This window comes from Eptesicus fuscus, chromosome 11 (genome assembly GCF_027574615.1).
Source record: "Eptesicus fuscus isolate TK198812 chromosome 11, DD_ASM_mEF_20220401, whole genome shotgun sequence".
NCBI classification, from domain to species: domain Eukaryota; kingdom Metazoa; phylum Chordata; class Mammalia; order Chiroptera; family Vespertilionidae; genus Eptesicus; species Eptesicus fuscus.
The window spans coordinates 45358953-45887666 of NC_072483.1; the positions used below are offsets into that span (position 1 = coordinate 45358953).

At 41.4% G+C, this 528714-nt stretch overlaps 2 protein-coding genes and 2 pseudogenes across 2 annotated transcripts; 1 reads left to right on the forward strand and 3 right to left on the reverse strand.

Annotated features, from left to right (window-relative positions):
- Positions 1-22425: 22425 nt before the first annotated feature.
- On the reverse strand, positions 22426-23023 carry LOC103283501 (60S ribosomal protein L15-like; annotated as a pseudogene).
- Positions 23024-148039: 125016 nt separating this feature from the next.
- B3GALT1 (beta-1,3-galactosyltransferase 1) lies at positions 148040-149020 on the forward strand. The gene has a single exon (XM_054723523.1). The coding sequence runs from the start codon at positions 148040-148042 to the stop codon at positions 149018-149020; it is 981 nt and encodes a 326-aa protein (XP_054579498.1).
- A 71372-nt stretch (positions 149021-220392) lies between these two features.
- Positions 220393-486368, reverse strand: STK39 (serine/threonine kinase 39). Its single transcript, XM_054723077.1, has 18 exons — positions 485877-486368; positions 424909-425021; positions 409416-409524; positions 405813-405954; positions 404445-404500; positions 381947-382056; positions 381617-381718; positions 379380-379513; positions 371107-371155; positions 370940-371005; positions 327674-327796; positions 327542-327571; positions 317957-318019; positions 316153-316220; positions 275859-275911; positions 270673-270741; positions 233780-233844; positions 220393-220640 (listed from the first exon to the last, which is right to left on the reverse strand). Exons 1-18 carry the CDS (start codon positions 486163-486165, stop codon positions 220566-220568), a joined length of 1716 nt encoding a protein of 571 aa, XP_054579052.1. The 5' UTR covers positions 486166-486368; the 3' UTR covers positions 220393-220565.
- LOC114230523 (U6 spliceosomal RNA) lies at positions 302303-302403 on the reverse strand (annotated as a pseudogene).
- Positions 486369-528714: the final 42346 nt, after the last annotated feature.

The window sequence follows — 528714 nt, forward strand, 5'->3', positions numbered from 1 at the left end:
CCTGGTCAAAGTGTGATTCACCAACAAAATAACTTATTATTGTTGTTTAGGTCACCACATTTTCAGGTGGTTTATTATGTGGCAACAGATAAGTGACACACTTTTGCTGCCATAACAAACTTAGTGGCTTAAAACATCATAAGTGTGTTACCTCACCTTTCTGTAGGTTAGAAGTCCAACATGGGTCTCACGGGCCTAAAATCAAGATGCTGACAGGGCTGAGTTCCTTTCTGAGGCTCTAGGGGAAAATCCATCTCCTTGCCTCTCCGGCTTCTAGAGGCTGCCCGCATTGGTTGGCTCAGGCCTCCAATTCTTCCTCATGAAAACCAGAAGGGGTAAGGTGTCCCTCTCTCAAAGCATCACCCTGACCCTTGCTTCTGCCTCCCTTTTCCATTTTAAGGACTATTGTGATTTCTTTAAGTCCACCCATATAATCTAGGATAATCCCTCTTTTAAGGCCAACTGATTAGCAACCTTAAATCTTCTCTGCCATCTAAGCCAACCTATCCAGAGCTTTTAGGGAATAGGATGTGGGTATCTTCAGGGGGCTGTTACTCTGCTTTCACGACAAGTATGGAAAAAATCAATGAAATCTGCATTATAGTTTTAATATAGCAGTTGCCTTGGTTAATGGCCTCTGGATATCAGCTGAGGTACCCTGTCCATTGAGATTTCAGTGCAGTTGGTTCAAAGATCGTTTTTAGTGAGGTCTTCGCAATCTTCCCAGTCATGCCAGGAATTCTGGTGGAGGAGAGGATGCTTACATTGTTCAGAGTCACCTCTATTTTTATACTCCCACGTCTTCCTAAATCTGTTAAGTTTATGAAGTTTCTCAGCATCCCACACATAGTGTCCTGGCCCTGTACAGTATCTTACTTAGATTTAATATCCCTTTATTCCTGGATTGCCATGAAAGAGCGAATAAAATAAAAATAAACACAATAAAAGCACAGAGAAAGATTTTACTAAAAGTGTGAGAAGATAGAAGGGGTGCACATCACCAGAGAAATGTAAAGTTACACTTTAGACACTCAGGTCAAATGTCAGTCCTGCCAACTCGGGTCAGCCTATCCACATGGCATAGCTCTCTTCTGGAGCAAAACAGAAGAAAATGGGATCATCTTATTGTTTCAGCAGAACGTAGCAACACCCTCCAGCCTCTGACCCAGGCTCACCAGCCCTCCCATTATTATATAGGCAGACGTCATTGATGTACCCATTCTCATTTCTCCTTCCCTCATCAGTGTCTGAGAGGAAGGCAGAGAGAGGGAAATAGAGACAAAGAGATATTGATTTCCAGGGTAATGTAAACTACACCACTATTTCCCTCTACCCAGTAAAGGTTACTTTCTGTTTTGCTATAAAATATATTTCCCCCTCCATTCAGTTAGAAAGAAAATATTTATGTAATGCTGGTATTTAGAAACTCCTGTGCATTCAGGGATCTGAGGACCTCCGGATAAATGGTTTTCTGTTTTGGAGTGTGTGGTTATTTTCCTTTGCTCCTGACCATTTCATGCCCTGCTGTGACCAGGAGACCAAAACGTGGACAAAGCAAACCAACCAAAGAGGCCGCGAATCAACAGGGCGAAGTACCTGGTAATGTGCGCTTAGGAACTACAGGAAACGTTCTTGCCAGGAGCTGGCCTTGGCCCAGAGCGGGAGAGTGCCCAAGGCAGGAAGGATAACAAGGCCAGATGTGTCTACAGGAAGCCCTGCAAACTTTGCAAGGAAAATTAAAAACTAACAACCAGATAATACATTCTGAGCTCCGTGCCCTGTGGACTTCTGCTGAATTTTGGATAAGGTTGGAAAGAGGGGGAGGGAAGGGTATCTATGGAAAGAAGCAAACCTTTCTCAAAGGCCAGGAGGTGGAGTTTAACCTTTATTCTGAGGCGGGGAGGGGGGAGGGCTCTTTCCCCCCCCACCCCCCCCACCCCCCCCCACCCCCCCCCGCTCCGCGCTCAAGCAGACCTGGGGATTTCCATATGCTAAAGTTGTGCTAATATTTGTTTAGGAAGATGTACTCAGCTTTGACAGAAAATTTTAGGGAGGCAGAGTTATGAATAATCTGAAAAACTTAGAAAGACGGCAGCCTCAAATAGTCTAGAGGGCTTAAGTGATGGATGCAAGGCAGGATGCTGCTGGGAACAGCTCGGGGCATGTACCTAGGAGGAGATGGGTCTGGGCCAAGCAGTCCAGAGGAACTGTTGTGAAATCCTAGCTGAGCCACATGTGAAGGTTCAGTTGGTGGGTGACATGGGGTAAACCCACCAATGACGCTTGTTGTGAGGATTAAATTAGCTCATATGGTAAAATCACTTATCACACTGCAGTGTGTGAACCACAGCATATGCTGCATAATAGAAAATATTGTTACATGTAAGTTTAGATAGTATGTATTTTCCACTCGGGAGGGTTGATCCTGCAAGAAAAAAAAAAAAAAGGTTAGTTAGAATAAAGGGAAACAATCCATCTAGGGTCTATGTACCTCTAAAGAAAATAATTTTGTCCCAGCTGCAAAGGGCAGACTTAATATTCAAGCACAAAGGACTTTACTTGCTATCACTTCAGAAGAACTATAAATACTAAACCAAAACAAACACACACATTTTTTAAAAATCCATAATTAAGTGTAGGACTAAAACAATAAAAAACACCTGAGGTACTTTATTACTGTAATTTACTTATTATTGTGTATGGCTTAACCACTCAGGAGTCCTAGAATAGACCCAGTGGGGTTTTAAAACACAGAATCTTAAAATTGAAAGCAAGCAAAGAGAACATGGAATTGAAACCTTCAGACTTTACGAAGAAACTGTGGCTCTTCAACCGTGAGACTGGGAGCTGTGCCCCGAGCTCCCCCGAGGGTGTTGGCACCACGGTGAAGTGCCTTGCCCTCCCTGGCTGCCTTGTGGAATCAGCTGCCCAGCTCAAGGCGCCTTCTGTGGGGCCTCCTGAGGGGAGGACAGAACAGCCTCCTGGGGCATTCATGTCTACAGTGAAATGCCTAACCCAATTCATCACACTTTCATCAAGTGGGGCTCCCTGTTTCCCATTAGTTTGGAAAGTTGGGAATATTTTAACTGATATTTTTGAAGTCTGTTTAAAATGATTATCCTTGATTCTTCTCTTCCTTTTACCCTTCACCCCATCAAATCAGCCTGCAAACCACAGTGAACCTGTCTTTAAAACAAACAACAAATGCATCCCCTCCTTTCCCCCCTCCTCAGGGGTCAGCAGCTCAAGTCAAAGGCACCATCATCTGTTGCTACTGTTGCTCTTCTTACTTCCATCTCATCTCCCCCGAAGGCAGTGATTTTCTGTGTAGATCAGATTATGGCTAGCTAGTGCATAGCAGCCTGTTTAAAGCACTCGGGGGTTTTCCCACTGCTTTTAGAATAATTTCTAAATGACTCATGCTTCTTATGTGACCTGGCTGCTGTCTGTCTCCCTCATCAAACTTACCTCCCACCCATCTTCCACTGGGTCCTATGCTCCAGCCATACTTGCCTTTATTCTCTACCTTAACATCCCCCCATTCCCCGCAGTTAATTTTTGTCTTATGGCCCTATGATTATGTTGCTTCTCTTTGGAATGCTATTCCACCAAAGTTCTTGTATCTAATTTCTTATTGTCAAATACATTTCCACATACATGTCCTCTCCTCCAAGATACCTTTGCCAACTACCCAGTCTAAAGATCCTATCACCCTATCATATCACTCTTTTTATGCTCATTGTAGCATTATCTGTATGTTTAATCTGTTTGGTTTATCACTGTAATCCCAGCACCTACATCAATATCTAACAATAGCAGATGTTCAGTGAATGTTATAATCTATACTAATAAAAGGGTAATATGCTAATTAGACCAGACATCCTTCTGAACAAAGCCATGGTGGTGGGGCCAAGGCAGAGGCAGTTAGGGGTGATCAAACTGGCAGGGGAGAGCAGTTAGGGGGATCAGGCAGGCAGGGGAGAGCAGTTAGAGGGATCTGGCCAGCAGGCAGGCGAGTGGTTAGGAGCCAGCAGTCCTAGATTACGAGAGGGATGTCCGACTGCCAGTTTAGGATGACATCTCCTGAGGGGTCCCAGATTGGAGAGGGTGCAGTCCGGGCTGAGGGACACCCCAACCCATGTGCACGAATTTTGTGCACCAGGCCTCTAGTGAAAAAATAATGAGTGAATGGCAATACAAGTAGAAAGGTGGTACATGAAGATCCTCTTAGTCACTGAAGGGGGTCACAGACTCACAAGAATGTGTGAGAGAGAGACTTGGAGCACTAAATGGTATTCTGATTTGAGGGTCAAAATAAAATTATTCAGTATTTTTTCCTAACCCTTTGAAGTCTGTTTAACATAATTATCCTTGATTCTTCTCAAGGTGAAGGGCAAGGCACTTCACCATGGTGTCAACACCCTCGGGGGAGCTCGGAGCACAGCTCACAGTCTCACAGTTGAAGAGCCACAGTTTCATCATAAAGTCTGGAGGTTTAAAATCGATGTTCTCTTCGCTTGCTTTCAATTTTAAGATTCTGTGTTTTAACCTACTAACATAATTTCCAAGTGGTAAGAAATTTCATCACCACCAGTTCTAGATAAATAGCCTATAAATCTTGTTAATAGAAATAAGAATTTTTAAACTTTAAATATTTCCTTGGAAAGATAATGTAAATTATCTTTAATCTAAAAACCTTATTAGACCTTCTGCATAATATTTTTTTCTCATTGTTCAGTTTATTTTTATGTTTTTGATTTTCATCTCCTACTTCTTTTAAACCTTTCAGAAGCCATCCTTTCTGAATGTTAATATGGCTTTCAATTGTGGGTCATCAACTTGCAACTCTTAATCCAAACTTTTAATAATGGGGCAGTGGGAAAACAGAAAGAGATCAAAGAACTAGGATCCCCAACCTAGATTTGCTAATTGATTTGACCTACTATTTGTATTTTTTAAAAAGCCTCCAAATATGCTGCAGAATTAAATAACCATGATGACAACCAGATGGTTTCCAAAGTACAAACCAACACACATGATTAAAAAATGAGATGAATCCCTAGCTGGTTTGCTCAGTGGTCAGAGCACCAGCCTGCCGACTGAAGAGCTGCAGGTTCAATTCCAGTCAAGGGCACCCCAGCCCCAGTCTGGGCACATGTGGAAGGCAACCAGTCAATGCATCTCTTTCACATCCATGTTTCTCTCAGTCTCCCCCTCCCTTCCATTCTCTCCAAAAAATCCATTGGAAAAATATCCTCGGGTGACAATTAACAACAACAAAAATTGAGATGAAGAAATAAGAATAAAAATAATGTGAAATCCAATGGGTTCATCTGCCTGCACATAGCATTTTACCTTCAGAATTTCACAGCAACCAATTCTGGAGACAGCAAAACTTAGCACTTCCCCTGAGAAACCTGAACTTCAGTTTGGCCCAAGCTTGAATGAATGCTTCCTTAATTTTAGGTTTTGTGAGTTTTCTTTTGCTTTTTTTTAATTGACTTTTTTAGTGCAGTTGAGGGGAAGGTACGGAGATTTCCCATATATTATTCCCCACCCCCACACATACATCCTTCACCAGAGTGGTACATTTGTCACAACTGATGAGCTTACACTGACACATCATGATCACTCAAAGTCCATAGTCTACATGAGGGTGCACTTTGGTATATGTCCTATGGGTTTGTACAAATTTATAATGATATATATCCAATATTACAGTATCACACAGAGTAGTTTCACTGCCCTCAAAATCATCTGTGCTTCGCCTATTCATTCCTTTCCCAACCCCCCTCCTAGCAACCACTGATCTTTTTATTGTCTCCGTAGTTTTGCCTTTCCAAGTATGTCATATAGTTGGAATCATAAAACATGTAGCCTTTTCAGATTGGCTTCTTCACTTAGTAATATACAGTTAAGGTTCCTCTATGTCTTTTCATTGCTTGATAGCTCATTTCTTTTTAGTGCTGAAAAGCATTCTATTGTATGGATGTATCACAGTTTATCGATCTATTTACCTACTGAATGACATCTTGGTTGTTTCCAAGTTTTGGCAATTATGAATAAAGTTTCTATAAACATACGTATGCAGTTTTTTGTGTGGATGCAACTCTGCTATCCCTTTGGGTAAATACCAAAGCATATAATTGCTGGACCTTAAGATCAGAGAATGTGTGGTTTTGTAAGAAACTTCCAAAGTGGTTGTGACATTTTGCATTTTCATTAGCAATTAATGAGAGTTCCTATTTTTCCACATCTTCACCAGCATTCGGTATTATTCTGGATTTGGCCATTCTAATAGGTGTTTGGGGTATCTCTGTTGTTTTTATTTGTGTTTCCCTAATGACATATGGAGCATCTTTTCATATACTTATGTGTCATCTGTATATCTTCCTTGGTGAGGTGTCTATTAAGGTCTTTGGCTAATTTTTGAATCAGATGTTTATTCTGTATGATTTCTCTGTACATTTTGTATATCACTCTTTATCAGATGTATACTTTGCAAATATGTTCTCACAGTCTGTGGCTTATTTTCTCAGTCTCTTGATAGTCTCTTTTGCAGAGCAGAAGTTTTTAATTTTCATGAAGTCCAGCTTATCAATTATTTCTTTCATGAAGTATTCTTTGGTGTTGTATCTAAAAAGTTACCACCATACCTAAGGTCATCTATATCTTCTAGGAATTTTATAGTTTTGCATTTTACATTTAGGTTGTGATCCATTTTGAGTTAATATTTAGAAAGGGTGAAAGGTCTCTGTCTAGATTCATTATTATTATTATTATTATTATTATTATTATTATTATTTTGCATATGGATGCCCACTTGTTCAAACACCATTGTTGAAAAGACTATCTTTATGCTACTGTATTGCATTTGTTCCTTTGTCAAAGAGCAGTTGATTATGTTTATGTGGGCTTATTTCTGAACTCTCTTTTCTATTCCATTGATCTATTTGTTCTTTCACTAACACCATGCTATCTTGATTATTGCAGCTTTATAGTAAGTCTTGAAACCAAATAGTGTCAGACCTCCAACTTTGTTCTTTCCTTCAATGTTGTATTGGCTATTCTGGATCTATTGCCTCTCCATAGAACCTTTGAATCATTTTGTCAATACCCACAGAAGAAATTGCTGGGGGTTTGGTTAGAATTGCATTGAATCTATAGATCAAGTTTGGAAGAACTGATATCTTGACAATATTGAGTCTTCCTACCCATGAACATGGAGTATATCTCCATTTATTTAGTTCTTCTTTGATTCTGTGCAGCTTTCCTCATATTGATTTTGTACATATTTTGTTAAATTTATACTTACACATTTCATGTTTGTGGTACTATTATACACATAGTATTATTTTTATTTCAAATTCCACTTGTTTATGGTTGATATATAGGAAAGCAAGTGGCTTTTGAATATTAATCTCAAATCCTGCAAACTTATCAGTTCTAGGAGGGGTGTTTGTTTGTTTTTTAATCAGTTCTTTTGGATTTTCTGAATAGATGAACATGTCATCTATGAACAAAGACAGTTTTATTTCTTCCTCTCAAATATACACTGAGTGGCCAGATTATTATGATCTCTGAACGCATGATAATCTGGCCACTCAGGGTATATATATATATAGAGGCTCAGTGCAGGAAATTCGTGCACTCGGGGGGGCGGGGAGTGTCTCCTCAGCCCAGCCTGCATCCTCTCGCAGTCTGGGAGCCCCTGGGTGATGCCCAACTGATGGCTTAGGCCCGCTTCTCGCGGCAGTCCACCATACTTAGCGCTGCCGTGAACACAGGAGAGGCTCCCATCACCGCCGATGTGCTTGCCATCTGTGAGCCTGGCTTAGGGCTTCTGGCTGAGTGGTGCTCCCCCTGTGGGAGTGCACTGACCACCAGGGGGCAGCTCCTGCGTTGGGCGTCTGCCCCCTGGTGGTCAGTGCGTGTCATAGTGACTTGTTGTTCTGCTGTTTGGTTGATTTGCATATTAGCCTTTTATTATATAGGCTATCAGAGGCCCGGTGCATGAATTCGTGCATGGGTGGGATCCAGCCAGCCTGGCCAGGGGAGGGGACATGGGCGGTTGGCCGGCCTGCCTGCTGGTTGAACTCCTGATCAAGGGGACAATTTGCATGTTAGTCTTTTATTATATAGGATATACACTGAGTGGCCAGATTATTATGCATTCAGAGATCATAATAATCTGGCCACTCAGTGTATGTTCTTTTTTATTTCCTTTACTTGTCTATTGCATTAGCTAGAACTCCCAGTAAAATGTTGAAAAGGAATGGTAAGAGGGGACATACTAGTATTTGCCTTGCACCTAGTCTTCATGAGAAACCAAGTTTCTCACCATGATATTAGCTGTAGGTTTTTTGTAGATATTCTTTATTAAGTTGATATTCTTTCTATTCCTAGTTTCCTGAGACGTGTTTTGTTGTTCTTTTTTTGTGTGTGTGTGTTTTTTTTTATCATGAATGATTGTTGAATTTTATCAAATGCTTTTTCTGCATATATTGATAAGATCATGTGATTTTTTTTTCAGGTTGTTGACGAAGGTTACATTAATTAATTTTCAAATATTGAGCCAGCTTTACATATTTGACATAAATCTCTTTTGGTCACTATGTAGAACTCTTTTAATCTGAAAATGCCTGAATGAAAATTCACCAACCATATTAGACTAAATCTCAAACATATCAATTACTCTGCATTTACTTGGGAAAACATGGACTTCAAACCAGTCCTTTCCCTTTTGTTCTTCTTTCAGGATTTCTTTGAGCCATGAAGATTGCATGGGTTGAGGGGTAGAGTTGTCTTTATTTCAAACTCTAGGAAAAAGTAGTACTTCCTGTTGGGAGTGACCCAAAGATTTAGAAAAATACTGTATTCAAAGTTAACTTTCTTTAAAAAACTGCAATGAATAATTTTCTGCTGTTGATAGAAAAAAAAAAGCCTATCAAGGGGGTGAAATTATTGATTATTTTGAATGGAGAATATGAAAATATCAGGTAATATGATAATTCCTTATAAAAATTCCATGTGAAAATAGTAGATAATAATAAATCCTTGGAGAAGGAGGCCTTATGAATTTTGCAGTTCTTTAACATGGCAATGATTAACCCTTCTGAGCAGATTAGAAAAATAAGTATATGCATCCTCAAGTTTTGGTCATAATACTTAATGACACCCAGTATTTATTTACAAACTCTTATGCTCATTTCCAAAGTCTGTAACTAAATTAATGAACAGCTTATTAATTTATTGCAAATGAATTGTTAACTATAATGCAAGAACATACTCAAGTCCCATGAAAGGAGGCTATTGGAACTGGGAGTTAAAAAAGATGATGGTTATAATTAATTATTATCATAAAATGATATGAAAATATTATAGAGTGTTTGGAAAATACATTGGAAAACACACATAACATTATCATCCTAACAAATCTATTTGTCTTAAAGCATGTTTTCTTCACATTTTACACATTTTAATAGTGATAATTATATTGAATTTATGCTTTTTTAACTTTTTAAATTACTTATTTTCTTTCATTGCCTAATCTTTCCTCATAATTATCTCTCTTTTGTTGTTGTTGCAGCATAATATTTTATCAGGTAGTTCTACCATATATCAATTAATATTTCCACTATTACTTGATATTTAAGTGTATTTTAGTATCAAAAATGATATTGGAAGTGAATATCTTTATATGTAAGAGTTTTTTCTTCTCCTTTGGTTTCTTTCCTTAGAAATAAATTTACAAGACTGGGATTATCAAATCTATATTTCTGAACGTTTTTTACAACTCTTTTTTTATATTAGTATGTGCAAAGGCAAAATAATCCTTATTCCAGCCATTTAAGAGGCCTCCAGATTCACCTCAGCCTCAGCAGCAAAGGGACATCTATCCATCTCTTTATGAAATTTGATAGGTAGAAAATAGCATTGTATTTATCTTTTACATATTTCCATTTCTTTGATTACAAGTGGAACCATCTTAACATGATAAGTAATTTTGTACTTTCTTTTTGTATAGTCTCTTGCAGGTTTTAAATAAGTTTGTCCAATTGTGAGGAAATCTTTTCAACAGATAATGCAGACTAGTGAAGATATGGGTGCATAAATTCACAATATGTGAATCTGTTTGTGCAGGAGGGAGAAAAGCATCAAACAAGGATATGCATCAAGCTATGATCAAATCACAGATGTTAGAGAAGGGAAATAATTTCCTCATCAAGACTTAGGGAGTCTTTTCTTTCAAGAGTTGTATCAAATGTGAATTTTAAGAGTTCTTACATAGGATTTATTCACATTGGCTCATAAGCCAAACAAGGTAGTAAATATTCAGTTTTCACTCTTCCCCATGACTCATGAAACAATTAAATATGTTCTCTGTTCTCAAGGACAAAGTTGTGATAAAAATCTGTTCATGTCATTTCTGCATATGGTGACTGTACTCTTAATATGTTTAAGAATGTCAATGTTAGTTTTTGCAATCACTGAAATTTAAATGTAAAAGAAGTAGAGAAGAATTCTACCTTCCAGTTGACAATGTAAACAAAACATGCAACATATTTGAGTAATGCACTATCCCAATAGTTGATTATCGGTATACAAAACAACTTTAATAATAGCATTTTTACAGTAGTCAATAGTTCCATTTCAGTATAAAATTTTCCCAGACTCCATCACTATAATTTAACTTGATTTTACTCATTTTCTATGTTCTTTGGTCCTGTATTTGCGTGTGTGTGTGTGTGTATGTGCTTGTTTGTGTGTTGGTTTTGAGATGTTTTCAAAATGGCATATAAATAAGTTTTATTACTTTAGTAATTAATGTTTGATATACAGACAGATTCAGTAAATTTGTTCTTGGTATACTATAACTGTAATAATAAATACTAAATGATTATAAGTGCTGTTTTGTACTCAAGTTTGCATAATATAATTTAACATAAGCTTATCAATTTTGTAGAAAATAGGATTCATTTCCATGATTGCCATCTGTTATAGCAGAAGCCTAGTCTATATCCCTATAGAGAAAAATTGGTTGATCCCTAAATACAACTGCTTTGTATGAGAAGCTTGGTTCTTTATCAGTGGGTGATAAAGCTGATAGCAGAGTGTAAGAAGTCTGGCCTGGTGACAGTTTCCTTGGTGAACGGGAAGAAACAGCCACAGCTGTTGAACAAAGGGTGTCTGCTCTTGATGTGCCCAGTGACATTACTATCAAAACAACTGCATTATTGAAATTCATGCATGAAAAACGTTATCCCAGATCTAGAATTCTAGTTTCCTATTTCCCTTTTCCATCCTATAATGTGGTTAAAATGTGATTTTAAAAAATATATATATATATGGATTTTCATAGTGATGCAATCTGGCGATAATGGCAGGAGAGATGACTTTGACTAAAATTCTACTTGTTTTTTCTCAACTTTTGCTATTTAGGAATTCATTGTTTTATGGTAAAATTGTTTTTATTTGTTTTTTTCTTAATTTTTGTGGTTTTGTATTGGTTATTTATTAATTTACTCTCCTATTTCGTCTTTGCTGGAGAGTGTGTATTAGGGGGATACCAGCTAAAACATTTAGATGGAAGTTAACATTCAATATCTGAATGCTTTATCTATCTCATGCCCAACATCTGGACACTGAAAATTGTTCTGTTTCTATTCAGGTAATTATAAATGGTTCCAAACTCAATCACTGTCAATAAACACTGTTTGAATTAAAATACCAGGGTCATTCAAATTGCAAGGCATCCTGAAGTGGATCCGGTTGGGGAGTTTGATAAGAAAAAAATAAAGCTAAACCACTGTATAGCCTGGCTGACATGGCTCAGTGGTTGAGCATCGACCTCAGAACCAGGAGGTCACAGTTCGATTCCTGGTCAGGGCACATGCCCGGGTTGCGGGCTTGATCCCCAATGGGGGCCATGCAGGAGGCAGCCTATCGATGGTTCTCTCTCATCATTGATGTTTCTATCTCTCTCTCCCTCCCCCTTCCTCTCTGAAATCAATAAAAATATATCTTTTAAAAATAAACCACTTTATAGTCACCAAGGCAGAATTCCAGGGAGAGGACATGGGATTCTTGAGAGTTCTACTCTCTTGCCCCATTCACTCGTTCTCTCACATCCTGTAAGTATACGCAATGCTGTTGAAATCAAACTTTGGTTTTAGAAATGATTCATTGGAGCATGGCATCATTTAAATTTCATCTAAGGGGAAAATCCTGGTCTGTACATTTACCCTTTTAATTATCATTCTTAAACTTTGGTTTGGTTAATTTTTGACTGAATATATTTTATGAGGTTTTTTTGACTGAAAGGCTCCTGTCCATTATGCACTGAGAATAAATACATAATTCTAAAAATGACAATAGGAAAGAGGAGCAACGGATACCTCGTCCACTTGGAGGGAACTGAGGATCTCACATGAGCTATCCTGTAGGATTAACTTTCTATTATGTTTTGTTATTGTTAGGCATTCTCTCTCTCCCCCTACCCCTCCCTTCATCCTTCCCTCTTACTGTCTCTCTCATCTCATCCAGAAAATGCTGTGCAGGTGTTACTCATGATTGAAAATACACTGTTACAGACCATTTAGTTTATGTGCTAGAGCACATACCAGAGTTACAGACAATTTATTTAATAAAAACAGTAGGTTTTGATCATAGCCCCTAGTTGGAGTGAGAGAATCTAAGGACAACAGCAAAGAAAAGAAGTTAGCCGGTTTACACGCAGTTAAAGCAGAGGAAAGGGAAACAATTTCTGAGCAGATGAAGCAAAGCAGAAAAGGGAGAGTTTGTAGATTTCATTGTCTGTACTGCCTTTGATCATTCTCCATGGTAGAAATTCCACTTGTGGACAGACAAGGGCAGAAGCAGAAAATAACAGCATGGATTGGAATTTTTTCTTTGTCAGCAAATGACAGGTCTATCTTCAGAGAAGTACAATAGTGTGTGTTTTCTGGGTGAACAGCCTATGGAAACAAGAATTTGGGCAGCAGATAGGAATTGGTAAGACAAGAATAAGTCCTCCAAATGGGGAAGGGAGGACAAAATTGGGGAAAGCTTTGCAGAGTGCCAGGGCACAAGTCAACATTTTAAAACAGGAAAGGTCCTACTCAGGATAGAAAAGGAAATCAAGGTACAATCGCAGGGATCTACCTATGCCTAACGCATCTCAAAGACCCCTGCCTGCCCAGAACTTCACACACACACTGGCCATCAGGCCGTGTGGCTCTGGACCTTGTAGGGCTGGCCCTGGAGGCAGATGAAATCCAATCCTAAAGTAGAGGTAGAGGCATTTGTCATACTAGCGGCATTATTTTCTTTTCAATTTCTGACCTCTTTTGAAGTAACTAGGTTTATATGTCCCTGATCTATCTCTAATGATAAAGCCTATGTTTTTTATTTCTTTTGGTTGGCTTATTCAAAAATATTACCCTTGTTTTTTAGCATTCAATGTTACTTTCATTGAAAAATAAATTTGTTTTGTAAAGAGGATAAAGAAAACAACTAATTACTCTTCCCAAATGTTAATTGTAGTACCAGTACTTGGAATCTTTGTATAATAATCATAGGCTTTGATGTAAGCTACAGTACTGTAATGTGCATGTAATTTCCATTTGTATTAGAGAATTCCCTGCACAGATACTCTGAAGTTAATGAATGTATGCAATATATTATAGACTGTGTATTCCTTCTTTTGATATGTGAGTGAATTATATAAACAATTGACCCCTCTTCTCAAAGTTGAGGCTGAAATTACCCCAAGATAAGTACTTCAGTGTCTTTTATCTGACATTGGCCACAGTTTTCAACTTTCAGATGACCTGAATAAGTAGACAATGTCAGATATTTAAAACTTATCTATCCCTTTTAATTAGCTTTTAATTAACTTTATATGCCCTTTCATGAAGATTCAACATTTTATAAACATACAGAGTTCATGACATCTGCATAGCCTTAATGCAACTGAAGCCAGAATTTTACATGATAATTGGTTACTGAAAATGAAATAGCATGGCAGACAAACTATAAGCTGATGGCTTTGAATTAGCATGGCCTTTGTTAAGAATTTTATTCCACTGCCTTGGGAATCACATGCTTTAAGAAAGAGTTATTTAGAATTGGGTAGAACCCAGGAGTTGTGAACACTGAAATTCCTAAATCAAGAGACACAAATAATTTTAGTCAACCAGAGAAATAAAAATGTAATTGGGCCAAGAATTACTTCTTCTCCTTGCCTCTATCTTTACTCCACTCTCATCACCACCCCCAAGAAAATGCAGCAAAATGTGTAAAAGAAAAAGAACACTCAATGATCAAGTGGGTCTAAAATGATATTATTAAAAAATCTAAATTCTTAAGGGTAAAAATTCTACTCTTGCCTGAAATACCATAATTGTCTGTGAAGATAGCCTTGAAGTCTTCTCCAAAATGTTACTGAACTGATGTCACCATTTACTCTTTTGTGATGGTTTCTCTAAGGTTGTAATGAATCTTGCTTTGGAACTTTATAACAAAAACTAGAGGCCCGGTGCATGACATTCATGAACTGGGCAGGGGGTGGAGGGTCCCTCAGCACAGGCTGCGCCCTCTTGCAGTCTGGGGCCCCTCGGGGGATGTCCAACGCTCAGGAGCGGGCCTAAGCCAGCAGTTGAACATCCCCCAAGGGGTCCTTAGCGTTGCCCCGGAGGCTGGAGAGGCTCCCACCACCGCCGCTGCGCTCCCAAGCCGTGAGCCTCGCTTCTGGCTGAGCAGCATTCCCCCTGTAGGAGTGCACTGACCACCAGGGGGCAGCTCCTGCATTGAGAGTCTATCCCCTGCTGGTCAGTGTGCATCATAGTTACAGGTCATTCTGCCATTCAGTCGATTTGCATATTAACCTTTTATTATATAGGATAGTTTATAGAGTAAACAAACGAATTGTAACATAGTAGGTGACATGTTTTATTACCTGAGAAAACAAATAAACTTAAGAAACCTATTCAATGATGGCTTACATATGAATGTTGGAGTTGGTGAGTATTAATGCATTCTCCTCATTTAGGAGATGTAAAAACAGACTAGCTGACTTTGTCTAAATCGCAAAGCAAAAGTTTTGCTTTCATTAAAGTCCAACTAATATATGTATTTTTAATTCCATTATGTATTAGCTAGAATATGACATATATTCTAAAACATCAAAATATTATCTTTTAATATTTTATTTGAAGGTATTTCCATTCTAAACTTATTTTCATATATTTAGTTTGTACTTCATCTCAATTACCCTAGTTTATTGAAATTTGCCCAGTCATAACTCTTTTTTGCTCCAAATGTAAAGCTTAACAGTATTGTTTCCTATTTCCTATAAACTATATTACAGTGAAATATTGAGAAATATTTTTACATTTGATATATCGAAGTGATGAAACTTCAACCAGTTACCTAGAGATGTACTTTAAAATGTAATATTAGTCACCCACACCAATAGAGAGATTTTGCTTGCATTTATCCTAAGCTTTTTTGACTCAATTCAATCATTCCTGGTTGCAGAACACTTTCTTTCATTATTGGTTTATTCTGGAGGCCAAAATGTAGGTGAATAGTCAGGATGAAACCCACTAGTATTATCTGTCAACACTTACTCCAAAACTCAAGGCCAGCCCCAGGTGGGGAGACCCAGGGCCCTAAAGGGGGAACCTTACATGCTCAATGTATTAACCCACACCAAACCAAGTTAATAATCTAAATATACCGATGTCAGCCCCCATATCTCCCAGACAGCTTAACATCTCATACAAACTCAGAAACCAAGAGTTTTTGTTCAATTTTACTCTGTTATTAAAGTACTGATTAACTAATCAGAAAAACTTGAATGCTGATGCCTCTACAATAATGCTGATCAAACATGTTGATTTGTTTACACTCTTAAAAATGATTGAAGACCTCCAAAGGGCTTTTTATTATCTGGGTCATATTTATCAATATTTACCATGTTAGAAATTAAAAGAGAGGCTTACATTTTTATTTTAAGAAGCAATGTAGTCATTTATATGAAAAATAAATGACCTTTTTCAAGAATATAATTTTCCAAAAGAAATTAGTAAGAATATGGCACTTTTTTATAGTTTTGCATATCTAGTTATTATATGGCCTAATAGAAACAAGTGGATTCTCATATTTGCTTTTGCAGTCAATCTGTTGTGATCCATTATTTTGGTTGAAATATAAGAAGAAAATCGGGCCTCTTGGAGATACATAGTTGGAAAGGGAGGATATTATAAACCACCCATAATGTATCAGAGACACACAGGTGTCTGAGGCTCACACTTTGAGAATTGCTGCTCCAGAAAATACAGGTCTTATGCCTAGTGCTTGAAGAACATGACAACTAAGGAGTCCAAATTTGATTATTCAGAAATGACAATAAGACTTATTTTTTAAAGAAACAAACAAAACAAAAAAACATAAAAAACCATCAGCCAAACACAGCTTTGTTAAAGGCGTTCCTATAATTCAAATCTTCTGTATCCCAGGGTTCATTTTAGCCCACTGCTCTCTCCTGTATTCTAATGCACTGCCCTCCAGACATTTTGGACTTTATAAAACTTTACATTCTGTCACCTAGAAGCTTTTGAACTTGAAGGACAACTGCCCGTTAAAGCCATAATACAAAGCCTGAATTTCTACCATTTCCTGGCATAGAAGATCTGAGGGGCCACTCCACCCTGTCCCAGTTCTAAGACAACATAGTACTTTCCAGCTAAGCACATTATGGTTCTTTTATCCATTTGCTAATGATATCTTGATTTTCTTGTGGTCCTGGAAAGGCTTGGTTGAGTCTCAATTCTATATACTTTTACAGTTCTTTTTTACTCAGGGATATATTTTGTATCTCTGGAGTCTCTGAATTAATAAATTGAAACCAAATAATCCATCTTCTGTAATAACTTCATCTTCTATAATGGAACTTCTTATTTTCCCCTAAGATATTATAGTTCAATCCTTTTATGTTTCAGATAAGAAAACAGACACCATGAAGGACCAAATGAATTTCCCTGGGGAATACAGAATGTAGAGCAGAATATATATATCCACCCCTTTATGGGGACCCTTGACAGCAGTTTGGCTAGACTAATGCACTGGGATAAATATGGCCCTAGAATTATACACCTGAGATTCCCTCTCCCATACTCATGACCTCACATAATTGAAACATTCTACAGTTGACCCACTACTAATCCTAAACTTCAACATCGTGTTAGTGTTAAGGCAGGTGGGGACCTTCCTGATAGGATCATGAATTAGCTCAGGATCTTCAAGAATAAAGAGCAGCCCTAATCAAATCAGTTAAGGTCACAGTAGATGTCCTCTGCAAGAGAGAACCAATTCTGAACAATTCTGTGGAGATATTTAATTATTGCTAACCTACATTTAGAAGTATTAAAAGAATAAAAATTTCTTCTGGTGTTTGGGATCAAATATACTTACTCGATCTTGTTCTTTTAAGGCAGAGAGATGTTGGCTTCTCTATAAAATTGGTTTCAATAATCCCCGGAGGAAGAAATGGCTTCTCTTGGAGCTATCCATGGTGCTCAGCTCAGGGCATCATTTTTTTCAGCCTGCTTTGCCTGCTTAGATCTGCCGTCCTTCCAAGTATTTCTAGAGCACCAAGCTTCATTGTGAGTCTTCTATGATTATTTCTTGACACAGTACCTAGGTTTTTCATATCCAGAAACCTTACACTGCAAGTTTATATTGACATTACTGCCCCCTACCTATTTCTCTCCCTCTCTGTGTACTAGTAGCCTTGCCTTTGTCAGGAATCTCCCACCTCCTCTTCTGTCTTGGACTCCACTGGTCCAATCACATTGCCCTGCCTTAACCAGAGCAGCAGCAAAGACTCACCACGAGTAAGCAGTAAGCATGATTTAAGGATGACAGGAAAATCTTCCATGTCCCAAAGAATTTCTCCCTTATAGACTTTCAGTGTAACAAAACTCACATTTGGTGATGTAGCATCAAAGAATGACTGAATTTACATAGGGCACTGGATTAAAAACTTTAGATACTTTGTCTAAGTAACATTCACAAAATCAAATCCCCATTGGATAGATATCATTATCCCAATTTATGGTCAAGACTCAAAGAAATGAATAATATATCCAATTTAGCACAACTAGTATGTAGTAGAAGCCAAGGTTTCATCCTTAGTTCTATCTGACTCCACACCTAATGCATTATGCCTTGCAGAATGGAGTCTAGAGGAACCTCGGGCATGCTTCAATTCATCGCCGTTAACATGTAAGCAGCATTTGGCATTTGGCCTTTAATATCACTTTGATTTAGGCACTTTATCATTTCTATGTCATATGTTCATTCACCCTTGACTGAAAGCAGGGAAGATATATGTTTTTTACAAACCAAATGATTGAGTGCAGGTATAAAGCTATGTCACCATAAACATCTATCCCCTTTCTCTGTACAAGGTAACAGTCAATTAAATCAGAATGATTTGCTCCAGGCCAGAAGAAGCTCATTGACCAGCACAAGACATCTGTACTTTTTCTCAGCTTAAGATGCTATTAATACCACAAAGCCCCACAGCCAGAGTGAAGGAAAGTTTTGCAAGTGATGGATTTAAACTTTGTCCTTTGGGAGTTAGATGTGATTGTCTCCATCAGCTTTTGTTCACACTTTTGGAGCTCATTTTCTAGTTTCACTTAATCTTCAGCCTCTTCTAATTTCAAAGCCCCAGGGCTCAAAGAACTAACTCTGGGCTAAGCACTTTCTTGACCAGTCAGCTGTTATTTTAACCAATGATATGCCACTACTGGTGAAGAGTTTTTCTCATTCTGCTTTTAAAATATTCAATACATGACTTTTGATAGATTTATAGAATCTTTTACCTCATTTTATGACTTTTTATTTTTTGTACTGTTTTCTTATTTTATAGTGTTACATATCCACAGTAAAAAAAAAAAAAAAGTAAAAAGGGGCATCCATTCTCCCTTATCCTAAGTTGAGGACTTTATTTTAACTGCTAAATACAGCAGTCATAGGTTGTCCTCACAACCCCACAATACCCAAAGGTTCTCTTCACTCTTAAAGTCTCTGAGTGTGTTCTAGCGTTGCTGGATGGTGGTGGGGCAGGAACTTTTGGTATCTGCCAGGCCTGGCTCCCACATCTTTGGTAAAGTATTCACCCAAAGACCTTATAACCTGCCATTTAGACCAGACTCCTCTCCTTTACCCTTCTTCCTCATTCTCCTCCTTTATCCAAACTTTCATCCTTTTAATTCCTTCCTATCAGAGTCCTATATTCTTATCATTAATGATTCTTGGGTTATCTGGAAATATTTTTAAATCTACTAAAGCCAGAGTTCATCAGAGAAAAAAAATGATTCCCCTTTTCAGGGACAATGAAATCTTCAGAATATAACCTTTATTCCCCGTAAAATAAGAGAATTACTTCTGTTCTTTGCTAGAGATAATTGTATTCCTCAGCCTGACTGAGTCAAATTCAAGGGCAAGAGTTATTTTCACATCATGGGTTAAATATTTATATGCCATATATACATATGAAAGGGTATGACTAAATATTACCTAAACTCTCAGTTTCCAGAAATGTAACATTTTATGGTGTTCTGCACTGAATGTATCCCCAAAAATTTATATGTTGAGATTCTAACCCAATGTGATAGTATTAGAAGTTTGAACCATTGGGAGGTAATTAGGTTTAGATGAAGGCTTAAGTGTGGGGCCCACGTAATGGGATTAGTGATTTATAAGAAGAAGAGAGATCTGAGCTGTCTTTATTTTCACCTGGTGAAGACACAGTAGGGAGACAACAAGCCAGGAAGAGAGCTCTCACCAGAACCCAACCACACTGGCACCCTAATCTCTGTCCTCCAGAACTGTAAGAAAAAAATTTTTGTTTAAGCCACCCAGTCTATGGTATTTTGGTATAGCAGCCCAAGCAGACTGAGATATGTTGTCTTCTAGATGTATTCATTCACTCATTCATTCATTACCTGCTATTTTTAAATTAAAATAGCATTATAGTACAGTGTGTTTTTAACCTTTTTTACTTAGTAATTCATGATAATCCCACACTGTACTATTATATTCTCCTGTCTTTTGCATTAGTTTCCTGGGGCTGGTAAAACAAACGTAATAGTTTGAAACAACAGAAAATTTTTTACCTAACATATCTGCAGGCCACAAGTCTGAAATCAAGGTTTTGGCAAGACCACACTTTCTCCTGAGTTTCTAGGCAGAATCTGTTTCTTGCCACTGGTAGCTAGTTCTTGCTGGAGGTGGCCTCATAACTTTAATCTCTGCCTTCATCTTCATAATGCCTTCTCCACTGTATATGTGTGTGTGTATAGCTCAAAATCCCCTCTGCCTCTCTCTTATAAGTATACTTGTGAATGGATATAGGGCTCACTCAGATAACCCAGGCTAAATGCCCATCACAGGATCCTTAACTTAATCACATTGTTTGCCATATAAAGTAATAATCACTCTTTTGCCATATAAGGGAATATTAACAGGTTCTAAGGACTAGAAAGAAAATATAGCTTTAGTGAGATGGCATTTTTGTTTAAGTCTACACTCTGGTCCCCAAAGATTCACATCCATCCCACATGTAAAAATACATCCCATCCCAGTCTCTACTCAAATCTCTACCCATTCCAGAACCAACTCAAGCCCCAAATCTCCTCTGAGTATTTTTGGCTCAAAAGTCCCATCATAGCCCAGCTGTCACAGTTCAGTGGTTGAGCACTGACCTATGAACCAAGAGGTCTCAGTTCAATTCCTGGTCAGGGCATATGACCGGGTTGAGGATGGATCCCCAGTGTGGAGCATGTAGGAAACAATTGATCAATGCTTTTCTCTCATCATTGATGTTTCTATCTCTCTCTCCTTCTCCCTTCCTCTGTGAAATCAATAAAAATGTATATTACAAAAAGAGTCCCATCATATAAATCAGTATGTGTGAGGACTGGGCATGTCCCATCTGGAGGCAAAATTCCTCTCCATCTATGGCCTTGAGAAACCAGAAAACAAGTTATCAGCTTCCACATACAATGGTAGGCATCGGATAGCAGTTATAGATATTCCCATTTCAAAAGGAGGAAAAATGAAAAAATTGAGATCTAAGTCATTTGTAGTCATATGTTTTTGCTTGTCATACTGGCCACCAATAGTTCTATGTTGCTTCCCAGTGACAACACAGGATCTTTATCCAGACATCTTCCCACTTTCAGAGTTGATATTAAAATTTGGAAGCAAATCGAGGGGTCTTAAACTCCTCATAGGCTTTTTCTTTTTCTTTTTTTGCTAGATTCAATTTTGTTTTCTGCTTGATTGCATTATAAATAGATGAAAGTTAAGCAGCTTCTTTTGAAAGTTTGCCAAAAGCTTTTAGCATGTTGGTGCCATAGTGAGGGTCCTTTATGCTGTGTGAGTCAGCCACAGCAGCTTCTCCTGGCTTTGAAAATCCTGGAGATTTGGCTATTTCTAGTGTCTTTATTTATTTTTAATCTTTATTGTTGAAAGCGGTACATATATCCTCCTTTTTCCCCCATTGACCTCTTCTAGCCCGTCCCTGTCCCCTGCCCCAGGCCTTTTTGTATTATCTGGCACACGACAGACACAATCTTCATGCACAGTGTTTTTCATGTCAGAGCTGTATCAAAGTGCATTTTAAGACAATTGAAATGGCAACTAAAATGACAATTAGAAGTATACCAGTAAAGTTAAAGTTCAACATATCACTGCAAATAACTAAATGGAGGTAACACAGATAAACAGAAACCTTTCTCTTTATATCCAGCTACATTTGCACATGCAGGCAACATCTTGTGTCATAACTGCTCACCTGCTTAGTAGCTGTTGAATTGTTTTGAGATTGGTTGTTAGATACTTCAAATTTTCTGAACAGCAAACCATGTTATCCTAGACTAAGATGATGCAGTATTTCTATGTAATTAAATATCCTTTTTGGGTATTTTTAATGTCTGCATATTACTTTATTGTATGGTTAAATACAACAGTCTTCTTATTAAGCAGGTAGTTGTTTTTGTTTTTTTGTTTTTTCAATTTTTCTCTAATTAAGGTTTTCAGTAAATATCCAGATGATGAAACAGAGTTCAGATATTTAAAATTTATTCTAGAAAGTATCTCAATGGGAATTAAAATAACCTGGATTGATATACAAATTAAAATGCTGGGAGATTCTTTTTTTTTAATCTCAATTTCTTAAATTTTCACCCTTATTCTAACATGCCTGTATATTCTTTGTTTGGATAAATTGACTAGCTAGCCTGTTAAGTCATTATCAATCATTAGCACCTTATCTCTGTAATTGTTAGATTAGGGGTTTTGGACTGTCCTAAATTGTTTATTGGGTGAGAATCTTGCAAACATTACTTATATTAGTGGTAACAGTGGAGCTGGAGAGTATTGTGACTTCTCCAGGCCGCATGGCAAGAACCACCAATAGTGTGGTAGAACGTGTTGTGGCCCGCTCCAAGGCCATGGGGCTTGCATCTCCCTGTGCTTGTGACTGGTGTGGTGATCCACTGGGTGTCAGAATTCCTTCTGATAGCCTATGGAATGGCTCAATGAGGATAACCTCAGAGAATTTGGTGTGGAATCTTCATCAAGCCAATAAGAATCCAGGACCCTCAGAGTCCTACAATGGCATCCAGCTCCCACCTCAGCAACAGACTGAAGGCTTGGAGGAAACTCTAGCTGTTTCACACCATGGTAGACAGGCTTACCGTAAATAGGTCACACCTATGGAACAGGGTTTTTGCAGCCACCACAATACACATGAATCCGATATATGACATAACCTCCCTTGGCCTTGTATCCCAGCTTGTGTGCTTTATGGAGCGGATGGGGAAGGGGGCCCTGTGGAGCACAGAGAGCTGGCGGTACTGCCAGCAGTGACCCTGAGAAGGAAGTGGTTTACATCAGACTGGTCCTTCCTCCATTGCTCCTGGATTTACTTGTAGGTGCCCATCTTGGCTTACCTGATAGCTGCGGCCAGACAGAAAGGAAGAGCCTGTTAGATCAGTTATTTGTTTTTTTAATATATGCATATATTGATTTCAGAGAGGAAGGGAGAGGTAAATAGTAATACCAATGATGAGAGCGAATCATTGATTGGCTGTCTCCTGCATGCCCCCTACTGGGGATCAAGTGTGCAACCCAGCCATGTTCCCTAACCAGGAATCAAAATGTGACCTCCTGGTTCATAGGTCGATGCTAACCCACTGAGCCACACTGGCTGGGCCTTTTAGATTAGTTTTATGCTCTAGAAAGACCAGAGGAAGGGGCCTTCGGAGGGGGGAGTCTATGGGAGAGAAGAGATCAAAGGGAAAGGCCTAGACTATGAGGGAATGTCAGTGGAAGTCAGTTTTGCCCACTCAGAGGGTCACATGAGAATCAGTAGAAGATGAGCTTGTTGAATGGGCAAGTGGTGGGTGACAGGTGCTAACAAGAATGATGGAGGAGGTTAGAAAGCAAACTTTGCCTACTTCTCAATATACCCTAGGGCCTAGGGTATTGCCTGCATACTCTTAACACCACTACCCCTTCTCTACTATACACTGCAGGTGCAAATAGTGAACACAGGGTGATGCCAGGGAACTGGGGGAGAGCTGTGTAAAAATGGAAGCGCTGTGTAAAAATGGAGCACCTGCTCAGTGACTATATTTATAGGTGTGGGAGGAAGATGAAAGCCTGGGATTGTGTACTGAGACACACCTCACCAGACACAGCTGAATAACCTTCTGCTGACAGTAAAAATTGTGTGCTTCATTTATTTCTCCCTCTCCCTATTATTTAAGGCTTTTCTTTACATTTTTAATAAATGAAGTCTGGGTTTATGCTACAACATGTTGCCTTACCATATGTTAGGCTTTATTTTTATCAATCACCATGTCACTCCATCTTGTGTGATGTATTTTCAGTGGTCTCCTCTTTCCTACTCTCTTTCTATTCACTTAGCCTCACTTCAGATACAAACAGATCTAAAAGAATCATGCACAGAGGTGAAGTGGGCAAAAAAATCTTCAGGACAAGCATGAAAAGAGCTAAGGGCATGCCACTGGCCTGCAGAGCAGCAGGTGGTGGCCAAACCCTCCCTACCTCTTCTTCCTCCAATTAGACCCATTTCTCCTTCATAGACAGAATCCCAAGATCCGTGCCTGCCTGCTTGCGTGCATGTGTGCCTGCTGCCTGGTGAATGAGGCAACCACACATTAGCCTTATAGCTGACCTGTAGCGCCCAGTAGGGTACGGGGCCAGCATTGTCCCAGGAAAAAAGGAGCCCATTGTTCTTGATAAAAGTGTAGAATAGGACTGCCCTTTTAAATGCTGCTTGACATTGTAAAAGCTCAAATCTATTTTCTGACTTACTATAAGCACTGCTCATCCACAATGTTGCTCTCTAGGTGTCTCTAAATCTATTTCAGAGTCCTTTCTCCATGTAAACCAAGTTACATTTTTTCTAGGTTGAATCATATTTCAACATTTTTTTGTTTGTTTTAAACTAGATTTAGTACAGCATGTCTCAGTTCTTAATGGTTCTCAAGTCCCAAATTAGAAAGCTCTTTAAACTTCACTAGCAATGCATTGTTTTCTTGCTTCTTCCAAATCTCTCACTGTGTTAACATAGGAACTAATATTTGTACAGTGCTTTACAGTTTGCAAAATACTTTCAAACCCTTCATCTCCTGAGATATGGGGTATTGTTCAGAACTCTTTCTCCAAAGCACAGACCAAGGTTTGAAGACAACTGGTTTATCACAGGCTACACAGCTGATAATGGAGCTGAGATTGAAGCTAGTCTGTCCTTCACACCACACCTCTCTGCCTCTCTACCACCATCTATGTGTTTCCACACAAGCAATAATGAGTAGTAAATATAAGTGTTATTATTGAACAGGTGAGAGAATAAATCTCAGTTTCTAAAAACATGTTCCAACTCTTAAGTTTTATCAGAAATGTGTTATTTTGTTCCCGTTAGCCTAAAAGCAATGCACACAAAAGCAGTAGCTGGTGCTTTTATGGATGTTAATAGCTAACATTTATTATGTACTTACAATGCACCATACTCTATACTCAGTGCTTTCTAAATACTACCTCAATGAATCCTCATAACAATGAAAGAACTAGGGTCTTAGACAACTCAGGCTGCTATCACAGCATACTATAGCCAGGATGGCTGGAAACAATTTCTTTATCACAGTTCTAGAGCTGGAAGTCCGAGATCAGGGTGCCAGTATGATTGGGTGTTTAGTCAGAGCCCTCTTCTTAGCTCAGATAGCTGCCTCCTCACTGTATTCTGACAGGAAGAGAGAAGGTCCCTTCCTCTTCTTATAAGGGCACCAATCCTATCATCAAACACCACCCCAATGACCTCATGTAACCTAATTACCTCCCAAAGGCTCCATCTCCAAATACCATCATATTGGGGCTTAGGGCTTCAACATATGCATTTAAGAGGCACCTAAACAGTTGATAGCAACTAGTATCATCCCCATTTTGAAGAGGAGGAAAACAGAGTTGTAAGAGATTATGTAAGTCACTCAAGCTAGTAAGTGGTGAGGTGGGGGCTTGAACCTTAAAATAAATGGCTCCAGTGAGCACAGCCTTAACCACTGAGCCATAGGGATTAAGATGTCTGGTTCTGTAAGCAATTAGGTTAGAATTTCAGCTGCACTGGTGACTAAGCTGCATTAAATTGGGCAAATATTTAATCTTTCTGAAGCTCAGTTTTTCCATCTGTAAAATGATTAAATAAGTTAGCAAAAATTGGCATCTAATCAGTAGTCAATAAATGTTAGCCACTGTTGTTCTACTGATGCTTCGCTTATTTCCTTATTTCTCAAATATATATTGAACGCCTGCTCTGTGTCACTGTATTTCTCTGCACATTCCCTTTTTAGAAGCTCCATCTCCTCCTACCCACAAGATCGCCACCTTCCAAGGCTAACCAGGCAATTTCCCGCTTTCCTGTATTTAAACAATCCTCTCGCTGTGTGGTCAGGATTGCTCACCTTTAGCCTGGTGTTGCTGTTGTTTCACATGAGTTTATAGCTCCAACATCTTTTGTTTTGTAGCATCACTACCACTCTGTCTCCTTCAAAATGCCAGGGTTCACTGGGCTGTTTTCTAGGGCTATTTGAGGTCACCCTCTCTTGTGCCTAAAGGAAACCAATCTGTTTCACTACCGACATCACCCATTTACACAATATGATTTCAAATCAAACACTTCCATCTCCAGGCCCCCTCTTTTTTGCTGTTTCACTTTCTTTTCTGCTTATAGACCGCCTCATGCGCTAATGCCTCAGAATCAGAATAATGGTGCTGATGGCTCTCTACTTGTAAGTGCATTTGTTTCTAGACCCCTTTGCCCTGGCCACCAATTGTCCTTTCCAAAGATTCTGTTTTCCCCATTCCTCAGTCCAGTGGGAGCTAAAAAAAATATATATTAATACTTTTCCTCCCACTAAGTTCTTCTGGCTAGTCTAATTATCCAATTAACAGAGACAGGTTAACAGGAAAAATCAAATTTACATAGGCATGAAAATTTCAAAGACAATGAGGTAACATTGGGTATAAAAGATGTTTTTGGACAATGGAGAAAGGAGGGGGTATTAGATTTCAGAAGTGAGAATGGGTAATTTACAGGTAATTGAGGAAGAGGGGAACATACATGGCAGGAAAATCCTTGTTAGCAACTCAGAAACAATGGACCAGGGGGTATCTAGCCTGAAGCCCCCTCACTTAATTCAAAATTTGGCTAAGGCAGCATCCTAAGATCTCCTTCCTGAAGCAGGTGTCTCTGTCTGAATCTCTTGGGCAGGAAAGGTTTATCCTGAGTCTTATGTTTCTTAATAGCTTAAAATCAATATCTCAAGAACTTCAGGTTGGCAAAATGTTGGTCCCTTCAGTCTTTAGAACTTACTTGAGAAATGTGTGCTTTACTTTTGACCTTGGATGATTTGCTGAAACTCTTGTTAAGCCTTGCTCTACTTGCTTGAAGGGCAGTGTTGTATGCACAGCATTGCAATTCTTATAATGCTTCCTATATGAATATGGCCAAGAACAAAACACTCTTAAGTTCAGTGTCAAACCTGATGCCATTGGGACGAAACAAATGCAAAATGCCTCTAATTGGAACAGACGTTTTATGATCGAATATTTCTGTAAACTCAGTCCACCCAGTCGCCATAGCCAAACATAGAATACATTAAGAGGCAATAAAATTGTAAATTGGACATGTGAATAAGCTTTATTGATATTGCGAAATATTGTGGTAGAACTTGCTGTCAAATCTCCTCACTTGGGGGCACCACATTAAAAAGAAAAACAGTAAGAGTTGTGAGTAGTACTGACGTAATTAGAAGTTGAATCTATTTGGATTCACAGCACTCACTGCAGACAATTACAGCTTTAAACTTTCAGCAGATGGCCAGCATTAAGTCCTGGTGAGCCTTTCCGCAGCAGTGAAACCGCCACATGGTAAGATCTACCATTGTCCAGGGTTTGACTTCACCTGGAAATAAGCTAGTGGGATGGAAACTGCTGAATCGCATAGTGTGGCTATAACTTCAGCAGAACAGCTGCTTCCACTGTAAGTCCCTGCTGTATCTACATAGGACAAAAGCAATGGTCCATTTGGTGGGAAACCCATAACTGAATAGAGAAGGGAAAAGAGATAGAAAAGGGAGGAAAATGAACCCATTGAGTTGGTTATTTGCTTTATATAAGCAAATAACGTGTCCTTAAAGGAAGGTATTGCTCTTATACATATAGTTTTGGCACTCTGTTGACGTAACAATAATCTGTCATGGTCCTATAATGAAGATAATAAAGTAAAAGAAAAAAGAGGAAGCAAAGAATATTCTCTGGGAAATTCCTTAAAATTATGCTGTGATAACAGCCACCATTTTTGGAGTGTTTACAGTATTTGGGATGGTGTAAGCTCTTTAGATACATTACATTTTTTAATTCTCATAACACCCTAAGGGATAGATAGGGTTTTCTTTTTTTAATAGGCTTTATTTTTTTTGTTTATTAGTCCTTTTTCTGTTGGCTCTTTTTTGTTTTGTTTTTCTTGGTGCCCTTGACCGGAATCAAACCTGGGACCCCTGAGTCCGCAGGCCAATGCTCTATCCACTGAGCCAAACCAGTCAAGGCTTAGGCTTTATTTTTTTAGGAGAGTTTTAGATTTACAGCAAAAGTTAGCAGAGTGTATAGAGATTTTCCCATATACCTATTGCCCACACACACATAGCCTCCACCATTATTGCCATTCCCTACCAGTGAGTGGTTCATTTGTACCTACATTGACACATCATTATCACCCCAAGTTCATAGTTTCCATTAAGGCTCACACTTGATGTTGCACATGCTAAGGGTTTGCAGAGATGTATAATAGCATGTACCCACCATTATTAGAAACAATTTTTATTCCCATTTTATACCTGAAGAGACTAAGGCAAAGGGAAATCTGACGGGCGGTAAGTGTAGAGCTGGACTGAAAAGGGTCTGCTGGATCTGACCATGAGGAGGTTGATTAGTGATGCCTGTGAGAGCACTTGCAGGAGAGTTGTTGGGTGGAGGTGAGAAGAGAATCTGACTTTCTCATCAGCAGGATCTCCGGAGGCAGGCACATGAGGAGAGTCTATGGGCACCTACACAGTCACTTACGTGGATGACACCCTTGATGCTTCTCATCCAGGCAGCTGGCTTCAGGGTGCTCTAAACCATTGTAGTAGCCTGCCTCTTGGTGCCTCATTTGCTTGAGTAGCTTCTAACTTTTGAAAACCATTTTAACTGAATACAGTTGGACTGCCACTACAGTCCTGTAAGGCATGCTGTCTCCATTTTAAAGATTAGCAGTAGAGGCACAGAGAGATTTCAAATGACTTGCCAAGAGTGTAGAGCTGGTTGCCAATGAAGTCAATATGAGGACTCAAGACCATCATTCTACTATTGAACTTAACATTGTTCAGGGCCATTAATCTCTGGCTCAGGTTTCCACAAACAAGGCTGATGGTCTTGAGCAGAGATTTTATGGTGATTGATAGGATCCATGAAATCTTGTCATCCTAGTCCCTTCCCCAGTGTGCTAGGCAAAGGCCATTGACGTGGTCATGTTATTAGACTAACTTCATTTGAGAGCACCAGGCATTTTGCCACTTCCTGGTTTAACCTATTTAATATTGCCAAGCTTGCAAGGCCAGGAAAGTTAAGCAGCAGGCAGTGTAAGTTCAAGGTCATAGAGTGAGTCAGAAGAGCCCAGGCTGTTCAAGTCCTTAAGCAATATGTCACCCGCCCCTTGTGCACAGGCAGGACATTGGCCTCATTGATTTATTGACATCTGAGAGTCATATTTATGGGTCTATAAAAATTATTGGTTGCTGCAAAGATTCAGAAACACAAGTCCAGGGAATGTTCTGCAGCATAAATTCCCCAGGGATATATTCTAGAGCCAATCAGTCAGGAAGTAAACATGTATTGGTCCAGTCATTATTCATCCAAGCCAGGATATAAAGGAAAAAAAAAATAGCAGTGGTCTTTGATTTCATTTCCTACCAGTTTACAAGTCTGTTTGCTTGTGGCTGCTGCTGTAACATCAAGTTAAAGCAATTTCCAGGCCATTATTGCTCTGAGGCAATAGCAACTTTTCGGTTTCTGTCCTGAATGCGTGGCAAACTTCAGAGATTACTCAGACATCAGCAAAAAAGCAAATGCTGTGAGTGAGAGTCCCATGCATCATGTGAGTCCTTGGCCAGGAAACCAGCAGCGTGATCCATTTGTTCCTGAGGGCATTAGAGGTTGTGCAGGCAGTCCCGACAGCCACAACGGTCACTCTTTTAAAAGTACTCAAATGTGGATTGTAGAGAACTGAAATAAATTATGAAAGATTATCTTCTAAAATTTCCTTCAAATACTATTCCTGAAACTCTTTTCTATTAAATCAAGCAGATAATGTAAAGAGGAGACAGAAAGATGTACTCAAAGTCAGTTTACTTCTTTTTATCTTGTTGTTTCTGCATCTTTGATTCTTACAATTTTTCTCTTGTACTAGTATATGTGTTTTCTCATCCAATTTTCTTTGCTTGATTTTCAACTATTTTCAAATACCTCATTAATAATTGCCATATTTCTGCCCCTTCTTGTTTTTTATATGTTCAGTATTTTATCTCTTCCCTTTCTGCTTATGCTGCCATCACCTTCTCACTCTTTCTTCAAGTAACTGAGTTTGCACATGGTTTTATATTTTTTTAACAAATCACTCCAACAATATTCCAACTACCTCTAGAGAAAGGAATACAATCTGAAATATAAATCATCCTGAGCCAGGTGAAAGCGTGCTCAAGCAAGGCATTAAACACCCTCTTCCAATTTCCAAAACCACACTGAGAAATAGCTTAGGTCAGCGAGAGAGGATGTGGCAAAGGTGAAAAATGATAGTATGAAGAGCCCCGGGTTACATCAAATTTTGCTTTTTTATTACTTTGGACTTGCCAATAAATTCTGGGAGCCATGCCTTTTTAATATATTTCCTTGGCCTCTGCTAACTCCAGTATTTGGAAGATGAAATTCCAATAGACTATCTAGAGACCTCTTGCCCCAACATACAGCTAAACATCTCAATTGTCCAAGCACAGAGCAAGAGCAATGAGATATGAATTTCAATCTGTTTCTACCTTTGCCTCTTAGCAGGAACTGTTTATATTTGATATTATGTAGCATAATATTTGATAAACATTTTTACTGACTCGAAGCTAGTTGTAAAAAAAAATACACACATGTCTCCTGCAGATTGTGTGTGTGTGTGTGTGTGTGTGTGTGTGTGTGTGTGTGTGTGTATAAAATCACTAAAGGATGAAAAAAAAAGGGTTGAGGACAGGAGGGAAAGAAATAATGTATGATGATTCACTGAACTTCTGTCCAAAGTGCTTTAGATATATTACTTTATTTAATTTTATAATTTTCCTAGGAAGTATTTACAACTATAACTTTTTAAAAGATAAGAAAATGGAGGTATAGGATGGTTAAATAACTTGCCAATGGCCACCTAGTAAATGGTAGATTTATCTATGAAGCAAGATTTTTGATGATGGTGATGAAGAGGAAGAAGAAGGAGTAGAAGAAGAAACATTCATGTACATTTCATTTACAGCAACTTTCTGAAGTCGGTAATATTATTACTTCCTTTTTATTGGAACCAAAGGGACCAAAGGATAGCATAAGTAAAATTATTTGTCCAAGTTACCGAGCTAGTGGGTAGAAGTGCTAGGATTTGAACCACAGCCAACTGATTTCAAATCCCACACTGACAACTCCAAATACACTTGCTTTCTACTCTATAACCATGTCTCTTGAGACATTTGAAATGAAAATTTAACACCAAAAACATATTTAGTACCATACTTTAAGAAAAATAAAAATACTGTTTCGTTGAAGATGTGAATAACATATCAATGTAGCCCAAGTACAGGAAGGGCTATGTCAAAGGGTAATTCATGCCTGGAAAGTGTTCATCAACATTGTGTCATCACTGCAGTACATGTATGTCTCTTTCTTCAAGATGTAGTAGGTATTCAAGGTGGTGTTGGTAGGAGAGGAGAGAGTAGTCTCAATAACAGGGTCCGCACAACCGGTTAACTCTGTTGCTCATGCAGAATTAGCAGATGAATAAATACATGGGATTGCATAAACCCAACTAAAAACAAGTCCAGATGTTAGCACTCTTAATAAAACCAATTAACTCATTCTACTAAATTCCTTTTACAGGGTTAAAGCAATTAATGATGCCCACTCCTTTGATAAGTCTCACAAGCAATGCAGGCTTTAAAATATATAATTTCAATAATTTATCTTTTTAACTCTTTAGATCCCCTGGACACTCACAATGTCGATGTTGAATGTGTATGTGGAAAAGTATGGACTTATAGGCACTTACATTAGTTATTTACTGTGTGCCAGGCATTGTGCTAAGTTCTTTGCTTGCATTTTGGTTTCTGAGGTTAATCCTACATAATCTCTATTAAATGGATGAGGTAACAATGGCTTCATGAAATTAGTTCATTTCCCTGTGTCATATAACTATTACAAAGTTTGGCTTCGAATCCAGGCCTTTGTGAATAGTGCAGATCTTCTTCCAGGCTCTGGAAGGAGCTTCTTTCTTCCCTGGCTCTAGGTGCTGTTGACTCAGGGGTGAGGACAAGATAAGGAAAAGAAGCTTCCTTACTCTTGTGGTGCGGTTTCAGGAATTACTCTTATTTATTCTCTTGGTCATGGACGAGAACTTCTGTTGCCTCTGGAGTTGTTGGCAGCCAGACGGTATCTGTATAGGGTGGGGCAAAAGTAGGTCTACAGTTGTGAGTATGCAAAGCACAGAGTTTATTATTGTGTTATTATGTAGTAATTATTGTATTATTTTCCATGTGAACAGCTATAAACCCACCCCAGAAGGTAGAGTGGAGAAGCATAAAGGAAAGTGTACGTTAGATAACATGATTAGGACTGAACCAAGTTTCTCTTGTGAGTCAGTGTATCTGCTTCCTTGTGAATATCAATGTAAATTGGATGTTTGATTACATGTCACCAAGCACATCCAAACAAATGAAATTCCTTTCTTCAACAAACATCTACTAAGAATCCACTAAACGTTAGGCTTTGTGATCCAAAAATAAGATTTCTTTCATGCCCTCAAAGAAGTTTCAATCTGGTAGGAGAAACAGAAGGTGGGGTGATGATGAGGTGAGAGTGGTCCATCACGGATGCAGGAAGTAAAAGGGTGCATTGTTTCAAGAGAATTTTAAAAATAATAAAATTGATCAAAAGTTAGTCTTTATATTATCTCCATGCACTGCCAATTCTAAATAATGGAGTGCAATGATAAAACACTCCTCCCTGCCAGAGTAGACCATTCCCACCACCTCATGACCCTAAACGTTGTGTGCCATTGTTAAATGACTACTTATGAATTACACTGTTATCTTTGAGCTTGAAGCTCATATTTACAGACATAAGCCTTTTTAAAGAATGCTGTTCTTTGATCATATGGAAACCAAAATCTTTATTGCAATAATGGAGTAGATCTAGCTAACTATAGCAACATTGGCAACAGGAAGTGTTTAATTTAGTACTGTATGAAGGCAATTTAGGAACTAATTGAGACAATATATAAAGGTACAAAATGGGATAAGGAAAATTATATGCCACAAAATATTAATGCTATGAAATGGAGAGCTGAAATATTCTTTTAATTTGTCCTTCCTGAGGAATTGATGACATTTTCCACCCAGGTGAGGCTAAGAGGACAGACTCTGTAATAACTGAAAGAGTAGATGTTCTTGCTAAAGTAGGTTAATCCATTGATGTTCTTCTATGCATCTCTTATTCTGGCTGCAAGCTAGTCCTTGCCAGGAGGTTGCTTTACTCTGCCAGGGCTTTGTACTCTCACTTTCTCATTAAAGCTTGCTCCAAGGCTGATTGACGTGTAGTCTTTATCTATGGTAGTAGGAAAGACGGTTGCTTCACCATTACAGCTTGGCTATTTCCTACCTGCTGGATGCAGATTACACTGCAAAGTACGTATAAGTAACATGGAGTGGGAGAGCTGATACTGGTGGAATCAGTCCTCACACGGGAGATGAGGAGGATTTGTATACACATTGGGAGAAAGTGAAGATATTGAAACCTGAGAGAATTGTTTAAGGAAAGATATAAGAACATATTAATGTACTAGAGGCCCGATGCATGAAATTTGTGCAAGAGTAGGCCTTCCTTCCCCTGGCTGCCAGCTCCGGCTTCCCTTTGGCACCCAGGACTCGGGCTTCCCTCCCGCCGCAGGTCTAATTAGCATATTATGCTTTTATTATTATAGAATATACATATATATATATATATATATATATATATATATAGTAAAGGAGAGGAAAGCAGCAAGACTAAACTATAAAATCTGGTTACCATTGCAGAAAGGTGCAATGTTAGAGCTAACATAGAAAGAAGTTGCATCTAGAACATCTGTGCTAATTATTTAGAACCTTATTTGGTAAATAATGAGCCATAAAAGAGTGTGTCCACTGAAATGACATAATTCTGGTTTTAATTTCATATATTATTTGAATATTTAAAAATTTAAATATGTAAGTTATGAATAGTAATATGATTAATATCTATGAAAGTATCACCACCTTAAAGAACTAAAATAATTCTAACACATACGTATTTTACTTCTCCTCTAACCTGCTTTTTACTTCTTGTTCAGTTATCTACTATAATAAATTTTGGTTTATCATTTCTTTGCTATTTAAAAAGGAAAAGAAGTCAGCATGTAAATATCTCTAAATAATACTGGTTTTCCTTGGCTTTGCACTATAAAAATTATACTACATACGAGTGTCCCAATACATGAATTCGTGCACATTGAAAGGAAATTAATTAGAAGAAATATTTTAATATTGCTATTCGCCCTTTCTCTATAATAGAAGTGTCAACCAAATTCACAATTGACAATGACAGATCGAAACACACACATGCGATTGGCTCCAGCAAGAGCTTTATATGTATTGTGCATGCGTGAGTCAACTTAGCCTTTTATATATATAGAATAAACTTGCTTAATTAGACCTGCTTTCTGATTTAGCTAAACTTTTTCCAGCCCAGTGAAGCACCTCAACTTCTCTTTCAGGTAATTGTCAGAAACACAGCAGTAAATATCAACACGAAGCAGATAATTATTGTAGATCACGCAGGGAGAACAAAGGGTAAATATTTAACTGTAGCAGTGTTTGACTATATTTGTGCAGTGAGAAAACCTGAAGTCATTTTCAAGGTCCACCGTTTCTTACTTCTTCTTAGTTGGGTCAAGTTTCTAAACTTTCTAAATCTCCATTTTCTGGCTAATGAAAAGAAAATAGTATTCTAACGAGTATCCTATCTACCTACTCCAGGACAGGACTTTTATGAGGATCAAATGAGATGAGGCACGTGAAAACGCTTCACAGACATTTGGTTAAAGTGTAAAATGTTTGCACCTGTCTACAAAGCAAATCGTGTTCCTGGGCTGAAGAAACTCCAAGGAGCCTAGTTACTAGGGAGAGGAAGCTGGGCATTACTATGTGATGTCATTACCTGGCGCCCACAGTGACCATTTCCCGGCCTGGCTGGGCTGTGGGCCGCATTTTGCACCATGGGGTCTTGGAGCATTGGCTGCGATTTGGTGGGGTGTGGTGACGGAGCTTGTGTCCCACTTGGGGGAAGCCGAGTGTTGGTTTGTTGGTGCCAGATCCATGGTGCCATTTATTTTTAAACTAGAAGCTCAGTGTACGAAATTCGTGCATGGGGGTGTGTGCCCCTCAGACCAGCCTGCACCCTCTCCAATCTGGGACATCCCTCTCACCCAGGACTGCTGGCTCCCAACCACTTGCCTGCCTGCCTGATTGCCCGTAACCACTTCTGCCTGCCAACCTGATCACCCCCTAACCACTCCCCTGCCAGTCTGATTGCCCCTAACTGCCCTCCCCTGCCCGCCTGATTACCCCTAAGTGCCCTCCCCTGATGGCCTGGTCACCCCTAACTGCCCTCCCCTTCAGGCCTGATCACCCCCAACTGCCCTCCCCTGCTGGCCTGGTCACCACTAACTGCCCTCTCCTGCAGGCCTGATCACCCCCAACTGTCCTCCTTTACATGCCTGGTCCCTCCCAACTGCCCTACCCTGCTTGCCATCTTGTGGTGGCCATCTTGTATCCACATGGGGGCAGCCATCTTGTGTGTTAGAGTGATGGTCAATTTGCATATTACTCTATTATTAGATAGGATGGCCAGTGCGCATCATGGCAACTCCTGCGTGGAGCGTCTGCCCCCTGGTGGTCAGTGCGCATCATAGCTACCAGTCGGACCAACACATAGCCTTTTATCTACACTAATAAAAGAGAAACATGCAAATTGACCATACCTTCGCTAAGCCCACAGCCAATCAGAGTGAATATGCAAATTAGCCCAAACAAAGATGGCGGTTAATTTGCATATGCAAGCGCTGAGCAGCCTGGGTCCCAGAAACATCCTCCGGACCCAGGCCGCTCCTAGTCTGTAGGCCCGCGCTTAGGTCCTGAGCGGCAGGGGTCCCAGAACGCCCCCTGGCCACTCGGAGCCTATGGGTGCAGGCACCAAGCGGCTGGGGGCGGGGCGGGAACATCCCCGTGTCACCATAGTGCCCCCAGCAGCTTGGGAATGCTCCAGCACCAAGCGGCGGTTTGGGTCCATGCCCCCAGCCCGGCGCCCACGATGGGGGGCTGGCTGCTGGCCTCTGGGGTATGTGGAGACCCCGGCAGCCACCGCTGCATGCGGCCCAGGGGTCCCTGCATGCCCCCCAGCCTGGTGCCCATGGTCAGGGCTCATGCAGTAGGCAACCAATCAAAGTGTCCCTCTCACATTGATGTTTCTCTCTGTCTCTCCCTCTCTCTTCCACACTCTCTAAAAATCAATGGGAACATATCCTCAGGTGAGGATAAAAAAAAAAAAAAAAAAAGAAATGTCATATCCTATGAAAGATACATCTTGAAAATGCCTAAAGAAAGTTGTCATTTTTTCACAGTGAAGGGACTAGAGTCCATGTTGAGGAAAACACCTTGGCGGCTGCAGTGGCTGGCAGTGGCTGCAGCAGCAGGGTAATGGGGCTGGTGCCTTCCCTTGATCAGCCCGGTCGCCTGAAATCCCTTGAGGGGTCCCAGATTGGAGAGGGTGCAGGCTGGGCTGAGGGATACCCCCCGCCCCATGCACGAATTTTGTGCACCGGGCCACTAGTATAGATAGATAGATAGATAGATAGATATAGATAGATAGATAGATAGATAGTCTTCGTGACTTGCTTTTTCTGTGACTATTACTTTTAAAGTTTATTGATATAGTTATTATAGCTATAGTTCATTCATTTTCATCATTGTCTAATATGCCAATGTAAGTATACCACATTTATTTATCCTCATGCTAATTAACATTTTAGATATTTTGTTATTATAAGCAATGTCTTTTAATGCACATGAGCAAGAGTTTCTCAGGTATAGACATACCTAGGAAAGGAGTTGCTGGAAGTTACATTTATGAAGGTTCAATTTTGCAAGACAGTACCATTTTTTCTAATGTATTTACAACACTTTAAACACCAGCCAGCCAGCACTGAAGCACATCAGCAGTAGCAGCATTTAGTATAGTCAAACTTCTTGTCTTTCTGCCAAATATGGAAAAAACAAAATGTTTATCATTTTAGTGTTAAATTGTCCCTGGTTACTAATGAAATTGAGCAAAAACATATTTTTGTGTGATTGTGTCTCTTTTTAAATGTCTGTTCTTTTATCTTTGCCCATTTCTCAATTGAAATGTTTTCATAGTTATAAAACTGTTTCTATTTTCTATATTATAAGTCAGTTTTAATAAGATATATTTCCTGTCCATTTTGTCTAAATTTCCAGATTAGTGCCATAATTTCTCTAAATATCATTTCATTGTTTTTTTAATATATTCAATGTATCTGTAGTTATGTTCTCATTTATATTCCAAATATATTTTATTTATCTTTTATCTTTTTCTCTTTATAAATCTGGCCAACAGTTTATCTGTTTTAATAGTTCTTTAAGAACAACTTTGACTTTATAGACCATCATTTTAATGTTTTTTATTTTGTTTATTTTTTAAAGACTCATCTCTATTATCTCTTTTTCTGCTTTCTTAGGACTTACTCAGTTTTTCTAACTTCCCAATTTGCTGGTTTAGCTACAAACATTTAAGGTTGAAAACTTTCTTTGAGTACTATTTGAACATACCATTATAATTCTATTTAAATCTTTTAATTTCTGTTAAAATGTTTTGAAAATGGTCCATGTATACTGATGTTTTTACATTGAAACATTAATGGCTTAGTGTGTGGATATTTTTTAAAATACTTAATGTTTCTTGATAAGAATGCAATAACTCTAGTTGTTAATTTAAGCCTGTTAATTGTATGATCAGATCTTTTTATATATTCATTATTTTTATCTGCTAGATCTATTTATAATTTAAAGGATTATATTGAAATCTTTCATGATAATGGGAGATTTTTCTTTGCAATTTTAGTACTCTAGCCCTAGCTAGCACTAACTAGAACTGTAGTTCCAGTTTTTATTCTACAATCTTTTGTTGTTGTTGTTGTTATTTTATTAGGTGCAGACAAGTTTACAACTATTATTATAGTTCTCTAGTGAACTGACCATTTTTATCATTAAATACTAGCCCTTCTTATTTCCAAAGGTTTTGTGGGTTTTTTAAAGGATATTTTATATTCTCCAGCTTTTTTTTGGTTAACATTTACATGCCTTTCCTATCCTTTTATTTTCAATGTTTCTGTTTTCTCATAAACATGCCTTTATATGCAGTAAATGAATGGTTTTGTTTTCACATGCAATCTAATAATCTATACTTTAAATTGGAAATGTAAGTTTATTTACATCTGTTATTATTACTAATATGCTTGGACTTATATTTATCACCTTATACTTTTCTATGCTTCCTCTCTTCCCCTTTTTCCCTTTAGATTTTGGATTGACAGATGTTGTTACTTTTTTCATTGCATTGTTTTTAATCTACTGGTTTGGAAGTTCTCTTATTTATATTTTAGTGGTTACCCTCGAAATTTTACTATGCATACTTAATAAAGTCTAATGTTAACCAATATGTCAATCCTACCCTAAAATTATGTAAGGATTGTGGAACATTAAATGTTTATAATTGCTTACCCTCTCTCCTAACTCTCACTTTACTGTTTATCTTTTTTAATTTCCTAAATTAGAAATTATTATAGTTATTTATATAGACAGTGCTTATTTAGACTTATCTGCTTATTAAACAGTTTTTCCTCACCATTGTTTCTTGCATTTCAGAATTTCCTTTTGAGATTTCTTCTTCTAAGAAGACTATAACTTCAATATTTCCTAGGTGATTGCCTCTTGTTAAAAACTTTATTGTGTTGTTTATTTTGTTTTTTAATGAAAATACTTCTATTTTATCCTTAAAAGGTAGTTTATATTTATTTTGAAAATTATTTTTCCTCAGCACTTTGAAGATATTATTCTATTGGCTTATTGGTTCCATTGTTAAGAATCTCACAGTCAAATGTATGTCCTTGATAACTGTTCTGTCTTCCTCTGCCTATGTTGAAGAACTTCTCTTTATCTTTGGTGTTCTGCAGTATTGCTAGATGTCTAGTTGTGGACGTATGAAAATGTATTGTGTATATGGTGGACTTCTATTATATGTGGATTAATGCTTATCAGTTCTGAAAATTTTCAACCAAATATTGAATTTTAATTGCCATATCTCCTCATTATCCTAACCTTTCTAACTGGGACTACAATTGCACGTATATGATTAATGCTCTCATAGTATTCTCTATGTCTCTTAACTTCTCTTTAATAATTTTCATCTTCTTGTGTCTATGTAATTATATCATATATAAGTCTTCATCTGCATCTAACCTCCTAAATCTCATAAATTGGTTGTAGATGGAAATGGAGTAGTAAAGAGTGATTTAGGAAGTAGCAGTCATTTCAAAGATTGAGGAGACAGATTAATTCTTTTCCTAGGTCATTTACATTAATAACCATTATCATTATTGTTCTTTGTTGTAGAATATCTATAAAATTTATGCTGTACAAGCAAGTGAAGTTTTCACGTAAAAGACTTTTTAACTTGTCCTGGCCAGGTGGTTCAGCTGGTTGGAGCATAGTCCCATGCACCAAAAAAGGTTGCAGGTTCAACTCTTGGTCAGGGCACATACCTAGGCTCCTCAACTGGGGCATGTACTGGAGGCAACCAATTGATATTTTTATGTTTCTCTCTCACAATGATGCCTCTTTCTCTCCATCTCTCTCTCTTTCCCTTCCTCTTTCTCTAAAATCAATAAAAACATATCTTCTGCTGAGGATTTTTTTAAAAATAATTTTTAAACTCATTACTTGTTTTAAAAGACAAATAAAATCTTTATAACATTTCAAACTTCAGTTAAGAAACATAAGAGTTAATATTCATTTGCAAGCTCACTGCCTTGATTTATTTGATATGGGATCATCTCCTAAACCTTCTTGACCCTTTTCACCAGTAAGAAGGGATGAATGACCTAACCAAAGGGCTGCACCATGTCCTATTATTGTTTTCCAAAAATATCAAGGAAGTCGAGTTCAACAAATTCAGCTGAAATCTCCTGAGATTGAGGGAATTGGTTTCTTACTGACTTTCTTCAAAAATATGTGACTGCAGAACCACTTTCCTACTGTTCTTAGCAGTGACAAATGGACATACACTTCAATCTATCTATATAAAAGGCTACTATGCAAATTGTCCCCATGGGAGTTTCACCAGGAGACTGGGAATTTGATCGCTCGCTATGATGTGCGCTGACCACCAGGGGGCAGCACAGAATGAAGGAAGGCCCGGGCTGACAACTGGGGAAGGCAGGCCCCGGCCGGCAGCCAGAAGGCCCCTATCAGCTCTAATCACCAGCCAGGCCTAGGGACCCTACCCATGCACGAATTTCGTGCACTGGGCCTCTAGTTAATAATAATTTGGTAAATAGCCCTGAGGAACCTGGTTTTCAAAATTAGTATTTCTCGTTATACACTAACTTAAGTTGCAGAACTACAATTATAAAATTTGTTTTTAAATTTTAACACATTATGTTTAATTGCCCTTAAATTTGTTGTGTCTTTTAAGTTCCCCTTCCCCACAGATTATAAACAAATTTTTTTTTATTTTATAAAAAGTTTGGATTAACACATACAGTTTGATCTTAGAAGTGGTATTAAATATACATTCTATGTATCCAATAATGTATTGTAATAACATTCAGATAAAAGATATACTTCTTTCACTCCCTATGTTGATAGCCCTTCTTCTTTCCTGCTTTCTCCTTCCCTTCCTACTTTCCTTTCTTTTTCCTTGCCCTCTCACCAAATCCGGAAATTATTTGGAGTCACTGTGTTTACATTATCCCCTTTTATAATGAGTTCAGCATTTGTGAGTGTCAGGGTTTGAGGCTTATATAGAAAATAACTTCTTGATTATTCACGGTGATAAAGATGGACAGCATTGAGGGCGTGAAAGTCCTCTGTACTGTTAGAGCTGGCAGCCAATATGATGGGGTTGGAAGACTTTATGTTCCTTGAAGCCATCCCTGAAGACTTAAATTCTACCATTAGCAATTTGATCCTTTGGGTTAGGGCATTGCCCCTTATCAAAATGCAAATCCCTCTGGGCCAGAAAATACCTTAAGCTACTATCATTCATTAACCTCATATGACTAATTCATATATCGGTTTCTTTCCAGCAGAAGTAGCCTGAGATCAGATTTTGTCAGGAGAACTAGAGAGATTCAGTTTGAAAGAGATTAGGGACTAGATGAGGTCACAGAACATCCAAAGAGTGGTAGGGGGCCATTGCAGCAGGAGACAAAGAACAACTAGGAGGTTGAAGAGGTTCAAGAGAAACTCATCTAATTCCCATTGTTGCCCATCCTTACTCCTTATTGTGATTTTTTTTTTTTAATTAAGAGGGAAAATCCACATGAACACCCTATGAACCTAGAGCAGGGGGTATAGATTCTTGCATAATTTCATCTGGAGTCACATTAGGCAAGAATCATAGAGAGTGGGAAGGGGGCCAGGGATTAGACGTTACTTATTGTATTTACAGGATTTTAGAACACAAATGGAATTCTGATGACTATTAAAACTAGGCACAAAAACTGGTCAAAAGTCTCATTTCAATCCAATAGTTAAATCTTCATTTCTCCAAACTAGAGTTGGATACGTTTGTATATGCTTCCTTTGTCTCTTCTTATATTTAGTAAGCATGTCTAGTGTCCTTACTAGTATAAGTTTATTACTAGTGCTCTGGGGAATACAATGAGTAAGAAAAAATAAAAATAAAAAGCTGACCCATATACCTACCAAAGAACTTCAATAAGGAAATAAAACAATAAATATAATGCAATGTAGACTATGGTGTGAGCTCTCTTAGAAGTACAGATGAAGCACAATGTCACTTACCAAGAGTGTTAAATAATGCTCAACCTTTTAGTTATGAATAATGTTCAGTCGTTGCTATCAAAATTGGCACTTGGGGATTGACAGTTACTTTCTTGCAGATCACCTAAGGCAAGACATCAGTTACCCACTGAGACAAGAGCTAACCAGAAAATCCTCGGAATTCATTGTTGATGACGAGAGTCTCTGCTCCCACCTTTGCTAGAAATTGTCAAAGATCCATAGGTTTTAAGAAAGAAATCAATTAAAATATCTCTTGAAGCTTTTTTTGAGATTATTCCTTCCAGGTCAGGATCCCCTCCTTGACATAGTAAAGTAGGGTTGGGGGTTGGGAAATGCCAGAATGCTAAAGGTTAGAGAGGGACTTTTAGAAGGAACCAAGGCTAAGGGGAGGTTCTTTAAGGGGGACAACTGTGTGGAAGTACATGATCCAGAATCCCAGAAGGGGAAACAATGGACCACAAATTAGAAGGAGCCAAAAACAGGTGTTGAAGTCAGGGTATGAAGTCAGAATTCTATAAGTTAGTCACATTGGAACCCACAGTAAATGTTCATGCTTAAAACTTACTTATATGGAGTGCATTAAAAAAGGTCTGAAGTCAAACTTATTGGGACAGGAGTTGAGTGGATATTGCCAGATATTGCCAAAGTCTTCCTTGGACAGGTCACCATCTCTATCTTTGTGTCCTCACACTGCTTATTAAGAAGTGAGGAAAATCATTCTTACAGAAATCTATGCTGCATGCATTTACTAAGCAATTACTGTGTTCTGGTCTCTATGCTGAGTATGCATGGAGAGTCATGTGGAAGTAGTTGGAGCTCTAGAACCTAGAGTCTGAAGGGCATGTGTAAAACACTGGTGAGCCAGGCATAGCTAAATTGTATGTAATTTTGTGAAGCTGGCCAAGGTTTGGACTAAGAAGACAAACTTCAACTTTTAAACAGTCATGATTAAGCCCCACAGAACTCACATGATTAATTGTAAAATCATGGCTCACAAGTTTCATAGACTGATATATTGTAACAAGTTGACCTTGAGGACACATGCCTTTAAAAGACTGATGAGCAGAAAATAAGTGGGCTTTTTTCAGGTGACATGCAGGGAACTTTTGAATTGTCATATCTTCTGCACCTCCATGTCCCATCCTCCTGCCCATGTGTTCCTTTCACTCAAGGTTCTGGAATCCTACACCATGGGCAGGATTTTCACTTCTCAATATAGCACTGTGTACTTTACGTCATGGTCCAACTGACTTCCTGAGAATAAATCATTGGCCTTATATTTTGTAAGAGAAAACAAGCACTGATTTTGTTGTTAGCATATGTGAGCCTCCGTTCATTCAACAGGCTATATACTTTGATCACTAATAAGTGTCCTAAAATTATAATGCCCTGAATGATCAACTATTAATCAGTTATTGATTACAACTTGAGGGCTCTGTGTCCAGATTAAAAGCAGTGTGGCTTATCTGTGGTAAGTAACTCCTCTTCATTTGTGTTAAATCAAGTTTCTTCAATAGCAGTGTCAGGATTGTGACATTCATGCTAGTTTTACAGCTAAAAGGATTCTTTAGCAATGTGTTGAAAAACAATGTGAGTTTACTCTGTGTCTTTGATTATGTTTAATAGCTTCACTGTCAGATGATGAATCATGCACGATCTTTCTCTTCTACTTTACAGTTGTATTTACACCTCCTTGCATTTGATAAAAGCAATGTAATAGCCTCTGCCCATTGGCAATGATGACTCCTTTATTTTAATCAGTGCAGAGAAAAAACAAAAACTTGGCACAATAGGGTATAAAACCCTTCGTTCAGCCATTTTACATTTTAGCGGTAATACGTGTACCCTCATAGAATGACTACTTTGTGAAAGTGAAAGTCAGCATATCTGGTAATTTGATTTACATGAGAAATGTTGCTTTCTTTCTATCAGGTTCAATTTAGCAAATAAGATTAAGAATATTTTGCCCTAGCTGGTTTGGCTCAGTGGATAGAGTGTTGGCCTGCAGACTTAAGGGTCCCAGGTTCAATTCTGGTAGAGGGCACATGCCTGGGTTGCAGGCTCAATCCCCAGTAGGGGGTGTGCAGGAGGCAGCCAATCAATGATTCTCTCTCATCATTGATGTTTCTGTCTCTCTCTCCCTCTCCCTTCCTCTATGAAATCAATAAAATATATTTTTTAAAAGATTACAAATCTTTTTTTATCTTTTCTAGTTGCAAGTCTTGGTGATATAACTATTTATAAGCATGCCTTTGTATAATATTTTATTTACTGGGGGAAATTGATGTTAATTTTCTCTTTAATCTAGTGGGGCTCAATTTGCCTAGCCCCACTAGTTTGTGGTCAGAGTAAATGAACTGCCCACTAAGGAGTAGGATTGGTATTTCTGAATCTCTATTGGATGACAATAATTGCTGATAATTTACCTTCTTTGCCTCTCTCTGGGCTACATGTTTTAAAGAATATATTCTAGAAGTCTCTGAGAGTAGCTTTGTGTATTTCTCCTCCCTCCACATACGCTAATGTATTTAGTCAAATGTCAATAATTTAAAATATAGGTTTTGTTCCTTTTAGTGAAAATAATTTGAAGTTCAACAAAGTGGGTATCTGAGTAACTGGTGCTTGCCCCTCAGATAGGTCTCTATTTAGGCCCCAGACAGATAGATGAAGTAATAGGTGAGTATAAGGTGGAGTTTGTCAAAATTTTTATATAAAGGATCAGATGTAAATATTTTTGACTTTGTGAGCCATACAGTCTCTGTCACAACTACTCTGCTCTGCTGATAGCACACAAACAGGCACAAGCAACACATAAATGAATGAGCAGTAAAGGTGATTGTATTATAATAAAACTTTATTGACAAAAACAGAAACAGTATAGATTTGGCCCATGTGCTTTAGTTTGCTAACCTCTGGTATAAACCCTCATATTTTGGCACATTACTACAGAAATAGTGACCACATAAACTTTTTTACATGTCCACATCAAGAAAGTGGTGAGGTTCCTTTGGAAACTAAAAAGTTATTTAAAATGTGTCCTTTTTCAAGGCTTGCAGGCCCCTAGGCAGCAAGTACTCCAATAAAGGGCAGAGGAGAACTGGACCTGAGCAGAGGCCCAGACAGTCATAACCACCTATGTTCTCCCAGATATTAATAATGTGGAGTTGAGCCCAGCTGGCATGGCTCAGTGGCTGAGCATCAGCTTATGAATCAGAAGGTCCTGATTCAATTACCCATAAGGGCACATGCCCAGGTGGCAGGCTCAATGCCCAGTGTGGGGCATGCAGGAGACAGCCAATCAATGATTCTCTCTCATCATTGATGTTTCTATCTCTCTCTCCCCCTCTTTTCCTCTCTCTGAAATCAATAAAGATATATTTTTTAAAAGAATAATAATGTTTTAAAAAGGAATAATAACATGCAGTAGAATGCATTGAAGTGGGAATAGAGGGAGTCTGGCTGTGGGAGAAGTTCAAACCAGGAAGCATTCCTGCCAGTATGCCTATTCCAAATCAGAATCCACCAAGCACTCAAGGAAGTAGGAGTTAGCAATATAATTGGTCTCTAGCTTAGTACACAGTTCAGAGAAGAGAGTCAATCCCAGTAGGAATAATGGGCTGCCTGGTAGCCACCACTTTGGGCTGGTAAAGGGTATCTGTGTTGGGAGAATTGCTAGGGGAGCTGATGAGAGTGTAGGAGCTGATGGGAGGATGCAAGGAGTGGTTGATGAGACATTCAGAAAAGTGGAAACTTGTGTTATTCAGCAGATAACTTTGATACCAAGTTTTCCCCCAGACATTCTAATTTCTGGGATATTGCAACATTTACTAAGGCACCTATGGGATTCATGACTAGTTTCTAACCATAGATTAGGTCAATGTCTGTGGGTAGCACTTACAGAGGCTGGAGAAGGGGATTGTCAAGACCCAGGAAGTAGGCAGCAGATGACCAAATTAGGACTGTATGCATTAGGCTCACATACAACCAAAAATACGAGGGCCAGAAATGAACTTTCTTTATAATGTCTCATTTACACCTCCTCAGGAAAATCAGACACTATGTCTGACACTGCATTGTTCCCTGAGACACTTCACTACTGGGAGTCATATCATCTACCCTTTTTTTTGACACATAAAGAACTTTTACATTGTAAAAAGATTTTAAAAGATGCAGTGAGAATTCAACTTGAAAATGGAAGCATGTTCAAGATGAAGAATAGAAACAAAGAACAGTACAATAGGTATTATGTTCAGTAGACATTTCAAGTTAAGTTGAGTTATTGTAGTGTAGAATTCTTTTTACATAAAAAGAACATTACTTTTAACCTTTATGTGTATATTTATATACTCATAAAATGCTTTTACTTTGTATGAAAAGAATTTTAATTGCTTAAAAATGGAAGTAAAGAAAAATGCTTAATAGTAATTTTTTAAAGGCAACATACAAGTAAAGCATAGTGCTTTTCCAGCCATGAGGAGACGGGTTACTTTGTATGCCATTTGTGTAGGTTTATTACGCATTTGCAAAAAAGAGGTATTCTATTTATTCTTTAATAAAATGCAGGATTTGCCCTTTAACTTTACAATTAGTGGCTTCTGTAGATAAGATTTGCCTGAGAGGAAAAGTTCCAAGAAATAACATCTCCTATGTGAACAAAGCTCAAAAAAGAAAAACAAACCATAGCTCAGAACCTCATGGCTCTTTGGCACCCACATTTGGAGAGCTGTTCTTTGACTGACAGAGAAAGAAGAGCTGATTTTTAAATAAACAGAACTGAGATGCTTCTTAAGTGAGCCAGGAGAGACAAGACAGCTAAAGGCAGCAGTGATGGTGTTCAGTACCCTCAGCTCCCAGGATAAGTCTATGTGTGAAAAGTGGGGTCTGGGTAGGAGCCATGTTAGACTATCTACCTACCTATTTGTCCAAGACTGATTCTTGGAAATACCCATCCGACAGACAGCCCACCAGCATTGGTGAAGGTCCCACCGTGTGCAGAATATTGGAGACAGGCAGGGACCATTTCATGGGAACTGAGAACCCAAAACCAACTAGCCGCCTAAGTTTGAAACTTAGGAATGGGAGTAGCACTAATTTTTAGTAAAGAAAAAACAGGGAAAGTAAAGTACTAGCAAAGGCTAGGGTCCCTCTCCACTGAGCCAGCCTCCTATGGAGGTTCTGAAATACACTCTGTTCCCCACAGTCTTCAGATCCCTCCTTCTGCCCTTCCTGTAAACATGTGGGAAAATTCACTTACTTATCCAGTGGTATGTCTTGACGCCAAACAACTCACTTAGTAACTGGTTTAATTGCAGTAAATGTTCTTATCATTGCTTTTGGAAGAGTTATTAATCTGTATTATGGACCTTCTTCACTCATACTGCTTCCCCACAGGCCAATGTGGGGGCTCATAGAGAAGATGAAGGCATTCACTTAGTCCCTCCATCCAGTGTGCACTGTAATAAACTGGGGTTTGCTAGTTTTGTGCAATACAGTAGAGGTAATGGAAATAAAAATGAACACTTCAGGATAAAGGGCAATAAACTATAATTATGGCTAATGAAAGAATGCTTTGTTTTGAATGCTTTGTTTAGAGGCAAGGATTTTGTAAAAATCAAATGTTAAATGGTTATCATATTGGCAGTGTAAATATTCTGTTATTGACCTTCTATGGAAATCAGATTTCAGATAGAGAAATACCCGACATACTTAAGAATAGATCCTAGAGCAAGTAACTCTAATGAATTGTTATAAAGTTCCTAACTTGCTTACATTTTCAGAAGCACCCTGGTACTTAGATTTATAACTTTTCCTGTTACTTTGATTTCTAGATTCTATAGGTTAATAAAATTGCAGAGTGACCATTTCATGAGTTAGAATAATCAGAACAGGGCCATATGCAGCAGTTCTCTTAAGTCTGCACTAGGCTCACCCAGGGAGTTTATTTAAAACAGATTTCTAGTACATCCTCCAGAGACTTTGAGTCAGAAGATCTGGGAAGGCCAAGGTATCAGCATTCATACTAAATACCCCACTTGTTTCCATGTATGGGGCCCTTGATCATATTTTGAGAAAAACTGCAATAGAGGACATCCTGCTTGTGAATTGGCTTTCATGGGACATATAGAAGAAAGAGCACAGAAAGTTAAGAGGCTTAAAATAACTGAAATCGGAGCAGAGATCAAGCCCCTGGCTCAGAGGAGAGTGCCAAAGTGGGGAGAGGATAAAAAGCAGCATTTATACACTCACCTGGTCCCCTTTCCCTGATCCACTTCAAGTCCACATTTTACAAGACAACCCAGGGCTAATCCCCACAGTCTCCAGGGCATCCACAGAGTTCCATCCGTCCCATTTCTCAGGAATACAGGCAGGTTTCAGTAAGCAGCACTGCAGTTATAAAAGCGGGGCCTACTCAATGCCAAAAGAAGAAAAGTAAAAGCACCCATCACACATGGATTGTCTGCCCGACAAATTATTTTAAAACATCTGGATAGCATCCTTAGACAACAGTTCATCCAGATGTTTTAATTTGTGTGCAGAGGCATGCAATGCATCCAAAACTTCTGTGTTAATGTGTGTTTCTATGCGTGAGCAGTGTCTGATGAATATGTTGTAGAGTGTAGGGTGAAGATACAGCCTGGAGCCTTGCACAGACAGTCCCCAATTTCAAACAGACCTTGTCCCAAAGGAGGAAAGGAAGAATTTTTTTTCTCTGTCCTGGATTTAAAGATGACTCTGGGTTACAAAATATACTGCCCCCCTCCCCTCTTGCCAGTCAAAACTCGCATTCCTAAATTCAATTGATCTGAACTAAATGTAATGAAACTTAAGAGATTTGGTTAAGTGGATAAGTGACCAATAATCCCCTAACTTGCAAGGATATACTTGCCTTTTAAAAGAGGCTTTAAACAACTAAATCTCTAATTATTGAAATGGCTGACAGTATAGCATAATGCTAGAATTACATAAACATAAAAGACAAAATTTAGATTATTTTGGAGAAAGGGGGATTATAAGCAAGTTGGGCTTGTCTAGAATCCTCACCTAGTCTGTCCCCCAGGATGCTTCTCACAGTTATACCAACAATTTCTATTTCTCCACTTCCAAATACTCAGATTTTCCAAAGCTTATACAGTATGCTCTGAAGCAGCCAATATGAAGGCAATTAGGCCACCAATGTTTGTGTAGTGGGTAAGGGTTGGGTACAGAGGCAAAGAATACAAGCATTTGAAAATATGAATCATTTCTGAGATGAGTTCTGCCAGTACAGAAAAATGTATTGACCTATGTAGACAAATACACATACTGATTAATACAAATATACGTAGAGTAGATGGCGAATCATGTTCATTAACACAAATTTACACTTCTTAGTGATATGCTACAACTAATACTGTTCTATTATGATATTCATCTGTAATTAATTTTGTCAGGCTAAAACAGCTGACCATGGTTATTTAGGAAATGGAATTTGAAATATGCATTGCTTTACTTGTGCACTAAATTAGTGAATGGCTAACCTTTGGGGGGATGGAAGAAATCATTTCACATCATTGATCTCTGTATTTCAACCAAAGAATCTCTGCAGAGACAATAATAACAACAACTACCATCATTATCATCATCATCATCATTATTACAGAATTCCAGAGGTGAAACGAGAAAGATACAATGTAGATATCCAAGAAACTCTTGGGGCTTGAGTAGAAATCAGTTTACTGGCATTTATTGCAGAAGCTGGACACTCATCCGTTTCATTCCATTCTCTTTCTAATGTTGGAAAGCAGTGTATTAGAGCAATAAATAGAGGGGCTCCTTCGGTCCAAATGAGTGGGTTCAAATCCCATCTGGCATCACTGATTGGCCATGATGTTTGGGTAAAGTTAGTTGTTTTCTCAAGTGTCCTTCTTCTCGTGTGTAACATGGGACTGATAATAGTTATCCTCATCACTGCCTTCAAGGGGTTGGCACCCTTTAAGCATTCACAAAGTGTAAGCTGTTATTAGGTTGAGGGACATAATTTGCTTTCACGGCTATTCAGTTTAGTGCAATAATGGGCTATGTGAAATAGCATCTGAGTCTGCCCATTCCAACTACCCATTCCAACAAAATCATTTCACTGTAGGCCAACTCTGCAATCTCTGTGACCCTAGGAGTCTAGAATGACAAGATACACTATTTCTCCAAGCTGCCCTTCAGCGACCTCAAGTTTCTGACTACATAGGTAGCTTGGCACAGGCTGGAAAAGAATAACCAGTTAAGTTTCTGGATGTGGCCATCTCCATGGTAATCACAGGACTGATCACAGTCAGAAAAAGAGAAGGGCCCCTCTCTTACCCAGGCTTTGAACATACAAAGGTCAGCCTGTGGTTGATTTAATTTGATTTCCTATTTACTTTGAAACTGTGGGCCAGGGCCAGCACTGGAACATCCAGGGTGCACACTATTAAACCTGCCCACAATTTAAAATGGGGTATCAGTCCCCACAGGTGAAGGAGAGGAGCACATTCCCCGGCTCAGGGTTGAAGAAATTGTCCCAGGTTCCCTCTTCATTATGCAGTGCTGTAACTCATTTGCTATTTGTCCCTCACTCTAATGAGCACTGAACTCACTCAAAATATACTAAGAGATAGTTTTCATTAAACATGATTTTAAGAAAAAGGTTAGGTTACCTTTTAGCACTGCAGGCAATTACTGAAATACATGAATTCAAATGGGAGCAGAATTATAATAGGTTTTTGCTTTTTCAAGCTTTCCAGATTTCACCCTTTCCCTTCCTCTTCTTTTCCCTCTATTTGCAGCTCTGTCAAATAGGCCTGTAATGAGAACATGTAATGATTTCCCAGGAGCCCCTTTCAGAGAGCCCTTTGCTATATACTCCAGCCCATCCGAGCATATTTAGTCTTGGATTATAGTCACTTATGGACATCCCTTCTGCCTCATTAAAGGTCGTTGCGCCTTAAAGATTGGGATCGTGCGGTTTCATTGATTTTTATCCCTGGTTCACACCCCTCTCTACTTTGGTAACTAGCTCAGATATTTTGAGATGATCTCAGTAATGGGGATATGAACAGAAGAAGGAAGCCCAGGAGGTGGGCTCAGCAGCCTGCAGTGTGCTGCTTTCTGGAGAACAGGTTCATCACTGAGGCCACTCCAGCAGCTCTGCTGGGGGCACAGTGACACCAGCCTCCACATTGACTTTGCACCTTTGCTTCAGCCCCCCACCACTGCTCTGCCCCAGCTCCAGCTCCCTCGTCTCTTCTGTTGTCTCCTGTCCTCTGTCTAGTGCATTTTTTTCTGGGTGTCTCTTGATATGAGTGCCATCTCTGTGAGTCTCAGACTTAAACTCTCAGGGAGAGTATTTGATTAGTTTAATTATTACGCAGGGCTCTCACATCAAGTTATGTCATAGGACAGAGGCTGATCTACAGGTGGCCAGGCTCAGATCCCTCACCCAGTCAGCTGTGGTCAAGAGTAATTGTGCTACCTGCAACCAAATGTGTCTACCTGGGCACCGTCCAATTGTGGGTGCTCTGTACAGAGAGAAGCTCTAGGTATAGGAGGTCCTCAGACTTGCAGCATCTTTCCTTCTGCAAGAATAGCCATCAAAATGTTTCCTTTGTAGAAATGTACACTGATTTTTTTTTTTTTATCTATTGATGGACCACAAAAAGGAATGAAATCCTGCCATTTGCAACAGCATGGATGGACCTAGAGGGTATTGTGCTCAGTGAAAAAAGTCAGAGAAAGACAAATATTGTAATATAATTTGACTTATATGTATGTGGAATTTAAAGAACAAAATAAAAGTACAAACAAGATAGAAACAGACTCATAGACACAGAGAACAGACTGAGGGTTGCCAGAGGGGAGGGGAGTAGGGGACTGGGTGAACAAGGTGAAGGTATTAAGAAGGTGCAAATTGGTAGTTACAGAATAGTCATGGGAACATAAAGTACAGCACAGAGAATATAGTCAATAATATTGTAATAACTATGTATAGTGCCAGGTGGGCACTAGAAATATCAGGGGGAACACTTGTCTAACCACTGTTCTGTACACCTGAAATCAATATAAAATAATACTGAAAGTGAACTTTAATTGAAAAATTAAAAAATAAATAAATTTTTCAAAATGTTTCCTGAATGGCCAACTGGCTGTGGGGGCTGAGCCTTTGCCTTAGGCATAGCAAATAACAGTTTTGTTTTGTTTTTGAAGATGACCCTAAGCCTGAATACAACTGCTAAATTCCAACACTGTGCATGACACAAAGGAGAAAATGGTTGATTGAAATGCTGTCCCCATTCTCAAGGTGCCCACAGACTAGTAGCAAATGACAGATATATAAGCCACAAAGAGCAGCAGTGTACGCCAATGGCTAAGAGTATGGGCTTTGAACAGGGGTTCAAATCATGGGATTTGCTTACTAACTGAGTGACTTTAACTTCCCTAGGATTCAGTTTCCTCGTTTGAAAGCTGTAACTTTACTAGAGGCCCGGTGCACGGATTTGTGCACCGGTGGGGTCCCTTGGCCTGGCCTGCAGGAATCTGGCCAAAACCGGCTCTCCGACATCCCCCAAGGGGTCCCAGATTGTGAGAGGGCACAGGCCAGACCAAGGGACCCCACCGGGACCCCATTGATGCATGATCGGGGCCGGGGAGGGACCGCAGGAGGGCTCCAGGGTGTGTCCGGCCCATCTCGCCCAGTCCCGATTGGCCAGACCCCAGCAGCAAGCTAACCTACCGGTTGAAGCGTCTGCCTCCTGGTCGGACGGTTGGACACTTAGCATATTAGGCTTTTATTATATAGGATACTGGGAATATACAGGAAAGGAAGCATGGTCAGGAAATGGTGCTTTTGGAGAACTGGAATATGGAGATAGTCTTTCCTTCCTTCCTTACATGATGTTATCATGCATAAATGTGTACATAAAGCACTGAGCAGAGTGCCTGGTACACAGAGAGATCTTACTGAGGAACAGCCATATCTTTTCTGATGAAACCTAAATGTTAAAATGGAAGTATCTATAAAGTGCCATGGAAAAGGAAAATGGAGAAAGAGGTAGTTGTTCAGAGCAAGCCAGTAGTTGGCAGAGCCAAGGCTGAAAATGAGGAGCACAGGGGTGCTTTTCCCCACTGTGCCACCCTTCGGTGCTGCAGCTTTTCTCTTCAACCTGATGGGAAAACCCGAGGCCTGCCAGAGTTCTGAGGGGCAACCGCAGCCATGTCTGTCATAAGCTCCTCTGTTCTCTTGCACGGTGCATCTTCTGTTATGGTGGGAGAACTGAGCCTTTCTACAGACTCACATTGCGTTTGTGTTCATCTAAGCCTATTAAGGCATCATTATAGCCGAGACACCATTTTGAGGGTTTGTTTACTTAAGTGTAACTGCTCCGAGGGAAAGCATAGTGTGAAAATTACATGACTGCTTCCTTGGATTTACTTAGCTCAAGTATTTCTATTGTCATTGGAATCTCAACCCAAGATATTAGTTTGAAAATCTAATTAACAGCCAAGAGGGTTGTTAGAGAAGGACCTGAGAGTTCATTTTAAGGATACAGCCATGCTTAGCTTACTTCCCATGAAAAATTAAACGCAGAAGTAATAGCCATAAAGATTTGGTTTTGCTATGTGATTGCTTTTAGAACAGAGAGGGAAGATTTATACTTGTTTAACTTTCTGATTAATGTAAAATGAAGAGAACTAATTTTGACTAGAGGTCACAATATAGAATACTGCCTGGAATTATGATGACAGGGACACTTTTGTGAATCACTCAACGTATAAGGACCCTGGGAATGGGAAAGCGAATTGCTCTGATGGATGAGGAAAGCTGGAAATAACAGCAGCCTTTGTCCTCCAAAATGATCAGGCCAGCCTCCGACCTGCAACCTGCTGAGCAAGGGCAATCAGGGACAGTGCCATGCATTAAAGTGACAGGAAGGAGCTGCTGAAAATCAGGCCCATGACATCACAGTCACCCTTTTTTCTGAGATAAAATGGAATGCTAAACTTTTCTTCAGTTCTCATGGTCTTCCTGTCAGACATAAGGAAAGTGTCCTCTATTGCCAGGTGAATTTTACCTTATAAGTCTGTGAGTGCACAGGCTGAGCTAAAGAAGAGCAGTTGGCATTTACATGCCTTTGGCTTCACCAGTAGTTTCTTAAGCTGCCTAATAAGTGTAACTCCTTTTTTATCATCTGTGCATTAGGATGTTCAATAAATACCATGTGATAATTTAACATTCTGCAAAAGGGAGAAAAAAAAAGAGATGAAAATGTCACCCATGTCTTTGGCATTCATTTTACTGGTTTATAACATTTTACTGCCTGCACCATTGCATGCACTAGAGTTAGGATGGGGTGCAGCATATTTGAACCTGGAGTGCAGCAGGGTGCTTTATAATTCAGCGTTACGTTTGATTATTTGACCTTAGGTTCCCTGAGAACAGCCTCCCGTGCATGGTGTATTCCTCGGCAGTATTGTTCCAAGGCTTTAGGTAACTTTTCCAAATGAAAAAGTAATAGACAGAGTGAAACAGTGCTCACCTAGTAATAGTTGAGCCTCTCAGCAACATCCTCTTTGTAATCATAAAAACAAGTTCAAGTTTAAATTTCAGTAGCAGTTCTTTTTCTCCTGCAGCAAAAGATACATTCTCAAATGATAACACTGGATTTTTACCCAGCGCCATTTGCCTTAGAACATACCTGTTTTGCCATTTTCAGATCCTGGCTCCTGGGGGGAAATGGCATTTATGTGGGAAGAGCACATTTGTAAAAGTTAGAAATATAGTCATAGGTTGTACCTGTGTTCCTAGGAAGAATACATTTCCAGTCAGTAGCTTCACAGCATTTTTCTTTTCTCTATGTAAGTATATATTTATTTTACCCTTTCTTATAGTGTTGTATGGTGATACTAAAATCGAGGCAATTTTCCATTTATCTGTTGGATGTTTAAGGGGAAGCTGAAGCATGGGAAGAGAAGACAGGGTTTGAAAGAGCTCTTACATAGTAACCAAAGGAGTGAACCCATACTCCATAGATGTGTAACTAGCCAGGGCAAGCAGAACCCTTGCTATTTCATAAGCATCCTTCTGTTTCAACATCTGGAAATAGAAAGGAGAAATTGATTCTTTCCTACCCCCAACATCTCTACAGGTTAAAAAGTCTGGCTCCTACAAATACATTCAAACAAGACATTTACTCTGCAATTTTAAGAACAGTGTCAAATCTCATGGACTTCCACTTCTGTTAAATATCCAAGCTCTAAACAGTCTACCTCTCATTTGTGGATAACTCTCCCTCACCCCCCCCCCTGCAACCCGCCGCCCCCCCCCCCCCCCCCCCACACACACACACAATTCCTGGTACATAGAGACAGACAATCAATGTTAGTTGAATTGACCTGGAACATTGAGAAAGTAAGGCAGTCCAGATTTGAAAGGGAAAAGATCAAATTCCAACTTCTCATTTTTCCTGTACCAATTTAAAAAAATACATAGGAAAAATACATAAAACATATGTACTCTTTAATAAGTAATTTAAAAGTAGCACCTTGTATATATACCAATAGTTTTTTTACTCTCTTTGTTTTGGATTCTAAATGTTTTTCTTTTATTACTTACAGTTCTTAGATCAATGACATATCATAATTGAATGAAAATAAAGTTTAAAACTATTTTTATGTAAATCAATTAAAAATATCAAACTCATCAATACATGGAATTCAGATTACTAGACCAAGAATATGGCATTTCAAAGGAGAACTTTTATTTCTTCTCTGATTTCTTTGCTGTTGTAATGATCTTTTGAAAGAAAATGTGCCATCACTATGACAATGCTGAGATTGTAAGTAGAAATTTCAATAACAATGAAACGGGGCTTCTTCTGGAGCAGGCTCCCACTTCAGGCACTCAGGTCTGCCAAATGCCGCAGAAGTCCTAAGCCATTTTAAAAGAAAAAATTGCTTTATGAATACAAAAAAAAAATCTGGACTGAAAAAAAACCTAATGTACTGAGCAGGTAAATTTTAAGACAGCTATTTCTTGCATAATGATTTATTTATGTGCTGATTAAGCTGATGCCTCTTTACACTTAAGAGTTTGGGATGTGCCCAGGCTCCTTTGGAAAGAAAGAACTCCACCAAATTTTCCCTGAGAGGCTTGGGAGGAATTCAGGTGGAACATTTTCAGAAGTGGCTCAATTTAGCTAGCTTAAGGTTGAAATAGTGAGAAAAACAAGAAGATCCCAAAGGCAAAATTCTTGTGTAAAAAATAATCTTTCGCCAAAAGTGCTTGCTTAGAACTGTTGGAGTTGTGATTTTAAAACAATTGCTATCATTCTTGCCCAGAGGGTGAATAAACCTGAGACTCCAGCCATGCAGTAAAATGACGTCTGTTGGTAAAATGCATTGTTTCATAAAAAGTGCTTAATATATATTTTGTAATTGATCTCTAGGTTTTATAATAATGCAGTCACATTTAGGGTTAAAACAATTTAAAACATTGAACATCTATCAAGTACCTAGGTTGTGTGCTAAAGGATCCCAAGTATTCTGAAAATGTTGTAGTGGGTAACTGTGCAGACTCTTCTTGATATATAGAATAAATGCTGACAATATCCGAGTGAAGATCAGGGAAACTAATATTCTCTGTTGACGTTTTCTATTAATAGTGATCAGAAGGGCATGAATGAACAGCTTTGGTTAAATAAGTTTCTTATTAAAAAAGCAAATAAATATCTTGGAATGTACATAAGAGCTGTATGTTTTAAACCAAGCATACTCTGGACAGCATCTGTGGAGATAATTAGGGTCTGTTCTTTCTTCTCCATAGCCTCCTCTGTCCAACAGAGTCATTTTGAGAACTCCAGTCAATGATTCAGGTGTGAAAATAAAAAGCCAGTGTGTTGTGTTTAAAAAAATAGATTTTTGATTACTGGTTCATCTCTAGTTCCTAAAATAAAGAACTAAGTGGTCTTAGGAACAAAGGAAAACATGAGCTTTAAGAATATTCTTGAAGGCAAAGGGCCCTCATCCTGATGAGTTCTTATCATTGTAGGATAAAACACAGCCAAGAGTCATTTACATGGAAGTATCGGAGCTGCTTTTGGAAAAAAAGAAATCCTTGCCGACATGGATTGAGCATCGTCCTAAGAACCAAGAGGTCATGGGTCTATTCCCAATCAGGGCATATGCCCAGGTTGGGGGCTTGATCCCCAGTATGGAGCATGCAGGAGACAGCCTATCAATGATTCTCTCTCATCACTGGTGTTTCTATCTCTCTTTCCCTCTCCCTTCCTCTCTGAAATCAATAAAAACATATTTTTTTAAAAAAAATCCTATGCTTAAAAGGGATGGAATATAAAGAATTCCATTTTTGTGTGCCGTGGGGAAGAGATACCCTGCATTTAAACATACAATTACCTTAATTTTCAGCAGCAAGATTTGTTGCAATAGAGAAGTTCCCCCCCCCTTTTTTTTTTTAGGTCTAAGAGCTCCAAATAGCACTATGATCTACATTACACATGAAGTGCCCCTTTCCTTCACAAAACTCCCATGGTGTATCCAAGTCATTGAATGCCAAGTAATCCTTATTGGGTTGCCAGCATTAGTCCCCATTGTTATATTAATAAATTAATCCTAAATAGATTATAATCTTGCAAAATGAGCATCTCATTTTCCCCTTTCAATTATGTAATATAGTCCATACTTTTCACTAAATATAGTTACTAATAATATCAGAATATGGGGGTGGAGGACACACAATGCAATACACAGACAATGTATCACAGAATTGTATACTTGAAACCTTAAGATTATATTAGCCAATGTCACCCCAACAAATTTAATTTAAAAAAATAATTTGAGGAAGGGAACTTCAAGTTCATCCTACTCAATAATAAGAGTGAGTGATCACAAAGAATTTGAGATCTTCCAGCATAAAACAAACAAACAAAAGATTATGGGGATATAATTGTCTGCACAGCTGAGGAGGAGGTGCATACTCAGGTTTAGGTATACGGATGCCTACTAAAGCCCAAAGACATGATTGGGTTACTACCAGAAATAGTCCTACCTTGTTATTATTTTATAAATGTCTAAATTAGGTTGGCATAAATTATGTAATGTAAACACATTTTAAGAGTTTAATGAGTTTTATAACTCTATTCCTAGATAAACACATTTTCTGAGAAAAAAAATGATTATTTCTTGATTTATTCAAATTAGCTAGAGGGTCCAAAACATAATAGAGCAAATAATGAATGCAAATAAAAAAATCCTACTATATTGCATTCCTTCAGCCCTAGATTTATTAGAACATGAGCACGTTAGAACATAAAATAAGTAATAGCTTTCTACACTGGATCTTGATCATGCTGGTAGATGTACTGCTTGGGTGTGAACCAGTAAAGCCTTGGTAGACAATGCTTTACAAAGGGCAAAAAAGCCAGTTGGATATATAGCTATATGGACCCTTTCTTTGGGTATTGCTGGCATCCCATGCCTTTGAGTGACCCATCACCAGATAATGGGGAGGCAAGAACCTTGACCCACTTCAGAAAATACTTCTCACTGGCAACTTGAAATAAGCAGGGATCCTGTCCAGTTCTGAGGTCACCAGACCTGGTTAAATATCACCCTTTGATCTTTATGACTGTGTGAAGTGGCTCAACTAAAAAAAAATGTAGCCTGGAGACCCAGCCTGGGGTGAGAGTGATTCCTGCCTGCAGTTGGACTGCCTCATGATGCATTATGGGATTATTCTGTGGCTGTGTATAATCATTGTTTGTATTTGTGTATGGAAGATGAACAGTTACACTGAAGGGAAACAGAAGCCCAGGTAGAAAATTTAATAAGAACATTCACTCCATCATTTCACTTGGAGCTATGGCAAATCTGTGAATTCGAAAGGAAGTAGGAGCCCTTAGGTATAATCTATGTCAAGGTTAGTTGGAACAAATGACATGTTATTAGTAGGAAAATAGAAACAGTCAATAAACCTTTTGTCCTTGATTTTATTGATTTAGAATAAGTTTTATTTCTAAACAATTGGGTTTATAACCAGAGTTTGCCTATTGGCCAAATAAGCCTTATTTCTTTATTTTTGGCTTGCTTCTGTTATACCAGATAAAAATATTATTTATATAAGGAGCAAATAGCACTTTTATGACAATATAACAGGAAACCAATATTGACTTGATGATAATACACTTAAAAACACTTTAAACCCAAAGTTTAAACTCAGTTAATAGATCTTAGAAAATGCCTTTTCTTCATTGAATGAAGGTAGAACGAATAGTGAGATTTGACTCTGTAAAGTGTGTTGTTTACTAATAAACCATGTAGCCCCATAATAAATTTACACCTACTTGATACCTTCCTCATGATCTGGCTAAGGATCTTCCAGAAACATGTAAACTCTGTTGCCATCTCTTAACACCTTACTTGAGAAGTGAATGGCACCTTTGAGACCAGGTGGAAGCACACTTCCTTTACTAATCTGCCGACTAGTTTGCTTACCCTCCGTTCAGTGGGGTGAAGAGGGGTTACTAATTGGACTCTCCCTCACATTCCATGGTATTTTAAATGACCTTCACTTCCCACCCCAACACACACACACACACACACACACACACACACACACACACACACACACACACACACACACACACACACACACACACACGGGCTCCATGAAAAGTAATTTGATTCCCTGAGGTTACTGTTGCTCAAAGATTTTTCTACCTACTTGGTTTTGTATCCAAAGAAGGAAGATACATCTGACAAACCTATCACTGAGAAATCAAAGTTGGAACTAGTGTCAAAGAAGAGGTTTGTGACTGGCAGGGTATTATTTAAAATTCAGTGATCTGAACACTTCAACAGCACAGGAGTCTCTGATCATTACTTTTATTTGTTACTAAAGGCCCGATGCATGAAATTCGTGCAAGAGTAGGCCTTCCTTTCCCAGCTACTGGCACTGGCTTCCCTCCAGCACCTAGGACCCAGGCTTCCCTCGCAGCCCCAGGTTCATCCGGAAGGTCGTCAGGAAGGACGTCCAGAAGGATGTCCGGTCTAATTAGCATATTACCTTTTTATTATTATAGATTCCTAGGAAATGCGGTAAAACTCAGGGAAATTACACTTTTTACAGAAACCTCAGCCATGCAGCAAAATTACGTGTATGTGTTAACTTGCCAAGTTGAAGAGAGAAGCGAGCAATTTAAACTCAGCCTTAATTAGGTAAATTTTATTATAAAGTATCTTCTCCAAAGAAGAATTATAGAGGGAAAATAAGAGTGTATAAGTCTTTACAGTTTTAGCTAGGAAGGCATTTGTTAACTATGTTAAGAAACTTCTAAACACGGTAGTAATATATTCACTCAATGCCTCCCTGCAAGCAAAGTTTTTCTCTATAGCAGGACTGGGTTTATTTGCATCTGGCTGGGGTCCCTTTTTTTAATTTTTTCCCTTAAAGAAAATAAGGTCATCATGGTTTGGGAAATGGTGGACAAAAAGACCTCCCCCCTCAGTGTTTATGGCGTTACCTTCTGGTGGAAGCTTGTTAACTTGTGCGACACATTCACTCTAGGTTTGGGACGTGGAATAAAGATGCAGTTACAGATCCCACTCAGAGCAGAGGCAATTATTTTGATGACAGGAACTCACTTATTCTCAAAGATATCAGAACATTAATGAAAATGTTAGATACTTAAACTGACATCTGGAAAAACAAAGTTTATCCCCAGTGTGTCAAGTAGACATTTGCCTCTGACAAGTTCATAAAATGCATTGTTGTTGTTTTTTGTGTTGTCACCAGCAACTTACTCAGATACCTAAAATTCCCCAAATGTTTAAAAATGCATTTAAGTTTGACTGAAGTATATGAGAGACATTTGGAAATTGCACGGTTTGACAGTGCTTGATATTGTGGGATGATTCTAACAATAGCCAAGATGCCTTTGAATCCTATTTGCTTTAACTAATGCCTTCATCGTAAATTAGAATCCTGTTACCTTTGGTATCACATTTAGGAAATTGTTGCTTAACAGTACCATAGTCATTTTAGAAAGGTAATATATTTCCAGAATTGCCTCATTTTCTCACCTTTAAAGGATGAACTAATATAAGAATTGTTTCTATTATATCTGTCTTTAAAAAGCTAGGTGGCCGTAGGAAACAGGAAAAAAATGTATTTGAAATTATTCTGAATTAGTTGGATTCTCCTGGAGGTACCCTGTGTCCATGGACAGGCAGGCCAGCAGCTCTGAAGACGTGGGCCAGCCCCGTTAGGGCCCGAGAGGTCCTGAGTGCTGAGACCTTGTAGCTATAGCCGCAGCCTGCACAGATCCTGAAGAATGCAAGATGTGCTGTGCTGTGCTGCAAGAAACAGGCCTGGAGCCCAATCCCAGCTCCTCAGGGTGCCTCCCACTCTCCTCCAAGGCTAGGGAAGAATAGAATCTTTTGCTGAATTTCCTACATCTCGGTTCCTAATATATTTTTTGTTTTGAATTTTCATTTTCATCTTTTAAAAATGTAGGGTCTAGCCAAGTAGTTCAGTTGGTTAGAATGTAGTCCTGGTATGCCAAGATTGTGGGTTCAATCCCCAGTCAGGGCACACACAAGAGTCAATACATCAATGTGTGAAACAACAGACCAATGTCTCTCTCTCTCTCTCTCTCTCTCTCTCTCTCTCTCTCAAATAAATTAATAAACTAAAGAAATAAAAATATATGTACAATATGATTCATTATCTGTTGTATCTTTTTATGAGTTTTGACAAATATAACCATCACCATGGTTAAGAATCAGAATGGTTCCATTATCCTATTCCACAAAAAAAAAAATTCATTATGCCACTCCTTTGTAACCAAACTTTCCCCCACCCTTAACAGGGAACAGAACTATTCTGTCTCCATAGTTTCATTTCCAGAATAGCATATGAATGGAATCATTCAGTATATAGCCTTTTGAGTCTAACTTCTTTTGCTTAGTTTAATGCAGTTGAAAGTCTCCAAATGCATTATAAGTTTTATATGTGTATATGGATGGATGGATGGATAGATAGATAGATAGATAGATAGATAGATAGATGTTCTTGCATAGATCAATAGTTCATTCCTTTTTACTGCTGAGTAGTAGTGACAGACAACAATTTGTTTATTATAATGACAGACAACAATTTGTTTATTTCTCAGCTGAGGGATATTGGGTTGTTGCCAAATTTGGGTAAATATGAACAATACATTCAGGGTTTATTTAATCTGCAATAGCTAGGAGTGGTATTTCTGGATACTATGGTAAGTGTATGTTTAACTTTGGTACAAACTGCCAAACTATTTTCCAGAGTAGCTGTGCCATTTGCATGAAAGTTCCAGTCAGTCTACATGCTCCTTGGCATTTGGTAGTGTCAGTTGTTTTGTTTAGTTTTTATTTTAGCTATTCTAATAGGGATATACTGGTATCTTGTTTCGGGTTTAATTTGCATTTCCCTGAAGACTAATGAGAATTGGGTATTCCTTCATGTACTTATTTTCCAATAATATGCCCTCTTTGGCAAATTGTCCATTCAAGTCTTTTGTTCATTTTTTAAGTGGGTTGTTTGTTGTTGAGTTTTTGAGTTCATTAGATATTCTGGATGCAAGTTGTTTGTCAGATACGTGGTTTGGAGATATTTTCTCCCAGTGTGTGGCTGGTCCTCTCATTCTCTTGGTGTCTTTCTCACAGCAAAATTTTCATCTTGATAAAGTCAAAATTATCGACTATTTTATCTCATGGATTACGCTGTTTGATGCTAAATCTAAGAAACCTTTGCCTAACCCAAGGTCACAAAGTTTTTCTCTAAAAGGTTTATAGTTTTTTGTATTGGCACTCCTTTTAATGCGGTCGTTAAGTACTCTGAGAATTCTGAGTACTATAAATGGACATAGAAAATTTAAGATCTCAGATAAATTTTTAAATGCCCACTTAGAGTTTTGGCTCCTTGAGGTCAAAGGCTACATCTCACAGTGATATCACTGTGCTCCCCCTAGCCCCATTCTTGTTAGCAGCTAAGTGTTCAATGAGCACTTATTAAGAATTGATAACTCCTCTTGGAATAGGGAACTTATTACTTCAGCATTGTGTAGTACAGTAGGATAGGCTTTGTAGTCAGCTGCGGGTGGGCATTGTACTTAAATTCTTTGGAATAGTGCTTCCTGACTTAAAAATATGGACTAACAATACCTTCTAAGATTTTTGTGAGGATTAAGTGTGTAATGTGAGAAATGTCTTCGTGGTGCCTGACACATATTGGAAACTCTGTGAACAGTTATTTTCTTATCTTTTTCTTTTTCTATCCAGTCCTAAATATGCATGTGTTTAACAGCCAAGTGGCTCTGGCTCTGAGGAACTGAAGCCTCTATCATGCTGGGAATCAATATATTCCATATCCCATGTTTGAACGAATTCTTTCTTGTATACAAGAATTTTTAACAAAGATAACTAAAATGGTTCCACGTGGCTATTTTCAACAGATTCTCTTCCTAGAACTGCTCTTCTGCACACCACAGAGCAGAGAGGATGGAATGGGATCAGGCGTGGGCACAGGGAAGACCCTGGAGTGGAGTGTTCATGGCAGAGTTCCCTCGCACATGTTGGAATTTGACCTGGCAGTGTTCATCAGAACCTGGCAATTGATAAGCTGAATAATAATTAAATGCAAACTGGAGGAAATGGTGCTGCTCAGAATCTGCTTACCAGATCATTACCAGTACCTTATCAAATGTAAGCTAAGCTGCATTTTATTACTATCTCAAATTTGTATTGAAGTCAAAGGATTTTTCTATTTAGAATAGCTCATTAATGACTGACCAAGGGAACCAAAAAGGCTGGCAGAGTTTCTAGTCCCAGACATTAGGTTGGTTGATAAAGTGGTTAATCATGTTACCTGATTGACAAGCCATAAGGTAAACCCCAAAATTAGTTTAGAAGCACTAACAAATAGAATATGTTTAAGTGCTCCTAAAATTGGTTATTTTGAGTATTGACCTAAAATAAAATTTTTTATTATCTACTTTATTTTTTTAAATATATTTTTATTAATTTCAGAGAGAGAAAGGGAGAGGGAGAGAGATAGAAACATCAATGATGATAGAGAATCATTGATTGTCTGCCTCCTGCATGCCCCCTACTGGGAATCGAGCCTGCAACCCAGGCATGTGCCCTTGACCAGAATGGAACCCTGGACCCTTCAGTCTGCAGGCCAACGCTCTATTCACTGAGCCAAACTGGCTAGGGCTGATTATATTCTTTCTAATAACAGTGCTGTTAATTAAACACTTGCTCAGTGCCAGGCAGTGTCATTGAGACTTTTTGTACATTATCTAATTTAATTCTCATAACAACCCTGTGATGTGGGGAGTTTATCCTCCTCATTTTATGAACAAGGAAACTTCAGATTTAGGTTAAATATCTGCCCCCAGGTCACACTTCTTACAAACCAATGCCTAATTCAGAATTTGAACTCAAGTCTGCGCAATTGTAAAGCCCTGTTTTTAACTGCTATACATTACCTCCTTACAACTTGTAGAAATGCTCTCTAAAACATGCAGGCTCAATTTCGGAGACCCAGTGAATCAGTAATATTCCTAACTTTTACATATGCAGAACAGAGCCTTTTGATTAGGTGCATATATCTCTCAATTTGCAATTATAAAAGTAAAGGTCACTCTTCTGTGTTCTTTTTAATCTCCTAAACATTCTAGCATTTTAAAATGCATAACATACAAAGTATGTTACTCTTCTCAAGCTCATCTAAATGTATGCAGTGTTACTGATTAAACTTTATTGATAACTCTCAAGAGGTAATTTTCATTTAACAGAGCTACCTAAATGTTTCCTAATTCCCTAAATGCAGAATTTCCCAGCCAAAAGAAAACATTTTCTTAACCCCTTAGGCAGGGGAGATCTGTGAGCCTCTAATATCACTTTTATAAAAAACTAGAGGCCCGGTGCACAAAATTCATGCACGGGAGTGTGTCCCTCAGCCCAGCCTGCACCTTCTCCAATCTGGGACCCCTCAAGGGATGTCTGACTGCCCATTTAGGCCCAAGGGACATCCCTCTCACAATCCAGGATTGCTGGCTCCCAACTGCTTGCCTGCCTTCCTTCCTGATTGCCCCTAACCACTTCTGCCTCCCAGCCTGATCACCCCCTAACCACACCCCTGCCAGCCTGATTGATGCCTAACTGCTCCCCTGCCAGTGTGTTTGCCCCTAACTGCCCTCCCCTACAGGCCTGGTCACCCAAACTGCCCTCCCCTGCAGGCCCGGTCGCTCCCAACTTCCCTCCTCTGCTGGCCTGGTCACCCCTAACTGACCTCCCCTGCAGGTTTGATCACCCCTAACTGCCCTCCCTTGCAGACCTGTTCCCTCCCAACTGCCCTCCCCTGCTGGCCATCTTGTGGCAGCTATCTTGTGTCCACATGGGGGCAGTCATCTTTGACCACCTGGGGGCAGCCATCTTGTGTGTTAGAGTGATGGTCAGTTTGCATATTACTCTTTTATTAGGATAGAGGCCTGGTGCACGGGTGGGGACCGGCTGGTTTGCCCTGAAGGGTGTCCCGAATCAGGGTGGGGGTTCCCTTGAGGCATGGGGCAGCCTGGGCGAGGGGCCTGTGGTGGTTTGCAGGCCGGCCATGCCCCCCGGTGACCCAAGTGGAGGCCCTGGTATCTGGGATTTATTTATCTTCTATAATTGAAACTTTGTAGCCTTGAGCAGAGCCAAGCCTCCTGCTTGCTCCGTGGCCACAGCCATTTTTGTTGGGATTTATTTATCTTCTATAATTGAAACTTTGTAGCCTTAAGCGGAGGCCTGGGCTGGCCAGAGTGTGTGGAAAGCGTGGCTTCCTCCATTGCCTGGGAAACCCAAGCCTCTTGCTGGCTCCGTGACTGCAACCATCTTGGTTGGGTTAATTTGCATACTCACTCCTGATTGGCTGGTGGGCATGGCTTGTTGGTGTAGCGGAGGTATGATCAATTTGCATATTACTCTTTTATTAGATAGGATTTCTACCAGCTTCTTAGGGAGAGGGATGTATTCTATTTACAATGGCACAGTGCATTATTTTGAGGACAGAATTAATAAATGTTTATTGGATTGATGAATGAATGAATGAATGAGTGAGTGAGTCTGTCAGTAAATTTCAATTCAATAAATGTTTTAGGATGGCTGAATTAATTAATGAATTAATCTATTTATAAATTTTAGCTCATAGAGATATAGTTTTGCCCACTTAGAATGAATTTTAGAACTAGATAATTTAGTAGAAACGTTTGATATGAAGGTATAAACACAACTGTATTTTATATATTTTTTTATTTTCTTTAAGGAAAATAGTATCAGATTTACTTTTCCCTACCTTACTATACATTTTCACGATTTTAAATTTATAGCTCATGGATATGTCTTCATGACTGCCCTCCTTTTTAATGGTTTATTATATAAACTAGATCACCCCTGCAAAGAACTGCATAAAAATGCCTGAAATAATGGAAGTCAAATGCAGTAGACAAAATTGAGATTTGGGGCCTTGAATAGGCCTGATCAGACTCTTCAATTCTACACAACCCTCCCCAAGCTAAAGTTACAAAAATCAGTGAGCTCATAATTCCAGGCTCCTTTGGGAGATTCCTCGGTCCACATAGGCTGCTCAGCTATGATACTTCAGTGTTTCTGGAAAGAATTCCAAAGGCAGTGCCAGCCACATCCAGTCACATGTATTTTGATCTCTCTTCTGCTTACCTGTTAGCATGTTCCAAACTAAAACAACACAGGAGCAACCATAACCAAGTCCCAGTGGTCACTCATTCTTGCCAGTTTACTAATCTGGAGGAGCCTTCTTCTTCTGACCTAAAAGAAGTCAGCCCCATGCCTTAGATATACACTGAGTGGCCAGATTATTATGATCTCTGAATGCATAATAATCTCACTACTCAGTATATATATATTCATGCACCGGGCCTCTAAGACATATATTAGAGGCCCGGTGCATGAATTCGTGCATGGGTGGGGTCCGGCCAGCCTGGCCAGGGGGAGGGGACATGGGCGGTTGGCCGGCCTGCCTGCTGGTCGAACTCCTGGTCGAGGGGACAATTTGCATATTAGCCTTTTATTATATAGGATATACACTGAGTGGCCAGATTATTATGCATTCAGAGATCATAATAATCTGGCCACTCAGTGTATTGGTGATGAGCTACTTGAAAGGTTAAATTGATAACTAGCTATTTTAAGTGCTCAATTTGAAGATCTACGCTTTAGATATTCCAATTGAAAAAGACTATTTTTTATGCCTAAACTTACATGACCTTTTTTCGTAACCTAATATTCACTTGTTTATTTGTTGACCCATCATGTGGCTGTTAAGAGGTGATAATACAATCACTTAGAAAGTAATTTCTATTTGATTCAAAAATCCCATGTTAAAATAAACCAAGTATGTGACCCACTATGTTCAAATTCTATAATCATCATCATTTGGATATTTACTGTTAGTCAGCATTAGAATAAATATGAATTAAAGAGCCAAAGTTCCCTACCTCTCTTATAACTTTACCCAGGTAAGCACCATATCAAGATGAGAATATTATCAAAAACATGTAATTTGTCATTCTAAGAGTTTTTTAACCTTTCTGTGTGAACCTGGAGAAACCATAATCTTTGGATATGTGCTTCTGTAGCTTTCATGTGTTTATTCTTAGAATTTGAACTTAAGTTAATGAACTGGGTGTTCTTAATTACATTAATACACTTATTAAAAAATCAAACTCACTAACAATCAAAGAAATGCAAATTAAAGTAGCAATAGGACATTACCATTTGCTTCTTAGAGCAAGAGCACTAATTTTAAATGATAATGTTTAATGCTGATGAGGTTACTTTAAATAATTATTTATTCTCTATGTAATTTGTAGTAGTATATTTAACCTTCCTGGAAAACCTTAGAGCCTTTCTGCCTTTTAACCAAATAACCTGAGCTATAAATTCTATAAGAAGAAAGATAAATATAGACGCCAACAAAATATTTGTGATTAAGAAAATTCTTTACACTGTTATTTGAGACAAAAAATTTTAAGCCAATTAAATGTTCACAATATGTAGTTAAATTATAGTAACACACAAGTGATGGTATTTTTTTATCCAGTAAAAGGTGCATTTACAGAAATAGTAAAATGCTCATGATGTGTTATAAAAATACGAACTGTAAAGAGTATAATTCCAATTTATTTTTGATAGTGTACACAGCGAGAGGGGAAGAGAAAAAGGGAGGGAGAGAGAGGTTTTATGTGCATCTGCATATGGATGTCAGACTCTAAGGAAAACCACCCAAAACAATAATAGTGGTTATCCCTGGGCTATAGGTGTTAGCCTTTTCTTTCTTACGCTTTTCTGTCGTTTCAGGATTTCCTGCAATATACTTGTAACACATTATAATTAGAAAATAATTATTTTTAATTAGCTCATGAAGCCCATCATGGAAATTAACATGGTAAAGAAGAGACACTTCGACCTTAGAATTAGAAGACCCCTGTCCACATCTCAGTTCTGCCACTGAGTTTTTGAACATGGGAAAATCATTTCACCTTATTAAACCTGTCTCCTCCTCTCTATATGAAAGACAGAACTGATGACACAAGGTTTTCTGAGCAGTAAATTAGAGAACACTGGGGAATGAGCTGGGTGCAGCGCTGACCTGTCATAGGTAGCCCACAAGTGTAGTTGAAATTGGATGCAGAGCCTGAGTGTGGATTAACCAACAGTATGGCAGGCCAAGAACTCCACTGTCATTGCTTCTCTGTATCTGATATACTTCTTGAGGAACATGAATTTATTTTCATCTGCCCCCTGAATTCTTTTCCTGGTCTAGTAAATGGGAACATTATATAATTTCAAGTTCTGCTTTTTAAACATCTGAGAGACTATAGTTAAAAATATTAGTTCGATCATAAGAGAAGTGGGAGGAACATTTAAAAAAACTTTCTGAATTATTTCTACATTTGTATACCTTGAATTTGGTGTTATTTGGCTTTGTTGTGTCTTCGACAAAAAACACAAAAGCCTCCCACTTAAAATCCTGTCTTGGTTTTGGTCTTCACGTCTATATCTTACGTCTCTGTGTATGCACTGATTGAGGTTTTTTGTTTGTTTGTTGAAAGTCAAGCAATGATCTACAAACACAGAGTGAAAGTAGGTCACAGTAAATTCCTAATGGCTATTGGAGAGAAGAGTAAGAGACCATTAAAATCATTTAATTTTTCTGAGTATCAGGCATATACCAGATTTAACTTGGAACTAAAATATACAGCCCCATTGTTTAATAGAGTTTACAGAAAACAGTTTATAACAGAGTTTTTATAATAACAAATATATTAAAAATTAAACAAGCCACCTATGTAATATGGAAACACTTGATAACATTTATCAGTTACCACGTACAAATGATCATGATGAATCATCATATCTTCCAAAAAATGATTTTCTATTTAAAAAACAAGCAAACACACCCTGCTATGGTATTGTTATAACATTCCTCCAAAGGAAGACTTTGACAATCCCTGAAAACAATATGAACACTACTAGAGGCCCGGTGAATGAAATTTGTGCACAGAGGTGGGGGGTGTCCCTCAGCCTGGCCTGCACTCTCTCCAATCTGGGACCCCTTGGGGGATGTCCGACTGCTGGCAGTCAGATATCCCTCTCACAATCCGGGACCGCTGGCTCCTAACTGCTTGCCTGCCTGCCTGATTGCCCCTAACCACTTCTGCCTACCAGCCTGTTTGCCCCCTAACTGCTCCCCTGCCAGCCTAATTGACGCCTAACTGCTCCCCTACCATCCTGATCTCCCCCAACTGCCTTATCCTGCTGGCCTGATCGCCCACAACTGCCCACCCCTCCCAGGACCCGCCTCTTCCACACAAGGTGGCGGAGATGCTGGGACTGGCCTCCTCCATGCCACCAGGAGCTGTAGGACCCCCAGGCCTCACTGCGGAGCGGCCGCTGGGCCCCACCTCTGCTGTGTGCATGGCCATCTTGTGGCAGCCATCTTGTGAACACATCGCACGCGAGGGCGCAAGGACCACCTAGGCTTTTATTAGTATAGACAATTTCCTAACTACAAACAATGTAACATATCATTATCTTGATGTCTATACAGTTTATTGTCGTTAATTACCAAGTACATTTCATATCACTGAGTAGTTATATTCCAATGTGTCCATATGCCTACAACAGTGGTTATAAACCAGGATGGTTATGCCCTCAGGAGACACTTGGCAATGTCTGGAGACATTTTGTTTGTCACAACTGTCCAGGGGGCAGGATGCTACTGATTCTAGTAGGTAAAGGCCAGAGATACTGCTAAGTATCCTACAATGCATAAGTTGGTCCCCACAACAGAATTATCTGTCCCAAAATATCAATAGTTCCAAGGTTTAAAAACACTTGCCTTGAACAGGAATGAATTCAGGGATGATCTGTGACATATTCATTCATTTAATCCACATACATTGAATACCAATGCAAGGTACGACAAGTAGACATTTAGTAGATGAGCATTTGCGGTTGAATAATAAAACTGTAAACAGTTCTTTCTCCTTAACACAGGATTAGTTCACTATTTTACTTGCTTTTTCTCTCTGTGTTCTACTTTATTTCTCTCTACTGTCACCTCTGTATTTTATTTTCTCCTATTTCTTCCCCTACTTCTTTCTTTCATCAACTCCTCCAGGTCCTTTTTCTTACTTTCTTTTGTTTTCCTACTACCCACTCTACCTTTTCTCACCTATCCATTTTATCTTCCTGTCCTGTGTTTGTTTGATTTTTTTTCCCTCTAAGATGGAAGTGTTTAAATATTATTCCCTTTCAATGCACAAACTGTGTAGAAACACCGAACTAAATTTTATTTGTATGGATACCAGAAGAGACTGTATGCCTCTTCCATCAGCACGTAAAACAGAGACCAATATCTGTTTCAATATTTTGCTTGTTCTCTGCTTATCTCAAGATTATGAGAAACCTATGGGTTTATAAGTAACTTATGTCCTTATGTTCTTTCAATACTTAGAATCTTGTGTTTCTTTTAGACCACACTTTCACAAGGAAAAAGAGAACTGATAAAATAGTATCAACCTGAACAAATGGGGGTATGTAGCCAATCCTTTAGTGTGAAATTCTCTAGGAACTGATAAAAGTGTTAAAGCAAATCATTTTCTCTAGTCTATCCCATTCTGCTGGATAGAGGGGTGGGCCCAGTCAGAGCAGAGCAGCTCTCTGGTACCTCCTTGGAAAGACAGGATACATGGGCTGATTCTTGCAACTATATCAACTGCAAAGATTTTGGTCACAGAATTGGGAGGAGGATAAATCTATACAGTTGTACTATCACCTGTAAGTTCAGACAAGCATTATGAGGGGTTTACCAAGCAGAAATGCAAATTTCTTTCACTCACACTTTTCATCCATTCGTTGAATGTTACTATATGCCAGATATAAGTGAAATATTTAGATAGCATGTCCAGGTTATTTTTTCCCTCTCGCCACACATTTTTTTTTCATGCTTTTTAAACAAGCCAGGTAGCAGAAGAAAGACATGAGAGACACGTGGAATTGCTTGTCATGTGTTGATAATCTGAATTTAATGATCTACATGATGGGAAGGGAATGGCAGACTCATTGGGAAGGTAGTGCAAATGTTTCAGGCTGGTAAATATTTTAAGAGCAACAGGTTTCTTTCAGTTACCTGCTGTGAAAGCTGCATTTTCTTTTGGTGTGGAAAGGCTCTGACATGCATAATGAACGATGATTTACTGTTTTTCTGATGCAGTTAGCCCTGATCAATAAGCATTTTTTCATTGTTTGGGATTTATTGATCATAGCTACTTCACTGAGAATGACTGTTGAAATGCAAACCTTTTGGTATGCATGCTTTGAGGGGCTATTACTGCCTCTCAGTAATGTATAGGGACTAGTCATTTCATGTGTGTAGGAACTCTGTGGTTCAGTGCTTAGCAGGCAGGGCCAAATCTGAATGTTTGTTTATAAAAACAACCATCAAGAAAACAGTGAGAACTGGAGCATCACATATTGCATTATTCAACAGTGCCATTCAAACCTGTAACTGTATTAATTTCAGAGTAATCATTGGATGATAGAATTCTACCCATCTGTTCTGAGAATTGTGGACATCTATTAAAAGACTTGCCACATATGTAGTTCCTTACACTTACTCTCCTAAAAACATTCCACATTTTATAGGTTTAAATCAAAATGTCAATGTGAACATTAGAAAAAGTATTTGTTTGCTAACTGCCAAGGTTTATCTCACTGCACGGATCAAAAATCTCAGTCAAGTTTCAAGGAAACTCAAGAAAATAAAATACAAGAATTTATTTTTTATTTTGCCGTGTTAGCTCCACCATATTCAAGATAGTGGATCAAGGTTTCAAAGCGGTTTTTGCAAACACAGACTTTCTCTGACAAAGAATCTTTTTAAAAATATTTTGTTATTCTCTTTTGTTTTGAATTGGTTGACCTTCTTCACCCATTTCTCTCACCTCTCACTCCCTGCCTCTGGCAACCAAAAATTCTCTGTATTTATGAGTTTGAGCTTTTTTGTTTTGTTTTGTTTTTTTTCAGATTCCACATATAGGAGAGATCATACAGGATTTGTCTTTCTCTGTCTGACTTATTTCACTTACATGATGCCCTTGAGGTCTATTCATGTTGTCGCGAATGGCAAGAATTCATTCTTTTTTATGGATGAGCAGTATTTCTTTGTATATACACACCAAATCTTCTTTATCCATTCATTCACCAGTGGACAGCTAGGTTATTTCCATATCTTAACTGTTGTAAATGCTGTGATGAATATGGGTGTGCATATATCTCTTTAGTGGTGTTTTTAATACCCAGATGTGGAATTGCTGGATCATATGGTGATTTTTAATTGTTTTGAGGAACCTTCATACTGTTTTCCATAGTGTCTGTACCAATTTACATTCCCACCAACAGAGCACAAGGGTTCCCTTTTCTCCACATCCTTTGCAAACAGGTGCTAGGTTATATCTATTTGTGGCTTTGCTTTACATTTCCCTGATGATTAGTGATAATCAGCATCTTTTCATGTACACATTGGCCATCTATATGTCTTCCAAGAGTATCTTTAGTAACAAATACTTATGGATGTTATTGAATTGCACACAATGTTTTAGACCAAAATCTACAAGCTGGTGTGTTGAGATATTGAATTCTGAGCCTTAAGAGTGGCTTATGGTGACCAGAGTAGCCAGATCCCCTGCTCCGGTCATCTCCAGGCATGACCAACTTGACCATGGACACCAGTGTGGTATTCTAATAAAATTTTCTGTGTGTTTATTAGTATAGAAAATATTGAAGTCACTGCTTTCAACAGTCAACCCTGATAATCATGCTCTGAGAAAGGCATTTTATACTCTTCAGGGCCCACTAAAATTGTAAGAACTCACTAACAAAGAGAGGCAACTATTGTAGACATCTATCTACAGCTGCTCATCTCCAAACACTTTTAAGTAGGCAGTCAATTCCAACCACAGAACTCTGTTCATAAGACTTCTAGGGACTCTTTCACTTTTGTTGTTGTTGTTGTTGTTAGTACATCTTGACATGCTCTACGGATGCACACTTTTTTCATAAGCCCTACTTATTGGCAAGATTGCTGTAATTTGGAAGCACAGCGCTCCCCTAGAATTTTCCCTGACACTATCAAAAGGCTACTTTTCTGAAACCAGAGAAGGGATCCATACTAAAATATCAGTGATGGACTTCAACTTGATTTTGCTCTGCAGTTGTTATTGTATCTGATAGGCCTCCTGAGGAAATGGGGATGGTGTCATTGTATGGTCATAGACAGAATGCAAAAGGACTACCTAGAAAGCTGCTCTATTCTTATATGTATATCCCGGGGCCCAAGACCATTGAAGAAAGTTCTTTAAAAAAAAAAAGGAGAATTTCAACATTGAAGGTCTCCAGTAGGCTGTAGGCTAGTCATTTCTTTGAGTAGCACTAGGGAAGGCCCAATGAATGGGGATGCCATGTGATGGAGGGAGTATGCTTTCAGCTCTTGTGTGAACAGAACTTTGTTTTTTCTAGAAGTTAAATGTGAAATGTGGCACCTTAAATTTGTTGTCTATTGCATGTACTTATCAACCTGTGTCTAGAAAGAATCTTTCTTATGCTATTAAAAACACATGTAGAAATGAATTACTGATACGTGCTGCAACATGGACGAACTTCAAAAATATTATGCTAAGTGAAAGAAGCCAGACACCAAGAAACGTCAGATAAGATAGGGTACAACTGTTGATATTCTAAGCAAATAGTTCATGTGTTTTCGTAATATAAATCCCATCTTACAAATACCCTTTCCAAACAAAATCAAATCTAGGCTTTTAAATACAACACACTGAAGAGATCTGCTCATCCAAATGAATGTGATGTTATCTCAATTATCCCATAAATAAAGTAGGTCATAATACATCCTTCTGAATGCCTGCAGGGAGAGTTATTTTTCCTAAATATAATTTCTAAAAACCTGGAATCGTTTGTGAGGCCTTCCTAAAAATGGGAGTAGAATCATATTATCTTCCAAAGCCTTTTTGAAAAGCTATGTTTATATGGTCATGAAATTAATAGTAAGAATAAAGAGAATAATAAGACTTTATTAAGGAAATGGACACTTTAGGTTAAATACGAGACAGCTTCTGAGTGTATGATTCATTTGATTGCTGGAGACTCCTTCCACATGTGTGGGCACAGAGTCTGGTGGGATGTCTAATTTATGGTGTTTGGCAAAGAACAAGAAAGCAGGCTGCCTGCTGCAGTTTTATACTCGGGGGGGAATAAGGTAGACAACTTAAAATGTACTACTTCTGCCTTCTGGTATGCCCCTAGTCTCATACCAAACAAGTGAAGTTTGAAAGAAAAGGAAAAGAGATTAGAAAGAATAAAGAAGGTACAGAAATGTAATACTTCTTTCAATTAGGTTTAATCATTGAACTCAACAGGAGTACATACTAGTAGAGGAAAAATATCCAGCATTTGTGGCCCACAAGAGGACAGTTTTCTATTTATCTTCATGTCAGCTACAACTGATGATTGTGAGGGGGAAGCTGATGAAATCTGAGGGTCCATGCAATTATTTTTTCTTTGAGCCAAGTGAGGTGTAGGTCCTTTCCCTTCCCACCTCCACCTGACACCTGACCCTGAGTCACTATGTGATGCTTCTATCAGGAGAGCAGCAGATTTTTCTGGAATCTGAAAGAAGAAAAAAAAGTATAGTCACTTTCCACACATTTTCTTACAGTGAAGCTAATTGGGAATTTATTTTCATATCCCCAACAGAGTTGATGCCTTTAAAAGCAAATAATAAAGAAGGATAAAGTGACTAGTTAGTGTGGGGTAGAGCGGAGGGGGAAGAAACTCTATGGTCCGGGCAACTCTAGGGAGGCAAGGAATAGGAGTCAAAGAGACAGTGTGCCCTTCTATCTAATCTTGGTTTCAAATGCCAGCTGCTGCAGTCAGGTGAAATGGAAGTCAGCAAAGTTGCTGTGGTCATTAACTTCCTCTGTCTTGAGTACAACACCCATCTCATTAGACTTAAAGGCCGTTTTTCCAAGTAATCTCTGGCAGAAGCCAGGGCCAATGACTGCACAGAGCCGAAATAAGCACCACCATTTGCAATGGCAGTAGTGGGAGGACTGGTCTGGGGAGGAGCCAACAATGGTAGCTGTAAATGTATATGAAAATTCGTTACATAGGAATTTGAAGCTGGGAGTACTGGGAGAATTCCAGGCATCTTACCTAGCCTGTTTCCTTCTCAAACTCTGAACCATTGCTCCTTGGTTCTGTCCCCGGGATATTGAATTCCAGCAACCCAGCCAAATGCATCAAGGACGTGAGGCTGAGTGATTAGCACACAGAGCGGCCCATCACTGGGCTGACAGGTTGGTGCCCAGCCACCAGGATACATGTGTGCCTCTGAGGAGTCCTGAGGGCACACTTGGCTGCAGAAAATCTTTACAGCCTATTACTTTGTAGAGATCTGTAGCCAGGCCAGTTTCTATTTGCAATGACAGTATAAACATTCATGGAGGTAAAAGAGAACAGAGATGCCCAGGTGCCCTCTTTCATGGACAGTGGCCCTGCTAATCCAGTGTTATTTGTAGAGAGCATTCTGGCACTGCAGGAGTTAAGTAAGTTGACATGCCTTTTGAGATACTATCCCTACCTTGGGGAAATATCTAAAGAAAATAGCTTTGAAGCCTATTTGTACAAAGATGTCTATAGCCACCTTAATTGTAATAGCACCTAACTGGAAACAACCCAAATAGTTAACAATTAGGGAGTGATTAAACAAACTTTAGAACTTTAATATGGTGATAAAATCAGTGGCAATGAAAATGAGGAATATCTGGACTCCGTACATGTTTACAAAGCCTACATAAAACAATGCTATATTTAAAAAGGAGAACACACAGTATTCCAAGCACAATACCATACAATGTTAAGGCAATGTGAAAACCACATCTGAAGAAGGATAACAATAGAAGAGGCCACCCTCCTCTATATAATGAGTGCTCAGAGTGAATGAGAACCTTGTATTATTTTTATGGTAGCTTAAGGTTGGTTGTTTTTAACATAAAACTAGAAAGCAATTTTAAAATACAATGCTTAAAGATCGTATTTGGGACTGTGGTGTAAAAAGCATCGAAGCCATCCGCATACAGTAGTCTGCCCATCATTTGATGTATACTTCTTGATTTATACCACAAGATCAACACAAATCAGTGGCCCTGGAGAAGTCAGTGCGTTAAAACAATATATAATTGGCCTTACCTAAAAGTAAGTGCTAACCTTGCTTTCAGTAATGGTCACAATTTGAATCAAGATATAAGTCAAGGTCAAGAATTGCACAGCTGAATAATCAGGGGGAATCTGAGCCAGATGACCAGAGCTGAGTGGGAAGCACAAGTGAGGGTCGTGCGGGAAGATGCCAGGATCATAGGAGTGAAGATTAAAGGGAGAGCAGCCAGACACACGGACTGGAATAAGGAATTTACTGAGAAGCAGGTCCCAGAAAGGCCTTGGTAACAGGTTAATCATCTCAGAGGCAGCTTTTATTCTCGTTAGTCCTTGCTTTCAGATTTTAGATGCTGTGACAATACAGGAACCCCTTGGATGGGACCCATCTTAGCTTTTCTAGAAAGAGCTCATGTACCTTTCCAATCAGGTTGTTATGCAGTTAAGTCATGTAAATTCGCAGTTTGAAATAAACAATATAATTTTGAATGATGAACACCACAATGCCCTGGGCTAGGTCACATTAGTGGAAATATTTCCTATTGCTGGAATAAATCAAGTAGTTAATTGGAACAAAAGGCATAAAATCCTTGAATGTCATGCTTTGCTAAGCATTTAACAGGAGTGCTTGGCTATAGAATTATTCATGTAAGGATTTCTTTATTAATTTAGCGGCCAAACACCACATTCGTTCTTGCTGCGGGGTTCTCGTTAAGGGAGAGGCATCTGTCTTCATTCCACGCACAGTTCATCAGGTCAAATGAGAAGGCGAAAAGCCCTCTGTGAAGGTTGACAAAGCTCTGTTCACCCTTAGGGCTTCTCTACAACCGCTTTTCTGATTTCGAATCAGTAAACTTTTTCCAACTGTTCAAATCAGCAAGAACCATTGATTCATGGGTGCTACACTGAAAGCAATTTCCACTGCTCATTTCCAGTCATTCCCACTAGTCAGCTATTCTGAATCACTATAGCTATTAAATGAACACATATGCAAGTGGCAGGTCTGCCTCTCACTCGGTGCATTTGGATTGACTTTGACGTCACTAAAGATCTGCTGCATCCAGATCATTCCTGTTAGTGCAAAGTAGTGAAAAGAGGCCAATTTTCAGCCAGGCAACGTGGGTTTTAGTTCCAACTTGGGTACGTTGTTCACACACAGAATCTCGGGATCCTCCCCTGTTACACAGGAGTAATAGCTTTACTTGCCTTCCGGGGATGTTATGAAGATCAAATGGAGTGCTTGTTAATGGGGAAATGGTAATTAAGCTCTGCAGCATTATTTTATTCCCTTTAAAGGAATGATGCAGCATTCTTACTACCCACATTCAGAGCTTATTTAATAATGTGACCTCAAGTTATTGCCAGAAAACTCTTGCTTCTGCTTTTATTCTTCTCTCTTTCTTTTAAGTATTTTAGTAAGTTAAAGGATATCTCCAAGTAAGTTAAATGGCAGGCACTAAATAAATGTAATAAGTGTATCTTCATTGCTTTATCACATATGTTAACATAGAGTGGCAATTAGGAGCATGGAATATTTACAACTGAAATATCAAGGATGTGCTGTTTTGTAACTTCACTTTTGATTATATAGAATTGTCTACTAGTCTTTATTTTTCAAACCTTTTGTCTGTTTTCATAGAATGATTCTCACCTATAACCCAGACAAGAACTTAAAATAAGAATTACCTCTTTGTGTAAATGAGTGGTTCTCAACCCCTGGTTGCAATTAGAAAAACCTCGAGAGCTTGGACACAATATATAACTAAGCCCATTCGCAGACCCAGAGATTCTGATTTTATTGGTTGTGGGTTAGTCTCAGGCAGGACTCTTTATTTTTTAAGTTCCCCCCATGACTCCAGTTTACGATCAAGGCTGGAATCACCGCTTTACACTCTGATTAATTAGAAGTAAGGAATCCTTGAGCCATGATTATGATCTGGCCAGTCTATATTTAGACCAACTAGAAGGCCATCATAGCTGCTACCTAAACTGTGCTGTGGACATGCAATAAGCACAGACTTTGGAACCAGCACCTTATCATACAGGGCTGATGTGAGGTTTACATCAGGAAGTATACTTACTCAAAAATGATAGCTCTATCGGTAATTAATGCAACAAAAAGAGAACCTAATTTCCTCATTAGAAGTAAACAAACTGAATAAAGAAGGTCAGAACAGCCCTCACCGGTTTGGCTCAGTGGATAGAGCGTCGGCCTGCGGACTCAAGAAGGTCAGAACAATTACCTTGAAGCTAAAACTGGGGAGTAAGGTCCACCAGCTAAATCAAATGCAAATTTTCTGGTTCTGTGGTAGCCGATCATATTCCTCTTGAAATAAGAGATTAAATGGAGCTTTTCTCATTATATTAAGTTTCTGCTGGAGCTCAGAGCCAACCAATTAGGAATCATATATCATCACATTTCAAAGAGAGGTGCATCCCCATTCATGCAAGACATGCGGAGTGTAGCAAACTTGGTTCTATAACCCCTCACCCCATCTCCAACTCCAGAACACGACATGATGCTAAATGCTGCTGAGCTAGAGTTATCTTTAAAGGGTCTTCCCTCAAAGGTTCTCTTGAGGGCAGGGCAGCCTTACCCCGAAGATCAGGATCTGAACGGAGGTCAGCTGGAGAGTGAACCACCAATGTCAATGATGAGTGCTGTGCCAGAGGTTCCTGATGGTGAGGAATGAGGTTAGAGACATGAAGAAATCATGAACCTGTCCCATGAGCCAGAGAGCCGGCATATGGGCATCTGCCATTACAAAGAATATTGAGGCCAGATTACAGTAGCCCCATTCAGGTGAGACCTTTCTGTCTTTCTCTCACCCTTCCCCTTCTTCCTGATCTGGGCTGAGCCATGGGCAGCACAGTGCCTGGAGTGCAGAGGAGAGGAAAGTAGTAGAGGAAGAAAGTGAAGCAAAGACAGTGCCCCCACCCCTATGTGACGGCCTTCCAGGTCTGAGCTGGGAAGTAGTTTCTCTAAATTGGATAAAAGATTGGAGTTTTGATTTAGATGACACTTGACTTTTTCAATAACTAGAAGATGAAATTCTTCTACTGCCCCAAACTATTCTATGAGATGAGTGGAATCTATGGGATGAAATAGAAAATCTATGGGATGAATGCAAGATAACGATCAAGGGAGGGGAAGAGAGAACCAGCAGAACAGACTTAAGGAAATGAATTTAGAAAAAATTAGTGATACTTCATGACTGCCTCCTACCCAGACCAGCTCATATGGTATTCTTGTGTATAATTCCTCCCACGCGCAGGGTCCAGTGCTCCCTGCCAGTGCCAGAATCAAAATGCACAGAGGACTTCAAATGGCGACAGAGCTCTTCTGACACAGATCATCCTCATTCTGTAACAGCTCTCTCTATTTCCTTCAAGCTAAAGTGCTCCTGACATTTTTAAAATTGGTACCAACCATTAGATCGCATGTCACGCAACTTATTCAGTTCTTATGACACATCGGGAGACAGGCCATAGGATCACTTCTACTCCTTCCTGCAGCCTGTGGTTTTGTTGTGTTATGCATTTCTCCTGTTGGTACTGATCCCCTAATATATATAGGGATGAAGAGAATTTTAGGAGCATAGGCTCGAGGGTTCGACTGACCTGAATTTTAATCCTGGTCCTGTCAGTAATGCCCTAACACTGGTGTGTTTCTCAGTCTCTCGGGCCTTGGTTTTCTCTGCAAAATGAGCATATTATCCACTTAACAGGATTTTTAAAGGATTAAATGAAAGAGTATAAATGAAGCTTTTGGCACAGTGCCTACCACATACATTCTCAATAATTATAGATTGCAACATAATAATGGTGGTGATGATTCCATTAATATCCATTATACCGAAAGATCTTTTCAAAGCAAACTGTTATATTTATTATTGGGTGATAAATTATTATTACCCCAACACAAAAAGGAAACTTTTCCCTCATATATATTGGGAAGAAGAATGTTGTCTTAGAGCCATCCAGAGTTTTCCATTTCTCTCCACTGCTTCTCTGCATTTTTTACTCTTCCCACAGCTCCCCACTCCACCATGTATCAACAACCCCTCTGTGCCCAGTGGTTACAGTGCAGAAACTATAGACATAGGCCTCTTGGAACAATATCACCAAATATGCACAAATGCAACCAGAAGGGTGAATGTGGGACAGGCCCACTTCCCCTTTGCCTTACCCCTCTATTTTCCTCACAGCCCCCATTATGCAAGAATGGACAAGTGGCTCAGACTTCCCTGGGGGTTAGCAATGACTAAAGAGAATTACGAAAGAGGCATGGATTGCTTTTTAATTATATCCTTCATCAGACTATCCCCTACAATAAAAGGTCCAAAAGAAATCAATCCTTTCACTCCTACCTTCTGGAAGTCACACTCAAGTTCCCAGCCTTACTCCCTGAACTCGGGTTTTCCCACCACTTTTTTGCACATCTCCTGAGAACATTTCAACCCACACTTTGGGGAATCTAATTCTACCCAGTGAGTTGGTCTCAACTGAGATTTTAGCACCTTTCTCTAAAGGAATATTTCCCCAAGGTTGAGTTGCTCAGTTTAGACCAGTGGTCAGCAAACTCATTAGTCAACAGAGCCAAATATCAACAGTACGACGATTGAAATTTCTTTTGAGAGCCAAATTTTTTACACTTAAACTTCTTCTAACGCCACTTCTTCAGAATAGACTCACCCAGGCCGTGGTATTTTGTGCAAGAGCCACCCTCAAGGGGCCAAAGAGCCGCATGTGGCTCGCGAGCCGCGGTTTGCCGACCAATGGTTTAGACTAACACTCCACTGGGGCTCAGCTAGGGCAATCAGAGTGGACCTGGGTATTATCCGTCCTTCTAGGCCAGGATAAGTACTGTGAGTCTGGTTCCATCTGAGATCTCTCCCCCTGGGCAAGCTGTAGCCAAGCCTTCCTATTCTTCTGTGTATCGAACAGGTAGCTGTTGGACCACGCAGCCCACCTCATCCCTGACCCATACAACTACACACTTCCCAAGCACAAACTCCAAGGCAGGGCTTTGAAACTGACACTAAGGATGAGCAGCATTTTTCTACTGGAAAGACTCCATCTCCCTCACACCCTCCCCCAAATGGGGTCAGCACCCACATTCTTATGCAAAGCCTGGTTAGCTCCTTGCATCAACCCTCTGTTCCTCTTTTTCCTGTCTAATTGTGTCAATCCTTGTACCATCATAAACTGCTTCAAATAGCAATTTTTCTAACCTTTAGTGGCTATTCCCTTACCAACAAAAATGCCCAGCCAAAGTTTTGAAATGAGTATTTGTATAGAGCTAATTAAGTTCTTAAACAAGATGCTTCCCTTTTCTTCTAGTTACATTATTACATTGTTTTCTGGTTGCCTTTCTATAAAGATGTGGCATGAATGCAAAGATCTCCATTTTAGATTTTTATTTGCTGGAAATATATCAGGAGATGAATACAAATTACTGTTTATCCAACAAACACTTACATAGCACTTCCTATGTGCCAGCCAGTGTTCTAAGGGTTTTACAAGCATAAGCACTTTTTTTTCTTTTTCTTTTTTTATTATTATTATTTTTTTATTATCTAAAGTTTTACATATGTCTCCTTTTTCCCAATTGACCCCTCCCGCCACTCCCACCCCCCAGGGCAAGCCCCCACTGCCCCAGTGTCTGTGTCCATTGGTTATGCTAATATGCATGCATACAAGTCCTTTGGTTGCTCTCTAACCGCCCCCCCCCCCCCCACCACCACCACCACCACCTCCTCTGTCATTTGTCTCTGGATCTATTTTTGTTCATCAGTTTATGTTGATCATTATATCCCACATATGAGTGAGATTATATAATGTTTATCTTTCTCTGACTGGCTTATTTCGCTTAGTATAATGTTCTCCAGTTCCATCTATGCTGTTGCAAATGGTAAAAGTTCCTTCTTTTTTATAGCAGCTTAGTATTCCATTGTGTAGATTGTACCACAGTTTTTTAATCCACTCATCTGCTGATGGGCACCTGGGCTGTCTCCAAATCTTAGCTATTGTAAATTGTGCTGCTATAAACATAGGGGTGCATATTTCCTTTCTGATTGGTGTTTCTGTTTTCTTGGGATATAGTCCTAGAAGTGGGATTACTGGGTCAAATGGGAGTTCCATTTTTAACTTTTTGAGGAAACTCCATACTGTCTTCCACAGTGGCTACACCAGTCTGCATTCCCACCAGCAGTGCAGAGGGTTCCTTTTTCTCCACATCCTCCCTCTCCAGCATCTGTCTTTTGTAGATTTGTTGATGATCGCCATTCTGACAAGTGTGAGTTGGTATCTCATTGTTGTTTTGATTTGCATCTCTCAGATGATTAGTGACTTTGAATAAAAATAAAAAGCTTCTGCACAGCAAAAGAAACCATCAACAAAACAACAAGAAAGCCCACTGCAGATAAGGGTTTAATCTCCAAAATTTACAGAGAACTCATACAACTTAACAAAAGGAAGATAACAATCCAGTCAAAAAATGGGCAAAGGAACTAAATAGACACTTTTCGAAAGAGAACATACAGAAGGCCGAGAGACAAATGAAAACATGTTCAAAGCATAAGTACTTTTAATTCTCATGACAACCCTATATTTAGGCATTATTATCACTTCCACTTGCTGCAAAATGCAGCACAGAGAGGGTAGGTAACTCAATCAAGGACACACAGCTAGTGAGGAGTAGGATTTATGCCTGGGGACCGTGCTCTAACCAATATACCATACTGCCTGATTGTGTCATACAAGCCATTTTCTCATGCTTTATCTCACTGAAAAGATATTCCTGCCCTAGGTGATTTTATTATCATTTTTAGATCTGGAAGGAACTGGGTTCTAAGTAAGTGAGTGGCTTCTCCAAGTCACAATTAGACAGATGTCACATTTAGAGTAGTCTTCTAGATCCAAAATCTGGCTATAATCTTCCTTCTGCCTGCCTGGGTCTATTTGTGTCTTCTTATCTCTGAAGGATGAATATGAAGGAATTTTTGCTATAGCATTTTATTTCCTCACTGATTTTGCTGTCAATATAATCATTTGATCAGGTCTCTAATGTAGAGCACATGTGCCTAAAATGAACAAACTTTGTAAATTACAGAAAAAGCCCTAAATTATATCTACATAAAGTGAGCACAGACAAGGCTGCCAAATTTCTGTGAACATTGTGAGACACCTTAACCAGAATTGTATTTTCTCCCTGAAGAGAGGGATAAACATTACATTGTTTTGACCTTGGAATCATTGGATCTTATATTTATCCTATATAATAAAAGCCTAATATGCAAATTGTCCCTTCAATCAGGAGTTCTACCAAAGGGCGGGGCCAGCCCTCCAACCACTCATGGCCCCTCCCCCGGCCAGCCCAGCCCAATGGTCCCCAATCGGGGCGGGCCAGCCAGACCACACCCATGCACAAATTTGTGCACCGGGCCTCTAGTTTTATATATTTCTCAAAAAATTTATAGAAATCAACAGCCATTTAATCTGCTCTTAGAAAGCAAAAATATAAAAAAGAAAAATTATTGGACATGCAATAGACATGCAGCAAGTACTTCTTTACGAATTGAGCAATCCATATTTTGATCATTTTTATTGTAATTTGTGACTCCTCAGAGGACACTTATCAATAGCTCTAATTTGTTTTTTCTATAACTAAAGTTTCCTTTATTCTATATTATCCTATTAGAGTTTTATTATTTTTATATCAGAATCATGAAATGCTTAAGATATAGATTAGTAATAATTAAAAAAAGGGTATCTCAGTACAGAAAATATGTTTAATAAATGAAAACCCAAACCCAAGATCTGGGGAAAGCCAAGAGGGCAAGACAAGCCTTAACCAAAAATGTTTGGAAATATTCAAGGAGCTACTCTTTTGAGAATATTCTTTCAGCTCCCAGTGACCATATTTAATAAGCATGTCAGCCAGGAAAGACCAGAAAAAATGTTTTAAAAGATAAGCAAATGGAGACTTATTTAGTACTGCACGGAGTGCTAATTTCAATAGACCCATTAAAATAGAGGATATTTGAGGAAGATCATTAATAAAAGTATTGGCCACTCTGCCCAAATTGTTACACATAAAAGTTTACAGCATTTTATTGCAAGTGTTTTAAATCTCTATGAACAAATTCTAATACCTGTTTCTTAAATATAAAATAGTTTCTTAACACTTTGTGGAAAACCCACTACAATATCAAATGCTGATCATCACAAGTATACATGAAATACCTTTATAATAGAAATAGTTATTCAGATGTTAACAAGGTACTATGGTCCTAAAATAGGCCACTTTCAAAGACTCTAATAATTATGGATTATCATAGTAATTATATAAATGTGTTATAGTAAACAGAACAGTTATATACATGAGCTACACTTGAAGCTCAGGTAGTTGTGAACCTGAAGAGATCACTGGACTCTATTTCAAAGCTTCAGCAATGTGTGCAGAAGGATGCTCTTTAGGGTTTTCATTAGTGCACACAGAGAAGAATTCAATTACATTCTGGTACATTTCATCCGGTTCTTCCATATTAATAGGTGGCCTACTTCCTAAAGCTGCATAGTATGTTTCATCATCAAAGTCACTTTCTCAAAAGTTTTAACTTCATCATCGACATCTGAAAGAGTAGTGTGTGAAATAGACAAAGTCATTTCCCACAGAATAAGGCCTTGCCAGTCATAATACCATTCTCCAAAGCTTCCTTGGGTTTCCAAGGCTCAATGCCAATACAGTAGGCCTCAGGGTCAGTCCCAGTCATATCCGATGGTAGAGAGACGCCCACATCATAGATTTTACTTGTTTCAAAATCACCTTTAATCAGGGCATATGTCCAGGGTTGTGGGCTCAATACCCTGCAGGAGGCAGCTGATTGATGATGTTTCTCTCTCATCAATGTTTCTATCTCCCTATTCCTCTCCCTTCCTCTCTCTCTAAAAATCAGTAAAATATATTTTTAAAAGAAAAGAAATCACCTTTAAATACAACATTTGAAGACTTTATGTCTCCATGAAAGAATTTCTTATCTTGGTACAGATACTTTAACCCTGTTGCCATTATGGCTGCTGAAACAGGGATGAGTCAGAGAAGAATGGGGACTAAATGGGAACTAACCTTATCTACTGCATAGAAGTTGAGTTTGGGTTTTCTCCCACAGTCTAGGTGTGTAGGCAAGGCATGTAGGGAAAAGACAAACTATAAAAGTAAAATGGTAAGTAAAATTTCCCAAGTATAAATAACCCAAATTGTCACTATTTTGGAGACTCGGAGGATAAAGCAAACATCTTTCATCATTTTTAAAAATATTTTTTTATTGAAAAAATAACATTTTATTGAGAGAGGAGGGGAAAGGGAGAAAGAGAAACATCGGTATGAGAGTGAAACATGGATCTGCTGCCCCCCTCATGCCCCTTACTGGAGATTGAGCCACAGTGTGGGCATATATCCTGACCTGGAATCCAAAGGGCAACTTTTCGGTGCATTGGACAATGCCCAGCCAACTGAGCCACTCTGGCCAGGCCTTTTTTTTTTTTTAGAAATGAAAAATTCAGCTCCCAACCTGACCCACATGGCATGTAGCCCAAAATATTTAGTAAACGTCTGAATGATATTTTTTTCAAATACTAGGATTTTACAGGTAACACATGGTCTCTAAACTCCCTGAATTCCTTTCCTTTTAAACTTAGTTCCTTCATTCCCTCCCCTAAGGGGATAGATAAAGAAATCACAACTGAGCCTTTACCTCTCATTTACTTTTTACTTCCAAACCAGCCCATTTTTCAAATGAGGTTTTCCAAAAGGCGGGGAGGGGATTTTGAAGATTCTGCACCACCAGATAGTTGAGTGGGAAGGAAGAGCCTCAGTGAGCACATTACGCACTTTTTGCTGCTTAAAGCCCCAGTCCTCAGAGTTATCGTATCCTGGAGTTCTGTCTCTTAACTACTTAGAAATATTTCTATTGTTTCTTGAAACATAAATTTGTTCCTCTGTGTTTAACATTAGTCTGACTCAGTTATTTTTCAGCTTTATTATCGCTAAATAAACTAAAACCTTTAAGTGAGCCTAGTGAATATATGTTTCATGCAAATAGGTCTAGTTGAGTTTCATGTTTTAATAAAGAAGCACACAGTCTGGAACATCTTGCCTTTGATTAGAAAGCGAAAATACAATTCTTTCTGCTGGTTCACCATTAAGTAAGAAACCACAGTAGGAGTGCCTGTTCCTTTGTTGTACTTTGCATATCATTAAGCAGAGCGTTTAATAAACAAACCCTAAGTTGATAATGCCCTCAGGTAGCAGGCACCCAATTTAATTGATAGTGTAAGATTTTGACCCTTCTCTAGGTAAGCCAATAAATCTAAAAAACAAACAAACAAACAGAAAGTTTTGCTGCATATCTGTTATTTCCCTCAACCTTGAAATGTATCCATCAGGCACTTAGTGAGGTCCTTCTGTTGTAACAGAAAGGTCAACTTCATTGTCACTGTTTTTCTAACATGCTATTTGTTGAACAAATCTTTTTTATTTCCCCCTTTCTAGAAAGTTTAAGTTGGAATGCACTAATGCGATAAACTATTGACTTTCATCCTGGTCACCCAACTCCACAAAGTCAAAATGATCAAAGACTAAGCCATTTCTCACTCTGCTTTAATCTCACTGCTTCCACAGAAGATGGAAGTAAACAGTCACACTGAGCTCCAATTACCAATATCAAGATAAAAAAGAAATGGCTTTCCTTTTCCGCCTTTGAAATTAAAAATGGATTGATGTAAAACAAATTTCAGAGCCTCAAGTACTCACTTGCTTTCTGATTGCAAAGAGTGCTCTGAGTAAGAAAAAATAAATGGGTGAAGGAGGAGAGGTCATCGGGTTCCTGGGCAGTCTCAGTGGGTGCCATGAAAGCAAAGACAGGTGTCCACTATCAAAGCCTGATTTCCTTTGCTTTTTGATTATTTAGATTAAAATTCTATTAGCAAACTATTATTTGTATATTCCCAAGAACCTATGTAGCAGATATATGGTTAAGAAAATTAACTACTAAAATAGATCCAAATTATAAGGAAAGGTGGGAACAATTTGATATTATACTAGCGGCCCAGTGAACGAATTCGTGCACCTTGAAAGGAACTGTGGGCCGCAAGGCTGCGGTAGGCACAGGGGTGAGTCTCGGCCCATCCTCTGTGCCCCCGTCCAGCCCCTCCCGCCGTGGCCCCCGGTTCCCTGTCTCCTGGCAGCCCCGTCCTCGCTGCCTCCATGCACTGACTGGGCCGGCCCCGCTCGCACCCATTGACAGTGCAGAGTGATTGGGGCTGGCGCCAGCAGCGGGTACAGAATACAGGCAGTGCTTGGGGCCGGCGCCTTCAGCGTGTGCGAGTGGTGGCTGCTGCCCCGATCGCCCCTTAGGAGAATGGGGAGGTAGAGAAGCCCTCAGGGGCGATCAGGGCCGGCAGCTGCTGCTTGTACCTGCTGATGGTGCCTAGTGATTGGGACCGGCACAGGGCACTGGCAGTGGGTGCGAGCGGCAGCTCTGGTGCCGGCAGCAGATGCAAGCTCCAGGCAGGACCACGGCATGCAGGAGCAAAGAATTTTCAGTCCCGATGACAGTGACTGGTGCCCCGCCTTGGTCTGGTGCCCCTGCTCACCTGCTCCACCTTCCTGCCATGGCAAACGCCCGCCATGTTCCACACACGCCCCCTAGTGGTCAGTGCACGTTATAGTGACCAGTTGTTCGGTTGTTCCGCTGTTCGGTCTATTTGCATGTTAGCCTTTTATTATATAGGATTGCCCCAGAGCAGAAATCAATGGGGAAGAATATTTTGGAGCCATGACACGGCTGCTTCCTACTGAATATTTTAATTAGGAAAGATAAAAAAACAAGCAAGCAAACAAAAAACCTCTGAAGAACTCTTTTGCATTTGGGTTGCTTCCTTTAAAATACATATATACATATTTTTTTAATTGATTTCAGGGAGGAAGGGAGAGGGAGAGAGAGATAGAAACATCAATGATGAGAGGGGATCATTGATCAGCCTCCTGCATGCCCCACACTGGGGATCGAGCCCACAACTTGGGCATGTGCCCTTGGCTGGAATTGAACCCAGGACCCTTCAGTCCTTGCCAATAGATCCTGAACGATGGATAATGATTACTCTGACACACATTTCTGTGAAAGAGAAGCTAAGGGGCTAGTTGGCATAAGGAGCCAAAAAAGCCCTGTTCACCTGCCTCCTTAGGCTTTTATTGTCACAACAGCTTAATCTAAAATTAACCTCTAGATACAATCAGCAGGGTAAGTATCTTTGAGAAAGCACCTGAATCTGTAAGTGTCTTTCAAACAAGGACATTTTGAAGTCTAAACATAAAGATTCTAATAAAACACCTGGGGGGTCAGACTTGTTTGGAAAAGTCAAGGTAGGGTCTGCCGCCTTCGGCAAGGTCTCCCAGAGGCCCCCGACCTTTCAGAGATTCCTCCTTACAGACCTTCCAACGAAATCCCATGCTTCCCCACAAGTCCTCAGGCCCAGGCTCTATCCACTGAGCCAAACCGGCTAGGGCTGGGTTGCTTTCTTTTTGCCCTCGTTAGAGTCATCATTGCTTCTTTGGCAGAATTGCCATTTTATTTGCATGATTTAACTAAAATAATTGGTTGTTTCATATCTGTCTTAAAAATAACTCTCGCATAAAACCATTTTTTCCCTGGACTATGGTACTTTTGGGGATATATATTCAAATCTTACAACCATTCTTATGCGGTATCTGAGGAAAGGCCTAATTCCGTCAGCCCTATCTATGCTAAGCCAGAGTGTCCCCACATCCAATAAAAGCAAAGATCATGCTGGTTTATCTTCCTCATTTCTCATGGTAAACCCAGATATTTAAAGTTGATCCTACCATTGGTTGATTTAAATTTCTAAGTTTATAGACCATCCATCAGTCTCAATTAGCATTATAGAAAGCCAGCTCTCCAAGGATTTTTCCAGCATTAACCTTGAATTGTCAGTGATGTAGATATGTCTAATACTAGATGAAAGAATGATAAGAAATAAAATGGAAGGCAGTTTATCTGTCCATGTATTCATATCCTGGTCCACTTGTTTATATCATAACTAGGGGCCCAGTGCACAAATTCGTGCACCTTCAAAGGAACTGTGGGCCGCGAGGCTGCAGTGGGCACAGGGACAGGTCTCGGCCCATCCTCCGTGCCCCTGTCTGCCAGCTGCTGCCCTGATTGCCCCTCAGGAGCAGGGGAAGGTAGAGAAGCCATCAGGGGCGATCAGGGCTGGCAGCCACTGCTTGCACCTGCTGACTGCGCCAACCGATCGGGGCCAGCCCTGGGCACCAGCAGCGGGTGTGACCAGTGGCTCCAGTGCTGGCTGCGGGTGCAAGCAGTGGCTGCCAGCCCCAATTGCCCCTCAGGAGCAAGGAGAGGTGGAGAAGCCCTGAGGGGTGATTGGGGCCAGCAGCCACCACTCATACCTACTGACGGTGCCAAGCAGTCGGGGCCAGCACTGGGCATCAGCAATGGGTGCAAGCAGGGCTGGTGCTGGCAGCAGGAGTGAGCACCAGGCGTGACTGCAGTGTTCAGGAGCAAAGAATTTTCAGTAATCACCAGTGGCTCTCCCCGATGACAGCGACTGGCACCCAGCTTTGGTCTGGCACCCCCGCTCACCTGTTCCACCATCCCACCACAGCCAACACCTGCCATGTTCTGCACTCTGCCGCCTGCTGCTGATGCCCGCCATGTTCCGCGCACACCCCTGGTAGTTAGCACATGTGATAGCCACCGGTTGTTTGTTTGTTCTGCTGTTCAGTCTATTTGCATATTAGAGTTTTATATATATAGACTAGAGGCCCGGAGGGGAGCGGGGGGAGGTGGTGTTTCTTAGCCCAGCCTGTACCCTCTCCAATCTGAAGCCCTCGGGGGATATCCAATTCACAATCCGGGACTGCTGGCTCCTAACCACTTCTGCCTGCCAGCCTGATCGCCCCCTAACCACTCCCCTGCTGGCCTGATGTACACTTAACTGTTCCCCTGACAGCCCGATTGCCCCCAACTGCCCTCCCCTGCCAGCCTGATCACTCCCCTAACTGCCCTCCCCTGCCATCCATCTTGGGGCAGCCATCTTGTGACAGCGTGAGGGTGGCCATCTTGTGGCGGCCATCTTGTGATGACATTAGGACGTTGCATGAGGGCATGAGGACCATCTAGGCTAGTGGTTGGCAAACTGCGGCTCGCGAGCCACATGCGGCTCTCTGGCCCCTTGAGTGTTCTAACACCACTTTTTCAAAATAGACTCTCCCAGGCTGAAAACCGACTTCTGTGCATGGGCTACGAAGTTTCAATCGCACTGTACGTGCGCACCTGCACGTGGTATTTTGTGGAAGAGCCACACTCAAGGGGCCAAAGAGCCATATGGCTCAAGAGCCACGGTTTGCCGACCACTGACCTAGGGATTTATTAGTATGGATGATCTGCTTCCTTCTGGAATGGCCTTCACTAAATTGTGCTTTAGTATTTGGCTTTGGCTTTTATTGGACTTGATTTAGTAATTGGTTGTATGAATTGTGCTTCAACATTTGGATAGTGGCCATTATATAATTTAATCTCCCCTCTCCATGTAAAAGTTATTCTGTAGTTATTCTGTAAATATAACTTGATCTCCCTTGAGAAACTGGCATGTTTATCCTTTTCATGTTTAAAAAATTATGTAACTAGTCATGTTTCTCATTTTTGCACTGGCTGCCATGAAGCTCAAATGCAAATATAAATAAGGCCTCCAGCTATTAGTAAAAATAACTCTTATAGTTTAACTTATCTGGTTGTTTATAATTTGGGTCTATTTTTTCATTCCTTTTTTATTTGCCTTATATTTATACCAGAGGCCAGTGCACAAAATTTGTGCATGGGTAGGGTCCCTAGGCCTGACTGGCTACCAGGGCTGATCTGTGGGGCAACGGGCAGGGTGATCAGGGCCACCGCTTGCACCTACATGGCCTGGCACTGCCCATTCACCTGCTCCACCATCTCACTGCGGTCCTGCTCTCGCCCAGCCCGGCAGCGCCTCCACTGCTGCCCACTGCCAGTGCTGCATCGCCGATGCCCACCATGTTCCATGCCACCCCCTGGTGGTCAGCGCACATCTAACTCCCAGTTGGTTGAACTCCCGCCTATGGGGACAATTTGCATATTAGCCTTTTATTTTATAGGATCTTCTTTTTTTAATACTTTTTTTTAATTTTTTCAGAGAGGAAAAGGGAGGGAGAGAGAGAGAGAGAAACATCAGTGATGAGAGAGAACTATTGATCAGCTGCCTCCCGCACACCGCCTACTGGGAATTGAGCCCACAACCCAGGCACATGCCCTGCCCGGGAATTGAACTGTGACCTCCTGGTTCATAGGCCAATGCTCAACCACTGAGCCACTCCAGCCAAGCATATATTCTTCTTTATGCCCTTGAATTATTTGTTCAAAAGAGGTGGTGTACAAGTAAATTTAACAATTGAAAATATTCTTATTCTAGTATAATAATTTTCAGATTTTAAACCATATGAAGGATTTTATAAAGAAATGGTAATCAGATATTTTATCTTTTTCTCTGATAACAAGGTTAAACATAAGTGAACATAATGGATTGCACAACACATTAAGCAGCAATTAGTAAAAATAAAGATTTTTATCTATTGAGCTAGGTTGATGGGGGAGATTGCAGAAATATATTTGAGAAGCCATGAAATGAAGTAAATTTTGGCAATTCTTTCACAACACCTTAAATATGCAATTATTATAACACTGTGTGATAGATTGGTGTGTGCCCACCAACACTCAAGTAGAGGAAGAGCGCAGAAATGGTGCCCACCAAAGTCAGACATTTTGGGGGCTCATCTCTCTGGTGCAGGCCCTAAGGGTTGGAGTGCCTGATGTGGCACGCACACCCCTCATTCCTCAGGGAGAAGCTCTGGAGTTGTGAGAATTCTCCCAATTATAGTTTGTCACGTCAGGAGGTAGGGCTTTTAGCAAGAACATGTTTCAGCCTCTCCCATCCATCTCAATGTGGTCCTTTTATTATTTGTTGTGAAGGAGCTATTCAGCTAGTTTTCAATCTTTTTCATAGGAAATTGTTCCACGTGTAGCGGCAGAGTCCATGTGTCCCTGGGAGGAGGTGAATTCAGGATCTTTCTCTGCCAACATCTTGAACCACCATTCCTTACGTGTTGAGAAGTCATGCTTTCTAGAACACTCTAAATGGCTCTGTGGTTTTATTCCTTGTGGCTGGTGCCTGCTCTTGTGAAGAAATCGTAATCTTATTTAGAAATGAAGGGAAACCTTTAAAGCAAATGTTAAAGGGCAACCTCATTATTTTATGAAATCTGGAATGTGTACAAAACTCATAGGCAAAAGTTCTTAGTTTTAACAAAATTTGTCTGACTTCAATAAAATTTCTGTTAATGAATTATGTATATACACTAGGTACGTATACATCTATTTTCTCCACCTCAAATGTAAACTTTGCCAGAACAGGGATTTTAATGTTTTGTGCACTGCTGTGTTCCCAAGTGCCTAGAATAATGCCCAATGCAAATCTTCTCCTTAGACATTTGTTGAATGAATATGAAAAGTTCATGCTGAGTGAATGATAAATGATAGCATTATATTATTAGCTCTATTTCTTTTTCTTTCTTTTTTTCCTGTGTGTGTTAATCCTCACCCGAAGATATTTTCCCATTGATTTTTAGAAAGAGTGGAAGGGAGGGAGGAAGGGGCAAGAAGAGAGAGAAATATCAATGTGAGAGAGACCCATCAGTTGGTTGCCTCCTGCATTGCATGTTCCCCAACCAGGGTTGGGAAAAGAACCTGCATCCAGGTACATGCACTTGACTGGGAATTGAACCCACCACCCTTTGGTGCAAAGGCTGACACTCGAACCACTGAGCCACACTGGCACAGGTTATTAGCTCTATTTCAGTTCAAATTTTTTCCATTTATTTATTTTTTTTTTTTCAGAAACATAAAATCATTGAGAGAGGCAGCCCAGGGGGAAAACCATGGACCACATAAGCAGCTTCCAGGATAGGCAGCACTGAGCATCCTTGTGGAATGCCTTCTAAAATTTGGAACCTCGAGATTATTTATTCCCATGATTAAACAACCTCTGTAGTCTTTTCTTACCATTAAATCAAGTGCTTAAGAAGGGAAAATTGCCACCATACTGATTCGGGTTGTTTTCCTGAGCAGGATGCAATTTCTTTCCCAGGTTCTTGTCCAGATGGATTGGAAGAATGAAGCCGTGGACAAAAGGTAGTAGATGAAAAGGGTGGAAATTTATTGGAAGCAAATACAGACTTCCATGTAGGGAAGGGGTTCCCAGGGGGTAACCACCAAACTCCTTTATTCTAAGGTTTATAAAGGTTGTAGTTCTCTGTCTCTTCATACTGCATTCTAACTGGTCACTCTTTTGCAGAATATCAGCTTCAAAGCCCAAACCCCATGTGGTGCCCACCTCTTTCTCTCCCCCTTCAGTGGTAGAATTCTCTATCTCCTGTGAAAATCTGTTTTCCCCGTCCTCCCATTTGTCGGCATTTCTCTATCCTCTGTGAAAGTCTGTTTCCTCTTTCTCCCCACACCCTGTGGCTTTTCCCTGTCTTCTGTGAATGGATGCCTTCCTCTCCCCTTATCCTGCGGCACCTCTTTTTTTTTCTTTTCCTCCGTGAATGTGTGCCTTCTGGCAGCTCCAAGCCCTCACCTGTGCCTTCCTCCCCCATGGACCCTCTTTATTCCTAAACCTTCCTAAACCTGCCTATTTTATACCTAAAATTCCTTTCAATATCATTCTCTCCACAGCCCCGTTCTCACGCCATCCTATTCACAGCCCTCTCCTTAAATCCTCTTCCTCAATAGAGCAAAATCAAAACACAAATAACGGTATGCAAATACAAGCCCCAAATTAAAATGAAAATAGTAAATACACTAAAAGTATTATCTGTAACTCGGCCTTCCTACCTAAGCAGAGATCTTTGGGGCTTTGGAATTATTATTTAGTATTGAAAGTCCTCTGGAATCAAAGCCACACACTGTATTTAAACTTATCTTTCCACCCTCACAAAAGATAGGTTTTATTGGGGAACCAAAAGGAGTCTTTTAATCCTTGTCTTTGTCTGAGCATGGGAATGGAAAAGGGTGCGAATGACACCTGTCCTTAATGAGTCCTCATAGACCACATAGAGCTAAGATGCACAGCATTTATACCCTAACATAGGCGCCCTCCACTCACTTTTAAAGAGTGGAATCTGGAGGAAGTTTGAGCAGAAAAGAAACAGTCTCTGGACCTGAATTTAGAAACTATGCATGAAAAACTATTTCAAAAGAGCCATTTACTGAATATATTCATTGAGTGTTGTTTTTATGTGACAGAAATTCATCAGGGTGTGAGGTGAATAATGAGTGATTGCTCTGGCTATTTGACAATGCATGCTTCAGCTAGATCATATAATCATACTCTGAATAAATTTAAAATATATATATGGTTGGAAGGAGGGAATTGAAAGAGTGGAATATTTAAAACTATATACAGGGTGAGGCAAAAGTAGGTTTACAATTGTACATTGAAAATAATACAATCTCTCTATATAAAAGGCTAACATGCTAAGTGTCCCTCTGACCAGTCGCTATGACGTGCACTGACCACCAGGGAGCAGACACTCAATGCAGGAGTTGCTGAGCTGCGGTGTCTTGGCAGCTGTGGTTCACAGGTGATGCACCCGGAACCAGAGAGGAGGAAGCCCAATTCTGGTGTGTATCACCTGAGAACCGCCCTCTCGCAATCAGGGACCCTTTGGGGAATATCGAAGAGCCGGTTTTGGCCGATCCCCGCAGGCCAGGCTGAGGGACCTCACTGGTGCACAAATCCATGCACTGGGCCTCTAGTAATAAATAATAATGCAAGAATAAACTATGTTTCATGTACTCACAACTGTAAACCCACTTCTGCTCAACCCTGTATATAGTTTTCATATACTGTATACCTAGTATATACTATATATAAATATATATTTTTAAGAGTGGTACTGCTAAGATTGAGGCCTGAGGTTCTGATTAGAACCTTAAGGGTAATAGTGAAAACAAAGCAATTTGTGTATATTAGTCCTAAATTTAAAAAAAAAATCTTCAATTAGGAAAATCACCCCATCTTGTTTATCCTCCCTTTGAATAAGGAAAATCATTGTTGATATGGGAGACAGAAGAGAAAATGTGAACCTTGGATTTAAATAACTTTTTCCTCAGACTATACATAAAATTTAAAGGTCTAGTTTACGCATAAAATAAAATCTGGAGCCTTACATTTGTGATGTTTTATCCGCTTCACATATGCATTGCTAAAATTGGATAAAATTTCTTAGAAAAAAAAATAACAGTGCATCTGCTCTCCATGAAATCTCCCTAAAGGATACTGATGTTATTTGCTACAATGAGCTACCTGAATGTCATGCCATAATACAACATGACAAAACGTAAGCTGGGGTAATTCGGCATGGCAGCATTATTTGGGGGCAGAATTTGAAGTATTTTAGATGAAGTTAACATATTAGTGAGTGTTGCACAGGATTTGCTACAGCTTTTTGATCCCAAACACATTAGATATCAGATGATCCCTGTGCATCCCTAACACCAACTACCAGCTCTCCTGGAGTTACTGTGGGAAGAAGACACACGGATCGGACAGCTGTAATCTTCTCCTGGTGTAGGACAGAACAGGATTTCATAAATGCTCCTGGGCATCCCAGTATGTTTGATGGCAGAAGGCAAGAAACATTTTTTTTTTCTCTGCACCCACAAACAGCTGAACTTCAAGACACAGATGGGTAGGAATTTATTGTAGTCCTCTAGCCACCAAACACATGGACATGTAGGTGTGGCAGCTTGCACTGTAGTCCTCCCTGTGAGCTCCGACCGCATGTGAAGTGTGCGGCCCAGGGCCCCGGAGAGGGTGTCCACATGTGGTGAACATGAGTGTCAAGTTGCCCGCAGCCCTCAGAGTGAATGAGAAGTCATTCCCAGTCTCCCAAAGCAAGCCTACTGGGAGAGAATGGATGTGAGAGAGGCGCCTCGCAGCCAGCACCTCACTGAGCTCGTTTTTATTTTAAAATCTCTTTAAATACAGAAGTAATGCTTACATTTATGTTTGTGGTAAACAATTCCAACAATATTGAGGCATAGAGAACAGAAATAAGTGCCTTGCACTGGCTGCTCACACTATTCCACTCCTATTTCCAGAGGTAATGGATGGTAATTGTTTTCTCAGTGTTTTATTTTGGGGCTAGAACTAAATATTTAAACTTACTATAAGCAAATGGCTTAATGATTCTTATCATGGGTCTCATTTATAATTGAAAATCCCATTATATCTATCATATCCCCCATTATATCATGTATCTCCAGTAAGTCCCTATTACAACTATTTTATCAGTAACTCTTGAAGTACATTACCACAGTACATTTAATTCAAGAAGGAGGACTTCTTAATATGTTGTGGTTGCCTCCATAGGTAATTGCTATGTTTTTATAATCCTTGGATTGGAAAACAGTAATAACAAAAATCTACAGTGAAGTCTACAATACTTTGAAATTATTTCACATTTTTCTTAGCACAATTATATACACATTTTAAAAAATAATGCCTACATGCGCAAGCTTATTTATTTAGCTTGCAAATAATGATTGCTGTGCAGATGGATTTGTTGATCACTTGAAGAAATTAATCATCACTGCTGATCATGTCCACCCAACCCCAACACAGACACAGACAATCACACACACACACACACACACACACACACACACACACACACCATGTTCAGAATATCAGTATTAGACTATAGAAATTTTGCATCAAGCAGGGAAGTTCACCTAAAGTAAACCCTTTAAAAATTACAGTGAAGCAATGCTGTTCTAAATGGGTCATCATTTAGTTTTTAGATATTTATGTGTTATGAAGAGCAAATGGGCTTTCTATTCCAAAATAGCTCAATTATGTTTTGATTGCAACATCAGATTTTTCAAGAATCTTGGCTCTCAAATACTGTAATCATTTATACATAAGTTGATAATTGCTTTACAAAAATAAAAACTGCTGCTGTGGTGGTGGTATAGTGTTGGTAAATGTGGTGTTTTCTGTCAATGTAGCGATATCACAATGTGCCCAGCTTTATTGATTTTGGAAAATACGTGCTTTCTTCTGCATGGTCTTGGGTCTCTGCATCTTCCAGGGAAGGACGAGGAGAGAATGGGCTGGTCACCCATCTCCACAACCTTTATCAAAGGTTTTGCTGAGTACTTTAATTCATTGGCAAAGGCCTCAGTCAGACATGAAAGAACATTCAGTCCATTTATCCAAAATTTTCCCAAGGAATACTTTTTTTAAAAATAAAGTGCACTCTGAGTGACCCATTTCACACTTGTCCTATCATATGTATCACAAACCTGTGGAGTAGCAAGCAGTTCTGGGCATGCATTTAGCCCCGTGAAAGCAATGCACTATAATGGAGGCATATTTCACAGGTCCTTTGTATTTATTACCATTTTTTCCCAGGGGAAAATGTATTATAAGGAATACATACATAGTTGCCCTGAATTGTAACTTCTCTCTAAATTTCTTTTTTATTTTTCACTAAAAGAGAAAAATGAACGGATTGGTTTTTAGGACCCAGACCAAAAAGCTTTTAATAGAGGGAACAGATGGACTGCTTCAGGTACCAACTCTTTGGGGCTGCTATTGCATTAAATTTAATGACTATAGGCAGGACCAGATCATTCTTAATGTACAGTAGTCTCACTCTTATTCGCTCTTTCACTTTCCATGTTTCAGTTACCCGAGGTCAACTGTAGTCCAAAAACATTAAATGGAAAATTTCAGAAATAATTCATAAATTTTAAATTGAGTGCCATTCAGAGTAGCATGACAAAATTTCATATCATCCAGCCCCATCCATCCTACCCATGCTATATAAACTACCTGCCCCTTAGTCACTTAGTAGCTGTCTCAGTTATTAGATGACTGTTGTGATACTGCAATGCTTGTGTTCAAGTAACTGTTATTTTATTTAAAAACTAGAGGCCTGGTGCATGAATTCATGCACAGGTAGGATCCACCTGGCCCGCCCTGATTGGGACCAATTGGGGCGGGGCTGGCTAGGGGGAGGGACCACAGGCGGTTGGCCAGCTGACCCCGCCCCCTGATCGGGGTTGCGGGGCCGATCGGGGCTGAAGTGCACATCATAGCAACCAGTCATTCCAGTCATTCAAGCGGTCCAGTGGCTTGGCTTTTATATATATAGAGAGAGAGAGATGGCTGATCTCAAAGCCATTTATGTAATTATTGCAATCTATAGTTTTACTTGTTCTATTTTATTGGTAGTTATTGTTGTTGTTCTCTTACTGTGCCTAATTTATATGCATGCATAGGAAAAAACATTGAAAAGTAAGTCCTCAACGTCATCTGTAGGTTCTACAACTTTAAGCAAAAGGACATATAACAAAACCATTTTTACCGTAATCTAATTGATATAAACAAGAATTAAGTTCTTCTGTAATCTCATCAATGTTGCAACAAAACAACACTGAGCAAATGTTGTTATTTGAGGAGCTGCTATATACGTGGGGTTCAGTACTATCCACAGTTTCAAACATCCACTCAGGGTCTTAGAACATATCCCCCCAAATAATGGGAGACTACTGTAACTTTCAACTCTAAATTTGATCATTCCAGTCATCTGTGCACTACAGAGTATGTCTTTATTCACGGCCTAAAGTTTAAGTAACATCCAGCTAGGCTTACTAAGCTTAGTAGGTCCCACTTCTTGCCCCACACAAAGAGAACAACATAGACTCAAAGGTAGCTTATCAGATAACTTTTTAGATAAAATTTCAGAAAACTCTGCACATATTGACCAAGGTCATCACATGTTATCTCGGGAGAAAAATCGTATTTTTTTCCTCATATCTGCCTAGTAAAAATGTACAACCTCCTCTTGGGAAGAAACCATGCAAAAATAATAACACAGTGAGAAAACATGAGGATGCAGCCCACTCACCCTATTGTCAGTGCCAGAGCGGGGTGCCTACACATCAAAGAAGTTCAAGGCAACAAGAATGATAACCAGCCCAGGTGATTTTTCTGTCAAGGGGGTGATGTGTAAGTAGATTACAGAACCCTTAGTGAGCAGGTGAATTTGAGGGGCAAATAGCATTAATCAAAGTAGTAGAATAACTAGAATAGCATAGTTGCAGTGAAAATTATAAGCCTTCTCTTCAGAAGATAGTTCTTAAGTATCTGATATTCAGATTTAGTCCTATGAGAGCATTAGTCTTATAGGCTTCAGTTATCTTTGTTGTCCAAACAAAAATACTTGTGTTTTTAAGTTCTAACCATATTCCTGTTCACCCATGTCATCTCTAAACTGATTTCTCTCACAACTTAGCCAAGGCATGGAAAGCACTTTCCCAGTGGCAGGTTTAACTCCCCATTCTTTTGCAAGGTCTACTAAGGAAAATGTGCCCCATTTGGAAATAACAGATGTGCATTTTCTTTTTACATCTAAGTCCCCATCAATAAAAACCTAAGGCGAGAGAAGAGCTTTATGTTTCAGAGTAAAAGATCACTCCTCCCATACTGAGCCTATTGCTTGCCATGTCAGAACTTCAACAAGTCTCATTGATCTTGGAATACAGAAATCCCCATTTAGTATGACCCATCAGGAGCAAAGAGACCTCCTGTAAGCCTGCCTCCTAACCCCACACTCCGTGCAGGAGCTGCAGAGGTTCTCTGTCATTCCTCCCTCTGCTCAGGATGACTGCTGACATCTGCACCAATTATGCCTGGGTAACTCCCAAGACAGGAGGAGGATCGTTGTCCAGAGATATGGCAGGCCACGATGCTACCCTTTAAATTAAGAGGTGCTATTGCTGCTTCAGTCACCTGTAGGGCATGCACTTTAGGCTGTTGATTTTGTTTTGTTGTTTTTTAATGGTGGAAAAACACCCGTTCAGGCACTAGCCTATTCTGTCACCCATTGTCTCCAGTGACAGATGCCATATCCATTTTGGGGGAAAAAACTGATCTAGAATGAAATGCCTGTAGAAAAAGGGGAAAAAAGCAAAGCAACCATGGGTCATACTCACTTTTCATTGGACCTAACTGGTTGGAGACAATCTATGTCAAAATCAAAAGTCATGTTCAAATTCCGTGAGTTTACGTGGCATGATTTACTATAACAATATTTGCAAGATAAGGTAAGCATGATCTGAAAAATGCAGCAAGGCAGTAGTTGATTCAATCAATATGCAAGCTTTGCAAAATTCCTTTGTACTTGTGCCCTAGAATGGTCTTAATTTTCTAAACCAGCTTCTGCCATCTCTAAAGGCAGAGACCTAAAGTTGTAGGTAAAAAGTTTGACAGCTGACACAAACAAGGATCTATTCTGTTGATTCCTGTTTGCCTATTATAAAGGTAAACTCATGTTCTACCGAAATTGTTTGTGAGACAACTCATTTATACAGGCTAAAATTTTATAAGGGCATAAACCAGAACATTTTTATTCCTGAAAAGTACCTAAAGTGATATCAAACTTTTAAAAGGCTCATAGCATATCAGATGTTTGGAATTTCTTGCTTAGCAAGACTTTGAAAGCAATTTGAATTTTCTTCATTCTTCTATAAAACCCCAGGAGCTCCTATGTGAATTGTACTTAAAGGGAAAATAAAAATATTTCATTTTCTTTTCTTACTGAGTTTCCTAATTCTAGCTTCATACACTAATACCATTGTTGAATGAAACAATGGATATTATAGGAGAGGAATTAAGAAGCTGATTACAGAATCCGCATGTGGCCATAGCTATATCCCTGTTGAAAGACTAGCTCAGATGTATTCAGCTTAAGGTCAGGAAAAATGAGCAAGATTATTCTTAGGACACCATGCTACATTTCTTCATCCTCACAACATCCTCTGTTGGATTAACAGAAACATTAGCTGCATTCATATTTTACAGCCAGTACAAGAGAAGCTATTGCTCTTCATTATAAATATTCTGAACACTTCATTCAAGAGAATAATGCATTTGATTACATACAAAGATACACACACAGGATTCAGGGTGTCTCCTCGGTGCTTCAATATCTCCATTACTGTACTTAATTTTCTGAATTTTATATGTCTCAAGAAGGACATAAGTTCCTCTGTATTTCCAGCTCCTATAAAATACCACACTATAGAAAATACTCAACATAGTTTTGTTGAATGAAATAATGGATATTACAGGAGAGGAATTAAGAAGCTGGTTATAGAATCCAAATGTGGCCATAGCTATATTGCAGCAGTGTATCTAAGAGCAAGATATTGAGAGAGACTGAGTTCCTACCATATGCAAGGCTCTGTGCTAAAATGTGATGTATCAGAAAGAGTTTGCATCCAATGATATTTATGTCATGAAAGAGTATTTGTTGGAAACCTCACTTCCTATCTGCTTTGATGCCTGTTACAGAAATGTGATAGATGATAGAATAGACATGGCCAATACTAAGTCACTTTTTAATAATTGAATTTCAGAATCATCCACACTTTCCTTACTGTGTTTCCTAATTCTAGCCTCATATACTAAAATCATAAGTTCTCTTCCTGTTGATGTCTACTGCTTTTTCCTAAATTGGATGCCTGATATTTTTACTTTTGCTGCCATGCTGAGATTTAATGTGGGTGTGGGATGTAAGGGGCAAAGCTGAGAAGAGTTTGTGTATAATCTCTGTTTGTCAAATCTTGGGATTCCCTGATTTTCTTTTTCTATGAAATAAAGGATTCAGAAGAAAGAACTTAGAGAGATGGACAGCCTTGTTCAGAATGATCCCCCTAAAAGTTTCTGGTCTCTCCTCCCTGAGTTTCCTAAAGATATTGATATTTCCAAACAGAAATTGGTTTAGTTCATCTCCTTAGGAATTACCTTTTTTAAAAGCTGGAATGATGTTAACCCAAATTCTTCATGTGCCTTCACTAATATATTTAAAACCATTTCCCACCTATGGCACACATTCTAAACTGACTCCAGACATAGTTTATGATTTCATTAAACAAAGACTAGCTGCTAGTATTACCACTCTACTTTATTGGTATGAATGACCATGTTTACAAGTGAAGAAATGGCATTGCTTTAAAAAATCATGTCAGTTGGCTTTCTCTAACTATTTTATCCAGGACGTTGTTCAGTTATTGCCAGTACTTACTCCTCTGATAACTCTGTCACTTAGGCTTTGGTGGTCATATCCCCAAGTTGTATCTTACAGGGATGGTTTCATTTCCGTGGGAGCTTGGTTGCTTCCTTCAGAAAGGCAACAATAAAGATCGCTGACAGCACAGCAGGACTGGAAATCCTGGGATTAGAATAATAGCCTGTGTAGAATGGAGGGCACCTTGCCTGGAGAAGTTACAGCAATACAAGACCTATAAGTGTATTATCTCATTCCCTCTCTGTAGCACTGTGTGCAGTTAAGTACTTATCACATGGATTTGGGCAGAGAGATGTGCAAATCAAACTTTCTTAACTGGGGGTTGCTGGGAAACCAGTTCTCCAGAGGGAGTGACAGAAGCTCTGATTTTTAGAATTTGCCAATCACTGTGTTGTAAATACCCAACACGCATGCCTCCCAATTCAAGGTATGAACATGATGTCACTGGGAAGTCGGGAAGAGGTGCACAGTCAGCTCTGCCCAAGCCCAGGCGCTCCGGCTCCAGCACACACGGGGCCTCTGCAGGCCCATCCCAGCTCCAGAGCTCCCTGAGGGGTCAGCCCAGGCCTCTGCTGTGACTGCATCACATTTTAATATCTCCCTCCCCTTCCTCCTTCTCCTCTCTGCACAGGTGATGCTCCTGAGAACATGCTCCCATAAGCTTCCTGCATTTGTATGAGTCTCAAAGTCACTTTCCCAGGGGCCCTGACCTATGATAAGGAGAAATGGGAGAAATAGAAAGTTAAGTCTATTTTATTTATATATTAATTTCAGGGAGAGGAAGGGAAAGAGAGAGAGATAAAAACATCAGTGATGAGAGAGAATTATTGATCGGATGCCTCCTGCACACCCCCTACTGGGGATCAAGCCCATAACCAGGGCATGGTGCCCTTGACCGGAATCAAGCCATTAACTCCCAGTTCATAGTTTGATGCTCAATCATGAGCTACACCAGTCAAGTGAAAGTTAAGTGTATTATTATTTACACTTAAGAGAGTGAAAACCCTCTGTTCTGTCTACTAAATCCATTAACTAATTATATCAACTATTACTTCAACCTGGTTTCCTAATGAACCCTTGAATTTAGCCTGACAAATTAATAAATAGGCTACTCATTGGTGCTTCCCATTCAGTTCTGTCAGTCTTTATTCAAGTCTTTGGTTGCAGACAGACTGCACGCAAACTGGGGCAAATGTGGCCAGGTGCTGACATTTGAGATTCACAGTGCAATTTCTTTGTTGTTACAAAGAGGGTTATTGCAAGACTAGGAAGACTAAATCACATGTTCAAATATTATTGCTATCTTATTGGTCCTATTCTGTCACTAAAATACTTCAGAGCTAACTCTGGTCTGGAGGCACACAAAATGAATTGATTCCTTAGAGGTAAATGGTGCTGGCAAAGTTCCTTTCTGCTGCATGAAGCTAAACAGAAGAGAAGATATTAATGGGATGGAATAGGATAAAGTAGTAGAGGAGCTATAATTTGTAGGCCTGGTAAAATGGTAACTTAGATAAAAATGTAAGAGACAAATTTTGTGTCTAGGCTATTTTCCCAGAAAAACATAACAATTTATATAGTCAATTTTCAATTATCTGCCTAAGAAAAAAATAGCAATAATGGCAATTATCCAAAAGAGTGGATTGTGAACAAATTCATTTCTAGTTGACTTTGAAATATTGTTTTATATTCTAATGTGGATGTATTTTATATTTTGGAACGTTGAAATGCCTCTAACTTAAATCCTGGAGTTACACTTTAGAATCAGACTGAAGACAGTGGCTTACATGTTTCATCTTTGTTCATATAATACACTGGAGGCCCAGTGCACGAAATTCGTGCACTGGAGGGGGGTTGTCCCTCAGCCCAACCTGCACCCTCTCCAATCTGGGACCCCTCAGGGGATGTCCAACTGCCTGTTTAGGCCTGATCCCACTAAATAGGCAGTCAGACATCCCTTTCACAATCCAGGACTGCTGGCTCCCAACTGCTCACCTGCCTACCTGATTGCCCCTAACCGCTTCTGCCTGCCAGCCTGATCACCCCCTAACCACTCCCCTGCCAGCCTGATCGACACCTAACTGCTCCCATGCCAGCCCAATTGTCCCCAACTGCCCTCCCCTGACAACCCAGACTCCCCCAAATGCCCTCCCCTGCATATTCCCTCTTTATTAGATAGGGCTTTTTCTTTAACATATTGGACGGCCCTAACTGGTTTGGCTCAGTGGATGGAGCATCGGCCTGCAGACTCAAGGGTCACAAGTTTGATTCCAGTCAAGGGCATGTACCCTGACATACCCAGTGGAGAGTGTGCAGGAGGCAGCTGATCGATGTTTCTCTCTCATAGATGTTTCTAGCTCTCTATCCCTGTCCCTTCCTCTCTGTAAAAAAATCAATAAAATATATTTTTTTTAAAAAAAGAAACATTTAAGATTCCTCCATATCTGCCTGGCTGGTGTGACTCAGTGGTTGAGACCCCAGGCTGCTGCAGCTGGGAGGGGATCGCACCTTGGGGGTGGCTGAGACCCCAGCCCAGGCTGCTGCCACTGGCAGGAGATTGCACCTTGGGGGTGTGGTGCTCCTGCCAGGCTGAGACCCCAGCCCAGGCTGCCAGCGCTGGCAAGGGATTGCACTGTGGGGAGTGAATTTGTTTTTGTTTTTATAAGGGGTCAGGAGGGCCTCTGGGAAGCATTCTGCCAGGCCGCTTACTCTGCAGGCTCTCAGCGGCAGCCCTCCCTGAGACTGGGGAACTCCAGCGGGGCTGAGAGGACTGGGCGCCACCATCTTGTTGCAGAGTGATGGTTAATTTGCATATTACTCTTTTCTTAGATAGGATTCCTGCTGTCTATATTACTGCTGAGGTATCATAACATCTTAGGATAATGTTAAATTCATCCTAAAGTAGGGGAAATTTGTATCTATATGTTTTCTAGTTTATATTTTCCTAGCACTGATGATAAGTAAATACTTATTTGGTTGAAAGGATACCCTGCTTCCATCACTTTGCCTGGTTAAAGTTAATTTTTAAAATACTTTGTGTCAAAAAAAAATTTTAAATGAGTGGTCAAGGTAAAGAGTTATGTCTAAGTAAGATATGAGATGTTTAAAATGAAATATCTGCCCATGGAAAATTGAGTTGTCTATATTTACATTTGTAAACATTTTCCACATGTATTTTGGCCCTGGTTTGGTTATTTTCATTCAGTAAATGCTAATATGTATAACATGTTATAACAACACCTGGCATAGGGCCTGGCTCATGTTAGTAATCAGTAACTGCTTATTTCCTTCATTACTTGCATCCTTCCTTTCCTTCATTCAATAGTTTTGTATAAAATGGTTCACATTAATGCTTCATACACTTTACTAAATGTCTACATTTTATCCCACCCTTTCTTTGTATAGAAAATTTTATAAAAGCAAAAACTTAGCCCAACCAGCATAGCTCAGTGGTTGAGCTTCAACGTATGAACCAGGAGGTCATGGTTTGATTCCCGGTCAGGGCACATGCCCGGGTTGTGGGCTCGATCCCCAGTGTGGGGCATGCAGGAGGCAACTGGTCAATGATTCTCTCCCATCACTGATGTTTCTATCTTTCTCTCTCTCTCCCTTCCTTTCTGAAATCAATAAAAATACATATTTTTTTAAAAAACTTAAATAATATATATAAATATATATATATATGCTAGAGTAATATATTCCTGGTGTTATTTTGCCTGTGTCAACATTCAATACATTTCAATTCTAAAAGCTACCTCTATAGAAATTGATTGATCAATATTAAGCAAATAATTTATTAAGTGCCATTGCATTTTAAAGAATGAGGACTTATGCCGACTAAAAATTGACCACATGCTCTCCTGTCTTATTCTTAGTCATGTGGCACACTCCCATTCTAGAACAGTAAATTTTTTTCCATAAGCAGAAGATTCTCAAGCATGCAGTGTCTTTGATTATTGGCTTTGGGACTCTTTTTAGTGTTTGACTTGATAAGTATTTGTTGTTTGACCAAAGTTGATTCTCTCCCCATTTAAAGATCCAGTTGGCTTCTAACCTGACCAAATCCAGACAGTCTGAGAGTGGTCATAAGTAAAAGTGAAGGTCTTAAGTTAAAGGGAAGATACTCATGTCTAAAATACCCAGTTCTACCACAGATTAGCTAAGTGTCTTTGCCCAAGTGGCTTCAGCCCTCCGGACCCCTTTCATCATTTTGAAATTAAAGACATTGCCCTAGATCTTAGGTCACAACTGGCTACCCAGGAGCTAATCCTGACCCTCAGGTATGCTTTCACTTTACCCTTGTTTGACCCACACAACGTTTCGTTTTGTTTAATTGAATTCTAAATATAAATTCAAGAGGTTTCACATAAAAATCTGTATTTCTCTCTTCCTTGAAAGTGTGCAGTAGTGGCATTATTGAGCTTGTTTTTCCTTGTGGCATCAATAAAAACCATCAGCTAGACATGAGCAGTGCTGCCCCCTTCAGGTGGGACATGAACTCACTAGTTCACCACAGGCCTACTCTCCCCTATTGTCTCACACTCCGTCCACTCCCTCATTTAACCTACTTGTCTGGTCTTGTAGGCATATGGGTTTGCAATTCTAGGACCAGCTCTGACCCTCATTTGTTCATTTATTTATTCTTTTTCATTTGACCAACCTCTGTTCAGTGTTTACCCACATGCCATTCTGTGTACTGTATTTACAGACTAAATGTGTCTATTTTTTAAAAAAATGACAGATTATTCAGTCTTGATTTCTCAGAGCCTGATTAATTTTCTTGTTTATAAAGTTCTTCCTTTTCTTGTTATCCGCATAGGATTCTGCAGTTTTTAAGCAGCAGCTTCTCCTGGCACGGCCATTACAGATGTCCTCATCACAGGTGGAGACCATGCTTTGTGCCCTGCACCTATGGTAAGAAGAACACAGCACGCTTGGCCCAACAGGTAGGAGAAGGACACACTGTTCCATTATGTAGGCCATCACTGTGGAAAATTAACAGCAGTTCTATAAAATCAGAAATCAGCATCTAAGCACTAATGAGAAGAGAGAAAAGTTTAGTGTTTTTCTTTTATGAATGTTTACCTGCTATAATATGTACAAGCGCCCTTGCCATAGGAGGAAAAAAATAGCAAAAAAAAGTCCTTTTTTAAAATTTATATTTTAATATTCAAAACTCATATTTATATCTATGAACCTTTAGTGGTGGCCTCTTTTAAGATTAAATATTAGGGAACTAAACACATGCCTTAAGTGACCTGAGACATCATCTATTTAAAAACCCATTTCTCCAAGGCCACAGTTAATTGATTCTTGAAACTTCTTTGCTGAAATAACCTTGTCTCATGGGCAATTGTACTTCAATTATTTCTTATTTCACTGGAAAATAATAGTGCTTTATATAGAAAATGGTGGTAGAGTTATAGAGAAGTCTCTAAAATAACAAGCAATCATTTAAAATGTTTTTAAACTGATTTTTAAAAGCAAGAGAAATACTCAGAATATTCCTTTATAAACTGACTAGAGGCCCGGTGCACGAAATTCGTGCATGGAGGGTGGTTGTGTGTCCCTCAGCCCAGCCTGCACCCTCTCCAATCTGGGACCCCTCGAGGGATGTCTGACTGCCCGTTTAGGCCCGATCTGGGACCCCTCGAGGGATGGCCGACTGCCCTTTTAGGCCCGATCTGACTGCCCGTTTAGGCCCGATCTGGGACTGCCCATTTAGGCCCGATCCCAGATCGGGCCAAACGGGCAGTCGGCCATCCCTCTCACAATCCAGGACTGCTGGCTCCCAACTGATCACCTGCCTGCCTTCCTGATTGCCCCTAATTGCTTCTGCCTGCCAGCCTGATCACCCCCTAACCATTCTACTGCCAGCCTGATTGATGCCTAACTGCTCCCCAGCCAGCCTGTTTGCCCCCAACTTCCCTCCTCTGCCGACCTGGTCACCCCTAACTGCCCTCCCCTGCAGGGTTGATCACCTCCAACTGCCCTCCCTTGCAGGCCTGTTGCCTCCCAACTGCCCTCCCCTGCTGGCCATCTTGTGGTGACCATCTTGTGTCCACATGGGGGCAGGATCTTTGACCACATGGGGGCAGCTATATTGTGTGTTGCAGTGATGGCCAATCTGCATAATACTCTTTTATTAGATAGGATAGAGGCCTGGTGCATGGGTGGGGGCTGACTGGTTTGCCCTGAAGGGTGGGGGTTCCCTTGGGGTGTGGGGCGGCCTGAGCAAGGGGCCTGTGGTATTTTGCAGGCCGGCCATGCCCCCTGGAAACCCAAGAGGAGGCCCTGGTATCTGGAATTTATTTACCTTCTACAATTGAAAGTTTGTAGCCTGGAGCAAAGCCAAGCCTGCTGCTCGCTCCGTGGCCAGCAGCGATTTCTGTTGGAGTTAATTCACCTTCTATAATTGAAACTTTGTAACCTTGAGTGGAGGCTTAGGCCGGCAACAGGAGGTGAGGAAAACTTGGCTTCTTTTGTTACTGCGGAAACCCTCCCGCTCTCAGTGGCTGTAGCCATCTTGGTTGGGTTATTTGCATATTTGCTCCTGATTGGCTGGTGGGCATGGCTTAGGCATAGTGAAGGTGCGGTCAATTTGCATATTACTCTATTATTAGGTAGGATTGCCCTAAATAGCATCATAACTTTGTAAAAATGATCGCAGATTTCTCATTTTGTGACTCAAGAAAAGAAGTACCAAATGGGCAAGAAGAGACTTGAATATCATTTTTTATCTCCTATCATCATCACCTCTGTGATTTGGGCCAGTAACTTAATCTCTTTAAACTTCAGTTTTTGCCCATACAAGGGGACAGTTATTTCAGAGTGCCCTTCTAAATACCAGGCTCAGTTTGACAATGAAGTACATCTGTTAGTGGTGGGTGAGAGGGTAGCTCTAAGCTAATTCCCTATAAGCTAATTTGCTGAAAGTAAATTCAGGAAAATGCCAATTCACCAAATTTGCTTATTCTGTTCATTATTTACAATGTGTACAGCGATTTGCCTTGGCTGTGTTGGCTTTCACTGCCTTTGGAGATTTCTGTGAGGTTTTAGTTGATAGTTTTCCAATTTGCTTCAGAGCAGCATTTGAAGGAATGCCCAGCCTGTCTTAGCTTTAGTCCCTGCCATTGTGTGTAGGGTCTTCTGATAAGGAGCCATGGAGAGGTGGCACCACACAGCCAGAAAGGATGTGAGACTATCACTAGGAAGAATTTCCAAATTCAAGACAAATATATCACTACTTAAATATATTAGGCAGACTGATCAGTTTTGATAACTGTGTCATAGAATTAGTGTGCTGGCATGGTCCTTCCTCTTAGGGATCTTCTGGTTCAACTAGAGGCCCCATGTACAAAATTCATGCACTTGGGGTGGGGGGGTCCCTCAGTTTGGCCTGCACTGTCTCACAGTCCGGGAGTGGGCCTAAGCTGTCAGTCGGACATCCTTAGCGCTGCTGTGGAGGTGGGAGAGGCTCCCGCCACTGTGGCTGCCCTCGCCAGCTGTGAGCTAGGCTTCTGGCTGAGAGGTGCTTTCCCTGTGGGAGCACACTGACCACCAGGGGGCAGCTCCTGCATTGAGCGTTGGCCCCCTGGTGGTCAGTGGACATCATAGCAACCAGTTGTTCCACTGTTTGGTCAATTTGAATATTAGCCTTTTATTATATAGGATGGTCTTTGGTTGATTACCTCTCACCCTACACTGAGGGATGCGGGAGATTGATCAGCTGAAGCGAGACTGCGGGAGGGCTTCAGGGCATGTCCAGCCCATCTCTCTCAATCCCGATCGGCCAGACCCCAGCAGCAAGCTAACCTACAATTTGTACAGCAATTTGCATTGGCTGTGTTGGCTACGGGTCAGAGTGTCTGCCCCCTAGTGGTCAGCGCACATCATAGCGAGCGGTTGAGTGGCCTTAGCATATCATTAGCATATTACACTTTGATTGGTTGAATGGATGACTGGAGGACAGGACACTTAGCATATTAGGCTTTTATTATATAAATTAGTGGAAACAGACTGAAAACAAAACATTATTTATTAAGTAAATAATGCAATTACGAATTGTGATAAGCACTATGAAAAATACAAAAGGGGAGCTAAGGCAGTGAAGAGCTACTTCCAAAAGGTTGGTCAGAGTAGCTGTGAGAGTCAAGAGAGGTATTTCTATTCCCCTCCCTTTCCAAGCACATGATAGGATTGCATTGCCTTGGTCTCCCTGAGTTTTCACAGGGCCTTGGGATGTGGTCTGGCCAATGTGTTGTGCTTCAAAACGACTTGTGCCATTTCCTTGATGGAGCACTTAATTGTTGCTCCAGCTCCCTGTGGCATTCTGACTGGGGGTGTGGTCAAGACATGGTTGCTCCCTTAGCCTAGAACTTGGTGTGGCTTCAAAGAACAGAGACCCCTCAGCCAACCAACTTTAAACATGTAGCATGAGAAAACAACAACAGACTTTAAATGCCTCGAGCCACTGAGATATGGAAGCTATTTGTTAATGCAGCTTAATGGAGATAATCCTGACTATTACCAGAGGCCTCAGTGAAGAGGCAGAGGGATGATTTATAGAGACTTGAAGACAAGAGGCTTTGAGCTTGACTGCTTCACAGAACTGAAAGAAGGCCAACATGGCTGGATTACAGTAAATCAGGGAAAAGCAGCAAATAATCTTTAGAGTTCCTTCTACCCTCTCATGTCTTTCCTGTTCTGGCTCCGAGGCTGTTCTGATGTTTATATTCTTGGCAATGCTTTTACACAGATTAAGTAGCTTGACTCTAAATACCTTTGATTTGTTTACATACATCAAACTCTCACATTTTATCTCCTGCCTCTGGATTATGATCGTTTTTTATTTTTATCAAGAACTTTGCATGGGGAGCATTGATATGATAATGAAATCTTTATGCCTCCTCAGAAGCCGAGGGCCTCTATCCTTTCAGTCAATACTGAGACGCACTTGAGTGTATGACTATTCATAGCTGAGCTGAGGCTTGGGATGGGCTGCAGTTTTGCGTTTTGCAATTGAATAATATGTACTATTGTGCAATTTTTAAGCTCTCAGGTTTTCATATCAATTTCCAATATTCTGGCAACAGAATGTAGGGAAAAGCCCAAACCTTTATGGGACTCATCATAGCCCCTTTGAATGTATATGTAGGAGTGTTTGCCTTTTGCACTGGAGGTCTTCTTTGAAAACAAAACAAAAACCCCCTAGCAAAAAAGCAAATTGCTGGAGATGCAGTTTATCTTCTTTGGAAGAAAAGAAGAGCTGAGTCAGTCCTCCTTGGATTTGACAACTAAGGTATTTCTTTATCCCCACACCACTCAGAGAGAGCCACTGATATTATAACTGCCTTTATTGAAGTTTGGTAGACTTAGAGGAAGTACATCCATTTGATATTACAGTCATTCTTATACCGTTCTTAAAGTCTTAAGGACTTTTATTGAGGTGAACGAAATCCTGCTTAAGAAAAATAAAGTAGGAGAGGGAAATGGGTCTAAGATTTAAAAATGGCTCTTTAATATAGTTCAGGTTCAGTGCTAAGTGCTTTTGTCACTGGAAAGGGACGGGGCCGAGGTGGATCTGTCCCAGCACGGCTTGGAATGTGTGAGTTCTTGAAATTCATGCAAAAAAGAATTTAAGACAGGAGTTCAGGTAATTTTGAGAGTATGTTTATTAAAGCTGAGGACAGTGAAACGAAGGAAGGGCTGAGATAGAAGAAGCAAGCTCACACCAACAGAGGCGAGCTAGGCTGGGCTATAGACAGAAGTGAGCTGAGGCGGAGCTGCTTCTGGTTTACTGAGAAGTTAGGCAAGAGAAGGGCTCTTGGAGCTTACGGGAAAGAAAGTAAAAGTTCACGCCTGAGGAAAGGGAGGCACAGATATGCTCAAGGGAGAGTGCTCACTGGGTGCTTTGTCTTGAGGGCTTTTATCTGTTTTCTAAAGGCGGGAATTTTAGGGGAGGATCACAACAGAATATTCATCCGCTTTCCAGGCGTGATGCATCAAAATGAGCATGTGGCTGAGTTTGGGATCATTTCTGGTCAGCTTCACCTCCATCTTGGATTTGTCTGGCTAAAATGGGTGCTTTTGTTATTGATTCCCCTGCCTTTATCCATTCCTGGGTTTAGCTGGCACTAATGGCACCCACTGGGCCTCTGTTATCCATCTCCCAGACTAGGGTGACTTACGCTCCCTGCTCTCTGGTTGGGGAGGAGAGATGTCCTGTGTCCTCGGTTAGGGAGGACAGTGTTTTGTGACTTATTAGCTGGCTACTAATTGCTCGGGCATTTGTTTAACTATTTTGTCTCCATTTCCCTCCTTCCACTTGTCAAGGAATTGCCCTAGCTTCTTCATAGGTGTCATTATCCCCTGCAGAGGAGGAAGCAGCCCAGAGAGGTTGTGATCTCCCAGGCAATAAGTAGCAGAGCCAAGAAGGGACCGAGGCCTCCTCCCTGTAGAAGCTCCTGCTCTTTCCTCTATGCCGCTTAGACTAGAGTGTAAGTGTTTCCTATACCATCGCCACAGCCAAATCCAAAGTGGCCAAGACCTGCAATTCTAAAACCGCCAGAGTTGTCCTCTAAAAGATAAACACTGGGCCACTCTTGATTTATTACGTATCTAGATTCAAAAGAGCCTCTAAACAGGGCTTGTTGTAATAACTGTGCTTTGCTAATTGTACATCTTCCCTTTGTTCAGCCTCATCCTGTATAATTAGCACAGTCTTGAAAGCAGAAGTTTTCCATGACATTAAAATTCTTACACAGCACACCCTCTAATTATTTCATATTTCCACATTAGGGACTAAGATACTCAGGGGAGGGGGTAATTCTATTTGTTATTTAATTACTTATAGAAGGAGTTCAGGAAGAGAGATGATTAAAATAATTTGAACTTGATGCTAAGATTTGTAACTACGGACCAAGGCACAAGCATACATTTTTCTCACACCCTCACTCCCTCCTGACTTTGGACCTCAGTATTTTTGACCCTGGTCTTAGTGATGCCTGTTCGGATCTGTTTCTATCAAGGACTTAACTATCCTTCAAGGACCCCGGAAACCCGTTCCTCTCCAGGCCTTTCCAAATGGCCACCGTTAAAATTAAGCTCCATCTTTCCATGCTCCAGGGCACTGTGGGCTAATCTTAAAGCATCTCCCTGCTTTGCATTACAGGGATGAGAGTTGGGGCAGAGATGCCTGGTGAGTGGCTCACATATGTTTTCTCTCTTTTCTTTCTGAGCATATGACTAGACAGCATTTACTTTCTTCCTTTGAGTTGGTTGTGACCACATGATTTCTGGCAATGGAATATGAGTGGACATGACCTGCTTCATTTTGGGGCCAGGATTTTTAGGAAGTAGGATTCCCTTCTCCATACTTGCTGTCCTCTGCTGCCTTCTCTGTGAGAGAACCCTGAGGCCCTAGGGATGGAGGGAGTCTGGGCTCCTGGCAGAGCAGGAATGCCACCATTAGGTTGTCACACAAATAAGAAATAACTGTCTGTTTTGTTAAGCTCGGAAATTTAGGGTTTATTCCTTACAGCTGCTAGTGTGGATTTATCTACCACAGCACGTGCATGTTTGTAAGTGTGTGTCTGTGTGAGTGTGACTCCTATTTTAGAAGTCTCAGAAGAACTGGTACAAAAAATATTATCCTTCACTGTGAGCAAAATTAAACTAAATTGCTGCTTCATTTAGAAATAGAGCAGATGGTCATCAAAACGAAGAGTGGAGGGTACTCTAACATCTTTGGTACAGGAAATGCCATTTTCTCATTTGCAAGTAACTGTCCAGAATTTGTAAATAATCTCATAGGCGACTAATTTAGAGTAGGAAATGAAAGGGGTACCCAGTTATTTTCAATATTAAAATGTGTTCTAGTTCATTACTCATTCAAATTTTCATCATTGTTTCAATCAACAAGTAGGTTTTGAGCACACTCTACAGCGCCTCGAACAGTGCTGACCAGTAACCTACCTGGCCCAGCTCACTCCAAATACACATTCCAGCTACCGAGTCATCACATTACTGCATGTGCACTGACCTTCCCACCCAGGTTCTCAGGTTCCTCACCTGTAAAAGAGAATAACGATATTACCAACTTCTCAGATTCGTTTTTCGTTTTAGTTAGATAATCTATATATATAAAAGCCTAACATGCAAAGTGTCCTCACAGGAGTTCGACTGACCTGGAGTTCGATTGCTTGCTATGATGTGCGTTGACCACCAGGGGGCGGCACGGAACAAAGAAAGGCCCTGGCCAGCAGCCAGGGAAGAGAGGCCCTGGCTGGCAGCCGGCAGCCACTAGGGACACTACCCATGCACAGATTTCGTGCACTGGGCCTCTAGTATCTATATAATGATTGTAAAATATTTAGCACTGTGCTTGATACTTGAACTTCATAAGCACTCAATAAATTGTATCTCTGATTCATATTCATTTAGGAAAATACTATGGGATTGTATAACAAAGGAATCTGACTAGACTGAGAGAGGGATGTGTGGAACACAACAGTTTCCTCCTTGAAGTGACTCATGATATGAGAGTTGAGATGTTGAGAATAAGTCTCTATATTAAAAAAAAGTACAGTATGTGCAAAGGACCAGGGATTTGGGGAAGCATTTTCAAGAAACTGAAAATGAAAGTTAGGTGGATTATAGAAAGCAAAAAAAAAAAAATTTTTTTTTAAATTGCTACTGAATGAGACCATGCAGGGCCTTGGGAACCACCATGCAGACATGCTAAGAATTTAGCCTTCTTCCTGAGCACAATAGAAAGTCATTGAATCATTTCAAACAGGTAGTGACACAGAATGATAGGATCAGCCTTTTTTGCTTTTTTTTTTTGTAAGATTGCTGTGGCTGGAGTGTGAAGGAAAAAGATTGAAGGGGAAACAGAATGGGCAACCAGTCCACTTTAAAAGTTACCATAGAAGTCAATATAAGATGCACTTGTAGGTTGAATAAGGTGGTGGTAGTGGAGATGGAGAGAATAAAAAGATCCAAGGAATTTCTGCAGTGGCATTGGCAGGACATGGTGATGGGTTAAGTGGGGAGTTAAGGTAGAGAGATCTGTTAGCAATGGTTGTTGGTCTTTTAGATAGACACAGGTACATATCACAGAGAGAAAACCCTGAAAAAGAATCAGGGTTTCAGGATCATGAATTTACTTTTGTACATGCTGCATTCAGGTGCCCCTCAGATATCGAAGAGCACATGTGCAGTACACAGGTAGATAGAGCTCCCGACATACATCTGAGCTGGAGTATAAATTTAGAAATTATTGGCATATGGACAGTTACTGAGGCCATGGGCAGGAAAGATTTGCATAGAACACAAGCAAAATTTAGACTGAGAAGAAAAAAGGGCCTAGGACCTAACTCGGAGGAACTCGTTAGCAAAGGACTATATTCGTCAGGGTTCTCAAGACAAACAGAACCGACAGGATGTGCATATATAAGAGGCATTTTATTTTAAGGAGTAGCTCACAATTGTTCAGGCCTGACCAGTCCAGCACCAATGTGACAACACATACAAAGGTCAGACTCAGACACCAACACAAGCTGTGCACCTTCCCCGAGCCAGATGCCTCACGGGTCATCTCATTCGTTGCTAAAAACAGCCCTGCACATGGGTGTTTTCACATGCTCCTGAGAGTTGAGGAGACAGACCTCCAGAGAGTGAGGTACCCAGAACAAGACACGTGCCAGTTACAGTTACAGTGGACCAGTTAGTCACAAAGAACAAAACAAAACGCGGTTGGTTCCACTCCCAAAGGTGGAGCATGTGGTCAGTTGGGAATCTCAGGAGATTCCCAACAGGTCCCTGGCCATAGGTCCCCTCAGTTCTCCTGACCAGGGAACTGGATTGGCCTAGACCCGTGGTCGGCAAACTGCGGCTCACAAGCCACATGCAGCTCTTTGGCTCCTTGAGTGTGGCTCTTCCACAAAATACCACGGCCTGGGCGAGTCTATTTTGAAGAAGTGGAGTTAGAAGAAGTTTAAGCTTAAAAAATTTGGCTCTCAAAAGAAATTTCAATCATTGTACTGTTGATATTTGGCTCTGTTTACTAATGAGTTCGCCGACCAGTGGCCTAGACTGGTACCAGTGTGAGACTGAATGGGCAAGATGAAGCTAAGCAGCTCCAGCTGTGGGCAGTGGAGGGCTGAGGAGCCAGGAGCCAGGCACCTTCTCAGCCCTGCTGTCTCTGGCCATGGACATGGCAGTCCCCCCCGTCACTGTCTCTGGCCATGGACATGGCAGTCCCCCCATCATGGCTGCTGCCCAGGAGTTTGCTTGTCTGATGCTGTTTGCTTAAGGCCTCAGATGCTCTATAACCTAAGTCCTTCCCCAGCTGTGCCTCAGCCACCAAACAGGCTGAAATGGAAACTAACGCAGTACACAATTCCTAGGTTAAAAAAAGAAAGAAAAAGTCCCCACGGCTGGGAATTGGGTTTGGGGTTGGCCACATCAGTGCTTTGTTCTGGGACTTGGTGGCAGGAATTTTCAGCGGATTTCACTGAGCCTGGTGAGACAGCATAGGGGCATGCTGAAGTGCAGTGAGGACTTTCCAGGCACCAAATCTGCCATGACCCTTAGCAGGTAGTCCCTCTCCTGCCCACCTCGGGTAGTTTGTTCTTAGCTCTGTAACAGACAGCATATTTATGCAGCTGTGTGCAAGGCCCCATGCTCTCCGACAGGCTTGACATGTGTAACGCATCTTCGACTCTCTGCCAGCTGGAAAGTAGCAGGTGCTCTATAAGTATTGGTCAAAAGAATTAGCAAAAGCCAAATAGTTTTAGGATTTGGAAAATGCCATGTCGTATGGAATGGTCAACAAGTCCTCCTTCACCAATAAAGTCTACCTGCCATCCCACAAATGGCTTCTCCTATCTTTCCTAATAGCACAAAATATCACTTAGACCCTACTGAAGTAAGTCTAGCATATGACGAAGTCCCTTATGAGTTAATGAACAACACCCTGTTGATAAACATTCCATGGGCATTTGAAATGGTCAGAAATACGATGGGCAGGTGGCACAGAGTGGTAGTTTTTCTTCCATAGTCTGCATACAAGATTAATTTCTCATGAGTCACAGACTTCATGCAGGTTAGCTTAACAACCCCCCTCTCTATGTCTCTCAAGAAAGTAAATCAGCCCTGGTTGGGTGTTGTTGGTTGGGCGTCATACCTGGCATGGAAAGGTTGCTGATTCCATTCCCAATTGAGGCACATGCCCGGGTTTCGGGCTCCATCCCTGGTAGGGGGCCTGCAGGAGGCGATCAATCGATGTTTTGCTGTCACATCGTTGTTTCTCTCTCTCTCCCTCTCCCTTCCTCTCTCTCTAAAACTCAATTTAAAAATATATTTTTTAAAGAAAGTAAATCCGAAGGCAACTGAGTAAAATCAGTGTTTTTATAAAGAAAATTAGAATCTGATCTAATTTTAAAAATTGCAGCCCAGCAATGGACAGCCTTTGCTGACTGCTCACTATGTGCTAAGCCTATGCCATGAGCTTTGCACAGATGAATCTATTTGAGTGAGAACAACCCTGTGCAGTTGGTTATAGAGGATCTTCATTACACAGATTAGGCAACAAAAGCCTGTAGAGGTTACAACATTTCCAAAACTAACACATGTCCAGGACTGTAGCCCAGGTCTTTACAGTTATGCTCTCCTGTCTCCAAAATCATTATTCTCAAATGTCAGTACTTGGTGACTGTTATTATAAATCTCCCGATATCCCTCACAACTGACTGACAGTCTACATATTATAACATAGAGAACTAAAAAACAAAACAAACAAAAACAGCGCTGCTATTTTAAAACTAGACTTTGCTCCATGGTTTGAACACAGTTCACATTTATTTCAGTCGCTTTGAATCTTAAGAAGGCAATAAGGCAACCACCATCTTTTATTGAGTATATATTATGTTCTACTCACTATGTCAGACATTTTACAAAAATCATTTCTAATATAGTAATATATTACTATTCTTCATTAGTTCTAACATTTTAATTAGTTTTTACATTAATTGACATATTTATAATTAACAGATATACAGACTGTTATATATACTAGTAAAGCCAGGCTTGTCCCACACATTGGTTTTATTTTTAGGCTCCAGGGGCCTCTAGTTTCCCCTTTTCCCGTATTTTGCAAGTCTCGTTTGATGTCCTTCCTCCCCCTCTGCTGGGGTCCTTCATCAGCCTCACCTCCACTTCCCCTTCAGCTGAGACTAACGTGTTGGCTAATTAAGTAAGGGAGCCTGATGAGACAGTCGGGGAAAGCAGTTCTCTGCCGTGTAGGAGGAAGGTACGAGAACAGGACAGAAAATGTTAGCAAGGCAAGCTGTAGGAGGATAAGGATTCCACAGAGCAGGACAAACCTCAAGGAGCATAAACAAAGGAGACAGGAAAGTGGGCTGGGAGGAAGGGACAGTGCATAGTGGGGCAGCTGGTCTTTCAGCTGAGAAAATGGAAAATAAAAACAGAAGAAGGGGTGACAAGCAACCACATAGTCTTTAGGGAGGGAAGGAAAGGGAAAGAAATCCCTAGAGAGCTCTGTTGATTTTTTTTTTATATATATATATATATATTTTTTTTTTTTTTTTTTTTTTTTTTTTTTTTACTAAGAAAGAGAGCCACACAGAAAGAGAAAAAGCAGCTTTTCCCAGCTGAGCGCTGGCGTTTGTGTGGGAGTCCTACTGACAGACAACCAGATCGCTTCTCTCTGTTGTTCTCCCCAATCACCACCTGCTTCGGGAAGTCATGCCCCACGTAAATGCCTCCCAGGACTTAGCAAAAGTGAATTCTCTGGAGCCCTTGCCACTTGAGCAGCCCCCTGAATGACAAGCCTCACTGAGGCCAGGCCTGTTCTCACAGACCAGGGAGAGGGCTCAGCAGCGGGCAGGCTGGTAGGTAAACATACCATAGTCCAGATTTGAATGACAAAAAAAAAAACATTAAGCTCGAATCGGGCCGAGTAGGGATCAATTCATGCTAAAAATTAAAAAATAATAAGGTATCGGAAAGAAAGTCAGAAAGGAATATCAAGGACATGTACAAGTTTTTCCCAAGTCTTCAGTAAAATGCTGTCAAGACTTCAACTGAGGAAGTCGTGCCATCTTTTATCATTTTAACCATCAATAGCAATATGGGCACATAGTTCTGCATATTTGGAGATGATGGTACTAGTGATGATGAACCTGGATGTATATAGATTTAGTTGAAGAGACTGGGGCATGTCTGGCAGTCTCCTATGTTGCACAAAGAACTGATTTCAAACTACAGCTGTTTTAAAATACATCCTAACAAAACCGAGAGCCTGATGTAAAAACAAACAAGAGCTTCTTAATCTGTGTTTTCACAAACAAGTGATTCAATCACTTTGACTTTAAATTAACGAATCGAAAGGTCAGTCAATTTGTTTTAAAAAAAACATGCACAGTCTAATTGATTTGTTGACTAAAGCATTTGCTGGGAGAAGCAGCATGGGGTGGTAAGTGGCTCGGGAGTCAGGCAGCCTGGGCTCTGGTTTGGGCTTCACTCCACCACCCCTTTAAGAACCTGGGTAATGCCCTGCCGGTGTGGCTCCGTGGTTGAGCATCAACCCATGAACCAGGAGGTCATGGTTCTATTCTGGGTCAGGGCACAAGTCCAGGTTGCAGGCTCAATCCCCAGAAGGGGGCGTGCAGGAGGCAGCCAATCAATGATTCTCTCTCATCATTGATGTTTTTATCTCTCCCTCTCCCTTCCTCTCTGAAATCAATAAAACATATTAAAAAACAAAAATGAACCTGGGTGACTTTAGACTCAGGACATGATACCCCTGTCCTAGATTCCAGTGATAATCAAATGAAATAACATGGAAATAAGAGTATACATTGAAAAGTTCTCTACAAAATTCAGTTATTACTATTGACAACTGTCACATAACCCCAAGGCCAAATATTCACCAACCCTTTGAAATTCTGACACTATATTGGATACACTGAGTTGTGGGAATGGGAACTTTCTGTTGTTTGAAAACTTCAGTCCCTCTCCTGTCTGCATGATACTTCCTAATAGTCCTCTATTATCAATTTAATTCAGCTTCACTAAAGATAATAAGCCAACGACTGCTATGGTTAATACACATTCTCCCTTAAATGAGGTGCATCTGCTGTGACATCTGTTTAAAACCCATGGAGAGGATTCAGTGTTCACAAGCAAATTGAGTAATTACTAGGTAATTACACTATAAATTGTGCAGTTATTGATTTGCTCTCAAAATTCATATCTTTTGGACACACTAAATATGAAAACCACCTGGTTCTTCCAAAATGTATGTATGTTCTTCAAATGATCGATATAAAGACTTGACCTAAACACCTGTTGCCAACAAATTAGAGTATTCTCTCTAGAAGAGAGAAAATATTAAAGAAAGGAAGGAATGAGAGTGTGGAATGGAGATATTAACTGAGTGAGAGAGAAAAAGGAGGGATATTTTAAATACGGATTCTCAGTCATTTCATCAAACCGGTGAAATTGCTAAACCTGGCTGGCAGGAGAAATAACAGGAGGAAGAGGGCTCAGTGATGGGGATTTCACCTGTTCCAAAAAGAGCCCCTCATTCGTGATATTTGGACATTGGGAAATGGTACCATGTGTAGAAAGCAAAGTAATTAATAATTCAAGAGATTGTATCCAATAGTACCTTATGACCGCATAGATTTATAGCGTTAAAAACCGAGATATCTAATATTTTGCTGTGTGGTTACAAAACATAGCTGTGTTGTTTCCTCTAAATTCATTTTTAAAAAGCTAATCAACAAATATTTGTCAGCCACATATTATATGGTGTGTAATGCATACAAGGCTAGATATGTGGAGCAACACAGGAATATAAATAAATAAGGCAGCATGGGGCAGTGGAAGGAAGGCTGACTTTGATCCTGGTTGACCTGTGTTTGAATCCTTGCTCTGCTGAATAGCTGTTGGATTGAGCCAATAAAGCTGCTGATATTCAACCATATTTAAGCTACATAAATGGCAATTTCATGTTGTTCAGTGAAAACGAATTTGGGAAAGTCTCTTTAATACTCTGGGCCTCAGCTTCCTCGTTGCTAAAAAGGAGGATGAATATTTGAGAATTAGAGGAAATGTTTGTAATGTTTATATACATACTTATTCTGGTAGAAGGGATATAGAAACCTCCTACCCTGGGTCCTCCCAGACAATGCTGAACAACACCATTACTTTACAGATGGGAATGGGGACAAAGTTAAGACAATGGGGTAAAAGTCAAAGCTGTCTATTGTATTATAAAAAATACAAGTTTCAGCCCTGGCCTGTGTGGTTCAGTTAGCTGAGGGTCGTCCCATGCACCAAAAAGTTGCCAGTTTCATTCACAGTAAGGGCACAATCCCTGGCAGGGGATGTGCAAGAGGCAGCAGATCAATGCTTCCCTCTCACATCGGTGTCTCTCTCTCCCTCTCCCTTCCTCTCTCTCTCAAATCAATAAAAATGTATTTTTTAAGAATACAAATTTCACTAAATAGTTAACATTAGGAATTTTATTAAAACGAGAGGAACCAGTTGTTAAAACAAAGGCATCTGCTGCTGCATAAACATTCCAACAGATATATGACAAGTCTCTAAATCAAAAATTCTACAATCCGCCTATTAAAATCAGTTATCCTGCAATTACATTAACATCAAATGGTTCAAATGTTTTAAAATATATTTTATTGGTTTTTACAGAGAGGAAGGGAGAAGGCTAGAGAGTTAAAAACATCAGTGAGAGAGAAACATCGATCAGCTGCCTCTTGCACAACCCCTATTGGGGATTGAGCCCGCGACCAAGTTACATGCCCTTGACTGGAATCAAATCCAGGACCCTTTAGTCCACAGGCCTATGCTCTATCCACAGAGCCAAACCAGTTAGGGCCAAATGGATCAGTTTTAACATCACAGCCCTTTTCCAACATATATGTTCTGCAACAGTTTCGAAAGGTAAGTCCTATTTAGGGGTGGGATGCAATGTTTAAAAATGTATCCAAACCTGCTGGAAACATTTACGTGGGTTCCTTTCTTTGGAGAGAGGAGCATTCCTTTCTTTGGGGAGAGAAGCAGCTGCACTCAGCAGCATCGGAGGCAGCAACAGGGAAGAGCCAGCACCATTAGTCAGTTTGCTAGGTGGAGTCAAGAAGCAAGTTCAGTGGGGCAGAAGGTCCCTGTCTCTGTGGAGAATGTGAGGGGTTTAAGGGGCAGGCAGAGGGGTAATGCATAATTTCCCCTCCCCTCACCAAACATGCCTGTCTATCAGAGATGAATCAACACTGTAGATTATGCATTTTCCAAATGACAGTGGCAGTTTGGCACCTAATGCAGTCTCCTGCCAGAATTTAGATTCTCTCCCACTGTTTGTGAAAACTGAAAAATTAACTGCCCTCCTTCCCCTCCTTGGCTTCCTCGTCCTTGAAATGTATGTTCTCCAAACCCACAGCTCAGAGGTTAAGCTACATGGCAGATGGTTGTGTGGCTCCTTACAGAGGTTATGAGCTCAAAACTCCCAGACGAGGAAATTAACAAAAACAAAAAATAGTGACACCAATGACTTACAAATCATACAGGGAGGACCTCAAGGAAATTCAGTGCCGTCAATGAAATTCAGAAAGATCCTGAAGATGTTTCATGCGGGTGAGTCAGATGAACACCACTGTCCAAAAGAAGCTCTTTCCTGGCTTGCTCATTGAACAGTGATCCTGGACAACCTAGGAACAGCTATGTGTGGCGTAAACTCTTCTACCATAGAAATGGGCAGGTCTAATCTGGGGAAAGGAGAGCTGAAAGTTAATGATCCGTCCTCCCATATTTACTAGGAGACAGAATTGGTAGGGTTCCCACAAGTCCCAGGGTAAAACTGGAAGATAGGTGCGGAAATTTTAAGAATGCAGCTAGTCTGTAGATGAAAAAATGACATCTGAAAGTGAACATGATCAGATCCCAGTACAAATTCCCAAAGGAAATTCTGGGAACGCTCTTTCTATAGCTCCTAAGATACATTCCTGTTTAAGATGCGCTTTATCCCTGGGGCAGACGATTGTCTTAAACTGTCTCTTAAAACTACTTCCAGCATTGAAATCTAGACTCTAAGGATGAAATCAGAGTTTTTAATATGAACAAACTCAGTGCTGGACTTACGTATCAATGAAGAAATGAACTCTATTGTAGAGTGGATTATTACCTAAAAAGAAAACTTTGCTGGACAAAATCGGGTGTGTTGGTCTCCATTAAACACACACACACACACACACACACACACACACACACAAACAACAACAACAACACACTCTGTAATGCAGGTCAGGACTCCGAAATAAAGAGAATCAGGTCAGGAAGGTGGTATTCTTGTGAGTCATAGGATCCTTAGACCTACTCGGACTAAGAGGAGCCTCCATTCTGTATCCTGGCGACTTAGTGGCTGTAGCTGTTTTCTGCTTAAACACTTGTGCCCAATGTAGAAAACTGAAGCTTGAATTCAATGAATAGATGGGACCCAAATGGAGCCTAGATTTTTCTTTATAAAAAAAGTCAGCCCTGGACCAGCTGGTGTCACTCAGTGGTTGAGCATTGACCTAGGAACCAGGAGGTCACGGCTCGATCCTTGGTAGGGTGTGCAGGAGGCAACCGATCAATGATTCTCTCTCATCATTGAAGTTTCTATCTTTTTCTCTCTATTCCTTCCTCTCTAAAATCAATACTGTGTGTGTGTGTGTGTGTGTGTGTGTGTGTGTGTGTGTGTGTGTGTGTTTAAAAGTCAGCCCAGCCTGAGTAATGATCTTCTTGGTGTGCATCCTTCGTGAAGGCATAATGTGGGAATATGGAGAAAGACCAGCTTCCACCGGCTTGTCCATCCTTGCAAGGCACTGTTTTCCAGAGGATAACAAGTCTCTTACCATAATCAGAGACCCAAGTTCTAGCTCTAGATTCCACTGGTTCTTTTACTTTGGTTATAAATGGTTAATCTCTCTATAGACTTTCTCCCTATAAACTATAGTAATGAAGTGCTCTCAACTAATCACGCTTATAAACACATTGAAATCTTGTTTATGCAAGCTAAGAAACTCTGCCACTGCCTCACAAACTGCCATTCCTTTCCCTGAGAATGTCAGCTCGATAAACAAACCCATGTGATACTAACTCCTTGAACAGCTTTTCTAAACAGCTACTCCAGCTACAACACCGTGTGGATCTGCTCAAGGTCTTCCCCCTTCAGACAAGAAGGTTGGCTGGTGTGGTTCATTCACAGCTGCCATTGATCACTGGGAGCCACTTGTCTGAATGGAAACACAATATTTGAGATAGTTCCTTTCTATGCTTTTAGGATAAGGAAGACAATGGGGTTAAATCTCCAATTTGGCAAATTCCCCAGAGACATGGAGATTAATATGAATACTTTTTCACATCCTCCAATTGGCAAACCTGGCCACAGTGGCATTGCCACACTTGAAGCTTCTGCAAAATGTGCAGGTGAGCCCGGCCCGTGTTGCTCAGTGGTTGAACATCGACCTATGGACCAGGAGGTCATGGTTCGATTCCTGGTCAGGGCACATGCCTGGGTTGAGGGCTCCATTCCCAGCAGGGGGCCTGCAGGAGGCAGCTGATCAATGATTCTCTCTCATCATTGACGTTTCTATCTCTCATTCAATCTCCCTTTCTCTCTGAAATCAATAAAAATATTTATTTTTTAAATGTGCAAATGAAACATATCTGCCATCTAAGGAGGATCAAAGGTCCAGTCCAGGCTTGCATTTTTCCAAATGGGGTGGAAAGCAATGCCAGGCTATTTTTTAGCTGGCAGCCACTTAAGCCATGCTCCCTAATTAGGCAAGTAAAATGCCCCAAACAAAGACAAGAAATCCAAGTGATTACAATGAGTACAGATTTTGAGATTCTGTATCTGCTGCCAAGAGAATACCCAGGGAGAAGGAAAAATATGGTAAACTGCAGGAAATAAGAATGGAAGGATAGTTTATTTAAGTAATTTTCCTTACTATAATGTTTCCTTTCAAATATAATTGTCTTTTTTGTGTGCTTGTTGTTGCTTAATTAAATACCAGAAACTGTTACATTGACTTGGTCCAGGTTTTTAAGCACTTGAATAGTATGGGGTTTGGTGTTAAGTTTTAAAGAACCTGAAAAAAAAATCCACAAACACATTAAAATTTATTCCCAGAACTAGGCTATTATAAATATGCATATTATTACAAAAGTTACACTGTACAGAGAATAGTAGGGACTTGTTTTATCACATCTTCTTTAAGACAATAAAAGCCAATGGTCAGCCTGGCCTGTGTGGCTCAGTGGTTGAACATCGACCTGTGAACCAGAAGGTCACGGTTCGATTCCTGATCAGGGCACATGCCCGGGTTTTGGTTGCAGTTTCGATCCCCAATAGGGGCATGCTGGAAGTAGCCCTCAATGATTCTCTCTCCTCTTTGATGTTCCTATCTCTCCCTCTCCCTTGCTCTCTGAAGTCAATTAAAAAAATATATATATTGGAAAAAAAGAAGCCAGATTTTTTTTTAAAGCCAGCTGTCAAAACAAAATAAAAACACTTGAGATCTCCCCAGTTCTTTCCATTTAAGCCTGAATTGAAAGCTCCAGAGGGAAGGCCTAGCCACATTTCACTATCAGTGGTCAGCAAACTCATTAGTCAACAGAGCCAAATGTCAACAGTACAACGAATGAAATTTCTTTTGAGAGCCGAAAACCGACTTCTGCGCATGGGCCACGAAGTTTCAATCACACTGTACGTGCGCGCCCGCACGTGGTATTTTGTGGAAGAGCCACACTCAAGGGGCCAAAGAGCCGCATGTGGCTCGCAAGCCACAGTTTGCCGACCACTGCACTAACCCATGCTGATGCCCAGCCAGTAAGACTCCACTGCCCATGCCATGTAACCCCAGCATGTCTTCCCAACACCTGTCTACACTGAGCAATGCATCTTCACGATGCCTCTTCCATCCTTTTATGCCATTCTTCTCATTCCTTACAACACTGAATTGAATCAAACCGAAGGTGGCTACTCTCTAAACTTTAGCTCCTTAGAAACAGTATGTTATTCAACATTCTACCCCCAGGAACTAACAGGGCACCTGCATGTAGTAGAGACACTAATAGCATCCTTATTGATAATATATTGCATGAAAATGTTTAAATGCATTTATAATTTTATTTAATTATTAAAAGTTGTAAGAATAGTATTTATTAATCACTAATGAAAGCAAGACTACTTTCCCAACATTTCTTTCATGTCGTTTTCATGAGTCTGAAGTTGGCACTCTTTCTGTCTTCCAGCGGAGGAAATGACTGCAGAACGGTGACACAGCTAGTAAATGGCAGAGTTTGGACTCAAGTTGTCTGACACTTCACAATACTGCCTCAGTACTATGGTGAACAAGGGCTTTTCAACATTACTGACAAACTCCAAAATCCTGGAATTAAAAAATAAAAGTTTGTAGCTGCACATTTTCATAAACATTTGACTCATAGAGATTGTCAAGGTATTTCTAGGTTAATTTGACTTCCTTTGGATAAAGTATTACTTCAGGGTACTTTACAGTTAGGGAAACTAGAATGAAAGGCAATAATATCTTATCCTCACAAGACAGCATGCCTGTTCTCGTGCCAGTACCAGGCTGTTTTGAGTACAGTGGCCTTGCAGTATAGTTTGATATCTGGTATTGTGATTCCTCCAACTTTGTTCTTCTTTCCCAAGATTGCTGCAGCTATTCAGGGTGGTTTTTTTTTTTTTTTGGGGGGGGAGGGTTCTATATAAATTTTTGGAGTGTTTGTTCTAGGTCTGTGAAATATGCCATTGGTATTTTAATAGGGATTGCATTGAATCTATAGATTGCTTTGGGTAGTATGGATATTTTAATGTTGATTCTACTGATCCATGAATACAGTATATTCTTCCACTTGTTTATATCTTCCTATATCTCTTTTTTTCAACATCCTGTCATTTTCCGAGTACAGGTCTTTTTACCTCTTTGGTTAAGTTTATTCCTAAGTATCTTAAATTTTTTGTTGCAATGGTAAATGGGATTTTTTTTTTTAAAAATTTATCTTTCTGAGAGTTCATTATTGGTGTATGAAGATGCCATAGATTTCTGGATGTTAGTTTTGTATCCTGCTACATTGCCGAATTCATTTATTAAATCTAGTAGTTTTTTGATGGAGTCTTTAGGGTTTTCTATGTACAATATCATGTCATCTGCGAATAATGACAACTTTACTCCCTCCTTTTCAATTGGATGCCTTTTATTTTTTCTTCTTGTCTATTGCTATAGCTAGGACTTCCAGTACTATGGTGAACAAGAGTGATGGAAGTGGGCATCCCTATCTTGTTCCTGTTCTTAGGGGACATGGTTTAAGTTTTTGCCTATTGAGTCTGATGTTGGCTGTAGGTTTGTCATATAGGGCTTTTATTATGTGGAGGTATGTTTCCTCTATTCCCACTTTGCTGAAATTTTTTATCAAAAAAAAGTGTGTTGGATTTTGTCGAATGCTTTTTCTGCATCCATTGATATGATCATGTGAATTTTGTCTTTCAATCTGTTTATGTGCTGTATCACATTTATTGATTTGCAAATATTGTGCCAGCCTTGCATCCCTGGAATAAATCCCACTTGGTCATGGTGTATGATCTTTTTTAATGTATTGCTGGATCCGATTTGCTAATATTTTGTTGAGGATTTTAGCATCTATGTTCATCAGGAATATTGGCCTGTAATTCTCTTTCTTTATAGCATTTTTATCTGATTTTGGAATTAGGGAAATGCTGTCCCCATAGAACGAATTTGGAAGTGTTCCTCTTGAATTTTTTGGAATAGCTTAAGGAGGATTAGTGTTAGTTCTCCTTTGACTGTTTGGTAAAACTCCCCTGTGAAATGGACCAGACCAGGGCTGTTGTTTGCTGGGAGTTTTTTGGTTTTTTTAATTACTGCTTCAATTTCATCAGTAGTTATCAGCCTAGTCAGGTTTTCTGATTCTTCCTGATTGAGTTTTTGAAGGAATATGTATTTTTCTAGGAATATGTCCATTTTGTCCAGCTTGTCCAGTTTGTTGGAATATAGTAGTTCATAGTATTTTTTTAAATAATCTTTTGTATTTCTGTGGGGTTAGTTGTTACTTCATCTCTTTTGTTTCTGATTTTGTTTATTTGGGTCCTCTCTCTGCTTCTTGGTGAGTCTGGCTACAGGTTCATCAATCTTGTTTATCTTTTCAAAGAACCAGCTCATGGTTTTATTAATCTTTTGCATTGCTTTTTTAGTCTCTATGTAATTTATTTCTGCTCTGATCGTTATTATTTCCCTCCTTCTACTTACTCTGGGCTTTTCTTGTTGTTCTCTTTCTAGTACTTTAAGTTGTAGAATTAGATAACTTACGAAAAGTTTTTCATGTTTTTTTGAGGAGGCCTGTAGTGTTATGAACTTCCCTCTCAGGACTGCTTTCACTATGTCCATAGATAGAGGAACCCATACGTAAGTTTCCAGGATGTTTTTTATTTCTTCTTTGATCTATTTGGTAACCTATTCATTGTTTAATAACATGCTATTTTGGCCTCCATGTGTTTGAATTGTAGTTGATTTCTAATTTCATGCCACTGTGATCTGAGAAGATGCTTGATATGATTTCAATCTTATAGAAACTTGAACTTGTAGAGACTCAGTTTGTGTCCTAACATGTGGTCTAACTTTGAAAATGTTCCATGTGCACTTGAGAAGAATGTATATTCTGTAGCTTCGGGGTGAAATGTTCTCAAAATGCAAAATAATTCCATCTGATCTAGTGTGTCGTTTAGGATTGCTGTTTCCCTGTTGATTTTTTGTCTAGAAGATCTATCCATTGATGTCAGTAGGGTGTTAAAGTCCCCTACCATGATTGTAATGCTGTCCATCTCTCCCTTAAAATCCTCCAGAAGTCTTTTTTATATATTTGAATGCTCCTGTATTGGATGCATATATGTTTACCAGAGTTACATCCTCTTGTTGAATTGATCCCTTTAATATTGTGAAGTGGCCTTCATTTTCTCTTGTTATATCCTTCACTTTGAAGTCTATTTTGTTAGATATGAGTGTTGCTACTCCAGTTTTTTGTGGTTGTTTTTTTCATTTTCATTTACCTGAAAAAAAATTTTTCACCACTTCACTCTCTTTTGTTTTGAGGGTGGTTTCTTGTAGGCAGCATATATATGGGGGTCATCTTTTCTTATCCATTTGGCTACCCCGTGTCTTTTGATTGGAGCATTTAAACCATTTACATTTAAGGTTATTTTTGACAGGTACTTATTTGTTGCCATTTTTATTCCTTATGCCTGTGTTTACTGTCTTTCCTTGATATAGGACTCCTCCAGGTGTTTTCTGTCCTTCTTTGACATAGGTCTCCTCCTCAGCTGGACCTCAGTTGGTAATTCTGGGTGTATGTTCCCCACTTTAGTTTTATATCCAGTCTGGTCTTCACAAGAGGGGTGAATCAAAAGAATGCAACTGGTAAACTGTAAATCACTTAGTGGATACAGCTGTCCCTTTACTAAGTCAGTCTTTATTTGACTATTTTAAGCCCAGGGCACACGCTGTAATGTAACAAGTACAGGGAATGTCCGACTCAAGTCTTTATTGGAGGTGACTCATCAAACCAACTACTAGGATGTTCTGTAGTACATTAAGAGTATTAAGAGTATTAAGAGTATTATTCATCCTCTTAATAATTTCCCCTGTGCTGCTGAAGATAGTATCTATGGTGTAAATGATGTGGGCATCATTCCAGCACCAGCTCTGAGATACATCCCCTGGAACCTTTCATACAAAACAGGGAGCTGTCTCATCCTAAAGGCCCCCAGAATCCATACTATTCCCATCCCAAGACCCAGAAAGGTTGACTTAGTCCCATTCTATGGATTTGACCCATAAATTGCAGGGTTTGATTGCTTGTATTGCTTCTTTGAAATATTAGAGGACTGTGAATAATTTGTAGTTGCAGATTGATGAGCCAGGAAAGTTATGGTAGCACCATGAGTATAATTTCAGTGACTTCAGGCAGCAGATCATTGCTGGGGCCTTTACTTTCTGACACTACAAATGAGACGTGAAGTTTCTAGGATAAGGCATTGTAGAACCAAGAATACTGTCATCTGTTCTAATATTCACATCACTTTACTTTCTGAGAATGCTAACTGTAAACTTGGGAAGAGCAGGAAGCCTGTTAGACTAAATATCCAACATTGGAAGGAAGGTTACATAAAAGAAATACGGCATTGATTGAAAACAAAGTGATAGGAGAGTAGATAATAGCATGCAAAGGTGTTGATGATGCTTGCTAAGTGGAAAAAAAAGTACATGAAATTGCCCATAAACATGACCTGTATTTATAAATTAAAATATGTAAAATGCAAGTATGAAAAAGTCTACATCTACTTGTCAACAGTGCTTATGTCTGCTTGATTTTTATTTTCTTTCTTTTGCTTGTTAATTCTCTAAATTTTGTCTTAAGTGTGCATTGTTTTTGTACTACTAAAACAAAAGCTTTCTTTAAAGCAATAAATTCTTAAAATATAGTCAGAAAAAAAGAAAATTGGGAATAATAATATACTAGACTTACAAGAATTTTTAAAAAAAGATACTGTCATAGGACTATGTTTACCCCATAAAGTAACCAAAAGGCTGTGACCAATCTGCATTTTTAGTTCACTTTCTTTAAGAAACAAAAAATACAATACCAATAACAGCAATGATAATAATTTATAATTTCAAAAGGGGAGTAATGGAGCATAACTGTCCAATAGGGCATGGCTGCCCAAACTGTGTTCCTAAGAAGCACCTACTAATAACAAAATTATGTAAGCCATGTTATATTTCTGTTTTGATATTCTCAAAGGAATAGGTCATATTAAAGGCTCTGAGCATTCCTGTAGTAAACAAATCTCAAGAACTTTGGTTAACCCAGTGTTTTCACCCATTCACATCTCACAACCCAAGTAATAAGGATATGCAAATATACTCCACCTGTAAGACAGTGCTTTGAAAAACTTCTTTCAGACCACATGAATACTTTACTCCTATTGGACATTTACTTATTTGCTTAACTCTCTGACCCAAGTGGAAGATAAATTATAATCCTGATTTCTGACAGTTGCCCTTAAGCTCCTCCGGGCCCAGGAGCATCTACACTTCTCTGTTAGTCTTTGGGACTGACACATGCCCAGGGAGCCATGGAACCCATTATTACTGTTGTGCTTCATGCCTTGAAACCTTTCCAGTTATTAGAGGATTATTCTTCATCCCATTCCTGTTATCCCAAAATGCAAATTATCCTCTTGAATATGGCAACATATGGTTTCTAAAGAATTTCCAAGCATATTAAAATCAGCCCAAAATAGTTCTGAAGATAACTTCCTGGATGAACAATTTTGGCTGTGAAGTTTCATTGGTTCCATACTTTTCAATGTGGACACCCTTCTCTGTAGCTTGTATGTGACATAAGGTGAAGCATGTTATTAGGGGATTTCATAGAAGAAAACAGCACAGTAGCTATTGTAAATAATGACAGTAGCTATGGTAACCCAAGGTGAAAAGCACTATTTGCATCACTTTATCACTCCTTGAAGATCCAATTTACACGTGTTACTGCTGTAACTGGACAAGATGGATGTAATTACAAATGACCCACCACAACAGCAAGTCAGATAATTTATTAAAAATCCAGTTCAGAAAGACATTTGGGAAAGAATAAGTCAAGGTTTCGACAGTTGACAACTTGTGAAAAACTTTGAAAAATATTAATCCCAGAAATAGTTCAGATTCTACATTACATTTCCTGAATTTCTCTTTCATTAGTGCTGTGTGTGTGTGTGTGTGTGTGTGTGTGTGTGTGTGTGTACACGTTTATTGTCTTTGACAGAAACTTTGTCTTTTATTCAGAAAAATTATTTTTAATTAGAAACATTATAACAAAGTCATGAGATCAGGAATTAAAATAGAGGCTAAAATTTGCTTTGAATGGCATAGTGAAAAGGGCCAGGCATGGAAGAAGATATCATATACTCAAACTACAAAACACCTTTCAGTGAATCTTTCTAGCACCTCACATCAATAATTGCTCTAGAATAGGGTCCATTTCTCTATGATATCTCCACAAAGGGCTCACGTTGATGCTACTCTTGGATGACAGATTTCTGTTTATGACTACCTGGAGGACATTTACTCAACAATTATGTTTTCATCAACTACCATATTTCTTGCACTATGCTATTATGTTTGGGCATAGTGCTAAAGGTAGACATAGTAATGAGAGTAATGAAATTGTGCTAAAGCCAGATAAAATCTTGTCCTTTACAGAGGTTACAGTTTATCAAAGATACACAGTTAAAAGCAGTTGAGGAAACTAGCCTCTTGATTGAGGGGTCTTTCCATATGACATAAGGAAACAATCAACCTATAAGACAAATATGAAAGTAAAGTTGTGGAAGTATATAGAAGATGAAGAAATGATACAGGTATGGTAGAGAAAAAAATTGTACTTATGAGCAATGGCACCCTTTACATTCTCAATTTCAACTGTACTCTACGATGAACCCAACCATCTGCCAAACTGAACAGTTCCCTGTACTCCAAATCAATCAAAGAACACCTTTGTTTCTTTGCAAATGCTTTTATCTTACCACTGCATGTCTCTCCCCACAATTAATTTTTTGCTATTGAGATTTCTCTATTTATTCTTTTAAATTTGAGGTCACAGTCAATTTTGTCTTTTCCATGAATCTAGCCCAACCATCACCATTAAGAACTATTTCAGTTATAATAGCATACCTCTAATTATTCTTTATTTATTCCCACATAGATTATAGTATATATAGCTATAAGTTCCTTAAACATAAGGAATTTGCATTTTAGTTTATATATATAATATGTAACATTTATGAGTTTCAATTGTGGGGCTGTCAAATATAATGAATGAATAAATTAAAATAAAAGCATAGTATTTCTTTTTCAGTACAACAAAAAGGACAGAGAATAATAAGTTATCAGCATGTCTCCAGACTCAAGAATAGGCACAGGTATGATGACATGTGGAATATTATAGGTAAAATGAAGATATCATGGAAAAAGAACCAATGACTTTTCAGCAATTTTTAAATTATTTTTTTTTATTTTTAAAATATTTTTATTGATTTCAGAGAGGAAGGAAGAGGGATAGAGAGATAGAAACATCAGTGATGAGAGAGAATCATTGATTGGCTGCCTCCTCCTGCTTGCTCCCTACTGGGGTGGTGGCGGGGCGGGGGGGTGGGGTGGGGAATCGATCCCACAACCCAGGCATGTGTCCTTGGCTGGAATCGAACCTGAGGCCCTTTAGTCCACAGACCAACACTCTATCCACTGAGCCAAACCAGCTAGAACCTAAATAATTTTTTTATTGATTGATTTGAGAGAGAGAGAGAGAGAGAGAGAGAGAGAGAGAGAGAGAGAGAGAGAGAAGAGAAAGAGAGAGAGAGAGATTTGCTGTTCCACCCATTTATGCATACACTGACCAGGGACTGAACCTGCAACCTTGGAATATCAGGATGATGCTCCAACTAACTGAGCTACCTGGCCAGGGCTCAGAAATTTTTGAGAGTATATTTATGATGGCTTATTTTTAAATGAAGCAGCCTCATTTTCAGGGAGTTCATCTACATAAGAAAGGGCCCAAAGCAAGCTAAAGAGAAGAGGCCATGTGACATTTAGTCAAAAGACACATGCCTTACATTTTAAAGAGCATAGAGAGAGAAAATAGAGTTTTTAAATGTAATCCTCAATTCAATAGGCTGATATTCACATGGGCAGCATGGGTTTATTTATTTACTTAATGATAGTTGGTATTCTCTCAAGCAATACTGAAATGGCCAGCAATTAATAATAACAAATATTAAATTCTATATGCCATTGTAAAGTTTACCGTGTACCTCACAAACAGCCTGAAAACTAGATTACCATCATTTCATTTTATACTTTAAAAAGTAGAGAGAGTGTTGTGTGGCTTGAGGTTCTTAACAACAGAATGTACTTTACCAAGTTAAGAAGAAAGGAATTTGTTGAAAGAGTTTTTGCAGTGCATGAAATCTCTGAGAGGACAAGACCCAGCTTTGGTTACTAACCAGCTAGAACAGCACAGCCATGAACAATACAGCCCAAACAGTGCCTGACAATTATTTGGAGGTGTTTTAGAGGACACATCATTGCTTCTACTGCCTCTACTCACACCTATGATGTTCATGTTTAGAAGCTGGAAATTCCATCACAGTGGTTCCACAAGAACCAGACAACTTTGTCTCACTCTATATGCTTTGCAATCAATCCAAATCACCAGAAAGTCACTGCCATCTTATGTTGCTCAGTCCTGTGTCTAAATCTTGCCCAGAGGCATCTTATTGGTGGAAGCTACATCATATGTCTATTTCCTAGTTGTAAAGGGACCTGGAAATTTTAGTTTTGGATTCCAGCCTCTTTCACAACTGACCAGTTTCCTTGAAGAAAAGCCAAAGGGGGATTGGATTGGGAAATCAGTTACCTAAACTACCAAGTCTGCCATAAATGGAGAATTTACTTGACTAGAGTCTCATAGCTAGTAAGTGGCAGAGCCAAAGTTATCAGATCCTACACTCTTTCCCAGATAAAATGACTGCTTCATTATGATAAAGATGAGTAGTTCCTCTGACCTTCAGAGTTTAATTAAAATATTACTTAAGAGCAACTATTTCCTTTTGACTTGTAATTGTATGAACTCCAAGCATCATTATTATTGTTTTTTTAGATATCTTAATATTGTGAAGGGAATAGTCTTGTGAATGGAGACGACTCCTTCATCCTTTCTCCAGTTCTCATTAAAATATAATGACTGACACATCTAAGTTATGAATCTAAGGATCCCAGGGTCAAAAAGACCCTTGAGCCATGGTAATATCCATGGGAGTTATGAGTCCATTTTTCCTACCTCTCATATTACATCACAGAAAATTAAAAGAAATAAGAGAAAAAAATTTAATCTGACTACTATATAAAAAGTGAAATACAGAATATAGTGTATGGACCCACACATTACAGTTTAACAGACTTGTGTTCAAGTTCAAGTTTGACAACTTGAGGGAAAGTTGCTTAATCTCTTTGGGCCTCAGTTTCCTCTTCTATAAAATGGAAACAAGGAAGCCTAATTCTTATAATTGTTGGTAAGATTAAGTGTAAATTATAGAGAACAATATATGTGAGTAGAGGCAGTTGAAGCAATAATGTGTCCTCTATATATGTAAATCATATTATGAATAGTTATTTCTAAAGCACTTATATAATCCTAGCAAAGAATAAGTTTTGATTAAATAGAAACTGCTGTTTAAAAATATTATTTTAAAGCACAAGTACAAAGATTTGAGAGACAACCAAGAACTGAGGCAGGGCTGAATGATAAAATTCAAGTCCTACAGGAGGCCACTGCTTGAAGGCTGAGATAGTTGTTTCATCTGCTGTATGGAAACAACACAGAGAGTCAGCAAAATGAAACAAAAAATATGGTCCAAATGAAAACAAAAACAAGATAAAACTTCAGAAAAATAAGCTTTATAAAATGTAGATAAGTAGTTTTCCTGATAAAGAGTTTAAATTGATGGTCATAAAGATGCTCACTGAACTGGAAGAAGAATGGATGAACACAGTGAGATCTTCAACAAAGAAAAGAAAGGATAAGTCAACCTGAAGACAAGGCAGTGGAATTCACATAACAGAGCAGCAAATAAATAAAAAAAAGTGAAAATAGCTTAATGGACTGTGGGACATCAAAAGACTACCATTTGTGCTAGACTGGTGTTGCTCAGTGGTTGAGCATTGACCCATGAGCCAGGAGGTCATGATTCAATTCCCGGTCAGGGCACATACCTAGGTTGTGGGCTCAATCCCCAGTAGTGGCTGTGCAGGAGTCAGCCGATCAATGATTCTCTCTTATCATTGATGTTTCGATCTCTTTTTCCCTCTCCTTTCTTCTCTGAAATCAATATATATATATATTATTTATTTAATAAAACACTATCATTTGTATCATAAGACACCCAGAAGGAGTACAGAAAGGGGCAGACATTTTATTTGAAGGAATAATAGCTGAAAACTTTCCTAACCTAGGGAAGGAAACAGACATCCAGATCCAGAAATCCCAGAGTGTTCCAAATAAAGGGAACCCAAAGAGACCCACACCAAGTCATATTATAATTAAAATGTCAAAAGTTAAGACAAGGAGAAAATATTAAAGACAGCAAGATGAAATAACTTATTACATATAGGGAACCTCCATAAGACAATTAGCAGAAACTTTGCAGGCCAAAAGGAAATGGCACAATATATTCAAAGTGTTGAAAGAGAAATTCCAACCAGAAATACTTCACCCAGCAAAGTTATCATTCAGTAGTGAAGGAAAGAGTTTTCCAAACCATCACAGCTAAAGGAGTTCCTTACCACTAAACCGGCCTTATAAGAAATGAACTTCTTTAAGCTGAAAAAAGGGCACTAATTACTAACAAGAACACATATGAAAGACTTAATTTCACTGAAAGGTAAATATATAGTAAAGGCAGAGAATTAATCACTTATATAGCTAGTATGAAGATTAAAAGATAGAGGTAGTAAAAGTAACTATGATTACAATTATTATTAGTTAAGGAATACACAAGATTTTAAAAACAGTGTAAAGTGTGACATCAGCAATGTAAAACATGAGGGAGAGTAATAGTGTTGAGCTTTACAATGGATCAGTTTATCAACTTAAAGTAGACTGTTAGAGATATGCATTGTTATATGTAAACCTCATGGTAATTACAAAGCAAAAACCTATAGTAAATACACAAAATATAAAGAAAAAGGAATATAGGCGTACTGCTAAAAAAAAAAAAAAGTTATCAAACCACAAAGGAAGAGAGCAAGAGGAGAAGAAAGGAATAGAAAGTACAAAAACAACCAGAAAACAATTAAGAGAATGGCAATAATCACTTTAAATGTAGATGGACTAAATTATCCAATCAAAAGAAAAAGAGTACTGAATTGACTTTTTTTTAAAAGACCCATCTACCATATATGCTGCCTAGAAGAGACTCACTTTGGGTGTAATTACACATGTAGCCTGAAAGTGAAGGGATAGAAAATGATATTCCATGCAAATGGAAATCAAAGAAAGTTGGAGCAGCTATAATACATCAGTCAAGTAAACTTTAGAACAAAGACTATAATAAGAGACAAAGAAGAGCATTACATAATCATAAAGGGATCAATCCAGCAAGAAGATATAACATCCTAATATATAAAAAGCCAGGGGCCATCACAACCTAAACGACCGAACAGGCGACTGAATAGGAGGCTGCATGGGGCGACCAGACCAGCAGGGGGGGCAGTGAGGGACAACCAAACGACTGGGCCCTGGGCCCCGGCTGGGGCGTGGCAGCGGAAGGGAGCTCTGGGCTCTGGCTGGGGCACAGCGGAACTCTGAGTCTCCCGTGATTGGGGGCGTGGGACATGACTGGCCTTCAAACCCGGGGCCCAGAGCTCCCTGTCGCCACTGCACCCCAGCCAGGGGCTCAGAGCTCCCTTCTGCCACTGCGCCCTGGCGGGGGGGGGGCAGTTAGGGGCGATCAGGCCAGCAGGGGGGGCAGTGAGGGGTGATCAGGCCGGCAGGCAGGTGAGCGGTTATGAGCCAGCGGTCCAGGATTGTGAGAGGGATGTCCAACTGCCGGTTTAGGCCCGATCCCCGGGATCCAAGGGGTGCTGGACTGGAGAGGGTGCAGGCTGGGCTGAGGGGACCCCCACCTGTACACAAATTTTGTGCACTGGGTCTCTAGTTTATAAATAATTATGCACCCAACATAGGAGCACCTAAATATATAAAGCAAATAAACACATCCAGTAGAGTTGCAGGATACAATATCAATATGCAAATATATGCATTTCTAAACACTAATAATGAACTATCAGAAAGAAAAAAAAATGTTAATCCCATTTACAATTGAATCTAAAAGAATAAAATACCTAAGAATAAATTTAACCAAGGAAGTAAAAACCCAGTGCCATAAGATTGACTGCCTACAGAATAACTTTCATTGACAGCATGTACATAAAATCATTTTGGGTTATTATGTATTCCAATAAGTTGATATTCTATAAAGGAGCTGTTGAATTAGAAAAGGAAAAGAATTTGTTAATTCTCTTCCTTATGATATCATCAGTTGCTGCATAGTACTAATAGCATTCTTTTAAATATGACCTAGAATAAAATTACCTCTCTATGATGAGCTTTATAAAACATTTCACCTTAGACTTTGTAAATTTCAGATAGCAAATACACTAACATCTTTGTGGTTTCTAAAAATATCTATTTATATCACCCCCTCCAAATAATGTGCCAAATAAGTACTCTTTTTAGTATCACATAGCTCATCGTTTTTAAATTCTCCCAGCTGCTGATTATATTAGTAAAATGCCTTTCCTTTCATCCTCTTCCACAGCTGTAATAAAAAATTCTGGCATTTCCTTCCCAAGAAGCTCTACCCAGACGCATTGCCAGGCTCCCAGATTCCTATGTTAAATAAGTGATTGCTCTGCCCATCTTTAAAAATGTGTCTCATATAAGGCAGTCAAGATACAATATCCATTACTGCAAATGAAGCCAAGCATTTATGTAAAATAATAAGATAGCCTCATTTTCACTTTTCCCTGAGAGGATTGTAGCGATGTTTAAAAATTCTCTGATTTCTGTCTAGAACTAGGGCAACCTATTGATTTGAAGAAAGCTATAATCTTCCCTCGTAATTTGAAGTGCACTGTTTCCGAAGTGAATCAGAATAGCAAGAGCCCTAAACCCAAACAAAGACATCCTCGTCCAAATTCCTTCTCTTTCAAGCTGGCCCTTCTGAATGCAAGGGACTTATGAAGACCTTTTCAATAAATTTCAAAGCATATTGAACTAAAAGGAGAAAGGTTCCAATAGTTTCTTCCAGATTTAGGAGAGAAATGATTTCAAACTGCCAAGACATGATGACTAGCACCTCTTGCTTTCCGCCAGTTCCTCATTGCAAATGATCTGTTGGGCAAGTTCAATTATGGGGTCGCTCTGAAATGATTCATAATTAGATTTTTAAAAGGAACAAATTAGCTCTTTGTCTTTCTGAGGCAGAGGAGTCAGAACACTTGTTTCTCTGAGCATTCGGGGATGTTGACTTCTATGGTTATGATGCTTTCCTCAGCCAAGGAGTCTTATTCTGAAGAAAGGCTTGGAGAGAAGGCCAGCCCTCTGTGATTTGGAGAGATAATAATTTAGCAAGCTATATAACATAATGGTTTATGAAATTCTTCCTTCAAGGACCATTATCTAGGGCTAATAGTGCTTTATTTCTTCCTTTCTTGTGCTTGTTTAGAGTATAATTACAAGAGCAAGAGGAGGGAAGGGAGTTGGGTATCAAGATAATCATTTGCCAAATTAATGCAGTCAAGTGGAATTCCTGGCCTTTGGGGCTTGTTTATCAATTAGTTCTATTGCTATCTGAGTTCCTGTATTTCCCCATGGAATGAAATTGGTTTTTGTTGGGTTTTTTTTTTTTTTTTCACTCATATACCAGCTCTGAGAAAAGTCAGTTGAGATCTAAACATTTTTCAGAAAGAATCTCTTTTACTCTGCTTAATATCATGTACTACCCAGCCAGCTTCTCATCCATTTCAAGAGCATTTCATAAGGACTAGTAGTTATCTCTCTCCTTTTTCTGAGTTTCTGTTTTCCTTTCTTTTCTCTCTTTTAACTGTTAAAATTGTTTTTCCCCCCAACTGGCTTATGTTTCTGCACCATGTTTTTAAAGTGAATATGTGGGTTTTAATGGTAAAACCACTTTTGTAATGTCATGTGGTCTGAATATTCAAAACTGGCTCGGATAATAGAAGTGCTGGTAGGGTTTCACATCTGCATCGGTGGTATCCCCCAGACACCTGGTATCCCAGGAACTGTTGGACTCATCCTTTTGGAAAACGTGCCTGGCACATTAATTTCTCAACTAATTTGTGTTTTTACGAGCAAAGAGAAAATGGCAGGAGCAAAGGACTGCTTAAAACTATGCCATCTTCTCCACGTGATCTTAAAAAGTAATCTGAACTACCTTTTAAAAAATGTAACAGTAAATCAGAATTGGTGCTCCTTTTCACACTCGCGTTTCATTCTTCTTCAAATGCTAATTGCAAATTTTTCACCCTTTAAAAGTTGGTTTATCAAAACCCAGGATTGTACCTGTTCACATCAAGAAAATAAAATGTGAAGTCTTTGGAGAGCAAAGTATTTTATTTTTTTGCCACCCAAGAAAGTAGGTGTTTTGGGTGGACTTGTGTCTCCCCAAAAGATATATCGAAATCCTAACTGCCAGTAATTCAGAATGTGATCCTATTTGGAAACAGGGTCCTTCTAGAGATAATCAAGTTAAAACGAGGTCACCAGGGTGGACCCTAATCTAATATGACCAGTGTCCTTATAAAATGGGGACGTTTGGACGCAGACACACAGGGAGGATGATGCCAAGTAAAGATGAGCTGGAGATCTGGGTGATGCATCTATGAGCCAGAGTGCCAGAGATTACCAGAAATCCACCATGGAACAGATCCTCCCTCTCAGCCCTCAGAACAAAACCAACCGTGCCAAACCGTCTGTGACTTCTCGCCTTCAGGACGACACACCTGTGTGGTTTAAGCGACCCAGTTTGCGGTACTTTGTTACAGCAAAGTACCAAAACTAATACAGTGCAGAACTTGCATTTCCAGAAGTCGAGGGCATCTGCAGGAGTGGAATGGCCACAACTGGAAAACAGGGAGCCAAAAAGATCCAGAAGACTAGGGAAGGGTCAAAACCAAAAAGATGTTCCTAACACGGCATAAATTCTAAGGAGCCAAGCAAACAAACCTTAGTTACAGACTCAAAGACTGAACCAGAGTTTGCAAGGCATTCTGTTCTCCCCCCAAATGTCTCCTCCTCAGAGAGTGACCAATTCATATAAGTAGCCCCCCTCTTCCCTCCTACCTCTGATCAGTCTCTATCCCGTTACCCTCACTTCATCTGAATCACAGTACTAATTGCTACCTGAAATTATCTTTACATTTATTTATCAAGTGTTTTATTTTTTTTTCTTCCTCTCCTACAAAGTAAGCTCCCCATCTGTATTGTAGAACAGTGCCTGGTATATTACAGGTGTTCCACACATCTTTGATGAACAAATGAAGTAGATTTGAAAACCCAGGGGAAAACCCTTTTGCTTTGAGGCACCAGACAGTGCAAGCAGGCTATTAGGTGGGGTCCTGTGTCCTTGTCCTTGAGAGAACGGAAGATGGAACCTTTGCCGAGCCAACTCAGAGGTAACTGAGGCATAGGAAACCAGTGTTGATTTATACCTGCCGGAGCCCTCATGGGAAAAGACAAGAACGTGGCACCCCAAGCTAAGCACCGGCCACTCAAGAGACACTACCTGCCTGCTTCCAGGACTTACCTCTGGCCATACAACAGAAGAACCTGAGCAAACTCAGGGACTAATTTACTCAAGATAACAGACTACCCACCATGCAGTTTCTAGGAGAAACATGTGCTCCTTAAATTGAAATTTCTGCCCCATTAACTTCCTGAAAGGTGGAGGTGGAGAGTTACTGGGGAGTTCTGCTAATGTGGTAATCTGCGGTACAGTAAAGCCCGGGGGGAAATCTTTCAAGTGTTCTAGTGAATGTTTCTGTTTGGAGGAGTTTGTATTTAACGGATGACAAGTTAATGTGTCGTCAGTGTCTTGGTTGTGGAAGAGCTGCTAAAAGGAATGACAAATGTATGTGCAACTTGCTATTTTTCTGATACATTAACATGTCGGTTAAACAAGATTTTAAATCTTGTAAAACTGAAAGAACCCTCCAGAGAAGTGAACTTTGTGACAGATACTCAGCTCCTTCCCCAGAACTTTTCAGTGGACCTTTGGCTTGGAGTTTTCCAGAAAGAAAATAGAATTCTCTAGCAGGAAAATCTATACAGTGTGGTCACTAACCTTAGGCAAAGAAACCAAGAAACTGATACCAATCCTATATATTTAGAAGAATCTATTGATATATGTGCTTTAGATCCCAAATCATGACCTGGTGACCTGACATAATCCCCTCATCCCCATTAGATCCTGCGCTCTCTCTCTCTCTCTCTGTCTTTTTAAATCCTCACCCAAGCAAGGATATGTTTTTGTTTTTTGGTTTTTTTATTGATTTTCAGAGAGAGAGGAAGGGAGAGAAAGAGAGGGGAAAAAACATCAATGTGAGAGAGAAACATCTATTGGTTGGTTTCCTCTTGTATGTGCCCCAACCCAGGATTAAACCCACAACCTCGGTATGTGCCCTGACCAGAATTGAACCCACCACCTTTGGGTGTACAGGACAACACTCCAACCAAGTGAGTGACCTGGCCAGAGCAGATCCTGCTCTTTATATCATAATACCATCTGTCTTCCCCCAGAAACTCAAGCAATCGGCAATGGTCATTAATGCCTCTAATGCGTTTGGAGATTAAGCAGATGTTATTTTTGCCCTTAGTTTATTCCTAAGGCTACAGAGGCACAGAAAGCCACATAACAATTTAGGATTGCTCACAGAGTAAAACGCGGACATCTGGCCCATTACCAACTACTTCATCCTAACAGATATGCAATTACTCTTTAGAGTTAAATGCACCATGCTACTCTCTTGTCTCTTTACTTATATTACTGGTTCTGGTCAAGAGGCATATATAGGGGATCCCCAAAAATGTATACACACACTTTAAATAACTATAAAGGCAGTGTTTAATTAAAATACATTTCATTTTCAAAATTGAGCTAGCAACTGTTAAAATGTGTATACGTTTTTGGGGGACACCCTGTATTCGTACTTGTTTGGGTACCGGAAAAATCTGTTCTGTTGTAGGCAAAAGGGGCATTTTTAGCAGCCTTTTATCCTTATCCTGGGCTGCTCTTCAGTTTCTAGCCTGGTTCTTTGTCCTATTTCAAATCCTCTCTTTTTATAGGTGATAATTGTGTTAACTAGTGACCAAAATATAATACTGTGCCTACTTTATTTCTCATGTTTGAAAAATAAAGTCAATAGAAAGAATGATGCTTTCAGTGTGTGTGTGTGTGTGTGTGTGTGTGTGTGTGTGTGTTTCAGGAGTTCAGAGAAAGGGAACTGCAGAGTGTTTCTGAACCTCTTCCACAGTTGCAGCTCTCTCACCACCCCCAGCATCTTTAAGATTTAAAGTGCTCTTTGCAAGTCATCATTTTTTCATGATGAAGAATCCCCTACAGAATTGCTGTAGTGTGTGCGTAGCAAACCAAAATGAACTAGGAAAAAACCCAAGCAGTGAACACACATCTAAGAAAATGAACATATGGATCCCCGGGAGACCAGCAGCCTGAGCCGCTCCCTGCCACCCTGGGCTTCCCCATCTAAGATTTCGCCTAAGGTCCTAACAGGCCTTAGGAAGCTTGAAATGACCACGAACCACTCACTCATTAGCTGACTGATCTTGAGCAAGCTACTTCATCTCTCTCAGTTTCACTTCTGTCATCTGGGAAATTGAGAAAATACCTCTCAATTCACTGTAGGGAATGAAGCTCTATAAAACGTGTGGCATAGAATACCGCACAGTGCCTGGTATACATCCACATTTTAAAATGAGGCCTACAATAGCAATGGCATGAAGTATCATGTTTGTTAGCTGTCTAGGGAAAATTGCTTATTCTTCAATGAAAAGTGTTTATAAATATATAAACTTGTTCATGATCTCACCTATTTCTCTTCTATTTCTCCCTTTTTTTTTAGCTCTTTCTAAATATCCTGGTACCTGGGTTTATGGAGTCCCTCCCCCACCAGAAAGTCACACAGAAAGGTATCGGATAAAACAAACTGTCACTCATCCTTCTGGGGCATAGAACTGTGGGAGAGAGAAACCCTTAATGTGGAAAAATGAATTGCTATTGAAATCAGTGGATAGGATTTGGGTAAAGTAAAACCCTCCCTTTCCCCCTTTAGATTGCAAAGATGGGTAACCAGCTACTCGGCTCAGAACAATTTCTGAGTGCCACTCACCATCTGACCTCTGCTTATCTCAGTAGCTCCAAAGCTCACCATTCCCACCCTCATGCACATCACCTGTCCTCGTCCTTCACTTCACTGTCTGTACTCCTGGCACACACTTCTCTCATGTTATGCCTTTGGGTGTACTGTTCCCTTTACCTAGAATGCCCAGCTCTCATCCAGATAACTCCTAGTTGTCCTTGAAGATGCAGCTCAGATAACTATTCTGAACTATCCATGGTACCCTCCCCAGTGCTAATCATCATTTGACTCCAGGATGATGGAGGAGCGAGGATTCCCATTGCAGTCTGTGAGGATGCTGGGCTCTGGATTGTACTGTGCACAGTCTGCAGGACTGTTCCTGGTTCTCTCACATCCTGTCCACCAGCCCACCTCTCCTGTGTACCCCAGTAGCTTCATGATAAAAATGTCTATTCCACTGTTTTCACCATTACTTTGAAGTTTTTATACATAGACTATGAGTTCCTTGAGGAGGAATATGGGTTCTATTTCAGTTTTCCCAATACCTCGCATTCACTATTAATCCTCCATCAGTAGCCTTGTTAATTTCCAGTAGGGAAGAGCCATTTCCAGATGAGACTCTGTGAATACCTTAACAGCTTAGTAAGGAATTTTGTAGGAAAGTATGAAAGGCAACAAGGGCTATTTGTGGATAAAGATAAGCTAACAAGAATCAGCGAAGTAGACTAGAATAATGGTGGAGAAAATTTGGTTTCTAGTACCCTCTTGAGACTCACTCACATCCCTTTGGATTTCAAATGGAGGTGATATCTGTATTCCCAAGGCGAGAAGGCTGACTATGCCTAGAGTCATGCTGCTTGAAGCCATTCTAATATTTATTTAGTTAGAACCATAACCACACTGGGCATTGCTGGCCTCATATGGATCATATATTCACAGTCAGTTATTGGCTTAGACAAGAAGATGTGTATTATCTCTGCTGTTGCTCAAAATGTATTTTCATTTCATTATGATTATTGTGCTTAGAAGAATGATTTTCAGTCTATAATCCCCGTTAAATATTTTCAACATAGTCTATACATTTAAGTGCACAGTCTTCTTTGAAGCAGACTCTGTTGAAATGGATATCCATTATCTGTTATCTCTGTCTTCCAGGACTACCACATTTTGCTCTAGCTAGGAAGGGACAATTTTTTACATGAATGGACTTTGCAACTTGGCACATATTACCTGGCATGATAGCAGCTGAAGTTCTAGAAAAGATCTGAGTTCCAAAGGACAACTTTTAAAAATATATATATGTTTTTATTGATTTTAGAGAGAAAGGAAGGGAGATGGAGAGAGAGAGATAGAAACACGGATGTGAGAGAGAAACATCATTGATCTGGCTGCCTCCTGCATGCCTCCTGCTGGGGATCAAGCCCAAAACCCTGTGCATGTGCCCTGACCAGGAATCAAACCATGACCTCCTGGTGCAAGGGATGATGCTCAACCACTGAGCCATACCAGCCAGGCAAAGGACAACTTTTTTGTTTGAACACCAATTAAAGGGTTGTGTCACAGCCCCCAAACTCAATTGTCTCTCTTATTATATTTCTGATATGTTTGCAGGTTAAGTATAACTAAGTAAAAAAAAAAATTAAAAGAGGCAGTATAATTTCGTCAAGGTGAATTGTTGAAAACCACAAAAAATGGGTACCATTTAGATCAACTCCAAAATGAATAATGCCCACTGTCTGAAAAGACACTTGTGTGGTGGTCTTTATGCATGAGGAGTAAAGATATTCTCCATGTGGAGCATCACAGAAAACTGAGAAGTAGGAACTAACATTTGTGAGAGCCAAGGTAAAGAAAAAGTGAGGAAAATTTGGGAATTGCTTCTAAATCTGAACCAAAGGAGACCATTTTAGCAGAGATTTTCCAGTGGTGATCAACACATTTTCACATGCAGGGCTAGAGAAAGCAAACAGATGTTCACAACTGATGCCTTCACCGCAGCCAAGCAAACGAAAACTCAGAGTTGGAAAAATGGAAGAGATACAAGGCTGTGTGCGACTTTCCTGCATGAAAGAAGACTTTAGTGTCAGAAGGTGTTTAACTGCAAAGAAGGCCACCTCTGAAGAGAAGGAAACTTGTTTTAGTACTGATGTTCCATTCGTTGCATATTCATCTAGAGTTCATAATCCATATATTTGTTATTGGGTGTGATTATCCATAAACCACTTCCATCAAGGGAAAAAAGGGAGGATGGTTGTGTCAGGAAGTTTTCAGTACTGAGGAAATGAATGGTTATCTTTATTTCAGTCATCCTGGGCAATTCTTATACCCATACTATGTTTATGTGAGACTATGAAATGACTTCATAAATCTGAACAACTTTACTTTATTGATTTTGCAGAGTTAAGAGGAAGATCTATGAGGCATGAAGCCTTCGATCAGGTTTGGAAGAAAGTAAAATGAATGCAGTGACAGACTTAGACTGCCACTAAGACCCATGGACAATGCTACACTCACACTTCTCTGTCGAACTTTAATATTAATTAGTAATATGCTACCTTTGCGAGATGAAAAGAAACTAATGCCAAGAAGGCATATTCTTCAATATTTGGAGTAGACCTGCTCTCAAGACCATGGCTTCAAAAGTGTCCTGTCTGTATGTTTTGACAGTTGTGTGCTGGGCCAGCGCTCTCTGGTACTTGAGCGTAACACGTCCTACTTCTTCCTACACTGGCTCCAAGCCATTCAGCCACCTAACCGTTGCCAGGAAAAACTTCACATTTGGCAACATAAGAACTCGACCTATAAACCCACATTCTTTTGAATTTCTTATAAATGAGCCCAACAAATGTGAGAAAAACATTCCTTTCCTTGTTATCCTCATCAGCACCACCCACAAAGAATTCGATGCCCGCCAGGCCATCCGAGAGACATGGGGGGACGAGAACAGCTTTAAAGGGATCAAGATCGCCACTCTGTTTCTCCTGGGCAAGAACGCCGATCCTGTTCTGAATCAGATGGTGGAGCAAGAGAGCCAAATCTTCCACGACATTATCGTGGAGGACTTCATCGACTCCTACCATAACCTTACCCTCAAAACATTAATGGGGATGAGATGGGTGGCCACTTTTTGTTCAAAAGCCAAGTATGTCATGAAAACAGACAGTGACATTTTTGTAAACATGGACAACCTCATTTATAAACTACTAAAGCCCTCCACCAAACCAAGAAGGAGGTATTTTACTGGCTATGTCATCAATGGAGGGCCCATCCGGGACGTCCGCAGTAAGTGGTACATGCCCAGGGATTTGTACCCCGACAGTAACTACCCGCCGTTCTGTTCGGGGACTGGCTATATCTTCTCAGCCGATGTGGCTGAACTCATTTACAAGACCTCACTCCACACAAGGCTGCTTCACCTTGAAGACGTCTATGTAGGACTGTGTCTTCGCAAGCTGGGCATTCATCCTTTTCAGAACAGTGGCTTCAATCACTGGAAAATGGCCTACAGTTTGTGTAGATACCGCCGAGTTATCACTGTGCATCAGATCTCGCCGGAAGAGATGCACAGGATCTGGAATGACATGTCAAGCAAGAAGCATCTCAGATGTTAGGCTTTTTACCAGTGTAAATACATTTCTTTTCTTTTTTAAGAAACGGGGCTTAGGGTGTTGGTATTTTACAGGTGTCACCAGGAGAAGTGAACTGGTGAAGGGGTTTTGTAAAAAGCGTTTTCTTCCCGCTCCTAGTTCCTTTCTTGGATTGCCAATTTACAAGCTTTAGGCTCCAATCGTAGAAACAATGCATACGTGAGAAGGGCCAGATTTTATTCTCAGGTCCTAAGGCCTTGCATTAATCTCACAAAGCAACTTCCTATCAACTGCTAGGATTTGCATACTGTGCGTCTGAGATACAAATCTGGTTCTGGGAAACTGAAACTCACAGTCATGTCTTCATAGCATCTCTGCAGAAGGAAAGAAATAACTCCTTTTCAAAAACAACTCAGAAGTAATGCACAGTCAGGAAGACACACTGGATGCGAATGATTAGTATTGTGTGTGCTGTTACATTGAATTTTTACATACATTGCCACATCATGTGTACAGTATCTGTGGTTCCAATAAGAAATGAACTTACTAGTAGCACTGGCAGGGAGGCTGCAGTTAAATACATGGAAGCTTAAACTTAAGAATCAAATACTTTGTATGTTTGGAAGACGATTCTGCTTGCTCATTGAACACGCATGACCTGGTGCCTCCAAGGGGATTTTGCCAGATGTCATCGTTTCTGCTGCCCTCCACATCATGTAGCTAAGTGCATTTTACAGTTTCTGTCTCAGGCAGGCACATGTGTAGAAATAAGTTGGTGGGAGGCCAGAAGAACAATAAATCGCACAGAGAAAATACAAATTTATATATGCATTATAGTTCACATAAGCTTAGCAAGAGTACTAGATGTCCTTCCCACACATTTGCAAAGTACATGAGAAAAATTGTTTAACAGGTACCAACGTTATTGAATGATTTAGCCCTACAGCTAAGAGATGGAACACTCTCTAATATTCGAAACATCTAAGTACCTCTATCAGCCTGGCTGATAGGAGTGTTCTGACGGCTCTGTAATTGGGGTTCATGGGAAAGAAGAGGGGGAAGCTTGAGTTCAGGTTCTACTGATGCCATAGTACTTGTTGGGTCGTGTAAGCAGGTATGTTTACCTTACTGTGCTTCAAATACGCTCATTTATAAAATGGCCGGAAAAACACCTACCTCACAGGTGCTGTGAGAGCAAATCTCATTTGCTAAGTATTTTGAGATCCTTGGTTTAAAAGGTGCTACATAATGCAATGTATCATGCATTATGCTAAATGCTAAAATAGTTATGTAATTACAGTGGTCGGACGTAGTAGTCACATCATTTTAATATAAAATCTGCCAAAATAAAGATCAAATATGAACTGTTACTGCACCTGATTCTTCTAAGGCTTTTCCTTGGAGATGTTAATTGTTTGGGGAAGCTTCAATTTCTCTGTCATTTATTCTGGTTTCAAGGAATAAGTTATTATTTCAGGGCATTGCCCTGATCTCCCAGGATGCTGAAAGGGAAGGCAGCTGGCTTTCTTTGGGGAAGAGCCTCTGGCGAGGGGTATATTAGAGCAATTGAAGCACATGCTTTGCAAAATGTATCACATCAATGTAGATCTCAGGAAACGTGAGACGTGATCTGAAGTCTCAGTCAGAACTGAGGATCAGTGGAGCTAGTCCACTTCTATCGGAAGAATAGGCCCTCAGCAAACCACACATTCCACAACTTCTATCATTCATTAGAAAACTTGGTTTCCATTCAAAGGAAGGCCCACAACTGAAAGAGTATACCTTTTTTTTTTAATATGACTTTTGGAAGCTCCCCTAGAAGTTGATAGCAAACAGGTAGACAAAATGAATAAATGGAAGTCATGGCCTATTTACTGAAAACACTGGATGTCTCATCCCCAGCCCCAGAAGAACCCAATGTGAGACAGGCCTCCCAGTCCCTTACTACATCTTCATCTTACAGTCAACAGAGCTATAAGAACTGGGGAGAGATGGATTAGCACAGGTGAGCCACCCTCCAACCCCACCCTTTAACTGCTGTGAGTTCCAGTCACTGCAGAGGTCTCATGACTTTGTACTTGGTTCGCCTTTCAGTCGTGTGGCTGAGTCAAGCCTCTGTCTCATACTACCGTCTTGCATTCACCTTATGCTGACTCAAGTCACCATTGGTGTCAAGGAATTATGTGCTATAAGCATCATATATGTACATCTATCAATTGGGGTGTGTGTGTGTGTGTGTGTGTGTGTGTGTGTGTGTGTGTGTGTGTTACGAATAGAGCCCTCATCTTTAAAAGGAGCAAAAATCAGAAAATCATGTCTTAAAGAACTATTTCCTAACTTTTTTATGCTAAGTAGTGCCCATGTGACAAACATGTAAATATTCATCAAAGACCATATGTATATATTTTGAAGGCATTTTTTTTCTTCTCCCCACTGTTACGCATAGCTAGAATGTGCTTGCTGGGTACACTTTCTTCTGCATGGAGCTTGGTGAGGCAAGGCCATTTGTCCAGTTGCAATAGCGTAAAGCATGTTTGCCCTTTGTTTTTTGAATGTTCAAAAAATGTTTAAGTCAAGTGATCAGAAAATGCTCTAATTTTCTACTTTTGTTAATTTTGACACTGGCCAAATTATGGTTTCGATTATTTGTGATGCCATTTTAAAAAAAATTATTATCATTTCTCTGGTATAAAATAATATTTTAGACAGTATTGTACTTGGAGTCATTCAGTTTTTACAAAAACCTTCTGACTGTCCCCATACTTTTTTTTTTCATTTTACATTGTATAACAAAAGGTATTAATAATTAGTGTCTATATTCTTACATTTTCTTTCGTAAATTTATTTCGGGGAAAAATTTTATCTTTGGTGACTAGATTGTGTGGCTTTGTGTCTTCTTACATTGACTCAAATGCCAGTTTCAATATTGTATTTTTAAATACTAGAATAAAAATGAAGATCATTTTTTATTTGGATTAAATTCAGAAAAACAAAGCCTCTTTGTGTGATATGATATAGGGACAACAAACTCTTTACAAAGAAGCTAAGGAAGGAGTTTTTCAATCAGATCTCTTCTATCAAAAGACAATGGAACATTTACATAAAACGCCTGGGATTCATTTTCTACCTTTCCTAATATGTGGGTTAGTGGGGGAATTGATGATGTGATTTCTTCGGTAAAGGTGAAGATAGTTTTTATAAGCAACAACGTAACTTGTGAATGAAAGAAGTAATTTACTAGAAACACTTGTTGATGATAATTGACATTTAGGTATATCGTTATATATGAATGACTGTATTTATGTATTTATTTGTCAAAATTGTACATACTATTTCGCCAAATGTAATTGTCTGTAAAAGTGCACTCTCCAGGTTTGTAGTACTGTTTAGGGTTACATGGGTTGCCAATCAAGCTGCTAATCAGAATACTATTTTTTGTATCAATGTTATAAAACTGAAAGTGACATAGATGCTGAAGATGTCTTTACATTCAGTTTCTTCACCTTCCTCTTGAAATGTAAACTGTTGATTGAAAGCACGATGCTGATGTGTAAGCCCATCTGTCCTGGGGAAGATTATGGTTCCGTAAAGATGATTTTTTAAACCATTGGGATAAATAAACAGAAGGAGAACATATTTTCCACTTTGCTTCTTTTCTGAAAGAATTTTTTTGGTGAGATGTGATCATTACCATTCGCTGATGCCTTGGCATCATTAACCTTCTCCACAACCTCAATCTAGGTCATAGTTCAAGCCATTCAGAGTTCATCCCTGACAGCCCAGTGCAACATAACAGTCAACTCAGAGATGACTTGGTTTAGTAGGCCAGGGGCAACTCCCAGATTTAGGAAGCTGATATCTCCCTTGCCTCTTGGTGGCTTCAGGAAAGTTTTTGTGTTAAATTCTATGAGTTGAACATGCCAACAAATTCTATCCAGAGAGCTTTATATTGTTAATGTGCTTGGTGAGTTAGTACACGTTGAATCTAAGGCAAACTGTCATTCTTATGTTTCACCCACATATTTCCTTTGGAATGTTGCATACTATTTTAAAAGTTTGATAGGCAAGAAAATGGTATTCAGGTATTCTTTGAGGCAAACAAGTAGATGCTGATTACTGATGCCTGAAACCATAAGCAAGAGACTAATAGCTATTTAAGAGACAAGTTCTTTTTATTATCAATCCCAATCTAACTAAATAGGTCTTCTTTACTTTTTAATGGAAATTTAACTTTGGATTTACTACCCCTGTACCTTGGAGTTCAAAAAGGTAAAATCTAACAGGGGAGCTGAAATATGTAAATGATGAAAATGTAAAATAGATAGATTTGTGTTCCATGTGACTTTTTAAAAGGCCCGGCATCAAGAGCAGTGTTCTACAGTATTGTCTCAGGCTAGGAGCATCAGTGTTAAGTGGGATTTTTTAGAAACACCCCACCAGAAACATGGGGGGTGGCTACCCAGTCTGTTCTAACAAGCCCTGAGGGTGATTCTGATGCACATTGAAGTGGAGAACACTAATCAAGAGCAGGGATTAGCAAACTGCACTCTAAACCACATCTAGCCTGCTGCCTAGGAGCTAAGCATGGTTTCAGGATGAACATTTGCAATGACTTGGTGATAGGGGACACTAACGTTGAACCCAAACTAAGCAAAATACTATCTCAATAGAAAGAAGTTCACCCTTCTTATTAGTAGATGTGTATTGCCAAAAAAAAATGTACTCAATTATCGTTTTTTTATTATGTTTTTAATTCCATCAATGCAGAAACTGTAGAAATTTATTATCTAAGTACATTCACATAGCTTCAACTTTCACTCTTGTTCAAAGCTTAAAATATTTATTATCTGTTCCTTTGCAGGAAAAGTTTGGTAACCTCTTACTTACAGGAACAGGGAAACTTCTAAAAAATTTTGCTACCTACAAAATTCCTCCAATTGTATATGAGGAGTCACATCAATAAAGCATACTGGGATTGTCTCCATGATCCAGGGAAATGACAACATAGTCATGATGATGAATTGTTTTGAAAACCAACAGCTGCATATTATTTCTCAAATATTTTCTTTTTCTCTCTGAGTGATTTTTAAAAATTATAAAAGCTTGATTCTAATTGTAACCATTAGCCAAAGCTTAATTAATATATTGCTTAAAGATGTGTGGATATTAGACCTAAGACAGTGGGTTTCATATAGCTTGATTATCATAATTACAAACATTCTATTTTCCCATTTACTTAATTGATTGTCATAGCTTTCCAGATGGATTCACGCTGCTGGAAGAAAATTGAGTACATTTCTGAGAGAAAAAATAAAAAACAGAAATGGAGCTATTTTGAAGAACAATGTCCCAGAATATAATCCATGTGAGAATGAAAAATTGCCCTTGACAATATCTAATATCTCCTTACCTCTCTGCTGGTTAAAATAGGCATTTTTGTGAAATGAATGAAAAAGTATTATTGATTCAACTACATCTATAATAACACTGGCTCTACTATCTCTTCAGCCAGAGGTGCCTGGTACTCAAGAAAAATTTTCCATTTAGTTTTCCTTATAGAATCTATTAGTTTAGTACATTATGTCGACTATTTGTTATGCCTCTTACAATGACCTCAGTACTCACCTGGAGGGAGCATGGCATGAGAGGTGATTTATTCTCTCTCTAAGGTTCATTCCAGGGTGTTTACTCAGCAGTGGCTGCCTGACATGGCAGGTTGGGCAGAGTTACGTGTGGAGATTCATGATGAAGACTATTTTTTCAGCAGAGACAAGGATGACCTCACCAAGAGTGAGATGAGGGGGAAAAATCAGATACTTTCTCCCATTACAAAGCCTTAAATTTTCAGTGCCCTTTCCTCTGTTTTGTCGTCATTGTTTAATCCTAAGAGTAGCTCCATTAAGTAGATGCTGCTGTTAACTCAACTGACAGACCAGGAAACTGAGGCAACAGAGAATTCTGTAACTTACAGGGTGAACTCAGTCCCACTGGTTCTAAAGACTATATTCATAACCAAAAGAGCATGTGGCCTCTAAAAGGTAAGAACATACCCCTACTCCACCACCATTCCATTCCTATGGGACTCAGTGTAATTATTTTAATTTGTTTTCAGATTGGAACTTCCCACCCCTTATCTTTCTTATTGAGTTATAACTTACAAACTTTAAAATTTACAATTTTTAAGTGTACAGTTCTATGAGTTTTGACAAATGCATAAATTTGGGCAACCACCACCATAATCAAGATATGGAACAGTTCTATCACCCCCACCCCACTCCCCAGATTCTCTCATGCCCCTTTGTACTCAGCTGCCCCTCCCCACCACCACTTGCAGTCTCTGGTATTCACTGATCTCTTTTCAAACATTTACTCTACATGATATTTGTATTTTATTCAGTAGTAATCATATATAATGTTTAATATTTAGAAAAAGGTTCTTTGGATAACCCATTATGACAACTTAGTACAAGGAAAAGGGAGAAAATAGAAAAGACAAAAAAATCTTAAGAAAATAATTAAACAACATAAAACTACAAGTAAAAATATAGTTTAAAAATATAACACCATTGATTTAGTAATATCCAAATCTAATGAATATTAATAAGAAGGTACAAGTCAAAAACCTATAACCCCAGTTCACTGAGAGTCTAGCCCGCCCACTAGAACCTTCACAGCCTCTGTCCTTCGGAGCTCACACACACATTGCTGTTGAGTACAAAGAACAATCTATAAGCTCAATTATACTTTTTTCCCTCTTGGAAGCAAAGGATCCTCTGGAGAGGCATCCATCACCTGCTAGCTCGTTAAAAAGGCAAGCGCGCTCTGCACTCGGGGATTTGTGTCCACACCTGCCTCACGCCACACTCAGAGGAGCTCTCCTTCTGTTACCTGCCTGTGGGTCCTTTCTATTGGTTCCTTCAACATAGGCTGGTTCACATTTCCTTTAGGAAAAGATAAATCCACAACTACAAGCTTCTCTTCAAACTTTATTGACAGACATATCTGAGTTAACTTGGAAAGCATGTCATTTGTAACAATATGCTCCTCAGTCCTAGAGGCAATCTAAGCTATACACACATGGCTGTGGGAGCAGGAAAGATAGCTGAGGGGCACACACACTCTACAGCAATGCTTCTCAGATTGTAGTGTGCCTTGGAATTACCTGGAAGTCTTGTGAAAGTGCAGATTGGTAGTCCAATACAACCCAAGGTTCTGATTTTCTTATAAGCTCTCAAACAGTACTGATGGACTGCCCATAGTAACAAGAATCCAGTATTCTAGGCTACATTCTAGACAGAGCTGCTAGCATGTGTTAAGTACCTATCATGGACCATACCAAAGGCTTTTGTATGCACCGCTCTTTCAACCTTCAGAAATTGTTGGAAGGTATTAAGCATTAAGGTGAAGTTTGAGTTTCTAGGAGAGGGAAATATGAATTGAGGCAAGAAGATAGCTTCCCAGAGGTAAACTGGATAACTGTTTCCAGGAGAAGAGGTGAAAACAGCAGCGATCCATTACACCCTTAGGCTTTTAAGCTAATAAATCTCACATTGCAAAATACAGCTAAAAACTACCCAGCATATCTAGAGGAAGAGAGAGTCAGGAGTAAAAAGTTCATTTGAAATAAAATATTTAAATGAATGAATGAATGAATGAATGAAAAATAAATAAATAAATAAATAAATAAGGAAAAAGAAAAATTGTATATAGGACATTTGTTTCTCAAATCCTGTTACTTAATCAGACAAGACCCCAACCACAGCAGCTGCCACAGCTCAGCTGCTACGTGAGAGGAAAAGAAAAAGGAAAGGGAGAAGTTGAGAAAGATGTACAAGTGGACCTTTGCCTTGTGTGCCCTGGCCCTATCACACCTGCCATGGTGAAGAGAAAGAAGGCAGTCCAGGAAAAACCAACAGCAGATGGCCACCAGGTCTACTTGGACGCAGCAGAGCCCAGAGTAGCCAACCAGGGCAGCTGCTCCAAGAGAAGAGACAGAGCCTTCTCTCATGGATGATCGAAAATCGGTCTTTAATATTCCAACCAGGAGAAGAAAGAAGAGACAGATGAAAGAGGCACACCCATGAAGTGATCTTTCAATATGCAGTTGTGAGATAACAGAAAACATACGTATTGGTCTCAGCCCAGTTCCTGGTACAGAACTCCTAAAACTCTTGTAATTTCTGAAGTAATACAAGGAGCATCTTTTGTTCTAATGAGGTGACCCTGGGTGGGCTCTTGGATGGATCCTGGATGTGGGGGGAGGGTCACCAGAAAGACCAAGCCACAATCAGAAGCTTGGAATTTTCAGCCCCAGCCCCACTTCTCCAGGGAGGGAAAGGGGCTGGAAATTCCTCCATAAAATTCCAAAGGTAAGGGGTATGGAGATCTTTCAGGGGGATGAACACATCCACACAGGAAGGGTGACACACCCCATCTCCTTGGGGACAGAAGCTTCCGTGCTCAGGACCCTCCCAGACCTTGCCCTATGCATCTCTTCACCTGGCTCTTCACCTGTATCCTTTATCATGTCCTTTAATAAGCTGAGATCCATAAGCACGTATTTCCCTGAGTTCTGTGAGCTTCTCTAAGCAAATTAATCAAATCCAAACAGCGGGGAGGTCATGAGAACCTCTGATTTATAGCCAAGTGGTCAGAGCACAGGTGACAACCTGGACTTGGGGTTGGCATCTGATTGGAGGGGGGGAGAGGGGACAGTCTTGTGGTACTGAACCCTTAACCTGGGGATCTGAGGGGATCTCCGGGCAGATAGTGCCAGCATTGAGTTATACTGTGGGACACCAGTTGGCGATGGAGAATTGCTTGGTGCGGGGGGTGGGGGGGAACCCAACCAAGAACCCAAATAGCAGTGATTCTGCCTGCTTTTGAACGAGGCCATTATCAGAGGAGTGTTCCTCTCCTTGGAGAATATGGAGAAGGTGGATACTAACTTTCTCCCAGGCCTCTACAAATGTACAGAGAGTTTTTGAAGCATTGGATGTGACTATGATTCTTAAAAGAATGTAAAGCCAGGAAAGGGGAGTGGAGGAAAGAGAAATGAAGGGAGATAGAGATGGGCCTAGGACAAATCCTGAGGGAGCCCCAATCTTTAAGGAAAGGGTGGGCTTCTTTTCCTTCACCGGTTTTGTTGGCTCTAGTTTGCAGAGTCTTTGAAAGTTACTAGCAGGTTGGACATAGGCTGGTCTCCCTAATTTCTGATAGTGACCTCCCAGGGACTCAAGTTTGCCCAGGAAGCATGCGGAGGAGGTTTGGCAAACAGGTGACTCGCCTTAAGTGCTCGAGACTGAGGACACAATAGCCCATGCGGCTAATATGGAACACTAGTCACACTTTCTGGGTTTGAGAGGAAGTATTTTCCTTTTTGAAATCAGGTTTGACCATTAAAAACCTGGTAATAACATATCACTTTTGAGAAAGTTACTAATTAAATTCTCTCCAGAATTGTGACACAGGTTTCCCAGGTCAGCAGGCTTTGTGAGGCGCTGGGGGAAGAGCAGCTGGAGAAGAGGAAGAAATGTGGGAACCTTAGGATGAAGCATCCATCTTATATAAAAACTGCTGTTTGAAATTTTAACCCTGCTAATTGGCTTCTGTAAATGCTTGCTTGCTTAAATAATAAGGAAAATAAGACTACTCCCACTTTGGAGAGGCCATTAAACCTTCCCCGGACGAAATTATCAGTGCTGGCGCCAGGCCAGGCCTTGGTTGAGGTCTCAAGGCCCCAGCACATAGGGGCTCTTTAAGAACTTGCAAAGGGGACGGGAAACACCCCATATTTGGGAGACAAAGAAGGTAAAAACATATAAATAGGGAAAATTCCTCCATGTTGGGGCCCAGAATTTGAGAGACATTTTCCTCTGGACCTGCGCGAAATAAATGTAACTCCATCTCTCCAAGTATTGCTTGGTTCTTCTCCGGTTTTCTGTAACAAGAACTCAATGCTCTCAGGGAGAAGGGACCTACCAGGCGCAAGGCACCTGAGCTAACTCCTTTTTCCTAAGGATCAGGGAGAACAGATTGGGAATAAAAACATTGCTTTTCCATATAAGTAGATTATGCTATTCATTGGGAATCTTTTGCTTAAAAACCCCGGGGGCAAATTATTTTGAGGGTCGGAAGGCATTGGTGAAAGAGTGTTGGTGAGGCTACTGTAAAATAATTCTGGGAAATCCAAAGTCACTCATCCCCTTTGCCAGCCATGGTTACAGTGCATTCCACACGTTACCTCACTTAGTTCCCATCAAAGTCCTACAAAGAAAGGGCTAGTGTCATTCCTATTTACAGAAAGCAAAGGCCCGGAAAAACTATGTAGCTTGTCCAAGGTCACAAAGCTAGTTAGAGATGGAGGTAGGATTGGAACCCAGGCAGTCTGGTTTCAAGGGTCAAAACGTCAAGCCATTGTGCTAACCAAGCCTGAGGTTGGCTTAGGGGCTTATATCAAACCTAATTTCATAGAAGCTATGGACTGCGCAGACACCTGCCCATGTCCAGCAAGTACTGGGCTGCATACAGAGTATGGGTACCTTGCAGCAGCTTGCCTGAGAGTGACAGGCTGTTGGAGAAGGAGATTGTGGGTTGGGAGAGGAAGGAAGACAACGATACCAGCAGTGAAGAATTGGATGCAATTCACACAGGGCTGTAGGAAAGAAGACCTATGTCTTCCTTTCAAGATCCTTTTTCCTCTCGCTGAGCACACTTAAAGCAAAGAAAATGAATCCTGCCCATTGGGAAAGACCAGGCTGTAATGAAAAACAACTTTAAAGACCCTTCAGCACACAACGCCTTGAACTACATCACTGACAATGGTTTAGAAGTTTATTTTCAATTTGCGGTTACACTGAGCAGACATCTGGGGAGTGCAGCAGGAATTCGGACGGCTCCGCAGCAGCATCTGCCCAGCGTCCATCCACACAGAGGTGTTTGTCACAGACTTCTCCAGACACTTCACCTGCAAAATGGCCAGCCAGGAGAGCTTTCAAATTTTTTTTCCTCACCATTGTTACTAAGTATGCAATTCTAAGAAAGCAGATTTCTTAGCGAAGACCCTTTTCCCCCCTGAAGAAAAAAACTTTACTTTGAACAGAGCCAAGAAAGCACAGGCTGCAGGTCCTTGTTTGAATCCCAGCCTTGACACTTACTAATTGGCAACCTCGAGCAGGTTATATAAATCCTCTGCAATGGACGTCCTTATTTATAACAGAGGGAGGCCTTCATTTATAAAAAGCGGGGGGCAGGAGGGGGGAGCTGTGGGGAAATGAAAAGAGATAATGGCCATTATCTTCTTAGGTTACATAAAAACAATACATTTTTTGGTTCACTATTATGTTTGCAGCACTTAGCTAAACAGTGGCACATAGTAGGTGCTTAATAAATAGATGCTGAATAATGAATGTGTGAATAACCTTACCCATTGAAACTGACATTTAGGGACACATCGAAGCTAATTTCTTAATTATTTCTCCCAAGGGGGTGTGGGGTGAGCTCCCTCTCAGCCTCTGTTCCTTATGAGGTGATTATTTCCCATGACTACTTGCATGTCTGTTGTCTGAGGAATTTCTTCAAATATTTTCTTTGGTTTAGGTATTTTGTTTCCTGCATCCTATGTTCTGCTTCACTGGTTTATTCCCTTGTTTTGTAATAAATCATTTTCACTGAGCGTCCTAAAAAATTGAAGCTACGTGTTTTTAATACTTTCATGTTTAACATGTCTTTATTCTAGCCTGCTATTGATAATTAATTAGATTGGCATAAAATTCTAGGCTGAAAAATTTTTCATTCAGAATTTTAAAAGCAATTCTCCAATGTTTTCTATAATCTGATATTGCTTATTAAAGCAAAGTTGGAAAATGTGGGTAAATATATGAAAGAAGATTAAAAGCTTCAGTAATCATACCCAGACACACACACACCTGTTAACATTGTGATGTATACCTTTCCACTTTCCAGGACACACACACACACACACACACACACACACAGAGGGCCATATTTTATATACAGTTTCACATCATGACTTTGTTTAATTTTATATCATGCTATCCTCATATCACATATAACTAATCTACTTCGAAGGCCTCTCTCAAATCTAAGAATCAACGATTCTATGACTTGTTAAGCAGAGTTTATGGCATATGGATGTTTTCAGTAAAAATAGCAGACAGTTTAGGCATTTCATTGAAACAAGCATGAAATAGAACTGTGGCAAAGGAAGAGAAGGTTACCTCCCTGCCAAGGGCTTTTCATTTAGGGACACAGAAGGTTCTCAGTGAGTGTAAGGGAAGCAAAGACATTACAGATGAGGCTCAATAAATCATCTGAGTGTAACTCACCGAGAGGGAAGCATGTGAGGATGGAGAAAGGGCCCAGCAGGGTCTCATGGAAAGAACATCGTGTGCAGCCTTTAGGATGGAAGGGGGCTACATAGAAGCAAAGTGGTCAGGTCCCACCCTTGAAGATGACAAGTGGTAACAGAACACACTTGCTCCACTGAACACAGGAGGCCTTGGTGCTGGAAGAGCTCATGGCCTGGGTGGGCTTGGAAGAGTGAAGAAGGGGAAGTAAAGGCAAATAGAGCAAGCAGCTAGGGCTGGGAACACGGTATGCAGAGTGATGATCCCAGCTGAGGACGAGGATAAGGAGCCCTTTGCAGCAAAGACAGCTTTGTGGTGCTGACCTCTGGGTAGTGGTGGTGTTAAAGGCTCACCTTCTTATCTTTCCTATTGCAATAACAATGTAAGGTTACGATGAGTCACAAAGTTGTGGCAGCATTGAAAATAAGAAATCAATATTAATAATTTGACACTCTGAAAGGAATATTCACTAAACAAAGCCCAGGTGAGGTCCATGGTAAAAATAACAGTAGCAAGTAAATGCTTCACCCTGTGAGACAGAACGCCAGGTCCCTGTAGGAGAGAGAGGTGCAGTGACGAGAGGGAGGGAGAGAGGGACTCTTACCTATCCCCTTTGTCCTATATGGACCCTTACCTCCAAGGTCTAAGACCTGAGACTGAGAGTACAGCATGCATACACACGCGGGCATTTCTAGAAACTTCATCCCATGAATCCCTCTTTTTCCACATACTGAGAGATGCCCTATTGTGCAATGGGTCAACACTAAAGGCAGGCAGATGGTGGGTGACAGTCACACATGGAACAGCCCTCAGGAGGAATATAAACAGGAAGCTTCAGGGATTCACACTCTCTGGGGACTGTGTTTTTTCATGCTTCTGTGAGAAATTCCAGAGAAAATGCTCAGAAAACATCTAATATGAAAGGACAGATTTCTTTCCAGTGAATCAGAAGAGCAGGAAGCAGTAGGCAGTCTTTCCTCAGCTCAGGAGCTGCAGCAGAGCATGTTGTCAGAATCAGCACTGCAGAGTCCCTGGAGTCAAGACCCTCGAGGGAGACAGCACCAGTGCCCACGTGGAAGGTAAGGGAGCCATGAGCACCTAATGTGCTGCGCGGATAGAGCGACCTTCTGTAGCATGCAAAACCCGAGGGAAGTGAGAGGGTGCCATGGGTTTGAAAGGGGCAGAGGGGATCTGTAATAGGAAACAGAAGAACAAGTTAGACAGCACTTACTTGTGTCTTCCCGTGTTTCTAAATCAAGAGATGAAAGAGAAAATAAGCTCAAAGAATTATTTGATATCATCGGGTTTTTATAAAGGCCAAATTAAAAAAAAAACACACACAGGGACACTGAAAGTGCAATAGTATATTAAAATCTACATTGAAAGTAGCGAAGAGCAGAGATGATATTAGGAAAATGGGGATTAATAGTGTGAATGACAGGATGTGAGGGAAAAGGTAATATAATGAAATCTACAGGCAAGAAATTCTATGTGGTGTGAGGCCAGAGGCTCATGGAGGGCAGTGCACCTGAAGAGCAGCTGGGCAGACACCAGCCAAGTGCGAGAGCAGAGAATCTAGGTGGTGAAGAATGTGGGCCCTGAGTCAGCAGACTCCTCTTCTCAAAGCTTTGGGTTTATCACCTGTAAAATGGAGCTACGAGTCATTTCTACCTGATGTGGTTGTTTTCAGAATTAAAGCACTATGCCTGACACCAAGGAAGAACTCCAAAATAACGACATTTGTAGGAGGGAAAAATCCCTACCTAGACATGTACTGATTTGTTTCTTTGTTTCTTTTTATTTTAATATACTTTTTATTGTTGATAGAATTACAACACATATTGCAAGAGTGATTCTTGTTCCTTTGTATTTATTTTCTGATTGGGTATTGGCAGATTTTTTTATTTTTATTTCAAGGATGAAAAGAGAAGGGAACTTACACAATTAGGAAAATGGAAAAATGTGTTACTTTCAAAGGAAGAGAATCACTCTGATTTCAGTTTTCTTTTCTATATTAAAGAAGAGAGGATGATATGCCAGTATTCTTGGGGGTTCGTTTATTTTTCAACTTTGTCCAAATTTAATTCAGGAAGTGAATAAACAATTAAGTGTTTAGAGAGACTAGTTGGAGTTTGATTATTTTGTTCCCAGTCATCTCCTCAGCCCAGTCCATCATCACTGTATTTTATTAGTGTTACAACAAATGACCACAATTTAGTGGGCTAGAACAATACAAACTTACCATCTTACTGTTTTGTAGGTCAGAGGTCCTCTCCAGGTCTCCTCGGGCTAAAATCAAGGTGTTGGCAGGTCTGCATTCCTTCTGGAGGCTCTGGAGAAGAACCTGTTTTCTGGCCTTTTCCAGCTTCCAGAGGCCCCCACATTCCTTGGATTATGGCCTCCTTCCTCTGTTTTCAAAGCCAACAACAGCAGGTACAGTCTTTCTCACATCACTTTACTCTGACTTCCTCTCCTGCCTCTCTTTCCCCCTTTACAGAGCCCTGTGATGATACTTGAGCCTACCAGATAATCCAGAATAACCTCCCTATTTAAAGTCAGCTGATTAGTAACCTTAATCCCATCTGCCATGTAAAGTAACATGTTCACAGGTCCCAGCTATTAGGATAAGGATATCTTTGGGGGCTATTATTGTGCCTACCACAGTCACTAAAGAGGTTTTGTCAGTAAAAAGAAACATTTGGGACTCTGGGAATGGGGCCTTCAAGAAGCATTCCCTTCCTATCGGGCGCACAACCTGTTACTGAAAAATGAGAGATTGATTTCAGGGGGGTTAGGGGGCATACTAGTAAACACCAACCCCACCTCCTCACTGTTTAGGTTTATTCATTTTGTTTTTAAAGAATTAGTACTATGTTCTCATGGTTGAAAATAAAATATAAGAACAATATTCCAGTGAACAATCCTCCTCCCAATGCTGATTCACACATCTACATGTTCCAAACTTCTGCCCACTTACAACTTATAAGTGATATTGATATACTCTTGTGTATGCTATTCTGTTTGTGCATATTCAAGTAATTACAAATACATATGTATTTTAACTCTTTTTTTTTACTTACACATTTTCATATGCTGTACCATGATTTTTTTATTGTGATAAAAATTGCTTGACACGCGTTTATGATCTTAACCATATCTAAGTGTACAGTTCAGTAGTGTTACATACTAGTACATTCACATTATTGAGTAACCAAGCTCCAGAATTTTTTCATCTTGCAAAACTGAAACTCTATGCCCATTAAACAACAGCACACCATGGCAACTACCTTTTTACTTTCTGTTCCTATGAATCTGACTACTTTAGATGCCTCATATAAGTAGAATCATACAGTATGAGTCTTTTGGGGACTAACTTATTTCATAATGTTCTCAAGGTTCATGTTGTAGCCTGTGTCAGATTTTCCTTCCTTTTAAAGCTGAGTAATTCCATTGTGTGTGCGTGTGTGTGTGCGTGTGTATGTGTGTGTGTGTCACATTTTATTTTTCCATCTATCCATGGATATACACTTGAGTTGCTTTCACTGCTTAGCTATTAGGAATAGTGCTGCTATGAACATGGATGTGCAAGGTACCAAGATGTTTTTATTTCATCAGTTATCACTTGGAGATATTTTCATACTATGTAGAGAGAGATTTTTGTTTCTTTCTTTTAAAAAATAACATCATAGTATTTTTGTTGTATTGATGAACCACTATATAGATAACTAACCCCATGTTGGTGAACATATGTACTCTCTCCACTTAGTAGATTTGTCAAAGTGAAAAATTTTTATTACCAAAAATCTATTCATATTCAAGTTGTCTTTCTTGAGAGAAGTCACCCTTTGAAAGTATTTAAATAAAGGATTAAATAAAGTAATTGTTATAATATGGCTATAACTAAATACATATTTTTAAAATTAAAAGAAGACACACATACTAAATTAATAATAAAATGAAAATAATATGAATGAGTTTTGATATTATAACAAACATTAGAATGTATTTTTAAAAAGATGAAGGGAAATAAAAATTCACTAAATTCCATAGCCTATATAGATGAGAGTAAAAGTCTTTATGTTTTGGGCAATTAAAGAAATATTAATCAAAATATGTTCAACATAAAGACTACCAGTAATAGATGTTCATCAACATGGGGTTAGTTAGCTATATAGTGGTTCATTAAAACAACAAAAATACTAAGAATTCAAAATGACATGAACATATCACAAATTATCCAAGGATTATGACGTATCTCCATTTGAAATCCTGAGGGGAGGTAGAAAAGGCAAGAACAGTGGGGAAAATGTCAAAGAAACTGAAAATAATAAGGCCAACTATAAAAATTCAAATACAGGAGAAGGGAATTATACTGCACCCTCAATAAGGCTGACAGAACTCAAGGAGTCAAAAGGAAAGAACGAGGGCAAAGGAAATATTAACCAAATAAATAAAACTCATCTAAACTGGAAAAATAGTACAAACAGGGTGAGGGAGCTGAAAACTGCCAACGCTATCAGACCATGAGAAAAGAAAGTGGCAGATGTCATATTTGAGAAGGATATAAGGGAACTAGGGACTAGTATTGGCACCTCCTCCAAAAGCGTAATTAAAACGAGGAACTGGGGGGCCTTATTTCTTTGTGAAGTTTGGATTATCAGTCAGCTCCTGGAAGATCCATGAAATCTGTATTGGAAAGAGAAAGCATGGATATGCATTGGATGGGCACAAGATCAAATTTGTGAAACGCCTGTGCTCCCAAAAGAAATGTGAGAAGAAAGTGATTTAAGGCTCCGCTCTGCTTTCTGCATACAGGAAAATGGCATAAGGATTCCACTGCCTGAGAAAAATCTGGATGGGAACGAAGGTAACCTACAAAGTTAAATATTTCAAATCAGTGTGTAAGACACACTTTTAGGAAAAGACACATTTTTAGGTATCCACTTTAAGGGTTTAGAAAAAAAAGCTCTTAAAAAGAAGTTGGCTAGTAGTATAGATGCAATTAATTTGCAAGGTAAGAGAGAAGTTAAATGTAGTTAAAGGCATGTTTTTGTTTTGATGATGCTATGAAAATAATCAAAATTAATTTATTAGAAGCTGGGACTTCAATCAAAATGCAGACGGAAGAGAAGCAAGTTCCTTGTGATCATAATATTTCAGAACTAAATGGGACCTTCAAGAATATTCTATATTATTACAGTAGTAGAAAATGAAGACAGAAGACAATCTGTGAGGAGTAATGAAGGGGCAGAAAACAAAGCAGCCTTGAAAAGAGCAGGCAGTGTTTGGCAATGTCTAAACATCTCATTTTCTCAAAGGAAAGAGTTAAAGCAAATGCTTGGAGATCTGAATTAGATATTCTTGGTTATGAATAAATTTAATGTGTATAAATAGAAAAAACAGATGAAGTTCAAGAACAAATAGAACATTTTTTTATCCTCACCCGAGGTTATGTGTTTTTTGTTTGGTTGGTTTGGTTTTATTGATTTTAGAGAAAGAAAAAGAAACATCAATGAGAGAGAAACATTGATCAGTTGCCTCCCATATGTATGTGCCCTGACCAGGAATCGAACCTGTAACCTTTTGGTGTACTGGAGCTACCTGGCCAGGGTGAAGAGAAGGACAGTTTTAAAATAGGAGGTCTACTTGTTTACAGATTGTGACAAAAAGATACAAGAAAAACAGAAGGCAAACAAAAACAAACGCTTCTACATTTAAACATCTTAGAATAAGAAGAGCTCTGAGCCCAGGAATGAAAAATAAATGCTCTCAGATGCGCAGACGGAGAGTCCGCAGAAGAGGTGGGAGGTCACCCGCCTCAGGTGAGACTGGGGAGTGAGCCTGGAGATGTGAGGGGCAGCTGTGGTGTGGACGGCAGATGCGACAAGGAATGAAAGGGCTGATGAGCCTGGCCGGAAGCACAGGTCAACTGAGCCTGGAATTTAATGAGCTGATCTTGCTGTTTGCTACCTTTCTCTTTCCCTAGCAATGCTCAGAGGCCCAGAAACTGGAGTAGAGAGAAATTGGGTTGAGTTGCCAATACGCCACTGGGATCTCCTCCAGAACAGGAGGATTTCAAAATAGCGTTTGCTTCGGCTCCCTGAGGCAGCCCACTTCATTAGGACTGATGGACCAGATTGCCAGGGCTGACAGTTCCTTCTCTCCTGGCTCCATACCCTGCAGTTTTGGAAACAACCAGCTTCAGAAGTCATCAGAATAGGCACCTGGCTCCTTGTAATGATGCCTGGGAACTAGTCCAGCCTGAAATCTCTCCCATCCGAGATTCATTATTTAGGTTTAGGAGACTGCTCTGCTTACCTTCACACATGCTCTTCTATGGCCTAGGAAACTTCCTCTCCTCCCTAACCCATCCGACCAAGCCCTCCTTATCCTCCACCCAAACCCTCCTTATCCTCCACAGATTAGTTTAATGTCATTCCTCAAGGAGGCCCTACCTGGATACTGTTCACAGTGCTGTCACAACTATAATTACACATCTGTGAGCAAAGTGGAAAAAAGTTGCCCATTTATCAAGACAAGAATCACACATACACTGAGTGGCCAGATTATTATGGTCTCTGAACGCATAATAATCTGGCCACTCAGTGTATATCCTACATAATAAAAGTCTAATATGCAAATTGTCCCCTGGACCAGGAGTTCGGCCAGCAGGCAGGCCAGCCAACTGCCTATGTCCCCTCCCCCTGGCCAGGCTGGCCGGACCCCACCCATGCACTAATTCATGCACCGGGATATATATATATATGATCTCTGAACGCATAATAATATGGCCACTCAGTGAATATATATATATCCCGGTGCATGAATCATATATATATATATATTCACTGAGTGGCCAGATTATTATGCGTTCAGAGATCATAATAATCTGGCCACTCGGTGTATGCGATCACTAATGAATCTTCAATAAGGAGCAAAGCCCTCTGTAATAAATGTTGGCTGAATGAATGAAACTATAGATATGCCATAGAGGAGCCATACATTAAAGCAGTGGTTCTCCTTGCTACAGCAGTGTCTGCATCACCTAAGAATGTGTTAGCATGCAATGTCTCAGGCCCCACCTGAGACCCACTGAATGGGGCTTGAGCTTAGTAATCGTGCCTGAAGAAACTCTTTGTGTGATTTGATATGTGCTAAAGTTTAAGAACCACACCCTTAAAGTTAAGTCTTAATCAGTTTCTACTTTAGGAGAGGAAACACAAACTCAAAGGCCTTCAGGAATAAAGAAAGCTGCATAGCCCTAGCTGGTTTGGCTCAATGGATAGAGCGTCAGCCTGCAGACTGAAGGGTCCCGGGTTCGATTCCAGTCAAGGGCACATGCCTGGGTTGCAGCTCGATTCCCAGTAGGGGCATGCAGGAGGCAGCCAATCAATGATTCTCTCTCATCATTGATGTTTCTATCTCTCTCTCCCTCTCCCTTCCTCTCTGAAATCAATAAAAATATATTTTAAAAATAGAAGAAGAAAGCTGCATAAATGAGTGGCATAAAGGGAACAAGGCATAAAAGAACAATGAGTGGTGGGGACCATAGCAAAACAGAGCAAGAACATATGCCCAGCCTAAAGAGTGGGCTGCCAGTGACATCGCCGGGATGGCAGAGCAGGAGGCCACACCCCAGGTCCCCTCACAAAGAACAGCAATTAGCTCTCCATACATGGAAACAGCTCTGGGAGAGCTCGAAGTCACTTAAGAAACTTCAACAACACAGAGAATAACCACACCACGAGGTAGGAGGAACCGGTTCATTTTCCTGCATCAGTCCATCCCCCAGGCAGGCACAGCTCAGCACCAAGAGGGAACGCCTCTCACCAGGAAAAGGGAAGCAGGGTGGACCCCAGCTCTCCAGCACTTTGGGGCGCTACATGAAGGACCCGCTCTGGTTCCCCCCACCCAGTCCAGCACAGCTAAGACATCTAGAGATGCTTGTGAACAAAGGGAGGAGGCTACCAGTATCAGCCACTGGCGGGAGCGACCTCAGCTCCCAGCGGCCTGCTCTGCAGAGGACGCTAGCAGCCTTCTTCACCCTGAGACTCTCACAGTCCGGGGGCGCTGTGGCCTCCTGGGCTTTCATCCCTGAGGATCCTGTCAGGGACCTCAGCGGGCGGCTCGGGGCCAGAGGAAACCAGCAGCCAGCACAGCTGCAGACCACCTGCAGCCTTCACTGCTGAAGGCCCCACGCGATCTTTGTCTTCACAGACTCCAGCTGCCTCAGTCCCTCCCTGCCCCCCACCGCCATCGGAGTCACCCCAGCCAATACTGCTGTGGACAGCCTAGTCCTGGACAGACAGCCTAGTCCTGGACGGACAGCCTAGTCCTGGACCCAGCACGGCCGCCCGACCTCAGCTAGCCCCAGCACTTGCAGCTTGTGCGTGCTCAACCCCAGCCCAGGACCACACACCTGCTCTGGAGCCCAAAGCAGGTCCCGCCTCTTGTCACTGATGTGAAAACTGAACCCTGATCTTGCTCCATACACAAAAATCAATTCAAAATGGGTTCAGCACTTAAACATACACCTGAAACCATAATATTATTAGAAGAAAAATGTAGGGGCGAAGCACTTTGACATTGGTCTTGGCAATGATTTTGTTTTTTAAATTGACAACCGAAGTATAGGCAACAAAACCAAAAATAAACAAGTGAGGCTACATCAAAGGACTACGTTTCTGCACAGCAAAGGAAACAGTCAGCAAAATGAAAAAGAAACCTGAAATGAGAGAAAGGATTTGCAAACCATATATCTCATAAGGGCTTAATATCCAAAACATATAAGCAATTTATAGAACTCTACTAGCTTTCCCGTTGCAGGAAAATTCCTGCAATGGGATTTCCTGCTGCACTCTACCCCGCCTCCGTTCCTCCCTTGCCGCCCGCCTCGCCTTCTCCTCCAGCCCGCCCGCGTTTCCCTTCGCCCCCGGCCCCGCCTCCGCCCCCGCCCCGCCCTTGTCACCGGCCCCGCCTTCTCCTCCAGCCCGCCTTCGTTTCCCTTCGGCCCCGGCCCCGCCTCCGCTCCGCCCTTGCCGCCGGCCCCGCCTTCTCCAGCCCGCCGGAGTTTCCCTTCGCCTACGGCCCTGACTTCGCTCCTCCCTTCTCCTCCCCCCGCTCCCCTGGCTTGCTTGCTTCTTCGAAGCTTTACTCCCCTTTGCAGCTCTTGGCTTCTTTTGACACTGTCTTGATATGCAAATTAGCCGCCATCTTTGTTGGGGCAATTTGCATACTCATCCTGATTGGTTGGTGGGCGTGGCTTGGCTGGTGGGCGTGGCTTAGGTGTAGCGAAGGTGCGGTCAATTTGCATATTTGTCTATTATTAGATTAGATAGCACAGAAACAAATAACCAGATTTAAAAATAGGCAAGGGACTCGAATAAACACATTTCCAAAGAAGTCCTGCAAATGGTTAACAGGCTTATAAAAGGTTGATCACTAATCATCAAGGAAATGCAAACCCAAACCACAAAGAGGTATCACTGTACACCTGTTAGGACGCCTATTATTAAGAAGTAAAACAAACAAAAAAACAACAAGTGTTGGAGAGAATATGGAGAAAAGGGAACCCTTGTGCACTGTTGGTAGAAATGTAAATTGGTGCAGCCATTATGGAAAATATTATGAAACACTGAAATACTATATGATCCAGCAATCTCACTTCTGTGTATATATCTGAAGGAAATGAAATTCCTATCTTGAAGAGCTATCTGCATTCCCATGTTCGTTGAAACGTTATTCTCAGTAACCAAGGTATGGAAACAACCTGTGTCCCTCAACAGATGACTAGATAGAGAAAATATGCAATGGAATATAATTCAACCTTTTAAAGCAAAGAAATCCTGCCATTCACAACAACATAGATGGACCAGGAGGACAGGTTCTAAATGAAATAACAAGTCAGACACAGAAAAATAAATATCTCACGATCTCACTTATATGTGGAATCTAAAGTTAAAAAAAGCTGAACTCATACTAACAGAGAGGAGAATGGGAAAAAATGATATTGGTCCAAGGGTACAAACTTTCAGTTAGACTAATAAATTCTGGAGACCTAATGTACAACAGAGTATCTATGATTAATAATAGTGACAATAACTTGAAATTTGCTAAGAGAGTAGATCTCAAGTATTCTCACCATACACAAAAATAAGTAACTGTGGGAGATGATGGATATGTTAATAAAGTTCATTATAGCAATCATTTTAGGATATATACATGTATCCAGATATCACACTGTATACTTTAAATATATACAATTTTATTTGTCAAGTATAAATAAATAAATAAAAATAAAACATTCAAAAGGGAGTGGTGAGCTGCTATTCTATAGCACTCTAAGTTCTGTAGGCCAAATTTTTTAAGTTCCAAGAGATTCTGATACTTGAGTTTTGATGTGACATTTACCAATTGTTGACAGTGTACAAGCCTCACAAAATATATCTGCCAAGCACACGCAGCCTGTGGAGAGTGTTTGCTTTAAGCGTCTTTCAAGGCAACGCAGATGCTTGGGAGTTTATTGCTGGGGACCCACGCAAGAAACAAATTAGGAGGAGAGACAATAACGCTCTGTGCCTACTTGATATTTTTTTTCTAGAATTGGCCCTGGTTGGGACAAAAAGAGGAACGTATTTGGTTTTATCAGCTAGGTCAGATTTATCTCAGTCTAGCAGGAGATTTGATATAAAATATAATCAATACAGTGCTTGCTTTAAGAACTCCCTGGGAAACTGGATATAGAAATTTAACAGGAGGGAGGAGTATAATACACTTACGACAAAATTATAGGTTTTTACTCTGCCTATTATCTCATCATCAAATTATATCGAGAGAAGTAGAAATTAATGGTTTGAAGGATTGCATTTTGTTTTGTCTAGCTTTGTTTTTAGATGGTTCTTTTCCTATAGTGGTTATGTAATTGCCCAAACCTAGATATGGAAATAGCCACATCTTTAAAAACAAAGCAAGAGCAAAAATCGAAACAGAAGAATACACTGTTTTCATGACACTCCCTTCAAACTTAGGATACAACCAAAGCACCAGCAAACTGCCTGTCAGCCTCGAAGCTGACAAAGGAAGCCTTCAGAGAAGTCCTGCCTAAGAGACAAAGCACACATCTTGACAGTCCTTTATGGAGATTGTTTCAGAGAAACGGTGCTAATTTCTCAAGAGGCTTTATAATGATAGCTTGTGTCTCCACATCAACTGGTAAAAGGACAACAAAAACTCAAAGGGATTCTTGTAAAATCCACACATAAAAACACTAATGAGACAGTTAAATTACCCATTGAAGGAGCTGAAAAGCAAAATTGACAGGTTTTTAGTCAAAGGCATGATCATGTCTCCCAAGTAAACAAAGGCTAGTGAGCAAATAAGAGGAGGAAAAAAGAACATCCTGCTCTTCTGGGGACTATTCTGTGAGGGATTCTGGGGAAAGAGGAGCTTGAGACCTGTGGGCACAGTGAGGCTACATGGGCAGGGCCTGAAGGAAAAGGGGGCCTAGGAGAGGACGAAGCTGCGCCACCCCGTTCCAGGCCATCAGAGGAAGCTTCTGGAGAGAGTGAGGACAGAGCTTGTGTTTCCTTCAGGTACCCAGGTCTTGAGGACTCTACAACAGGAAAGCCATTTAATTTCTAGATTTCTGCAGGATGCTGGGGCAGAGAGCAGGTAATAAGGAGGCATATTGTAAACTGCTGCCAGGGTTTTAGTGTCAAATAATTTAAAATTGAGATTTTTTTTCTTATTTCATTTTTAGAAAAAAAAAAACACATTTCAGAGATTATAAAAATAAGGTATGTAAATATTAAAACTTCAGAAAATATAGAAATGCACAAAGAAGAAAATTAAAACCAACTTTAATACCACTATTTAGGTGCAACAACAGTTAATATTTTACACACGTCTTCCAGTCTTTATATAGCTACATTATATAGGTATCTAGGTGTAAATATATGGAAAATAATATCAATGTTGGGCTCAAACTACACAATCTATTTGTCACATGGCTTTATCAGAATATATCTTATATGGCATATGAAATTTTAAACATTTGAAGTCATTAAGTATTTTTATTCATTCTGATTTTAATGTTTATATCTTATCACCTATTTTGAGTATAGAATAATTTATTAAATCAACTCCCTATTTTGATGAGTGTTTGTACAGTCATGTGCTGCATAATGACATTTCAGTCAACTAGGAAACAAATATATGACAGTGGTCCCATAAGATTACAACAGAGCTGAATTTTCAGAAAGAAATGGAAGGAGCTTTATAATGATACCTTGTGTCATAAAGTTGGAGCATCATCCCATACACCAAAAAGATTGAGGGTTTGATCCCTGGTCCAGGCTGTGTATGGGAGACAACTGATCGATGTTTCTCTCTCACATCGATGTTTCTCTCTCTCCCTTCCTCTCCTTCTAAAATCAATAAAAACATATCCTCGGATGAAGATTTTAAAAAGAACGAAAGAAATGAAAGGATATGTGTGATTCAGGAGGAACTTTTTTTTTCTCTCTAATGGGAGCGGTGTCTCTGGGGCTCGATAACAGATCCTCTCTCATTTACAGCATCTGAATTTGGAGGGCACAGATTACATCCCAGTCCATCAGCCACTGACGTGTTTCAGCACAGAGGAGCCTGTCCTCCTCACTGTATAGTCAGAGGGCACCGCAGCCTCCAGATCCAGCCGGTGGTCTTCATTGCTGTAGGTTCTTTGTTGAGGACCTGCGATCCCGTGCAAGGATCCATAGGAGCCACCTTAAGCAGGAAGTGCCACTGCCATTTTCGTAAAAGCTTCCTGTGGGCTGGAGCCAGCCTGCCCCTGTACTTTTGAAATGTTTTCAGGTTCTCATGTTGTAAATCACAGATAACTTTTATTTCTTCTATCAGTTCAATGCCAGAGAGAGCCCTTTGTGCCAGATAGGGTCAGTGGAACCAATACCAAATTTCCAAAGTCAAAATATTGAGTCCGCAGTTCTATACCCTCACCATGTTAAACACCCTCTTTTTTAATGAATACCACAAATTTCCTTAATCTGACCACAGTTCCAATATGCAATAGCCAAAACTGCATTGCCATGACAACCACTTACGTTCCTTTATCTCTCCATCTTGATTTCTCATTCCGCATGAGCCTGAGGCCACCTTTCAGTCCCTCCTGACAGTCACTGTTATCCTGATCTGTCTTACCCAGCCAATTTATCCTCGATATTTCCAGTCAACCCAGCTCACATTCCTGCTCATGAAGCATCATTGACAGCGTCGATGATCTATTTATGATCCTGTTGGATGGAAGCAGGGGGAGGCTTGTGACAGACATCATAGTCCACAGAGATGTACAGCAATGTCTTAAGCCTTCACATTAACTCACCACTCACCAACTAGCGCAGAGCAACTTTTACTCCAACAAGTACCATTCCTGGTAAGTGCCTAATACAGGTGTGCCATTCTTTATCTTTTATACCATATTTTTACTGTATCTTTTCTATGTTTAGATACACAAATACTTGCCATTATGATACAATTAATAACATATACAGGTTTGTAACTTAGGAGCAATAGGCTATATAGTCTAGACCCGTGGTTGGCCAACTGCGGCTCGCGAGCCACATGTGGCTCTTTGGCCCCTTTCCACAAAATACCATGGCCTGGGCGAGTCTATTTTGAAGAAGTGGCATTAGAAGAAGTTTAAGTTTTAAAAATTTGGCTCTCAAAAGAAATTTCAATCACTGTACTGTTGATATTTGGCTCTGTTGACTAATGAGTTTGCTGACCACTGATCTAGACTAAAAGTGTAGTAGGCTGTATCATCTCAGTTTGTGTAGGTACACTCTATGATGCTCACACAATGATGAAATCAAACCGCCTAATGATGTGTTTCTCTGAACTTATCCCCATCATTAAGCAATGCATGACTGTAAATACATCTGTTTTTTTTTTTTATTGGCTAAGTCATTTAAATTGTAATTGCTAAACCAAAATCTATTCTGAAGATTCAAGAAATAGTTCTCCTGAATTGAAAATGAAAGAATTGCTTAGGCTACAGAGGGGTGCAAGCAAAAAGAAAACAGATGTCACAATTGTAATATCAGAAAAGATATAATCCAGGACCAAAAGCAATAGTCAAGACACAGATGGCTACTTGATAATATTAAAGGTGCCTAATAAAGTGGTAATAAATATGACTATGAAGCAAGTAACTTGGCAACAACATTCATAAATCGTAAACTTCAGGAATGAAAGGAGAAAAAAACAAATACATTAAAAAGAGAACTTTAATTCATTTCTCTCAGGCAACGACTGAGCAACTGGATAAAACAATAAATATGGGTATCAAACACTATACTGGAAACAGAAACCATTTTTACTTTTCAAGAGTGTATAGAGTGGCCATAAAACTGATGAAGTCGAGAAGAAAAACTCTTTATGTTCCTAAGACAGGGTAGTATAATCACTGACCATAATGTATTAAAACTTTATGAAATTAATAACAAACAAGAAAACTACATGGAAATTTAAACACATTATTTTAACCAACTATAGGGAAAAGGGAAACTCCAAAACAAATTTTAGAATTTTTCAAAAAACAACAACAATAAAAATATTACATGCCAGAATCTGTGATTGGGTGGGGTAGCACTCCCCAAAAAACACAAAGATGAAATGCTTGTGGTGGATTTCTTGCATATCTTCAAAGAACAAACAATTCTGCACTATAGGAAAAAGAAGAAATAAATCAATTTTTTATTTTGTGAAGCAAGAATTAATACCAACTTTCAACAAAAATTTCCAAAAAAAATCTTATAAGTCAATCTCTCTTATGATTATCAATGCATAATACTTCTAAATAAAATAACAGAAGACTTAAGTATCGCATTACTACTAAACAAGTAAGATTTTTTTCCAGTAATGAAAGACATGTCAGTATTAGGAAAGCTATTTGTGTAATTCATCTGAAAAACAGTAGACCTAAAATCATTTACACTAGGATAAGTTTAAAAAGCACTGAACATATGTATAAATGTTTTTTTTTAATGAAGCTATAAATTCACTACAATAAACTGTAGGACTTTTAGAAGAAATAATTTTAGAGTGGGAAGGCCTTTCAAAATTCAGAAATTAAAAAAATACTGATAAATTTGAGCACATAAAAATCACAAATGTCTATATGGAAAATGAAGTATTATAAAAAAAAAAAAGTCAAAAGATAAACTTGGAAAACCAGGCAGAAGAAATAGCTTCCCTAATAAATAAAAAGCTCACAAATCCATTATTTAAAAGATATAACAAGGATATCAAAGAATTCACAGGAAAAAATCCAAATCAAACATCTGAAAAGATGTTTAATCTCACTCATCATGAGAGCGTGGACTCTGGAGCCAAACTTCTAATCCTGGTTCTAACTCTTATCAGTTATGTGACCATGTGCAAGCTATTTAAATACACCAGTCTTTATATATCTGTAGTGGGTGCTGTGGTGTGCCACAGAGCCCTCTTCAGATCACTCATTTCCCAGCTGCCGGAAGTGTCTGGTTCTCAGTTGGGTCCCTCTCTGGGAATAGCCCTCAGCTGAGCAGGTCAGCCTAGCTTAATGAAGTCGATGGGGAGAGGGAGTTATAAAAGCTTGCACCCTCACCTCAAGGCAGGACAAATCTGCAGCAACATCTCAGGATTCCTCATGGGTCATGGGATGTGTTACCGCTGAGGCCTTTGTTTTTAACTGCATCACTGTTCAGCTTTTTCCTCTGCCCAACCCCATTTCCTTCACTCCCACCCTGATGTAGATACCCAGGTATTTCCGCAATAAACTCCTACAAGCAAATTTCCACCGAAGAGTCTATTTCCCCATGGAACCCGACCTAAGAAAATATTCTTCTGAACCTTTGAATTGTGAATTTTGGGGGCCATTTATATAAATGAGTTAATAGCTACATTTTAATTTAAGTTTTTTCCCCCTATATTACTGCTATTAACTCTTGTTCTTTTCCGTATGATAATAAAGCTCCCATTTTACCATTTGTCTTCTAATTTTATTTATGGTTTTTTATGTTAGGAAATTTTTTAATTTGGCAGCACATTTTTCAAACAGCAACATTTTGAGCACGATGTTTCAGAGCTGTGCTGGGATCATGGAGTGTACAGGAAGGTGTAACATTGTATTGGTGCCCTCCAGGCCACTGAAAGAACATGATGTGGTACCATGTGCCCTAAGGTCAAATTCCCTGGGAAAATCTCTGCTGGATTCATGTTAGCAGCATCTTTAGCCAGTTTACTTACTCACTCAGAGACTCAATTGCCTTACCTATAAAATGCAGATAAAATACCTGCTTCTCATGATTATTGCTAAAATATGGTGATTTTGAAACACCTAATATCAATGTCCAGACTCTAACAACTGCTTGATGTATTTTTTTAAAAAAAATACTTGGGGAGGAAATAAATATCACATGAAAATATAGATAGGAAATGCTCAGTGCCAAATTGATAGCATAGACGATCATTACCATAAAGTTCAGAGTAAGGAGATAATTTCTCCGGGAATGTGGTCATAACATATTGATTGAATAAATAAGAACTGAAGCTGTATCATCCCAGGGGAAAAAAAGCAATGGTGTGGACTAAAGAGTGAACTAAAAATATTTAGATGTAGGCAAGAACCCACCTGGAGGAGAGAACAGAGAGCTGGAAAGATAAATTGTGGTTATATTAGGGAGGGAATTAAATGCCAGGCTAATGAGTTTGGGGTTTGCTCATAGGAAGCCTCTTTAGATTTATGGGCAGGGTAATAGCGTGATGGAAGTAGTGTTTTAGATTGATGACATTTTGGCAGCCAGCCATATAGATTGGGGTCAGCAAGAGAGGCAAGAAGGTCAGAGACTGACTTGAGCTTTAGATGAAGCACTAGCTAATAAGGCCATCTACTGGGTTCTGGCGGTGGAAAGAGAATGGAATTGGGTAGAAAATTGTGAAAATCATGAAAGAAAAAAGTTTTGAATGGTGATGATGAGGGTGTCTTCAGAGATGGAGTGCAGAGGAGAACAATGTCCTAGCAATTTGGGAAAAGTATGATTCACTTACGTTAATTCACACTGAATTTGAAGTGAAGGTGAGATAATCTAGTGGAAAAGCCCACCATGCAGTGGGGATCCAAGCCTGGTGCCAGGACAGACCACAGGGTTGGAGCTGAAGAAGTAAGATCCATTGGCACCTGATATGACACAATTGAAGGCATGGGTGAGAAACTGCATATGGAGGGTGACAATCTCTTCATGGGCCATGCTCACATTTATTAAGAGAAGGAAATAGAGTTAGTGAGGGAGACAGAGAAAGAAAGGTCTGAGAGAATGGATAAGAACTACAATAGTGAAATGACATGAGAGACAAAGGAGAGTGAGGTAAAAGGAAAGATGGGGACAGAAACCAGCCCTATCAGATAGATACTGCAGAAAAGGCCAATGAAAATGAAAAATTGATCATGTCAATGGATTAAGTTCAGCCCTCTTCCTGCATATGGATTTGGAGTGTTGGAAGGGCTGACGGCAGGAGAGAGGACAGTAGTGCAAGATAGTGGTGTAAACTGTGGGCTCAGAGATCAGACTACACACTACAGGGACAGGTGTGTGTATATGTGCAGGCAATCAGGAGGGGGAGCCAGGGCAATAATAGAAACTGAAGGTGCCAGGGGAAGAGGAAATGTAAAGGAGCGAAGTCACTCAGGGAATGAAGAGGAGAGTGTGGGTTTAAGAATTCAGGTTGACTAATTAGCCTGGGAAAGAAGGGCCAGACACCATCTGAGATCATGAAAAAGGAGACAAGGATCTGTATGGCGATGGAATTCTAAAGAACCAGAGGGAGAACAAGAAAGCACACCTGAGGACTTTTTTCTGCCTAGTAAAGAAGCAATGAGGCCATTGGCCAAAGGTGAGAAGAGTTGAGTGGGATGAAGATCTCTTATCAAGCAATTCATAGCATATTTTACTTTCTTTTAAGTTTAAACTTTCTTCAGACTTTTTTAACCCCATGATGGTTCCAAGTAGAAAAGTAAAGAACTAAAGAGTTAAAAGCAATTATGAGACATTGTAGGAATTACCTAGTGCCACTCAGCAGTATGGATAAGGAAGCTGACAGTGGAAACCAGCACCCCACCTGAGAGGCCTGCTTGCCTCCTGTTGGGAGGAAAACCAGGGAGAACAAACTAGGGCAGAGGTCACGGCTCAACGACTGAAGTCAACCACACAAATGCCTTTCATCTAATGGTTCGAACAATAAGCCAACAGCCTGGAAAATCTGACTTCTCAAGGCCTCTTCAAGGTCCTCTTAGATTTGTGTTTTTAGAAAACTTTCCCTTTAAACCTAGAATAATATTTGATGGTGGGTGGTCTTCCAGGTTTAATTTCTCTTTGGAACCACAACTCATCAAAAGCAAGATGCCCTCTCAATTAAAAAATCATTTTCACCGAAGTTCGTATCTAGTGTGCACAGGCCAGCTAAATCTGGTGGCTTATTCCTTTGTTTCCCAAATGGTTTTTGGCCAATTGGAAGGGAGCAGAGAGTCATTCTCGGAATGGTGCTGGTAGAGCCAAAATGCCATCCATATGCGCATTCATCTGCCCTCTGAATTCTCTCTATACAACTATTTCTCTTGGTGCAACAACCTCAAATATTAACCCTGAAAGTGTGGAGGGAAGAGTTTGTCTGGTGGGGGTCATAAGCCTGTTTGATCCCAAGGGAACATGGGCATTTCAGATCCTTTAAACAAGCAAAGGGAAAAATCTGATGAAGATAAAGTGCTCTGTGTCATAGCTCGTTATTCTGAGCCGTTTTGAGGCTGCCAGGCCATTAGACTTGCTTCTGTTTTTGCCATCAATATTGCTCTGGAGATGGCTTATTTGTAAAAGGAGCAGGATCTAGGGTATGCATTCATTTGTAAAAAGATACCATGACACACATTCTGCAGCTAATACCGGTTCATGAACTTTACCTGGGACTAAATACATTTCATTTCTTACAGCTGAACTTCAGTAATTGGTTTTTGCAGCCACAAACACATCCAGCAAGGAAAGTCTGAGAAGCCCAGTTCTCTCCCTGCTTTTTGAAATGACTTTTGCTGCAGATGGAAAAAGCCATCCTAGCTCTGAGCTGGCAGTTCCCAAGGTCAAATCTTAAAGACCTGGCACCTGGGAACTAAAAGACAAGGAAGAGCAGGTGGCTTTGGAAGAGTAAACCACCCTGAAGGTAGGCAGCCCAGGGGAGATGAGAGAAGTAAATGACAGTGGGGGGGGGTAGTGGTTAGGGAGCAGGAAGACTGGAGTCCCTGCAGAAATAAACCTCATATCCACAGTTCACAGCAACTCAGTGTGATTTGTTTTGCCAGGTCTAATGCAGTCGTGGAGGTCTCTTGAAGTGCTTAATAAGCCACCAAATGGTATAGCACAACCAATTCCAAGCTAAACTACCTTTGGGGGCTGGAGAATCATTATCATGTTATGTGGGATTTGGCTGTGAAAAGGAAATGTGGGTTCATCCAGTGGGTTGATTCGTTCATTTATTCAGAAAAGGGAAGGCTAAACATGCAGCATTTGCTTTGGCCTTGAAAGCACTGAATTATACACTTCAACAGTTTGGTTCATCGGGCCCCACATTGCCAAGAGAATTAGACTAGGTGCTATAACTAAGCACCAGGATTCCAAAAACGTGTCAATGGGATATACAAAATTTTTTTTTTCTTCTGGGCTAGTTGTAGAGACAATTGTGATGTAAGGAAATTTGTCTGAAATTCCCCATCCCCTTCCTTTACCCTTGCCTCCTCCATCTGCTGAGAAACTCAATGTTTCTGGCTTTTTCCCTTGTGCCTCAACCTGTCGTGGGTGCCATCACATCTCAGTCTTTCTTCCCTGAAACTCACCTGTTAAAAAATCATTCCCTATCTAATAGCTATGGGCTGATAAAAAATTATGTATTTTCTGAATGCTATTTGCATTTTGACAACTCCTTGATTATGGTAGCATATCACATACAGACGCAGGGTCAGGAAGAAGGTTTTTGGGGACAGGAGGGTTATTCTCAGGACATCTTGAATCATATCATAAAGGTGTTAGTGCCATTATCTGACTCTCATTCTTACTTTCCATTCTTTTCTTTTTCCTTCATTAACCACAGAACCTGCTATGTGTAAGGCCATTGTGCTCAGTGCAGAGGCCCAAAGATAGATGAGGCACAGTCCTAGTCTTAGGCTCATAAGCTAGTGAAAGAACAAGTATGTAACCAATTAATTACAATGCAGGTTAGTCAGCGCAGCAGGAAAATTATGGTCAGGCTGCTGTGAAAATTTCAGGACAGGGATTCTGCCTGTTGCTGGAGAAAAAGTGTATTAGAGAGTTTGTAAGGTTTGAGTTACTATTTTAAAAATAAGTAGAAAATTGGCCTGGTTGCAAAGGGCATGAATATGGATTCAGCAAACGAGAACTCATAATCATTCCAGAAGAAAAACACATGGATGGCTTTTGATCAGCTGTGCCAAATTCTTTCCCATCTCGTGGTCAAAGCTGGAGATCCTAGGACGCTGGTGGTCAGGCAGCTCCCGCGTGGAGAGCATGCTAGCTTCCTCGGAGCACACAGGTAAGACTGCCGCTGCGCTGAGGTGTTGACCTGGTGACGAATCTCCTTTGGGTGATGTGTAATTAGAAGCCAGTTGCAACCGAGAACCAGGACAATCTCCCTACTGTTCAGCAGCTTATAAATGAAAGCTCCCGATTGGATTCAAAACCAAGAGTCCAGCTCTCCAGACACATCAGGTTAGTCTTATATTCGATTCCATTCTGTGTCTGGCACATGAGATCTTGATGAATTTGGGCATGTGGTGTAACGGTACAGAAAATCGATTAGATTTGTCTCCGGTTCTCTTTGCTTGGGTGTCAGGTGCTGGGGATAGGTACATGATATCAAACTCTCCCTGCCTGCGTGCTCTCTCTCTCTTTCTCTCTCTCTCTCTCTCTCTCTCTCTCTCTCTCTCTCTCATCCTCACCAGAGGATATGTTTTTATTGATTTTTTTTTTTTTAGAGAGGAAAGGAGAGACAGAAAAAAACATGGATGTGAGAAACATCAATTGGTTGTCTCCCTTATTCACCCACAACCGAGGTGTGTGCCCTGACCAGGAATTAAACTTGCCAGAACTTGAACCTGCAACCTTTTGGTGTATGGGAGGACACCTGAGCCATCCGGCAAGGGCTCCCTGCCTTCTGTTTTGCTCACATTCTTGGGGACAGCTATCCTCCAGAACCCAGGCTCAAACCCTTGGTACCTACATGAGAGGGTAGAATGCCGTGGTTAAGACTGCAGGCGTTTGAAGACAGATGTCCTAGTTTAAATCCAAGTTCCTCCAGGTACTAGACATGTGACTTTGGCAAGTTACTTAACACCCTCTCCCTAAGTTCCCTCATTGTAACATGGGGATGATATTACTATCTGTTCTAAGTAGTATGAGGACTAAATAATTTAATGTATAGAAAGCACCTAAAGGTGTATCTGGCATATTATAAACTACCTACACATGTTCGCTATTATTACCATCGATTCTCATATTTCATTGCAGCTTTCAAGAAGGAGGAGCTATGATAAATTCCAAGAACATCAAGATATTCTGGACACAGGTAGGGGCCCGCACCCTGGCCAATGACCCCTTTATACCTGTCCCAAGACTGGGAACAGGACCTTTTGGTGGAGTACAATGCAGACCACCAGGAGGGGGTAGCTCTCTCCTACGGCCTACTTAGTGATGAATGTGGCCAGGGGCCTCCTATTTCAGGTCTTCAGCATGGGGTGTGGGTTGGGCGTGGGAGGTAATTAGGCTCCGGGAAGAGGAACCTGAGGTCTTGTTATTGGCAGTTTTGTAAGAGACTTAAAGGGCTATTTGACGTTCCTTCATGGTTTAGGCCAGTAGTCAAGATTTTGAAAACAAGCCATAATAAAGAATATTCTGCGTGCAGACAGGGGCAGGGGTCTGTGCCATGGTTCTCTGTAACTACGACAGTGTTGGTAACCAAGACTCAGGCATGAATAGTTTTAATCCACTCTGCTCCTCCCACCCCCTCCACTGACCTAACCCTCACTCCTCATTAATTCTTCCAGAATCTTATGGTAGCTATCACTGCTTGGCTCTCGCCTTTCCAGTGTCCACTTTCCCCAGAGCTGTCAGATTGATCTTCCTGAAGCATGGTGCTGATCATGTCACTTTCCTCCCATAGTCTCCACTGGTTAATTTCTCTACTGGGGCCTTCTTTGTTTTATTGTGTTTCACTTAAGTGAGCTTCACAGATGTTTCGGTTTTTTTACAAATTGAAGGTCATACCCTCCACCTGCAAAAAAGAGATTTGGTTTATTGCAATACTCACATTATTGCAGTGAACTGGATGGAGATGACCCTGCTAGACCTCTGAGGTGTGCCCGTGTCATAAATGAGCGAAGTGGGCGGGACAAAGTGAAACAGGCACACTCTGGATCTGAAAGCCTGGAAACATTCATAACTTCCATAAGGAGATGCACTTCCTCCCACTTACCTTGAAAACAGAAGCTTTCTAGATGGGTTTGTTTCCTACTTTTAGTTTAGACTTGGTACAAGAAATATTACCAAACTCTGTTTTAAGGAAAACACCCTGCCACTGAAAGGATTCTTAGTTAGGATGTTAGTTTGACTGCTTGCACAGAGATCAAAGTACAGTGGCTCACATAAGACAAGATTCATTCACATGAAGGTCCCTGTCGGTAGGTGGTCTGGGGCCTGAGATTAGAGGGTTTTGTTCCATTCAGTCCCCTAGGAACTGTGGCCTCTTCTGTCTTGTCCTCAGCCACAGTTCTCAACGTCTTGTGTAGAAACTCCTGGGGAGTCCCTGAGATCCCTTCAAGGGTTTACAAGATCAAAAATATTTTCATAAGAATACCGAGGCATTTTTGCCTTTTTTGTTTTTATTTTCTCATGAATATACAGTGTTGTATTCTACAGGTCACATGACATGTGTTATTACAACAAATTAAATGCAAAGGTAGATATGAGAATCTAGCTGTCTTCTATTATCAGACTTCAAAGAGATTTGCAAAAATGCAAAACAATGACATTTTTCACGGAATTTTTACAAAGCATTATTTTTATCTAAAAATGTGTTAAGTACATTATCATGTGATGGGTTCATTGCTACTTTGAAATAAATATTTTTAAATGTTCTCACTTGTAATTTCAAATATGACAAATATCAATAGATATGACCTGCATAAATAAAAGCTCTTTGGGGTCCTCAAGTTTTAAGAGTACAAAGGAGTCCAGAAAACAAAGTTTGGGAACCACTGTCAGAGGATGTTGCCTTCCTCTGTTGGGTTGAAGCCAGCTCACGCCATGTCCATGTTCCAGGCGGAGCGATAGGGGCACAGGAAGTGGAGGGCAAACAGCTTTCATTAAGGATGTTGCCCAGAACCTGCTCTCACTGGCCAGTGCATCACTACATGGCCAGGCCCTGCAAGGAAGAATGGCAAAAGCTGCCAGCAAGGTACGAGGAGGCAGAGCGAGGCAAGGAACAGATTCTCCCTCAAGGCCCTCAGAAGACACAACCCTGCTGACCCCTTGATCTAGGACTTCTGGTCTCCAGGACCAGGAGACAATAAATTTCTGTTGTCTACGCCACCAATTTGTGGTGCTTTACGGCAGCCCCAGCAAACTAATGCAGAAGGTAAAGCAGCTTCAGAAAACTACCCACTTAAATAATGAAAATGACCGTATGTGGCAGAAATGCACTGGGCGAAAAAGATAACTTCCACCGTAAAAAAGCAAGTTCTGTGTGTAACGTGTACATTTGTTCAGCCAGCTTTGTTGGTGCCAAAAAGGCAGCTGTGCATCGGTCCACTGCCAGTCGGGCATATTTATATTTATGTGCTTTGCTTCGCCTTTTCTCTGTCTCCCAGACGAAGCGTAAATTCAGGAATCAGACGTTTCCTTGAGGCCCCATTTATCTGTGCTCAGTGTGCTGTCAGGAATATAATGGCTGACACATGCTAATACATTAACTGCTGCCTCACCATAAACATGCCCGGCTAAACAAGCATAACTGAGCTTTCAAAGGAAAAATCAACTCTTTCTCCACATCAAAACGTGCCTGGTAAAATGCTGCTTTCTTTTGCTACTTTAGCACTATCATTTTGGAATCAATACTACTACTTCACAAGGCATTTTCTTTGGGGGTTGAACCTTGTGAAATTGTAAGCCACCACAATAAGAATGTTTATTGTTATTGTTATATATAAACAAACATAAGAATGTTTACCATGTTGATTATTTTATAGTGGATATATATATATATATCAAAACATCAAGTTGCACACCTGAAATACATACAATTTTTGTCAATTATATCCCCATTAAAACTAGAAGAGAAAAAGAAAACAATTTCACCATGTAGTCAGCTACAAAAAGGTCAAATTACTGAACAAAACAGATCATGTTCGTGTTCAACTTGGTGGGCCCGTTCAATGGCCTGCCCAAAATTCAGGATTCGAAAAGAATTAAGCAATACATGGCCTCAATGTATAATTGAGGTATTCCCTTTACAAATAACCTCAGACAAGTTAGCATTCATAGAAAGCCCAGCAAGTCAATGGAATAGTATGGGAGGGATAATGTAATTAAGGCTGCCACACTGGCTGCAGTGAGGAGGAGGCAGCTGGCAGAGGACAAGCATGAGCCTGAGTTCTAGTCTTGGGTCTGCCACTCCTGAACTGTGTGAAACAGGGCAATGAACTTCATCTCTCTGCGCCCAGCTTTCTTCAGATATGACTGGAGTGTAGAATTTCTCGAATTCATGACTTCTGTCGAATAGTCTCCTGAGTCTAAGCTCTCAGGTATTATATGCCATTCAAAGACAAGAAATGGCAAAAGATGCATTTTTTAAAGCTTAGTGTGACTATCACTGTGTTTGTTCATTCCTTTCTTCACAAACTAGAGGCCTGGTGCATGGATTCATGCACCGGTGGGGTCCCTCCACCTGGCCTGTGGGGATCGGGCCAAAATCAGCTCTCCGGCATTCCTCGAGGGGTCCTGGATTGCAAGAGACCACAGGCCAGGAGGAGGGACCCCACTGGTGCACGATAGGGGCCAGAGAGGGACTGCGGGAGGGCTCTAGGGTATGTCTGGCCCGTCTCAGTCCCTATCGGCCGGACCCCAGCAGCAAAGCGTCTGTGGTGGGAGCCTCTCCTACCTCAACGGCAGTGCTAAGCCGGCAGTCGGACATCCCCCGAGGGGTCCCAGACTGCGAGAGGGCACAGGCTGGGCTGAGGGACTCTCCACCCCACCCCCGTGCATGAATTTCATGCACCAGGCCTCTAATATATATATAATAACATCCTCTTTCTCCATTAGTCTATCAATAGACACCTATATTGTTTCCATATCTTGGCTATTATAAATAATGCTACAGTGAAAATATAGGTGCATATGTCTTTTCCAATTAGTGTTTTTATTTTTTCTAATAAATACCCAGAAGTGGGGTTGCTGGGTCATAATGTGGTTAGTTCTATTTTTAACTTTTTGAGGAATCTTCATACTATTCTCCATAGTGGCTGCAGCAGTTTTTAATCCCACCAAGAGTGCATGAGGGTTTTTTCCCTAGATATCCTCACCAATACCTATTTATTGTTGTCTTTTTTTAAATAAACATCTGGTCCAGGTATTTTTGTTTTACATCATTTATTATTAAATGATGGTCCAGGACTTTTGTTTTACATCATTTATTATTATTATTATTATTATTATCATTATTATTATTATTGATTTTTTTACAGAGAGGAAGGGAGAGGGATAGAGAGTTAGAAACATCGATGAGAGAGAAACATCAATCAGCTGCCTCCTGCACACTCCCTACTGGGTATGTGCCTGCAACCAAGGTATATGCCCTTGACCAGAATCGAACCTGGGACCCTTCAGTCCGCAGGCCAATAATCTCGACTGAGTCAAAATGGTTATGTGAGATGACACGGTTTTTAATTTCCCTGATGGTTAGTGATCTTGCACATCTTTTCATGTATCTGGTGGCCATCTATATGTCGTCTTTGGAGAAATGTCTACTTAGGACCTCTGTTCATTTTTTAATCATATTGTTTGTTCAATGTTGAGTTTTATGAGTTCTTTATATATTTTGAATGTTAACTCCTTATCACATATATCATTTGCAACTATCTTCTCCGATTCAGTAGGTTGCCATCTGTTGATGGTTTCTCTCACAGTGCAAAAGCTTTTTAGTTTAATTTAGTCTTATTTGTCCATCACTGCTATTATCTTTAAGTCGTTTCCAAAAAGATATTGCTAAGACCAATGTCAGTCTATTGCCTATGTTATATTCTAGGAATATAAGGTTTCAGGTCTTACATTTAAGTCTTTAATTTATTTTTAGTTTTTTTTGTGTGTGTGTATGTATTTCGAAGAGACTGTGCTTACCCCACTGTATATCTTTGCCTCCTTTGTTACAGATTAAGTGACCATGCAGATGTGGGTTGCTTGCTGGGTTTTCTATTCTGGTCCATTGATCTCTGTGTCTGTTTTTGAGCTAGTAGCATGTAGTTTTGATTACTATAATTTTGTAGTATAGTTTAAAATCAGGTAGTGTGATACTTCCAACTTTGTTCTTTCTCAAGATCGATTTGGCTATACAATCTATTGTGGTTCCATGTAATTTTTAGGATTATTTGTTCTAGTTCTGTGAAAAAATGCCATTTGTATTTTAATAAGGATTGCATTGAATCATTAGATTGCTTTAGATAATATAGACATTTAAAAGATATTAATTTTAAATCTATGATCTCAGTATATCCTTCCATTTGTTTGTGTATTCTTTAATTCTTTCATCAGTATCATATAGTTTTCAGAGTACAGGACTTTTATGTTCTTGGTTAAATTTATTTGTAAGTATTTTATTCTTTTTGATGTGATTGTAAATGGAATTATTTTCTTAATTTCTTTTTCTGATAGTTTATTAGGGTAAAAAATCCAACAGATTTATGAATATTTTGTATTCTGAAATTTTCCTGAATTAATTTAATAGTTTTAATAGTTTATTGGTGGAATATTTAGAGTTTTCTATATATAGTAGTATGTCAACTGCAAATAGTGAGTTTTACTTCTACCTTTTCAATTTGGATACATTTTATTTCTTTTTCTTGAATTATTACTGTGTGAGAACTGCCCAGCTTGTGTGGCTTAGTGGTTGAGTGTCAACCCAAGAACCAGGAGGTCACAGTTTGATTCCTGTCAGGGCACATGTGTAGGTCTGGGACTCAAACCCCAGTAGAGGGCATGCAGGAGATAGTCAATTGATGTTTTTCATAATCAATGTTTCTCTCCCTCTCTCTTCCTCTCTCTAAAATCAATAAAAACATAATTTTTAAAAAAGTGAGAATGGGCTTCTTGTCTTCTTACTGATCTTAGAGAAAAATATTTCAGCTTTTCACCATTGACTATGTTAACTGTGGGTTTGTTATATAAATGGTCTATGTTCCCTCTATAACCACGTTATTGAATGTTTCTATCATAAATGGATGTTGAATTTTGTCAAATGCTTTTTCTGCATCTATTGAGATGATCATATGATTTTTATCCTTTATTTTGTTTATATGGTGTATCACATTGATTGAATCACTTCACATCCCTGGAATAAATCCCACTTGATTATGGTATATGAGCCTTTAAATGTATTGTTGAATTTGTTTTGCCAAAATTTCGTTGTGGAATTTTATATCATGTTCATCATGGATTTTGGTCACTAATTACTTTCTTTGTAGTGCGTTTTCTTGGTTTTTGTATCAGGATAATACTGGCCTGGTAGAATGACTTTGAGAGCTTTCCTCTTCATTTTTGGGGGGATATTTTGAGAAGAATAAGTATTAATGCTTCTTTGAATGTGTGATACCTGTGCAACTGTGCAACTGTCTGGTCCAGGACTTTTGTTTGTTGGGAGCTTTTTGATTACTGGTTCAATTTTATTGTTAGTAATCATTCTGTTTAGATTTTCTATTTCTTCCTGATTCAGTCTTGGAAGATTGTATGTTTCTAGGAATTTATCCATTTCTTCTATGTTGTCCAATTTGTTTCCATATAATTGTTCACTGTATTCCCTTTAACCTTTATATTTCTGTGATGTCAGTTGTTACTTCTCTTTCATTTAAGATTCTATTTATTTGGGCTCTCTTTTTCTTAATATGTGACTCATAGTTTATCTATTATGATATTTTCTATTGTTTTATTTTAATTAAATATATATATGTATATGTATATATATATATATACATATATATATACATATACATATATATATATATATATTACTACTGACAGTATTATAAATGTCCCCCATCTAACCCCCCATTCCCAGCCCCCTCCACCCAGCTCCTGCTCTCACCCCAGGCTTTCTATTGTTTTTTTAAATTTATATTTTATTTTATTTATTTCAGCTGTTATCTTTATTATTTCTTGTTCACTTTGGGCATAGTTTTTTCTTCTTTTTCTAGTTCCTTTAGATGTAAGGTTATATTTTTTTGTTTGAGATTTTTCTTGTTTCTTTATGTAGGCCTGCATCACTATGAATTTCCCTCTTAGTACTGCTTCCGCTGTTTCCCATAGATGTTGGTCATTGTGTTTCTATTTTCATTTGTTTAAAGATATGTTTTTAAAGATATGTTTTTATTTCCTCCATGAAGTCTTTATTGACCCATTTATTGTTTAGTAGCATGTTGTTTAGCCTCCACATGTTTGTGTTTTTTTCAGCTTTCTTCTAGTAATTTTTAGTTTCACACTATTTTGATAGAAAAAGATGCTTGGTATGATTTAGATCTTAAATTTATTGAAATGTTTTTTGTGTCCTAACATGTAGTCTGTCATGAAAAAACATTCCATATGTACTTGAAAAGAATGTGCATTCTGTTGTTTTGGAATGGAATATTCTGTAAATGTTTATTAAGTTCACGTGGTCTAATACGTCATAAAAAGCCAATGTTTCCTTGTTGATTTTTCCATCTGGATGATCTATCCATTGATGTGTATGGGGGTAAAGCCCCCTATTATTATTGTGTAACTATTAATCACTACCTTTATTTTTGTAATATTTGCTTTATGTATTTAGGTGTTCCTACATTGAGTGCATAGATATTTATAAGATATATCCTGTTGTTGGACTGAAACTTTTATCATTATATAACGCCCTTCTTTGTTTCCTCTTACAGTCTTTGTTTTAAAGTTTATTTTGTATGATATAAGTATTGCTACCCCAGCATTTTTTTGTTTCCATTTACATGAAATATTTTTTTTAATCCCTTCACTTTTAGTCTGTGTGTGTCCTTTAATCTGGAGTATCTTATAAACAGCATATGTACAGGTGTTGTTTTATTATTCATTCAGCCTACCTTATATCTTTTTTTAAAATAATTTTTATTGATTTTTATAGAGAGAGGAAGGGAGAGGGAGAGAGAGGAACATCAATTGGCTTCCCCCTACACATTCCCTACCAGGTATTAAGCCCTCAACCTGGACATGTGCCCTGACCAGGAATCAAACCAGCAACCCTTCAATACATGGGATGACATCCAACCAACTGAGATACACAGGCCAGGGCCACCCTATGTCTTTGGATTAGAGCATTTAGTCCATTTACATTTAATGTAATTATTGATAGGTATGTAGTTATTGCCATTTTATCAATTGTTTTCTTGTTTTTTGTTTTGTTATTTTTCTCTGTTCCTTTCTTCTCTTGTTCCTTTCTCTTGTGCATTGATGACTTTCTGTCGTGGTTTGTTTGGATTTCTTTTATTTTTGTGTGTGTCTATTATATGTTTTTGGTTTGTGGTTATTATAAAAGTCATGTACATCAAGCTATGTATATAGCAGTTGATTTAAGTTAATGATCACGTAACTTCAAACACTCTCAAGGCACTACAGTTTTTACTCATCACCACATTTATGGTTTTGTCATTATCTTTTACATGTTTTATGTGTGTGTCTCTTTTAAGCTATTATTGCATTTACACATGATCTTACTCCTTTTGTCTTTTAGTCTTCATGCTAGCTTTATAATTGGTTGAACCAGTACTTTTACTATTTGCCTTTATCAGTGAGATTTTTTTTTCTTTCCTATATTTTCTTTTCCTCTTAAAGAAATTCCTTTAACATTTCTTATGATGCTGATTTAGTGATGATGAAGTATTTTTAGCTTTTGCTTGTCTGGGAAATTCTTAATGTTTTCAATTTTTAATGATAACCTTTCTTGGTAGAGTATTCTTGATGGTAGGTTTTTTTCTTTCATCACTTTGAATATATCATGTCATTCCTTCCGGCCTGCAAAGTTTGTTGAAAAATCAGCTGACAATCCTATGGAAGCTTCCATGTGCATAAATACCTGCCTTTCTCTTGCTACTTTTAAGATCCTCTCTTTATCTTTAATTATGATGTGCCTTGGTGTGAGCTCCTTTGGGTTAATCTTTTTTTAGACTCTTCGTGCTCCTAGATTTGATGTCTACTTTCTTCACTAGAATGGGAAGTTTTTAGTCATTAATTTTCAAATAATTTTTCTATCACTTTTCTCTTGTCTCTTCATGAAACCTGTATGATACAAATGTTGGTATTCTTGATGTTGTCCCAGAGAGCCCTTAAACTATCCTCATTTTTAAAATTTATTTTTTCTGCCAGTTGGTTTTCATCTGTTGAATCATCCTTGCATATCTGAGATAAATCTACTTAGTTGAGGTATATAAGTCTTTTTATGTATTAATGAATTTTATTGAGTAATATTTTGTTGAGGACTTCAGCGTCTGTGTTCATGAGATATTGGTCTGTAGGTTTTCTTTAGTTTTTAAAATATGTTTTTATTGATTTTTTTTTTTTGAGAGAGAGAGAGGAAGGGAGAGAAATAGAGAGATAAAAATATAAACTGACTGCCTCCCACACACCCCTACTGGAGATTGAGCCCACAACCTGGGCATGTGCCCTGACCTGGAATCAAACCGGGACCTTGTGGTTCATGGGTTGATGCTCAACCACTGATCCACACTGGCCGGGCTAAAATTCTTTTTTCTTTTTGCCTTACTGATGGTGATTTCCACTATCTTGCCTTTCAGATTACTGAATCATTCTTCTGCATCTCCAATATGCTTTTGATTCCCTCTAGTGTATTTTAAAAATTTATCTTTATTGAAAATATTACAGATGTCCCCCTTTTTCCCTCATTGACCCCCCTCCACCCCACACATGCCCCCCCAGGCCTTCACTATTGTCTGTGTCCATGGGTTATGCATATAAGTTCTTTGGTTAATCTCTTCCCACCTCTCCCTCTCTCCTTCCCTTTGAAATTTGTCAGTCTGTTCCATGCTTCCATGTCTCTGGATTTATTTTATTCATCAGTTTATTTTGTTCATTCCACTTGTCTTTCTCTGACTGGCTTATTTCACTTAGCAAAATACTTTTCAGGTCCCTCCATGCTGTCTCAATGGATAATAGATCCTTCTTTTTTTACACCTGCATAATGTAAATGTACCATATCTTTTTTATCCACTACTGATGGGCACTTGGGCTGTACAGATGGCCAAGACATATGAAAACAGTAAAGGCCCAGTGCACTGGTGGGGTCCCTAGTGGCTGGCAGTGGCAGGCCAGGTACTCCCTCCCTTCCCCCAGCTGGCCCCGTCCCCTGGTCAAACTCCCGGAAGAACTCCCAGTTGAGGGGACAATTTGCATACTATGCTTTTATTATATAGGATGCTCAAAGTCACTGATCATCAGAGAGATGCAAATTAAAATGACAATGAAGTATCATTTCATACCTGTCAGAATGGCTACCATCAACAAATGACAAGTGCTGGTGAGGATGTGGAGAAAAGGGAATCCTATTAAGCTGCTAGTGGGAATACAGACTGGTGCAGCCACTATGGAAATCAGTAGGGAATTTACCCCCAAAATTAAAAATGGAACTGCCATTTGACTCAATGATACCACTTCCAGGCATATATCCTAAGAATTCCGAAACACTAATCAGAAAGAATATATGCACCCACCTCTATGTTCATAGCAGCACAATTTATAATAGCTATGATCTGGAAACCTCTAATGAATTTTTTATTTCATTTGTATTCTTGAGTACTGATTGGTTCTTTTTTATATTTTTCTGTCTCCTTGTTGAAGCTCTCACTTTATAACCATTGTTTTGAACTTGTATCTGGTAGATTGTTTCTCTTCATTTGAATTAACTCTTTTTCTGGAGTTTTGTCCTGTTCTTTCATTTGAAATGTATTTTTCTGTCTCCTCTTCTGATAGACTCTCTGTGTTTCTGGGTGTTAGGTAGATCTGCTACATCTTCCCATCTTGAAATAGTGATCTTATGTACAAGGTGTCCTGTGGGACCCAGTGGTGTAGTCCCCCCTGGTCACCAGATCGGGTGCTCCAGGGGTGTCCCTGAGGGGGGGGAGGGTTGTGTGTGCCCTCTTTTTCCAGTTGAGCTATGATTGCTGTGAGCACATCAGTTGATGGGCTTGCCCTCGAGCTGGCTGGCTGTGAGGACCAGCCATGACTATAGGGGATGAGCTTTGTGTGGGGGCTGTCCCTACAGAGTTGGAGTCACATTAGCAGGTTCTGGTGCCAGCTGAGGTTGCCTTTCAGGTGTGTCAGTTGTGGAGTCACTTTTGTGGGGTGCTGGTGTAATTTCAGCCTGGCCACTGGGTGTGTCACTTCTGGAGTCTCTTTGGAGGGCCTCTGGTGCAGGCTGAGGCTGGCCACTGTTTGTGTTTGGCTTGGGACCACTTGCTAGGAGTTATAATGTGAACTGCAACTGGTTGCCTCTTGGAGTCACTTGAGAAAGGTTACAGTGTGAGCTGAAGCTGGCTGTCACTTGTGCTAGGCTTGGGGACACCTGACAGGTACTTCAATAAGAGCCAAGTCTAGCATCTACTTGTGCCAGCCAGGCTGGATGCTTCTGAGTAGGAGATACAGTGTGAGCAGGAGCTGGCTGCCACTTATGCCAGGCTTGAGGTTGCTTGGAAGGAGCTACCATGTGAGCTGAGGTCAGCTGCCACTGATGTGGTGTTTGAAGGCATTTGAGAGTGGCTGTGTAAGTGCCAAGGCTTGACACTGCTGGTATGGAGAGTCTGGAGCCACTGGAAAAGACTCCAGCTGGATGAACGGGTTTGAGAAGAGTTTGAGAAGGATTGGTGTTAATTCTTTTCTAAATGTTTGATAAAATTCTCCAGTGAAGCCATGTGGTCTGGGCTTTTCTTCATTGAGAGATTTTTGCTTACTGATTTAATTTCCTTACTAGTAATTGATCTATGCAGAGTTTCTATTTATTCCTGATTTAGTGTTCTTAAGTTGTATGTTTCTAAAATTTTTTCCATTTCTTCCAGGTTGTCCAATTCATTGGAGTATAATTGTTTGTAGTAGCATCTTGTGATATTTTACATTTCTGTAGTATCAGTTGTAAATGTTCCCTTTTTCATTTATAATCTTGTTGATTTGGGTCCCCTCTCTTTTTTCCCTGGTTAGTCTAGCTAAGGGTTCTTTACATTTGTTTATCTTTTCAAATAACCAACTCTGTTTGCTTTATCTTCTCTATTGTTTTTCTGTAGTCCATTTCATTTATTTCTGCTCTAGTCTTTAAATAAATCTTTATTGTTCAGATTATTTCAGTTGTTCCTCCTTTTCCCCCCCCCATAGCTCCCCTCCACCCAGTTCCCACCCCACCCTCTGACCTTACCCCCCGCACTGTCCTCATCCATAGGTGTACGATTTTTGTCCAGTCTCTTCCCACACTCCCCACATCTCTTCCTCCCCCAAGGATTGTCAGTCCACTCCCTTTCTATGCCCCTGATTCTATTATATTCACCAGTTTTTTCTGTTCATCAGATTTTTTATTCACTTGATTTTTAGATTCACTTGTTGATAGATATGTATTTGTTGTTCATCATTTTTATCTTTACCTTTTTCTTCTTCTTCCTCTTCTTAAAGAATACCTTTCAGCATTTCATTTAATACTGGTTTGGTGGTGATGAACTCCTTTAGCTTTTTCTTATCTGTGAAGCTCTTTATCTGCCCTTCAATTCTGAATGATAGTTTTGCTGGGTAGAGTAATTTTGGTTGTAGGTTCTTGCAATTCATCAGTTTGAATATTTCTTGCTACTCCCGTCTGGCCTGCATAGTTTCTGTTGAGAAATCAGCTGGCAATCGTATGGGTACTCCCTTGTAGGTAACTAACTGTTTTTCTTTTGCTGCTTTTAAGAGTCTCTCTTTGTCTTTTGCTTTTGGCATTTTAATTATGATGTGTCTCGGTGTGGTCCTCTTTGGATTCCTTTTGTTTGGGGTTCTCTGCGCTTCCTGGACTTGTAAGTCTATTTCTTTCACCAGTTGGGGGAAGTTTTCTGTCATTATTTCTTTAAATAGGTTTTCAATATTTTGCTCTCTCTCTTCTGGCACCCCCATAATTTGGATGTTGGTACGCTTAAAGTTGTCCCAGAGGCTCCTTACACTATCTTCATATTTTTGGATTCTTTTTTCTTTTCCGGTTGGGTGTTTTTTTGCTTCTTTGTATTTCAATCTTTGACTTGATTCTTGAGATCCTCTAGTCTGCTATTGGATCTCTGTATATTAATTTTTATTTCAGTCAGTGTATGCTTCATTTCTAGTTGGTCCTTTTTCATATCCTTGAGGGTCTCACTAAATTTCTCGGAGGTTTCTAGAAAATTCTTAAAATACCTTATAACAGTGGTTTTAAACTCTATATCCAGTATTTTGCTTCCCTCCATTTCTTTCATTTGTGGCCTGTTTCTTTGTCTCTGCATTTTGGCTGCTTCCCTGTGTTGATAGAGTGGCTTTGTGTGCTAGGTGTCCTATAGGGCCCAGTGGCTTAGCCTCCCCAGTTACCTGAGGTGGACATTCTTGGTGTACCCCTTTGTGGGCTGTGTGCACTGTCTTGTTGTAGTTAAGCCTTGATTGTTGTTGGTATCACTGGGAGGAATTGACCTCCAGGCCAACTGGCTGTGAGGATCAGCTGTGTCTATGATGGGAGAACTTCTGTGCTGGAGACACCCTTATGAGGTAAGACTTGCTTCAGTGGGGCTTTGGTGCTCACTGAGTCTGCCCCCTGAGTGTGTCTCTTATGGATCTGAGGAGTTGTAATCTGGATGGTCCCACTCTGACCACTGGGTACACTGGCTCATGGATCTCCAACAAGGTGCTAATTTAGCCTCTGCCTGAGGCCACCCAGCAGGAGCTACAGAGAGATCTGCAGATTCCTTTTCTTTGTTTGGGGTTTGGAGATGCCCAGATGAGGCCCAACTGTGAAGCAATGCAAGCTGCTGTGGGGCCTTGGGCCTTCTTTTGGATGTTCTGGGTCTCTCTGACTCAGCTGCAGTTTGTTAGGTAATTTTAGATTTCAAAGGACCAGGCCATTCATATGAAAAAACCTCTGCACACAGCTTGGGTGGGGTGGGGTCTCAGGGCAGAGCAAACAGCAATGACTGACTGTCAGCCCTGCCCTAAGAGGCCCCTGGGTCTCAGTGTCCCTAGGTAATCGCTGCAAGCACCTCTGAGAGAAAGCTGCCCTTGAGTTCCGCCTGATGCCAGATAGTCCAGTTTCTCCCTGTAGGAGTCTGGGTTCCCAGAGTCTTGCCCGGAACTGGAGTTCAGAACAGTCGGGAGCTTCTGTCTCCCTGCAGATTGAAAAAGACAGCCGAGTACTCAGTTGCCAGCCCTTTCCACATGCGTGCCTCCGTACCTCGGCACTTTACTTCCACAGCTCCTCTGAGTCTCAGTGTGCTTTTCTCTTTCCTTCTAGTTGTAGAATTTCCACTCAGCCAGCCTTGCTGTGGTTCTGGATGATGTCCATTTTGTCTTTAGCTATAGTTTTGAAGTGGTTGTGCGAGGCAGCAATTTCAGGTGTTTACCCATGCCGCCATCTTGGTTTCCCCTCTATTTCTGCTCTAGTCTTTATTGTTTCCTTTTTAATGATAACTTCAGGTTTGGTTTGTTCTTCTTGTTCTAGTGTCTTAAGGTGTAGAGTTAGGTTGTATATCAGATCTTCCTGGCTTCTTAATGTAGACATTTATTGATATAAACTTTCCTCTTTGAACTGCTTTTGCTGCATCCCTCAGGTTTTATTTTTTGGGGAGTCTCTATCCCATCTTCATTTTTGAAAACAAATTTCCCAGGTATATAATGCTTGGTAGTGAGTTTTCTTTTTCTTTCAGCATTTTGAATATGTCATCTCATTTCTCTGGCCTGAAAAGTTTCTGTTGTGAAATCTGCTGATGGTCTTATGGGGACTCCCTTGTATGTAACTTTTCTCTTCTCTCTTGCTGCTTTTAAAATTCTTTGTCTTCAACTTTTGTTAATCCTATATAATAAGAGGTAATATGCAAATTGACCATCACTCCAACACACAAGATGGCTGCCTCCATGTGGTCAAAGATGGCTGCCCCCATGTGGATACAAGATGGCCACCACAAGATGGCCAGCAGGGGAGGGCAGTTGTGGGTGATCATGCCAGCAGGGGAAGGCAGTTGGGGGTGACCAGGCTGGCAAGGGAGGGCAGTTAGAGGTGACCGGGCCAGCAGGAGAGGGCAGTTGGGGGCAACCAGGCCTGCAGGGGAGGACAGTTAGGGGCAATCAGGCATGCAGGGGAGGGCAGTTAGGGGCAATCAGACTGGCAGGGGAACAGTTAGGCATCAATCAGGTAAGCAGGGGAGTTGTTAGAGGGTGATCAGGCTGGCAGGCAGAAGTGGTTAGGGGCAATCAGGCAGGCAAGCAGATGGGCAAGCGGTTGGGAGCCAGCAGTCCTGGATTGTGAGAGGGATGTCCCAGATTGGAGAAGGTGCAGGCTGGGTTGAGGGACCCACCCCCCATGCGTGAATTTCATGCATCGGGCCTCTAGTTTAATTATAATGTCTCAGTATAGCCCTATTTATGTTTAACCTATTTGGGATCCTTTGGGACTCATGAATCTAGATTTTTATTTTTCTCACATTTGGAAAGGTTTTGGCATTGTTGTTTTAAATATGTATATTTTTTCTTTCTCTCTCTCATCTCTTGAAATTTCCATAATGCAATTATTGTTTATTTTCATTGTGTTCCATTAATTTCCTTAGGCTTTCTTTACTCTTTTTTAGTTTTTTGTTCCTATGACTAGATAATTCCAAATATCTATCATCCAGGTTGCTAATTCTTTCTTCTTCATAGTCAAGTCTACTTTTGAAATGCTATTGAATTCTTTAGTTCAGTTATTGTATATTTCAACTCTAGGATTTCCACTTGGGTGGGTGTTTTTGTTTTTTTTTTTTTTTTTTACAGTTTCTATTTCTTTGTTAAACTTCTTTTTTGTTCATGCATTGTTTTCTTAATTCCATTTAGTTATCTGTCTGTGTGCTCTCAGAGTTTGCTAAATTTCTTTAAGAGGATTATTCTGAATTCATTGTCTGACAGTACATAGATCTCCATTTCCTTAAGGTCAGTTATTGTAGCTTTATTAATTTCCTTTGGTAGTGTCATATTGACCTGATTTTTTTTAATCCTGATTCCTTACCTTGGTATATGAGCATTTAAGTAATTAGGCTCCTCTTCCAGACTTTACACATTTGCTTTGTCATGGGCAGATTTTCACTAGTCTGCTCACTTTGGGTTTCTGGATATGTCTCCTGATAATATCCTTGGACACATGGGCCTGCTCATGGTCTATTATTGGGTGCAGCAACCGTTTGGGCTCTTTAGTTGGGGATAGCAAGGTGTGCAACTGATTGAGAATAGTTTGGTGGGATTGCAACCCATTGAGGCTGTAGAATGGGCTCCATAGTTGCCTGAATTCTCTGACCAGGCATACTAGATGGTCGGGACTGAATCCTATATTTGGTAGTATATGGGACTATGAATTAGCTCCCTGTCTTGGCAGGGCAGCAGGACAGGACTCAGGGCCTGTGTTGCTCATTGCTTGAAGGACTCCAATCAGGGAAGAGTGTGCACTGAATTCCCTGGTCATGTGAGGTCATTGGTTTTGCTCTGCAGATGAGGAAGCCACAGGCTGTCCTGTCTGTTCAAACCATTATACGTAGGACTATTGAATGGGCTACACTGCTTCCCATGTGCTCTGGTTAGGTTCCCTGGTTGAGCAGACTGAAGACTGTATTCAGCAGTGAGTGAAGCTATGAATTAGTTCCCTGCCTGAACACAGTGGGAGAAGCAGCTCTAAAGGTAGTAAAGCTCTTTGTCGTATTTTTTTTCTTTCAGCATCCATATTTTTTTTACTTTATTTTTCTTTAATAAATATTTATTCAGATTATTACAGTTGTTCCTCTTTTTTTCCCCCATAGCTCCCCTCCACCCAGTTCGCACCCCACCCCATGCCCTTACCGCCCCCATTGTCCTCCTCCATAGCTATAAGATTTTTGTCCAATCACTTCCTGCACCCCCACACACCCTTCCCCCCGAGAATTGTTAGTCCACTCCTTTTCTATGCCCCTGATTCTATTATATTCACCAGTTTATTCTGTTCTTCAGACTTTTTATTCACTTGATTTTTAGATTCACTTGTTGATAGATATGTATTTATCACTTTGTTGTTCATAATTTTTATCTTTACCTTTTTCTTCCTCTTCTTAGAGAATACCCTTCAGCATTTCATATAATACTGGTTTGGTGGTGATGAACTCCTTTAGTTTTTTTCTTGTCTGTGAAGCTCTTTATCTGACCTTCAATTCTGAATGCTAACTTTGCTGGGAAGTGTAATCTTGGTTGTAGGTTCTTGCTATTCATCACTCTGTATATTTCTTGCTACTCCCTTCTGGCCTGCATAGTTTCTGTTGAGAAATCTGCTGACAGTCGTATGGGTACTCTCTTGTAGGTAACTAACTGTTTTTCTTTTGCTGCTTTTAAAGATTCTCTCTTTATGCTAAAACCGGTTTGGCTCAGTGGATAGAGCGTTGGCCTGCGGACTCAAGGGTCCCAGGTTCGATTCTGGTCAAGGGCATGTACCTTGGTTGCAGGCACATCCACAGTAGGGGGTGTGCAAGAGGCAGCTGATCGATGTTTCTCTCTCATCGATGTTTCTAACTCTCTATCCCTCTCTCTTCCTCTCTGTAAAAAATCAATAAAATATATTTTAAAAAAGATTCTCTCTTTGTCTTTTGCTTTTGGCATTTTAATTATGATGTGTCTTGGTGTGGTCCTCTTTAGATTCCTCTTGTTTGGGGTTCTCTCTGCTTCCTGGACTTGTAAGTCTATTTCTTTCACCAGGTGGGGGAAGTTTTCTGTCATTATTTCTTCAAATATGTTTTCAATATTTTGCTCTCTCTCTTCTTCTGGCACCCCCATAATTTGGATGTTGGTACCCTTGAAGTTGTCCCAGAGGCTCCTTACACTATCTTCATACTTTTGGATTCTTTTTTCTTTTCTGGTTGGGTGTTTTTTGCTTCTTCTTATTTCAAATCTTTGACTTGATTCTTGGGATCCTCTAGTCTGCTGTTGGATCTCTGTATATTATTCTTTATTTCAGTCAGTGTATGCTTAATTTCTGATTGGTCCTTTTTCATATCCTTGAGGGTCTCACTAAATTTCTCAGAGGTTTCTAGAAGATTCTTGAGTAACCTTATAACCATGGTTTTGAACTCTATATCCAGCATTTTGCTTTCATCCATTTCTTTCATTTGTGACTTGTTTCTCTATCTTCACATTTTGGCAGCTTCCCTGTGTTTGTTTCTATGTACTGGGTAGCCTCTAAGTCTCCTTGAGTTGATAGAGTAGCCTTGTGTGGTTGTTGTCCTATAGGGCCCAGTGTCTCAGCCTCCCAGTCATCTGAAGTGGACACTCTTGATGCACCCCTTTGTGGGCTGTGTGCACAGTCTTGTTGTAGTTAACCCTTGATTGTTGTTGGTATCACTGGGAGGAATTGACCTCCAGGCCAATTGGCTGTGGTGACCAGCTGTGTCTACACTGGAAGATCTGTTGCGCAGGAGACACCCTTATGGGGCAGGACTTGCTTCAGTAGGGCTTTAGTGCTCACTGAGTCTACCCCTTGAGTGTGTCTCTTATGGATGTGAAGAGTTGTAATCCAATATGGTCTCACACTGACCACTGAGGACACTGGCTCTTGGATCTCTAAGGAGGTGCAAGGTCAGCCACTGTCTGGGGCCACCCAGCAGGAGCTACAGAGACATCTGCAGATTCCTCCTCTTTCTATGGGGCTTGGAAGTGCCCAGATGAGGCCCATCTGTGATGCAAGGCCGCTGCTGCTGCCAGGTAGTGGGCCTTCTTTTGGAATCTCTGGGGCTCTCTGACTCAGCTGCAGTTTGTTTTAGGCCAAAGAACAGGCCATTCATATGCAAAATCCACTGCTCACAGCTTGGGTGTGGTTGTAAATTGGGTGGGGCGGGGTCTCTGGGAATCACCAGGGTGATGCAAATAGCAATGGCTGCTTTGAACCAGAGAAGTCCCTGGTTCTCTGTGTCCTGCACCCCCATGCAGGAACAATGATCACTGCAAGCACCTCTAAGAGTAAGCTGCCCTCCAGACAGTCCAGTTTCTCCCTGTATGTGTCTGGGTCTCCCAGAGTCTCGCCTGGAACTGGAGTTCAGAGCAAGCGGGAGCTTGTATCTCCCTCCCGGTTTAAAAAGCAGCACATCCAGCCAGGTGCAGCACTTTAAGCATCTTACTGTACCTCTTACTGTTCTCAATGAGCTTTCTTCACCTCTCTAGTTGTGGAACTTCCACTCATCCAGCTTTCCCACGGTTCTGGGTGGTAGTTGTTCTGCCATTTAGTTGTGGTTTTGATGTGGTTGTGAGAGGTAGCAAGTACAGGTGATTACCTATGCCGCCATCTTGGTTTCTTCCGCTCTTTGTTGTCTTAACTCAAGCCAACCCAGATCCCCAAGTTCCTGGTGAAACAGGACCACTGGCTTTGCTCTGCAAACTACTTGCTGTGCCTGCCTGTCTCGTGGCTAGAGCGTTGCTGTCTAATGCAGCTTCCACATATTCTCATCAGCCTTTCTGGTCACATAGGGCTGGGAGACACTCTCCACAGCAGGTGGGGCTGTCTAGGTTCCTTTGTCTGGGAAGGATGGAGAGATGCCATTCCAGGCTTCCCAATTTTTCCCTAACAGGCTTTCCTATCAGGAGGGTTCAGGAGCTACCCTCAGCCTCAACTATGAATTGATCCCCCTGCCTGAGTATAGCAGGAGCACACTCCATGGTTGGTACTGCTTTGCTCTAAGGACAATGAACTCTGCCTGCCTGCCTTTTGGCTTCAGTGTTTCTGGGTTATGTCGCTTCCAGGTGTTCTCATCAGCCCTCTGACCAGAAGGGCCTGGGAAAATATTCTACCTAGTGGGTGGGGTGTGACTCAGCTCCATGCCTGGGAATGAGCAAACTAGCCTTTAGGGTTCACAAAACTCTTTCTTTGAGGATTCTAATCTGGGAAATCTACACCCCACTCCAAGTTCCCTGGTCAAAGTGCATTAGCAACCTAGTTCTGCAGATAAGCAAAGCTGCTGGTTGGGATATCTACTTGGGCACTGCATGTATTACCTTGGTCTACCAAGATCCATGTGCTGGTTGCTGCAAGCTCCTTCCCACTAGTCCAGTGGTCGACAAACTCATTAGTCAACAGAGCCAAATATCAACAGTACGATGATTGAAATTTCTTTTGAGAACCAAATTTTTTAAACTTAAACTTCTTCTAACGTCACTTCTTCAAAATAGACTCACCCAGGCCATGGTATTTTTGTGGAAGAGCCACACTCAAGCGGCCAAAGAGCCGCATGTGGCTCGCGAGTCGCAGTTTGCCGACCACAGCACTAGTCCATCACAGTCAGATTATCAGTGGTTGAGCCCCACAGAGTCCCCTGCAGTCTACAGACTAGGGGCTTCCACAGTGCTGCAGGAGCTGGTTGTCCCCTTGGCTCTCTTTTCCCACTGGAGGAACTGGAGGCTCAGTGGAGACCTTTCTGCATGGTGATGCCCTGGCCTGGGGAGGGACAATGTGGTCAATTGTGTAGCCATTTCTCTTACGCTTTAAATGCAATCTGTCTTGATCTCTGTCTTGGTGTAGGGGTCTACCTTGGTTTCTGTCTTGGTGCAGGGGGCTGTTCTATGATTCTCTCAGTGGTGTCCTGTTCATGAATAGCTGTTAGATATTTTTCTCTCTAAGGGGAAGTGAAGTCAGGAGCATCCTGTGTTGCTATCCTGGTGACCTTTCTCTCTAGATATAATCCATAAGCCTGGCCATGTGGGGCAGCTGAAAAGCATCTATACTTGTTATAGGCAGTGAATGCCCAGATGGGAGGAAAAGGCTGAGTCCACAACACTCTTTTGGTCACAGGGCTTGATGAAAAGACAAGGATGAAGGGAATTCTCACTCTAAAACCTGACACTAAGCTCGAATGAGGGCAATTTCTGATGCAAAATAAATCTCTTGAAACATTCTACAGACAGAGCCAAGAGACCTAAATACCTCTTCACGTTCCCTGTGTGGAGACAGTATAATAAAGTGAAGAAGGGCCTGGGTGTTAGCTCAACCACTGGTTTAGGCCTTGATTCTATCCCCTCCTCACTTTGAACAGATATTCAATGAGCTGGAACTTAGTTTTTTTCAACTGTAGAACAAGGATAACACCCATGTCTAGGGGCCATCATAAATGCAGTCTTATATATCTTACCTATACAATGTTTGGCAAGGAGTGAGCATTCAGTAAATGGCAGCTATTATTATTATTATTATTATTATTATTATTATTGCAAGAGACTTTCAATCCAGAAGAGTTTGTAGAGGAATTTTCAGGTTTTTTTTTAAAGACATCCCTCCATTTGGGATGAACATCCCCACCCCTGAGAGTCCATAGGTGTGTCATCCCATTCTCTTTTCTTGTTTTCTCGAAGTTCTCAAATTACTCTACAAATAGTCATTTGGTTTCCAGCAAGGATGAGATGGAAATTATTTCATTAGCTTCTGTGTCCCTATAGAGTGTGAATAACTTCAATAGCAATAAACTTTTCAGCCTGAGCTCTTCAGTATACATTACTATTTATGCCAACCCCATACAGCCCCTCAACCATTATCCCAAAGTTGTTTGATTCAAGTCTTTGATTGGGTCTGAAATTTGTGGACACTAAAGAATGATGGGTTGACACTGAAAACAGCTTGACCGTCAACAACCTAACAATCATAAAATAGCTATAAAGTAGGGTTTGTGTGGGTTTTATTCATGGTGGCCAAATAAATGATGGAAGTGTCACAATGTTAGGCAGTGAAATCTGGATAGCTAATCAGCTGGGCCAGCCTGAAGAGCGCTGCAGGGGAAATGATAGAACCATTCTTTCTAGATGAAGCACATGGAGAGAGACACATGGAGAGATCCAGGAAGCCAAATGCCCATTCCTGTTCCCATTTACTCCTCTAAACAAGTGCCTGCTGGCTATACCTGGCCAACAGATGTTATCGATTTAAGGGAAGGCATTGATCTAAACAAGCTTTTCTTGGAGGGATTTTGAAAAGATCAGCACAGAACTAAACATTAATATGTGAATGTGGTATTACTATTTCCGCCTCTCCAGAATGAGCCCTACTATGCTGCCTTAAGCCTCCCCTTTCTGGCTCCCACCCAGGATTTCCACACTCCCCAGAGAGATCTGTGTTCTAAAACGTCCTAGCTTCCTCTACCATTCCTGTTCTCATCAGGAAGCTGGTCTCTCCCATTAGAGACTGGGAGAGAGTGATGAGCTTAAATCCATTAATGATAATGTGTCAGTAACTGACAGGCTGTAGTATTTGCATTTTAAAAGATAACATCCCTTAAGTCAAATCTGTAATTTGTGAAATTTCAGGCCAAGTGAAAGGGAAAATAAAAAGCTCCAGAAGGGAGCTCTCTTGGTTAGCTTCACTGAGTTGTTGCCATTGTTTCACAGCTTTTCCTGTGTTTTCCCTTAAGAATCCAACAAGGGACCTCATTGAAGGGACTAAATTATCCTTGTGACTGTTCTAGAAGTTTAAATACATCATAAAGAAAACAAAGATATCTAACCTTGAGAGCAGAATAAGAGATTATACACTGGACATATTAAGTACATTTTAGAGACTTAGAGAGTGATAAGCGCTTTGAGGGGGGGAAAGGAGAGTAAGGGGGTATGAGAGTGGTGGGTAGGTGGGTTGAAGGTTGTTATTTTAAATGCAGAGTTCAGGAAGGCCTCATTGAAGTAGAAATATTTATGCAAAACTTGGAGGAGAGGGAATTAGTCAAGATCTGGGAGAAGCCTGTCTTCAAAGGAATAGCTAAAGCAGTGCCTGGTGTCTTAAAGGAAGAGGAAGGCGGTTGGTGTGGCTGAAATTGGGAGAACATTGAGGCGAGTAGTAGGCGATGAGATCATGGAGGTGATGGAGATCCAGACAACGTAAAGATCCTTAGCTCTCCACTCCTGTTCCCAGGACACAAGAGTGTCTTTGGTAGAAGATAACAATGGGAAAAGGGAGACAGAGGATTCAACTTATACATAAGATTTTTTATTTTTTGGCAGATCAGGAACTGATTGTATTTTTCTCAAGACCAATACAAGGTAATACAAAGCTTCATATTCAAGTAAGAAATTTGAAAATATTATTGAACCCATGCTCCCATCCTCTCCTGTTTTATGGTAGGTGTGCAAAGTCTTGCTCTTTGGAGAACATGTTTGAAGAATGTGTTTGAGGTTGACTTTCCAAATATGGCTGCCTCACAGACATCAATTGCAAAGTCAAGGACAGAGAATGAATACAGAGCCTCAACATTCTTCAACAGAGACTTGGGAATAGAAAAAGTTCCCTGACTCGTCATTATTGATAGGCTAATCATTTCTCTGCAGTTAAGGGCTTCAAGGTGATTTGGTGAAACTTAAAGTTCATATATCAAACATTTCCTTGTTTACTTATCCTTATTCCAGACCAGGTGTCTTTGGTGATGAAGTTTGGGGATCATCCTACATTTAATATATTTTCTCTATAAAAACTTCAGAAACACAAACCTGGCCCTAACTCAGAAAACTTGCTGGTCCCAGATTTATATGATATTTCTCCTTTAACAATAAGATAATTTCTTTCTGCCCTGGCCGGTTTGGCTCAGTAGATAGAGCGTTGGCCTGCGGACTGATTCCAGTCAGGGGCGTGTGCCTTGGTTGCATGTGCCATTGTTGTGGGCACATCCCCAGTTTCTCTCTCATTGATGTTTCTGGCTCTCTGTCCCTCTCTCTTCCTCTCTGTGGAAAATCAGTAAAAAAAAAAAAAAAAAAAAAAATATATGTATATATATATATATATATATATATATATATTTTTTTAAAGAATTTCTTTCTATAAAGAGTGTAAGAAATATAAGGAGGGGAGTAAAAAGCTTGGGTTCCAAGGAAGATTGCCTGGAAATTAGATCAGATAATCTCTGAAATATTGGGATTTTCTAAAAAATATATTCAATGAGTCTAACTTTGAGGGAATTGGTAGAAATCGGCCATGCCATATATCCATTCACAATTATTGTATAACTATAATTTTTTTAAAAAATTGATTGATTTATGCATTCATTGGCTGCTTGTATGTGCCCTGATTGGAGATTGAACCTGCAACCGTGGCATATCAGGATAACAGTCAAACCAACTGAACTACCCAGGCAGGGCATATTGTATAATTATTCTAAGCTAAGTCCTAAGTATATGGATACTAATAAAATAGATCTGAAGCTCTTGTTTTCATGGCTGAGCTCTCTTCACAAGTGCCTAATTGTTGGGGTTGTCTGGATTGCTGTTTTGAAAAATACTCTGAGGCTCAATTAAGATACTGGCTGTGATTACTTAGTCATGTCTACCACAAGCAAATGCAAAGCCTCCTTGCACAAGTGGAGCATAAATACTGATGATACTGTTTTTAGGAGGTAACATCGAAGTATTCCCTGAAATTTATAGGGCTCTACACATAGAGCCCAGCATATCATTGTTTAAAATCAAGTCTCCTATCTTCCTGATGGAGAACAAAGAGCTGTAGTATTAAACTAGGGTCAGTCAGGAAGGATTTCGACTCAAAAGTGATGTTTTTATGGTAGTGAGCATTGTCCAAGTGATACTTCAAGAAGTTTAACCTTATTCTATACCATGCTGGTATTGAGAAGTTCAAGAAATACTTGACTGACCCCCAAGGTGGCTCTAGTGATGGACAAGTCAACCCTTTCTCTTTTAACCCACAGGAAAGTGTCATTGTGTGTTTCACAGTTCTGGGCTGATCTTTTTAGCAATTCACTACATCAAGTCTATCTGTCAATCACTTTTAAATTCATTTTGCACAGCTGACTGTGGTGTTATCACAGTCTTCCTTATACTAATACATTTAATAGTCGTGTGGCTCTGAAAGGCTGCCAACACAGGGAAACAGCTGAAAATGTGACTATACAGCCAGACTTTTTCTTGATTGGCTTACAACTGCCATTTGCCTTTTCTTTTTTTTTTAATAGTTTATTGATTTTTTTACAGAGAGGAAGGGAGGAGGATAGAGAGTTAGAAACATTGATGAGAGAGAAAACATTGATCAGCTGCCTCCTGCACACCTCCTACTGGGGATGTGCCCACAACCAAGGTACATGCCCTTGACCGGAATCGAACCTGGGACCTTTCAGTCCGCAGGCCGACGCTCTATCCACTGAGCCAAACCAGTTAGGGCCATTTGCCATTTTTATATTTAAATTCTTTGCTGGTCTAATTGCAGTCATTGGTTTTCAACAATATATTTCTCCTAACATTTTTGGGGGCCAGTTATGGTATTAGATTTTCCAACATATATTGAGTAAGGGTCGGATACCAGACAATTTAACATTACCAAGTTTCATCTGAAACAGATCCTTATACTTTAGTGGTGGGTTGAAAGGCAATCAAATAACATTATCAGAAGTATAGGGAAAATGCAGATTGAATTGAGAGCCAATGTAGTATAGTAGGAAGACATTACACATAGGAGCTCAAATGACAGTCCTGCCATTTCTTTTCTAGCTGTTCACCTTGGATAAGTTATCTAATTTCTCTGAACTTCATTTTCTTTATCTGTAAATTGAACAGGTATATCTACTTTGCATAAGATTAAAATAAAATACATATGAAAAATACCTATGAATAAGGTAGACATTCTGTGGTTACTGTTTTTAGTAATGTTAACGGTTTTTAATAATGTAAATTAGTTAATGCTTCACAAAACAAAAATGCTGGAAATTGTAGGAATATGCAATTTGTAAGACTTTGGTTCTGACCTAGATCCTCGGAGTTAATAAGGACACTGTGACTGCTTTTATCCATGTGGGGCAAGACCATTTGTCAGGTACCTTTCCTTCTGAGCTCTCCCTTCCTCAACACACTTCCTGCCAGGCTCCTGTGATGGGAGCATTGGGGGTAAGAAAGAGCTTGGAGGAATGGCCCTATGGAGTGCTGTGGAGTTAGAATAGAGCCCCAGAAATAGAAATATTTGAAATATTTTAAGACCATGTCCATAAGCTAATATAACATCCAAAGAAAATACCTGTGAATGTCAGGAAGGGATCCAGCACTGTCTGATGCTTCCTGCAGTGGAAGACTGCCATTTCTGCCATTTCTTCTTCCCACACCTCCTCCTGCCTCCCACCAGCTAGCTCTCTTCAAGAGGGTCCAGGGGAAGAAGCAGAAAGCAATGAAACTTCCATGTAGACTATGACCCTCCACCTCTTATTTCCCCCGCTTTATTCACTCCAGGTATAACTGACAAATAAAACTTCTTTGTATTTAAGGTCTACAACTTAGTTTAGATGTACATTTGATATTGCTTGCTTGATTGATAGCTACTACATTCAAGCAAGCAAATTAACATAAATCGTTTTAACTTTCTGGAGGTGGGTCCTGACTCTCCCTGTACAAATCTTTGTATAACAAAGGATTCTAATGAGCTGATTGGAATTTCTAAAGCCCAATTCAGCAACAGCTCAACGGTTACAGCAGAAAGGATGGACCAGCTCAGTCAAGTCGCAACCCCGGTTATTTGTTCCTTGCTGAATTAGGCCTGAGAAAATTCATGTTGGAAAGGAAGTTAATAATCAACTAATTAATCCCCTTCAATGTAAAAATAGTGCACTGAGGCTTAGGGAAGTAAAATAGAACTTGGGTGAGATCACACAGCAACAAAGCCTAAGTAGAAGCCATTTTAGTATTACAATTTTATTACCAAAAAATGTACTTTATTTAAATTTTTAGTGTTTTGATTTTTTTTAAGGCATTTAAGGTAAAGAATCAGATTGACACTGTCCCTTCTCAAACAAGTATTTCTGGTTCTTTGATCTTGGGAAAAATTACTTACCTTCCTGGATTTGGAAGCCACATCACAAAAGGTTCTGATATACATACCCAAAAGTTAGTTGTAATACGACTCATGAAATAAAACACAAGTGCAGCGTCTGTGACTCAGATGGCAGAGTTACCAGGAATAATCTTCAGGTCCCCTTCCAAAACTCGGTATCAAATTTTCTAAGAATAATTTTGTACCCAAAACTTAAAGGACCAGCTACCCCAAATTGTATAAACGTCAGGCCCCACAAAACCTGGCAGCTCTCTGAGGTATAGTGCAAATGCTTTGGAGTCAGACTGACTTGGGTTCATTTTCCTTCTATTGACTATTAGCTGGCTGGCCTTGGAGAACTTAAGATATCTGTACGTCTATTTCCTCATCTATAAAATGCAGATAAAGATACAGATTTCATAGAGTTGTGTGAGGTCTCAGCAAGGTAAGGTAGGAAAAGTCTTTGGTTTAGTGCCTGGTCCAGAGCAAACCTGCAATAAAATGTGCCTTGTATTATGCAGGGAGGTTGTCTGATGTGATGAAGAGAACAGACTTTAGAACCAGATATATTACCGGAGAGTCAGAGGGGGTTCTCCCACTCCTTTGCTTTGTCACACTCTCCAGAAAGAATGCAGATGAGTGATAAAAAGTAGTGTTGAAGCAAAGCAAGCAAATTTATTAAGGAAGCAAAACAAGAGAATTTATTAAGAATACACTTGGCATGCCCTGGCAGGTTTTGCTCAGTGATTAGAGTGTAGGTCCTCAGATGGAGGGGTCTTGGGTTTGATTCCCGGTCAAGGGCACATACCTCAGTGGTAGGCTCGATCCCTGGCTTGGGTTGGGGTGCAAACAGGAGGCAACCAGTCAGTGTGTCTCTCTCACATTGGTCTTTCTTTCCCCCTCCCACTCTCTTTGAAAAAAAAATCAATTAAAAAATGTCCTTAGGTGAGGATAAAAAAAATATATACTTAGCGTAAAGCACAAGCAGGAAACTCAGCTAGTCTGAGCACCCCACCTGGTGGGAGTTTAAGAGTTTTATAGTTTTTCTCCCTATAGGTTTGCCAGATATCTTGGGAAACAGACTAGATTTCAAGGTCCCCCTTTTACATTGTTGTGGCTTTTCCCAGAATTTATATTCCAGTGCTTTCAGGGTCACCTTAAGCAGCTTACTCTTTTAAAGCTTTAGTTTTCTCATCTTTAAAGTTAGGTAATAAAACCTAACCAATAGAATTGTCTAAGATGAAATGAGATGCTGTAAAGTGCTTAGCAGAGTGACTGCTTTTGGCTGCAAAATAACAACAAAACACTCCAATTGCCTTAAAGCAGTGGCTTTCAAACTTTTTGGTCACAACCCACAGTAAGAAATAGAGCTTGCATTGTTACTCAGTGCACAAATGCACATTACCACAGGACTACTATGTGAATCAAGTTAGTGTATATTTTCAAATATATACAAATATTATCAAATATATATAAATTTGACAGTACATATTATAAAACATATATAAAACATGATAATATGTATGCTTTGATAACATTGTGTGCTTCATACAATGAGAAGATAAAGGGTGCTGGGTCGGAATCCAGACTTTCCCAATAATATGCACGAACAGCATTGGCATCTCAGCCACACACTTGTACTTTTCTCAGTCCTCCATTTCATTTCGATTCACTTCCTTTTTTAGAATCCCATAGAATTTAGGGAGAGGAGAACCAAAGATTTAAGTATGTGAAAAATCTACCTGAATTCACTAAACCTGGTCACCTGTTCATTTTGAACTTAATGCTACTTAACACAGCTAAGTGCTTCTGCCAGAATTGTTCAATGCCCAGTTGTTTATCTGGGTGAAGGCTGGGCCAGAGCATTGTCTACTCTACACCTTTTTTAAAAGAAGGGCACTATCTTCTCCCAGAGTGTGGACCCATTTATTTACTGAACATTCTACTTAAACAATAAGCCAGTTGCCTCTGAGACAAATTACAAGTCTTCGTTTCTCAAACCAGTATTCTACATGAGGAATAAATACACTATAGGAATGATTAGTCTGTTACTGACCTTTCATTCTGTAGCAAATTCAAATAATAACAGCGTAAGATTGTAATTTTTAATAACATTCCTTGCCCTTTGATGAGTTATGAGCTGAATTTGATGGGTTTAATAAGTCTCCTCAGCTAAGGATGCTTGCTTTGTCTACTATAACTCATGTAGGGAAAGTTTTATGTCTTTCTTAGCTTGCTCACCTGAGGATGCACAATATAAACAGTATCCACTAGGTTAGCACCAAGTGCACAGCAGCTGATGACCTAATTTTGCAGATTTTTCTTCACTTCTCTTAGATCCCCAAACTAGCCCTGGCTAGGTTTGGTGAGCATGGCACAAGAAGGCAGATAAAGGGACATCACTCTTATTTGACCATGCATTTTCTCTATAGCAAAATAGCATCTAGGCAATCACTGGGCCTTTTGGAAACCAGTACTTCTGACCATTTTTTCAATGGTTTGTCTCTTTCTGTGGAATGCCAGCCTCCCTTCTATCCCCTGCCCCCCTGTTTTTTGGTGGTGTTTTGGGTGTGGATATTGACTTTGAGGGAAGGCAATCCTATCTAATAAAACAGTAATATGCAAATTGACCGTACCTTCACTATGCCCACAGCCAATCAGAGCAAACAAGATGGCGGTTAATTTGCATATGCTGAGGGAGGGAGGAGTGAAGAAAGCAGAAAGCATGGCGGTTGCGTGGGTGGGCGGCGGCACAGCTGTGGAGCACACGACCATGGTGGCCTCTGAGGTGGTGGCGGGCAGTGTGAGCGGTGGCGACGTGGCCACAGCGGTGGCGGTGGCGGTGGCGGCGGTGGGCGGGGCACGCAGTGGAGGCAGCAGGCGGGGCGTGGCGGGCGGTGTGCGAGGCCAAGGGTGGCCTTGGAGGCGGTGGTGGCTGTGGGCGGGGTGTGGCGAGGCGGGTGGGCGGGTGGGGCGCGCAGCAGCAGCGCGGGGGGTCAAGGAGGCAGCAGCAGCAGCAGCGTGTGCGGCGGGTCGGGGTGATCAGAGGTGGCAGCAGCGCATGGCCACAGAGGCAGCTGCGTCAGCGGGTGCAGAGGGTTGGGAGTTCGGGGCGAGGCGGGCTGGGTTGGGTGGGCGGGATGGGCAGGAGGCACCCCGCCCGTTCGGCCCGCCCCGCCCCGCCTGCCGCAGTGGGAGAGGTGGGGGGGGGGTGGAGGGAAGCCCACCAGAAGTCTTGCAGGAAATATTCCTGCAACGGGTCCCTAGTCACTTTATCATATTTTAAATGTATGCTCTTACAGTCCACACAATTTACATGCATTTAACATTTTAATCATTCCTAGTGGTACACATTCCACGCAGCAAACTCCAGGAACTATTACATCAGCTTAAAGGAAACACTCTCACAAACTTTCTTTATTGTTAATCCTCACTGGAGAATATTTTTTCCATTGATTTTTAGGGGGGAGGGGGAAAGAGAGAGAGAGAGGGAGGGAGGAGAAATAATGATGCAGAGAGACACATTGATTGGTTGCCTCCTGTACACACCCTCACCGGGCAGGGGATGAAACCCACAACCAGGCACCTGCATTTGACCAGGAGTCAAATCCGAGACCCTTTAGTATAGCGGATCAATCAAAGCTCCAATCATTGAGCCACATCGGCCAGGCCTCACAAATGTTTTACACTTAAATTTTTAGTTTATGCCAATACACAATGGACACTGTCACTTAAAAGCCATTTGTTGCCCTAGCATCAATGTTTCTCTCTCCCTTCCCTTCTCTCTAAAATCAATGAAATCAATAAAACATATCCTCAGGTGAGAGTTCAAAAAAAAAAAAGCCTTTTGTTTATGGCTATTAGACCTAATGATAGACCTCTTGAAACCTAGAACTTAGAACCCTGGAAAGTATTACATAGTTCTAAGTTGGAACATTCTGGCCCTGAGGGAATGTTCTAGTACTACGTAGCCTAGCACAGGACTTACACCCTACCTGCCCCTTAGTAGCTCGGTGAAAGTCAGAATTGTTAGGTAGGATTTCCTAACAGATTTGATAAAAAATGTGTGAAGCAGAAAAACGGGTTTATTTGAGTTCCTTTAAGCTGATATATAATTGTATAAAGCCACTTCTGGGTAAGCTAGAAGCATCCTTTCAGCTATAAGGGATGATAAACATTTTTATTTTAAACTAATCATATTATTTTGCTGTCAAACTAAACAGGCCTCAGTATGCAATGGCTTCACTTATTAAATATACTTCCAAGAAAAGAGACCTAAGATCATTTAACATGGAATGCAAATCCTAATTTTTGGCAGAAGCCCTCCAATGTCAGTGTCTCAGATTCACCATCACTAATGTCGCTACTGTACTTAATGGTAGATTCTGCTTAATTTTAACTTGAAGGGTTCACCAGGGAGGCAATTGCTTAACACTAAACAGACCAGAGGTACATTATTGGAATGAGTGATTGGAAATGCTGATGTGAAATTTTTCCGTGTTAAGATCATTGTATATAGGACTACATTTGTTTTTTGAGGGAATTCTTAGCTCTTCCCCTACAGACTAGTACTTCACCCTACTCAATCAGACAAGAGGAGATGGCCACTTAACATATTTGCAAATACATGATATATAAGATAAAAGGAACTTTACAGAGATAATTTTTTAAATTAAAATTTCATCACACATGATTTATAGGCCTTTCTAAAAGTTATTTTAAATATAAAAACAAAACAAAACAAAAACCAAAAACAAAAACAGCCCTGACTGGTGTGGCTGAGTTGGTTGGACCATTGCACCAAGGGGTTGCAGGTTCAATTCCTGGTCAGAGCATATACTCGGGTTGCATTTCACTCTTACATGATGTTTCTCTCTCTCTCCCTCTCTCCCTCCCTTTCTCCTTCCCTCTCTCCCTCTCTCTCCTTTCATCCAGAAAACCATTTTGTTCATATAAGAACAATGTATGAGAGCTAAGATGAGATAAAAGGGAATGTCCCATTTTACATCTTTGCCAGTTGACCACAGTGGAGGCACAATGGATACAGAACGTTTCTTGCATGTATTTAGATGTATGAGATGTGGGTGCCTTGATTTTACTAAAAGGTGGTAAACACTCCTGTTTGTCAAAGCATGTGAATCTGTTCAAATATATACCAAATATCTGTATTTAGTGAAGTTTAGGTCTTTGCCAGTGAGCAGAACCCCAACATTGTATTGCTGTATGTCATCTCTAATTGAAAGCTTGGCTGAGAGAAACAGTCATGGAGGATTGGCTAAAGAATATGTGGTCCAGTTATTCCTTTAAACTTTAACTTTGTTTACTGTATCTTCTTAAACCACAAGTGAGAGTAACTGGGCCGTGTCTCAGCTCCTTGCTGACTGGCATTTCATATCCTGTAACCTACTCCTGGGCCGCCATTGAATGCACTAGAAAAGGAAAGTGTTCAAAACATTGTATGTATTGTATGTATGGTTTTTCTTTTAATTGTATTTAAAAATAAATATATATACTTTTTTATTTTTTAGAGAGAGGGGCGAGAGAGAGGGGGAGAAGGATAGAGATAGAAACATCAATGAGAGAGAGAAACATCAATCAGCCTCCTCCCACATGTGTCCCAACCAAGGATGGAATCCATAACCTGGGTATGTGCCCTGATTGGGAATTGAACCTGCCACCTTTCGGTGTATGGGATTACGCTCCAACCAACTCAGCCACAATGGCCAGGGCCTGAATGAGTTCATTCCTAAATTTTATGTGGGGTATTTAGGGTTTTCTATATATAGTGATAGATTTACTTCTTTCTTTCCAATTTGGACGCTTTTTATTTCTTGTCTAATGCTGTGGCTAGGACTTCTAATACTACGCTGAATGAGAGTGCTGTCTTGTTCCTCATCTTAAGAGAAAAAGCTCTCAACTTTTTACCATTGAGAATATTAGTTGTTGATTTATCATATATGGCCTTTATTATGTTGACATATGTTCCCTCTTTACTTTCTTGAGAGTTTTTATCATAAATGAATGTTGAATTTTGTCAAATGCTTTTTCTTAATCTATTGAGATGATCATATAGTCTTCATTTTATTTATGTGGTGTATCATGTTGACTGATTTGCAGATATTGAATGAAGCTTGCAACCCAGGAATAAATCCCAATTGATCATGGTTTCTGATCTTTTAAATATACTGCTGAATTTGGTTTGCTAATATTTTCTTGAAGATTTTTGTATCATGTTGTTCAGGAACATTAGTCTATAATTGCTTTTTCTGTAATTTTTTTTGTCTTGGTTTGGTATCAAAGTAATGTTGGCCTTGTAGAGTGAGTCTGGGAGCTCTCCTTCCTCTTCATTGTTGTCTTTTTCTTTAATAAGCTGGAGAAGGATAGGTGGAATTCACCTATGAAGTGATTTAGTCTGGACTTTTGTTTGTTGGGACTTTGGATAACTGATTTAATTTCATTTGCAGTTATTGTCTGTTCAGATTTTATTTCTTGCTGATTCATTCTTGTAAGATTTTGTTTCTAGTATTTTACCCATTTCTTCTAGGTCGTCTAATTTATTGTTACATAATTGTTTATATGTTCTTGTATATTTCTTTGTATACGTTCTTGTATATTTCTTTGTATTTCCGTGGTGTCCGTTTATACTTCTCTTTCATTTCTTACTTTACTTGGATCCTCTTTTTTTTCCTTGTTGAGTCTGGCTAAAGTTTCATCTATTTTATTTATCTTTCAAAGAAACAGCTTTTAGTTTTATTGCTCTATTTTATTTACTTCCTCACAGATCTTTACTATTTCCTTCCTTCTACTAACTTAGGGACTTTATTTTTCTACTTCTTTTTGATATACTTTACATGTTTTGTGTGTTTGTATCCCTTAATGTACTACCGTAGTGATACATGATATTACTACTTTTGTTATTTAATCTTCATACTCACTTTATAATTGCATAGTCCACTACTTTTACTAAATCTTTGCCTTTATCAGTGAGGTTTTTTTTTTCATTTGTACATTTCATTTTTAGTTTTGACTTTCCCTCTTAATGAAGTCTAACATTTCTTATAGTGCCATTTTAGTGGTGATGAATTCCTTTAGCTTTTGCTTGTTCAGGAAACTCTTGATCTCTCCTTCAATTCTGAATGATAATCTTATTGGATAGAGTATTTTTGGTTGTAAGTTTCTCTTTCATCACTTTGAATATAGTGTACTATTACTTCTGGCCTACAAAGCTTCTGCTGAAAATCAGCTGGTAAGTGTCATGGGAGAATCCCCTGTCCTTACCTAGCTGCTTTTAAGATTCTCTAACTTTGGGAATTCTAATTATGATGTGTCTTGGTTTGGACCTTTTTGGGTTCCTTTTGTGGGACTCTCTGTGCTTCCTGTACTTGATGTCTGTTTCCTTCACCAGGTTAGGGGAGTCTCAGCCATTATTTTTCAATTATGTTTCTGTCCATTCCTCTTTCTTCTCCTCCTGGGATGCACCTATGATGTGAATGCTAGTGTGCCTGATGTTGTCCTAGAGGTCCCTCACTATTCTCATATTTAAAAAATTTTTTTTCTGTTCTCATTGAGTGGTTTCCACTACCATGGTCTTCCAGCTCACTGACTTCATCTGATCTGTTGATTTCCTCTAGTGTGTTTTTCATTTGTTATTGTATTCTTCAATTCTGATTGGTTCTTTTCCATATTTTCTCTTTGTTGAAGTTCTCACTGAGTTCATCTATTCTCCAGAGTTCATTGAGCATCTTTATAACCATTGTTTTGAACTCTATCTGGAAGATTGCTTGCCTCTCTTTCATTTAGTTTTGTTCCTGAGGTTTTGTCTTTGTCTTTCACTTGAAAAATGTATCTCTATCCTCATTTTGGCTGTCTCTCTCTGTTTCTGTGAATTAGGTGAAACAGCAGCCTCTCCAGGCCTTCAAGGAATGGCCTTATGTAGCTTTCCCTTTTGTAGATTGGGTGTGCCATATATCTGTGACAGGCTAGCTGCAGTTGGAGCTGGAGTGGGCAAGGGCTGCAGGGAGATGGGGGGCGGGGGAGAGACATATGGGAGCTGCCTTGGCCAGCAGGTTGTAGATGGAGTTGGATTGAGCTTTGGCCACAGGAAATCCCCGAGGCAAATCCTGTCAGGGCCTGTAGCTAAAGCCTAAACAGGCCACGGGGAGTACCAGGTGCAAGCTGTGCCAGGGTCGCCTTAGCAAGATGGCTTGAGCTGCTCTTGGGGCATGCTTGGGCCCTGGGGCAAGCTGTGCTGGAGCCTGCAGGTGCAGCTGCAGCAGCAGCAGGTGTGTGCTGCAGGGGCCGGTGCGTGGGCCTGGCGCACACTGAGATAACCTGGGCCAGCTGGTTAGAGCACCTGGATTATGCTCCTGCTCAAGCAGCCAAGGTGGAAGGGAAGTGCAACAAATGGCACTTTTTGGTGCCTCTGACAAAGCAGAGTTCCCTCAGTTCCCCTCCTGTTTGGCAGATGCTTTTTGGTTAGTAAATGGATGTCTTTCTCTTGTTGTTAAGGTGCCTTTAAACCACTTTCTGCTGTGTCCCAGGGTGTGTGAGTCTGTACCCAGGGCCCTCGGTAATCCCTCCCTACTGCAGATCAATTTGTCTGGGGGCGGGGGAGGGGAGGTTTCCCATCTCTCCTAGCCATTCCTGTGTGCAGAAGCTGCTCAGTTGGTCCTTAGTTCTTTTTCAGGGGGTACAGCTTTGTCTGTAGGTATAGATTTGATAATTTGTCAGAGGAGGTGAGTTCAGGGTCTTCCTATGTCATCATCCTACCTTCGTAGCCCTGTGGTTTTAATTCAAAGGTAGCCAGCATGAAGTGTGAATGTTTTTTTCATTTTCTCCTCAGGCTAATTTATTAGTCAAATCTGATTCGGACTGGATGGATGCCTTATTCTTCAGAACACTTTTCTCTAGTTTAAGCATGTCAAACTCACGGGCCGCAGGCCGCATGCAGCCCACAACGAGTATTTTTGTGGCCCAGCCAATATAACGGTGTGAGCAGTTATTTATAATTATGAAAGGAAATAAGTCTCCTGTCAGATCCAGAATTACTGACATTCACCTTGGGTCAGTATTGAAAGTGATCACTGCGAACAAGATTTCCCCCGAAGTAGGAAAGACAGTAGCAGAGAAGAGATGCCAAGTGTCAGGAAGAAAACATTAAAGTTATCAATTGTTCTTGTTTTTTTTTTATACTATACTTCTTGAAATAAACATACGTTTCTATGAAAATTGAAGCTTTTGTGTGTGAGTGTGTGTGTTTTTGCGGCCTACATAAACTTAAACCTTGTTTATTTGGTCTGTGTTAGCCTTTGAGTTTGACATGCTTGCTCTAGTTAATTCTGACTAGGCAGATGATTCCTAAAGGAGGAACAAAACAATGTGACACTGTTTTTTGTGCAATACACTTTTATTTTCCTTTTACCTTTGCAGTCATCTTTGAGTAATCTTTGTGTAAACAATAGAATGGAATGATGTTACATTAAATTGTATGCAAATGGCTCTAGAACACCTTAACAATTATGACAAGGCAATTATAAAGAACTTTGTTTTCTTTAGTAATATATATTTGCTTTTTAGAGGACACTGAAGAGCTGCCGTGTCTAGGGTTAGCAAGGAAAGAGCAAATGGTACCATTCCGGGAGCCCACCTCCCTGAAAGTTTTGATTCCAATTTTGAAAATCCCAAGTTTGCTATTACATTAATATGTAGTCCAGCAGAGGGCTACTTGAGCTGACAGTATTTATTCTTGAAACTTAACCTTTTTAGTCATTGCACAAAACCTTTTCTGTTTCTGTTTGTTTTACTCCATCTGGGTGTTCTGCAGAATTTCAAGTAAAACTCTGATTCTGGTATTTTCAAGTTTATCACCTTTGGGCCAACGAATCCTATCATCTAAGGAGAAGTCAAATCAGAGATGGGTACATAAGTAGCAATCTAACAGAATGGCAATGTTTTGTATAGCTTTCTAAATGTTCCAATGAAGCAAAACTTACAGATGCCACTGTATGTAGAGGATGTTTTGGATCTGAGGCTATTCCAGAATAAAGCAGCCTCAGGCACATTCTTCATATGAAAATTTGCAAGGCACCTCCCTCTCCCAGGAGACAATCAGATTGTGGGTTGGTTTTTAGGCAAACAAACCAAAAGAATAAGCATCCTAGTTCTTAATTCAGTCAGTTCAAAAATCAGAAGTTATAAATACTCCAAAGATAGACCTGAAACTTTTTGTTTAAATAACAAGAGATTTACTACAAGAAGCATATAATCAAAAATTTTTCTTTTCCTAGCTAAGGTGTGTAATGCATAAATATATGAAAAATAAAATTCACAGTCAGTTTTAAAACTAGAATTCAAGTTTGGCTAATAAATCTTAATTTTATAAGTATATTAATTTCTAAATACAACATAAAAGAGGCAGCATTGTCAGATATACAGTTGAAGTGTAACAGAAAGAACAAAAATGAAAGAAGAAATAGCTTCTGATAGAAAAAATTCACTTTGTTGCCAATAAATAGGACCACCTGAGTATAGTTCAGATTCTTTTCACTTAAGGGATATCCGAATTAATTGCTAAGAATATTAAATAGCTTTTGGAAAAATGAGCAACAGTCGTGCAGCTGTGGCATTTGCTTGTTCTGATACTGTGGCTTGCTAGAGAATAAAGCAGAACTCGGAGTGTTAAGTTTTAAAAAATTCTTTTTTATCCCATTTCGTCGAAGCCGGCCTCTTCACAATCTTCAGATTTTGCTGGGAACTGGGAGTGAGGGGGTGGGAGGACGTGGGGAGGGAGAGGTTGAGGGGGAGTGTGGTGAGGGAGGCATGACAGATCAGGGCACCGCAAGGGACATGTATCAGCTGACACTCAACTGAGCAAACCCGATCAGCTTCACTTCGTCTGGAATCTCGGATCCATCACAGCCGGAAGCCTGAAAATGGAAAACAAACAAAAAAACCGACACCTTGAGTGCTGGTTCGTCACTGCTGGTTTGTACAGACTTGTTCATGTGGTGGCAGAACCAAGAAAAGGCATGTTCAATATGGGGCCATGTGTCCCCCCATTCTTCCAGAAGAATCAAACTCCAAAATGACTACTGGGTGCTAAGTGCTGTGAGAAACCCCATGCTATCAAACGCGGAAAACGGGAAGGGATGGGTAACCCGGTTAAAACACCACTGTGCCCAGGCTCTCAGCTTTGGAACTGCCAATGAACCATCTGACTGACAAGAAACCACACACAAATTTTCAACGACTACAGTGATTTTTAAATATACTTTCAAAATTAGAGCTCATTAATAATGAGAAGAGATCTGAGATCTAGGAAGTCACTCAAGGGATAACTTGTTTTTTATCAAAATCATCTCCTCTGTAAAACTGGCCAGAAAAACAAGTAGTCACCAGGCGGTGGAATGGCTCTTCATAGATAACAGTTAGTTAAGTCCCAGTGAGCTATTTTCACAGGAAAAGGTACCATAATAGGTTATAACAAAGAATTGTTTCTAATATTTTAGGACATACTAATTGCCTAAAATTGGCTCAAATTATAGTGTGCCAAATACTTTTTGATTTTGAAGAAAAATAATAAGGAACTGGAAATAAGCCACTGCCCATCAAACCTCTCACTGGTCCTAATTCATAAGTTATTTCTATTTTCCTTTGCACCTCCCTCTCTTTCATACACACACAACACTCAAATCACTATTGGATATTATGTAAGCACCACCAGTGGAGAGAAAACATCTGATGAATGCCTGGAAATGGGCAACAAATTACCAAAGGACCGTACAAACCTTTTGTTGGCCTAATTCTTGCTGAATTATTGTCAAAGTAATTAGTTTGCAATGGAGGAAGCAGAAAAGCCCTTCCATACATCACAATGAGCCTGCTTAGCCCCGCTTCCTCTAAACAGTACATAAACTCAGCCCTTGGTCAACCCCAGCAATTTCCTTTAACAGAAGCAGCTAATTAGAACATATCATATAACTTGAATATTTTAAAATAACAGTCAGTGTGAGTAGTTATGCTTACATATGAAAATCAGTAGCCTGAAGAGTAGTAGGAACATTAGTTAGCATTTAAGACATTTACTTTGTGCCTATCCAGTGATTTCTCTGGTTTTACTTGACAGATAAGATATTCAGTGAAGCACAGCTTTCATTGTTTGCATTGCCAGGGGCAGATCAGAAACAGTCCTTCCCTTATCACTTTTAACAAAGTACTACAGGCATAGAAGGCTTTTCAGCTGAGATTTTCTGGTGGGCATTTTTTATACTGATACTGTCATATTCACCTCCCCTACCAATTTTCTCATTCTACTCTCACTGTCTTTCTGTTAAATCAATCTGCCTAAACATTCCCTTCTCTCCTGCTACTGCAAACAATGTTATTTACTCAACCCACTGAAAGCAGACAGAGACAATCTGTATAATTAATAGGCAACTGACAAACATCTGAGGACAAATGATGGCTGCAGGTGCCAAAGGTCAGACTGCCGAGTGTGAAGCACATCAATGCATCTGAAAGCTACATCAGGAATTTGATCATGTGAATAACAGGAGGTTAAGATGATGAGGAAGAAAAACAAAATGTCCTGTGTTGGTTAAACTGAATAGGAATAAGAGAAAAATATTAAATCCTTTTTGTGAAGAAGAATGGAATTTACAGTGCGAGTGGGTGACCAAGCCAGTGGTGGTTGAGGGCACAACTCACAGGGAATCTTCAGGGGGTGCACATCCCTCCCCATGCCCCCGGGGCCTCCTGCAGCTACACTGGCCTGTTTTGTTTCCTGGCAAAGAGGCATAGGCCAGGTTGCTTGGCTCTGCTTTAAGGCACTCGGCCCTTTCGCCACGCTCTACCATGCTCATTCTCTTTTAGCCAAAGCTGAGCCTGCAAAACACTAATGGGGGCAACATACAAATGATTCTGAAATCTAGAGAAAAGGAAGCAGAGACCCTCAAACTTTTTGGTCTCAGGATCCCTTTATAGTCTTACTAGAGGTCCAGTGCATGAAATTAGTGCACTGGGGGGGGGGGGGGAGGGATCCCTCAGCCAGGCCTGTGTCCCCCTGCAGTCTGAGACCTTTCAGGGATGTCCACCTGCAGGCTTAGGCCAGCTCCCTATGGGGGTCAGGCCTAAGTCGGCAGTCAGACATCCCTTTCACAGTCTGGGACCCCTCGCTTCTTACCGTCCCCCCCCCCCCCTGCTCACTGCTCCTTACCCCTCAGCTCCCTGCTTCTTAGCACTGCCTTGGAGGCGGGAGAGGCTCCCACCACCGCTGCTGCGCTCGCCAGCCATGAGTCCGGCTTGTGGCTGAGTGGTGCTCCCCCTGTGGGAGTGCACTGACAACCAGGGGGCAGCTCCTGCATTGAGCGTCTGCCCCCTGGTGGTCAGTGAGCATCATAGCGACCAGTCATTCTGGTCGTTCTGCCATAATGGTCGCTTAGGCTTTTATTATATAGATACTAATTTTTTTAAAAATTTCTATTTTAAACATTTAAATAATATTAAAGTATTATTAAAATACATTAAAAACCGTGTTTATGTAGGTTATATTCATTATACTGCCTTAGAAATTAAAACAAATTTCTAAAATATTCATTTACTAATTCATTAAACATGAAATCTACCCATTTCAAACTAATATAAATAACTGCAGTTTATACCAAAACAAAATAAATTTGAGAAAATTGGCATTGCTTTATATTTTGCAAATCTTTTTAATGTCTTTCTTAATAGAAGATGGCTGGATTCTCATACCTGCTTCTGCATTCAGTCTATTGTTTGTTTTCCTTGGATAGTGTATAAAGATAATCCAGGCTCACACCAATTTATAGTTGAAAAAGGGAAGAGTATTTTAATAGCCTTTCTAGACACTTTGTGGATATTGTTTATTAGAATACCAAAACTGGCCAAGTGATAGTTTCTTAAAGCTTAGATATAATGTGGAATCTGAAACCATAGCATTGAACTTTCCATACTCTGCTACACTGAAATCCATTGGTCACCCTTGTACTTTGAATGGTTCTTTAAAAAATTTCCATTATAGTTGACATAAGATATTATATTAGTTTCAGGTGTACAACATAGTGATTAGACATTTATATAACTTACAAAGTGATGACTTCAGTAAGTGTAGTACCATTCTGACACCACTCATAGTTATCCTATCTAATAAAAGAGTAATATGCAAATTGACCGTCACACCAAGACACAAGATGGCCTGCAGGGGAGGGCAGTTGTAGGAAGTTAGGGGTGACCAGGCCAGCAGAGGAGGGCAGTTGGGGGTGACCAGGCCTGCAGGGGAGAGCAGTTGGGGTGGACCAGGCCTGCAGTGGAGGGCAGTTGGGGTGGACCAGGCCTGCAGTGGAGGACAGTTGGGGAGTCCCAGGCCTGCAGGTGAGGGCAGTTGGGAGGCACCAGGCCTGCAGGTAGGGCAGTTGGGGGGCACCAGGCCTTCAGTGGAGGGCAGTTGTGGGTGATCAGGTCAGCAGGGAGGGTAGTAAGGGGTGACCAGGCCAGCAGAGGAGGGCAGTTGGGGGGGACCAGGCCTATAGGGGAGGGTAGTTAGGGGTGACCAGGCCATCAGCAGAGGGCAGTTGGGGGGTGGGACCAGGCCTGCAGTGGAGGGCAGTTGGGGGGCCAGGCCTTCAGGGGAGAGCTGTTGCGGGGGGACAAGCCCTGCATGGGAGGACAGTTGGGGGGGGACCCCTGCCTGCAGGGGAGGGCAGTTGGGAGCCAGCAGTCCTGGATTGTGAGAGGGTCGTCGGACATCCCTCAAGGGGCCCAAGATTTGAGAAGGTGTAGGCTGGGCTGAGGGACACCCCCCTCCCCCGTGCACGAATTTCGTGCACCGGGCCTCTAGTAAAATATAATTGGCTATATTCCCTTCCCTGTTACTGTTTTTATAAATGGCAATTTGTACTTAATCCTATTACCTTTCTCAATTACCTGCCCTGTCCCCCTCCCACAACCTGGCAACCATCAATTTATTCCATGTCTATGACTTTGTTTCTGTTTTGTTGTTTTTTTTTTTAATAGATTACTCACATAAAATCAAATGGTATTTGTCTTTCTCAGTCTGACTTCATACACTTAGCATAATACCTTTTTATGTCCATTCATGTTGTTGTAAATGGCAAGATTTCACTGGTGTATTTTTTTTATGGCCAGGTAATATTCCACTATCTATACTAGTATGTACCACTTCTTTATCCATTCCACCACCAAGGAGCACTTTGGTTATTACTATAGGTTGGCTATTGTACATAATGCTGCAAATATCTTTTAGAATTAGTGATTAGGATTTCTTGGCATAAATACCCAGATGTGAGATTGCTGGGTCATATGGTAGTTCTATATTTAATTTTTTGAGGAATCTCCTCCATACTGTTTTCCATAAAGGCTGCATCAATATGCAATTCCATCAACAGTGCACTATAAGATTCCTTTCTCTCCACATCTTTGCCAATTCTTGTTTGTTGATTTATTGATGATAGACATTCTGACAGGTGTGAGGTTATATCTCAGTATGGTTTTGATTTGCATTTCCAGAAGATAAATGATGTTGAACATCTTTTCATATGTCACCCAATAGACATATCCTCTGCCCATTTTTAAAGCAGCTTCTTTGTTTTCTTAGTGTTAAGTTGTATGAGTTACTTACATATTTTTGACATTACTGACTTATTGAATGTATTATTGGTGAATATTTTCTCCATTCAGCAGATTGTCTTTTTGTTTTGTTGGTTACCTTCAGTGTGCAAAAACCCTTGCCCCAGGAGACATATAGATATCAAAAAGTTTACTGCCTATGTTTTCTTCTAGGAGTTTTATGGTTGTGAGTCTTACATTTAAATCTTTAACCCATTTTAAGATTATTTTTCTATATGGTGTAAGAAAGTGACCCAGTTTCATTCTTTTGAATGTATCTGTCCAGCTTTCCCAACACCATTTACTGTCATTTCCCCATTGTATATTCTTGCCTCCTTTGTCATAGATTAATTGACCACATAGGGTGGGTTTACTTCTGGGCTCTCTATTCTGCTCCATTGATCTGTGTGTCTGTTTTTATGCTAGGACCGCCTTGTAGAATAGTTTCATATCAGATAACATGATACCTCCCACTTTGTTTTTCTTTCATAAGATTGCTTTGACTAGCTGGGGACTTTTGTGGTTCCATAGAAGTTTTAATATTATTTGTTCTAGTTGTGTGAAACACACCATTGGGATTTTGATAGGGATTGCACTAAATCTGAAGATTGCTTTGGGTAGTATGGATATTTTGACCATGTAAATCCTTCCTATCAACAGCATGGTATATACTTCCATTTATTTGTATCTTATTCAATTTCATTCTTCAATTTCTTAGTTTTTTGAGTACAGGTCTTTTACCTCCTTTAAATTTATTCCTAGGTATTGTTTTTGACACAATTGTAAATGAGATTGCCTTTTTAATATCTCTTTCTGATATTTTATTAATGTATAAAATTGCAACTAATTTCTGAATATTTTATATACTACTACTTGACCCAATTCATTTATTACTTCTAATAGTTTGTTGGTGGAATCTTTAGGATTTTCTAATTATAGCATAACTTCTTTCATTTCTGATTTTATTTGGACCCTCCCTCTTTTCTCTTGATGAATCTGGCTAAATAAAGGTTTATCAATTTTGTTGGTCTCTAGTTCCTTCATTTCCGTTCCGATCTTAATTAATTCTTTCCTTCTACTCACTCAGGCTTTGTTTGCTCCCCTTTTTCTAGTTCCTTCCTTATAGGTTGAAGGTTATATTGAGATTTTTCTTGTTTCAACTGTGTACCATAAATTTGGGGTCATTGTGTTTTCATTTATCTCAAGGTATCTTTTAATTTCTTCCTTTATATTACTGTTAACCCATTCATTATTTAATAGCATGCTATTTAGCCTTACTGTATTTTTCAGTTTCCTAATTGTCACTGATTTCTAGTTTTATAGCATTGTGATAGAAGAAGAATCAGTTTTTAAAAATTTATTGAGACTTCTGTGGCCTAACATGAGGTCTATATTTAAGTGCACTGGAAAATGTTTCATGTGCACTTAACTGATACGTTGGTGTGTTTTTTTAAGTCCATAGGCTCTAAGGCCACTATCTCCTTGTTGATTTTTTGTCTGGATGATCTATCCATTGATGTCAATGGGATGCTAAAGATACCGACTATGACTGTCAATCTCTCCTTTGTCCATCAATGTTTGCTTTATATATTTAGGTGCTCCTATGTTGGGTATATAGATGTACCCAAGTTATATCCTCTTGTTGGATTGATCCTTTTATCATTATGAAATGTCCTTCTTTCTCTCTTGTTACAGCCTTTGTTTTAAAGTCTATTTTGTCTGTCTGATATAAATATTTCTTCCCCAGCTTTTTTTCCCCCTTTATATTTGCATGAAATATCTTTTTTCCATCCCTTTACTTAGAGTCTGTGTATCTTTCAATCTCTTGTAAGCAGAATATTTATGGGTCTTCTTTTTAATCCACTGAGCTATCCTATGTCTTTTGGTTGGAGCATTTAGTCCATTTAAAGTAATTATTGATAGGTATGCTTATTACCATTTTAATAATTTTCTCATTATTTATGTAGTTATCTATTTCTTTCTTATTCTCTTGCTAGTTAATTACTTTCTATGGTATGTTGTTCGAATTCTCTTCACTTTATTTCTTATATATCTCTTGCAGTTTATGGCTTGGAGTTGTCATGTGCTTCTTGTATGCCAAGCTATGTATATAACAGTCAATTTTAAGTTGATGATCACAAATTTGAACACATTCTAAAATCACTATAATTTTACTTATCTCCACCATGTCAATGTTTTGGTCATTTCTTTTTACATTTTTGTAATCTCTATTTTGCTTGTTAACTTCAGATATTTTATTTTTCATTTCATGGTTTCTATCTCTGTTGAAATTCTCTCTAGTTCATCTATTCTTCCCCTACATTCACTGAGAATCCTTATAGCCAGTGTTTTGAGCTCTATATCTGGTAGATTACTTGTTTCCATTTCATTCTTCTTTTCTGGAGATTTGTCCTAGTCTTTCATTTGGGACATGTTTGTCTCCTCGTTGTGGCTGATTCCCTACATCTCCTGGTCTTGGCAGAGTGGCCCTAAGTAGTAGGGCCCAGTGGTGCAGTTTCCTTGGCCACCCGAGTTGAGTCTTCCAGGAGTGTCCTAGGTGTGGGTTTTATGTGCCCAACTGTTGTAGTTGAGCCTTGATTGTGTTAGCACTGATCCTCAGGATGATTGGCTGTGAGGGCTGGCCGTGACTACAGAGGACACGCTATTGTGCAGGTGTTTACGTGCCAGCCAAGTCCACCCTTTGGATTTGTTTGTGGAGCCCGATGGGAGGTGCTCTGGTGTAGGCCAAGGTCAGCCTCCATTTGTGCCCAGTTTGGGGCCACCTGGTGGGAGCTACAAAGTGATTTGCCGTTGGTTGCCACCTGTGTTGGACTTAAAGGTGCTTGGAAGAAGCTATGCTGGGAACTAATGCTTGCTGCCACCATTGCTGAGCATGGGGGCCCCTTGTGCCAGGCTTGGGTCTGCTTAGTATTAGGCACACTGAAGCCAGCCACTGCTTGTTTGGGGTTTGTAGACCTTTGGGAGATTTTGGAGAGTTCACAATGTGAGCCGAGGCATACTGCTTGTGTGGAAAAGCCACTGGAAGGCTTGGGCCTGACACATGGGTGGGATGGGGTCTCAGGGAGTTACCAGTGCAGAGGGGAACAGTGTTAGCCAGCTTAATGGAGAGTTCAGATTTGGTGCATAGCTGGGTGGGGAAAGGAGCTCAACCCAGGAGCAATGATGCCTGCCAGTGCTTCTGACCCCTGGCACTTTTTGAGCTGATGCCCCTGCAATGGAACCCAGATCAAGTGAGTTTGCAAGTCCCTGTGCAGGCTCTTCAAAAGGAACTCCAGCAGCCCTCTGCTTCACTCAGATGCAATCCTCACTGGTTTTCGCAGCCAGATGTTATGGGGACTCCCCTTCCTGGCACTAGTGCCCCACCGGGACCCCTCCTCCTCAGGGGGGCGGGGGAATCTGCTCAGAGAAGATATCCCTTCTGATTCTTAATTGCCACATGTGGGTGTAGGACCTGCTGGTTCTGTGTATTAGTCCCTCCTACCAGTCTCGTCATGGCTTCTTATATCCTTAGTGATAGAACTTCTGTTCAGTGAGTCTTCATATGGTTGGTTCTCATCAATTTTCTACAATATTGATGTGGTCGTGGGAGGAGGCAAGCACAGCGTTTACGTACTCTGCTATCTTGCAAGGAAGTGTGAATGGATCTTCTTACCCATGCATTATTTTTCAGCATGGCTGAGCTATGCAGATTTTCCAATGTTGACATATTTCATACAGTATCACCCATCTCATCAGAAAAGGCTTTTAAGTACTGGGGGGCTGTCAAATGTAGAGTGGCAGATACAAGTTTTCCAAAATCCTATTTGTGTTCAAAAGCTAAGGTTTATTATTAACAATAAACACTGTCAGTCATTCTCCTTGAATTTCCAAGCTTACTAGGTTCCTTTTGGAAAAAAATATCTGCCACATCCCTTGTCTGAATAACCATCGTTTGTCAGTTATTCTTGCAAGAAAAAAAAAAATGGGTGGTTCAGCTCACAACTCAAACAATCGCACACGTGCTTTTCCTGGCACAACCACGGCCCTTCAGTAACGGAGGAAGTGCTTCCATTTCATCACACACAATATTAAAAACGTGTGTCCGCAAGTAGACAGATTTAATAATATCTGTTTCTTGCCTTATTAGGAAAATTCTTAAATGACACTATCTTTTTTGGATTTAATTTTTTAAAAGCGACTGAGTGCACGCATGCCTGTGAATAACACGATGGCTATGGTACAGTTTGAAGTTCCTGCCTTGATTCATGCTGACATTAGCAGTTTTACCCACGAGGGCTTTTCTACCAATGTCAACACAATGGAAAAGACAAGTAACATCTTGGTGTTATTATGAGAGTTTTCACACCCAGTATACCCTAAAAAGGGTCTCAAGGAACCCCAGAATTCCAAGGCCCACATTTTGTGAACCTCAGCTTCAAAGGGAAATGTATACAGTATCAGGAACCTAGCATGGCAGTACAATGATGCATGCTCTCACTCAACTGTCTGCACTCCTGCCAGGCCAGCAGGTGTGGCCTGTGGAGGAGCTGAATCCTCCAGTGTCACCCACAAGGATTCCCTTCACCCCAAACCTGGGTGCACGTTGGAACTAGCTGGAGAGCTTGAAAACATACTAATAACATACTAATGCACGTGTCCACCCCAGAGGTTGTGATTGGTCTGGGGATACGGCCTGGGCACTGGGATATTTGAGCTCCCAGGAGATTCTAAGGTTGGGTACAGTTTGCGAACCACTGTTCTACCCGAGTGAACCACCAAGTTTCCTTTAAAGCAACAGTTCTCAAGCTTTAGCCTAGATCAGAATCACCTGGACAGGTTGTTAAAACACAGATCCCCCTCCGCCATCCCCCAGAAATTCTGATTCTTTAGGCCTGAGATGGACCCTAGAATTTGCATTTTTATCAAGTTTCCAGCTTCCAGGTGGAGCTGGTACTACCAGTCTTGGGACCACACTTGGAGAACCATTGTTTGAGAGCTGCTCCATGGACCTCCCTGAACTGAAAGTTTCCCAGCTTTATGTTGTTCTTTGGAAAATGTTAGTCATGTAGCCTCCAACTACGCCAAAGCTGAAAGCCTCTAAAAATAAGGCCTTTTATTAATTACCAAAATACTCATTAAATTTGCTATCTGCAATTCATGTTATTCAACTTCAATAACTAAAATATATAATGCTCATGTAAATGTGTACCAATTGGGTGCGAATTACAATTTGTATTCTTAATATTTGCACAAATGCAATTTCAAAACTTCCACATGAAAGCAGCAAGACTCATTTGCTTTAAAAATTGCAAGGTAACAAATTTAAAAATGACTTAAATGACATTTATGGAGCCTTGTCTTAAAAACAACAACAAAATAGTACAGAAATGTCAAACCTGAAGCAAATTATATTTGAGCTGAAATGCCCTCTATGCCTGAACCACTTTGTTAAAAGTGATTTTTTAAAAAAGGTTTCTAATCTGTCTATCCTTGGCCATGTCAACAATGGAAATCACACCTCACCTATCTGTCCAGTGAATCTAAAGATCTAAAGCTAAAGATTGGGCAGAGAAAAACAGAACAGCACTTGTTTATGTAACCAATATCCTTTCACCTTGTGCATTGTTTTTCTCATACAAGCAGACAGACAAGATAAGAACAAACATCTTTTCAAACTTGAGCCAAGTGGGAATGGGGAGAGGAGAGAGATCAGAGGAGGAGCCTACACATGGAATGCTTCTCAGCTCCACACTGGAAGCACCAGGGGGTGTTTTCGAAATTCCCAGGCTGCACCAAGAAGAATTAAATTAGTTTCTCTGGTGCAGGACCCAGGCAATAGTAATTTTTTAAAGTGTCCCCGTCACCCTGAGTGAAACCTTTGTCTAGCAATGTAAAGACCACAGTTCTTTAGACAAAGTTCAGGTCCCTAGCAGTCTCCTTCAGAAAGCAAAGAAAGCTCTGAGATTAAAATGATAAGCAGTTGAGAGATAAAAGTGCTACAAATAGCAGTGGCTTATGAGGAAAAATGCTTATGAAATACTTTGATCTTTCATTCTTCAATAACATAACCAATTTGAATCTCTGTGGCTTTAACCAAGATGCTAGTGTCCTATGAAGATTAGGCTGAAGTTTTTCTAAGTGAGATTTGTACTCTGATATATTTTAATTATTATCAGGCCCCTGCTATGTGCCCAGGCACTGGGGGATACAAGACAGAAATCTCTATCCACCCAAAGTCTCTAGATGTATTAGAGATATAAATCAGAGTCTACAAAATGTCAGTACAATATAATCCTTGTGGAGGAGACTATAGGAGCACTTAAACCAGGATTGGAAATCAGAGAAAGTAAAAATAGGCAGAAAATTGGAACATGTCTAGGCATTGGTGAGACAAAGAGGCCTGAAGAAGTTGGGGAAGAAGGTTATTTTAGTAAGAGGGATGAGTACATACAAAGGGCTAACAGATGAAAACAGGAGGGAGCAGGGGGACAGAGAAAGAGAATAAATGAACGGGGGCTGGTCAGATTAAGAAAGTGAAACAGGGAGGGCTTCCCCAGCCATGTTCAGGGGACTGACTTGTAGAAGAGGACAGCGAAGAACCACTCAAGTGGAGCGTGGGACTGTGGAAGAGTTCCTCGGGCTATCGCCTCAGTGTGGTAAGCAGAGCTAGAGGCTGGCGAGGTGTAGGCAGGAGGGTCAGTTTTGGAAGATAAGAGGATCCCAAGACAGAACCGAGAGAGAGAATCCAGGAAAAGTAAAACTGATGAGAGTAGGACATGAGAGGGACTTACACATTCCCCTTCTGTTCATAGACACTCGAGCAGCCGTTATATGAAACCTACAGTTGTAGGCAAGAGTCAGGGTTGCTCTCCCTGTTTTATAGGTAAGCAGGATGAGAGACGGGGGAATAAGCCAGCATGAGAGTTTTAGTCTCTCACCTCTCTATTTACATGTTCACACAGGGAAATGTTCTGGAGGTGGTATGTTATAACTGCTTTCTAATGGTATAAAAATGAATAAAGAAACGTTAATATTGTTTGAAATGCTGGCACAGGGTGCCATTTTATCATCAATATATATTTTCATGTAAATGAAACTGGTTTACAAAGGTGTAGGTGAATTAGAAACGTAAGAGGTGACAGAAGAGTCCTAAGCAAGAAGGTGAAATTTTCAATTTGTCAATTTATCACTATGTCTGAATAAAATGTGTTTTTTTAAATTATCAAAGCAAAACAAATTTTGTCAGATAAATTCTGTGCAAATCTTTGATCACACATAGCCTACCTACCTGAAACTAGATGAGAAGCAAGACCAGAAAGCTAGTTAGCACCAGGCAAACATTTACTGTAACTAATAATCACTTAGCATTTTTGGCCATGCACTGTTTCCATTAAATTTCCAAAGAAATAAAAGAAACAGATCATCAATACATGTTGTACACAGCGTTCTGACTGGCCCTTAATACGATTAATTTATAGTTTAAAACTGGGTCACTTAATGGGAGGCTTGTTAAAACTTTCAAGAAATAGTCACTTTTGTCTGTTTGGACTTCTCTCCACCCTCGCTTGGTTTCACAATGACTCCAAAATGCTCAGTATTCCGTACCTCTGTGGCCACCCCCATTATTCCATTAAAAATCCACTTGTGCAGAGAAACTGCTGGAGAATTTCTCTCTGTGAGAAACTGTTAATGCGATTTGCAGTGTGGAGTTAAAATGTTGTCTTTGTTCACTAGCCTTCAGTGAACTGTTCTACAATTGTTTCCAATTACCTAAACCATTTCTATAATAATCAGCCTCATTTTTAAGTTAGAACCATTTAGCTTCAGGAAAGCTTTAGTAAAAGTTTTAGCAAACAGTACATTAAGTGATTCATTTTAAAAATCCTAAATTAATTGTATCAAGGGACAGTCAGAATGCAGCAAGCAATTTAAGGTCTACCAATACTTTGCTGTGTACAACATGAAATTAATATAATATTGTATGTCAACTGTGATTGAAAAAAACACACACTCTTAAAAAAATTACTGAAAATGATGAAATACATCATCCAAATAATGTTTTAATCTTGAAAAAAAAAAAAGAGTTGCTTGGAATTCAGTTTAATTTTGTTCTATATGGTCAAGTAGCCATAAAAACTGGAAGCAAAATGGCATGGTGTTCAAGATTCTCAAGTGGCCACTCTTCATTAAAGATGTAATGGTAAAAGAACAAGCTATGCTGACAGAAGAGGAAATTTCTGGTCATGATCAGAAAATGTTCCCAAATGTCGAACAGGCAAATGATGGATGCAAAAAATGGATCCCAAAAGGAAACATCAGCAGCAATAAAATTACAGAGCAGGGTATGAAACTCTATTATTATTCCTTGACGGCACCTCATGGCAGCATATTTACCTTCTTTCCATAACTTTCCACTTACCAACTTAAATGTCAAGGTTTTTAAAGCTTTGGGGTCATCTACAATCTTCTGTAAATTAGCAGCCACTGAAAAATACAAACATGGAGAAAAGTGTTCAAATTATTTCCCGTAACATTGGATTTTCACATCAGTGATTCAGAAAATTTGACTAATGATGCAATTAGCTGCAAAATTATTTTTCACAGACATTGTGAAATCCATATAAATGGCCAAATTACTCTCATGTATTTTCTACACCAACTTATATCTTCGGTACATCAGAATTAATAACGTACAGTTGATTTAGAATTAACTGTACACTGACCTCACTTTCAGAAAATACAATGAGAAATGACTTTCTCATGGGAAGCAGAAATGACAGCAGTGTTTCCACCACTTGGTTTTCCTCATCGCCCATCACTAGGAAACGTCGGAGCCAGGAGAGGGCAGCACAGAACACAGAGGAGAGGTAGTCGAGACAACACGGTTTCTTTGGAAATAATATAGGTCAGCACATTTGAACTCCGGTCCTGTAAATTCACTCACATTTCTGTGCCCATTTTTACCAAAGCCTCAAAATGCAGTGGATAGATAACCTGTATGACTTGGGCATATGTTTTAATGTTTTCAGAGCACAGTGATCTGTCAGACCAGAGAAGGGCCACCTTGAACACTTCCCAAGTCCTGTGAACAGGGTGGAGCACTCGAGGCTGTCAGTGTGAAGCTCCAGAGTGAAGATATGTTTCCACTATTAGCTGGATTCATCAGAGACCTGCCCCACTCTCCATGGTGTCATGATATATTCGATAGTCTAGGAGAGGAGTCAGCCCTTCCCGCTTACTCCGCTGGCTTAGGGTACAGTTTATGAACAATATTACCAAAGGTAATGACAGAGATTTCATGCCTTCCTCTTTCCATACCAAACTTAACGTGTAAAGCACTGAAAGTCAGGTGAGGGCTTTTGGTTAGGAAAGGAGCAGTTACTATCCAAGAAATCAGGGAAGAGTTTTTTCATTATCAAAATCATCTGCTGCTTCACTAATTAGGTATCTGAAAAGTTATCGGAATATTTTAAGATAAAAACATTTAAGATACATAATAAATGTATAAATAAACGTTTTGAGAAAAGTGTTTCAAGTACAATGCTTACAAGTAGAAAGAAGTCTGCAAATTGTATTTTTCACTGAGGTTAACTGAAAACCTAGATACATAGATTTTATGCAAATTAATTTATTTCATTTAATCCAGGGGTGGGGAACCGTTTTACTGCTAAGCCATTTGGATATTTATAACATAATTCCTGGGCCATACAAAATTAGCCACTTAAAAATTAGTCTGCTATCTTTGGTCAAACATTTAATTAACTCGCCACTCATGCCCTGGCAGGGCCAGACTAAATGATTTTGTGGGCCTTATACGGCCTGTGGACTGGACGTTCCGCACTCCTGATTTAATCTATCAGCTGCAAAAGGAAAAACTGAAAATTATATACAGCAGTCCCCCCTTGTCCACAGGGGATATGTTCCAAGACCCCAGGGGATGCCTAAAACTGTGGATAGCACAGACCCTATATAGTCTATGTTTTTCTCTCTATAGACATACATATATACCTTTTCACTTAAAGGAAGCACTTTGCAGTTTCTGTTTTGCATATATGAATTGCCAGCATCACTATTCTTATGCTTTGGGGCCATTATTAAGCAAAATAAGGGTTACCTGAACAAAAGCACTGTGATACTGCCACAGTCACTATGACAACCAGGATGGCTACTAAGTGACTAACAGGCAGGGAAGGTATATAGAGTGGAGGAGCAGGACAGGATTCACATCTGGGTCGGATCGGCGCTGTACGGTGTGAAATTTTATACTACTCGGAATAGAGTGCAATTTAAAATGTAACTATTTATTTCTGGAATCATCCATTTAATATTTTCAGACCATGGTTGACCATGGGTAACTGAAACTGCAGAAAGCAAAACCAGGGAGAAGGGGGACTACTGTACTCCACATGGCCTATTTCTCTTTCTAAACCATAATGACAAGCAACATTTTACCTCCCTCCGTGGCCCTCCTCACACTTCCATTCTGAGCCATCTGCAAAGTTTCATTTATGGTAACATCCCGCTCATCTTCCTCTCCTCTTTCTTTTGTCCACACAAACTCACACACACATCAGGTAGATCCCGGGCCACCAATCTGGATAGTTATCATCACCAAACTGCTTTTGGCCTCCTCACCAGCTTCCTGACAAAGTTCAGACACTAAAGCCATCCGGTAATCCAAGCCAGAAACACGAGCTCCGGGAGGGAAAGCCTGGCCCACCAACGCCAGGACTGACGGTGACAGGGCATCGTGTATGCGAATTGCAGCAGCTTTTCCTGACAACACGAGAGTGTTCTAATAGCTCCTTGGGTTTGGGCTGATTTCACGAGTGGCCGTGAAGTCTTTATGGGAATCTCAGTCCTTTCGTGCAAATCTCTCAGTTGATGTGGATGATTTACTGCCTTGTTCTGGGTCATCTATTTCCAGTCTGTTCTCTAAAGTGCCGCCCAAAGCAGGCTGTCCTGCACTCATCACACCCCTCTCTGCTGTGCTCCGTGTGTCCTCGGGCCCATTTCCAAGGATCGTGGCTGAGCAAGCTGCAGACTGGAGGGCAAGAATGAGTGGCCAGCATCTTAAACAATCATCCCAGAAAAACCACGCACCCCAACTGTGAACCTCGGGGACATTAGAAATTCAAATTCTGTCTTCAGCTCAAAGCAAAAATAGCAAAACTGGCCTCTTACCTGATTACTTATCCCAGCTGCTAGGCGTATTTTCAATTTAGTTGATTCTAATTTGTTGTAAAGTGCTATAAAACACCTTCATTTAACTGACATCACATAAAATTCAGGGTGATGCTAATTTCTCTCCCAGCAGCAATGCTCATTAAAAAGATGGGTGTCACTGCTTTCTCCCTTCTCCTGACTGTGCACCTGGGTTTCAGCAATAAAAATGCTCCTTACCTGGAACGTGAGCTGAGAAGGAAGGGCTGGGTAGGTAGGACTGGTTGTTAGAGCTTCTCAAGTATGTGCTCATAGCACCGAACTTCGCGTTTTAAGGTATTCTAGTTTCCAAAAAATATGGGGCTTCTGAACCTGCTTATTCAGTGGCCATCAACTCATTTCCAACCCCTCCCGGCTTCCCCCAAATAAACCCATCCCCCGGGTGTCTAACAGGCTCTGTAATCTTCTTTGAGGTGGTCCCTTCCCTCCTCCCAGCCCTCTCTCTTCAGCCACAAGGGCTTTCTCTGTCTCTTGGCCACACGAGACGCAGGTAACACTCACAAAGGCTCCAGGGATTGTGGCCTTCCAGCCCCACCACTGGGGCTACAGGAGTCCTTTGTGGGCAAGCTATTTTTTTGTGTTCCTGAGTCATGTTTTAGACTTGAATGCCTGTCAGGGCTAGACGTTTCTATTTGCTCTTTGGGATAACATTTGGTTTGAAGTATGGTAAGTACTCTGCTTTATGAAACTGCAGTAATATCATTAACCGCCATATGAAAAAGACGCTGCTGCTTAATACCTCCCCAAATGCAAACACAGGCAAGGCAGCACGGCTGGTGTTTCTCTGACAAAGGGTGCCAGGCATTCTCCCGACAGTTTCCTCTATAAAACCCTGGTACTACTCAACTCCCCACATCGTGACAGTTAGAAAAATAACAGCCATATAAGGACTATTTTACTATGTCTGTATTCTGATTAGTCAAAAGATACACTTTTCTCCGCAGATACCAGTATATTTCACAACAACCTCATATAGTACTGATGTTCTGGTGGCTGTGAGTTGACTTATTTGAGATATGCCCAACAAAAGCTGTGTGGAAAAGCACACCAGTGAACACCGAGTCTGATGTACTTCCCTCGTAAGAAATTCCTGAGATAACACAAGAGCTTAGACTTGGGTTACCTGACAAGGTGATGATGTTACCATATTGTTTTATCCAAAGATATACCTTGAACATCTGCTCTGCACACTGTATTGCTTAGAGAGGCAGCATGAGAGTGCACAGGAAGAAAAATGGGTGACAAAAGAGAATCCAAGCTCTGAGTAAGGAGACGACATGAGGGTGAGTTTCTCATGGATACTGCTTTAACACTGATGCAAAATTATGGCTTACTAACAATAATAAAAGATTTACCCTGTTATTTTCCCTAAATCCCTGGGCTCTTATATTTATGAGATGAGTAGAGCATAGTGCATAAGAGGCTGACTACTCCAGCTGGAGGACCTGAATTCAAATCCTCCCTCGTACTTAGAGCTGTGTGACCCTATAAACTTGCAAGTTTACTTAGCCTTTTGGTGCTTGGGGCTCTGTATCTTTAAAATGTGGGTATTAATAGTGCCTACCTGGTAGAACTGTTTCAAGAACTGAGCTCGTGGGGGGTGGGTGGGCGGACGAGGAGTGAGAGATCAATCAAAGGACTTGTATGCATGCATATAAGCATAACCAATGGACACAGACAGTAGGGGGGTGAGGGCATGTGCTGGGGTGTGGGAGTGGCTGGGGAGAGGTCAATGGGGGGAAAAGGAGATATATGTAATACTTTTAACAATAAAGAATTTAAATTAAAAAAACTGAGCTAATACACACAAAGGGCTTAGAACAGTGCTTAATATATAGCAAGTGTATAATAAATATTAGCTTATTATCTCTACCCTGGACTACTGCATATATTTATTAACTGGTTTTCTTGTGTTAGCTCTTAACTCCTCCTCATGAGCCCCTTTTCTCACACTCACCGGAGTTACTCAGAGAATCTAAATCATCAACTGGAATGTGTTGCCTCTGTAGGTAATACCGTTAACTGTTCACATCAACTTCAGGATAAAATCTAAGCTTTTTGGCCCATGAGACCCTCTGTGGTCCAGTCTCAACCTACCTCTTCAGTTTATTTTCTGGATTTTCCCAGGAAGGGCTCCGTAACCCCCACGATCCTCTGGATCTCTACCATTAAGTGAAGAGGTAACTCAGTACAGATCTGATATCCTCACTAGATTCAAACTCTTTTATAACCCAGACAAAATCTTATTCACCTCTGCAAAAGGTAAACCTTTAAAATACATCCATACACAGAACTGACCACTTCTCACCACCTCCGCCCGCTGCTACTACCCAAGTACGGCCACCATCACTGCTCGTCTGGACTAATACAATAGCCTGTGGTCTCCCAGCTTCCATTCTTGTTCCTCAATGGCACAGCCACCCCCCAGCAGTCAGCTGAGCCATCTAACATGTGATCAGACCATGCCACTTTTTTATTCAAAACCCTCTGATGGCATTACAGCTCAGGGTAAAAGCCACAGTCTCTCCACAATGGTCTACAAACCCCAACTGACCTCATCCCTCACCACTCTGCTGTAGCCACAATGGTCTCCGTGCTCACCCTCGAGCATTCAAAGCAGGCTGCTACCTGAGAACCTCTGTCGGCCATTCCCTAAGCTGGAAGTAAAGGCCCCTCCTTCATGACCGCCTCCCTCCTTTCCTTCCAGCTTCTGCCCAAATGTCCCTGGTTAGCCTAGTAACATCCCCACTATCACCTCATTCCCTCTGTCTTTCCCCAGAATGTTTCCTTTTCATAGCACCAACCATACTACATCTTTATGAGTCAATTTTGGATGCAGCCCTTCATTTAGCCCCCACATCTAGAGCATAAGCTCCAATGAGTACAGGAACTTTTATCTACCTTGTTCACTGTTCCTAAGGCTTGACATATAGTGCATGTCAATTTACAGGATTCTGAAAACCCTAGGGTAGGACCTGCAGAATTAATCATATCTTAGAAGAATTTCTACAAATGTGTCTCTTAAGCGACAATCCCATTTAGTTTTCCCAAAGCAAATAAGTGAACTCTGGGTTCATCACAAATGAATATTGGGTATCCTAGGCAACCATTACTTTAGAGATTGACCATTCAGTTTTTCCCCCAGAGATGACAGTCTAGGTCACTCCCCAGGCCACTCCCATATCAGTATAGGTGCTATCCCAGAGGAAGGGAATCTACAATGGGTAGCAGAGGACAGAAGTGATGAGCATCAGTGTGGCCTCAGGACTAGACATGGCCGTGGGGACTAGCAGTCACACTAACCTAACTTCCCCTCTTACCGCTCTCCCATGCAAAGAGACCAGCCATTCCTGGAGAAACTCTCCCCTGGGGATCCATGCAGACCAGGGGGGACTGTCAGGGATACTGTGGTGTGCAGCCCCTGTCTCCTGGCAGGAATGACTCTCAGCCACATTCCTCCTTGGGAATTCCCTTTAGGCAAAGAGTGCTGGCTCATCTAGGGTCAGGCCCTCTCCTCAAAGGAGCCCACATCCAAAGACTGGCAATGAGAGGGGCAGGGCCCTGTTCCCTCAGGGAAGGACAAACCGAAGGGTCATCACAGATCCAAAGCTCCCTGTGGACTTAGCTGAGGTGTTTGCTGTGATTCAGAAGCAATTTAATTCCTCCATCTGCCAAATTCTACTTCCTATATTGCTTCACAGAGGTTGATTATGAAAGCTTGCCTCAAAAAACTGCTTGCATGTGAATCTATGTCTCTGAGGTTTTTTCCTAGAAAACCTTAAGACTCTGTCCAAGGATGAACTGGGGATAATCACCTGAGAAGGCCATTTCCATTATCAAGTGTATAAGACAGTATAAATCATAAATGAAATATTATAGAGGAAATGGGAAATATGTATATTGGATGGCATTTTCTTTGCATTTCACTCAGAATTCTGGATGGTGATAAAAAACAGTAGTTAGAAGAGATTTTGGGAATGTTACAGGTACTATAAGCAAGCAGCTTTGAGACCAAAATGTCAAATACACTTGAATATTAGTAATTATTTACATATAACAGGAAAGGATTATGGGAAATAAACGGATATACACTTGCCATTCTCCTTAAAGTTCAGGTAAATTCCAGTTCATTAGTGTTATCTTAGCATAATAAAAAATTGTGAAATAGCTTAAAACAGCTAAACTGGCTGGAATCAAATCTGTCCTTTAAAGTATAATCATAACATTGATATTCTGATGCTAAATGTCCTTGACTGTCTTTAAAATAGAGTTTTATGAACTGGACCACAATGTGTTAATGGAAGTGTCCAATAATCATCATGCTATTTATTATTGCTCATTTTGAAAGCAATGAAATGGTATAATTATTGAAGCTTCATTTAGCTGGTAGAAACAGTGTGTGTACAGTTTAATCCTCTTTAGAATGAGGACAAAGAAAGTAAAAAAAAAAAATACTATAAGAAGAATGTCTAAACTTTAAAATCATGCCTGTCAAGAATACCCAACATTCATCTGAGATGAATAGAAGAATTAATTTATTTGCTTTGGAAAAAATAAGAGGGTTATTGCTTGGGAGATATAGCTATTAAAAAGTACTTTGGTTCTTCAAAAAATATAAAGAATTATATATAAAAAGTACTTTGGTTCTTCAAAAAATATAAAGAATTATATAGTGTCTTGATTTGGAGTTTTTAGTGTTATAACCCTCTAAATTGCAGGCAAAACTCTGTGTGCACATTTCTCGGGAGAGGGTTTGTGTAGCTTTCACCAGATTCTCAATGGGGTCATGTCCCTTATAATCTTAACAATCACTGTCTCAAACAAATGCTTACTAACATCTTCTCTTAGAGACAGGGCCTTTTTTATGTTTGTAACAGTCTTACTGTAGTTGACAAATATCTAAAGTGTACAATTTGGTAAGTTTTGACATATGTGCACACATTAGTGAAACCGACACCTCATGCAAGATAATAAACATATTCATCACATCCAAACATTTCCTCAAGCCCTTTGTTACTCTCCCCATCTTCCCTCCCTGCCCTTCTTTCTACTCTCTCCAGAAAATAACGCTGTCACTATAGATTAATCCACATTTTTCTACAATTTTATACAAATGGATTCATATATAATGTATACTCATTTTGTCTGGCTTTTCTCACACATCATAATTACTTTGAAATACATCTATGTTGTAGCATTTATCAATAATTCATTCCTGTTTATTGCCAAGTAGCATTCCATTGTATGGATGTACTTCAGTTTGTTTATATAGTCAACGCTTGATGGATATTTGGGTTGTTTTGAGGTTTGCTGTTACAAATAAAGCTTTTACAAGTCTTTGTGTACACTTGGGTGGATACCTAGGATTACAATGGTTGGATCATATGGTAGATGAATGTTTGTTTAACTTAACCTTTTGCACTCGGATGTCGATTGTGATCGACACGGTAGCAGCTCGTATGTTGAATGTTTCAAAAAATATCACGCCATGAAAAATTATAGAGATTAAAATTACTCTTTGAATGTATCAATAATTTGAAATATAAAAAAATACAAATAAATAAGTTTGTATGAAATGAAACTCCAGTTTTTTATTCTACTGCCGTGCTTTGTAAAATCTGGGGTATTTAAAAAATCAAATCCCGAGTAGAATAAAGGAATCGAGAAAAAAGCAAGCAAGTGCAAAGGGTTAAAAAAAAATTGCCCAAATGTTTTCTAGGGTTATTGTACCATTTTTTATTTCTTCCAGCACTGTCTGAGAGTTTCAGTTTCTTACATACTTGCCAACACTTGGTATAACCAGCCATTTAAATTTTAGCCATCCTAATTAATGTGTAGTGGTATCTCACTATAGTTTTAAATTGCATTTCCCTAGTAGTGCATTTTTCCATGTGCATATTTTGGTAGAGTATTTTAATGGCTGACTTCTGACTAAAAAAAGTAAAAGGGTATTGGAAATGTGAAGCAAGAGAGTGTATGAAAGTATTAAGGATTTCCATAAATACAAGTGTTTTTTTTTTTGGATTAAGTAGGAGCCTTTTTCTAATAAAACCCAAATACCTTTGTTAAGGAACCACAGGTATTTCTGCATTCTAGAGGTAAGCTGTTCGGAGAGTGCCTATCAGATCTTCTAGATCGATCACACACACAGCTTCTGCCCATATCTTAGAAAATCACCTAAAGCTTCCTGTACAGTTCAGAAACCTCAACCCTCTTCCACTAGAGCTTTTTAAATGTATACGGCACGAGTTTGAGTAGAGTTAAGAAAACAAAGTGATCATATCAAGAAAGCCGAAGAGATAAGACACAGGAAATCCATCCAACTTTGATTTCTAGAGGCACAAAGAAAGCCTTTGCAGGTCTTTGCCATTTACAGCAACAAGGTCTATTTAATTATGCTCGGTGTCTAGATCCCAAGAGGAGTCTTATAGCCAGAAGCACATGCTGGAAACATTAACAAAGACTATATGTACTAGTATATATGGCCTGAAGATAAAACACACTCTGGGATTCTACTGACAATCTCACAACCATTGCCGAGGGAAGACCTCCATGCAGCAGGTACTACAAATGAAGACAACAGGGAAACTCTGTATGAGACTAAAAACAATGTGTGTCTCCTTCAATGCATATAATCACTTGATTAAAAACAAAGTCACTTTGTTTTTAATCAGCTTTCAGCTGTTTTTATGGCCTTGTCAAATCATACAAATTCTAGAAAAAGTTCTAATCTGTCAGAGAATATATGCCAAAGGGAAATGAAATACTGAACCTTACAGGACCAACTTTTTTTCTTATTGTCACTCTTGTTTTACCCTGATCTGTTTTATGGAGGTTTTTTAATAGTCACCAATTAATAGGACATAGCTTAACCTAGTGGTTTCTGGACTGGGAGAAGCTTTGGAAAAGTATAAATTAAGGAGACAGTAATCACACTGATATGAGAAATGCTACTTAAATTATGGGTCTACGCAGCCAACGAGGGCAGAGCCATCTGGCATAAGCACAAAGAGAGGAGCAGCCTGGAGGGTGCTGAGCTGGCGTGTGATGGCGGCCTTCCGGAGAGAAGCATTTCTCGCACATGTGCCAGCCCAGGTGGAAGGGGAGAGAGCGAGGCTTCTGTTTACATCGCGAGGCAGTGCCCAGAGGACATCTATTTTATCTTCATTTCTAGTGTTATTTTTTTCCCCTTGTGACATATTCCAAAGCATTTAAATTAAGGGGTCAGTAGCCAGTAAAAGGTACAGAGCAAGATTGAATAATTCACTTCTTTAATAATAAGTCAAGACAATTGAAGGATTGAGTGGGACTTTTCTGAAGGCTAGGGCCATAATCTAAAAAATAAAGGACAGGAAATCTAACCCTGTTTGTAATAATTAATATGCGACTAGAAAACCACCTTCCTTGTGCCTTAGACCAGTGAAATTCAAGTAGCCAATTGACAAAACGTTTACCCATCCACATGAGGTATGGAGCACGTACCAGAATGTAAATCAACCATTGCTTCCTTCATTGAGAAAGTCCTGCTACCAAAAACACACACACAAAAAGTCAGCTGAACTATACAATGTGCTTAACAATGCAGTTGGTTGACACTGCAGCATAAGACGGTGCATGGCTCACACTCTGTAGTGCTATTTTAGACTGTTTCCAAAATAATATTAACCTCCACCATCCTTGGTGGATTGGCATGGATCAAGTATAAGAAAACTGGCTGTGTATCTCTAATGATAAGGTAAAATATCTAAATGAAACTTTTTGCAGGAACTTCATAATTAGTGGTAGAATAAGAGATGAAGAAAAAATTATGGGAGATGGAAGAACTTACGGAATATAAAAATTGAATACTTCTTAAAAAAGCGTCTGGTCCCAGTGTCTTATTCAATTTAACATTTGTCCTGTAGTCTTACTTTTTTAAACAATGTACTGTTAATTAGTGCATGAAGATCTGTTGGGATGGGTTTGGCAGACTTTCACTTTGTAACTGAAGCTTTGATCTTACCCAGTGAAGTGTGAGACATGACTGTACAGAACAAAGGTCTCACTTTAACAGTTAAATCTGAAAGGCCATTTCTGCTACCTTCTCCTGCACCCCTCGCCCCCTTCTCTGATGCAGGGGGAATGCACAGAGGCTAACTGCCTGCAGAGTTCTGGGTGGGATTCTGGGAAGAGGCGATACTTAACCTACTTCCTGAAAGAGTAGGAGTTTGCTGGGGGGATGGGAGCATGCAGGTCTCGAGGAAGAGCATGTGAAAGACCGGAGCAGAGCATGCCTACGAGCTGCGCTGTAGGGGTCTGGACACTGGGGCGAGACTGGAGCTGAGGGATCATGGGAGATACAGGTGAGGAAGCCAGCAGGGGCCAATCACCTAGGCCTTGTCCACCTCGGAGTGTGGACTCTATCGTGTAGGAAAAGGGTTTTAAATAGGACACCACTTAATAATGATGTTAACGATACACACTGAAAAACATTATCCTGGTTTATAAAACTTTGAAGAAAGAAATCTAAACTTGTGATTTGGCTTCGATGTGCTGATTAGACTGGAACATATTTAATAGGTCAACTTTTTTTACACTAGAAAATGAAAGTGTTAAGCATGTACAGCCAGTATTCATATGTACTGTCCATGTACAATGTAGAATTCTCATGTGGATTATGAAAAAGAATCAAGTGCATTGCCTGGATTAAGGTAAAGTCGGCATTAAACTACCTGGTGCTGGCAGGTAGATCTGCCTCACATGTTCTAAGACACCTGTCTACACGGGGTATGGGTTTCAACATAACTAACTTTATGCAGAAGAGTTTTTCTCCTCAGATGATTCACGAATTGAGAAATCACTGCATCTTACTATATTAGTTATACTAATTGAACAGATAGAAAAACAAAACACCGTATCAGGGAATTAATTTTTCTTTCCTGATATTATTCCCTTATCGCCAGGATAATGGAGAAAGAAGAGCTATTATTACAAGAAGATAAAAACAACACTGGGGAAAAAGAAAATCTTCTATGGAAGAAATTCTGAATTGATTTTTTTGTTTGTGCATCCCCCCCACCCCAACACTGTATGAATAAAGTTAACAATGGAAAAGCCGCTTATAATGTGTCCTGTTAGCTGGGGCTTGCAGGGGTCACCGACTCCAACCTTTCTCTTTCAGGCAGACTACATCATTCAAGACCAAGAGGAAGCTGTTTATCCCATCTGAGACTGTCTCCAGAAGAGTAGGAGTTTGCTTCATTACCCTACTCTTCCTTCATTACCCATTTCCACTGCTCACCGGTTACGTCTTCGTTACCTGGTAGTGCATCTGAATGAAACTCCTCGCCTTACTGAAGGCTGGTGGATACGTGACATTAACTTAGGGGGGAAAGCAGCTATCTAAACAGTAAAGCACAGCCTTGAAGACTCCACGTATGCATTTACTATTATTATTAATACTAAACATAAACTTACATGCTTTCGGGTATCAAGACATTCATTCAGCCCTTACTGCAGGTCATAAAAAGGTAGTTTTGGGGAAATAAACATGCCCAAAATTCAAAAGCTTCAAAACAACCTTATATTTAAAACTCTTAAGTCTAAGACTCACTGTTATAACAGGCCTGTGTTTCTCTCTTATTCATGAAATAAAACACAGCATTTTGGGAGGAAAGGAAACACTGAGTATGCCAAATACTTAGATCATAGCATCCGTAGTCACAGCATTTCTAGCTCTTTATCCCACTACTATTTCTCTAGATTGGAATTCAACATGTGCTCGGCCAGCTTGTTTGGGGCGGGGAAACAGATTATCTAAAATACATGGTTGAGAAACACTTCCCTCAAAGCCAAACACAGTCAACATTTTTTTTGTTCCCATTATCAGAAATTATTTGTTTTTTCCCATTTTTATTTTCTTTTTAAGAAAAGTGATCTTAAATATAAAATTGCATGCAATAAACATTATAATTTCAAGAAAAAAATGATTTTAAGTATAATATTACCAAAATTGTACTAACATAGTATGATATCACAAAAGTTGTAGGAAATATTAAAAATATGCAAATAATAGGATTACTTCTATTATATTCTAAAATATTTTTCCCCTGGCTCTATTTTTGTCAGCCATTATCAGAAATTATTTGAAAGAATGGCAGGGGAAGTAAGACAGCCTGCAGTGAGGAGGTCTAAGGACTGGTGGGAAAACCAATCATTCTTCTGCTTAAAAACAGCAACCCCAAGCGATCTGGAGAACCACTGCTGTAATTTTTGCTTTGGTCCTTGCAATGATATTGGAATTTCTGAATGAAAGATTACCAAACTTGCAAAAATGCTATGTATTTATGAAGGGGTCAGATATCACAAGTTCCTCCCAAGTGCATGAAACATTATAAAACGATGTGAATTTCAGATTTCCAGTCCCTCCCTAATCGATAGAGAAGATAGCAATTTGCTATCTTTCAGCCTTAGATACCTTGAGCACAACAAATGGAGTTCGACTTTTTACGACAGGTAGCAGGTAAAGAAATAAGTGGAATAGATGTCACATTGATTTGGGGAATAAAAAACCGAAGGAGAAACACAAAGCACTCTGGCAAGGGAAGAAATGGGAAAGGAACGCCGTGAGGTCATTATGAGGCACAGTAGTTTGCTATCCGAGTAAACAGAGTGGTCCATTATCTTAGGGAAGGGAGCCATTTGTAGGAGGACGTGGAGAAGGGGCTCAGCCGCGTGCAGTAATGAGATCGAGGACTGAGAGGAGTCATAAGCAATCAGACTACAGAAGAGAAGCCAGAAGAGAGATGCTGACTCGGGGATGATCATCAGTAATGCTCTGAGGAAAAAAACCAGAAGAACGTTTGACAGCAACGAGAAGGGCAAACAAGACTGAGGGCTGTACGAGTAGCCTCGGAGAGAACAAGTCAGTGCTGCTTATTCCGATGCTATTTAAGGCAGCAAGATCTCATTAACGCTGGGCATATCCGCCTTTCCCTACCCATTGGGAGAAATCGAATTAAAAGCTGTGAGTTGCAGCTAACGCCTATTCCTGGTTCAAAAGACCAGGCACAAGCAAAGACAATGCAGTTTCCAGCCCCATTGTAAAACCACCGTAAAACCCAGACCCTCCCCGATTTCCCCTTTCCCAGGCTTATCCTAATCCTATACTAGTAGGGTGTTAAGAAGAGGATTAACAGATTTAGATTAGCCAACTGTGAGAAGAGCGAGGGTGTATAGACTCTGCAGCCTTTTTAAACTGGGTGATAATATCTCTCCTTTTCATAAAAACCTCTATGGAGGCAGAGTTAACTATGGAAGGTTGTAGAGTATTTGTGAGAAAAATAAAGATATGCTAATCCGGAGACAAAAGAGACAAATTTCTCTATTGATGTATTTTATTCATGTCTGTCCAATCCTTTAATAAAGCAGATCATTAAGGAGATGAGCCCTGAAATCCTAATCAGACCCTAGGAACGGCGGCAGAGGTAACCCCAGCTGCTGAGATCCCGATGTGTTCCCAATCATGCACTCAGCCACCCCGGGAATAGTGAAGCCCCCAAGGAACCCCCAATTAATTATGTCTTTCCGTGTTCCTTTTAATGAGATTTTACTTTCACTGACTGCTAATGACCACTGGTTGAGCAAGTCCTGGAGTTTACAGTTCCTCAATCTGATGGAAGGATTTTGCAAACTGGAATAATGAAACAGTTCTGAATACATAAACTGTTATTAATGATTAACAACAACACTGACTGAGACTTCACAGGCCGTATACATATCAGCGGGTAATCCCCGCAGCCACACTACGAGGCTGGAACTAGCACGTGGCCCATTTTACGGAGGACATCGAGGCACAGAGAGATGAAGCACCTTGCCCCGGGCCACACAGCCGGGCAGGGGCTGAGGTGGGCTGTACACATAACCACAGTGCACGCTGCCTCTCAGATATCTACCCTCTTCACACAAATGGTTACTGTTTCAAGGCAGGTACTTAATAACCAGGACTCAAGAGGCAGTACCGATGCCCCTCATGTCTGGGGTCCCCTCCCCTACATTGAAGAGCAGGTGCCAGGGGGCCCTCCATCTCATCTAAAAGCTAATCCTGCTCCTTCGAAGCAGTCAGGAGGCTTCTGTGAAGATCCCCGTGGGGACCTGAATAGTGAATGAACCCGGAGGAAGTGAAACTCACATCAAACAGCCCTCGTGTTCTCCGGCATGACCATTTTAGAAAGAATTTGGGCTAATACCTCCCCACATAAGTACCATCGTCTTTTTAACTTAGTGCCTTTCAGGCAAGATTTTTTAAACACCTACCACTCAAAAACTTGACAGCTAGTCCAAGTCAAAGCTGCACAAAAGTAAAGCCGCGTTGAGGATTATTTTATTGTTGATGCTTCTACGTGTTTTTTTTGTTGTTGTTGTTTGTTTTTCCTGCTTTAAGAAAAACAACAATACCTTTTTCCTTGGGTGAAGCCTTCGTCTTGTTAATATAAGGGGGGGGGAGGGGGAAGTGTCGCTAGAATAGAAGGTGGTGACAGATCTGATTCAGTTTACATTAAATGATTTTAGAAATTCACATGTAAAATTTCTGAGAGATCTTGAGTATGTTTAAAACCTAAAAAAAACCCAAACCCTATTGTATGTGGGTATATTCAGAAAAATGCCCCTAGCCGGTAGAGGGGGTAAGATGGGAAGCTTAGCTGATGCTTTATGCTTTGTGGGAAGGGCAGCCACAATGACAGACAGGGAGCAATCGATGCCCTGTGGTTTTAACTAAGAGCAGCACTGAAGACCATCCTCAGACCACCACGCTCAGCGCTCACAGACCAAGGGTGAGGGCTCTCCCACACTGACATCGTGAGTTCATACAGCTGAGACCGGGCTAGAGGGGGTTCGAGGGGTGTGATTTACACCTGTCCTTCATTCATCAGCTGCTTCCGAGCTTCAAACCCACTTCCATTCAACATAAGGAACCACCACCTGGATCATCCCCGTCTAGGCAATAAAGCTAGTCATTCACCCAAACAAGGAATAACAACACTGTAGTGAACCTGGGTCCATACACGTGGTTTCAAGAGTCCAATGCTTGGTAATAACACGGGGAATTGATCCTTACAGCGAACCACCCGTAAATGGGCCTCACTAAACAGCTATTCTCAGGTGCAATTCCCTTTGCTACCCAGTGCTTTCCTATCCAGTGTCCCCAAAAATGCAACAGTACCTGGTTCAGAGAATTCATTTCATTTTTATGCAAGAAGAAGAAAGTAAAAATGGAGATGCTAAATATTCAGCCAGTGCTGGAAGAGAGGCGGTGAACTTGACACCTGAGAGGTCCCCGGTGAGGGTGGCCAGGCAGCACTGCGTGACGAAGTTGATGGGCCGATTTGCACTTTAGGTGCAGAATAATCAAGAAATTTCAAAAGGATATTGTTTGTAAGATTTCATCCCTCAGTATATATTCAGAAACAGGGATGTTTTTCTAGAAGAGCAAAAATGAAATAGTCCCTTGGTGAAATTAAATGTCATTTGTAGCGCACACATTACAGACAGAATTTTTTTTAACTGCAAGAAATACTGAAGTAAAAAGAGAAAACACATCAATCACCCAGGAGAAGCATAGCTAAACAAACAGGGTGTTAAGCAACCGGAAATCATGATCAAAGTTGTCCACCCAGATGCTTAATTGAACTTATTTTTAAACGCAGTGAATTAAAATTTCCAGTTGTTATGAGACTAGACCGTAATGCGAGCTGTAATACCAGGGCTCACTGAACAGAGGCATTAGGTTGAAAGTCTAAGAACAAATTAGAAACCAACTAAGTGATTATCAGAAACTAAACTAAAACAAAAATCTGCCTCCACGAAGATGTTTCAATAAGGGGAGAACGTGACTAAAGACCAGGTGAGGATGACATTTCTCTGTCTTCACCTGATCAAATATGCAGCTGCCTGGCAGAACGAGAGGCGGAGACCCAGTGGCCTGGCACGTGGGATGCAGGCGCTCATAAGACAAACGAGGGGCCCTGATCACAACCAAATGACATTTTGGCAAAATTATGCAGAGGATTTATGTCTGACCGGCTGGAGGTCAGTCAAATATATATGTTTTCCATTTCCAAAGAGTTAATCTGCCGTAGGCCCTCAGTGTGCTGTTCAGACGTACATTCACTTCTTATGTCAGCAGGATGCGAAATTTGGCGCTGCTCTGGATGAGATATTGGCATTAGGCTTTTAATGAGAAATGGTGAGATAAAAATGATGAATTCATTCTTGCCTGGGTAATGTAGTAAAAAACGATTACGTTCCAGCTTCTCGTTTCTGAGACATAATTCTGGAAGACAGAAACCTCTGGAATGCCCATCCTGCTTAATCTCCATAAATCTGAACAGTGCAAATACGGACCCTCGATTTTTGTGAACACAGGCCAGTGATTTGATTAAAACCAACAAAATCCAATAGCAAAAAGGACTTCATTTTTATAGTATGTAAAATGGTATGTTTTAAGTTAACTGGATCATTCATTCAACAAATATTTATTGAGTAATTACTTAGCACTCAATAGTATTCTAGTCTTCTATTCTGTGTTCCAGGACACACCAGTCTACAGATAGGACAAAAAAACCCTGTGTGCATGCAGTTTAGTCCATTAGTAAACTCCTTCAACAAAGCCACTGAACGAGCATTTTCCAGAAATTACACTTACCAGGCACTACTAGCCACACTGCTCAGCGTCCTAAGTAACATGAACTATTAGAAACCTGGACAAGGAGGGATGCCCTGTGGTGCGGAGTAACTACCTTCAATTTTAAGGACAATCCAGATTGCTTCCTTGGGTAAAGGAACAACTGCTTAGCAGATGTTAATGAACACCATTCAAAACTTGCTAATCTGCAAACCCTATTTATCACAAAAATGTTAGAATGTCCAACTAAGTCACTATGGATAGAACATAAGTGTTTCTTCCAGCTCACACTCTTCCCAATGATGGGACTTTCCATAATAAACATCTAATCTCACTCATATGTGGAATCTAATGAATAACAAACTGATGAACAAAAACAGATCTAGAGACAAATAAGCATCGAACAGATTGTCAAACCCCAGAGGGAAGACAGGGAAGGGTGGGGGAAGAGATTAACTAAAGAACTTGTATGCATATATGCATAACCCGTGGTCACAGACAATAGGGTGGTGAAGGCCTGGGGTGGGGGGCGGGGCAGGCTGGGAGAGGTCAATGGGTGAAAAAAGGGGACAAGTGTAATACTTCAACAATAAAGATTTTTTTAAAAAACAAACAAACAAACAAACAAAAAACCTAAGCCAAGAACAGAATATTACTTTGAGGGCCTCGTCTGAGGTGGTCATTAGTGTTAGAATATTCAGCCCTGGGCATCACCCTGGTGTTCAGAAAGGGGTGGTTAGGGGTGTGGTGACCTAAGGACTGATAGTCTTCCTTTAAAAAAAGTAAAGGATGTGAGATTTAAAATGAGTTTGTCTGATGCGGGTGGAAGAGATCATGGAGTTAGGTCAAAACTATAATCTTTAAGAGCAATAAGGGGATGTTAGGACGATACTGTAATTACCTTGAGCAAGAAGGCCATGTGTTGCTGCTGCTGCTTTACTATCTAGTCGTATGAATATGGCCTTTATGTGACACCACAGTTTTATATGTTAGGTGGGGAGCACATAGTGATTGAGTTTCGCACTAATGAACTCTATCAATACGTATTAATGAGTGACCAGGGAATCGAATCTGTATAGCAGAGCATCAGCAGGAGAGACCCTCATAGTGGGTGTTCTTAAGGGCGTTGCTCCTGCAGACATCCGAGCCATGTCTGAGTAAGAGCCTGGCTCCCTGAGAATTCTGTGTCCTTGGCTATATATGACCGGTCCTCGTGGGTCCATATGACCCCTCTTCCCTTAAAGGAGACAGTTTAGGACTTGGTGCTCTATAGTCTGGTATTAAACTTTTCCAAAACTGGACACGTAGGTGCACACTGAAGAATGCTGGTGATTTCCAGTGAGTTATGAGGGGAGGGGGGGGGGGGTCTGGGAAGCTGTAGAGCCTTGCTTGCATCCACAGTTTGATCAAAGAGGAACAGTCGTACTTGTGCTTTGCTGAGAAAAATATTCTTTAACTTAGAAAAAATTTCTTTAACTTTATCTCGGTCTGCAGAGATGACATGCTGTGTATTTAGAAAGAAACCAGGATGGCACCAGTTAGCACTAATGCTCTCTGCAGGGGTCTGGGAGATCATGTCACTCAGAGAAGAGGAGGCAGAACGTGTGCCACTTGGGATTTTATGCCCAATTGTTTTCTGATCTCCTGGTTTTTCTAAGACAAGTCAGCACTGGAATATCCATGTCACCTCCTGCAATTTTTAAATGTTGGCAACTAATACCAAAACTTAAAAATATTGTGCAAGCCAAATAAAATACATTAGTAGGCAAGATCCAAAGCTTGGGACACTAGGTTGCAACCTCTGCACTATAATAAACAAATTAAAAAAACAAAACACGATAAAAACAACAACAACAACAAAAGGATGTGGAATGGATTATTGATTAAAATGTGGTTCACAGGCTTTGCGGTAAAAACGAGAGGAGCTCAACAGATTTCAATTTTGGTATGCCAACAGAGGAGAAGAATTCCACAGGCTTAGAGACATGCAATTAAGACTGCCTAGGCTCATTGCCTCAAGAACTGTGATTAAATTAACACGGAGATAGGAAATGTGGGCTGAAGTAATTTTTTAAATCAGTTTTTCACCGTTGGGGATTTATTTTTTAATATATATTAAAAAAAAAAAAAAGGAGTCATGGCTTAAAGTGGGGGGGAAGCCTAAGATATAGAGTTAGGGTTGAAATCTGTGCGTCCCAAATGTAGTTAAGAAAATGGAACAAAACGGTACAGTCAGCAACGAAGCACCAAGTATATACCAACTTTAAAAGAAGGTTTGTCTATTAAAACAAATGTATATAGCATGCCAAATCCATAAAAAGGTGCAAAAACAAACTAGATTTTGCTCTTCTGTCAAGTATGAGGCACTCACCAAGGAAATACGAGCACAAATGAAGGCACATTTTGTTTTCTCTTCCTTTATAATGGTCCTCCCTTTTGAAAATGGGCTTCAAATAGTGCATCTCAATAGCACATTTAAAAGATAAGTTACACTACCATGGCATAACCTGAAAACAAAATAGTATTCTGAAGACCTGGCTATAAATAGAATGTAGACAATTAAAGAAAAAAGAAGACAATTTAAAAAGCAGATCTAAGACTATTTAACAAGAATATTCAATAGTATGGAGCCAGCAGTGAATATTGCAGCCAATGCCTCACAATGAGTTCTCAGGGATCCCCCCACCCCGCCGCCTGCACTGGGCCTCTTTAGGGATGGGTGGTGCGACAATATTGGCCAATGACTGACACAGGCAGAAAGGCCTGCTGGGGGCTTCTACGACAGAACCTTTCCTGCTCCTTAGAGGGACCGTGAAACGCCAGATGTAAATGAGAGAAGATGTAGCGCTGTTTGCCCCTGGCAGCCAGTGCGGACAATGAAGGGAATGAGCCTGGGTTTAAAGCCAACACTGTGCACAGCTGGGCGGAGAGAGGAGAGAGCCCAGGTTGGGACTGATGCAGCTAAGATGCTAAAAAACCCTGAAACCGTCCCTTCCTTTGCACTTCCAGTTTTGTAAGCTAAAGGCCCTCTTGTTTAAATTACTCTAACAGAGTTTTCTGTTCCTTGTAACTTAAATCACTCCAACTGAAAATGCACTTTCTTTTAGAGAATCATTCAAATTCTCCAATTTCCCCAGTGTGGTTTTCTGATAGGCATTGGTTGTTTTCATACAACAACATCTACAATCAGGAGAAAATAGTCCCTTTGTCTTATCAGTTTCTTAAAACACTATAATCTGCTAAGAATAATATGCTTTATTTGGAACAGGCTAAATACAAATGGAGCCATGTTTAACAATTCTTTCCAAGAGACATTCCTTTGGAGTTTCCACAAAGGAAAACTTTCTGGGATTGATTGACCCAGACTGTGTCATCTGTCATGGTGGCATACGGTCTTATACCAACCAGTCAGCAGCTTAGGTGAATGGCAAGAGAGGACATCCCCGTACCTAAAACCTTACTGAAAAGTTATAGCACTTTCCACTGTTGTGAGCACAATAAAACCACAATCTCAAGTGTTACATGAACTTCCCTTGTTTTTAAAACATTATTTGTAAGCAAGAATTGCTGCATTGTCAATAACTACCTTCCCTGCTACCAAGAAAAAGGAGTACTTCGGGTTGGGTGTGCAGTAACCTATCTTCATATATGGTTACTAGTAAAGAAATATCAACATTACTGATCCCAGTATTTATATACAAAGCTAAATTTCAAATCTATATATATAAAAGGCTAATAAGCAAAGTGTCCCCTCAGGAGTTTGACCGGGAGACTGGGAGTTCGATCGCTCACTATGACTTGTGCCGACCAGAAGGAAGGCCCTATCGGCCCTGATTGCCGGCCAGGCCTAGGGACCCTACCCATGCAGTAATTTCGTGCACTGGGCCTCTAGTATTTTAATATCATTTCATAGAATGTTTTTTGAGATGAAAATCTTTAAAAGTTAACAATTCAGTGACATTTATTTAGTACATTAAAAATGTTGTGCAACCACCCCCTCTGTCTAGTTCAAAAATGTTTTCATCACTCCAAAGAAAACCGCATCTCCATAGGCAGGCACTCCCATCCCGCCTTCCCCAGCTCCCAGCAACTATTAATCTGTTTTCTGTCTCCATGGATTTATCTATTCTGAATATCTCATATAAGTGGGATCATACAATATGTGACCTTTTGCATCTAGATTCTTTCACTTAGCATAATGCTTTCAAGGTACATTTCATAGAATTTCAATAAACTTAAAAATTATGCCAGAAAGAGCATTGGTTTTAAAACTTCCTGGAAAGAAGTCTCCAGTACAGCCACCGAGATGCTGTGTAGACCCAAACAAAGAAAAATAGTATTAGACAAAATTAAGTGCTTCGGGTCATAAAACTCAACTATACATATACAGATAAGAGTACAACGCCCTTCAGAAGGACACAGAAAAACCAGAGACTACCAAGAGAGATGTGATGAAGGCAGCTTAGAGAACTATATTGCTACCCAGGAGCGTTCATTAAGAGGAGGAAATAGGGGAAAGCTCTGGCAGTTTTCACACATTTGAGTAAATATTTGAAAACAGAGGTTAGACATATTCTGCATTGTTTCAGAGGACAGTATTACAGAAGAGTGGATCGCTAGCCACTCAGCAGTGAGCAGGGGAAGCTCTTGGACACTAACAGAGCTAGGTCACACCCCAAACACCTCTCCTCCCAGGCCCTCCATCTGCTGGCAAGGACCTGAGAAGGGCTCTGCACTTGCGTTAGTGCCCTGCTGTCACCATTTGAACTCCTGATTAATTTTAGCACCAGGGACCCTGCACTTGCATCTTGCACTGGGCCCGTGGATCATGCAGCTGATTCTGTGTGCAGGCATAGAAGAAAGACTCTTATCTGATGGAGGTGGCAGTGATGTTTGATTGTTTAATGGAAAAAGGCAGTTTAAGCAAGGAAATATAAAACTGTGATACAAATAAACCTTCCATTTAATGTTTTAACTTAAATCACATTAATGTACACTCATTTACAAATCGTGTGAAGTAGGAGGCAAGGCCATTTAGAAAGTCCTAGATCTTTAAAATCTCTGTTTTTTAAGGTTATCTTTCTCATTCCTAATTTAACAACAGTGTGTGTTTAACAACCTGCTTTCATCATTAGGCTTCCTAAAGCATCCCACCAGGTTTTTGAAGAAATAATTCACTTCTGAACTCATGTTTTATCAATTATTTAAATGATACAATTTTAACAAGATGTAAGCCTGCATAAACAAGTTTGGGGAAAAACTGTTTCGGAACTGGAGGCCACTTGAATGGCTACTTCAATTTGGGTAATTAGAGTCTTAGTCCCTGAAAGAAAATTCACTAAATTCAACTGCAACTGATGGATTTGAAATGGCAAGTGTTACCTGAACCCGCACCATAATTTGTATGAGAATGAGGCAATATGAGGAAGTGGAAAATACACTTCACCCTCCTTGGGGATACTTGTGAAGACCATTTGGTTACCAATTAATATAAAGAAATGCCTGCAATTAGTGTTCAAATCTTGTCTTTTCCAGGAACCTAATTTCCTTTTGACAGAATAACTGGATTCAAAAATCACTACAGTTCTGGTCCCCAAACATTAAGTTACAAGTCACTTTCGATGCCCCCGAAGCTAAAGCAGCCTGGTGTGGGGAAGCACCATTTCGGCTTTTATTTCTCAAGTCCCCCCAGCCCACTGTCCTGTCCTGCGGTCCTGCTCCCCTCAGTCAAATGAGGATGGAGCCCGAGCAGCAGAGTCTGAGCTCACATAAACTGCGTATTTAGACTCTGCAGAATACATGAGGCCAAGGGAAGCACCCACTTCCTTATTTAATTGCAAAAAGGCAGGGAAGGTGCAAGATTTGTGCTTTATCTACATAGAGACTCAATTGACATTGGATGATTAGGATTTTGTTTTCACAAGGCAATATGGCAGATGGCTATTTACAAGGCCCTGCACTCTCTGGCCCCTGCGTCCAGCCTGGCCTCAGTTCACGGTACCCTCCTTCACCTGTTCTGGCCACACTGGTCACCTTTTACAAAGTCCACTGTCTCACACAAGCTGTGCCTTGCCCAGCATGGCCAGGCTGAACCTAAGACTTCACTCAGGTGCTTCTCTCTCAGAGGGGTGACCCTGCTCTTGAGTCTAACTGAGGACCCCTGTTTATTACTGGCGTTCTTTATTGCACTTTGTTTTTCCTTTAGAGCAGCGGTCGCCAACTGGTGGTCCGTGGACCACTGGTGGTCCGTGAGGTCCGAAAGGTTGGCGACCGCTGCTTTAGAGCACGGCTCACTATTTGCACCCATGTATCAACTTGCCTGATGTCTGCCCCTCCTGCGAGACTGGGAGCTTCCTGGAGGTAAGAACCCTGTCTGCTCAGTTCACCGGTGCACCCAGCACAGAGCAGACTGGATGCTTCAGTACTGAATACATGGAGCAGGGCAGCTTCAGGGCCTGGGTGACGAAGTGTGGTTGAAGTCCCCTCTCCACGCTTCTGCACGGAGCCAGTACCACTCTGACCCACTGAATAGGAAGCATCCTGGGCCTTCTGCAGGCAGCCCCTCTGTGTGGGCACCGGGCCCCCATGCTGGCTGGTGATGCTGGGGAGCGTTTTTCAAGCAGTCTCTTGGTCAGGGAGCAGAGGGGAGCCAGTGAGCCCGCCGCATGGTACCCAGCACTGACAAAATGACTCTAGGACCCCTGGGACACATCCCTGTGGGGATGCCCAGTGATATCCCAGGGGAGGAGCTGTTATAATTGGCTGAGAACCATTTAGTCGGCAGACATTTGAACTGCATGAATATTTCAGATTATGTCAAAAAGCCTTAGCTGTTATATTTAACTATTGCTAATTAAGCATATAAAACCACTGTTCAGAGTTATATTAAGTGCAGAGTTCCGTATTTTTGACATTTAAAAAATCCACCCTGAAAAAAAAATAACAAAAATTAATTTCTCATACCCATTCCTTACCTAATTACAATTTTCATAAGCACTAAATATAAAAGCCAACTTTTTTGGGAAAGAAAACCCGAGAACTCCAACAATTCTACTGTGCCAGCAGCCGAGAAACCCATTAGAATGACCTAAAGCATTTTTATGCTTCCTAAGAGTAGTGCTGTCCAAATCAAGTCCCCTAATCTGTCGTCTACCTTTCTACTAGATGTTAAATCCAGTGCATGCCATTCTCACCTTATCTCTCAGTCCCAAGGACAACTACAAGCATTAGAAGCAAAACAGTGAGAATGATATGTGAGGATTTAATAGTCAGCTCACAGGGAAGGACAGCAAGGCTAGTGCCTCAGCAAGTCGCAAGCCCTTCCCTGTCCCTCTGACCCGGCACATCACGCTCACGAGACAGCGCAGTAGAATTCTGATCCGGGATCCAACCATCCAATGAAGAAATGAGTCATGAGAACATTGAGCTTCTAAAGACTCAGCTAACCATCACAAACTGCCAAGAAGTCTCAAAATCTGTTATAAATTAGCCCTCCTGGGGTCTATTACTGCAAAGATACTTTGAATCTGATACTCTCATTTCAACTAACAAACTTCTTATGGCTGACCAAGTTCCCTGCGGTGAAGATTAAGGCATTTGCTATTAAAAAATTGGACCAAAAAAAAAAAAAAATCTGCCTGCCAAGTTTAATGGACAGCTCCTTCTCTTTCTTCACTTTCTGCCTTAGTGTACTCAGGCCAGAAGGGATGTGCAGCCAGGCCCAAGAGTCTGTACTCACAGCTATTCAAATGCTTTCCTGACTGCAAATTCCTACAGGTGGTTCTACTGCTCATCAGACATGGGATCCTCCAGGAAAACCTGCTTTCAAGGAATGCCTGCTTTGACTTAACACAGTACAGAGGGTACTTCGAAAACATATTAGCTCAGCCGAAACCGGTTTTGCTCAGTGGATAGAGCATCGGCCTGCGGACTCAAGGGTCCCAGGTTCAATTCCGGTCAAGGGCATGTACCTTGGTTGCGGGCACATCCCCAGTAGGGGGTGTGCAGGAGGCAGCTGATCGATGTTTCTCTCTCATCAATGTTTCTAACTCTCTATCCCTCTCTCTTCCTCTCTGTAAAAAATCAATAAAATATATTTAAAAAAAAAAAGAAAATGTATTAGCTCAACAACAAAATCGGACACAAACATTGATGATACAATGGAGAAAATGTAAGTCTGCTAAAGGGACATGTTTCTCAACTGGGTGACCATTCAGGGTCTCTCCTTGTCTTAAAACGAATCGGGGGTGAAAGCATTCTTATATAACTTTTGGGATGCTAAAGTGAAGGAGTGCAAAATTAGAACTGTTTTCTTAGGGTTGGCAAAAAGGTCCTCTTTGTTTTTTAAAAACGGTAACTAAATGCAAGACATAGGATCAAATTTAAGATTATAATGAAACATGAAGCCAAAAATAGGGATAAGCCCATATTGCATAAAAAATGTTGACCTGATTTTATTTACTCTAACATATTTTGATTGGGTAGACAAGGAGTTCTGCTTTCCGTTATATAAGAAATCAGGAGGAGGCAGTGACTTATCTTTTCTCTCTCCTAATAGCGTGTATAAAACAAATGGCAGGGAGGTTTGGTTTGGGATTATACCTATCAATCTACTAATAAGCACAAGTGGACATCTACTTACATCTACAATAGTGTACTATTGATGGAATAGTTAAATTCATGTAAGCCCAGAGATGTCCAAAGTGGGTAAACACACACACACACACACACACACATGTAAGCATGCACTATAAGTAGCCAAAGACAGATCAGTCTTCCAATGGGGAATACTATCAGGAAAAGAGCCATTTAATTTCAATCCTCCCTACCCGGTGGTGGTAGAAAAATGTGCACTATCACAAAGCCTAGGTTTCCTTTAGAAGAGTAAACCTACTTTACTACCACGGGAAAGATATTCTCTGTTACAAAGAGGGACCAGTGATCTGGGGCTTACTGTAATTCTATCGTCAGAAAGTTGGCTAGATTGAGTGTAATCGTAAGGCATATCTGATTCCAGAGTTAAAAGAAAGATGAACACATTAAAAGAGAAGAATTTAACATACTTGAAAAAAAGCAAGACTCTACTGACAGTGAATAGCTACGACTAATCTACTAGCTGCCTCTAGTTTCACATCAGTGAAATTAAATATAGATCTAAACTGGAGTCTAGCTGTAGCAATGTCTGAAAGAGGATCCATAAGTCCCAACTTAAGTTAATTAGAAAACCGGGGCTTACAGAGTGGTTTACTGCAGCTCTGATTCATAATCATGTAACAGAAACTGAGAACATCTTTGGGGAAATTACAGATGTTATTTTATGCTTTTTTAGAACTTCCTGGAAATAACATTTGCCCATATTTTTAAAGGTAATTTTGAATTATCCCCCTCCCCTGCCCCTGAAATCAGAATGTCTTTATTAACAATTCTGTCAACTTTTATCTGAATAGCCGATCATTTTCCATTAGAACTGGCAGATAAGTAAGCACAGGGGTGGCTGTGGCTGGCCATGGATTCAGTCACAGGAGTGGGCGGCTTATTTTGGCTTCTGACATGGCTTGTTAGGAAATTTTTCTTCAGTTTAATTGCCTTGAATTTAGGGACAGGGGAGTATGGTCCCCAGATTACAAGTCTATCTGTCTTTCTGTTGCAATTGAATAAACTTAAACATATATTAACCCATAGACCATTAATTTCAATTTAATGCTGAGAGAGAGAGAGAGAGAGAGGGGAGAGCACATTCGCCTAGGAGAGCAAGCTAGCTCTATGCACATTTATTCAGGCCTTGTCCCCAGCATTCCACAGAGCACACAGCTCTTTGGCTATTTAAATAGCAACAATGTGTGTAATTCTACTGTCTCTCCAAAGAGTTCAACCAATTTAATTCATCTAGACGTGGAAGTCATGTGTGGCATTTTTATATTAGAATAGAGGCCTGGTGCACAAAATTTGTGCACGGGGGCGGGGTGTCCCTCAGCCTGGCCTGCGCCCTCTCACAATCCGGGACCCCTCAGGTAAGGTCCCTAGGCCTGGCCGGCGATCAGGGACTATCGGGGCTTTCCCTCCCCCAGCTGCTGGCAGCTGGCCCTGTCCCCTGCTTGCCATCTGTGCAGCGCTGCCCCCCCTCCACCTGGCCGGCAACAGGTTGCCTCCCTCTGTAGGCAACAGGTGTGGGGTGCGATTGCTTGGCTGGCCTGGGCCTCCCTCTGTGGGGCAATCGCAGGCAGGCCCCGCCTACCCACTGCAGTGCCGCTGGCTGGGTAGCCTGGGCCTCCCTCTTTGGGGCGATCGATCACGGGGCTCTGTAATCAAATGCCCAGCAGAGGGAGACCCCGCCCACCCGGCCGGGGCTCTGTGATTGATCGCCTTGCAGAGGGTGGCCTGGGCTTCCCTGTATGGAGCGATCGATCGTGGAGTCCCCCAGCCGCCCCCCAATCGATCTCCCGCCAGCCGGTGGCCTGGGCCTCCCTCTTTGGGGCGATCAATCATGGAGCCCTCCCATTGATCACCCCCCCAGAGAGTGGCCTGGGCCTCCTTCTGTGGGGCAATCATGGGGCAATGGCGGGGCCCCCCCCCCGATCAATAGCATCGCACCCGCCTTGGCTGGCCTGGCGCCAGTGCGCGTCATAGCGTGGTTGTCCGGACAGTCGTTCTGCTGTTCGGTCGATTTGTGTATTATCCCTTTATTATTATAGATAGTGCAGGTTATCATTTGTAAATATTTAAAAGTAATTTTTGTATACTAATCTTTAATATTAAAATTAACATTACAATTTCTTATTTAGGGAATAAATACCTCAATAAAGACACTTTTAAAGAAAAAAAGATATTTGGAAAACCAGGAGCAGTGGCACATTTTTTAAAATGGTAACCTTGTGCTTTATTAAACTGTTTAATATTTATTTTTGCTAAAAATAGATAAGGAAAGTAATGAGTCGAGGGCTCCCAAGCCACTTCTAGCTCCTAGTTCCCTGGACTATTAAATCAACATACAGACAACTTTTAATCAGAAATCACTGGGCTGTATTTATTGATATCATTTAACTAATCCTGAGCCTGTCTAAACCCAGTGTTAGGGAGTAAGTTCCTCCTCTTGTTGGAGTACTTACTCCTTGATTCTTGCTCTACTACAACAACTGTTGGGTCCGAGTCCCTCTTCCAGGGACTGGACCTCCTTGGATGCCTGGCATTAGAAGACGGAGAAGACATGAGAAGTTGTTGGAGCCTAAACACATTTTGCTGTTATACAGAAACTTGAGGCCCGGTGCATAAATTCGTGCACAGGTGGGGTCACTCGGGATGGCCTTCAGGAATCATGCCCCAACTCGTGCCCCCAGGCTCACAGCCCCACAGCCCTGCCTGGCACCCTGCCTTGGCCTGGCGCCAACCCCTCACCAGGCGGGACAATCGATTGGGGCCAGGCCCCCTGCCCGGTTCCCTCAGCACCTGGGAGCTGGGCAGTGGCCCCACCCCCCCCCCACCCCCACCGCCACCGCCACTGCTGGTCACTGCCTGCGGAGCGATCAGTGGGGCGATTGGGCCCCCACTCGCACCTAACTTGGCCCAGCGCCGCCCACTCCCCTGCTCCACCATTTCGCCGCAGTCCCGTTCTCGTCGGGGCCCATCAGGGCCGGCAGCGCCTCCACTACTGCCTGCTGCCAGCGCTGCTGACACCCACCATGTTCCACGCCGCCCCCTGGTGGTCAGCGCATGTCATAGTGAGCAGTCGAATTCCTGACCACCCAGGGGACAATTTGCATATTAGACTTTTTATTATATAGGATGTAAATGCTTAAGGCTACCTGCAGGGTCTGCTGCACCCTAAGCAGCAACAGTAGTTCTAATAAAAACTGTACGGGCTCAGTTTGGTAAAAGTTATACCAGTGATGATGCTCTTCCATGCCTCTTCACCACTTAGACACATGCGATTTTAAAAACTGGCACAGTTTTAAAATAAACTCCGAAAGAGAGAAGAGAATCAAGTAAAGCAGAAAAACCAAAGGAAATTAGAAAGTTGATACAGATGATAAAATGAACTAAGTCTCCCAAGTTTACTGCAAGTAGACACTAAAGAAGTGGTCACAGAAATTCTATTGTGTATGAGAATCACAAAGATGCGTATTTAAAATACAAATTTCCACACTCTATGCCCAAGACTCCAGATTCTGCAGCTCTGGGCTGCAGAGAAATGGGCACGTTTAATAAGGGCCCACGATGAGCTTCTGATGCAGGTACCTCACAGTCCATGCTTTGAGACAAACACTGTCACCTCAGCAAGTACGAGAGGACAGGGGCTTTTAGACCAACCACAATTCCTTCCCAAGAGGCAAGATTCAAGTCATGTGGAAAGTCAATCTGGGAGGAAGGAAGGAAGGAAAAAGGAAGGAAGGGAGGGAGAGAGGGAGGAAGGGAGGAAGGGAGGAAGGGAGGAAAGGAGGGAGAGAGAGAGAGAGAGAGGGGAAGGGAAAGGGAAAGGGAAAGGAAAGGGGAAGAGAGAAGGGAGGAAGGAAGGAAAAGAAGGGCATATAGAGGGAAAAAAAATCAATCATGGAGAGGGTACAATATATTGAATTGTCCAAATTATCAGTGTTCAATTTGCTAAACAGAATTAAATGTATTCAACTATGCAAGGGCATAATTACTAAGCACCTGTGTGTGGCAAGAATTGTAGAGAATAGAATAAAATAGAAGACAGGCTTGCTCTAAAGGCGCCCTCGACCTCCACATAAGAGAAGACAGGTACCAGGAAGTACAGCAGGATGAAGCCAGGTGTCACTAAAATATGGTAAAAATAACAACTCTCTGGCATTCAAGACAAGGAAAAGATGTTCTCCAGAATCTGTTGGCGAGGGCGAGCGTCAGGGAAGGCTTCACGGAGGTGGCATTTATGGTGACGCTTGAAAGGCAGGCAAGTGTTGAACAGGATTGTCCACGTGCAGGAAAAGAGTACATCAAGGGCAGGGACAATGTCAGAAGCCCACTGACAGGCTGTATGAGGACATCTGTAGTTCATATCAGCTCCTGGTGCTGTGATAACTAGTCAGCTAGGCTCCAAATCCATCAAAGGAAAATTATACAAATGAATGCAGAAACAGTTCCCTTCTCAGGAAACAGAAATGCCAACATCTGGCTCTAAATTCCACTGGAAGGGGAAAAAAACAGACATCTGTTGATACAAAGCCAGGAAATGCTGGTATAAAAACCGAGCAAAGAGCAGTTGGTAGGCACTTCTTGGGAAGGTGGCTGCCAAGCGGCATCCTGTCCTCCCTTAACTCCCTATAGAGCCCTGGTCCCTGGATGGGGCATTGCTGATGGGAGCTCAGCAGCTTTGTAGGAGTTAGTGCGCAGTCCAGGCAACTAGGAAACACCTACAGTGTTCCTTCTTTTGCTGAAGTTCTAACACTTCAAGAGAGACTAAAAAATATCAGGTACGTGTCACGAGGTCTGAACAGAATTCAGAACTTTGCTTGTCTTTTGTACATGAGTTTGTTTTCTTTCTCCCTGGTGTCTCTATTACAGAGAAAACTTCCGATGGGTGTTTTTTCACTGGGAGGCAAAGAAAACAAGTTTTTCTACTGCCTCCCTGTATCCTTGGGATCCCTCCTTTGAAACAATTGGAATGGGGACTCAATCCATCTATTTCCATCTGTCAGTCATCCCAGCCAGGCAAGATAAGTAAATGCATATCATCAAATTTTGCATCTTGCAAAGTTAACTGATTTTTTTAAAACCCACACCCACCTAGGAGGCCTTACCAACCTTATCAGTTTTCATTTTATACAAGGCGTTAGGTAGTGCTGCACTTAAACACAACTGAAGGGGCTTATTATTTCAGTTAAAGGATACTAAAGTTTTACCTCCCCAAAATGTGCCTTTTGGGACATTGATGTTAAGCTGGTTATTACAAAAGAAAGACCGAGAAAGAGCCTTTAACCTTCCCCCTTTCCTCCTAAGAGAGTGAGATGGAGAGGCCTGCCCCGGGAGAGGAAGCAGCACATTCACCTTCGCATCAGCCAGGAAGGGTCCAAGCAGAGGCCCCTTGGCGAGACTGACCCCAGCATCCCCGTCTCTGGACTGCCCAGCGGGGTCTTGTTTAACCACGTGCTCGTCTCAGGCTGGGCTACCTGCAAACTGCCTGTTTCCCCTTTGAGGTCTCAGGCCCTACCCCCCCTTTTCTCTTGTGTCCATATGGCACACAAGCCTCAACTGCCCAGTATATTTCGGGTCTCATTCTTATGGTGCCCCTGAGTGTGTATTCGTACAATAAACTTGGGACATTTTCTCCTGTTAATCTCACTATTAGCCCAGCTAGAGAAACTTAGCAGGCAGGAGGAAAATCATTATTTTCTTCAGCCCCCACACAATCTAAAAACACTGCCCTGAATTTCTACACAGCTCTGCTTCTGCATGAAAGCCATCTCATGTCACAACACCAGGTCCTTCTCAGTCCAGGTCATTCTCGATCCAGGTCATTCTCAATCCAAACTCTGCTTGTGCCAAAGGCAGATGACCCCGGAGCTAGGCATCGAAGGTTTTTTGTAACATTTGCTACAGTATAGTAAAAGTCATAACATTCACAGCTCTTTAATACATACTATTGCTTTTATCAGGTCTTTCATGTTGCCTTTAAGTATTTATTCCAACTCAAGAGAAAATTCTGGAAAAAAAAATTTTTTTTCATCTATTTCAATGTTATTTGTTTATACTATGGAAGTTAAAAAAAATGCACATACAAGAAATCACTGAAACCTTTATAAGCCAACGTTCTAAGCTGAACTGGACTTTTTCATGTATAGCCTTTGTCAAGTGAATAGATTCCATATTTATAAAATGCTACTTGAATTCTGTACTCTCAAAAGTGAGATTATTAAAATAATGGAATCCTATATTCCAAATCTGTTTCTCAAGTAAATATTATACAATATCTGTACATTTCAAAATGGAATTTACCTCTAACAAGTGTTTATAAAGTGCCTACTATGGGGAATGTAGCTTGGGGCATTGGGAACATTAGCAGTTAACAAAGCAGATAAAAAAAATACTAGCCTTCAAGAAAATTATTCTCAAGGGAAAACCCAGTATCTACACTAATAAAAGAGAAAGATGCAAATTAACCATACCTCCGTGACACCCACCAGCCTATAGGAGTATGCAATTTAACCCAACAAAGATGGTGGGTTAATTTGCATATGCAGACGCGGAGCCAAGACTGAAGAGGCTTGGCTTCTCCGCTGCGGCCAGAGCAAAGGCCTGGGTCCCGGGTGCCGGAGGAAAACCAGTGCTGGCAGCCAGGGGAAGGAAGGCCTATTGCACAAATCTTCGTGCAATGGGCCTCTAGTAGTTAATAAAATAAATGAAACATATAGCCTATTAGGTGGGGAGAGAGTAGGAAAAATAATAAAGGAAGGGAGGCAGGTAAAGTTGGGGGTGTATTGCAATTTTAACTGGCCTGGTCAGGGAAGGCCTCTTTGAGAGGCAGAATTTAAGTCCTAGGAGATACACAGGGAGAAGCAGCAAACTGCTGAAGTAACAGAAAGTACAAAGCCAGTGTGGATGGGGTAGAATGAGCAAGGGGGAGAGTGGAATAGAGGAAGGAGGTCTGAGGAGTGACAGGGGACAGATGATGCAGGGGATGGAAAGCCATTAGAGTTTTATTTAAAGCATTAATGTGATCTGGCTTACTTTTCTTGAGATATAATTCACATGTCATAAAATTCACCCTCACCAGTGAATTCACAACTCACTGGTTTTTAGTATAGTCAGAAGGTTGTATAACCATCACCATTTAGAATTCCGGAACATTTTCATCATCCCCAAAAGAAACCCACATCAATTAGCGGTCACTTCCCTTTCCTACCTGTCCCACAGGCCCTGGCAACCACGAATCTACTTTCTGATTCTATGCGTTTCCATATTCTGGTCATTTCATATAAATGGAATCAAAATATGTGGTCTTATGTATGTGACTTAACTCTTTACCTGGTTCTCTCTGGCTGCTGAGGGGAGAACAGGCTGAAGGGAGGCAGGAAGAGAAGCAGGAAGACCAGTGAAGAGGTGAATGCAATAATTCAGCTGAGAGATGAGAGGAGCTTCAAATAGGTTAGGAAGCAAGGTGGTGAGCAATGGCTGGACCATGGGTACATCCAGATAAGCTGGATTTCGGGTAAGAGAGAAAGGAACGTTAAAGATAGCTCTTAGGTTTTTGGCTGGAGCACCTGAAAAGATGGAGCTACCATCAGCCTAGAGTACAAGGCTACTGGGCTGGCAAGTCAGGAGGAAACCCCAGGGCCTGGATTTTGATGTTAATTAAATCCAGATGCCTATGAGCCTTTGAAGTGAGAACACCAAAAAGCGAGCTGGATATGAGACTGGGATTCAAAAAAGAGGTCTGCAAAGAGATGTAAATTTGGGAGATAGAGAATGGAAGGCAATTAATACCATGAAACTAGAGGAGATTGTCGAGGAGTAAGTGATTAGAGAAAAGAGGAGACGTAAGGAAAGAGTCACTGAACATGTCAACATTCAGAGGTCATATGAATGAGAAGGAATCAACAAAAAAAGATTGAGGAAAAAAAAATCAGTACGATGGGAGAACAAAGAGAGAATAAAGTCTTAAAAATCAAATGAAAAAACTTACCATGGAGGAGGGCATTGTCAACCATGCCCAATGCTGCTGACAGTCAAGTGAGATAAGAACTAAGAATTAACCAGTGGATTTAGGGGTGTGGCCGTCATTCACAGGCCGCTTCACTTCTTCCTCCAGTCTAGCCTCACCTTTGCATGTGCCATGTCATCTGCCAGGCAGTGCTTTACCCAGGTATGGCTTTGATAGAACAATTGGTGTGAAGATGGGAGGACAAAGGACTGACTGGAATGGGTTCAAAAGACAATGGTAGGAAAAGAATTGAAGTGAGGAGGAGGGGCAAGCAGTTCTTTTGAGGAGGTGAGCTGTAATGGGAAGTGAGGCAGGAGGGGGCTTTTTACAAAATGTGAGAAATAAAAATATATTCATATGCTGGTGGGACAAATTCAGTAACTGAAATGCACAATAAGGGAGGGAGCAGAGAATTGCTGAGAGGTTAGAATAGCAGAGACAGAACTGGACACATTTTATCTGTTTGTCTACAGATGCAGGAAAATCACGTAAGGAAGGACACAAGCTCTCCCCCGAGGCCCCCCCCCGCCCAGGAGACACAAAAGCAACCATTACTTAAATTTATCTGGATCTATTTTTAACGGCTGAAGTTCTCAGATTAATGGTGAATCTAAAAAACAAACAAAATAGACTCATAGATATGGAGAAGAAACTAATGTTTGCTAGAGAGGAAGGGAAGAGGATGGGTGAAGTCAAGGGGAATAGGAGGTACAAACTTCCAGTTATAAAATAAATAAGTCACGCATATATAATGTACAGCATAGGGAATATAGCCAATAGTATCATAAAATCTTTGCACAGTGAGTGATGGTTACTCTACTTGTGGTGATCACAACGTAAGGTATATAAACATTGAATCACTATGTTGTACACCTAAAACTAATATTGTATGTCAGCTGTACTTTAATAAAAATTAAAAATACCCAACAACCACCACCACAACAAAAAAAAACCCCTCAGCAACCAAAACATCCTCTAGAACAGTGGTTCTCAACCTTTCTAATGCCGCTACTCTTTAATACAGTTCCTCATGTTGTGGTGACCCCCAACCATAAAATTACTTTCGTTGCTACTTTATAACTGTAATTTTGCTACTGTTAATGAATCGTAATGTAAATATCTGTGTTTTCTGATGGTCTTAGGCGACGCTGCTAGCGGTTCTCAACCTGGTTGAGAACCGCTGCTATAGAGCCTGCTCTACAGCAGCGGTTGGGGACGAGTAGGCCAGCGTGGTAGGGCAGTTGGGAGCGAGATCAGGCCAGTGGTGAAGGGAAGTTGGGGGCGACTGGGCCTGCAGGGCAGGGCTGTTAGGGGCAATCAGGCCGGCAGGAGAGGCAGTTGGGGATGAGCAGGCCGGGAGGTGGAGGTAGTTGGGGGTGAGCAGGTTGGCAGAGAGGGGCAGTTGGGGGCGATCAGGCTGGCGGTGGGGCAATTGGGGGTGAGCAGGACAGCAGGGGGGCAGTTGGGGGTGAGCAGGCAGGCAGGGGGGCAGTTGGGTGTGAGCAGGACAGTGGGGGGGGCAGTTGGGGGCAACTGGGCCATCAGGGGGGGAAGTTGGCTGCGTTCAGGACAGTGGGGGGGGCAGTTGGGGGTGATAGGGGTGGCAAGGGGGGCAGTTGGGGGTGATCAGGCCAGCGGAGGGGGGCAGTTAGGGGTGATCAGGCCAGTGGGGGGGGGGGGGCAGTTAGGGGCCATCAGGCCGGCAGGCAGAGTGGTTAGGGGCAGTGGGATTGGGCCTAAAACAGCAGTGGGACATCCCCCGAGGGATCCCAGATTGGAGAGGGTACAGGCTGGGTTGAGGGACAACCCCCCTCTCCATGCACGAATTTGGTGCACCAGGCCACTAGTGTTATTATAATTAACAATAAAATTCATATAATGTCATAATTAACCTTAATATAATGTTAAGTCATCTGGATTACTTAGGGACATCATTATGAATACCCAGCAATAGGCTGAATTATAAAATCTTCGTAACTAAGAATTTGCTGAGGAATGTGGAGCTATTCACCCTCGCCCTTGGTTGAATCAGGCTATACTTTTTCTTAGAAGGCAGTGTCTGTCTCTTACAGCCTTTCTGCCTCCGTCGCCTTGTCAGTAGGCCACCTGTCATTTCTTGCTCCCATCCTATATCTGTTATTTAGCAGACTTCTCTGTTTCCATGGAGCTCTCTTTTGATTCTAAAAGTGGCAGAAAAAGCCCTAGTTTCAAAGTGAAGTGGGCCTGCCACAACCCAGCAGTATGGCCTGGATAAACCACTGAATCACTTTAGGAATTTGCTTCCTTGATTACACAGAACCAGCCTGAATGATCTTTAAGTCCAACCTTAAGACTTTATGAAGAATCTTGCTAAGGGCTGAAAAAACGAACATCTAAGCATATTAAAACTCTGTCCAAAGAAAGAACAGAGGAACTCTCATCAAAGGACCCCAGAGATTCCCATACTTGGGAGCACAGAATTTATAGCATTTCATTTTAGTTGTCATGGACTTTTGGGTCTTACTTCTAAGTTCATTGTTATGTTTCCAACAAGTGACGTTCCTTATTGGCTAACTCTCTTCCAGATAAATGGGACAGAATGACATAAAGGACTTTTTTTTAAAAAGAAAATTAAATATGACTCTTAAATATACTTCCTTCACATAAAATATGAGAATTCAAAAAGAAATTTTCAAAAAGCATAGAATACATTATACCTTTATGAAAACTTTGTTTCTAAATGCATTTCCATTTGATATATCAACAAAATGACACTGCATACTAAAAAGTGATTTACCTATAACTACATCATGACCATCAACCAAGCCAGCAGAGAAGAGCTCCTGAGAAACGCCATCTGCTGTATCTGTCCAAATAGGAAATGAATATGTATTAGAAATAATAATAAAAAAATCAGCAATCCAGTACAACGTAAAATATATTTTTTTAATTTACAAAAATCACTCACATGTGTTTTAATTCAACAATTCAGATTCTATCAGGAGGAAAAAATCCCTGCCATGTATTTGCATCATGTTATTTATTCAACAGAAGTTACACAAAATTATTGTTTCATTTCTCTTGCCCTTTAGCTACTGTCTTAATTAATCCTCAAGTGCACCTCTAAATTAATCCTGAAATGCACCTCTAGATTTTATCTCATAGCTGGTCCCTATGGCACTGCTTTTCCTTCTTCCCGAGGTCAGTTCCAGCCAGCATCAATCCTTTTCTATCATTAGTAGCTATTGAGTCAGAATTTATGGCAAAGGTTAAAAAGGTAACATTTGATATGACCTTATATTTGGTACAAACATCCTATGAGTTTGTTGGACTATAAGATGAGCTATTTAAAAAACTCCTTTAATGTGACACTAATCACTTGATAGCAACGGATTCATTTTCTTAGAAAACGTGGTTGAATAAAAGAATATATTTCTCAGTAAGTGTCAGTAGTTAGCAATCTCAGAAAGATGAGACTGAACAGGCTATCACAAGTGAATATAGCTGAAATTACTTAATTGAAAGGCTACTAGTATGAATGAACGTGATAATAGTGAGAAGTCTGCTAGAAGACTTTGTAAAGAGAAACTGATAATTTGCAATGTGCCCAAAAGAACCATTATGAACCCCAATGTTTTTATATGGGAGATGATTTGATCCCCATGGCCTTCTTATAGTCTCAAACACCAGGAACTGTAGGTGGATAAAAAGAAACCAGCTCACTAGCAGGTAGCAACCTATATGGACTTTTGACTTTTAATGTCTTCTAAAGTCAGGGTAAATGTGCAAGTATAGTGGCTGAATCAAGCAAACATCTAAATTGAACTGCAGTTCGCTATGACACAGGCTGCCCTCAACATAGACAGTGTTTCCTTGTAAATCTGTGTTTTACTAGTAGATACTGCAATTATGTGAGAGGGTGTGTATGCATGCCCATGCAATCAAGTAACTTGAGGCACGATGATCTTTCAAGATTCTTGGGCTTTAAAGGGCTCAGCTTGGTGTCTGACACATAGTAATTACTCAATAAATAAAACTGTGGTGATGATGGAGCAGCAAAGATCATCGAAACACATCTTATACTCTTGTGCATTCTTTCTCCCTTTCATACATGGCCCAAATCCCCAAATGTTAATAAAAATTTGGGAGCCAACGTACATTCTATGTACTTCCAAGAAATTGTGGTATTCTATCATTTCACTCATCCTATTTCATGATGAATGAAATAAAATAAAAAAAAACAAATACATAGAAATCTTACTAAACTATAAAGTTCCATATAAGGTGGGCTTATCTTGGACCTTGTCCTTACTGCTGGAAAATACCTTATACAATTCTTTTAGGAATAAAATGATCCCCTTCCATGAAACCTCGGGCAGGGCAGCTAACGAAAGGCTCCACTCTGAAGGTGACTTGGCTTTATGAAGCTGGCTGGAACAGTTAGCCTCACCATCTCCAGCTCCCTGGATGCCCCCAGAAACTTCAGGAAAAGAAGCCTATTGAACTAAAGGGTATACTAGGGCACACAGCAGGCAGTCATTATATTTCTACTAGAGGCTCGATGCATGAAATTCATGCAAGAGTAGGCCTTCACAGCCCCGGTTGCCTCGGTCCTCCCAGCCCTGGCTTTGTCTGGAAGGTCGTCCGGATGGTCGTTCTGCTGTTCGGCTATTCAATTGATTTGCATATTACACTTTTATTATTATAGATTGACTGATCATCTGCTAAGGCATCTAAATGTGTTACCATTATCTCTAAAGTATAAGTAAGACCTTGCACTTGAGTAAGGAGCTATAGTCACAGAGTGTAGTTAAAAATGGGAACAAACAAAGCCACATTGAGGGCTAGCACTTAACAGAACCAGAGCAAATGGCATTCACAAGTAGTTAAAATGTACAGCATCGTCTACTAGTTTCAGGACTCCTGGGTACCAAACGAGTCATATTAAAATAGCTAGCAGATGCCCTGACTGGTTTGGCTCAGTGGATAGAGCATCGGCCTGTGGACTCAAGGGTCCCAGGTTCGATTCCGGTCAAGGGCATGTACCTTGGTTGCAGGCACATCCCCAGTAGGGGGTGTGCAGGAGGCAGCTGATCGATGTTTCTCTCTCATCGATGTTTCTAACTCTCCCTCTCCCTTTGTCTCTGTAAAATATCAATAAAATATATTTTTTAAAAATAAAATAGCTAGCAGATCATGCTGGCTGGCCAAAAATGGAAATGTTCCATGTTTGTGTGTGTGTGCCATTAAGCTGTTATTTTGTATGCACATAAGTAATATATCAGTAATAGTTTAGAATAGAAACATGAAGGTAAATGGTAATTTATGTTTCTATAAGCTGCTTAACATTCCGGATGTGTAAACAAGTTAACTAATCATGTATGCTCTGGTTTTCAGAGCATAGAGCAGCATAATGAATACAAAGGGCTTACCCTCAAAGGAGGACAGAGAATGTTGGATACGTCTGTGTTATATATTCTAGCCATAGGTACACATTTATGTGTGTATACAGCACAGACATAGTACACCTGCCGTGCGCACGCACAGAGGTAGTGCAGACAATGTCTGAAACGCAGGCAGCATCAGCAATCAGAGGTACAGTGATATATCCACGGAGTTTCCGTTACTAATGGGCCTGTGCTCACTGCCCAGGGAAGGTCAGTCATCATCTAGAAGCCAGCACTATGGTTTCTGTCTGGGCAATGAAAGCCAAGACTCTTGATCTAACTATGACAAACGAGGCTGCCAATGCCAGCACACAAAGCCAGGTAATGCTGATAGGGCCGTCTTATCCGCAAACATCCTCCACTCAGAAATTCATTTCTTTGTTAGCTCTTTAAATTAAAATCGATTTTTATTGCCATCTTCGATTTAAAACAATCAGTTGGAAAGAAAAAACCTTAAAATAAGAATCTGTTCTTTTACCTACTGTATTTGAAACATTGATTATGAAATTACTAGGTTTTATCAATGCATTGACTGGTCAATATTTTTATATTATAACAAAATAGCTTTTTTGATAACAGAACCGGCACCATACAATTTCACAGGCTGAGTCTTAAATTGTCAAAGATGGATGTTCCAAGAGAGATCAATGAGCAAATTCATTAGGGCCCTAGTTACATTATTTTGTAAAAGGTGCTTCAAACGTTATTTTAATTCAAACACGAAGGGAATCATTAGATCTCTGTGCTTACGTGAACCAGAGATCAGAGCCAGTGAGTCCAGACCGTGTGTGGCCCAGGAACATATTTTGTTTGTTGGCAGTGTTTTTAAAATCTGAACTTGAATGTATTAATTTCTTTAAAATATATTTTTATTGATTTCAGAGAGAAAGAGAGGGACAGAAACATCAATGATGAGAGAGAATCATTGATTGGCTGCCTCCTGCACACTCCCTTCTGGAGACTGAGCCCACAACCGGGGCATATGCCTTGACCGGAAATCTAACTGTGACCTCCTGGTTCACAGGCCAACGCTCAACCACTGAGCCCTCATGCTGGCCAGGCTGAACCTGAATGTATTTAGACAAAACTAGTTTCCTGAAGTTCCCACCATTAATTTTGGGTCCTATAAGCATTTGAGTTTGTGTTTCCTTATAAGTGACAATAGCAGAGAAGTCAAACAGTTAACGAATGTCATCCCCAAAAATTAAAGAAAAAGCAAGTCTTTTACTTCTGGGTTTGCAAAATTTTACCAAATACACCTTATTAATCTATCACAGTTTACATGGAGATCTAATACACAGAATAAAAACAATATTATCAGCTTATATACAATGAGTTCCCAAAAATGTATACATACTTTAAAAGCTGTTACTCAATTTTGAAAATGAAATGTATTTTAATAAACACTGCCTTTATAATTATTCAAAGTGTGTGTGTACATTTTTGGGGACACTCTATAATAATACACTCAAATGTAGAAGACTAATGTGTTTTAGAAAGTTATTCATTATAGACATTGAAGCTGTTTTCATGTACATAAAAATGTGAAACCACAGGTCAGGAATTAACAGGTCAGTTTTAGCATTTGCAACTTATTTTCACTTCTGTAGGTTGTTTTGGTTATACACCAAACAGTGGAAGTAGCAATTTCTGTTAAACAACTAGTCTTGTGGTCTCTGAAATTCATATATGTTACTTATCCATTAATTACCCAAATCACCTCTTGCCAGGTGATAGAGATACCAAGAAATATGCCATGGTTCTATGACTTCCAGGCATCCAGGAGCTGAAAAAGCAACCAGTCTAGCTTTTAAGCTGCTTTAATAACTATTTAAAATACTAAAACTGTGCTCAGCTGCAAGACGGGCATCATTCCTACTGAGCTTACCCATTATGCCTGCAGCAAACTGAGGCCACAGACACTTGCCAATACAGGCTTTGTGTAGTCTGAACTGAATACAGAGGCCAAGCATGGTATCACTGTTTGCTGCGCAACCCTCATCGGAACTGCTATATGATCCTCAATGCTCTCATTAATAATACCCTTTAGACCCTGCATCAGCATGCCACTACTTCATTTCATGACTGAGCTAATATGCTTAACTTACACACACACACACACACACACACACACACACTTGTAGCACATGTCACTGGAATTCATGCAGTCAATAGTGGTTCAGCAAATAGCAGTGTGATTATAGTGGGAAGGGGGTGGTAAGAGGAGGTCCTAATATATGGTGGTAGGCAAACGGTGCAATATACAGATCTTGTAACATAGAAATCCACACCTGAAACCTACTGGTATATGTTCATGTGGACCAATGTCATCCCAATTAATTTAATAAATATAAAAAAATAGTGGTTCCATTTGGATTCCCTACAATTATCATAAGTCTTTCCTTCCCTCCCTCCCTCGTTCATTCCTTCCTTTGTTTTTAGAGAAAGCATTTTTGAATAGCAATTATAAACGTGCTTATAATTAATTTTAAACGTTCTTTGTAGCAATAAGATAATAATTTCAATTAAAACTTACCTCTTCCTGGAGTAAACTCAAATCGTATATCATTAAGTTCCTTTCTGGAATTTCTGGAATAAATAACATATAGCACATTAAAATCTAATGAGTAGAGTTTAATCAAAGTAAATGTATTTCAATTTTTACAAGATGTTACTAACATGAAGATAGCATTTTACAGTCTCAGGCTACCTCTAAATACTTCCTTAACTGAAAGTGATAGTTATGACAATAATAAAGGAAGATATTTGTTTAATTGGTTGAATTTACCTTATAGAAACCCACTCAGATCACAAAATTCCAAAAATAAAACATTCATTTAATAAATCTACATTAAATTAGTAACCTTAGATATAATTTCATAATAGAAAATTTCAGAAGCTTTTAGTTTAGAATGATATTCCATACATTTTTCATATTTTTCTGAGAAAATAGTATTGTATCAACTTTCTAAAAAGTAAAACAAACAGATAAGATAGGTGTGGCACTGAAGTTCATGACAGCACTATACATTAAATCATACAACAAAATGCCCAGAGTAAGGTACATATTCTGTGGCTACATTTTTTAATCTAAATAGAGAGGACCTGAATGTTGTGAAATTACCCACTGATTATATAAAACTCTATTTAAGTAAATATAAAATACATGAACTATAATATATACATACAGGGTGGGGTAAAAGTAGGTTCATGAAACAGAGTTTATTCTTTTATTATTTTTTTAAATTATTGTATTATTTTCTACACAAACAACTGTAAACATACTTTTGCCCCAACCTATATATATTCAATCAAAAAATTATGTGACACTGGGGAAATATAAATAAAGTAAATAAATATGAGTTTTCCATTTATATTAATTTCAAATAATGATAATAAGCCGCAGTGAGCAATAATTAAAATGGTTTTAAAATTTCATAAGAATCTTATGACTAACTCAACAGATGCTAAATTAAAGTTAATAAAAACACCTTAAAAACTGCAGTACAAAATATGAAGTAGTAATGTTTGTAAGCACTCAACTACTTACTTGCTCAGCCATCAAGAGTGTGAGACAGAGACAGAAATAGCTTGAATACTTATCCCTAAACATTGACCGTCCCGTGCCCCGAGTGTGATCAAATCCTGTTAGCACTCCAGCTTTGGTCCTCTAAAACTCTGGTTCCTATTGCCTGGTCTCTATGTACAGTGCTCAAATCACGATGACACCAGCCAGTCTCTGGGCCGTTTCTGGTCCTTATCCTGATCTTGGTTCTTTATGTTCTACCACATCCCGTTGAACTAAGTGCACGGAGGCCCGGAAAGACAGCAAACGCCTCCCTGGTCCAGTACAGACTGAGAAAGCCCTTCTCCCCAAGCCTGGAGAAGCTGGCCCACGTCTAATACCTTTCCACCAGCAGAGAAATAAAGAGTCAAAAAAATCAATGAATGGCCAAGTGCAGGCCACAGACAAGAGCATTGAACAACTTTGCATCTCCGCTCAGGCATCCCCAATTTTAACTTTATCTCTACTCCACTCAGAGAAAGAATGGGACTAGGGGACACCAGGAATTCCTACAGCTGTGCTTCTTTTTGTTGTTGTTAATCCTCACCCGAGGATATGTTTATCATTGATTTTTAGAGAGAGTGGAAGGAAGGGGGGGGGGGAGAGAGAGAGAAAGAGAAATATCAATGTGAAAGAGACACATTGATGGTTGCCTCCTGCAGGCACCTGGACTAGGGCCAGGGATCGAACCTGCAACCCAGGTACATGTCCTTGACCAGGAATAGAACCCGCAACCTTTCAGTGCATGACACTTTAACCACTGAACAACCCCGGCCAGGGCCAGCTGTGCTTCCTTTAGGACCTCCTGAGACTCTGAACACTGTGAAAACTTAGAACTCTCTAAAAAAAATAGACACATGACGGACACAGGAAATTGCAGACTACTGTAGATGGCTCAGAGATCATGTGGTACCCTGGAATAAGCAACCCCACCCTGGAGGTGGCATGTGCCATGAGCATCAGTGTGGGCAGTGGGAAGGCCGTTTACATGTTAGACTGTTTACACTGCCTGGATTTTCTTATTACACTACTGAAGCCACCACACATTTACATAGTGCTTCCATATACATCAGCAGTTATCAAACTTTTGTCTTAGAAGCCCTTTCCATTTTTAAAAAATATTAAAGACCCCTAAGGAGCTCTTGTTTATGTTGATGATATATATCAAGATCTAATGAATTGGAAATTGAAACTGGTAAAATTTAAAATACGTATTACTTTATTTGAAAATGACATTAACTCATCACTTGTTAATGTAAAACGTTTTTATGAAAATTGCTTTCCAAAAGAAAAACCAATCAGTGAAAAGAGTGCATTGTTTTCTATTCTGTAAACCTCTGTAATGTCTGGCTTAAGACAGCTGGCTCTTATATTTGCAATATCACATAGCATGTAGCCAGCCGCTGAGAAGTTTCACTGTACAAGTGAGAAAGAATGAGAGTGACAAGGGCAGATAATTTCTTAATATTATCATAAAAATAGTTTTGACCTCCTGGGCTCCCTGAAAGGATCTCCAGGACCCTTAGTGTGGTCCCGTGACCCCACTCTGAGAAACACTGATCAAATCTCATGAATCAAATCTCACTTTATCCAACAATCAACCTCTGAGGTACACAAATCAGATATTATTTGTTTTCCAGTTTTTCGGTATGTTCAAGGCGTTTCCAAGTATACAAATTTAATGAGTAGCAGCATGAGGACCAAGAATTCTACATTGAAAATACCTTGTACATATAGAAATGCTCAATTCCTTTTGCTTTTGAGAAAAAAAAAAACAAACCCAAAACTTTACGCTACCATAAAAATATCAGCAAGCATTCATTTATCTAATAGCCTTGGTTTTGTGTGCTGTATATCAGCAAAGGTTGAATTAGAACTAAAACTACCCAATAAGAAAAAAGGGTCACAGGAAAGCAAGTGTTTAGAGTGATTTCATACTGAAATGACAGAAGAAGAATAAGATGAAAAGGACTTTGGTTTGATGCTCATTTATGTCACTACTCCTTTCTTCTCTGTCCTTTGATCAGTCTAAATTATTTTGTTCATAAGAAAATATTACTTTTGGCCATAAGAAGACAGGTGTAAGAACTGTACTTAGAATACCCCGATTCTTTCAATGTTAATACCACAAAAGTACTATCCAACACCCACGATCTCGTATCTACATCTGCAGCTCAAGGTATTGAGGTTGCCTAGTCAAGTCATTCTTTTATAACTCTGAACCTTAAATACCCACCTTTGAAAAGATCACAGTGATTGATTGTGAGTAGTCGACTTGCCCCATCAGGATGAAATATAGTTGGAAAAATGCCTAATTGGATCTAACTACTGAAGGTCATCCTTTTATGAAGAATTAATCTTTTCAGACTCATACTTAACACCTTTAATTGAAAGTACTTTTACTTTAATTGATATGGCACAGGGTACCCTTGATTTCAGGGAAGCCGAAAATAGGTATGATGATTTAAGGCCAGAAACTAAGTCTGTGTAATTATAAAGGAAACATTAAAAACTTGAGAGTGACAGCCTCAAGACCCAGGCCACCTTTGATAACTTTTATTAAAAACCCTTTAAATCTTAACAACAACAACAAACACACACACACACACACACACACAAAAACACCCCAAAAACCCAAACTCTTAAATTTGGAAAGGCTCAACCTCTCATTTCTCATTGTATGTATATGCTGCATCACAAATGCAAATACCTACAGGGCTGAGGCAAGAAAAATTTTTTAAAATAGGCGCTACAGTTACATGGTTTAAAAATCAAAAGGTACAATAGAATACTGTGTAAAACTAGCCCTCCAACGCCTGTCACTCAACTACCTGGTTGCCCTCACAGAGGAGATCAATGCTTCATGCAAAGTCTGAACAGACACCAGAAAACGACACACCCAAAAGGAATGCATCATGTTTCCTTTCAAATTAACTTCTCTCTCTCTGCTCCTGGTGGCAGTAAATAGTGGTAACATCCATCTAACATGACCTGTGGTTATACCCCCTTAAGATTTCTCAAATCATCGATTTCTCTGAAACTCACTACTGACCAAGAACTGATCACTATTATCTGCCAAAGAGAGAATAAGTCACTTAATGAACAGAGGATATTTTATTCACAATCACAGACCCCACCCATGCACACATAAAGAAATTAGAAATGTATAGCAAAAAGAAAAAGGGCCTATTGAGGGACCTATTATTCAGGGTAATCTGTTTTGTTTTTATTTTTTTGTTGTTAATCTTCACCCAAGGATATTTTTTCCCATTGATTTTTAGAGAGAGAAGAAGGAAGGGAGGGGAAGAAAGATAAAAACATGGATGTGAGGGACACATCAACTTGTTGCCTCCTACATGTACTCTGACCGGGGCCAGGGATCAAACCTGCAACCCAGGTACATGCCCTTGACTGGGAATCGAACCTGCCACTCCTCAGTGTGCTGGCTGAGCCCTACCTTCCAGAGCACCAGGGTAATCTTTGACAGAAGAATGCGTTGTAGCCCAGGAAGAAAACTGTTGGACTTAATAAGATGGGAAAAACGACGCCAATAGAATGAGCTGAAGGGTGCCTACACATAAGGCCAGAAACAGAAGGATCGGGAACAGGAAAAAGCAGGTTCCATGGCCAGGCTGGTGGCTGCTTTGTCACAGTCTATGCTCCCCTCCGGGCTTTCCTAGAGCCGAGTCTTGAAGTCAGGTAACCAGACCGCTTCAAAACCGGAGACTCACACGGAGACCAGTCAGCTGGGCTCAGCGGCAGTTCAGCCATTCACCCCTCATCTTCACTGTCCCCTGCAGGAAAGAGGGGAGGTAATGCTTCCCTCCTGAGTTAGATGAGCTGTGTGAACACTGTGCGGACCCCCCGCATTGCTGTTTGGCATGACGGTGCCTTATATTTTGAGGCACACAGAAGCAGGGGGGAAGTCATGGCTCTAGTCCTTAAAAGAGTTTACCATCTACCCAGAGAATGACAGCTGACAAAGGTAAAACTACCAGGAAAACCTCACGTTAAATAAGTTCTTAAAAATAGTAGTCAAGAAAGAAATATCAGACTAATTCAGACAAAGGGGCATTTTCTCCCTCACTTCATTCACCCTTAACATTCCTGTCAAATCAATCTCCTTGGAGGTAGTAAAGGTCCAATCACGGAATCATAAAATTTCACAACTGGAAGGGGCCCTAGAAGTCACCTAAGCCATTTGCCTCATGCTGCAGGCGAAAAAACTGAAGCCAAAGAGATTAAGTGGCGTGCTCAAGATTACACAGCTGGTTAATTCAGGCCACACTTCATAAACACCTACTGATCACCTACCAGGTGTCAGGCCTATCCCAGGAGCCATTAATGGCAGAAATGGCACCCAAACGTGGGATGAAGATTTCCGGATGACTGCTTTCTATTCTCCATTGGTGGTTCCCAAAGTGCAGGCAGAAAGAATCCCCCCACCCCCGCCCGGCCAGTGACACCCCTGCCCCTGGTTGAGAAGCACATGCAGTGAGAGATGTTACAGACGAGAATGTTTCACCCATAACCGAGGAGGTGGCAGAAACAGCGGCTCAGAGCCACGGCTGCGCCTACCGGCCCCAGGCTCCAAAGCCCTGTCTGAACTGGAAGCTCCCCTAGACATATGTATGTATCTCCACACACCATGAGCCATATGCTCCAAGAGTGTATGAATACTGAACCATATTACCCCCCCTCCCCCCAATTCTTGGCCTTGCATTTGACTTGCCTCTAAAGAGCCTTTGGGACCAGTGAGCCTCCTAAAAAGTGAAAGTGAAAATTCCTTTCGGCCTTGTATTTCCAGATGCCCAGAAATATGCCTATGACCTAAGAATTAAAAGTTGGTAGCATCCAGAATTCTCATCTATAATGAGCCATGCAGCATCACACAGCCCAAGACCAATGCCATATAGATCAGGAAGTCCTCCTCCTGTCCCCTTTAAGAACAGAAAAAAAAAAAAAAAAAAAAAAGAGGGGAATAACATACGTACGTACATGTGTGCACCCACATGCAATGTTTTCTTCCAATCAGGTATTTTGACATATCTTAAGTAATCTGACCCTCCACACTGGTTGTCTGCAGGTTCTTCTACAGCTAAAACCTCAGGCTAAGGACCTGCTGCATCCCACTGGCTATCGGGCAGCCAGAGGGACCCTTTTAGATGGGTAACCAGCAGGGAGCAGGCTGGCTGCATCTGATTCACACAGCTGATGCCTAAATTAGAGGTGCGTGGGCAGAGCCCTGCATACAGAAATTGACACTCTGTAAAATGTTGTGACACCAATGAACAAATCACATGCAAAAATATTATCATAAATAACTGCCTTTACTGTCTACAAAGAATACTTTCCATATGGAAATAATCCAAACTAAGTTAAGGGATTTTTTTCTTTAACAGAAACCTCTTGTAAATCCCCAGGTAGAGGGCATGGCTGTTTCCTCGCCCTCTCTCTACCCCCCTCTCCAGCCTAAACAAACAGATTTCTTTTTTCTCACCAGTACATACTTTGGAAAAATCATGAAAAACATTTCAGCCTACAGAAAAGTGGAGAGTAATAAAACAAATACACATGACCTACCATCCAGAACTTTTAAAATGGCAACATTTTGTCATATTTACTTCAGAGCTTAGTACATAAAATTTTAATACTGTTTTACCTACAAAAAAATTGAATGTGCTGCATCCCAGCTGAGGTCATTCATGAGTGAACAGATTACTGGGTATGGGCTCTGCTTTCTGTCAAGATTACAGAACTCTATTTCCATCGGCAGCAGCCCTTTTCAGATTTAGAATGTCCTGTGAATATATTTATTGAACTGATTTTTTAGCTGGAGGGTGAAAGGGAAATGGAGCGGCCACATAAAAACCACAATCATATGTACAGCTGGTAGGCGCAGAAACATTACACCTAACCAGAGTTCACATCTTTTAGCAGAGGAAAGCTGTTAAGTACACTTACTCGTTGGGGGTTTTGTGTGTGTCTCTTAATGGAAACCCATTGACATAAATATAGAAGCAGCCTTCGTTAGCATCATTTGTGCTTTAAAGTTTGGAGCGTGTCAGGGCTTACTGCAGAAAACCCAGACTTGTTAATGTTTCCTTGATGGATACCTCTCCTCAATGCACCAGGCTCCCATGTCAACATGCCAAGTCCATTATACTAAAAATGTAAAGGCAGCTCTGAGCCATGGATTCCATGAGTATCCACTTGGGCTCTAGACATCATGTCATGGCAGGTATATTTATTTTTTTGTTTTTAATCCTCACCCAAGGATATTTTTTCCATTGCTTCTCAGAGAGAGTGGAAGGGAGGGAGAGAGACAGAAACATTAATGTGAAAGAGACACATCAATTGGTTGCCTCCTGCATGCGCCCCAACCAGGACCGGGGATATAGCCTGCAACCCAGACATGTTCCCTTGAGTGGGAATCGAACCTGCGACACTTCAGTCCCTGGGTTGATGCTCTAACTACTGAGCTAACTGGCTAGAGCATGGCAGATATACCGTATTTTCCAGTGTATAAGACGACTAGGCGTATAAGATTTTCCTGGGTTAAAAAGTCATCTTATTATATTTAATCCCATCAATATAGTCCAATATACCGTATTTTCCGGCGTATAAAACGACTTTTTAACCCAGGAAAATCTTATAGTCATCTTATTATATTTAATCCCATCAATATAGTCCAATATACCGTATTTTCCGGCGTATAAAACGACTTTTTAACTCAGGAAAATCTTATAGTCATCTTATTATATTTAATCCCATCAATATAGTCCAATATACCGTATTTTCCGGCGTATAAAACGACTTTTTAACCCAGGAAAATCTTATACGCCGGAAAGTACGGTATTTATACAGATCGATACAGTATACGGAGAGGTGTTTGGTCCAGAATGAGTAAATTTTCAAGGTAATGGAAGAGTGCTTCTTTAAGGGACAAATCGCTACAAACTCAAATTATTATGGGCAATTATCCCTTCCTTGCCAACAGTTTATTTGGTTTAATTCTTGCAAAAAGGATGGTAAGTAGTTTCAAAATTAAACCAAATATACAATTGAGCATTTGATTATTAAAAACAACAGAATGGTGAAAGAGATACTACACATACTGGACATGGCATCAAGCCCATGGAGCACTGCATTCAGCTTTGCTCGAAGCGCAGGAAAATAGTGGGGAGGGATACTGCATGACACAGTCCTTACTCTATCAAAAAAGAAAACATGCAAGGCCAAGTTTTCCCCTTAGCATTAATACCAAGGAGAAACTTTTTATGGAAGCCACTTTATAAGAGACACTGAGTAATGTCTTCAACTCTGTGTTGTAAAAAAACAAACTTTTTTTAATATAAATGTTTTCAACTAGGTGGTACAAAAGATGGGAATGTTTTCTCCCATGTGCTGAAGGCACAATATTAAATCTTACCTGAGTAATGGCATTTCTGCTGAGAGTGGAAATAATATAGCTGAGGTACATTGTTTCCTGGTGATTTACCTCAATAAAGGAAGCTCCAAGAACCTGAGGAAATGAATGGCCTACATTGACTGCTTCCTGATGCCCCGAAAGTATCTTTGTCAAATTCTGCAATGGGCGATTCCATGACTGAACACTGACAAGTATACGAAGGCACCTGACAAGTCTGTGTGTTGATTAAACACAGGTCTTTCACCTTAGCTAAAACATGCACCAGCAGCAGGGGTAACATTCTGTGAACATGTAGGAGGCTGACTTACCTCCTCTCCTGGAGGGTTGGCTAACTAACTGCTGAGGGAGGTGGGCTGCTGGGTATCTGAACTTCAAAAGGAAGCTCTATGTCTGGCCAAGAACTTGCATGCATGCCCAGCTGAACACCAAACGTGGTTGCTTCGGAACAGAGAAAGGGTAAGTAACATTTTGCTTAAAAGTTTTAAAGAATGCGTGCTACTAATCAAGAGGGTTAAAGCCATAGAAGAACATCAGGATGAGCTGCACTACTATAAAGTGAGCAGACAACTATAAAATTCTTTCAACTTTAGCCAGGTGGTCACAAAAGTAGCAGAAACCACGTTCTATTTTAACTTTCTTATTCTTGTCATTTTCCTATCAATTTATATGTATAGTCATATCCAGGGAAGGCTATATGAAACATCAGCATATTTCAAGGGAAAAATGATAACTTTCAACTGGGTTTAAAAAACCCACCCAACAAAAGAGATAAGTATGAAGGGCAAATGAATAATCAGGGTCCTCTAGGTTAGAAATGTAAGCAGAATCCACCGGGCTTTTCCACAGGTGGTGTCTTAAGACAATCAAATTAGTGATAGATGAGAATGAGCAAGCATTTCCCCTCCTGATCCATTACACAGAAATGGCCTATAAGTGAGTGTGTGTCCAGTCTAGTGTGGCTGACCCTTTGACAAAGACATCACCAAACCTCAAGCTGGATTTCCCTGAAATCACTTCAGCAAAATAATCTTAGTTACTCAGCATCTGACAGGTTGGTGAAGGGCATCAGGAGGGAATAATGTCTGTTAGAGCACATCAGCCACACTTGTCAGAAGGCTCGATTAGGGCAGGACTTTCATTCTGAATGATGTAAAAACAATAAATAAAAAAATCCAACACTTTCTCAAGGCAAACAAAACAAAAACAAACAATAACAAAACCCCATCCACTCGCTTCAGGTTGTGTGATTCTCTGGTAGTGAGGGACACTGACTCCAGGGCTGAAAAACCACGAGGAGCAGGCGGGGACCTGTCAGCAGAGTGTGGGAAGCTTCCTCTGGGTTAACAGACCCCAGAAAGGCCGGGCGGTGGGAAGGAGTCCGTTATTTGCATGATGTGATTTACCGTGAAGGCTAGCATCTGAAGTGTCTCCAGGTATTTTTACATTTTCTTTTCAGATCTGAAGATTGCCCCAGGGAGAGAAGGGAAACAGGAGCTCGGGCTCATCTGCTCCTCACGGGTGCCCCTTCGAAGGCCCCTCTGCTGCTCCTGACGCACAGCTCCTTCTCACGACTGCCAGTGCCCTTCAGACGCAACCACTGTGCGATGCCGTCTTCTTCCCGTCTGAACCTGGCCAAGTGTTTAACAGTCGGCACTTATACCTTTAGTTAACACTAAATTTGTTCTTGGTCTTTGGAGCACTAATCTAGGGCACTCATTATTACAATGTTTCAGGGGGAAAAAACACTACCCCCCCTCCCCCTTCAATAGTCCCAGGTAAAGTAAATAAAATGGCATTGATCACCTGGCATAGAAGCCAACCCATCCTAACTGGAAAATTCCAAGTACCTATAAATCGCCAAAACAGGAAAGACCCCAGCTTAATCCTGAAGCTAACTCTGCAATGGTGCAGCTCCACTCACCATGAATGGCACAGCTGACAGACCCAAAAGGAGACTCATGTAATATGACCTCATTCTAGTGCTCAAAACCATTGTTTGCCTGTGTTCAAATATGTGCTGTTGTCAAATAATGAAATTGATATTCATGTGTGAGTCATGGAATCCATATTTTATAGCCTCACATTTTGATGATTTTAAAAAATATATTTTTATTGACTTCAGACAGGGAGAGGGAGAGGGAGACAGAGAGAGGGAGACAGAGAGAGAGAAAGGGAGAGAGACATCAGTGATGAGAGAGAATCATCGATAGGCTGCCTCTCACTGGGGATCGAGCCTGCTATCCAGGCACGTGCCCTGACCGGTATCAAACCCTGACCTCCTGGGTCATAGGTCGATGCTCAACTACCGAGCCATGCTGGCTGGGCGAAAACATGCTTTTTTATTAGATCCATTCAGCCTGTCATAGCTTGGTTTCTGAAGACAACATTCTTGAATTTAAATGCCAAGTGTAACATTGACTTGTAACATTAACTGGCTGTGAGACCCTCTGGCAATTCACTTAACTTTCCAAGTCTTAGTATCTGCATCATAAGGTAATGACAGCAACTACTTCATATGTAGCTAAAAGGATTAGGTGTGAGAAGGCACAGGGAATGACAGACATACAGCAAGCAGTCAGTACTGGCTAAATAATAACAACAACAGTAAGAATAAATATAATCTTCAGCCATTGAGTTTCTCCATGTCAGATATTGGGCCCTGCCCTGAGATCCATTCTTTCTCATCCCTTCACCTAACCTGAGCAGGAAGGTACGTGTCCAGACCTCCACTGAATCTTACAGTAGATTCTCACCATAAACCCCAACATCTATAGCAAGATTTCAAAGGGTACAGGTCTCTATATCCCCCTAAGAATCCCAAGAATGCTTGAATAAATGTGGCCTGGTCATTTGGTGTTGGAGAATGGCACTTTCCGGCTGAGGGTTGAAGAAAACAGAGCTAGATAACTGGGGCTGCTCTGGAATCCTTGGTAATAATCCTCAGAGGGCGCAGTAGACACCTGAGGACCAGAGAATTCTCCTGGTAGTGAGAATGAATTATTCTCTACTTGGTTTGGTCAAGTCAAAGATCATAGTATATGAGGAGGTAGAGAAGTATAGCAGTTAAGATGGAAATACGCCTAAGGTATGCAAACTTTCTGCCCAGTGAGGGGAATTCCTTAAGAAAAGGGACGTAAGAAAAGCATTCATTTGCCAGGATTTCTGGCAATTCCCTTCCTTTGCACCAGAAGGCAGCGCAGGGCACATGTCAGTCATACTATTTACTCTCCACCATCCAGGGCCTCTTTGGACTCGGGCAGGCCTGAAGGAACAGTGCCCCAAGCTCAGAGTGCTTTTTAATTGTGGCTCCCATCATCACGGTTATTAGGGCCCTGTCACTCAGAAATGCTCTCGGCTGTCAGTGACGGCATGGAGTGCTGTGAAGATAGCATTTCCGTGTTTTGTATTCTGAACATTAAAAACCAGTTTGGCTCACCAAATGAGCAGCGGGTGTCAAGCTAATTATGTAACTTTTCAGAACACTAATAGGATCTCCCACTGGGCCAAGTGGGAGGGAAAAAAGCATGGCACTCATTTTTTAGCTGTGCCTCAGCATACTGACCTCCTCCAGCCTGTTGATGGGCCATTAATAAAACATTTTAAAATGACCTGAAAAAGCTTTTTGTGAACTAGAGCCTGGATCAGGCTGCCAAACAGCTGTGTGCTTGAAAGACTTTGCATCGGTGTCCTAGTTGGCTGTTGATACGAGCCTGTTCTGGGAACCTCCTATATCCAGAATGCTGTTCACACTCTTGATTCATTACAGATGAAAAAAGATTTCCACTCCTGAGGAGTTTTCAAATCCAGAAATAAGGTTGCCTCTGATGATGCCCTTGCTTTACTCAGGACACGTTAGGACGTGATTTAATTTCACTTCTGTTCCTGATGTGGGATCAACAACATGCTTTCTTACAAACTCCTTTCAATCTATATATATTAAAGGCTAAGCCACCAAGAACTGGTTGACCAGTTGCTATGATGCACACTGACCACCAGGGGGAAGACACTCAAGGCAGGAGCTGCCCCCTAGTGGTCAGTATACTCCAACAGCCAACTGTCAACCTCTAGCAGCTGGCCAACCTCATGGCTGCACCCCCCATTCCCCCAAATCAGCCCTGATCACTGGCCAGGCCGAGGGACCCCACCTGTGCTTGAATTCGTGCACTGGGCCTCTAGTTTTGGAATAATAATTTAAAACCAAAATATTACTCTTACAATTCTAAAATATCCTAATGGGTAGTTCTTAAAAGAAAATCAGAGAAGAGTTTGATATTTTACTTTGCCTTTCCTTTCTTCTGACAAAAATAAGTAAAAATATGCATCAAATATAATTCTTTAAACTTCAAACAAAATACATCATATGCCATTTAATTGAGTAGATGTGATCAAATCTGGGTACTAAAGGAGAAGTTACTGACGGTGAGTTAAAAATGAGGTAAGCAGAACAACTCATTCAGTTTAGCTATTCAGGGGACATGCAGGCAAGGTGCAAACCTGGGGAGGTGAAACAATGCATCATGTGTGCTCAGTAGGTTACGTCCAATCCCAGAATCCAGGCCTGGGAAGAAACGCTACAGTGTTTGGTGTGCTGTCCCTTAGGTGAACTCTCATCCAGACGTTGGGACCATGAAAACTTCTTTCAGATGTCTACCCTATCATACCCTGCTACTCCCCATCCCACCAGCCTCTCCTTAAACACATGTACATAAAGAGTAAGGGCACTGCTTATGCTATGACGTTAGAGGCAACAGAGCCAAAGTCATTCCCAGAGTCCACATTTCCTAAAATGAACTCACAAGTATACGCTTAGCATAGAGAAAATTCAAGTCTATCAAACTACGAACAAAATGCCTGAGGAATTTCATTGTCACTTTGCAGGTTTCTTACATTAGGACAGATGAGAACAGGTTTACCAAGGGAAAATGCACAACTCGGAGTATTTTCTGTGGGATTAGCCCATGTCTATGTATGTGGCGGTACGTGGAGGCTATACAGGGAAAGGGCTTAGTGCCCTCATTGAAAGATGATGAGGCTGGTGAAGAAGGCTCACAGAGTGGACCCCATCCTTACCTCTTCTAGTGACTGTTCATCACTAGAAGGTTATACTACAGAACTCCAGCAGAGTGAGAAGCATATCACCATGTGCTTTCAGGGTAAAACAGGTATCAAATTATTGACTTCTTCCAGAGTCAGGCAAGCCTGACTCTGGCCCTCGAATTGAGAAAACAGTATTGGCCCAATAGCTCTGCCTAGCTCTCTCTAAAAAATGGGCTTAACTGTTCTTATTGGAACAAAAAACGTTTATTCAGATAATTATTCAACAGGTTTATGAGCAGAGATTTTAAGGGGAGAAGGTGACATATCTCAGAAGAGCAATATCCACTGGATACTCATAAGTCAAGGTTTCCCTTAGATGCCTTGCTTCTGCTTTTTACCAGCCAGTTAAGACACCTAGCAACAGGATTCCTATTGGCCACCATTAGAGAAGGGCGAAGGCAAGAGCATGCACAAGGCTTTTTAGGGAAAAGTTAGGAAAGGAGAAGAAACAAAGAGATGGCTATGAAGAGGCTACTCCTCAGTATCTCATTATTAAAGGGATCCTTTGAGAACACTCACAAGAGAAAATAATGATCACCGAGCTTCAGGAGGTAATTGCTAAGAACAATAAGTTCTGAATAACCTAATTTCTTTCTATCATCACAATCAACTTTCAATTCCAGAGGTAAGCCATAGGCTTGCTTTGTTAAAACTAATACACATTTTTTTTGACATGGTGTGAATTCTTTGAGAGTAATAATAGAAATACCAATTTCCATCTACAAGGAATAAGTTATTTTACTGGGTGTGGAAACCCTGTAATGATCTTAGAGTCTTGTCATGCCCTCTCTGACTCTGTCCACATGGGGATTTTGAGATTTGGCTCAGCAGAAATGCAAACTGAAAAATCTAATAACTACTTTTTAATCTAGCCAATAAAATTAACAAAGATTATAAAGTGAGAATAGGAAATGTGAAATCTCACAAGGATACAGTCTATCAGACCTTCCCTCACTGCTATCAAGAGTAAAAACTTATACTACCTTTTGGGAGAGCTAGTTGGCAATATGTTTCCAGAATTTTAAAAGAGTTATATCCCTTGCTATATCAATTCTACATCTATGAATCCAACATTAAAAAATGAATTAAACATCTACATTTTTTGAATAAGAGCAATCTTTAGAGCATTTCTTTTGTAGCAAAACTCTGGAACCAAATTAAATCTCCCATGATAGAAAGATAGCTATATAAATTTCAGTGGAAAAACCATAGGATTCAATATTACATAGTTATTAAAATGTTATTTATAAAGGATTTTTAATGACATGAGAAATGGTGATAATGTAATACTAAGTGTAAAAAGCAAGTGTAATATAATTGGAATAAAAAAAAATCTGAGTAAAAGAAACAGAAGAATACACCAAAATGTTCATCGTGCTTATCCCTGAATGGTGGTTAGATGGGTAATTTTCTTTTTTATAAGTGTCTGAATTTTTCAAATTTCCTCTAATGAACACCTATTACATTTATAAGGCAGGGGAATAAAAAGTTTCTTTAAAAAGATTCACTAAGATTTGAAAGAGAAGCTGTGCTACAATTCATGATCATTTGAGTAAATCAAGAGAAATCAAAGTATAGTACACATAAAGACTTGGACATGAATATTCATACCAGCATTAATCATAATAGTACAAAACTGAAATAAAAATGTCCACCCACAGGTGAATAAAGCAACAAAATTGGGTAAATCCATATAACACAGTGATTATCAACCTTTTTCATCTCATGGCACACATAAACTAATTATTAAAATTCTGCAACACACCATAAAATATATTTTTTGCAAATTTGACAAAAATGATAGGTGTGATTTTGATTCATTCACATCAGACAGTTGTTGTCGTGTTGGCTATTGTCAACTTTATTTGACAATCTAAGGGAAAAGAGGTCAGTGCCCTGACTAGAGAGTCAGGTACTGCATGTTTGAAGAATTCTTGTGCACACCAGTGTGCCTGCTGTGGCACACCAGCTGAAAATTGCTGATATAATGAAATAATACTCAGCCATAAAAAGGAAGGAGCTCTTCACACATCCAACAACATGGATGAATCCAAAATAATTAGGCTTAGTGAAAAGAGCTCTCTTTTAGCACATGGAAACTCAAGTTGCACACGCCCCCTTAAATTTTATGCATTATGGAAATTGAGGATATAATACATTTTCTAATATAGCCTAACATATCAATTCTATTTTCAAAGGGCTCCTTCCAATATCTTTCATGAGTAGATCTAAATAATACTTGGTTTTAAAATTACTTGGTATTATGCCTATTTAACATAGCATATGGGTAAAACTATGCTTCATTTACACTGAGTGGCCAGATTATTATGATCTCTGAACGCATAATAATCTGGCCACTCAGTATATATTCTGTATAATAAAAGGCTCATATGCAAATTGTCCCCTCGACCAGGAGTTCGACCAGCAGGCAGGCTGGCCAACCGCCCATGTCCCCTCCCCCTGGCCAGGCTGGCTGGATCCCACCCATGCACAAATTCATGTGCCTGGTCTCTAATATACACACACACACACACTCTGAGTGGCCAGATTATGCGTTCAGAGATCATAATAATCTGGCCACTCAGTGTATTTTTTAGCAAGTGTTTACTAAGCTCTGTTTAGGCAGAAACTGTGCTAGGCACAGACACATAGCTGTGAACCAAACAGACCTGGTCCTTAACTGCGGGGAGCTTACCACCTAGTGAGAACATCACAGGATCTTTTTGACTTTGTTTCTAACAAGTAAAATATTAGCATGCTAAACCCAACATTATTGTTTGTGATGATAAACATTTGCTACCACAAAAATGAAAAGTACCTAATCTTTCCAACTCTTAAAGTCAAACTCTTGCAGATGTAGTTAGAATGCAGCAAGTTCCAAGGGATATACCTCGGGCTGATGGAAGAGGAAGCCATTGATCACATCTACTTGCAATGTGATCTGCCCATACGAAAAGCACTTCTCCTTTACTGTGTGGTTTAGAATATTGTGGCATATGTAAATTGAATAGTTGGGAAAAGGTATTAGAGGCTCATTTTTTAAAAATTTGCATGATCTATCCCCACCGTTCCTTCTCTGAAGCACATTTGCAAATGAAGGCTCCTCTGTCTGGATGACAGACAAATCAGCCTCCTGAATGTTCCTATGAGAACCGCAGCATTGCTATTGCTCATATAATAGCTACACATAAGAATTTCCTTCCATCTGCACACTGCAAAAGGGCTTTTTTAAAATTATTATTGTCAAAACTCTTACCCTGGACTAACCTCTCCCTTTCAAAAGCATTTCCTTAACTTCTCTAAGCTAAGGCCCTCTCAGGGTTGATCAGCAGAAAGAAAGAAGACATGAACTTAAATTAGCCCCTAAAGAATTAACTTAATGCTATAATTCAATGAGGACAAGCCCTTGACTTCTAAGGAGGGTCAATCTAAGAAAAAGCAATTCAAGAACACTTGTACTTTTTGCAAAAAAATACAATAGGTCATCCAATGTTCTTTATAGAAAGAAACATGAGCCTGGCTGGTGTGGCTCAGTGATTGAGTGTTGACCCATGAACCGGGAAGTCATGGTTTGATTCCAGGTCAGAGCACATGCCTGGGTTTCGGGCTCAATCTCTGGTAGGGGGCATGCAGGAGGCAGCTGATTGATTCTCTTTCATCACTGATGTTTTTATCTCTACCTCTCCCTTCCTCTCTCTGAAATCAATAAAAACATGTTAAAAAAAAAAAGAACCATAAGATAAACTTCTCTTGAATTCAGTTTCAAGCAAAAGCCTGCCTCTCTATATAATCTTTTAATTGTACAGGTTTACTTTTATCGGGAGAGAACTAACTATACAGATAACTGTAATTTCCTGGTTGCCAAGAAGCTAGAGCTAAATTTACTTCTCAGTGATTGTAATTTTATCACTTTGGGTTCCTGGTCCAATTCTCTTTCCATTCTCAAAATGCTTCTCATTTCTTTCTCCTACTTTGTGTTTTCATATTGCAAGTTATCTCAACTCCTTTCTGAAAAAAGGCAGGGTAGAAATAACACACCATTCATTTACATCACATGGTTAAATCAATGCTTACTTCAGTTCTGGCTCCTCTACACAGTTCTATGCTATGTCCATCAATTTCCTTTTCCCAAGTCATGATTCAACATGTTTTCCATGCACATCACCAAGTTCCTCTGGTTAAGTGATTCCTGCTTATTTTAAAACAACACAATTTTAAAATATATATTTCTTACAATGTTTACTCCCCCATTTCCAACAGGTGGGTGACATACTCTCAAAACACCTATTTTGTGGAGCACATAAACCTCCCCGTAATTTTACATGAGTTACATGTCCAAGTCCACCGGCATTTCTTCATGCAGAGCCTGGGGACTGGCTCCTGTGGGGTATTTCTGGCCTCTGACCAAGAAGGACACAAATCCAGGTACAAAAGAAAGCAGACCTGAGAATTACGCCTGAACCAAAAGCAACTCAGAAAGGAAATCCAAGAGGTTCACCAAAACAAATCAGTCAAAGATAAGAAGCCAGAGTGTGATCTAGGGCTCTGGGAATGGAGCAAGGGAAGCAAGCAGGAGGCAGAGGCTCCGGAGAGAGACTGCTGGTTGAAGCTTATGGGGCTTCAGAGGACATCAGAGTTAAATGCATGAGTTTTATTGTTTTGTTTTGTTTTTATATCCGTTCATGTCTCCTAGCTTGAACCAGTGCTTAACATCCTTCCCTGCTCCAATTTTCACGGTTATCTAATTATTTCAATGACCAATAAGCAGAAGTTAAAACTAAAACAGGGGTCAAATGCAAAGCAATTACTTTGTGAATAATTATGGCAGTTTTCATTCTTCTGCTCTGCTGCTGGATTCATATCAGCCCCATCTATCCAGGAAAGAGTTCTCTATCTAGAAATTACCTCTGCACATAGCCTACACTCTACCGTAGGCATGAGCAACCGGCCCTTGGCATATTCAGAACAGCCAACAAATACGTGACAACACAAACACATATTTCAAGCCAGGTTAGCATGATTCAAAGGTAGGGGTTTGATGGAGTCTGGCATTCATGGAAAATAATAGCAGCAACAGCAGGTGATAAGGGCCTTAATTCTTAGCTCCCTTCTTCTAACCAAGGAGATTTTGGGGGTCTATGGGTGGGTTTCTGAGAATCGGCAAACCCACCTAAACTGCACACAAAATGCTGTGTAATGTTAAATATTCACTGGGGGGTGGGGTAGGCACGCCTTAGCATAATCTGATTTTTAAAAATCTACAGCCATCCCTCACAAAGGTTAAGAACTGTTACCTTTTCCATCCATCTGTCCCTAATGCCTGACTGCACCCAATCAATTGTCAACCACCACAATCTACCACAACACAAAGGCCGCCTTTCACTCAGAAAAGAGAGCACATTCCCTTTACCTTTTAACTTGACTTGTTTTTGTACCCCCAAAGCCCTCTGCTTGACATATGGTGGGCACTAAAAAACTGTTTGTTGAATAAACAGAATTAATTAACCTGAGGAGTTTTATGTATTAGTCTCTGATAGCAAAACAAAAACAAAACACAAAAAACCACCAATAACTAATAGAGGCAAGTCTAATCTGGAAGCTAATGATTCCTAAGTTTTAATTGAAAATAAATATAAACTGCAGTGATAGGAGCAATTAAGTGCATATGTACAGAAAACAGGGCAGGCAAGCAACCCTCCAAACATAGCTAAACAATATTTCCCTGCTTGATTAAACATTGTTGCAGCTGCTTCCAAATCTTAAAACAGGGAAGCAAAGCGAATGTGAGTTTTCTCTGCAGATTCTCCTCGCGGGAGGGATGCAGCAGGGAGGGATCCTTAGCTTACAATGATGGTGGAGGCACGGAACAGGCCCCACCTCTGACCCTGTCGAAGCCACGGCGAATGCCACCCCAGTCCTTTCTCAGTCCTTCCCTGGTTTCTCTGCTGAACATCCTCAGAAGCACATGCTACTCTGTGAAGGTTTTTAACTTCCCACACTTTCTGACCTTGTGCTTTGGGCAGCATTTTTATGTATACTTGAAATATAGGGGATTCTAACTTCCATTTTTTTATATGAGAAAAGGCTGAAGGTTGTCCAGTAGAGAAATCCCCCAAAGTGAGAACCACTTTAGGTAAATCAATGCCCACACGATTCTTTATATAAGCATGGGCATTGTTATTGAGGATTTAACTAGTGAAAAGCAACCTCTCAAATTGGGGGGAGGACAGCAGTTTGTAAAAATATTCAGTTCTCTAGAGAGGTTGTTTTAAAGCCCTGTGCATATATGCAACATGTTATAATACATCATTTTTATTTTGTTCATTGACTCGCTTTTAAAACAATTATTCAATTTATTGAAACAAACAAACAAAAAGCATTTGTCACCCTCCCTCACCCCCCATTCTTTGTAATGTTCTCTGGTATCTATGAGATTGGTGTGTTTTGTTTTGGATTCCACATATAAGAGAAATCATATAGTATTTGTCTTTCTCTGAAAACTTCACTTAGCATAATGCCCTTAGGTCCATCCTGTTGTCACAGGGCAAGATTTCATTCTTTATTGTCGCTGGATAACATTCCATTAGATATAACCTTTTCTTTATCCATCCAACCACTGATGAACATTCAGTTGTTTCCATATCTTGGTTATGTAAATAATGCCGCAATAAACACCGTGGTGCACATATCTTTCTGAATTAAGACTTTTCATTTCCTTTGAATGCCCAGAAGTAAAATTACAAGATCATGTGGTAGTTCTATTTTAAATATTTTAAGGGACCTCCATACTGTTTTCCACAGTAGCTGCATCAATTTACAGTCCCACTGACAATGCACAACACTCCCCTTTCTCCACATCCTCGGCAACGCCTGCTATCTCGGTCTTTATGATAACCGATATTCTGACAAGTGTGAAGTGTTATCTCAGTGTGGTTTTGATTTGCATTTTCCCGGTGATTAACGGCGTAGAACTGTACTCTTGAAACCTATGTAATTTTATTAACCACTGTCACCCCAATACATTTAATTTAAAAATAAATAAAGGAATGCAAATATGTAAAGTCCTGAGGGGCTGCAAGTGTAAGCCCTGCTAGCTGCCAGTACCAGGTAATGTGGAGATGTCCCTGGTGGCAACTGCAAAAATCAGGGCTCCAGACAAGTGAATAAGCTCCTTTCTGGGAGATACCAGCGAGCTGGAGCCCGGCAGGAAGGCATCCACAGCCTGCCATCCTTTACAGCAGCTCACAGGCCTCTCAATGTATGCATTAGCCGTTTAAGATGTGTCATCTGTACATGGCTCCTTTTCTCCTGAATTATGCAGGATAACAATGGCTGACTTTAACATACATATATATATATGTGTATATATGTTTTTATTGATTTCTAGAGAGGGAGGGAGAGAAGGAGAGGAAAAAAGAAAAAGAGGGGGCGAGGGGAGGGGGAACATCTATCGGCTGCCTCCTGCATGACCCCTACTGGGGATCAAGCCTGAAACTCGGGGATGTGCGTGGGAATTGAACCAAGGACCACTCAGTTCATGGGGCGACGCTCAACCAATGGAGTCACACTGGCCAGGGCAACATCTGCTGACTTTTGAGGAATAGGGAAAGGTCCCCGAAATGCTGTTGAGTGTATGAGGATATTGCTAAGAGATCACTTCCCTTTAAGGTAAACTTAGACTTAACTTGGGCAAACCAACAAACCATACTGAAAAGCCCAAACACGGTAACAATTCTAACAGGACCACTACCAGAAGGGTAATTATTTTAAATTCTCTTTTTAAATAAATATAGAACAAAAATAAATGAATACACTGAAGAGGAATAAACCTGATAACAAGGACAAGAAAACAAAGCAGCAAGCTACTTATGAGTTCTTGTTAATATTTGAAAAGTAAAGGTACAATTCTCAAGTATATATTCCTCACTTACACCTCAGAAACTGTGACAGACTCCCCTAATGTTACAGAATATAATGATTTTATTTCAAAATTCAGTCTGGTTAAAAAAAACACACCGCATTAGTCCTAAACTGTGTGTGGGTACATTTTCACATTTCCTCCCCATTCCTCCCACTCCTGCACTCTGCAGGGCACAGCTGGGAGCTCAACAGCACAGCCGGAGGCATCCCAGTCGCTGCCCTGACTCCCACACTCCCACAGCCCTCACAACAGGTCAGAGAGGCAGCCTCGGTGGACTAGTCCACTGACACGGATACAGGTATTTGAAAAACGACACCATTTATTCTCAATTATATTTATTTGAGCAATTCATCACACGCTGCCTAATATAATAATTTAATATTTCCTATGTTTATGTCTTTATTTCCTTAATCTAAAGTGTTTTATGATCCTTAAAAGCCAAGGGTTATGTTTCATGATATTCCCCATGGCAACTTGCCTAGAAGTGGTTCAGTTTACATGAGGATGAATGACTATCAGCGGATACTGAGCGGATCTTTTCCTGTTGCCTGAGAATAGGTTCCCAGGACGCTAAGCTAAACAGGCACCAGGTTCCCCATATTCTAAAGAGTGCTGCAAATGTTAGAGGTCTGCCACTCCAGCGCTTATTAATAAGTGGCCAATATGGCTATACTAGACCCAACCATGACCTCTGATTCCCTCAGCCCCTATCTATAAAAGCAAAATGGGGGAGGGGGGAGGAACAGGGCTGAGATACAGAATGAGAAGAAACCTTGAGTTGTGAATTATCAGTCCAACAAGTGTGCTGGGACCCCTCACTACCAAGCCTACTGCGGGAGTCTGCCACAGAGTCACTCAACACAGAGGTACCTGCAAGGAAAGGGCGATGGTATCTCACTCCCAGGTGCTTATCTGCTTATGTGGAAATTTTATCAAGTGGTCCTATCCCTAACTACCTGAACAAGGAGAAGAAAACTAGTGAGACAGCAGAGCAGACAGAAGGAGCAGCAATGGAGATTACATATACGCATGGCTTACTGTCCCAAAGAAGACAGCTGGAAGGCAGCCAAAATCAAGCCATCTGACCATAACCCTATTCCCAGGGACCTCTTTCCCACCTGCAAGGTGAAGGGAAGAAATGAAACTGGCCCAGAACTCTTCAGGGTGTCCCACCGAGGTCCCCACCAACTGGAAGGCAATCAAGAGGAAAAACTGACAATTAAGAGGAGAAAGTTGGCCCGGACAGCGTGGTTCAGTGATTGGACGTCAACCTGTGAACCAGGAGGTCACAGTTCGGTTCCTGGTCGGGCCATATGCCCAGGTTGTGGGCTCGATCCCCAGTGTGGGGTGTGCAGGAGGCAGCCAATCGATGATTCTCTCATCATTGATGTTTCCCTCTTGCTCTCTGAAATCAATAAAAATACATTTTTTTTTTTTAAAAAGAGAAAGTTGTGCAGAAAGGGGAGGGTGAAAGAGCTGACTGTGTCCCCTTCTCAGCCAGAAGGGACAGGTGAGGGAGGGTATAAAGGCTAATTTGGACATAAGCTTGAAGTCTGGACTAGACTCAACTTTTTATACCTTAACTGACTGGAAAATTATGGCCAATTGCCCATTATGCCATCAAAAGATGGGAATGGAAGGTTCAACAAAACTGTTTGAAGTCAACGACTAAAGGAAAATAAAATCTTCATTTTTTTACATCAGAAAGTATAGATTATTCAATAAACTGATTGCAAAAGAATGAATAAAGGATTATTGAATAACTTGTAGCCCTGATTTTTTTTTTCAGTTCCTCATTTTCTTTTATGTCTTCTGGGTGAGGGAGACAGAATATTTTGAGAAGCAAAAAGGTTCATTTTAGTTACCTTGATAGTGCTAAAAATACTCTAAGCAAATGCTACACTTCCCTTCAACCGAGCAGTTAGCCTAATGCAGTCAAAAGGCCAATGTGACAAGGATCCTTGGCGTGATTTACAATCTAAGAGTTTAAAATGGTATAGCCCATGCTGTGGTAATAAACATTCATTTTAAGCCTTTTAAAGGCTTAATACTTCATCTGAACATTCTCAGAGAAAGCTCCCTCTTTTCTGAGGGAGCAAAATGGTACAATCAAGCCATAAAAAGAGATTGTATCCAAGTACAGAAACCCAATGGCATTTTCACTGAGCTGACCTTGCATCTACTCCACTGAAAGAAAATCTAGAACCAATTTCAGACAAACTGGCAAGTTTGATTGTATTGAATACCCAGAGCTTCTCCATTAAGACAACAAAGCAATCAGCTGGCACACAGACAAATTTTCTATGTAGGGAATTGAAAAGTCATCTTAAAGTACCCACTGCAGCTGCTCTGACTTATGCAATCAGTGCGAACACCTGGCCCAAACTGATGGGTGTGGGAAACCAAGACCAGACTCCTAGGGCTCCTGGTGTCAGAGAAAGTGGTTTGCTCTCTTACCCAGGGCAGAAGCCCTCTAGCACTTCCCTGGAAAGAGAGATACTTCGGCAAGTAAAAATGAACTAACAGGTTCTGATAAGACTGAGTATTTTGTGGCCAGGTATGCTTTACAGTTCCCAAATGCATTAAAAACTCCACCAAAACTCATATTTTCTTCTGGAGATTAAAGTTACTTAACTACTTACCTCACTTAGGAAACTCCCTGAGATAAGTAGGTTAGCAAGAGCTCTGAAGATAATCTCCAGTTACTCTACGAAGCCAAATTCTAATCCCTTTTAAGGGATGGGTTTTTATATTGGTGCTGTTACATAAAATACAGGGGATATTTTCTACCTGTTCCTCAGTCCCTGCTTTTAAGATCAGGTAAGTTAATGATAAAAACTTTCAGGAAACCAGGAATAGAGGGAATGTCCTGAACTTCATAAAGAATATCTAAAAATACCTACACCAAAATATGGTACTTAATGGTGAGGAACTCAAAGCTTTCTCACTAAGATCAGGTAGAAGGCCAGGATGTCCCCTCTCACCACTTGTTTTCAACATCATACTGGAAAAGTACTAGCTAATGCATTAAGATAAGAAAAGAAAATTAAAAGCATACAGATTGGGAAGAAAGAAATAAAACTGTCTTCATAAATAAAATGATCATCTATATAAAAAATTCAAAAGAAATAGACAAAAAATACTCCTGGAACTAACAAGTGGTTATAGCAAGGTTACTGGATTCAAGGTTTAAATACAAAATTCAATTGCTTCCAATGAACAAGTAAAGCTGGAAATTAAGAACATAATATCATTTATATAAGCACTGACCCCAAAAATGGAATACTTAGTTATAAATCTAACAAATATAGGGGTGGGCAAAAGTAGATTTATAACTGTGGGTACACAAAACACTGAATTTATTCTTGCACTTAGAGGCCTGGTGCACAAAATTTGTGCACTCAGGGAGGGAGGGGTCCCTCAGCCCAGCCTGCACCCTCTTGGGTTGTGGGCCTAAGCTGTCAGTTGGACATCCTTAGTGCCACTGCCACTGTGCTCACTAGGCGTGAGCCCTGTGTGAGCACACTGACCACCGGGGAGCAGCTCCTACATTGAGTGTCTGCCCTCTGGTGGTCAGTGCGCATCATAGCAACCAGTTGTTCAGCTGTTCAATCAATTTGCATATTAGCCTTTTATTATATAGGATTATTATTATTACTGTATTACATGAACAACTGTAAACCTACTTTTACCCACCCCTATATGTACAAGATCCATACAAGAGAAACTACAAAGCTCTAATGAAAGAAATTAAAGAACTAAATAAATGAAGATATATTCCATGTTCCTAGATAAAAAAACAAAAAACAACCCACCATATTGTCAAGATGTCAGTTCTTCTCAACTAGATTCAATACAATTCTGATCAAAATCCCAGAAAGTTATTTTGTGGATATCAACAAACTTACTCTAAAGTTTATATGGAGAAGTGAAAAACCCAGAATAGTCAATAAAATATTAAAGGAGAAGAACAAAGTTGAAGGACTGTCACTACCCAACTTTAAGACTTATTATAAAGCTGCAATAATCAAGACAATGTGGTATTAGTGAAACAGATGGAATAGAACAGAGAACCCAAAAATCTAATCTAATAATAGACAAATATGCAAATTGACCGCACCTTCGCTACACCTAAGCCACGCCCACCAGCCAAGCCACGCCCACCAACCAATCAGGACGAGTATGCAAATTACCCCAACAAAGATGGCGGCTAATTTGCATATCAAGACAGCGTCCAAAGAAGCCAAGAGCTGCAGAAGGGAGTAAAGCTTCGAAGAAGCAAGCAAGCCAGGGGGGAGGAGAAGGGCGGGGCGGAGGCGGGGCTGGAGGTGAAGGGAAACGCGGGCGGGCTGGAGGAGAAGGCGGGGCGGGTGACAAGGGCGGGGCGGGGGCGGGGCGGAGGCGGGGCCGGGGCCGAAGGGAAATGCGGGCGGGCTGGAGGAGAAGGCGGGGCGGGGGACAAGGGAGGAACGGAGGCGGGGTAGAGTGCAGCAGGAAATCCTATTGCAGGATTTTTCCTGCAACGGGAAAGCTAGTATACTCTATAAATATAGTCCACTGATCTGTACCAAAGGAGCAAAGACAATAGATTAAAGCAAATATGGTACTTGAACAACAGGATATACACATGCAAAGGAACACAGACCTTACATCCTTCATAAAAGTTAACTCAAAATGGATTATAGGCCTAAATGTAAAATGCAAAACTATAAAACTGCTAGGAGAAAACATAGAGGACCTTGGGTACAATGATGCCTTTTTAGACACAATACCAAAGGCACAATCCATGAAAAAAAATAATTGATAATCTGGACTTCATTAAATCATTTGCAAAAGACATATGTGATAAAGGACAATGGTCCAAAACATACATTGAGTTTCTCATCTTAAAACTCAATGATAAGAAAACAAAGAAAGAAAGAAAAGAAAACTGGGCCAAATCTTTTATTACTTTATTTTATTTTTTAAAATATGGAATGCTTCACACATTTGCATGTCATCCTTGCAAAGGGGCCAGGTTAATCTTCTCTGTATCATTCCAATCCTATATAATAAAAGGGTAATATGCAAATTGACCCTAATAGCGGAACGACCAGAATGACCGCTATGAGGCACATTGACCACCTCTATGAGGCACATTGAGGCACACTGAGGCACATTGATCACTTCTCGGTCCTTTTCCCTGGCTGGCAGGCTCCCATTGCCTGATGGCAAATGGGGAACTGGAGATGGGTGGCGGGGGACGCGGGTAGAGCCAGGCCAAGGCCCCAGCCGGTTGCCCACCACAGAGAGGGTGACCCATGGCAGGGGCAGGGCCAGTGAGCGGGCAGGAACAGCCAACCTCTCAGTCCCTCCCCGCTGGCCGTCAGGCTCCGATCTCTGGATGGTGAATGGGGAACCGGGGGTGGGTGGCGGCGGGGGGTGGGGCAGCTGGGGAAGATGGCCCTGATCACAGGCCAGGCCTAGGGATGGTACTCGCACACAAATTTCATGCACTGGGCCTCTAGTTTTAGTATATGTGCTGCTGAAGCGAGCACTGGGCCAAATACTCTAATAGACATCTCACCAAAGAAGGTATACAGATGGCAAATAAGCATGTGAGAAGATGTGGAACATCATATGTCATCAGGGAAATGCAAATTAAAGCAACAATGAGATATCATTACACACCTATTAGAAGGGCCAAAATCTAGAACACCGGCAATGATACCACCACCAACAAACACTGACGAGAATGTGAAGCAACAAGAATGCTCATTCATTGCTGGTGGAACACACAATGGTACAGCCATTTTGGAAGACAGTTTGGCTATTCTTTTTAAAAAATGTTTTTATTGATTTCAGAGAGAGGAAAGAGAGGAAGAGAGAAACATAGATGAGAGAGAACATCAATCTGCTGCCTCCTGCACTCCCCCACTGGGGATCAAGCCTGCAACCCAGGCCTGTGCCCTGACCATGAGAAGTCTCTATACCTTCCTCTCAATTTTGATGTAAACCTAAAACTGCTCTAAAAAAACCCCCCAAAAAACAAAAAACAAGTCTTCAAACCAAAGTCCAGGAAACAGCTTCTCCTCTAGAGCCTCCTGAAAGGGACACAGCCCACTGAGACCCGGGTTAGACTTCTGCCTGACAGAACTGTGGGATAATACGTGTGCTGTTTTAAGCCTCTTGGTGTGTGGTAATCTCTTAAGGCAGAGATAGAAAACTAATACAAAGACCATCCAATGGAGCTCACTGAGCGGCAGAGATTTCCCACTATACCACCAGTTAACAACTGCAGAAGAACAAAGTTTTCTAGAACTCTGGGAATTGCAAAATAAAAAGTTGAACGTATATTCCAAGAAGTCTGGTTTCAATGGGGAAAGAAAAGTTAATGCAAAGAAAGCCCCTAAACTGAAAGCTGCTCGTTACCTTCAACATTCCGAGAGAGGGATCTTACCGCTCATTATCTCCAGGGACATGGTAACTGAGAACTGAAATAACTGTGCAAACAGTCCTCGGAATTATTCAGCTCTGATCAGGAGGACACGTCCTAAGAGACAACCTTCCCCAATAAAACCAGAGCGGAGAGTTTTTAGAATGCTAAGAGCGGCAGGTTACCTCAGCGGCAGCCAGGAAATGTAGAATATAAAAAAGGGTAAGGGAGACAGCCTCGGCACGGTCAGAGAGGGTAACTTGAACCACTACGGCATTTGTGAAGATTTTAGGCTGTCAACAACCAAGGTAGCACGTAATTAACACTGACTTCAATGCCACCAAAGCTATTTATGGTATCCACTACTTTCCAGACATTTCCTCTCCATGTCTATCTGTGCAATGACATTAAAAAGCTCACGAGAAAGAAGAGTTCAGGGAAGATGTGAAAGTCCCAGAGATGGGACCATATGATTAGTCCAGCAAGTAAAAGCAGCCAGCCGGAGCACGGGGGAGCTTATAACGAGAGAGGAGAGCAAGGGGGCTACTCCTGGGTGAGTGGATATTGGGGTGCTGTTCCTGGCACGGACAGTGACTGGTCATGTGACATTGCACAATTCACTGCGGTTCTCTGAGGTTAGATAACAGCGAATTTCAGAGCTGCAGGTATGGGTAAGCTCGCCAGGGGCAGGCCAGCTTCCACCTTTAGACAGCCTAAGGAGTCAAGAAGACTTTTTTTTTTTTTTTAAATATATTTTATTGATTTTTTTTACAGAGAGGAAGAGAGAGGGATAGAGAGTTAGAAACATCGATGAGAGAGAAACATCGATCAGCTGCCTCTTGCACACCCCCTACTGGGGATGTGCCCGCAACCAAGGTACATGCCCTTGACCGGAATCGAACCTGGGACCCTTGAGTCCACAGGCCGACGCTCTATCCACTGAGCCAAACCAGTTTCGGCTCAAGAAGACTTTTTAAGAAAATATTAGGGAAACTTCTACCAGGGAGTGGTCTAGAGGAAAAAAATGTATCACACCGACACTTCAAAACTTGCATGTTGAGACTTGGTCCTGAGAGCCCGAGGCAGGTACAGCCAATGGATACCCTAGTGGTCGGCAAACTGTGGCTCGCGAGCTTCACAAATGCCGCTCTGTTGATTAATGAGTTTGCCAACCACTGGGATAGGGGCTTAATCACAAGGAACAACAACAACAGCCTGTAATTATTGGAATCGAGAGTCTAGGTCAGTGGTCGGAAAACTCATTAGTCAACAGAGCGGCAAACCGTGGCTCGCGAGCCGCAGTTTGCCGACCACTGCCCTAGGAGAAGTAATCCCAGCTGGGTGTGTAGGAAGGGCAGAGAACACTGTAGGGATCATCGGTCAGTACAACTTCTTTTATATTACTGCCACCGAAATTATGTCTCACAATTCTTACAGCTTGGAGTCCATATGCTTTAAAAAATAAGATATAGATATTATATCCAAAAGTATTATCGTACTTGGGAATGCTCATAGAGGAAATCTAATGCCGACTTCCTGTACACATTTTTGTACACATTTCTACTACATCAGAAAGAAAGAGCTGCACACAAATAAAGGTCCTGTGAAGCACCTTGATACTGACAGTTTGTGAGACATGCCTCTAGTTAAGAATCCATCAGTTGGCACTTGGTAACACACATTTATTAAGGGTCTGTCCCATGCTAGGCATTGCATAAGGCTACAAGCATGTCAAATGTGTGGCCTGCCGGCCGCAAGTTTGACATGCTTGCAAAGACAATCTCTTATTTCTCCAACTGTTACATGTCACATGACACTTTCTCTAAGCCCAGAAAGCAGCCAGGGAGGATTTCTGAAAGAATAGGCACTAGAAGGGAGAACCCCAAAGGACACTGGTAAATGGAACCCTATGTTTGTGTTCATCGTTGGTGAGCAGGTGACACTCCATAATAATTCATGTTGGCGGCATGCAGTGCCTTCATTGAAATGCTGCTCTAAGAACTCAGCCCTATTGCAGGGCGAGGAAGGGGTGTCAGATGCTACCTGGATAGTGACATCCTCTGCCCACCCGAGAGTCACAAGCAGCCCTTATAATCCCCAGGTGCTTTGATGCTGGACTTCGTCATATAGCTCCAGATTTCTCAAAGTCTGAGCATTTCACCACAGTCAAAATTCAGTGCTAAAAGGCATTTTCCTAGGGGCAGTTTTCAACCATCATTATTGCATGTATAAGCTTTTACATGTTGCTATTCTTAAAAACTTGGAACTCTGTAAGTATCAAATAATACTTTTTAAGTAATATGTTTTGTCACATTCAGTCAAAATATAAGGCAGCCACTTAAAAGGATTGTGTAGATTTATTTATACTCATTGATATAAAAAGATATCAAAGACATTACCAAATAAAGCTTATAAAACACTGTGTTTAATAAAAATAAGTAAAATATTTACACAATCTTTTTTTAGAGTGAGGGAAAGGGAAGGAGGCAGGGAGGAAGCGGGGAGGGAGAGAGAGAGAAACATCGATTTTGTTGTTCCACTTATTTATGCCTTCATTGGTTGATTCTTGTATGTGCCCTGTCTGGGGATCCAACCTGCAGCCGTGGTGTATCGGGACAATGCTCTAACCAACTGAGCTATCTGGCCAGGGCACATAAAAACATTTTAAAAATCTAAACTATGCAATAACGTGTTTAAAAAAAGACTAGAAGAATATTTATCAGGAGGCTAATAATGATGTATCTTTGGGTAGTGAGATTAAAAAGAATTTTATTTCTTGTTCTTATTTTTCTTTTCTTTTGCTTTTCTAAAATTCTAAGATGACCAAATATTGCTTAAAAAATTAAAAACTCTAACATTCCCTATTGCTGAAGTTATTTGTACTCACAAACATCTTCATGCTCCATTTTTAGAAAAAAAATGACATCTCACAATGAATGGTTTTTAATTCTTCCATTTTGCTTCCCTGACATTACCATGTTTTTCTGCATATAAATATGCCTTCCTTTAGCATGCTTACCAGCAGAAATATTTTGTATGTGCAAAAGGCCTTCAACCCTATACTATTCCATGTCATCTGTACTTTTGCTATCTCCCTGAACCATACCATCAACAACACTAAATCAACATCAGAAGATCCGGTCTCCAGCCTGGGTGTTCTAGCTTTGAAAAGTGACTTAACATTTCCAAACTTTTTTGTAATCTGTGGGCAACAAACATAGGGTGAAAGGAAAATTAAATTGGGCAAGTGATGTGTCAGTGCTTTCAAAATTACAAAACACTACAAATGTCGGCCGCTCGTTGCCTCATCATCCTTAGCATCTCCCCTAAAATATTTTCAGGTATTCCTGTCATAATATCTAACGATGAGTTTATCAGGAAACACTTTTCAAAGAACATTTCTGTGAAATGTGAATGAAAAGACAGGTACATGTAATGATCCTAAAAGTACATGAGTTTCTTACTGCATTCAAAAACAGAACTGATAGAACACAGCCGCAGGGTCAAGGGGAAAAGAGCCAGGACCGGCGTGTTAAACAGACCTGAGTTCAAGACCCGTCTCTGCTCCGTCTGAGCTGTACGGCACCGGACAAATTACTGCCATGGCTTCACACCCTGACCTCCTCAGCTGTGAGACGTTAGTAGCAGTACTGATGCTGTGGAGGTTTTAGGATGGTTAAACAACAGAAGCGCACACAGTGCTCGTCCCAGTGCCTGGTACGGAGCAGGAGCGTCAGCTTTGCGAAGGGTCTCACTGACAATAAGCCAAGATGTGGGACGAGGACTTCAATCCTCAAAGAAATGGAAACTGACCAAAACAGAACATTCAAAAAATTCAGTGAAATGCCAAATATTTTTCATGTTAAAGAACTGGATTTCTGGTAATGTGTTGCTTACATAATAACACATTCCACTCCTGGAAAACAAACATGGTCTTCTCAGAAATAATATAAGTCTGATAAGGCCTGACACTGCCGCCCCTGGATTCAAGCCATTACTCTTCTCAAAATCTGGATGGTGAAAAAAATAAACTCTGGTTACTATGGGAACAAGTAACCCAAAGGTAGCATTCAGGGAAAAGGGCCCTCACCTTCCTTTAACTACCCATAGCTCTTCTTTTCATCTGTCTTATTGCATTTACCACTTTCCACCTTCTGCTGGAGTCATTTGTGCAGGGTCTGATCTCTCCGCCTACACGGTAAGCTCTTTGAACACAAAAACCCTGTCTTATTCATCTTCGGATTTTCAACAAAGCCTTGCACAAAAAAATGCCATAAATAAGTAGTTTGCTGGGGGAAAAAAACCAACATGTACTTGAAAGCATTGCAACGATTGGGCACCATGCCTATACTACTTAACCTTTTGGGGAAAAAGTAATCAAGCCTTCAAACCACTGGACTAGTAAGATTATGCAATTAACCTGATTTCGCAAGCTAGAGAAAAAATTAAGAATTATAATCCCTTATGAATGACAATGATATGGAATTGGAAGTCAGGCATACTGATGTTAAAACAGTAATCAATATTGTTTTTATCAAATTCACCTTTATGAAATTATAACTTGTTAAGTCAAATAATAGGTCAAATTAGGTGATACTGTCATATTGAAGGATTAATGTTAAAATAGGTATCATTTTCTAAAGATCGTTTTTCCCTTCAAGCAGGAAAGCTGTTTTGTTGGCCTGGGGTCTTTCACTGGCCCACCAAGGTCTAATGACAGTGCTACCTAATAAAAAGGTAAGTTCATTATGAGAAATTGATGGGCCATACCAGTGGTCGGCAAACTGCGGCTCGCGAGCCACATGCGGCTCACGAGCCGCGGTTTGCCGCTCTGTTGACTAATGAGTTTGCCGACGACTGGGCTATACCATCCAGAGCATCTATGCATGACAACAACTGGCATGGTTGCCTTCAGCAAAATGTAACTGCAATCCACATGGCTGAGCTGTCAAAGTATGAACGGCATCTGCCACAAAGGAATTAACAATTTAACTAAGTTCATCATGTTTCCAAATCACTGAGCCTGATTCTAAAAAACACGTTTTATGTCAAATACATATCTATCCTGTTTTATGAAAAAAATATACTAATGGCAAAATATTGGTACAATGTTAAGCTCAACCCAGAAATTGTACTGCCCTCTACTGACAGTTATATAAATTCTGAGGGGGCCCACTTGGTATTTTCCTCCTGAGGTGTGTTCAAGAGGATTTCCTCACCTTGTACCTAACTTTATGATACTCAGTCTTTTTAAAAAAATTAATATAGATGGCATTACCATATGCACAATGGACAAAAGAACATTTGCAGGAAAGTACATAACAGAAAAATCTAAGTTTGAGCTATCTCCATCCAGCATTTAACTTTGAGACCTAAGGTCTAATCCTTTCTCTCCAACCTCACATAGAACAGGTCAGTTTTAAAAGCAAGTTAAAACAGTATAATATTTTTTTCAACGAGGGAATTAGCTTTTGCCTCCTCATTCTCTTGCTTGTGATCACCAGAAATGAATGGAAAAAATGAAGAAATAAATATGCTCCTTTTAGCTAGTATGTATCAGTCATTTCTTGTAGAATCTGACATTTTGAAAAGTAAAATATTTCCCAGTGTCCTACTTACAGAATGAAGGTGAGGTTTACCTGGCAACCTGGGAGACTGAGGTGGGTGGGGGCACATTCCTAGCAGGTAGGTGTGCAAAGTGCTACGTCAAAATTTCAGAATGCCCTTCCCCGAGGTGGAGAGGGCAGCCACCCATACAGTTTAGTTAAGAACTGATGAAAGGCTGGCTGGACCTGAAGTCTCTACGCACTAGCCTGTGGAGCGTAACACACATAAATGTCATGCCCTCATGACCTCAGGGGATAAGAGAGGCAAGTGCACTGTTTCCCAATACCCGACAGCCACACATTGCATAGACCAGTGATTTGCAAAGACGGAGGGAGGGTAAAGGTGTTGTGTGTGTGTGTGTTCATTTATATACATGTATACACATATATCAGAATCTTGATGTGGAGATGAAAAGGAATGAGAAGGGTACAAAAGGGGACATGGAGTTTCTAAAATCTGATCAACATTGGCCAGAACCACCTCTCACCTTCGTCTCCTGCAGACGGGCTCAGGAGATAGCTTTTCTGGGCTCAGAGATGGTACAAGTGGTCCAGAGTAAACTTCACATGGGGAATGAAGAAATTGTATGGCAGAGGCCAACACTGGGTGGCAGGTTTCTGATCCTCAATGAGCATGTAACTTTGCAGGTTCTAAGAGAAGGAACTTGGACTTTTGAGTAGCTGCTGGTGGTGAGAGAAGAGGGCAGGATACTGCCACCCTGCACACAAGAGATTACTGAGAATAATCCTACAACCCACATTTCTATATGATTTAAACAGTGTTTGTAAAACTGGGGCCTAAAAGTGTGCTCACAGAAACCTCTATCTATCTACCTATCTACCTATCTACCTATCTATCTACCTATTTATCTATATTGTTGACAGTATTACAGATGTCCCCATTCCTTCCCCTGTTTGCCCCCCTCCACCCAGCCCCTGCCCACCCCAGGCCTTTATCACACTACTGTCTGTGTCCATTGGTTATGCCTATAGGCATATGAGTTGTTTGGTTAATCCCTTCCCGTCTTCCCCTCTGAGGTCTGTCAGTCTGTTCCATGCATCCATACCTCTGGACCTATTTTGTTTGTCGGTTTATTTTGTTCCTTGGATCCCACATATGAGTGAGATCATGGTATATTTGTCTTTCTCTGACTGGTTTATTTCGCTTAGCATAATAAGCTCCAGGTCCATCCGTGCTGTTGCAAAGGATAAGAGCTCCTACATTTTTACAGCCACATAGTATTTCATTGTCTCTATAAATGTTTTAAATGTGTTTCTGTTTCAACTACAATCAGTCACACACACATTTACGTTGAGACCTCAGGATAATGTCCTTAAATTCACAATCACTACACTCAAGTGATTCCTGGTGTAGCATGTTCATCATTCCACATTGCCATGGGAACTTTACTCTCCAGCTCACCTATACAATTACCTCCCAATTTCTCAAACCTTGACCATCTTTTCCTTCCTCACTCTCAAATGATGGCACGCCTTATTTTACTACAAAAATAGAAACAACAGCAGAGGACTTCCTCATGTCCCTTCCAAATCCACCGATCTACTTGCACCTCTGCCTGCCCTTCCCTGTGGTGGCTGCAGTCCAACAGGGGACCTTTCCATGATGCTATGTCTGACATCTACGGCACACCTGGGAATCATCCTTCCCACCCACCTGAGGACATCAGTCTTGCCATATCTCCTCTCTCATTCCATTTTTCCTTCTCTACTGGATCATTCCCATTAACCTATAAACAACGCTTTTTCAAAAAAAAGACCTCCCTTCACCTTATATTCTCATTGAGCTACCACCCATTTCTTTAGTCCCCTGTATACAGCAATTTTCTAGCTAGAGTTAGATGTACTAACAAGTTATCTATCCTTACTGCCTCATGTTCTCTCTTGCTACTCTGTCTTGAACCCAGTTCAATCAGGCCTTTGTCCCTATCACTCCAATGAAACACCTCTTGCCAAGGTCAAGGATGTGCTACATTTTGCCAGATACAATAGTGAATTCTCCGTTCCCATCGTGCTTGGTCTATTAATAGATGCAGCTTTTCACTCCTCTTTTCTTGAGATGCTCCTCTGTGCTCTCCTCTGCTTCATCAGCCTCTCCTTGCCAATCAGGCAATTGCTCCTCATTCATGCACTGCCTAAGAGTACACCAGACCACTATCTTCTTTACCCTCATCACTCCTTAGGTGAGCACATAAAATTTTCATAGCTTTAAATACCGCAAGTAACAACAATTCTCAAATGTATTTATAGCCTAGAAATGTATTTCCTTTGAAATCTAGACTCATGCACCCTTTATCAGTGGTCACCAACCTTTCGGACCTCATGGACCACCAGTTGGCGACCACTGACCTATATTATCACACCGATATCCACTAGACAGCCCAAATTTACCATATCTGAACCTGAACTCTTGATTCTACCCCAACCTGCAACCTCAACTCAGGAAACAGAAACTCCATACACCCATATTTTCAAGCCCAAACCTTGAGTAATCTCTGAGTTCTCACTCCTCCAACCAGAGTTCAATAATTGGTATCACCTCCATTACGCCCCACCCTGGTCCAGGTCACATCATCGCCCCCTGCTCCCACCCTAAAGGGTCTCTCCATAAAACAACCACAGTGCTCATTTTAAAATTTAATTCACGTATCACTTTCCTGCTCACAAACCTCCGATGGTTCCCACCCACTAACAGAGAAATCCAAAGCCTTCACCACAGGCTTCACAGTGCTACTTAATTCAGCCCTGCCAGCTCTCTGACCTCACCCCTACCACTTGGTCCCGCTGGGGCCCTGGCTGTTTTATAACTGGAGTAACATGCTCCCCACTCAGAACCTTTGCAATCACTGTTGGCTCTGCATAGAACTCTTTTCCTCTAAACAAGTTATTGCTTGAATCCTCAGTTCCATCAGTGGTCTGCTCAAATGTCACTGTACTCAGAGTACCCTTCTGTGGAAGGCAAAATTTTAGGATGGCCTCCAATATGCCCTGCATCCAGATGTATATGTCCTGCATAATCCTCTCCCCTGAGTGTGAGTGGGATCTTTAGATACGATGGGCTTCCATTCCACCATTAAGTTACGTTATGTGGAAAAGGTGAAGGGATCTTGCAGATGTAATTAAAAGTTCCAAATTGGCTGACTTTGACTTTCTCAAAAGGGAGATTATCCTAGATAGAACAGGCTGTAACCTTTAATAGGGGGACTGAGGCCATGGAGGAGAAGAGAGCGGGTCCCTTGCTGCCCTTGAAAAAAAAAAAAAAGCCAGGTCACGTTGAGAACTACCTGTGGAATGAGGTGGTCTGAAGGAGTGAGGACGTCAGTCCACAACCGCAAGGAACTGAATTCTGACAACACCCAGAGGAGCTTGGAAGACCTTGAGCCCCAGCAAGCCTGAATTATAGCCTGAGAGACACAGCAGAGAAACCATCTCAGCTGTGCCCAGACTTCTGACCTAAAGAAACTGAGATAGAGTAAATGGGTATTGTTTTAAGCCACTAAGTTTGTGGTAACTGGTTACGCAGCAGTAGAAAACTCCTATGCCTTCCTCAATATAGAACACTCCCTATGCTTTCTATCCTCAGAGAACTTTACTATCATAACATAGAATATAAATATTTGAATTGTTCTCCTCCCCACCTTCAAAATGTAAGTTTTTAGAGGGCAAGAAATTTTGTTATCCCCCCCCCCCTATTGTATCATAGCACCTAGAATAGCACCATGCACACAGTAGGTGCTCAATAAACATTTATAGAAAGAATAAATGTACTTGCTGTTTACACTATCAGCACAGAGTGGTCACAAAAATTTAATAGCATTTAACCTTTCACTTTCAAAGGCTATTTCTCAAGTTAAAGTACAAGGATTGCCCTTCAAGGGGTCTAACAGTATATTCTGAGGGAGTCACAAGTTCTCAAATATTAAAAAAAAACATTAATTTAAAGAAAGACCTTATAAAACTATAGGGAGGAGATGTATACAAACAATTGTATACAAATGTACACAAACAAATGTTCGCTGAAAATAAAAATCATTCCCATATTGCGAAGATGTTTCTAGGTGGTTAGATTCAGGAAAATACCATCGTTATAGTATGTCTTAATTTCAGCAACACTTCCAATGGATCCTTTTATGACATCCTTCTGAATGGTTAACATTCACTAAAAGGCAGGGGAATCAATAGGATTTGGTTCTGGTTGAGCAACAATATCATAAAATACTAGGCAATTATTGAAAGTCATTTAAGACAGTGAGCAGTTTCTAACAGATGCCAGAGGCTCTATCCTATTTGAACTACTGAACATGTTAATCAATATTTTGGATAAAGATGTCAAAGATTGGATATCATCACTTGCCAATATGATAAATCAAACACTATAACTAATATGACACATTGACCATCAAGAGTGAAATGTATGGTGGGCAAGCAATGAATCAAAACCAACAGATTCATTATTATAGTGATAATGTTAAGACAGAGAATGTTAAAACACATGTTGCAGTTCAGAATTAGTCTTGATAGACCTTCAAATGAAAAAATCAAAATCAGGTTTAGTCTGAGTTTTAGGTCATGCTAATTTGCCAAGGTACATGGATATTTCAAAAGGCAATGAAAACTTGGCCTGATTTAGGAAAAATATAGCTTGTGATTTGTAAAAAAATCACATGATCTTACTACTGTATTCAGCCTGCTCAGACCACATCATGAGGCCTGTATGTAAATACAGGTGCCACATTTAAAAGGGACAATGTTAAACTGGAAAACAATTGCATGAAAAGAATTCTGAGGTCAAATAGGCTTTAGAGTAAATAAATTCCTTTCCTATAAGACTTTTCTTAGAACCTTTAATGTTAATGTTCTTTGTGATTTCAAAAAAAAGGTGTTTGTGTATATATATAATAGGTAGATTCCATACACACTGTTTCATTACTTATTTCTTCATAGAGCATCCTGTAGGAGTAGTGAAATAAGCCACAAACTCAGGAAAACCACCCCCTAGATCCAAGAGGGAAAAGGTAACAAAAGCAAGTGTGGACTAAATGTCAATAAAGTTGAACATCCAGGATTATGAGGAGGACAGAGAACTAATTATATTATGAGAAGCATGACTGAAGTTCCATGCACTGTTTTGCCCGAGAAAAGAGAAGAACAAGCCTTGCAAATATACAAATGGCTTTCAGAAAAATGAGGAAATGCATTAGTCCTATATTGTTCTAGTATCTAGTGCAAAACAGTATTTGAAGGTAAGGATTGAAACATTCATTTTAACACACTCTTCAGGAGACTTTTATCCAGAGAGTCTGAGAGTTGCTCTGAGGGCCAAAATTTGAGCCCATAAGAATCCCGAACAGGAGGGTCAGCTGAATCTTCAGGAGAAAGATGAACTATCACAATGAAAGCTTTTCATGTTCATGGGGGTGATCCTGGGAAAACAGTGAGCTGAAGGATGTGCAGAGACTGGGTAAATAAAGAAAAGGGATACTAAAGAAAAGACTCCTTCATGAACCAAGTAGGAGACTGGATGACTGGATTCTAAAGGTCACTTCCAACACCGCACACTCAGTGGACTAGACCGTGACCTTCACCGTCTCCTCACCTCTGCATCTCAATGACAAAACACTGAGCCCAGCTCAGCATGGGTTTCTCATGAATACAGGTGGACTGAATGAATAAATGAACAAGTGACAAATAAATGACAGGAGTACCTGGTTCCAAAGTCAAATAAGAAGGGAAAGAGCTATTTCATTATTCAGAGCTGGCAAAATACACTAATTGTAACTCATAAGCAAAGATACTTTCAAATATAAGGAAAACAGTCTTGTGGTAATTTCACTTCTTGATTTCTTGGGAAATCAACTCTGAGTTAAATTACACCAAGGGTTGTGAGAGTCCCCGGTAAGGATGACAAAATGCGCTGCAGGTTGTGAACAGCCGTCAGAAGGAAGGGATGAGTATGGCAATGATAATCTGCCCTGACAGACCACGATAACGCAGAGGGCTGGAAACGAACCTTGACAATGAACCTGCTTTTTACAGCCACAGCTCTGAAAATGGCCCATTAGCCATGCGCTTTATGTGTTTGTCAAAGGAGAATGTGTATAACTTATGTTAAGACACCTTCTAAAAATGTGCCCGTATTCTGATTTACCTGGTAAATTCAGCTCTTTATAATTAAGTTTAAGCGCATTTCTTTTGTCCCGACACACCAAATTCTTAACAAAGAACATGGACCTCAAAATTTAAAAATCCTTGACACAGAAGGAGCTTTCATTCACACTAGATACAAGGACTCTACTGCCCGGCACCATATTTGTATCCATTTCAAAATAGATCTGTCATTTCTCCACAGTGGCTGATCAAACCTGCCACTGAAGAATGTTCTGAACAGGCCACTCGTAGTACAAGCATGGTTTATTTCTGACAGAGACCGGCTGCTGAAGTGTGAAAGAAACTCATTAAAAATCTCTTACTGTGATCTCGCATTGTAAAAAAGAAAAAGAAAAACCCGAGAACGAAAAGGCAAGGAAAAGAAAACTTAATGAAGGGTGCATTGCGCCTGCAGACACACTCAGATGGCGCTCTGCTTTCTTGCTGTTTCTTAGTAAGCAACCAGAAGAGAGCAATTAGTCCTGGGAACACAGCATACACTGGCTGCTCCGGGAAATCAAGGAAGTTAGCAGTCTTACTTTATGCTAATGCTATGAAAAGTTAATGAAGGAGATCGGAATATTGTACTACAGGAAAAGCACTGCAAAGTGAACAACAATATTACTTACCTTAATCTTAAAACGAGGTTCACAGCGCAAGAACCTTCTCTGTAGTCCTCATTAGCGTTGGGCAGGCCCTTTAAAAACAAAACAGCACACAGTGTCATAAACTCAGGAAACAGACAAATGAAATCATGACATCCCTTGATTCATACATCCTTTTCTTTCTGGAAATTTCAAAACTACATCTTTACACATGCTGGTCTTATTTAGCCACAGATCACCTCTGTGCAGAGGTCGATTGTGACCACTGATATTTTATCGTAGCATGAGCCCTACAAACAGTTGGTATAAATTACAGTAAGTCCAAAGGCGGCGGCTCAGCCATCTAATGGGGCACCTGGCAACCAGGGCCATGGACTGTTCCCCACTGGGCTGTGGGGATGCACAGAGATTTGTTTGGGCACCTGAAACCTCAGGATGCAGAGGAAGGTGGAACCAGTGGATTAGGCCGCTGTTTATCTTTTGTGCCTTCCTCACCTTGGATACAGATCACCAGTCATGATGCCTCCACTACACAGCCTACCCCTCCTCCTGTCAATCCCTGCACATGAGTAGACCTTCCTGTTAGAGTAGAAAAATAAGGAATTTCAAGTCAAGCCTTGGCTCTGCCACTGACCAGCTATGTAACTGTGGGCAAGTCATTCTCTGAACCGATTTTTCCATTTACAAAATGGGGATAGATACCTGCCTCAAAAGGTTTCTGGGAGAACAAAATAGTATATATGAAAATAAGGCCTAACCTACATCACGTTATACATCCCTAGTTATCCTAATGCCTTCTCCTGTTTACTCTCTTTGCCTTCTGACTCATTATTATGCCTGACTTGCCTTTCATCGTTCAACCCACCCCTCCATTTTATCTCCAGGTGTTTTACTGAGTTGCCTGATAGTGTGAAGACCTACACTGAACCCTGCCTCTGCGCTAGCCAGTAGTGCAACCTTCATGAGCCACTTAACCACTGCAGATCTTTGCTTCCTCAGCTATAAAATAAGGGCAAGGACTAGATATCTGACCTCAAACATGAAATGGTTGCTTCCTGCAACCATGAAATCTCACTGTCTCCTCAGTATACAACTAATTCATCAAACACAGATCAGGTAGGCTAGAAACGAATTCAAATGGAATATGCAGACTTGGTGGGGGGGAGGAAAGAAACTTGTGGTTGCTAAAGCTATTAGGGCTTGATAGAATAACCAGTTTGAGCGCAGAGGGCTTGCCCATTAATTATGCAGCAAAAGCGGATGGGCACCTGCACTCTGGCTCCCTGTCCGCTGACAGGTCATCACCCTTCACTAGCACCCAAGCCAGCTCGTGGCACACATCTTGTGTCATATAACACTCAATACAAATGCATCTCATGGGCACTGAACTATTGTTTTTATAAGGCAAGTTGTAGAGATAAATTGGCCCATAAAATTCAATGATAAAAGAATTATGAAAACAGGTTACAGAAATCCAACCAGGAACAAAGAAGAAAAGTATCAATTAACTACAGTGTTTTGTGGCTGGAATCTAACAGAATGGTGAGTCATTTTCTTTCCTCATTTCACGCAATACCAGCAATTTCAGAGGCAGTCTGGCATTCAATTCTTGCTCTTGAACCCATCATTTAAAGGTCGGAGGCCCTGAAAACCATGGTCAATAGTGACAGTATTCTTTTCTCCATACCCATTAAACAAAAAAGAGTTTACAGGCCCCTGATTTGGAAGCACTACCCTGAAATTATCCATCCTTCTCAAGTGTTAGTTTTTCTTTAAAAAATCTATTCACAGAGCATCTTAGACATAAATGACTGGCGGAGAAACATACCTGGGAGTCCTGCATAGAAAGGGACTGTATCTGCTCGGGTATGCCGCTGGCGTTCACCGCCATCTGTTAAGAGAGTCACCGTTACAGCAATTAAGGAAACCAAATGAGACAGTAGGGCCAGTGTGGCTCACGAAGTCTCGATTATCAGAGACAAACACTTTAAATAACCTAGATAATTTTAAAGCAGTATTTCCCAATGTGTGGTCCCTTTGCTCTCTGCATTGGAATTACCTGGGACACATATCAAAGATTTCTGAGCTGCACCCAGACTAATTCAGAATTTCATGGAGACAGGAAAGAACTGTATCTTTAAGAAGTGCCCCGACTCACCCAAATGCTTTTAAAGAACCACTGTGCTGAAGTGAAAGGCATGGACTATTTTAAACTCGGTAACAGAAAAATGCCCAGGACCATTTTTTCTTATCCTATAATTTCATTTAAAGTTAAGGGCCTCCTAATGAAAGGATGTTAAGACTAGTAAAACCTACCCCATTCATGATTACTTTGAGCAACTTATTCACTGGGTTTCAAAAACATAAAGGGATAGTTAGGTTTTTCAAACATTTTCGGAAACAGGAATGCCACAGTGATAGGTTCTATTTTTCTCTCAACGTTGGAAATGCGGCCCTAATGTGATACCCAAAATATTTTAGCATCAAGCCCTACTTTTGTGAACTCTGCCCTGAACAAAAATTGAAAGACCAAAATAAACTCCAAGAGAAACAGCAATGAAAAAGGACGAAAAGGGAGTTTCCATTTCTAAACTTACTATCAATTCTAAAATAATCAGAACTCAGCAGAAATTCTTTGTACCAAGAGTTTTCTAAAGGCTAAGGGCATAAAATTCCTGCTCTCTGTGCTTTCTCAAAAATAAGTATGTGAGTAATAAAGTAACAGGAGAAAGGGGGTGGATGTCTACAAATTTGCTTTGAAATGCATCACAAAATGAAGATAGACTGATGGATGAATAGATATATGCACACGTGATTAAGCAAATATAGTGGTAGGACCCAGGTGATAGATATGTGCATGTTCACTGTAATACACTTCCCATGTTCCTATATTTTTGACACTTTTCATACTAAATTATTTGGGGAGGAGGGGATTGACTACATTAGAAGAACAAATTATCTGTGTCCCTTAACCAGCCAGAGGGATTGCACCTGCACCAAATGATTTCTTGTCAAGGATTGTTCAGGCTGAGCCCATAGTCTTCATTAAGGTTTGAGGTACAACCAAAAGGCACATCAGTGCTTCCAGAATCTCCCGCCTTTAGTCAGAGAACCACTGTAATCTGGAAAACCTTAGTGGCATTTACTAGAGGTGACAACTTCTCTTTCCCGAGGAGCCCTCTATTCCTGGGAGCTGGAGCCGCATGCACTCTGTACCCTCACTCCCTGTGCAGATGTAACCACACATGTAACGAAGGGGCCAGCCTGAGGCTCTCCCTGGTTTGTGAGCAATGTGGGTGACCCCTCTGACCCTCTGAACATGTGCAGAGCTGCCCAGGAGTGGTGGAGAGGGGGGTTCCCCATACAAACGTCTTCCTTGGCAACCACCTACAGGCCCCCAAACTTCACCATTATAAACCCCATTCTGTCCGTTTAGGGCATGCCTTTTGGGCACACATTTTTACATGTACAAGAAAACCAACATGTTAAGCAGCTGCCATTCATCAACAATATAAAATGAATTTGTCTATTGGAATTCTTTTGCTGTTAAACAATTTGCTTATAAGAAGCACATTTGAGAGAATGGTATTTTGATAGGGGGGAAGGGAGAATAATAGATTAATATTGGACACCGCCCTGGAAACAGGAAAAGGTCCTGGAAAGAAGAGAAGAAAGGGACAAGGTCTGCTTTCCAATTTTTCAGAGAGCTCTGCCTACTGTTTTTGGTTTCCATTTTAAAATGACTGTGGCTGAATGCAATCTGTTTTTCTGGAGTTGATCCTGGAGCAGAGAAAGGACATAGTGGGCAAATGAGTGAACTATGAATGGTCTGTGGGTAATTGATGGTAATGCAGCACTGTTGGCTTCTCAGTTGCCATAAGCAGACCAGGGTCACATGAGAAATTAATGCAGGGGAGGAACCTGGGTGAGGAGTGTATGGAAACTCTGGACTACGTAGACCTTTACAAATTTCCCATAAATCTAAAATTATTCCAGCCCTAGCCAGTTTGGCTCAGTGGATAGAGCACCAGCCTGCGGACTAAAGGGTCCCAGGTTCGATTCTGGTCAGGGTACATGCCGGGGTTGCAGGCTCAATTCCCCCCACTCTAGTGGGGGGCATGCAGGAAGCAGCCAATCAATGAATCTCTCTCATTATTGATGTTTCTATCTATCTCCCTTCCTCTCTGAAATAAAATATATATATATATTTAAAAAAATAGAATTTTTCCATAAGAAAATGATTTTCAGAAATACAGAAGTTTTCTGGTCACAAATCTAAGTTTTCTCACTAGTTGGAAAGTCAGTTACCTGCAATAAGAAGGCCTTTAAAAAACGTGGTATGATAAAAGTATCTAGCTAAAACTGTCTGTGATTTCAAAGGCTAAGTATAATAAATTTGGAGGGAGAAATCAAATCTTCCCCTCCATCTACAAATGGAGATATATGTAAAAACATGTATGAGAGCTAATAGGCACTTGGAAAACATGATGTCATCAGAAAAAAACTTTTTTAAAGCTAAAAGACAGTTTTAATAATCATCAGGCATGTCGCTCAATGGAGTAACATACACAATAAATGTAGCTCTCACATTGTGACTAATCTCTAGTAAAATTAACTCAACCTAAATCCACACCAAATGCATTTTCTCTTCAGAAAAAAATGTCAGAGTTGGGAAACAGAACATTTGCACAATTAACGTAGCCTAGACTATAACAAAATTCTTCAATATGCCTCTTTTAAAAAAAAAAATGTTTTTATTGATTTCAGAGAAAAGAAGGGAGAGGAACAGACAGAAACATCAGCGATGAAAATCACTGATCAGTTGTGCCTTCATGGTCCCTATTGGGGATCAAGCCAGCAACCGAGCATGTACCCTGACTGGGAATCGAACTGTGACCTCCTGGTTCATAGGTCGATGCTCAACCACTGAGCAACACTGGCCGGGCCAATATGCCTCTTGTGCACACATTTCACTAGTGTCTCTTGTGTGTCCAAATTTCCTCTTCTTATAAGGCCACCATTCAGATTTGATTTGGGCCCAACCTAAAGGTCCTTTATTTTTAGCACTCACAAAGGAAATACCTTGTGAGGACACATACAGAAGACAGCTATCTGCAAACCAAGCAGTGGTCTCAGAAGAAACCATACCTGCAAACACACCTTGATCTTGGACTTCTAGCCTCCAGAATTGTGAGAAAATAAATTTCTGTTGTTGAGGCCACTATATATACATATATAAAGTATATATATATATATATATATACACATATATATACATACACACATACATACACACACACACACACACACACATATACATACATATATAACTCTTGTGGGCCCTACAGGTTTCAATCAACAAACCTTTCCACCTGGCTTCATTACACTTGATTAAATAAGGACAACTTTTCCAAGGGATTTCTGAAACATCTTTTTTTTCTTTTCCTTTTTGTTGTTGAGATTTCGGATAGACAGGTTTAAAACAGATCTTCAGGAATTTTGAGCACACAATTCCTAAATTCCAATCTGGACTTTTGGATTAACAGAGATTGGCACATTTTTTCCTAGTCAGTGGTCCTTGATCCCAGCTACATAGCAGAACCATGTGAGCAGCTTTAAAAAATCAGAGTTACCTGTACATCACCCTAACCTACCAAATCACAATCTTAGGGCTGGGCCTAGGCATCCACAATTTTAAAGCTTTCTGTTTTTCTGTCGTGGAGCCAGGGTTGGGAACCACTGTTTTCATCCCCCTAATGGAGGGGCTGCTATAAAAAGCATGTTTCTGTAATGGAAGCCTTCCAAATGTCCTCCTCGGTTAAATGAAACCAAAAGAAACTGTGAATTTAAAGATAAAGTCGCCCTGACCGGTTTGGCTCAGTGGATAGAGCGTCGGCCTGCAGACTGAAGGGTCCCGGGTTCGATTCCGGTCAACGGCATGTACCTTGGTTGTGGGCACATCCCCAGTAGGAGCTGTGCAGGAGGCAGCTGATCGAGGTTTCTCTCTCATCTATGTTTCTAACTCTCCATCCCTCTCCCTTCTTCTCTGTAAAAAATCAATAAAATATTTAAAAAATAAAGATAAAGTCAATTTCACTTTTATATGGAAGATTCAGATATAAAGCAAAACTGACTCCCCCCAAAATCATAAAACAGTTACATACTGATTATTACAGAGTCTGACCAAAAAAAAAAAAATCACTGGTCAAAAAGATCAATCATGGGACAATAGTTGAAACATTTTATATAAGCTATGATGCTTTTTAAGCTAGAAAACCCTACCTAAGAAAGCTAATCCCCCCACCCTACCCCTCAAAGAAATGAGAAGTTTCTAGAGCAAGCTCTCTTCTTTTGTATAATTCTCACAAGGCCTAATACAGCTCCATGTAAAAATCAGACACACATTGATATTGTTCAATTAACTAACTTTAATATTACTGTTATATTACTAATCTGTAGTCTCCACTGGCTTCCACCATTCACATGGAATAAGATAAATGAAATGCATATGAATTTATAAATTATCTACTTGCTGCAAACTAGTGGATGGCATTCTTTGTAAGGCTATTTCTAAAAAATCACATGAAAACACAGGACCAATTTTTCAATGGGTTTGGCTACAAATCTCAAGATAAGCAATGTAACACTAGAACTTTACAGTTTATACTGGAAATTCTCTTGGAGGTAGGGATCCAAATATGATCCAGTATCAGGCACTACCCAGTGTCCCTCTGACAGACACCCCACCCCAACCTCTCCAACTAATACTGTATTACCTGGATATTCCCCTGCCTGATACTTTCCAGGAAGCCAAACAGCCCCTCCCAAGTTGGCATTTCTAAAATATCCCTCCTTTAGTGTGGCCTCTTACTCTATCTGAACCTGGTGACTTTTTTTGCATGTCACCTCGATTACATAACATCTTCTGATCTTTCCCTCCATTTCTGACGTACTAATAAATACAATAGGCCTATTCATACACTTGTCAATGTCTGTATTTCCTTGTGTGGGTACTGATGTCTCCAGTAAACACATATACAGTATCTAGTAGATACTAAGGGAATATCCTATCTAATAAAAGAGTAATATGCAAATTGACTATCACTCCAACACAAGATGGCTGCCCCCATGTGGTCAAAGATGGCTGCCCCCATGTGGACACAAGATGGCCGCCACAAGATGGCCAGCAGGGGAAGGCAGTTGGGAGGGACCAGGCCTGCAAGGGAGGGCAGTTGGGGGCGATCAAGCCTGCAGGGGAGGGCAGTTAGGGATGACCAGGCCGGTAGAGGAGGGAAGTTGGGGGCAACTGGGCCTGCAGGGAAGGGCAGTTGGGGTCGACCAAGCCTGCAGGGGAGGGCAGTTAGGAGCAATCAGGCTGGCAGGGGAGTGGTTAGGGGTTGATCAGGCTGGCAGGCAGAAGCGGTTAGGGGCAATCAGGAAGGCAGGCAGGCGAGCAGTTGGGAGCCAGCAGTCCTGGCCTAAATAGGCAGTCGGACATCCCTCGAGGGGTTCCAGATTAAAGAGGGTGCAGGCTGGGCTGAGGGACACCCCCCCTCCCGTGCACCAGGCCTCTAGTATAAAAGCCTAAGTGACCATTCGACCATACAACCATTCTCTATGATGCACACTGACCACCAGGGGGGCAGATGTTCAACGCACAGGCATGGAAAGATGGAACAGACTGATGAATCTCAGAGGGGAGAGGGAGAGAGAGGAGGGGAGAGGGCGGGAAGAGATTAACCAAAGATCTTATATGCATACTAGAGGCCTGGTGCACAGATTCATGCACCGATGGGGTCCCTTGGCCTGGCCTGTGGGGATCAGGCCGAAACTGGCAATCCAACATCCCCTGAGGGGTCCCGAATTGTGAGAGGCGTAGGCCAGGCCGAGGGACCCCATTGGTGCACGAATCTGTGCACTGGGCCTCTAGTACAAATATGAAAAAAACCTCAAAACATCCCAACCCATTAGTGGCTTATAGGCAAGTAAAACACTAAACTGCAATTTAAGTGACAAATACTATTGAAAAGCTTATAAAATGTAAACAATATAGCATTTAAATGTACCATTTGGCACAGATAAGCATCCCTCCCCCCCCCCCACTAAAGATGTTTAAAGGAATAAGGTACAATTCAGTGACTATATACATTGCTACATCTTCTCCCCCCACCTCCAGCTTTATTGAGATACTAGAGGCCTGGTGCATGAAATTTGTGCACGGAGGGGGGGTGGTGGTAGAGGGGGGGCGAGGGTCCCCTCAGCCCAGCCTGCACCCTCTCCAATCCAGGACCACTGGCTCCTAACTGCTCACCTGCCTGCCTGCCTGATTGCCCCTAACTGTCCCCCCTGCTGGCCTGGTCACCCCCAACTGCCCCTCCGCCAGCCCTAACTGCACCCCCTGACGGCCTAGCCCCCTTTTACTGCCCCCCCCCCCGCCAGCCTGGTCACCCCACATAGCCTGCTGCTCAGGCATTTAGTTGCCCCTCACTGACACCCCTGTTGGCCTGGTCGCCCCACGCAGCCTGTTCAGTCATCTGTTCGGTTGCAATGGTCGCTTAGGCATATATATATATATATATATATATATATATATATATATATATATATAATTGATAAATAAAATTATAATATATTTAAACTAAAATATTTTTATATTTGATAGCAACTATAAAGAATTCAAAATTTGCAGACACTTGCAACGAAGGAAGCACAATTCTATATACCTTGACTGGCATATGTGCCCCTCAAAAAGCATACACAAAAATGGCAATGGAAAGCAGTTTGTAATAGCAGCTTAAATGCTCACTCACCAAGAAGGAAATGGTTAAACAAACCATTTCAATCCATTCATGTTATATATTATAGTTAAAGAGGTAGATCTTCAGCAACTAATGCGGAAAATGTGAAGACATAAGGCAACTTAAACATTTTTGTTTGTTTTGTTTTTACAATCCCATCCATGTTTTTAAAATAATATGCTGGATTTCTTTATGTACATATTTGCATGTGAATGAGCAGAAAAAGGTCTGGAAGAAAACACTGCAAACTGATAACCTCTGTGACAAGAAGTGACAGTCACAGGGGCAAAAGGAGCGAGAAAAAAGTGGCCTTTTTGTAGCTTCATTCTACTGAAGCCTTTCAAAGCTTTCACACGTCTTTACTCTGTGTCCCTTCTCCAGAGGCCTACCTTGACCAACCCACTTAAAATTACAACCCTCTACCACACTACCTGTACCTCCACCCTTTCTATCCCCCCCCCCCCATTATTCCTATTCCATGGAAAGAAACCACATAATTTATGTATTTATGAAGGTTATTATTACCGTTTATTCCCATTAGAATGTCAGCTCCACAAGGACAGAAACTGCACTCTGTTTTTCTACCTGATGTTTCCCCAACACCTACTACAACAATGGGCATGAGTGTGTGTGTACGTATATACATACATATACACATATATATTCATTGAATAATTACATGTTCAACAAGTTTAATTCCCTTTGTAATGGGTGAATAAAATACTTTCTGCTCTGCTCACTAAAAGTGATTTGGGGTTGGCAAACCAGGGGCCTGCTTCAATTAAAAGCTGAAAGGACATAGGAACCCTCATTGTCGCTGCTCTTGACACAGCTCAAGATACAGAAACATCACCTCCCACAAACACTGGCCTGAGAAGCTGCCAACAGCAGGTGGGTTGCATTTCTAGGATTTGGTGGGAGTGCTCTATTCACACACCTGCATCCCTTCACAGAAATAAGAAACCCATCTACACGCTTCTTTCACTGTAAACCAGTATAGGAACAGCCGTATGCCTCTGGCACATCAAATGAGTCTGGAGAGAGTGAAGTGCCTAAGACTTCCAAACCCCACGCAAGAAGGTCGACAGTAATACCTGATCAATGGAAAGCATGCTGTACATTACTCTCTCCTGTCTATGCAGAAAATATTCCTGCCCAAAAGATACTACTATCCAAACAAGACATCAGTCAGACCTAGTAAGGAAGAACAAGTCTGACCTAGTAAGGATGGATGCAGTGACTATAATCCAATGAGGATATCCTGTAGTGAACCAATAATGAATGCTTTTTGCGTCTATGGTGCTATTTGAATTGTGTTGTTTGTCCTATTTGTTAGTGAAACTGACCATTTTATTAGAGATACTCTTAAAAATAGATAAAAAAAACCTTGACTATTTTATTCTTTATAAAATAGGAAAGTGGTCAAGAAGAGGGCAGAATTCAGGATACCTGGTTAAGATCATTCCTAAATGCCCAGCACATCTGTGTAGTGAATGTGTCCTACTGTAGAGTTCATCGCCACCCTCACTAACCCATGGGATAACTTCCTTGATTAAACCTTGTATTTCATGTATAAAATGGAAAGATAAATTCATAAGCTAGGAGGAAACAGGATCTAAAGGAGAGTAACCCAGAGGAAGCCAGCAGACTGAAAAGTCCTTTGACAAGGCCTATGGGTGTGACATGAGGATGAGAAGAAAACAGAAGGAGGGGACAATAACAGGGGAAGGTGTGGCTTGTAGCTCTGATGCTGTTAGAAGGCCCAGCTGCCTATTGCCCCTTAAAGTGGAATAGGATTTATTCCATTTAATCAAAAGAAAATGTCTGCTAATTTTAAAAAGTTGGGATGGACTCACTTATAACCCGGAGTCTTCTGTTGCCTTAATGAGAATTTACCAAGGTACACATTAATTACTAGGACTGTAAAATATCTGGGCCATTTAAATATGCTCAAATTTCCTCTAGGAGAAATAGCACACATCCTTTGAACTATGGTTGTAATTAGTCATTAGGTATTAGGATAATTAACCAGCTGGAGGAAGTGAGTTAATCAAAAGATGACCAAGTCTCAAAGGGAAGCTGATAGAACAGTGTTCCTTGCCTACTTAGTTATCCAGGAGATTTAAAAATCAAGACCAACAGATTGAACCTAGAGTTGCTAACCATCTTAATATCTTACTTTAAACTATAAATCGAAAAGAAATTTTTCCTGTATGCCTACTATGTTTTCTAATTGACAGTAATACCAAGAGTTAGGATTAACTGTGATACTAGTCGGTGCTGAGGACTCCAGAGTGCTTTTTGCAGGTGATTTCATCAATAATCCTCAGGGCAACTTTACAAGCATTGTGATCATCCCCTTTGACAGAGGAGGAAACCGAGGCTGAGAGAGTAAAGTGACCTGCCCCAATTTATACAGCTCAAAAGGAACTCAAACAGAACGGGGACATGCAAAGGCCATGTCCATTTTCTTTTTTTCTACAACTGCATGAGAACAGTATTTTGAAGTCTCTTCCTCAAGTGGAACAAACGCTGATACTTCAGGGGTGGGGCGGGGAGGGCAGAGGATGAAATAGCAAAAAAAAATTAAAAGTCAATAAAGAACCACCACTCACCTCAGGATTTTCTTCTTTTACTCTTCGTGACTGTAAAAACAATGAAGTATTTATTAATATATATACACACAAAAAAAATACCACAAAAATGAAACTGACACAGGTGAGCTCATCATCATCGATGCCATGTACCTTTTCTTGAGAAAAAGCTGCTTTCCCCTCTTCACTTTTCTCATCCATCTCGTCGTCACTCCACTCCCAGTCACCGTCTTCGGTTTTATGAAGGTGACCGCTTGACCCAGGGACTCTTCTTACCTGAACAGGAAAAAAAATAACAATTCTTCACCACTCCAATGTGCACAGTGCCTCCTGGTGTTGCTACTTGGGTGACATGGCAGACACCTACCCTGAAAATAAGCTAAGTGGTTATGAATTCAGGGGATCACCAGCAGTTAGTACCCAGACACACTACACAGCCTCCAGACCCCCACACTCATCCTCTTTCTGAAGATACTGTGTTCTTGAAATGCTTTACCGTAAACGTGTAGAACAAAATATTTTGGAAGAATATCACACGCATCGGCCATTAAGGATCAAGTTCATTTTTAGCTTTTGCTTAGATTAGCACTTTATTAATTACCACACATAAAAAGCCACCTGGTGCGCTTCCAAACTGCCTAAGGAATGCATGCAAGCAGTAGACTGCTGACTGAGAGAAGACCAGGACGCAGGCAGCCTAATGAAGCTACGAGACTAGAGGCATCAGCGATCTAAAACCTAAGGAAGGAAAGCAAATACCCCTCTGCTGCCACCTTGCTCTTTCTCAGAACCTGACCTCATGCATGTTTTCCCAGGATTCTGCTCAACTTACTTCAGCAAAACAAAACAGCATCAGACTATTCTTAACACACCTTGAGACTCTGAGACTGCTAGAACACAGCAAGATAATAATCAGCCATACCAGATAACCTAAAGAGACTACAATCAGTCTTCTGCATTTCCTTTAGAAAAAAAAAAAAAAACTAGGGTAGAGATATAATCCATGGGGCATGCTTTTCAAATGTCTTTGTGGTTGAAAAAGCAAAACTTTTAAAAGAATAGGATGACTGAGAATGATGAGCTTCTGACCAAAGCCATTTGCCTTAAAATATAAAATCAACGGACTGAGCTGTAATTAAATAGAGCAATGTAGCAGATGAACACAATGCGACCATAACAGCCAGTGATCCACTGATTCAGAGAAACTTCAGGTGGAAAGGGACCTTGGAGACTGTTTAGTCCAACCCCTCATTTTACAGATGAAAAGTGGCCCAAGACCATAGCTACAAGCGCAAAATACAGGCAAGAAAAAAAGTCTTCAGACTCCCATTCTAATGAGTCTTCTTATGCCATTGAAGAACTGTGAAAAAGAAGCTGTCTGAAAATGTCCTATGAAGACGTTGAAAGACTATGAATCTGAAGAAAGGCTTTTTCCCATAAGAGAAACTACTTAGTAATTTCATGTGAGCTTCACTAATCCGGAGAGGAATCCCACAGAACTTACATGTAAAGTAAGCATTGACACATGTCCCATCCATGGGAGGTCATACACAACGCAGGCTCAGGGCTGGCTCTGATTTTAAGGCATTGCCATGTGGAACCTGCAAAAGTAACCTGACCGCTTGTCTAGAAGATTTGAGTTCCAACAAAGAAGTTGAAAAAAAAAAAAGTTAAAAAGCAAGTAAAAAAGTCCATATTCATAACTGCCAATAGTTATGCTCAATTTAAAAAGAAAAAGAGAAAGAGCTTTTTCTTCACACCAAAAATTTTTTTTTAAACGAACTCTCCTTCGAAACACTTAGCACTTAGCGAAACCCCTTCTGAGCTTGGCATAAGTTATTTTTTTCCGCTTGCATTTTGAGTCACTGAAAAGACTTATTCTAATTATAGTGATTTTAATGGTGCTTATAAAGATGCTGGCAAAGTATGGCAGAAAAAGTGCTGAAATGCACTTCAGTATTTTCAGAACAGACTGTTCATTTTAAAGCTACAAAGAAACGGATAGGAGAAGAGAAAATAATTTTCTGTTGACATATATAATAAAATTAGTTATTTTCTTAACAACACTAATCATGAGCGCAATATAGAGGAAGATCTGTTAATGACTACATTTAAAAGGAAGAATTTAAAGCCGCACCTATCACAAAACGAATTAACTGAACAGTGAGAAAACAGTATAATTGTGTTTTAGAAACAGAACAAAGCTCCTTTTACTGAAATTGTAAACCCAAGCATGGTTAATGAATTAGTATTCTTCAAGTACTCATCTAAAAGATGATACTAAGTACATCTCTCTTTTCTGAAAACACTCAGAGACAGTGCAGCCTCATATCCTGAAATTGAGTTTATGCTCCTTTTCCTCTCTGTGCATAAGATCTGTCAGTTCCCTTTCTACAAGCAGGATCCAACTACAGACAATAAAATAGCCATCTTTTACTTCTATGTTATTTTAGAATGCTGGCTGTCTCCCTCTTGGTTTTATTTGCTGGAAGAGAGAAAGATAAAGCAAAATGTCTAGGCTCGAACACTGAAAGAGATGGTGGCATGGACCTTTAAGTAATAAATACTGGTTGAAAGAATAAATGTAGAAATTAAGGCAAAGAACATTCAAAAATCTATGTAGTATAAAATATCCACATAACAATAACAAGAATAAGAATACAAGTTTGTTCGGACCTTTAAACAATAAATATTGATTTAACAAATAAATGTAGAAATTAAGACAAAGAACATTCAAGAGTCTATGTAGCATAAAATAATGGCATAACAATAGCAAGGCTAAGAATGCAAGCTTGTTCATTAGAATGTCCTCTCAGTTTACTGGAAGGGAAAAAACTTGCTGCACAATTTGACACCCAGGCCTCATTGTGTGTTTATGTGACATTGACCTCTACTGAAGAGACCAGAAAGCAATTCACCAAAGTTATATCCTTGCAGGGCATTTATAGGGAGGACAGGAAACAAATACTACCTTTTAGAACCAAGGACACTAAGTTGCACATAGTTTAACAAATGGGGTTCTTATTTAGGAACTGAAGAATATTCTACAAAATAAAAACTTCAAAACAAGATGTGTAAATGCTGCTATTCCCCCCCAATCCCTACAATAAGGCGAAGGGAGGTTTTCACCCTCAGGACTCTGCATTATCTTTACATTGTTCTTTATTATTTACTTAGTAAAACCAAGAAACAGGTGGTAGAATGCATTTTTATCTCTCTGACTTTAAAAATATAATCCACATAGAAGCTTCGAACAGACTGTACAACCTATGAGGGAAGGCGGGGAGTGAGGGGGTAAGAGATCAACCAAAGGACTTGTATGCATGCATATGAGCAAAACCAATGGACACAGACAGTAGGGTGGTGAGGACTTGTTCTTGGGGAAGTGGGTGGCGGGGGAGAGGTCAATGGGGGGAAAAAGGAGACTCATGTAATACTTTAAACAATAAAGAATTTATATATATATACATACACACACACACACGCACGCACACACACACACACACACACACACACACACATATTCCAATGACTCTCGGAGAAATAAGCTTAATTGTGATATTCACAAACCCACCAACTCCTGTGGTCACAGCTGGCAATACTGAGGTTAGAAAAGTCTTATGTGGAGGAACATTTATTCCCAACACTGGGAATCAAATACAGCTGAACAGTTCTATGTATATCTGAAAAGGAAAGTAATATTTCTTCCCTTTCTCAAAACAGTACCTTTATGAAAATCCACTAAAGAAATGATTTTACGAACAGGATCCTGATTCACCCAAGAAAAAAAGTCAGGCTGAGACACACAGAGGAACCTGTGGTTCCCTGGCTGGTGGCCTCGGGGTCAGAGGTCAGAGGCAGAGCTAGGGTGGAGCAGCCCAATGAGGACAGTGGCAGAGGTGAGGCAAACAGTCACGGAGTGGTCTGACCAGTCTTCCCCAATGGTGCCCCTCTGAACTGGAGCGTCCTGTCCCTGACCCAGAAGAGGAAGCAGGATTTAAAGGAGAATGTGAGAGAATGAGCAGATGCAGGGTGTTAAATGTTAGAAATGGAAGCACGTTTCCCTAATACACTCTAAACGAGGGGTAAGTGTGATTTCTTTATTGTTTGTTTAAAGATTTTACTGCGGATCCCAGAAAGACAGAAAACAGACGTACCAACCAAAATGTAGTAGCATGTGTCCAGTCACGCATGCCCACCATGCCCCCTCACACCCCCCCGAGGCAGCCCCCAGCAGCTCCACTGCCACCTTCACTTCTCCCTGGAGGTGGGACTTCGGAATCTCCCTGGAATGGCTGTCCCTGGCACTGGGAAGCCTGCACCCCACTTCCCCACTGGTTAGACAGACAGACAGACCGCATGCCTGACTGCAGCCTGAACCCAACTGACCCAGGAAACAGCAAACAGCACCCAGTAACTTCTCTCATCAGGCATTCTACTCACCAGAAGTACAAAACATGTCTCTAATCAACTGCTGTTTATAATGGCACTGCCAAGCAAACAAAGTTTCCTAAATCATCAAAATTTAAAACACAAAAGTAGACCCAGTGGGGTTCCAGTAGTAAACACCTTGCTGTCCCGTATCTTGCCGCCACGACCACCACCTCTGGCACCTCCGCCCCACACCTACTGCCTGGCCTCACCGTGCTCCGCGGCCCTGGGTCCTCGTCTGCCTCTCCCATCCGCCCCTGCTGGCCTCACCCCTGTCATTCAAGGTCTGGGGCTCACAGCTGACTCCTGACGCGGCACTTATTAGGGCCCCACGGCCCTGCGCCCTGGCCCGTCCAATCTACAGCTGGGAGGAAAGCCCAAACATCCACTCTGCATGGAGGACAGCCTCGTGCCTGGAGCCAGTACGGATGGCCACTGGCCACTCCTAGTTGGGGCATTAGCACTGCTGCAACCCTGCCACTCCAAGGGTAGGCCCTGGACCAGCAGCCACAACGTCACCTGGGAGCTTGTTAGAAATGCTGACTCGTGGGCCCCACCCACCCTAAACCCACTGATTTCTAATCTTCCTTTTAGCAAGATCCCCAGGTGACTCACATCCTCACGCAGGTGTGAGAAACACTGTGCTAGACAACACTGTCAATCACCGTTAGCCTGTTCCTCTCCCCAGGCCCAAATACCAGCAGTTGTCAATAGGACAATAGTTAACCACACACTGAGCACTTGAAATATATTGGCTAATGTAACCTCAGTAGCCCTGAGAGCTGACAATAATTTTATCACCCTATTTTTCAGAGGGAATACTGAGGCATGGCTCACGCTCATACAGCTGGGAGAGACAGGGCTAGGAAGTGAGACCAGCGGTCTGACCCCACCTCTCCACCGCTAGCCTCTGCCTCTGTTACTCACAGGAGAGCCCCATCTCACCGGCCCCAATCACTCCGAATAACTCCACATGAGAGCACCAACTTATACCCAACCCTTCTCTTCCTAATAAGCTTCCTCACGCTCTCCCCGCTCCTAGCCTGTTTCCCTCCAGTGTGTAAGGAAACTGGATTCCTTCTCCTTTAAAGACCAATGTGTCTGGCTGTGCTCCTCATTTATTTCTTCAAGACACTGACAGCCAGGCCCTGACTCCTCTCCATCCATCATAGCATAGCCATGTTTAATTCTCTTTTATACTTCTATTCACAGAAGGGGGTGGGGTGGGGAGCGGATGTGCTTCCTGAGCAGTCACTCTGTCATTTCCCTGTCAACGTTTTTTCTAAAGAGCAGCCCTTATTTCTGCCCTCACTTCCTCAGCCCATCCTCACTCACATAAAATATTCCCTGTTCCCCACAGGCCACCAAACCTTCTCTCTCTCTTATTCCCCAGGATTTAATGACTTCACAATTGCATAGTTCAATGCTCCTCTCTGTTGCCACAAAGCTATCTTACAGACACAGCTGAATCCCATTCTTTTACTTCACGCTCTCTCCAAACCTGTGTTCGTATGTTTCTCCTCCTACTTCTCTCTCCTCCTGTTCCTTGTTCTCAATCTTGACCACAAACAGGCTGCTCGTAGCTCACTAGGCACTATCTCCCGCGTGAACACACTCTCCATGCCCTCTCCTCGCTCATTTGACCTGATGACCTTAGAAACTTCATCTCTGTCTTGTTTTCCAATGCTCTTTTGGATATGAATGCCTGATGGATTTCTAGCTCACCATTTCCAACCCATGTGTTAAGGCTCCACCCAGCCTCATTCTGACACTTCTCCTGTGTTGTCTGTCTTAACACCTCCATGCTGGCTCACACTGGCTCACACTGGCTCACACTGGCTCAGGAGAGCACATTGTTAAACTTTCAGAACATTTGTCAGACAGTTGACTTCACATTAGTCACTTAATGTTGGCCAGAGTAGAAATACCAACACAATGGAATGAGAAAATGCTGCACCCCCCTCAACCTCCTCACGGCCAGAATGCCAGTTTTCAATGTTCACCGTATTCCACTGACGGTAAAACTCAGCTCATGGAAACATAACATTTGACAAACACATTTAACATGAATTTAGCAGCCATTCCAGGGAATAACTACTTTACAATGGCAAATATCTCCATTTTATTATAAGAAGCCTCTCAAATTTCACCTTTAAAAGCAACATACTAATTGATTTTTATGTACCAAGTACATACCAATATAAGTACTGGGGAGAACTATATTAATATTACTCAAATTGATAGATATGGCCTGGGATAACATTGCTTGTAAAAATAACACGAAGAAACACAGTGCTATATATTTTTGAAGAAAGTGAGAAGGGTGTCCTCTGAAAAACTGTGTTAAGATGATGCAAACATTGGCTCCATGATGACGGATGTCAATACTGCAAGTCAGGAGCCTAAATAATATTGCTTCATACAAAGTGAGAAAGAACAACTAATGTATTTCTAAATAAAAATGTTTTTATGTATGTTATCTAACAGAGATATATAAAGTTGTACTAATAAATTATTAGAAGGAGGTATTTTATTTCATCTTTGTTCCCAAGTGTTCAGATGTTCAAACTGACAAGGAAACTTTTTTCTAATCTTTAGATTTGGAAAGAGAAGTATCATAGTATTTTCAAGTTTCCTTTATAATTAGGAATGCAAGATAGGTTTTTACAAACAGGATCAAATATTTTATACCTGATCATTTTTCTGCAAAATGGACATATAGATCCTTGGCAATTAAAGCATGAAATTGGGTTCTCAAACGTCCTGTAAGTATTAATATGATAATAGGTTGATAATAAACATAAACGTTATTGAAAAATTATTCATTTTGTTCATGGCTATTTAGAACCTTGATTATTTGATAAACTATCTGGGAGAAGTAAAATGTAAAATATGGAGAACTACTGGGCTAGTTAATATTGTTGTTTTTACCTTTTAATCCCAGAAGTACATAAAAGTATTATTTCTACTAAGCATGTATATACACACACACAAGGTTGTAGAAATTGTCTGCCTATGCCTGGCTTAACAAGGCACATAGTTCCTAGAAGTTGTTTCAATCACAAAGCATTTAAAATTAAATTCTATTTGGGGTTAAAAAACAAAAATTCTCCCACCTGTCATCTTGGCAAAGGGCACAGTCATATAAAGTCCTTAACACAATGCCTGGAACATAATAAACACTAAGACATAACAGGTGCTGTTATCATAATACATTTCATCTTTCTCACAACCAAAATCTATCAACTGTTACATTCAGCAAGTTTTACCTCCTCCACTTCCATTGTGCTTGGTCACGTCCCCTTCAATGTTGATCTCTTGTCTCCCCCATTCAAACAAACTGCTAAACAATCTTCGGACCTCTAATCTCTTGCCTACGTTACCCTTCATACTGCCTCTAGTCGCCCATTAGCATTTTCTCAAACACACACACACACACACACACACAAACACACACACACAAAACAAAACAAAAAAACAACAACAAACAACACCAGGAATTCACTACTGCCTACAGAATGAGTCCAGACTCCTTAATATTCAAGTCTCTCCACACCCTCACTCCAAATTACCTTTTCAAGACCTTTTCCCCACCAAATCCCTTCAGGCAACCCACAATCCAGTTGTGTACAAATTACATACTGTCACAGCTCTACCTTTTTACATATGAATTACATACATATGTTGGCCTGATCTGCCCTTCACATTGGCTATTTATTCTTTTCTTCTCATTGAAGAGGCTTCTGCCTTTGCCATTCTTCCAACTGGTATTTTGCCTGCACCTTAACATTCTACTCTGTATTACAGTCAACAAAGGACAGATGGACCTGTAAACTCCTTGGGGGAGAGAGCTAGCCTTAGCCTTTTTAAAGAACCAATCACCTACTTATTCCGTCAGTCAAGAAAGTTTTATTTAACGCCTATCTTGGTGACAAGTTCTGGAGGAAAGGTGAATAAAATAAAAGCCTACACCTTGGCATAGTTCACAATCCAGAGAGATGAACAGACATTTATGTGAATAATTTCAATAAAATGTGAATGCTACAAGAAAGATAGGAATGCTGTGAGACTGCAGAACATCTGTCCCTCTATGGAGGATGGTTGTTGATGTGAATGCTCTTGATATTTTTAAATGTTAACAAAGTATGTCAAGTTAAAACAAATTTCCTCTGCACAGCCTAAAAAATGATGCGTCTGTGAGTTTGTAGCCTCTGCTGTCCACCAAGTCAGAGGGCTTAGAATCAGACAATGGAAAAACCCGGAGGGGAATGGTCATATTTGGAGTCCTGAACACAGAGCTGACGTGTACTGAGGCTCGAGGGCGACAAAGGCCAGAGAGAAAACAGCACTGCTCACTGATCCAGTTACTGCTGACATGTAACTAATCACCCCCAAACTGGTCACTGCAGCCACACATCACAGAGGCCCGGGCAGTCAGACTGGCTTCCTCAGAGACAGGGCTCCAGCACAGGTGCCGCAGCTCCACGCTGACAGCGAACGCAGGAGGACAAGCCCTTTGCAAATTCCCGATGCACCAAATCAGTGCGAGATCATGAGAGGACTGCTGTTGTAAGAAGGCTGTCACTGGGGGCTTAAAGGAAAAATGTGATTGGACACTAGCTAGAAGACAAGAAGAGGAGCCCGCTATGCAGTGACAGGTTGGCAACACTGAGACGTACGGGATAGTGGGAAATGGAAACATACATGATGAACTCAATGACCGAGCTAAAGAGATTTCCAGGCAGAATACTTAAAGTGACACCTGGGTTCTGCTTGCTGCCTGAGATAAAATGTGAGCAGAGAGAGAGCTAAAGAACACACGGTTAAATATAAAACGGTTTCTCAATTCCCAGCCTCTCCAGATGCCGAGCAATTCTCAAATCAAGAACCGGCTTCAGAGCAAGGATCAAATCCAATCCGGGACATGCCTGAATGACACAGTTAAGACTTCAAAACGATTTAAGGCACTGCCTCCTGGACACTTTCAAACTGACCCAAGGCCTCCTAAGGATCTTAAGCATACCTTGCAGAAACTCTACATTAAATAGTAAAGCTTCTAAGAATCTTAAGGGTTGTCCTTCAGCAGTTTCACAAGGAGCTCAAAGCAGACAAAGCATCTTGGGGTTATGGCTCTTGTCTAATGGCATGAACCCAACAAGATTCACAGAAAACCCACAAGTTGTGTGGGTTGTTGTTTTTTGTGTGTGTTTTTTCAGATATTTGTACTATGAAATTATTGCCATGTTAGACTAAAAGAAACAGAGAAAATACAAAATGAAGAGCCTTCAGATCCCCAAACTTTTTGGGGGTAGGAAGCGATATGAGAAGGCTACTCAGCTGCAAATGCTGGCTCTTTCTTAAGAAAAAGCATGACTTACAGAGCAGAACCACGAGCCCAGAAAGTAGAAGTGAGAGCCACAGAGAACAGCAGAACAGGAACTGACAAGGAGGGCCTGGCAGGAATCCAGAGCTGCCATGACCCGTGTGCCCCCCGTTTCCTCACGCTGGGGCAAGGCCTTTAAGGTCCCTGCCCTCCCGTCGTGCTTTGGCTGGGAATCGAGCAGATAACTGAGAAGAGCACTCAAGGAGCTATACCCAAAGAACTGGTTCTCAGGAGCCTCGTTTGCACCCAGACCTGATTTAGATGGCAGCTCCCTGACTCTGAGCCTGAAGCCATAACGGAATGCGACTTCCGGAGAATCCTGGAAGCACAAGAGTACACTTTGCACAGGAGAGAACTGTGAATCATTGTGGCCAGATGGTACTCCAGGACAGAATGTTTTTTCCAAAGATGCCCATAACACTATCTCCTGTCCTGTGTGCTCTTCCAAAATCTTGCCACTCCACTATCAAATGATGCAGTCCCTCCTTAAATCTTGGTGGGTTTGTGACTCACCTCTAACCAACAGAACTAAGCAATGTGACAACCAGGGCCAGGACAGAAGAGCTGATGCAACTTCCACCTTGCTCACTGAATGCTTACAACTGATGCCTTCAGCCATCCCGTAGCAGTCTGATTGCTTCGAGGCCTCCGTGCTGTCAGGCACCCAGACTAGGCTGGCCCCTCAAAGAGAAGGCCTGACCACCTGACTGCAGCTGCATGAGACCAGAAACCTGCCTGCCAGGCTCTCCTGAAACCCTGACCCACAGAAACTTCACAAAATGACTAGTGTCATAAACTGCTGACTTTTGGTTGATTTGTCACACAGCAATAGATGGTCAAGATAAAGATGGTCACAAGGTGATTTATTGAATTTCATTTTCATTTTTGTATACTTGATAATTCTTTGAAAATGAGTAGGTCATATTTGATACCAGGAAAGGTAACAGTCTCTACCATGCTTTGCTTCTTGGTCAGTGTTTTCTGTGGACTTTCTGGGCCTCTGAACACTCGGATTTTAATTTATACTTACAATTTTTTTTTCCATCAGCCCGTTATTACTCATTAAAATACCAAGAAGAAAAAAGTCCATTTCTATTAATCACAGATAAGTGGCTACAGCTAAATCTTAGACCTTTTAGCCCACGATTCATATTAACATTTTTTGACCTCTTGGAATTCAATGCTTATCTAGTTCTGCCAAAATCTGGCATTTCCTTTTTTTCTAAAATGTAAAAGAATAGAATAAAGAAATGAGAATATTAAAATGTTCTGTAGGCAATCAGAAAAAATGTAGAGAAACAAAGACTTTTATAATTCAGTAATAACAATTCAAAACGCTGGACTAGTTCAGTGAAGGACACACTTGTAGCAACTTCCTTATAATATTTTAACATTTTCTAATGTGAAAAGAATCAAATTTGATAAATGTTGCTCTTCAGATAATGATAATGGGATTTTGTAACTTTGAAAACCCAACATGAAAGACAATGTCTTGAAAGAGAATGTTCTGGAAGAAGCGGCACAAAACACAGAGAAGCAATTAGATTCCTATTCCATTTTAATCCCATCAAACCTCCAATATGGCATTTCTCCAAGTTAGGGTGACAATGAACAATGACAACAGCGAGGAGCCAGAAAAGCCGCATACAATTTTGCAACTACTGTCTTTGAGAACTATCGCTCCTGCTGGGAGGGGTGCCAAGCTGATCTGTAACTTTAGCTAATAAAGAAAACAATGGGAACGCTCTGTCCTGGTTAGACAAGTAACACAAATGAGAAAACACACTTCAAGGAAAACCAAAGGGGGGAAAAAAAAATAAATGTTTGGCACTGAAGGAGAGTGGAAGCTCTGGATACAGCAATAAGTTGCAAAGTTAACTTAATTGCGGAAAAAGGAGGGGGTGGGAAAGAGAAAGAAGAGCATACAGCCAACTGAATACGACTCCAGGCAGGCAGCACGACCACCTCTAGAACCAGAAGAATTCCCAGCAACAGAGAAACACACTGCGATGGTCAGTTTTAGGTGTCAGCTTGGCTGTGCTACGGCCCACAGCTACTCAACCAAACAGGAATCTGGTATGATTGAGGTCCGTTATTGACTTTAAACAAGGGAAATTATCTTTGATAATCTCCATGGGCCTGATTCAATAGTGGAAAGGCCTTAACAGTTGAGCTGAGGCTTCTACGAAGAAGAAATTCCACCTGCGGACAAGAGCTCGGGCCATGCCCTGGAGTTCCTGGCCTGCCCCTTCCTCAAGGCCTGCCTTATGGATTTCAGACTTGCCCAGCCTGCCACCACAGTCACATAAGCCAATTCCTTGCAATAAATCTTTCTGTATATCTCCTACTGGTCTGTTTCTCTGGTTGTAGCCTGAGAGACACACGCACTAAATCCAGCGGCCTCACTATCGGTGCTGGAAAACAAATGGCAAAGTAGCAAGCAGAAGAGCAATGCCAATAAAGCAGCCACTGGTCTTTAGTAATGGAATATGTTTATGTCCCCAAATAAAACATAAAGAGAGTTGAACAGAAAGGATAATAAAACAAAAAATAACTAAGGTGATGTGAACTACCATAACTTAATACAAACTGAATTCTTACCTTATAGAAACACCCAACATAAAGTTTAGGGGTTACTGGTTAAACGTCATTCTGTGAACGCTGAGTAATATAATTAACACCAGCCCCTTGGAAAACGCTCTGGCTAGAATGAAATCTGCACCGGGAATAATGACCCATGAAAGATACCCCAACGCACTGAGTTTTGTAGAATGGAAACTGCATCCAGGCTCTTACAGCTCTTACATAGACCGTAATACAGAAAATATTATATAATTTCACTAAGATACCTGATTTTCAAAATATACGCATTTATACAAATATTTTATTTTTTAATCATTTTAGAATAACCTTTAGATGTTAGTACCAAAGAGTTCTTTCATAAAAAGTATTACTACCTGCCCTAAAGACACAGTTTAGCTATTTCTCAGCTTATAGTTCCCTAAATGTCAGCTGAAGAGTCTCTGAAAAAGTAGGTCTCTACATAGGAGATTTCCAACACACTCTCCATTATCAAGCACCAAGTCTTATCACCTTGAGACACATAGCATGCCTCTTCACTATGGAAAAGAAATCATAGAAAGCAGTTGCTATGCCTGTCGGCCAGCAACAGAACCTTCCAGCATCTCATGGTTTATCAGGATGTGAGGCTCAAATAGAGGCACATTTATTCTTTCAGTTATAAAACCAGTTCAGCATTCATATTCTGGAACAGTATGTAGCCAGTAAAAAGTATCAAATAGATCATCAAAATGGAAAAAACTAGTAGAGAACAGAGCATTCATTGCTGTTTAACATAAAAAGGAAGGAGCTACATATACCTATTTCTAGATACAACTGTATATGCACAGAACATTCACTTGGTGATGGCGTCTGGTTTGAGAGGGGGACTTCTTTCTCACTATATTGTGCATCTTACGGAACTACAATAAGTAACACCCCTCTGCCCCTCTCTAGTTCTGAACTAATTTAGAAATAAGACCAATAAGCATGGAAAAGTCAATATGTCATCATTAGTCCTTATAGGGTGATATTTGAGAAAGAGGCTTAAATGTTGAGCCAGCAACCTCTCCTGATGAGCTGAGCCTTGGATTTAAACAAGACTTACCTACCGGATCCCCAGCAAGGATGACCAGCACATTCCTCCCTGACCAGGCAGAGCCACAGTGACTGAGTGCCCTCTATCTGTGAGCAGACCGGCTCCAGGAGAGAGGGAGGGGAAGGGGCTGGGCCACTTGCACCTGATTTCCCCTCCAAACTCACCAATCAGATGAGTCATTGGGCGGAGAGAGGTCAAGAATGTTTTGTTCAAGGAACATTGGCAGTGAGGAAGAAACCGTTCTGCTCCCTCTTCACCCAGTGTATCTCTTTGCAGCATTTGAATTTTTATCATAATTACGTATAATGTTGCCAGTCAAAACCCAAGTATTTAAAAATTAAAGACATACATACCTCTTTAAAAAAATTCAGACAACATGATAGTATATAAAACAGAAAGTAAAAGTAACCACTTCCTACTTCTAAAAAATGTTCAAAGATTATTACTTTTTCTAGAGAGGAAGGAGTGATGGAAAGATGAGTTGCCTAACAAATTTTCAAGAACAAATGCAAAAAACTTCTAAAACCTTGATATGACAGTGGAATCAAAACAAGAATATCACCTCATGTTCACCAGCTTTTATTACAATAAATGTAACAATTTAGGGTTTCCAACATTTCTAATATTTGATTTTTATGCAATGAATTCTGGAATAACCCCATTATAATGAGGTATTGATCCAGTCAATGAAACTATCATCAAATTTTTGAGCACAAAGAAAAAGTAATGGTAAGAGTTCGTGTTTGTTAATGCTCTGCCTTTACATTCATCCTAGCTAGTTAGATGAGTTTGTGTTCTTCTAAATTATGTCTACCAAAGAATGGATTCTGTTGTTTCGTTAATCTGGTATTTGCTACAAATTAAGAAGATTTAAAACTGGGAAAGCATCTGCCCTGGGGATAAGATGTAGCTAAATCTATTCTCAGTCCTTATATTTAGAGTCCCTTGTACTTAGTAAGCACCAAATATATATTTGTTAAATGACTGGAGAACATTTTTCTGCTGCTACTCTTCCCCCAAAAGCTTTGCCAAAAGAAAATCTTGCACCAGGAGGGACCTTCTCTCCATCTTCTCCCCACCATTTCCCCATGGAGAGCAACAGAGGCTGAGACATATCATCATAGAGTTACTAAACGGAGGTGAGGGAAAAGGCAAGTGAAGACCCCATTACTTCCTGAAACTCTTTTAGATCTTCATGTCCATGTTCCCCAAATCCAGAACATAAATGAAGTTTGCTGCCATGAACAAACCTATCTGTGAACAGCACCCCGAACATACTCCTAGTGCATAGACACAGGAATGCTAATTGATCAAACGAACGAATAAGTAATCCTAGGCTAAAACACAAAGGCACAGGATGGCTCTGGGCCAGGATATCTCAACCTGCGACTCAAAGGCATTTTATCATGTCCTCAGAAAACACTGCCTTTTGCCATCATGACCATGTCTCCTGGTGACACAGCACAGATGAGTAGAGGGAGGCTACAGGGCTTAACTCATTCTACCCGCCCAAGCAAAGCAGCAGCTGGTGAAAAGAAAACGCTGGGCCTTCCTCTCAGCATCTGAAGATCCTGAGAGGGAAGGCATAATGATTCCAAATGCCAAACAGCAGCAAAGATGACCATCAAACTAGATGGGCCCGTATGCCTCTGATGTGACATATTAACATCCTGCTGGGCTGGAAATAATTCAAAGAAGCAAACAGGTCCGTGTGGGTTTGCTGAAATCACATTCCCTTTGTAACCGACTCATTTCACTATTGCAGTCTGCAAAGGGCAGACACTTCAGTGGGAGTTTAGTCAGACAAGAAGAAACACCTGCCCAGCACCGACTTACGCTCTGGCTTGGAAGATTCCAGCACAGGTTTGAATTAGTAAGAGCCCATGACGACATCACAAGGTCTACATGTGGAAACATGCCATGTGTAAATTTCTATTCTTTCCCCCTCCATCTCTCTTTACAGATCACTCCCCTAAGTTACCGTCCCACAGTCTCACTCATTCAAAAGCCTTAAAAATATGATGAGGACATAAGGAATTCCCTGCATGGTCATTTCCACTGGAGACTGAAGCCTGAGGAGAATGAGGCAGGAACTGCCCAGACCCCCGGCCCAAATCCGGGCGCTACAGCGTCGTTATCTCAGAAACACCTTCTAGCTGCTGGAGCCACATTCCTTGATTCGCGGGTCAGACAGGCAGAAGGACGATCATCCCACGTGTAGACAGAGTGACATGTATCCACAGTAGTGCCAAAAACCAGGCGAGAAACAGACCTTCAACTCCCTCCTACTGTCGGCTACTACATTTCACTACATTCACTTTTGTTTTAAAGCTTTTTTAAATGGAACTGTTCATAGATTCATATACAGTGAGAACAGAATGAACCTTATTCACCCATTTCAACAATTACCAACACTGTGCTATTGAGATTCCATCTTTACACCCAAACTCTTCTTGCTTCAGTGTGTTTAAAAGTAAATCTTAGACACCATACCATTTTGCCAGTAAATACCTACACACACATCTTTAATAGATAAGGACATTTTAAAACATGATCACCCTGACTGGGTGGCTCAGCTGTTTGGAGTGTTGTGTGTTCGATTCCCGGTCAGGGCACATACCAAGGTTGTGGGTTTGATCCCCGGTTGGGGCATGTGCAGGAGGCAGCCAATCGATGTTTCTCTCTCACATCAATGGATGTTCCTCTCACCTGGGCCAAACATCAGCCTATGAACCTGGCTGCTGCCTCCAGTCTTGTCCCCCGCCAGGGCAGTCCTTCTAAAGGCAAACAGATCATTGCACATTTCTGCTCCAATCCTTATCACAGTTCCCCCAGAGCTTTCAGGAAAAACACACACATGAAAATAAAAAAATAAATAAAAAAACCTCAACTCCGCATCAAGAGACGTGACATTTTTTGCTCTATAGCAGGGGTGGGGAAGCTTTTTTTCTGCCAAGAGCCATTTGGATATTTAGAACATCATTCGAGGGACATCCAAAATTATCAACTTAAAAACTAGCCTGCTATATTTGGTCCAACATTTAATTAACTCACCCCTGATGCCTTGGCAGGGCCAGACCAAAAGACACTGAGGGCCTTATACGGCCCGTGGGCCCGACGTTCCCCACCCCTGCTCTACAGCCTCACCTCTGAATACCTTCTTTCTACTTCAATCATGCAAACAACTGTTCTTCCGATACACTTCCAAGTACTAGCCCATGCTGGTCCCCCCACTTGAGGTAAGCTTCTTCCCTTTGGCGAAGGAAGGCTGCCACACGTCCTGCACAGGATGATGAAGTCCTTGCCCTCCCCCCACCCCCCGCCACACACACACTCTGCCCTCCTCTACTGCGCACATGTCATCCTAGTATTGATCCTGATGTTCGACTGCTGTTTCCTGAACAAGTCCTCCCTAAGGCTGTGGGATCTCCACCCAAGTCACCCAGGCTCAAGTCCGTACTGTTGACTTTCATTCTTGTCTGGAGATACTTACAGAATAAGACCAGTCTTATCTCTGCAGCCCCAGCGCAGTCCTGGAACTTGGACATGAACAGTGGGTGGCACCAAATGAGTAACTGTCTCTGTGAACTGCCGCCCTCCTGCATGACGCATACCCCACTCACTCACCTTTCTCCTCCTCCACCCGAGCTTCTGAATTTACACAAGCCTCCCCTGACCTCAAAAACCGCCTCACATCCAAGCTATGAAAATCTCTGCCCTTTACCATAAAACTTTTTAAAAATTACCTACTTGCACTTCCTCATCATCTCTTTACTCATTAAATCTTACCGTCGAGCTTCTCCCTTTATGATTAAAACTGAGCTAAATCCAATGTCCTTTTCTAAGAGCTCATTCTCCGTACTCTCTCTGCAAAATTCAGAACTGCTGACCACTTCCACCTTCTCAGTTCCTGTGGCAGCACGTTCTCGTTGTCCTCCAACAGCTCTCCATCCTCCACCTGTCCCTTACCTGTTCCCCCAGGACATCTCTATGTTCTCTGTAATGTCCTCCTTAGCAATCTCATCTAATCGCATGGTGTCTACATCATCTCCATGGAGAAAAGGGCCAAATACAGCTCTCTTCAGAGACAGTCTCTCCTGAGCTACCCATTCCCTCAGCCTGCGGAACACCGCAAATGCAAGTCCCAGTGGAACTTCAAACTCAGAGAGATGCCAACATCCATCTCCCCTCCTAAATGCCCCCTAGGACCATCCTATCCACACAGCCTCCAACCCTTCTTCTGTCTCCTTTCTGTGCTCTGTCTTCCATGTCCAATCACTTAGGCCAGCACGTCAGTAGCACTTCCTCTTGCTCCCTCCTGCCTGCACCTGTGGCACAGTTCTAGTCCAGACTCCAGTTGCCTCAAGCTCAGATGTCTTTAACAACTTCTGCCCACCCATGCCTCCTCCTTCCAACCCAACTGCTGCACTTCCTGCCCTACTTACAGGGTGCCCGTCATTGGCTCCCCACAGCCTACAGCACCACCTCCCAAGTCCACAGCTTATGATCTAAGGCTCTTCACATCTGACCAATCCAGCTTTACAATCTCACTCTGACTGCTTTTCTTCATACATGCCTTACTCTAGCCTAGGAATTCTCAAATATACCTGGATCATACAACTTACCTAGATCATTTGTTAAAAATTCAGACTTCCAGATCCTACCCAAGACCTACTTCGGCAAAATCTTCAAAGTATCTTTGGGACAAGCTCAAGGCCAAAAAGGAAGAAGCTCTTGGGAGTAGGTGTGTGGAAGCGAGGGGAAGGAAGGGGTGGGGGGGAGAACTAAAGAACAGCCTAAATTTAGCTGATTTAATTCTCTAAATTAATTTGTCTCCCACAGTACTGATAGCTAACCCTGAAATCAAATCGTGGTGGTGGGGGGATAAAAAGAAAAGGGAAAACATGCTCAAGTCCCCACTATCATCAGAAACCTGTACTGAGTCTTCTAGCCACTCAAGTATGCTTCTCTTCCTTTAATCACCAAATTTCCTCAAAAGTCGTCTATAACCTTTTTATATACATACACGCCTACAAACAGGAAGAATATGCCTTTCTTGTCCTTGTCAAAAGACAATTCCCTAATCTAGCTGACAATGAAATAAAAATCTATTTAGAATCTGGGACTAAAGATCTCAAATCAATAGGTATTATTTTCCCAAGAAAAATAACTGAAGCAGAAACCTTAATAGTCACAGTATATGTCTATTGCACTGAGTTTTAAGCAGTAATGACAGTATCTATTTAATTGTTAAATATATGGTTATAGTGTTCAGGTTTATGTAGTTTTATATTTTCACACCATACACAAAAATATATTTTTAATCTAACTATCACAGCATGTTTTAAATTAGATTGGTTGATATTTTTGGAATATAAAATTGATTCACATTTATTATAGACAATTTAGGACATAAAGAAGAGAACAAAGACAAAATTAGAATCCATCTGCAGCAAAGCATGGCAGTTACCATCAAAGGGCTTTTGCATGAGACAGATCTGACATTCCAACTTGACCACACACTGGACATCATTACTTAGCCTAAGCCTCGGGTTCTTCACCTGTAAAACTGATAATGCCTACCTGTTGAGGTTATTATGAGGGCAAATGAGATAATGTGTGAAACATTTAGTCCAGTGCCCAAAACTTAGAAAGTGTCTAAAAATGCTGGTTTGCATTGAATTTTACTCTGGAAAAAAAACAAAAATTGGGTATGTCTTCAGGTTTAAGGACTCTCAGAAAATGAATCATTGGACTACATCCAAATACATGGGATTTAAAATCCTAACGGCAGACATCTATTTTCTTAGAAATATGTGGCCTCATATAGCTATTTTTGGATATTTGATGTCATCATTATGAACACGGATAATACATGAATAAATGAAGATGGCATTGGGCTACAATTTTTCTCCAAGGTCTCCATACAGGAAGAAGGATGTGGCACTGAGGTTATAATGAGATTTAAATTATTAATGATATAATGTCTGAGTTAAAGAAAAACTTCCTTACGAGACATTTTTCATATTTACTCCCTGAACAATTATACTTCCATAGGTCATAAAAATACAAGTGAGCGTAGAAAAAAAAAAATGCAACAGATATAACTGTACCCAAAACTACAGGGCAGAGAGAAAAAGAAGCTGTTATTTTACTATTCTAGGATCCTTTCTTCTTACCACATGCTACTACATGTCCTTGTCCTACTAAACTTGATTTTCTAACACCAGCCTGGATTAAAGTTGACAGTACCACCAAGTAAACCATTTTCTCCAGCATTACAAAAGTGTCCAGGCAACACACTGCAGTCAGAGAGGGCTTCTTTGAAAATGCCACAGTTCTACTGCATCATTGCTGACAACTGCTCCTTAGCGACTCAAAACCCCTTCCACACCACATTTATCTGAAATACAAGTACCCCTTCTGAAAAGGTACTTCCTTATGTGTCCATTTCACCTTTTCACTAAATCTTAAGGCATTTTCAGGTCTTTTTCACCGAGAAAGCCTCATCATGTAGGTTCCACAGAACAGATACGAGTCCTGCTTGTTCATCCCTTAATCCCAGAGCCTGGTACACTGACTAGCACATTCCAGGTGTTCAACCAAGATCAGTGGAATGAATGAATGCATACAATCATTACATGCTTGAATGTATAGCAGTATGTGCCAGGATGCTGCTTTGGGGCATCTAATTGAATCACTGTCTATAAAGGTATGAAATTCAGTATTTATGTAAAGTGTTTCCTTGCTTGCTTTTCATTTTACAAACATGTCTCCAGTATCTACAAGAGCTGTGCAAATGGGTATTACAGATAGAATCTATCTGAAAAATAGAGTCTTTTAGAAGCTAAACGACTTACTAGATGCCTCACAGAAAGATAACACTAACCCTTTCTCAGAATTCATATAAGATAAATAAAAGGATTGTATAAAACAGTAGTAAGTGATCACTAGATTTGACTCTGCTTTCGTCAAAAACCCCAAACTAGAATAGTGCTAGCATACTGTAAGCACCTAATAAGTACTTGACTTTTTGTTTTATCAAGTGTACATATTTTAATAATAAAAATAAAGTTTGGTTGCAAAGGAAGGAGGAAGTGAGAAAGGATAATTGTAAGTGCCCATTTTCTCATTCAATATCTACACAATCATTTTATAGTAATACTAGAGGCCTGGTGCATGAAAATTCATGCACTGGAGGGGGGGGTCCCTCAGCCTGGCCTGCTCCCTCTCACAGTCCAGGAGCCCTCAAGGGCAGGAGGCGAACTGGCGATCAGGGGAAGGCGACGCCCCCATCACACCTTTGCTGCTGCTGCTGCCATTGCCAGCAGCGCAAGCCTCGGCCAGCCCTGGTTACCTGAGCCTTGGGCCGGCCCTGGGAGGCTGGGCAGATGACATCCAAGGCTTGCCTGCGCCTCGGGCTGGCCCTGGGCAGCTGAGGGGCTGAGGAGACTGGGGGACTCCGGAGGCAGGTGCACGGAGCGGCCGGACCCACCTGGGGGCGGGCCTGGCCGTGCCGCATGCCTGCTGCCCCGGTGGGGCTGAGGGAACTGGGCGCCGCCATCTTGTGGCTGTGGGCTCTGCCATCTTTTGAGGGCGTGGCAGCAATTAGCATATTCCCTCCTTATTGGCTGTGTGTGCCACCATTTTTGAGGGCCAGGCAATCAATTAGCATATTCCCTACTTATTGGCTGTGGGCGCCGCCATCTTTTGCAACGGCATGAGGGTCAATTAGCATATTTCCTCTTTATTAGATAGGATGTTTCACTCACCCTTATAGGAAGACTAGAAATTCATTTCAATCACAAGGTGATTTTGATACTTTACCTATTGTACTCACCACTTCCCAGCCAGCTTATTAGGGTAACTAGAGAGAGGCTGTACTGTGTTCCAGATGCTGAGTGTGATTAGTTAATTACCTTATTCTCCTCAACGAGATATTGTCAAGGGCATGCCCTCAGGTACAGTTCCTGTGACCGTGGGCCCAGTAAGTATCAGGGACACCCTATTCACCGGGGAGTATCTGTCCTGCCTCCCCCATACCTCCACCTGGAATGTTTGTCTCCACCGTTATCTCCTCCTGCTCCCCTTTCTGGGTGCAGCTCACTGGTGCCACTCCACTGCCAACCCCAGGAGCACTTTTCCTCTTTTCCTTCCTTGTCTCCTTCTCGTATTATTTCCTTTTACTCCAAAAGTGACCGCACAGGTGGTGTTTGCCAACAGAATCCCAGGATCTCCCATCCCACATGCTCGTTCTGCAATGTGCCGTTGACACTCATCGTAGAGTCTATGTAAGCCTGTAACCACAGAAGAGGGGATGATGCCATGTGCCTTCCAGAGGCCATAGAGGCCACAGAGTTTCTGCCTGGTCCACTTGGGAAGCTCGCTCAAGGAGCCAATCACTATGCTGTGAGGAAGAGAAACCACATGGCAAGGCCAGTTGATGTCCCAGACAAGAGCCATCTTCAGTTGCCTCCAGCCATGCCAGTGGGCTAGCCTCAAATGAAGCCACAAGTCACTCATGGCTGCAGCTTCATGAGACAGCGCGAGCAAAATGCACTTAGCTGAGCCCAGTCACGCTCCAGAACCATGAGAGAAAATAACAAATGACTACTGCTGAGGGAAACCAGTAAGTTTTGGGATTATTACCAATAGATAATAATCAATATGGCCTAATACATCAGAGTGTGCCTTAACAACTACAGAGTTAAAATACGAATCCAAACAAAGTGGAGCTATTATCATGAAGAGTTCATCTCTTCACTAACTCTGCATTGATTAATGTTTATTACTTGGTGGCTACTTTCATGCTCCAAAGAGGGGTCCTATTACTTTATTCGCCAACTACTTCGAAAGAGAAAGCTATTCTGGAAACCTGAGAATTCCTGAAATCTCATTTTCAGAAAGCTTCCATTTTACTGTAATATGTGTCAAACCCTCAGCTACACCCTTTAAGGCACGAAGCTTTATACCAAGTTAACCATATACACACTTCAGGTTGTTGACAATTTATGTGTTTTCCTTAAAACCAATCTATAGCAAACTAATATAATTCAAATGATCTACAGCCTTGCCAGTTTCACTGGACTGAGAATACCAGGATGCTAATAACCTTTATAATTGCTTCATGTCACCATGAATTACATTGCCCAGATGCAGGGGCCAACGGAAGTGGTATTTTCAAATACCATAACATAAACATACAAAAAAATTGTAACAGGAAACCTAAATTTCACTTCACACCAACACTACAAATTCAAAAGTTATGCTGAATTTGCTTCTGAGAAAACTCGAGAGATGTGGGTCCCATTGCTTTTGACTGCCCTACCCATTGCAAGTAGAAAAGTTTTAAAAGTGAAATAGCCAAAGACAGGCTGTGTGGGAAAAAAAGGGAAAAAGCAAAGTGCCTGGGTAATTCTTAGACGGGCAAATCAGTCTCTGGAAGGTCAATAACAGCCAGGGCCATGAATCAATTTTTCAAACAGTTTACCATGGCTAATTGGAAATTTTGCTGACTTTGTCAAGGTTTATATTGCATCCAAAATTGAGAAACCTGAAAATCTTTACAGCAGAAAAGTGCAAGACCAAACGAAGGCCAACTGAAGTCTAAACAACTGAGGACCCAACGTTGGAAGGGAAGGCAAGAGAATGCTGACCTTGGCAGCTGCCCTCCTGCAGGGAAGGGCGTGCTGATTCAAGTCTGCAGGAGAACTAGGTCTAGCTTAGGCCAACGGAGCCACCTGATCAGGGAAAGATATTTCACAGCCCCTGGGAGCCCTCCCAGCGGTGACTTCCTAGGATCATGAATTTATACTGTTTAAACATCTCTTCTCTAGGTGAATTTTCTCTTTGGCCCCAATATCAGGAATGGACTTCTTAGTCAGAGGTTTGCATCCTAATCGTAATGGTAATGTGGCTACAACCCCATCACGCTGGCTCCGTTTCATCATTTGTTTAAAACAACACACACAGAAAATCCTACATTTATTGAGCATTTATGTAGTATACTGCTGACTACACTATTGCCATGTGCTATCTTCTTTAAATAAATACAGCTTTCTTGAGATATAATTCACCTACCATACAATTCATCTATTTAAGTATACAATAGTTTTTAGGACATTCACATAATTGTGCAACCATCACTATAATCAATTTTAGAAAAAATTTTATCAATCCCCCCCCAAAAAAAGAAACCCCCTGCCCATTAGCAATTGCTCCCCATTTCCCCTAGCCTCAGGCCCTAGGCAAAACAAACCTACTTTCTGTCTCTATGGATTTGTCCATTATGGACATTTTACATAGAATCAAGAAATACAGCAACCCTTTTTCCATTCATGTCTATGAGATTATGCCATGCTACTGTGTATGAAAGAAAGAGAATCTCACTTTGCATTTCCCTCTAACTAACTTTACTCCTGGGCTTTCTTTTATTTTCTTATCCATTATCTTATTTAATCTTCATGACAACCTTATGAGGTAAGAGCCAATCCTTATGCTATTTGGTAAACGAGGAAACTGTGGCCTGGAGAGGGTAAGCAACTGACTCAAGGTCAGAGTCACCTGCACAGGCCCCTCTAATGCACTGCACAACTACAAGGCCTCACTCGGTCCTAAGAAGGCTGAACAGGACAGCCCCTCGAGGCCCTCCCAGCGGTGACTTCCTGCGATCATGAATTTATAGTTTAAACATCTCTTCTCTAGGTGAATCTTCTCTTTGGCCCCAATATCAGGAATGGACTTCTTAGTCAGAGGTCTGTGTCCTAATCGTAACGGTAATGGGGCTACAACCCCATCACGCTGGCTCAGAACCAAATCAGAGGTTTACCTCAAGCAAGTACAAAGGACTTCATATTGTGGTTAGACCATAGAAAATTGCCCATATTCAACCTTTTGGGAACTGTAAAAATAGCAATTTCATGTTTCATGTGTACTTTGTGAATTAACTTTACTCCTGGGCTTTCTTTTATTTTCTTATCCTTATTTTCCCTTTACCTCCTTTTTGTCATCTACCAAATAAATTTTATCCAGCTGGGTTTTTTTTTTCCTTTTAAATATGTTTTTATTGGTTTTAGAAAGAGAGGAAGGGAGAGGGAGAGAGAGAGAAAAACATCAATCAGCTGCCTCCTGGTCGCCCCCAATTGAGGACTGCGCTTGCAACCCAGGTATGTGCCCTGACGGGGAATGGAACCAGCGACTTATGGATGATGCCCAACCAACTGAGCCACACTGGCCAGGGCCCAGCCCATTGTTTGCATCTTTGTAAACTATCTCAAATCTTCTCTGATAAACTAGAGTAGGAGTAAAGAAATAAACACATCAAAATGTTTTTAAGTGGGTTTCAAAATAGCCTACAGCTATAGACCCTTTCATTAGAGTACGTATTTTCCTGAGCAAACTGTTCTCCAAGAAAGAAAAACATTGCTCTTCTCTGTACCTTGGCAGGAGGAAACCGGCTTTTATAACAATCTAAATTAGATACGCTTTCCAGCATCATCTGGGGGAGGAGAGAGGCAGGTAGTCACCACACAGCAGGGTAAAAGGAAGTAAGCAATGATGCATTTGTACACTCGGGAATACATGCAAAGTTTTTCTCCTGGAGTATCTCTGAGATTTTTTCCCCTTTTATTTATGTAATAAAATTTCTCAATACTTTTTGATAACTATTAGAACTTGACTATTAGAATTTGACAGCTGCCTAGGGAAAAAAAATACTTCTGTTAAACTTTCTTCTCTCTTATAAGTATTTACTTAGACCCCACAATGTATAGCCAAGCTCTTTCATGTCGAAGATTTTGCCTTAGCTAAGGAGACACTGCACTAGCGTCAATGGTGGCACTGACTCAGATAGAAAACAGGACTAGTAAACCACAAATGTCAATCCCTTCAGCACTGACTAAAATACACTAAGGTTTGTGTGTATAGAAATAACTACGTTGTCATTAAAAATTATACAGAATCACACCAGTTGACATGGGGAAAGATTGAATTCTTTTATTGCAGAAAAGCAAGGTACCTAACAGGTGTAATAGGGTGAGCTCATGGGTAAAACTGTACACAATTCTCTGAATATGTGTGTATGTGTGTGTGTGTGTGTGTGTGTGTGTGTGTGTGTGTGTGTGTATTCATAAAGAGATAACTGGTAGAACATGTAACAAAATGTCAAGAGTAGTTATTTCTGGAAGGTGATATTTCTAGGAGTTTTGTATCATTTTTTTTCCTCATAAAATGCATGTTGTTGTTTTTTAACCAAAACAATAAATCCATTTTCCTCAGCAGATTAAGAAAGAATCCCACAATGTGAAAAGCATTGTCCTGGGCATGAAGAAGGAATTCAAAATGAGATAAAGAAAGCAAAGAGCTCTCAAACAGCTGATAATCATGCTTGAATTAGCCAAAGAAACAAATAAGTTGTAAGTAGAGTAAGATGGAGTTTCAACATGAGTACAGTGTGCACAGACCACAAAAATTCAGAAGAGAAAAGCAACATAAACTGTGAAGATGTGAGCCCATAAGAAAGAGGAATTTCCTGTGTTTGGGAAGGAACTGTGAAGATGTAGAATAGATAATAAGAAGTAATGCTTTCAGAAATTGTGAAAATGTACATATTTTCCAGGGCCACTAATTAGGGCTCCTAATTAGCTTAGCTGAAGAGTGGCATTCTGACTGAAGAGCAGTGGGAAATGAGGGTTCGAAAACCATGATGTTCTGGAAGACAACTGGCCAATATCTACCAAAATTACATCACATATATCCATTGACCCTGCATTTCTAGATGGTATATTTATCCTAGAGAAAAACTTAAATGCATGCAGAATGACATGTTTACAAAAATAATTATGGAAGCAATGCTTGTGACTACAAAAGTTTGGAAACACCCAGAGCCCAACAGTAGCGAACTGGTTAAATAAATGAAAATATGTCTTACACTAGAATGTTAGGTAGTGATAATAAATAAGAATGAGCCTGGCTGGCATAGCTTAGTGGTTGAGCATCGACCTATGAACCAGGAGGTCACGGTTCAATTCCCAGTCAGGGCACATGCCTGGGTTGCGGGCTTGATCCCCAGCGTGGGGCATGCAGGAGGCAGCCAACCAATGATTCTCTCTCATCACTGATGTTTCTATCTCTCTCTCCCTCTCCCTTTCTCTCTGAAATCAATAATAATAAAAAAAGTATATTAAAAAAAAAAGAATGAGGTAAGTTGTATACAGATGTGTAAATATATTCAGTGTAAAAAGGCAAGGCAAAGAACTGTATAATATGTTGCCTTTTGGGGTTAAAATGAGTAAAACTATTTTGGGCAGACAAATATGAAAACCAATTTCACAAAGGCGAGTTGGGCAGAAGTAGGCAGGCCAGATTTTCAAAGTGCTTCTTCATTATAACCTCTAGTTACTGCCAGAAAATTCGTTAACGTGAGAATGAAAGGGAACTCCATCCACCCTACTCATTCCGATGAACTTCACAGCTCTACCGTGATCTTTTCCAGCCTGGTTTCCACTGGAAACAAAGCCAGGCCTCTGCTCCATTAGGTACAACATTCCTCACGGATTCTGCAAACTGCAAACCAGCTCGGGCCCATGCAGGTGACTTGAAGTCGTTTTGTACAACAACCAAGTCAGCACCTCAGGCCTTGGAACTCCCTCATTTCAGTGGGCATACTTCAGAAAATCCCCACAGTGAGATGTGACTAACTGGCATACAAATAAAGGGTCTTGGAAAGGGAGTCTGAGCTTGTAAATCAATTTCAAGTGCAAGCTCGGACCTACAAACTGCAGCTATAACACTTGAAAAATTAAAGGGGAACTCTATATATACACATATATAAAACCCTAATATGCAATCAGACGGAAAGGTGGAACAACTAAACAACTGGTCGCTATGACATTTGCTGACCACCAGGGGGCACGCAAGGAACATGGCGGGCATTGGCCACGCTGGGATGGTGGAGCAGGTGAGTGGGAATGCTGGATCAAGGCAGGGCACCGGTTGCTGTCATCAGGGCAAGCCTCTGGTGGTTACTGAAAATTCTTTGCTGCCGTGCACTGCGGTCCTGCCCGGCGCTCACCCCTTTTGCCAGCACCAGCTCTGCCACTCGCACCCGCTGCCGGCCCCCAGCGCCCGTGCCAATCATTCGGCACCGTCAGCGGGTGCAAGTGGTGGCTGCCGGCCCCGAATGCCCCTGAGGGCTTCTCCACCTCCCCCTGCTCCTGAGGGGTGATGCTGCTGGGCTGGCCCCAGTCGTTCCGTGCCATCAGCGGGTATGAGCCGGGGGCGCCATCAGCGCTTGGGAGCAGCAGCGGGAGCGGGGCTGCTGGCAGACAGGGGGCTGGGGGCCACGGCAGGAGGGGCCAGGCGGGGGGGGGCGGAGGATGGGCCGAGACCCACCCCTGTGCCCACAGCAGCCTCATGGCCCACAGTTCCTTTCAAGGTGCATGAATTTGTGCACTGTGCCCCTCGTTTTAAATAAGCAAACACCATTTCTTAGAGGGGTTTATATCTGCAGGAAATAGCAAATCATGTCTTTTAAAGGATGCACGAAGCAGTACACATTTAATTGAGTTTTTTTTTTTTAAGCCAGGGTTTGCAGGATTCATAACCAAAAGGGCAAGCAAGACCTTGTGTGAGGGATGACTCCAATTCTGGGAGAAATGAAATTGGCTGTGTCGTATAGATGAGCTATATTTATTCTAGAACCTCACTTTAGCACTGAAATTTAAGATAAGAATGATGTCTTCCTTTAAAGAGCAATGAGGGTTTTGTTCAAGGCAGTCTTGCCTTGCAGTCCCAGTGTATGGATTTTAAGGATCACAATATACCAAGATTCTGATGTATTTCTAAAGTAACAATACTCAGTTGGAGACAAGATGGCATAATGCTTTAAAACACTGGCTTTAGAAATGTTACAGTTATTACCTCCTCCTCAATTTATCTTTGGACTACATATATGTCAGAACTAAAATCTGAAAGAATAGATTATATTCCAGATGAAGCTAAACTTAAACTGTAATCCAGGATTATGTGGAATACACAGTAATATAAAACTCACTCAAAAATAATCCAGGAATCATTTGGATGATCTGCTATTTTTACAACAGATGAGTCACCTGGAGAATGGCAGTTATTTCACATGAAATGGCTTTAACTTAAAAAAATTATCGTTAGTTATTTTACTATAATCATCTATTTAGCATTCACGACACGGCTTACAAAATACTTTGAACGTAACCATTAGTTAACTTCATGGCTATTAAATTGAAAATCAGGGGGTGACTGCGATTTTATCCTCAGGCTTTATTCTCAAATATTGCAACCTTTGCTTTTTTTGGATTGTAATTCTAAGACGAATAACTTCACAGCATGATGAATTGGGGTTTTTAAAAGTCCTTAAGGCCTTGAACTTGGGGGGCTCTTCTGCAGCACAGCCTGCTACAGGGCAACCGTTGGGGAACCTGGAGCTTTCCCGGTGATGTCTCCCCTCGCTTACCATGCCCTGCCGGAAAGAAGGAGGCCCTGCCCCGGAAGACATTAGACCAACCACACTGATTGCCAGGCAAGCGCCACCCCTGTGTGTCCGCCTCTGCAAAGCCTTAGGTGAGGAATTAGCTGGAGCATTTCTGTTTATCAGGGAGCTGCCATCAAATACAGGAAATCTTGGCTCACTGACTCGCTACTTGACCTTCAAAAACACCACTTCATATCTGTGTACCTACATTCAGCTTTGGAACATACAAACTGTCCGGTGTAATATCTGGTTTTTTGTTTGCCCTGAGAAGTAAATTAAAATTGAGAAGTAAAATAAAAATACATGTAAATAAAAATCAAACTGTGGGACATTACTGGGAATTTTGCTAACTTGCACATTCTTTATAAATCCACCATCAGTGGTAACAGCTACTGTAATACTGTTCATACTGACTGTGTCCTGTGACCATACATAAAGTTTTTTTTAAAATCCTCACACGAGAATATTTTTCCCATTGCTTTTTAGAGAGTGTGGAAGGGGTGGGGGGGGGAGAGAGAGAGAGAAACATCAATGATGAGAGAGAATCATTGATCAGCTGCCTCTTGCATGCCCCACACTGGGGATCGAGCCCGCAACCGTGACTGACCTCCTGATCCATAGGTCGATGCTCAACCACTAAGCTACACTAGCCGGCCTGCCTGCTCAGTTTTTATATTTTGTTTCTTATTCATTTTTATGATTCTGTACTTTATTTGTTTTAACATTTTCTATGTAATTATTTACATAGAATATATACTATAGATAATTCCACTATCTGAATTTCTTTAGAGGGCACCTAAATTAGCTGTTTACTTCTAATGTTTTATTTATCTTTGGAGAACAGTGTTCCTTCAAAGAATATTTGTGTTTGCTTCTGCCTAAAGCTAAGAGGCACCATCCACTTAGGGACATTTTAGCCACCTCTTTATCAGCTTAATTCAGGAGTCTCAGTCTCAATTCTGAATTGTCAGCTTTAAGAATAAATAAAACATCAATGTGAGGGCCGCACAACAGGTGAGACACAGCTCTCTTCTCTTGCTGCTGCAAAGCTGATTTAGACATTTACCCCCACATATAACACACCACTTAGAGTTCAGCTTCCAGCTTTTTCTTTTTTCTTCTGGATCTTTACATATTGTCTCTACTTTCTGTGAACCCCAAAATACAATGTAATCTATGCTGGAAGTAGGATCTAGCTATTGGGAAGCCCAACTTATTTTATTTCTCACATGTGCACAGTGAAGGAAAATAATACTCTAAAACAAGCAAAACTCATTCCAAAAATTGAGCAATTTTCACTTTATAAATTCAGAGAGAAGTTTTCAATATCTATTTAAATCCCACTTTCAAATTCTTTTGCACTTCCTAAGGCTCTTGGAAGTTTAAATGTGGCTTGCAATATAAGAACTTGCGCTATCCTCAACCCCAACAGAAAAAAACCCTGCCCTCCTTGCCTCCAATCACTAATAAGAAATAAAAATTAAACGTTTATTGGAAGAGGAGTGAAAGGCATCCAGCCCAACTTCCACATTTATTCATTCAGCCAACATCCACTAAGCCCCTATTTTGTCACAGAACATGGTAAGCACTGAAGACAACCAAATAGGACAGTTCCCGCTCTTTCATGAACTTACAGCCCATTAATTCATTGTATTTCTGTCGTCTACCTTTGGCTTAAACAATATTAAAAAAAATAGCACTGAACCAGGACCCAATGCAGTGATCTTGGTCTTGGTCACTGATTAAAAATCCATTCAATCTCCACAGAACTCAGTATCTGATAGGTTCAGACCAGTAGTCTTCAAGCTTTCTCAAAATCTCCTATATTCAAATTTTTAGACTTCCAGATGAGATTTTTTTTTATGGTTCACAGAATTTTAATACCAGTGGGTTGGTAGATTATTTCACAAACTTGGCACATGTGGGAAATGATAATATCTGTGCTGCATACTGGGATAATCTGCTAAAGTGATTCACAGCAACTGGGCCCAGAACTCCACCATCCCAAGCCCTGCTCGCCTGCGACCCATTCACTGCCCACCGGTGCGCTCCAGCCACTGGCTGGGAAGCCCTGGTTGAGATGACAGCTGAAGTCTCTTCCAGTCCTGCAGGTGCTTCACAATTTTTAATTCCAGTCTATTTCATCTTTACTTTTCATTATTAGAACTTCCCCTATAACATGAGCTCAAAGCTGCTTCCTAACCTCTCTGTTCATTCTCCAAATATAAACTCTCCATCCACATTCTTGCATCCCCCTCTCTGCACAAGGGTAGGCCAAAAGCTCATGCATCCACCCTGCCTGGTTAGATTGCCACACACCTTCCTATATTATGCATCAAAGAAACTGGCATTATGAGGATGGTAAAAATGAGTGCCTATATTAATAATAATGCTAGTAAAGTCAGAGCACGCTGAAGACAGATATGCCCACTTTAATAATGAATATAAGATGAATTAAGCAATACCAAAAGAAGCCATGGTTTAAGAAGATACTGCAGTCTGCTTCACATCAAATAGCTCAGCTTGCAACTGGTGGGATGCAGATTAGACAGATCTTATATGCAATAACCAGGACTGGCTGCTCCGGGGAGTTCAGAGTGTGAATGACAAGAGAGGTGGGAACAGCACTGCCCAAAGGCCAGCAGGCAAAGGGAGAAAAGCAGGAGATGAAATACAGGCATTTAATTATGTCTGTATAATTATAAAGCAGAATTATTAAATGTGTTTTGTACAGTGAGCTTGGCGATATGGTTTCCTTCCAAACCTGCAGACACACCAGAAGGTCTGTCTCGGCCATTTGCACCACTATTAGTTGAACTGCTTATCGAAAATGCAGGGTCCTGGGTCATGGCCCTAGACCCACTGAAGGTGAATCTCTGGTTAAGGGGCCTGGGTATCTGCCCAGTAAGTTTCAGAACAAGTAGGCATTAAGCTTTTGTAAGGAAAATGGACAGGAGAATCTCTCTCAACGTGGTAACAGGGATGCAGGAGGCAGCCCATAGAAATAACATCACATTACAGAAAAAGTCAGTGGGAGGGACTGATTTAGAGGTCATTTATTTCAGAAAACTTTTACTTTGGTCTAACAGATAAGTTCATTGTAATTGCTAATAAAAATACTCTAAAATAGGAAGTCTTTCTAATTATAACTTAAACATTCATAAATAAATGAAGAACTCAGAAATCTTACAATTGAAACAAAAATGAACACTAGATTTCTAAATAAACTTCAGTAATGTGAAGTCCTTAAGGAAACTAGCAAGACTGTATGTATTGGCAGAAGAGGGAAAACAAACAGTTCTATTTGAAGAACCAGGATTAGCTGCTGGGGCTCTACAGAGACAGAAAGAAAGAGGGAACGAATGGGATAAAAATTCACTAACCTCAGACATTAATTTCCTTAAGGAAATAAAAGACAATCCTCCCATGACATTTAAACACTTCCTTACGCTCTGGGCATAACACACAACCTCTTCCTCGCAAAACATTCCCTGATGCAAGAGGGAAGAGAGAGGGCTCAAGCACCCATGGGATCCTGTTATGTTCCAGATGCTGCATAAGCCTTTGGTATAAACTGTCATGTTTAAACGTCACAAAAACCCTCGGAGGTTGGGAAGGTGAATAAATCAGGCTCGGAGAAGCAGAGTGACTCACCCAAGGTTCGGTGCCAGCCAAGGGGCAGAGGGGATGTAATCTCAAGGTTATACTTTTCAAAAATGTCCCGTGCAATGATTCAGAAAAATGGGGTTCCAACTCTAAAAGCTATAAATGTTACGATCGTACGGGATCTGAACCAGGACACTAGTATATGACAAAAGGAACAGCTCATTATCCAAACTGGGTGGCGCTGTCCTGTGACTGCAGACGCCGGCGTGACCAGCACCCGGTGCAGCACAAATAAATGGCTCACATCGAACCTCCAGAATGAGCCCTCTCAAGCCAGAAACCCAGGGGTGATGAAATGGTTTGATCGGTACCCTCAGGCTGGCAGCTGGCGTATCATTTGTTTGTTCTGGACAGGAGAGATTGCAGTGACAGGATAGTGAGCAAAAACACCTGTTCACAGTGCACACTCAGCCCCATCCCCGTGAAACACAATCCCTTAGCCAACAACAGGCTGCAGAACAGCAGGGCTCCCCATCCTTCTCACCACCAATGGCTCTCTAACTACCTTTAGTGGCCCAAAGAGTTCAGGACCCCAAGTTGGGACCTCCATAATAGGCTATCAGCTTTAATACATGATATATTCTTAGCTCTTCCAAAGTTAGTGAATGTTTTCTACAAAATAGCTACTTGCATATCTAAGGGGGGAAATGAAACAAAACAAATGTGCAGGAATGACATTTTAATACCAAAAATAAAGAATATTAAAGACCATATGCTAGGCACTGAATATGTGTGTGTGTGTGTGTGTGTGTGTGTGTAAGTAACATATTATTCTACAGGTAAAAGACCCAAGAACCAGGCTGGGATTTGAATACATCGCCTCCCATTTTAAACAATAAGCTAATATGTATCAAGGCATATGTACTCTTTGACTAAGCAATTTCATTGCTAGGAACATATCCTAACAAAATAAGTAACATAAAAGCAATATTGCATGCACAATACGTTCATCCCAGTGTGATTAACAATTTAAAAATTGCAGACAATCTAAACATCCATCAAGAAAGAAGTGACTGACCTGGAGAAATGTCTCTTTGAGCTGACACTAAGGTCTTCTGAGGATGGAGGCAGCTGACACATCCAAGCAGAAGGGACGATAGCATGTGCAGGAGGTTTAGGTAAATGGACACGTGGAGAATGAGGGTGGAGAGTACAAGATAAGGAAGGGACTAGACTGTGCCAAACACCAAAAGGCCAATTAAGAATTTAATTTTCAACCTAGAGGATCAATGAGATGCCACTGAACAAACTGCATGTCACAGATGAGACAAAGGGGGTTCGGCTGAAGCCCAAGGTCACCCAATAAGCGAGTGGCAGAGCCAGGGGCTGCTGGGCCTGGCAGAAGAGACCAAGCTCAGTCTTACTTCAAGCACAGACTTCTGTGGATCCCAGCTTCCTGACCAAGAAAGTTACTCCTGGGCCTTTTCCACCTCTTTCCAGGCTTGGTTTCTCACCTTCCTCGTCCTTCCCCTCCCTCCTCATACTGCTCTCTACAGAGAAGAGCCCCAGAGAAAGCCCACCCCTCAGAACTTTGTCCTTAGCCCCTAAGGCCGTGGTCGGCAAACTGCGGCTCACGAGCCACATGCGGCTCTTTGGCCCCTTGAGTGTGGCTCTTCCACAAAATACCACGGCCTGGCCGTGTCTATTTTGAAGAAGTGGTGTTAGAAGAACTTTAAGTTTAAAAAATTTGGCTCTCAAAAGAAATTTCAATCATTGTCCTGTTGATATTTGGCTCTGGTGACTAATGAGTTTGCCGACCACTGCCCTAAGGGGTCCATCTGGTCTTGATAAAACAGCACCTTCCCAGTTCCTCCCCAGTTGAATGATATCAGCTAACAAACTGGTTGTATAACAACCCAAACAATATCAAATGACCTTTGGAATTTGGGTTAAATTAAGGACTACTGTTTTAATTTCTTAGCTCTATTATTGCTTTGTAAGTTGTACAAAGGCTCCTTTTCCTTTCTGTACATGAGAAAAATAGTTAAAAGTTAGTATACTCTCTTCTAAATCAGTATTAGAATTTGTGAGAATTTTAATGAGAAGCTTAGAAAATCCTGTATCAAAGTGCAACCTTAACTGGGCCTCTTGAATTTTAATTTGCTTTAAAACTACTTAATTTCAAAGTAAAAGAAATTGCAACAACAAAAAAAATGTTTGGGCTTAAAAAAAATAACAATAAAGCCATACACTTCTATTATAACAATCAAATTTGTTTAACATGAAACAAGCAGAGCACCACCCCCTCACACCCTGCACTCACACAATGATTTTTTAAGCGTGTGTACAGCGCCCTCTGCTGGTATCACTACATGTCTTGAATGACAGCAATGTAAAAAGGCTATGGAGGTGGGAAGGCAAAACGCCTGGATTCCTTCTACTGGCGTGGACTTCTTCCTTTCCTAATTATGCACAGAAGTTCCATTACTTCCTATCTCCTTCACCTTTCCTTCTCCAAAATGTCTTACTCATTGCAAATATTTACAGGATCATGATATAAAGTTCAATTAAAAGGGTTAAGTTTAAATTATTTCCCCTAAAGGGGGGGATAAATGACAGCTAATCCAAGATTAGAAAGCACTAAAAGCCAATATAAACCTAGTTTTGAAATATCTTCCTCATTTGATGTGGCTTCAGGTAACAGGAAAACTTAATGTGTGTGCTGGCTGAAGACAGAAATGCCAATAATGAATATGCTGAGTGATAGGGACTAAATTTTTGCTATTAAATACTCTAAAGGAGATAATACACAAATGTTAGATCATAAAATCTAACCATTCTACTTTATGATAAGGTGGCAGAGGTGAGTCCAACTAATTGGCTCACCCAAGACCCTTAGCAAATTAGTGATAACAAGGGATTTTAAACCTAAACTTTGAGTCCTAGATGTGAAATACAATAATACAGCACCAACGGAAAAACATCGCCACCGTTCTCCTTTACAACTAGAAGCTTTGCCCGCCCTCATGCTCTCCCAACAACGCCCATGAGAGGCCGGCAGCGTCACTTTGCAATCTGGCTCACCAAACTTCAATCCCACACACTGCTGTTAATGGACCAAGACACTGTGCTGGGTACTGGGGACAGGGAAACTATACACCATTCCTGCACCCAGGGTACAGAAGGCACCCTTTGTCTGGTTCAGAAGGCGAAAGTGTGAGGAAATAAACTATAGACGATGCTGAGTGCAGCCAGGGAATCATGCCCAAGGTAGAGAAGCAATACAGACAAAAGGCTAATGAACTCTCTGGGGTGCCGGGGGGTGGGGGAGTAGGAGAAAGCTTCACAGCAGAGATGCTAGACTTAGAAAGACACAAGTTCAGGGAGAAGTCTTCTAAACAGAGGGACCGGTACATGCACCTCCATGAAAAACATATGTGAGAATTTCAGGAGTATACCGGTGGAAAACCAGTAATTCTCTGAGGATGTGTGCTAAGGGTGAGATGGCGAGTGGCCGACAAAAAGGACAGAGAGGTAGTCAGAACTTGGCGCCTTGAGTGGTCCTTACCCTACTAGTGATGTGGACCTCATCCTATAAGTGACAGGAACTTGGAGCTTATCCTATAATTAATAAGAAGCCATGGAAGAATTTTAAAGCAGGGAGAAGACACTCATACTATTAGAGTTTTCATAACACCAAAAAAAAAAAATTGAACTTTTTAATCTAGTTTTTCTGCAACTTTAGCCAATTTCCTTTCCATTCTTCTTGGTTTATCTACCTGTAAAAGAAAGGGTATGCTAGAGTGAGCTGTGAAGGTGGATAAAAGATGTGGGAGCCCCTTTCACGTCCTGCGTGTTTCAGGGTTCCCGTTAAGGTCCGGTTTCTGAAAAAGGCCGCAATCAAAATGAAAAGAGACTGGGAAAGAGTTAATTTGGGTAAATGGGGGGCCAGGCAGGAGTCCACCTCTAGCGGAAGGACTACTCCTAGGCTCTGGCCTTGCTATGCCTTTTATTGAGACTATGGGATACACCCATAGCCCTTAGGCAGGTAATAGGCAGATTATCATATCAGTAAGGATTTATAAGATTACAAGATGGGGAAGTTGCCTCAGTTACCATTGTCTCAATTAGATAGGGAGTGGTTGGCTCTGACCTTTCAGAGCTTCAAAGTTGATCAGCCTTTTACATCTTTTCTATTAGTGAGACAATGGTCGGTTTCCGACAGGAAACCACCTTCATGGCAGTCGGTCCTCATTCGTTATCAGGGATGCTCAGTGTAGCCGATGAGCAGCCAGGTGAGGACTTCTCTGGGCACAAGCAAGCCAATTAAGTTTCGGAGAAGTTAGCTGATGCACACAAGCATTGGAAAGAGTTAGCAAACTTTCAGAGGCAAAAAAAAAAAAAGAGCCACATGATGCATTTGAGCACGCAGATCCCAAAAATTTAACTGAATGTGAAATAAGGTCACTGATTCTGCCTATTCATTTCCAGTAAAAGAAAACAATCAGTTCTCTACAAACTACATTTGTACAAAGAGTATCACTCACAATACTATTTACAAAATGTAGGACATTATTTTTAAATTTCCAACTGGTGTGTCTAAGACACCTCAATCTGAAAATACAAGTATCTCCCCTAAATGCAGTTACCAGGACTAGCAGATCACAATTTCCAGAGTGGATTCTCCTGGCTCAAAGTCAAATGCCACCAGAAAGGGGCCACTTACCCAGAGTAAATGCATTTTTTATTCAACTCACTGATTGAACTGACAGTCATTTATGATGCTTTTTCCACTTGCTGTTTCCTCTATCCTCTCCTGTGCCTCGTTCATCCCCAGCACAAACACCACCAGCCAAACTCCTTACAGCAGGCACAGTGCAAAAGGATAAAGAAAAAAATCTACACCCTCCTAGGTTTTTCATGGACTAGGAAGCAATTCCCGTCCAGAGTCCTAGAGCAAATGAACTATTCTGATAGCACCCCCTGGTGTCCAAAAGCACTTTCCTCACCAAATGAACTCTACATTCTAAGCTGACTAAAATGATGCATTTAAAGTAAAAAAAAAATTAATGAACATACCCACGGGCTTATACTAGGAGAACACCTGTCCCACTTACAGACCTAGTTAAACCAGTAACTTTAACCTCTCTGGACACCTGCTCTCTAAAATAGGAAAAAATAGCAAACTCAACCACCACAGCCCTCCTTCCTCCCTTTTGAGCATGGGACTACCTCAATGAGATAGATTACTATGTGGCTGTTTATAAACAAGAGGATGGGGAAGAGAAACACAAAGTAATAAGAGGACACACACGCTCGGGCCTACCTGAATGCATTTCTTACATCAAATCGGTAATAAATGTGGTAGGTAGAGAGGTCAGTTCACTTTCCCTTCAGAGGTAACAAACACTTGGACTCCCTCCTTTCCTTCCTGTTTCCCCGGCCCTGAGCACTGCAGGGACTACAGAACTTTCTGCAAATAGCCTGCCACCATCCACAACCGCATTAATTTGACCACAAAATACTAGAAATTATCCAATCCCATCCTCAAAATTGAGATTTTTGGTTTTGACATGAATTATGTAAAATGTAAATGTTACATTACTTTGATTTGTAATTTACAATAAAAGTGGCAAGAGTTAAAAGTACTTAAAATCATCACCCTTCCACCTCCTGTCCAGTTCAAAACAAACAAACAAACAAACAAACAAACCCTCACTCCAGCTGACTAAGGTGCCTAACACTCATGGCTCATTAAGAACTTAACAGACATTTGATCCTTCTGCTCCAAATCTGAGACTTTCCACAAAGCCAAAAACTTTTGTTCAGTTTGCTTTGCACAACCTCACAGAATTAAAATCCATCATTGCCCTCTACTGGGCAGACTTGGAACAAAACTAAAATCCATTTATAAAGCATTTGAAATCACCTTAGTTCTTCTCCAGTTTCTTTTGGATGCGAAACCCACGGACACAGAAGGCTAACTGTGTATTTTTTGAAAAAAGTCCACATATATGTGGACCTGCATGATTCAAACCAGTGTTTTTCAAGGGTCAACTATCTATACATATAAAAGGCAATATGCAAAGTGTCCCCGCAGGAGTTCGACAGGGAGACCAGTAGTTCTATCACTCACTAGGACATGCGCTGACCACCAGAGGGTGGTGAGGAACTTAGGGAGACTTTGGCTGGTGGCTGACAGCCAGGGAAGGGAGGCCCCAGCTGGCAGCCGGAAGGAAGGCGCCGGACAGCAGCTGGATGGCCCTGATCGCCGGCCACACCTAGGGACCTTCCCGTGCACCAATTTCATGCACCGGGCCTTTAGAATTAAATCAATGTGAATTGTAACATTCCTATCATTTATTCCTAAGCACGAAAGAGGATGAAATGAAGCCAGCAAATGGGTCCTTCCTGGGAACCCAATCTTACAGGCTGTTTTAAGAAATCCTGGGACCCACAGAGACTGTCCCATTGTTCCCATTCACAATGGTTCCAGCCAAATGTGGCAGTGATAAAACATCCCTTTCCTCCTCCTGATAATGGCTCACTGTTTCTAACTTCTAGATTTCATCATTCGGAAAGTTCAAACAAAAATCCTCCAGTGATCCTACCTCCCATCAAAACACAAGCAACTGCAATAACAAGACCTGTGTAGTACATTTCCTCACCTCACCCCTTCTCGGGCCAATATGCGTTTTGGCTGAGCAGCTGGCATTTGGCCATCTGTGTAGCTCCTAACCCTTTGCCCCTGCCCTGCCATCGGGGGGTTTCAGCAACAGACATTGTATACGCATATGAGTGTGAATGTGGAGACTCAAGGCTCTTCTTACTCACAAACAGCCAACTGTGAGACATCAGCCAACTCTGAAGCTCAGGCGCTCCCACGGAAGATGCACACAGCCCTAAGCATGACTTCTGCCGAATACTTTACACCCTTCCGCACCCAGCGAACCCAGCAGCTAAATGGTGTAACACCACCCCAAAAGGCGGCCAGAGACAGGCTCCCAGAAAGCCACATGGGAGGGAGCAATGGCTACGGAGCCTTTCGTCTCACGCACAGGGATCAGTGGAAAGTTGAAAAGAAGTTATGTAGCTGCAGTGAACTCTGTTCTCATGAGTGGTCATTAGCGTGTCCTCATGTAGAATTTACAGCGTGTCTGAGGGTCCAGGAATATCGACTCTCTCATTCCCCTCCAACCACATGCCTGGGGTCAGACAGAATTTCCATTTCACAGACAGAAAATTTAGGGCAAGAGGAAATTAAACCACACTATCAGCAAAAGAACCCAGAGTGGGCCAAACACTCTGCCTTCAGCAAGAAAACAAATATCCCCAATTTCTATAATTACCACACACACAGAAATCATCTTACATTCCCAAATTACCAGGGAAGCCATACTGGTCTGTTTCTATTTCTTAATGTATTTCTCCCCTGATGTAAAGGAGCCCATCAGGATGAAGACAAGATCACCTACCCACAGGGAATTATGAGGCTCCCGGTGAACACTGCCCACTCTGGCCTCTGCCTCTCCCCCACCAAAGCGCAGCACAGCGGGCTCCGAGGGGCCTCCTGAGAACAGCTACCACGCTGGCCCCTCTCTTCCAAATATGAGACGTATGCATGGCAAATAAAAACACATATTGGAAAATGTTTCTTAATTTGGGTGACCACAAGGGAAGCAAAGAGACCGTGTATGACGACAAACGTCAAATCAACGGGCTGCCTGGCTGTCCGGGGCTAAGTCAACAGGCCCCGTCATGACGCAAACACCGGTGTGTCAATGGACTGTCTGTTTCTATTTTGAAAAATAACAAACGGAGGAGACAAAAATCAAAGGGCTCCCATGGACAAGGAGCCTCTGAGGAACGAACCTGCCCCAGGAACCCGGAGCCGGAGCGAGCAGGAGGCAGCGCTGCACACGGGCCCTGAGCAGCCTGGCAGAGGTCGACGCGGAGGAGCCGAAGAATGAGTCACACCAACTACACACAGAGAGGCTCTCGTACCCACTGTTAAGCCAAATTCACCTAAACACCGTAAGCACCTAAGACAAGCAAAGACCTCCTACAACAAAGGCTTTCGGTGCACCTGGTGATTGAAAGAGTATTTCCTTCCTCGTGGCTGAGCCTGCATGAAGCTTCGGATAAGGAGCAGGCAGATGGCTGCTCACCAACATCACCAGCCGCAGAGGGAGGGAGGCTGTCTGCTATTAATAGGAACCCGAGGAACAAGTGGATGTCAAGGACTGGGGCCGGTCAAGAGAGCGGAAAACGGAGTTTCCAACGGTCTTTCCTTGGTACACTCAGGCGCATGTTCCCGGAGCCAGCAAACGGCTTCGGGCTCTTACTGTGAACAAGACACACGCTGTGATCAATGCTGACCTACCTGGTCGGCGTACCTGCCCCAAACCCACGGGCAAGGCGTGGAGTGCAGCTCACAACCAAGTGCACTCTCTAAAAGGAGAACTGTGACAGGGAAAGGGCCAACTGAACGAAGCCAGAGAGCCAGGATACATTGCACCTCCTTTCTGTAAGCTGTTTGGGAACTAATTTCCATTCTCCCTTTACTCCTCAGCGTGCACTGAGATGTATGGCCATTTTCTATTTGAAGGGATAGAGGACGAAACGAGCCCCGAGGTTCAAGTCTACAATCAAAAAGCAAGGAAACAGCAGATGGCATGGTTGGAAAAAATCAGACCCCCCCACAAACGCTAGCGACTTCTTGTTTCAGATAAACATGCGAAACGGGATCTGGAATGCATGGCGCACTAATATGTAATAAATCACTGAAATCTATTTTTGAAAGTAAGGAAATAGGGTCACAGCCTGAGCAGTCTTCATTTTCTCAAGCTGGTGGAAGAAGTGCCAAAGGAAAGTGTGGATGACGCAGTGAAAACCATAAGTGGTTCAGGGCAGCTGGAGTTTAGGTCAAACGGCTGGAATCTGAAACGGTGCCATGACTTCAAGGCTCAGGAGCTTGGCCTTTATTTGATAAGAATCCCCGCCTCCCCGCCGCCCCCCCCCCCCCATTTATTTGCTTAAGTTTTTATTTAATTTTGGAAACCACTTTTGAGCAATGAAGTGACGTAATCAGAAAGTTAATCTTGCACTGGAGTCCAAGAAGGCGCAGAGAGGAGGAATGGAGGGAGAAGAGGGAGAAATCTACTGCACTGTGTAGTTAACACCAGGAGGAAACCGCTCGGAGCCACGGGGCAGAGGGAGGTGAGGAGGGGATCCAGAGAGTGGTTCGATGGGGAAGAAGAGGAGGAAAGCGGGTCTTAAATATAAAGGTAATCCCCGTCTTCTGAGACGGGGCGACTCAGGAGGACACAGAGCACAGGAAGGCTCGGTCTGGGCGGGAGGGCAGCCTTTGGAAACTGCCCCTGAGAGGCTGGCTGGCCACTAACAAGGAGCTGGAGGCGTGAGGCTAAAGCTCCACAGAGAACACCTTCTTGGGGAAGAGATCAAACAAAACTTCCGGGGGACAAAAAGCAAAGTAAAAAAAAAAAAAAATGTTCTTTGGAGACACAGACTGTCCAAGCCAATGGCTTCCTGACAGCTTTTTTTCAACTCTGGCTGACACTTTAGAGATCTCATCAAAAGACCTCGTGCTCAGCTCCAACACCCAGGGAATCTCTCCCGGCCCCTCCTGCAGGCTTCGCTGTGGGGCCCCGCGACTGTGGGCACGTCCAGCTTCTCCTGCCTCTGACCAAAGCGCTGACTCTGCTGTGCTGGAGAGGTGCCTCTCTGACTGAGATCTGCCCGCTGCCACCTTCCCCCAGAGACTCCCACCTGCCAACCTTGCTCACGTCTCTGCAGTCAACGCGGCAGCCCCCTAGCCTTAGCCCAGGCTCACAGCCCAGGGCCCAGCCCACCCCACAGAGGTCTGCTGGTCCAGCAGAGACGCTCAGATGGGTCACTCCTTGAAGCCTATTCAAAATCTATTTAAAGTAATTCTACAGCATTAGCGAAATGCATTTCATACAGAACGTTTTATAACGTCAAGGTCTGGAAGTTAACATCCAAAGTTACTCATAGCTGGGCCTAGTGAGACGTCATCACTAATGCATACTCCTTTGCCAGTTTTATTTACAGAGCAGGGGACTCAGCTATCGCATCAGCTTTCTTAATAACTGAAAAACTAAATCTGTGCTACATACGTATTTTTAATAATAAATATCTAATATAATTTTAAAACCAAACCAAACCAAAATAGAGGTTACATTTTATGAGGTTTCATACCATAATGAAATCAGTAATTACAGATAGATAAAACTCTAGTGAAACACACACAAAAATACACTTACACATACATGCCATTTAAAAAATCTCAAAGCTAGTATGACAAGTTTTTCAAGTCACCGTAAGTATCATTTAGTTAACATAAGGAGGACAATAAAAGTCCCCACAGGATCTTTTATGAGAAAAAAACCTATACCCCACAGATATTCCCAATAACCATTAAAAACAAAAGTTTTGTCTTTCCTTTTGTCATTTCAAGCGGCTTTAACAAGACTGTCCCTCTTCTGTAAAACCCAAAGGAAAGACAGACATTCAAGGACATTCTACCTCTCCAGTGCTCAGAACTCATGACAGTCCCCTCCCCTCTGACCTTCTTTAAGCAAAGCTGATAAATGGAAAAATGAAATCATTTGCGTTTGCCATGGTTTCCACACCCAAACAAATGAAAGCAAGCTGAGATAACCAAAAGGCAGCATGCAGCTCCGTGAGAAATCACTAATCACATGACCTCCAAACAGGCACATCCTGAGCCTGTGGGAAACGCCTTCTATGGGTTTCCTGTCCTGCTGGGCTGGCGGGGCGGATGGCGCTTACCTTTTTGGCTCTTTGGGCTATGTCTGGTGTTCTCGTAAGCAGCTTCTCAATCAGGTACTCTCTGTTCTGCAAAACAGATATTCCCAACACTTTAACATCAGATACGGTACGTAGAAACTCATAGTGTTTCAAAATAGCAGATTTACTTGGGGTTTTAAGCATGTTACCTTGGCTTTCTGGAAGAATTTGCATTTTAAAAGTTCTGCTGCTGTGGGCCTGAAAGATCAATAATAAATTAGAGTTGAAACAATGACCACTCGATAAATACACTGCCTTGATGAAACAACTTAATCCTAGCATCTTTCTGGAAGACCAGTTTTAGGAATAGCAAAACCAGACACTAAATTAATCACAAGCTGGCACCAAATAAAATAGTGCCAATTTTCCAGTTCTTTCCAAGCTCCTTGTCTGCAAAACACACAAACTCCTCCGAGTTAAACATTGGGGGCACGATCCATTTTCCATCCTTCACCCTTACACTTCACTAAGTGGATGCAGTGTTTCTAAAAGGTGTCAGACTGACACATCCGTGAGCTAAATTCCTATGTTTATTGAGAAGCTGTACGAGCTGCAATAGGACCCTCAAGAAACTCCAGAGCACAGTGCTTGGAGATTCTCTGAGAGTCAGGAAAGGCAAGGGGTCCACACACCATGTGTGCCAGCTGTCTGCACCTTCCCCGCGCCCCCAAACACCCCCATCTCAGGTGTACACGGACCACTGTTTTTCAGGGCAAGGTAAATATGATGGTGATTAATAAAATGCAAATTCATTTAAAAGGATTACTGGATTGGTCTGGTTGTTTCCTCAGGGAGTCATTGCACTTGTTTCTATGTCTGAAGGCCTGACGAGGTTGAATCAAGCATTTGGGGGGGAAACATTGCCGAGATGACACTGTGTACGTTTTACTGCGGCACGTCAGAGGCACATAGCGTTAGGTAACTTCACTGGGAGTGATACTAAGTTTAACTACTTGGTCCCCAGGCCTGAGATCTCTCCATTGTAAACGTATGTTTCACCCACTGCAATGGGAAAGTGTTCTTTTGGGTAATACTTTGGCATTACTGTTTATGAATATCCTATCCCCCAAAACCTTTTACCTGATGATTTTAGCATCTGTGCCTTAAATAAGTATTTTATAGGAGGTGGCAGAATACTGATTATCTACTTCTCTTGCCTATGAGCTGGCATTAGTCCATAAAGAACAGCTTACTTCATCAACAGCTCTGTCTAAAACAAACAGCAATGCAGAAAAAGAAAATCACATAAATCTATACTATAGGACAGTCAACAAGACAAATGAACTGATCTCTTCCAAAAGTCAGTGTCAGAGAGGAAAAAGGGAGATGTGAGGGTATGGTTCCAGATTTTAAAAGACTAAAGAAATATAAAGCCAAACGCAATACATGCCCCTGGCCTGAATCCTGCATTTGAAAGGGAAGGAGGAGAAACTACAAAAGACCTTTGGAAATCATCAGAGACTAGAGGCCTGGTGCACAAATTCATGCATGGGGGGGTCCCCAGAGCCCGCCGGCTGGGGGGAGGGACCATGGGAGGTTGGCCAGCGGCGGGAGGTTGGCTGTGGGAGCACAATGACCACCAGGGGTTGCATGAGAGTGACCAGTCATTCCGATAGTTCTGGTTGTTCGGTCACTTAGGCTTTTATATTATAGACTAGAGGCCCGGTGCACGAAAATTCATGGACTCGATGGGTGGAGGGGGCCTCAACCCGGCCTGCACCCTCTCTCAGTCCAGGAGCCATCAGGGGATGTTCAACTGACGGCTCAGGCCCGCTCCCCATGGGAGGTGACCAGCGGGCTGACTGGGATACGCCTCCCCATCACCCCACCAGCCCCGCCCCCATCGCCCCACCGCCGTGGTCGGTCACCACCGCCCCCCAATCACCGTCCCCTCCCTCTGCCAGTTGGTACCCGCCTTGGCTGGTTTGGTGCCGCCCACTTGCCGGCTCTGCCCCCACTGACCGATTGATTGTTCCACCATTCAGTTGATTTGCATACTAGGCTTTTATTATATAGGATAAGTGAATATGCTAGGTAACAGACAATTTTAGGAAATTACTGCTCATTTTCTTAGATGTGGAAAAGTACTGTGGTTATTTAGAACATTTCTCAATTTGTATGGAATGCAAGCTGAAGTATTAAGTCTGTTACTTATTTTCAAACTGTTCATTCAGCAAGTAAAATGTAGATAAATAGATATAGTAGCTAAGAAAAATGTTAGTAATTGTTGAATCTAGGTTGTGGTGTAGAAGTAAACACTGTAAAGTTTTTCACCTTTTCTGCATGTTTTAAATTGTTCATAATTTTAAAACTGGGAGGAGGGAGAGAACCATTACTGAGTATCATTAGGTATTCTCTCTCGGGCAATGATTTGCAAAGGTACAGATAGTACTATGTTGGGGAGGGGCGGTGCAAGTTTAGAAGGATTCTCACATTTGAAGAGGTTAGAAACCCCTTCTTTGGAACCAGGAAGTTCCAGTAACATGTTTCCAGGGACCAAACCCAAGCATATAAAAGAATCAGGAAATGTGGTCAAGTGCAACGATGCACAAACTGCCTGAGTCTACCGGGGCCCCACACTGTACTTCTGTGCAAAGAAACAGAAATCTAAATTGTTCCTGCTCTCTCCCTCGGTTTTAAGTGGAACACTGGCTGCAGGTACCTGAAAAGAACCCAGAATGGCCATACCCACTGCAATAAACAGCCACTAACTGCTCACTGCTCCGAGTAAATAAAGGTCTAATCAACAGGTGAGCCACGGTTTACATTTTGTGTGCCATATCCCTTGGTAAGCTCATCGAATTCATGAATGTGCACCCTTTTAAACTAGAATGAAAACTAGAACAAAAAATGAGACTACTCTTTTACATGAGTGGACTTTCGTTGTTATTTTACCGTATACTCTCACTGATCGTCGGCAATGTTTTTGACCTCCAGCTACTGCAAATTCATCCTTTCACTCTCTCAGGAAATACGTATTTATTGAGCATCTACTATGCATTAGGCATGATGCCAGATGCTAGGCATATTATATCTAGTACCTCGTAACACAAAACAAAACTTCAAAAACCTAGGAGGCGTACAAAAAACTTAGGTTGAATTTTTTAAAGTGAAAAGAAACCTAGGAAAATCAAGATGGCTAAGGAACTCAACGTCACTGTGTTGGCTGAAACCCTCATCGCCTCTGCCCAATACCACTCCAGTGGCCTCCCAGTGAGTCTCTCCATCACTTCTCTTCCTCATTCCAACCCACTATCCAAGCATAGGAAAGAATCAGGAAGTGTCACTAAGTGCAGCCACCACTTGCAAACTGTGTACGTCCATGGAGGCCCTAAACTCGGCCTCGAAACAGACCTTCATTCAGCCTAGTGGGTCTTGGGGGCCCGGGAGGCTAGGCTTCTCCATCCTCATTTCCCATCACATCCTGTGTGAACCCTGTCCTCCAGCTACAACGATGCTCTCACCCACCTTGCTCTTTCATGACATTAGCACACGCTGCTTTTCTTGCTTTAAAAATGTTTGTAACTGACACGCCCTTCTTCAGAGGTCAAGAGCCGATTTAACTATCAGGCATCTTCAGAGACACTCCTCCCAGCTCCCACTATATCAGCTTCACTCTGATCCCCGCTCCTGCTCACACACCACGCCTGCCACACTCCCCTTCTGTAACTGTCTGTTCCTGCCTTCTACCTTCCCTCCGCTGGGTTATAACCCCTCCCACGAGAGGGCCACACAGCATTCACCTTTATATATCCGATGCCTGGCATAGAGCAGAAAATGGCTATAGCTCAATTTCATACAATAAAATACAGGGGGAAAGAAATGCTGCCAGCCATTTGGACACAGAACCACAACTCCTTGGGCTAGACTTGTCACCACTTCAAGTCTAAGCATCTGATCAATAGAGTAGGAAATAGCAGAATGATGTAAGGAAAACAGACTCATGTTAGCCCCGCCCACCAAAAAAGGAAAAGGGGGAAAGTCTGTACACAGTGGATGTACTGACATGGGGAGTCAAAATGCTTCGTCCCTCCTCTGCACCCACCTCCTCCTTCTGCACACTAAGGGTCAAGTGTGGGACCAAAGTAGAGAGAAGGCTGGGAAATGCCAGACATACCCTGGGATTCAGGGCTGGGAAAATACTTTCCCTTCCCCAGCAAGGTCACTTCCATGGTAACCGAACTATAAAGGGGAAAGGCAGACTTCAGGGAAAACTCCTTTCTCTGCACTCCGCTCTTGGTCTTCATCAATAAATACAAAAATGCAATCACAGGAGAATTGAGAAAAGGTTTAAAGAAGCCACATTTTTTTTGTAGACCTAATATTTATATTAATTAATAGGTGATTTCTACTCGAAACAGAGTACGAAATAGCAGGTCCTTTTGGTGCTCAAGTTAGCTCAGGTGTCTACAGCTTTGGAATCAAATCCATGTGCCAAACAACCCCAGGACAAAGTATGGGAAAATGGAACTGGAAAGAATGAGGGGAATGAGACAGAGAAGAAAGTGACAGAAGATATGAGAAACCTGACTTTAGTCTTTTTGTTTTGCCTGTTTTATGTTCGATGCCATAGCAACAGCCAGTGTAGGGTTAACGGGGAGCCCTTGATGCTACTGCCTCTTAGCTAAGTACACAGGGGAAAGACCTCTGCAAGCGCAGTATGTCTTCTGTGGCTGCTATCAATTATCCAGCTACACAAGGTGGCATAAATACAAACACTGTGTTTATGAGCAATGTTAGATCAGCAACCCAAATAACTGGCCCAGCTTTGAATGATGATTCAATTTTAAATCCTTGAAAACAATGTGGAAGTCTGCAAGTACCAACATTCTCAGAAGAAAATCTGTTAAAGGATTCAGTTAATACATATGGATGAACCCAAGTCCACTGAGACTTGAAATGATTTCCTGAGCATTCAGGAGGAATGTGACATAGTTTAAGTAGCTCTAGCAATTTGCATGACGATTCCAAACAGCTCAGTGACCTTAGGCAGAGCAGCATGTCTCCCTGGTCCCCCCCCCCCCCCGAAGTGAAATATTCAAGTTTTATTCATTTCCAATGAACTTATCTCTGCAACATCCCCCATACTGCGTACTGCTCAAAGAAAAGGCCGGTTCCTCTTATAGCTGCCATCCATAGGGAGCATGTAATCTACAAGGTTAAGGCTCATTTTTTTTTTTAAGAAATGGCAAAAAGTTCTGCTATACAAATACCAGTAATTCTTCATCTATGCCTAGGCAGAGCACACAGATTTAAATGAAGCAAATAGTTCCTACAATCCAGCTCTGCTCTCTTTTTTCAGGAAAGTTCCATGAGTCTCAAGGTTGGGGGAAAAAAAAAGCATAACCCCTTCTCATCTGGCTTGAGGACTCCCGCACAGGCGTGAACTGGGCCTGGTCCCTGATATGTTTTTATTCACTGTTAAAAAGGTACTCAGCAAGACCAGGGCTTTGGTCTCACTCATCTGCTTCCAGCTTACAAGTGTATACTCTATTGCAGGCAACAGAAATAAATATAAATTACCCCAAGTCTTGCATTCATTCCTAAACCTACTCGAATCAGGTTTCTGAATTCTTTGCAATGAATCAAAATCACCACTAAGTGCAAAAACCCAATTGTCTCCAGTTATTCAAGAAATACCCCTGAGTAAATAAGATTCACCAGACACTGCAGGTAGAAAGATATAAGGGTAAGCGGCACAGGCTCTCTTTCTAAAAAACTTACAAACTTATGAGGAGATCAGATATGTAAGTCAATACACTTACATATCTGCTACAAGAGACATGTATTCAATATACGGTAAGAAAATTAAAATTTGCAAAAACTCTATTTGGCCAGGAAGAAAAAAGCAGATACTGAATGGCAATTCCAATTTCTTGAATATTTAGGAACCCCCAGGCACTGTGTTATCCGTTTTCAGTGCATTATCTTACTCCATCCTCATCACAGTCCTATGAAGTAGGTGTCATTAGCCCCATTTTACAGTCAAGGAAACTAAGTCACACAGGTGATGATAAAGCAGGACTAGAAATCTCACCGGAGATATCTATCTCTAAGAAAATGGAGCCTTTGAACGAAGAGTTGAAAGACAGGTGGGAGGTGGATAGAGGGAAAAGAAGAACTCAGGACAACATAAGCAAAGGCAGAGAAGGCAGGGTATATTCATGGTCTCTTTCAGAATTGTGCAGTAATACAATGTTTACTTATTAATTCAGGAATGAATGCATATTTTAAGTTGCACCTATGTAAGAAAAATTCAACAATATTGCCTTTTTTTTCCATTCTCACATTTCATGAAGCTTTTCCCCGCAAACTTCCAAAATCCATGTCTTTTCATTAAAAAAAAAACAAATGAGTCACGTGGGAAGTTTGTGCATCACCAACACTCTCTGTTATAGAGGACAACTGTACAATAGTGAGAATAGAGTATGACACAGAGAAAATACCTAAAAGAAGTCCTTAAACTATTAATACTTTGTAGATTGATAATGTCACTAAGAGAGAACTCTGAGGGAAAGACCTAGTAAAAATTTAAGAGTATGGCTCTTTTCTAAAATATTTTTTGGGGGTGGGTAATAGGAACCTGATATTAGAGTTCATAAAATAAATAAAACCTGGAAGGACTTTCAAGATTACTAAGAAATAGGATGGTTTGTTAAATAACATATGATGATCTAATCTAATTTATTTTAACCAAATTACAAATCTTCTAAAGAATGATATTGTTATATATTTAGGCACACTAACTATTCTACCGTACAGAATTATTTTCTGAATTATTTTCTGAAAGAGCTGGAATTACACAGCATCACCACTAGGTGGGATCTCAACCAGCTCAACGACCACAAAGACCAACAGTAATAACACAGTGCTAACTGGGAAGGCAAGAACTTCTCTTTCATTGGGCTTTGGAGAATTAAATCCTGGTTCCTTGGTGATGCCTAAAATTGATATTTGGAGATGACACCAAATCCAAGGGGTAGGCAAGCAAGTGTTGCGGAACAAAATTAAAATTGAAGAGAATTTTCATCCAATCGGGAAAGTGAAGAAGTAATCCTAAGGAAAAACCAGTATAACTTCAAAGGAAAAATAAACCTTACAAATCAAATACAAAGGGCAACTAAGACGTTTAAGCAGAAACAGTCTATAAATCTGACAAAACAAGCATCCCTTTTACAATAAATAATTTCAAGATACTTAACAGCAAACAGTCTTTAGACCTGGCTCCATGAGAAGAGGACGAATACAGAAAAGACTGAATGTAAATTCAGTAAAATGTAAAGGAATGAAGAGAATTGCTACAAGGGATGGGTAAAATAATGTCAACTGTGCTTATTGTAAAGGGGAGCCCCCTCAAACAGATTTTCTGAAAGAGCTGGAATTACACAGCATCACCACTAGGTGAGATCTCAAACAGCTCAAGGACCACTGTCGAAAGGTAAAAGGCTTGAGTTTCATAAAGAATTGAAGATAAGAATAAAGGAATTCTTCAAAAAGCAGGTCCTTCCCTGAAAAAAGAAAGTTTCAGAAGAGAAGCCAGTTTACACGTTTTAAAATATAATTATCAGATTGGACCCTAGGGCGGATGAGGGTAGCAGATAACTTTTCAGAGTCCTCGCCAGGCCTGTCATCTACATTCACGGCATGCTAGGAGGGTGCCACACACCACCGGGCCCTGGGAAGGGATTCTACCCAGGCCAGGCCTGCGTGGTTCACATCATTAACATTCTCCTTTAAGTGGTAAAGGACACCTGCTCTATGCTTACCACTCGGGAGAGTTCAAAATCACAGTAATTAAGAAGGAAGAAACAAACTCAGAACACAGACACTCTACAGTATGGGGGCAATCGCCTGAGAATAAAGAGGAAATTCTAAAGTTCATTTAAAACAATTTACTTCTGTTTATATGATTCATCTTTCTAATGCAAAAATATTAAGCTTCTTTACCAATAATCTTTTAAATGGTACAAACAACTTGTTCTGCAACTAAAAGGAAGCTCATGCAAAATTCAATAGCTCTGCCTGGTGTAGACCGGAGCTAGCAGGATATTCAAATCCTGAGAGGTCAGCTCAACCTACGCGGTGCAGAATGTGAGCTCAGCTTCTGAATGCACCACTGCCAGTTTCTCTTGATTTCTGCTTTATTTCATTTCCTTTGATGACAAAGCCCACACCTCCCAAGCACAGCGAATCTTATTAACACTAAAACGTTCTTGTGCCTCTCCCCCGCCCCCATTCACTTCCTTCCCAGTGGACCCATGCTGTCTTCCACTAACAGGTTGGAAATCTGGGGGCCGGAGCAGCCTTTCCCTTGAACTAGAAGTACCTTGCAGGTGTCCTCATACAGCCTTTCCCCCTCCACAAACAAAGCTTTGTGGTGACTCAGACCAGGCCAGTAACTCATCCACCCAGTTTGACATACCTTTTGGAAGGATCTTTCTGAAGACACAGGGAAAGTAATTTTCTAAAGGACTTGCCATACTTTTTCATCATTTCCTTATCCTCTATTCCTGTTTCTAAAGTGGGTGGATCATTTTGCAAAGTCAACATTAACACCTGCAGCAGAAACAAACATAAAGACAGAACCTCAGGGTAGCAATAGCTACAATTGAGTTTAGTTTTTTCACAGAAGCATCAGAGACCAACCTGGATTAGATACAATCGTGCTTTTCCCGTGACTGCAACTTTACAGACAGTGTGTATTTAAAGCATTCATTTCCCTTCGCAAACTGGTTCACGAGCCCTTTAACATTTTTGTTATTCCACTGACAGAACTTACAAAATCTGCTCTATTTGTTAAGAATGATCTCCCAAAGACACGTGGACAGAGCTTCCTGGGAACTGGCTCTTGCACGGCCTGGAGGAGCACGTAGCTCCAGGCCGGGCTGAGTGCAGACAGGGCTCTGGCTGGGAAAGGGCGTGGTGTAGCAGAGAGAGGGGGAGGACCAGGGCAGCAGTGAAGTGTGCACAGGTCATTCATCAGCAAGGAACCGCCTGTACTCAAGGCCTCCGTAACATTACCAACCCTAAAAATAAATTCACAACATCCCAGAGTGGAACACATGATTTCCTTTTTTTTTTTTTAGTGAAAAAAAAAAAAAATACAGAAAATAGCTTAAAGGCTTGGCAAACCCGAAAGATGGCCAGAATATAGCTGAGTTGCTAAAAACCATAACCAGGGCAAAAGGCCATGCTGCTCTTGGAGAGAGCGAAACAAAATAAGAATCAGCTTCAAACCAAAAAGGTAAAGATGCCACTCAGGCACATGTTAAATGATTTGCTTAAGAAAAAGAATTTATAGTAAACCATCGACCTATACAATGAATAAAGCATCAATGCATAAATCAGCCTTAATTTATGCAAATGCTATACATGCCAAGCCACTTTTCCAACACTTTCAGATGTGTGAATAGATGAAGGATTAAAGTGACAGCTTATTGTTTGTGGAGGATAATAGCAAACAGAAGTGGGAGAACTGCAACGTCCTAAGAAAAGTCCTCAGGACCTCAGGCTGGGATTATACATTCAGGTGGCAAACACTAAGTAAGGAAAGAAAGAAAACAAGAAATAAGAAAAAATAATACAGGAAAGCCAAATGGAAGAAAAAGATCCTCCAAGTTGCTTCAGTGCTTTTCCTTTGAAAGGTCACTTTAATTGTTTACATCACAACTTAATAACAAAATCAGGCATGTACACACACACACACACACACACACACACACACACCAGAATCTTAATTTTATATGTGTGTGTGTGTATAAAATTAAGAAAGAGAGAAACAATGTAATGAACTATATTAAAACCTTAACAGGGATTATCTATAGTTGATGAGATTCTAAATGATTATTTTCTTTTTTATTCTTATTTGTACTTCCAGATTTTCAACAATAAACAGGTAATAACATTTTAATCAGTAAAATTATTTAACCTTTTTATTCCCAGGGCTTTAAAAACATCGTCCTAAATTTTTCCAATATTTTCCTAGGAAAACATTGAAACAAACATGGACCAATATTCTCTGTAAAATACCTTCATAATTTCCATCCAACTACTTCAGTCTCAAAACAAAATCCAGTTGGGTAAATTCACCCTGATACCACTATCTTAAGAACTAAGAAAAATAATGACATAGGCCAATTATAAGAATCACAAAAATCTGAAAACAGTATCCAAATGTATGTTGTTTCCAAAAAATACTGAACTCGCTTATTTCAAACGAGTCACCAACATGACGCTAGGAAAATGGGTAAAATGTTAGACTTTTTTTTTTTTTAATAGGCCTGAAAATTTGGGAAATCCATCTGCAAAGATGATATCACTATTACCTATTTTTAGATTTCCCTTGGAGTGTTGGGGATAGTCTGCTATCAAAAGAGTAAGGGCCAGCATTTGTCACAGCTATCAACCTCCATCGACCAATCAGATCCCATTCCTTACTCAGCTCTGAGAATGCAAACAAAGCAAGCTTCAAAGCTGGGCACTGCACTACTTCTGTCCTGTTCTGTCCACTGAGGACATCGGACAACATTTAGCTTGTCTGCATTCCTCCATTAATTCTCCTCAGGTCCAAGAGAAACAGGACTATGTCTAAGAGAACCCCAGAACCCGTTCCGTTCAGCCATATTTCAAACCTGACGTAATATTTCCAAGAGTAATTACTTTCATGGGAGGGTATTTGTGATAAGGCGCCGCTCCTGTTGCTAATTCGATGGCAGTGATTCCGAAACTCCACATGTCGGCCTTGAAGTCATAGCCTCTCACCTAAGAAAGGGACCAAGAGAAAACACAATTAGACAGCAGGCCCGCACATGGGGAGGCCCACACTGCGTGCGCAGAACTTGGAGAGCAGTGTGTCGAGGCCCAGCAGCCGGGAGTTAAACTTTAGTTATGTGATGCATTCGAGTGCAATGGGTGCTCTGAATGAAATGTCAGTGTATTCATAACGTGCACGACTGTACTATGTCAATCAAAACATCGCTTTATTTTTACCTGTTCCATGACTTCAGGGGCCATCCAACACGGGGTGCCAACAAATGTTTTTCTGACTTTATTCCGGGTAACATCACCCCCTGTTGCTAAGAATGCACTTACCCCAAAATCTGAAAGGGAAAAGAAAATCACCCTTATTTTGTGTAAGACATTATTGCTTACAAAATCTGACTGTATGAACATCTCTTTTCCTGGTGACCTTTGTAGCGGTCATGACCTGTCCCAGCCACCATGCAGTCTCTCAGGGATTCACCAGGGCAGTCCCGCCATCCGCCGACCGCTGCACTTTAGAGAGCACCGTCAGGGTGATGGGTCAACAATCCCACGGGTCCAAAAGCTCAGCACACCACAGTATATTACCCACCAAAAAGGTATCAAAAGTCAAAACTAACCACAAATTATTACACCAATGAAAATTAAACACATTTCAAAAGCCCTAAATATACAGGAGCTTAGCTTTTAGCTAAGATTCACTTTAGAAAATAACTTATAAGGAAAGCACCAGAGGCAGTAAAACCAGTATGTGATGTAATTTCTTTTTGTTTTTCTTTTATTATGATTACTAGAGGCCTGCTCCACAAAGATTCATGCAAGAATGGGCCTTCCTTCCCCTGGCTGCAAGCACCACCTTCACTCTGGCCCGGAGCCGCCTTTCCGCCTTCCCACGCTGCACAGAGGCCCGGGGCGGCTGGGGTGGTGCGGAATGCCTGTGTCATCACCATGGTGATGACGCAAGCATCCCACCTCGCTCCTGACCGCTCGGCCTGCGTATGCAAATTAACCCACCATCTTTGTTTGGTTAATTTGCATACTCACTTCTGATTGGCTGGTGGGTGTCGTGAAGGTACGGTCAATTTGCATCTTTCTCTTTTATTAGTGTAGATTTTATAGCCCCTTTAATTTCACATCATCAATGCTTGGGGAGTGGGTTTTTTTAAATAAAGGATGGATAGCATCTGTCTTCCACATCCCCACATCCTTGCTTAAACAGTGCTCTCTAACACTTTAGCCAAAATCATGATGGCACATCCACAAACCCAGGTACTTGGAGTCAGCTTGCCAAGGTGTTTCCACATGTACCGATTTAACACAAAGGACAAGCTCAATCTGCAAAGGTTTTGAGGTTTTTTTCAATGTTTGCTCTTCTGGAAAATTTTCCTAGGTATAGATGGAATGAAGTAATACTGTTCTTCATATTCATTATACACTAGAAGTTCTTTGTTGTGAGAAAATGAATTAATTAGGCATATTGTATATACACACATGCATAAATGCAAAAATGATGTTTGTATGTGACAATAGAAATACCCAATGATTATTAATGCATGCATTTCTTAAATTTTTACTAAAGGTTAAAACTGGTAAGTATCAACTACTAAGGGCTAGTATAGACGTATTAGTAAGAGCCAACTCAAGGACAGCTTGATTGTAAGCTGGTAAATAGTAATAAAAAGGGCAGTCAACACCTCAAAACCTCACAGCAGACTAAGCAGTGTGAGCCCGTTCAAATTGCTCTCAGAATTCCCCTCTGCCAGTCCCCTTTGTTGGTTGCCAGGATATCAAGTACAAACCAAGGTCAAAATATATTAGCATTTGTTTTAGGTCTATAATATTAAGCTATGCAATAACACTGTTCCTTGAGTTGAAATACGTTATTTCTTTTATTTATATTTAAATTTACTCAACTCCCAAAGGATAACTACAACAAAAGGAATAAAAATTGACAAATGGAATATTTGTTCCAACCACTACTCTCATATTAATATTGAGAAGTATATTTTGAAAATGCTATAGCCCTGGCCAGTGTGGCTCAGTTGGTTAGGCATCATCCTGGACGTGCAGGAGACAGCCTAGCGATGTTTTGCTCTCACATCAATGTTTCTCCCTCTCCTCTCCCTCTCCCTTTCTCTTTCTCTAAAAATCAACTTAAAATATTTTAAATAAAATGCTATAAAATTTAATTTGCACATGTGTGCCAAACTCTAAAACTCTTTGATTTTTTACATTGCAGTCAGATAAATAAGGCTTTATGGAAAAAAAAAAAAGCTCTGGAACCTGTGAACCAGTCACCTACAGGGAGGAGAAGATAGAACTCATTCTTTTATAGAATAACTAGGTAAAATGAATCATTTGTTTGGCTTGAGGAAAAAACAATGTTATTTGCATATTTCTGAAAAGAAATTCAACAATTAATCCGGCATTCCATTTTTATTAAATAACTTGGTAATACAGTATTACATAAATACATGTCATCTGTGAATTATTAAGGACCTGGATAAAAGTTGCTTTAAGAAACAACAACAAAGAAAAAATAGATTATTTTAAATGCAGTTCAAGCAACCCCAAAATCTCTTCTGAAAAGATATAATTCAGATTTAAAAATCTATATTTAATATTAGATTTTTTTAAATTCCTTAAAAATACCATCTGATTACATTAGACCTTTTTAAAAGCTGCAATAATAGCTAAGTAAGATGTACAGTAGCAATTCATTATTGATAATACCTCTTCAATACCTTTCATGACTCATGTATTTATTCATGGCCTCCACTTAAAGCACTCACTTTAAAGTCATAAACAGATGGTTAAATGTCTTTAAAACTCAAAACAGAAAGCTCCGTAAGCAGAAAACACCACTCTTAACATCCCTCACACTTACGACTACAGAATAAATACACAATTTGCTCCTATGCATGGCTAATGTGTATCCAGAAAGACTTATATGTATGGAGAAACAGGACCTTTTGACCAAAGTACATGGTGTGCCTGTGTAAACAGGAGAATCAGTATATGCTGTGGCGACAGCTTACACGTGACAGTGAGAAGGAGGTGGCCAAGCAGGCACAGTGAAAAGCTCCCTTGTTTCCTAAAGGGTACATCTATACAGCCAGAGGGAGTGGAGCCAGAAGCCATGAGCATTTCTCTGGAAACCAAAGGCTGCACATCGAGGTAGCCAGCCCCCTGCCTGTCTCCTGGAATAACTGCATCTCAGCCCAGAAAGAATGCTGTCATCCTGTAACGTCGTAAAAGGCTCCCACATCGTTTGAGCCCTTCCACAGCTCTCCTCTCCACCACGCTCCTCTCCACTGCCACTGCCTAGGGTTAAGCCAAGATTCCCAGGGCAGCCTCCTGTCACCAGCTCCCTGCTTCCCCCAGAGCCACGCTCCAAGCAACCAGACCTGCCCCTCCTTAAAAGGCTCTAAAGGCACCCCCCCACCCTCACTCCCGCCAAGTCAAACTCCCTCAGCACAACATGCAAATCTAACTCCCTTTCCCTTGCCTGCCTCATCCATCACTACTCTCAAATGCCAGCCCAGCTGAACTGCTTACCTTGCATCCCTTGCCCTCACACCCTCACAGTGCTGCCTTTGCACCCGATGCCCTGTCATCATCCAGTCCCGTCCACACCGTAGCTTGACTCTTGGTGCCGTGGGGCTTTTTCACAGCCCACCCTCCCCCTACCCTGTGTCAGGGTGTGGTGATTTTGACAGGCATCCACACTTTTGCTTAATTAGTGGTGTACTACTTAAGTAACTTTGGGAATTGTTTCATTGTGATACGTGAAGGCTAAGCCCTGAGGAGGATCTGCCGGGCTTGGCTGTAGATGTAGTGCTGGCAAGGCTGGGTGCCACCACGGTTAGAGCACAGACTAGGCTCTCCGCCAACCGTGGGACTCCAGCAAGGCGCTCACCCTCTCTGGGCCTCTGTTTCCTTACCGGGCTTCTTGGTTGCGCCTATTTGTATTTTACTTCCGTACTTAGGACACTGTCCTACTGCTTTTCACCATGTACAAATATGCTTCATACTAATTGTTAGGTAGATCAATAAGGTATTATTCTCCGCCCCTTAAAAAATGAGGTGAGTCGGCTGAGCGTTAACCTTTTCACAGTGATAAATACACAATGTAAGAGAGCTATGCTTCCTGCCAGTCAGGAAACACATGACCACGTAGGAGAGAGAAGACATGAAACAATAAACAACAGGACGACATGTAAAATCAAATTCTACGCCATGTTGTCTGTGCAGAACAGAGGGGCTAGGGCCACGACAGCCGTGTGAGACTCCACACGCAAGGGGACCTTGGGGCTGGCCTTGAAGATGAGGTGAAGAGTGGGGTAGGCGCGCCCGAAAGGCAATGACATTCCAAAGTAACAGCATAAGCAAAGCACAAGTGTTGAGCCAACAAGAAAAGCTGCCCAACAGCTGCCAGGGTCAAACGCCCAAGTACCTACAGGCCGGGGGGAGAGGGTCCTGGAAACCAACAGCACAATCGCAGTGACTGAGGGCTCAGCGCAGCGAGCTGTTCCGAAGAGCTGGGCTCTTCCCAGGAGCCTGTTCTCAGCGCCCTCCCACCCCAGGTCTAAAACAGGCCTCCGCCATTCAGCTGGAAAAGAACCACTGCCACCGAGGAGTGAGGCTGGCTGTTGCAGATGTCCCAATTTTCCCAGAGAAGGCCAAACATCAAGATTTTTTTTATGTGAAACCTCTTTTCTTGTTGTTGTTGGCAACAGTTGTTGTGCTTTCTTTATAAGTGAAAAAGCAATTCCGCCTGCCTGATTTAGCCTGCAAAACTAGTCTGCCAACAACACAGTGTTGCTATGTCTCAAATGTACCCAAGATCCTTCGACGCACACCATGCGATACCATTGCTGATACTAGGACCCAGGTGCTCCACTGGCATTCTGACCCAGGATGCCTGGTGCTGAAAGGTTCTGGCAGCACTGGATTCGGGATGCCTGAGGCAGCTGCTGGGTATATTTCTGTTATCTGTACCTAAGTATAGATCCATATGAGCCAGGTAAATGCCCAAAGTAAGGCTATTATCAGGGAAAATAGTCACTTGTTGACAGGCATGATGCAGGTTAGAAAAGGGGATTTCATTAGCGAAAGTCAAGGTAGTTAGCACACAGAGAGCGGCTACAGTATTTCAGATGTACTCCCCACTTTTGCATGGATAGGAAGAAAGATTCCAGCTAGGCCAGAGTGTAAGCTAAATCCCTACCCAGTTCTCTATCTAGTGAGCTTCTAGATGCCAAGTACAAGTGTATGAGAATCACTTGTCCTGGGTTCTCACACGCCTGCTTCCAGTGAACTTTTCATTCACCTAGAAGGACAGGGAGCAGGGAGTTCCTGGAGCTTGCAGAACCAATTGTTGGAACTCCTTAGGGGCTTGTTGCTGATGGATGGCAAAATTTGGCCTGAAACTTGATTTCCTTAAAACCTGGGAGTGACATTGTGGCTGAGCAGCCAACCCTTACCTCCCTCAGATATTTACAACAGGTACTAATACCCCTGAAAAGGAACCTGGGTTGTACATGAAGAAAATAGCCAAGTTAGGTCCATTCAAAACGTGGCTGGAGAGTAATGGAATCGATATCTGATAGTTCAGAGCCTCCTAAAATGTATTTTAAATGGGTTACAGCAGATACCGATCCCTTTAGACCTCCCTGTGGCTGGCTGGGGCTGAGGCTGGGGCAGCGGGAGCCAGTGGGGGCCGTTGGTGTTTCCTTGCTGGAAGCAGCCTCTTTGCTCCAAAGGCCATGGTCTAGAAAAGCAAAGAAGCATTGAGACTGCCGAGGAGCCAAGCACAGAGTCTGAAGAGCTGGTGAGGGAAGCTGTGCCTGATCCAATTAGCAGCATCACGACTGTTGCTCTCTCTAGGGAAGAGAAAAATGTGGGGAACGCAGCCGTGCAGGGTGTTCAGGAAAGGAGGAAGACTAGAGGCAAGGAAGACCACAGCCACAGCCCAGGTGTAAGATCAACAGGGTCTGCATTTGAATCAAGATTCTGGAAATGGAAAAGGACAGACAAACCCTTAACAAAATAGGATGATTCAGTGGATATGGGGCTTGAAAAAGAGCAAGAAATATGCCGAAACCGGTTTGGCTCAGTGGATAGAGCGTCGGTCTGCGGACTGAAGGGTCCCAGGTTCGATTCCGGTCAAGGGCATGTACATTAGTTGCGGGCACATCCCCGGTAGGGGGTGTGCAGGAGGCAGCTGGTCGATGTTTCTCTCATTGATGTTTCTAGCTCTCTGTCCCTCTCCTTTCCTCTCTGTAAAAAGTCAATAAAATATATTAAAAAAAAAAAAAGAGCAAGAAATAAAAAAAGATTAAATGACTTGCCGAAGACGACCTAGCAAGTTATGGAGGATCTGAGTAAAACCCACAGTCCTTCACCGAGGAGTTGGCCACTCAGCCTCCGTCTTCTTTTCTGAAAAAAGTCAGAGTATTTTTCTGTACTGAAAAGGAAATGCAACGTGGAATAATGGGGTTAAGAGTCCACAACTCTTAAGCTCTTCCCTGAGTAAAGATCATTGTGTGATTACCCAACACAGAAAAACTAGTTTGAGGTTCTCTCGTTAATCCCGAATGTCATATTTATATCATCAAAAAGCAATCCCTTCATAATTTGGTTTGGTTCCCAGTTCTTTTTCTCACGAGGGACTCTCAAGACTTGACTGACAGAACTGAAATGTTCTCTTCGAGCCCGGGAACACCGTCAGGGCCGCCAGCATCCGGCCTGCCTGATCCCACAGGCTTCCTCACATGTCAGACCGCCAGTGCTGGGTGATCTGGTCAGTTACAGAAGCCCGAAGCACTCTGCTAAGGGACGTGACAACTGGGTGAGCACTGCAGTCAGGAGCAAACAGGACTAGAAGCCTGCTGGCTTCCGCCTACAGGGCGAATTATGGCCGCGATGGCTGCCTTGTGCTTCACGTGTCTTGTGGGGACAGAGGTTTTAACCAGAGAGTGCAATGATCAGAACTGCAGTTTAGGAAAGTTAACCTGGATGGAAGAAGGAACATGGCTTACAGCTGGAAGAGGCGTGACCCTGATCCTGTAACTGTGAAAACCGTGACCTTTCCGACTCTGTGCTTTCCTTCTCTCACGGAGAATCTGGGGGAAAGGGCATCTAGCCATTACCAGCAAACAGAAGATGACACCTTCAGTTCCGAGTGTAGCATATTGGACCTATCTTTTTTAATGTCTGATTAAACCCAGCCTTTTCTACCAGGTTTTCGGTTTATTTTTGTTTTTAAATTAATTTGGAACAACTCTTCACTCTCCTGGAGCCTTGCCATCTGCAGTGTCATCAGCCTCCCCACAAGAAGAGTGTGACGGGGAACAGGGGGAGGGCTGACCCTGGTGTCTGCTGCAAACCAAGGCAGGGAGAGCACAGTGCAGAGGGGGCGCACCCACCCTCCAGGTGGGGGCCACACCTCCAGGTACCTGTGTGGAGCTCGGCAGGACTCGGCAAACCCAGGGCAAGAAGCAGGGGACCAACTCAGGATGTGGCGACATCCAGGACAGCAGCTGCCAACACTCACTGGGTTGGTTTCCTCTCGAAATAAGGCCACTTTGCTCATAGGAATAGTTTTCTCACTGCTCTAAGAGTGACATTTCACTGTACCATGAATGTAAGCGCAACCAGCAAGAGGCCAGACTGTGACAGCCTTGCTGTGGGATGTGCGGCCGGTGCAGAGGCATACCATGGGGTCCTGACCTTCTCCAGTGAGGATTCCACCACCAATGCGAAGAGGCGGAGAGGGAAGGATGGAGAGTAGGAAGGCGCTACATTTCCACCCGAGGACTCCAATTACACGCCCTGCTAATGGACGTAGCTTCTTTGGACAATAGTTTCACAAGCTATAAAGTGGGGAGCGGGGAATATATATTGCAGGTCCTTGGTAATATTGTAGTGCACACTGTTGACTGCCTACTCAACAGCACACTGTTTTAGTTGCAGTGATCGAGGCCCTCAAGGTGCTTGGTTCCTCCCGTCAGTGCATGACTGAGGGTCTGCCCTAGTTCCCCATGCGATCCAAGGGAACTAGGATGCAGGCTTTTGTGGGGAAATTTTCTGCCTAAATATAAGAACCACCTTATAAGGCTCCTTTGTTCTCCACTCCCTGCCTATTTGGGACACTGTCATGTGAGGGTAATGCTGGGAGCAAGAGAAACACATGGGGACATGTGCTCCCTGACATTCCTGAGGTGCAGGACAGAAGTAGGAAAGAGCCCGTGACCTCTGTGGTATCCCTGAGCTTCGGCACCAGCCCTAGAAACAAATGTCCCAGACTTCTGTATGTGAGATAATTAAATGTCTGTCCTGCCTCATCTCCTGCCAGTCAAACACTCTGGGATTTGTACCCAAAGGCTTCTTAACTCTTACAGTCCTGCCACGTTCATTCATACTCCCTGACTGCTATGGGTTAAGCATTGCCTCAGAGGCCAAAGTCATTGCAATCCCCAAAAGGACTTAGTAAAAAATCAGCAAGAAAACAATTTAGCACACAGTGCAATTCTGGAGTTTCAAACAGCTCCAATGTTAAGAGTGGCTTTTAATGCCAGGGGCACAAATCAAAACAAATAAATGCAAGGGCATCTCAAGGGGTAAAAAACACAGCGCAAGAAGATCCTATTTCGCTTTTTTGCCAATAGTTTCTGTTTGGGGCTACACTGCCATAAACATTTCAGAAACAGAACAATGTAAGTCTAGGAAAATAGGAGACAAAAGTCCCTTCCACATTCTAGCTACTCAAAGCGGGGTCCCCAGACCAGAATCATCTGGGAGCCTTGGAGAAATGCAAAATCTTGGGTCCCACCCTCGTCCTACTGAACCAGAATCTGCACTGTAGCAGGAGCCACAGCTGATTCAATGTGCAAGTTGGAGAAGCAGTGCTTGAGAGCAGTGTCTTCCTACCAGGGGCAATGGCATGATTCAGGATGGCTGGAGGACCTCCTAGTACAGCCAATCCACAGCTTCTCTCTCTCACCTCTGAGACAGAGAACCATGCAGTGGAAAAACCACAGCAGGAAAAAAGCTTAGTACGTATTCATGTATCTTATGACACAGTAAGTATACAGGCAATACAGTGGTCCCCCCCTTAACTCGGGTTTCACTGTCCATGGTTTCAGTTACCTGTAGTCAACTGCAGTCCAAAAATAGTAAATAGAAAATTCCAGAAAAACATCCACACATTCCCAATTACATGCTGTTCTGAGTAGTGTGATGAAATCTCTCGCCATCCCGCTCTGTTCCGTCCCGGATGTGAATCATCTCTTTGTCTAGCGTATGCACCCATGAGTCACTTAGTAGCCTTCTCGGTTATCATCAGGTAACACTTATGTTACTTAATAATGGCCCCAGAATGCACGAGTTGTTTAAACTTTATCATAGTTTGTAGGTATGGCAAAAAAAACACCAAACATTACACACACACACACACACACACACACACACACACACACGGTTTCATACTGTTCGTGGTTTCAGGCATCCACTGGGGGTCTTGGAACATATTCCCTGCAGACAATGGGGGACGACTTCACTAAACACGAAAATCACATCCTACAGAAATGTCTGACCCAGGGATTCCAATGTGTCAAGCAAGACAAACAAATTCACACACATGGCACACCTCTATGGGAATACTCAGGTTTGTACAAAACCTTTCTTTAATACATGAAAAATAATTTATAATCATAATACTTATTAACAGGCCATTAGTAACAGCTGCTCACTCAGGTGCCAGAGCCCAGAGGAGAAAAGCTGCAGGTAAGCATCACTCCCAGCACAGATGCTTATAACACTGCTCCTTTCCCTCCCACTCATGAGAACCTCCAAAACGCAACTGTGTGCAGGTGATGTCACTACATTATTAAAGTGGTAACACTGAATCTGCTCATCGTTTAAGCAAGGCAATAATAAATATGTAGGCACCTTATCTACTGTTAGTCATCCATTACCCACACACCACTTCACTATGGAATGGGACACACCACCTGTCCTGCTCGGGAGGGAAGGACCCCAAGAGGGACCAGGCAGAACCAAAAAGAGTTTTCTGAAACCCTCACTCTCCACCCAATCTCCTTTTCTCCCATAATACTCCTGGTTTTCAATTCCACTTATTCCTTCTTACCAGTAAATGGTGCTCAATGACCTGGTTTGGTTCTATAGGCCACAGCCCCCACCCACCTATGGGGCTCCAAGGCATTCAGAGTCAGAAGATACAATCTGACCTATTTCCAGAGTCTGGGCCCTAGACAGTCACTTCTCAGCTCCTCTGGACGAATCCGTGTTTCCCACCTATGAGTGAGAGAGAGGCCGTCCTGGCCTTCTTCAAAACATCAGAGAATGACAATTTCACAGCCTTTGCTCACAGCAAAAGAAGGAAAGAAGTCAGAAGGCATCATCTTTTTAGTCACCTTTCAAAATAAAATAAACAAAAGAAGCAAACCTTCCCATGACTGGTGTCTCATGTGGGTAGGTTCTTAAGTTGCTATCAACTGGTTTCCTTCAAATGTGCTATATTTTTACTCATAAGGGAGAAGTTCTTAGCACTTGCTTGCACTGTGTACATGGAATCAACATCAATTCGCACGGACATAGATAGATTATAAGAAAAATTCAACAGGAGGATACTTGTTAAAAATGCCAAGGCTATACAAGCTGCCACTCCCTCCCCAACTCCACCACCTTCTCACAATCAAGAAAACACAGGCTTAAAAGGATAAAGGGATAGAACAAGAAGTGGTGGTTGATGTCAATTCACAATTGGCCCACGGTTCAGTTGACTAATACAGACCATTGGACACAGTGTGAGAGAGAGCTATTTTCGTTTAAGAAAATAGCAAACTGCAGATAATCTACCCATCTATGTAAGAGCCACAGAACTTCCCCAAAGCAGGTGAATTTCTGGTGAGATGTGGAGCCACAGGCAACACCTGGCAAGGCAAACGCAGAAGGAAGGAGGGCCATAAAGGAGGGAGCAGTAACCCCAGGCCAGCTGTGCTGCAGGGGCCAGGCAAAAAACAGCTTTCTGAAGCCCAATGATAGACATGACCAAGAACTCACTAGTGATGAACTTTCTATCGAGCATGATAATTACAATGAATAAAGGAAAACCACAGATAATCCCCAGATCACAAGTCCATTATTCTCTGGCTCGCCAGTGGGAGGCAGGAGGAATATCTTATAAGATGCTCTGGTAAAAGTAGCCCAAGGACAGAGACTTGGCTTCCTCTCCCCTCCTTGATATCCCCTGATCTGAACACTTCCAATTCATGACTAAGGCTAACAAAGGGATACTCAGAACATTTTTATGCAAGATAGGTCCTTGGAGAAAGTCTTGTCAACCTTCCTTATTTTATAGCGGAAAATCTGAGCCCCAGGGCAGCTGCACTATCAAAAGGCACAGAGTTAAAAGGCAAGAGGGTTGGGCAGGGGATGGGGGCAGTTAAGGGCAAGGAAGTGAGCCAAGGACTGAAAGAGACACCAGGAGATCTGACAGTGATCTGCTTTTACAATCTTCAGAATGACCTTAGCCAAGTCCCCAATTGCTCAGCCCTCAGTCACCTCTTCTGTAAGACCTATTGAGCTGAACTGACAGAGTTGCTACAAGGAGAGCACTAGGTGAGCATATTACACAGGTATCATCATTTCCCAAGCCCAACGCATGCTCTGTAGTCAACGGGGGCTCATGGCTGGCCATATCTGCAAAGACAGGCACAGGTAACTTAGATCAAATATTAATTAATGAGTCTAAATTTCCAATGCAATATTCATATATCTGCAGGGGGTCTTTTTCATACAAATCTCCACTCAACTAGCTCTACTATTAGAAGTTTCCAATACACCAGAATAACTCATCTGTACCATTTGAAGAGATGGTCCCTATGGGAGATAATTAAAATAGCACAATTCCAGTTGCCACAAGTATTTAAAGCAACAGTTTGCATCATTCCCACAGACTTTTGCAAAGGACTAGTTTGGCTTCAAAGAATCTGGAGTTTTTTAATCTGTGACAATAAAAACTTTACATCTAAAACTCCTAACACTGAAAAGTCACTAAAATATGAGGATCACACTCTAAACTCTGTTGCTCATTATTCTTTTAATCTAAAGTGACTAACTCATATGTTCAGTAATTCATTCAACAACTATTTACTGAGCCCTTTACTATCACTTCCAGTTCTAAACATTGGGACTATAGAGCAGAGACCCTGCCTTCATGGAGGTCAACTTTAAATTAGGGTGAGGATAGGACAGTGAGCAAATACAGATAATAAACAAAATTATGAAGTATAATATACAGCAGTGGTTTTCGAACTTGAGTGTGCATCAGAATCATTAGAGGGCTCTTAAAATACAAATTGTTAGGCCCTCCCTCCAGAATTTCTGACTCAGCAGATCCAGGAGGGAAAAAAGCACAAGAATTTGCATTGTTATCAAGTTTCCACGGTGATGGTGATGCTGCTGGTCTAGAATCACACCTTGAGAACCACTAACAGATCAGGGGATAGAAAGCAAGGGTAGGGGAGCTGCAATTTACCACAGGATGGCCATGGAAGCCTCCCTGACGTGACATTTGAGCCAAGAATCTGAAGGTGATGCTAAAGGGTATTCCAGAGAGAGGGAGCAGCCAGTGCAAAGGTCCTGAGGCAAAAGCATGCATGGCAAGGAGGCCAGCTTGACTGGAGTGGCATGAGGAAGAGGAAGACACAGGGAATGAGCTCAGCCAGATCCTGCGGTAGGCCACCATAAGGATACTGACTTCGCTCTGAGATGGAAAGACATTAGAGGGTTTCGAGTAAAGGCATGAGATAAGCCTTTAACTTACTTAACAGCGTAATTCTGGATGCCATGTAGGGAACTAAGCACAGAGGGGAAGAGCAGAAGAAGAGTACCGCTTAGGGGGTGACCCTATGAACCCAGGCAGGAGATGATGGTGGCTTGGACCAGGATAACAGCAGGGGAGGTGCAGTGATGAGGTTGACAACAGGATTTGCTGACAAACTGGACAGGACTTAGGGTGTGAGAGAAAGAGAAATGTCGATGATAACACACTTGTGGTCTGTTCACTAGAAGGATGGAGCTGCCGTTAAAAGAGGTGGGGAAGGCTGTGGGAAGGGTACTCTGTTGGGGGCCTGGGTCCCAGAGTTCTTCTGTATGGCAGCTATACAATCTGTAGAGTGAAAGAAAACTTGAGAACCCAAGAACATCATTTACAGGAGATACATAGCTAGGAAAGAACTTGGCAGCGGGCACAGGGTACATTAGAAACCCAGGGAGCTAGACAGTGCTTGGCAACTGGTATCCTCAAGTGTACTTTATAAAATCAAGTGTTAAGCCACATTCCATAGAGTATAAATACATGTTCACTTTATATCAATTTCCTAAAAATCTCTAATCTACTTACAATATCTGTAGTAACTTATAAGATGTATTAGTCAAAAGCACCTATTCCTAAATCATTCACAGTTACAATACATACTTAAGATTTATCCCCAGGACAACCTACTAAACTAGACCTAACGTGGCCCATTAGATGCCTCAAGCAGATGCATTTCTCTTCACTTACAAATCTTTGAAATTCAATTCTATGGCCAACTTTTCATGTCTGTTTCACCTGAACCGTTACCTCCATGAGAGTAGACACAATGTCTCCTCCGTGGCTGCCCGCCCTATGGCTCAGAGGCCTGTGTCTGGAACATAGTCAGTGCTCAGTAAATATCTGTCAGCTGCCCACTTAAGACATAGCAAACCCAAGCACCTAGCGTTCACGTTTTCACCAGGGAAGGAACCTTTTTCTGTTTTAACAAATGGAGGTTCTGGGAAACAGGAAAAAACAACAACAACAACAACAAAAAAAATACACACAAAAACACAACACACAAATAAAAAAAAACCAAAACATGATCCAGCAGAGAACTGACTTGAATTTCTCTGCTCTCAGTCTAAAAGTTCTTGTTTTTCCCAGACTTTAACAGCTTGTGATAATATATAAAATTTAATTGAATAATGACAAAGAAGGCCCTTTAAGGCAGGACAGAGGAAAGGAAGGGAGAGATGTGAGGGAGGGGGGAGGGAGAAGGAAGACTGAGGCCATCTGCCTCACATCCTCCGGGACGCGCTTCCTGGAAGCGCAGCCCGTCCCCACGCAGCTAACTGTGCACAGCTGCGGGAAACTTCCAGCAGGAAAGCAGAGCAAAGCGATGCTCCCCATTGGGCTCACCCCAGCAAGACTTCCTAAAGCTGCCGCTCAACTACTGCTAGCAGCTGTTACAGGATGGGAAGCTGCTTAAAATCTCCCCAAGTATTTCTCACCCATGGTGTGCAGCTGGGATGGAAAACAAAGTTTCCACAATCGACTGCATTCTCAGTTCCGGCTAGAGGTTTCACACATGTTACCATTTACCAAGAGCCCCAAATTCAGGGGGCCATGTTAATCTGCTGTCCTTATTTACTGAAACCAAGTGTGTGTGTGTGTGTGTGTGTGTGTGTGTGTGTGTGTGTGTGTGTGAATTTTGGCAAGTTTGTTAAACCATAATTCACATAATTACAAACTTCCTGAAACTCAAACCACATATTGTGGTTCACTAGAATGCACTTCATAGCCCCCAAAGGTTTTAATTTGCACATGTCCTCTGCTTTCTGAACGTAGCCAATGGCCCTTAACTTGTATGCTCTGCTTCACTCTTCCTTAACATTATTAATCGTTTCATCATCTGCTGGCTGAGGCAGAGCTTGCCTGAAATCAAAGCTGAAAAGTGTTTGTTAAAAAACTCTTTTCAGCCTTAAAACTATGCACTAGCATACATACCGAAGTATTTTCTATTTCGCCTCCCTGTCTGTTAAGCTGGTATCTTCGGACTTGTTTGAGCTTTCAGCTGTGACTTACCTACCCACCCCCTGCCACCATCAGGCGGGCGCATGCGCACAACCTGCCGAGACAGGCTGTCCAGCACGCCTGCCGTTCAGATCTCAATGACCAAAAGTTGGGGAGCACCTGTCTTGGGTCAGGCACTGTTGGGGTTGCAGAGTTGGAGTGTTTACAGCTAAGTATATGGCCTGCAGGGAAGAGGGCGACGTAGAGACCCAGGTTCACTGCCATCTAGTTGGAGTGTATAAAGGAGGGCGCTTTCAAGCCACCAGGGTAAGGTGCTTGATGTAATGAAGGTGGATCTCGGAGAAGTGAAGCAGAAAGCACGGGTGGAGGAGACGGGGGGGGGGGGGGGGGGGGGGGGAACGGGCGGGGCCTCACGTGCCAATGGGGGAGACAGAGCTTTATGATATCAGTAAGTTTTTCACTTTGCACCAGGGAATTAATTGTAAGGTCAGATTGGCGTGGTAGATTGTTCACTCTGGTGATACTAGGGAACTCGAAGGGCTAAAGGAGGAAGAGCAAACTGATATGGCAGGAGGTGAGATGGGGTACTTACAGCCTGGCCTCCCTAGCCGCCTCCTTTCGATGTTACAACAGCCTATATAATGAAAGGGCACCATCCTCATCTCAATAAAAAAGCAATATGAGCTAACCAGTTCTAAACGGGAATGTGTTAACTCCTTTAACCCTTTGCACTCGTTTGCTTTTTTCTCGAGCTGCTACCGATGCTAACCGTGTCGAGTCACACTCGACATCCGAGTGCAAAAGGTTAACCCTCTAGCACAAGCATTTTCCCATTGCACAGAAGTGGAGACTGAGTGCCGAGAGGTTAAATATCTTGGATACAGGGTTAGAAGGATCAGTGCCAGGATGTGAACCGAAGCAGTCTGGTGTCAGAGCCCACACGCTCCTAAATCCGATGAGAAATCATTCCCTGATCTGATGTCCCAGGAGCTTTCTGAGCTTTCTGACACCAACCAGAATGCATACACGGAGCCCACGGTACCTGCTTGAAGCAGCAGCCTGTCTTCCCTACAACACAGAAAATACTCTTCCCCCTCCCTTCGTCAAAGTGCACTTCCCTGGAGCCAAAGAACACAGGAGGGCAACAAAAGAAACTATCAGCTATGGGCATAAAACCCCACCACCGTGCACCCCTCCCTCTGGCTCCTTGAGAAAAATATCTGAGTATTGGAAGCAAGTGAAGTCTAATTCCATGTTTTCCTGGTAGAAGTTTTAGTCATAGTGTTAGATGCAGACTGAAGCTGAAAATGTATTCAAAGGCTGACGAAGGATATAATCTCCCTCCCAGAAAACAGAGATGCTACCCCGAGTCATACCGATGTGCCTTGTCAGTGGAAAGCCTGGTGCTTCAGCTTTATCTCGTGGCCTCGGATACATTACGATAGGGGTGGTGATAAATTTCTAGAGCTCTGGCTGTCTTAGCTCAGTACCAGATTTGGTTTCTGTTAGGAAAACTGAGGATGGAAAATTCAGACTCACACACCCCTAAAAGGCAAAAGTAAGTGAAAATGAGCATGAGCTCTACCTGATATAATGCAGTAGTTAGTATATCCTTCCAGAAAGTTCTTTAGAAAAGAAATGTGAAATCAACATCTTTACTAGTATAGTCCGTGAAGAGTGATCACCGTTTCAAAGACTGCTAAGATACATATATCCGCAGTGACCACCCCAGAGGTACCTGTCTATGTGACTTTCTGTTGGCTTAGAACAGCATCTCATTCATTCCGGACAAACGGGCTGAGTCACTGGCCAGACAAAGCACTAAGCTCTTCCTGACAATATGACAGAGCATCAAACTGGAAAATAAAATGCGGGGCCGTGGGAAGAGCATGACTTTCAAAGAGCCACTCCTTCTAGCACGTAGTACAGCAAAAACGATGACTCTTACCAAGGCACCCGACCCAAGCTTATTCTCAGGAAGTCACAAGACAGACAGGCTGTCCAAGCACAGAAGAGATCTAAGATGTAAAGCCTTTTCTCTCAAAACCTGAGGAGACACGACGTTTCCCAGTGCGAGGAGTGTGTGCTGTCACTGCGGTGCTTCCTTCTTCTCCAAATGCTGCCTGCAGGGGACGGCTTCTCCTAGAACCTTACAAATGATGCTGGGTCTCACCTTGGAGAAGGGGGGGAAGGTGCTGGATGTGTTTCCCAGACCAAAACAAAACCAATTTATGCAGAGACGCGCTGGGGTTAGTGACTGCCATCGGTCTTCCGCCCAAAACTGAGGTTGTTTCCATCCAGATTTGGGATTCTCTGCCTGGAAGTCCCACAGATGTGGGTCAAGGGCTCCAGAGCCAGACTGCCCAAATTTGGAGCCTGACTCCACCACTTGTGCTACTACCTTCCCCTCTAAACCTTCGGTTTCAGTCTGTAAAATGGGTATAAAAGTAGCACTTCCCCACAGGACTGTGGTGAGGACGAATGAGTCACAAAGCGTCAGCAGGGCACCTGGCCTGGCACACAGGAAGCACTCAACCCACATCAGTTCCTGATTTTATACCCACAGTCAATGAAAACGTACGTTATTCCCACGAATTTGTACCGCTGCAAACAGAACCAAGTATATTAGCCTATTCTCCCTTGTTGGCGGCATAACAAGGTGGGTGTTTTTTGTGGTTTCAACCAGGCCCTTTAATGTTCCCTTTCCTAACCAAAAGTTCTGAGAAAGGAAATATGTGTATATATAATAGAGGAAGTATTTATTTTAATAAAAATTCTGCTTTCTATTAGAATAGCAAAAATACTCTTTTTAGCACTGGCCAGGTGGTTCAGTTAGTTAGAGCGTCATCTCGTACACCAAAAGATTTCAGGTTCAATTCCCGGTCAGGACATAAACCTAGGTTGCGGATTCAATCCCGTCAGCATAAGTACAGGAGGCAACCGATCGGTATTTCTCTTTCTCTCTCTCTCTCTCTCTCTCTCTCTCTCTCTCTCTCTCAATCTCTCTCTCTCTCTCTCTCTCTCTCTCTCTCTCTCTTCTCTCTCTCTCTCTCTCCCCTCCCCCTTTCTCTCTCTAAAATCAATAAACATATCCTCGGGTGAGGATAAAAAACAATACTCTTTTTAAAAGCCATGTTCATAATAATACTCTCAAGGTAAAATAAACACACATTACATTCAAAGTAATAAACGCAAACTTCTCCCCTATTTAACTTTTATTTCAAAACACAAGGCCTAAAGAACATAAAGATGTAGAGCAGTGGTTCTCAACCTTCCTAATGCCGCGACCCTTTAATGCAGTTCCTCATGTTGTGGTGACCCCCAACCATACAATTATTTTCGTTGCTACCTCATAACTGTAATTTTGCTACTGTTAATGAATCGTAATGTAAATATCTGTGTTTTCCGATGGTCTTAGGCGACACTGCTAGTGGTTCTCAACCTGTGGGTCGCGACCCACAGATTGAGAACCGCTGCTGTAGAGCCTACAAATTCGTGGGAATAACGTACGTTTTCATTGACTGTGTGTATTTACATTACGTTTCATTAACAGTAGCAAAATTACAGTTATGAAGTAGCAACGAAAATAATTTTATGGTTGGGGGTCACCACAACATGAGGAACTGTATTAAAGGGTCGCGGCATTAGAAAGGTTGAGAACCACTGATGTAGAGGGAAGAGGGCACACACAGTCTGAGTGAAAGTAATGTTCCATTTGTTCAAATATAACAGGTAGCAACACCTCTGCTGTCGCTGTGAGTCTCCACTCTCGAGGCCCCCATGTCACCCACTGGACACAGATGCCAGCAAAAGACCCACAGACGCTGGGGTCAGCTTTTGTTCCGTGACCAACTGGTCAAATTTCTATAAAATGGGGATACCACCAGCACCTACCTGTTCCAAGGAGGAAACATCCCAAATGTGTGTTAAGTGATACTCTTATTTCATACTTAAAACAAACAAAACAAAAAATTAATTCTAAATACTCAGGTTAGAGACTATGGAGAAAATGAAATGTGAATTCTCACAAGTTCTAGCTCCAGAACTGTCAAGAGTGCAACTGAATGCCTGTTCACCCACCATTCTGCGTCTAGAGATGGCAATTTTAGTTCTTGTTATACACGGGCATGAATGAGGTCACAGACACAGAAAGGGCACCAAGGCAGGCACCAAGACAGGTACACACAGTCCTCCCCACGTGCCAGGCACCATTCTGAGCACTTTGCATGGAGTCATTAACCCTCACAACACCCAGGTGCTGGCTCCCTGCAGAGCCCCGCAGCCCCCCAGAGCGCATGTACTGGGTTACACTCACCACCACCACCCACAGTGGGGAAAAGAACCAGGGGCCTGAGAGGGAGGGGAAGTCAGGAAATCTGAGAAAAAGAAAAAGGCATTGTGCTCCAGAAGGCCCGGGGATGGAGCTCGGGTCCTTAATCTGACAAGAACAGTGGGATGAGGTCACTGGCTGGGTACCCAGTGGCAGAACACGGCAGGGGACGACCCATCTCCGTGTTCCTAAGGCAGTTCACTGATATTTTGATCCTCTTACTGAGAAATGATCATTTTATCACAAAACAGAAACAGTTAGTTGCACTTCCATAGCAGCGTAGAGCAAGATGAATGAGAAGTTAACTTCTAAGTTCCCTAATTAGCAAGCATTGCCTTTGTGAAACTCATACAGCTCCTCAGAGTTGAACCTCTTACAGGACAAATCTGAGGTACCTATGACCTGCAGGCAGTGTGAGTGAGAGTCAGTGTGATCCTGTTGGTTGTAATAACAGCAGCAACAATAGCAAAAGTAGCAATAGTAGTAATAGTACTAGAAGTACCAGCAACAGCCACAGTAGAGTAACAGCTGTTGGTATTTACCAAGTGCCTATCATATGTATGCTGGCCACTGTTAAGGTCACTGACATAAAGAGCCTCATTTGACTTCTCACAAAAATGATGAGGCGGGTTATATCTGTATTTCCCTCTATGGAAACTGAGTCTTAAAGAGGTTAGGTAACCTGACCGAGGTCAGAGAGCTTGAGTGGTGACCTGGGAATTTCAGCCCAGGATGATGATCCCCAAGCTTGTACTTAACAACCAGACTACTCTGGTGCTGAACAGTTTGAAGCTTTTGTCCACAAATGTTTTCAGTTATCACTTGTTTAGTTGAAGTTGTGTGTTTTTTTAAACTGTCCTTAGCCTGTGGAATAAGGACCATTCTTCAATCTTTACAATGAGGACAAGATTTTATACACACACACACGCGTTATCTCTGAACGCATAATAATCTGGCCACTCAGCGTGTGTGTGTGTGTGTGTGTGTGGGGGGGGGTGTGGGTGTGTGTGTGTGTGTATTTTAGAGGCCCGGTGCATGAATTCGTGCATGGGTGGGGTTCGGCCAGCCTGGCCAGGGGGAGGGGACATGGGCTGTTGGCCAGCCTGCCTGCTGGTTGAACTCCTGGTCAAGGGGACAATCTGCATATTAGCCTTTTATTATATAGAATATACACTGAGTGGCCAGATTATGCGTTCAGAGATCATAATAATCTGGCCACTCAGTGCGTGTGTGTGTGTGTGTGTGTGTGTGTGTGTGTATACACACACACACACACACACACACTAGAGGCCCAGTGCATGAAATTCGTGCATGGGGGGGTGGTGTCCCTCAGCCCAGCCTGCACCCTCTCCAATCTGGGACCCCTTGAGGGATGTCCGACTGCCCGTTCAGGCCCAATCCCCGGTGGGATCGGGCCTGAACGGGCAGTCGGACATCCCTCTCACAATCCAGGACTGCTGGCTCCCAACCACTCGCCTGCCTGCCTGATTGCCCCTAACCGCTTCTGCCTGCCAGCCTGATCACCCCCTAACCACTCCCCTGCCAAACTGATCGACACCTAATTGCTCCCCTGCCGGCCCCATTGCCCCTAACTGCCCTCCCCTGCTGGCCTAACCCCTAACTGCCCTCCTTTGCCAGGCTGGTCGCCCCCAACTGCCCTCCCCTGCAGGCCTGGTCTCCCACAACTGCCCTCCCCTGCAAGCCTGGGTCCCCCCAAACTGTCCTCCCCTGCAGGCCTAGGTCCCCCCTAACTGTCCTCCCCTGCAGGCCTAGGTCCCCCCAAACTGCCCTACCCTGCAGGCCTGGTCCGCCCCAACTGCCCTCCTCTACAGGCCTGGTCCCCCCCAACTACCCTCCCTTGCAGGCCTGGTCTCCCCCAACTGCCCTCCCCTGCAGGCCTGATCTCCCCCAACTGCCCTCCCCTGCAGGCCTGGGTCCTCCCCAACTGCCCTCCTCTACAGGCCTGGTCTCCCCCAACTGCCCTCCCCTGAAGGCCATCTTGTGGCAGCCATCTTGTGTCCACATGGGGGCATTCATCTTTGACCACATGGGGGCGGCCATCTTGTGTTGGAGTGACAATCAATTTGCATACTACTCTTTTATTAGATAGGATATATATATATCAGTATATATGGCACTAACTTGGATGCCTCAAGAACAAAATTCAACATTAATAAGAGCCACCAAAGCAGGGAGGTAGAAAATAGATGAATCAAAAATGGCCAAAGACTGATAAAAGCCAAGTGATGGGTAAAGAGGGGTCTTCCAATTGTTTCTCTTCTTTGGGCTATGCTTGAAAATTGGCATAATAAGAGGTTTGAACATGGCTTTTACGATAGAGAGTTCATTAAGTTTACTGACTCATTTCCTTTCATTTGTTTTACTAAGTCAGAATTTACATGGTTTAAAATTCAACATGTTATGAAAGTCATACACTAAGCAATGAGGGGTAAACAATAAATCAAAGAGATGACTCAAGGCCTATCCTTGTGTTGGGTGTGTGCTTGTTTTCTGCTGAAACTCTTGCATTTCGAATAATAACTCCAAACCCTCCAATTTGTTTAGAAACAAAACTGGGACCAAGGACTGTGATCAACTCTCATCTAATAACTAAATTCATGTTAAACACACACACACACACACACACACACACACACCAGGGCTCTTTCCCTCCAACTCAAAAAAGAAGCAGATTAGGCTGATTCAACATTTGGGGCGAACTCCAACATTCTTCAACGACAGATGTTAGGTCAGCGATTCTCACCAAGGATGATGCTAGTAATATCCCATGCCTGGAGCCAGAAGGCTGAACCCCCTTCAGTGACAGGGACAGTCCATTACAGGGAAGGACTGTCCAGCCAAAAATGCCAAAAGCACTGAGAGCCGAGAGGACTGCTGAGACAGGCCTTCATGGCCATGGGTAAAACAAGAGTCAGCCTGCATCCGGCTACGTATTACCCCAGGCCACTCAGATTCCTCGAGGAGCATTAACAAAATGAGAGGTTCTGTACATAGAAGGGCTGTCTGCTGCATTCACTCGGTAGACACTTACTTGTCAGCGTGCCAAACGACGGTGGAGAATAGCCAGGCAGGTCAGATTTAAGAGCAAAGTAAGCCCTAGATTTTAAGAACTCACAATTCTTTCTACCACGTCTTTCAAAATAAAAGATTTTAAATTAACGTGTATGCTTTAAACTTTCAAACTCATCAAAAAACTCTCAAAGTGCTTTTCTTGCAGTTATATAAATATCATCAGTATTCAACCTAAAAGGTAGAAAATATAATTAAAAGTAAAATTGTTCTTTATCAAAGGGCTATTATTTCTAAAATAATATTTCTAGGATGATCTAACAAAGATTTATCAAAACAATAGGAAAACGTGTTATACCTAAGAACCAAACATTCTATAACACAGAAGCCCAAATACATTCTTAAAACAGATTACGTGCATTTATTCATTTCTTAGGCATGATTCTATATTCCTTGAAAATATAACACTTCTGTAAACAAGATTTTATCTTTATCAGCTTTACCTGCTATTTGTACTGAACCATCCTCACCCAGAAGAATATTACCAGCTTTCAAATCCCTAATAGAAAAAAAAAAGAAGAAGAAACAATTGTGCAGTACCGATATTATATTGCATTAATTCACTCAGGGAGATTTTAAAGCATATCATAGAATACAGGTATTTTGGAATTATTTTATAAATACTAAAATTATATCATAGATTTCAAAAATTATAAAATACATGTGATTTTATAGTTTGTTCCTGGGGAGTGGTTAGGATGTTAGTAACAAATATTTTCTATCAAATCAATATCCAGATTTAATTAAATCAATAGTGAGTAAATGCTTTCTTTCATGTTAGAGTTAAGATTGTCCATATAATCACAATACTATTGTTTTATCATGAATGAAAGCCCAGACTATGTAAAGCTGTTCTATTGTTTGTGGTGTAATTCCAAATTAATCCCATCAGCCTCTTAAACAATTGATTTGATCAGTCTCTCCTCTGAAGAGACACTGATTATGAACATGGCTTATAATCTATAGATATAAAAGGCTAATATACCAAGTGTCCCTCCAGGAGCTCGACCAGGAGACCAGGAGTTCGATTGCTCACTATGACGTGTGCTGACCACCAGGGAGCGGCACGGAATGAAGGAAGGCCCCAGCCGGCAGCCGGAAGGCCCCAATCGACCCTGATCGCCAGCCAGGTCTAGGGACCCTACCCATGCATGAATTTCGTGCACTGGGCCTCTAGTATTCTATAATATATTTCTTTACTATATAGAAGTGTGCTGAATGGTCTTAATAATTTAAAAATGACAATCTATAAGTTTAGTTTCTAAAGTAACATTTTTCTAATTATTGAAAGAAAGTAAATTGCTTGCTTATAGTTTGGGGTAGGGAAATTAAAATATTAGTATTACTGGTAAATGGTTATTTATTTATAACTATCCCTAAGAGCCCCAGTAACTCTAACCCATCCAAAACACCGGGCACCTATAATCTATGCTGTTTGGCTATCTAAACTGGCATTTTATATCACAAGGAAGATGAAATCAGTGCCTCCTCCTTCCCTCTCACCATCATGTCAAAAATAATGAACATATTACAATGTCTGAAACAGTCTAGCCTGTATTAGAAAGTTAGAAATGATATCCAATTCAAATGAGCATGCTTCAAGAGCAGCATGTGAACTGATGTTTTTTCATGAGTCCACTCAGTACTCTTTATATTCTATTTTCTTTCTTAAGTATCCCCCCTCCATCTATGTAGCCTAAGTTAGAAATAGTGCCAATCCATACCTACCTGCAATATGTCTTTCCTTAATATTCTTTATTAACTAGGACTAAAGATACAGCTGAATTTGAACATCTCTGCAGAGGCCATACCTGTGAATCTGGCCGTTTCTGTGTAGATAGTCTAAGCCTTCCAAAACCTCTTTAAGAATTGTTGCTATTATTGCCTCTTCCAGAACTCCGTTCTTGTGTTCTCCTCGGTTGACGATGTATTTTATGATATCCAACATTGAACCTGAGTGGACAGGCAGAAGAATTGAAAAAACTGGGTGAGCGTCTTCATTACCTTTCCAGAACGAGGTTCCCTAGTTAGAAAAGTAAATGAGGACATAAAAATATGTTTTTTGTTTACAAATATCCCAAGGCACACAAACACATGGCAACCCATGACCGGACACACAAAATACACATTTGCGGGCTCACTTTCAGGTGAAATAAATGAGAAGGATTCTGGGTCAGGAACCAGAAGACTATTCAGGGCCACTGCCCAGTGAACCCCTTTTTCCCTAGACATGCAATTGGTTACAGACTCAAAAGAGGGTTCAAGACATCTGAACTGAAAAAGAAAGGCCCAGGAGGCCAGGAGAGAGGCAGCAGTGAGCCACCAGAGCAACCGGTACAGGTGGGAGGAGAGAAAAAGGGTGTATTACCTCCAGGCCTGCTGATCACCGGGAGATTCCTTTCTGTGACTCCAGGCAATCTTTATTTTTACTGACGTGGTACTTGACGTATTGACTTTTTATAATAAGAAAATGAATACACAGTACTCTGTTATAATAAACAGATTAGCATCCTTGGCACTGTGAATTCATGTTTCAGCACAGAGTAATTAATATTCCGAACCTCTGGGTCATTTTAAAAACCAATATTCCCCAGGGGAGTCAACATTTCTGACGAGTTAACAAATGGCTTACCTCAGGAACTGAATTTGGCTCCAAGCTCTCAATGATTAACTCAGAGGTCTGAGTTTCCTCATCAGATGTTACTACACCAGATTAACCACCCACCCCTCATTAAGAGTTGGAATGTAATAAAATATTATAGACGAAAACAAATGCACATGTCCTACCTCAGAGAGAAGTGGAACATCTGTTTATTCATTGACTCTTGGATTTTTGGCTCATTCAGAATATTATACTTCCAAAACCATTTGATTTTTACCTTATAAGGACATACCATGCCAAGCATATATGCAGTTCTGGCCTGGCCTGCTGAAAGCAAGCTGAGCTTGCATCCACATCTGCCCACATTCACTTTCCCTGTGGAAATGCAAAACCTGTTCCTCTTACCCACTAAAGCCCAGGAGACTAAACTGTATTCTTTTAAAAGACAATGAAATTTTCTAGCAAGTCCTGAGGAAAGTGGACGGGGGATATTCTCAGGCTTATAAAAGGTTAACTGGGATAAAAATAAATAAAGAGAGGAAGTAAAATCCTCAGCCTGAACAGAGTATTTGGGGCTATCCAGCGTCCCAGGTTACCGTGGGTGGGCCCCTCGAGAAGAGACTAGATCCTCTCGTTGATAACGAGCCATCCTCCTGAGAACCAAGAAGCAGGCCTGACACTTGACCGCTGTGTCCGGCTCCAGTAGGCTTCCTTTTGCTTCTGTCTTTCCTTTTTCATTTCACTTTTTAATTAAAAACCAAGTAGGCACTCAAGGAAACAATGGCGCACAGGATTGACAAGACTAGAACAGAACCGAACTCAGAGCTGCCAGGCTCCCTACGGAGACCTCCACAGCAGCCCCAAGGCCATTACAACACATTCGTCATCTCATTTCTGGGCTTCTGCTTGATCCAAGATACTTTCTTTAAAAAATAATCATAATAATAAAATGCCTCCCTGGTTCAGCCTTAGCTGGCAAAGGGCCTGCAGATGAAAATGGGCTGCTCTACAGCCCATGTTGTGCTGAGCCGGTTTGGGCTTCGTCCAGACACCACAAAATGTTCCCCTTTGCTCCTTCACCACACTTCGCATCTCAGGATGCTAGACAGTGTGTGGTGCCCTGGAGAGAGGACACGCTGGAGAAGTGGGGATGCTGGATTTTATGAAGAAAATAACTCGTTTTCTGTGCTTCAATTGTGGGGCCAGTAAAGTGAAGGTGATAATACGTCCAGTGTTGCTTTGAAGTCAACAGGTCCCACAGTCACAAATTCCAGCACTGACAGTTACTGTGACCTTGGGCAAGCTCTTTAACTCTCTGACCTTTCTGAAAACAGGGATGGTGACACCTGCCATTCAAGGATGTCGTCCACACTCCATGAAATAAGTGCATCGCCTTGAACAGGATCTAGCCACGGAGTAAGTGTTCGACAAAGTTAAAGGTTATCATTATCATTCCCTATCAATTATGATGCTAAAAGGTTAAAAGAAATAAAATACGGAAGTGCAAAAGTGCCTTATCAATTATAGAGTCTAGGGCTTTTATAACTTCAGTGATCTGAGGCTAGTGCGGGAAAGTGACTTTCCCTGCCCGAGTGCAAACATGTGATGAAATAGTGCCACTTCTGATCAATACCGCACGCAAATAATTTAACATGCGGAAAGTCTCTCTCCGTTTCAACTGAGCCAACATTTACTGAGGACCCACTGGGTCTCAGATGCAATGAATTAAAAGTGCATCTGAGCCTTAGCTCAGTGGACAGAGCATCGGCCCTGGACTGAAGGGCATGTACATGGGTTGCAGGCTCAATCCCTGGCCCCGGTCAGGCCGCATGTGAGAGACAACCAATTGATGTCTCTCTCACATCAATGTTTCTCTCTCCCTGTCTCTCCACCTCCTTTCCACTCTCTCTAAAAAATCAATAGGAAGATATCCTTGGGTGAGGATTAACAAAACAAGCAAACAAACAAAAAAGTACATTCAACTGTGCTTTCTTCATGAATCCACAATCTAAATATGCACTGTCCAGCACTGTAGCCACTAGCCACCTGCATTATTTAAATATAAGCTAATTAAAACAAAACAGAAATTCAGTCCCTCAGTAGCACCAGCCAATGTCAAGTGCTCAAGAGCCACATGTAACCAGCAGACACTGGATAGCACAGCTACAGAACATCCTCATCGCCACAGCACTGAAATAATGCATTATACTGCAATGTGTTAAGGACTTGAATAATGTTTAAAGGGAAGGGTTTAGGGAAGGAAGAACTGGTTAACATCTTTGAAGAAAGTACAGGATAGCTGCAGAGAGCAGGTGAGCTTTTAGGACTTGAACACATGGAGAGGAAAGGGCAGATCTAGGGCTGAGGGGCAGCGCAGGTGAGGGCACAGAGACATCAGAGAGCAGGAAGGATTTAGGGAGTCTAACCTACGCCACGAAAATCGGGGTAGAATGGGACACTAGAAGTTAAGCTGAATTGGACATTATTCTCTAAGCAAGTAATAAACCATGCAAACCTTTTTTAAATTGATTTTAGAGAGAAAGGAAGGGAAAGGGAGAGAGAGTGAAACTTCAATGAGAGAAACATTGATAGGCTGCCTCCCACTGGGGATCATGCCTGCAACCTGGGCATGTGCCCTGATCATGAATAGAACCAGCAACCTCTTGGTGCATGGGACAAGGCTCAACCAACTGAGCCACACTGGCCAGGGCCCATGCAAAACTTAAATATAGGTGTAAGGGGGTCAAATCTGAAATCTTAACCACTATGCAGGCTTATACAGAAGGAAAACAAGCAAACAAAATCCACTTACCTCCACTTAGTAATTTCATGACCAGCCAAAGTTCATCTTTTACCACAAAAGAGGTGTAATAGGTCACTACGTTGGGATGGCTGCACTGACTCATGGCTTGAATTTCTTTCTATAAAAAAAGCAAAACATGACATAGTAGTACCATGGGGTGAAAATCGGGAAAATGCAAGTGAACCACAGTTGAGCATCTGACTAACTTTCCTACTTACAAGCATATCTGGGGAGGGGGGCTGTGGTAGGGGGCTGCCTAAACCTTTACTTCGGAGAAGCTACATCAGACCTAACCCTCTTACTCTCATTATCAACTTGCTAGAATGAGAAAGGCTTGTATAGACCACAGACCTCTGAACCAGCCACAGGTCAGAGGAATTTCAGATCACCATATTGCCCAGATGACCCCCCACTCTGCCAGCAAAGACCCTGCCATACATGACTAAGCGCCTCTGACCTGAATGGGAGGCCTCCACAGGCAGACGAAAGGCTAGGTGAGTATTAGGACACATGGTGGGTCGGTGCCACCCTGAACTCTGGTGCGTGTCTTAGCTCCTCCCTCATCTAAAAGGGGACAACAGAACTGTTTCTGTCTTTCTCAGGACTGCTGTGATGGTACGTGAGAAAATACATAAGAAAATGCTAGATTATCATTTCCCTAACTATTTTCCATGGTAAATGTTCCATCAAGGAGATAAAGGGGCAGAGGGGACTGGTAAGGTGAAATGGGCTTGAAAAACATCAGATACTAAATCTCACTCTAAAAGAGTCACAAGGAATATTAGTGCTGTCAAAGGCTGCGAAAAGTCCTGTGCTAGATAAACTGTCCTTGTTGAATCCAGATGAACAATGTAGGAAAACAATACTTTGTGTGTCGCAGTTTAGGCAACACTGCTGTAGTTTTTTTTTTTTTTTTTGTTTTTAAAATATATTTTATTGATTTTTTACAGAGAGGAAGAGAGAGGGATAGACAGTTAGAAACATTGATGAGAGAGAAACATCGATCAGCTGCCTCTTGCACACCCCCCACTGGGGATGTGCCCGCAACCAAGGTACATGCCCTTGACCGGAATCGAACCTGGGACCCTTGAGTCCGCAGGCCGACGCTCTATCCACTGAGCCAAACCAGTTTCGGCTGCTGTAGTTTTATAAAGACACAGAACAGCAAAGTTTTGAAATCATACAAATGGGAAACTTCAATAAACCATAGTTTTCAGCAATAGTCAAGTTCATTTTGGTTTTGGGATGTCATTTTAAGTTATTGCCAGATGACTGGTATAAAGCTTCAGCCAAATGATAACCCTCAATCAAAGGTATCAGACAAGTGTAACTCACTTTTAAGGTGCTATCGACAAGCCACAAGAAAAACCTGTTATCAAAGAAACCTCACTTATGCTACCATGTATTTATGATGAAAGAAGAGTGTATTTGTGCATCCTAATATTTTCAACAACACTGAGCATCTAGTTAACTTTGAGTTAATGTAAAATTGCCTGACAATAACATTCCAATTTGGGCTGCAATCTTTGCATATTCAGTACTAATTAATCCTCAAATTACTAAAACCCTATATGTCAGATAACTGCCAAAATACCACGACATGTAACACATATACACACCTCATTTTATACTAGAGGCCCAGTGCATGAAAATTCATGCACTGGAGGGGGAGGTCCCTCAGCCCGGCCTGCCCCCTCTCACAGTCCGAGAGCCCTCAGGGGTGGGAGGCGACCCGGTGATCAGGGGAAGGTGACGCCCCCATCACACCTCTGCTGCTGCCACTGCTGGCAGCACAAGCCTTGGCCGGCCCTGGTTACCTGAGCCTCGGGCGGCCCTGGGCAGCTGTGCAGCCGCCATCCAAGGCTTGCCTGCACCTCGGGCCAGCCCTGGGCAGCTGGGGGACTGAGGGGACTGAGGGACTCCAGAGGCAGGAGCGTGGAGCGGCCGGACCCGCCTGGGGGCGGGCCCGGCCATGCCGCACGCCTGCTGCCCCGGTGGTGCTGAGGGGACTGGGCACCGCCATCTTGTGGCTGTGGGCACCTCCATCTTTGAGGGTGTTGCAGTTAATTAGCATATTTCCTCCTTATTGGCTGTGGGTGTCACCATCTTGTGAGGGAGTGATGGTCAATTAGCATAGTCCCTCTTTATTAGATAGGATGCTTACTTAAGTGCTTTTAACCATGGATAATCTCCTAAGAAAAATCACTAATTTTTCCATTTTCTTTTCATTATTTAAGAACAGTTTCCCTTCACTGTTTCCCTCTTCCATTTAACTGATCACAGGTTTTCTAAATCTGACACTTTCGATTCGGCAACTCCTGTCCTTTGAACAAGATCTGAAACCTGAGTTCCAGTTTCCATCTGTCTCTGGTGTTAGGTTTTGATGCCATAAGATGCTTCTGAAGGAGAAATGGCATGCTGCCCGGGCCATTCCTATTTCAAGTCACTAGCATCTGCTCACCGTGGGCACGGCCCACTTGGAAGGCCTGTAGTGCTAGGCAAGGTCCAGCTTAAATGGATGCCTCTGTTGTTCACAGAAATGGGAATGATGTTTCTTGAAAATATGTGTGCTCTACATTCTCACCATTTCATATTCAATGTAAATGAATGCCTTTCAAGCCTTCCAATTCTTAAATCGTTAATCAAAATGCACAATAACCCACCAATACCCATAGGAAAAGAAATCCTTTTGCAGTGATGCAAAGTTGGGTCAGAGTCTGGAAAAACACGTTTTTCAGTTCTTTGCATTTAGAGAGCCTGTATCATTTCCTACCCAGAGTATCAGGTTCTCTGACACGGTAGTGAACATACTGTGAAACTCTGTGTGTGTGTGTGTGTGTGTGTGTGTGTGTGTGTGTGTGTGTGTTATATGGGGGTGAGGGGGGACAGAAGGAAGAAAGGGAAAGAGAGAAACTCTTTTAATTAACCTAGGGAGAAATTGTTTTAGAAAACCTATAAATATAACAAATCCCATTCCTTAAAAATTTTGGGTCTTAGAGGTGCCAGCTGGACATTTAAAGGCCCTGAGGATTGAAAAGAAAAAAACGGGCAAGGAATACAGATACGAGCCCTACTAATACAACAGCCCTATGGGAGATGAAAGAAGAGGTGGGAGCCTGAGAGGGGACCTGCATCAGTCTGAACAGTTATAATGTCACATTCTTCTTCTGTGCCCCCTCACTGCTCCTCTTCACTGCTTGGCTGTGGAGTCCAAGTCCCCCATTCCTACACCATCCATTTCACTGTGCAGCCTGTCCATGCAGCCTGCCCTCTGCTTAAAGACATGAGGAAACTTGCCTTAGAGAAAAACACTAGTCACTCTACCCTTTACCATGGAACCCCCATGGTAAACAATATTTCCAAAAACGGGGTAGGAAGACACTCAAGGAAATAAGAGCTAGGTGCTCTGCCTGCCTATGCAACCCTCATTTTAGTTTATATTTGAACCTTTTATGTAGTTGCCTTCTATAGAGGTACAAAATTTATATGCTAATACTTTAGCTATGGTCTGAATATTTCTATTCCCCCCAATTTTTTGTTAACAAGCCAGGCAATTAGCTAGTCCCCTCATCAGGAAAGAATATTTTTTAGTTCATAGGCAGTGATCAGCAGTAGCAGCTTCTATAGTACATCTCCAAGCAATTTTTTTTTTTTTTACTATTTTTTTAGAGAGGAAGGGAGAGGGAAAGAGAGAAGCATTGATGTGAGAGCAGAACATCATGCCTCCCGAATGGCCCTCACTGGGGATCAAGCACACAAACTGGGCATGTGGCCTGACCAGAAATCAAACTGGAAATCCTTTGGTGCATGGGATGACGCCCAACCAACTGAGCCACAAGGGCCAGGGTCCCCCCAAATTCTTAAGTCGATGGTACTAGGAGGTAGGGGCCCTTGGAGGGTGACTGGATCATCAGGGTGAAGCCCTCATGAGTGAGTTTAGTGCCCAAATAAGAGATACCCCAGGGAGCTCACTTGCCCCTTCCGCTACGGGAGGAAGCAGTGAGAAGTCTGCAGCCTGAAAGATGCCCCCAACCATGTTGGCTCGCTGACCTCAGACTTCCCAGTCTCTAGAACGGTGGGAAATCATTTTCTATTGTATATAAGCCACCAGTCTATGGCATTTTTGTTATAGCAGCCCAAATTAATTATGTTTTTATTTATTTCAAAGAGAGGGAGAGGGAGGGAGAGAGAGATAGACATCAATGATGAGAGAGATCTCTCTCAGCTGCCTCCTGTACGCCCCAACTGGGGATCCAGCCTGTCACCCAGGTATGTGCCCCAACAGTGAATTGAACTGTGACCTCCTGGTTCATAGGTCAATGCTCAACTACTAAGCCACAATGGCCAGGCAATTTTATATCTTTTTATATTTTATATTTTGAAAAATATAAATATTTCTTGGATCAAATAGTCTTTCCACAGAACTACTTTCTCCATTTCTTTTCAAAACAGTGGTGATGGCTGCTATTTGAACCCCTTCTTGGAGACAATCTATCAGCTCAATTTCCCAGCTTTTCCCAGGGCCTTAACTTCACTCATAGGATAGGCAAAGCCTTTTATTCCCAAGCACACTCATTTCCTCCTGTCTCTGAAAGTGACAAAAGGATTGTCCAAAGAATAAATGGATATGATTTTCAAAAACCTTTTTATCCAATTCTTCCTGTAGAATGAATGAGTGCTAATATTCTATTCTCTTAATTAGTGTACAATCCATGGAAGAAGTGTGATTTAGATGCTTTTCAAACTTGAATATGCACACAGATCACCTGGGGACCTTGTGAAAATGCAGGTTCTGATCCAGTAGGTCTGGGTTGCGGTCAGAGGTTCTACATTTCTAATAAGCATTTCCAAGTGGCAACGTGGCAGGAGGCAGGCAGAGAGGCACCTGGGTGGTGGGAATGTGAAAGAAAGGCCTGAGTAGAAGAGCAGGCCTAGCTAGTCTCACATGCAAAAGGGGCCCGGCAGGCATGGGTCAGTGGTTGAGCATCGACCTATGGACCAGGAGGTTATGGTTTGATTCCTGGTCAGGGCACATGCCTGGGTTGTGGGCTCAATCCCCAATGTGGGGTGTGCAGGAGGCAGCCGATTGAAGATTCTCTCTCATCATTGATGTTTATATATCTCTCTCCCTCTCCCTTCCTCTCTAAAATCAACTTTAAAAAAATTTTTTTTTCTTTTAAGGAAAAAGGGGGTAGGAAGCAAAGCTGGAAGTAATGGAAACTATAGCATTAAAGTGGTTTGAATGTCACAACTACGGGAAAGAGTAAAAAAATTCAAAGGGAGAGAAAAAAACACGAGGTCAAAGTTGGAAGAACTCAAAGGACTCTCAAATCCAGGCAACACAATTGCCAAAACTATAGTCAAGGAATGTGACACAGTTGGCTCCCTTGGAAGTCTAGTGAAATAAGACTCGGACATGTCACCAAGTGCCAACCCAAGCGATGGCGCAGCATTGAATCTTCCCCAGGGCTTAAGGAGCTGGATTTGCTCACGCAGCTTTATCTGAAACGCATCACAAGTCCAATTTCACAAAAGTGAGAAAACTGACCTAAAATGGGGTAGTAAGTGAAGGCCTTTCCATCTGCTAAAACTGAAGTGCCAGCCACAGCAGCATCCCTCTGCTGGGAGCGATGCAGTTGGAGGAGACCACGAGGGACCCGCGCTGCCGCTGTGCCAGCCCAGCCAAACTGGCCAAACCAGGGACGACACAGGCGTCTCAGGTGGGATGCACTGGGTTTGGTGGGAGACACAAAAAACATAGAGCGCCCTACCCTGGGAGGGAAAAAAAATGCCAAAAACAAAAACAAAAACTGGGAAAATGGGGGTGGGAGGACCTTTTTAAATATTTATAAGGGATTTTCCAATACCGCTGTATGGCGTTTGCTTCTCCTGCCCTTGCCAAAACAAATTTATTTTCCTATAAAGAGCACTGTGAACAAGCAGGAACTCTAATTAGCAAGGGTGTGGCCCAGCAGGAGCCACGTAAGGGCCGCAGTCTAGGATGCAGCAGGCTCTGCAGCTTGGATCTGCCACTGACCAGCTTGATAACCTGATAATCTTTGAGTCTCAGTTTCCTATTCTGTCAAAGGAGCTTACTAATGCCATCTACGTAGGATTGCTGTGCTACAAGCGAAATGAGGTCTATGAAACTGGCAAAATGCCTAGCACATAACAGAAATGTTAAAGGTCAGTCTCTCAGTGTCTCGGTTCCTTCTGAACCACATCGATCACTAATCCCAAGAGACCGATCCTGGCAGGGGCACGCACCTTTTCCTGCAGAAATGTCACAGAGTGGGCTCTGTGTGCCCTGCTGGCTCAAGGAGTGTCTTACACTGCGTGCACAGGTCACCGGGCCATGAATTTTTAGCTTTATTCCCGACTCTTCAGTGTCCCCACCCATGTTTCTCCTAGTTATCTCCTCACCTTGTGTTTAATTATACCACCTGTCATACTTCACATATCCTGCTACACGGCCTCAAACCCTTGTCGAATAAGAAGTCTAAACATACACTTGTGCACAGGACTCAGAACAAAGAGAAATAAAAGAGAGTTTGAAGATATAAGAATTAGGCAAAAGTTAAAGCCTAGATTCTTTTGTCCCTTAAGATCATGATATTCACACGGAAAGTAAAAGAGTTTAAATGAATTCTGAATTCAAAATATTAAACTATACTTAACCATATTAGCATATTTTCACAACTTATGTAAATTCTAAGTAAATTCTTCCCTATCTGATATTGATGGCAAAATATCCTACTCAGCCTTAGTTAAGAAATCAAACCTACGCTCCAACATTAATGTGCAGTTAAATCTAAGGAGATGCTGTATCTAACTTCATTCTAAAACAAGGTTCTCAACTTTGGCTGCACACAGAAATTGCCTAGGGAGCTTTAAAAAGTACTAATGCCTGGATCGCAGCCCCAGGGCTGCTGATGTAAATTGGTTTAGGATACAGCCTAGGAATAAAACTTTTCAAAAGCTCCAGGGTGATTTTCATGTGCAGCCAAGGTTGAGAACCCTGCTTTCCAGCTATGCACCGAGATGCGTTCGTCTTTCAGTGAACCGCTGAAACTTGTACCTCTAGGCACATTTTCACTCTGCAACTTAATCTAGAAAGGAAAAAATAGATATGATCTACAAATACTATTAAATAAAATATGTATTTCCAAGTGCAAGAGATAACCAAATACATCTTTAAAACGTATTCGGCACCCTCCAAGTGTTGAGAGAATTGTCTAAATGATAGTAGGGTAATCGTGTTAAAATAAAAATGTTTTGCATAGAGTTGTTCTCCAGCTTGTACTGCCATAACATCAGCATCACTATGAAGGGTAACCTAATCAATACTCATAAATAATACAATACTTTAAGTAGCAGAATTTTTTCAAAAAGAAAAAAAACCAATAAACTCCTATGATTTCAAATGTCAGCCAAGCAATGGATAAAAGATTGACGAAGCTCTTATTTAAGAGCAGTGTATTTTTCTGGACTGTCATTTTCAATCATGAAAAATATCACTGTGAGATTTATTTAATTATGAGAAATTACATAATACATATGCAGAAAACGCTTGCCTCTTTTATATAAGAGAAACAACAGGGAAATATTCAAGAAAGAGTAAGTCAAATATTCTGGCTTGTACCACTTACAAATGAATCAACCAATGCCCCTTACCACTTAAGTTTTGTAATTATTTTCAGATGATTTGGTATCTGTGTTTATCTAAGTACAGTGCAGTTGAAGGAGGCATTAGATATGGAGAAAGTTTAGATATTTTGAAGACAGGGCAACATTTTAAGAAATCAGAAAAAGGGAAGCATAAATTCGATGATAGCCACAATAGGTGTTTGCAGAAGTTTGAAAGCTGCAGATCGCAGTTGTACAGAGGTAAAGTGTCATGGGAGCTGGAGGTCTGGAAAATCCCGAGAAATCATGATGGGTAAATATCTACTTGCTGACAGAATAGGATGTACATCCTGGGGTTTTGATGGTGATGTCACAAAATTGGGCACTCTGCAAAAACTGTTTGAAAACAAACTAAAGAATTTTGCTTGGAAATGTAGAAGCTGCCAGTGTAGTTATTCTCTTGAAAAGGAACAAGGAGGGGGAAGAAAGCAAAGAATAAAACAAAGATGTTGAAATACTACAGGAAAATTCCACGGGGAAGAGCCATTTTCTTTAGTTGGCTACAACTAACAGCACTTCAGCAGACAGGCAGAGGATGCCTGGGAGGTTCTGAAAGCTCTTCAGTTGGAATCTGAATCAGACTCAGCCATCAACAACGACTGTGTGAGCAGGTAGTTGTCAATCATTGGGAGTACTGTTAAAAGGAAAATCGAAGACTGTAGGACAACAGGATCACAAAGAATTTTTCTTGTCAGCCAATTGATGCTGCTGGAAACCGCCAGACCAACTGTTGGCACTGCTGCTGCACTGGGTCTTATCACCAAAAGATGAGAATGGGAGGAGAAAGAACGGTGTCTCCTTTGTTGTGGCCCCCGGTCCCACGCCTGGGTACAGTCTGCAGCCTGGGATTCTGCCGGTGAACAACTCCCCTGCAAAAGTGGCAGAAACCCCACTTGCCACTCTCCTGCCTTCCTCCTGAGTTTTCAGAGTCTGTCTTTATCAGCAGCAGCTTAATGAATCATAGAAATAACCAAACCAAAACAAGAAAAAAGATAACACAGGAAAGAACCCAAGCAACAACGGTTTTCCAGAAGTCTACAAAGATGGCAAAAGTAGGGTATTAAAAGAGAGAGAGAGAGAGAGAGAGAGAGAGAGAGGGAGAGAGGTAACTGAACTTGTATTCAATCTGGGGAGGTTGTCCCATTTTCTCCTATTCTGAAAATGTTGGGTCTTTCTGTTACTGAGCACATGTAAGTCCAAAAACATGTGCTCTTGCAATGTCAAGTTCCACTTACTTTAAAAACAAAAAGAGAGATGTGTTCACCATTTTAGAAAGCCATTCCCAACAAAGGTATAAAAACACTTAAAAGTAAATTTAATAATTATATTGAGTCAACTATGATATAACTTTTAAATTTGATGTTCCAAAAATGAAAATTGTTTTCTCTAACCAAATCACACACATTCCCAAAATAATGTAATTTCAGAGCTGTAAAAATAACTTAGTTTTCCATATATAGTATTTATTCTCTAATTTCTTAAAAATGCATATCATCAAAATATCCAAAAATTTCTCATTTCTAAATCTGCTCTCAGTTGGACTGGAATTGGATAAATACAAACACCAAATCACATGAAAATAATTAAAAGCTAAGTAGCAAGGGACAAATGACAGCACAAAATTCAATGATTAACACCTGAAATGCTCAAAACAGTGCCATATGAGTGAAGCAGGCTTATATTTGAATTCTGTATCCTTGGTATAAAATATTCTATAAGATACAGCCAAATGTAATTTGTTACCACATGTGATGAGGACTGAGCTGGAATGCAAATAATTAATTTACTAACTAGAAAGTTCTTTAGTTCAAGAAGAATAGAAAAATACTTTCACTGATATAATAAAGAAAACACACATTATAGCTTCCAGCTTTTTAAGCTTTTGTTCTCAAACTGGTATAAATTTTTCTATAATAAACAAGATACGCAAAACAACATAACTATAGAGATTAGATAAAACATCACAAGAAAGATTTTTTTAAAATGTTAAATCTTAATTAAGAGGAATTAAAAAAAATAAAAACCTAACTAGAGGAACTGCTCAGAGGTCCCCAGATATAATAATTTAATTTTTAAATGGTTAGGGAATTAACTAGTCTCTCAAATTTCATTAAAATAAATAAATAAACAAGAATAAAGATGTAGTAGGGGCAGGCTGGGAGAGGTCAATGGGGGAAAAAGGGGACATATTGTAATACTTTCAACAATAAAAAAATAAAGATGTAGTAAAAATAGCAAAAAAAAAAATTACCATTAGGCAAAGTAAATATATAGAGTTTTATTTTCCAAAATAACCTTCAAATCATAGCTAATTCATTCCTCTAAAGAGAAGGAAGGAAGGAGGACTGAAAAGGAGGAGAGAAAAGGGAGGAGGAAAGGGAGAACGGAGAGGAGGAGGTGAGTAAGGAGGGAACAGCAGATCAAGAGAAACAACAAATATTAAAATAGCACTACAGCAGAGAACACAAGGGCAGTGGCTTTGTTCGGAGGAAATAAAGTTCTTGATTTATCTACAAATACTATCGAGATGAATAAAATATCTTTACAGAGAAGCTACAGGAAGAGAAGGGCATATACCAGAATTTTTCTAGCTCCACTAGAAGCTCTTCCCTTGGGTACACAGGGGAAACAGATGGCACACTCTACACCCAGATCTATGCATTGAGAGTGGACTTTCACTGTTACACCGCAATACTGGAGTGGCTTGACTCTCTCCTAAGTTATAAACAAAGCGTAATTTGCTAGTAATTACTGTTTTTGTCCAAGCAATTTTAAAGTGATTTCATTAAATAATTAATTGTAAAATACATACAGTCACAGAACTTTGATGATGAAAATAAAGTAGGATTCCTTAGTGAATGAACGAGGACACTGGGACCAGAGGTGAAACTGATTTGTCCAAAGTCCTTGATCCCAGTGATGATCACAGACCCCCTGACTCAGGAGCTCTTTTCCCTCTACCGTAAGTTTCAGCATGCATCAGTTTTGTACAGTTTTTTTTAAATGACTTTGCTCACATTTGTCACCCATCACAGACTAAAATATTTTAAAGATCATTACATATTAGTTTATAATCACTAAACTAGACTTTTTTTTCTTTTCATTTATTTTTGTAAGAAACAAGCACTTTGCCTGGCCCCAGAGTCTTGACTTCCACACATACAGCTCACCTGTCCCTAGAAATTAAACTGTAAGTTTTGGTGGCATTGATGTATGAGAAAGAATGAGAAAATGCTACTCAGTTTTCTATGACTAGGTACAAAAAAAAACAAAAACAACAACAGACTAAAAATATGAGAACTCAAGTCTAGAGGAAAGAATGAGAATGATATAAAGTCTAAAAATCGTAAATAAAGTCAAGCACAATAGTGACCCAAAATGATAATCAATTCCTGGGAAAAATAAAAGAGAGTGTTCTGAAGGTTGGAAGAGCGGGCTTTAGGATAAATAAAAGGACTATTCACATTTATAGAATTCATTGTCACCTGGTGATAAAGATTGAAAAGACAGATGATTTTAGAAAGAGCAGATTAATCCCTCACTCACGTAATGGATTTTAAGGGAAGTCAAGTGTGCCCTGGAGTAGCATCCCTAACCTTTGAGGTTGACCACAAACCAGAGAACCAAGTTTTTTCAAGAAACCTCGAGGCCATCTTCACATAGAATATACTAGTCTGCATGACAGTGGGTCAGACCCTTTTAGCAAATTTTAAATTCCTTTTGGAAAGCAAGAAGCCCTCAATGGAATATAAATGAGAGAACCTATTGCTCTGCTAACCATTTCTAGGCAAACAGGAGGAAAAAGTGCAGAAAGAGAGCCATAGCTAAAAAAAAAAAAAAAAACTCACCAACTCAGTAAAAAAAACAACAACAATGAAAACACTCAATTACAAGTGAAAGGCTTCCCAAGAAACAGGAACGCTCTTTGTTTTCCCATCACCTAGTTCAGTTCCTACTCTCTCGTGAGGTTTAATAATTATGGATTTAACACATTCTGCTCTAAAACTACAAATATCTCCCAAAGGATGTTAAAATAAGTATAGTCATTTGTACTACTGGAGGATTAGCAAATATGGGGATAACAACAAAAGTGGGATTAATAAATCTCAGAAATTATGTAAGCATCTAGGTTGGGATAGTCAGGCATACAGAACAGACCAGTGACACTCCCTTAGCTCCTGGAAAATTAACCACCAAGATCTTCATAGCTAGAAAGATTAGGATCTAGTTAAAGGCCAAAGTCCGAAACATAGATGAAAATTTAAAAGAATGCATCTCAAAAATAATCAATTTAGATCAACTAACTGCTATTCATGTGTTGCCAAGGAAAACATTTATTCTAAAGTGTTTTAATTGCTGTTAAAAGGAAATGAATGTTTAGTGAGCATATAATTTTGTCCTCCCATATATATATATACCCAAAACTCATCCTTTCCATGGGCCTAAACGCAATGTAGAGACTTGTTAAGTATTTACCAAATAAATTAATACATGTATATGAGATCTAGAACCAAACTGCCTTTGAGGAATATTACAGTGCTCATTTCAATGGAACATATTTTATTTAAATTGCCAATTATTTAGCACCAATGATCTCATCTAACATTCTTCCCTTCATTTTAAGAGAAGCTGGCACTATAATTATCACTTTGCTTCAGAAATCATGAAATCAGTTGAATCCTTCTTCAGCCAAACCTGGAACAAATTAATTCTATTATGGCAGGAAAATCTACTAATAGCCTCCACCCCACACAGAAGCAGAGTTCAGGGCCAGCTGTCCAAAACTGCGCTCTGCCTTCATATCTGGCCTCTGTGTGTAAATCCCACCTTACTCTGGGAGTTAAGGTTCAAGGTGGGTAGGGACGGGTGGAGAGTATGGGGTGGTAGGTGATACAGTTTCAGCAGGGGAGGCAGATGTCCCAATAGCCAGCAGACAGTTGATAATTGCGACTTCTATGACATCACACTCACACAAGATAAGGGTTCCAGTGACTATTGTTTCTTATAAGAACAATGGCTTCCAGTTAACACATGGCACAGAGAGAAATGATGCAGAGCACTGACCTGCATATAGTGCACACACACAGAGAATTAAAGGATGATGAGGACACCGGATGTCCAAACTGCCAAAATGTGAACCCACAGAGATAATAAAAGCGCGGGTACCAGCAGCGCTGGAAATGGAAAGGATTACAGCAACATTGCACCACACAATCTCATGTGCCAATAGCTAGACCACAAAAGCCTGGCACCATCAGACAACCTATACTATACATTCCATTTGTTTTTGTTTGCAAAGGACCTGGCAGTAAGACATCCCAAAAAACCATCACCGTCCCCACACCATCTCTAAACATATCAAGGTCAAAGGCTCAAGATAAAAGAAAGATCAAAGTAATAACACAAAATACCTTTTTAAATGAAAATAGATAATCATCCTATATAATAAAAGGCTAATATGCAAATCAACCGAGCTGCGGAACAACTGGTCGCTATGACGCACACTGACCACCAGGGGGTAGATGTTCAATGCAGGAGCTGCCCCCTGGTGGTCAGTGTGCTCCCACAGAAGCCGGGCTCTGGCGAGCACAGCAGTGGTGGTGGGAGCCTCTCCCGCCTCCGTGGCAGTGCTAAGGATATCTGACTGATGGCTTAGGCCCACTCCCAGAAGCGGACCTAAGCTATCAGTCAGACATCCCCCGAGGGCTCCCAGACTGCAAGAGGGCACAGGCCAGGCTGAGGGACCCCACCAAATGCATGAATTTCATGCACCGGGCCCCCAGTGCATATATATTAACACAATATGGGAATTAAGGGCGGGGGGGGGGGAGATAAGCAAACCCACAAATCCTATGACCTCAGATTAATGGAGTTAAGCATAAAGACATAAAAGCAGAAGTCCTTATACTGAGAGCTCCGCCTAAATCACAGGTACCTCCAAACAACACTGACAGGCTTCCTGGTCCCAGGGAAGCAGAGAAAAGAGCCTGGAATGACTGTCTCCCATGACCTCCACTTGGACCCTTACACAGCTACCATCCCTTATAGCCGACAGCTAATGAAAAGCCAGCGGAGGGAAACGCGGATGCTTTGGGCAACAGTGAGAGCTTGGTGGAGGCCAGGGACCACGGCACTGGCCCAGAAGGCGGGTCCCAGAACTCCGACACTGCGAACATAAAGCTTATCCATACTCTGTCCAGTATTCTGCTGGTGGCAAAGGGATGGCTGTGAGACCTACAGCAGAGCACCACAACCAAATACATGGGCAAATTCTTCAGTGGTATTTCCTAACAGTGCATAAGTTTAAAGGTATACTCCAAATTTTTTAAAAAACAAACGTCTACTGAGGGTAGCCATAGCATTCGAGGCTCCTAAAGCCATCTTGGAGACCTTCCCATTCAACTCTCTTTTAAAATAGGGCAAAGTTGTTAGGTAACTTGACTGCAGTCAAAGGACAAGTTAGTGGCAGAAGCAGGACCTGACTCTCCCCACAGTTCGTTCAACACTTTTTCCACTCAGGGAAAGTGACCTTGAAAACCGGTCAGATGGTAAAGGCACAATTTCATTGGTCACGGTAACAGCAAGTACACAGGAACAGTTTCAGTGAGAGAAAAGCACCCAGAGGGTGAAAGCCTTCAATGCAGGCAACATTTTTTAAGTTGACATTAAATTATGGAAGCCCTTGCTTTAATCCGAGTTTCTGCTGGCAATCTGATGCTTCAATCCCAGTGAAATCTATGCCTTGTGTAGCCTAATTTAAAATGTAAGGCCAAACAGATCTGGAAAAGTACAGCCTATCCTTGTACTTAATTTATACTATAGTGGGCTGTAATTAAGCCTGAAATAAAAGCTATATTCTGAGTAAAGACAAAAAGCTCTTGTTAATGGCATTCCATTCCTAATGTAGAATATAACAAAAGCCTTCTTCATTTGGAGCCAGCCGTCATTATAGTTTGTAGCTTGTGCGGGGCTGTTGGACTAATATTTGCACTGGGATTAGTGTTGGGATAACCGATCAGTTAACTCCTCCACTATGGTCTTCTATTATTCTCAAATAAATGGCCAAAAGGCAAAGAAGAAAATTGGCAGGCAGAACGACAACTATATTTATGAGATTAAACTCGCAAACCCTTCACAGTTTGCCGGGCAACTAATAAACCATTTGCCAAGCTGTTCATTTAATAATGAGTCAGTTAAGCCAAAAGCAAATGTTCCTTCAACCAACCAATGCTACCTGCATTACAGCCACGCTGACAAGCTCCAATTATTTATGTGGTGTACTTCATTTACAATAAGAAGCACAAGTTGCCGTGTACTGAAACAACAAACTCCTCTTACTGGCCCAACATAAGCTACCCTGCAGTATTCTGAGTAACTGGGATCTGTAGGTGATTTCGTAATTCAGGAAAGCCAGAACGACCAACGCACTGTTTGGGGAGTAATTCCTATTTGTGTCACGATTCTAGACTGAGGGCCAGAAACTCCCCACCTCACCCTGCCGTCAGTATCACATGACCTTAGATCATCTAACTGGGTCTGTTCCCTGGTTTTATAAACTAGTGTCAACACTGAGACCCTCCCCACCCAGGAATTATGAGGGCTGAGCAAAATACTGTTTGTCCAAGCACAGCACGTTGTACTCTGCAACACAATCAGAAGGTCCAGTGTAATGAATCGGGGGCCGGGGGGGGGGGGGGAGTGTGGGGGCTGCATTCTGAGAGATGCACGTCTCAAATCCCACCACGCTGCCTGAGCTCTCTCCTCTCCTGCTTCTCGCACCCATTCCACAGACCCACAGCCCTTCACTTGTACTTACTAGTAGCTCGTCCATGCTGGTTTGGCATTTTTCCAAGTTGATCCGCTTTATTGCCACACGTTCTTGCCTGGGTTTGCATAGGGCAGCCTGAACCACAGCAGTAGCTCCGCTGCCTGAAAAGAAATAGAAACAACATAAGCTATCAAACACTTTCTGGTAACTATTCACAACACCCCCCTTCACCACTATCTTTTTTTAAAAGGTCTTCTATTCAAAGTATTCAAAACATTACTATATGGCATCTTTTTACAGAATTTCTTAAGTAGGAAATAATTATCTGGAGGGAGGAAAAAAGGAAACACTGGGCTTTTCTACAGGATAAAAGGGCTGAGCTTCCCAATCCAGGAAGGTGACCCCATCAAAAGAGCTCCCTTGGATACAGTGCGTTTACTGCCGCCCACAGCAAAGGGACATGAGCATCAAGCACAACCCTGCACGGCAGCCATCGCCATCCTCAGGTCCTGGTATTTTCTAACATCAGTGCCTTTTAAACAGCTCAGGCTCTTCTTCCACGTCAGCCCAAACCAAACCAAACCAAACCTCTTCAGCCTGAGCTCCTCAGGGTTTCCATGAGGTACTGTGGCAACTCACTTATCTGCTCTGAGCACCCTTGGAGCCTACTTCTCTTGCGCTTGCTCTACAATTAGAAAAACAGAAATCAACCTGAGTGGAAAGCGGGACTTCCAAGGATGCCAAGCAAAAGGATGCAAATGTGTAATTACGAAAGCTTGTCGGCATTCACGTGAATTGAATTTCCTATTCCTAAGGTTTCCCGATCGCTACCTAATGCACTCAGACCCCTAGGAGACCGAGTCATGTCGTTATTCATATTTTTAAAAGAGCAAAATGTAGACATGTAATGATTTGTGGCAGAGCACAGAGAGCTCCTAATCGGATTTACTAGTATTCCACGGGGGCAAAAGAGACCTCTAGGTTAAGGCATCTCCACTCTGCAAAGAATAACAAAGATCTCCTTCCAAGACCGGCGATGAGAAGCACAGCCTGTGCTCAGGACTGTGCAAAAGGGGCCCAGGAGTGACCAGATACCATCCTCCTTACAGTTTTGCTTTTTCCAGGCACTACTTCTCCAATCAACTATCTTCAAAGGGGAGAAGGAGCATCTTTTGGCCACAAGGAAGAGATCAGCGCTAGGTTATCTTACGTATGTGACAGGAAGGCAGGACATTTCTAGTGCAGACCCAGGCTTTACCCCTCAAGGAAGTGCACGAATGGGGGTCTGTAGAGCTGAAGTTCTGCCCTTCCTCCTGCCCTGCAGCCTCATGGTCAGCTCTGGGCCCTAACTGACCCGCCCACTCCAGCAGATCTCCCTAACGCTCCAAAGCCAGGTCTCCAATGTCAAGATCCCCGCTGCAGGAAGTCCAACCTGTGTTCGCTGAGGGTCATGCTGACTTCCACTGCACAGCAGGCACTTCACTCAGACAATTCTCCCTACAAGCCTCTGCTCTTTATTAGCCTCGTTTCATATGTGAGAAACTGACCCATGCGGCTGATAAGTACCTGAGTTGGGACCTGAGTCAGGTCGCCAGACCCCAGACTGTTTCCTACTTCACACAAACCACAGCACACGCTCCCTTCCTCCCTCCCAGCTCTGGCCTTGCTAAGGAAATATCCTCTTCTGTCCTATATGGTTGAAGAAAAGAGAAACGGCCGAGAGGGAAGGTTCCTGTGGGCCTCACTCTCTCTAGAGTTCAGTTCCAGGAGCGAGTGCTGTTGTCAGAGGGAGCTGAGAAGGGCCTCCCTGTCCCTAACCTCACTGCCTGCTCCATCAGTGGCTACTCCCAGGCCCGCTGGATTGGCCTCACTGGCCCTGCAGATCACAGCGTGCTGGGCTCAATCCAGAATGCTCCAGATACCAGCGCCAAACACTACAAAGAGCCTGCTGATAACAAAGTGCATTTTTCCAGTCAAGGTCTCCAGAACAGCAGACTGTGGCTGAAGGAGCAGCAGCACAGAAAGGGACAAGGAGCTAGTTAGCACTGGGTCTGGTACCCAGCAGAGAAGTCAACAAACATCTTTAACCAGCTGCTGATGGGAAGTCCGTCTCAGCCCTACCTGTTGTAAATCTCCCTTCAATCCCACCCCTCCCACCTTAATCCACATTCCAAACATTCTCAAATCAGGGGGACTGAAAAACAGGGGAACGGAAACCAAATTCCCAAAAGGATAAAACAGGTGCATGTAATATGGGGCTACCTCTCCTAGCCAAGTCCTTGGCTATAAAAGCCTCCTGACTTCCACAGACGCATGCAAGACTATGGATACAAATACGAATTCTACAAAGCGGGCGGGAGTAGTGGGAGGACGCTTTTATTAAGAGCTTTACAACTGGAGAATTGTTATTGCTTTACGACAGCTGGCTAAAGAACAACTGGCAGCTCCTCATCTCCATAGAGAATAAATATGAAACGTCATGACCGGAGATGACTGTTTAACCATTCACTGGACAATTTGGGAGACCCTGCTTTGAGTCCAAAGATTTCCTTCAACTAAAGAGAGAACAAGAACAGTATCAGAGGTGCAGGGAGCCTTAAAGACCATCAAGTCCAACCTTCACTTGATGAATGAGGAAGGGAAGGGAAGAGACCTCTCAACCAGAAACCCAATCGGCCAGCCTCCAGAGCAGTGAGAAATAAACTGTTTAAGGCACCCATTCTTTGGTATTTTGTTATGGCAACACGAACTGACTAATCCAAAAGCCTCTCAGTGTCTATTTTAAGTCACTGTCCCTCTGTCACCCGTGCTAAATAATGCCATACAAACTAGAACTTCTCAAAAGCCTTCTAATTAAGTTTACAGCAATAAGAGGCAAGATTCAACTGAAGGGCCTCTGGTATAACCAGGCCACTATAGTGACCAAGTCTGAGATTAGCAAGACCCTTGAAAAGCAGGTTAGACGGGGATTCTATCCAACCCTGGTCCTTATTCCTTCCGTAATGTTGGGCCTAATTTCCCTCCAAACCTCAGCTTCCTCGATGGGCCTAATAAAATATACTTGTAAGGCCTAATAACTAACGTGCTGCACATCCCTGAAAACATCAACTCAATAAATGTTCGGTTCTCTCTCTCTCTGGGACTCATTTCTGCATCTGCAACATGAAAGAGGGAGACTCTATCTGAGTATATATGGCGCCCAAGGGAAAAGGGAGAGGGAAAAGTAGCTATGACTATTTCCCTTTGCTTACCAAAAACATTCAGTTGGTTTAAAAGGGGGAGGAGGCTAAACGGAATATCAGAAACCGAAATGATTTCTAAGGTCTCCTACAGCATGAAGAGTCTAAGAGTCTAAAATATAAGAGAATAACCCAGAAAATTCAGGAACAGCTATGAATTAATATTCTAAGGTTAAACTTCTCGCTGCTAATGTACTTTACTAACCTAAAAAATGGTTTTAAAAAACCTTTGTCCATCCAGAGCACATGAGTTCATATCCTAGCCCCGCCACATATGAACTAGCTGCTTATCTTCGGATGACTTTCTCCACTTCCCCATGCCTCAGTTTCTTCATTTATAAGATGGCGATAATAGCACCGAGCTCATAGGGTGGCTGTGATGATCAAATGAATGAATACACTGTAAGCCCCTAGAACTGTGCCTAGCATATAGGAAGCACTAATTAAATCTTAGCTAGTATTACCCCTCAGGGAAATTCCTCCAGGTCAACTTGTGTCCTGCCAATTTGTCGTTTTAATGCTACATAATATTTCATTTTGCTGATGTACCACAATTTATTCAGCCCTTCTTCTGTTGGTGAGTACTCTCTTTATTGCAAGTTTCTCACCCTCCCCCCCCATAAGAACAACGTTGCAATAAACATCTGGTAATGTTTAAAATGTAGATTAATTTACAAACATTTCTTTATGTTAAAGTTAAGACATAAAGTAACCCATAAAAGTCAGGATTTTAAAAATAAACCAAATAAAAAGGTATATTGCATTAGCCTCTGACATGAATGGTGACCAGTAGGAGAAGTTCTGTCATCACACCCCACTTAAATGAGGAGCTGCAGGCCAGAAGTTTAATAAGCATTTGCCCATCTCCTGAGCACGTGAAAGGACTCCTTCATGATATGCTTACCTGTCCTTTCTCGGCGAATATTAACTTTCTCAGGGCTGTCTCGGCCTTTCTCTTTGGAGGTGCTGGCTGGTGGTGTGTAGTAAACAAAACCAATGGCTTAGGTCCAGCTGATGATTTCTTCCAGCTCTCTTTACCCAACTTACTCTATGCGCTCTATTTATATCATGTGTCCAACCTCAAAGCCCCTGCAGCCAATGAGGTCACATGAGGGCCAGAAGCTGGCCTGGGTGTGAATGGACACACGTGAGCTCTGCAGGGGTGCAGGTGCCGCCCTGCGTGTGCCCATTGTCGCTATGTGAGATGGCTGACCTAGCATGGCAAGAGTCTGATTTTTGCAGGAAAGCTGAAAATCCAGAATTGTGTGTGCGACCTCCCAATGTGATAACGTTAGCAATTCATTTTTTTAAGTATTAAAATACTGCGAGTCACATAAAAGCTTGCTGTAGACTGTGATTTGCCTCTCTGCGTTACTGCTATTTGGCTTCAGAGGTATACCCTTCCTTCCTGGGTGGTCCAATTTTTAAATTATTTGTTAGACAACACATATGAAGTTGCCATTCTTCTAGACAAAAATGATCACATTTCCTACGGTTCAACATAATACCGAAGTGGACGCGGATCCATGGGTCCAAACTGACTTACTACATGCTGCCGCCCACCTCATCCTACTATTTCACACAAAGAGAAAAGTACCAGAGCTACTCGTCTGCCATGTGATGTGTGCTGTGTGAAAGGAACATGTGCACAGTAAACTCTCACGTCAAACACAAAGAACAGAAACAGTGAGACGGGTGTTCTGTGCCATTTGTCACACGATTCCTTTACAAAACAGACGCTACGGCTGGCCTGTCTGGGAAAATGGTACACAGAGTTCATGTACACACTGCGCTGGGTGCAGGAAAGCCACGATTCTCAAGGCAGCTACAAACAGCTGATCCTCCCAAGTGACCTGGCCTGTGTTACAGCCGAGCTGGCTGAGTTATGTCCCTCTGCCTCCGTCAAAAGAACCAGTTAGTAGAGCTTCCTTCTGAGGTTGCTGGAGCATACATATTTAGGGAATAAATAAATAAATAAATAAATAAATAAATAAATAAATAAATAAATAATAAATAAATGCCAGGGTGAGGTAGAGAAATGGCCACTCAGTGAATATACTTGCATTTCACCCCTCCCCTGGATAAACCCCCTCTCTTGGGAAAGCATGGCTTGCTAATATCTTCAGAGATCACAGACCTCACACCAAAGAAAAGCAGCACTTACGTAACTCAGCAAGAACCATCCGACAGCACAGAAAAACAAAAAGTAGCCTGGGGTTCTGATCATAAGAGAGATAGAAGGAAACTGGTGTGTGGAATCAAATTGGAATGAATGAAATGTCAATAAACTCACCTTGAACCTCAAGCTACATCTAAGCCAAAAAATTGAATTTAAAAAAATTGAAAAAAATCTATACTCTATTTAGTACATAGAATAGTAAGGGGGTGGATTGGATTACCTAACATGAAGAAAATCACTAGAGATGTCATTAGGAGGTACGGTGAAATTCCAAGCACCAGGTTAAGAGGGAATGGTCTGTAGGTGATAAGGAGCTGCTACAGAGCAAACTCTAGTTTCCATCTAATTAAACATGATTAATATTGGGATTTACTCCTAGTCACTTTTTGTTTTCTTAATGACACACATTAGCTAAAAAAAAAAATCACTCTGTGAATATATTTATTTGCCTGCTAAGAAAACAACAATTAGTCTGAAGAGCACTCAGAGGCAGACCCCCTCAAAGGTGAAACTGTATTGTAGGATTCTAGTCCTAATGTTGACGCTGACCAACCTGAAACTTGGGGTAAACAGAATCGCCATCAGTGATGGCATTTATTTTTCAAGAAAAAGACTGTCCTGTTTTGATTGAGGAGGGGCACCCAGGTGTTGACAGCCTAGTCCCAGGGACTGGCTATGATTCACTTGAGATGCTGCTACCTTCCTTAACAACACCAAGCAGAGTTAGTCGCGTCCTCTCTGCTCCCAGAGATTCGCTACTGCCTCGTCGTAGGACTCACATGCTCGTGGAGTCTCCCTCCACCTCGTTACTCCTAGAACCAGCCCTTCCACAGAGGCCCCTGGCCACTGCTCAGCATGTGGGAGTCACACGAAATGAGGCAGGCTAAAATAAAGCAGGGCCTTCCGTGATTCTCCTGCAGTATAAAGAGGTGATATAAAACACCTAACAACGTGGAGCGGTGACAGATAGGAGCTGATGACAGCCCTCAAAATCCACCTCAGGAAACACCACATCAGCCCCTACGCTGCAGGAGGGACACATTCCTACAGGGCAAACTGGACTTTTATACTCATTTAAAGGTCACTTTGAAGTCCTTGCACCCTGCAAACTCAAAGCCCCATGATCTGGCAGGGCTGAAAAAACTTCCTGTTCTGTTCTGAGGGGGCAGCAACAACTCTCAGCAAAACCCACTCGTTTTACTGATTAAATCGACCAAGTAGAAGCCAACATTCCACAAAGGAATGTCCATTGCTATTCACACAGATAAACAGATACACCCACTGGCAAAGGCCAAAAGACACAAATGACCTGGTTCTAATATGGTACGATGGCTGCTCCAGTCTTAAGCCTGGACACGGGAAGGGCTCTAAATGGAAAAGGAAGAGCCAGTATCTACTCTGACATCAGTTGCATTCACCCCTCCTCAGCTACACGCATGTTGCCTTTGTATGAAGAAGAAAAAGGTATCCCTCTGAACGACAGCAACCTGGGAGTGCAAGGCCTGAAGAGTAGACAGCACAACTGGGAGGGAACCTCCTCTCTCCAGCAAACTGCATCAGAGCTTGTTGGGCTGAACTAGGGTTAGATGTTCAGCTCTATGGGCAACGTATGACCTTGGTGGCCTTTGGTCAAAGATTAACATACCCAAAGCCCCTATTCTTTATAAAAGAAAATGAGTAAAGTTTGTTTCTAAGCCCCAGGACAACAACTCAAAGAAATAGCCCCATGAGAAGGCCCTGGATTAAGACAGATTTTCTCAAAGCCTCTGAGACTGGGTAACTACATTAGAAACACCTAAGATATCCTATATAATAAAAGCCTAATATGCAAATCAACCAAACTGCAGAAGGACTAGCAGAACAACTGGTCGCTATTATGCACACTGACCACCAAGGGGCAGAGGCTCAACACAGGAGCTGTCCCCTGGTGGTCAGTGGGCTCCCACAGAGGGAGCCACTCAGCCAGGAGCCGGGCTCACAGCTGGCTGGCGCAGCGGCGGTAGCAGGAGTCTCTCCCACCTCTGTGGCAGTGCTAAGGAGCAGTGAGCCAAGAGGTAAGGAGCAGCAAGCAGGTAGGTGGTAAGGAGCGAGGGGTCCTGGACTGCGAGAGGGATCCCGGACTGTGAGAGGGCACAGGCTGGGCTGAGGGACCCTCCCCCACCCCCCACCCCACCCCCAGTGCACAAATTTTGTGCACAGGGCCTCTAGTCTGTTTATAAAGCTGATTCTTGAGCCCATGTCCAATCTACTGAATCAGAATTATTGCCACTGGAGGCCTGGAATCTGCATTTTAGTAAGTTTCTCCAGCGATTCCCCTATTCTCTTGAGAATCATGAACCCAGGATACTGGCTTCTCTCCCCTGCTTCCCTGCCAGGACACCAGGTCTTCAGAACATGTATCAGGGGCCAGTTGGGAAACTGGCCAGATTCCATTGAATATACATAAATAATTGGTTCAACAGGTGTGAGAGACCTGAAAAGACTGACAGACACAGACCAGAGTAACTTTAGGAAGCAGTACCCACGCCTAGGGCTGGGGAATTCAAAGGGGGTCTGGGGTCATCAGAATCTAACAGATTAGAGGAGACCCACAGAGCTGGGACCCAGACTGCTGAGGGGCAGGTGCTGACCCCTCGGGATCTCTGAGGAAGGACCGTCAGTGCGAGTCCGCATGAGGCTGGGACCAATTATCTAGGGCTGGCTGGTGATGGCATCTCCGAGAAGCACAGGAGGCTGGTTCCAGGATATAGAAAGATGGAGACCCAAACCCCTGCTGCTGCAGTGAAAGGCCCTTTCTGGAAGGAAGCTGACGGGAAAGGTAAGCAAACGGGATGGAGCATGTCCCTTCTCCCCTTCCAGCTTCCCAGAATTCCCCCAGCACCCCTATTAGAGTTTAACAGGCAAAGAAGAAATGTGCTTGGTACCAGCCCAATAAGCAGCCAATCTAGAAAGGTCCATCTAAGGCTTAAGACAGGCACTTAATCGGGAGCCCAGGGGCACACAATGTCCATCAGTCCAAGAGGCCGGGGCCTAGTCCAAGTTCCACCTAACAACAGCCAGGCATCTTTACCTTTTTTCAATTCTCATTTCACCCTGTTTTCAAACAGAATTCCTAATATGACCCTTTCTAATGTCTAACACTCCCCACATGTTCACTTTGTACTTCCCAACCCAGCCCAGCCCCACTGCACTTCCTCCTGGTCATGTAGTAGCTATGAGTGGGAGTCTGTGGCCAGACAGCCCCACTAGCCCTGTGACCTCAGGCAAGCTGCTTGTGTGTTTGTGCCTCAGTGTCAGCCATTATAAAAAGGGAACGACAATAGCCATCTACCTCACAGGATGGCCACTGATATTAAATGAGATAATGCACGCAACCATAATACAAATGGACGCGTCTGGCACTTAAGGGTTTAACTGTGTTTTGACTATTAATATTAATATTATAAACAGTATGATTATCCTAGATACCAAGATGGACACTAGAACTAGATCTACTACAAGTTTTTTTTTTTTAAAAAAAGCCTTTCTACCCCCTCTCCATCCCCCATCACCACGGCTCCCAGGGAGCCCCAGTTCCTGCCAGCCTCTAATGCACTCCACCTCCTTGCACCCTGCTTATTCATAGCCAGCACTGACAACTAACTACTAGACTACCTGATTCGATGTACAGAAAATTAGGGAGGGAAATGATTCACTGTTTCAGATCCACTTCTCCGGTAATCAAATCTTTGGCTACCACATCCATGAAGCAGTAGCAACTAAACAATTTCTCCTAGTTCAAGGACAGAGGGGGGGGTGGGGGGAATCCATTCAAGTTAATGCCACCCACCTGATTTGATCTCCATCTGATTTGATTTTACTCATAATCAAATTCCTGCTTATCTGGTCTCCCCTGGCAACCTGAGGTTCTACCCCCAGTTACAACCACAGAACAGGAAGTAAAGGCAAGAACCTGAGGCTCTCCCCCAAGTTACAAGCACACAACAGGAAGTAAGGGCAACCCCCACAGCACAGAGTTCTTCTCTCCCCCTCTCTTTGGACGCACTCTCACCCAGAAGCAGGGAGGAGTGATGCCACAGTCTGAAATGCCAGCAGACACGAAGAGGCATGAGGGACATGGAGTGCTGTTTCAGGAACACAAATGTCCAAAGCAGTGGAAAGCAGTGTCCTGGCGATCCCAGCGGGCCCTGAGACCATGGCTGAGTAAGAAGGAAGATGAAGAAACACCCCATGAAGGGCCCCAACAATCCACCAGGCCCTGACGGAAGCAGCAGCATGCGTTCAGCTCCTGCCTCTGCCAGCCCCACCCTGTGGGTCCTCCTAATGGAAGCCACTGGCACGATCCCACGTTACCACCAGTGGGAGCCTGGCAGGGTCTCAGGAGAACTCTCCCTCCCGTCGTCTTCGGTCTGGGTGCCAAAGTGTTAGGACTATATAAGAACTGGAAGCTGAGCAGAGAGCATCCGGGGCCACTTGGATATCCTGTGAAAAGGTGGGTGCTGATTTAGTGGGTGTGGTGGGGTCTGAGATTCCATGTGTACAAGCTTCCAGGGGATCTTTGAATTGCTAGAGCCCAGGGGATATAGCTGATAAAAATCACCCAGAAGTCTTCAGACACCCACCTCCTAACAGGGGACCAGAAAGTTTAGAAACTTCCAGACTCAACTCCTAGTCCCCTGTGGCTGCCTGGAGAGGAGAAGCAGAAGCCTGAGGAGTCGGGGATGAGAGACACCAGCCTGGGGTAGCACTCCTTGGCTTGCAAAAGTCCAGGAGGAGCAAATTCCTCTGTAGGAAACCACACTTGGGAACTTTATGTATGTGCATTAGCCCTTCAAAAAGGAAGATTCAACACTCGTCCCCTTAACTTGTAAGTTTACTACCCCATTTTTAGGTACATTTTCAGAAATTCACTACAGATGAAAGATGAGGACAACTATACTTCCCTGCCTCAATGAATAAAGTGCAATGAAACTTCAGAATTATTTCCCGCAACTATAATTTACTAGTAGTTGGGCTTCAGTTATCTAGGAATTTATTTTATTAATCCAGAAAACATGATTCCTCAACTATCCTGGGTAAGTAAAAGTACACAGTAAACAAAGTGGAACAGCCATATCACTGTATATGCTTCTAATTTAACATATATTGGGCCCCCAGTCACACTCACACCAAATAACTAAACTTGATCATAGCAATACTATGTTTAAATTCAACATAGATAAATTACCTGGTACAATATTTCCAGGAAAAGAGCCATTACAAATATTGTTGTTTTTTAATGAAAACTACTTTCTTACAGCATGAGATCCTGATATTTGTGACCATATCTCTAATAGGAAGTAGATGTTATGAGTTTTACCAGGACTTATAGTCAATCATTTATTACCTTTTTTTTTATAGCTAGGCTGATTTGATTGATAAGTACTTGTTAAATTGACCTGTTAACAGATAAACTTGTCCATTTCTTTTTTGTTTCATTTACTACACAAATAAATGATAGTATTTAGTTTTACGTCTTTGCTGTCACGTTTTGGGTCAACTAATACATCTACCTTGAACTCTAAGCTCTTAGAAGGCTAACTACATCCTTGATTTGCCGTGTCCACTGGCCAGATGACCCCTCCTCCTGCACATCTATATAATAAAAGCCTAAGCAACCACTATGGCAGAACGACCAGAACGACCAGTCACTATGATGCACACTGACCATCAGGGGGCAGACGCTCAACTCAGGAGTTGCCCCCTGGTGGTCAGTGCACTCCCACAGGGGGAACGCCGCTCAGCCAGAAGCCAGGCTCACGGCTAGCGAGCGCAGCGGCGGTGGTAGGAGCCTCTCCCGCGGTAAGGAACAGTGAGCTGAACGGCAAGGAGCAGCGAGCAGGAGGGCAAGGGGTCCTGGACTGCGAGAGGGCACAGGCCGGGCTGAGGGCCCCCATCCCACTCCCAGTGCACGAATTTCATGCACCAGGCCTCTAGTAATGTTAATAAAAAACCTGTTGGTGATTATGGCCAGGCCCTCAGGTCTAGGCTCTGGGTACAGTATACGAACCAAAATCCTGAAAAGCCCAAGTTTTAGATTCAATTAGCTTCACTTTGTTACTTCAGCCCTTCCAGGCCCAGTAAGGAGAACAAAATGGACAGACAGGTATCACAACGCCCCCACCATTGATAGAGATGGGGTGGGAGAAGTGCTTGAAGCACAGGATCTACTAGCTATGGGTGACCATTGTAACAACGTCTCCAACGCAGAGAGAATAACAGCATCTTGAAGTTGGACAGAACGTCAATTTACAGCTCATACAAACATGTGATGACAGGGAACATGTACTTATTTATTCATTTAGCAGATTTTACTGAGCTTCCAGAATGTGCCAGGCACTACTTAAGGTGCTGGAAAAGAGGCCGAGAGCAAAAAGCACCTGCCTCCATAGAGTTTACATTTTAATTGGGGGCAGGAGGGGGGTAGCAATCATAAGTAATATCATTTCATTTTGTCATAAGTGCTGTGACAAAAATATAACTAAGGCATGACATTGACTGGTGGGGGGAGCACTTGAGCTATGATGGTCAGGGAAACCTCTCTGAGGTGGTGGCATCTGGGCTGATGAGAAGGAGCTGCCATGCAAACTTCCACAGGTGAGGCGTTCCAAGAGGAGGGGCACATATATAAAGGGCCTGAAGCCCTGTCCTCCTGAAAATTATCTGGGGGGAAAAACATTTAGGCACTAAAATGGAATACATGATCACTTACTATAATCATCACTGCATTTTGTAATGAATAGTCTTTGCAAAAACTCTGCCACCAGAGCTGGTCCATCCACTAGAATAAATTCTTATTGCTCCAGATGACAATTTCAAAAGCTCGGGTCCCCATGCATTGTTCCATCAACCTCTGACATCACGAACAAGGAAGCGTGAGGTGCAAGGGAAGGAGATGTGAACACCCGCTTCCTGCCATATCCTACTTCTAAGTGAGGAGAGGCAAGCAGAGCGGGATGTTTCCACATACTGAAGAGATAGTCCTGGGGAAAGGACAGTTCAGTCACCTCTTCCAAAGGCATATTTATGTGCACTGGCTCCCATGAAGAAACATTTTACAAAACAAATATAAATATTTGGTATTTGAAGGTGTTTGTTTTTTCTTCCCATCCCACTATTTTACTTTTGGAAGCTTAAAAGAAATAACCAGTCAAATGAAACTTTTTTCATCCCTTCTTTAAAGTTAAACTATACTAAACATAATGGAAAGGAGTGTTTTAAGCATGTTTTTAAAAACCCCATTACTCAACTCTGACTGGGTAGCTCAGTTGGTTGGAATGTCGTCCCACACCCCAAAGGTTCAATTCCCAGTCAGGGCACATATCTAGGTTGCGGGTTTAATTCCCGGTCAGGGTGCCTAAGGGAGGCAACTGATCAATGTTTCTCTCTTCTTTCTCTCTCTCTCTCTCTCTCTCTCTCTCTCTCTCTCTCTCTCTCTCCCTCCCTCAAAAAAAAAAAAAATACACAACATATCCTTGTGTGATGATTTAGAAAAGAAAATTGAAAAAATAATCTCATTATCCAAACACAACTATATTCAGGGTAGCATATTATATTCTAATCTTTATTCATACACAGACACACATACAGCTAATATACACTCACATATAGAGTCATAATAATTATAGTTCTATATTATGCTATTTGCATTGTGACAGACTGTAAACATTTTTCATGCTTTTAAAATGTGTTTATAATTATACTCATTGCAACACTACATCCCAACTTGTTACTGAACCATAAATTAATGCCTTTAAGCCTAAAATTGGACATTTGAATCCTCCTTCCTCTCAGTTTTGTACAATAATTTTAAAGGGAATACAGCCGTGCCCCGCCCCCTCCCTTTGGTGCAAATAAAAGCTAAAACAATGCCAAATGCATAAAGCGTCGAGGCTCTTGTAAAATCACTAGATGTCAATGATTTGGCAAACCAAGTGAGTAAAGAGAAATACATCATTTTCATTCAGGGGTTATTCACCTAGGCTACTAGGATAACTCATAAAGCACAACAGGAAACCAGCTGAACCTGCACCAGAGAGTGTGAACTGTTCTTGTTTTTAATGAATGAACGGCATATGGACTCAGATGGGACATCACATTCTCTGCATTGTAATTTCACCACAGCCTTAGCCTTCGCCAGGTGGCTAAGCACTCTCAAGAGTCCACAGATGACACACTTATACTTTAAGGGACAACTCTCTGAATATTTTAAGAATAGTACTGCATTAATTAAAATAGTTTACTATATTTAAATGTTTGGATAATTCAGACATATAAATAACATACAGACACATGTTACACATGGAGAGAATACTATTCTGTGCTCTAAAGGTGTCCTAAGGCTTCCTAACTCCCCAATGCATGTCTAGAAAAAAATGTCACATACTCATGCAATTGCCACTTTCCCAGCTGGCCTCCAGATTCTTCATGATGGCACCGTATTTTAGGCAATGCTAAAAGTAGCTGAGTGGTGGGGGAACTTTGGGGCTTTAGCTTCAGGAAATGTTTAAAAGAAGAATCCCGTATCCCTTGATACCCCGATGCTCAAGGGGTTACACCGTCCAGCAGACATGGGGCTGGCTCCCCTGAAGCTTGTCTGTAGCTTTAAAAGGAGGCCAGGAGTCTCTGAAGACTCCCGCCAGCCACGGAGACCAAAATGGGTCACCTCTCCCATGTATTTCATTCACTGTCCTTAACATGAGTCCAACCACTTCAGGAGGATGTGTGAAGGAGAAAATGTGGTGGTATCTACAGCACAGATTGGATCCCATCGTGGGAGAACTTCTTCCCTGAAAACTGAAGGAATTGTGTTAACTGCACCTTTTTCAAAGTCACTGGTGGAGAAATGCCACTTTAAGGCATTCCATGATGAGCCCCTTTGAAACGGGAAACGTCAACCCTGGATTTTAACATTATATCGATGCAGACTTTCACATCTTCTGCCAGGGCTTCCACTGGACAGACTCCAAAGGACGTCCAAATCCTGGGACAACTGGTCTCCGGCCATATCAAATACTGCTTGAAATAATTAAGCTGTCAGCAGGGCCTGGAAATGTTTGGCTATAAGGGGATCTGGATGTCATATTATGTTTCACGATAGTATCTGACCTGCATTACAATTCCGCACGTTCTCCAGCCAGATCCAAAATGACCAAGTAGGGCCAACAACAACAACAACAAAAATGTGTATTTTCTATTCACCTTCATTTCTCTCTGGAGAAATGTTACTTTAGAATAACATTTCCATGCTTTTTTTTAAATCTGTGTTTCAAAAACTATACATCTAATTATTTAAGAAGTGGGAAAGGCTATGACTAACTAGACAAAAAAAAAAAAAAAAGCCATGGAAATATTAAATGAATGCCATTAGCCTAAGAAATCAGCACACTATAAATCTACAAGAAACATGCATACCCAACTAGCATCTCACCTCACTCTCAACTCTAAATCAAATGTACTGAAAGGACACTGCTAACTAAAATTGGAATTAAAAACTACTCGGTTCGGCTGGTTCTTTCTTTCTCATTTTTCACTGCCACCTAACCATTCAATATTCACCTTTCATATTTGCACCAGCTTATAAATAAGTAGAGGTCCTCTTCTCGGTTTTACTGTGATGAAACCCACAGAAATGTCTAACTGCCGGGAGGGAGCTCAGGGACCCAACAGTCTCCAACAGAACCATCTACTAACTCAGTCAGGCGAAGGCTTATTTAACAAACCTCTTCTATGTGGGATTGAGAAACAGCAACCAGAACAACTTCAGTCTTTGATTTATATATTTTTCATGTAAGACTCACAGTCACAACTTCAAACTCATTAAATTCAACCGACAGAACTTTCCAAGGAGTTCTTAGAGGGGAAAAAAAAAAAAGTTAGCGAGGAGTTAAAGCTCTAAAGGCACATCTCACATGGTTTACATTTTCCAGCTACACTCCCCAGTTGACTGTTAATTTCTACCTCACACTTTCATTTATTAAATAAATGATGAAAATTCCTTCCAAGATTTTCTTTTTTAAATATTTTGGATTCGAAGCCCACATTGCAGGGGCCCAACCTTGGCTGGCAGCAAGACTGTGCCTGAAAGAACAGTGCGGGGGAAACTACCCCACAGAACAAGATCTCTCTGGGAACGCTCGCAGACCCAGCGCTGCGGCACCGGGGGAGCACTGGGATATACTCCTGGGCAACCTGGGATGTTTATTCTGTCCTTATGTCAGGAAATCACAAACATGCATTCCAGGAGTTAGCCAGCTCTGGTCCTCACAAGTCCACTGGTGAGCCAGCCTCCCACCCCTCGAACCTCGACTGCAAATAGAAACTCTTTAAAATATGAATGCAGTCAATAGTCTATATTGCCAGGCCTACCACAAGAGAGAAAAGATGAACTAGACACAAACAATTTGCAAGTCTATGGAATATGGTCATTTTCATCCCATTCCTAAAGGAATGCAATTTGTAGCTGGGGGAAAAAATCCTGTCCCGTTTCTTACCTCTTTTTCCCCACCAAAGCCTTCCAAAACCCCCACTGAGAATAAACACCACCTCTGTCCAACCTCCCCCACCCCCACCTCAAATCACAAGTCCCTCGGCCAATGAACAAGGAGATTTTTCCAGCCTGGGTTTCTGAGCTGGTTCCCAAAAGACTTAGGACTCTAAGTCAAAAGTAATGTTCAAGGAGACCATCCAATAAAAAGATATCTCTCGTTATCATTAAAAACAAGAACAAAGAACAGTTTTGTCCTTCTTGAAATAGCTCTAAAGCATTATTCTGTCACTGGTCCCAGAAAAACAGAAAACAACTAGCCAGAGACGAGGCTTCCTAAGAAGGCCGAGGCCTCTCCTTGTCCGACAGAAATCACGGGCACAGTGAGTTACAACACCAAGTCCCCGTTCACGCACATGTGCTAAGGATCCCATTCACTCATATGCCCCACCACCCTAGGAAGTATTTTATTCCCATTTTATGCCTGAGAAAACTGAAGCCCAATGTCATTTTTTGTTAAGTGCAAAGATTTGTAATCAGGTCTCTCTGATGCGGAAAAGTTTCCTTCCACGTGGACTCCCTTTTACAAGCAGGAGAAGTAACCAACTGTTTTCTTGCCCTCCTACTGGTCATTTACATGGTCTGTCAAGATGTGGCCCCGCCCCCAATTCCACCCAAGGATAAGCACTTCCATCATATGCGGCAGTGGCCAAACTGCCAGAAAGCTGCCTCTGGATTGGGTCACTACACTCTAAGAGACATAACACATGTAAAGTTTGGAAAACACCTAGAGAGATTCAGAAATAGAAAGAGGCTATAAGAGAATAAATTGTAAAAGTTAATGGAGATCAGCTTGGGAGAAGATGATCATAAGCAGAAGATGGTGAGCACACATTTTCACCTCCACTCCAGTCCAACTGACTGAAGCATAAGGGACTTAGGTTAGATGTGCAGATGAATTTCTGATAGGGAACAATGTAGTACCTATATAAAGCCACTGGTGGGAATACTTTCAAAAAAACAAACAAACACCTTTATATCTAGGGTTTCTCAACCTCGGCACTGTTGACATGTTGGGCCAGATAATTCTTTGTTGTGGGGGCCTGTCCTGCATATCGTAGGGTGTTTAGCAGTATTCCTGGCCTCTATCTATTAGAAGCCAGTCACATTCCCGCACCCCTCCCCAGCGGTAACAACCAAAGGTGTCTTCAGAAACTGACAAATGTCCCAGAGGGTGGCGGGAGAAGAGGTCAGCGTCTCCCTCAGTTGAGAGCCACAGCTCTGAGTCAGAGGTGGTATCTGCCCGAAAGAGGCAAGAGGGAGGTGGGGTGGGAGAGAAACCAGATGTCCTTTCTAAGTACCAAGGTCCTGACCCGTCACTGAGAACAGAAATTGCCTGAGGGAAAAATCAAGGCACCTGGACAACCCAGAAACGAGCGACCTGCCTGAGATGGCCAAGAACAGACTGTGCTCGGGAAAACAACAGGAAGGAAGAGATGGAGGCCCAAGAAGGGAAGAGGCCTCACTTTGCCTGTGGGCCCCGGTCACGGCGAGCCAGGGCTCCACAGGCCCCCATGCCCAGGAAGGAGTTTTCGCTGAGGTTCGGTTTATGAGGAAGAACACGTCAACGCCGTCACCAGTGTCAGAGTTGAGGCTTCTTATCATCGTGAATGCGCTGACATGACACTGAGATTGAACACCCTGGAACATGGGGACAGAAAAAGAGGGACAAACACAAGAGCCTGTGCTCTCTTAAGGGTCTGCAGCCACCTGAAAGCACGAGGAAAAGGTTACAGGGTTTGGAGAACCAATGTGTGTTCTTGAAATGCTTGAGAAAGGCACCACATGCCCGCAGAGAAGGAAAACTACAGGGTTCTGAGGGCTTAACAGGGGCAGACTCCTTGTCAATCAGCATTTAAGTGCCTAAATACACAAGGTGCTATGATGGGAACTGTACACAAAGCAAGGTCCTCACACCCGGCCTCACCCCATAGGATATACAGCTGAAGGAACTTTAAAAGCGGGCACTGGAGAGATACACAAGCAAGACGTGTTTTCTGTGCCCTCCAAGGTCGCCCCACCCCGGCCCCTCAACATTCCACCACTACTAGGCAAAACATGGAAGAACCTGTCACTCAAACAGAAAGGCCAGGTACTAGTAAACTGGCAGGAAATGCGCCTACAGCAGAATCAAGGGTGAAGTTAGAGAGCAGAGCAACAGTGCCTCATGTAGCAGACATGAGGTCAAGATTCCTTGGGTGACTTTGAGCAAATCATGTGAGCCCTAACTATAAAAGGGGAGTGCTTGTCTCAGCACACTAAGGTGTCTCTAACATTTCATAGTGTTATAGATCTATGAGACAGATACCCAACTTTGCACTCACTTCTGGGAGAGAATAAGGAATGAAAAAACAAGGGTTTTCTCAGGGATATCTTTGAGGATCCAGTGTTCAAAGATAGTGATCAATCCAAGGCAGGTATTGAGGGGAGAGAGAACACACCCACCGTCTCCAAGCTTCCTGTGATGGATGCCCTTGGGCAGAGAGAGGCAAGAAGACCAACCATGCCCTTTCAGAGGAGAGGAAGCAACTCCATGAACACGATTTGGGTCCAATACAGGAGCATAACTCCAAGGAAATCCACTCACTTTGAGACTCCAACTTCAGGAGATGCTGACCTCTTCTCCCGCCACCCTCTGGGACATTTGTCAGTTTCTGAAGACACCTTTGGTTGTTACGGCTGGGGAGGGGTGCGGGAATGTGACTGGCTCCTAATAGAGGCCAGGAATATTGCTAAACATCCTACAATATGCAGGACAGGCCCCCCACAACAAACCCTCTTTTGCCTTACCAGGTACAACATCCCATATGCAGAACCAGTCAGAGAGCTGTACTCCTGCAAGCTGCTGAGCACAGAGAAATGAAAGCTACCTTCTCAGCTATATAAATGACCAAGGTCGTATTAAGTTCTCCTCTGAGTACTCATGAACTGCTACTTTATGAGAGTTATTATCTTTATGCCATTTGCATGGTTTTCATTATTTATTTTAATTTTCCTTTTCTTTTTTTGCATACTCATTGCCCTGTGGGATATTAAGTCTCAGTACACAGTGTATGTCTACAAAAAGAATAACACAAAATGTCAACGAAGATCTAAAGTGCTTTGGCAGCTCAATGGAGAAAATCATATCCACTGCCTAGTGAAATAAGAAAAATTATTTAACATGTGCCTTGAACTATGGGAAATGAGTAATCCCAGCTACCATTTATTGAGCAATTTAAATGTACCAGGTACTGCGGTATCATGCATACGTTTCTAAAAACTAAGAATCCCATGAGGCAGCTATTGAACGCCACATTACAGACGAAGACACTGAGGCTTGGAGAGTGATTTGCCCAAAGTCAAACCGCTGGTCATAGAAATAAGCTCCAAATCCAGATCTGCCTGCTCCCCAAGACCCTGGAGGGAAGAGGAAATGGGAAGAATTGCTGAGGAGAAAGAACAGGGGTAGGAAAGGCAAGAGCAGAGACGAATAACCAGAGCAGTAAATATCCACCAAAAGTGGCTCATCGTCTGACCCAGTCGATTGCTTCTCTGTGGATGTTCTGGGCATAGTAGCAGCAGTAGTATGGTTACACATTCCAAGGCCAAGTAACAAACACTCATGGGGAAAAAAGATAATAGAATCAGTGTCCTCATAATGTTTAATATGCATAAGAGTACATACAAACGCTTTCCCAATACCATTGAGATTAAAAATAATAACAATAATAATAATGAGCATTTTTATCAGCTCACCACCTAAGCTCTGGCTAAGACAACCTGTTATCATCAAGATTTAAGGATCTGCTACCACAGATCACACCACCCTAAATTCATCTATCGACCAAGTGCAAGTACACGATGTCAACACAGAATGAAAGTCAACAACAGGACCAACAGAACCTTTTGGACTTTCCTGGAAGCAGCAACAGCTATCCTTATACTTTTCTGCAGCACCATACTGCCTGGGAGAAAGCTACGTGCAGGGAAACCATCATGAAACACTAGACCCTCTCTAAGTGCACTTTTCCTTATAAGTTCACTCCACCATTTCCTGTGTTGTAGATGACTTCTGTCACATCTTCATCTCTAGTTCCAATCTCTTCTCTGATATCCCCATACCCAATTAGAAACATGTGGTAGACATGATCGGGGCTCACCATTTCTCCTTCCTAAGCACAAAAGCACTGCATTACGTTGCAAATGACAGGGCCATGTAAATGGCTGGGCCAATGAAATATGAGCAGTGATGAGTGGCTCTTCACAATGCAACTCCTCCCCCTCCCACAGCAATCAGACGACAAGGCCACGAGACCTAAGCTGCGGAGTTGCTGCAGGAAGGACAGCTGACCTGGAGCATCTCCCAGACTCACAGAGGACTCAGGGCAAGAAACACACTTTTGTTGTGGTAGCTTCTGGGATTTGCCGTTACCACACCAAAGCCTAGCCTCACCTAACTGATGGAACAAGCTCGGTGGGCATCCCCAGGGTACCAAAAATCCATCTAAAATCAAACTCTGCACCTACTTCCACCTAAATCCAGAGGAGCCTATCTACCTTCTATTCTGGGTTAACCCCCAGAATCTTAGGTGGGGCCCCGCTCCTTCGGATCCCCAGGCCTGGCTGAGGAGACTGCATCGAACAGGTTGATATTATTGATGGCGATGAAAGTCTGAAGCAAAAGTCAAGTGAATTTTAATATTCTTTTAAAAAGAATAATGGACATTATCAAGACCACCAGAAAAACAACAACATTTATTTGCGGGGAAGGGGGGAGTCGCGAAGGCTTAATCATGAAACTGAATGTCTACTTAGATATATGATTTTGAAATTTTTCTCTCACTAATGTAACTGAGACAAATCTCAATGCACACCCAGGCTGGAGGGGCATGTCAACTCTGCAGACAGCAGAACAGATAAAATAGGCATGTGTTTACATATTTTTAAGGGTCATACTGCCACTCCTCAAAACATACTGGAAATTAACACTCCTTACAAATATCACCTACAATTGTGAAAATTAAAAGGATTGTAATGCAAATATCAAAAGTTCACTTCAAACGTCATTCATCACCATTTTTTTCCCACCGCTTCCTGAAAGAGGCCCACACATACAGGTTCAGAGAACAGCTAAGAAAGAAAACGTGTGGTTTCACAAGAAATTCGAGACTACACGTGTTGCAGATTTCATTACCAGTTCTCAGATTATACAAACTACACAGAAATATCAAGACACACACTCCCATTGGTTTATCTACCAGTGGAGCAAACTGTCACACTTTGAATAATGGCTCTAAATTCTGCACTTGGAAAAATCTTTAATCTCCTTCTTGTTTTCTTTTTATCTGAAAGACAATCTACACAAAATGATATACAATTTAATTATTATTCCATTTGTCTTTCTCTGAAATACAGCAAAAGTGTGCTTGCCAAAATTTCAAGCCTGAGCAAACATTACATAGTTTACAGAGAAAGGGTATTAGCCCATTTTCAATATGGTCATCTAATCACACCACAGCAGACAAACTGAAACTTCAGTTCCTCTCAACCCAACCTAATATTCTAGGACAAAAGATGATCAAGGAGCTATAAATCTAGATAATAAAAAGGTTTTAACTTAGATTCACCCAGAAAGGCAAACCATGACAAACCCACCTATTTCATCTCAAGAGCGTTACTAAATGTGGCAGGATTGCCCAACTTAACTGCTCAAGAACAAGTATGTATTGCAATTAGAGTGACTATCCTTTATTTCAACCATACAAGAGGAAGTAGTATTAATTATTTATTGGTTAGCACACATCCATGAGGTACTTATGGGATGTATGCAACTGTTTATAAGGGTCATTTCTGTTTTCCAGTTTAAACAGAGTTCACACCAACCCTGGGAACAACAAATAAGCCAGAAGCTCTGCCTTTTCAACCCCACTTCTGTGCCTTTAAACTCTAACCAGTGAGTCCCTGCCCCTATTTGGTGTTAGGAAACACTTTTGTCTTAGAGATGTGACTTTATGTATGCATCAGCCTTCCAGTTTGTTTTTTATTTTTTTATTTTACTTAGTTATGAGTAGCAAACACATGTCTCCTTCATAAAGCATCATCAACATCCTGTCTTCTGTCTCCAGGCAGTTCATCAGAGGAAACGTGGATTACCACTGGGCTGAGGTGAAAAGGAACCTCTCAGGGTAGCTGTGTGCAAACACCTCCTCTCTCAGCACAAAGCATTCATGTAAACATTCCTATTTTTAGTTCTGAACGTAAAATTCAGACACACTCACTGATTCTGTTATAAACCAAATTATGCACCATTATCGGGTGTGGTAAAGGTGATGGAGCCAGAGATTAGAGAGGTCCTTGTAGCAAACTGCCCTGCTCTATCACCATTATTTTAAAAGTGCCTTATTGAGCCCTAGCCGGTGTGGCGTAATTGGTTATACTTTGTCCTGTGCACCAAAAAGTTGATTTGGGGCACATACCTGGGTTGCAGGCTTGATCCCTAGTAGGGCCTTGCAGGAGGCAGCCGATCAGTAGGGGGCATGCAGGAGGCAGCCAATGGATCCATCTCTCTCTCTCTCTCTCTCTCTCTCTCTCTCTCTCTCTCTCTCTCCCCCTTCCACTGTCTCTAAAAAATCAATTTAAAATATTTTTATTGGTGTTTTGGGTTTCTTAGGATACATTCCTACAAGTGGGATCACTGGGTCAAAATGGCAGCTTCATATTTAATGTTTTGAGGGAACTCCATACTGTTCTCCACAGTGGCTGCAGCAGTCTGCATTCCCACCAGCAGTGCACGAGGGTTCCCGTTTCTCCACATCCTCACCAGCACTTGTCATTGGTTGATTTGTTGATGGTAGCCATTCTGACAGGTGTGAAGTGATATCTCATCGTCATTTTAATTCACACCTCTCTGATAATGACTTTGAGCATTTTTTCATATGTCTCTTGGCCATCTGCATGCCCTCTTTGGAGAAGTGTTTATTTAGGTCCTTTGCCCATTTTTTCTTTTTTTTTTGGATTGTCTTCCTTTGGTTAAGTTGTATGAGTTCCTTATATATTTTGGAAATTAACCTCTTGTCAGGTGTATCATTGGCCAATATGTTCTCCCAAACAGTGGTTTGCCTTTTAATTTTGTTGATAGTTTCTTCCGTGCAGAAGCTTTTTATTTTAATGTAGACCCATTTGTTTATTTTCTCCTTTGTTTCCCTTGCCCTAGGAGATGTATTGGCAAACATATTGCTAGGAGAAATGTCTGAGGTTTTGCTGCCTATGGTTTCTTCTAGGATTTTTATGGTCTCAGAACTTATATTTAAATCTTTTATCCATTTTGAGTTTATTCTTGTGTATGGTGAAAGTTGGTGATTTAGTTGACTTTTTTTGCATGTACCTGTCCAATTTCCCCAACACTATTCATGGAAGAGACTCTCTTTACTCCATTGTCTGATCTTGCCTCCTCTGTCAAATATTGAGTGTAATGGCTTGAGTCAATTTCTGGGTTCTCTATTCTGTTCCATTGATCTATATGGCTATTCTTGTGCCAGTACCAGTCTATCTTGGTTACAGTGGCTTTGTAGTATAACTTGATATCTGGTATTGTGATCCCTCTACCTTTGTTCTTCTTTCTTAAGATTTCTGAGGTTATTCAGTGTCTTTTTTGGTTCTGTATAAATTTTTAGAGTATTTGTTCTATATCTGTGAAATAAGCCATTGGTATTTTAATAGGGATTTCACTGAATCAGAAAGAATATATTCACCCCTATGTTCACAGCAGCACAATTTATAATAGCTAAGATCTGAAAATAGCCCAAGTGCCCATCAGTGATGAGTGGATAAAAAAGCTGTGGTACATTTACACTATGGAATACTATGCAGCAGTAAAAAATAAGAATCTCTTACCCTTTGAGACAGTATGGAGGGACCTGGAGAGTATGATGTTAAGTGAAATAAGCCAGTCAGAGAAAGACAAGTATCACATGACCTCATCATATGTGGAATCTAATGAACAAAATTAACTGATGAACAAAACAGATCCAGAGATAAAAGCACGGAACAGACTGACAATCTCAGAGGGAAGTTGGGGGGAGAGAAGTAGGGGGAAGATTAAGCAAATAACTTATAGACATATATGCATAACCCATGGACACAGACAATAAGGTGCTAAAGGCCTGGAGAGGGGCATGTGCAGGGTAAAGGGGGTCAATGGGAGGAAAAGGGGAACATCTGTAATACTTTCAACAATAAAGATAAATTTTTAAAAAAAGAAGTACATATTGGTAATTATAAAATAATCACAGGGATACAAAGTACAGCATAGGGAGTAGAGTCAATAATATTGTAATAACTGTGTATGGTGCCAAGTGGGTACTGGAAATACCAGGGAGAATACTTTGTAAAGTATATGATTATCTAACCACAATGCTTTATTCCTGAAACTAATACAAAATAATTTTGAATGTAAACTAATTGGAAAAAATTTAAGTGCCTTATTGTTATTCACTTGGGCTCCATAAAAAGAATGAGGCATCTCAGTTGAAACTAAAATCTAAGAGGAACCTGAATGGCAGCTTTAAAAAGTGTCACTTCAGTCTACCCGAATCTTTATTTCTCTCACTTTAGAAGAGGTGAAAAGAAGGAAGCCTGAGTCCTGACTTGAAGACCACACACTTTCATTTTTACAGAGAAGCGCTTGGCAAAGATTACCTTAATCTTTGGCAAAGATTACCTTAATACCTTGTGCTTAGTAAACAGACGAAACTAATACATTCATTCAGTTAAGTGTTTGCACAAGGAAGTTACTGAAACTTACTGTTCTTGAGAATGTTTCCTCCCCATCTCACCTGCAGGGAAACAGCACCCACTTCCTCCCAACCTTGGTCTGAAACCAGTAAGCCGCCTCCAGAAAAAGTCTTCTACGTCAGCCCACCTCTGCAGCACCACCTCTCCACATCAAACGTGGCCAGCTCTCCTGACCCTGGCCCTTGTGAATACCACTTAACCTCTCTGACATGGGGGGGGGGGGGGGGGGGGCGGGACCTGAAATAAATGTCTTAAGAGGGCTTACAGACAGTACTAGGATAGCTGTTCAGAGCATGCCTCGAAAAGCAACAAGCTGCAAAGGAACTCATCCCATGGGCCATGACTAATCTGAACCCAATGTGTTCACAGAAGGAAACTATAGACCATAAAAAAAGGTCATCTTTCCTGACCTTTTAAAAAAACTTCTTTTTAACTGATTTCAGAGAGGAAGGGAGAGGGAGAGATAGAAACAACAATGATGAGAGAGAATCACTGATCAGCTGCCTTCACAAGACACACACTGGGGATGGAGCCTACAACCTGGACATGTGCCCTGACTGGGAATCAAACCATGACCTCCTGGTTCATAGGTCGATGCTCAACCACTGAGCCACACCGGCCAGGTCTGACCTTTTCAATTTTATATTTTGGGGGTCTGACCTTCTTTAAACAGTAAATTATAATGACACATTATACACAACGATATTCTCCTTGTAATATATCAAAACATGACTAATAAGGCTCAAGTGCATTCTGACCATCATCTGCCTGCTGGTCCCCTTGTACATGTCCCGATGTTGCCAGTTTGGTATATAGCCTTCTGGTCCTGTCTTTGAAACCGCACAAAACATACAGGACTCCAGCACAGTCATTCCGGAGGAGAATCTGCCTCTGTGTACTTAGGCATGAGAACATCCAGTTGTGAGTACAGGAAACAAAGAGTTTACTCTTGTATTATTATTTATTAATTATCGTATTAATTATTTGAATTGCAACGGTAAACCTACTTTGGCCCACCCCTGTATACACTCTCATGATTCACTTATCCTGCTCCTGGACATATTCCAGTGGCTCCTCCCACAGGTCCACGAGGGCATGTACAAGGATGTTCCCTGAAGTCCTGTGCATGGAGTTGGAGGAAAAGACAAGGAAATTCATGGTAGGAACCCATGTTAGGCAACTCAACAAGGTAAATACTTTAATCATAAGAACACAGGGCTGAATTTTAAAAGCAAGAAATAGTAAGAGCGAGGGCACAAACCATTTACATAAATTTAAAAGATATATAAATCTTGTCCTCTGCTATAATAACTACACATTCCTCACATGATTCTTGTGAAGTGGTATACAACACTGAAAATAGTCCCTGTCACATTTTAAGCACTTAGAAGATATTCACTATTGTTAATTACATTAAAAGATGTTCACAATATTCTGTAAACCTTCCATTACAAACCACCCTTTTCCTAAATGGCTTTCTTTTCTTCTATTTAAAAAAAAAAATGTATAGGATACTAGAAAGCTGTGTTAAAAATCTTTACAGTAGTTCCCTCTAAGGGGAATCGTGTGTGTTTTAGCTTATTCCCCTCGGTCAGCTATATTTCTACAATGAATAAATATTACTATAGAACTTTCTTTGGTCCTAAGAAAGTTCCTTTCCTAATTCATAGCAAAAATATGTAATTTAATAAAAATAAAAATTTAGAATTCATAACCAAAACATGAAATATCCCCCAAATCCAACAATGGGGGAAACAGGTCAATTATTGTACATGCAAATAGGAGAATACTCTGCAGCCACTTTCTGACACTGTGGAAAAAGAGTATACTGTTGTGTGCAAAAAAGCAAGCTCCAGAAATGCATATGTAAGAGACCTGGGAGGTGGTGGACAAGAGCAGTCAGCAGCGTGGTCAGCAGCATGGTCTACGGAGCCAGCCCACCCACATTCACATCCTGTCTGCCACTCAGAAGCTTTGCGATGGCAGCCAAATCACTCAGCTCCCTGAACCTCATCTGCAAAGCGAGGGTGATCACAGTGCCTTCATGGGGTTGCTGTAAATAAATATGAAAGATGCGAAAGGAAACCTATGCATAAGGTTCCAGTAAAAAAGGTGTGCATTTTATTTATGTAAATCAAACCTCTATAAACTTGATTTTAATACACACACACACACACACACACACACACATTGTAAAATTCTGTTTATATGGAATATCCAGAATAGGTAAATCCTTAGAAATAGAAAGCAGAAGCTAGAGGCAGATTCTCCTCCAGAGAATAATCGCTGGATAAGTTCAGGGTTTTATTACAGGGTGATGGGAGTATGGGAACTACATAGAGATGGTGGTTGCATAACATTGTGAATGTAATTCAATGCAACTGATTTTTGTTTGCTTAAAAAGGGTTAATTTTATGTTATGTGAATTTCACCTCAGGTGAAAAAAATACGTGCGTGCAAAACAACAAAATGTTTTACAGGAATGAATACAAATCAAAGAGTAAACATAAACATTCACAAAGATGGAAAGGGGGTAAAGAGTAAGTAAGGAGAACACGCATAAATGAAATCCAAAAAATCACATGACACGGCGTAATTCTGAAGAAGCCTGCCCAGTCCACTGTGACAGCGAGCCACGCGACACAGGAGGGGTAAACCTTCACACCTGGGGGCGGAACACTGTCCTGGTTTGTTGCCTTTTTCTTTCTTTTCTTTTTTTAAGAAATGATATTCAACTCCATTCTTTGCCATTTGCTATTGCTACCCACTCGTATATATTTTGGAACGCCCTTCATTTTGAAGCGCTAGGCTGATACCATGATCCACACATTTTCAACTTCCTTTACTTGATCATACGTAGTATGCCAATTAACGGAAGTTTCATAATGAAGTGTATGCAACTGCCTACACCAAAATCAACCCCTATGCTGAAATAAGTTTAGTTCCTAGAGCTATTTGATACGCATCCTTCATAGCCAGACTCCTCCCCCAACCACTGCAGCTTCCATCAAACAGCCAAGAGTGTGCTGACACTCCCCTCCCACATCCACACGCTGCAAACTGAACTTGGTTTAATTTGATTTTACAGGGAAGAATAAAAAGGCCAGCTGCATAAGAGTTCATTGTATGATTCTTTGCTCCAAGAGGGACCGTCCCTAAGCCCGGTGACCGCCTGGCCTGTCTGTTGGGTATTAAGTTTAAAGGCCTGGAATTAGTTCAGAGGATACGTACGGTGTCAGTAATAAGTCCACGATGTCGGGAGCTTCTGGCTCCTCCAACTCCCATGCCAAAAACTTGCTTTCTGGATCTGCTTTCCAAACCCCCAGTACCAAGGGATCACCTGCTCAATTATAGCATATCTAAGAGAGTTCTCTGGGATTCTGTTTTCATCAAAATAAACTAAAGGGCTGCCCTTTTTAATAATTATTCACGAATGTCAGTTGCCTCAAGGTGACACAGGAGAGAAAGACCTGACATTTGTGAAGAAACGGCAGCTGGAAAGAAGCACGCAGGGAAAAGAGACACACACAGGGAAACATTCCCTTCTGGGCTGAGGAAAGACGGGCATTTCAGAAATCTAAAATAAGCCTTTTATCAGAGCTGGGGTAAAGGTCATCCCCGTGGTACTGGGGTGGAGGACACAGCCACCTCTCAGATGCCCTGTGCCCTGCTCTCACAGGACCTGCCAGGAAGGAGGTTCTGTTCCTGTGCCAATGGCAATCTGGCATCTCTAGGGACTGGGCAGTTATGCAATACAATTATTATTATTTTTTTTATTTTTTTGCATAGCATCCCTCCCACGGGGCATTCCAATAAGCTTGACAAAGGGAGTCATTCATAGACTTGATAAAAGCAAAGTAAGGACAAACTTTGTAACATGGAGTGAAGACATGGAAAGGGCTCCCCCCACCCAACCCACAGGGCAGAGGCAGGAAGGAGCAAGGTGATCAGCGAATAAAATCAGAGGGTGACAGAGGAGCGGCTTCCCGTGTCCCAGAGAAGGGCCATCCCCTCTGTTGGCAAACAGTAAAATGATCCCTGTCAAGCAGCCTGGGATTGGTTTAGATTTTTGTTCATTTTGTTTTTATTTTCTGGAGCCCAGCTATTTATTCTACTTGTTAAATAATAAGCACAAGTCACAAAATATTTTCCTAATTTATGACTTACCAGTCTAATTTATTTTGACAGAACAGAAGTGCGCCTACACACCAAGGCACAAGTAGTGTCTGGCTGTTTAAAAATTTCCTTGGAATTCCTGCAAGAAATTTCTGGGTTGGGGCGGTCCAGAGGGGCTAAATGTTATTTTTCAGGGAAGTCAGTCATCTAATAAAAGTGGCGAATCCCCAATCTTTCTTTTAAATATATTTTTATTGATTTCAGAGAGGAGGGGAGTGGGATAGAGATAGAAACATCAATGATGAGAGAGAATCATTGATCAGCTGCCTCCTGCACGCCCCCCACTGGGGATTTGTGCCCTGACTGGGAATCAAACCATGACCTCCTGGTTCACAGGTCAACTCTCAACCACTCAACCACGCCAGCTGGGCACAAATACCCACTCTTAGCTTGAGCAAACCTTACGGAAATTCAAGTTTTGGGGCAAAGAAACGTTGTTTTAAGCCACCTTCAAAAGAAGACATTATCGATATGCTTTCAACCTCCTAAAGGCAAAGCTCATTCCATGAGGGCTCCTCTTATCCAGGGATGACCTCAAGAACAGAGAGACCTTAGCTCTCCCAAGGAGGTCTCTATCATGCCTGCACCCAGCCTCCCTTCCCGGCCTAGGACCTGGAGAAACTGCCCAACCCGCCCTTCTCAGTACAGGGAAGTCTTCCCAACAAAGTCTCAGAGAGCAAGGTTCTTTAACAAGTCAGCCCAGGTGCCACAGCACATGTGCTGTGTCAGGCGAAGGAGACTTAGCTTAGGCCTGTCAGAGCTGTACTGTCCTTATGAATCTGGACAAACTCCCAAAACCCAAATAGGTGATTATGTGTTTCACTGCAGCTCTACCAGTATCCTCAAAAGCATCCCACTCTCTCAGGTTACCTAAGAAGTACCTTAAAGGCGCCTGGAAAGTAAATGGAATTCCTTATGTCACACAGGGAATGCATTCCACTATAGACCTACCTGGTTCACTTTCCTATTGACCTTCGTTATCAGAGGAGATGCACACATGGGAGATATAGGTATATACATATAGATGTCAAAGCCAGTCCTGGAAGCATAACTACTGATTTCAAGGTCAAGTTCGTGTGAGCAACATGATTTAGACAGAAAACAGCTGACTAGCAGCACATCGCTGAAATTCTCTCTACTTTGAAAATACTAGGATATGTAAGGATCACATAAACATGTTATAAATACAGTGTCATCATTAAGGAGGCAATAAATGGAAGTCACTGGGATGAGTCTTGCTGCTGGGAATCCTGAGGGACCAAGGATCTAGAGTGGGCTGTGCTCTGCCCAACAAAGCCTTTCCCTTCTGAACCATCAGCACTGCTGCTGTCACTCACCGAAGGCCCACGGGACGGCAGAGGTTTCTGCTTCCTTCTTATAGAGGGCTCAGGAGCCCACTGATTGTCCCAAGTAGGCAACTAACTTGTACAGAACCACAAATGCCGGGGTTCTTTTCCCAGCCTTACAAAGGGTTCGGCATTCTGGAGAAAGGGGCTGCGCGTAGATGATTAAGAAGGAGTCCAAAGACGAAAGATAATTTTGAAAGGTATTGGGGGTCAGAGGATCTTCAGCTGAAGGAGCTAGAATACTCTCCTTGTCTAGGACCCCGTGGTATTTATTTAACACAACTTGTCCTAAGGCAAGGTGAAGATATACACTTCAAAGGGTAGGGTATCAAAGGATATTCAGAAGCATTGTCAGTTTGGGGAATAGCCCAGCTGTTCAAGTGTTTGGCCAACAGGAGGCAATAAAATGCCTTGAGCTGTCTGGCAGTTAGCAATCCTATTCAGGTTTGGGGGAAGTGCCATTCAGCCATTCCAACAGGCAAACTACATATGTGGCTCACCCTTGTTGAGCCACCCAAGCTTCACCAACCTTTTGGTGAAACTCTTGTAATTATTACATGCTGGAATTGGTTCCCGGCACACAAAAGCTGAGAAAATTTCCCAAAGCATACCTTGGGAAAGCTTTCGCAGTGTCTACATGTATCAACTCTTCCAGGAAGCTAAATGGACAGTCCTCCCATCAAAAATAGTGTCCATGGGGGTTTCAGAAGCACCACGCATACAAGGTAAGGGCAGAGGTGCCGGCATCCTCTACTCTCCCAGTTCCCCATGGCAAACGCTCACCCAAGATGGGTCCATAAGAGCAAGGGCCAGGTCACCTAAAGAACCTGACCAGCCTGAGAGAAACTCCTGAATGCTAGACTGGAAGGCTGAGACAAAATCAAAAGGGTGTCATGTTTCCCCAAAGGTAATTCCAGGCACAGAGAGCAAAGGCAAGAGCATAGAATAGACTTATTAGAGAGAAAATAAAAGTAGAGTAAATAAAAGAAGATTTCAAAAGGTCTACAATGGAGATGGGAAACCTGAATTGGACGCAGAGAAACTGATGTTCGTGCAGCCACACAAATAATGACCAGCTCCCTCTAAGGGACAAGGCCCACCTTAAACGTCACTCAGGATATAAAACCAGGTTGGACATGTTCCCTATTCTTGAGAAACTTAAAAGCTATCAGAGCAAGTAAGATTTATGCCCAAACAGCTGCATTATCCAGCTGTCGGTGATTCTCCCTAAGAACTGTATGAGTCAAAATTTGGGATGGGCATTTGGGTTGAACCTTAAAAGATTCGTGTAACTTATATATAGTAAAAGACTAGAAGCCCAGTGCACGAAATTCATGCACTGAGGCGTGTGTCCCTCAGCCCAGCCTGCACCCTCTCCAATCTGGGACCCCTCGAGGGATGTCCAACTGCCTGTTTAGGCCCGATCCTACCGGGATCGGGCCTAAACGGGCAGTCAAACATCCCTCTCACAATCCAGGATTGCTGGCTTCCAACTGCTCACCTGCCTGCCTTCCTGATTGCCCCTAACCTGCTTCTGCCTACCAGCCTGATCACCCCCTAACCGCTCCCCTGCCAGCCTGTTTGCCCCTAACTGCCCTCCCATTCAGGCCTGGTCACCCCTAACTGCCCTCCCCTGCAGACCTGGTCACCCCTAACTGCCCTCCCCTGTAGGCCTGGGTCCCCCCGCAACTGCCCTTCCCTGCAGGCCCAGTTGCCCCCAACTTCCCTCCTCTGCAGGCCTGGTCACCCCTAACTGCCTCCCCTGCAGGCTTGATCGCCTCCAACTGCCCTCCCTTGCAGGCCTGGTCCCTCCCAACTGCCCTCTCCTGCTGGCCTGATCACCCACAACTGCCCTCCCTTGCAGGCCTGGTCCCTCCCAACTGCCCTCCCCTGCTGGCCATCTTGTGGTGGCCATCTTGTGTCCACATGAGGGCAGCCATCTTTGACCACATGGGGCAGCAATCTTGTGTGTTGGAGTGATGGTCAATTTGCATATTACTCTTTTATTAGATAGGATAGAGGCCTGGTGCACGGGTGGAGGCCAGCTGGTTTGCCCTGAAGGGTGTCCAGGATCAGGGTGGGGGTCCCTTTGGGGCATGGGGGGACCTGGGCGAGGGGCCTGTGGTGGTTTGCAGGCTGGCCAAGCCCCCTGGCGACCCAAGCAGAGGCCCTGGTATCTGGGATTTATTTATCTTCTATAATTGAAACTTTGTAGCTTTGAGTGGAGGCCTAGGCTGACCAGGGTGTGCAGAAAGCTTGGCTTCCTCCATTACTGGGGAAACCCAAGCCTCCTGCTCGCTCGGTGGCCGCAGCCATCTTGGTCGGGTTAATTTGCATACTCGCCCCTGATTGGCTGGTGGGCGTGTCTTATGGGTGTAGCAGAGGTGCGGTCAATTTGCATATTAATCTTTTATTAGATAGGATAAAAGTAAAACAAATAAAAAACAGATGTTAGTACTCTAGGAAGTGGCCAAAGGAGCAACAAAGGCAAAAAAAGGATGAACTAACCATTTATTTCCAGGCAGCAGGAAACAGTACTGCTGAGGAGTAATGAAAGATTACTTTAAAAAGCAGACTGAGCCCTGGCCAGTGTTGTTAAGTGGTTAGAGCACCAGTGCACCCAAGGACTGCAGGTTCCATTCCCAGTCAAGATCACATTCCAGGTTTTGGGTTCGCTCCCCACCCCGACTCGGGGCATTTGCGGGAGGCAACCAATCGATGTGCCACTCTCACATTAATGTTTCTCTCTCTCTCTCTCTCTCTCTCTCTCTCTCTCTCCCTCTCTCCCCCCCCCCCCCCCCCCTTTTCCTTTCCCCTCTCTCTGAAAAGCAATGGGAAAAAATATCCCCAAGTTAGAATTAATCAAAAAAGCAGACTGGAACAAGATCATGGATAAGCATAAATAATACGTAAGAAAAAAAGGTGAAATCCTCAAACAGCAGACTAGCAGGGCCTGGAGCAGGAGGAGCAGAGACACATCTGGGCTCTGATCACTGAGGACACTATCTTCAAAATGAAGTCAAACGAAGCAGTACAACATGGGATAACTTGCTTTTCTCTGTTCCTTCTCCATTAAGCACTGTTTGTTTAGGAGAGAAGAGGTATCCAATTGGCCCAACAGATGAGCAAGACCCCAAGTACCCAGGAAGGTAACACCACTCTTTGTGGGGAACTGTTACCTTAGCCACGCCAAATCTCAATTCTCTTCCCAGTCTCATGTGGTACCTAAAGCACCTTGGTGGCCTAAACATGTCTCTTTATGTCCAGCAAGTGGAGAAAGAAAATTCCGATATTTTGGGTGTGTTCAGACACTTTCCATATATACCTAATTCTTAATGTGCTGGTCAGCTGCCTTGCAGAGCACAGGTAGGGCACGACTAAGGGGTCTTCCTTGCACCCCGTGCTGAGGTCGCAGAGCCCAGGGAGGGAGAGGAAGGCTTCCCGTCAGCTTCTTTTCCTTCCCTCCTATCAGATCACACACAATTGTTTGCAGGTCTCATCTGTCTTCTACTGTTCAAAGCCACTGCCATTCAAATGCATGCCTTCCGCTACAGGACACTTCTAACTCATCTCTAATCTTCTCTCCAAGTGGTCTGTAGCAGCTGGCATTCCTCTCTCAATGCAAACAAACAAACCAACAACAAGAAAACCTCTGGTCTCACTATTATAGTTGCTTTCCTAGCAATCCCAGTGTTGTCTAATGGATTCAGGCTTAGGAACAAAAGAAGCCATTTCTTAGAATCAACCTTTGAAAAGATGAGGTTGTGTTTGTAACTTCACAGATACCATCCGGGCCCTTGCTTACCCTTGATGTTAGGATGAAAGACAGTAAGTTTCTTGAACCTGTTTTTCTTGCTGTCATCTAGTTTATTTATATAATTTTGATTCACAAGCTACTTAAAACTTTATCATGTAAGCATTTATTTGCTTATCTTACTGTGGAATGCACCTCTAAACAGAAAGGCATGCTATGGAGCTTTCACACAAGAGAAGAGATGAAGAGGCACCATTTCCTTGTCTATAATAATAAAAGCATAATATGCTAATTAGACCAGAGAGCCGAGAACGACCTTTCGGACGTCACTCTGGATATCCTTCTGGATGAAGCCGTGGCAGCGGGGGCCAAGGCAGAGGTGGTTAGGGGCAATCAGGCAGGCAGGTACAGTGGTTAGGGGTGATCAGGCAGGTAGGCAAGTAGTTAGGGGCGATCAGGCAGGCAGGCGAGTGGTTAGGGGCGATCAGGAAGGCAGGCAGAGGGGTTAGAGGCAATCAGGCAGGTAGGCAGAGTGGTTAGGGGCGATTAGGAAGGCAGGTGAGTGGTTAGGGTGATCAGGCAGGCAGGCGAGTGGTTAGGGGTTATCAGGCAGGCAGGGGAGTGGTTAGGAGCCAGCGGTCCCGGACTGTGAGAGGGATGTCCAACTACCAGTTTAGGCCTGACCTTGCAGGGATTCCTGTGGGATCAGGCCTAAACCGGCAGTGAGACATGCCCCGAGGGGTCCTGGATTACAAGAGGGTGCAGGCCATGCTGAGGGCCCCCCCCCCTCCACCGTGCATGAATTTAGTGCACCAGGCCTCTAGTGTATTTAAAGAATCATGACAATCAATACATTTCAATGTGAGAAAAAGTGATGGAATGAAGCTAAAAGTCTCAATTAGCAACAATAAGTGCCAGAGCATTTCGACAGTGTTGCAGTGAATATGCTGTCGGGCTTAGCTGGTGAGTGTCCTCCTGGGACAGGCAGAAAACCTCTCGCAGCTCTACTGCAGTCATGGTGGAGAGGATGGACTTGAAGAGACAGAAGCGAAATGTGACCCTAGAAAATTGCTTTCATCGTCAGGCTTTGGTTTCCTCATTGGCTTGATGTGAGTCCTAAATGGGATGTGCATGTAAAGGACTCGAGGGAGTAGCTGGACCACAGCACTGATGAAGTGTAAGAGACCACTAGTCACACAGACACAGAGCTTTTCTCTCACAGGTGACAGGTGCAGGCGATGCCAAAAGGGACAGCAAAATCGAAGGCAAGACATTTCCACTCGATCAAGAAAAACAATCCATAAAATGAAAGCCAACATTTCTAAGGAAACTTCTGGTTCTAAACTGTTCTCCACTAAACGCTTTAGTTTCTTCTGGATGAAAAACAAACAAACAAACAAAACCTTTTTATTTAAATTGTCAACGAGAATTGTACTTGTGTGCAACTGAGGAGATTAAAGATTAAGATTATACACCCTGACTCACTGCCCATCAAAGTGCTCCAATTAAGTCCGGGCTGCACTGAAGGGGTTATATTTTAAAGGGGCCACCTGACACAGAATATTTTTCCAGTAAAAGGTAAAATCTTTGACTTCAAATGCTGAACTCGAAGACAGAGTCAAAAATAGCTTCCTTTTGTTTCCCAAGCCCATTTCTTTTGTACTGAAATTATTATTTGTGAACTTGGTTAAATCGTGGTGAACTGCTCATTTAAATACAGGGAGACATGTGAACAGGATAATGAGAAGTAAAAAATTCCACTACAACCAGGATACCTTTGTTCAAAGGCACAACTTGATTAAATTCACATCCTGTGGTCATTTGTTGAGTTCACAGAACAATGGTAAATTTAGTTACTGGGAAAACAAAAAGCCATTGTTCCTTTTCATTATTTCTCTTCCTTGTTGCAAGTTTAAACATTGATTGTCTCAAAGTCCACGGTTTACATATAAGAGAAAAATCATGATATTAATACACACACATCAAAAAGCCAGACATACATATACATAAACACATACTTATACATAATACAGGATGGGGCAAAAGTAGGTGTACCACTGTTCGTATGGAAAATAATTCAATAATTAATAAATAATAATAATGAAAGAATAAGCCCTGTGTTTGGTGTGCTCACCACTGTAAGCCTACTTTTGCCCCACCCTGTATATTCAAGTAATATTAGCATTTAACCCAGGTTTGTATTGACAGCACTAAACTACAGAACTTGTTTTTATGAAGAAGATTATCAAAACTGACCAAAACATCAGTCTATCTCTCTCGACAATTCTGCCTTGGCACAAACTTTACAACATATAGCAGATGGCAGAATTTCACAAACTGGTTTTGCAATTCCTTCCTTTAGGATTCCGACAATAAATATGTGGCGTGCTGTCCATGGAAAGTGGAAGGACTCTGGAGACGGGGCCATTAGCTCTGAGTATCAGTTACACACCTCCACCAGAGCTGGCCTCACCGAGGTGTACTCGGGTCCCTCTCTGTTTTCTCCTCTAGACTTTCTACGTTCCTCAAGGTTAGGCACCCAAAGAGAACTCCCTCTTCATGTCAGCAAGACATAGCAATGCCTGGGACACACTGAAGCTCAAAATACACCGACTAAATAGATGGAGAGAATCAACCTGTTATCAGTGGAAGTGGAGTTCTTGGGTGCTGCGAGGGAAAGAATTTCCTGAGGCCCCCACGGGGGGGATGGGGTTTCGTGGAAAGCTTTATTGATGATGTAAAATTGAGGCCCCATCTCTGTCCCTCTGACCATGGAAGAAGTCCAATCTTGTCCAGCAGGGCCACAATTAAGGCCACTGCCCAGAATGTCTGTTCCATATCAAAGCCCAGTCCAGTCCAACATCTGGCTAGCTTAGCATGGGTTCCCAGCTGCAGTCCATTGCGTGTGGAGTCCCCACAGACATGGGCCATGTGGCTGCATAAAGCCACACGGCTATGGAGGGAACAGGTGAGTGCACTGCACGGGTGACTGCAGGTCACAAAGCAAGAGAGAGCAAGAGCAAACAAAGGAGAAGGAACTCTTTGTCTGGGGATTTTAATCAGGAACTTCTTCAAATTAGCCAACTCTCCAAGATTTCCAGCACTTCTGATGGGGTTCACCCCCTAGCCAATCCATTGTTCCCCAGGCTAGACTGACAGGCAAGCACCTCCCTGTGCCACCCCAACTTCTACTGCGCTTGTACTTCTCCACCTGTGCCTGTCTCCCCTACCCCCCAACAATCCAGTATCTGAGGGGGAGAATGAGGGGTAATAATCCCCTTGGAAGACAACGCTGTAGCTTCCATGTTCCCAGGGGACATGACTAACAATTTCTGACTTCCACTTGCTCTCTTCCCTTTATTATTAACTAGAGGCCCGGTGCACAAAAATTCATGCACTTGGGGGGGAGTCTCTCAGCCCAGCCTGCACACTCTCACAATCCGGGACCCTTCAGGTAGGGTCCAGTCCCATCACAGCATGGCTCTGGCTCCCCGGAGCCTGTGGGCAGGGGGAGGGACCCAGAAGCCAGTCGGATGGCAGCATGGCTCCATTCCCACAGCTCCCTCCCACCACCGTGCCACGGGCGGCCGGGACCCAGGACTGACTCCCGCTGTGCCAGCCAGGAGCCAGGACTGACTCCCACCACCGCCAGAACCCAGGAGTGACTTCTGCTGCACCGGCCGGGACCCTAGCCTGGTGTTTGGTCATCCATCTGGACATTTAAGTCGTGATGGACCCTAGCTCTTTACATATTAGGATAACTAGCTAATTACACCGATAAAAAAAACCTACTGAACAAGTAAACACAGGGAGGTGTAAAGTCAGACCTTCAGCCAGCTCCCAGATGCTCTGGTCTTTCTGAAGAACAGACTCATCACTCTCCCCATCCTCTTCCTGGAGCTCTGAGAAGCATGGTTCCACTTTCCCAACATGCAAGACCTTCCTTAACCGACACCGAGCCTCGACTACCTACCAGGGGATTCCAGGGTGTTACAGGAGCATTTAGAGAGTGATGTGTTTGTATGATTTTTCTCTTTTAAATGTTTAATAGTCTGGTATTTGGGCTGAATATTTTAATCAGGTTTCAATGTTGGGAAGTCCATGAGCAAAGCCCTACAATTTTCTCTCTTCTATAATGAAATGTATCTGGGTTCACTGCCAGAATTCTGTGTTCTTTACAGTTGTCAACACGTTAGCATTAAGGTTAATAACTTTTTTAAACCACACAATGTCCCATCATTGACTCAGGTAGATGACAGAAAGCTGCTGCTTTAGGCAACTGCTTATCGATTAAATTCTTAGGGTACTTTGTATGCTAGAAAAGAAAGGCTGAGAGGTCGGATAGCAGAGGACATTTTAAAAGATTCCTCATCCTCTCACATAATTTCCAGAGCCATTTCTACCAATACAGTAGCATTCGTTTATTCTGAGGACTCATAAAAATTGGTTTGGAATATAGGCACTTCTGTCCATGGATCTCCCATTTGTCAAATGTTTAAATCTGTGCCTAAGTTATCATGAGATTAATGCTTTTTAACAATACAAGAGAAACCTGTTAAAACATTAGTTATATATGTAGAAAGTTATCACTAAAATAAAAGGCTTATAGGGAGAAATGGTATCTATCTTAATGACCATATAATAGGTTTACTGAATGACAGTGAATTCTCTGAGTCAGCGAATACTCAATCATCTATACCAGTGGTCGACAAACTCATTAGTCAACAGAGCGGCAAACCACTGATCTATACCAATGGAAGGGTAGACTGTTGTGGAAAATACAGGTAAAAACAGCCTTAATATAGTGACAATTCTGTATGTAAAACAGGCATAACTGAACCCACCTTACTGGGTTGTTATGAGGATTAAATGAACTATGAAAAGCTTTAGCCCAGGGGTTGACACGTAATAGCTCCTCAATGCTAAATGTTACCATTATAATCATCATCATTATTATTATTTGTTATGCATTATATTATCCTATAAGGTCGACATGATGGTCCTAATTTTGATGATGAAATGCAATGCAACACATTGAGGCCAAGAAACTGGCTCAGTCACAAAGCCGGTAAATGATGCCAAAGGAATCCAAGCCCAGGTCAGCCTGATGTGCAAGTTTCAGCTCCAACTGCCACGTGATGCTGCTTTAAAAATAGGGACCCTTCTTCTAGAAATTAACTCCTTGCCCTGATAGCTTTCGAATCCTAAAGGCAGATCAGATAGCAAAAGCAGAGGAGGCAAAGGGAGCCAGGAAAAGGGCAGGCGCTTTGCAACCAGACGTCACTGGGTTCAGATCCAGCTGTGTGACCTTCAAAAGATTATGTGAAAGCCCAAGTCTGCCTCCTAATTTGTAGAATTGGGATAATCATGCCAGTCCTGGCAGGAATGAGGTAAGGATGAGACATAGAGTATGTAAAATACTTAGTCCAGTCCCTGGCACACAGCGAGTGCTCCAAAAATCTGTACCAGAATCATCCTGTCGGCTTGAATCACCTTTACATGTCCTCAAATCTTCGTGGCATAGAGGGGAAAAAAAACCCTCCCAGAATTTTAATTCTCAACTTCTTTCCCCCAAAGACTACTATATCTCAAGAGATGTAATAAAATTCTTCCCCAGGAGTCAAATAACTTTTATTGCCAATAATTTTTTTTGAATCATAAATAACTTTACACACATACATCATTTGCCTCTATACACATAAAAATGATAAATAGTTATGTATGATATATATATAATCTTTTTTACACACTCTTTGGCACTTCCAAAGGGAAAAAGACAAGAGTATAATGAAAATTAAAACTAAATAGAAAAGAATGGGAAATTCTTATATAACAAGAAAACTCACTTTCCTGGAGCACCATCAAGCTACAAAGTGATTAAAGCTACCAGCTCGCTACACGTACACACATATACCGGCATTAAAAAAAAGGGGGTGGGGGATAAACAAGGAGACATATAGCCCAAAGGAAAAATGACTAACTTTTTCTTTAATTCTGGTAATCAGATAAACATTCAAATCTATAATAAGACAACATGCAACAAAATGTACTGTATTATTTCACAAAATAAAGCACATTTATAAACGCACTCTAAGCCAGGCGCTAGGTCACTTTCAACTCCCCTCCGAAGCAATCAAATAGAGATTAACATGCCTATCAGCTAAGATCAGGCTGTCAAAATGAAAGCTTTAAATTACACATGTCCTTACCACGGCTAATTAAAATATATTTTTCTCCTAAATAATAAAGAGCATTGCACAGACTTTAATAAAACCATGTTTAATTTTGCTTATGTGCTAAGGGGCGTTTTTAAGCAGATTAAAGCACGGAATTCAAGGCCACCCGAAGAAACCTTCCCAACTGAAGTAAGACCACGTCTTTCTTTTACCCAACAAAAATTCCTACGAAACGATAATCAAAACCTTTTCGTAAACAGGAGCTTAACTGCTGCCTCTCAAATCAGATTACATTTCATGTGATCTGAAACCAAACTAAAACAGTATTTTATGAGCATGGTTCTCATTTTTTTAAAATAACAGGAGGACTGCCCTTTGAGATGCTGAGAGACACAGACACCAAAGGGCTCAGGAATGCAAGTCACTGAATCTTGCCCTGGCCGGTGCTGCTCAGTGGTCAGAGCATCAGCCCAAACACAGAAGGGTCGAGGGTTTGATTCCCAGTCAAGGGGACATACCTAGGTTGCAGGTTCAAATGCTGGCCCTGGTCAGGAGGCATCTAATCGATGTGTTTCTCTCACATCCATGTTTCTCTCTCTCTCTCTCTCTCTCTCTCTCCTCTCTCTCTCTCTCTCTTTCTCTCTCTCTCTCTTTTCTTCCCTCCCTCTCTCTCCCCACCTCCCTTCCACTCTCTCTAAAAATCAATGGAAAAATATCCTCAGGTGAGGAGTAACAAAAAATTCAGTGAATCATTCAACCCACTAGCCATTATTTTGAAAGAGAAGTAGACTGGGGTTGAAGAGGGAGAACAGGAAAAAAGGGGGTACACTTGACCATGATCCTCAGGAAGAAAACAAAGCATCCAAGAGAAATCTTGCAGAGAAATATTAACAATGAAGTGCCAAACACCTACTAAAATTAGGGAGGGCCTGATACTCCTCCCAACATATGTGGAGAAGATATATGTGGGATAATGAACCTATTCACATAGGAGAATGAGTTGTCCCAGCAGTATGGTTCCAGGTACATTTTTCAGAACCTCACTGTCGTTACATAAACTGAATGAACTGTTTCACAGGACTTGCAAGTCCAGCAGAAAGACACGACCATATTTCATAATCCAGGCATCGGTATTTCAGAACTGAAGACGTTTTACAACTGAGCTGGGGCACAAGTTTTCCCAACTTACACTCCACGTGGAAAAGGGGAGGGTGCTTCCCAGGGAAGTATTTACTGACTTTAAAGGATGAACGGCTTTTGGAGCACATCATAGGAATACATATTTTCAACAAAGTACATTATTCAGGATTATACTCTGAATAGGTTCCTTACCTAAGGGTAACACTGGGTTCCTTACCTAAGGGTAATGCATAAATACTAACTGTAGGACCTACCACAACACCCAAGTCCCCTTCCCAGGAAAGAGCTTTACCTATTACCCCCTATCAACCTTATAGGAAGAGAGCACCTGGACTTAGCGAGCAATTCATTGGTTGGCAGGTGTCCCATACAGGGGACCCTAGTAAAAACTGGATTCTCAATCTTTGGGATTAAAGTTGTGATTATTAATAAAGCAATTAGCAGCTATAGCAATGGCTAAAAGAGAAAGAAGAAGAAGGGCCATCAGGGCCCTGAATGAGCTAAAATTCTGACTCAGCAGAAACAACAGGATAGAAAGAGATGAACAAAGGCGTCTGCTAAGTCACACCCAGGTCAGAGGACCGAGAAGTGAGGTGCTGCTGAGGACTTGTCCACTTCCAGGGTGCGTGAGAAAACCGTTGATGGCAATTTCCGAAGACCTGGATGCTCAGTATTTCCTGGGCTGCTGCAAAATCTGGGATGAAGGATGAGATTCCTGTCTCCTGGTCCTATATCTATCTTTATAAGAAATGCTCTATTACTTGTGGGTAATTTCAGTGAGTCCCTGGTCCTTGTAGCCAAATTTGTTTCCTTCTATACTCTAGACTTTTCCCCAATTCAAAAAATATTTTCATATATTTGTACATAGTATTAAATGTCATGACATTTCATATTTTGGGTCCATAAAATGATGCAACTTTCATTTCCTAAACTCAGATGGCAATTTTTATTTTCTCCAATGCACCACCACCCCACCCCATCTACCCTTTTCTCCTCACACTCTTAGATTATATTAGGTCTGGGTCAAGTAGTAAATAAGGCTAGATGCCTTCTAAGTCTAATTCCCTTCTACCTTTAGGGCAAAAATGGGGACAACTAAGAAGGTAATTAATTAGCAAATTAATTGGAGGTAATTTTCACAGTATCCATCAAAAGTACAAATGCAATGCCATATGTCCACGCAATCCTCCCTCTGGATACCATCTCACAGAAATGTGGAAACTGGAGGCAACCAATAAGTTAATCAATAAATTATTAAAATACATTCACAGAATAGAAGTGAACCCAGAATTGAAATAAACTGGCATATTTTTTAATGAGGTGGATCTATGAGAAATGACCTAGAATTTGTAATGTGTGCATTTTACTACAAATATATTCAGAAAATGCACAGAAGTAAAATATACATGTTATATATATATATATATATAATTTTGTAGAAGCAAAGTTTATAGAATAGTATGCCTAGCTACCACATTACATGTAAAACAATTATATTTTGAAAAAATCTGTGTATTAGGTATGCACAGAAAAACATCTGGAAGGAAACAAACCAAAATGAAGGGAATCTCTGGGAAATAGAAATTGAGGGTTTTTATTTTCACCTACTTGATGCAAAAGTATTTATTGTATCTCTATAGTTTAAAAACTTCGTTAATAAAAAAAGACTAATCATGCCAATAGCAATGTTATTCAAAAATACTATGAAATACTTGACATTTAAAAGACCAAAAAAAAAAAAAAATCAGCAATCAGATTATCAAATTAAATTCGTAGAGATTCACTTTTCCCACATTCCCATGAAATCAAAACTAGTTCTATAAAAAGATATCACATATTTAACAGGCCCAGAAAATTCTCATCTTTATGTTTAGTATGAAAGGTCAGTGTGAAATCTAGAAGTCATTTCCGAGCTCAAATGCACCCACAAACAATGAGAAAGTTACTTACTCTTAACTTCCCTCTATCCCAGAACTTCCACTCAGCAAAGTTCCAAATATCACAATAAGGTGATCCATGGCACCCAGAGGACAAAAGGCAAAGGATAACAGGCACGTCTAAGAAGTACTAAACTGTAACACAGGTGTTAAGATTAGTTTATAAATGTACTCTGGGATTCTGCAAACATTTAAGTGTAAGAAACATACACATACATACTCTGTCCAGAAATGATAAAGTATGCTAGATGCTCAGTGTGCACCAAATTCTCAAGAAACAAATCACTTTTGCCAAACAAATTAAATGTGAAAATGCTGGGAATGCTTTAAAAAAAAAAAAAAAGTATCAATTTCTAAAAATACCAATTTACTTTTTCTTTAAAAAGAAAAAAAAAGTCCTATCCTATTTTAAATTACACTCTTAAACCAAAATTCACACAGTATGTAGCCCTGGATGATGAGGTAACTAGTAATCCCCACTCCCCCACCCCCTTTTTACTCCTCTGTATTATACAAATTTTCTATAATGATCATTTACATTACTTGTATAATATTTAGGAAGTTTAAAATAAATCAGCTTGGAGTTGTTGTTGGGTTGTTGTTTTTTTTGTTTTTTGTTTTTGTTTTTTTAGTGTTGTTTTTTAATAACTCAGAGGTCTAGGTAACGTTCTTGTCTCATTCTTCCCTACATGAGAAAGAAATGTTGGCTAACCACAGAAAGGGCACTCCACAATTCTAACCCATGCACAGATCTGTCTTCCTTATTGAAATAAAGGGAGAGTCACAGCTTTTTAATCTGTAAATTTCTAAAGATAACAATCCTCTTCCCACATCTAAAAGCATATGTTTTATCAGGGCTTTTACCAGAAACTTTGCAACTAAATAAATGGCATATTTGCACATCTCCTGCCCTTCTACTATTTCTTCCACTAGTATGTGATAAACTAAAGAAAAATGGGCATATTCTGTCAATAAATATTAGGCTGGCAATTCTTTTTTAAAAAAACTGACCAAATACCTAGTAGTGAAATGTTGCTGGATTGACTTCAAAGTAATGAAATGTTCATAGCTGTCTAAGCACCAATCTACCCAAAAACTGATGCCTAGATGTTACTTTTAGGGCTGTGATAACTCTACTTCACTAACTTCTAGGTGGCAGGAGAAATAATCACATATGCATGCAAACAATCTATATTTTTAATGTGGTGTTGGGGTTTAAGAAGGTCAATCTGCAGTAAAACACCTCAAGGCTAAAAAGGACTAGCATTACACACACACACACACACACACACACACACACACACACACACACACACACACACACACACACACACACACACCTGCACCCTTCAAATGTCACATTAGAATCAACATCTTTAGATTTTTTTAGCAAGTTAACATTTTTAAAGTCACTTTTCGAGTGAAAATCACTCTGATGGATAGTGCACACGACAAACTAGTTTATGAAACCTATAATCAACCACACTACAGCAATCAGGGGAAAGATCATTGGACATTAGCTCCCCCATCACAAGTTAAAACCAAAAGTTCAATGAGCGACTAAGAATGTGTATGCATCCTCCTTGAGCTAAATAAGGCTGCTGTGGTAGTGAGCTGGCAAAGATGGCCATAAGAATTCTTCCCATCCCTGTTCAGTGTCCCTTTGCCATGTGATCCCACCACTCCTCCCAACAAGTGGGAATCCATTTCCCTTGAATCTGAGCTGGCCTTGGGATGGCTCTAACCAACTGAATGAGGCAGAGGGGCACTGTGTGACTATGAGGCCTAGGCCCCATGAGTCCTTGCAGCTTCGCTCCAGCTATCTTGGAACACTGCTTACAAACAAGGAATAAACTATAGGCGAGCCTCCTTGACAATGAGGAATCAGTGGAAAGATAGGGTCAACCAACAGCCAGCACCAACCACCATGCACACAAGTAAGACCATCTTAAAATAGGTCCCGCCCCCAGCCCAGCTAGCCAAGGACTTGCCCTAAGTGAGGCCAGCACAACTGGCCAGCCAAGCCAAGCCAAGCCTAAATTGCCAACCCACATAATTGTAAGCAAATAAATGGGTGGTTTGTTACACAGCTATACTGTCCATAGCTGATACGGAGAGCATCAGAACCCATACTCAGAGAAAGGAGGCTTTCAGGATGTCAGAGGCACCCTTGAAGGCAAAGCTTCAAATGAGGTACCCACCTCAACAAAATAATGCCACTAAAACTCTCTGGGGGGGTGGGGGGGGGGGGGAATTAATTGCCCCTACTTGCCTTGACCCCTTGCTGAACCCCTGAATTTTTAAACTTGGACATGTCCCTGAGTTCTTCTTCTCTTCCTACTCCTGTTCAGGTCTGAGGTCTCCTGAGGCCATGGGCTAATCTTTGTCTTTCATATCCCGTCTTGTCTCTGGCTTACAGATCTGATTTTGGAATCCTATCCCCCATGCTATTCCTCATCCTCTTAGTCCACCACCAGCTTTTGCTTTTGCTTTTGCTGTCTCTATCTCTAGACAAACAGCTCATTGTCATCTACAAACATCAGTCCTGCATAATCTCATTACTTCAATGAAGTAGTGATGCTGAATCTATTAAAAATAAGTGTAAACAACACTGACTTTAAACAACTAACAGCACTGTTCAGGCTAGGGTCATTTTGTAATGTTGAGTAATTATTCCAGGAAAGCCACAACTGCTTAAAACATTTCTGGAAGTATCTGAAGAGCAAATTAATGTCACATTAGAAAATCAGTCCCATTTCTTCACAGGAGGGCTGATAGAAATGGGTAATTTTTCAACTTTAAAATAAAATGTAACTATAAAGTATAAGTGGACTCTCTCCCACCAGGTCCTTTTGAAGGAAAGAATACTTCTTTATATATAACTAGAGGCCTGGTGCATGAAATTCATGCATGGGAGGAGGGGGGTTCCCTCAGCCTGGCCTGCACCCTCGGAATTGGGCCTAAACCGGCAGTCGGACATCCCTCTTGCAATCCAGGACCATTGGCTCCTAACCACTCACCTGCCTGCCTGCCTGCCTGCCTGATCACCCCTAATCACCTCTGCCTGCCAGCCTGATGTCCCTAACTGCTCCCTTGCTGGCCTGATTGCCCCTAATCGCCTCTGCCTGCCAACCTGATCGCCCCTAACTGCCTCTGCCTGCCAGCCTGATCGCCCCCTAACTGCTCCCCTGCTGGCCTGATCACCCCCAAACTGCTCTCCCCTGCTGGCCTGATCTCCCCTCAACTGCTCCCCTGCCACCCTGATCGCCCCCCAACTCCTCCCCTACCAGCCTGACCGCCCCCTAACTGCTCCCTGCTGGCCTTATCACCCAACTGTTCCCCTGCTGGCCTTATCACCCCCAAACTGCTCTCCCCTGCTGGCCTGATTGCCCCCCAACTCCTCCCCTGCCAGCCTGATCTCCCCCCAACTGTTCCCCTGCTGGCCTGATCACCCCCTAACTGCCCTCCCCTGCTGGCCTGATCACTCCTAACTGCCCTCCCCTGCCGGCCTGATTGCTCCTAACTGCCCTCTCCTGCCAGCCTGATCGCTCCTAACTGCCCTCCCCTGTCAGCCTGATCACCTCCTAACTGCCCTCCCCTGCCGGCTTGATCGCCCTAACTGCCCTTCCTTGCCAGCCTGATAGGCCCTAACTGCCCTTCCCTGCCACCCTGATCGCTCCTAACTGCCCTCCCCTGCTGGCCTGATCGCCCCCTAACTGCTCTCCCCTGCTGGCCTGATCGCCCCAACGGCCTCTGCCTCGGCTCCTGCCACCGTGGCTTTGCTGGAAGGATGTCTGGAAGATGTCCAGAAGATGTCTAGTCTAATTAGCATATTACCCTTTCATTAGTATAGATAACTTGTGATACAGTAAGTTTTAAAGTCAGTCATCCTTCATAAAGATGACACTTCATATTTTTGTCATTCTCTTACTTCCAAGTAGCTCCAAGAGACAAAGAAATATTTAATTTTTAAACAACAACATACAACTGAAAACAATTCACTCTTAACCTGGGAAACTAAATGAGCTATCACCTAAAAGCACAGCAGGACAACTGCCTGGTTGTAACTTTTACCTATTCTTTAAAAAAAAAAATGTTGTTATTGATTTTTAAAGAAAGAGGAAGGGAGAGGGAACAAGATAGAAATAGCTATGAGAGAGAAATATTGATCGGCTGCCTTCTGCACACCCCCTAGTGGGAATCAAGCCTGCAATGGGAGCGTGTGCCCTGATAGGGAATCGAACCCTGACCTCCGGGTGCACAGGACAACACTCAGTCCACTGAACCATACTGGCCAGGCAACTTTTACCTATTCTAGTGACTGCACATCAGCTATCCCCCTTTACCTTTAAAACTTTTTAAGCAAATATATAAGCTACAAAGCTGCCTATGTTTCTAATGGGCATTAAAGAACAGGACATGAAATTATAGCCCTTAAAAAAGTCTTGCTGCTTCTATGGAAACAGGAAGATGGCTATGGATAAACTGGGAGGCTCATTATCTCTTAGCCCGAGAGACTGTCACTTTTTAAACAACCGATGAATATTTATTTTAGTAAAGATAAATAACCTAGCTCCAATCTTGCCTTATGCCAAAAACAGTAAGTTTGTCCTAATGATCACAACTTGAAACTACACAGAAACACTTCTCCCAGCCCTATTTCAGCCACCCACATGCCCAGGAAAGATGCCATATTAAAAATGTTTCCACGTCAACCCTTGTTGAAGGTCAGGCACTGGGTTTAGGGCTCCAGAAACTTGAAAGGGCATCTACAAGGAAAAATAAGAAAGGATTACAGAGTAAAACATTCTCTTTCACGGCCCCAGTCACCCAAGGCCGCTAAATGTGAGAAAGTAGAGACTGTTCCTGAATTGCCCCAAATTAAATCCAGTTAATCTCCCTACACAGATTTTTTTTTTTCATCCCTCAGTTATTAATTCCCTTTCCTAACAAAGCAGGTATCCTGCCCAAAGAGTGATTGCTGAGTTTGAATTTCTATTAAGGTACTGACTTAATATGAGATGTTTTATTTACTTTGTGATATATAGCTTGGGCTAAACCATTCATCTTTTAAGTACTCAAACACCAACATGTTTTAAACTCAAAGGAAGGAAAGAACCATGATTCAAACACATGCTTTAAGTGATATACGTATTACTTTTTCGAAGTAGAGTTAATTTCACAACGTTTTTGAAATTTCATTTTTTTAAAAAACCCTCGTCAGTTCCTTCTACACAGCACCACAGAGGATAAACTAAAGTGATTCTGTCTACCACATCCAACCCCAAGATTCTTTAGCGATTTCTTAAGAAAATATAACATTTTGATACTTCTGACAATACCAGATTTCATTTGGGAGGAGTCTCTTGTGTTTACCGTAATCACAGCACCCCAGAATGAGCTAAGTGGGTAAGATAAAAACCTCATGCTTCGTAACTATCATCCTACGTCAACAGGGGTGTCTGTTTCACCACACACAGAAAGGATTGACTGTTCTTCTGAAAATATGAATCAACTGGCTTTCAAACGGAGCTCAGAGTGAAAACGAAAGATGATTTTTTAATCAGGTTAGCACGGCCTGACCCCTTTTTGCACTTCTAGGTCAGTGGCCCTGCCTTCGCGTTTCATCAGGAGGTGGCCTCTGGCCACTCAGAGCCGCCACGGTGACGTTTAGTCCGCTCGGTAACGTCTCTGAGAAAGGACCACCAGGCGCTGTCTAACAGAACGCTCTGTGGTGACAGAAACAGTCTGTATCTGCACTACCTAATAAAGTACCTTGTAGAGTAATGAGAATTACAGACTTAAAAGGGAATAAGTAACATACAGCTCCTCGGTGCAGTGGCCACATTTGCCTATTGAGCACGTGAAATGTGGCTGCTGCAACTGAGGAACTGTATTTTACTTAATTATTTTAAAGAGTTTATTTTTTAAGGCAGTTTTAGGTTCACAGCAAAACTGAAACTAGAGATTTCCCATACATCCCCTCCCCCCACATATGCATAGCCTCCCCCATTATCAACATCCCACACACAGAGCGGTACATTTGTCACAAGTGATGAACCTACACCAACATACCATTATCACCCAAAGTCCACAGTTTACTAGTACACTGGGGTTCACGCATGTACATTCTATGGGTTTGGACAAATGTATAATGACGTATCCATTATTACCGTACTTTCCTGCGTATAAGACGACTTTTTAACCCAGGAAAATCTTCTAAAAAGTCAGGGGTCTTATACGCCGGAAAATACGGTATAATATCACAGAGTAGTTTCACTGCCCTAAACATACTCTGTGCTCTGCCTACTCACCCCTCTCCCCTCCCCACATTTATTTAATTTTAATTAACTTAAATTTAAATAGCTACATGTGGCCAGTGACTACCGCACTGGACAGCGTGGAACTAGACCGTCTGATAGGAATGCTGTTGCCACTCTGACCGTGGAAAGTTATCAGCCTGGCAGAAGGGATCTGGCTCCAGCAATGATCAGCCGAGGCTCATCTACTTCACGTGCTTTCTTCACTCTCAACTTGCTGCTCCTCAGCCTTTTACTTTCACACACACACACACACACCCACTCCTTTTCCTCACTGACAGATTATAACCATAGATTAAAAATACAGTATTGTAACAAACCACACAAAAGATGAAGCTTGAAATGAAGCTATTTTATGTTTATATACCACCTGGTTTACATGTTAAATAAACATGCCCTGGTGAAGGAAATATATATACATATAATTTCAGTATGTCTAAATGAGTAAATAAGACATTTACTATGATATCTACACAGTAAATATATTCCCAGAGAGATATATTTTTAGCTTTATTAAAATGGTAGTTATAAAATTCACTGAGTCGATACTTTTCTAACTTCTTCCTTCCCACCAGTGAGAACTCAATGTGGTCTAAGTAGAAGAAAATAGTGGACTAGGTAGGAATCATGGGCCTGAGAAGATTCTAAGGACTTCTGGACCACAGACAAATTACTTCAAGTTAGAATGTTAGGGTCTTCAGTTGTAAAGCAAAGGAGCAGGAATGGATTTTCTCTTCAGTCCCTTCCAAAATTAAATTTCAGTATCCCTCTATGTTCTATGCCATTCCTCACCTAGGAGCTGACGTAGAAAAGCCAGCACAGACCACTCATTCCTTCCTCCAAGCACTCTCTTCCCCTGCTTTCTAGAGTCACCCCACAATTAAGCCAAGGGGATGGTGACACTGCCAATGGAAGGAAGTTAGGAAGTTAGGAAGTTAGGAAGTTAAGGAAGGAAGGAAGGAAGGAAGGAAGGAAGGAAGGAAGGAAGGAAGGAAGGAAGGAAGGGAGGAAGGGAGGAAGGGAGGAAGGGAGGGAGGAGGGAATGAGGGAGGGAGGGCCTGCCATAGGGAAGGAGGAAGGGAGAATGAACAAACCAGATAATTCAAATTAAAATGTAAGCAATGCAAGATAGGTCCATAGGCACTAATCCAGAAAATACAATACTTTTTCAACCCCCAAACTAAACAGGCCAGGAACAAAAGCAATTGGAATACCCCTGTTACAAACCCTGGCACAAACTGATGCTACCAGTTCAAAACAAGATCACAAATTCTTCTAGGACGTCAATCATCAATAGGGTGATTGTGAGAAGTCTCAGAACTGTCACAAGTCACTGGCTTCAAAATGCTCCCCCAATGAAGATCTCTCATCCATATGAGAGAAAGGCATCAAACCTACTCCCCACACCAGTTCTTCCGGTGACCAGCTCTACTGGTGCCCAAAGGCTGGGAAACCTGAACCCTACAAATGTCACCAAAATATTCATTTTCACCCAACGGAAGAACTGAATGAGCACCCCCAGTACCAGGCCTCTGAGCATTCTAATAAGTGCCACTTACTTAGAAGTTTGAAAATAAAACTATCTTAAAATGATGTTTTCCCATAGCTCAAAATATACAATCAGCTTAAAAGGTCAATTCATCTCACTCTTCAATATCCAAGAAGTTTCTTAAAGCTAAGCCAGCCTTTCTTCTCAAATAACTGTTTGGCAAGTGAGAAGAAACATGAAATATATCAGCATTTACTCACATCAGATTCCAAAGTGTTTATCTAAATCAATTCTGGAGCTAAAGCACTGCCAATCCATTCTCTAAAGAACTGCTATTTCTCCTTGGCTTCCCAGTTAAGCCAAATGTAAAATGCCTTTTTAATCAATATATTGATTTCTTATTTAGTAGCAAAAACTTGACCAATGGATAGCAGATCTGAGAAAAGAAACACTTGAAACACTTGAATTACTTCAACCATCTTGGAGTTGTTTTGGTATAATTTCAACAAAGCTGTCCTTGGGCGAAGGGGCAGAGCGATGTAAAATCTCACATGATTACATGGAGGATTCTACTTAAATAGAAAAATAAATTTCCCCAAAAAAATAAACCATAAAGGAATTGCAACACCTATTAGATTGGTTTTCACTTAAAAAGACCGAGTTCTATGGTTTAGCATGTAGCACGCATATCCTATCACCCTTGGTCATTTGTCATTTACAAAAATGCAACTCCTGCCATCATAACCTGTGAAAATCACTTGTCCTGATAGTCTGCTCCTGAGTTTCACCGGTACCCCTGATCTTCTCCAGCAGTCCTGATTTCTACCCAACAAGGGGCCCCCCAGACTTCCTCACGGTTGTTATATATAAATACATACACAAAAGCGAAGGCATGGGTCTACTTAAAAAAGGACAGCTCTGCCTTAACTGGTTTGGCTCAGTGGATAGAGCTTTGGCCTGTGGACTGAAAGGTCTCAGGTTCGATTCCAGTCAAGGGTATGTACCTTGGTTGTGGGCACATCCCCAGTAGGAAGGTGTGCAGGAGGCAGCTAATCGATGTTTCTCTCTCATCGATGTTCCTAACTCTCTATCCCTCTCCCTTCCTCTCTGTTAAAAAAAAAAAAAATCAATAAAATATACTAATAAAAATAAAATAAAGAAAGAAAGGACAGCTCTACAGGCAGACAGCTCTGAAGTGGGTGGTGGTGGTGGTGGTGGTGGTGAAAAGAAAAGAGAGAAAGAACTCAGAGACATGGACAATAGTGTGGTGATTGCAGAGGTGGAGGGGGTTGGGTGGAGGTGGAAGAGGGCACAGAGGGGATACATGGTGATGGAAAAAGTAAAATAAATGAATGAATGCTGATTTGGTGGGGGTGGGGTGGCAGGGAGCTCGGCTCCTTTAATCCAGAGAGGCCACCTCACAGTCAGATGACCTCCGGAAAGCCAGGCCTCTGCCTGCCTGCCTGCCTGCACAGCCAGGCAGGTGGAAGCACTCAAAGTGCTTACTCTTGATCTGGGTGGATTAATGAACTAATTTCTACAGAGCCCTTTAAGCTGATTGGCCCAAACGAAACTAAATCAGCATTATCGTTAGCCATGGACAAGATCAAATCTTCAGGAACCACAGAGACAAATTTTTAGAAGTCGGGCAATGTTCCTCTCCCACAAGGAGGGAGGGAGGATTTGTCCCCAGAATTCAGACCAGGCGTCCTCAAACTACGGCCCACAGGCCACATGCGGGTGTTTTTGCCGTTTTGTTTTTTTACTTCAAAATAAGATATGTGCAGTGTGCATAGGAATTTGTTCATAGTTTTTTTTTTTTTAAACTATAGTCCGGCCCTCCAATGGTCTGAGGGACAGTGAACTGGCCCCCTGTTTAAAATGTTTGAGGACCCCTGATTCAGACGTTCATCCAGAAAACACTGATTGGACACTTGACATGGGGTGTGGAGCATGGAGGCAAGGGATGCCGTACTCAAGGAGGAATTAAGAATTAACATCTAGTGCCAGGATGGGCAAGCAGGCAAACCATTTTCATATACAGGGTGTCCCAAAAAATGTATATAGACTGTCAGACCTCAGAAGGAAGGTAGGGGAGGGTGGGGACAAGGGAGATAGATCAACCAAAGGACTTGTGTGCTTGCATATGAGCCTAACCAGTGATCACGGACAACAGGGGGATGGGGGCATGCGTGTGGCGGGGTTTGGGATGGGAATGGGGGGGGAGGGGTTGATGACAAATATGTGATACCTTAATCAATAAAGTAATTTAAAAAATGTATATACACTTTAATAGCTGATAGCTCAATTTTGAAAATGAAATGTATTTTAATAAACAATGCCTTTATAATTATTCAGAGTATATGCATACCTTTTTGGGGGGACACTCTATAGTGTGAGCACTATCGGGGGGTGAAATATCCAACAGAGCAAGGGGCAGAGGCAAAGGAGGCTCAAGGGCAGAAGAAGTTTCTGTGAAGAGGGATCATTTACTCCCAGTCCTAAAAGGGAGCCACGATCAGAGTGTGTTCAACTTAAGAACGCGTATCAAGTTATACGTTTACGATGCATACACTTTTCCACATGCATATTATACCTTAATAAAGGTGAGACAACTGGAGAGACAAAGCTCTGTGTTAAATAGATGAAGACGAAAGGGAAGGATAGTGGAATGGTCTTCCAAGCAGGAGAGCACTTACCTAGCAGAGGCTAGCAAAGCATGAAGCATTTCACAAACGGCCAAGGTTCCCACTGGCTGGGGGTCTGTGCTGAGAACGGCAATGACAAGGTATGATGGGAAAGGGAGGTCAGAGACAGTTCCCAAAAGGCCTTACACACTGTGCTTAGAGTTCATCTTGAGGATGATGGGAAAGCCACTCACGGGGGTAACTGATAAAAAGTTTGGCATAGCAGCATCACTTTGGAGCCAGGCATACTAGAGCTGGAAGCATGAATGGAGACAAGAACCTGGTTTGGAAGTTATTACAATACTCCAAATAAGAACTGATAAGGGCCTGCACTAAACTGGGGATGGCCAAGAGGAAGAGTTAGAGGCAATGTTTCAAATATGCAAAATATTTAGGACTGATGACCAATGAGATGTGGGAGACAGAGGAAGATGGGAAAGTGGAGGATGACCATGTTTCTGTTTCGCGCCCGAGGGTCTTAAGGAAGGTGGAGAATGTTGAAGGAGTAGAACTAAGATTGAAGCACAAATGGAGAGACAGTGAGTTTGAGTATGAAGTTCTGTGGAATCCTATATAATAAAAGTGTAGTATGCAAACTGTCCCCTCGACCGGGAGTTGTCTGGGAGTTCGACCAGGGGGTGGGGCCGGCCAGGGGTAGGGAGGGAGTACCCAGCCGGCAGCCGCTAGGGACCCTACCAGTGCATGAATTTCATGCACTGGGCCTCTAGTATCTAAATAAAGACGTATAAAAGGAAGCCTGCACACCAACCCAACGATCAGGGAGACCCTTGGCATTGTGGGAGGTGGTGGAAGGTAGAGAAGTGGGCCCTGGGGCAGGGCCAGGCAGGAAAGGAGGAGAATGGACAGATGGTGTCAAGTCCCACAGAGAGAGGAGAAGGGAGGACTGCCCATCCACTGGCTCTGGCCTCAGGCAGGTCATGGCGATTGTGGAGACTGCAATTTTGGTTTCTTAGCAAAGGGCAGAAGCCAGGTGGCTGTGGGCTGAGAAGTGAATGGGAGGTTCTTTCCAGGGCTCAGCTGTGAAAGGAAAGAAAGAGATAAGATAGTAGCTTGAGGAGGAAGGAGTAGTAAGAGTGTCTTGTTTTGTTCTCTTTTGTGGTTCCAGATAAGAGGGAGAGACTTGAGAATATTTATTAGCCAAAGGGAAAGCAGAGAGGGAAGGAAGGAGAAAGGGGAGCAACAGTGATGACTTTATCTGAAGACAAATGCCCGTCCTTTCCCTCGCCGCCGGGCCAGGGGATGTTTCTTTCAGTCAGCAGCATTTCCTGCCAGCAGGGCAGCCTCCGCGGGGCAGACTCCGAGGCGGGAGAAAAGTGCAGTCCTAGCAGGTTGTTCCGAGAGCCCTCTCATGATGGGCTGGTCCTCCCAGCAACCTTCCCGCAGGATGCTCTCACCACTTGTCAGAGGGCCATTTGGCACCTACACCCAGGAGCCGGCCAAATGGCCAGGAGCTCCGCAGGCCGCTCCAGCTTCCTCCCACGGCTGAGGTGCAGAGGTGCTAGGGGAAGTCGGGCCCACCCAGAAAGCCGCCTTCTCCGAGCCGCCCACCGGAAGGAGGAGAGTGCCAGGCTCCCTCTTCCTCCTGCCTCCTCCCGGGTAGGAACTGAGCGCAGGAACCTCTTCGAGCCACTCCAAAGCCTTGCCAGAGACAGACCGTGTTCTCTCCTGATAGCCTGAACCTGATTAGCAGGTGCGGTTTATAGGCGTTACGGCGCAGACTGACTGAGAGCACTCACTGTGCCAGGCGCTATTCTAAGTGCTTTACATTCTCTGGGTCCTCACAACCCTATTTTTATCAGCTCAGCGTTACAAATGAGGAATCTGAACGCAGACACATCTAAGTAATTTGCTCAAGGTCTCAAGGCCAATGACTGCCATTGCCAAGATATGAAATAGACCAGGCCGTCTGACTCCAGAGCCCGCAATGTTTTAATTTACTCTCAAATACAATAAAAAAAAATGTAGCCTACAACAGACTATCCGAGTCAGGGAGAAAGTCATGTTACCAGTCACAAATCAAATGCATAAATAAAGTAAGTATGGCAGTAATTCTACCGTAAGTTTCTTCTTACCCTAGAGATTTTTCGCACGTGGTAGTTTGAACAGTACATTTAAAAGAGCATTTTTGTTGTGAATGCAATTAATGCCACTGAACTATACACTTAGCAAATGGTCAAAATGGTAAACCCTATGTATATCTGCATATTTTACCACAATGATTTAAAAAATACAAAAAGGGTATTTCTAGATACATTTTTCTCTTTACAAAAAAAAAAAAAAAAAAATAATATGAAAATCAAAAGCCCTGTCTTAGGCCAAGCATCTCAAGCCTCCTTTAGTTAAAAATAAAAAAACATAATGCCACCCTGGTTGGGTGTCCCCATTGGTTGGAGGGTCGTCCCGGAAACACCAAAAGGTTGCAGGTCTGATTCCTGGTTAAGGGCACATATCTAGGTTACAGGTTCAATCCCCGGTAGGGACACCGACAGGAGACAACGGTTCAATGTTTCTCTCTCACATCAATGTTTCTTTCTCTAAAATCAATACATAACATATCCTCGGGTGAAGATTTAAAAAATAAATAAATAAAAAGAGCCAAACTAACAAACTAGCAGCAGCAGCAAAGCAAGTGCAGTTTAAAGGACTGGGGAACCACAGAATACACACTCAGTGCTGTGGCCCTCTGAGGTCCTTCAAAAACAACCGTGACCAGTATGGCTCCTACTGCTCTCAAGATCCCTCCAGAACATCTGTAAAACCAGAGCCAATCCCTACACCACAGAACTCCACAGAAACTCTGAGGGCACAGAGCAAAGCAGGTCTCATTTGGGGAAGGAAGGCTGTTGCTCCTTACAGAGTTGGCCATATGTCTATGACCTGGGCCTGAGGAAAACACACCTGAATGGTTATGCACAGCCTCAGAGGAGAGAATGGAACAAAGCACCCAGAGGCCCCCTCCTCAACGTATGGCTAGGAGCCTAGGAACCAAATTCTTTTTGTTTACTAGGAGTGCAAATTCAGTAGGTGTTACTTGTAAATCATTCTGAATGACTATCCAGGGCAAAAGTGAAACAACGCTGAGAAATCAAGTGCAAAACTCCAGAATGGCTCATCCTGCAAAAAAATCTAAGAAAATCAAACATACTATGAGGCACAGGTGTATTTATGGTTTCTCTGAGGAAAATCAGCAAAGATAACAGCCCTTGTCAGGACTGTCTCGTTCAAACACAGAAACTGATACTGCAATGACTACCAGTCTTTGACAGCAAGGTTCCTTGAGGTTGTTCAATTCCATTAGGGATGCCCAAGTCAACATTTAGATGACTCACCTTATCTTCTAAAGAAGGAATTTGAATCAAGGTGATAGAAGCAATATCGCCAACAAATTAACTTTTCAGTTGGCCTATCTTTGGGTACCCCTTATACTTCTAAAGAAGGAATTTGAGGTTGAGATGGGGGGAGAGGTGAGGAACAAAGATTAACGAGCTTGAAGAGTATACATAGGTTAGAAAGCCTCCGAAAAGCAGTCACTCGTACAGCAGACATAAATGTTTGAAATCTACAAAGACAAGAATACTAACGACTAAAAGAAAATTTAATAATTTCACAACACTGTTAACCCCTAAGTCAAAAGCTCCCTCCCACAGATTTTAATCATTTCTAGGTTATGTAAAACTTTCTGACTAGATTACCCCTAAGAGCATTACAAATTCTCCATTGATCTTTTACCACACAAGAACAATACAACAAAGAGAAAACTTTATTTTTAGACTTGCAAAATCCTGTGTTTATTTTTCTAAAATAGAAGTCAAACAACTGAACCTGCTTTGTTTGGATGTGAGCAAACCTATTCTCTCCTAATCCTGGGGCCCCAACCTCTGCCCAGAAGGAAATGAAGAAAAAGTATGCTGTGCCACGCTGGAAAGTTTGAGCACCTTGGCTTTCTGCTCACGCACACCTGAGCCTCCTCCTGGTCACAGCTCACACTGCTGGAGCCCTATCAGATGTCATCTGCTGTATGGCAGGGAGAGGCAAAGGCTGTCCACCCACATTCATGTCCAAACTGGTTCAGTGTTTGAACTACTAACTTTTGCGTGTACTGTTTAAGCAAAAGGGCTTAACCACAGTTCACTCATAATTACTGAACTAGCATTACACACTAAATGGAAATGGGTTTGCAATTCCCTATAAACATTACCCTTACAAAATCCTATTTCAACAATTTGATTTTTCAATAACATGTCCTCCATATAAGCCATCTCTTTTAGTTGCAAAATATGAGATAAAATTATTTGTTTGTTTATTTTAGACGTTTTATATATATATGTGTGTGTGTGTGTGTGTACACATACACACACACACACACACACACACATATTGATTTCAGAGAAGGGAGAGGGATAGAGAGATAGAAACATCAATGATGAGAGAGAATCATTGATCAGCTGCTTCCTGAACACCCACTGGGGATCGAGCCGGCAACCTGGGCATGTGCCCCGACTGGGAATTGAACCATGACCTGGTTCATAGGTCAATGCTCAACCACTGAGCCATGCCGGCTGGGCTAGAAGTTTTTTTTTTTTTAAGTTTATTGATTTTTAGAGAGAAAGAGAGAAACATCGATTTGTTGTTTCACTTATGTATGCATTCATTGGTTGCTTCTTGTATGTGCCCTGACGGGGGATCAAACCCACAATCTCCGTGTATCAGGATGACGCTCAAACCAACTGAGCTAGATAAATTTAAAATATTCAGAAGCTCTTCCCAGTGCGACAGTGAACAAATCGGGATAGAAGTGATGAGCAGGTGTTTCTGCTCTCAAATTCCTCAGGTAAATTTCTTTTCATTATTATTAAATTGACCAACCATAATTAGCAATGTTGTTACTGCAAGGCGAAAGAAGCCATGCAATTAACACCATCACTTAAACAAAAATAAGATTTTATTCCTTAGTCCACAAAACTGATTAACTAAAAGTCTTACAATTTCAAAAGACAAAGCTTGCATTTTAACCCTACTAATTAACAAAATAAGGACATAAGTTGATTATAAGTAAATTCTGGTCCCAACCCTATGGGAACCTATGGGGTAGATAGCATCACCCAACTTTTATGGACCACCCCTATAAGATGCAAAGAGATAAATAAGATCACCCTTAAGTTCACAGATGATTAGGGGGGACAGCAACAGAAATACTAAAGCACCTGACAAACGCTTAGTCAGACTTCAAAATCTGGCTCAAATTCCACGGTCTTCTGTGGAATATTCTGCTTCCTTCTTTTAGCAGTCACTCCCTCCTTTGTGCTCTCCCAGTACTCACATCCCCACATCCTACAGAATCATTTACATGAATACCTGAAGTCCCTGAGGGCGGGGACCATGTTTATTAATGTCTATACTGTGAGCACCCAGCACAATGCTTGAGACATAGTAGGCCCTCAGAGTCTGTAGAGAAAATAAAAACTGTGGAGTTACATGCTATGAGGTGTGTAAAAAGAGGAGCAGAAGAAGCGCAGTACCTGGCCTCAGGAGAAGCAGAAGGCTTCTCCAGAACACGCACTGTGGCTGCCTTGGAAGGTGAGGGCTTCACTCCCAAGATGGGAACTTAGAGAAGAGCCATGCAAAGGCAAGGAATGGAAGACCAGATGTGTCCTAGGACAGCTGACTAGTCCAGGTACAATTAATATAAGCAGAATGTGGGAGGGGTAGGCAGTAAAACTGGAGATGAAAGGGCTTATATGCCGGTTCAAGGGATTTTCACTGAATACTCGAGGCTTTCAGACACCCTTTACGTTATTTAATCCAGGCAGTGACCAAGACTCTGCCCTTGAAAGCCTTTGGTCAAAAGTTATGAAAGGTCTGGGATTTTTTTAAAAGAATTTTATGTAGAGATGCCATTTTAGGTTATTTGAAGCTCTTATACCCTAGGTTAAATATTCTGCCTATCATATTCTCATATATTCTCATATATATATATATAATTTCATTCTGCACTATGCTTCATTCACACTGTAGCAAGTGATAAAGGCCCGCTGAAGAATATTTTTCATGAAAAGCAAAAAAAATTTAAGATAAATATTCTGAATTCCTTTTTCATCGCCGTCCTTAACTATCAAGATGTGGGATGGCAGCATCCCATCCCAGCACCGGTAAGGTTATTAGCTGAGGGCGCACTTGACCTAGAGGCTTCCCTGACTGGGTTTAACAAGCCTCTCCAACAGGATGACCCAATAGGGAAGGCTCTAAGTGAAGGGTCAACACAAATCTCCTGGCCCTTTACGTGCTTGGCCCAAGGAAAAGTAACTCCGGCTTCTTGCCGGTCGACTTTGCCAGGTTTTTAAAAAAAAAAAAAATGTAAGATAAGGTGATATTTGTGAGCCCACCAGAAGGCATCGAAGGCAGGGAGCAGATCACCGACAGCCTCGGGTTTCACCCTTGGAGCGCGGCCCTGTACCAGAAGAAAGCATCGCCCGGTGCAGGGCAGAAGGCCAGGGCGCCTGCTTTCCCGGGCGGCCGGGCTGGACAGCAGGCGGCGCGGCGCGCCCCGGCACCGAGAGAGGCGGGTACCCAGGCGGCGCGGAGAGCCAGGTTGCACGGCGGGCTGGACCAGCGGCTGTCAGGGAGGGAAGCCAGCATCCTCCCGGCCCTGAGTAAGAACCTGGGCCTCCGCGACTTCCACGTAGCCCAGACACCCAAGGCGAGAGGCTGCTGCTTAGGAGCAGAAGCGCGGAGCTCGGAGAGCAGAGGCGCGGCTGCGCCCGCAGAGTCCCCCGGGGCACGAGGTGGGGGCGCTGGAAGCGCAGGGCGGCGCCCCCGCAACCCCACCCCTCCCGCGGCTGCCTACCCGCGTGGCCACCGGCCACGGGCTGCGGCCCCGGCGCGCGGGTGGAGGGAGATGCGGCGACGTTGCCGGTCCCCGGCTCCTCCGCCCCGACGATCTGCGAGATAAAAGTTTGCAGCATGCGGCTGGTCTGCAGTGCGAGTCACATCCGCCGCGCCGCCTCCTGCAGCACCAGCGTTTAGAGACGAACAAATAAATTTAAAAAAAAAACAAAAAAACTGTTGAAGCCGGTAGGCCCCGAAGGCGGCCGCTCTGCCTCCCGGGCGTGCAGGCAGGCGAGCCCAGCATCCCGCGCCCCCTCCCGCCCCCGGCCGCGCCTCCCACCCGGCCCGCCGCGCCCGCCGCACTGACCGATAACCTCCTGCAGCTCGTACGCGTCCCTGCAGATGGGCCAGCCGACCGCCTGCGCCGCCGGGGCCGGGGCCGGGGCCGGGGCTGGGGCTGGGGCCGGGGCCGGGGCCGGGGCCGGGGCCGGGGCCGGGGCCGGGGCCGGGGCCGGGACCGCGGACGCCGCCGGGGCCGGGGCCGGGGCCGGCGCTGCTGTCGCGGCCGCCGGGGACGCCGGGACCGCCGCCGCTGTCACCGGAGCCGCCTGCTGGGGCTGCTGGACGTGCACGGGCGAGCCGCTCGGCTCCGCCATGATGCTGCCGGAGGAGAGCAGGAGGACGCGCCGGTCGACGGACGACCTTCCACTTGAAACTTCCCTTTCCTCGTCGCCGACACCTCTCGGCCGGCGCACGCCCTCCCCGCCTGCCGCCGCCGCCGCCGCCGCCGGAGCCAGCAACGAGGGGAGGGAGCGAGGGAGGCCGAGCCGGGCGGAGGGAGGAGGCAGCGCCGGCGGAGGCGGGGAGGGGAGGAGGCGGCGGCCGCCGCGCTCGCCGCGCGCCTCGAACCTCGTGCGCGCGGTTCTGTGCCTCCTCCGCTGGGGGAACCGCCGCCCCCACCCGCTCCGCTCGCGGCCGGGGAAGTTCCACCCACGGGGAGCGAGGCGGGTGTGTGTTTGCTTTCGGGGCTCGCGCCCCCCGTTCCCGGGTCTCCTGGCTTTCCCTGCGCCTTTGCCCGGACGGTCCGGCTCTCCAGAGGATGCCCCCTGGGGACCCAGAGGGTGAGGTGGGGCACCGCCGCCAGGTTCTCAGATTCAGCAAGTCTCCCCAACTAAAGGAAACCTGAAGTTCATTTCCAAGTCCGCGAGTGAGACACCTACATGCGGGCCGTTTGTAGGACGCCGGTTAAAAAATAACCAAAGTTGTAACTTTCCAACGCTTTACCTGCCAATATCACTTTCCCACCTTGCCTAATCTAATCGCGGCCCTTCTGTTTTTTTTCTTAGTGAAACTTGATTCCCTAGGCCCTTGGCTGTTTCACAGAATTTTTTTCGTTTGTTCCAAGCCGCCTGGATCCCAGGGAAAGGATGTAAGGGCCTCTGGAGTTGGGATAAGAAAGAAATGGTATTTCTATACCGTTAATTACATGCCACAGTAACCCGGTAGGACAACAGGTAGCAGGCGTTTCTTTTACAGAGCATGCTGGGTGTCAGCGAATGCAGTGCAGCATACATAAACTGCATTGAAAACTTTTAATTAATTGCTGCTTTTTCCACCCTCCCCAAATTACCTCATCCTTAAAATTGCTATGGTATAACCATAGGTCTTCCTAATTATAGGTGTCGGATTTAACACTGAATGTTCTCTGTGTTCCCTCCGTTGAGATGACCAAAATTACACCATTCTTGTCTTAAGCCGAAATGATGCAGTAAACCAAAGCTCATATTGGTCATTTGTCCAAAATTATCTTATGTAGTTTTCGTGGTGACGACTATTAAATAAATAAGAATAATGAACATTTAATTTGAAATGTTCGTTATTCTTAATTGTGAAACTTTGTCTCCAGCATTCATGCACAAATATCACCTTACTTTAAAAAAAAAAAAAAAAAAAAAAGATAATTCAGAGGAAACCAGAAATTCGTTAGGAGAAACCTTATATGTCTAATCAAAACGTTGATGTAGCCCTAACGGTTTGGCTCAGTGGATAGAGCATCTGTCTGCGGTGTCAAGGGTCCCAGGTTCGATTCCAGGCAAGGGCATGTACCTTCGTTGCGGGCACATACCCTGTGGGGAGTGTGCGGGAGGCAGCTGATCGATGTTTCTCTCTCATCCATGTTTCTAACTCTCTATCCCTCTTCCTTCCTCTCTGTAAAAAAAATCAATAAAAATATATTTAAAAAAAAAAGTTGATGTAAACCAAAAATGAGTGTGCTTAATGTCTTAGCAATATGGTACACTTGGCATAAAACAACTATGGTACTCTGATCTATGAGCAGAAATTTATGCTGTATTAAGTGTACATTTTTTATTCATGGGTGTTCATGTATATTGATTTTAATGTCTGTCAAGAAGTGGACTTTATAACCAATAAATTTTAGGCCTCTGATGTTTTAAGTGGAGAGGAACAGGGAATAGGGGAGCTTTCTATACCTGCTCACCTTTTCAAATGCTGATCCCCACCCCAAAGAATTCCTAAGAATTATTTTTAAGGGAAAAGAAAAAATGATAAAATGAATATGACTTCCGTTTTGTGATATGAATTTAAATTTTCACTTTCAAACCATGAAATGGGACTATGATGAAGTCCAGGAAAGTTCTTGGGAACTTAATAGGAAAATATGATGTTCTCAAGATCAATAGCACAGCCCTGGCCAGTGTGGCTCAGTCAGCTGAGCTCCTCCCAGTCACCAAAAGGTCACAGATTAGATTTCCGGGTGAGGGCACAAGCCCAGGTTGCTGGCTTGATCCCCAGTAGGGGTTGTGAGGGAGGCAGCTGATCAGTGTTTCTCATCAGATGTTTATCTCTCCCTCTCCTTTCCTCTCTCTCTAAAATCAATTAAAAATCATATTTTAAAAAAAGATCAATAGCACATATTTTAATCAAACACAGATCATTTAGTTTCCCACAAAAAACAACTGTTCCTTAGCCACATACCAGATATTTGTACCCAGCCCATCACTTCCCAATTGGCTACAGGATGATGACTTGCAAGAACTGATGACTCATCACCACCAATAGATCAGTTTAAAGAATGGCTACTCTCAGTGGCCTTTGGCATCATTTTTATATATGAAGAACAAAACGTGAATTACCTTTTTAAGTTACATAAAGGCATTAGATTAGAATTTTAAGTTAATGTTTCCATAAACAACTGAGTGAAATGGCACTTACAATGCAGAAATATATGTATATAAATAGTACTCAACTGATAATGCAGTGAATTCAGGGAAAACCCATTACTAAATTTAAACTGAAAGATGGCAGGGGAGGAAACCTTTAAAATATAAACAAGATCTATTTCAATGCATAAAGAATACATTCAGTCAGACTTTAACAGGTAGAAAAAAGCGTGTCTACATTTTGTTGTGTTTATAACTGCCACGTTATATGTCAGGGTTCCTCAGCTTCAGCACCAGGAGATTTAGTGCCAGATAACTCTCTGCTGTAGAGGTCTGTTCCCCTGGCTTCTACTCACTAGATGCCAGCAGCTCCCCCATTGTCAGTCACGACTGTCAAAAATGTTTGTCATTTTATAAACAGATTATTGTAGTTATTTGCTTTACAAGGAGCTTAAGTAGTGTTCAGGTATGTATTCATAAATCCTGAAGGGGATCAGATTATGCCACCCCCAAATATGCTACTTTGGCATAAGGATTATTTTGAGATAAAGGCAATAAGAAAGGACAGACACAGGAAGAACTCTCTGCCCTCACCCTATTGCCTAAAAGTAGGGTATACATTTCACTTTTATAAATGAAATTCCATTTACAAAGGGATTTTCCATTTCTAAAGGTCCCCCATACCAGGAAGAGGAGAATGACTTTTATCGCCAGAGCTGGCACTGAGATGAGTCTGCATAAACAACCCTTATCTACCCTTAGTTTCCCCATATATTTCCTAGTCACCTTCCCCCGATTTACCCAGCCTAGGAGCCCAAATCCCTTTTTCCTTTGCCTAGTCACTTCTCCACAATTCATCACCCTTTCTTAAAATGGTAGATAGGCCTTCAATTCTAACCACGCTTTGAGTTATTCATCCATGAGTCGTCCCTTGTGTGTGCATATTGCATAGGCAAATACACCTTTTTTCCTCTTGTTAATATTTTCTGTTGGTTTAATTTGAAGGCTTCCAGTTATTAAATTTGAGAGGTTAGAGGAAAAGTGTGTCCATCCTCTAAAACACTTTGAACAACTAAGAGAAGATGTGTAGTGTAGGGAACAAGGCCTTGAAGAAAGAAAGTGTCATATTCAAATTATGCCTCTAACATTTTTTTTATCTTTGACTTTTGACTTAAACTCTGTGAGTCTCAATTTCCTCATTCACAAAATCAGCATCATAATAATTTACACATGAGTTGTTAGAACATCATTTGTGTGTAAACAGCTTAGCATAATGGCTGACATATAATAAATGTTCACTAAAATAAAAACCCGCATCGATGGCATAATAATCATCATCATCATTCTTATCTGCCAAGATTTGTAACAAAATATAACAAGATATATAACATTATTATATACTAGAGGACCAGCGCATGAAATTCATGCACTGGGGTGGGGGGGGGGGGGGGAGGAGCAGATCCCTCAGCCCAGCGGATCACCCGCTTCCCCGGGGATCAGGCCTAAGCTGGCAGTCAGACATCCCTCTGGCAGCCCAGGAGCCCTAAGCCGCAGTCGGACATCCTTAGCGCTGCTGCAGAGGCGGGAGAGGCTCCCACCACTGCTGCTGCGTGCTCGCAGCCGTCAGCCCAGCTTGTGGCTGAGCACAGCTCCCCCTGTGGGAGTGCACTGACCATCAGGGGACAGCTCCTGCGTGGAGCGTCTGCCCCCTGGTGGTCAGTGCATGTCATAGTGACCAGTAGTTCCCAGTTGTTCTGCCGTTAGGGTCAATTTGCATGTTATCCTTTTATTATATAGGATCTTTCTCAAGATGCTTATATAATAATGGCAATCATGAACTGTACAGAATATATGATGCCTGAAGACAGGGATTTTTGTTCCTTTGGTTCACTGCTATATCCCAGTGCCTAGAATAACATCTGGCACATAATATACTCAGTAAATATTTGTTCAATAAATGTAACACTTTTTAAATGTGTATAAAAACATGCTTTTAAGCATTAGAATGAATCAGCAATGTCAAGAGTGGCTTACATGGTAGGAAAGTGGAGGTGGAGAGACCTATATAGAAGCCAGTGCAGTAGACAAGTTAGAGAAATGTGTATGTGAATAAAGCCATGATACGGAGGGTAATGATGAGGAGATAGATTTAAGAATTATTTAAGGAACAGAGAAATGGAACTTGATGACAGATGAGATTCCTTTAAAAGTCAAATTGCCTCAATGCATTAAAAAGATTTACACAAGTACAATTCATAAAATGTTTTAGAAGTTCATCTCTTGAAGGAATAGGAGGCTCTCTTGATTGGCAGATGGTCTTTCTCCCATGGCTAACCTGTAATTTATGACAAAGTCACCGCCATTACATGGTGGGGAAGACCAGATGTTCTTGGTTGTGAAGGAAAATCTATCACGATGTTTTCCATCTCCAGCTCTTCCTACTGACTGTTTTAGTAACTATGTTTGGGGTGGGAAAAGTTGTTAAAGAGTTGAATTTGATTTAAATGACTGCTTCCAAATACAAGGATGCAATGTTTTTTTGTTTAATTAGGGTGATAGCCGGGCATAGTAGAAAAGGAATCTGTTTAAATCAGTAATAACTAGATTTAAATATTTGCTCTGTACTTACTAGCTGGCAGCTTAAACTCTCTGAGATTCTGTTATCTTAAAACAGGAACAGTCATCCCAGGATGACTGGGTTGCTATAAGGATGAAGTGAGTTGGTATGTGCAATACACCTGCCCCACAGCACATCCTATAGTACAGTAGTGGCTACAGAATTCGTGACTGGGAGAGAGGCAGGGGTGGTGGTCTCAGGGGAAGGCGGATATCATAGGTTGAATTGTGTCCTCCCAAAAGATATATTGAAGTCCTAAACCCTGATACTTGTAAATGTGATCTTATTTGCAAAATAGGGTCTTGGCAAATGTAATTGAGTTAGGGCCATACTGAATTAGGTTGGGCTCTATTCCAAGTGCTGGTATCATTATAAAAAATTTGGACCCAGAGCCACAAACACACAGGGAGAATGTCATGTGACTACAAGGGAGGCAGAGATTGGAGTGATATGTCGACATGTCAAGGAGTGCCAAAGATTGCTGGCAGCAACCAGAAGCTAGGAGAGAGGCATGGAACAGATTCTCCGTCAGAGTCTCCAGTAGGCACCAATGCTGCCAACACCTTGATCTTGGACTTCTAGCCTCCAGACTGTGAGAGAATAAGTTTCTGCTGCTGTAAGCCTAAGCCACCCAGTTTGTGGAACTTTGTTACAGCAGCTCAGGGAGCTAATACAGTGGGATTACAGAATTTGTTCTTTAGCTAATGGTAGTTTATTTGGACCAACTTTAGCAATGAGCACCAACAGAAATTAACCACTGTTCTGGAGCCAGCCCACTATCAAAGCTCTGGACATTACACTACAATTTGTTGGGCGGGGGGGTTGTTTTTGCTTTTAAATATATTTTTATTGATTTCAGAGAGGAAGGGAGAGGGAGAGAGAGGTAGAAACATCAATGATGAGAAAAATCATTGATTGGCTGCCTCCTGCATGCCCCCTACTGGGAATCGAGCCTGCAACCCGGGCAAGTGCCCTGACTGGGAATCGAACCATGACCTCCTGGTTCATAGATCAATGCTCAACCACTGAGCCACACCAGTGGGGCAACTTGTTTTTAATGTTATTTTAAAATTCTATAAAAACCACAGCAGAGTAAATATGTCAATGAATTATTGGCAGAGATAGCAAATGTCCATCTGAAAAATGTATTCGAGAATATATGAACCTTCCCAATGCTGAAGACCAGTTCAGCATACACTTAGTGGACTTATAGAGATGTCATGAGCTTTTTAGTGACATGGCTGATGCCGCCACCAATTTTCCAAAGTCCAGAGCTGGTGTGATTTAATTGTATTAGCTATGACACAATTTAGTGTTAAGGTGTCATTAGTCCCTGTTTCCCAACCATAAATGAAAAGAGGAGCTTAAATCTATTTTAAATTGAATTATTGCCAAGACACTGTTTTAAATTGGTCACGTGTGATTTAAGGAATTAAACTTATATGAATGATTATCTCCCAACCAGCTCTTGAAATTAACTTTCTATTGCATTTTATATTACAGACAGAATTGCTCCAGTGGTAGTTAATGCCTTTTCATTAATCTCAGAGGATTCTGACCAGGATTTGAATCCTGGTGAGAGTGATCTCTCTAGAAGCCCCACTTTCTCTGCCCATAGCAGAAGGCCTCTGTATTTAACAAGACTGGTCTTTTGCTAAAACATCCAAAGGCACTAGAGTAAATCTGCTCAGCACACATATTTCTTTTACAATGTTATCTGTCTAAAACCTGATAGTCCTGACCCAGGTAGAATATCATAAAAGTGTAATTAAAAGCAATTCAATTCTTAAGTCCTCTCTCCATCAAAGAACCACAAATACTAAACCCACTTAGTACACAAAACGGCACATTCCATCTAATAAAGACGGAATATGCACATTGACCATCACTCCACGACAAAGATGGAGGCGCACTCAGCCACTTAGGAGGGAATATGAAAATTGCCACGACAAAGATGGCAGCGGCTGGACCGGGATGCTCCGGGCCTCTGGGTAGCATGTGAGCGCAGGCGCAGAGCAGCCAGGACAGGCAGGATGCCTGCTATGAGCGGGGGTTGGGGAGGGGCAGGGGGTGGTGGGAGCTACAGGAGGGTGTCAGGGCCGGAGCAAAGGCGGAAGGCGGCAGCCACAGCGAAGGCCCGGGTCCCAGGTGCCGGAGGGAAGCTGGTGCCGGCAGCCAGGGGAAGGAAGGCCTATTCTTGCATGAATCTTCGTGCATCGGGCCTCTAGTTCTGAAAATATTTTGTTCAGCCTTCTCACCTCCAGCATTTTCCAAACATCAAGAATGTCTCAAAGCTTCTTTCTTCCTCTCTATGAAAACATCCTCCCGCCAAAACTATCCACCAACCCTGACTGCTCTTCCCTCTCGGCCTCTGTGGCTTCCCTGCTGAGCCCAGAACTTTCTCAGGAGAGGCATCTTGGGTTACACACTTATAATTCAAATATAATATTTTAATAGTAATACATTTTTAGGGACTTTAATTTGCGATGGCCTTTGCAAATTTGTGAGAAAATAAAAGAAAAAATTATTTCAGTACTTAAAAACTGTATAATGCTAAACCAATTATTCAATATCAGTCTTCGCACACCAATCGTGAATGACACTCTAAAAACAGGAGAGTGCAAAAAGATGTTACAGAGATGTATACGGACAGGTTCGTCTTGGTGCCAGGTACTAAACTTCTTTTACTATTGACTGGCAAAGTCTAAAACCAAAACAAAAGACACATGCCCTTCTGCTACCACAGTCAAGAATCCCAAGAGCAATGGCAGGAAGTGGCAAGAAAATTAAAATGAACACCAGACAGAAGACAGCCCAGAGCAGGAGAAGTGGATATGAGTGGCGGCTAGGGGTGCATTGAGAGGTAAATGCCTTTGGTATTAAGCAGTTAGGAGAGCACGGCAGAAATGGCCTTGAAGAAAGAAAAGAATAATAATGGGAGGAAGTTCAGAATGAGGGGCCAAACCTGCCTCCAAGGAGACACAGTGCAGGTGCAAGCACATATGTCTCCACAGTGTGAGCAACGGGGCCGTGTCACCCGGAACAGCGCTGGCCCCGCACGGCACACGGTCATGCCAGAAAGCTGGCCTAACGTTGCCAGATCTTCTGGTTCTTTCAAGGGAAGCCAACAAATCTGATATTATGTGAAATTTTTCAGTTTTTAAATATTGGCCCAGCCTTATAAAACACTGCACAGAAACTGATGCCATATACATAATGTTTAAAAACAAGAAAACACTGAACACGGTCTTTGAATAAATGCACATTGAGTCAAACGTGGGTCGGAATGATAAACTCCAAAGGCAGGGTAGTCGTTACCCCTGCAGAGGAGAGGCAGGGGAAAGGCAGCACAGGGCTCCTGTGGCACCTGTAATCTTTTATTACTTTAATAAAAATCTGCAATAAATATAGTAAAACGATAAGGTTTGTTAGACTGGTTGGTAGGTCCATACGTTATTACACTGCTGTTCCTACTGCTCTGTATGTGTGAAATATTTCACAATTATGAAACAATGATACGGCGCAAGCCAAACCTTTGTAGTCCACATCAGACCCGTGGAACACCGTTTCGCAGCCTTTGCCCACACTCAGGTTAGACCGGGGAGAACTGCACTTTGGTCATTCCCAAAGCAAAGCACAGGCGCTCCAAGTGTTTTTCAGCCTGGCTGCGCATCAGAACCACCTGTGCGGCCTGTTAAACGTCCCCCTGTCTGCTCTGGCCAGGTGGCTCAGTAGACTGGAGCATTGTCCTGGACACCAAAAAGTGGCAGGTACGCACATACCCAGGTTGCAGGTTTGAACCCCAGTCTGGGTATGTATGGGAAGCAACCCAAGGATATTTCTCTCTCACACTGATGTTTCTCCCCTACCCCCACCGCCTCCGCCCATTCCTCTCTGTCTAAAAAAAAAAAAAAATCAATTAAAAACCATATCCGTAGATGAGGACAAAAATGAAAACAAAACAACAAAAATCTCCTCATGCCTGGGTGTCACCTATATTCTACTAAACCTTAAACAGCATGTAGAAACTGGGCATCTAGATTGTTCTGACGTGCCGCCAGAGTGGAAAATAACTGTGATCATCCCGAGAACATCACTGAGACACAGGAAAGCCGCAGCTAGATAAGCAGCTGAGTCAAGGAGCTCCCAGCGAGGTGACAACCTTCAAAGGCTCAATGGTCATCGGTGGCTTTCCTGAATTAGTCACAACAAATCACAAGGAATGCAAAATGCCCATTAAAAGGGACTCAGGCTTTTTGAAATAAGAAAGTTGAAGTAACTGTTGAAATAGTAATTATTGTTTTTTAAATACTGTAATCAAAACAGAATAAAATAATATATATTGCTTTATTTTAAAGAAACAAACCATGTGTCAACCACGTGCAAGCTATCTGCGTGGCACTGTAGAATGATGGAAAGATGAATGGGACATGCCCCTACTCTCAAAGGAGATTAACAGCTAATGGGGACGGATATGTAGAAAAATAATGTGTCCATCAGGGATCGGGAGAAAGACTACTCATGTGAGTAAGGTGATAGTTTTGCCTCAAAGACTCCAAAACTAGAACATTCAAATTATTGGACTGCAGGGTCCTATTTTAACCAGTGTTTGGTGGCCTGGGTTTGGTAGAGAGACCCCTGAGGCTCGGAGAGAAGAGCAGATGAAGAGGAAGGGCCACTGAAAACAATCAAAACTTCAGACATTGTTAATATATGAAGGGTTCGAAAATGAAAAGTCTTGAAATAATGCTCTTACTATAAATCAATCAGATGTATACACAAAATTAAACTTTTTCCTTGATATGAAGGTATTTTTTTCTTTGATACAAAGGAGACATCAGTGTAACTTTCTCTTTCAGAGGCCCACATGTGAACAAATCATCTATATATATAAAAAGCCAGTGACCAGAACGCAGGAATGACCGGAACGACTGGAATGACCGGTTGCTATGACGCCCACTGCGGCTGGCCAACCGTCCCTATCGGGGGTGGGGCCAGCCAGCCAACCTCCAGTGTCTCCTCGGGCCCCCCTCCCCCCCCCGCCCTCATCAGCCCTCATCAGGGCAGGCTGGCCAGACCCCACCTGTGCATGAATTTGTACACCAGGCCTCTAGTGAGTGAGTAAGTGAAATTGTAATCCTCATAACAAAGATAACGTTGGATCATATATTGTTTTAGGATAACTTTTAGAAATGTCTACAATTTGAAGCATTTCCTTTTACAACAATCCCATAGCTACAGGTTGTGAAGACACTGTAGGGAGCATTTTCGATAGATAGTCTCCATGATTTTCATCTAACCTGATGTAGATCACAGTTTGTGCATTTTTATAGATGGAGTAACGGAAGGTCACAATGGTTAAGTAACTTAAACCAAACCCTAATCACAGCTTATCTGTAGCTGAGCCAAGATTCAAATTTGCTCTGTTCAACCTCAAAACCTGAAACTTACATTTCTCTATCTTTTGACAAAGACATATTTACTATCATTACATTAAAACTTAAACAAAATCATATTAAATTACATTACAATTTAATTTTAATTGAAACTGACTACGGATGTGCTATGTAGTTTAATGACATTTAAAGCACGAAGGTAGCCCTGGCCAACGTGGCTCAGTTGGTTGAGCATCGTCCTGTGCACCAAAAGGTTGCCGGTTAGATTCCTGATTTTGTTCTGGATCCGTGGTAGGGGGCGTGCAGGAAGCAGTCATTCTATGTTTTGCTCTCTCTCTCTCTCTCTCTCTCTCTCTCTCTCTCTCTCTCTCTCTCTTTCTCTTCTCTCTCTAAAAATCAATAAAACCAGAAGGTAAGGCTATATAGATAGCCAGGAAACAATCACCAAGAAGAGAGCACAGGACAAAAATATTCCATAGGTACCTCTATTCCTCCACCCAAATATTATGATTATTAGTTCCAAAACTATTTTTATGTACCCTGACAACACTCTGTGGACTACAGCCATTGTTAATATGTTTTTAAAATGCTAATGTAACTCTTAGTTTGAATTATCAATATAAACAATTTATTAGTTTGATCTCCAAATCAAGTAAAAGCCATATAACAGTATTCCAGTGGTTCATTAACTAAATGGAGCAGTTAATTCAGTCAATAGTGAATAATCTTCAAATCAATTGTTCATCAGATACAAAGGGTAGTGGTAAATATAAGTAATTCAAGAGACTAGAAACGACCAGGTAATATTAAAGAACTTTGAAACGTATTTCAATAAATAACCCAATCATTTTTTCATTTTACTCATTTAAAATTACATTAAAACATAATAGAAAACATTGGAAGAAAGAAAAATTATGTTTTTTGTGTATTATTTTCAAGTCATTTAACTCATATCTATATTATTTGAATATTGAGAATCATAGAAGGCTTATCATTTTGTGTTCCTGGGGCTGAGCTGTCAAAGCAGGTTGGACACTGCCTTAACTAACTGCGTACATAAAGAATGGACATCACTTTATCCTCTCTAATGAAAATGTGTGGCCCATTTTGTATTTTCCATAGATATTGTATGGGCTTAATTCAGTGAGTGAGATACTCCCCATACTAAAAGAAAGTTCTTATGGAGGTGATATCATGTCAAAAAGTTTGTATTGGCACAAACATTTTAACAAAAGATAGAAAGAATGTTTATTGTGAAGTGGAAAGTAGCAGCCAGTAACCCAAGGGGTTTATATATCTATCGACAGAATTAGAAATTCGTTCTTTCAAATAAGCAATTAACCATGAGAATAGTGGCTGATGACAAATTTAGATTATGAAAGTGCTTCATTTAAATAAATTCTTTTCCTTTTGAATACATATTACATATACAAGTTATAAAGTTTTAAGGTGGAAAGGGTATAGAGTGAAAACTGAATCTCCCTCCTGCCCTTGTTTTCTACTCAAGTTGTTCTCTTTCTTAGAAGCAACTACTCTTACCTTGTTCTTGCCTCCTTCAAGAGATACTTACGCATTTACAACTATATTCACATATTGTCTTCTATACTAACTATAATATACACACTGATCCCTAACCCCATTTTTTTCACTTAACAAATGTCTTGGAAAGGATATCATGGAGTCCTAACTTTTTTTTTTTTTCATTAACCTACATCTTATGCTATCCATGCTTCTTTCTTTTTTTCACTGGTGTATAAATTGCATCTACTAAGATGCACAGATTCGATTTGATACATTTTGAGAATTGAACACACAGTATATAATATTCAGTAATTATTCTTCTTAAGAACTAATAAGTAGTCCATTGACTGGATGTGCCATGATTGATTTAACCAGACCTCTATTGATGGACTATTTTGCTGTTATAAACACAGTTGCAGTTAATAATATGTATACATATAATATTACATGTGTTCAAATATACTTATGGAAAAATTCCTAGAAGTAGGATCTCTGGATCACTATTAATTTAGAAGGATTTTGACAAATTACTTGCCATAGATGTTGTATTAATTTATACTCCTGCTAACAATTTTGAAGGCTCCTTTTGCAGTATATAGTGGTTATTAAACTTTTTGATCTTTGATCATCAGGTAGATTTAAAAAGTGTAATTCTAGCCTTAATTTGGTTTTTCTTATTTGGAGGGATACTGAGCATCTCTTCCTATATTTAAAAGACCTGAAACAGCTTCCTTCCAAGAGAAAATTTGAGCAAAAGCAAAGGTACTGTGAAGACTGTGTCATGCATTTGGAGGGATGAACAGATACACAGAAGACTTGACACTTATTTTGACCTTTCAAGAGAAGCTGGACAGAGTAATGTGTTTTGTTTTGTTTTGTTTTTTAGGACAATAGAAACTTGAGGAAACTTGATATTTCCAGTATGACCCAAAAAGAAGATGCCAAAATCTCAAGTGGAAAACTCCAAGAAACCAAAGATCTAAGAAAGTATGCCTGCCTGAATCACAAGTGAAGACAATATCAATTTGTTTCTTCAAAATCAATGGTATTGTCCATGCTGAATTAATCTACAAGGTCAAACAGTTGGTCAGGCTTATTATGCAGAAATTCTAAAACATTTGTGGGATCGTGTGCTTCACAAATCATTGCTTGATCATTTTATTCACTACACTTTGCTCTGAACAACTTTGGCTGGTCTTTTAAAATCAGAGCTACTCTAAGAAGAAAGTAACCATAAAGGAAAAGAAAACCCCCCATTGAGGATATTCAAATGAGTGTGACTCCAGTTCTAATGGCAATTCCAACAGAAAAGATTAAAAATACCTGAGGCATTAGATTCCACATATGACTGAGGTCATGTGATACTTGTCTTTCTCTGACTGGCTTATTTCACTTAGTATAATACTCTCCAGGTTTCTCCATGCTGTCTCAAAGGGTAAGAGATCCTTTTTTATTGCTGCATAGTATTCCATTGTGTAAATGTACTCCAGCTTTTTTATCCACTCATCTACTGATGGGCACTTGGGCTATTTCCAGATCTTAGCTATTGTAAATTGTGAATAGATCCAGAGACATAGAAGCATGGAACAGACTGAGGGAAAGCAAGGGTGGGTGGGTGGGAAGAGATCAGCCAAAGAACTGGTATGCATATATGCATAACCCATGGACACAGACAATAGGGTGATAAAGGACTAGAGGGCAAGAGGCGAGGGCAGGCTAGAAGGGGTCAATGGGGGAAAAACGGGGGATATATGTAATATATACAACAATAAAGATTTTTTTAAAAAGAAATAAAATACCTGGGACAATCATTGAAATCCTTACATAGCTCCCAATTTGACTTATATAAAGGGAACAATATTCCTTTAGATTTATTTCTTATTTTAAATTGGTTCCATTTCTGGATAATTACATCATTTATGCCATGTTGATCTATCAATCAGGAATACTTAAAATCCTTTGACTACCCCCTCTCTCTCCAAAAAACTATTTCATGGAACAATAGAGTAATAGAAAGAGCATCATTGTTTAATTAGTTAGACTCCCACTTCTTAGCTGAAAAATATGGTTAAAATTGTTTCTCTTTTCTGGGCTTCAGTTTTCTTTTTAGTTAAATTTAGATAACAAATTGCACTGCTGGATTAACCAATAAAGTATCTGGCATATAGTAGTCTCTCAATAAATGCTGGTTCTCTTCCTCCCATCTGTATCTAATTAGGACTTTATTGATAGACCTAGAAGTAGCAATTATAAACAAAACTCGTAAGATTTCAAAATACTGGTTATGAAAGATTTAAGTTTCAAATTAAGAGGCATTTTCTTTTACCAATACTTATGATAAAAAGCAAAATCTTAAGTTGAACACTTAAGGAAAAATAACGTATAAGGACATATTGTCAGAATACATTCTAACTAGTTAAAAAGAAAAGTGATTATTACAGGATATTAAAAGCTTCTCAGATTTGGGGGTTAGGAATAAAGGGGCTGAGTCTGGATTGAACTTTCAGAAAAGATTCCAATAGCTATATTGCAGGACTGGGCCACCGTACTGGGTTGAATAGTATTCCCTCACAAAATTCATGTCTTCCTGAAATGTGACCTTATTTGGAAATAGGATCTTGCAGATGTAATCAAGTTAAGCGGAGGTTGAAGTGGATGAGAGTGGGCCTTAATCCCATGGCTGGTGTCCTTAAAAGAAAACAGGAGTGACACAGACACAGGAGAGCAGCACATGGGAAGCTGGAAGCAAGGATTGGAGTGAGGCATCTGCAAGCCAAGGAATTCCAAGAATTGCCACAACCACCAGAAAATAGAAGAGGCAAGGAATGATTGCCCCCAGAGCCTTAGAGAGAGCATGGCTCTACGGATGCCTTGATTTCAGACTTCTAGCTTCCAGAATTGTGAAAAAATAATAATTTTTTGTTGTTTTAAAAGAACCAGTTCACAGTACTTTGTTAGGGCAGCCCTAGAAAACTAATACAGGCACCAAGGGAGCTGCTGTAGCATTTGCAGTCAGGGATTCTCCAGTTCCAGAACCACATTTCTATCTCCTTAGTTAATAAGACTGAAGGATCAGGAAAGTACCACAATCAAGAAAACACAGGATGGAGGAACCTGCCATGGTCAGGAAGTGTCATTACTGCTGTTGGCTCCAGAGTTGTGCCAGAGCTGATACAAACAGTCCACACCTTGTCATAACAAGCCAGGGAGTGGTTTTTGAATAGTGGGATTTTAGCTAACACTGACAAAGAAAAAGAAAATTTCTCTATCATTGTTTCTTTTCATCAGTGGAGGGGGAAAAAATGCAGCAGAAGAACAGCCAAGGTTTCACAGTGGTAAGAGCATCTCATTGATTGATCCAAAATCACATCCAGAACCCTAGCTGCAAGGGAGTCTGGGAAGTATAGTTAGTTTTCCATCCTCCACTGTACAGGAAGATAGGATAGATATTGACCACCAAAAGAGCATCTCATTGATTGATCCAAAATCACATCCAGAACCCTAGCTGCAAGGGAGTCTGGGAAGTATAGTTAGTTTTCCATCCTCCACTGTACAGGAAGATAGGATAGATATTGACCACCAATCCATCATATCTACTACATAGAGTTTGTGAAATTCTTACTTGAATTAAAAAATGACCAGCATTAGATTTTTTAAATTACTTAACTTTTGGGACCTAGTTATCTGAATAAAACTAAGATTGGAGGTGATCTCCAGGATATTCTCTGTTTTTTTTAAATTTTGACTATTTTAACCATGTATAAGTCTGTACATACAAACATATTTTCTACTGGCATACTAGTATATCCATATAGTTTCCAAGACTTTCTTGAGAAAAGATACTGGATAGAAATTCCACAGCACTTCTATGCTAACACTTTGTAAATTTTCAAAGAACCACATAAAGTAGATTTACTTTGTAGAGGGGGAAAATTTGTATATGAGTGTGTGTGTGTGTGTGTGTGTGTGTGTGCATATGTGTGTAAATGTATTGTGCATCTAAAGTCAATTAAATTTTCTCATGATTAGGTAAAATTTCTAATGATTAGGTAAAAGCAAACTGGCAGAAATTCAATGCAAATGGTAAAGATTGACAATGAAATGAAATCTGCTTGATATTTTTGTCTGATTCTGAACTCATATTTACTTCCCACATTCCTTTATTTCCTAAAATGAATCAGGCCTATCAAACTTTTCATGACTAAGGTTTTCCAAATCTAAAAAAAGAATTGCTAAGTTGTGGATATACCTTACCATTTTGAATAAATTATAAAAGTATATATATATTTGTTTTGGCTAATCCTCACCCGAGGATTTTCCCCCCCCCCCCCATTAATTTTTAGAGAGAGTGGAAGGGAGAATGTCTGCCTTGCCCCGGATCACCTTGCCAGAGCTCTACAAGGAAGAAGTACTCATTTCAATCTGAAGTGACCGTTAGTTTGGGTTTTCTGTTGAACCTAATATTTAACTAAATTGTTGGGGTGGGGGCTCGGTGAAGGGAGGTAAAGGAGGGAGAACATCTATAATACTGTCACCTATAAAAATAAATAAATAAATTATAAAAGAAATATGAGCATGAAATTAATAAGCCCACAATGTCAATCTCAAAGTGTATCAGAAAAATATCCTGGCAAAACATAATATATTAAGTAAAGGAACTACTGACATTTAAAAAAATAAATGGTGTCTGAATAGTTAAGTCTTAGCTGTACCCTTTGTTCCAGTTTGATGAAATCCAACTGTGTCTCATTTCTGTGGTTACAAGATTATAAACAAGTGGTTGCCTTCTCTTTATCCTGCCAGTGTCTTCATACATCTAATTGACCAAGACATGTTCTCATAAATGCACTAATTTTGTACATTCTGTTTCTATTGCCACATAACTCATAATGTGCACAAAAATACATAATTGCATAATTATATGCTTATAAACTCTGTAAGCAAATACATTTATGTACTTATCATTAACCTAACACATTTTTCTTCTGATCAGTATTACCCACCATTTCCATCTGTCACATGAATGTAAATTTCATCTCTTCCTGTTAAAGTAGTCTGCCTTCATCCCTCTCCTCATATCCTGAATCAATACTACTCCACAACAATAAGCAATATTATGGGCATACCTCTATATATTATAAATTCAATCTCATAATGTCCTCTCTAAATTTTTCACCATTTGTGGTTGTTAAATTGCATGTTGACCAACAATTAATATTCAAAGGAAATGTATACTTGATCGATGTAAATCTTTATGTGCATATATAAGTAAAAAATATATATAAACTTTAGGTTATAATTTTATCTGATAAGAAGCTTTGAAAATAAAATAATCTGTACATATAAGTATTCATGTGCTAAATTAAAATTACTCTTTTTAGATGTACTTGTATGCTGGTGGCCACAATAATACAATAAACAAGGAACACCACTGGAAATTAGGGATGGGAAGCAGTAAGTTTAAATCTATACATGCTCTGTTTCTCATTAGCATTATTCTCAGTTCCTGTTTTTTGTGTGTGATGACAGGGGTAAGTGGATTTTTATGATATTCAACTGTTTACCTGTAAAGTTTTAGCTACATCTCCCAAGAATGAACTGTTTATCCAAAAAGCTTGAGTGACCAGAAAACTTCTTAAACTTGTTTATTAAAGAAAATGTTCCTGGTATCTAAGTCATAAGTCATATGCTAGAGCTGACTCATACTGGCTTGTGAGAATCAATTGGGTATATATGTCTTACCACTTTGCCTTTAGTAACTTCACACTGTTAGTGTGAAATCACCCATGATAGGAGTTCTTAAACCACAGAAATGGGAAAACACTACAAATCAGAGCCCTTTTCTCCCCCTGGATAGCTGGTTATAAAAAATTTACCAGCATACCACTTAAGGTATTTGTTGTAAGAAATTGCATTTGCTCACTTAGTTGTAAATAAACTTATCAGACCTGTGTTAATTAATTCATCATTCTATCTGCTGATTTCTTATTAGACATTGAACATTTTCATTCTCTCTCTCTTATTCATGTAGAAAATTGGGACCTCTGGCAGAGCTGATTCAAAACATTTTCTGGATCGGCTGGTGTGGTTCAGTGGTTGAGTGTCGACCTATGAACCAGGAGGTCTAGGTTCGATTCCTGATCAGGGCAAATGTCCGGGTTGCTAGCTTGATTCCCAGTTGGGGGCGTGTAGGAGGCAGCTGATCAATAATTCTCTCTCATCATTGTTGTATCAATGGCTCTCCCTCTCCCTTCCTTTCTGAAATCAATAATATATATATATATATATATATATTAAAGTTTCTGTATATCTTTGGAATTATACTTGATTTTTCAATTTCTCCATTTCCTTGATAAATTTTTTTCTAATTGATTAGATGGAGGTATATTAAATATTCTCACTAGTGGTTTCACTTTATATCTGTCAATCATTTATATATTTTAAAGGTATATAATTTGGCATATAAATTTTATTAAATATTATATTTTTGTTGTGGATTTTACCTTTCATCAATATAAAATGATTATTTGTTCCATTTAATTATTTTTATCTTGAGTTCTACTTTGATACAAATAATGCCACTTTTTCTTTCTTTGTTTTATCCTTTGCCTGTAATTTTTGAATGGTACTTTCTGAGTCCTTTCTGTGTTAAGACTAACACTCCGCCCCCCCCACCCGCTACCCCCCCTCATGTTACGAATATTTTTCTCTATTCTTTACTTTTTTCTTCTACTTGCTTTCTTCTTTCTTTCTAGAATTCTTGTTAAACAGATATTGAATCTTTAAGTTTTGTCTCTAATCTTTTCTTTCATCATTTAAAATTCCTTTTTCTTCTTCCTTTTAAATTCTGAGAATTTTTAAACATGTTTCTACTTCCCTGAATCAATATTTTATCATATTTAATTTGTTTACTTATGTCATACTAGAGGCACAGTGCATGAAATTGTGCACAAGTGGGGTCCCTAGGCCTGGCCGGCGATTAGGGCCAGTTGGGGCCTTCATGCCGGCTGCCAGACGGGGAAGGGACCACGGGAGGTTGGCCAGCTGCGGGAGGTTGGCTGTTTGAGCGCACTGACCACCAGGGGGCAGCTACTGCATTGAACTTCCCCCTGGTGGTCAGTGCACATCATAGCGACTGGTCGTTCTGGTTGCTTAACTTTTATATATATAGATAATTATATCATATTTTATAACTTGTTATTTTTTATAACTCAGCAATTGGGATTTGCACTTCCAAGAGCACTTTTCTACTCTCAATGAGTTTTTTTTTTCATGATTACTTGTTATAGTTTCATTAATATATTGTCTATGAATCATGTTGTAAGTCAAGTATGTCAAACTCACAGCCCATGGGCCGCATGCGGCCTACAATGAATATTTTTTGCAGCCCAGTCAATATAACGGTATGTAAGAAATGTTTTAATAAAAATTTTATAACTTAATTTTTACAATATTCTGTTATACATAATCTATATATATATATATATATATATATATATAAAAGCCTAAGTGACCGAACAACAGAACGACCAGCCGACCGGTTGCTATGACACGCACTGACCACTAAGGCGCAGACACTCAACACAGAAGCTGCCCCCCGGGTGGTCAGTGTGCTCCCACAGTGGAAGCGCCACTCAGCTGACAGACGGGTGCCAGATGCAGGGCTCATGGCTGGCCACCACAACCCAGAGACCTCAGTGGAGGGGCAGCGAGCCTACTGAGTGGTGACAGCAGCAGGTGCAGTGGGGCCGGGATGAGCAGAAGTGGCAGGCAGGAGTGGCAGGTAGCGTTGGACTACCGGTTTCCTGCAGGCTATGCTGAGGGACCCCATGGGTGCACAAATCCATGCACCGGGCCTCTAGTTATTAATAACGAACTATAAAGTTCGCTAATGACTGATTACTATAATCGTGTTGCATTCATTTCCCTTACATGCCTTATGCACAGGTGCACCATTTCTCTCCACTAATACTAGCAGCAAATATGTTAGCAGCCAATTACCACATAATTAGTCTTGTACTGACTTGTTTGGTGTGTGCAACAGGAAATATTTTGCTTTCGGAGAACAAGAAAAATAGGTTTATTTGCATTACGCTTATTAATTTGTGCAGTTATTCAGTGTTTGGTAAAGTTAATGTCCAAGAAACAATATTAATTTTTATTAAAATGTTCTATTATTTTATGTTAATGATTACTCATTTATTTCAGCCCTTTGTATCCAGCATGTCTCTATCGAAATAAACCTATGTTTCTGTGAAAAATTGAAGCTTTTGTTTTTTTTGCGGCCCACATAAACTTAAACCTTGTTTATTTGGCTCATGTTAGCCTTTGAGTTTGGCATGCTTGTTGTAAGCATACGTTACAATTTTCAAAAAAATTTATTATTTCCCCAAGAATGTAATGTGATGATTCGGATTGGCTCCAGCTTTTCAAAATGTTATATAGTTTTCTATAGTTAATGGTCCCTATTTGATAATTCTGACAGAAGGGGTTCTAGCCATACTGCTAATAATAAAGGCTAATATTCATTGTGCACATATCAGGCAAGATTGTGCTAAATGATTTACATAGATAATTTGTTTAATCTTCACAACAACTGGGAGCTAAATATCGCCCACATGACCCATGGCAACTGCAGGTTCCCTATCCCTCCACATGAATAAGGCTGCTTCACACAGAATTCTGCCCACATCCCAGTCAACACACCAGCAGGGAATGAACACTGAACCAGAAAGGGTGTGGACTTACCCCCCTTGGGTATGAGACTTCGTTTCACAGCTACTACCTCTGAGCCAAACGTTTTGTTATCCACAGCTGTATGCCAATTTTCTCTAGCTTCCTGATTAACTGAGCAGTTCTGCTTTGATCTTCTAGCCAATCCCAGACACAGTAAGTAACTTTCTTCACGGGTCCTTTGGAGACTTACGTAAAAAGGCAATAATACTACATGTTTACCGAATTTATAAAATCTCTCCAAACAAGTGCTATCTCGGAGGCATTGGAACAAATTGTGTGGCTCATCTCTCTCTGTAGGTTCCTGTGGTAAAGTCTCAGACCCAGAGGAAGTAATGTTAAGTGCTTTTGTTTCCCAGTCCACTTAGAAGTCCAGCATTCTGTGGGAATATCGTGACACAGAAGAAACTATAGCAGGATGGATGCATACCATGTGCCCTGTAGCAGCTTGAAGACTCCTGAGGCCCTATCCCATTTTGTTGCCTCACACAGTTGCCCTCGTTATCAGTAAGTGATGGTCAGATCCCTGCTCTTTTCCTGATCTGTCATACTCACCACATGAAGCCCAAACCCAAGGCAGATTAACGAGTGAACCAGCTGGACAGGTGTTTGGGCTGCCAATATATAGGAGGGTTATATTGTTCGGTTTCTGGTGCACGCCAAACAACCTCAAAACTTAGTGGCTAAGAATGACAATTATTTTCTTCCACTAATGTGTCTGCAGGCTGATGAGGACCGGATTATCTTTGCTGGACGAGTTTAATGATCCCAATAATCTTGGCTGGGTTTGCTCTTAAGTTTGTGGATCAACTGATGGAGCAACTCTGCTCTGCTTCTTTCTTATTCCCTTTGGGCCGGTGGGCCAGTGGGGTGAAGGTGCAAATGCAGGAGGAAATGCAGAAAGATTCACAGTGTCCTATGGTTAAAGCTTAGAACAAGCATACTGTCACTTCGGCCCACTGGCCATAACGAGTCACATACGGTGAGTTCAAAGTCAAAGGCAGGAAACACAGTCCACTGGCATTGAGGCCATGGCAAAGGTGGGGTTGCAGGAAGGGGTAAAGAATCAGGATCGATAATGGAATCCCACTCAGGGGTGAAATCATCATGCAAATGCAATGCTATGGAGGAAATGCATATATCAAGACCTCCTTTTAAGCGCAGTATTGTATGTGTTTGAAAGGGATGCTTTGTTAAAAAATTGTAGGGGAGGAAAAACATTCGTTTTCCTCTACCCATCTTGGGTTCTCTGGCTGGGGCCCTGTAAACTCTAGACTAACAAAAGACATTAAGAGAAAAAAAGCAAAGAGAAGTTTATGAACATGCTTATACACGGGAGCACTGAGTGATGAATAACTCAAATAGGTGGTTAGAACTTGAGTTTATGTAGCATCTTAAGAACAATACGTTTTTAGAGAAGTGACAGAACAAAGAAAAAAGACTGGGTGTCTAGGGCTGCAAACCATAAGAGGACAAATTTATGGGAGAACTAATGGAAGATGAGGGCTGGTTACTAAAGTTTGTTATGCAGTTTCTTCTGATGTCGTTGTCTCTGGGCTGATAAGGGTCTAGAATTGTCTCTGTTGACTAATTTTTATCCTTCCTGGTAGAGAGGGGAGTGAGGACACCTTAACAAACTTATGTTCCAATTTTAGGCAAATAGAGAGAGGGGAGAGAGTTTTTCTTTCTCCTCAGTTGCCTTAAGGTCAAAATAACCCTTATGCCAAAGTGGCATATTTTGGCGTGGCGTATTCTGCTATACTTCAGAACTTAAGGTTTGAGATGAAACTTGTGAAGGACTTATATGTGTATAACTAGTTGATTACTAACCTACATTCCAAGGAAGGGTATTGGGTTAATTGCAGTATTTTATTTTAGAGATTGAAATATGTGAGTCTCGACCAGAGCCAAATGATTGTGAGGAGAAAAATGAGATTCACTACTGCTATCACCTTCTGCTTTTTATTCATGGGCTGTTTTATCATCTATAAATAGATGAACAACAGAAATTCAGTGTGATGGGACAAAACATTTCAGGAGAGCCCAGGGCTCCACATACTCTGTTCCAGCCTCAGCTAGAGAAAGCCTCGCTGTGGAGTCACCAGCCTCAGGAGCTCACTGTGTTCCAGAGAGGAACTGCAGGGCTCAGATGTGTTTCTGCAGAGCCCTGCCGCCTTACAGTCTATTATGTGGCAATTCCTCAAACCATGTAAACCAATTAGCATTTTTGTTTGTTTGTTTTGGTCTGTAATCACACAGTATTCCAGCTAAGGTCTAACCTGGAAGCAGAAACCATCTCAATATTTAGAGTCTTGAATGCAGAGAAGGCATTATCCACAGAAATAAAAAAGCTGAGAAGCCATAGTGGGGACATGAGAGCAACCCAAAGGTTAGCAACAGCAGGAAGCCTCTGCCATGTGCAGGCTGGAGGGGGTGGTGTCACAAGGGCAGGACGCAAGGTCACCTGAGGGAAACTGGGCTCACACTGGGTCTGATGGCCTGGAATCCCCCCATCGCCACCCAGGGCAGCTGCTGGAAGAAACGTGCCAAGGCAGAGGGTGAAGGAGACAGAGAGCCTGGCCTCTCCCTCTTTCAATCCTCTAAGCTCCTTCACACCTCCTGTCAGCTGAACACAGCTGTCAACAGCAGCCACAAGGAGCCTGGGACATCGAGTTGACAGCCAGCCTCCCTCTGAACACAGAGAGCGGGGATCTGGGGCAATGGGTCTGGGGCTGGCAGGCTCCTTCTCCCCATCCATGCACTTTATTTATTTACTAAAGGCCCGTTGCATGAAGATTCGTGCAATAGGCCGTCCTTCACCTGGCTGCTGGCACCAGTTTTCCTACAGCACCCAGAACCCAGGCCTTCGCTCTGGCCAGAGTCTTCGCTCTGGCTGGAGTCTTCACTGACTCTGGCCAGAGTCTGCAGACTTCTCGCTGACTCCGGCCGGAGTCTGCAGTCTTTGCTTCACTCCGGCCAGAGCACCGCTCCTGTAGCTCCCTCTGCCCCCCCCCCCCCCCCCCGTCCTCCCCCTCATAGCAGGCATCCTGCCCCAGTGGGCTGCTCCGTGCCTGGAGCAGCTGGGGGGCGGGGCCACCACCATCTTTGTCCTGCTGATTTCCATATTCCCTCCTGATTGGCTGGTGGGTATTGTGGAGATACAGTCAATTTACATATTTCTCTTTTATTAGTGTAGATTTTTCAAAAATAGTCTAGTATTTTATCTTTTTATTCTTTGAAATGAAACTTTAATATACAAATACGATCTTTAAGGTAACATTTGTTTATGGTAAAAATTTCAATTATAATATTCAAGTTATATAAAGTTAAAAATCCCATCCTTTAAAGATGTCATAAGAATTTCTTGACAACTTGTTTCCTTTTCTTTTTTTAAAAAAATTTCTTTATTGATTAAGGTATTACATATGTGTTCTTATCCCCCCATTCCCCTCCCCCCCCAATTCCCTCCACTCATGCCCTCACCCCCTGATGTCTGTATCCATTGGTTAGGCTTATATGCATGCATACAAGTCCTTTGGTTGATCTCTCCCCCTTACCCCAACCCTCTCCTCCCTTCCCTCTGAGGTTTGATGATTCATGCACTTTAAAAAGCCCAGTGCCCTCCCCAGGATGTCTATGAGTTTCCCGGGACACTTGTTTGGCTCTGAACTCCCCTTTTGTTGGGTTTAGAGATCATCTCCACCTTCTAAATGTGTTGTTCCTATTGGCCCAGATAAAAACTTTTCTTAATTTTCATTAAACAAACAAAATGATAAAGAAGACTTATGAGGCATTTGTGAGTATATCTCATTCTGTGAAGATCTACAGAGAGATTGACCGAAGAGTGATACGATTTTTAAGTAAATATTATAAAATCTTGTGTTTTTAAAATGTTGGTTTGGAGTGTAAGGAGACATAACCCTTTGTATTAAACAAAATTGTATTTCTATAAACTAATTCCCCAGTCTTGGTACTAGGAAGCTAGTTCTCTTTCTAGGTGCCCTCTTCACTTCAGTGACCAGAGGAGATTGTAATTGAGCAGAGAGCACTGCTAAAAGGAGGTTGCTGAACAGAAAGGACAGTCCCTCAGGATGGCTCTGCATCAACTCCAGTCAGGCAGGAATCGGGGAGATTCTTAGGGGTTCCTCTACGGTCCTGGGCCAGTCAGTGTTTGCCAGGACTTTTCTAAAGAGACTGTTAGAATCCAGATTTTTTACACTGAGTAAAGAATTAAAAGCTAAAATCCCTTAACCCTGGCCAATGTGGCTTAGTTGGTTGATGTTGTCCTATGCACCGGGAGATTGCTGGTTCGATTCCAGGTCCAGGGCACATGCCTGGGTTGTGGTGTGGATCCCTAGTGGGGGGCATGTGAGTAGTGGCGATCGATGTTTCTCTTTCATTGGTCTCTCTCTCTCTCTCTCTCTCTCTCTCTCTCTTTCTAAAGTTGGTGGGAGCATATTAAGAAAAATAATATTTCCCACTCTCACAAAGAAATTCCTTAAGATAAATTAAACTTATTTAAATAATAATTGCTAGGGAATAATCTTATTACAGACCTAGTGTTAAATCAGAATTTAAGAAAACCATCTTTACGGGCAGGAAACTTAAAAATCTGTTCTTTGTCCTAATGAAGGATTTGCAGAATACCTGAGAGGCTCCTCTAATAGTTAAGTTTTTATGTAAAATCAGGGGGCCCTAGGGTGTTTGAAATGGTTGGAATGTGAGTTAGTATGTCTGAAAAAGATGTTTAAAGTCCATGAAAAACCAGGCATCACAAGCCTTCCCACCCCTTCATTATTCACTATGGAATTTAGGGTAATAAGCTGACTGACTTTGGAAGGAGTCAGAACAAAATATGGTAATGTTTGGTAGACACTCATCTATAACATTGTCATAGAAGCTTCGTTCTTTGAGTCAGGCTTGGTATGCTCCTTTGGTCAACTACATTGCACAATGACATTCTGTGAGCCCGTGGAATGTCCAGCATCTCTGTTCTGTTTGCCCGGTCTCTGACTGATCTCACACATTCTGTGAAATATTTTGTCATTATTAAGAAATATCGGTCACGTTCATCCTAAATAGTTTCAATCTAAATGTAAAATGTGATAGGTATTAGCTTTTCTTACTAAGCTTCTGTCAGTAAGATTTACTATTGTTTTTGGAGAATAGAATTATAGTATTGGCATATTTGCTTTTTAATCAGGATTAAAGTGCATGTAGCTATAATTTTTAATCAATATAATGCTACAGTTATATAGCATCCTTTCTACATGTAAGGCAGTTTGTTTTAAGGTAGAATTGTTTTGATCCTCAGTATTATACCTAACTGAAACATGAATTCTGTGTGCTCTGTATTGTTTTCAATTTTCTAATGAACAAAAAATTACATGTAATATCTTTGGGCTTTTTCTTCTATGCATTCATGCATTCAGTGAACCTGTTATGCTTTAGTTGCATGACATTAGAGGGTTTCACATGTGCATTTATGAAAGTATTGCATTTCACATTAAGAAGCCAAGTTCAACAAATAAAACTTATGTTTCAGTGAATTCAATGTAATATTTCAATGGAAAAAATGAACAAATGGATAGTCTGTAAGAAATGAGTAAAGAAGTTCGAAAGATGAGGAAAAATATGTTCTATGTTAAGATAGTTTTGGACATTATTCTCATTATCTCTACAGGTTCCTTTTGACCCCTAGAATTTTTCTGATCTTCAAGAACATGCAAATCTCTTGCCAGCATATAGTACTATGGGGATGGAAGGTACAGCTGTATTTTTAGATTTTTGTTGCTTCTCCTGTTATCCTATATAATAAAAGGCTAATATGCAATCATCTCCTCTACTGGGAGTTCAACCAGAGGGTGGGGCCGGTTGGCCAACCGCCCACAGCCCCTCCCCATGGCCTGCCTGGGACCCTACCTGGGCCTCTAGTTCCTATATTAGTTTCCGGTATCTTTTCCAAAATAAGGGTTCTAAAAATATGTGTAATATGGCCTGAGATTGCTTGCTTCTTTTTCAATAAAATGGTACTATCAGCTTTTTAATGTGTTACTTGTCTCTTTTTCATAAGAAGAAAAAGAAAACAAGATGCAGACAGATCACTATTTGCTGTTTGAGTTCTCTTCAATGGGAAGTAACTTCATATTTCTATGAGATCTTCTTTCAAAGCCAAAAATATAATTCCAACTTATTAAATGAAATGCCCTAAGGAAAATATAGAAATAGAATGTTCCCAAATTCCTGGTTTTTAACTTTATCACAAGTATACTTTTTTTAACTTAAAATCCTTTCCTCTCCAAATTTCTCTACAAATAAGTATTGATTGACAGATTAGATTTAGTAATACTGCCTTCTCTTTTCCTAAGAGAGCTCTTCTACTTACATTTTTGACAGTTAAAAAGGACTGCTTGCCAACATTGTCAATAGATGAGTAAGGAACTGTGTTCTTCTATACAGTTTTCCAGTCTCCTATTTCCCTTAATTGTCCTTTTTCTTTTCTCTTCATGCCCATTGTTCTTATTGAAATCAAACAATTAAAAAAGACAAGCAATTGTCTGTCTTCCCTCTATTAAGTCCATTTGTACTTTGCTTAGTTTTGTAAATTCATTTTTTACAAAAGGATGCAAAGGACCAGCCCCAGAAGAAAATGGGGATCCAGTCCTACAATCATAAGGAAATGAATTCTTCTGACCACCTGCACGAGCTTAGAAGGGGACTCTGAGCTCCAGATGAGAAAGTAGCCCAGATAGGCCCTTGATTTCAACCTAGTGAGACACTGAGCAGAGATCCATTTGAGCTGAACCTGGCCTTTGGACCTACAGAAATGGTGAGATAATAAACTGGACAAATAGGTGTACTTTAGGCTGCTAAGTATGTGGTGGTTTGTTATGCAGCAGTGGCCAACTAATACAATGTTCCAGGCTCCCCTTGCAATTTCCCTGTCCAAGCCCTGAAATCAGCCATTTTCTCAAGGAGTTTTTTGACCAACAATGAGAAACCTGGCTATAATTACATATAAGTAATAATAAGCATGGCTATAATTATATGTAATACACGGATACACACATACATACTCTACATTAGAACAAAAACACAAACCCATCTCTCTTTTTCCTTCTATTGTATATACTTTTATTCCTCTTTTTCTCTTATATAACCTTTTATTTTTGTCAGTATTTAATGGTTACTTTAATGATATCTGTTGTTCATGTAAAATTAATAAACATATTCAAATATTCTCATTCCCTTTTCAATGAACCAACTTTTAATTTAATTGATTTTTCTCTATTGTTTGCTCTATTTCTATTTCACAGATTTCTTCTTTATTTATTTTCTCTATTTTTAGCATACTTTGCTCTTATTTTTATAGCTTCTTAAGGTAAAATCTTGATTTGCAATAAAAGCTCTTTCTTTTTTTTCATGTAAGTATTTAAAACTACAACTTTCCTCCTAGTCATTACTAATCCCATAATATTTGATATGTCATGTTTTCATTATCATTTGGTAAAAACAGTTTATAATTTCCTATATGATATTTTGACTCATGATTATTTAGAATATATGTTTTCATTTCCAATATTTGGGAAATTTTGCTGGGAATAGATTTCTAGTTTAATAGATTTCATTTTCTTTTGGCATTAAAAATGGCCGTCCATTATCTTTTGGGTTGCATGGTTTCTTTTAGGAAGTCAGTGATATTCTTATCTTCACACCCCTGTATGTAATTTGTCTTTTTTCTAATATTAATAATTTTCCTTTATAATAAATTTTTTTCAGCAATTTGATCATGATGTGTCGTTGTCTTGGTTTTCCTGCCTGGAGTATGTTGAGCACTTTAGATTTCTGGGTTAACATTTTTAATTGAATCTAGAAAATTTCAACCATTTAAAAATACTTTTCCTCTTGGAAGTGATGGATACATTTATGGCAACCTATACTGTAGTGGTAATTTAGCTTTACTCTCAATACAGAGCCTTTCTGGGCCACTATTGAATGCCCAGTTGTTCAAGGATGTCTCTCCACTCAGGCTCAAGTACAGAACTTAAATGTCTTCTAGTTCTGTGGAAACACTAGTGTTCCTTCAGTTTATAGAGCTCCATGGTTGTCTTTGCCTGGCTCACTGAGTATCACCTTATGCATCTACAGATTAATTTCAGCCAATTCAAGGAATCCCTATGAAGAGTTCTGTGTAGTTCCCTTTTCTTTTGGTTTCTGTGCCACAAATTCTAGCTGTCTCAGCTTCCCTAATCTCCGATGATGTCATCTTAGCTCAATGAGACTATTGTGTTTTGCTTTGGTTCTCCCTTCCTACCCCGTGGCCTGGAAGGAGCCTCTATGCAGTAAATCCGGGTAATTGTAGGGTTGACCTTGCTTGTTTTCCTTCTCTCAGGGATAACAGTCCTGTACTGATTATAGTCCCGTATCTAAAGATAGTCATTTCAAATATTTTGCCCAGTTTTCTAAGTGTAGAAACAGGTATCATTAAAGTCCTGTAGCAATCAATACTCCATTGTGGCAAAAACCTTAAGTTCCAAGACTAAATTTTTAAACCAGAAAGTTTTCTCCCAAAAGGTATCTTACAACTTTAAAAAGTATTTTAAATTATTTTTAAATCACCAAAGGGATATTAAAGTAAGTAAAAAATAAATGGGAGAATTTTTCAAGGTATTTAACTGTGGCTACCTTTATGGATTTACGGAAGTTGATGAAAAATAAAACTTTAAAACCCAAGTAGTAATTATGAGTTCCTGTCAAGATTTTTCAGTATATGTCCCTCCCATTTTTATCTCTCCCTTCATCCTCCATAGATAAGCCACTCATTAGCCTTTTTAAATTATTATTTTAAAAGAAACTGTTTCCAAAGGCGTTTATATTTAGATAGTTATTTGGAAAATGTTTAAATATACAAAATGTGTCTTAAAATGTTCTCTAAGTAGAAACTGTATTAACTAGATAATTACATGGTTTTAGAATAAATGTAAACCTTTGCAACTTCCCTCTATCATCTAATAATAGTAATAATAAATAGCTAACACTTACATAGATTTTATTATGTATCAGATAACCCTAGTATTTCCCATATGTTAACTTGTTTAGTAAGCCTATGAGGTAAATTTTATAATTTATTCACTCTACAGATGAAGAAAACAGAGCTAAAGAAAGATGAAGTAATTTTTTCAAGGTCACAGAGCTATAATGACTTAAATGTATTCTGAATAAATTTTGGAGAAGGTACCTCTGTCCCAGCCAAAAAGCAGAGTTCTTTAGATGATGTAATCATTTAAATTTACAATCCCTTTTGATTGCTGGCTCAAGGCCCAAACTCATACTCATCCCTAAGGAAAATCTTGCCAGATTAAGTCAACTGGAGTGTTGCCTGCATTCATTGTATAAGACTCATATCATCATAAATATCTTGTAACTAAGGCCAAAATTCAGGAGAAATGTGCTCATTCACATCAACAGTGTTACTTGGGTTGAAAAGCTGTTTGTTTTTTGTATGTTGTTGTTAGGTTTTTGCTAGCATCACAATAGTTTTATTTGAGATATTATTCGCGTCTGTTTAAATGAAAACATTCGGGGTTAGTTCATTAACAGAATTTCATCTGGTTGGAGATTGAGAGACTTGGTAAGTAGATGTATTTTTTTTTGAACTTTTGGTGGGAGACAAATCTTTCTTTCAGCACATAAAATCTTAATGCTAGAATTTGCTCTGTGTTAAAAGCCCCTAGCAGAGAATTGCTCATCTCGTTTAGTAGAGAATTTACTGATGGAGGCAGAAAGTAGTGGCTAAAAGAGGAGGAAAAGAAGGTGCCCCTGGCAAAGGTAGGAATTCAAGTTAGGAAAGGGGTGGCCTGGAGATATTTACCTTCTTTTCCAAGGAAGGGAGGATTTCCTAGCTCCCTGGCCCAACCAGAGCATGTTGGCTTTCATTGACAATCAAATCAGAAAGAAGTGCCACTTTGGCAGGTAACATCTCTGAGATTTGAGTTATGGTAGTAGATTCGATAGATCTATGGGTTCTAGTGACATGGAGACACCACAGACCTGGACTTATCTGGATACTGAAAGTTGCTCTATAGGGCCCTGAGCCCCAAGGGACTGTGTAGGGTAGTTAGCACTACTTCCTCGGGCATTTCCTCCCATCTGAGACCTGGCTGGCACGGCTGAGGACATATATTGATGATATCTGACCTGAAATGCACTACTGCCTGACTGACGTGGCCTGACTTGGTGCAAACACATGTCCTCTGCGTATAGCCTCTGAGCATTGAAACAAAACAAAAGAAAATTAAACAAAGCATGGGTGCCCCTTTCCTAACACATATGGCTAAAAGTAAAAACCATATGAAGCCAGAATATGTACATTTTACATCAAAGAGAAATTAAAATAGATTTTCCGGGATTTTCAGATTACAATATTTTAGATAAATTAATTGAAGCTGAACTTAACTTTTATTCTCTTTCTCACTCATTTTTTGATGCACAAGCATGTTTATTCTGCCCATTTAGTAATTCAGCATAGCCCACTAGCCAGCTCAAATGTGAAAGTTTTTTTTCATATTCATCTTTATTTTAGTTTTGAACTTGCTTGCCATTCTCAAAAGTACACAAAATTTAATTTTTGTATGAGTGTGTAGCTATAGCTAAGACAATAATACTTACTTTTGTAAACTTTTAGAAAAAAGCCCAAAGAGAGTTACTTTGACTCGTTTGCCTTTTATCATCGTAAATACCCTGTAACTGAAACCGGGATTTAGACATGGGAGCAGCAGACTGTGGGGATGGGGGTGCTGAGTGAGAGCAGACTGTGGGGATGGGGGGGCTGAGTGAGGCCTTGCAAACACCATCTAAAAGCATATTTTGGTAAACATTTCTCCTAGGAAACAATGAAATTGAACAACAAAAAACTTTTATGTTGTACTGGGCAGGGAAATATTTAAGAGCTACAGGTAATAAATAGGTTACAGAATACTAGAAAACATAGTGAGAAAGCATTGAGACATTATGTACATTAATGTCAAACTGATATATTTATAAATTTGTGACAATAGTAATCTGTGTATAAAAGTAAATATAATTTTATAATTATAAAATAGAGGAGTTACATTTCTAAGAAAAGCATGTGTCTGAAATGAGTCCAATATTTCAGACCACTATCATTTAAAAAGTCATTTTATGACAATCACAGAAATATTTTAAAGTAACAGAACTGTTTTCCAAACTCTAAGTCAATTTAAAAAATCTCCATTGCAATTTTGAAGATGGTTTAACTCATCTGAAAATAGGAAAATTTCACCATGAATTTTAACACATATACCAAGTCTATTCTGTACAGAACCATGTACAGAAACCAGTTGTAATGAAGATCACACCTAATTAAATAAACTGAACACTTAATTTAGAATTTAGTAAACAAAAGGTCCATATGTGCAAATATGCTACTTGTGGAGATATTATGGGTTTAAAAATTGTTAACACAAATGACAAGTGCTGCAAGGATGCGGAGAAAAAGGAACCCTTGTGCACTGCTGATGGGAATGCAGACTGGAGCAGCCACTGTGGAGAACAGTATGGAGTTTCCTCAAAAAACTAAAAATGGAACTCCCATTTGACCCAGTGATCCCACTTCTAGGAATATATCCCAAGAAACTAGAAACATCGATCAGAAAGGATATATGCACCCCCTATGTTCAGAGCAGCACAATTTACCATAGCTAAGATTTAGAAACAGCCTAGGTGCCCATTAGCAGATGAGTGGATTAAAAAACTTTGGTACATCTACACAATGGAATACTACACTGCTATAAAAAAGAAGGAATTCTTGCCATTTGCAACAGCATGGATGGAACTGGAGAGCATTATGCTAAGCGAAATAAGTCAGTCAGAGAAAGATAAATATCACACGATCTCACTCATTTGTGGAATATAAAGAACATAAACTGATGAACAAAAACAGATCCAGAGACAGAGAAGTATCGATCAGACTGTCAAACCTCAGAGGGAAGGCAGGGGAGGGTAGGGGTAAGGGGGAAAGATCAACCAAAGGACTTATATGCATGCATATAAGCCTAACCAATGGACACAGACACCCAGGGGGTGAGGACATGAGTGGAAGGGGGGTGGAGGGGCAATGGGGGGATAAGGACACATATGTGATACCTTAATCAATAAAGAAAAAACATTGTTAACAAAAATTATAACTTACTAGAATTTAAATATCTTTAAATTTTAGTTATTCAAAAGTCTTTTAAAATTAACTTTACTGTTTTAATATTTGAATTAAGTTTTATCAGCAGGTGAATATATCCAATTATTTACCAGTTATTTGGGTCTCTTGCCAACTGGAATATTTCTAAATGTAGGGCCTTTATACAAACACATCAGGGGTAAGCTGTTCAACTACAGTTGCCTATGTCTTCATGAAATAAGTATCAAACAAGTAACATCAAGTCTATTTTCTTTTTTCCCAGGTAAATTAAAATTGCTTAAACCCCTACATGCCAGATCAGAAAGGAATCCTATAATACACTCTCGGGGCTCTCCCAACCCCCATCCAACTGTGGTGGTTTTTCATCCAACAAAGAGGTCTATCTGTTTTCACTTCTACCTGGGGAAGAGCTTTGTGTCTTAAGATCTGCTCTTGCCTTGTAAGCATTGATCCTTGCTACAACAATGTCCCTCTTGAGTGAACACTTGACTCTCCACAGCCAGAGGAAAGTCACCCTGAACCAGCTTTGGCCACAGGTTACCCTAAGCTTCCAGACGAGGCCCTATCTGTGCTGGGAGGGGGGGTGGGGAAGGACTTCCCTTGACCCAGGTGCCTTCTCTAAGTTCCCATGCAGCTAAGTTCTTCTGCCTAGAGGTGCTACTCTTGAGTTGATTAGAGGGTCAGCCCATCATAGAATACACAACTACTGTCCCACTTTCCTGTTTCAGAAATTCAGGGAGGCTGGGGAGGGCTTGGCCAGGCTCGTTTCTTTCCCAACTCTCAAGGCACGGAGTGCTCATTCCACACCCTTCACCAGAAAAAAAGCTCACTGCCTTTGAGAATGACCCAATATGTAATGCGAAATACTTTCTCTGCTCCCCTGATCAGTTCTCCTGCTCAGATAACCCAAGGTAATATCTGGCCTCTATTTTCCTAAAGCAACAAATAAGTAACTACCAGGACTACCAACAACACAATTCAAAATAGGAGTTAATATTCAGCAGGTCACCCACCACTTTTACACCATTAGGTATACTAGAATCTTCAGGATCTTCTCTATTTTTTAAACACTTCTCCCGTTTCTAATAAACTGTATCTCCTCTTTGGTACTGAAATTGAGGTATCAATTTTAGATGGGACTCATTGTTGTCTGTTCCCCAGGTAGGATATAGAACAGTGCTATCCAGAACTTTCTGTGATGAGGGGAATGTTCTGTACCTGTGCTGCTTAATATGGTGGCCAGGAGCCACAAGTGGCCACTGAGCACTTGATAGGTGGACCTGAGAAACTGAACTTTTAATTTTACTTAATTTTAAATCATTGAAACTTAAATAGCACACGTGGCTAATAGCTAATGCACTGGGCTCAGAGTATTTACCTTAATTACTCTTTATGAAAGAAATTAATCAAAATTCACTTCCAGAACACAATGTTTTCATCAACTCTGAGTTTAAATAGACTCCTCTTTAAACAAAACACTTCATCTGGCATTAGGAACAACACACATGCCGAGACTATGTATTTTTGTTCTTTTATCAAAACAAAAGCTTACTATAAACTTTAGGACCAGATATTTTTGCTGGATAAGTCTTACCCACCAGCCTTTTCCTCTTCCAGAGCATGGCTCTTATAAGTTAAACATTTGCAGTGGTAACATAAATAATTTCTCTCCAAAATTAACACACACTGAATTTCAAGTGTAGAGACATTCCCCGCCCCTCCTCAACCCATCTTTCTGTCAACATACCTGTCTCACTGAGCTGTTCTGTGAATTGACTCATTTATGAAATGTGCTTTTTGACCCTTAAGAATAAGACTCTACTGTGTAAAGAGACTGAAAATTAAAAATAAATGTGAATTTGTGTTGTTACTTTGGATTTATAATCTCTTTGACAACTTGACTTCAACTGAGATGGGCCTGAGTTTGGTTAACAGTTTCAGCCAACAGACTTGGGGTTATGTCCCACCCGAAAAGCTAAATATATATGAAGCCTGATTGTCTTCAGCAGGAGGTATTTTAATTTACCACAAGGCCACAGTGCTGCCCACAGTTATTTTTAGAAGCATGTTCATATTGGACAATTGTATCCTCTGCCACAGGGGCTAACGTTGGTTGCCAAAGATCCATTTATCTTCTCTCACACTCACTGAGTCCCCAGTCTCTAAAATTATGCTAAAAAAAAAAAAAAAATTCTGACCACTCAGGAATAATTCCAACATTCAAATATTACTCATTTTTGGGTAACCAAAAAGTGAATCTGCAAAGATAAATGATTCACTTTTGCTTCTGTGACAAAGAGACTAAGGAATTCACTTGGAAAAGATATATTTAGGAAGTGTAATTTATGCAACTTATGGTCAATAGGTCTTTTAATAAGCAATTGGCATATCTGAGTCTTTGACATGCTGTAAAAACTGACTCTGGAAGAAGAATCTGCTGGAATTGAATTCCTATTCAAATTTAGTTACTAGTTTGCACAACAAATTATTTCCTACTGGAATGAAAAATTACCGTTGATTTAAAGAATCTATTTTTCCCTCGACTGTCTACTATAGTAGTCTGAGAATGTAGCCATGACTATAATGATACTCTATTCCAGAATTCAAAGCTGTTGTACAGTCTATCCAAGTATCATGTAAATGAGGCTTCAGTAAAATACCTGCTACTGAAGGAGTCATACATCAGCCTGTGCCTCAGGAATGTAGCAACGGGGGTATGTGAGTCACAAATGCCGGAAAGTGCAGGCCGATGCCTGAGAAGTGCTGTCCGGTGGGCCTGATCATTAGAAAGAATTACATTCTGGAGGAAGGTAATAACACTGCATCACTGGCTCGGAGTCGGAGCCTGGACCGGGATTGATTAAATCTCTCATGCACACAATATGGCTCGGGGCAAACACATGAGAAACACAGAGGCATACATTATTTATTTCTGCTGTACTTAGCTCAGTGGGATCTGTGCCGTTTAAAAATTAACTACTTAGACACTGAGATGGGTAATTTGGAGTCAGTGAAGGGTTTATTAGACTGAGCACGTTCCCTGTCTTCACCAAAGAAGTGATAGGAATAAAGGGACTCAAGTCATAGCAAGACTGAGCCTAAGGGGGGGAAAGAATTTTCCTGAATGAACTATTGAGATATGAAAGCAACCCTTGGAGAATTTCTATAGTCTTCTTTCCTAAAATATTTCAAAAAACAAGGGACCCCTTTGTCTGGTAGGTGCCCTTAAATGCAGCTTCTTGGAAAATAGGGGCTGTTCTGCAACTGAAGCTGGGAGTTGGCCGTGTGTGGCTGTAAGTCTGGGATGTAGCTGTTTCTTTCCATCCATGGATGCTGGTACTGTGTAACCTGCCGCAGACTTTGCAATCAAGCAAACAGGGCTCAAAATGTATTTGCTGGACTAAATGAATAAATGTAGGAATAAATGAGGAAGTTAGTTATCTATTGTTATATATTAAAATATGATATATTTAGCAGTTTAAAAGAAAACACTTATTGTCTCACAGTGTCTGTGGGTCAGGAATTCGGGAGGGGCTTAACTAGGTGGTTCTCGCTCAAGTTCTCTCATGAGGTTGCATTCAAGAGGTTGGCCAGGTTGTGAAAGCAGAGATAAGCTGGGATTTCTCTACTGTAGGAGTCTGGGACCAGAAGGGAGATTATTAAAGAATAGGAGGCAAGCACAGTGAAGCAATAGGAGGTCCCAAATATAGGGGTACCTGGGATTAGGCCAGAGAAAACGGAACTATATAAGGATGAATAAGGAGGGGTCAGAATGTCAAAGTAGAATGAAAAGAAGCAAGAGGAGAGTCAAGAAGCAAATGGATAGTATAATAGACTCCCATTATCTGAGGGGGATATGTTCCAAGCCCCCAGTAGATGCCTGAAATTGTGGATAGTTCCAAACCCTATGTAGTTTTTCCTAAACATACATATGAAAAACTTTTAATCACTCTTACATTTGGGGACTATTTTTAAAAATATATTTTTATTGATTTCAGAGAGGAAAGGAGAGAGAGAGAGAGATAGAAACATCAATGATGAGAAAGAATCATTGATTAGCTGCCTCCTGCACACCCCCTACTGGGATCGAGCCTGCAACCCATGCATGTGCTCTGACCAGGAATCAAACCATGATCTCCTGGTTCATAGGTTGATGCTCAACCACTGAGCTACACCAGCTGGGCTGGGGACCATTTTTAAGTAAAATAAAGGTTACTTGAACACAAGCACTGGCATACCTGGACAGCAAGCAGATCTGATAACTGAGAGAACTGCTAAGTGACTAATAGGTAGGTAGGGAATACAGTGTGGATACACTGGACAAAGGGATGATTCATGTTCAGGGCGGGACACAGAGGGATGGTGTGAGATTTCATCATGCTACTCAGAACGGCATGCAATTTAGAACGTATGAATTGTTTACCAGTATTTCTGAAATTTTCCATTTAATATTTTCAACCCGTGGTTGACCATGGGTAACTGGAACCGTGGAAAGTGAAACCGCAGATAAGGGAGGGGCTCCTTTCCAGGCCTTGGAACAGAGAGGGCAGGAGGGCAGATCAGGTGGTGAGAAAAGAAACTTGGCTGGGAAGTGCCAACCAGAGCATCCTGATTTGGGCCTCTGTTGCTCCGTGCCTGTGCTTGCGCCACCCACGTAATAGGAAGGAGATAACAGAATAGATGGCGGAGTTTTAGGAGGAGATTTGAAGAGGAATATTTTTTACCCTGAACCTTCCCTCTGTAGGCAGTTGCCTACCCCCACCCTGTTTCTCTCTCTTTTTTTTTTAAATTTCTTTATTGATTAAGGTGTCACATATTTGTCCTCATCCCCCCATTCCTATCCCACACCCCTCCCCACGGATGCTCCACCCCCCTGTTATCCTTAACCATTGGTTAGGCTCGTATGCATGCACACAAGTCCTTTGGTTGATCTCTCCCCCCTCTCCCCACACTCCCCTATCCTCCCTCTGAGGCCCGACAGTCCGATCGATGCCTCCTTGTTTCTGGTTCTGTTCTTGTTCTTCAGTCTATGTTGTTCATCATTTCCCCTAAATGAGCGAGATCATGTGTCACTAGATATATACTTATAAGAACCGAATGTGAGACGAGCAATAATAGTTATGCTGACAGGTAAATGAATCAGTCTGTAGTGAGTTTTTTCTGGACCAACAGATCTTTTGAGACCCAATTTCAATGTCCACCAGTTCTTTATATGTACATGTCAGCACTGACTTTTCAGTTCTGGATGGTGAACAAATGGTGGTAATCCAGGTCCGACTCCCTCTGGTTTGGTCTCGCCCAGACCCAGGGGCGCGGCCTCACCTGGACTCAGGGACGCGCGGCCTCACCCGGACCCGGGACCCAGCCTCACCCGAACCCAGGGGCACGTGGCCTCACCCGAACCCAGGGGAACGCGGCCTCACCCGGACCCGGGACCCAGCTTCACCTGGACGCAGGGGCACGTGGCCTCACCCGGACCCAGGGGCGCACAGCCTCACCCGGGCCCGGGACCCAGCCTCACCCAGACCCAGGGGCGTGAGGCCTCACCCGGACCTGGGACCCAGCCTCACCTGGACCCAGGGGCATGCGGCCTCACCCGGATCCAGGGCCGCGTGGCCTCGCCCGGACCCAGGGGCGCGCGGCTTCACTCAGACCCGGGACTCAGCCTCACCTTGACGCGGGTCCCAGCCTCTCCCGGACCCAGGGGCGCGCGGCCTCACCCGGACCCGGGACCCAGCGGGGCTTCGTCTTCTTGATCCCAATTCCTGTTGGTCAATTCCCTCTCTGCAATTCCTTCGGCCATTTTCTCAAAGCTCCGGGGCGGCTGCCGTGGAATTCGTTGGGCAGCGGGCTCGGCGAAGCTCCGGTGCTCCCGGCGCGTGGCAGCGGGCTGGTCCGAGGTCATTGCTGCAGCACTTGGGTCTGCAGCAGTGGCCGGTCGCCGGGCTTGCGCACCTGGCCGCTTCCGGGGCACTGAGATTCTCGAAGGACTCGGAGGTCAGCAAGCGCAGATTCTCCCAGGGGCTCGTCTGTCCGTGCTCGGCAGCGAGCAGAGCCGAACCCTCAGCCAGAGACCACCAGGGGAACCACGCCAAGCACATTCCAGGCAGCCATGTGTTGCCAGAGCCATAGTTTTTAAAGTGTGATCTTTGGCTCACCGGCATCAGCATCATCCCGCGTCCCTCTCTCTTTTATTCTAGTTGTAGAGCTTCTGCTCAGCCAGCCCTCCGGTGGTTCTGGATGGTGTCTGCTCTGTTTTCCAGTTGTAGTTTCAAAATTGTTATGGTAGGCAACAATCAGGCGTCCGCCCTATGCCTCCATCTTGGTCCTCCTTTGTGTAGTTAAGTCTTGATTGTTGTTGGTGTCACTGGGAGGAATTTTCCTCCAGGCCAATTGGCTGTGAGGACCCGCTGTATCTATAAAGGAAGAATTGCTGTGCTGGAGACACGTTTATGTTCCAGTAGGGCTTTGGCGCTCACTGAGTCTGCCTCTTGAATGTGTCCATTATGCGAGTGGTTGAAATCTGGTGTCGTCTCACACCGACCACTAGATGCCCTCGTTTCTGGGTCTCCAATGGGGTGCAGGTAAGCTACTGTCTGAGGCCACTCAGCAGGAGTTACAGCAAAAACTGCAGTTTTCTCCTCTTTGCTTGAGTGGTTTTGGAGCAGTCTGACTGGAGCTGCAGTTTATTTGGTTAAGCTGCCACAGGGCAGGCCATTTATATGCAAAAGCTGCTGTTTGGAGCCTGGGAGGGTTTGTAGAATGTGCGGGGCGGGTCTCAGGGCGGGGCGGGGTCTCAGGGTGTCACTAGGCTAGGGCGTGGCAAACAGCAATGGCTGCTAGTCTGCCTTTTCTGCCTTTCCACGTTTCCAAGTCCCTGCATCCCACGCTCCAGCGCAGTAAACACTGATTGCTGGGCACACCTCTGCAAGAAAGTCACTCTCACTTTCCGACACGATGGCCGAGAGTCCAGCTTCTCCCCGTAGGTGTCTGGGTCCCCCGCGCGTCCCCAGAAACTGGATTTCAGAGTGATGGGGAGCTTATCTCCCTTCGGGTTGGAAAAAAAGCCGCGCGTCCCATCGCCCGCCACCAGCCCGATTCACGCGCCTCCGTACCTCAGCCCTTCCGCGTTTGTTCTTTCTTTTTCCTTCTTAGTTGTAAATCTACCATTCAGCCAGCTTTCCTGTGGTTCTGGGTGGTAGACGCTTTGTCTTTTAGTTGTATTTTTGAAATTGTTGTGTGCGGCGCAGTTTAGTTGTTTAACTTTGCCACCATCTTGGTTCTCTCCCGCCCTGTTTCTCCCTTGCATTTCTGTTAACACTACCTCGGCCCAGCTCCTGTCCTTGCTGGAGTGTGATGTGACATCATGCTACCGCTTCTATCACCAGAGGATTCTGAAAATATCTATTTGGAACCCCCCGACAGGTAGAACGTAAAATCAATAAACATTAGGTTCTAGCACAGTCTTTGAAAATATGCCACCATGAGAAATGTATAAAGAATTCCCCTTTTATTATCTTAAAAACAATCGAGAACATTAAAAAAGGATGGAGCACTGAATCTGAAGCTGTGGTCCACTTTCTAACTTCTGATGTGGGTACTTGTTATTGAACGGTGGCCTTGCTTTACCCCTTACACTTGAAATTGGACACTTTCTTTCTGGCTTCAAGATTTTGCTCCTTTCTCAACTATAATGCGAGCCCTCCTTCTGGCTATAGGACTTGAGTTTCCTAATATATATCTTTGGACTTTGTTGGAAGCCACCCATTGCCTTCATTAGCAGAGAGGTGTGGACAAGCAACCCGGAAGCTCTGAAAGGTCAGAGCCAACCACCCACTGTCTAGTTGAGACAATGGTAGCTAAAGTAACTTCCACCTTTTAGTTTTATGTAAATTCTTGCTGATTGGCTATTACTGGAATTGCCTGCCTAAAGGCTATGGGTGTATCCCATAGTCTTAATAAAAGGGATCGCTAGGCCAGAGCGGGGTGGAATCCTTCCCCTTGAGTTAGGCTCCCGCCTGGCCCCCAATATTTCCAAATTAATATTTTCTAGTCTCTTTCATTTGTGTGCAGCCTCCTCCAGAGCCCGAACCCTGAACCTGAACCTGAACCACGTGGGACATGGGTGGGGGGGGACACTCGCAACTGGCAGCCCAATGTGGGGCACTCACAGGACTTTACATCTTAGTTCAAAGTGTGTGTGTGTGTGTGTGTGTGTGTGTGTGTGTGTGTGTGTGAAGTTCTTGCTCATGAGTATGAGATGTGATCATCACATTGATGACCATGTTGCCTTCTCTGAAATCCATCTGAAACATATCTGCTCTTCTTTCATACACAAAGTCCATGTCCCTCCTGGGACCACCCACTAGGTTTGTTTCCTTTCTGAAGAATGCTTCCTATATTTAACTTATTGGTTGAGCGGAATTGACTGATACGCACTGAATCCAATGAATGATCGATCAGTTATCCTGGCTTGAAAGATCAGCCTCACTCATTGCTCTTCAACAACTTATCAATCATGTTACCCCAGATAACCACTTCTCCATTTTGCCTTGTGTGCAGTATTATCAAATGATGCCATACTGTAACTTCTACCAAATGTTAGTGGCTCACAGAGAGGACCTGGTTTGGGAAACTTTTGATATTCACAGAACTTAAACTCTCAAATTCTAACATATAAATTCATAGAAGGAATGATCTAAATCAATTACACCGAGAGTAGTAATTAAATAGGAAATTATCTAAATAGAAAACTATTAAGTAGAAAACTCAGAAAACACTAGAGCATTTTGGAGTTAAGCAGTGACAACTGTAGGAGTTGCTATAATCCGTATTGGCCACTTGCATTTTCTTCACTTGGCCAGAGAGAATCTCACGCAGCCCCTGTGGGTTGACTCAATTCCAGGCTCACTCTTACGTCACCCCACCCCGGCCCCCTCCAGTGAATACTGCTCCTTGGAGCAGCAAAGACTGAGCCCCAAGCAAAGAGAAAAACTCTCATCCATGCTTAGGAACCCAGGAAATGGCTTATATTTATTTGACCCTAATTAAATTGAATTCCAAATACTTAGAAAGTTTATTGGGTCTATAACTTGTTTTACTAGATGCTGGAATGCTGGAGGGAATTTGTAAAAAGAAAAAACAGTAAAAAACAGCTTCTATTCTCAAGAAGCTTTCAGCTTAATAACAATTTACACATATACTTACCGTATAACAGACAAGCAAGAGCTGGGAGAGAGTCCGCAAGTGCCCTAAGGGGTGTAAAGAAGGGAGGCATTTGGGCAGCTGGGCAGAAAGGGGGTGGAGTGAGGCTGCATTTCGCGCAGGCCTGCGGTGAAAACGTGATTTTAATGGCAGCAGTAAGAGAGGGTGTTCTCTAGGGCAGGGGTTGGCAAATATTTTCTTTAAAAGGTGAGGTAAAATATATTTTAATGTTTGCAGTTCACATCCTGTCTCTGTTGCATATTCTTACCCTCTACCTTTGGAACATGTAAAAACCATTCTTAGCTGATGGGCTGTACAGAAACAGGCTGCAGACGAAA

Coding starts and splice junctions, on each gene's coding strand:
- B3GALT1 (XM_054723523.1), top strand. CDS start 148,040: ATGGCTTCAAAAGTGTCCTGTCTGTATGTTTTGACAGTTGTGTGCTGG.
- STK39 (XM_054723077.1), bottom strand. CDS start 486,165: ATGGCGGAGCCGAGCGGCTCGCCCGTGCACGTCCAGCAGCCCCAGCAG. Junction 381,719..381,946: donor CCCCTGAAGTCATGGAACAG/GTAAAAATAAAG, acceptor TCCCTTTCTTAG/GTGAGAGGCTATGACTTCAA. Junction 327,797..370,939: donor TAGCCCAAAGAGCCAAAAAG/GTAAGCGCCATC, acceptor TTTCCTGTTCAG/GTAAGAAGAGTCCCTGGGTC.